We start from the raw sequence: 576,716 nt of genomic DNA, 5'->3' as shown, positions 1-576,716 counted from the left end.
TGTCAGTGTCTCATTCCTGCATCGCCCTGTCAGCAATAAGTGGCGCCCGAACAGGGACTTAAGAACCAAACCTGGTTCCTGACAGAAGAATCGCTTGAACAACTGAGGTACAGCAGCGCTGAAACTCGGGTGGAGGTAACGGTCGTCTTTTGTATGCGTTCCTTGTAGAACGACCCTGAGCATTATAAGCAGGGTAATGGGTAATGTTGAAGGACACAATAAATATGTTTCCTATATTTCCCTCTTACAGCAGCTGCTGCGGGCCAGTGGTGTCAAGGTGGGGGAGTCACAAATCTTAGAATTGCTACAGGTTATTGAAAAATACTGCTCTTGGTTCCCTACCCTTGGCTCCCTTGAACTGTATGACTGGGAGTGGGTAGGTAAGGAATTGAAACAAAAACATATGCAAGGAGTTGATTTACCTGTTATTATTTGGTCTACATGGTCTTTAATTAAGTCTGTTCATGAAACTTTAAAAACTGATGATGAGGAGGAAGAATATGAGTCTGATGACAATACTGGTCCCAATCTTCTTTCTGATGATGATAAGGGTAAAAAAGATCCAGTAAAATCTCAAGTTTTTTATTCTTGTCAATGCCCCAAACCTCCTTCTACGTCTTGCTGGGAAGAATGGCCCCCGCCTCCTCTGCTGCCTCTTCCTGCACATAGCTGTACCCCGGCAGTTAAACCTGCCCGCCTCTCTGGCATACAGCAGAGTCTGGCAGAAGCCAGGCGGCAAGGAGATTTAGAGGCCATATGTTGTCCTGTTGCCTTCCCTGTTACGGTTCGTGAGGAAGTGCCTCCTGGACAAGATGCTAATTATCCTGATGGAGTTTATACTTACTTCCATGAGCATGTCCCATTTGCAGTTCTTAAAGAATTGAAAAAAGCTGTACAAACGTATGGGGTTCATTCCCCTTTTTCAGTTGGCATATTGCAAAATTTAGCTGAAGGTTCTCGTCTAATTCCCATAGATTGGACCACATTAGCCCATACAGTCCTTAGCCCAGGAGACTATCTACAATTTAGGACTTGGTGGACTGAGCATGCAGAACGACAGGCTGCACATAATCGGCAACAGAAAGTAAATATAAATTTAGATCAATTACTGGGCCAAGGAGCTTATTCCACTGTTGAAAAGCAGTCTGTTTATAATGATCAGGCAATCGAGCAGATTCACCGTTGTTGTTTGCAAGCTTGGAACAAAATTGAAGCTATCTGAAATTGGGATATCTGGATTGGGACCAGTATTGTCATCAGACTCATATTCTTCCTCCTCATCATCAGTTTTTAAAGTTTCACGAACAGACTTAGGGTAAAGCTGCACAATTCTTTCAAAAGGTTTTACAAGGGCCAAAAGAATCGTATCCAGATTTCATTGCCGGGCTCTAAGAGGCAATACACTGGCAGGTTACTAGTTCAGAGGCTGCCGATACTATTTTGCAGCTGCTAGCATATGAAAATGCTAATAAAGATTGTCAACGAGCCATTGCCCCATTTAAAGGTAAAGCTGATCTTACTGGCTATATTCGTTTATGCCAAGATATTGGGACTGAAGGTTATAAAGCAGAAATGATGGCTCAAGCCATGGCTAATTTGAGAGTTGGCTCTCGTTTCCCAGGAAAATGCTTTTCCTGTGGAAAAGTGGGTCATACCAGAAAAGAATGCGGTCACTTTAAAAATAAATCTCCACGAAAGCAGCCTGGTATGTGCCCAAAATGCCAAAAAGGTTGACACTGAGCTAACCAGTGCCGATCTGCTTTTCATAAGAACGGCACCTCCCTTTCGGGAAACGGCAATCGGGGAGGGCTCCCAGCCCCTCACAGAAAGGGAGCATTCCCAAGCCAACATCAAAATCTGCAGGCTGTCCCTCCGCCAACTCCAACCTCTCCATCTTGGAGCTTTCCCCAGCTACAGCAGGGAGCGCAGCAGTAGAACTTGCTGCCAATGCTGAGGTATGTCTTCTCCCCAATAATCCTGTTAAGGTCCCCACTGGCTATTATGGCCACTTACCTAACGGGACAGTGGGTCTTTTGCTTGGAAGCAGTTCTCTCAATCTGAAGGGTGTTCGTGTACACACTGGAGTCATTGACTCTAACTATACTGGGGAAATACTGGTCATGTCTTCTTCTATTCCATGGACTGCCCATAAAGGTGAAAAAATTGCTCAACTCTTATTATTACCTTATGTACCTGTTGGTTCCTCCTCTAAAAATTCGGAAAATGGAAGTTTTGGTAGCACAGGAAAGGCAGGAATTTTTCTCACAGAGGCTCTGCAGGAGCCGCGCCCTATGTGTACTCTTACAATTCATGGGCATAGCTTTACTGGGCTTATAGGTACGGGCGCAGATGTCTCTATTATTAGTCTACAACATTGGCCCCAACATTGGCCTTTGCAAAAGGCACGAATTACTGTTGTGGGCCTAGGCTCCCCTCAGGGACTTATGCAAAGTGTTCATATTTTGCCTTGCCTTGGCCCTGAGGGACAGAAGGCCACTTTACAACCTTATGTAGCTGCTCTGCCTCTTAATCTTTGGGGCAGAGACCTACTTGAACAATGGGGTGCCACTGTACATATCCCTCCTCCTAGTGGAGTGTACAGTATTCAAAACCACAAAATGATGGCAAACATGGGGTATGCCCCTTGCTGTGAGCTTGGCGTATGTTTGCAAGGTACCCCTTCACCCACCCAAGTCTCACCAAAATGTGACCAATTTGGTTTAGGATATAAACCTTTTTAGTGGTGGCCACTGTTCATTCGCCTCCCCAACCTGTCCCGTTAGTATGGACTACAACAAAACTGGTACCGGTAGAGCAGTGGCCACTTACAAAAGAAAAATTAGAGGCTTTACATGAATTGTTTCAAGAACAATTGTCCTTGCAACATATTGAAGAGTCTTTTAGTCCTTGGAATTCTCCTGTGTTCCCAATAAAGAAAAAATCAGGAAAATGGAGAATGTTAATCGACCTAAGAGGTGTTAATGCTGTCACTCAGCCCATGGGACCTTTACAACCTGGGCTCCCCAATCCTAGCATGATTCCTGAAAACTGGGCTTTAGTGGTCATTGATATTAAAGACTGTTTCTTTTCCATCCCTTTAGCTGATCAAGATAAGGAAAAATTTGCTTTTACTATTTTGTCCCTTAACAATAAAACCCCTTCTAAACGATATCAGTGGAAGGTTTTACCACAATGTATGCTAAATAGTCCTACAATATGTCAATATTATGTCTACCGTGCTTTACAGCCTGTCTATTTAAATTTTCCTAAAGCTTATATAATCCATTATATGGATGATATTTTGTGCTCTGCACCTCAGGAGACTGAAGTAGAAGCTTTGTTCTATGCTGTTCGAAAAGCTTTACAGAATGTAGGATTGCATATTGCTACTGACAAAGTGCAACGTACTTTACCTGTACAGTATTTGGGTTCTAGTATCAATAGACTTACAATTCAACCCCAAAAAGTACAACTCCGCAGAGATGCTGTTACCACCTTAAATGATTTACAAAAACTACTAGGGGATATTAATTGGCTTCGCCCCAAAGTAGGTATAGCTAACTATGAGCTTTCCAACCTATCTTCTCTCCTTTGTGGAGATTCTAAATTAAACAGCCCTAGATCTTTAACTTCAGCTGCAGAGAAGGAATTACAATTCGTTAAAGCTAAAGTTCAACAAGCTCAGATATCCCGTGTTGATCCTACACAACCTTTATCTCTACTTATCTTTTCCACTCCCAAATCCCCCACAGGCTTGCTTTTGCAAAACGATAAGCTTGTAGAATGAATCTTCTTGCCCAATTCTTCTGTAAAATCCATTTCCCCTTATCTAGATCTCTTAGCTACTTTAGTTTCTCAAGCCAGAAAAAAGGCAAAACAACTCAATGGTTTTAACCTTCCTTTAATTGTGCTCCCTATAACTGCTAAAGAACTCTCAGTTATTTTGCAACATCTAGCTTGGCAAATTGCTCTAGCTGACTATGTTGGCCAGGTGGATAATCATTATCCAAAAAATGATCTTTTCCAGTTCATTTGACGTACACAATGGATACTGCCTAAGTATACTTCTTGTGAACCTTTAATCAATGCTCCCATTGTTTTTACTGATGGATCATCTAAAGGTCGAGCTGCCTACACTGGCCCTAAGTCCAAAGTTTTAGATCTTCCTCATTTCTCTGCCCAGCAAGCTGAACCGGCTGCTGTAATAGCCGTCTTAACAGATTTTTCTGAGGCTGTTATATTTTATCTGATTCTGCCTATGTTGTTCATGTAGTTAGTAAAATTGAAACAGCATCCGTTAAGCAACAGTTGCCTCCTTGTTTATTTAACCTTTTTCTTGAGCTACAATCAGCTATTCATGCTCGTGTATCTCCTTTTTATATTACCCATATTCATTCCCATACCAACCTCCCAGGCCCTTTAGCAGCTGGCAATGCTGCTGCGGATAAATTATTACTGCCTGTTATTTCAGAAGCTTCTCATTTTCACTCGCTTACTCATCTTAATGTGCAAGGACTCATGACTTGATTTTCCCTTACTAGAATACAAGCTAAAGATATTGTTTCTTCTTGTCCTAATTGTCAACTGCTTACTGCTCCACCTTTGCAGGATCCTGGTGTTAACCCTTGTGGTCTAGCCCCTAATGATTTATGGCAAATGGATGTTACTCATATCCCTTCCTTTGGCCGCTTAGCCACTGTTCATGTCAGCACTGACACATACTTTGGCTTTCTTTGGGCCACAGCACAAACCGGTGAAACATTTCGACATGTTCGTACCCACCTTTTTGCCTGTTTTGCCTCTATGGGCTTGCCCTGTGCTTTAAAAACCGATAATGGCCCAGCCTCTACATCTGCAAAATTTGCTACTTTTAGTATGACTTGGGGCATTCGTCATACCACTGGTATTCCTTATAATCCTCAAGGACAAGCTATTGTTGAGCGTGCCCATCATACTTTAAAAATTATGTTAACAAAACAAAAAGGAAGAGATGATGGAACTCCCCATGAACGATTATCAAAAGCTTTATTTACTGTAAATTTTCTAAATTTTTATGAAAAACTGGGTGGCACTGCCGCAGAATGACATTTTCCAGCTGAAAAAACAACACTGAAACATTATTTCCAGAAAGCACCTCCTATATGGTGGAAAGACATGCTAACTAATGAATGGACAATGGTACTTTATTAACATGGGGAAGAGGTTATGCTTGTTTCCCCAGGTGACGGACGAGCACCACTTTGGATACCGGCCCGACAACTGAAGCTGTACCATGAACCCAGCAAAGAAAAGAAAATTCCTATGGGACCTTGAGCCACCAGTGATGCAGTTCCAGGGTCTGACACTGAAGACAACAGTGATCGGGCCAACACCCCAAACTAGGGAAGCGTGACATCCAACTTGGGGTCAGATAAAGAAATTGTCAGGATGCTGAAAAACAAGTCCAACGAGACAAGCTGCCTATGACAGGTTCTAACCTGATGGCAGCAATGTTGGCTCTTATTGGTATTGCTGTGAGTATATTTCCAGCATGTGCTCATTCTGGAAATTATACCTATTGGGCTTATATTCCTAACCCCCCATTGCTGCAACAAGGCAACAGTTCATTCAGTTTTCCCTCCTCCTTATTTTGGCTGCCTGGGTCCAAACCATTGTTGGGCATGGAGGCCACGGGGCATAGGCTGCCAAGGAGACAAAACTAACCCTCTTGGGGGGCGTTGCCCCTCCCTTACATTGCCCTGTATGGCCCCGGAGGATGGCTGGTTAGCCAGAGACGGGTAAGATTCCTCAGGGAAGGAACAACCTAAGACAGGCACAGTTGCAGAGGGGCCATCAGGAGAAAACTTGGGAGCCAACAGAGGTGGGGCACAGAACCTCACCCCCCAGCTTTGCAAGGGTCTGAACCCTCATCCCTTTTAAGGGACGTCTCCTGCCCCCGTGGCTACTTTGTTTCCCATGCCCAGCTCAGACCGGAGCCCAAGTGGCAGACAGAGATCTGGCCAGCAGCTAAAATAAAAAGGGGGACATGTGGGAAACTGAGTCTTCCATGTTGCCTGAGGCATATCTAGGGTGGTGGCTTAGAATGCTGAGCCTCAGGCCTGCATAGAATACCATGCAGGCCCGCCTTGTAAAGATGTGTGTCTTGTGACTACCATTGTCTTAAACCTAGATTGTATGCACCTGATGTAAATACACCTGATGTAAACATAAGTATCTGGTGGGCTCTCCCCCACCTGAGGACCTTTAGCATATACACCTGATCTTCTGAAATAAATAGCTGGAGCAAGGCTGCATTGTCGTCCACTTAGCACGAGATGCAAGTGGGCCCCCTGCTCCCTTAATTCTTAGCTTTGTGTCTGTGTCTCATTCCCATGTTGCCCTGTCAGCAGTATATATATGTTTCCACAATTGGAAAAAAAAAAAGTCTAAATACATGATAATTGAATGCCAAGGATGAACTTAGACGGGATTGGAGGATAGAGGACAGGTGGCTCAAAGAGACACAGTTGAGACATAAGGAAAAGGAATATAGAATGTAAGCTTTGTATCATTGTTGAATCTCTTGTACTTCTTAGCTGTGCTTAATGGGATTGCATAAAAGAATGTTCTTGTTCATGGGAAGTGTATATGTGAATTATAGTGTATGTTCAAGAATGTGTGCAGCTAGCTCTCATATGTTCAGAAGACAGAGCAATAGATGATGGATGATAGGTAGGTAGGGAGGGAGGGAGGGAGGGAAAGAAATAGTGATGTGACAGCATGTTAAAATTGGTGGATTGAGCTATTGGGGGAGGGGGTCAGGGTATGATGGAATTCTGTGTATGGGGTTTGTATTGTTTTTGCAACTGTTCCTATAACTTTGAATTTATTTCAAAAAAAAAAAAAAAAAAAGAGACCACACAATAAAGCTCTTAGAAGACAATATAGGGAAACATCTTCAAGACCTAATAATAGGAGGTAGCTTCTCAGACTTTACACCCAAAGCACAAGCAACAACAAAAAAAAAATAGATAAATGGGAACTGCTCAAAATCAAAAGCTTCTGTGACTCAAAAGACTTTGTCAAAAATGTGAAGAGTGAGACAACTCATTGGGGGAAAATATTTGGAAACCATATATCTGATAAGAGACTGATATCCTGCATATATAAAGAAATCCTACAATTCAACAACAATTGTACAAACAGCCCAATTATAAAGTGGGCAAAAGAGATGAAAAGGTATTTTTCTGAAGAGGAAGTACAAATGGCTAAAAAACAGATGAAAAAAATGTTCACATTCACTAGCTATTAGGGAAATGCAAATCAAAACCACAATGGAATACCATCTCATGTCAATAAGAATGGCTCCCATTAAACAAACAGGAAACAATAAATGCTGGAGAGGATGTGGAGAAATTGGAACTCTTATTCATTGCTGGTGGGAATGTATAATGATACAGCTGCTGTGGAAGACAGTTTTGTGGTTTCTCAGAAAACTAGATATCAAATTACCCTGTGATCTGGCAATTCCACTTCTTGGTATAAACCCAGAAGATCTGAAAACAGTGACACAAACAGACATTTGTACACTGATGTTCATAGTAGCTTGTTCACAGTTGCCAAGAGATGGAAACAATCCAAGTGTCCTTCAACAGATGAATGGATAAACAAATTGTGGTACATACATATGATGGAATAGTATGCAGCAGTAAGAAGGACTTGACAAATGGCAACATGGATGAACCTTGAAGATAAAATGCTTAGTGAAATAAGTCTGAGACAAAAGGAGAGATATTGTATGTTACCACTATGATGAACTCCCTGAACAATGTAAAATCAATGCTTTATAATGTAGAATATTGGGGACCTAGTGACAGACAGAAGTTAGTGGAGGGGAAAAGATTATCTAATATGTTCAGATATGTTAATGAGGGTGAATTCAAAGGTATGGGAATGAATAGGGGTGATGATTGTTCATGGGATTGTAAGTATCAGAGTTGTGTTGAAGGTAAATAGGATTGAAAAGGGTTGTTTAGAGGCATATATTCCATAGATCAGCACTACAAATATAATAAGTATTTGCATGATATACTTCTGAAGTATGACACCAGTACAGAGAGTTGACAAAAGGATGGTATACGGGAAAAATCTACCTATTGCATGCTAGGGACTATTATTAATAGAAATTCCTTACTAGTACCACACAAATACCAGGGACAAATAATTAAACACTGAAAAGAGCTATGGGGTGTTTTGGGTCATGAAAATTGTTTAAAATGGAGAGTGATGAGGATTGCACAACTAAGGAAGATAATGTGAGATATGGATGGACTATTGTGGATATAACATATGTGAACTTAGGAACTTCCTATATCATAAGTCAAGCCCTCGATCTTGAGGCTTGCTCTTGTGGAACTTATGGTTGTAAAGGAGAGGCTAAGCCCACCTATAATTATGCCTGGGAGTCACCTTCAGTGAACCTCTTTTGTTGCTCAAATGGGGACTTTCTCTCTTTAAGCCCAGCTCTGCAAATATATTCATCACCCACACCCCAACATGGGACAGGACCCCCCAGGTGAATGAATCTCACTGGTAACGTGGGACATGAATTCCAGGAATGAGCCTGACCCTGGCATTGAAAAGGTGAGAATGCATTTTTGACCAAAAGGGGGGAAAGATAGGCAACAAATAAGGTTTTATTGGCTAAGAGATTTCAAATAGAGTCAAGAAGCTGTCCTGGAGTTTACCCCTATGCAAGCTTTAGCTAGATATCCCAAATGGCCACAGTATGATAAACCCAAGTCAACTGTAGTCCTGAAAACCCTAAAAAATAGCTAGATACCTATCTGAGACTCTATAAAAATTGTACTCACTAAATTTATTCTTCAGAAACTTAACTACTCCAGAGAACTCCTATGCCAGCTAAGTCCGAAAACCCAGAGGCAACAGCCTCTTCAAGAACATCAACTGGACATGTCCCCTTTTTCCATAATGTCATCACGCCTTTACAACATAAACAAGTTAGGGTGGTCACTGCCTAGACATCCTTGAAGATTGGAAAAGTGATTAAACTAGAGGAAGAGGTAGCAACAGACAAGATGGAATTTAACAAAGGATTATAAATACTGCATCTCTATATAATATCCTTTTTCTTAGTTGCTAGGGTCCTGGAATAGCTAGAAGGAAGGAATTGAAATGATGGAACTGTAACCCATGGCATTCTTTGAAATTTGCTCTATAGCTACTTGTGAAATTTAAATTTGAAAGATATCACTTTTTGTATATATATTTCAGTATAAGGAAATAACTGAAATATGGTACTGTAACTCATAACATTTTTGAAAATTTCCTATATAACTACTTGTTAAATCATACTTTGAAAGTTATGACCTTTTTGCATGCATGTTATATTTCATAATAAGGAAATAACTGAGTCTATTATTTATTTACGTACCCATAACATTCTTTGAAATTTGCTCTCTACTTGTTAAATTGCACTTGGAACATTATTACTCCTATGTATATATGTTATATTCCACAATAAAAAATGATTAAAATAGAAAAACAAAAAACAAGTCAGTAACAAATGAAAAAAATTAAATAATTGTGCTTTTAAAGTCTTTAAGAAAAAAAAGAATTGTCAATAGCATATGAGAGTCATCACCAAATGAATAATACATGTACCAAGTATCTAAGGAATTTAAAGGCAGCAGAGATTTCTGTGGGTTAGGATACTTAGGGAATAGGGGACATGGTTATACATGGGACAAGACTCTGCACTTCCACAATCTCTGCTGTAGTATGAACATAAGTGACGGAAGGGGTGAGCAGTCAAGCAACTCCTCTGGAATTTGTGTTTTTTATGGAGTTGAGAGGTCTCCTTGAACTTTCTTGTTTATGCCACTGGCCAGGGCATACTTTGCAACTAAAAAAAAGCAACCAACATGCTTGTAGATTGTTATAATTCTGCCACTTCCCTACTTACTATAATCTCATGGCTGTGTTTTCATTCTGGTTTATAGACTTGTATTGAGAGGCATTCTCTCCTATTTTGAAAGCTTAAAGCTCTTAGCATTTTCTCATTTAAATATGTTAAAGGTAGCTTTAGTTGTGTTGGGCAGTGTGTGGATACTATGGCATTTTCTCTCAGCCTGGAATACCTTTCCTTCCCACTTTTATTTCATTCTCTCATCCACTCTTTATGTCATCTTAAGCCTTCTTTGTCTAGCCTTTGGCAAAGGATCACTTATTTTAGAAAGAAGCCAGATTCTCTTTGGGGAAGTCAGTACCCCCAACAGTTATGTAAGGATTTTAAAGATATATCCACAAATTCTTTGATAGCCCTCCCTTAAAAAAACGTAACTTAATTCCCCTTTCCTTGAGAGTGGGCTAGACTTAGTGAATCACATCTAATAGAATTTGGCAGAAGTGACAGGTTGTCACTTTTTAGATTAAGTTATTAAAAGTCTGTAGTTTCCTTCTTGGATATTCTCTCTCTCTCTCTCTCTCTTCCTGTCTCTTTCTCTCTCTCTTTCTCCCCCCCCCTCACCTTGAATTGCTTACTCTGGAGGAAGCCAGTTGCCTGTGGAGAGAGGTCCATGCAGTGAGGAACTGAGGCCTGACATGAGCCACACGAGTGAGTTTGGAAATTGAGCCTCCAGACGACTATAGCTCTGGCTGACATTTTGCTACCTTGTAAGAGATTTTGAGTCAGAACCACTCAGTTAAGCCACTGCTGGATTCCTGACTCACAGAAACTATGAGAAAATAAATGTTTGTTTATATAAACTGCTAAGTTCAGGGATAATTTGTTATGCAGCCATGGACAACTAATACAACATGACTAGAGAAAAACATTTTTATAGCAAAGAACCTGCTGCTCCAAGTTTGCTGAAACTAGTTCTATGCTGAATACTAGAATGGAAAGGAATATTTAGTGTCAGGGTGAATCCATGAATCAGTGGACACAGCAAAATAAGCATGATGGTTATTTATTTTTAATATTCATTTTATTGAGATATATTCACATACCACTCAGTCATACAAAACAAATAGTACATTCGATTGTCCACAGTACCATTACATAGTTGTGCATTCATCACCAAAATCAATTCCTGACACCTTCATTACCACACACACAAAAAAAACAAGAATAATAATTAAAGTGAAAAAGAGCAATGAAAGTAAAAAAAGAACACTGGGCGCCTTTGTTGTTTGTTTGTTTGTTTGTTTGTTTCCTTCCCCCATTTTTCTACTCATCCATCCATAAACTAGACAAAGGGGAGTGTGGTCCTTATGGCTTTCCCAATCCCATCGTCACCCCTCATAAGCTACATTTTTATACAATCGTCTTCAAGATTCATGGGTTCTGGGTTGTAGTTTTATAGTTTCAGATATCTACCGCCAGCTACCCCAATTCATTAGAACCTAAAAAGGGTTGTCTATATTGTGCGTGAAAGTGCCCACCAGAGTGACCTCTCAGCTCCTTTTGGAATCTCTCTGCCACTGAAGCTTATTTCATTTCATTTCCCCCATTTAGTCAAGAAGATATTCTCCATCCCACAATGCTGGGTCTACATTCCTCCCCGGGAGTCATATTCCATGTTGCCAGGGAGACTCACTCCCCTGGGTGTCTGATCCCACAGAGGGGAGGGCGGTGATTTCACCTTTCAAGTTGGCTTAGCTAGAGAGAGAGGGCCACATCTGAGAAACAAAGAGGCATTCGGGAGGAGGCTCTTAGGCACAATTATAGGGAGGCCTAGCCTCCCCTTTGCAGCAACAGTCTTCCCAAGGGCAAGTCCTGTGGTAGAGGACTCAACCCATCAAACCACCACCCTGTCTGTGAGCACATTAGCAACTATCGAGGTGGGGCAGGCCGATACCCCTGCATTCTCCACCAGCTCCTCAAGGGGGCTCTGCATATTTTTTTCTTTTTTTTTTCTTTTTTTTTTTTGAATTAACTCTTTCTTTTTTTAAATCAACTGTATGAAAAATAAAAAAAATATAAAAAATTTAAAAAAACATACAATAAAAGAACATTTCAAACAGACCATAACAAGGGAGTAAGAAAAAGACAACTAACCTAAGATAACTACTTTACTTCCAACATGTTCCTACCCTACCCCAAGAAAGTAACCTAATATAGCAACATTTCTGTGAACTTGTTCCTACTATACGCATCAGAAATTAACAGACCATAGTCATTCCTGGGCATTCCCCGAATGTTAAATTTACCCATGATAGCTTATCTGTTCTTATTGGATTATCGTTCCCCTTCTTTAATTGCTCTCTATCGCTAGTTCCCCTACATTCTACATTATAAACCATTTGTTTTACATTTTTCAATGTTCACATTAATGGTAGCATATAATATTTCTCTTTTTGTGCCTGGCTTATTTCACTCAGCATTATGTCCTCAAGGTTCATCCATGTTGTCATATGTTTCACGACATCGTTCCTTCTTACTGCCATATAATATTCCATCGTGTGTATATACCACATTTTATTTATCCACTCATCTGTTGAAGGACATTTGGGTTGTTTCCATTTCTTGGCAATTGTGAATAATGCTGCTATGAACATTGGCGTGCAGATATCTGTTCGTGTCACTGCTTTCAGATCTTCCGGGTATATACCAAGAAGTGCAATTGCTTGATCGAAGGGTAACTCTATATCTAGTTTTCTAAGGAACTGCCAGACTGACTTCCAGAGTGGCTGAACCATTATACAGTCCCACCAATAATGAATGAGTTCCAATTTCTCCACATTCCCTCCAACATTTGTAGTTTCCTGTTTGTTTAATGGCAGCCATTCTAATCGGTGTGAGATGGTATCTCATTGTGGTCTTAATTTGCATCTCTCTAATAGCTAGTGATGCTGAACATTTTTTCATGTGTTTCTTGGCCATTTCTATTTCCTCTTCAGAGAACTGTCTTTTTGTATCTTTTGCCTATTTTATAATTGGGCTGTCTGTACTATTGTCATTGAGTTGTAGGATTTCTTTATATATGCAAGATATCAGTCTTTTGTCAGATATATGGTTTCCAAAAATTTTTTCCCATTGAGTTGGCTGCCTCTTCACCTTTTTGACAAATTCCTTTGAGGTACAGAAACTTCTAAGCTTGAGGAGTTCCCATTTATCTATTTTTTCTTTTGTTGCTTGTGCTTTGGGTGTAAAGTCTAGGAAGTGGCCATCTAATACAAGGTCTTGAAGATGTTTCCCTACATTATCTTCTAGGAGTTTTATGGTGCTTTCTTTTATATTGAGATCTTTGGTCCACTTTGAGTTAATTTTTGTGTAGGGTGTGAGGTAGGGGTCCCCTTTCATTCTTTTGGATATGGATATCCAACTCTCCCAGCCCCATTTGTTGAAAAGACTGATATGACCCAGTTCAGTGACTTTGGGGGCCTTATCAAAGATCAGTCAGCCATAGATCTGGGGGTCTATCTCTGACTTCTCAATTCAATTCCATTGATCAATATGTCTATCTTTGTTCCAGTACCATGCTGTTTTGACAACTGTGGCTTTATAATAAGCTTCAAAGTCAGGGAGTGTAAGTCCTCCTACTTTGTTTTTCTTTTTTAGAGTGTCTTTAGCAATTCAACTTTCCAAATAAATTTGATAACTAGCTTTTCCAAGTCTGCAAAGCAGGTTGTTGGAATTTTGATTGGGATTGCATTGAATCTGTAGATGAGTTTGGGTAGAATTGACATCTTAATGACATTTAGCCTTCCTATCCATGAACATGGAATATTTTTTCATCTTTTAAAGTCCCCTTCTATTTCTTTTAGTAGAATTATGTGGTTTTCTTTGTATAGGTCTTTTACATTTTTGGTTAAGTTTATTCCTAGGTACTTGATTTTTTTAGTTGCTATTGAAAATGGTATCTTTTTCTTGAGTGTCTCTTCAGTTTGTTCATTTCTAGCATATAGAAACATTACTGACTTATGTGCATTAACCTGGTATCCTGCTACTTTGCTAAATTTGTTTATTAGCTCTAGTAGCTGTATTGTCGATTTCTCAGGGTTTTCCAGATATGAGATCATATCATCTGCAAACAATGACAGTTTTACTTTTTCCCTTCCAATTTGGATGCCTTTTATTTCTTTGTCTTGCCGGATTGCCCTGGCTAGCACTTCCAGCACAATGTTGAATAACAGTGGTGACAGCGGGCATCCTTGTCTTGTTCCTGATCTTAGAGGGAAGGCTTTCAGTCTCTCACCTTTGAGTACTATGCTGGCTGTGGGTTTTTCATATATGCTCTTTATCATATTGAGGAAGTTTCCTTCAATTCCTACCTTTTGAAGTGTTTTTAGCATGATGGCTATTAAGAAATGAATGTGTGTGTGTGTGTGTGTGTGTGTGTGTGTGTGCATATGAAAATGTGTTTAAAATATATTTCACTTCTTTGGAAGTGAAAGGTGTATTTTTGGAAAAAACAAATAAGCAAACAAACCAAGATCTTTGTTTTCATTATTGAAGTCATTCGATAATCCTAAACCCCATCCCCACTCCCAGAGAGTAGAGGATGGTAGCTCAAGATAAGAGAAAGACTGGTTGAGCTACAGAGGCCTGTGGGAGCTGCCCTGTGAGAACTATTCCTAAATTAATGCTGTTTGTTTTAAAATACAGATATCTAATTCAAAGTAATAAGCAAAAGGGAATTTATTTGTTTACGTATCTAGAAAATTTTGGGGTAGAACAAGCTCAGAACTGACTGTTTACACTGGGCCAAATGATGTTGCCAGTGTTTGTCCCTCTCACCATCTCTAGTTCTGCCTCCCATTTCTTGCCTTATCTTCTCCTGTGGTAAATGGCTTTCTTTGGCCTCCAGTGGCCCAACTGCTCATCCTGAGTTAGTTAGTTCTCATCCTGGCCTCCCTACTTCGGGGAAAGAATGCATCTGTTCTGACATCCATTAATCCATCCTTGAGAATGGTCTGATTGACCAGCTTGGGTCCTAATTTTTTGGGGGAGGATGGGGGTGGGAGGTGAGGGTGGGAGGAGGTGGATAGGTGGTGAAGATGCTGCAATTAACAGCCTTGCCTGGACCACATGTAGTGAGAGAGGGTGATTGCCCAAAGGAGCCAAGGGGAGGATAGGAGAGAGATCTGAGTAAAAAAAAATATATAACTACTACAGTTTCCTACAACCTCGAGTCTGGATAGGAATAAGCCATTGTAGATATGTTTGCTGTTTTTAGGGTGCTTCAAGGAGGGGTGACTAAAAGCTCAGGTAATATGCTGAGCTCATCCAGTAGTACAGTTTTCTTGCTTCCAGGACCCAGAAGATTAAATTACTAGGAAGTTCCTGGGGGCCATGGCTGGCCTTCCAGGTCTGTCCTACTTAGAGCTGTTCCACTTGTAAGTATGAGAAGTTAACTGTTCTCCTACCCAGCAGGAGAGAAAAATTAGGCTGAATATGCACTCATATTTCTAAAAGAGCCTATTTAGAGGTGATATAGGAATATGTGGAGGTGCTGGGCATCTGCTGTTTTTTGTTTTTGTTTTTGTTTTTTTCCCTTAAGCAGGTTTGAATGGGGATTCTGTAATATGCAACCAAAAGATCCTAATAAAAAGATTCAGAGGTTAAAAAAAAGATCCAGACTTTTATGTCAGAAATATAGTAAATGAGATTTAAGTACTTTTCTTGAACTTCACAAGTTAGGAATTAAAATAAAATATTTTGTACTTGAAGATCAATTCAAGCACAAATTCCTGTAAAACTGCATGCATTCAGAACCACAGGGTATTAGAATTGAATGAGGTCTTAAAGATCCTATTTAAATGTTTTTTTTTTAAATTTTAAGTGAGGATAGTCATCTTTTCATATGTTTAATGACTATCTGAAATTCTTTTGTTAATTACCTTTTAAATTATTTGCCATTCTTCTATCGGAGAATTAATCCACTAGCAATTTCTAGGTACTCTTTTTATTTGAAGAGTACCAACATATTATCTTTATGTATGTCATATACAGCATGCATCTTTGCCTTTTTCCCATGTTATGCTGTTTTTTATATAAATAAAAATTTTTTAAATTTTGTGCATTGAATCTATGCATCTGTCTTTTAATAGATTGTATCTGTTTATAATTAGCAAGACTACTTCCCTTCCAAATTATATCCACATATATTTTTACATAATTATTTTATGATTTATTTATTCTATATAACTTTAAAAAGTATCTGTGCTTTTATATAAAAATCTTAATCTGGAATTTAATTTATGAAGTAGGCATCTAAATTTATTTTTTTCCCAAATGGTTCACCAAATGTCCCAATAGCATTTATTAAGTAATCCATCTTATCCCATTCATTTGAAATGCCACCTTGAGTTAACATTTTATTTGGGTTTATTTGAGGTGGCAGAACTGCTCAAAAGATTTATTAAGGGAGAATAATGTTTAATGTCATTAATATTTGACATTATGGCTCAATTGGCAGAATGGAAAAAATAAAGGGAACTGATAGATTCCAAAACTATTATTAGTGTTTGTAAGGATTTTTGAAGCTAGACAAATTAGAAAAAATTGTAATGTTGCTTCATTTTATAGTAGAAGGTAAGCAAATTTTTAAAGGCATTTGAGAACTTTATTTTCTCTGTGCATTTTCTTCTCTACTATTTGCAGATTTTCAAGACTTAATATCTGGAATTGGGACTCCATAGACATGAGGAAGGGACTTTGCTGATAGTTCTTCTAGGGATGTTAGTGTTAATGATCAAGGGCTTGTTGCCTGATGCACATAGAAGTCAATGCTGTGTCACCAACATTTTGAGAAGAGTTTTATTGTAAGGCAGTGATGAGTCCTGCCCCTTGTGTGGATGTACCTGGTGGAAGGGTTTCACTTTCCAGAATTTTCAGAGCTGCTGGGCCCCTTCATTCTAGATCACTGTCAGTGGTGTCTTGTTGGGGCACCTGAAATTTGGGTTTCCCAGCTTCCTTCGGAAACTGGTCCTGGGAGCACCCGGGACAATTCCTTTTCCAGTGCCCTTCTTCTTTGCAATGAGCACACTGATTAGTCTTTGTACTGATTAGGTGTCGTTGGGGGCTCTGGGGTCTTAATCTTTTCAACTCCTGGTCTGTGGTTGCTTTGGCTGATAATTGTTCTGATTAAGGCAATTTGTCTTTTCAGGTTATTTATCTTCCTTGACCTAGTCCCGGTTTTTGTAAACTCTAAAAGCAACCTCAACAAGTTGTGAGGTGGACAGCCCTAGGCCCTCATCCAGTTTTTGTAATTTCTTTCTGATGTCTGGGGCACTCTGGTTAATAAAAGTTATATATATCAAACTCACATTATCTAATTGTTCTGGGTCTATGTCTGTGAACTGTCTATATGCTTCAGAAATTCTTCCAAGAAAAGCTGAAGGGCTTTCCTTTGGCTCTTGCTGTATTTCCTGTACCTTTCTAGGTTTCTAGGCTTTGGCACCAGGATCCTTTGGGTCCCAGCATGGGTCAGTGGTTGGTACAGCTTGTCTAGCTCCTGAATATATAGGATTTGGATAGTCCCCATGCAATCTATCAGCTTCCTGCTTTGCCTTTTTAAATACCATTCTTCTCTCCTCTCCTGTTAATAGAGTGTTAAGCAAGGCTTGTATGCCAGCCCAAGTTGGATTATGTGTAGCAAAGACTAAAGCAAATAAATTCTCCATTTTCTTAGGGTCGTCCCTATAGGTATGACTGTTGTTTTTCCAGTTAAAGAGATATGACATTGAAAATGGTGAATGTACATTCACAAATCCATGGGCTTTCCCTGGTCATCTAGTCCTGCAAGGACTTGTGTGAAGGGAAATAGGCTAGCCAGTGGCTGTGCAGTTGGGGCAGTAACTTCCCAGCCAAACTGAGTATCCTGACCAGTATGGGATGGAGAGAGTGTTCCTTTGTGTATATTGGACATAGGGGCCGTTTCTCCCTGTATGCCAGGCACAGAAGCCATTTCTTCCTATATGTTAGGCACAGGAACCATTTCTTCTGGTATGCTGCACACAGGGGAGTAAATTGGGGCTGATTGAGGTGCCTTAGTTCCCCCTCCTAATAGATTTTCATTAGCATACAAAGGTGGGGCTAATGGGGCAGCAGAGGCACATCCAAGGGGTCCTCTGGATTAGAGTCTGGAAAAACTTTACTTTTTACTGGCATGACCCTACACCTTTTTTGGAAATTCTTATTCCAATAGAGGGTGATGAAAGATTGTATGTAAGGCACTTCATCCCATTTTTCTTCCCTCGAATAGAACAGGTCTAGCTGTAGGATGGTATTATAATTAACAGACCCATTCTCCAGCCACTTTTCTCGTGACTCTAATTTATATTGTGACCTGGTTGAATTACAAAAGAAAATGATTTTCTTCTATTTCATGGGTTCATAGCTGAACACTGACCAATTGTTCAATACACATCCTAAAGGCTAAAATCAGGTATACTATTTACACTTCTCATGATTATCTAAAAGCAACCATTAATTTTACAATATTAATAAGCATTATAAATGCAATACCAGTAGCCAGATAAGGACCACATTAGATACGGAATCCAACAACCAGATCAAAACCAGATCAAATATGGAGGTAGGGGCAGAGTAAGTCTTTGAGAGGGGAGGCACTTGGGGACTTTTAACCCCATCAGGGACTCAAACCCCGGACAAGCTTCCTGGTCTCAACTCTTATCTCCCCCCTTACTTACTGATTAGACATCAAGAACCAGGAGCTGTTTCTTATCTTGAAATAAGATTGTACCGATGGATCTGCAATGCTGGCAGGAACAAAAGAGAGACTGTCCAGCCTCTAGACAAACAGGTCTAGGTGGCCACTTGGGATGGTGACCAGAGAAGCCTATCTGGCTGGGGTCACAGGACCTCACACAAGAAAGACCTGGGGACATTCAATGTTCCTTCACGGTCACCAAATTGTCACCAAGCAAGGACTTGTTGCCCGATGAGCACAGAAGTAAATGCTGTTAACACCAGGATTTTGAGAAAAGAAAGTTTTATTGTAAGAAATGTGAAAAAAGAAAAGCTCACATCTGTCTCCCCGAGTCTAAAATGCTTAGGGTTTTTATGGGATTTAAACAGAGAGGTGAAGATAGTGACAATAAGTTGGCATATATTGATTGGTTATGTTTTAGTTGTAGTTGATAGGGAGTGTGCAGGCATGGGCCCAAGCAGCCCTTGAAAACTGACAAAAGACAGCTGGGGTAAATGAGGGCCAAATGCCTAGTTACAGCAATGTTATAAATCACTCAGTTAACATTAAATAACAACTATAATAACATGTAAAGAAATAAGTTAAAATAACAACTACAATTAGAAGTAAAACTGCTGTAGTCAGTGGTTACATTAGGATTGAGAAAAGGGGGATTATGTATTAAAGATTTGAAGAAGGATGCTTAGGCTTAAGATTGTAAACTCTATCCACAAAGTTCACATGAGATTTAATGGCTTTTTGGTTTCTGACTCCAAAATGTCCTCACATATCTTTTTTATCTGAATTATGCCAAATTTTCCACACTTATAGGAGATGATATAAAGAGAACATGATGAGGTACTTGTTAAATACAAACCAAATGACTACATGGAATGTAAATAAAGGTTAAGCAGATCCCTTAAAACTCTTACAGCCAACATCTGAGTGTGCAGCCCCTTTTGGCCAATCATTAGCTGTGAGATCTTGCGAGAATTATTTAATTTTTGCGGGCTTCTGTTTCCTTGTCCATAAAAGAGTTTACTAAATATGTATCTTATTGGGTTGTTGTAAGAATTGGATGAGGTAATCCCAAGAGTGCTTAGAACTGTGCCTGACACAGACTAGAGCTTACTAAGTCTTAGACATTATCATTACTATTATGATGATGATGATGATGATCACACTGCTATTACAAGTGTAGCTGACTCTGTGTGGGAGGGAATAAATTTGAAATAGCAGTACATCACAGAATTGCAATAACTTGCTAGGCACTCATTTCAAAGATCCATCGTAACAACAATTTTGCAACAGTAGTTTGGCCACATAACAAGACTATAGCCATGGTATGTATGACCTAGGGGTCATTATAATTTCTACTTGCAGATTCAACACACATAAGGTTAGATATACCTCTTGGAAACTGGCTTGTGGTGCTTCCTTACCTAGCAGACCTCCAATCTGGAGTGCCACAGGGCCCTCTTCTTTGCTTTATCTATCACCTTTTCCTGGATCTTCTATCTCAACCAGGTCCAAGCTTTATATAGTATGTATATACTGATGACACCTAAATATACATCTCTAGCCCTCATCTCTTTCCTCATCTATAGGCTAATGTGTCTAACTACCTTCTTGACTCCTCCCCTTGGGTAAGTAATAGATATCTCAAATATTAAAAAGTCCAAAACAAACCCTTGATTGAACTGTTCCCTCTTGCCAACCATCTTGCACCCATATCAACACCCTCACCCTGAAAGTCATCCTTGATTTCTTTTTCTTTACCGTTTACCCAAATACCCAATGTTTACCCAAATTCATCAGCAAGTCTTGTCAGTTCTACTTACAAACTGTAGATTTTAATTTCATCCCTACCTCTCTGTTCCACTATTACAACCCTAGTCTAAGTCACCGTTATCTCTTGCCAGAGCCTCCTAGATGGTCTTCCTGTTTCTAGTCTTGCTGTCTTATAATCTTTTCTCCATGTGGTACCTAGAGTTATATATTTTTTAATGCAATTTTATTGAGATATATTCACACACCATACAACCCATCCGAAGTATACAATCACTGGCTCACCGTGACATCACATAGCTGTGCATGCATCCTCATGATGAATTTTAGAACATTTTCATTACTCCAGAAAAGAAATAAAAATAAGAAAACCCAAATAACACCATATTTTTTAAATTAATTTTTATTTTACTAAAAGATATACCTACACAGAGTTCTAGTCAAAGAATTCAACAACAAACTTATCAAGAAGAAAGAAACAAACAAAAAAGATGTCGTAAATTCTTCCCAGTAACATCTTCCAGAGAAACCATTTTCAGTGCTTCAGCCCAGGGTTCTCTCTTATATGAGAGGTGGGAGATAGGTTTATTTAAGTATAATTTATATAGAGTAAAACTCACCAGTTCAGCTTTTTTAGGTGTACAGTTGAATGACTTTTGACAAAGACATGTAACCACCACAATCAAGACATAGAATATTTCCTTTACACATATAGTTATATTTTAAAACATAAATGGAATCATGTCAATCCTTTTGGTTAAAAGCCTTCAGTGACTTTCTTCTGAATTTAGATAAAATCCAAACAAAGTTCATATGTGTGTACTTCTCTGAACTACCCTAATAACAAGTTTCCTTACTCAGCAAAGCCCCTATCTGGATTTTAGTCCCACTTTATGGCCATTGAACTTGCTATCCTCTTTATCTGGAACGATCTTCCCTGATGCTCCATCTCACTATCATATCTTTTCTGACCTTCTTATCCAAAGTAACTCTCATTCCACCCCAATTAAGTGTCAATCATTTTATCCTGTTTATTTCTTAACAATTTGAAATGATTTTTAAAATTTATCTATTTGCTTATTCATGTCTTGGCTCCTCAGAATGTGAGCAAGGTATTTTGCAACAATATATTTCCAGTTCCCAGGATATTACGTAGCACACAGAATGTGATTTATATTAGGTTGAACCATTGGGAATTACCTATATATGACCATAAGATCATACAAAAAATGGCAATTTCATATTGTTCAACATAAATATTTCATATGGTTCAAAAAAAATGAATGAATGAATGAACTGAAAATTTTAATTTGTTGCCACTGGGAGGCAATAGACAGTCACATTTATGAGCAGTTAGACCAGGGTTTGCTCTTCCTGAGTTTACTTGACTGCTTTTTATCCAAAATAACTTCCAGAAGTACTACTGTAGTTTTAAAAGAATTTTCTGTTATGAAGATATACTTCTTTACTAAAACAGGTAACATGTAACCTAATTGCTAAACTTACAGGTAGCACCTCTTCAAGGCAGTTTACTAAAGGAAATGGAACTTTGTCCTAATATTTTTTTAGTTTTATTTAAATATGATTTACATACAATGAAATCCACCCATTTAAATGCACAATATACTGAGTTTTGACAAATATAGAGTTACCACTACCATCACCACAAACTATTTCCATCACTCTAAAAAGTTCTTTATTGCCTCTGCAGCCAGTCCTCTGCCACCTCCCAGTCCCAGGCAACCACCAATCTGCTTTCTATCACTATATTTTTACTTTTTCTGGAATTTTCCTTTTGAGAATTTCACAAAAATAGGATTACAAGTAGTCTTTTATGTCTGGCTTCTTCCACTTCACATAATGCTTTTGAAATTAAGCCACATGTATGCCAGCAGTTTATTCCTGGTTAATTCTTTACTCTTCATGCTTTCTGGTGGCAGGCATCCCATGGACCATCCTGACTGGCTCAGAAGGACAAAGATTTCCTTTTGAGGCAAGTTTGCTAGCATTAAGAGGCAGTATGGTCTGGTGATTGAAAGGTAAAGCTTTGATGACAGAACCACCTAGCTTGGATGCTGACTCGGCTTGCTACTTACTTGATTGGGAAAGCTGCTTGCCTCCCACATTCTGCTTCCTCACTGCAGTTGGGATGGCAAGACTATACTGCAGGTTGCTGTGAGGATCACATGGGTTTGTTATATGAAATGCTCAGCACGTTAGTTGGCACAGAGAAAGCATGTTTTAAATGGTGCCTCAGCAAGGCTTATGGAGCTGCAGAAGACTGCCTCTCCAACATTTCTCTAGCTCTCCTTTTGGTTTCCTACTCAACCTTTTGCTCAATTCACATTCTCAATCCCTAAATGACAAAGCTTTAGAAAAGAAAAGAAGGCCTGGATGGAGATGTCCATTTGCTTCTTTGAGATTTAAACTCATGTTTTCCTAAATCTAAGTATCATTCTCCAACCATCTTCCTTTATTTTCTCTGAGAAATGACTCTGAACTTCTTTTCTCTCATCTGATTACTTACTTATATACAGTGCTTGGAGGGTAATTCATTTTATCTTTAACGATAGGTAATTCCTAAGACATTATGCTAGTCTAGTTTCTTTCAACCTCCCTGTTTGTGAGTCAACCAAAACTAACGCTTGCTTTTGTGCAGACGATTTCCAAATCTAACCATGCACTCTCCCCATGTCCCAGGGCTCCGTACGATTTCACTATTGGAATATCCCACCAATATGCTTAACTCCAAGTCTCCCAAACTTGTCTCAACACCTTCCCCCATACGCCAGCACCCAGCCTGTTCCATTTCTGACTTGGGTACCCTTCTTCTGATCTCTCAGGCGAGAAATGATGGGGACCTATTTGGCACTTTTATTTCCAGTCAAGAAAACAGACTGTTACTAGGGTTGCCATTTGTTCCTGTGGATTATGTCTTCAATCCACCCTCCTCCTCTATTCTCACATCACCATCCTCATGATGGCTTGTATGTACCAAATGTCTCTTTCCAGGCATGATACCAAGTGCACCACTCTGTGAGCAAGTTAGTGCTACTCCTTTTTACAAACAGTCCATTCTAATTGCTGTTGTATGAGTTCTTTCTCTTTCTAAAATGCCCTCCCCCAACATTCTTATGAAATCTTACCCTTTCTTCAAAACACTCAGGGAGATCTACACTGCTCTGTTTTTTTCTTCCTTAAATTTTATTGTGATATATATATACATATATCCATAGTATATCGCAAACTTTTCCATTTTAACCATTTTTAAGTGTGAAATTTGGTGGCATTAATTACACTCACAATGTTGTGCTACCATTACCACTATCCATTACCAACACTTTTTCATCACTCCAAACAGAAACTCTGTACTCATTAAACAACTCCCATTCTCCTTCCCCCCATACTGGTAAGAACTAAACTATTTTCTGTGTGTTAAGAATTTACTTATTCTAGATAATTCATATAAGTGGAATCATATGATATTTGTCCTTTTGTGTTTGGCTTATTTCACTTAGCATAATGTTTTCAAGGCTCATCCATGTTGTAGCATGTATCAAAACACATTCCATTTTATGGCTGAATAATATTCCACTCTATGTACATAAAATATTTTGCTCATCCATATATCTGTTGATGGACATGGGTTATTCCTACCTTATGGTTATTGTGAAAAACCTACATTGCTTCTTGAAACCTTCTTCAGTTTCACTGTCTCACACTGGTCTCCTTTTTCACTAAATGTTCATTACACTGAGTATCAGTCCCCAAAGATAGCACAGAATTGTTCTTTGGCTGTCATATATATTAAAAATCTTTAAAAGTTTTTCCTTCCCATTATGGCAGGAATACATGCTTAGAAAAGTAAATTTAGAAGGTATAAAAATTATGACTGTAGAGATTATTTTCCATTTAATCTTTATGAATAGCTTTTTGTCTGCTTGGCTTTTTTTTTCCTTTTTAATGTAATTTTATTGAGATATATTCACACAGCATATACAATCCATCCAAAGTATACAATCAGTGGCTCACAGTATCATCAAATAGTTGTCATTTATCACTACAATCAATTTTAGAACTTTTTCATTACGCCAGGAAAGAGAGGGAAAAAAAAAAAAAAAAGAAAAAAAGAGAAAGAGAAAACCCAAAACATCTCATACCCTTTATTCCCATAACTTTGATCCCTAGCCCTGGTGTGGTACATTTGGTACTGTTGATGAAAGAATATTACAATATTACTGTTAACTATAGTCCATAGTTCACAAAAGGTGTGTTTTTTCCTATACCACTCTATTATTTACTCCTTGTAATCATTTTCATATTTGTTCTAGTTCATGGAGGAATATTTTTTATACTTGTACTGTTAATCACAGTCATCATCCACAACAAGATTTACTGAGTCATACAGTCCCATGTTTTAACCTCTGGCTTTCCTTTTGTTGACAATCATGCTTCTAAACTTCATTCCTTCTTACTGCTGAATAATATTCCATCGTATGTATACATACATTTTGTTTATCCATTAATCATCTGATGGATGTTTGGATTGTTTCTATTTTTTGGCAATTGTGAACAATGCCATATGAACACTGGTGTGCAGATGTCTGATTGCCTGATTACAGGGCAACTCTATACTTAGCTTTCTGAAGAACCGCCAAACCATCTTCTACAGTGGCTGTACCATTTTACATTTCCACCAGCAATGAAGGAGTGTTCCTATTTCTCCACAACCTCTCCAACACTTGCAGTTTCCTGTTTGTTTCATAGTCATCTGCCTGTTTTTATCTTGTATTTGTAACTTACCATTATAAAATATCTCCGTGTTCAAAAATAATATCATTTAAAATTACTGAATAACATACCATCAAGTGGATGTACCCCAATTTTTTTAACTTATTTCTCTATTGTTGGTCATTTATAACCTTGGCAAGTTGTTATTATAAATAATGCTGTGGTGACTTTATATATTAACATAATTACATATTTAATTTTCTGTATGTTTGGAATATAGAAATAGGATGTGTGAGGCAAAATGAGACGTTATCTGACACCGAACAGGCAATGTTAGATTAGTAAGATTTTCCATGCAGCGTGCAGCTGAGAGCCAGAAAGAGAGTTAATGAATGACGGAGAAGCCAGGTAAATTCAGTCTCCAAGCACAATACCAATATGTTGAATGACATTCCTATCTGCTTTTTGTAAATTGACAATTGCTAATAATAACTGATAACAGCTTTTTATTTCATACGTTAAACTCTTTTCATATAGATTTTGAAATAGCCATAAAACATTCATTTTGCAATATTTAGCAATAAGTAGTTGGAGAAACCTAATTTTGTCTCATATTTTGTCTTGCTCCAGTCTCATGATTTCCTAAAATAGATGTATTATCTGAACGAAGAGTTCATAGGCAAATGTCACACTTTTCTTGGTTCTTAATTAGAATAAGATTAATTTTCCTATTCTGCTAATAGACCATGTGATAGCAAAATGCCTTCAGTATTTTTATGCTAGTAAAGATGCTTTTGACATTTTAAAGAATTGAGAAGCTATTTCAGATAAGCTATCATGTACATAAAGATTAATTTATTCATATGAAATGTTCAATAACCAGAAAATGTTGATTTAAATAAAACTGTTTCACAATTAAGTTATTTTTTGGTTATGGGCAGATTTCTTCCAAGAAATAAAATGCCTATCTACATGAAGAATAACTGAAATAATGGTAAAAAAAATATTGAGTCCAGTCAAATAGGCAGTAGCTTTGGTTTTATACATGTCGTTAACTTTTAACTGTATTTAAGTATTTATAATAAGACCTTGCAATTGGAATGATAGCTTTGTTCCTCAGTCTCATAAATATTTTTCAGCTTCTTCCTCCTGAATTCTCTGCCTGGTACTCATTCTTTTTAAGGAGGAAACAGACATAATCATAACAAGTGATTAACCTATGCTGCAAAATTATTTTTTAATCTAAAAAGTTCACACATCATCTACTTTAAGTAAACTTTGGGAACTATAGAGAAAGCTGGAGGCATTAAAATCTATTAAGGAAATTGATAGCAACATATTTAGGAGGGTGTTACATTTTATAAAGGTTCTGTTTGATATCATCATGTCCTTTTCTTTTTTCTGATTTCCCACAACTGTGCTTAATACTTGTGGTATTATTTCACGTCTATCTTCCTGTCTATACCATGAGCCCCACAAGGGCAGAAACCTTATTCCCAGCACCTAGAACATAGTCTGCCTGAAGTAATTTCCAATCTGCACTCCTACTTGGAGTAAGGAGTTTCTAAAATTTATGGCTTTCATTTTATTTACTCAAAAACTTTTTTGAGCTCCTAAGGGAGCCCTTTCATCTCAGCAACTGATGGGCAGAATTTGTCACCTTGTCTATACCATTCAAGGCTGTCTAGATTTAGGTCTCATGCTCAGATCTCTACCTTCTACCTCTATGAGTCCCAATGTGCAGGCTGTCCCCCAAAGCAGGTTCCTGCTGCCTCCATCAGTTTCCTTGGTTGAGGGATGGTGGCCACTATGTCCTTCTCAGGATGCTTCAGAATATAATGAAATAAAGGTGGTGGTGATAGCCCATTACCTATAGTTGCTCAGGCTGCTACCACTCTTTAAGTAGCTTTCTACCCACTGGAATGGAAGGTGGTAGTATTGGGATAGGAAAGGGGTTGGTGGAGATATTGGTTGGTAGTTCCTTCAAACTTCAAGTGCATGCCTTTTCTTTTTCACTTCTCCTTTAGAATTTGCTTCTACAAATAATCCCCTCAAAAGAATACTATTTTGAGTGTGAAAATTATTGCCCATGGAGAGCTAAGGGCGGAAACCCTCACTGAGCTCTTACTGTGGGCATCCATCTGGTTCTCAGTGCTCATGAATCCCTGAAGCCCCATGCTCTTAACTCCTGCGCTCTTTACTCAATACCCTGAAATATCCCTTTCCCTGCAAATCCCAGCAAGTGGTAAAAAGCCCCAAGACTGTAAGACCTCCCATATTCCCTTTTTTTCCAGTCTTCCTTCCACCCCAATATTGGTACTCCATAGCCTCAAGGACCCAACACAAAACCCACAATACAGCAAATTCCATACAAACATATGTAACACAGATAATTACAAACATTCTGATTATTCTCTTTAGCTTGGTGAAACTTAGTATGTATTTAAGCATTTTATTGGCTATGACTCTTTTTAGTTTGTCTGTCTGTCTGATCCATCCTTACTTCTACCCTCAATCTAACTCCAGAGCTATTTTTCCCAGCTCCTTTAAAATAAATGACCCAGATCCCAGGTCTTCCACTCAGTTCCAGATTGAATGTTCTCTCGACAGCTTCTCTATTTCAGACTGAGTAGCTTTCTTGTGCTGTATGGAGACATTTTCTGTCTCAGACATTTGCCATACTGAAAGTAAAATATTTCATTCCTGACTGACCCCATTTTCTGTTTGACATGTTTCCCATATTTTCAACTCATGATATTTCTAAAACAACTCAGATTTATTTTCATCATTAAACTTCTTTTATAGTTATCCTCTGCAAACTCAAATCATCCTTCCTGGTGTCTTTAGATTGCTCTACAGTGAAGGTCATATATACGAGTTCTACATCTCCTTTCATTACTTCTCTTTTCTAAATTGAGGATGACAGAACTTTTTATAACATTACAGTTCTTATATTCTCTCAAGAGTGGGCATTCTCAAGTGTCACAGGTACTTTGAACTGCTTATCGTGCTTCTAGTAAAGGCTTATAATAAATAGATTAGGACATGGTTTGAAAAATAATTTTTATATCCTTTCTGACAATGCTGGTCCAATTTTAAAAGCATACTGGTTAATTTAAAAACAAAAACAACAAAGACAAAACCCCAAAACCCCACCTTTCTCCTTTTAATAATACAAGAGTAATATATATTCATTCTAGGTTATTAGAAAATATAACTAATCCTAATTCCCAGAGATAATTGCTTATCATTTTCCTTTCTTTTTTTTCTATTCACATACATTTAAGCCTATTTATTTATAAAAATGCTATGAGTATTACATATGGAAAATTGAATAATCAACTATTTCTACAAAGCTTATAATTAAAGATAGCAATCAGAAGTTGTTTTCAATTTTTAGCTGCTTATCCTGGCATGTCTTTTCTTCTTCTTTAAATAGTTGTTTAGTTTTCCAGACTGGCCCCCAAAAACTTATTTAATCTATAGTGTTACTGAACCAAAAACTTATTTAATCTATAGTGTTACTGAAATACTCTCCCCTTTTAAAAAATATAATATGTAATATTACAATTCTAGTGTTTGACCAAAACTAAATATAATAAAATAAAAACATTTATCTTGAATGTTGAAAATTGAGACAAAGCATATATGATGCTCAATTGAATGGACGTCAGAAAGTCAATAGATAATACCTGGTTGAAAACTCCAGCACTTTTACTGATTTTTTTTTTTTGAAACGTGGTACTGTTTATTGAGCTTACTCAATAGGAACATATGTTTAGCACTATTAAGTGTTGGCTGACGTATTGAATATTGAAGTATTTACATGTTGAATGATTTATTGAATATTGAAAGACATGTAATTCTCAAGTTATGAACATTCAACTGGAAAAGGTTCATATATGCCAATGGCTTGCTACATTTTTGTTTCCCTTTTCTTTTGCTGTGTGGCTGAGACAGCAACCTTGCTATTCAAGGGGAATAGCACCACCTTCTGATCAGTGCCCAGGGCTGCCTGAGTGACTTTCTTAACACCTTTCCTTTCTCTCATGGTCAATATGGCCCTTCAGTGCTTGATTCCTTCTTATCTTTCATTGCTGGGACACAGTTTAACTGAAGACTGTCAAATATGTATGTATATATGTATATATGTATATATAACGTGTTTAATACCCTTTTCTTTTCAGCCCTTTCTTTTTATACTTCTCTTTGAAGGCTAACCTAGTTATTTCAGTTGGATCTCATTCTTTCACTCTCTTTTCCTTAATTACCATGCTTCTACTTTGCTCCTTCTATCCTCTCTTTCTGTTTTCTATGCGAATGATCAAATATTTTTTTTTTTAAAGATTTCCCCTAAAACTGGTTTGGAAGTTGTAAGTTTTCCATTATTTTAGTAGTTGTCCTTAAAATATTTTTAATTGAATATTTTATTTTGATATCACTCCACCTCTGTTTTTATATTTAGATTTTATTTTTCATCAAAGTTTTAAAAAGTATCTAGTTTTCAATGTCAAATAATTTTTCATGATTTACTAAGAAATATAGCAATTTTATATTACCCCTCTCTCCCTTGTGCCAATCATTTTTATTTCCTTTACTGGTCATATTGGTATCCACTTCCATGTCTGTAAAGAACATGCTTTTACATATATTTCTTGATTTTTCAGTTTTTTATATTATCTATTGATTTCCCATTTTGGGATACAAATGTTTAGATCTTTTTCTCCCACTACTTTCACCACAAATGTACATTCTTTCTTCTTTCCCTATGACCCTCACAATATGGTCACAGCACATTTTCTTTAGATATCAATCAATACAATGTTTATATTAATATGCTATGAAAAACTATTCACAGCTGATCCATTATAAAACTATGATTAATTTTTCTTTCTTGAACAGTTTTTGTTTGTTCTTGAAATAATCATCTTATTTTACCATTTGTTTAGTTTTCTATGTACTTAAGAATAATTTAATCCAAAACTCTGCCAACTCTCTAAATCTTCTCTGAAGATGTCTGGATGCATTGATTTCATCTCCCTGATGAAATACCTTTCAGATTCTTCTTATCTGTTTGTTGGAGACTGAACCATGTACCCCACAAAAGACATGTTCAAGTCTTAATGTGAGTTCCTCTGGGTGGAAACCCATTTGTAAACAGTATCTCTGAATATGTTAAGGTGAGCCAGGGTGTGGACTCATTTGTGAATAGGATCTTCGAAAATCCTATTTAGATATGGCCAAACCGAAAGAGAGCAGGTCTTAATCCATATTACTAGAGGCCTTGTAAAGAGAGAAAATTCAGATACAGTCAGTCAGAGAGATCCACAGGAAAAAACCAGAAGTCACTGTAAAATGGAAGAGCAGAAACAAGGAGATGGAGAGATCTCCATGTGATGGGAGGCAGAGATGCAAACAAAGGAACCCCAAGAATTGTGGCAAGCCAGCACCAGAACACTACTGACTTCTGGGAGAAAACATGACCTTGCTGACACCTTGATTTTGGACTTCTAGCTTCCCAAACCATGAACCATTAATTATATTCCTGTTGTTCAGATAATCAGCTTGTGGTATTTGTCATAGTCGCTCTGGCAAACTAAGACACTGTTCTCATTCAGTATTAGGCCTAATGTATAGCTGTCATCTTGGGACTCTCCCTTCACCATCATTCTGGGCTCACTATCTCACTCTCTTGCGTGCATCTTCTATCCTATATCCCTGGTCTTCTACATTCTTAGTTTAGTTTCTTGTTTTAGTGAAGTGCATCCTGTGGTAGCTTCCTGAGAAAGTTTTGAGATATCAAATCTCTAAAAATATCTTTATTCTCTCTCACATGTGATACTTTATGGCCTTAAGACTGTAACTGTGCAACCAAATAAACCCCCTTTTATAAAGGCCAATCCATTTCTGGTATCTTGCATTCTGGTAGCATTAGCAAACAGGAACAGATTTTGGTACCAGAGAAGTGGGGTGCTGGTGCTGCTGAGTTTGCAAATACCAAACATGTTGGAACAGCTTTTTAAATGGATAAAGGAAAGATTCTGGAAGACTTGTGAGGAGATTGATAGAAAAAGCCTCAACTGCTTTGAAGAGACTGTCTGTGGAAATATGTACTCTAAAGATACTTCTGATGAGGCCTTGAGCAGAAATGATGAATGTGTTGCAAACTGGAAGAAAGGCGATCCTTATCTTAAAGCGGCAGACAATTTGGCAAAATTGATTCCTGGTGTCGGATGGAAGGATGAATTTGAGAACAATGAGCTGGGATACTTGGCTGGTGGGATTTTGAAACTAAAAGTTGTGGATATAGCATGGCTTCTCCTTGCAGCTGATAGTAAAATGCAAGCAGAGAGAGAGAAACTTAGAACTGAACTCTTGGGTTCAAACAAACCAGAAACTGATGGTTTGGAAATTCCGGGCTTCCATGGGGTGGAACACCAGAAGCTACAGCCCAACGTGAGGATTTAAACAAACATGGAACCCAGCTGCCATTTCAGTACAAGCCGAGATTGGAGATAGAGTTATCCAAAAAGGATTTGTGGCAAGTCCTATATTGTCTGACAACTTTGACCCCTGTGTGCTTCATGCGAAGCCAACAGAATTTTTTGCAAGATCTTTATAGACATAGATGCTGTCTGTCTGGTCTGGAGGAGACAGACAATAAAAAAACTGAAGGAAAAATTCTTCAAAGACAGGGCCATGGAGATTGAGGTCTGGAGTCAAGAGGTTTCAGGCTGGGAGAGAGGAGTGGCCCACACGCACGGAAAGGGTGAGTGTGCCCTGGAGGTCGAGGGTAGGCCTTCCACCTCCATGTTCAGGAAGAATGCTTTCACCCCAGGCCTCAGGGAGGGTGGAGCACATTCCCAGGGGATTGGGAAGAGCCTGGCCACCACGCCAGTGTTCTGAAGGGGTTGAGCATGTGCCCCGGAGATGGAAGAGAATCCGGGTGCTACCCTAATGTTTGAGAAGGGTGGGGCCAAGAAGGTGGTCTCCCCAGTGCGTGGAAATGTTGGATCACTCACCCCAGTGTTTGGAGAGAAAAGGGCTGCCACAAAAGCCTTTGCAAAGGGTTGGACTCCTGCTCTCTCAAGCCCCAAGTATACAACGTTGTTCTGTAATGACTCTCAGACTTTGAAATCTAATGGAGTTTGCCCTGCGGGTTTGAGGAACTGTTTTGGTCCCTTAAACCCGGTTTTCCTTTCAGTTTCTCCTTATGGTGAGGGGAATGTTTGCCCTGTGACTGTCCCTCCTTTGTATGTTGGAAGCAGATAACTTGTTCTAAGTCTCACAGGTACAGAGCCAGAGGGTAATTTTGCTTTTGAATAGACCATGCTTGTAACTGATTTTGATGGGATCTTGTACTTACCTATTTTTACTGAAAGGATTTAAGTTTTTGTGATATTGTGATGAGAAGAATGTATTTTGTATTTGGAAAGGATATGTTTTCCTAGTGCCCAGGGGGGTGGAATGAGCCAGTTTGTATATATTATGTCCCCCAGAAAAAGCCATATTCTTTGATGCATTCTTGTAGGGGCAGACATATTAGTGTTGATTAAGTTGGAACCTTTGGATTGGGTTGTGTCCATGGAAATGTAACCCACCCAGCTATAGGTGATGACTCTGATTGGATAGTTTCCAAAGAGGTGTGGCCCCGCCCATTCAGCATGGGCCTTGATTGGTTTACTGGAGCACTATGTAAGCTCAGACAGAAGGAGCAAGCTAGCTGTAAATGAGACAGACGTTTTGAAGACTGCCGTTGGAAGCTGATGCAGACATTTTGAAAAATGCCATTTTGAAACGCAACCAGGGAGCAAGCAGAGGCCAGCCACATGCCTTTCCAGCTAACAGAGGAAACAGAGGTTTTCTGGACACCAATGGCCATCCTCCAGTGAAGGAACCCAATTGTTGATGCGTTACCTTGGATACTTTATAGCCTTAAGACTGTGCTGGTTTGAATGCATTATGTCCCCCAGAAAGAGCCATATTCTTTGATGCAATCTTGTGGGGCAGACATATTAGTGAGGATTAAGTTGGAACATTTGGATTAGGTTGTTTGCATGGAAATACGCCCCACCCAACTGTAGGTGATAACTCTGAAGAGATAATTTCCATGGAGGTGTGGCCCCACCCATTCAGGGTGGGCCTTTATCAGTGGAGCTATATAAATGAGCTGACTGGCAGAGGGAACTCAGTGCAGCTGTGAGTGACATTTTGAAGAGGAGCTACAGCCAAGAAGGACACTTTGAAGAAAGCAAAGGAGCTGCAGATGAGAGACAGTTTGAAGAAGGCCGTTGAAAACAGACTCTTACTCTGGAGAAGCTAAGAGAGGACAAATACTCCAAGTGCAACTAAGAGTGACATTCTTGAGGAACTGCAGCCTAGAGAGGAACGTCCTGGGAGAAAGCCATTTTATACCAGAACTTTGGAGTAGATGCCAGCCATGTGCCTTCCCAGCTAACAGAGGTTTTCCAGACAACATTGGCCATCCTCCAGTGAAGGTACCTGATTGCTGATGTGTTATCTTGAATACTTTATGGCCTTAAGACTGTAACCATGTAACCAAATAAACCCCCTTTTATAAAAGCCTAATCCATCTCTGGTGTTTTGCATTCTGGCAGCATTAGCAAACTAGAACAGACTGTAACTGTATAACCAAATAAACCCCCTTTTATAAAAGGCAATCCATTTCTGGTATTTTGCATCCCAGCAGCATTAGCAAACCAGAACACCAGCTGAATCAGGATGGATTTTAATCCTATTACTGGAGGTTTCATAAAAGAGCAAGTCCAGGGGAGAAGCAAGAAGCTGGAAGCCAACAGAACCTGGAGGAGAAAGGAGAGGACATCCCATGTGTGAGGAAAGACAAAAAAATCCAAGGATTGCTGGCCAGCTGTAAGGCTGCTAACCCAGAGAAGAAGCAAGCCTTCTAGCTCTGAAAACATACACCAGTAATTTCAGTTGTTAAGCCAATCCACAGCAGCCTGGAAACTAAGATGGGCCCCAAATAACCAAAACCATCTTGAAAAATAACAAAGTGGGAGGTCTCACACTTTCCATTTTCAAAATTTATTACAAAGCCACAGTAATCAAAATAGTATGGTACCACAGGAGGGGCAAGATGGTGGCACAGAGTGTAGTGGAGTTTAGTTAGTCCCCTGGAGCAACTAATAAACAACCAGGAACAACTAGTAAATGATCTGGAATAACTGCTGGGGGACAACCATGACTCTCCACACATCGCGCACCAGCCTGGACTGAGTGGAGTGGCTGAGATTGCAGCATAAAATCTGTAAGTAGAAACTATGGAACCACACCGGGGGCCCACCCCCCCCCCCCACGGCAGGCTGAGCTGTGAAACCTCTCTGTGGGAGAGACCAGCAGTCCTGGAGTGAGCAAATGTAGCTCAGCCCAGCTCCAACTGGGGTTTTAGTTAACAGATCTGGACTGCTGAACACAAGCTACAAACACAGACAAACCCCCTAACAAGCAGACAGAGACTTTTAGTGATCACTGAACTTAAAGAGCCAGAAAACTCCTGTGTCCCAAGAAAGGTTGCCCAGAAGACCAAGTACCATCTCTGACTGATGGGCAAAACTGGGGGGCCATGGACTGGCTCTGAAAAGGCTTTCTTTCCCTCCTTCTCTATCTCAACCTGAGTGGCTCAGTGGAGACAGTCTCAGCCATTTTCAGTTTGCAGCGTTCTGACCCAGACAGGGGTGGAGATAGAGTCAGAGAGACAAAGAACAATTCAAATGCAGAAGATAACTCCCTAGGGGGTGGATCTTCCCTAAGAGGAAGGAGGTGGGGTCCAGCTCTACTGCCACCTTCCCTTCAGAACCCAGACCCCAGAGCCTGGGGGGAAATAGCCAAAACAGAAACTAAAGGAGCCACTCCCCCTTACACCAGTCAGAAGTGACAGGCTGATGGGTACCACGTGCTGGGCAGGTTAGGAAAAGTACAGCAGCTAGAGACCTCAAAGGAAAGTCTGTCAATCTCTAAGGCACACCCTCAGGGAGACTTGAAACTGAATATAAACCCATTCTGAGATCTGAACCTGTTCTGGTCTGGGAAAATCTGATTGGGGGTAATGGGGGAAGCCAGATGCCTAGACAACAGAGGACTACAGACTACATTGGGAAGGGTGGCGATATGGCCCAGTCAAAGGAACAAACATACACCTCAATCAAGATATAGTTGAGATACTGTTTCACTTTAATAAAAGAATCAATTAAATATTTTCAAAGAAATATTCTAACTCAAATAAAAAACCAAATCAATGAGTTCAGGGAAGATATGGCATAAAAGATAAAGGATATAAAGAAAACACTGGGTGAACATAAGGTAGAAATCTAAAATTTGAAAAAATAACTGGCAGAATCCTTGGAAATGAAAGGCACAACACAAGAGATGAAAAACACAATGGAGACATATAACAGCAGATCTCAAGAGGTAGAAGAAAACAGTCAGGAATTGCAGAACAAGAAACCTGAAATCCTACACACAAAAGAACAGATAGGGAAAAGAATGGAAAAATATGAGCAACTTCTCAGGGAACTGAATGACAACATGAAGTGCATGAATGTACATGTCATGGGTGTCCCAGAAGGAGAAGAGAAGGAAAAAGGGGCAGAAGCAATAACAGAGGAAGTAATCAATGAAAATTTCCCATCTCTTATGAAAGACATAAAATTACAGATCCAAGAAGTACAGTGTACCCCAAACAGAACAGATATGAATAGACCTACACCAAGACACTTAATAATCAGATTACCAAATGTCAAAGACAAAGAGAGAATCCTGAAAGCAGCAAGAGAAAAGTGATGCATCACATACAAAGGAAGCTTGATAAGACTACATGCAGATTTCTCAGTAGAGACCATGGAGGCAAGAAGGAAGAGGTGTGATATATTTAAGATACTGAAAGAAAAAAACCACCAACCAAGAATCCTATATCTGGCAAAACTGTCCTTCAAATATGAGGGAGAGCTTAAAATATTTTCTGACAAACAGACAATGATAGAGTTCGTGAACAAGGTGCCGGCTCTACAGGAAACACTAAAGGAAGCATTACAGACAGATAGGAAAAGACAGGAGTGAGAGGTTTGGAACACAGTTTTGAGTGATGGTAGCACAGCAATGTAAGTACACTGAACAAAGATGACTGTGAGTATGGTCGAAAGAGGAAGGTCAGGAGCATGTGGGACACCAGAAGGAAAGAGGAAAGATAAAGACTGGGACTGTGTAATTCAGTGAAACCTAGCATGCTCAACCATTGGGATACAATGTACAAACATGTTTTTACATGAGGGAAAACAAATGAATGTCAACCTTGCAAGGTGTTAAAAGTGGGGTGGTATTGGGGAAAAAATACAATCAATGCAAACCAGAGACAGTAGTTTAACAGAAACATTGTATTATGCTTCCTTTAATATAACAAAGGCAATATACCAAATGGAAATGCCTATAAGAGGGGGACATAAGGGAGAAGTATGGGACTCTTGGCATTGATGATACTGTCTGACTCTTTTATTCTACTTTAGTTTAGTTCTGTCTTTCCTTTTGTTGCTTTTTAGCTGTCAATTTTTTTCTTTCTATTTCTGTTTCTTTTGTCTCTCTACCTTCTTTGACTCTTCCTCCTTCTTTGTGGAAGAAATGGAGATGTCCTTATATAGATAGTGGTGATGGTGGTGAATGCATAAATATGTGATTATACAGGGAACCACTGATTGTTTACTTAGGATGGAATGTATGGTGTATGAACAAAACCATCTTTAAAAAGGGGGAGGGTGGTGAAGAAATCTTGAGGGCACTATATTGAGTGAAATAAGTCAAACACATAAGGACAAATATTGTATGGTCTCACTGATATGAACTAATTATAATATGTAAACTCATAAACATGGAATATAAGTTATCAGGATATAGAATGAGGCTAAAGAATGGGGAGCAGTTGTGTACTATGAGCAGAATGTTTAACTAGGTTGAACTTAATTGTTTGGAAATGGACAGAGGTGATGGTATCACATTATTGTGAGAATAACTAACAGTGCCGAATGGTGTGTGAATGTGGTGGAAAGATTAAGCTTAGAGTCACGTATGTCACCAGAAGGAAAGTTGGAGGTTACAATATGGAAATATATAAAACAGTGACTCCTGCGGTGGACAATGTCTGTGATTAACTGTATAAATATTAGAAATCTCTCTAAAATTTAAAATGGATCTCAGGGAACTGGTGGACAACATGAAGTACACAAATATAAGAATCATTGGTGTTCCAGAACACAAAGAGGAGAGACTAAAGGGCTACAGAGAGTATTCAAAGAAAGTGTTGGGGAAAACTTCCCAACCCTTCTAAATGACATAAATATGCAAATAAAAGATGCCCATGAACTCCAAATAGAATAAATCCAAATAAACCCACTCTGACATATTCTGATCAGATTGTCAAATGCTGAAGAGCAGAAAGTTCTGAAAGCAGCAAGAGAGAAGTGATTCACCATATACAAGGGAAACAACATAAGACTAAGTATTGACTACTCAGCAGGTACCATGGAGGTGAGAGGCAGTGGTATGACATATTTAAAATTCCAAAGGAGAAAAATTGCCAGCCAAGAAGTCTTTATCCAGCAAAACTCTCCTTTCAAAATTGAGGGAAAGCTTAAAAATTTCACAGACAAACAAATGCTGAGATAACTTGTTAACAAGAGGTCTGTCCTACAAGAAATAATAGAGGGAGCTCTACCAGCTGAGAGAAAAAGAAAGGAGAGAGAGGTCTGCAGAAGGATACAGGACCAAAGAGTTTTAGTAATGGTACCTTAAAGGATAAGATGGCTGATTCCAGAACTGCCTTCACAGCAATAACATTGAATGTGAATGGATTAAACTCCCCAATTAAAGGATTTAGATTGACAAAATGGATTAAAAAGTATGAGCCATCAATATGTTGTTTACAAGAGACTCATCTTAGACCCAGTGACACAAAGAGATTGAAAGTGAAAGGGTGGAAAAAAATATTCCATGCAAGCTACAGCTGAAAGAAAGCAGGGCTAGCAATACTAATTTCAGATGAAACAGACTGAATGCAAGGATATTAAGAGACAAAGAATGACATTATATACTAATAAAAGGGGCAATTCACCAAGAAGAAATAAAAATCATAAATGTTTATGCACCCAATCAAGGTGCTCCGAAGTACATGAGCCAAATATTGGCAAAACTGAGGGAAGCAATAGATGTTTCCACAATAATTGTAGGAGACTTCAACACAACACTCTCTCTTATAGACAGATCAACCAGACAGAGGACAAATAAGGAAACTGAAAACCTAAACAATATGATAAACAAATTAGACTTAATAAACATACATAGAGCATTACATCCCAAATTACCAGGATATACATTCTTCTCTAGTGCTCACGGAACTTTCTCCAGGATAGATCATAGGCTGTAGCATAAAACAAGCCTCAATAAATTTTAAAGATAGAAATTATTCAAAGCACATTCTCTGACCTCAACACAATGCAACTAGAAGTCAATAACCATCAAAGATGTAAAACATTCACAAATATCTGGAAGTTAAACAACACACTCCTAAACAATGAATGAGTCATAGAAGACATTCCAAGAGAAATTGCTAAATATCTAGAGACAAATAAAATGAGAACACAACATATCAAAACTTACAGGATTCAGCAAAGGTGTACTGATAGGGAAATATATAGCTCTAAAAAATACATTAAAAAGGAAGAAAGAGATAAAACCAAAGAACTAATGGAAAAATGAAGATGCTAGAAAATGATCAGTAAACTAATCCTAAATTAAGTACAAGAAAAGAAATAAGGATTAAAGCAGAAATAAATGATATGGAGAACAAAAAAAAAAAAATAGAGAGAATAAATAAAACCAAAAGTTGGTTCTTTGAGAAGACCAGCAAATTGAGAAACCCTTAACTAGAGTGACAAAGTCAAAAAGAGAGAAGACCTAGATAAACAAAATAATAAATGAAAGGGGGGACATAACTGTGGAGTCCAAAGAAATTTAAAAAATTATAAGAGGGTACTATGAACAACTGTATGCCAACAAACTAGATAATTTACAGGAAATGGATAATTTCCTGAAAACACATGAACAACCTAGACTGATCAGAGAAGAAATAGAAGACTTCAACAAACCAATTACAAATAAAGAGATCCAATCAATAAGCTGAGGTCACAGTGGCTGAGAGATCCCAAATAGAGTCAAGAGGTTATCCTGGAAGTTTCTCTTAGGCAAGCTCCAGCTAGACATCCCAAATGCCCACAATATGCCATGGCCTTACCAAAAGTAGTCCCCAAATACCTAGGTCTCTACCTGAGATTCTATAAAAGATTCACTCACTAAGTTTTATCTTTCAGAAACTTAAATCCATCAGAGTGTCCCTATACCACACAAGTCCTAAAACCTAGAGGCAATAGCCTCTTTAAGATCAACAATTAGATACAGCCCCCTTCCCAATACTGTGGACACCCCTTTTCAATATGAACAAGTTAGGTTGCTTACTGTCTGGACACTCCTGAAGATGGAGAAAGAGATTAAGTGAGAGGAAGGAGTAGCAACAAACAAGATAAGATTTAACAAAGGTCTACGAATACTGAAACTTTGTATGATTATATATATATATATATTATATAATCAGGATGCTGGGGTGTTGGAATGGCCAGAAGGAGGTAAATGACATTGTGGAACTGTAGCCTATAGCATCTATAGCTGCTTGTTTAATTGTGCCTTGAAGGTCTTCACCTTTCTGTATATACCTCGTATTGCATAATAGGGAAAGAACTGAGACTGTGGAACTGTAATCCATAACAATTTTTGAAATTACCTATATAACTGCTTGTTGAGCTGTACATTGACAGGTGACATCTTCCTGTATGCATTTTATATTTTACAATAATGGAAATAGCTGAAGTTGTTGAACTGTGACCTATGACATTCTTTGAAATTTGCTAACTACTTGTGAAATCATACTTTGAAAGTTATCATTGTTATGTTTATATGTTAAAGTTCACAACAGAAATTTAAAAAGAAAAATAAATTAATAAATAAAGGAAACAAACAGACCTCTGGAGTTGAAGTCCACAATAACTGTAATGAAAAATTCCCAGGATGGTTTCACATCAGACTGGAACTAAAAGAAGAAAGAATCAGTGAACTCAAAAATAAAATCATTGAAATGAGTCAGGCTGAGGAGGAGTAGCAAGACAAAAGAATTATAAAAAGAGAAAATAGCCTAAGAGACCTCTGCAACACCATCAACCATAACAATATATGCATTATGGAGGTCCCAAAGGAAAAGAGAGAAAGGGTCAGAAGGAATATTCAAAGAAATAATGACAGAAAAATTCTCAAACTTACCAAACTTACCAAAAAACTTGAATAGGCACATCCCCACTGCTCAAAGAACACTAAACAGGATAAATGTGAGGAAAAATACACCCTTCAAATGTTGATCACACTACTGAAAAGAAAAAGGACAGAGTTCTGAAAGCTGCAAGAAAAAAGCAATGTGCTATGTATAAGGCACTCCTAATTAGATTGAGATGTGATTTCTCATCAGAATCCATGGAGGCAAGAAGGCAGTGGGTTGACTTACTTAAAGTGCAGAAAGAAAACAATGCCAACCAAGAATTTTATATCTGGTGAGAATTTCTTTCAAAAATGAGGGTGAATTCAAGACATTCCTGGATAAACAAAAGCTGAAGGAGTTAATTACCACCGGACCTGCATTACAAGCAATGCTAAAGGACTGAATGAATGAATGAATGAAAAGGACAGTAGATAGTGGTGCTCAAAGTAGCATAAAGAAATAAAGACCTCCAGTAAAGGTATCTGTTCTAGTTTGCTAATGCTGCAGAATGCAAAACACCAGAGATGGACTGGCTTTTATAAAAAGGGGGTTTATCTGGCTATACAGTTACAGTCTTAAGGCCATAAAGTGTCCAAGGTAACACATCAGTAATCAGGTACCTTCACTGGAGGATGGCAAATGGCGTCCGGAAAACCTCTGTTAGCTGGGAAGGCACGTGGCTGGCGTCTGCTCCAAAGTTCTGGTTTCAAAATGGCTTTCTCCCAGGACATTCCTCTCTAGCAAGCTTGCTCTTCTTCAAAACGTCACTCACAGCTGCACTCCATACCATCTCTGAGTCAGCATGTTTATATGGCTTCACTGATCAAGGCCCACCCTGAATGGGTGGGGCCTCCATGGGAATATCCCACCAGAGTCACCACCCACAGCTGGGTGGGGCACATTCCAAGCAAATCTAATCAGCACCAAAAGTCTGTCCCACAAGACTACATCAAAGATAATGGCGTTTGGGGTACAAAATGCATTCAAACCGGCACAGTATCCCTTTGGGTAATTATAAATGGAAGTATTATGGTATTGTATTTTTTGTTATGTAACACTACTTATTACTTCCTATGGGTCCTAAAATGCAAATTCATAAAAAAGTAATGATAAATCTATGGTTTTGAATGTGCAATGTACAGACAGAAATGGTAATAAGTAGAAACAAATGGAAGGGGGGAGTAGGAGAGGTACAGGAAAATTATACATGTATGTTTTTGAAGTTAAATTGGTATTAAACCAAATATGATTGTTATATATTTAGGATGTTCAGTTTTAACTCCATGGTAACCACAAGGAAAATAGATGAAAAATACATCCACATAGAAAAGAGAAGGTACTTGTGCTAGTTTGAAGCCATTATGGACCCCAGAAAGTTATGTTCTTTTATTCCAATCTTGTGGGGTGAGACTTTTGATTAGATCATTTCCATGGAGATGTGACCCCACTCACTCAGGGTGGGTCTTAATTAGATCACTGGAGCCCTTTTGAGAGTTAAGAGCCCACACCAACTCAGATGCTTGGAGATGCTTGGAGATGCAGACAGAAAGATGGAGATGCTAAGCTAAGAGATGAAGCCCAGAGTTTACCCCAGAGAAGCTGAGAGGACCCCCAGATTCTGAGAGAGAAATGCCCTGGGAAAACAAGCAAGGATGCACAGGAGCTGAAAGAGAGAAGCTAAGAGAGACAGAAGCCCAGAGATTCTGTTTCTCAAGAACCACTCCTGGTACCAAGCTGTATTAGGGTTCTCTAGGGAAACAGAACCAACAAGAGGTAACTGTAAATGTAAGATTTTATATGGGGATGCATGAGTCCAAATTCCACAGGGCAGGATGCACGAGACTAAATTCTGTAGGGCAGGCAGCGAACTGGCAACTCCAATAAAGGTGTTCGATGAACTCCTCAGGAAATGCTTCGCTGGCTAGCTGAAGAAGTGAAGGCCCTCTTTTTCTCCCTTAAAAGTCTTCAACTGATTGGATTAAATCCAGCTGACTGGATTCTCTGATTGTTGAAGACATGCCCTTTGTTGACGTAACCAGTCAAAGGTGCAGTCAATTGACTGATGAGTTAATAAACCAGCCTCCTGGTTTATTAATCAGCCACAAATGTCCTTGCAGTAATGGTTAGGCCAGTGCTTGCTTGACCAGACACCTGGAAACCATCTCCTGGACAAGCTGACACATGAACCTAACCATCACACCTGGCAATTCCACTTCTAGGTATATACCCAAAAGAATTGAAAGCAGGGACTAAATAGGTTTTTGCACACCAATGTTCATACTGGTGTTATTCACAATTGCTAAAATGTGGGAACAACCAAGCATCCATCAACCAATGAATGGATTAACAAAACATGGTATATACATACAATGGAATATTATTCAGCTGTAAAAAGGTGTGAAGTCCTGATACATGCGATAACATGGATGAACCTTGAAGACATCATGTTGACGGAAATAAGCCAGACACAAAAGGACAAATATTGTATGATCTCACTGATATGAAATAATTAGTATAAGCAAATTCATAGAGTCAGAATCCAGAATATAGGTTACCAGGGGATAGGGTGGGGATAGGGAATGGGAAGTTGTGGCTTAAAATGTACAAGGTTTCTATTTGAATTGTGGAAATGTTTTGGTAATGGATGGTGATGATGATACCAGAACATTGTGAACATAATTAACAGCACTGAAATAATAACTGAATGTGGTTAAAAGGGGAAATGTTACATTTTACATATGGTAACAGAAAATATCCATAGAACTACACTCCACAAACAGTGAGTTAAACCATGGACTATGGTTAATAGTACAATTATGAAAATGTGCTATAATCAATTGTAACAAATTTTCCACATCAATACAAGGTGTTAATAATAGGATGGTACATGGGGAACGTGTATCTTATGCATGATTGCTCTGTAAACTTACAACTTCTTTAATAAAGAAAAAAAAAAGATTATGAAGCCTGCTCTTTTCTTTAAGCAATTGAATAGCTTTGAGGATGCAGCTCACAATAAGAATTTTAAAAAGAGAAGGAAAAAACTTTCTCTCTTCCCTTAGGGATGCAGAAAAGCAGACATTATGCCATATCTTAAAGCCAGGTATGATAAGGAAATTCAGGACATTTACAAAAATATCACTTTTATTCTCTTATTCAATGTGAAGACTTGTGTTAAAATATATAATCCCATTCTAATCACCTGTTTTCTATTAACAGAAAATATTTTAAGACACCTGGACTTCTGACTGTATTGCTGTATCCTGGGAAAAGAAACTAATAATAGCTAAAGCCTGTAATTCTGATTAGCGGACTTAATTTCTTGCTCCAGTAAATAACATTTCAATTGATCCCTCTGTTGACTGAAAGATAAAAATGCTTGCAAGCTTCTTCACCACATATAAAGAGCTTCACAAAGTCCTTCTCCATTTACGTATAAAGGGATTATACACCTATAATTCTATTGCATTCCTTATTAAAACCAAGAGTTTGAGAGCCTTGTCTTATTTAAATTAACACTGAGGAATGCTATGATAGAGGTTAAATTAAGAGTCATAGCTGCCAAAAGGAAATAACAGTTCTTTTTTAAAGTGGGGACCTGAGAAAGCTTCACATAGGAGATGACATTTAAGCTTCTGTGATGGAAAAATAGAACTTCTTCAAGCAAAGAAGATGAAAGGAGTGTTCCGCTAAGTGTCTCTGGTGGAAGGATCAGCATATTATAAAGCATAATGACATGGAAACATGTTTAGAGAATATTGTCTGTTTTGGCATGACAAGGGGTGGGAACTGGTTACTGAACGAAGGTGAGTTGGTTGGGCCAGATCGAATGCTGTATTAAGTATTTTGGGGACTTTTTTGTATAAGCAGTGATATGCCATCAGATGTTTGTGAGTAAGGGAGTGGGGCAATTAGCTGTTTACTTAGAAATGTAATGATAAGCAGGATGGAGAATATATTGAAGAAGAGAAGACCTGGATACAGGGTACCAATTAATAAATAACTTGAATACTCTCCATGAAAGATAACAAGGAGCGGCAATGGAAAGGGATGTCCAAAAACATTTTAGAAGTAGAATCCCCTGGAAATAAAGAATGAAGAAAAAAAGAGGGTTGGATATCCCTTCAGGTTATAAACAGGGCTTATAGCATCTCTCTCTTTTGAAATCTATACTTGTAATATACATGCCATATACTTAGAGAGTATTTCAAATGTGAAAGATAGAGGAGTAAATTGAACAATCTCTTGAGGTTTCCCACAGTTCTATTATCTGTGATTAAAAACCCAGGATCATAAATACAGCCTATTTTAGTGGAAGTCATTGATGACAATTAAACTATCCTAAATTCTATCTCTGCTATTTTATTTTTTCTCTATCAAACTATTTCAACATTTCTACCCTAGAGGACCTTAATATTCTTGTCTTGGAATGCCCGTCTCTTCCCTGGTGACTTCCAACTTTGCTTGTATCCCAGAAAATATCTAAAGGTATGTGTAGATATGTAAACAGTGTAACCACTTCCATATACATGAAGAACGAGTTTTGGCTTTACCAAGATTCAATAATTCAATATTGTAAGATGCTTCTATAACTTCTTCACTAATTCTTCCTGAGTCAGTGGCTCCCATTCTGAGTCATTTCTCTTTAATTCTAATTTTATTATTTTCTTTATCTTTAAGTTTCACTCACTTTTATGATAAACACTTTTGGTAAAATTTTTCATGAAGGATGAATTATGAAATAAATGACCCAAAGTAAGCCACTGATGTGTCATATCATTGGAATGAGTTCTGCTAGATAATTTTAAAGTTTCAATTTGATAAAAGGGGCTCATCCAAGCAATAAGGCTTAGCATTAAGGTACCCCAAATTGTTATATGTTCATATTTAATTTTAGAAAAGTTATGCTCAGGGAATATGCATCAACCAAATAAACTGATAAATTTCCTTCATCTCCAGTCAACCATATTATATCATTTTCCAAGAGATGAATTTAATGTAATGCAGGGCAGCTTTATTCTCTGAGCTGTAATACTTCTTGATACTAGAGCTGAAGGCCTTGTGAGTATTTTCATTTTCATTATAAATTCCAAACCATCAATAAAAGTTAACAAAAGTCATGTATATTCCTACATATTTTGGGTCATTCAAGAAGAAAATTATTTTCTCTGCAAGACAAGGCTGAATTAGGTATTTTAATACATATTATTGAGATAAGCAACAATGTTGGCCAGAAGCTGACCGCTCATCTGATATGCTATTAACACAAAAGGTTTATCTTTAAGAAGGTCTTGACATAAGCATATGTAATTATTTTTTACTTCAATGTTTTCTGAATAGATTTCGCCACATTTCATTCATGCAAACATTTACTCAATACATATTATGCAGCAACTTTTATGAGGCAGGTATTGTGTTAGGTATATAAGATGCAGACGTGAATAAGGTAAAAGGATTCCTCCCCCCATGGAGTTTATGGCCCAGGGCAGGAGAGAAACATTAAATAAACAATCTGTAATTCATTCACTTACATATTTAACAAATATTTATAAAGGAAAATATTCACAAACTTTAGTTCACTTTTTCTTATTTACACATATTAAAACAAGACTTACCTCTTCTTTATGACTGGACATAATAGAAAAAATTATATAAACATTTTCCTACTGAGTGCATTTAACAAAAGTGAAACAATCTATTCCATTCACCCTCCTATATTACAACTATAATTTACACTAAAGTATACTTTAAATTAATTTTCCTTTTAGACATCATTATAAATTCATGATCTTTAGAAAATCAATGGGTTTTAATTTAGCATAATTATATATATATTTTTTATAATCATTTTGTCTCAACTTGGTTATAAGGCACCCTTTTTGTTTGGCTTCTTTGACTACAGAGAATTGCTTTGAATGTTCTTGAGAACATCTTTGCTTCCTAGGAAAAAAGAGGAATTTCTGGAGGCATTAGTGTTTTCCCATCCCCAAGACAAAACTAGCTGTCCTCAGAAGTCATGGTTTCTTCTAATAGAGAATGACATTAGAGATCAAAATATGGAATCAAGAGTGTATATAAGAGCACTTTTGTAGAGCAAAAGTGCTGCTTCTGTGGCTTCTCTTGACAGCCACAGTAAAGATTTATTTTTAAAGTACACGTTGATAGTTGTAATTTAAAATATCCTGTTGTACTGTACTTATTGGTGTATGATTTCATCAATCACTAACACTCCCACAATGATACTTGTAAACAAAACAAAATAAAATAAAACTCAATGGTGGTATGTCATTTTTCATCTCACATACTGGCAAAGATTAAAAGACTGATAATGCTCAGTGTGAGCCAGAGGGAAGGAAAGCAAGCATATTCTCATAAACCACTGGTGGTAGTGTTAACTGGCATAACCTTTTTAGGGAGCAATTTGGTAACATCTATTGACATTTAAAATACCCTTTGGTATAGAAATTCCACTTTTAGGAATTAACCTCATACAAACCCATATACAAGCATGTATGTTCATTGCAGCATTGGCTGATGTGTTGTGTTACTCATTTAGTAACTAAAAGATAATGCATAATATGGAAGGGGAGTTCAGGGTGCCATCAGACATTGCAATCAGGCAAGCTACCTTGAAGTGGAGGGAAGAGGTGGTCAGAGAAGTTTCTTTGAGAAAGTTTAGTTGAAAGTAAAATCAAGATGAGGGTAGAATTATGCAAGCGAGATGATAGAGGAATACACCAGGCAGAAAGAAGCATGTTCAAAGGCCTGGAGAAGTGTGTATATATCCAAGTAACACACTCTGTGTAAGACAAGCATTGGTTGTAAAGTTAAAAAGTCAACTGGATATTTTGCTTACATATATCATAGCTTTTATCTGAACTTTGAACAGGTATATCCACATTATCCTTGCAATGCCCCCTTCAAGTACATGCAACTAAATTCAATAAGATTTTTTCTTAGTATTGGGGATGTAAAGTTGAAAACATTGTCACTTCCTGCAAGAACCTCAGAGTCTAGTGGCACAGACAGATATATCCATACCTGTCTATGCCTTACCAAAATAAAATATGACAAGATCTCTATTAATAGAATAAAGAGATGTGGGAATATAGAGGAGTGATTAGCTCTGCCTCTTAGTTCTGAAAAAAAAAAAAAAAAAAAAGGCTAGGGAGTAAGGTCCCACTGGAGCTGAATTTTAAATTTTAAATAGGACTTGGTTAGGCAGATAAGGAGAAAGACGGGATTTTAAGCAGAAGAAAAAGAATGAGCACAGGGTCTAAAGCATGAAAGTACATACTGTGCTTAGGGAATAGATAAATGGTATGGGTAGAGTATAGTCTTAAAATAAAATTAAAAACATCTCTTTAGTGCTGTGATAAGATGGTGCATGTATACTTGTATTTTTCAAGAGCTTCACAAAGAAACAAACATTTGCTAGATTCCATCACATATAAACAATGCAGAAAAGCATATAAAAATAGAAGCTGGGTCAGGATATGTTTCAGCTCTTGATTCATTCAGGAAATTGATGATGGGTAGAATTGAGGTAACACCAAAACAACAAACCAAGCTTTTGATAAATTAATTTGGCCATTTTCATGGTACCTGGTCTTCCTTGCTGGCTCCTCTCTTCTGTCTATTTCTAAAGGTAGTTTTTGTAGTTCTTCTGGGCTTGGTTCTATATCTTCTTTTCTTCTCCTGCTAACTTTTTTTTTTTATGGCCTAAAACAAATGACTATGACTCTTCATATTCACCAATAACTCAAACCTCTCTTCTGAACCTCAGACCTCACTTAATATTTCAAATTTAAAATGTATAAAATTGTACTCTTGTTCTTCTCCATCAACGTAGCCTCACCTCCACTCTCCCACAATTTAGTTAATGATTCCACCCTCTACTCAGATATTCAAACCAGAATCTAGAAATGTTTCCTGACTCCTCCTCTCCCTCACTCTTCACATTCAGACTCTCACTAAGACTTCTGATTCAACCCCAAAATCTTATCTCGAATCCTTCCATTTCTGTTCTTCCTTACTGTTGCCATTCTGATACAAACCAGCATCCTCTCTTCTAACAGTGTCCTCAATCATTACTCAGCTTCTGCTTGCTTTCTCAGGGTCTGCTTTGAAGGTTTCCCTTCAACTCTACTTTTCAACTGCATTTCCTGCTTAGCTTTCACACTTCCCCTTGCCTACTCACCTGTTACGCCTCAGATCAGCTCTATCACCAGACATCTCAGCCTACTCACCTACCTTCTGTTCTTCCCAGTGATTCCCAAACTTCATAAACTACGCTTATCCTGAGTGAGAGATCCAAGGTCATATCTAAAGAGATCGGATTAGAAAATCATCATCCATGTTTTCTATTCTTAATAGTGACTTCAGCAAAATTGAGAAAAGCATGAAAGGACATCCTAAGGGGTCAGATAATGGTGGCCGTTGGTGGGGTGATGGGTCAATAGGTACTTAAACCAATTCAGAGTTTTCCTATGACAAATAATGAAACACTGGTTTAAGAAGTAAGGATTTTTTTTTTTACCTTACATGAAATCCATAGTAGGTATGCTCCAAGTTTAATTCAGCAGCTCAAGGCATCATCAAAGATTCAGGGTCTTTACATCTTTCTGCTGTGCCATTACATTGTGTTGACTTTGTTTCCAAGCTGGCTTCCTTCCTCATTGCAAGATGACTGTAGCAGGTCTAGTCATCACATTTTGGAAATACTAATGTCCAGGGCAGCTGCCTCTTCCTTGTGTGCATCTCTCCCTTGTTTTAAGAATGAAGTTTTTAAAGATTTTATTTTAAATTATTGGTATCTATGTGCTATCAAGTCTTTCATCTTTCTAAGTCAATAATATCTATTAGAAAACAAATATCTGTGTAAAATAATTTATTTTAATAAAATTCATGGAAAAAGTTGCTGAGTGACCTTTTTTGTTTGTTTTTGTTTTGGGGGTGGGGGACAGTGAGTGTAGAGATCAGTGGAAGGTTAGAAACTAATAAGGCTTAAGTCCAGTAGGAGCAGAATTTTGGAGCTAGGACTTACAGGACTCTTAATGTTTTTTCCCTTATTTCTAAATGATCTGTTTCTATAATTGGCCTTGGCTAACTTTCTTAATCTCATATTCCAAACCGTTTCATTTAATCTACTGTACCACCTTCAAAATTTCAAATTTCGTTATTTCATTCACTGAACACCATTTCCTTTCCTTCCAGAATATTTTTACTGTGCCAACTCCAACTTTCATTTGACTCAGCGGGACCTCTAATCCATTGACCCTACCAATTACTGATTGTTTATCACTCCAATATTTCTCTTTCTTAGAACCATAAAAACTTTCACAGATGCTCCCCAGTAGACCATTTTCATACCTAGCTGGCAAGAATCGAGTCACATGCTCTTTCAAAAATTAAAACTGGCAAGAAAAATAGAATTACTAAGATTGTTTTAGACCAATCAGGATTTTCTCCTGAGTTGGGAATAGAGTGAAGTTCCCTGAGAGGTGAATAATGTTGATTATTGATTCCAAAAAGAAAGGGAGAATAAATGTTCGGTGGCTAACCACCAGTAAGTGCTATAATAGTAAATGTAAAAATTGTCCTTTTAGCCCCGGGAGCAAGTGCTACCTTTTGAAGTCATTGTTCATTTGTCAGGATTGGTAGGATTGGGTAGGTATCAGGAAAAGAAACACAGAGATAGCTCTGTTTCCATCCATCACATTCTATAACTGGTTCTACTAAATATTTGTTGAATGACTTTAGGTAAGTCATCTAACCTCCTTGTCTTAATTTCTACATCCACAACATGATGCAAATATTGTTCTACATATGGGATTGCTGGGAAGATAAAATGAGATAATTATACTGCATAAATGCAAAGCAATATTATTTCTCCATTTTAGCCTCCCATAGTCCCTATCCATTCTGTTTTCATTTATTTACTCATTTATACATCCCTTCAAAAAATAGTTTCTGAATGTCTACTAAATGGAAAATCTGGAATGAATATTTGACAATCAAAAAAGTTTCACCATGACTCCTGCACCTAAGGTATTTAACCAAAGAATGAATTAGCAGCACCTGCCCTCTCTCTTGGAGTGCAGAATTAAAGCACTGTAGGTTATAAGACAGGATAGATAAGGTGAGGCAATGAGAGGGTATTGTTTGTGGAATGGTTGCATCAATTGGGGTGTGAATTGTCCTGTTTTCTAAAGTAGCTGCAACCAAATATGTGAGTCCACATTGTTTTTCTGGCTTAGGTATTGTTGGGTTTTAATACTTACTGATACATAATATAGACAAAGCAATCCAACTCAAGAAAGATATTTATGGTACAAAAGAACAGCAAACACAAACAGAAAGAAGATTGGTTCATGCATGGGCTATTGGGACACCAAGAAATTGACATTAATGGATAAAATAAAAACAGCCCTCCTGATAAATAACTACAAAAGACAGAACTTTTCTTGAGAAAGTTATTCATTCTTTGGAATAAGTAAACATTAATGGCTTTAATGAGATTTTCCAATTTTGGAAAACTAACATTTCAGAAAAAAATAGGATGCTTAAACACAACTGCTATCGCCTATGACTGTTCTTGAAAAAAAAAAAACATGAGAGAAGACAGTTTTTATAGGGATTTGGAGCCCATTCACTTTTATGATGGGATAACTATGTATTTTGGATGGAGGCGAATTCAGGAAGAACTGATACTTCTGTGCAAAGATGTTGGCTTGCGTAGGAAAATCGCTATAGCACAGGACTGGAAAGTGAATAGCTGTATTCCCCTACTAAACTTGAATATCAAAACATATAAAAAATATTGGTACATTTAGATCTACCATAATTTGCATCTGGTTTCTCAAACAAATGGGAAAGAAGCATTTCCAACATCAAAATCCTAGGATTTGTCAGGTCATTAGAAGAGAAACTTTGTCATTGCAAAATAACTCCCTTGGCAGGGTATAATAGGGAATGTAAAACAGCAGGTCACTTCCATAGTTGTGTATAGTTCAGTTCTATACATTACTTGAAGCACAATTTTAAGCAATTCAGCTTAGCTTTGAGATTCTGGGAAACAGCCTAATGGATAGCTATCAGTAATGGTATGGTTTCTTTTGAGCAAAGTTTATCTTGTAGCCTACAGAGCTTGTGATCTATGCAGCCTCTTTAGTCAAACAAAATTGAAGCAACTGCTATTGAAGCACGGATCACCCCAGCCTCATCTATTATACCTGGACCCATCTTCTTTTGGCTTCTTCTACTGCACAAAAAGTAAATAAGCACTAAATCAACAATTGCCAAAGGTTTAAAAAGTTAAGATACAGCAGCAGGGCAATAAGATAGTAGAGTTAAAACCTTCTCGTCACAGGCACAACATTAGTTGCTTAATGTAATTTTGAGATAATAGGTATCTATGAAAAACTTGTCTTATGTCAGTTTACTTGATTAGGAGTGAAGGGATAATATGAAACATTTTAACTCTGCTTAGAAAAAAAAGTAACTGATATTTATTTTGTACCAGGAACTGTAGAAGATATTTATGTACACTGTCTTATTTAATTCTCTCAACAATACCAAGAAGTAGAAATTGTTATCCTCATTTTATAGATGAAAAAATTTGAGGGAAAAGAAGTTAACTTGCTCAACATCTCACAGACATTAAGTGATGAAGGTGGTATTCAAAAACCAGAAAATTTAACTCCAGAGACCATGGACTTAATGTTCTATAGAACCTACCCTTTTCCCCACAAAATTTAAATTTCACCTTCTTTTGGTTTCTTCCCCAGAAACCATCTTCTTTAATAACCAATTTAAAAGTAATGTGACAGTTGTAACTTAACATATTATATACAACACCACAAAATCTTAAGAGTGGAATGACTATTCTAGAGGGTCTATGAATAATCTGGCAAAATGATTTAGCATATTCTCTAATGTAGTGAATTGATTAGAAAAGAGATTTCATTTAAGACATATTAGAATATGTAGAACACTAGTGCTCAACTTTTTACTTTTCCACTCTGAAAGATACAGAAGGTAAGTTCATTTCTGGATAAACCTGCACAACCATTCCAATACAAGTCTTCCATTCTTGGTTGGATGCTCAGAGCTGACCATCTAGCTTTTTACTTGGTTTCTCCTTCCTCCTGGGTGCAAATCTTTTCCTTTTCCTTTCCCATTCCTCTCAGTTGCAAATCCAAGACATTTCTACTTTTAAGACTTAACTCCCATCCTTATGATCTTTTCAGACAATCTTGCCACTTAAGTCAATGAGGTAACTGAGGCCATCAGGCTTGACCTCCATGAAGTCCCTCCTGCTAGATCTACACATTTATCAAATTGTGCACCTATCCTTCAATTTTCCCTCAGAAGATGAGATCTTCTTTCCTGCTCCAAATCAGATTCTCCATTTGTGCTCTTGGTTCTTTCCTCTCACATCTCTTCAAGGAAACTGAGACATTAATTTTCTAGCTGTTTCCTTCATTATGGTAGATTTATCAAATACATTGCTGACATGCTCACCACCTCTTATAAGGGTTGGTCCCATGGTCCCCACAAACACAAACTTCTCTGTACCAGCTTACTGGGATCTGAGTGGGCATCTGTTTCAAAAGGCATCCAATTTACAGACTGGGTAAAGAATTAAGAGATGGTCTGGCATGAAAAGATGAGCTGGGCCTGTCACTTTTTAAAACTTTTCCGTGGCTGCTCACTGTTCTAAGACCGAGGGATTCATCTTAAGCCAGATGAGTGGATTTTTATTATTAGAATAAACAAAAGCATTTCTTGCCTCTAAAAGTCATTCCCTTTAATGTTCAGTGGAAGTTAGTATATACTATATAATTGCTAGAGAGCAGGGATAGCAACAACAAATACCATTTATAGCAGCCTATTATATGAGTTTTATATACATCATCTCTGGTTTTCATAAACATTGTGCAATATAGGTTCTCATATTCCTAATTTTCAGAAAAGGAAATTAAGACTCAGAGAACTTAAGTTTTCCCAAGGTCCTTCTGTCAATGAATGGGAAGAGCTTGGAGTCTGGATCCAAAGCCTCAGTTCTCCGTACTACATCTTGCTTTTTCTCAGGCAAAAGAAAAAAACAAATAAAGCAAAACAAACAAACAAACAAAAAACACAAAAAAACATGAACTTTCCATTAGTTTGGTATCTTTGTTACAACTGATGAAAGAATATTAAAACAGTACCATTAACTATTGTCCACAGTTTATCTTAGGTATACTTTTCCCATATATCACCCTATTATTAACAACTGTATTACTGTCATACATTTATTATAATTCATGAAAGAACATTCTTATACTCGTACTGTACAATGGGTGTGCGTGTGTGTGTGCCCAGCCTATAAAGCATAAGAGTTAGGATTTTAAAAGGAAGAGGTGGATATTCACTAAATATTGACTTCAGCAAAGTTCTGTGAAACACTGACCATGAACATTCAGATATAAACATTCTACAAAACCACATATCCAAGAGAACATTTGTTGTCCTAAAGATGGTTACCTGCCACAGACTCCTAAAGTTTGCAATCTTCAAATTGAAATCTGGTCTTGATTTTCTACCATTTTCTTCATTGGTTAACATTTAGAGGTATACCTCTGAGGGCCACAGAGAAGTTAACGAGGAGAAAAGGAGTTAAGGGAGATTGGCTTAAACAATGGCAATTAAATAGGGTCTGTGAAGGTAAAGCCACATTTAACAGAAACATGGTCCAAACTTCCTTGAATTCGGATCTCCGCGTGGCTTAATACTTATCCTTTTCCCAACTGGCGTATAAATTGGGGTTCAAGCGGAGAAACCAAGGTATTGTTCGGATTTATGATTTGGTGGGTCAAGCAAAGATTCTGCACAATAACCTACACAACACCCAGCTGCCAATTTGAGTATACAACTACATGGGAGGGGAGTATGGACCTACCTGGCGTTGTGGTAAACAGAGCATGTTAGCGTCACACAACATACTTGATAATGGAGTAAAATTGGTGGGCTATGACTCAGTACACCCAAGGGATCAGGACTGCTATGTCTTTACTATCTAAGCCTTTGGTATCTACAAGCACAGAAATTCTGAGTGCCGTCTCGTTGATGCCTGCAGTGTCTCTGCTAGCCCAGGTAAAAATACTACGAAAGATTCAAGACTTAAATTGCTGGAGAACTGAACCCCTTCCTAAGTTCTCTGCCTTGTTGTATGACGCTTACTTTCAAACTCTAATGGCCGGTAAAATCTTTGGCTTCAAAGGCTTACTGGAGAACACTCCAGGAATTTGCGTCTTCAACAAGCGCCTCAGGTGGATTTGACGCAGATAGCGCAGGGACATTTTGAAAACCACAGAACGCTACAGCACAGCGATACATGAGTCATTGGTTAAAAGGAATCCTGTTTTGGTTGCCTTGGAGGCTGAGGCTTCAATCACACCCTAGAAAATTTTTAAAACCGGGGGAGTCGTTGAGTCAGTCCCTGAGGCGCCAGTTAGGAGGAAACTCGCCCACACTCGGGGGCCACTCCACATCGGCTCAACTTAAGCCACAGGTTTGAGGGACTCCTCCGGGACAGCCGTGCCGGCTCCACCTGAGCCACAAGTCTAGGACACTCCTCCAGGTCATCCTCCAGCCCCCACGATCCTCCGCCAGCCGCCGGGACCTCCTCAGAGACCGAGCGAGGACAACGCACAACTCAGCTGGGTGGGCACAAGCCGGAAACGTCTTCCCGGCCCGCCCCCTGCCCTCCGGAGCCGGAAATACGGCGCTAGCAGCCGGCCCATCGCCTTCCGCGGTCCACGCCGCATCATGCTCCGCGGCCCCTGCCGCCGCCTCGGGGCCTCCGTAGCGCCCGCCGCGGCCCTGGCTGTGGTGCTGGTGTCGCTGGTGCGCTGCTCGCTGCTGGAGCCGGGAGACCCAGTGGTTTCGGCGCTCAGCCCCTACTTCGGCACCAAGACTCGCTACGAGGATGCCAATCCCGGGCCGACGCCGGACCCTGCGGCACCGCGGCGGGACCCGGAGCTGCTGGAGGGCACTTGCACTCCCGTGCAGCTGGTCGCTCTCATCCGTCACGGCACCCGCTACCCCACGGCCAAACAAATTCGCAAACTGCGACAGCTACACGGGCTGCTGCAGGCCCGCGGGCCGAGTGGTAACAGCGGCAGCGCTGCCAGCGGACGCGACCTGAGTGCGGCGCTGGCAGATTGGCCGCTGTGGTACGCGGACTGGATGGACGGGCAGCTGGTGGAGAAGGGGCGGCAGGACATGCGACAGCTCGCGCTGCGTCTGGCCTCGCTCTTCCCTTCCCTCTTCAGCCGCGAGAACTACGGTCGCCTGCGGCTTGTCACCAGCTCCAAGCACCGCTGCGTTGATAGTGGCGCCGCTTTTCTGGAGGGGCTTTGGCAGCACTACCACCCGGGACTGCCACCTCCAGATGTCGCAGGTGACGGTCTGGGCTGCTGGGCCCGCGCCCTGCTGCATACCCAAACTCCCTTATTCTCCCCGTTACTGGACGATCGTTCTGGACCCTCTGGTGCCTCCAAACTCAGCCTATCCTCACCTTCTTCTGTCCCCAATCCACTATTCCTCTGGCAGTGTTCTCCCTGGGCATAGGATGTCCACTACTTGGCTATATCCTTTCTCATACATACATTGATTTATTCGTTCATGAGATAGGAATTTAGCACCTTCTATGTGCCGGACACTGTAGTTGACAATGGGGATCCCACCGGAAAGGAGACAGACAAGTCTCTCCCGAAATTTTTTAATCTCCATTTTTAAAATTGAATTGCTCCCTCTGAGCACCAGCCGGTCCTTTTTCTCCTCCTGGCATAGCAGCTGGTTCTACTTTTTTTTTGTTTTGTTTTGATCTAGAACTTTGTTCATCAGGCATTTTTCCTGATACTAGTTGGTTTTTACTTATCAGTTTTTTTCAGATGTTTCTATACTTACACCCTGTTCTAGGGAGCTTTCAAACTTTTTTACTTACTGTCCTGGTTTTTTCTTCTGTTTTGTTCTTGTATATACACTGTAGAGTTTTCATTGTAACTGTGGTCTGTGGTCACAGGCAGTGCCTTACTGAAATCATTTCAGTATTTTGAAAATGACTAAATTATAATTATATAATTATAATTAATTATAATTTTGCAAAATTGAGAGATCATCTACTAGGACTCTTATTTCACACCTAAAGAAGCTGAGCACAAGAATATACCTTATTGATTGTCCTTTGTTAGTTTAAATACTAGCCCACAATTCAGGTCTTCCCTGTTTTCCCTGGATTCCTTTAGAGGATGTTTTCATAGTCACAGATAATAATAGTAGTAATGGTATAGTAGCAGCAGCAAATGTTTAATACCTACATTGTGCAAGGTATTTATTTCATTAACTCTTCACAGCAGCTCTCTGGGATAGACAGTATTTCCTCCCTATCAGGTAGATGATGAAATTGAGACAGAGAAACACTAAATAATTTGCCCAGTCATATAGTTAATTATGGACCCAAGAAGTCTGATTTAGAATTTGGTCTCTTAACCTTCTACTAGATAGCTTTCATTTGTCCTATGACATACTTGATAATAACATAACATTTTTTTGTGCCAGAGAGATGACAAGTGTGGTTTCTTGAGAATTAGTTTTAAGGTCAGAGTTGAGATGAGGAACATTACTTAACTTCAAAGCTCAAGTGAAAAACAAATTACGGGTAGACTGGTTTATCTTTCTCAGGTATCCTCCCTCTTAAGCATGTCAGTCATCTCCAAAGTATTCCTCCATTGATTGTGTCATGTGTTACTGCTTTGAGGTAATTCAGTTGGCTGATTTGTTTTGCTTGTTGAGTTGTTAAGTTGTTCTTTTTAAATTATAGCTACAGTATTTCCATTGACATTGGTGAAGATTCCTCCATAAGCCTGGAAATTAACAGAGTTTTCAAAGCAGAATATACTTTAATACAGCATAGTATATACAACATATACAAAAAAAGGGCTACTGGCCCTGCTGGCATGAATGAATTTTTGCCTTCATATGGCATTGTGAGGATTGGCATTTGCCTTGCAGTACAAAGCCAAGGATTAGAATAGTTCAGGTTAAGGGCATTCTCAACGTTTTCAGTCTTTCTGAAATTAAGCCCTTTGCCCAGCCACTCTATTATTATCTGTAGACAATTGTCTTGCCTTTTGTGTTACATCTGGGCTTTTGAGAGAGGCCACTGAATTAGATTTTTTATTCTTAGAGGAACAGAACAATGCTTTTGTTTCTGTTTAAAGAGCAGCAGTAATTAATTAATGGCAAGGATGAAATATCCAGATCCATTTGGAAAATCATATTTTGGGGCCACAGAAAAAATGAAAAATTTCACTTATTTTCCTAGTGAGGATATTTTCTTTAAAACTTTAATCTATTTAGCAATTAAAGTGGGGTGAATTATCCATTTCAGGGTATTTATAAATGTGTGTATCCATTTTAGAGGACTTATAAATAAATACACATACAACTCCAAAGCAAAATGGTAATTACATTCAATTTTTGCATATTTCGTATACAGAGATGATATACTTATGTTCTATTTATGGTGAATTATTGGAGAAATAATGATTGAGATATGTGTATTTTGAAAATGACTTTGAAAAAACTTACAAGGCTCCCCAGTAGTTGAAATGTGGTTATTGAATGCCTTTAGTAGAAACCTATACCTAACTATGGCCAAATTGGGGAATAGTGTACCTTATTAAATTCTAAATGGAAAATAATCTGGAAGCTTCAGTTAGAAGATAAATCAAATCAGGAGCACCCAGGACAATGTCAGAGTAGGCATAAAACATTAATCTATTTTGTGCTGTTGTCAGTTGTTTTTGTCCAAAGCAGACTACTCTGCACAGGATTGGGAAAATTAGTTGAGAAAATGAAATGCTTTATATTTTGGCTTAGAGTAGAAAAACAGATTTAGTCTGTTGAATTATCTCTCACCTAGTAATTAGAAACTTTGTTAATTTTTAATTTGCTTTTCCAAGTTTTCTTAGCGTGGCAGAAACAATCTCATGTTAACATAGTTCTACACATTTTATAACTTTCCTGTCTAATTATTAAGAAACAGTCATTTCAGTTACCTTTATTTAATTTTGTAGTATTGCTATAATACATTTTATTTAACTTCAATAATCCCGCTTTAGTCTTTTTTACCATATTTTCTTATGAATCACAATAATTACAGAAGAGGAATAGTTTGTTCTATGCCTTTTTGATCAGTATGTGCTTATTTCAGACGTTCGGATGACTAGTCAGCATTCCTTTTTTATACTGGAAACAAAATTTTCAATAATTCTCAATTACCATTTATGTCAGTGCTTTACACCCACAGACACACATACAAATATACATTCTTTTTCTTTCAGAAATGGAGTGTGGACTTCCAAGGATTAATGATAAACTAATGAGGTTCTTTGATCATTGTGAGAAGTTTCTAACTGAAGTAGAAAGGAATGCTACGGCTCTTTACCATGTTGACGCCTTCAAAACTGGACCAGAAATGCAGAACATTTTAAAAAAAGTTGCAGCTACTTTGCAAGTGCCAGTAAGTGATTTAAATGCAGGTAATACACCTATTATCTTTCATTTGAACTTCTCGTTTAAATAAGTTTTGAACTCTGAAAATGAAAAAAATAAGGAAACAAAGTTATTCCTTTCAAAGGCCCACAATTGAATTTACATTGAGAAAATGTATTCCAGGCCAAGGAAATTAGTATACCTCGTACTTATTATTTTTAGATTCATAGTCTTCTTTCAGTTTTATGTAAATTAATGTATATGTTACTTGCTATATCTGGAAAAGTTTTTTTTAGGCTGTGGATATATAACTCCACATGTTATTTATATAATACAAATGATCTTTTCTGAGTTTTCTCTTCATCAGTGATACAAATGGAAAATCATATAAATTCTTTAGCTTTTAGAGAAGTTCAGAAGTTAATGTTTTGAGAGGGTTAAGTTTCAGAAAGTGAAAAGCAAAGTGGTGTAGTTCTTTCTTTCTTTCTTTTTTGAGGCTTTTATACCTAGAGATGCTGAGAAAATGAGAAGTTACGTCAGTCATAAGGTATTGCATTGGATGGCTGACTGTGCCATTTATCATCCAAACTGTGACACTTTTGAGAGTGAAAGGGAGCACCCTAATAACGCTGGGAAAGTAAGTGGGAAACTGGAGCATATGGTCACATAGCAGTGAGAATTAAGAAAAAATATTATTTTTCCCCTGCGTTTAAAGAATTTATAACCCATAGATTACATTTTTACATAAATACATACAAAGATTGTGGATTATATTATATTGGAAATTGATTACTAAAAGCCCAGAAGTAGAAGATGTTAGGAAAAGAAAGTAGATTATAATCTGTCAACTATGGAGCCTGGATGCTTTACAAGGATTAAAACAAAATGAAGATGCTTAGATTAGCATTTGAAATTGAATTTTTTCTCTTTCCCCAAACTGGCTGTACTTTGGGGTCATCTGTGGAGCTTTAAAAATTTTTACTGTTCAGAAATAAGAATAAAAGCCAATCTAACGAACACCATATACTAACAATTTAATTATATCAAATAACATCATGCTTCGGTTATCTGCTTTAAATAAGTCGAGGTCCTTTGGTCCTTCTCCTGAATCTGTTTATGTTTCTGTACATAAATGGGATATTATTTTGCAAATTTTTAGACTTTTAAGAATGGTATCAAACTATTAGGTCTGAAATTTGACTTTTTATTTACCTTCATGTTTTTTATTTATCCAGATTAATGCGTGTAATTCTGGTTCTTTCATTTTAAACTTATGTACAGAATTCCACTGTACAACTATACCACTCTCTTTCCGTTTTCCTGTTAATGGGCATTTAGATTTATTGAAGTTAATTTTTTTAGTCTCTAATTGAATGATCAAGGATCATTTTATGGCTGGTGTAACCAAGAGCAACTTCTTTTTAAGAGGCAATATAAGCATAGTGGTAAAAGCATGGGTTCTGGAATGGGACTGTTTGGATTTGAATTTCAACTCTACTATGCTATTGATTAACTCCATAATCTTGGGCAATTTCTTTAATACTTCTGTGCCACAATTTCCTTCTCTATAAAATGGGTATAAGAACTTTACCTACCTTGTAGGATTGTTACGGGGAACATATGAGATTAATTAATACAAAGCATTTAGCATAGTATCTGGTACATAATAACTGCTCCATAAATACTTTAGATATTTAAATACTTAAAACATTTTTTTTTTTAAATAGAGATGTATGTATTTCTCCCCCATAATAATTTTGGACTAACAATGAATCTGTTTATACATACAGATCTCATTCTTTGAAAGTCTATGCTATTTCATAGGATATATGATTCAATTTATAGGTCAACCACAGTTAAAAACTTATTTAACCTTTATTGAATTTTACTGCTGGATGGAGCTGGAGCTAATACAGCCCAGATTTTTTAAAAAACAGGAAACCATTTTCCTTCTGAGGTTATTTTATCTTAGTTTTTGACTTTTCAAAATGGTACTGCAGGGTACATTCTTGTAGTCTTGTCTTTTGCACTTGTGAGCTTAATGAGATAAATAACTATGGATAGGATTTCTGGATCAATGAGCATATTTATTTACATGTTGACATATACTTTCAAATTGTTCTTTGAAGTTGTAGTAAAAATTTATACCAACAATATATGAGAAGGCTCATTTCCTATATCTCTTCCAAACTGAATTTTATTAGTCATTTTTGATTAATGAAAAATGGTATGTAGCTTTAATTTCCCTTTTTTGATTACTTGTGAAGATTACTAGCCGTTTACATTTCTTTTGAGAATTACCTCTTCATAACTTTGTTCATTTTCTATTGGGCTATTTTCATGTTTTTCTTATCTTTGTATGTTGGCTATATTCATTATATATCCTTTATTAATAATCTTAGCTGAAAGAGGATTAATTCTTTGCATATTATATGTTGCTAACATTTTCTGTTAATCTGTGGCTTATCTTTTAAGTTTGTTTATGATGCCTTTGATTGTACAGAGTTAACATTTTTTATGTAGCCTTATCTGTCTTCACTGTGGCTTCTGAATGCTGTATTTTGCCTAGAAAAATCTCTTCCCCAAGATTATTGTATATTCCATTGTTTTGTATTTTAAAATCTAATCCATCTGAAATATTTTTAAGGTCCCAGAAAACTGATCAGGAAATCAGAACATCATAATAGAGGATCAGAACCATAACTGTCAAGAAAGGTTGTTTGTCTAACCTTATTTTGTACATGGGAAAATTAAGAGAGAACCTAGGGTGACTTGCCCAGGTTAGTGACAGAGCCAGGTCTCATAGCCTCAGTCTTCATCTCATGCTTTTTTTCCCCTGCACTATTATTTCAAAGAGTTACTTGGTGAATTTATTTTTTCAGTCAGTCTCCTTCCAGTTTAAGAATGAAGGTCATTTGGGCAGGTTTTCATAGTTTTAGAACTAGAACTTTGAGTATGAATGAGCCAGTTCCTCATCAAACATACATGGTACTTACAAGCCATTATATTAAGTTAGGTATTGAGATTATAATACCTTACTTTTAAATAAGCAAAGTTTTCAAAGGGCTTTTATGCATATTCCCAATGAAATATTTTTTGTATGACATACTGCCTCAGGGGAATTATTTAAACTCAGAACTAGTGCTTAAAGGCTGTAAGATCAGTTTTTGGTCCCAGTTTCCCTGGGGAAAGTCGAAAGGCAGTGAATTATAGAAAAATCAAAGTAAAGGAGGCAACCCCTGTAGTTGACTTCTTTTCTCTGTAGCATTAAATATCACCCCACTTTCCATTGACTAGAAAGTATTGTTTTCATTTATTACTGACAAAGACTACTTTTATAGCCCAAGTAACTATACCCTTATCCCTGTTCCTCGAAGACTGTTTATCTAAAAGTAAGGTAGTCAGCTTATTCACAGCATAAAAATCCAAATAAATCATTCTGAAACGTAGTGCCCAGTTGAACAGTTAAGTTTGAAGACCTGATGCTGTTACCCATCTTTCTCTCCTTTAGTATCCATTTTTCTTCTTTGTTCCTCTTTCTTGATCCTCTCTTTTGTCTTCCTCCTGACCCTCACTTACTTTGCCCTTTCTTTCCTTACTCTCTCCTCCAGTCATCTCTTCCCTTATCAGCCTTCTTTCTGTATTCTCTTCTCCTTACTATAATAGTAAGTTCAGTAATGTAATTTGTTATTCCTGATTTTCAATTTGGGGGCTAAAACCTTTCATAGCTTTATTTCCCCTCCCCTTCCCTCTAAAATGACAAAATCCAGTTATGTTTTATATAGATAAACCTTGCGATAAAGTTTTTGTTGGGTTTGGTAGACAAATGGTGTTATTAACAAATACATAGTTTTAAAAAGCAGGAAAAAAGTTACTGTTTTATAGAGAGAAAGTTTCTTTGTTTCATTGGACAGAAATATGCATTTCCTCATGTGTTCTTCCTGACAGTTCAGTATCAATCCTTTGGATTGTACAGAGCAAGTCTTAATTCTTTGATAGCCAGTCAGAAACTGAATAGTCTCTTCTCCAAGCTAAATGCATTCAGTTTCTAAAGCTATGCTGTACATGGTATTCTATAGATATTTATTTAGCCTTTGGAAAATTGGAGAAAATAATAACCCAGAAATATTTACCCTTTTTCTCCCTCCAGATTTAATTCAGGTAGCTTTTTTCACCTGTTCATTTGACCTGGCAATTAAAGGTGTTAAATCTCCTTGGTGTGATGTTTTTGACATAGATGATGCAAAGGTAGGTATTTTGCAGTTTCTTTGCTTTTTTTGCATGTTTGGTGTTTTGTTATTTTGTTTGTTTGTTGTGCTTTTTTTGGTAACTCGAAGCAGCTTTTCAGAAAACAAGCAAAGTAGGGAATATTAATTGTCTGTGACAAATTCATAATTTTCCTTAAGTAAAGAGTGATTACTTGTTTAGATAGGTTTCATCTTACTTATAAATTGGGTGCATAAAACTCTGGAAAACATTTTTCCATGATGATTCATTTCTTGATCTACTCCTGTCTAAAACCTATGTAACCCATCATTAAATTTTACTGCTGGCAGGAGCTGTGAAACTAGTATAATACGTATTCTTCTTTCTATGGGAAACCAAAGCTTAGAGAGGACAAGTGATTTTCCAAAGACGTATTTCTTTTATAACAGTGTCCTTGAGAAACTGAGTTCTGTGTTCCACCTGGTGATATCAGTAATTCATCTACAATTTCTGTCTCCCCACTTCAGAGTCCATGTCTTTTTCTTTACTCATATAGCTGTCTTGCAGATTTTTAGACTCCAGAAAGAGAAAGGCAAATGGGACCTCTAGTAACTTTAAAGGAAGCAAATTCTGGTCAATTCTAGGGTGTTAGAGCCAAAGAGATGGGGAAGGAGAGTGTTAATTGTTTTCTTAAGATTGTGGGTAGCAGTGTTGGATAGAATTCTGGTGGATGAAAGTACAATAAGTCTGTATGTTTGGGTCATTCAGGATCTTAGTCATCCCTAGCATGCATGTAAAACCTTCAGTATTCTGTATGAAAATAAATTTATTAATTTCAAAATTTAATGTCAGATTTTGAAAAGAAGTATACTATTTGCCATGGTACCTTGCCTTTAAAAAAAGTAGGCTGTTAAACTGAGAGCTAAGGTACATTTGAAGGTAAACAAATGATTTATTTTGTTACACAGGGATTTAAGTGACCAGCAACCAGATCAAAAATGATATGTGATTTTCTATGATATTGTGCTGAGGTTGGGGTAGGGTTAAGGTGGAAGAAGTGGAAAGAGCCCTCAGTGGATTGTTGCTGTAAGATGCTGAGCACCAGTTCTTAGTAGGTGTATTGTATTTCCCCTTTCTGTACTCCTGAATCACTTCCTGGTGACCTACTCTTTTTTTTGTACTAGCTACCCAGTACCCTGCTCACCTCTTCTAATTGCCATAGCTCATCAGTTCAGTAACTTCCTGGCCTACCCTCCCATGAAGATCCTGTGCTTAGGATGACCATATAATTTATCTTCCATATTGGGAATGGGGTACTGCTAATAATTATGCCAGAACAATTATAAACTGAGACTTATGGTCATCATACACATGTATCAAAATTACCTCACCTCCTTTTTCTCCCTATCCAGATTGCTTTCCTAGGGAAAAAAGTCGATCAACATAATGAAGTGATTTTCACTATTGTATAAATGACTGATAAGTGTTAGCAAAAGGAAAATTTACAATTTAACAGAGGCACTTCTTTGTCCGAGTTACTCTAGTTGGTAAAATATGGTGGGAGGTGGTTCACCTATTTTCTATCTGCCCCTTTCCTATTCTGAGTAACTATATCCATGTGGTCTCTTACTTCTGAAAGCTGACAAGTCCTGGTTTAAGTACAGGATATTTTCCCTGCAGTGAAAATACACATCTCAGGTCATAACTAGCCTCTGCTTATTTATCATCTCGTTACCAATTGTACTTCCCTCCTTTTCCCTTATTTGCGTCCCTCCCCTTTTATTTATTTTACTGTTGGTTTTTGGACATCTTCTCTTTCTCTGCTGGAAAGTAATCTGATAATATTGCAAAAAACCTGAAAGTTAAGATCTGGTTCAAGTTAACACTTATTTTTTCTGTGCCTTGATTTCCACATCTGTTGATTGGAAACACATCATTGATTGGACTAGATTCGGTGACTCAGGAAAACCCCTAGGACTCTAAGATTCTCTATTACTTGCCTTTTCCTTTTCCTTTTCTTTGGCTTTTCTGTCTTTTCTGTTGCTGCTGTAACAAATTACCACAAACGTAGTGGCTTAAAACAACACAAATTTATTATGTTATAGTTCTGGAGGACAGAAATCCAAAATGAGTCTTAAAATCAAATGAGTCTTAAAATCAAGGTCTTGGCAGAGCTGTGTTCTTTCTGGAGGCTTGAGGGACAAACCATTACTTGCCTTTTCCAGCTTCTGAAGGCTGCCTACATCCTTGGCTCATGGCCCCTCACATCACTCCAGCTTCTGCTTTCCATCATCCTTCCTCCTACTCTGGCTCTGACCTTCCTGACTCCCTCTTATAAGGACCCTTGTGATTACATTGGGCACACCTATATAGCCCAGGAAAATCTTTCCATCTCAAGAGCCTTAATTTAATCACATTTTCAGAGTCCCTTTTGTCATGTAAGGTAAAATATTCATAAGTTTCAAATAGTAAGATGTTGACATCTTTTAAGGAGGAATGTATTATTCTGTTTAAAGCATCTTACAATCTTTTCTTTTTTTCGTAGACATCATTACACTTCACCCTTAAAAACTTGGGCATGCATTTGAATAAGAACTTTTTCCTAATAACCACAAAATAATTTATTTTTTTGCATGATATTATCTAATATAAAGTCAGTATCTAAATTTTCACAGTTGTCCAATAAATTCCTTTGTAGCTATTTTTTAAAATTTTAAGATCAATCAAGGATCACTCATTGTATTTATTTGTCTTGTCTTTTAGTCTCCTTTAATCTAGCACTGTGCTCCAACCTTTCTTTTGTTTTTTGGTCCTTATAAGCTATAAGCAGTGCTACTGAGAGACATTCTTTTACATTCTCCCTGGTGTTCCTCTGTGAATATTACTTTATGAGAAATGGAATAAAATGGACCATGGACTATGTGTGTTTTCATGGATTTTGCCAATTTGCCCTTTAGAATGTCTGTACCAATACACATTTCTTCCATTGGTACCCATTTTCCCATATCCTTGGTGCACTTTTAATTATTGTTATTTTTTGACTAGAGAAGAAATAGGATTACAGAAAAGTCATGTAAAAAATACAACGTTCCCATATACCTTCCTATTGTTGACACCTTGCATTAGTGTGGTACCTTTGTAACAATTGATGAAAGAATATTAAAATATTACAGTTAACTGTAGTCCGTAGATTACATTAGGTGTATTTTTTCCAATATAGCAGCCTATTTTTGACACCTTGTAATAGTGTCATACATTTGTTATAATTCATGAAAGAACATTCTTATATTTGTACTATTAACCACAGTCCATCGTCCACAACAGGGTTCACTGTGTTATATACAGTCCCATACTTTATCTTCTTTCTTTCTAGTAACATACATGATTTAAAACTTTCCCTTTCAACCACATACGCAAAAATAATTAAGCATTGTTCATTACACCCACAATAATGTGCTTCCATCACTGCTATCCCTTTCCAAACACTTACAATCAAACTAAATAGAAATTCTGCACAAATTAAGTATCAGCTCCCCATTCTCTACCCCATTCTGTCCTCTGGTAACCTATGTTCTAGATTCTGAGTTTGCTACCTATAATTAGTTCATGTCAGTGGAATCACACAATATTTGTCCTTTTGGGTTTGGCTTCACTCATCGTAATGTCCTCAAGGTTCATACATGTCACATGCATTAGGATGGCATTCCTTATAGCTGAATAATATTCCATCGTATATTTATACCACATTTTGTTTATACGTTCATCATTTCTTGGACACTGGGTTGCTTCTGTATTTTGGCAGTTGTGAATAATGCTGCTATGACTATCAGTATGCAAATGCATGTTTGAATCCCTGCTTTCAGTTATTCTGGGTATATACCTAGTAGCAGGATTGCCGGAGCATATGGCAATTCTATACTTAGCTTCCTGAGGAACTGCCAAACTGTCTTCCACAGCGGCCCCCCATTTTACATTCCCACCAGCAGTGAGTAAGTGTTCCTATTTCTCCACATCCTCTGCAACACTTGCAGTTTTCTGTTTTTTGTTGTTGTTTTTTTAAATAGTGGCACTTCCAGTAGGTGTGAAATGATATCTCACTGTGGCTTTGATTTGCATTTCCCTAATAGCTAGTGATGTTGAGCATCTTTTCATGTGCTCTTTAGCTGTTTGTATTTCCTCTTTGGGAAAATGTCTATTCAAGACTTCTGCCCCTTTTTAAATTGGGTTGTTTGTCTTTTTATTGTTGAATTCTGGATATTAAACCCTTATTGTATATGTGGTTTCTAAATATTTTCTCCCATTGAGTAGACTGCCTTTTTACTTTCTTGACAAAATCCTTTAAAGCACAGAAGTTTTTAATTCTTAGGAGGTCCCATGTATCTATTTCTTCTTCCCTTGCTTGTGTTTTGGGTGTAAAGTCTAAGAAACTATTGCCTACCACAAGCTCTTGAGGATGCTTCCCTGCATTTTCTTCTGGGAGTTTTATGGACCTGGTTCTTATATTTAGGCCTTTGATCCTTTTTTATTTGGTTTTTGTATAAGGTTTGAGATAGGGGTCCTCTGTCCTTCTTATGCACGTGGATATTCAGTTTTCCTAGCACCATTTGTTGAAGAGTCTGTTCTCTCCAGTTGAGTGGACTTGCTAGCCTTATCAAATATCAGTTGGCCATAAATGTAAGTCTATTTCTGAACTCTCAATTTGATTCCATTGGTCAACATAGCTATCTTTATGCCAGTACTGTGCTGTTTTGACTACTTAGGTTTCTAATAAGCTTTAAAGTCAGGAAATGTGAGTCTTCCAACATCATTCTTCTTTTGCATGATGTTTTTGACTATTCAGGGCCCCTTACACTTCCAAATAAATTTGATAATCAGCTTTTCCATTTCTGCAAAGTAGTCTATTGGAATTTTGATTGGTATTGTGTTGAATCTATACATCAATTTGGGTAGAATTGACATTTTAACAACATTTAGTCTTCCAGTCCATGAATACGAAAAGCTCTTCCATTTATTTAGATCTTTGATTTCTTTTAGCAATGATTTTTCAGTACAAATCCTTTACATCCTAGGTTAAATTTATTCCTAGATATTTGATTCTTTTAGTTGCTATTATAAATGGACTTTTTTTTCTTGATTTCCTCCTCAGATTGTTCATTACTAGTGTATAGAAACATTACTGATTTTTTAGTTACATTTTTTATTGTGAAATGTAACGTATATATACATAACAGTGATAACTTCCAAAGTGTGATTTAACAAGTAGTTAGCAGATTTCAAAGAATGTTATGGGTTGCAGTTCCACAGTTTCAGTTATTTCCTTATTGTGAAGTATAACAGATATACAGAAAGGTGATAACTTTCAACATGTAATTTAGCAAATAGTAATATAGGTAATTTCAAAGAATATTATGGGTTACAGTTCCACAATTTCGATTCTTTCCTTATTGTGAAGTATAAGATATATACAGAAAGGTGATATCTTTCAAAGTACAATTTAATGAGTAGATATAGAGCAAATTTCAAAGAATGTTATGGGTTACAGTTCCACCATTTCTGTTATTTCCTTCTAGATATTCTAATACCCTGGCATCTAAAAAAATATGTATTTATATAAAGATTCAGTATTAGTAATCCTTTGTTAAATACCATTTCGTCTGTTGGTACCCCTTCCTTTTGTTTAATCACTTTCTCGATCTTCACGGGTGTCTTTTTCATATTGAAAAGGAGTGTCAACATTATGGGGAAGGGGATTGCCTCTGGGTTTCAGGACTTGTCTGGCATACAAATGCTCTGGTGGATTTAAGTTTCTGAGAGAGAAACTTAGTGAGTGAAACTTTTATAGAATCTCAGATGGGGACCTAGGTATTTCGGGACTACTGTTGGTTTGGGCTTGGCATACAGTGGTGATTTGGGATATCTAGCTGGAGCTTGCACTAGAGTCACCTCCAAGATAGCCTCTTGACTCAATTTGAAATCTCCTAGCTGCTGTAACCTTATTTTGTTACCTTTCTTTTCCCCCTTTTGGTCAAGAAAGCATTTGCAATCCCTTGATGCCAGGGCCATGCTCATTCCTGGAAGTCCTGTCCCATATAGGGGGGAGGTTAATAAATTTATTTGCAGAGTTGGGCTTAGAGAGAGAAAGGCCATGTCTGAATAACAAAAGAGGTTCTCTGGAGGTCCCTTTTAGTCATAATTATCGTAAGGCTTATCCTCCCCTTTACAACCAGAAGTTTCACAAAAGCAAGCCTCAAGATCCAGGGCTTGATTTATTAAGTAGGAGGTTCCTAATTTCACATAGCATATATTCTGTCCAAGATAATCAGTGTCTCACGTTATCTTCACTTAGTTGTACAATCATTATCTCAATTTTAAACAATTATCATAACACAAAACATCCCATAGCTCTTATCAGCTGCTAATTAATCATCCCTAGTATTATGTAGTGCTGGTAAGGTATTTGTATTAAATATAGTCTATAATATATAATGGGTAGTTTTTCCGGATGCCACTCTGTTGTTAACTCTTTGTAGCAGTGTCATACCTTAGAAGTATATCATGCAAACACTTACTTATATTTGTAGTGCTACTCTGTGGGTCACATGCCTTTAAAAAACCACTTTTGGTCATGGTCGCCTTCAGTGTGGCACTGATACTAATCACATTAATGAACAATCATCACCCCATATCTTTAAGTTCACCCTCATTATCACATTTGTAAATATTAGGTTATTCCCCATTCACTAGTTTCACTCTATCTCTAGGTCCCCTATATTGTATATTTTAAGATACTGATTTCACATTGTTCAGGAAGTTCACGTTAGTGGTAACATACAATATCTCTCCTTTTGTGACTGGCTTATTTCAGTCAGCATTTATGCCTTCAGGGTTCATCCATGTTGTCAAAGGTTTCAGGATCTCATTCCTTCTTACTGCTGCATAGTATTACATCATATGTATATGTACCGCATTTTGTTTATCCACTTATCTGTTGAAGGACATTTGGATTGTTTCCATCTCTTGGCAATTGTGAACAATGCTACTATGAACTCTGTGTGCAAATCTCTCTTTATGTCACTGCTTTCAGATCTTCTGGATGTATATTGAGAAGTGAAATTCCCAGATTATAGGGTAACTCAATATCCAGTTTTCTGAGGAACTGCCAAACTGTGCCATTATACTTTCCTACCAGCAATGAATAGGAGTTCCGATTTCTCTGCATCCTCTCCAGCATTTGTAGTTTCCTGATTGTTTAATGTCAGCCATTCTTATTGATGTGAGATGATATCCCATTGTGCTTTTGATTTGCATTTCTCTAATAGCTAGTGACGATGAACATTTTTTCATGTGTTTTTTAGCCATTTGTATTTCCTCTTCAGAAAACTGTCTTTTCATATCTTTTGCCCATTTTATAATTGGACTGTTTGTACTCTTGTCATTGAGTTGTAGGATTTGTTTATATATGCAGGATATCAGTCTCTTTTCAGATATATAGTTTCCAAATATTTTCTCCTATTGCATTGGCTGCCTCTTCACCTTTTTTGACAAATTTCCTTTGAGGTACAGAAGCTTTTGATTTTGAGCAGTTCCCATTTATATGTTTTTTCTTTTGTTGCTTGTGCTTTGGGTGTAAGGTCTAAGAGCTACCTCCTAATACTAGGTCTTAAAGGTCTTAAAGATATTTCCCTACATTATCTTCTAGGAGTTTTATGGTACTGTCTCTTATATTGAGGTCTTTGATCCACTTTGAGTTAATTTTTGTATAGGGTGTGAGGTGTAGGGGTCCTCTTTCATTCTTTTGGATATGAATATCCAGTTCTCCCAGCCACATTTGTTGAAGACACTGTTCTCTCCCATTTCAGTGGATTTGGGGGCCTTGTCAGAAATCAGTCGACCATAGATCTGGGTGTCTATTTCCAAACTCTCAATTTTATTCCATTGATAATAGGTCTATCTTTGTGCCAATACCATGCTGTTTTGACTACTGTGGTTTTATAGTAGGCTTCAAAGTCAGGAAGTGTAAGACCTTCCCACTTTGTTCTTCTTTTTTAGAATGTTTTTAGCAATTTGAGGCCCCTTTCTCTTCCCTTCCAAATAAATTTGGTAACTACTTTTCCAGGTTTGCAAAGTATGTTTTTAGAATTTTGATTGGAATTGCATTGAATCTGTAGCTCATTTTGAGTAGAATTGACACCTTAAATGTTTAGCTGTCCTATCCATGAACATGGACTATCTTTCCATCCATTTAGGTCCCCTTTGATTTCTTTTAGTAAAGTTATATAATTTCCTGTGTAAAGGTCTTTAACATCCTTGGCTAAGTTTATTCCTAGGTACTTAATTTTTTTAGCTGCTGTTGAGAATGGAATCTTTTTCTTGAGTGTCTCTTCAGTTAGGTCATTTCTAGGGTATAGGAACATTACTGACTTTTGCACATTAATCTTATATCCCGCCACTGTGCTGAATTTATTAGCTTAAGTAGCTCTGCTATTGACTTCTTAGGATCTTCCAAATATATGATCATGTCATCTGCAAATAATGACAGTTCTACTTCTTCCTTTCAAATTTGGATGCCTTTTATTTCTTTGTCCTGCTGGATTGCTCTGGCTAGGATGTCTAGCAAAATGTTAAAGAATAGAGGTGACAGTGGGCACCCATGTCTTGTTCCTGATCTTAGAGGGAAGGCTTTCAGCCTCTCCGTTGAGTACTGTGCTAGCTGGATGTTTTTCATATATGCACTTTATCATATTGAGGAAGTTTCCTTCAATTCCTACCTTTTGAAGTGTTTTTATCATACAAGGATGCTGAATTTTGTTGAATGCTTTTTCTGCATCTATTAAGATGATCACTTGATTTTTCCCTTTCGATTTGTTAATGTGCTGTATTACATTGATTGATTTTCTTATGTTGAACCATCCTTGCATGCCAGGTGTTAACCCCACTTGTTCATGGTGTATGATTCTTTTAATGTGTCTTTGGATTCAATTTGCAAGCACTTTGTTGAGAATTTTTGCATCTGTATTCATTAGGGACATTGGCCTGTAGTTTTCCTTTCTTGTAGTATCTTTATCTGGCCTTGGTATTGGGGTGATGTTGGCTTCATAGAATGAGTTAGGTAGTTAGCTTCATAAAATGAATTAGGTAGTGTTCCTTTTTCTTCAATTTTTTTTTGAAAGTGTTTGAGCAGGAATGGTGTCAGTTCATTTTAGAAAGTTTGGTAGAATTCACCTGTGAAGCCATCTGGTCCTGGAATTTTCTTTGTTGGGAAGTTTTTGATGACTGATTCAATTTCTTTACTTGTAATTGGTCTGCTGAGGTCTTCTATTTCTTTCTTTTTATTTCTATGGAGTCAGTAGTAATGTCCCCTTTCTCATTTCTGATTTTATTCATTTGCATCTTCTCTCTTTTTTTCTCAGTTTAGCTAAGGGTTTGTCCATTTTATTGGCCTCAAAGAACCAACTTTGGTTTTGTTGATTCTCTATTGTTTTTTAATTCTCAATTTCATTTATTTCTGCTCTGATCTTTTTTATGTCTTTCCTTCTGTTTGCTGTTCTTTTTCTGATTCTTCTAGGTGTGCAGTTAGGTCTTTCCCCATTCATGGGGAAATGTCTCTCTCTGTCCTTAGCAGCCAGCCAGGGTCTGGGCCCCATGGTGGCCTGCCTCGAGAGTGGGGAATGGATGCTGGAAGCCACCACGGAGTATCTCATAGTTCTTTATGCAGTTTCTCAGCCTCTTCTTCCTGCTCTTCCCTGGATGCTGTACACTGCTTCCCTGGTCTTCAGAGCCCCAGAACAGTTGTTTCAGGCTGTTCCTGCCTGTCTACTAGCTGTTCTGGAGGAGAAGTGAGTCCTGGAGCTACTGTGCTATCTTCCCCGAAGTTCTTCCTTGATGCTCTTTTATTGTTACTTTTGCCAAACTGCTACATGAACCAAAGTCAATCGTTTTTTATTTGGCTTCTGTATTCCTAAAATTTTTTAGGTTTCCTGATCCACTGTTGGCATCTTTCTTACGCTATAATGGATATTCTTTTATTTTTCTTTCTTCTATATAAATATATATCTTTGTTCTCATCTTAATGTAAGTTTAGAAGAAAGAGGAGGTTAGCACATGTCCTCTATCTTAAACTGTTACAGATGCTGAATTACTGCTGTAAATACACCAACCTCTTGCATGCCAGCCTTTATGTACACATGATTCGACATAAATCTCTATACATCATGGACCTATGGGGTCAACTTTAAAATGCTTGAAATGCAAATGTAAAATTTGTGAATGCTAAGATCATACTATACTTTCTGCAGAATAGTAATTAAACAGTGTAACCTTTTTGAAAGCATTGTTATATCAGGGAATTTGTTACATTAATGAAAATGTAAAATGATTTTTGAAATTTTTTTTTAGGTATTGGAGTATTTAAATGATCTGAAACAATACTGGAAAAGAGGATATGGCTATACTATTAACAGTAGATCTAGCTGCACTCTGTTTCAGGATATCTTTCAGCACTTGGACAAAGCAATTGAACAGAAACAAAGGTAAAATCTTTAAAAATGTGAAGTGTATTTTGAATGCCCCCAATTAAGCTTCTAGCAAATGGTTTATAATGGGTGATTTTTTTTTTTTTTTTTTTTTTTTTTTTTTTTAAATTAAAAGGTGTTTTAATATGACTATATGTGTATATTTAGACTTTAAAACAAATAGCCATAGCTGTTTGAAAGGATAGTTCATGATTGATTAAAATTGATTTCTGATTAATTAAATAATTTTGGCCCATCAACATATCCAAACATTCTTACAAAACATTTTAAATACAAGGTGTAACTGTAAAGTCATGCGACTGACTGACTTTTTAACACAATAGAATCTAAATAGCCAAATGAATGGTTGTTCTTTAAGATAAAGATCCTGAGAGTGTTTTCCAAGGATGCTGCAATGGCCTAAGGCAGTTTTGAAATTTCTCTTTTGTATCTACCTTCAAGAGCATATGAGTGTCACACTAGAATCATTCACTAGCTTTGTTCCCCAGTAGTATTCCAGTTCAATCATCGTATATATTCACCAGTTCTGGCAATTTGGACAGTAAATTACTCTTCATTCAATGAAGATCTGTCACTGATGAGAATATTCAAATGAATGTTAATTCAGGTTCTGACAGTAAATCTGAAATCTGTGTATTTGCATACTTTTAAGATGTGTAAATTGTAGTAAATTTGTTTAAAAACCGCTCTCATCATAGACATTTTTGGTACACACTTATCATTTTGCTGTATTTTTAAAAGAACAGTGGGATTTTTAAAACAGTGACTCGTAACACTGAAAAAGGACCCCATAGCTTAAAAATGATAGAATAATTGTATACTGTGCTACAAAACACATATAACACAACATCTTCAAACTTTATAGCTGTTAGTTTTTAATTTATACATATAGTTCAGTAGCATGCATCCAAAAAGAAACAAACTCTCCTATAAGCCTTTCTACATGAATCACAGTAGTGTAAATTGTACTTTAAGTGCCAGAAGTAGTTTTTCTTATAAAATATTATTAAATAGCACCAACATTACTTGAAAATAAAGTGAAACATTAATAGGAATACCAGAATACAGGTTTAATTTTTAACTAAAAGAGAGAAAGCATCTCCTTGACAAAGTATTAATTAGATATGGATTATTTTAAGATTACGGCGAGATACAAATCTGTCATAAAACATTTTGGGATTTTGCTTGGAAAAGTTAGAAAGGAAAGGATTGTATATCAGTCTTTTACATTCTATTTCAAAATAAGATATATATGTTTACATAATCAAGACAGTGCAATCTCACCAATGACATTTCTTATGGGAGATACATTTACTCATTCTATATATTAGTTCAACAAGAAAACATATAATTACAAGTGCTTTAAAGCAATCTGATTAGAGCAACATTTACATTAAGTACAAAATATACAGCAAAATGAACATTTTGTTAAATAGGCCTGTAGGTTAACAATATCTTATTTAAAGGAACATGTTTTCATGAATCTATTTTCATTTATTGTTTTATTATATTCAATAGCTACTCTCCCCACTGTGTGCTTCTATTACTGCTTTTTCCAGGATATTTATATATTCTATCTCTAAATATCCATCAAAATTTATCTGTAAAGTTAATTTAAAAATACTACTCTCCAAGTAAAAAAATAAGAAATATCATGTTTTAACAGTTGTACACAAAACCATTGTAGGGTTTTGAAAGAAATGTTCATTGATCATAAATTCATCATTATAAAATTTATACTTCTGTACTAAAGCAAAAATTGCCTTTAAAATTAAGTGTTGCCAACCTACTTGTTATAAAGTTAGATATGAAACCCTTGGCTATTAATTATAAAAGATTATTTGAAAAGATCCGCCAATAAAAATGTCTAAACATGGTTGCCCATCTGAATAGTTTTCTTAATTAGAACAATTGGGAAATGAACGGAACAGTAGTGCTTCTATGTTACAATAACAAAGAAGTATTACAGTTTCCAAATCTCCAGACCTGGTGTGGAAGTGTTCAGTCGTGGCTCAGCTGCAGGCTGACGGAAGAGAAGATGCGTCCTGCGCTTGTACACAATGGGCCAATGGCAACATCTGTCATACTCTTCCATATTGTCTGCACTGAAGGCAGGACCATTAGGCAGGTCTTTACAAAAGGCATTAGAATCCAGATGTGCAGACAGCTGAGGGTGGCAAACAGGATTCCCGCAGCGAAGGCCAGGGGAATCGCCAGGAACACCGTCAGGAACTTGTACATCAGGTATTTGCTGATTTCAAACAGCGCATGGCTGCAGATCCACACCTTGTCTAAGGAGTGCGTAGAGACCGGCTCCGCGATCACATCCTCGAAACCTAGCTGGAGATGCGAGTTGAGCCGGTGAGGATCCCGGTCCATACCCAAGTCGGCGACCTTCTCGGGGTCGCCGTAGTCGATGCCGCTATGGCGGCTGTACACGTCGTCGTCCACGAAGAGCTGGACGTCCGCCTTCTCGGTCTCCAGCCCCATCACGGCGCTGGGTGCGCGGCGCGGCTCCCCCTGCCCTTTGCGCCCCGCCCCGCCAAGCCCGCGAGACCCCGGCGGCCGCCGCTTCCCGCTGCCGACTCCCTATAATGGGTGATTTTTAATAATTTCTTCCTTGTTTTTTAAAAAATGTATTATTCAATAACTAGAAAAGAATTATATAACATGTATGTAAGTTATAAAGTATATGAATGCTGCTCAGCCTAAGAACTAGAACATTACTAATAACTTGCATTTCTTTGTGTTCCTCACGTATTCCATTTCCTGCCTTCTCTTGCCTCCTCCTGCCTCCTCCACACCTTGTCTCCTGTAACTTCTGTCCAGATTTTTGTTTTTACCATTCTCTTGCTTCTTTGAAAGTCATGAATATATGTGTGCTCCAACAAGGCCTTTAGTTTGGCTTGGAATTATATTGCTTGCTTTTTTCTGGGACTTGGTCTTTTCACCCTCAACTGTATGTTTATAATATTCATCATGTTGTTACACATAGATATAGTTAATCCATTTTCACTAGTACAATGTTCAATAATGTGAATATACCACAGTTTTTGCCTTCTGCTCTTGTTAGTGGGTATATGGGTAGTTTCTACTTTTTGCTCTTATAAATAGTGTAATTATGAATTCTTATACATAGTTCTGGTATGAATGCAATTTTCTATAAATGAATTTCTCATTAAAAAGTCTATGTTAACATTCATACTTTTAACCTTTTGATAGAACCTTAGCTTCCATTTTATTTGATAAATATGCTTCTATGAAGGCTTATACATTTAGAACTGTAGACACAAATCATGCTGTAAAGATTGAGACAGAAGACTGGAAATGGTACATTTTATTGTGTTTCCCAAGCTAAGTTACAGATGTAGAAATTTTTTTATGGATATGTCGCTGGTTTATGGAATTTTTTTGAGTTTGCTGGGGGTTAGAGAAGAAACACCAGACTAAGTATTTAGTTTCTTCTGCCGTAAACTTTTGTGGGAATTTCAGTCAAGAAAAGTACCTTCTTTGAGAAAGGAGTTCACTTTTCCTGCTAGTTTTATAAATGGTTTATAGTCATTAGGATAAGACAATGGATCTTCATCCAATTGTTCATTGAGATTGTTCGTTATTTGTCCCATTGTTGAACAGAAGGTATAGTAAAGTTAAAATTGTGGCAGGAAGATTCTAAAATAACTTTTGCAAGATTTGTTATTATAATTTGATTCCAGATTTAAAGCTTAATTAAGTTTATCATTGGTGTTTAAAAGTAAGTATTTTTATACACTGGTAACTATAAAAACTATAAAATACTAAGAGAGAAATTTAAAATGACCAACATAAATGGAGAGATATACCATCTTTATGGATTGGAAGGCCCAAATTGATCTATAGATTGAATGCAATTCCTATCAAATTCCCAATAGATTTCCTTGTAGAAATTGACAAACTAATTCTAAAGTGTATAGGGAAATGTAAAGGACTTAGAAGAGCAAAAACAATTTTGAAAAAGAACTAAAGGTCTTTTACTTCATGACTTCAAAACTTAACTATAAAGTGGTAGTTAAAATAAATCAATGAAATAGAATAGAGTCAAGAAATAAACTTACATCTGCATGATCAATTGACTTGTGGAAAAGATGTCAGGATAATACATTGGGGAAAAGGGTAGCCTTTTCAACAAATGCTGCTGGAAGAATTAGATATCCATACGTAAAAAAATGACATCTAAGGGAGTTAATGCAAATGAGTCTGTTAGGTTTCTGTTTGGGGAGATGGGAAAAATTTCATAATGGAAGATGGCGAATTTTTGTAATGGAAGATACTGTGAATGTCATTAATCCCACTGAATGGTATAGTTGGGAGTGGTTGAAATGGGAAAATTTATGTTGTATATATGTTCCCACAACTGAAAAAAAAAAAAGGGAAAGAAAGAAAGACCAATTAAAGAGACATTGACCATTAAATGGAATAGTGATCCTGGATGGGATCTAGCAAAGGAGAAGAAAAGGCTCAAAGTGACATTATTGGGACATATGAAAAAATTGGAGTATAGACTTGTAAGCTTTGTATCAATGTAAAATTGCGTAAACTTAATAACTGCACTTAAGGTAGATTCATAAGTGAATATTCTTGTTTTTAGGAAATGTACTTGGCAGTTTTAAGTTTTCGAGGAGCATAAACATACAGTCTATACTCAAGTGTTCAGGAAATGGATTGATAGAAAGATGGATAGATAGAATGATATAGGATATGATATGATATGATATGTTAAAATTGGCTGATCTGAGTATCTGGGGGGAGGTATGTTAGAGTTCTCCAATTGGGGTTTGTATTATTTTTGTAACTGTCATGTAAGTTTGAAAGTATTTCAAGATAAAATGTTTTTAAAAATGACACCTAGACCCTTATTTCACGCTATGTATAAAAATAGATTATCTAAATGTAAAATGTGAATCTATAAAATGTCTAGAAATAAATATAGGATCAACAATTTAAATATAAGAGCTGAAACTATAAAGCTCTCAGAAGAAAACATAGGGATAAACCTTCATGACCTTGAATTAGACAAAGGTTTCTTAGATGTAATTTTACAAAAAGCATGATCTGTAAAAAAATTGATAAAATGGACTTCATCAAAATTAAAAACTTTTGCTTCAAAGGATGTTGTTAAGAAAATGAAAGACAAACCATAGACTTGGAAGAAAATGTTTGCAAAATATATATATATATGATTAAAGATTTGTCCAGAATATTTAAAGAACGTACAAATGACTAGTAAGGAGGCAAATAACTCAAGTTTTAGAAAGGGCAAAAGATTCCAACAGACATTCACCAAAGAAGATATATGGAAGGTGTGCCAGTATGAATGTATTGTGTCCCCCAGAAAAAGCCATATTCTTTGATGCAATCTTGTGGGGCAGACATATTAGTGGGGATTAAGTTGGAACGTTTGGATTAGGTTGTTTCCATGGAGATATGCCCCACCCAACTGTAGGTGATAACTCTGATGAGATAATTTCCATGGAGGCATGGCCCCACCCATTCAGGATGGGCCTTGATCAGTGGAGCCATATAAATGAGCTGACAAACACAAGGAACTCAGTGCAGCTGTGAGTGACATTTTGAAGACGAGCTACAGCCAAGAGGGATGCTTTGAAGAAAGCACAGGAACCGCAGATGAGAGAGTTTAAAGACGGCTGCTGAAAGCAGACTCTTGTTCTGGAGAAGCTGAGAGAGGACAAATACCCCAAGTGCAACTAAGAGTGACATTTTTGATAATCTGCAGCCTAGAGAGGAAGGTCCTGCTCCAGAACTTTGGAGCAGATGCCAGCCATGTGCCTTGCTAGCTAACAGAGGTTTTCCGGACACCATTGGCCATCCTCCAATGAAGGTACCCAATTGCTGATGTGTTACCTTTATGGTACACTTTATGGCCTTAAGACTAACTTACGACTAACTTTGTAACCAAATAAACCCCCTTTTATAAAAGCCAATCCATTTCTGGTGTTTTGCATTCTGGCAGCACTAGCAAACTTGAACAGAAGGCAAGTAGGTACATGAAAAGATGCCAACCATCATTTAGCCATTAGGGTAATGCAAATTAAAACCATAATGGAATGGCACCAATACGTCCCTTAAATTGGCTAAAATTAAAAAAATACTCACTATCCTAAATGTTGGCAAGATATGGAGAAACGAAACTTCATACATTGCTGGTGGGAGTGTAAAATGGTACACTTTGGAAAACAGTTTGATGGTTTTTTCGGAAGTTAAACATATACATGTATGTTTATACATATATTTGTACATATATACAGATATAACCATTTCTTTTTCTTGCCTAATTGTTCTGGCTAGGACTTCCAATATAATGTTGAATAACAGTGTGTGATAGTGGACATCCTTGTCTTGTTCCTGATCTTAGGGGGAAACCTTTCAGACTTTCACCATTGAGTATGATATTTGCTGTGGGTTTTTCATATGTGCCTTTTATCATGTTAAGGACATTTCCTTCTATTCCTAGTTTTCTTCTATTTCCTAGTTTATCAAGAAGAGGTGCTGGATTTTGTCAAATGCTTTTTCTGCCTCAGTCGAAATGATCATTTTTTTTTTTCGTTTGTTTTATTAATGTGGTTGTATTACCTTAATTGATTTTCTTATGTTAAACTGACCTTGCATACCTGGGATAAATCCCATTTAATGATGGTGAATAATTCTTTTAAGGTGCTATTGGATTCGGTTTGGTAGTATTTTGTTGAGGATTCTTTCGCCTATATTCATGAGGGATAGTGGTCTTTAATTTTATTTTCTCATGATATCTTTGGCTTTGGTATGAGGATGATGTTGGCCTCATAGAATGAGTTGGGCAGTGTTCCCTCTTCGATTTTTTCGAAGAGTTGGAGCAGGCTTGGAGTTAATTCTTGGAATTTGGTAAAACTCACCTGTGAAGCCATCTCATCCTGAACTTTCCTTTGTTGGGAGGTTTTTGATGACTGATTCAATCTCTACTTGTTATTGGTCTGTTGAGATCCTTTGTTTCTTCTTGAATCAGTGTTTCAGTTTGCTAAGCCGCTCAAAGCAGATACCATGAAAGGTGTTGGCTTTAGCAGTGGCATTTCATTAGCTTACAAGCTTACATTTTTGATGCCAAGAAAAATGTCCATATCATGGTGTCGTCAGGTGATGCTTTCTTTCTAAGGACCAGCTGCTGGCAATTTTTGGCTCCTCTGTTACATTGCAAGGCACTTGATGGTGCCTACTGGTCTTATCCCTTCTTGTGCCGGTTTGAGTTTATTGTGTCCCCCAAATGCCATTATCTTTTTGGTCTTGTGTGGGGCAGGCGTTTTGGTGATGGTTGGATTTGCTTGGAATGTGCCCTACCCAGCTGTGGGTAATGAGATGTTCCCATGGAGGCATGGCCCCACCCATTCAGGGTGGGCCTTTATCTGTGGAGCTATATAAATGAGCTGACTCGGGGGGAGGAAGGAGAGTGCAGCTGGGAGTGATGTTTTGAAGAGAAGCAAGCTTGCTAGAAAGGAAAGTCCTGGGAGAAAGCCGTTTTGAGGCCGGAGCTTTGGAGCAGATGCCAGCTGCCTTCCTAGCTAGCAGAGGTTTTCCGGATGCCATTGGCCATCCTCTGGTGAAAGTACCCGATTGCTGAGGTGTTACCTTGGATGCTTTGTGGCCTTAAGACTGTAACTGTGTAGTGAAATAAACCCCCATTTTATAAAAGCCTATCCATCTCTGGTGTTTTGCATTCTGCAGCATTAGCAAACTAGAACAGATTTTGGTACCAGAAGTGGGGTGCTTTTGCTGCTGAGTTTGCAAATACCAAACATGTTGGAATGGCTTTTTAAATGGATAAGGGGGAGTTTCTGGAAGAGTTGTGAGGAGCTTGATAGAAAAGGCCAAACTGCTTTAAAGAGACTGTTTGTGGAAATATGGACTCTAAAGATACTTCTGATGAGGACTTGAGCAGAAATGATGAATGTGTTGTTGCAAACCGGCACACTTCTCTTCTGGGTTTCATTGATTTCAGTTTCTTGCTTTCGTGGCTTTCTCTCTTTTTGTCTGAATGACATTCTCTTACAGTGGACTCCAGTAAAAAGATTAAGACCCATTTTATTGAGGTGGAACACACGTCAACAGAATTAACCTCATCAAAAGGTCCTACTTACAATGGATTTACACCCACAGGAATAGATTATCTTTGAGAACATGATTTTCTGGGGTACATACAGTTTCAAACCACCACAGTCAATGTAGTTTGTTTCCTTCTAGGAATTTGCCCATTTCATCTAGGTCTTTTCTCTTTTCTTCTTTTAGTCTAGTTAAAGGTTTGTTGATTTTAATGATCTTCTCCAAGAATCAACTTTTGGTTTCATTGATTCTCTCTATTTTTAATTTTTTAAATAAAAAATTCTCAAATCAGCAGATTAATTTTATTGGATCTTTAAAATCTGGCATCCTGTTTCTATAGCTGGACATCTCTTATCTTTTTCATTAGCCTCCTGAACTATTCCTTTTGCAGAGACATAGATACCATCCAAAAATTTTCTGATACCCTTGTTTTTAGCTGTAGTGGTTTACTAACTCAAAGTATCTGAATTTGGCACAAGTTCAATGTCATTTCCTTCAAGAATTAACTCATCTTTCTTGAGGTACTAAACAAGCAACACCTGGCCTCATCCGAATCCTGTGGCTTTATATTTTACCTGAGAAATTTTGGGTTTCAACAAGAGACCCACTCTTCTAAATAACAATGTTGATGGAGAAATGAGCATATACAGATCTCACCTTGTAATGGAAGCCCAGTGTAACACCTTTGAACATGTTCTGTACATGACTACAGATAGTGCCAATTGTAGCCAGTTCTTTTCTATTTCTGCACCCTTTGTCAGCCTAAAGCCTCTTCTTTTTCTTTCCAAGGAGACTGTGTTCTACATTGATGTGATTGATGTCCTTTCTCAGGGTCCCTCTGAGCTCTTTATAATAACTATGAATCCCTTTAGACATGTTCTCATATGTTGGCAGTCTGGTTTCTGGGAATGGTCTTCATTCCCAGATGATGTGGCAAAGGGCTCTCTATTGGTTTTCCCTTTTGTTTTTGTTTTTTCCCTATTTCATTTATCTCTGCTCTAATCCTTATTACTTCCTTCCTTCTGTTCACTTGGGTTTAGTTTGCTCCTCTTCATTTTAGTTCTTCCAAGTGTGAGGTTGGTTTTCTAATTTGAGACCTTTTTTAATGTAGGCATTTTAGAACTGTAAATTTCCTTCTGAGCACTGCCTTTGCTTACTGCCATAAGTTCTGGTATGTTGTGTTTTCATTTTCATATGTTTCAAGATACTTTCTGACTTCTCTTGTGATTTCTTCTTTGACCTATTGATTGTTTAAGAGTGTGCTGTTTAACTTCAGTGTATTTGTGGGTTTTCCAGTTCTCCTTTGTTACTGATTTCTAGCTTCATTCTGTTATGGTCAGAGAATATGCTTCGCATAATTTCGGTCTTTTGAAATTTGTTTTGTGACCTAACATATGATCTGTCCCAAAGAATGCTGAATATGCGCCTGAGAAGAATGTGTATTCTGCTGTTTTGGGTACTGTGTTCTGTATATGTCTGTTAGGTCTAGTCCATTTATAGTATTGTTCAATTTCTGTTTTCTTTTTTATTTTTTGTCTATTTGTTTTATCCTTTGATGAAAATGGTATATTGAAGACTCCAACTATTATCGTGGAGGTGTCTGTTTCTCTCTTCAGTTTTGTCAGTGTTTGCCTAGTGTATTTTGGCACACTGTGATTAGGTGCATATAAATGTTTATGATTGTTATTTCTTCTTGTTGGGTTGACCCCCCCACCCTTTTATTAATATATGGTGTCCTTCTTTGTTGCTTGTAACAGTTTTTGACTTAAAGTCAATTTTGTCCGATATTAGTATAACTACCCCAGCTTTCTTTTGGTTACTATATGCATGGAATATATATTTTTTACATCCTTTTGTTTCAAATTTGTGTCCTTGGGTCTAATGTAAGTCTCTTGTAAACAACCTATAGTTGGATTATGCTTTTTTTAATCCATTCTGCTAATGTGTCTTTTGTTTGGACACATTATCTGTTTACATTCAGTTCGTTTACTGATAAAGCAGGACATAGTTGAGCCATTTTGTCCATTGTTTCTTATATATCTGTGGTGGTTTGAAGCTGTATGTACCCCCACAAAAACATGTTCTTAAATCTAATCCATTCCTGTGGGTGTAAATCCATTGTAAGTAGGACCTTTTGATGAGGTTACTTCAGTAAGGTGTGGCCCACCTCAACCAGGATAGGACTTAATCCTGTTACTGAAGTCCTTTATAAACAATGAAATTCAAACAAAGAAAGGAAAAAAAGCCACAGGAGTCAAGAATCTGAAATCAACAAAACCAAACCCGGAAGAGAAGGAAAAGACCAGCAGGTGCCTCCATGTGCCTTGCCATGTGACAGAGGAGCCAAGGATATCCACAGTCAGTCTTCGAGAAGAAAGCATCACCTTGATGGTGCCTTGATTTGGACATTTTCACAGCCTCAAAACTGTAAGCTAATAAATTTCCATTGTTAAGCCAACCTATTCATGGTGTTTGCTTGGATCAACCTAGGAAACTAAAACAACATCTTGTATCATTTTTGTCCTTCTTTTCCTTTATTGCAGCCTTTTGTTTATAGTTGATCTTTTACAGTGTAACTTATTGAGCCCGTTCTCATATTCATTTTTGTATATATGTTAAAATACTTCCTTTGTGGTTACTGTGGGATTGTATTAAACAACCTAAGTTTATAACCTACTAGTTGAAAGTGATACCAGCTTAACTTCAATAGCATACACAGACTCTGCTTCCCGTTTTCCCTCTTTATTTTGTTTTTTTGCACACATTCCCTCTTTATATTGTATGTCCGTAACGGAAATATGATTATTTCTTGTATTCTAAAGTTTGTAGGAAATAAAGAGTAAAGTTACATACAAAAGATACTGTACTTTTTTTTTTTTTTGCTTTTACCCATGTAGTTACCTTTACTACGGAGCTTCATTTATGCCTACTGCTCCAAGCTGCTATCACCTGTGCTTTCTTTTTAGCCTGAAGAACTCCCTTTAGCATTTCTTGTAGGGCTTGTCTCTTGGTGACAAATACCTCTCCTTACTCGGGGTTATTGTGAACATCAATGAGATAATGGCTATGAAATCACGGAGTAGAATGTGATATACAAGTATGGTATTGTTGTTGTATGGGAGAGTTCTTTGGGCAAAACATGTCCTTAACGTTATAGGCATTCACACACCCTTCCTCATCCTCCCTCCCCGTAATTGTTAAAATAATAAAACAAGTACTTTCTAGGACTTAATTTCCTTCAAATTTTCATGGCCTTGAACTCTTATTAACAAACTTATTTCCTTTTTATTAGCAAGATGGAGAAAATCTTCACTTTTGAATGATTACTCCTTTATTTATGAATTGAAAAGAAAATTCATTCAACAGTTTTTAACACCTGTTATTATTTGTCCTAGGAGCTGGATGCAGTGACAAGTAAGGCAAGGTCATTGCACTTGTGGTTCTTACAATATAGAGAAAATAGAAATGTTTTATAAAAGCCATGTGTAGTGGTGTAACTGCTTATGTACGATTTCAAAATGGTGAAAAAAGTTGAAGGAAGGAGAATTTGACACTTTAAAACAGGGAATTAGTTGGACACTATTCGTTTTCTAACTGAGGAAGGGGAGAGTTAACAAAAGTTGCTGACCAGTGATTGTAAGATTTAAGAAGTTGCTCACCAGTGATTGTAAGATTCAAATATAAATATATATTTTTTTTCTTTTTTTTTTTTTTTTTTGACCTGAGTCGAAATCTTAAATAGTTAAAAGGGAAAAAACATATACTTGTAGCCTTCTTTCCGATTTCCCTCCTGCCAAAAAACGAAACATACTGGCACTGACTAATGCTGTGAGTTGTGCCAAAATTAAGAATACTTCTGAAGAAAACCAGCATAAGCTCAGCAAAGAGTTATAAGATTTTAATAGATTGTTTTATATTTATATGTTTTCTGAAATATTCTATCAAAAAGTTAGCTTTTTTTAACATGACTCTTAAGATCCTTTTTTTTTTTTGTATTTGGATTTAGAGATTATAAATATAAATTGCAAATATTTTGTCTTTGGCATGACTTCTCTGAGGAAATGTCTTTTATAATTCTGTAGTTCCCTATGTATACAGTTTGTCACCTTTTTATATTAACATTAGATCAGAGACATTCTTCAGTGTCACTGAAGATTTTTTAAAACATAATTTTAATAGCATGATTTTACTTCAAGAAAGAATTAAAGACTGCAAATAGTGTTGATTGACAAGCATCAACATTTCAATTAAACATAACCAGCCCTTCAATACAGGGTCCTTGACTTTATTAGGATATTGACTGTTATTTTGCTTATGGAACCCTCATAGCAGTGATGGGATTAAAGCTATTTAAATTTAAGTAATTGCTTTAAAAGCAGCTGCGATTAGAAAAGGAGATTGAATTTACTAAAGAAATGAGATATCACTGGATTTTGTTCTTCTCCCTATTACCTCTGTTAATATATTTTTTACCTTTTTTGGTTAGGGGAATTCAACAAGTCATTTCCTCCTTTTTCAGTGTAAGGGTTTATGTGCTGGACTGTAATTACCTGCCTCATGTGATCTTCTGTTTTGTCAGGATGCTCTCAGATACCAATATTAATTGCCACAAATAATAACAAATGTTTGTTGTTGTCATTTAATAACTCATCTGTTGACAATAACTTTTTTATACCTTTATCTTTTCATGGGTTTGTCAATCTGATGTTTTCAGATTTTGTAGTTGAAAGGGTTGTCTTTTAGGTTGTGTAGTTCCATATTGTAACATAAGGTGGCATCAGTGAAACAAATATTTAGTGGCACCAAATGATTTTAAGATAGCTACTTTGGTCAATTACTGAGCCTATTGTAACAGAAGGAAATAGAATTTTTTTAAAGATCTTAGAAATATATTTAGACTCTCTGCCCTGAGAACCCGTTCATGCTTGACTTTTTGATACCTTTCTGAGGTTAGTGTTCTAAGAAGTTTAACCAGTTGTACCAGGAATATCTTTTAGTGCTAGTTACTGAAAGAAACTAGCTAAATAAGTGAAAAGTTTATTTGAATAGTCTGGCTATCCTTTGAATTCAGATTCAAATATCCAGCTGCCTTCTGAATAGACACTTTGACTCTCACTAAACTCTAGGTAGGTATGTCTGGAATTTTGCTTGAATCACTGCCTAGAACAACATGTGGATACAGTATATGTTCAGTATTAATACTTTTTCTCCTGTACTCCCTATTTTACTCAATGCCACCATCATGCTCCCAGCCATTCAAGTTACAAACCAAGGCATTATTCTTGACTCCATCTCCCTAAATTTTTACATAAATTACCACTTTTTTTTTCCGGTTCATGTCAGTTCCTTCAACTTTTCTCCGTCTCTGTTGCTACTGTCTCATTTAAGTTTAATATCTCCTTTCTCCTAAATTTTAGCAACTGTTTCCTGAATGTTTCTCTGATTTCAGTGTTACTCCCACTCCACTTCAATAAGTCTTCTTTCTAAAATGCAAATATGATCATATTTGGTGCCTACAAAAAATTACTCAGTGACTCCTCGTTGACTACCAGAACAGCAAGTGTTCTCTCAAAGGTTTTAGAGACCCTTCTGTTTCCTTTCTTGAAGGTGGTGTCTCACAGAATGATTTCTGTAAGAGTAGTTGAAAAAGACTCCTTTGTGGGTTATAAGATATGAGTTGGGCTGTAATCATAGGCAGTGTAGTGTGATGAAATTTGCATTGGTTTTAGATCATATCTAAATTCTGATCTTTGCTCAACTTGCTCTACCTTTCTAAACCACAATTTCATCATCTCTAGAATACAAGTAATACTCATCTTACAAAATATTGAGCATGAGTGCAACCATATGTCCAGGTATGTTTGTGTGCCACACAGATACACATATATGCATATACATTTATCTTTTACCATGTGCCTTGCATATAAGTGCTTGATAAATAATGACTTTCCTATTATTATTCTTAATTGTCAATGTATCATAACAATCATCCCAGGCTGAATTTGGCTAGGGAGGAGTGATGAGGACATTCTAACAAGAGTGAAGAGTATTGAGCAAAGTCCTATTTGGGAATGAAAATGGAATGTTTGTGATACTAAGGAAATAAACCTGATGATTTGAATTGGACAATGTTGAATAATAAACCATGCCATGTAGGGTGTTAACTCATGCCAAAGGAAAAACAGTACACTTGACCTGTCTTCTAGAGGCTAAATTAAAATTCTTCTCATTTCTGCTCTATTTGTTTTGATTTTAAATAAATTCCGTGCATTCTGAGATTAACAGTGTTGTATCTCTCTCCTCGACTAGAACCAATGCAAGTGAAATCTATTGTTATTCTTTTTAAAAAACACTAGAACGAGAATTTGGTCTTCCCTGCCACGAGCCTCATCCTGCTTCTTTGGTTGGGTTCTCTGCTCTCTCTTTGTCTCCAGTTTCCACTCTTTGCACTGCCATGCCTTGCTCTGAAGAGACACCTGCCATCTCCTACAGCAAGTGTTCCCAGTCTGCAGAGGAGGGGGGCATGCATATCCTCTCTGCCTGGCTCTCAGAGCTTGCCACGGCCCTTAACCAAGGGGTCCACGCGGGTCGCAGGCTAAGACCTGTACAGTGCTTATGATTATACAGTACCACCCATGGAGAAAGCCCTTACAAAAGCAGACATTCAGATAGCTCTTCCTTCTGAATGTTATGGAAGAGTAGCTTCACGTGGCTTGGCTGCAAAACACTTCATAGATGTAGGAGCTGGTGTCATAGATGAAGATTATGGAGGAAATGTTAATGTTGTGCTATTTAATTTTGGCAAAGAAAAGTTTGAAATGAAAAAGGGTGGTCGAATTGCACAGCTGATTTGTGAACGCTTTTTTTTTCCAGAAATAGAGGAAACTCAAGCTTTGGATGTCACTGAAAGGGATTTAGGAGGTTTTAGTTCCACTGGAAACAATTAAAATTTATGCCAAAAATAGAAAACATAGTTTTTTCCCTTAAAAAACACTTTTACTTAAAATGTTTTGGTGTTTGTGCTTCTGTAAACCTAATAGACTTAGCATCCAAAAAATTGAGTTTTCTTAAGATCAGGGAAACCTCTGGTGGTATCACATAGAAACTTTCTTGTATTTTTCTACTAATTGATTGTTGTATGTAAATCTGCTTTGTAGTACACTAAAACAAGCAGTTTCTTTTTTCGGTTCATTTTATGTATAAATGTATATCTGTTGGAAAGTGTGTATTATTTAATTCACTAAATGTTACGCCTTCAACTTATTTTGCTTTAATTACTTTATAAAACAAAAACAATGTCTTTTATTCAGTAAACTTGAATTCTTTCAAAAAAAAACAAATTATTGTATAACCTGAACTAAAGGTAAAAAGTAGAGGTTAAAGTTTAAAACAAAAACACTGGGACAAATCCATTGAATTAAGTAAAGAGCATTTCCCATGTTATTTTTGAATACCTATTGTGTTCAGGTTATTATATAGGTAATAGAGGGTATACAAAGATGAACACATTTAAATTGTGTCTCTCACGTCCTAGTTTGTAGGGTATTTATATAACAGTACTGAACAAGAGGCAAAAAAGAAAGTACTGAGGAAGAATTAATTTGAACTGTGGGGTTTGGTAAAGATTTTAAGAAAGGAGGACTATATGAGCTAGGCCACTGAAAACTCTTTCACTAACCCCAGATGCCCTTCATAACTGCTTTGATGTTTTTTTTTTCCTTTTAACATCTTTATTGAAGTATAATTGATTTAAAGTAAACCACCATTTAAAGTGTGCAATTTGATGAATTTTAACGTATGTACACACCCTTATAACCATCACCACAATGAAGATAATGAAGTGTCCATCACATCCAAAAGTTTCTTTGTGCCCCTTCCTAATCCACCCTCACCTCTACCTTCTTCCCAGGCAACTACTGATCAATTTACTGTTACTATAGAAAATTTGCATTTTCTAGAATTTTATATAATGGAATTATATAGTATGTACATTTTTTTGGCCCAGCTTATTTATTTTATTTGAAATTCATCTATGTTGTTGTGTGTATCAATAGTTCATTCCTTTTTATGGCTGAATATTATTCTTTTAAATGTATATACCATAATTTGTTTATCTGTTCACCTTTCATTGGATGTTTCAGTAGTGTCCAGTTTGGGGCTATTACAAATAAAGGTCCTCTGAACATTTGTGCTCTTTGTATGGACATATACTCTCATAGCTCTTGTTTAAATACCTAGGAATGTAATGGCTGGGCCATATGGTAGGTTTATGTTTAACTTTTTAAGAAACTGCCAAACTGTTTTCCCATCAGCAGTGTATGCGAGTTCCATTTGTTCCATATCCTAACCAACCTTTGGTATGTAGGTCCTTTTAATTTTAGCCATTCTGATGGGTGTGTAGTGATACCTCATTGTGATTTTAGCTTGCACCTTCCTAAAAACTAATGATGTTGAGCATCTTTTCATGTGCTTATATGCCATTCATGTATCTACTTTGTTGAAGTGTCTTCGGATCTTTTGCCTCTTTTTTGATTGGGTTGTCTGTCTTATTAAGTTGTATGTGTTCTTTTTATATATTCTAGGTACAAGTCTTTTGTTGGATTTTTGCTTTACAAATATATTCTCCTAGTACCTGGTTTGCCTTTTTGTCTTTGTAATAGTATCTTTTGAAGGGTTGATTTTGTCCCACTATTGAAGCAGTTCTCTCCTGCGTACTCTACATGGTACCGCATGTGTTATGAGGTTTTTCCAGTCTGGCTTATGGGTATACAAACAATTCCTGGCCCTATGTTAGCTTTTGGAAGTGTTTTACCTGTTTCTTTCCAGTAGTTCTTTCTCCGGATTTGGATCATTTTCTCACATGCATGCACTGATAATTCATTAGCAGAGGGGATCTCCCTGCAGAACTCTCCAGAGCTCTCTGTCCTTCAGCTCTCTCCTCTCTGGTACTTTATCCCTGAAATCCCAATCAGTGTGGCCTCCCCAAATTCTCAACCCCATCTCTTCTACTCAGGGAGGTGCCATGCTATGTGGGTTCTCCCTCCTGCCACAGCCTGGAAATTCTAGGCAGTAGACTGGGCAATTGTTGAGTTTGTCTCATTTGCCTTCCCTCTTTCTTACCCTGCCTTTTGTCTAAAAATTTAAGTTTCATATATTTTTATCAGCCTTCTAGTAGTTAAAGGAAGAAGATTGAATCCGGTCCCCGTTACTCCATCTTGGCTGCAAGTGGAAGTTGCTTTGGTGTTATTTTTGCTTGAGAAAAAATTTATGCTTGAGTCATTTTAGTTTTAGATTTGTGTTAAGATGTTGAATAGATGCTTCTCTAAACACCTCACTGGAGCTGACATTTAAGTATATGTCTTAGGTTTCAATCAGATGTATAAAAAGACTTAAAAAAACATTTTTTTTCCTGGTATTTTTCTTCTTGAAGCATTTCATATCTCTGGCAATTAACATTACTTATTTGTGTACTTACGTAAGTATGAGAATATATGAGTTTCCTAAAGCTCTAATTGATATTCCTGGATCATGTTTTTAAGAACACCTTGCAGAACATCAGTTGGCTCTGAAATGTGAATTTAGAAAGTTCTAGCTGAGTACAGTTTTTCTGGTTGAGCCTTTTGCATGAATTTAAGTACTTGCTTTGGTATTTTATCTACTATGAATACACACATGGTCATGTACCCTCATTAACAACATAATTTTAGACTTCAAATTAAATTTATTTTTTTGATTGAATATTTAATAAAAAGAGGGCTGTAATTTGAAGAACTGCATACTTATTTTGGAACTACTTTGGACCTCTTGTTTGTTCTTTCTGAAATGAGAGGGCTTGTCCAGATTTCTACTTTGAAACATGATTCTGACTAACTTTATTTCTATACATATATTCACATCGATTATTTATTTGCTTCCCTATATTTATATTCATAGGTTTTATATTTTCCAGGTTCCTTTTTTTTTTAAGCTAAAACTTATGTATTTTAAGTGGTTTTGTCACCTCTCAAAAAATATGACATCCCAAGTTAAATTCATTTTTATCAGAGGGAAAGAGAATTAACAGTGGTTCCATTCCAAATCTTTGTATCTCCTGTTCTTTGGGAGACTATTTTGATAAGAGTCCCTAAGAAAGAATAGACACTACAGGTAAGGATGTAAGTTATTTTGAGAAATGTGACTAACAGAAGTCTATTATTTGTTGATGAATAAGAACTAACCTGCAGAGAATCCATGCTTTCTCTGCTCATAGGAAATGGCATTTTGGGGTCAAATCACAGAAAAAATTCTCCCACTTGGTGGGATGAGTTATACTAGGAGTGGGTACTGCCTTTGTGGACATGGTCATAGTAAACATGGGGTCTAGCAGATAATGAAAGAGGAAAGAGTTAAGGAAGGAAAAAAAGAAAGATGAGTATTTTATTTTTTTAAGAAAAATAGGGAAATTCAAAGCAAATTGCAAAAATTCTGAATTATTCTTAATTTTATGTTAAGTATGTAAAATTAATTCTGTTTAGACATTTTACATATAAGATTTATTGGGATAAAATTGTCAGGATTCTTTGGAATACATAGAATGCAGGAGATACAACCAATGTGGGAAAGAACTATAGGTATATTATTCCTTAGCAAGTCAGGTTGTAACATAATATATAGCACAGGGGTTTGGGGGATGTAGAGAGTCTGTGGACTCCCAAAACTGTATTCATGTCTTTTATGGAGATATGTCTTTCTCTGGGATGAAGTCCCATTCCTTTGGTCAGATTCTCAAATGGGCTCACGTCCCCAAAGGTTAGCAACGACAGATTCAGTAGGTATTGAATATGCCGCATTGGCAGCCCCTCCTTTAAAAAAACACTTACATTTTCCTGCCAAATTACTGCTTTCTTTTGTTAAATGTAAAAACTTGGTCCTTTCTGTCAAGGCATCCTGAACCTCAGAACTCTTTTTATTGAAAGGTACTGACAAAGAAAGCTACACAAGACCATAGAGTGGAATGTAGCGATCTATGCTCTCAGCAATCTTCTGACAAAATTATATGCAGGGGCCTAATGTATTAAACTGAGAAGTAATTCTTTTCATATTCCCCTTTTGTTCTTCCATACCCACATATATTCTGTTCTCTCTCACATACACACACAGTCACACTCACACTCACACATTCCCTTATCTCTCATTCAAACATATACACACATTTTTACTCATTTGTTGTTTGACCTGTTTTGATGACAGTATTTTGGGCTTAGTCATAGACCAACTTTGGTTTGGAGAAGCTTGGGAATGAAACTGAAAAGTTCTCATGCCATCCTTAGAACTTGGGTATATTCAGAGAGAAGCTGGGAATTTGATTCTTCCAAAGCACAATTGGTCCTGTACTGAATGGACTAAATCAGTTCCTGGGAAATGGTTTAGAACTAGATTGAACTCTTCTAAGATTTGTTCTGAATTATGAGACAGACCCAAGAGCAGAGTGTTTCTTGAAATGGAATCAAATCACTTCTTCACAGTAATTTCTGATTTACTTCAGAATTCTTCATAGAAATGACACGTACCTTTAAGCCCTCTGATGAAAATTGGACCATAAATTCTCTTGAGTATTTGCTTCAAGGTGTTTAGAGTTACAAAAACAAATGAAGAAAAACCTGTTTGCACACTTACAAACCCCCAGCTCTTTCACCCTCTACTGATTGAAGGTATCCAGGTCTCCTTTTCTTGGTGTTCAGATATGTTAGCATAGAACCACGATATGTTTTTCCATTTGACACTTATGCTTCTTAATTTTTTGATAAAAATAGAATGTGAGTAAGTCGTATAGAAGGGCAAACAGGTAAAGTATGAGCAGCTGTTTAAGAGAGATTATATTAACCCTTTGGAAGGAAAAGATCCTCCTTTTGGTCACAGATATTTCCATGGAAGTGGTTGACTTTTTATACACCAGGGTTTGATTTTTTGCCAGTTGAGTTTCAAAAGATGAAGTAAAAATCAATGCATACATTGCTAATCATTCTTGTTTATAAGTAAAGTAAAGCATTCTGATATTTATAGCTCTAAGTAGACACCTCTGATTTGAACTACATAGCTTAAATGACTGAAAAATTCTTGGTTAAGTTCTCTTGAATTTTATACCTCATAATTGTGAATTATACTTTTTGACTTATACTTTCTTAGAGAGCTTTAGGGAAGTAGATTGCTTTAATATCTTTATGCTAGTTTTAATAATTGAACCATTAAGAATTACAAAGTGTAATTCAGACTAGGAAAAACAAAATAGTAAAGAAAAGCGTTTATGTTTGAGACTTTGGTGATTTATACTACTATTTAATAGAATAATGGAATTTAATGGAAATAGTTTCAAGTTAAAGTAAAAAAATACTTAACATTCTTTTAGCTATTATAACTTATTTTAGAGTTAGCAGAATTCTGCTTCTTATCCTTAAAACTCAACCTAGACGTTTAGTGAGCACTGATTTTTTTCTTAATGAGAAAATCAAGAATAAAGTTAGATTTTTAAAATTGTACAAAACGTGGGTGCTGAACAATAATTTTTAGTTTACCTTTAGGGTTTCAATTTTATATTCATGTTGATAGCATATTTTATAAAGTATCATAAAGCATTATTTTCTATTTTATAGGCCATTTCCCCTGTGATAGGATTTCTCTAAGCCAGCATTTAATAGTCTGCTGTCTTCATATATATATATTTTAAAAGATGTAAATTAAACCAATTAGGTGTCTTCTTACTCTATGCCCAATAAAGATCTATGCACATATATTTAGGAATGATTTATTCCTTAAAATGATCATTTGTATTGGGTGATTGTATGTTATATGTATATCTGTGTTTTGTTATACACATGATCAGTAGTAATAGCGTAATCTAAACACAAAAGAACACACACTATCGTGATACTAACTAACAACATCTATTACTGTACCTTGTAATCTGGTGTCTCAGGATGAGCAAAGTGATTTTAGTTATATCTGGGAAATAGGAAGTAAAGATGAAGAGATTGGTTGGCAAAGGGAGGGGGGTTCATATAGAGAGAGGAAAGGGTGTAGAAATTATGAAGATAAATCACAATGAATCTGATAGTCTCAAAATCCTTTTCAATGCAGTGTTCCAGATAACTATTGCTTACTAATAGGAATTGAAACTGATTTGGCCTAGATATTTGGTTCTATGAAACTAAAAATTGTCATTTGTTAATACATTCCCTTTCTTTCAAGCTAGAATAAAAAATTAGGTGCATACACACCCTTTATTACTCTGCAAACTGAATTCAAATTGGAGAGTAAAATGTAAATGAGTGCCTTGGAGTTATTGAGTGAGAGAAGCTGATCTGGATAATCTTATAGAGACATGGTTACTCTCTAATCTTAGGAAGCAGTTAGTTATGTAGTATATTCCTGGGGCAAGATTTATTGTCTCTTTCTTTATCTATTCTCTTAAAGGCTTACATCATTGGTGAGCAACCTTTTGTAGAACTGTATTTTTTATTGAATTTTTTTCTTATTGCATGTTCGTTTCAATTTAAAAACCTGTGAAATGTGATCTTTGCTTTTATAAGTTCTTGGAGAATTGATGGCTTATTTATAGAGATAATTCATTTTTCTTATTCTGTAGGATTTTTCATGTGCTTTCACAAAGTTACATGTTGCTAAAGAATGTTTTTTTAAATCGGCCAGTTCAGATTAGTATGCCTGAAACCTTCTTACCAAGCACTAATGATGGAGTCTTCTTCAGCTAGCATGTTGAAATACCATATTTCTTCTACCAAGTAAAAACTGATTTGATTTGAAATGATTTTAATAAGCAGTTGTTTGAAAATAAACTTAGGTGATTAAATTCCTAAATTATTTGCTCCAGTTCTGATATACAGGTGCTTTCATATACAAGCAGGCATTCATCACAGATGGGAAGACTTAATATTGTTATGTTGTCAGTACTATCCAAAGTGATCTACAGACTTAAGGCAGCCCCTATCAAAATCCCAGCAACTTTTTTTGCAGAAGTGAAAAAGCCAATCCTCAATTTCGTAAGGAATTTCAAGGGAACTCCAACTAACCAAATCATTACTGAAAAAGAATTAAAAAGTTGGAGGTCTCACACTTCTCTATTTCAAAACTTACTACAAAGCCACAGTAATCAAAACACTGTGGCACTAGTATAAAGACAGACATACAGACCAGTGGAATAAAATCGAGAATTCAGAAATAAACGCAGCTGATTTTCGAAAAAGGTACCAAGTGCATTAACTGGGGAGAGAACTGTCTCTTCAACAAGTAGTGCTGAGAAAACTGGATATCCACACATAAAAGAAACAAGTTGGACCTCTGCCTTATGCCATGTACAAAAATTAACCCTAAATGGATCAAGGGCCTAAACATAAGAGCTAAAACTATAAAACTCTTAGAGAAATTGGATTTGGTAGTGATTTCTTAGATTTGACACCAAAAGCATGGTGCATCAAGAGGAAAAAAATAGATAAAATGGACTTCATCAAAATTAGAAACTTTTGACATCAAAAGACATTATCAACAAAGTGCAAAGACAATATACAGAATGGGAGAAAATAATTGGTAACCATATATCTGATAAGGATTTAGTATCCGAAATAAATAAAGAAATGCTACAACCCAACAACAAAAAGACCACCCAATTAAAAACCACTGAATTGTATACTTGAAAGTCTTTAAAATGGGAAATGTTGAGTTGTATCTGTTACTACAGTAAAAAGGTTTTTTAAAAACGAGCAAAGAACATGAATAGACATTTCTCCAAAGAAGATTTGCAAATGTCTGATAAACATGTGAAAAGGTACTCAACATCATTAGTCATCAGGTAAATGCAAATCAAGACTGCAATAAGATACCACTTCACACGCAATGGGATGGGTATTATTAAAAAAAAAGAAAGAAAGAAAAAACAGGGAACAACAAGTGTTGGCAAGGATACAGATATATTGGAAACTTATACATTGTTAGTGAGATTGTAAAATGATGCACCTACCATGGAAATCAGTTTTGTGGTCCCTCAAAAAGTTGAACATAAAATTACCATATGACCTGGCAGCCCCCTTCTTGCTATATACCCCAAAGAATTGAAAGCAGGGACTTGAACAGATATTTGTACACCAGTGTTCATAGTAGCATTATTCACAGTAGCCAAAAGGTGGAAGCAACCTAAGTGTCCTTCAGCAGTTGAATGGATAAACAAGATATGGTATTTATACACATGGAGTATTATTTGGCCATAAAAAGGAATGAAGTTCTGATGCATGCTTGTTTATCTGAAATACCTAGAACAAGCAAATTCATAGAGACAGATAGTAGATTACAGGTTACTAGGGGTGAACTGGGTGAGGGGATGGGGTAGTTATTGCTAAATGGTGCAGAGTTTCTGTTTGAAGGGATGAAAAAGTTTGAGTAATGGATGTTGGTGTTGGAAACACAACTTTGTGGATGTAATTAATACCACTGAATTGTATACTTGAAAATGATTAAAATGGGAAATTTTGAGTTGTATATATATCACTATAATAAAAAGTTTTTTTTTTTTTAAAAAGGGGCATTAAACTTTTCCAAGTGAAGGTTTTTTTTGTATAAATTGTATCTATGACACTTGATTTATTATGGTATGCCTTTATTTTGTTTCTGCATTTGGATGTTTAGTACATTGGGATATCTGATGAATTTTAAAGTATGCTATTCAATCAAATGAATTTGCCACTTGATACCATGTTTTTACCTTTAATGTAAAGTGATGTGTACTGATATTTTAGAAAGAGGAAGAGCCCTGACTCAACTCCTGAGCTCTCCTCTTAGGACGCCACCAGTCTGAGTGACCTAGGTCACTGCGAAGCTGTGACTCTGTGGCTCTTGCTGCCACTAATGCTGTTCACTGTCACACACTGATCATCTGCTGTAAAGTAGGCACTGATTTATTGCTGTTGCTCTAATCCAACAACAGGTCTACAAAGGAAGGGGCTTATTCTCATTTTACAGGATCCACGGCTGGGAGAGATTCAGCAATTTGCCCTAAGTAGATTATGTCTTCTGTTTTCCAGGTTGCAGCGTCCATGCCTCTTGCTTTTGCTCACCCCGTTCTATCAGATACTCACTTTTTTTGAAGGCTTCAACTAATATAAGGTTGCATCCAGAGTCAAAAGTGTGAGCTGAAAAGTAATGCAGAATAATTGCAGGTGTGCCCTACATTAAGCAAACTCATCTTTTGAAAAAGTGAACTTATAAGTCAGAGAGCAGTTAATATTTTTTCAAAAGGATTTAGGTTGTTCTTTTACATTAAATTCCTCCTATGAGCTTGGACCTTAATGGATGGTGTTCTTCTAGTGAGTTTAATTGATGGTTCACAGGTAACTCAGACAAGTTATTTAACCTCAGTTTTTTTTTCATATGTAAAAAGGGAATGATAATACCTATGTCATAGGTTTTCTGTGGGGATGAAATGAGAATCATTGGAGAAGTGCCTGGAGATGTTTGTTCCTATGAACTGTGTGAATAAGAGGATGGGGTAGGGCAGAGATGCTTCATGTTAAAGGATTAGGAGATGTTAGTAATTGGAGAAATTCTGAAATATGAATATAAATAAAGGAAAGGGATTATTTATAAAATTCATTTGCACTCCTTTTTATCTAGGTACTGTAATTGCAAATGAAGTATATATTGTTAGTATCATTTCCATAATGCCCTTTGTAATCATTCAGTTCATTTCTTTGTCACTTCTGTGTGTTCTCTCAAAGAATAGGAGACAGTGAATGAATTTATTAGGCTTTTCAAGGGAAAAGTTATAAAGTTCTTCCATCTTTCTTACTATAACAGTCTTGCTTACTGTCATGAGTTAGCCCCATCATGAGTTAGCATTTTTAATCACTGTTTTTGGAAATATGAGTTGAATTTTCTAATTCAAATTCAAATATGAATTGAATTTTCTACTTACCAAACAGAAACAAAAAACCCCAACTGCTATACTTTATTGAGGCTTGTAAGACTTACTAGCAATGTATTTATGACCAAGCTCAAACATCACCTCCAGTGTTACCCCAGAAAGAAAGAACTACTCTCATTCTCTGGGTTATCCAACACTTAGTTAAATGCTAATATCTTTTCTCCCACCTGCCCTCCTTAGCAAAAGAAACCAGCATGGTACCCAGCACTTGGTGTGAAATGATAGAGCCTGTCACATATAAACATAAATTAGCCAAATGGATCTTTGAAAAGTCTCTTCTTTATTACTGTTTGGAAAATTGAGCATGGCCACTTTGTCCGGGACCTTTTTTGTATGAATATGAACAACCGTCACCCAGCTCCTTTACTGAAGTTGTAAGACCATCTACTATGTATGTGTAAGACACTTTAAGGCACAAAGGGTAAGAGGAGAAAACAATAATAAATAATCATGAATGAAATTGTGCTCAGTTCTCCTCCTTTATAGTCAGCATTATCACATAATCTTAAAATATTTTTACATGGTTATTGTATTGATATATAATGTACAAAAATAGAAGTTGTTTGTTATTTCCTGCAGGCATGCTTGGACTTCTAAGCAAAATAGGATTTATAGTTGCATTTGATGGCTCTACAATTTTTAATTTTTTGCATAGTTTTCAATCCTATAATCTGTAGTTATCTTTGTCATAACTATTATTGTATTGGCCCATTTAACCAGACCTTTTTTTTTTTTTGTATGTTACGAGCTTCTGTAGTAAAGATTGATCTATATTTAAAAAAAAAAAAAATACTCATGACATTTATAAAATTTGCACTTTTCCTTCCTATTGACAACTGTCTGGAATTCTAAAATAGGCTTACATACATATATATATATATATATGTATATCAAATGGCAGAAGACAGTTACTTTTGGAGACATGGCTTCCTATGTGAATCTAAATATAAACTTATTTGATTTCACATAAAACTGCCAATAAGCACTTTAAAACACACTTTTCTTCAACTTTCTTCTCAAAAATGGCTTATTTTATCATGACTGGCAATAAGGTCTCGGGGGAGATATCATGGGATTTATTGCTTTTTATATACACCTAAATATCCCTCAGGTTTAAAATTTAAATTTGGGTGTGAGCCTAGATTTAATTTCTTCTACGGCTTGAATGTAATTCATAGGACTTTGAACTCTTGTAATTTCTGCATAACCTTGTTGGTCCCTCCTCTTTCTCCCATCCCACCTTTTTTTCATATGTGTGTTTGTCATATATCTTTTTTTCCCTATTTGCTCTTTATTGCTATTTGAATCCAAGTATGTAAGGCTGTCCACACCACTGTCTGTCCTACGCTGTCCAACAAGTACTCACCAGCCATGTGTGGTTTACTGTAATTGAACTGTAGCTGGTCAAATGGGATGTGCTGTAGGTATCAAATACACACAATTTTGAAGACTTAGTAGCGAAAAGAATGTAAAATATTTCATGAATAATTTATATATTAATTATATGTTGACCCTATAGTATTTTGGATTTGTTGTCTTATATCTTGCCCCCAGTTTATTGCAGTTCTTTAATGGAGGAAAGATATGACAGATAATGAAAGTACATTATTTCACTGTGGCAATGGGGTGTTGCTGCTGTCCTTCCCTGACCTCTTGGGTGTCCTATTAGTTCTCAAGGATGGAGAGCAATAATGGACATTGAACTTAGGGTTCTTCCTGGCTTTGAGGTTACTGCCTAGTGGCTAGAGGACTTAAAATATAAAGTAGTATGTTTTTATATTACTTGTTTTTCTTTAATTTGTATCTCTGTTAAATTCCATTGTATTTAAACAATGTATTAAATGGCAGTGACATTAGTTTTGTTTTGCTTTGGGGGTTATGTACTCAAATGCATGATGTGGCCAGACAAGTAACAAATGAATTCATCCATCCTATGTTAGACAAGGTGGGGTGATAGATGTTCTGTGCAACAGGTAAATGTCCTCTCTAGAGGCTAACTCATTCCTTTTCAGGTGATAATTACTTTATGGAGTATATGGACTTGTGTAGCCAGATCTTTCAGGTTTTTAAGAGAAGCCAGAAAGCTGGATTTTTAGGAATCTTTAATCTCTCAATTTAAAAATACTGGTAAATAATGCAAACTTAAAATATATATGTGGGTCAAACTAAATGTAGCTGTGGTCTGAATCTTCTGCTTGATAACTTCTAACTTGAGAGTATGCTTTTGGATTTAAATGTAGGTTTTGGGTACTTGAATTGACCTAATTAAAGTGTGCCAGTTATGAAGAGAGGCTTAAAATCACCTGTCGATCAGTGATTTTTAAAATTAACATCTTTTAGAGAATGTTAATCTCAAAATAGTAGATAACTGCTTTTTAATTTTTGAAATTGTATGTTTCGATGTATTCTTTGAGCACATATTTCTAGCATCCTTTTTATTCTGTCAGGATATTGTTATCTTTTCTTATTGATCATTTGATGTGAATTTAGTTTTCCTGAGCTTTTGGAAGAAGGCTTGTGTCAGATAGCTTTTCTAACCTCAAAGAGCTTCCTTTTCTGTTGTGTGTGTGTGTGTGTGTGTGTGTGTGTGTGTGTGTGTGTGTGTGTGTGTATGCTGTTTCAGAAATATGGTGGGTTGCTTTCTGAAATTTTCTGGCTCTGTTTCCCTCCCCCACTGTTATCTCAACCTGTTCTTTCCTTTGTCTCTGCTCCCTCTCCTGCTCTTGATTCCACCCCTAGCAGTTGTTCCTCAGTATGGGTGTGGTTCCTGGAACAGAGCCTTGGAGTGCCTGTTTGGAGTTGAGGGAGGTTAGGCTTCTCCAGCCCAAGGCCTAACCACAGATCTCCCTGGCCCCCGCCAAATTCTGGAGTGATTTCAGTTCCTGTCTGAAATTGGCCCATAGCATTTTCCAGTGAATACCTGTTGGCTGTTTGGGATCTTCCTGTTCTCAGATCTCTCAGATGCTATGTGACTTCCCTCTGCTTTCTTCCACACTGCTAATGGTAATATGCCAGTCTTGAGGCTTATTTGTGCTTCATGCCTTATACTTTGTCACATAATTATGTTGTTATTGTTTCCCATGGGTTTTTGGATTTGCTGTCTTGTTGCTCCATCTGATATGTGGGGAATCAGGAAGGTGCCAAAACTCCACTGTAAAATGCTGCTGCTGTCTTTCTAAAATTCAGATTTACTAAATTTATAAGGTGATCTTATAAACAAGAAGTCAGATGGTAGTCATATTTGAATAGGTTTACAAATTATATTTAAGAGCTGTAGTCTTTTTTTTTTTGTATAAAACTTGGAGAAAAACTAAACAATTATTCACTGCAACTCATTATAAATAACAAAAGCCCACCTATAGCAGAACAAAATCATATAAGAACTTAAAAAAAAAAAAGGACAACTTAGCCCACAGTGTTGAGAGCAGTTGTGTTTCTGGCAGTGTATGAATTCCTGCTCCCAACCACAGAAATTATTTCAGCTAGAATAGGTTGTTTCTCTACCCTTTTGTGCTCTATTCCAAAGTTGGTGCTCAAGTTGGGTCTGGTAAACCATTGAAAGATTACATGATTTGCCATTCTTTCTGTTAAGACTTGGCCTCAACCAAGAAATTTACTAAATGTTGCTTGTTCTTATTCCCTAGACATAGATAAATAACAGCACTTCTAAGTTTGCCCAGAACTCCATGGGATAACCAGTATTTACTAAGGGCTTTTGGCTCATGGAAAGCCAACACAGTATTGCAATACACATCTATTCCAAGTTCCTTAATCTACAGTTAAAGACTCTCCCTTTAAACTTAAAGAATAATGTATATGCATGCTGTTTTAGATGGATTTACAATAATACTACAGTGGTCCTGAACTTTGGAGCTTAAATTTCTGTATAAAAAGTTCAGTTCTGTGCCACACAGAATTTCAACTATATGACTGAGTTATGTCTAGAAAGATTAAAAAAAAAAAATGGGAAAGTTATGGGGAAAATTATACCTATTGCAAACTATGGACTATAGTTAACAGTAATATTTTAATATTCTTTCATTAACAGTAACATGCACCACATCAATGCTAAGGGTGAATGATGGGGGAGTGGTAAGGGGTATGGAATGATTTGGGTTTTGTTTTGGAGTAATGAAAATGTTCTAAAATTGATTGTGGTGATGAATGTACAACTATGTGATGATTCTGTGATCCTTGGATTGTACACTTTGGATTGATTGGTATGTGAATATATCTCAATAAAACTGCTTTAAAAATATGGGAAAGTTGTATACTACTTCTAAGTGTAGATATTATGTTTCATGACATGAATATATATACATTTTTTTTTCTTTCTCTCAATTTCTCTTTTAAGGTCTCAGCCAGTTTCTTCTCCAGTCATCCTCCAGTTTGGTCATGCAGAAACCCTTCTTCCACTGCTTTCTCTCATGGGCTACTTCAAAGATAAGGAGCCCCTAACAGCTTACAATTACAAGGAACACATGCATCGGATGTTCCGTAGTGGTCATATTGTACCCTATGCCTCAAACTTGATGTTTGTGCTTTACCATTGTGAAAATGCTAAGAATCCTAAAGAAGAATTCCAAGTGCAGATGTTGTTGAATGAAAAGGTGTTACCCTTTGCTCACTCCCAAGAAACTGTTTCTTTGTATGAGGATCTGAAGGACCATTACAAGGACATCCTTCAGAGTTGTCATACCAGTGAAGAATGTGAATTACAAAAGGTAAATAGCACATCTGATGAGCTATGAGTAACTAGAGAACATTTTTAATTCATCAGGATCTATAGAGAGTGATTGGATACTTGGAATAGGTGGACAGTCCTTTGATTACAGAAGGCTTTCACATTACTTGGGTATTTCTGTCTTTTCACAGAAAAATGTTGATTTCTTTTTGGATTTGAACATGGATATGAAAGAAATTGTTCACTGGAGCAGCTCTCTTAAGGGGAGCAGTAGAGAGCAAAAATCTATTTAAGAAACATCTGGCACTGCAAATGTTTACAGAAACAAAATTTCTCCTATTTCTCTTCCTCTATTTCTATGAGATAAAATATGATTTCAAAATGATACTTGAAAAATGTTGGAGCAACAAAATATAATGTCATCTATAAGTTCATTGAATTAAGTCTAGGAACTTTAACAATTGTACTATGGTCCTCTCTTTTTTCCTCAGGTAGGACTGTTCTAGAATTTATTCTCTGTCTTAATCAGAAATAGTTGATAAACTGGGATTATCACTTTGGAAGAAAACTAACATCTCTCTAGTTGAGAGTTGTTGAAACAGTAATAAGAAACATTTAGAGTCTTATTTCAAAGGACACCTTCACTGAAGCAAGACAAAAAATAAAATAAGTAAACATTTTTATTAATAGTATTTATAAAGTATTCAAACACTTTTCAGTAATTCCTTTTAACCTCCCAGTAAGTATTACAAGGCTACTGTTAAATTATTTATCGTACCGGTTTTACATATATATAACAATGGAAGGACAAAGAGGACCATTAGCAACAGGTCAGGTGCATAGAATCAAAGTTTATTAAATCCATTATTTAGCTATCTTTTTCATTCTATCAGTTGTATTTTTATATTTTGCTATTATATGAAATGTGTATTTTGGTGGTTTATTTCTTTAATTTGTTTGGTTTTGTGTGTGGTGCTTTTTTTTTTTTTTTTTTAAAGAAAGACTTCATCCTGACTATCTTAGCTTCACAGATTTGATCCTTTTTAAAGAAATAGTTCTGTGTTATGTCAAATACCATGAAAAATATTTGCTATAATAATAAAAACAATTTTGTGATTTACTATCAGGTGTTTCTCTATGTCTGTATACAATTAATAGTTGATTGTAAAAAGTTGGAATGTCATGGAGTTTTGAATCAATCAAGCAATATAAGGCAATTTTCTCCTATTAGAAATTTCCTCAAATAAATGGAATGTTGTTAATGCATTTTATTTTAATTGGTGTTCACTTTAAAGATGAAAAATTTCAAAGGGAAATTGAGGATTTTTGTTGAAAATGTGGTTATTCTTATCAAACAATATACAGTAAAATCTCAACTGGATCTAATGCATTAATTTTTCAGTAGTTTACTTTTTAGGGGACAGATCATGGGAAAACAAGCACATATTAAGGATATGTATGTACAAATTGTCATATATGACTTGGATTAGGACATTTTCAGCCCAGTCTCAGTTGTTAAAAATGGGGGGGGGGGGGTGCAGTTCTAGGTTTTTAAAAAAAGAAAAAAACTGAAACAGGATCTTTGCAGGACCAAGAGTTAACAAAACATTTTCTAGGTAATGCTTAATTTATTGAACTGTTTTAGTCAAAGGAAGTTAAAGTAATTTAGGAAAGGAGACAAAAATTTTTAAATGCTTTCTCTATTAATAAGAAATCTTATGCTTCACTTTTATAATATATGACAAGGGGCACATTTAAAATTATGTCACTAATTGTTGGATTATGTGACCTTGCCACTACCTTTTGGAGTAGATTTTCCATATTTTCTAAGGTTTAAAAAAAATAGCACTGATGGGTATGTAAAAGAGACAAACCAACATTTAGGGTCTGTAAATACAGTATATCTGCTATGAAAAGATAAAGAAGAACTACAATTGATTCTGGTTATTCTTGGTAGGTATGTTCTATAAAGTCATTGAGAACACTGAATTAGCAAACACTGAACCATTGCCTCTAGGGGAAATACAGAGTTAGGTTCCTGCAAACCTCTGGTCACAACGTTCGTCAGCCAGTCAATACATAACCTTGCTTTATGTGTGTTTCTGTTTAAAGGCAACTTATATTTTTTGCTTCCTCAAATTTACATTCAGTGATTCTCTAGGAAGTTCTTTGTTTCGCCAGTCTTTGAGATACAGCCCCCATTTTACCTCATCTAGAAACAGTTTCATTCCTCACAGAACGTTTGAGCAAAATTTAAACAAAACCCCGAACATAAATTTAAGGAAGTTTAATCATAAATCATATTGGGGGGTGGTAATTGGAGCTTGTTAAATAAGATGTTGATTCATTAACATTGAACTCGGGTTCAACAGCTCTACAACTCTTGCCTGAATGAAGTTTATCTAACGCACACAGTTTCTCCATAAGGCACATCACACACTTCTTGTGCTTACGAACACTAGGCAGCACTTCAGCACTACATTTGGGAGCCATTTTAAACAGTGAAATCATCAACAACAAGCACAAAAGTGACATATGTAGCCTTAAAGATACCATATAAAGGACACTTGTTTACAGTATGAAAGCTAAAACAAAAAGGCAGATTGTCACCTTGTTCAGTCTCAGCTTGGATTCTGTGCATCGGGGTGACTCAGAATTTCTGCTGCTCTATGCGTGAACATAAATGACCAGAAAAACACCATGAGTGTTGATTTTGGGGTTAAAAATAAATTTCGCAAATACAGAATCTGTGAATGAGGATCAAGTGTATTTCAGTGTGGCATTTTCAGAAACTGAATTGTTCCAGAATTGTGAGTATTCAGAAATGTACATGATACAGATTAATTCTCAGCATAAATTCTAGATAGAAAATATTATAGATGTTAATAGAAAGATCCTGTGATCAAGTGACATTGGAAAACTTGAAGTTACCATTTTATTGTGGAATGTCTCGGGCCTTTAACATGCTGATATGCATTGTGATTCTGCGAGGAGGTGTTATACTATGTAGCATTTTTCCTATCCTATTTGAACTGGGAATTCTTTTTCAAGAAGAGTCTCATGGCTATTATAAACCAGAATGTACTTTGGAAAATGTCGAATTAAATCAACACATCCCATTTGGGGTTCCATCTCAGATGAGAATTTGGTGCATCATGGAATTAAATAAAAGTGAAAAAAAAAGTGTACTTTGTTATAAATTAGATCAAATAAAATAGTTGAAATCATTACAGTTTTATCTTAAAATATTGTCATAATTTAGTTTTCACGTTTTAAAGAAAAATGGAAATCCATTTTATTAAAAATCTAAGAAAATATTACAAATATATGTTGAAATAGAAAAAAAGATGCATAGCACAGATTTTTGACCTTCAAATGAATGACCTACATAAAATAGATAATTAACTGGTAAATGCTGCCAGACCGTCAATATGCAGCTGATTGTTTCTGTAATGTTCTGGTGTTCTCAAAAATGGAATTATTCTTCAGCTGACTAGCGAAGCGTTTCCTGAGGAGTTTGTCGAAGTTGCCAGTTCATTTCCTGAGGAGTTCATTGAACACATTTGTCAAAGATCCCAGTTCATTTCCTCAGGAGTTAGTCGAAGTTGCCAGTTCGTTTCCTGAGGAGTTCATCGGACATCTTCACTGGAGTTGACAGTTTGCTGACTGCCCTACAGAATTTGGACTCATGCATACCACACAGTTGGCCTAACTAGAATCTGAGGAGGGAGGATCTAAGATGGCGGCATAGAGAGGATTGGAAGCTAGTTAGTACCCCTGGAACAACTAAAAAAAAAAATGAGGAACAATAGTAAATAATCAGGAATAACTGTGAGGGGACAAATGTGACTGTCCACTCAACATACACCAACCTGAATTGGGAGGAATGCCCAAGATCACAGCACAAAATCCGTAAGTAAAAACCATGGATCCAAGCCAGGAAAACCCTCCCCCCACAGCATGAACTGCAAAGCATTGTGGTGCTAGAGAGAAGCTCTCTCCCAGCAAGCAAACATAGCTCAGCTGAGCTCCAACTGGGATTTTAATTAGTGAGTGTGAACTGCTCACTATGAATTACGAATCCCCAACAAGCAGACAGAGGCTTTGGATGACAACTGACCTTGGAGAGCCAGAGGGTCATGAGGGACTAGCACTGAAGGGAAATTTCTGTCCCTTTTTTGGCTCAGTGGAGAAAGCTTCAGCCGTTTTCAGTTCCCAGTGCTCTGACCTAGACAAGAGTAGAGATAGCACAGGCAAAGAGAGATTATTGAAATGCTAATGACCTCTCCCAAGTGGGGGCTATTATCTCTAAGAGGAAAGGGGTAGGGTCCACCTCTGATACCTGTCTTCCATTCAGAACAAGACCCCAGAGCCTGGGGGAAAACAGCAATGGGCCACACCTCCTTAACACCAGTCTGGAATTACAGGCTGACAGGCACCACCTGATGGGCGGAAAAGCACAGTGACCTGAGGCATCACAGAGTGTACCAATTTTCTAAGACACACCCTCAGGGACACTGGATACTGAATATTTCTTCCCTCTGGGACCTGAGCGTGTTCTGGTCTGGGAAAACCTGATTGGGGTAACCAAGGAAACCATGCCTAGACAACAGAAAACTACAACGTACACCAAGAGAAATGAAGTTATGGCCCAGCTGAGATACAGGAATTGGAACAACTAATAAGTCAATTCAAAAAGTATAAGGAAGATACGGTGAAAGAGCTGAACTGTATAATGAAAACACTGGGCATACATAAGGTAGAAATCAAAAGTTCAAAACAACAACTGGCAGAATCTATGGAAATGAAAGGCACAACACAAGAGATGAAAGACACAATGGAAACCTACAACAGCAGATCTCAAGAGGCAGAAGAAAACTCTCAGGAACTGGAGAACAAGGCACCTGAAAGCCTCCACACAAAAGAACAGATAGAGAAAATAATGGAAAAATATGAGCAATGTCTCCAGGAACTTAAGGACAAAATGAAAAGTAAGAATGTATGTGTCATTGGTGTCCCCCAGGAGAAAAGAAGGGAAAACGGACAGAAGCTATAATAGAGGAAATAATGAAAATTTCCCATCTCCTATGAAAGACATAGAATTATGGATCCAAGAAGCACACCATACCCCCAAGAGAATAGATCCAAATAGGCCCATGCCAAGACGCTTAATCAGATTATCAAATATCAAAGATAAAGAGAGAATCCTGAAAGCAGCAAGAGAAAAGTGATCTGTCACATACAAAGGAAGCTTCATAAGACTACGGGTGGATTTCTCAATAGAAACCATGAAGGCAAGAAAGAAGTAGGGTGATATATTTAAGATACTGAAAGAGAAAAACCACCAAACAAAAATCCTATATCCGGCAAAATATCCTTTGGATATGAGGAAGAGCTTAAAATATTCTCTGACAAACAGACAATGACAGAGTTTGTGAAGAAGGTACCTGCTCTATAGGAAACACTAATGGAAGCAATGCAGACAGAAAGGAAAAGACAGGAGTGAGAGGTTTGGAAAACAATTTTGGGAGATAGTAGCAGAGCAATGTAAGTACACTGAACAAAGATGACTGTGAATATGGTTGAAAGAGGAAGGCTGGGACCATGTGGGACAGCAGAACAAAAGACAATAAAGACTGGGACTGTGTAACTCAGGAAAACCTGGGATGCTCAACGATTGTAATAAAGGTACAAACATGTTTTTTTTTAAAAAAAATGGAATGCCTTTTCTTTATTGAAATTTGGAAATATGCAGGTGAGAAGAATTTAATGAACACACAAACCCATCATCCTGTTTTATAAAAATTAATGTTGTAACATTTGTTTTAGATCTAAATAAGAACAATTGAGGGCTTTTGTGTATCCCCACCCAGAGGTAAACACCAACATAAATTCAGTATTCACTATTCTAATGTGAGCTTTAATCTGGAAACTTGTATATTGTTTGTATTTTAAACTTTTCCTGTAAAAACATTTATACTATGTGTACCTGTCTTGAATGAGTGGTCCATTTTAACTGCTGTGATTGTTTTTCAACAGTTTTCTTGATCATTTTTTTCTGTAAATTAATACCTTCATTAATACCTGTTGAGTATTTTTTATGTACAAACACTACATTTAGTCTATGGACATATAAAGATGAATGAACCTAGTTATTTTATTCAAGGCAATTTTGATCATAAGTAGTTTACTGATGATCATAAGTAAACTTGGTGTCTTCACATTAATTTTTGATTCTTTGAACACTATAAAATATAAGAGATTGTGAAAGCTTTATAGGAATTGTATAATTTTAATGTTACATAGGATTATGTAGTCATCCTTGTAATCACTGGTATGTAAAATATTTGAGAATGGAGGATAATTATGGTCCATTTTTGCAGATGTCATGGAGGTTATATTATCCTGGTGCTATTGTTCTCTTTTAAGAAATGCCTGAAACTGAAGAATTTTCATGATGAACACTAAAGATGTTATCTAGGATAGGATATATGAAAGGCTGAACATCAAAAAATAATCTTTTTAAGCCAAAATGTAATCACTATTGATCTGGACATTTTGATCAGTTAATAAGTAGTTTATGGACATTAGCCATTTTTCTGTCTAATCTACAACTTAATTTGTGCATTGCTTTATACTTCCTGTTTCTTATGGTCATGTCATTATAAAGTTTCTGCTGTCCCTCACACACTCACTCACTTGATACAGTTTTTGCATCAAATCTTGACCTTAATTTTAACACTGAAAGCAAAACTCAAATTGTAAAGAAAAAAGTGTTTTGTTTTTTTCCAGGCATAATAAACTTTCATGATATGTTTTATTTAAGTGTTCCTTTTGTAAACTGCGGAACTGATGCATGTCCTTAAATACATGGTACTAATGTACAACCAAACAAGAATACAAAATGTAAATTTTGGAACTTTTTTTAAATGATACTTGGAATTTGAACTGCCTTTTGACAAATGCAAGCTAAAAGTAAATATTTGCATTACTATGTTATTTGCCTATCTAGCTCTCACCCTGAGTTTACTTCACAGATCACTTTTTCTCCCCATCATTCTTTTCCTCTCACTCAAGCATTTCCTCCATCCTGGCTGCTCACTCCACTCTTAGTTATCAAGTAGTGCATCCTCATATCAATCTATCGGCTGCTTTTTTTTGGCTGTGTGTGTGCGCATGTGTGTGTGTGAATAATGGTATTATTGAGAAAATTCCACAGCAAGAAATAAGATGTCATGTTCTTCCAGCTAAAAGATGTATAGTTTGAGCTTCATGTCTGGCAACTTGTAAGGAAGTTTAACTTTTACAACTTTATTTTATTCTTATTAAAATAATACCTATTAATATTCATAAGCATATCATTTCTAAAACTAGTATCAACATCATCCACATATGATTCCCAGCCTTTACACCATTTTTTAGACTCAAGCAGTTCATACTCACACTTTTGTTTGTTGTACTGGGAGAACACATATTTAGTCATTAAAATGATAGCCTTCAGAATTGGAGAATATGCCTGGTATGGTGAGAACATTTCATTAGAATATTTATTTTACATTATTTTAAAAATAGCTAATATGGAAAATTAAGTTGGTATGAAAATCTGTGGATTTTCTCTGCTGCTTTTCACTAGAGTTTATCCTATCATGCTTGGTTCTGGTTGTCTTGAATGAACCTTAACAACAAGTTTGGGTCCTTTTGGAAACCTTTTCAACAAATGTTCTCATTTGGGGATGGGTGGAGTCCAATTTTGATGTAAATTATGTAAATTAATATATCATGAAATATATCTTTGGCTATGTACGGATAAGAAAGTTCTATTTAATAAGAAACGTTCTTAATTGGAGATAAGAAGAACACTGATTTTAGATTAGCCATAGCTGCTCTTCCTTTGAGATACCATTGGTTTCTTTTCCTTACAGTTTTTATTTTTTGGTTTTTTTTTTTTTTCCCTTTCCCTTGCCTGAGAAAGTGAGAAGACTAGTCTCGGTGAGACAGAATAGTGCATTTCCTTCTCTCTGCTGCATTGTTTCCTCAAGCTTTCTGTCACTATTTGCATTATGGAGATTAGCATAAGAGCCTGGTCTTCTAATTTGACTATTCTAGTCAGTCATGGTTTTGCATTCCCCTTAATCCACCACCCACATGCAATTATTCATGGTGGGAAATGAGCAATTTTGTTTCATAGCTTTTCTGGCTACTTTGATACGAGGTGACTGAAAAGAGTCTGAGAAGAGAAATTTAGGTCTTTGTGGTAGGGGGATTGAAAAAAAATGAGAAATCACAATCTTCCATCTTCCTTGCTGAGAGATGATCAATTTGAGAAACTTCCAGATTTGGATATAAATTCCATGAGTAGCTGAGATTCTACATTCACTTTTGTCTGGTTGCAAGGCTTCAAGCAGGGGAAATAGGGTAATATGGCCAACTGTATGGAAATTTTTCAAACATACTGTTAATTTTGCCTCAGTCACCTGCTGGAAGTAGGCGATGCAGTGATACTTGCTTTTCAAGTCTAGCTGCTATCAGCCTAGCTATTGAAAAATAGCTAGAAGCATAACTGGAAAACTTTCCTCCAATCCTTTGGCCTACATGGTACATCAAAAAAATTCTTTAACAGGTCTAGAAGCTTTTATCACTAGGTATTTTATAAGCGTTATTATAGATGTGGGTACATGTACTTGTTAGTATTTTCCCAACCCAAGTGTGTAAAGTCTTAGCAGGAAAGCATCTCATGTCACAGAGACATAATGTAACAAAGTACTTTATAATTCTCAGTACATAGCATTGTAGTTTATGTTAACTAAATTATCTCTAAAATGAATCTATGTGTGAAATAATTCTTGCCATTTACTAAAATAAATATTTGTACATGCCAGGCACTATAGAAGGTACTTTACTTGTTATTCCACTTAGTCCTCATTATAGCACTCTGAAGTTGGTGGCACAAAACCCATTTCCCAGATGAGGAAACGGGTTGAGAATGAAAGTGCTTTTTTAAAAGCACTAGTCAAATTTGTTATAGCTGTATCAGTGGGAGAAATGAAATTTGGACCTGGTTCATTTGAGGCATTTTGGTATGCAGATTATTTCAGTAATGAAGACTGTAACCTACTTAAATCTCTTGATTCTGCTCACCATGCAATCAAAATGTTTTTGGAGATGCTGCCATCCTTTGTCCTTCTCTCTAGCTATTGGCTATAATTTCTGAGGCCTAGAAGCTGCATACTTAGCAGGAAGTGGAAGGAACACAAGTCTGATCAGAGCTCGCATTGACCTTTTCCAAGAGAAATCAGTTCTTTCCATCTCCCAAGGCTCAGCTGACTGCTTCATGCATCTGGTCTAGAAGCCTCTCTGAGTTAACCAGGAGGGTGCTATGGGTAAATTGATTCCTGTATTTTAAACCACCCCTCAGAATTGTATTTGTAGTATTTCAAAACAAAGCACAATTCAGACCTTTCTGTTAGAAATTCTAAGCTATTTGAATTCCAGAATAGTAAGAACTATAGTTAGGTTGAGTTATTTATTTTCCCTTCCACTGCTTTCATAACAGAATCTTTTTGAGCAGTGTCATGGTGTTAGGCACTGGAAAGAAAATATTGTGTGCCCTCAAATATTTATGTGTTAATTAGGTGTTATCCCTGTTTTAGAAATAATGTCATTTAGGGTGTCCTAGGTATTAGGGGGATTCTCAAAAGGATGATTTCTGCATTTGAATCAGAATTCTGTGCTGTGAATGACCCCCTCTTCCATGTACGGTGAAGCAGCTCATCATCTACTTATGCTAGCTCTCACAGCATCTCTGCTGTAACTCACCTGTGGGGTCCATAAAGCCAGGCCCTTTTAGCACACAGCTATGGCAGCTAGCAGATGATTTGCCTACTGTCCTGATGCAGAATTTTGAGGGGGGTGAAAAAGGCAAAAATTTGCTGCCAACTGTGTCAGAGGCAATTTTCTTATATTGCCGCACACTGAAGTGAGGTCCCTTTCCCTTAATCCCAAAACATCTGCAAAGCAACAGTGTTGTGTAAACAGCATTAGGCCATGAGGAGGGGGGAGTGAGACTGGGCCTGTACCAGTTAAAGAAATCAAAACTTTACCGTTTAGGGGAGGCAAAGCTGCAGTTGCACACATCAGCCAAGCGTAACCCTTTTAACAATAACTGCTCCAGGTCCAAGTGAAACTTTTTGTAACCCTTTAATAATCAATAGCTGCTCCAGTCCCAAGTGAAACTCTTTGTGTAATTGTTTTTTGTGATCAAGAGCTAAACTGCCAACTCTGCTTCTGTTAGAATAGCTTGCTTGCTTGCATTTCTAGGATACGGTTTCTTGTCTATATAAGGCACCAGCGCACACAGGTGAGGGCTGCTTGCTGAACTCCCTGCGTGGAGTGAGAGACGGCAGCCGCCTGCTAGCTGGCTAATAAAAGGCTCTTTAAATTCTATTTGGCTGTCTCATGCTTTAACTCGCAGGCACCGTAACATTTGGAGGCCCCAGCGAGATTATCTCAGCGTTTGCTGAGGCTCATAGGTCGAGACAAAAGTCTGACTACCGGCCCTCCCCCAGGGGGTGCGCGCTGAGAGACGTTCCTCAGCCCCGGCGGAGAACCGAGTGGTCAAGCCTCGAAATTCAAAAATCCGCCTCTGAAGCCGTCTGGACGTGGGCTCACAACGGTAAGAGATCTCTAATCTGGTCTGGTGGGGTACCCCTTTAGGGTCTTTAGGAGGGCTGGACGCAGCCATAACTCCGAGACCCGGCCTCAGACCACGACGGTGGCCAGTGGCATCAGGTTCAGGTTTTGGTTAGTCTCTGTTTTGTGTTTTGTTGTTAGTCTCTTTGTTCTGTTCTGTTTCTGTTTTGTCAACCGTCAGTCCCGCAGTGGGTCAGTTTCTGTCTGCTTCCGCTTGCTCTCCGTTGCAGTGTTTCTTAAAAAATTTCCAGGACATCCAGCAACAAGCTGCAGGGTTGGGAGCCACTGTTAACCCAGGAACTCTCCAGACCCTTTACAAATTCAAATGGCCAACCTTTCCAGATTCTAATTGGCCCCCCCGAGGGCACTCTAAATTTGCTAATTACCTTTCAGGTTCAAAGAGTCATTTACGGGAGTGCAAGACACCCGGATCAGATTCCCTATATTGAAACCTGGATCGGCATCCTCACTGACCGCCCCAAATGGCTTAATCATTTTTCTGCATATTGCTGTCCACAGGCTCCAGGAGGTCTGGGGTAGGGGTGAACAGGCCCTTAGTCTGGAGGCAGCGGCGCGTGGCTACAGACTCGGGTGTTGCCTTCCTGCTGCCGGTCCAGGCAGGCAAACCTATCCCCATGGTTTGATTGCTGGTAAACAAGCACTGGAGTGGTGAGCAGCTGCCAGGACCTGCCTCTGGCCAGGGCGCAGGCTTTCCCCTGTGCAACGGGCCGCCAGTAAATTATTTGTCAATGATCAGCAGTCACCAGCTGGATACTGACTGGAGAGAGCAGAGACGGGTCCCTAAGTATGCGAGCCAGGGATTGGTCCCCAACATCCTTTGTTTTTGGTATTTCTATTCTGTCATGGGTCACAGGACATCTGTCTGCTTGTACATCCAGGGGTGTCCAGGAGCCAGTGTGTTCCCAGATCCTGGAGACATGCCAGCCCCCTGGGATGTGGTGTTGACTGCTGGCTTGGTGCTTAAAAAGTGCCTCATCTTTTCTTAGTGATACCACTTGCTTTTCGTCTTGCAGCCTCTGACCTCAGAGAATCCTTTTGTACTTTCTAGAAACGGCAGACCACTGTTGGGGAGTGTCAGCCAGAGCCCCACTGAACAGCATATTTGGGCATCAGAAACAGCCACATGGAAAGGCCGAGGTCGGGGGTGGGGTTAGTGAAGACAAGTGGCTTCTCTGCATTCAGCCAGGAGGTGGGGGTGGGAGCAGAGGCTCCCCATGGGGCACGGTAAGCCTCACGCTCGTTCCTGTGACTGAGCTGTGCTAGAGCTGACCTGCCAGGTGACAGCTGTCCCGCTGGAGCCCACCTGTCTATGTCTGAGGCACCATGATGGTACGAGTGCTGCATGTCCTCACAGGAACCCTGCTGGGGGCCAGAGGCCACTTCCCTGGGCAGGGGGCGAGGCAGGCCACCTGAGGGCAGGGAGGCGCGGGCTGCCACTCGGCTCCCTGGGACTAAAATTGCTCAACACCTAAACCGTCCAAAAAGCAAGATGTGCTCATTCTAAAGGGCCACCCAAAAGGCTCCCAGTCCTCGACCCCCCACAGGATAGTCCCCCCTTATCACGGCCCCCACCTTATTCCATAGGACCCTCTGCCCCTAGCGCGGGGCCCTTTCTAAAAATAGTTCAGGTTCCCCCCCTACCCTAAGTTCAGGAGGACCCCTTGTTCCCACTCCGAAGTTTGTAAATATCTTTTAATACTCATTTTTAAAGTGGTTTTATATTGCAGAAGTTCATGGTATATCATTTAATGCAAAAATAAAACCATTTTACTTCAATGTTATTAAAAAGGTTTGTTTTGTTAGAAAGTAAATGTGTTGTTGCAGTGTTTTGTGGCCTGTTTAAAGGCTTCTGTTTAGCAAAGTGAATGTAAAATACAGTAAAATGTTAAGTTGCCATCTACTTTATGAAATCCATCAACTTGAAATTTTTTTAACTATATCAAGGAAGTGAGATGTGCAATAAATAGTAAGTATGCAGTCATGTTTTTATGTCATGTTTAGAAATCCATAAAATTGCTCTTCCATGGTTCTTAAATGACATAAAGTAATTGTGCAATGTTACTAATGGTGAACCTAGCAAGCTGCATTCAAATTCAAATATGTTGGAATAAGTAATCCAACAAAATTCTATTTGAATCAGATCCTCATCCCTTGACTTTGTGTGAAAAAAAGTACTCTCCTTCCAGTGAAAAATTATCACAGAGGTTCATTAAATAAAACTCTGACCCAGTGTTCTTACTGTTTTTTACATGTGCCCCCCTCTGAACTCCCAGCGCCGCGGCCCACCTGAAGCCAGGCCTGAGGTGCCATGCCCCTCAGGGAGAGACTCAGTCCTTTATTCGTTCGGGCCCCTAATGCTGGGGCCCGGCTGCTCTACCTTACCGGACTGGGCAGGGGTCCCTGCTGCTAACCCCCTCCTCAAGGAGGGACCCAGAATTTAGTTTCTGGTCTCTCCATCCAACCCTGCTCCAGCTAAAACTTTTGGTATTTATTCTGGACAAAAACCCAGACAATATACTTTATATTAATTGCTTCAATTTATATTTATTGAGCACCTACTGTTTTAGGTGCTGGGGATACAAGAGGGTAAAAACCCCCAAGGACTAATCTTTTTGTTAGACTCCATTTTCTTTACCCATCAGCCCACATGGGACAACTGTCAACAAATTCTGCAAAGCTTTTTCACGTCAGAAGAGAGAGAAAATCCGTGCCCAAGAATGGAAACTAGTCGTGGGGCCAGACGGTCTGTCAACCACGGGGGTAGACCGCCTCGAAGCTTTTTTTTCCCTTCACCCGACCCCGGTGGGACCCTAACACTAATCAAGGTAAGGAGGCTCTCAAACAGTACCGCCAGACTCTAATGGGGGCTCTCCGTGCAGCAGCGTGGAGGCCTACAAATACGTCCAAAGTAGCTAAGGTAATTCAGAGCACCAGAGTCCCCTGCCGCTTTTCTAGAGCGCCTCCAGGAAGCTTACCGGTTATATACCCCTGTAGATCCGGAGGCGCCAGAAAACAGGCGAGCAATTAATATTGCTTTTGTCACCCAGTCAGCCCCCAAAATAAGGAAAAAGTTACAAAAGTTAGAAGGCTTTGAGGGAAAAGTACTAAGCGAGTTGGTGGGGGTTGCTCAACAAGTCTTCAATAATAAGTTCCAAAAACTTAAACAAAAATGGCAAAGGTCCTACTTGCCATAAGTGAAAACCAGGCACGGAATAAAAACCAAGGAAGGAACCAGAAATTCAAAGAAAAGTCGGGAGGAGGTAATAGACTGTCCAGTGGAAAAAGAAGGACGAAGAGGGCCCCCTCCAGGCCAAAACCAATGCGTGTTCTGTAAGGAGGAGGGAGCCTTTCAGACTCTAAAAAAGGCACTCACTCAGGCCCCAGCCTTAACACTCCCAAATCTCAAAAAGCCGTTCCAGCTGCATGTAGCCGAGGCACAAAGGGCAGCAAAAGGAGTGTTAACACAGCGCTTGGGGCCATGAAGATGGGTTGGGTCGTAGCCTATCTTTCAAAGCGCCTCAATCCGGTTGCGGCAGGCTGGCCTAACTGTCTACACAGACAGCGGGTATGCGTTTGCCACTGCACATGTGCATGAAACCATCTACCAAGAACGTGGTCTCCTAACCTCTAAAAAAAAAAAAAAAAAAAAAAAACGCCCAAAGCCAAGAGAAATGCTTTTGCCAACCAGACGGCCAAAAAAGCAGCCCTAAAACCAGTGGGGCCTCTTCAAGTTTTGCCCCTCCTACCGCCCCGGGTACTAAAAACTACCCCAACTTATTCAAACTCTAACATTCGGCTACTCCAGAATCCTTCTACCAAAAGCACTAGAAAAAGACTTAATTTTCCAAATGCATCAAAGTACACACTTGGAAAGGACAAAATTAGCTAAACTGCTAAGAACTGACTTTTACATACCTAAGCTTTTTCAGGTAGCAAAGAAGGTAAGCAAAAAATGTCACGTCTGCACTCAAGTCAACTCAAGTCATGTAAGTACCCCTGCTGCCCCCGGTCACTGCCTAAGAGGTCAACTCCCAGGAGAGCAATGGGAAATAAACTTCACGGAACTGCCTCCTGGACCAGGGGAATACAAGTACTTACTTGTGCTGGTGGACACCTTCTCAGAATGGGTTAAAACCTACCCAACTCGGTCAAAATCAGCTCAGGTAGTAGCTAAGAAAGTATTAGCCGAAATTATCCCTCGGTTTAGCCTACCGATAGCAATGGGGTCTGACAATGGTCCGGCTTTTATAGCCCAAATTACTCAAAATTTGGCAAGAGCATTAGAAATTGAATGAAAGTTACACTGCATTTACAAACCGCAAAGCTCAGAACAGGTAGAAAGAATGAATCGGACGCTTAAAGAAACCCTCACCAAACTAAAAATAGAGACTGGCGGAAACTGGGTGAGCCTCCTTCCGTTTGCCTTGCTCAAAGCTAAATGCACTCCTTATGTAAAAGGTATTACCCCATATAAAGCCATGTTCAGCAGGCCACCCCCACTTCTCCCCAAAATAGGGGAGGAACAGCTCGCCCTTTTAACTAACTCTAAACTTCTCAAGTCCTTACAGGCCTTGCAGTATAACTCCAGAAACAACCACTGCACCATCCGCGCCTACCACCTGAAACCTAACGCCGCGAGAACAGGAACCCCTACGGTTGACTCTTTGGAGTAAACTGGAACTTACTGAAAGCAGTCAATACGTACCTAGGTGGGGGACGTGCGAAATTGCAAGGCTTTAGCTGTAGAAACCTAAACTTGGAACAGGGACTATAAGATAGTCAGCACTATATCTGTCCACAAGAAAGTACCTCAGCAGCATGTGGGGAAAAAAATAATTATTTCTGTTACAATTAGGGCTGTAAAACTATAGCCCCGTAAAAAAATGTAAACCGTCTGTTAAGGGTCACAGGGAATAAAAGGCCAAAAGCTCCTACTAAAAATTGTGCAATTAAAAGCTATAACCCTGTTACTTTTAAGCCACAGCAGTTTTGGAAGAATTCCCAGTGGCTGGGGGAAAAAAAACATGGAAATTGCGCCTGTATGTATCAAGACTTTAGGTAACTTTCAAAGACAAAAAACATGTTTCCAGTCCCCTCAATTCCCCCTATCTACTTCTTAAACTAATTCTTGTGCCTCTGTACTACTCTGGCGAGGGAGGTAGAAAGCACCTCAGGCTAACTAGCCTCCAACGAGTCGAGTCAAGCAAGGAGGACTAGTATTAGTGCCGGTACTCCTTGGGCTTAAAGTAGCCGGATCAGCCGCAGTAAAAACTGCAGCACTTGTCACAGGGAACCAAAACTTTAAAATCCTTAGTAAACTCATGGTTTTGCAATCTCATTATCAACACCTATCCTCAAAAGAAACAATGATTTGATTCTCCTTAAAAACCAGTGGAGAATGAAGTGAGGTCCCTTTCCCTTAATCCCAAAACATCTGCAAAGCAACAGTGTTGTGTAAACAGCATTAGGCCATGAGGAGAGGGGAGTGAGACTGGGCCTGTACCAGTTAAAGAAATCAAAACTTTACCGTTTAGGGGAGGCAAAGCTGCAGTTGCACGCATCAGCCAAGCGTAACCCTTTTAACAATAACTGCTCCAGGTCCAAGTGAAACTTTTTGTAACCCTTTAATAATCAGTAGCTGCTCCAGTCCCAAGTGAAACTCTTTGTGTAATTGTTTTTTGTGATCAGGAGCTAAACTGCCAACTCTGCTTCTGTTAGAATAGCTTGCTTGCTTGCGTTTCTAGGATACGGTTTCTGTCTATATAAGGCACCAGCTCACACAGGTGAGGGCTGCTTGCTGAACTCCCTGTGCGGAGTGAGAGACGGCAGCCGCCTGCTAGCTGGCTAATAAAAGGCTCTTTAAATTCTGTTTGGCTGTCTCGTACTTTAACTCGCGGGCACCGTAACAACACCAGTGATCCCTGTCCTACTGGAAGATTCTATTATATACTGGGTATGCCAGTTTGACCCTCATTGCTAGGACAGACATCACATGACCACACAATTATTTTACTTCAGTAGAATCTTGTTACATACAGATGTTGCTAGAAAATATTTCCCAAACTGAGGACCTGAAGGTAGAACTTGATCACCCAGTGATAACCTAGTACTTTGCCACCTCAAGTGTGGCCTGCAGAGCAGCTGCACTGGCATCACCTGGGGGCCTGTGCCCTGATGTGTAGGCTTTTCCTATATACCTACTTATCACTTGTTTTTCTGAACCTTGGGGGCTGGATGGTCTGGAGGGCCGTTCCTTGTCCTTTCTGAGATCTCCTGATTCAGCTTCTGCCCCCATTGTTATCTGGACCTTCTCTTTTCTTTACCTTATTGTTCTTGTCCTGTTTTTTAAGGATTTTATTCCTAGGAGTTTCTCTTCAAATTGTCCTGGAAGGGAGCTTCAGTGGAGAGTTTTGAGAGTTCCTATGGCCTTCCTAAGACCCTTCAGAACTTAAGATAGACTCTGCACAAGAGCAGTTTGGCTGCTGTTGTCTGTTGGCCCTCTGCACTTTCAGTGAGTACTTCTGGGTGACTGGGGGATCCCCCATTCTTGGGTATCAGCTACCATTGCTTCCCTCTGCTTGACACAAAAGTTGATCCTATGCAAAGAGCAAAGGGCAGAAATGGAAAAACATTTTACCATGGTTATACTCAGGCAACTGGGAGCAAAAATCAGTGTAAGCAACATTTCTGATGGAGAACTGGAAGAGGGATGACCATTGAGGGATGGTTCTTAGATCATAAATACGATTGCCAAATCATCAAGGAAGTAGGGCCTGGCAAAAACACACCTGTTGCTTTTTACTTTCTAACTAAACCATCTAAAGCCTTTTAAAAGGCCACAAAATCTGAAGACTCTCAGGAAGATGAACACAAAAATTTCTCAGCCAGTTAAAGAAATACAGTAAAGCTGTGTTGTGTTTAAGAACAAAACAAAACAAAAGCTCAAGATTGAAGTCCAGCCCTAGGATCTGGTGTGACTAGCTAGCAACTAACAAGCTTGTGATTTGAGAAGGACTACTTAACTTCTTAGGTCTCACCTTTTAATTCCCATCTGGAAAATAAGAGTCCCAGAGGGGGTATGTTAGTGATAGAGCAAGCAACAAAACACTTTCATCCTGAAGTTTGGGTGTTTTATTTCCCTCTTTGAATTCTGTCCTTTGTGTTTATACACAAAAGGTCCTGCTTGACTGACTTAAATTTCAAACCCCCTATGTAAAACTATAAGCATGTTACTATAAACTAATTTAATATAAATTTTTATGTACATGAATATAAGCAGTTATATAAACAGAGTATTGAGGATGAGTGAGTGGAAATTTAAAGGAACAGCTCAAAAAAATCAAGCTCTGTGAATTGGAAAGCCCTATGCGGCACTCTCCACTGTGCCTCCAGCTCCATTTTGGTACCTGTGCTGATTGGTGGGGAAGAGAAGCATCTGGTGGGGGAATCTTTCTGCTAGTCTTTTGTTCTTGGCCTTCACTGTGGCTCCAGGCGCTGAGTGGATTATTACTGCTCTTGGCTAATACTATGCTAAAATCTTCCTGCTTGTGATGAAATGGAGGCAAATCATTCTCCAGAGCAAATACAGCCTGTCTATCTGGATCTCTTTCACCTTGTGGAAGCCACATTTCCCCATTCCAGATCAACTGCTAATTGTCTATTTTGTGTCAAATGACAGCCCAGTGACGGAAGTGTGTGGTTACGAAATGACTCAGAACTGAAGGAGAGGGGTTGAAGGTTTTTGTGCCTAGTAGTAAAAAATCTAAAGGGGCCTTTTGAGAGTGGTTCCCACGGGGTAGGCAGGACCACTGCTTTCTGACCTCAGCTAGGGCAAAAGTGAAAGTAGGGAAAACACCTCTCCCTCTTGGTGCTTGGTAACTGAAACCTGCCTTCTGCTGTCTCTCCTCCCACCTTTCACACCCTGCCCTCAAGATGGGTCAGGGTAAACGGCAAAGCCCTTAACGTGAAAAGGGAAGGAGTTAAGCCCTGAGAGTGTAAAGGGCAGGTTTGAGGTGCAGGGGTAAAGGGTCCAAATCTTCCTCACGTTATAACTAATTAACTTCTAACCTGGAATGGGGTGTGGTTTCAGCATCTAGAACAAGAGCATAGCACATTGATAGTGATGCAATAAAGCATTCGTTGGATGAACTGAGTGGGTTGAAGTTCTGGGCCAGGTAGGGTGGTCCCTCTTGGCTCTGCCTTCTGACTTGTCCTCTCCCTATGATCGGCTTATCCAGGCCAAAAGACCTGGGGCCTGCACCCCCACCCTGAGAAAGCCTAGGTCAGCTGTGCTCTAGGAGAGGGGCACATGCGCATTTGAACTGTTGCTCCTTTGCTGACTGGCTAGTTCTTCCTGGACTGCTTTTTCCAGAGAAATCTGGTTGCAGGGTCTGGGAGAAGAGGTTGGGGAAGCTGATTTGCTTTTAGACACTAGGCCTGCCTTTAGCCACGTGAAAGAGATCTTCTAAACAGGCCAGGCCAGCCCACCACAGTCTGCACAGGGTCTTGGGCCAAAATCTCACAGCATGCATTTGCCTGGCCTCGACATTTGTGATTTTGTTTTTGTTTTTCTCAGGAAACTAAGATTGAGGGCGAGGGCAGAGGAAGGGAAGGTGAGGGAAAGGCATTTGGAATCCTGAGACCCTGCAATCTCTCCTTCTCCTCCTCCTTTTTAATAAGACTTAGATTATTCATGGAAATCTGTCTGAAGGAAGGCTGTGCTCAGAAGCTGAAGGAATGTCCACCAACTTGCCATCTTAATTGGCAAGAAAGAATAGCAAAAGGAGCTAACAAATTGCATGCTTATTATGTGCTGGACCCTGGACTAAGTCATTTACCTACAATCTCTTTGATCCTGACAGCAAACCATGAGGGTTATTATCTCCATAATAATAACCCATCCTGCTATTATCTCCATTTTATAGATGAGGAAAACAAGGCTCAGAACTTTGTTTGTCTGGGGTGGAAATCCTAGCACTCTGACTCTGTAGCCAGTGTTCTTTCCTGTTGTACTTGTCTCCCTAATCCACACATGCATACCGAGGAACAGGCAACATCGTGCTTTCTTTGGCTGGGTCTTGCTGGTTCACAAAAAAAGTTTGCTTCTGAGACTGGAAGAAGTGTTCCTTGACCTCCCAGAACACCGTCCTCCTGCAAGGCTAGTGTTTGATATTCCACCATTGGACTTCCTTTTGACTCAAAGCCTTATCCAATATACCAAGGGCTGGTAACACACCAAACCACATCAGTCATTTCCTCAGCGTGAAAGAATAAATTAGACGTTTTCTGTGTAGATTGTACTTCTGCGTTTCCTCCTAAGGAGAGATGCCATTTGAATCTAATTATTATTTGGCTTAACAGAAATTATCTAAATCCAAGTTTCACAGTTTGATTGACAAACTTGTCAGTAAAATAAACTAGGCAATAAAACATTTATTGACTAGTGTAAATAGCTACTCTTTGTAGCATTTATATGTCATTTTGGAAAGGGCAATGACCCAATAATTGTTTTTATCTCGAATGTTTCTGTGAAAGAGCTGGATGTGCTAGGATTGACTCGAGACCAAAAGGAATAGGTGTATTTCTGTTCTTAGTGAAATATTGGTTTGCTGGCATTAAAAATGAATTTCAGCCCAGAACGATGAGCAGGTCAGCCAAGGGACAAGAGTACCATATTTATTTTCAATAAACTAATTGCCCTTGGAAATCACTCTTATCTGTCTATGAAAGATGAAAGACAGAGAAGCCCTATGTTCACCAGGGTTGTAATTAACTTTTGGATATTAAAAAAAAAGTCTCTGGAATTTGTTCAAGTAAACACTTTTAGGAATAGCATCCTTATGTGCCAAGAACATGTATCCGTAGCATGTAAAATGACTTCATTTTCACACAAAATTGGCTTTTGAGATGACTGGTTTGAATTTTACTGACCTAGAAAGTTGAGGCTAAAATTTTCTTCATCTCTCCTCCCTTCCCTTAAAGATATTTATGAATGTTAACCTAAAATTGATTCATTCTCAGATGCTCCATTCAAGATAATTTTGCAAAAACACAAGTTACTACTATGCCAAAGGTTATAGCAAAATAAAGTCATAAAAAATAATGTAATCGGTAGGTATTTTAGTTTCCTGGCTGCTAAAACAAATGCCATCCAATGGGTTGGCTTAACAACAGGAATTTATTGGCCCAGAGTTTCAGAGGGCAGGAGCTTGCTTCTTTCTGGGGTTGGTATCTTGTGGCTGGCTGGCATTATCTTGGGTTCCTTGCTTTTCTGTCACATGGCAATGTGCATAGTGGTATCTTCTTTCTCTTCGGGGTTCCACTGACTTCCAGCTTCTGGCTGCTCCCTATGGCTTCCTCTCAGTGGCTGTCTCTATAAGGCCTCCAATAATAGGATTAAGACCTCTCTGATTTAGTTGGCTACACCTTACCTAAAAACAACCTCATCAAAAGGTGCTATTTACAATAGTAAATAGGAATGGATTAAGATTAAGAACATGTTTTCTAGGGTATGTAATTCAGCCCTCAACAGTAGGTTTGTTCAAAATTAAATAGTAAAGGATTGTGGTTTTCCTGTCCATCTCTGGGATAGAGATTTCTAATATCCATTCTCTGATGATATTTTTCAGAAGAAGCCAGGAGATCCATTGTCTCCCAGTCAGTAATCCCATACGTGTTTTAGCAGAGTTAATCTAAATCTGATGCCCAAATTTGGGCTTCATCCTCAGACCATGGGTCCACTCCCATGCTAGGTATTGGATAAATAAGGCACAGTGCCTACCTCAGGTACCTCATGGCCTCCTGGGGGAGACAGACCCTTAAGAAGGTAATTGCAATGCAGCGAGCAAGGGCTGGTGATAAAGGCACTAATAATTTTTTTTTTTAGTACAAGTATGTCCCAGTTATTGCAGGGACATACTTACACTAAATATTTGTTGTTTATCTGAAATTCAAATTTAATTGGGCATCCTAAAATATTTTATTGGGTAACACTCATAACAAGTGAACTGTAGCTCAATTATGTTATTGGTATGGTACATATTTTTTACACTGGGGAAGCACTGACCAGGAGGAAACAGGAGTTTTGAAACAAAAGAGTAGACTTCATACAGAATGTGGATATGGATGTTCATGTATATGGTGAAAGATAGTGGGAAAGGTGAAGGATATAAATTAATGTTGGCAATCCAGTAGCTCCTCCAGGATTGATGAACATCAATCTTCTTTTAAAAATAATTGTATTCAAGTTGGTTAACAAAAAACTAAAAAAAAACAGTCAACAAGCTTGTAAGAACCATTTGTTTAAAGGCCAACAAACATTATATCAACAATATCTGAGTTTTTTTACACTACAACTTAGAACTTTTGAGACTGGAATCGTAGAGTCGTTGGCCTTTTTTTTTTGAAGCATAAGGAAAGCCTTGGGGTCCTTAATGTGTCAGACTCTACATTTGCTCTCTTCTCTCCCCTAACAGCACCGCGAGGTCTTTCGCTAGTGTGTGAATGATGCGTGTAGGAGCAGCTCAGTGGTTGCTGCATCTAGCACTCTACAGAGCACTTACTCTTTGCCAGGAACTGTGGGGAGGGATTCAAAAACCAGTAAGATAAGGTCCCTGCCTCCAAGAATTTACAATCCTAGTGAATCTAGAAGGAAGAAGCGATACATAATTGTTAAATGGAGTCACTTCCTGGAACATATGTTCTGGGAAGGCCAGGTCTGCTTTACCACTGAATCCCCAGTGCCTACAACCTGGCACGTGATAGGGGCCCAATAAACATCTGGCAAATGAATGAATCAGTATAGGCTGATTCACCAAGGAAAAAAATTTTTTTTTGTTTACCATTTTATCTATTTATTTTTTAATGTAATTTTATTGAATATACTCACATACCATACAATCATCCAAAGTGTACAATTGTTCACAGTTTCATCATATAGTTGTGCAATCAATACCACAAACAATTTTTGAACATATTCATCAATCCAAGAAATAAAAATGGAAATAGGAATAAAAATAAAAGTGAAAGAGAACATTCAAAGCATCCCATACCCCTCCTCCCCCTTCATTTACTTTTTTTAAAATTGAAATATATTCACATACCATACAGTTTTCCAAAGTGTATAACAGCTGTTCACAGTATCATCATATAGTTGTGCATTCATCACTGTAGTCAATTTTTTTTATCTTCATTTTATTGAGATATATTCACATACCATGCAGTCATACAAAACAAATCGTACTTTCGATTGTTTACAGAACCGTTACATAGTTGTACATTCATCACCTAAATCAATCCCTGACACCTTCATTAGCACACACACAAAAATAACAAGAATAATAATTAGAGTGAAAAAGAGCAATTGAAGTAAAAATGAACACTGGGTACCTTTGTCTGTTTGTTTCCTTCCCCTATTTTTCTACTCATCCATCCCTAAACTAGACAAAGTGGAGTGTGGTCCTTATGGCTTTCCCAATCCCATTGTCACCCCTCATAAGCTACATTTTTATACAACTGTCTTCGAGCTTCATGGGTTCTGGGTTGTAGTTTGATAGTTTCAGGTATCCATCACCAGCTACCCCAATTCTTTGGAACTAAAAAGGGTTGTCTAAAGTGTGCGTAAGAGTGCCCACCAGAGTGACCTCTTGGCTCCTTTTGGAATCTCTCTGCCACTGAAGCTTATTTCATTTCCTTTCACATCCCCCTTTTGGTCAAGAAGATGTTCTCCGTCCCACGATGCCGGGTCTACATTCCTCCCCGGGAGTCATATTCCACGTTGCCAGGGAGATTCACTCCCCTGGGTGTCTGATCCCACGTAGGGGGGAGGGCAGTGATTTCACCTTTCAAGTTGGCTTAGCCAGAGAGAGAGGGCCACATCTGAGCAACAAAGAGGCATTCAGGAGGAGACTCTTAGGCACAAATATAGGGAGGCCTAGCCTCTCCTTTGCAGCAACCGTCTTCCCAAGGGTAAAACTTATGGTAGAGGGCTCAACCCATCAAACCACCAGTCCCCTATGTCTGTGGTCATGTTAGCAACCATGGAGGTGGGGTAGGCGAATACCCCTGCATTCTCCACAGGCTCCTCAAGGGGGCACTACATCTTTTTTTTTCCTTGTTTTTCTTTTTTTTTTTTTTTAACTTTCCCTTCTTTTTTCAATCAACTGTATGAAAAAAAAAGTTAAAAAGAAAACAAACATACAATAAAAGAACATTTCAAAGAGACCATAACAAGGGAGTAAGAAAAAGACAACTAACCTAAGATAACTGCTTAACTTCCAACATGTTCTTACTTTACCCCAAGAAAGTTACATAATATAGCAACATTTCTGTGAACTTGTTCCTACTATATCCATCAGAAATTAACAGACCATAGTCATTTCTGGGCATCCCCAGAACGTTAAATAGCTTATCTGTTCTTCTTGGATTATTGTTCCCCCTTCCTTAATTGCTCTCTACTGCTAGTTCCCCTACATTCTACATTATAAACCATTTGTTTTACATTTTTCAAAGTTCACATTAGTGGTAGCATATAATATTTCTCTTTTGTGCCTGGCTTATTTCGCTCAGCATTATGTCTTCAAGGTTCATCCATGTTGTCATATGTTTCACCAGATCGTTCCTTCTTACTGCCGCGTAGTATTCCATCGTGTGTATATACCACATTTTATTTATCCACTCATCTGTTGAAGGACATTTGGGTTGTTTCCATCTCTTGGCAATTGTGAATAATGCTGCTATGAACATTGGCGTGCAGATATCTGTTCGTGTCACTGCTTTCCAACCTTCCGGGTATATACCGAGAAGTGCAATCGCTGGATCGAATGGTAACTCTATATCTAGTTTTCTAAGGAACTGCCAGACTGACTTCCAGAGTGGCTGAACCATTATACAGTCCCACCAACAATGAATAAGAGTTCCAATTTCTCCACATCCCCTCCAGCATTTGTAGTTTCCTGTTTGTTTAATGGCAGCCATTCTAACCGGTGTTAGATGGTATCTCATTGTGGTCTTAATTTGCATCTCTCTAATAGCTAGTGAAGCTGAACATTTTTTCATGTGTTTCTAGGCCATTTGTATTTCCTCTTCAGAGAACTGTCTTTTCATATCTTTTGCCCATTTTATAATTGGGCTGTCTGTACTATTGTCATTGAGTTGTAGGATTTTTTTATATATGCAAGATATCAGTCTTTTGTCAGATACGTGGTTTCCAAAAATTTTTTCCCATTGAGTTGGCTGCTTCTTTACCTTTTTGAGAAATTCCTTTGAGGTGCAGAAACTTCTAAGCTTGAGGAGTTCCCATTTATCTATTTTCTCTTTTGTTGCTTGTGCTTTGGGTGTAAAGTCTAGGAAGTGGCCGCCTAATACAAGGTCTTGAAGATGTTTTCCTACATTATCTTCTAGGAGTTTTCTGGTACTTTCTTTTATATTGAGATCTTTGGTCCATTTTGAGTTAATTTTTGTGTAGGGGGTGAGGTAGGGGTCCTCTTTCATTCTTTTGGATATGGATATCCAACTCTCCCAGCCCCATTTGTTGAAAAGACCATTATGACTCAGTTCAGTGACTTTGGGGGCCTTATCAAAGATCAGTCGGCCATAGATCTGAGGGTCTATCTCAGAATTCTCAATTCGATTCCATTGATCTATATGTCTATCTTTGTGCAAGTACCGTGCTGTTTTGGCAACTGTGGCTTTATAATAAGCTTCAAAGTCAGGGAGTGTAAGTCCTCCCAATTCGTTTTTCTTTTTTAGAGTGTCTTTAGCAATTTGAGGCATCTTCCCTTTCCAAATAAATTTGATAACTAGCTTTTCCAAGTCTGCAAAGTAGGTTGTTGGAATTTTGATTGGGATTGCATTGAATCTGTAGATGAGTTTGGGTAGAATTGACATCTTAATGACATTTAGCCTTCCTATCCATGAACATGGAATATTTTTCCATCTTTTAAGGTCCCCTTCTATTTCTTTTAGTAGAGTTGTGTAGTTTTCTTTGTATAGGTCTTTTACATCTTTGGTTAAGTTTATTCCTAGGTACTTGATTTTTTTAGTTGCTATTGAAAATGGTATCTTTTTCTTGAGTGTCTCTTCAGTTTGTTCATTTCTAGCATATAGAAACATTACTGACTTATGTGCATTAATCTTGTATCCCGCTACTTTGCTAAATTTGTTTATTAGCTCTAGTAGCTATATCGTCGATTTCTCAGGGTTTTCTAGATATAAGCTCATATCATCTGCAAAGAATGACAGTTTTACTTCTTCTTTTCCAATTTGGATGCCTTTTATTTCTTTGTCTTGCCGGATTGCCCTGGCTAGCACTTCCAGCACGATGTTGAATAACAGTGGTGACAGCGGGCATCCTTGTCTTGTTCCTGATCTTAGAGGGAAGGCTTTCAGTCTCTCACCATTGAGTACTATGCTGGCTGTGGGTTTTTCATATATGCTCTTTATCATGTTGAGGAAGTTTCCTTCAATTCCTACCTTTTGAAGTGTTTTTATCAAAAAGGGATGTTGGATTTTGTCAAATGCTTCTTCAACATCTATTGAGATAATCAATTGATTTTTCCCTTTTGACTTGTTAATGTGTTGTAATACATTGATTGATTTTCTTATGTTGAGCCATCCTTGCATGCCTGGAATGAACCCCACTTGGTCATGGTGTATGATTTTTTTAAGGTGTCTTTGGATTCGATTTGCAAGTATTTTGTTGAGGATTTTTGCATCTATATTCATTAGGGAGATTGGCCGGTAGTTTTCCTTTTTTGTAGCATCTTTGCCTGGTTTTGGTATTAGATTGATGTTAGCTTCATAAAATGAATTAGGTAGTGTTCCATTTTCTTCAATGTTTTGAAAGAGTTTGAATAATATTGGTGTCAGTTCTTTCTGGAAAGTTTGGTAGAATTCCCCTGTGAAGCCATCTGGCCCTGGGCATTTATTTGTGGGAAGATTTTTGATGACTGATTGGACCTCTTTGCTTGTGATGGGTTGGTTGAGGTCTTCTATTTCTTCTCTGGTCAGTCTAGGTTGTTCATATGTTTCCAGGAAATTGTCCATTTCTTCTACATTATCCAGTTTGTTGCCATACAGTTGTTCATAATATCCTCTTATAATTTTTTTAATTTCTTCAGGATCTGCAGTTATGTCACCTTTTTCATTCATTATTTTGTTTATATGGGTCTTCTCTCTTTTTGATTTTGTCAGTCTAGCTAGGGGCTTGTCAATCTTGTTGATCTTCTCAAACAAACAACTTTTGGTGATATTTATCCTCTCTATTATTTTTTTGTTCTCTATGTCATATATTTCTGCTTTAATCCTTGTTATTTCTTTTCTTCTACTTGGTTTAGGATTGGTTTGCTGTTCATTTTCTAGCTTCTTCAGTTGATCCATTAGTTCTTTGATTTTGGCTCTTTCTTCCTTTTTAATATATGCGTTTAGTGCTATAAATTTCCCCCTCAGCACTGCTTTTGCTGCATCCCATAGGTTTTGGTCTGTTGTGTTCTCATTTTCATTTGTCTCTATATATTTAGCAATTTCTCTTGCTATTTCTTCTTTAATCCACTGATTGTTTAGGAGTGTGTTGTTTAACCTCCAGGTATTTGTGAATTTTCTAAGTCTCTGATGGTTATTGACTTCTAATTGTATTCCACTGTGGTCAGAGAATGTGCTTTGAATAATTTCAATCTTTTTAAATTTATTGAGGCTTGTTTTATGTCCCAGCATATGATCTATTCTGGAGAAAGTTCCATGAGCACTAGAAAAGTATGTGTATCCTGGTGATTTGGGATGTAATGTCCTGTATATGTCTGTTAAATCTAATTTATTTATCAGATTGTTTAGGTTTTCAATTTCCTTATTGGTCTTCTGTCTGGTTGATCTATCTATAGGAGAGAGTGATGTGTTGAAGTCTCCCACAATTATTGTGGAAACATCAATTGCTTCCTTTAGTTTTGCCAGTGTTTCTCTCATGTATTTTGTGGCACCTTGATTGGGTGCATAGACATTTACGATTGTTATTTCTTCTTGTTGAATTGCCCCTTTTATTAGTAAGTAGTGGCCTTCTTTGTCTCTCAAAACATCCCTGCATTTGAAGTCTATTTTATCTGAGATTAATATTGCTACACCTGCTTTCTTTTGGCTGTAGCTTGCATGAAATATTTTTTTCCATCCTTTCACTTTCAGTTTCTTTGTGTCCCTGTGTCTAAGATGAGTCTCTTGTATGCAACATATTGATGGTTCTTTTTTTTGATCCATTCTGCGAATCTATATCTTTTAATTGGGGAGTTTAATCCATTTACATTCAACGTTATAACCATGAAGGCATTTCTTGAATCAGCCATCTTATCCTTTGGTTTCTGTTTGTCATATTTTTCCCCTCTGTCTATTAATATCCTTTATTGTACCCATACCGAATCTCTTTAGTACTGAACCTTTCTCCAAGTCTTTGTGTCCTTTCTTTGTTTCTCTGTCTGTAGGGCTCCCTTTAGTATCTCCAGTAGGGCAGGTCTTTTGTTAGCAAATTCTCTCAGCATTTGTTTGTCTGTGAAAAATTTAAGCTCTCCCTCAAATTTGAAGGAGAGCTTTGCTGTATAAAGTATTCTTGGCTGGAAATTTTTCTCACTCAGAATTTTAAATACATTGTGCCACTGCCTTCTCGCCTCCATGGTGGCTGCTGAGTAGTCACTACTTAGTCTTATGCTGTTTCCTTTGTATGTGGTGAATTGCTTTTCTCTTGCTGCTTTCAGAACTTGCTCCTTCTCTTCTGTGTTTGACAGTGTGATCAGTATATGTCTCGGAGTGGGTTTATTTGGATTTATTCTATTTGGAGTTCGCTGAGCATTTATGATTTGTGTATTTATGTTGTTTAGAAGATTTGGGAAGTTTTCCCCAACAATTTCTTTGAATACTCTTCCTAGACCTTTACCCTTTTCTTCCCCTTCTAGGACACCAATGAGTCTTATATTCGGACGTTTCATATTATCTATCATATCCCTGAGGTCCATTTCGATTTTTTCAATTTTTTTCCCCATTCTTTCTTTTATGCTTTCATTTTCCATTCTGTCATCTTCAAGGTCACTGATTCATTGTTCAACTTCCTCTAGTCTTGTACTGTGAGTGTCCAGAATCTTTTTAATTTGGTCAACAGTTTCTTTAATTTCCATAAGATCATCCATTTTTTTATTTAGTCTTGCAATGTCTTCTTTATGCTCTTCTAGGGTCTTCTTGATTTCCTTTGTATCCCGTACTATGGTCTCATTGTTCATCTTTAGTTCTTTGAGTAGCTGCTCTAGGTGCTGTGTCTCTTCTGGTCTTTTGATTTGGGTGCTTGGGCTTGGGTTATCCATATCGTCTGGTTTTTTCATATGCTTTATAATTTTCTGTTGTTTTTGGCCTCGTGGCATTTGCTGAACTTGATAGGGTTCTTTTAGGATTTGTAGACCAATTGAAGTCCTTATCTCTAATTTATCAGATCTACAGCTTCGTGGAGTACACTTTCTCTAACTAACCAGCAGGTGGCGTCCACGAGCCACCTGTTCTCCACAAGCCAGTTCTCCCCTGCTTAGCCTTTTTGGTGAGTGGGGGAGTGAGTGTTGTGGGGTCCAATTGGTGTACCAAGCTTGCGTGTGTAGTTGGTGTTGCCTGCCCTGTATATGGGGCGTGTTTCTGGGCAGTCAGGGAGCGGGGGGGTGGCCCTAACAATCAAATCTCCCTGGTGATCCTAGAGTTTTAAAGCTGCTGCAATAGTCTAATCCTTCAGTTCAGTCCTGCCACAGTTTGTCTCTGCCACTGACCCACAAGTCCTTGGTATTGGAGTATGGCTCCTGAGACTTGCAAGTGGGCCCCTCTTCCAGGCTGTGCACCCCGGGTCCTCTGTTGAGGGATGACTGTGCTATGTCACAGGTGAGTGCCGTCACCCCAGGGCAGTTCTGGGCTGCTGGGCTGTGTAGGGAGGCTCCCAGTCTGCTGAAATGATGGCTGAATGGGGCTTTGTTAATTCACACTGCTCCACCTTCCCAACTCTGGGACAATCAGCTGAGGTTGCAGGGAAGGCTAATGTGCACGCCCAGTTTTGTGGTGTGTGCCTGTTATTTGAAGCACTTCCGTCACACTGGGTTGTCTGGGGCAGCTCTGGGCTATGGGGCTGGCAATGGGCAGGAGTGTTTCCTGTCCACCAGGATGATGGCTGTGAGTGGACACCCCCCTTTTCTTGGGAAGTTGTGGTGTTTAGTGAATTTTCTCAGCCACTGGATTATTGCCTTTTGTCTCAGAGCTCTCTTAGTTCTGCTCTTGACTTGACCTGCCCAAATTGCAAGTCTTTGAAGCAAAAAAGAAAAAAGGATTAAAAAAAAAAAAAAAAAAAAAAAAGGGCCCTCCTCAGAGATCTATTGGGTTATTGAAATGCTAAGAGACAAAGCAACCAGGGCCATTAAGGAAAGGTCCACAGGGCAGAGAGATCAGCTTTTCTTTGGGATTTGCACATGCGCCTCAGGGCCTGAGCTCTGCCCTTCCCCTTTCTATGTTCACCAGAACTCCAAAAATCCTCTGCTTTTATTTTGGAGTTTTTTGTGTTGTTTTTTTTCTATGCCTGTCTCCTCTCTGCTGGGCTGGCTGCTCTCAGATTCTCTGGTGTCTGGTCTCAGTCTTTCTATGGTTGGAGTTTGGATCAGTAGAATGAGTTTCCGATAAGGGCTGCCACTGCAGTTCTCCCTTCTCCTTCCCGGAGCTGACAGCCCCTCCTCCCATGGGACTGAGCCTGGCAGGGAGGGGCGCGGGTCCCCTGGCCGCAAAAACTTACAGATTTCGCTGATGTCAGCAGTTCCACGTTTTCATGAGTGTTGTATGAAGTATGCCCAAAGTCAGATTGCTCTGTGGTGTCCAGTCCACGCAGTTCCTGGCTTTCTACCTACTTTCCTGGAGGAGTAACTAAAACATACAGCTCACCAGTCTGCCATCTTGCCCCGCCTCCTCCGTAGTCAATTTTTGAACATTTTCATTATTCCAAAAAATAAAAGTAAGAATAAGAATAAAAGTAAAAAGCACATTCAAAACATCCCATATCCCCTTCTCCATATTATTCATTTACTTTTTGTCCCCATTTTTTCCTACTCATTTGTCTATACACTGGGTAAAGGGAGTGTGAGCCACAAGGTCCCCACAATCAGTCACACCATGTAGACCACACAGTCACAAGTTTGCCCTGAAGAATCAAGGACACTGGACTGCAACTCAACAATTTCAGATATTTCCTTCTAACTATTCTAATAAATGAAAAACTAAAAAGGGATATCTATATAAAGCATGAGAGTTACCTCCAGAATGACCTCTCCACTCCATTTGAAATCTCTCAGCCATTGAAACTTTATTTTATTTCAGTTCTCCTCCCTGTTTTGGTCCGAAAGTCTTTCTTAATCACATGATGCTGGGTCCAGGCTCATTCCTGGGAGTCACATTTCACATAGCCAGGGAGATTTATACCACTGGGAATCATGACCCACGTAGGGGGAGGGCAATGAGTTTACCTGCCGAGTTGGCTTAGAGAGAGAGGCCACATCTGAGCATCAAAAGAGGCCCTCTCGGGTCACCAAGGAAATTTTAATGGAGTGGTTTAGTCTGAAATGGGCCTTAAACGAAGATATGGCTGACCAGAAAATTATCATCATTATCATCATCATCATCATCACAGTGGCTACATTTATATCAGTATCTACTATGAACCCGTCACTGAGCAAAGTGCTTTATATAAATTCTACCCAGATGCTTCCAATAGCCCTAAAAAATGTAGGTCTATATGTTCTAAAAAATTTGGGTCTCTGTGACCAAAAGCCCATTTTTTCTACTGTAAAATCAGCATTCCTCAGGGAGACCTTTCCTGACCATCTTATCAAAAAGCATTACTTCTGTTACTCCCTACCTCAGCCGCCTATTCTTTCTTAGCATTATCACAACTCAGTGTGACTTTATTAAATATTTTTGTTCTATCTTTCCATGGCCCATGAGCCAGGAACTGTGTCTGTCTTATCATTGCTGTATTCCTAGCACTCACCAGCCAACTCATTCCCCGACACTTTGTAGGCACCCAATAATTATTTATTGAACAAATGCATTTGGTTTTCAGGGCTTTCTGCACAGAATCATCCCTTGATCTGACTGTACTTCCCCCAAGAGGTCTTATATCCAAATGTCCAGCAGTGGGTCTAAGCATTTTTTTTAAGTTCTGTCTGTTATTCTGACACACAGCTGAGGTTGAGAACGTCAGTGAGGGCCTTCCACCATAAGGGAACTATATGGATCTGTGTTAAAATCTGATGGATAAATTTTTCCTGCATTCAGTCTTTCAAATTAAGCTTCGGAGGACTTTCTCTACTCTAAGAAACACATTAGCCATGAACCTTGCCTCAATATAAACTTGTTCCATAGCTAGTCACACGTATCCAGTTCTCTCCAGCTTTAAAAGTTAGAGAATACCAGCATCAGCAGAAAATAGATTTGAATTAAAATTGTCCATGACCCTTAAACTTATGAAGAGATGTTCAGCCTCACTCGAAATGAGATACGCACATCTTATCTATATTGAGACATCACTTTTCATCTAACAGATGGCAAAAATGCAAAAGTTTGACAACATACTTTATTGGCAAGGCTGTAGGGAGACAGCCACTCTGATACATTGTTTGTGGGAATGTAAAACAATTCAATAGAAAGGAATTTGGCAATATCTGGCAATATTACTTATGCATATATGCTTTGTCCCAGCAAACTCACTTCTAGGAATCTATCACACATGTACACTTGCAAAAATATAATGATACATATTCAGGATTTTCATTGAAGCATTATTTATAATAGCAAAAGGGCAGAAGAAACCCAAATGTCTCTCAGTAGGGGACTGGTTGAATAAACTATGATATAGTCACATGATCGTCTACGTAGTCTTAAGAAAAACAATGGAGAAGCCCTCTATGTACTGATATGGGGGGTATATTTTTAAATGGAAAAAAAAGAGTGCAAAACAGTTTTTACAGTATGCTACTTTTTGTGTAAAGAAGGGATAAAACTATGAATATATGTAGTCATTTGTTTACTTTTTTAAAGTAATGGAAGGGTAAACTAAAAACTAACAAAAATAATTATCTATGAGGGAGGGAAACTAGAATTTTCTGAAAACACCTCATTTTTAATTTTTATTTTTAGACTAGGTAAAAGTTTATATAATTGCGTGGAATATGACTCCCGGGGAGGAATGTAGTCCCGGCATCGTGGGATGGAGAACATCTTCTTGACCAAAAGGGGGAAATGAAAGGAAATAAAATAAGCTTCGGTGGCAGAGAGATTCCAAAAGGAGCCAAGAGGTCACTCTGCTGGGCACTCTTACACACAATATAGACAACCCTTTTTAGGTTCTAATGAATTGGGGTAGCTGGCAGTAGATTCCTGAAACTATCAAACTACAACCCAGAACCCATGAATCTTGAAGATGATTGTATAAAAATGTAGCTTATGAGGGGTGACAATGGGATTGGGAAAGCCATAAGGACCACACTCCCCTTTGTCTAGTTTATGGATGGATGAGTAGAAAAATAGGGGAAGGAAACAGACAGACAAACAAACAGACAAAGGCACCCAGTGTTCTTTTTTACTTTAATTCCTCTTTTTCACTTTAATTATTATTCTTGTTATTTTTGTGTGTGTGCTAATGAAGGTGTCAGGGATTGATTTGGGTGATGAATGTACAACTATGTAATGGTACTGTGAACAATCAAATGTACGATTTGTTTTGTATGACTGCGTGGTATGTGAATATATCTCAATAAAATGAATATAAAAAATTTTAAAAAGTTTATATAATTGAAAATCAAAATTAAGTAAAAAAAAAAGTAGCAATCCCTGAAATTCAAAAAATAAACAGAAACAAATGAACCTGTATATCATATTGGTAACATAACTACACTGAAAATAATTATTTTAATATTGACTTAAAACAGTATTTCAGGGTATATCCTAGAGACAAAAAGAACTTTAAAGAAACTTAAATTACATTCAGTAGTCTTACTTTTTAAAATTTTGATACTTTTATTTACTTAATCATGTAAATTATCATTTCAAGGCAAACTAAAACAAATTTGTAATACTACAGTGGTCACAACTCTTGGCACTCACTGGGTTACAAACTGAAGCTTAAACAGTGATATAAAAACAGTGACAAGAAGTGAGAGTAAACTCAGTCTGTAACATTTGAGATCCAGATCAGTAATCAGGTAGAGATGAAATTTGAATTCAGAAGAGATTTAATTAGCTTTTTACTCCTTAATAATTCTAGTTTACCTCCTGAGCTTCACTATGAGAGCTAAGTAACTTGAGTTTCTCAGGCTACATTGAGAAGCCTGGAGTTTTGCTTGACTATTGCTTAACATGAACAAAACAAAACGTGAAACAACTGGTTCTGATTTGGTGGAATGAATAATTAGACCTGCAAATAGAGGAGCATCCTATTATAGGTTGATTTCACAAAAATAAAATCTATTGTTGCTTTGATATTTTCATTATTGCTAATTGTCTTTCCTGTTTCTTCTTTTGCCCCGTCTTAGTTTCCTAGCTCCTAAAACAAACACCAGAGCTATGGCTCAAGGTTTCAGAGGCTAGAAGACTTGCTTCCTTCTGGGGTTGGTATCTTCTGGCTGGCCAGCAATGTTAGGGTTCCTTGGCTTTTCCATCATATGGTGATGCACATGGCAGTATCTTCTCTCCTTTATCTTCCAGGTTCCATTGACCTCCAGCTTCTGGCTGTTCCCTGTGGCTTACTCTCTGTGTGCAATTTCCTTTGCTTATAAGGACCTCAGCCATGTTGTATTAAGGTCCCCCTCATTCAGTTTGGGTACACTTTAATAGCATCTTCAAGAGTCCTATTTACAAATGGTTTCACACCCATAGGACCATCATTGTGGCCTGAAAATGCTTTTTGCAGATGACATGAGTCATCCCCCAACATTCCCCCAAATGTTATTTTACTCTGTAAACTTAGTTTTTCTTATTTGATTTGTTCCTTCTTTCAGAGTTAGAACATTTTGAAATAATCATTGGTAAATTAGAATTTTGTCTGACAACTTTGAAATACTATAGAATAGGATGGAAAACCACTGAATTGTTTTTAGGTTGCCAGAAGTTTCTTAGCATGTGAACTGTTTGGGTAACTTGCCTCCTACATCTCGTTGTAAAGAATAATGGGCTTTGCTAACAATAAATCACCAGTGTTGAGTGACAGCCTTAAGTAATTTTTGTTTGTTTTTTTCTATATGTCTTTTGGAAGAACTGTTCTGTCAAGATGTCATCACAGACAAAACAAATTTGTCAAGTAGCAAGGAACCTGCTTTGCATTATAACCGGAATGTTTGTTTACTGGAAAACCTGCTATACAAGTGGATTTTCATTGTGGTTAGGGGAAACCTTTTGTGCCAAATGATTCAGCAAAAATATTTTCTGTTGGAACCACAAGTTAAAGTTACTAATGATATTTCAAAGTTACTTTTTGTGAGAAAAGTTCTTGTACAGTATAAATGATGGATGTATATTGAATGTATTTATACTGTTCATCTGTTTAAGTGAACCACTGTACTATATGAACCACTGGCTTTATGTACCAGCATAGAATGTGGCTTTTCAAAATGTATTTAAAAAGACTGGAAAAATCAAACATACGCATTACCAACTTTCTCCTTCTAGTCTGTGAGGTGAATTGCTTCATTGAAACCTAGTTGTTTCGAACAGATCCTCTTATTACATTGGCTCTAAATGGATAGTCAGTTTTAAAATTTTCCAAAAGAACTGACTCGAGTTTTCTGAGTGCTTTGGACTAGGGATATTTTGTGGTTTGACTCACAAACCTGGTCTTAAATAAACCACCAGGCTTGCCCTGGCAGATTTAAGTATTCAATTCAATATATCAAACATGTGCCAGGCACCGTTTTGGAGTAAGGGGGTAGAGAGATAGTAGGAACAGTCTGGGCCTGAAGTCCACAATATCCTCTAACAACACCTTACTTGAAACATTGTCTCCTTCTGGTTCTGGAAACATGATGTCAGGTGAGATACAGTTGTTCTTAGATTAGATAGATTTCCCAATTATTCTTTAGACTGTATTGTCATATATGGCTTTTCTCTCTAAAATATACAGGTAAGGAAAACTACCTTATTTTAAGAACAAATTAAAAAAAAAAAAAACTTTTTGGGATTATCATGAGACTGTCAATGGGCACTCATGTATAGGTATAGTGCTAGGCACATAATAAATACATAATAATAATTGGTTGGATATCAGTCCAATGCCTTATACTTTATAGGTTATATCAGTTAGCTGTTGTTACTGCTGTATAACAAACTATCCCCAAACTCAGTAGACTAAAACAATACCATTCATTATTGCTCAAGAGTCTACTGACCATCTGAGTGATTCTTTTAATCATGGCTGAATTCAGTCATGCATTTTCAGTCATCTGTGGTACATTTGTAGGCAGCTCTTCCAGTTTTTGGCTGGGTTTTTTCACATGGCAGTTGCAAGTTTCCAAGAGAGAGCCCAGAAGCAGGCAAAGCCTCTGGAGGCCTAGGCTTAGTACAGATGCATCATCACTTCTACCACATTCTATTGTCCACAGCAAGTCACAGGGCCAGTTCACGGTTCAAGTGGGTGGAGAAATAGATTCCATCTCTTCTTAGGAGGAGCTTCGAAGTCACACTACAAAGTGCATGGAAACAGGGAAGGGTGAATAATTGGGGTCAGTTTTGCAATCAATCTACTACCTAGGCCCTCAATTAGTATGAAAGAATATGTGAAAGTAAGGGAGTTGATGTATAAGGAGATAAATGGTGATGTTTGTATTTTGAGTCTTTATTTCCTTTAAATTTTGTTTGAAATTTGAGTTAATTTTTTTGGTGGGAAGTGGTGGTAGGCCATATATATATATATAATGTGTGTGTGTGTCCTCTTAGGACACATCTTGTGCAGAGAGGAGAAAGGAGGAATCAAAAAGACCTGCTTTGCTTGCCTCTCTCTGCCCTTTGCCCTCCACTGGGCTTCCGCTTACAGAGTTTTGGCCAGAACGTGACCATCTTTAAACCAATCACTGTGGAAGGGGAATGAGATTGCCGTAATTGGCCTGGACCAATTTTAGTTCAATCTCTTAGAATGGGCACATTGACACTTGCGTCTGATGTCTATGGTGCCTCCATTCACATTTTCTTGGCTTTCCCTCTAATTCCAGCCTCTGCTAGGGTCAGGGCCAGCTTCTTGGCGCATGTAACATGTGACCTGTATACTTGCACAGGGTGCAATGCTCTGAAGGGCCCTGCATTAAGTTTAATGCTCTTTTGTCACTGTCTTGAAGTTCTTAATTTCTGAGCAAGGAACCCTGCATTTTCTATTTTTATATATTTTTTTGTATTGTAGTCTGTGAATTACCTAGCTAGTCCTGGCTGGGATGGCTTTGACTCACTTCTCACTGAAAGCCTTTCAGCTCAAGCACCTGTCCTTGCTTTCAGTCCTGGGCTTCCCTGAAGCTGCAGGCACTGTGCATGCTCTTGGAAGAGGAGCAGGAAGCCTCAACCTTTGACCAGTGAAGGACAGGAATTGATGGGGAAATGCTTCTGCGTCCCTTCTTTCAGAGGCATTCTGTACACTTCTGAGATGGTCCTGGTAGAATCCAGCTCCATTGCCCACAGTGGTGACATTGATATGCACCCTTAAGCTGGCTCTTCTTCCTTCTCTGCCCCACACTTCTCAGTCCCTCAGTCTTGTGTCTGCTTCCAAATAAGCTACCACAAGACATTAGTCTTGTCTCAGGCTCTGCCTTCAGAGGAAATGTTTTAGATTCCTTGACTGCTCAAGCAAATGTCATGCAATGGGTCAGCTTAAACAATGGGAATTTATTAGCTCAAGGCTTTGAGGTCAAAAGAAATTTCACATCAGGGCATCATCAAGGTGATGCTTTCTTCCCGAAGATTGGTGTTCTGGGGCTGGCTGCCGGTGATCCTTGGTCCTTAGCTTGTCACGTGGCAAGGCACATGGCAGCCTCTTCTCGCCTCTTACTTATCTTCTGGGTTCCACTGAATTTCAGCTTCTGGCTGTTCCTTCTGTGGCTTTTTCTCTCTCTTTCTGAATTTCATTCTGCTTATAAAGGACTCCAGTATTAGGATTAAAACCCATCCTGATTGAGGTAGGACACACCTAACTAAGTAACCTCATCAAAAGGTCCTACTTACAATGGGTTCATGCCCAGAGGAATGGATTAAATTTAAGAATATATCTTTCTTGGGTACATAAAGCCTGAGACCACTACAGGAATCAAAGCTGAAACACCATCCAAATTGGATGAAGGTTTATTACCAAGAAGAAGGGTGTATAACTGTTTGTCCATTGGGTAAGCAATACTAACACTTTAGCCATAGTAGTTTGGGGAGAGTATAGAGGAGCCACTCCAAAAAAGAAATCTAACATTTCTTAAGTGCCTACTGTTTGCCAGGCACTCTGCCGTGTTGAAATGTTTTCTTATTTAAGCTGCACAACAGCCATATGCAGTAGTAACATTATCTTATGCAGCAATCATAATCTCCCTTTTACAGGTGAGAAAACCAAGGATCAGAGAAGTTGAGTGACTTCCCCAAGGCCACACACCTGGTAAATAGAAGACCTGAAATTCAAACACTGGTACCTGGGTGTGCTTTCCACAGTATCATGCTGCTAAAAAGAAGGCCATTTGATCTTCAGGCCTACTAGCTGGCACTGCCGGGAGGCAAATGCAGCCTTGCTCTCAGTGCTGTGACTACTTACAAAGTATAAAGCACATCCGGAAGAACAGCTAGGGTGCAGGTATTGCCAGCAAAGGACAGGCTTTCCTCTCAGCTTTTGGTTCTTGTATAAAAGCATTCACAGCAGGGGTTCAGGAACAGAAGGTTGTAGCCAGCACATTTCTTATGCATTCTCTTTAAACCAATAGCAACCTGGCAACTGTATTTTCCAAGCCTGGCTAGACAGATCTTTCCATTTTGTTTTGTCACTTTCAAGGGAGTATCCTGCCCCTTAACAGACTCAGTACTATGTAGCAGGCCTCATTTATGGAGTGTTCTGGATAATGAGGTCAGGCAAACATTTGAAGAGACAGCTCACAGACTACAGGGACTCCACTGTCTTTTTCCAGGGCAAGCTGGGGAAAGACATTGGATGCTGTTCCAGACGACGTCTGTGGTACCAGCTGAATTACTAGAGCGTGCCAGTGCCTGGCTAGCAGTGAGGGACGTGACTGAAGAAAGAACTTATTATTTTCAAAGGATGCATTTTTAGTACATAAGGTGCGCTATGGCACAATACAGAATGGAAATTTGCTTAGTAGCAAGTTGCCACCACATGATCAAGAATGAAAGTGAGTTAAAATTCATTAATTGTGTATAACTTCAGAGAATTTTCCAGTGGGGACCCTCAGATTTTTTTTTTTTAATTTTAATCATATACACAAATTACTTTAGCATTTTTAATATAAACTAACATTTGATGTGCCAGTATTTCTTGCTGATTTTCTTATATCAATTTCCCTGCAATTTTTTTTCCTGACTGCTATCTAACAAGTCATTGAAGCAGTGGTCTCTAATGTTTGCTGATTGTGTCCCCAACCAATAAAAAACTTTGTGCATAAATCTCCAAAATATGCATATTTATTTAGAACTTATATCCTTGCACTACTGCCTTAATATTTTATGTGTATTATTAAAAGGCCAGAATTAAATTTTAAAGGATAAAATAAACTATCTTCTGTTTACGAACAGTACAAAACCTTTTGCTAATGAGATCAATATGATTAAATACACTTCTTTCTTTTAAAAAATCATGTTATGTCACTCTGTGATACTACAATTCAAAGCTTTAGACTAGTTCAGTTTATTACAATGTTCTTAAAAAACATATTTATTGAGATAAAATTCAGCCTTTTAAAGCGTACAGTTCAGTGGGTTTTAGTATATTTACAAACTGTACAAACATCACCCCCATCTAACTTTAAAACATTTCCATCGCTCCAAAAATAAATGCGTTCATTAGCAGTCAGTCCCCATTACTCATGTTCCCTCAACCTCTGGCAACCACTAAAGTATTTTCTGTCTCTATGGATTTGCCTCTTCTAGATATTGCACCAAAATAAATCTTATAATATGTGGCCTCTGATAACTAGCTTTTTTCATTTAGCATAATGTTTTCAAGATCCATCCATGTTGTAGTATGTATCAGTACTTTCTTTTCCATGACTCAATAATATTCCGTTGTCTGGCTATACCATATTTTGTTCATCCAGTTATCAGTCAATGGGCATGTGGGTTGTTTCCACATTTTTAGCTATTATGGACAATGTTGTTAGTAACGTTTGTATACAAATTCTTGTTTGAACACCTGTTTTCAATCCTTTTGGGTATATTCCTAAGAGTGGGATTGCTGGATCAAATGGTAACTCTATGTTTAACTTGTTAAGGAACTGCCAAACTGTTTTGCAAAGTGGCAGTACCATTTTACAATCTCACCAGCAAGGCATGAAGGTTACAATTTCTCCACATCCTCACCAATACTTGCTCTTGTCCCTTTTTTAAAAATAATAGCCATTCTAGTGGTTGTGAAGTACTACCCCATTGTAGTTTGGTTTAGCATTTCCCTAATGACTAATGATGTTGAGCATCTTTTCATGTGCTTGTTGGTGATTTGATATCTTCTTTAGAGAGATGTCTATTCAAATCCTTTGCCCACTTTCTAATTGAGTTGTCTTTTTGTATATTCTGGATACTAGACCCTTATCAGAATATGATTTATAATATTTTCTCCTATTCTGTGGATTATCTTTTCACTTTCTTGATGGTGTCTTTAAAGCACAAAAGGTTTCAATTTTTATGAAGTGCTATTTATCTATTTTTGTTGTTGTTGCTTGTGTTTTTGGTCAAAGCCCTAAAACCTAAATGCCTAAAAGCCCATTGCCTAATCCAAGGTCATGAAGATTTATATCTAGGTTTTCTTCTAAGAGTTTTATAGTTTCATCTCTTTCATTTAGGTCTTTTGCCCCTTTTGAGTGAACTTTTTTTATATGATATGTGGTAGGGGCTCAACTTTATTCTTTTGCACTCATAGATATCTGGTTTTCCCAGAATATTTGTTGAAAGGACTATTCTTTTCCCATTAAATTGCCATCGTACTCTTGTTGAAAATCAACTGACTAAATAAGTCAGACACAAAAGGAAAAAAAAAAAAAAAAAGAAAATCAACTGACTACATACATATGGGTTTATATTTTTGGACTTTCAATTGTATTCCATTTATCTCTGTGTCACAATACTTGGTTTTTAAAGTATGTCACAACTGAAAAGATAACTCACAAGGATTTATAGATCTAATACAAAACAATGCATCATAAGCTACATTTCCTAATTACGCAAATGTTTTGGCTGAAGATCTGGCTATTGAGTTTCCATTTTTCTGATGTTTGAGTTGTTCTTGCAAGCTAAGGGTAGATATTGCATTTTTTTTTAAAACAATTAGACACAAAACTGACTAAAACTCTTCAGTTAGAAGATTTTAAAAACAGATTAGTGAATTCTTTTTCCAAGTTTTGAAAATGATAGACTTTTGTGATTTTAGCAACAAAAACTGTAATAAAGACATTTTCAAAGATTCATTTGCAAAATTATCTTTTCATAGCTGAAGTTCATTTGTTTGCTCCCTTGTTTGTATTAAAAAGGAATTAATTTCTTTCTCAACTGCTTACACTAAGAAGTGGAAAATATATCAGCTTTTCAATTTTATTGTAGTTTGTATATTTTTATACTATTAGTATTATTTTCACTCTATGGTTTATTTGCAGTGAATCCTTTTAAAATGTGTGTTCACTTTGTGAGAGTATGTTAGTTAAAACTATATAATATAATCTGTTGGGGTTTTGCTTTTGATTTAATTGGTTTCTGGGTTTGTCTGTATTACTTCCTTCTTTCTAAAATTATTAGGGGTAATTCTGGTGTTCTTTTTTGAACCTCCTAAGTTGGATGGTATTGATTGTTAGCCTTTCTTATTTTCTAATGATTTAAACCTATACATTTTCTTCCAAGAACTGCTTCAGTTGCATCCCACATGGTTTGATAGTAGTTTTATCATTCACTTCCAAGTATTTTCAAATTTCCATTATGATTTTTGTTATTTATAAACTATTCAATAGTGTGATTTTTAAATTCCCAATATTTGGAGTCTTTATTTTTTGTTATTATTGATTTTAAGTCAGATGCATTGTCAGAAAAAGTGCTCTTGAATTTAACTCCCAGAGTTTGCTCATTATAGTTAGTTCTTGTGCCGGTTTGAATGTATTATGTCCCCCAGAACACCATGTTCTTCAATGCAATTTGTGTGCAAACCTGTACTAGGAGTAATACATTTTGGAGAATGCCATTTTGAAACGCAACCTGGGAGCAAGCAGATGCCAGCCACGTGCCTTCTTAGCTAACAGAGGTTTTCTGGATGCCAATGGCCTTTCTCCAGTGAAGGTACCCTATTGTTGATGCCTTACCTTGGACACTTTATGGCCTTAAGACCGTAACTTTGTAACCAAATAAACCCCCTTTATAAAAGCCAATTCATTTCTGGTATTTTGCAAAATGGCAGCATTAGCAAACCGCAACAGGAAGTTATCTTAAAGGATCATAATATTACTGAGGATATCCTGAAGGAAATAATAACCCCTAAAGAGAGGTGAGCAGAAGGTGTTACTGCTGGATTGACCCACTTAATGCAACACAGTAATATACAGAAGACCTTCGCCAGTATGTCACAACAATGGTGTGTGTGGCTGTGAACGGCAAACCTGTACTAGAAGTAATACATAAGCCATTTTCTTAGTATACAGCATGGGCAATTGTAGAGGGTGGATCGAATGTCAAAGCCCACTCTTCTCACAATGAGAAAAACCCAAGGATCCATCGTATCTCCTTCCCACTCTGGGATGGTCAAGCAGATTGCTCTTCAGACATTTGGAAACCAGACTACAAGTCTACCAGCTGGTAGTGCGGTTATAAAGTTTTAGCGCTCTTGGATGTGCCTGATAAGAGTCAAGAAAAGGCTGATCTACATATCCATGTGACATACATCAGCAAGTGGGATATTTGTGCTGGCAACGCCATCTTCAAAGCCCTTGGACGCCATATGACCAACCTGAGTGATGAAGAAATCAGCTAACCGGTTCCGAAGGCATCGAAGGGGGACTCTTTGCTAGCATCAATGAACTACGAGGCTCTGTTCAGAAAACTCCTGGATCTAGAGAAGACTGGACATAAATAAGCATTACTGATTACAGGGCACAACTCCTAGAGCTGAAAATGGTCAACCTAAAATGCTGGAGGCTTTAAAGGGTCAATAGAGACTATGTTTTGTTAAGACCATCCCAATCTGTTTTGACTGTTTATGAAGCATTAAAAACTTATTTTCCCAGTAATAGGATGCTAGATCAGGGAAAATGGGTTGCTTTGTGTCTCCAATATTGTCTTTATTTTTTGAGACTGTTTTCATATGGTTGTCATATACAAGGCATACACACACACACATATACACTTGTGAATTAAACTCTATAGCTGAGTTTACATTGTTGTGAGTTACCATTTCACACAACACCATGAGTCTTCACTACTTGTTAATACTTTCAGATAGAATTGGGCTGAAAAAAAGGATTAATTTTGTATTGATATTTAATGTAAAATTACAATTAATTCTCACTGAAAATAAATTAATTAGGGAACTTTACCCTAATTTGGATGGAAAGCACAAGAAGCCACCCATCCATTAATATGCAACAAATGCTCTATTTATCTGTTACTGAATGTTTCTTGTGGATTAAAACAGAAAAAGCTTAAATGGATTTTTTCCTTTGAAAGTTTAATAACAATTTTAATAACCAACTAGTAGAAAATACAGTCATATGATGGTTGGAATTGTAGAAAAAAAATAATAAGGTTCCTTAGAATACTTGAATCAAAACAGCCTCTCTATATTACATACTATGCTGTCCAGTCTTTTAGTTTTCTCTTACTATTTTAACCCCTAAAATATCCACTAATTTATAATTACAGTAGGCAATGGTTATTTATACTTATACATATGTATTTCTTCTGCTTGAGATTTACTGAGCTTTCTCAATCTGAGTCATTCATTAATCCTGACATTGTTTCAGCCTTTGTTTCTTTGCCTATTTCCTCTCCTCCATGCTTTCCTTTATCTCCCTCTAGAAATCCAGTAACACGTAGATTGGCTCTTCCCATGCTACCCTCTACATCTCAACCTTTCTTTTCTACATGTTATTTCTTTGTCTCTCTGAACTGCATTCAAAGTACTTTTTGCAGATCAATCTTCTAGTTCACCAGTTCTTACCAGCAAGAGAATAAAAAGACAACTGGACAATGGCCAGACATATATATGCTCCACTTAAAAAACCCAGGAAGTCAAACCACAACCTCTACAGCAATTGACCCAGAAGGGTCGGAACTTGGTTAACAACTTTCCTATATTTTGTTCCAGGTTCCAACCCAGAATCAATCAGAGAAAGCCAAATAAGTTCTCCAAGCCAATCATATAAGATGCCCTTCTAGTTAGGCTGCCTCCAGCTTCCCCGTGCCAACAGCCTCCAATAAGAGCATGCCTGAAGCCTTCTCTTTTTAATCACTATAAAGCTTTTCCACTTCCCTTCCTGTCTTGGAGTCTCTGCCAAACTCAAGTGATGGTGGCTGACTTCCTTGCTGTATAGCAAACTGAATGAATAGCCTCCATTCTCATTTGGGTGGTCTTTGTTTAGTTCAGCATCAGTTGGGGCTATTCAGCTGTTTTATGAGTCTACTCAGTTTTTAATTTCTTATATATCTTTTATATATCTTTCATTTTTAGCAGTTCCATTTGAAGCTTTTTCAAAACTGCCTGGTCATGTTTTTTATAACCTCTTGTTCTTTTATCTGTGCTATTTCTTTAAGCGTATTAAACATTTTATCCTATGATTCTAATATCTGAAGTCGCCGTGGGGCGGGTTTTATCATTTATTGTTTCTCTTGTTCATGGTGGCTTATTTTCTTGGGTATTTTGTGATTTAAAAAATTTTTTAACCACAAGCCCAATTTGTTGACCCTCTCCTTGGGAGTTGCCTGAGGCCTGATCTGAAGGCATATTTTCTAGGAGACATTTTCATGTGCCTCTTCTGAGCTCCTGGGGGAATCCAGAGTCACTTAAAATGAAGTGCCCTTGGAGGTTTTTTTCCGATCCTCTCTGTGGTCTGTATACGTACCTTTGGAGAACACTGCATAGGAGAGAAACGTTAAATCATTGTCTGTGGAAATTTAAGAATCAGATATAATTAGTAATAATGATACTTTCAAACTAGGTCTTCTAAATCCCTAAACAAAACTTTTTAAAAATTGCCTTCACTATATAAGAAGTGATTATAAGGAAACTATGTTTAACAAACATAATAGAAATTTTTGTCCTCTTTTGTAGAAAGCAAGTTTAAATGAATCTATACTTTTTATAACTGAAAAATTATTTTTTTATATAAAAAGACATAGATTGCAGAAATCCATGAGTTGAGCCCCAAGATTTTGGAACATCTGTTCACTGCCTCTTCCAAAACATTTCTTCAAATTTGTCACATATTTAAAGATAATTTCCCTGTGTTGTCTTAGAATCCAAATTTCCTATAGAAATATCAGTGACAAGGTCTAAATAACATTTGAACCAACTGTGACATTTTCCTATACCTGCCAGTCTTCTGCCTCTTTGAAAGCTCCAGTTTAATTCAGTAGTTATTGAGTTAAGTTAGGCTGTATAGAGAATATGAAGATGAATAAGGCAGGAGCTCACAATCTAGTGAAGAGTAAAGAAATAACCATGACGGAAAACAGACTCCAGCAACAAAGTTTTGTGAAGCATAAAGGCATGAGGGCCAAGGAAGAGGTCACGGGAGAAAATATCATTTTAGCTTTGCTTGAATGCTAAGAAGAATTTGACAGGGATTGGCTTTCCTAAAAAAAAATCCAGTTTCCTTATTGATCACGCCTAAAAAAGAGTTCTGCTCATGAACCGGGAGGTAGTTAAAATTCAAGAGACTTTTCATTCACAGGGGAGAGTGGGATCACTCTCCCAGAAAAACTTGGGCTGGATTCAGTTGGCTACATAGAAGTTTCCAGAACTGAGAAATTCCAAGACTTAACTCCTAAGCTTAACCTATATTGTTTTATGGAACCTGGAATTATATACCTGTCTGTGTCTTGTACACTGATAACCATTCCTTCCTGTAGGATAGTATCACTCAAGAGAAAGTCTTAAGAGTGTATTGCCACCAGGTCTCCTACTAAGAAGAGGTGCAGACAGAGGGACAGATAGACGAAACACAGGCGTTATTATACCTTCCTGCCTTTTCTCTCTCCTCTTCCTTCAAGTCTTTGACTGGTAGCAGCAGGGAAGAAAGTGGAAGCAGAAACCCAAGTATGGCACTTGGTGTGAAATTACTGTGATTATGAAGAGAGAACAGTAGTAAAGAAATATCTATGCTTGAATTTTAGCACAAGAGGTGAGAGTCTGAGAAGGGCTTGTTGGGGAGGGGGACAGCTGGACCAAGGACAGGCACCCCCCAGAGGACATTCTGCACTGCATACTGGGAGGGAGCCCAGGCAGGCAGGCAGGCTCAGGTGAAGCCAGGAATTGGTAAATGGGGCTATGGGCCAAACATGGATCCCTAAAGAATTGAGGATGTAAGGCAGGCGCTACTTTCACTCCAAAAATGCTGATATACCAGGTGGGGACCTGAAGCAGGAACTGAGGTATGAGGTGAGGGCACCGGCAGGAAAGGAAGGAGTAGCAACTAGGCCAAGAGACTTCCCTGGATGTGGGGGCAGGTGATGGCACAATCACAGGGAATGAACCAGAATCCCAGTTACCAAGACAGGCACATAAAGGTGCAGACAAACAGACTGGCTTAGGGCTCTTCCATTTCCTGTAGTCATGATCTTACGTAAGACTGAACCTATACGTGGTGAACCTGTTTAGAGAGGCAGAGGAGCCCAAAGTCAAGCAGATCCCTGGACAATCTTTTTTTTTTTTCCAATTCATTTTTATTGAGATACGTTCACATACCATGCAGTCATACAAAACAAAGTGTACATTCAGTTGTTTACAGTACCATTATATAGTTGTGCATTCATCACCAAAATTCATTTTTGACATTTTCATTACCACACACAAAAATAATAAGAATAAAAATTAAAGTGAAAAAGAACAATTAAAGTAAAAAAGAACACTGGGTGCCTTTTTTTTTTTTTTCTTCCCCCATTTTTCTACTCATCCATCCATAAATGAGACAAAGGGGAGTGTGGCCCGGACAGTCTTCTGAACAATCAAAAGCAAGGGCTTTAGAATCAGACCTGGCTTTGAATCCTTGGGCTCTTGATGGATTTGCGATCTTGGGCATGTTGCCTAATCTCTTTGATTCAGTTTTATCATCTGTAAAATGAAGATGATAATAATTACCTCAGAGAGTTCTTTTAAAAATTAAATGAAATAATGTATTTAAAGCATTTTGTGTGGTGCCTGCACATAGTAGCCACTCACACTATAATTATTATTATTATCTTTCCTGTTATAAGGAAAGTCTGACAAATGATCCAGGTATATTAAGGATGTCTTCGTTGATGACAACAAGAAGGTCATAACCAAAATGTAGAGACAAGGATATAAAAGGAAAGCTGTTAATCTGCCTCTACCATGGTACATCATTACCTCTTTATTTTAAGACAACCCCATTCTGAATCAGGAAATGTCATGCCTATACTCTGGAATATTTGTTGCAATCCACAGCCCCCAGACCCAGTTCTCCATGTAATGCTTTTCTGATCTAGACTGAGTTCTTGGGAAATCACACTAATAAAAAGTCTTTCACCAAATAGCCAAACCCATGGCACTGGCATAATTTTCTTGTGCCTTTCCTAAGGGTAAACTTACCCATTAGCTAGCACATACTAATTTTCTTTTGCTTAAAGCTCTTCTCTTTAATCTATTTCCCTATATAGGGAAAAATTTATGCTTTAGTGGGAAACTATGTATTGTCTAGATTCTAGGGGGTACCCCTTCTTTGGGTCCTCTGATTCTGAAACTATGGGGGCATTTTTTTCAATGCAGTTTTATTGAGATACATTCATGCACCATACAATCCATCCAAAGTATAATATCAGTGGCTCACAGTACCATTACATAGTTGTGCATTCATCACCACAGTCAATTTTCAAATATTTTTATTACTCCAGGAATTTAAAAAAAAAAAAAAAAAGAAGAGATATCCCAAAACATCCTGTACCCCTTATCCCCTCCATCACTGATCAAGAGCATTGGTATGGTACATTTGTTACTATTGATGAAAGAATATAAAGATATTATTGTTAACCGTAGTCTAGAATTTGCAATAGGTGCTCCCCCCCACCCCCATAAATCACTCTATTATTAACTCCTTGTAATCATTTGGTACATTTGTTCTAGTTCATGAAGGAAATTTTTTATATTTGTACTGTTAATCACAGTCATTGTCCACCACAAGATTTACTGAGTTATACATTCCCATGTTTTATCCTCTGACTTTCCTTGTGTTGGCATGTATGACTCTAAACTTCCCCTATCAACCACACTCACACACAATTCAGCACTGTTAACTATACTATGGGAGCAATTTTAACAACTCAATGCAATATAATTCCTGCCTATAGACCTGCAAATTCTGCAGGGAAGTTCAATTGACTTCCCTTCCCCACTTGTGAAAAAATCAGTTTTGCCTCCATTTGTACACTCATTTCGATATTCCTATTCTGTAAGCAGAATATGCAGGGTCAGGACTAACATTTTTTATATAAACAATTTGATGTATACTTTAATGGGAAATCATATGCATGTGAATTATATCTCAATAAAGCTGTTAAAAAAATTGGGATGGGGGGAGTCACCCAGCCCCATCACAGCAGTCCAAGGTCCAGTATGGCATCATATGAAACAACTCAGGTTGGAACAATTCAGGCTACCTTTCTGGAACTAGGGCTAGGCCATCAGGTTCTGCAGGGACCCCATATGTGAGAGTCCTAGAGCTCCTGGGAACATCGGGTCACTCTCAGGCAAATGGGACTGAGGGACAGAGACTACTGTTTAGGGGAGAAAATGCAGACTAAGCTACATGGGTACCAGTCCAGGTCCCAGAAAGAAGGGGATTTAGCAAATTTCAAGGAGGATATTTCAAAGTGTGGGGCCCCAGAGGGGCAGGACTGGTACGATAATAAGAAAATATTTCTTTCAAAATGCTTGCCTTTATCACTAGTTGAGCTCTAATAGTATCCTTCCTTCTCCTCTGAATTTCAGTGAATGCACGATTATTATGTTGGAAAACTGAGTGCAGCAGAAATAGAGATTTTAGAACTCTGGGCTATGAAATCCTCATTTTTCAGATCCTTTGAGTTATTAACCTCTAAACAGCTTTCAAACTTTTCAATTGTATGCTCAAGGGCCTTTAACACCTGCAAATCTTCATCCTAAATTCTTTTACATGCTAAACAGATCAAATTTCCCTACAAGATATCCTTCATTGCCTGCATTATTTCCATTTCTGAAAAGTGTTTTGCTTCTGCATTGCAAAATAGCAGAGACCCTTTCTTTCACTTAGTAGCCCTGTGTGACCATCTTTCCCCTGCCAAGCAGCTAACCCCCAAGGCTCTATGCACCCAGTCTTGATGAAGTCCTTTCCCTTTCTTGATGTTTGTCTTCTCCACTATGAAATGGATTTTGCACTCTTTTGCCCTAGCTCAAACTGTTTTCCCTCACTACTCTCTAGGGGTCCAATTCCTCCCAGCAAGGAGGTTACTAAACCACTTCCGTCCAGCTGCACTAGTCTCTCCCCACATCCATGCTGCATTAATTTCCCTGATTTGGTGAGTTTGATCATGTTCTCCTTTGCACCTGGTATGTCCTCCCCATCACTCTCCACCCCCTCCCTTCAGCTCAGAAGACAAGGGAGCACTGGCTTCACCCCAAGCCTGAGTAAAAATACCACCTTTTCCAAGAAATGTATTTTGAAATTTCCCTGTGGTTAAGGACTATCAGGGCCTCAAATACTGACCTTCATGGGCCCTAGGTACTTTGTCTTCATGGGTACCTCCCACCATGATAGATTTTCATTGACCCTAAAATTTTAATTTTTTTCTAGAATGCCAGAATAAATAAAACATTTTCTTCCATCCTAAAAGTTCATTTTTTCTTCTGACTTTAAAAGAAATTAAAACATTTTTCTGGACTCCTAAAATTATTGTGGAATCCTAGGCCATTGGGCCTAACAGATAAGTTGGCCCTGAGGGCTGTATATTATGCAGCCTGAGAAAGGTAGTTTGGTATATTAGTTAGAGCTGCAATTGTGGAGCCAGGCTGCCTGGGTTGATATCCTGGCTCTGCCCCTCATTAGTTATGTGACCTAGGCAAGTCATTGAATGCCTTTGTGATTCAGTTTCTTCATCTGTAAAATAGGAATAATTCTGTCACCTAATTTAGCAAGTTGCAGTTATGGTTCAATGGGCTAAATATGTGCATAGACCAATGATTGATAAATAGCACTATATGTATTAGCTATCATCTTTGTTAATTATTGTCCATATTATGCACTCCACAGTATTTGTTTTATAAAACAATGAATATGCTATCTTTTGCCAGTACTTATGTCAGGAATATCAAACCACCTTAAAAGAAGTATTTGAAATCTGGACAGAATTATTTTTATTTTTGAAAAGAATGAAAAGGAAAAAAAACCCTCCAGGAGATGAGGCAAACTCTTGATAATATATGAATGCATCTTTTTCTACGCATTATTGGAATCACAAACTCTTTTCAGCTGGAAATATTTAAGAGGTCATTTAGCCCAACCTTCCAACCAGTGAAAAGAATCCTTTCTACAACACAGCTCTTTGAGTACTTTCAGGAATATGGAGTTGACTCTTTCATCAAGCATCTCATTCCACTATCAAGTCTTAGAATGTTCAGATCAAGTCTTTTGGAATGTTTTTCCATTTATATTGACTAAAATTTGGCCTTCCTGCAACTTCCATTCATTTATCCTGCTTCTGATTTGGAAGCTACTTAGGACAAGTTCATTCTCTTTCAGACGACAAGCTCCTTAGTAATTTTAGATGGGGCTCAAGTATTATCTTGTCTTCTCACTTCTAAGGTAGTATCAATTTTTTCACCCATGCTCTAGGAGCCAATACTTGAAAACTCTTCACCAACCTGGTCTTTCTCTATAGGATACTATCTAATGCCACTTTCAATACAAGGCACCCCAGTGTGAACATGGTAAACCAGCTCAACTCAGACAAGGTAGGATATCTTGAAACTTACCTTCTTTGTTCTGGATGCCCTTTACTATTAATCTAGATTAAAACTGCTTGAGACATTTTGGTAGTTGCATTACACTGTTGGTTTTTATTAAATTAGTGATCAACTGAATTCTCTAGGTCCCTTTTATGTCAACAATTATCAGGTTTTCTCCATTCTTCTGCAATTTATTTTAAGGACCTGAATGTAGGACTTTATTATTTGTATCTCTGTAATCTTCCAGTTTTTACAGCCTATTGAGGCTTTTAAATCTTGATTATCTTTTAGTAATCACATTAGTTGTCCCACCCAGTCTTTTACCATCTACAAACTTGCTAAGCATACTTTCTCTGATTTCATCTAAGTCACACATTTATTTTGCCTAGGGCAGGCTCAGATCACTCATCTAAGAGACTGCCTCTGGGTTGATGTGTTTTTGGGATATAGATATATAACCAGTTCTAATGTCTTGATCTAAGCTAAAGTCTTTCCAGGAGAGGCTTTTAAGAGGACAATTCAAAACAACATTTAGTTTGTCCAGGCCACTGGTTTGCAAACCTGGATGTCCTTCAGAAGCAGATCCTTAAAATACAGATTTCCAGGCCCCACCCCAGAGACTCTGATTCAGTAGGTTTTCAATGGGTTCTACGAATCAGTAGTTTTTTAAAAAGTACCCCAAATGAGTCTCACATGGCTAGTACTAAGGAATTAAGCTCTTGCTAATCAAATTGTAGTTTGTAGACCAACAGCAGCACCTCAGAACCAGTTAGAAATGCAGACGCTCCCTACCTCAGACCTAATGTGTCAGAATTATTTTCCAGTAAGATCCCCAATTGATTTGTAAGCACATTAAAGCTTGAGGATCACTATCTATGCCCTCTAATTATTTAAGAAAAAGAAGAAGAAAAAAAGATAACAAAAGAGGAGGAGGGGGAGAGCTAGAATGAGGAAGGGAGGATGAAGAGGAAGAGGAGGAAAAGTCCTATCTCCTCCATTTGTCGAATTTGTCCAAATTTGGATTTAAGAGAATTACTTCACCTCTACCTCAACTCGTTTATCAAACGGGGATGGTAATTATACCTACCACCCTGGGGTGTTGTAAGGATTAAATGAATTACACATGAAACACTGAGAACAGAGCTTGTCCACAGTAAGCTTTCAATATATCTTAGCAATAATTATTGTGGTTGTAACTTAACTGCACTAAGTACTGAGGATACTGTGGTGAAAAGATCCAGTTTCTGCCCTCAGGAAGATTATAGCTGGGAACTGTGCCTAAAGGGTAGAGATTGATGGTTTGGTCCCCATCTAGTGGGTCATCCAGTGGAAGATCACAATAGGAGAGCAGGTGGGAAAGTACTAAGCAGTCTTGGGGGTCCAGAAAGCCTTCGCAGAGGAGATGTCACCTATGCTGAGGGAGTGGTGGAAGGAGGGCAGGCAAGGTTGCATACACTGTTCAAGGCAGCAGGACAGTATTTGAAAACCTCTGAGTTAAGATTGATGACCAGTAAAATCTCTGCAATCACATCTGCCATTTCTTTCAGCCTTCGGTCTATAAGTCGTCTGGGGACTAGAGAGTGAGTTCCTTTAAGGTAGCCAGGTGCTCTCACTTTCTCTTTACCACCTGGAGCATCAATTCCCCTCTTTATAGTGAGTGCTCTTCACACTCCATTTTGAAGACTCTTGTTGGAAAGCAGACTGCAAAATTGTACTTGAGTGATTCTGTTGGCCTCTTTTAGTCCTTCTTTGTTGCCCCTCTTGTTCCAACATTGCTCTGACATGATCCTTTGTCATCTTAATATTTCCACTCAATCTGGTTTATAGTCTCCTTGATACTTTTTCAAGTATGTCATTTGTTGGAATTTGTCTTTAATTGGGCAATACATCTTTTAGGTTTCTGTTGTATGTGGTATACTTTAAAAATGTCCCCTCTTCAGAAAGCTATATAGCCACACTTTTTTTAAAAACGTATTGGTTTTAATTGAAATATGAGGTGAAAAGATTGTTAAGCCCTGTTTACTACTTATATGAAAGAAGATTTTAGAAAATAATCAGTGCACAAAATACAAAGGGTGAGATTAAGCTGCGGTATTAATTCTTCCTCCATATTGTTTCTTGACTGTACAAGAAAAATTAAAGTTTCCATGGCAAATTTGTTTCAAAATGCCAGATTGGGAGAACCTAAGATGGCGGCTAGGAGAGACAGGGCAAAAATACACCTCCATGAAAAATACTAGACAGAGGCCAGAAAGTGACCCAGAACACCAGTTCCAGTGATGCACCAGCTGGACAAGGTCTGCTAGATCCACAGGGACCGTGCACTTGGTGAAACTGGGAGTCTGCGTTCTGAAACGAGTGAGTGAGCCAGCTGGAAGTCTGGCAGCCATGCTGCAGTGTGGGGAAACCATGGTTTGGCATTTGGAGGTGGAATAATTCTTTTTCAAAAAAAACCAAAAGCAGCTGCAGATACAGCAGCGAGAACCACACAGTGAAACACAGCAGGAAAGGGCTGTGCAAACACCTCAGTATCTGGTGTGGAAGATAGCCTTTCACGAACCCACTGCTAGTTGTCTCAGAGCAAGGAGGGCAGAGGGGAGCCAAAAGGGGGAAAAAACCACACCCCTTGCAGCCATCTTCACGGTGGGCTGGGAATGCTCCTGCCCGGTGCCAGAGCCACAGCCCAGAGCCGTGCCAAGGGACCCAGTGTGATGGGAAGTGTTTCTGGCAACACCGCGCACACGCCACAATATCGGGCGTGGACAGTAGCCTTTCTCGCACCCACAGCTAATTGTCCCGGAGCTGGGAAGGCGGAGCTGTGCGAAAAGGGGGAAATTAACACGCCCCATTCAGCCATCTTTACAGCAGGTTGGGAATGCCCCTACACGGCCTGGCAGCCCAGGGCTTCCCTTGAGAGACAGTGCGCGCTTGTGACATAGCACAGCCTTCCCTCAGCAAAGGCCCTAGAAGGGCACAGCTGGGAAGAGGAACCCACCCAGAAATCCCAGGGACCCTAGGCCAATACCGAGGACTTGTGGGTCAGCAGCAGAGACAATCTGTGGTGAGACTGAAATTTAGGTTTAGACTCTTGCAACAGCCTTAAATCTCCAGGAACACTTGGGAGGTTTGATTATTAAAGCTGCCCTCCCTCCCCAACTGCTCAGACACACACCCCACACTCAGGGCGGACAGCACCAACACCACACCCAAACTTGGTGCACCAATTGGACCCCACAAAAACCAGACCCTCACATACCACAAAGACAAAGTTGGGGAGAACTGACTTGAGGGGACTAGGTGACTCGCAGACGCCATCTGCTGGTTAGTTAGAGAAAGTTACGCCACCAAGCTGTAGATCTGCCAAATTAGACATTGGTGTCTGAATAATCCTTCATATCCTAAAAGAACCCTATCAAGTTAAGCAAATGCCAAGAGGCAGAAAACAACAGAAAATTTTGAAGCATATGAAAAAACCAGATGATATGGTTAACCCAAACCCAAACACCCAAATCAAAAGGTCAGAGGAGAACTTGGAGCAATTAATCAAAGAACTAAAGACAAACAACAAAAGCATGTCCAGGATATAAAGGACTTAAAGAAGACCCTAGAAGAGCATAAGGAAGAAATTGCAATAGTAAATTAAAAAAAAGGTGATCTTATGGAAATAAAAGAAACTATTGACCAAATAAAAAAGATTCTGGATACTCATAGTACAAGACTAGAGGAAGCTGAACAATGACTCAGTGACCTCGAGAACCACAGAATGGAAAATGAAAGAACAAAAGAAAGAATGGGGAAAAAAATAAAAAAAATAGAAATGGATCTCAGGGATAAAATAAAACGTCCAAATATAAGACTCATTGGTGTCCCAGAAGGGGAAGAGAAGGGTAAAGGTCTAGAAAGAGTATTCGAAGAAATTGTTGGGGAAAACTTCCCAAACCTTCTACACAATATAAATACACAAAGCATAAATGCCCAGCGAACTCCAAATAGAATAAATCCAAATAAACCCACTCCAAGACATATTCTGATCAGACTCTCAAATACTGAAGAGAAGGAGCAAGTTCTGAAAGTAGCAAGAGAAAAGCAATTCACCACATACAAAGGAAACAACATAAGACTAAGTAGTGATGAGAAGGTAGTGGCATGACGTATTTAAAATTCTGAGAGAGAAAAATTTCCAACCAAGAATACTTTATCAAGCAAACCTCTCCTTCAAATTAGAGGGAGAGCTTAAATTTTTCACAGACAAACAAATGCTGAGAGATTTTGCTAATAAAAGACCTGCCCTACTTCAGATACTAAAGGGAGCCCTACCGACAGAGAAACAAAGGAAGTAGAGAGAGATACAGAGAAATTTAACAGACAAATATAGAACATTACATTCCAAATCATCAGGACACACATACTTCTCTAGTGATCACGGAACTTTCTCCAGAATAGACCATAGGCTAGGACATAAAACAAGCCTCAATAACTTTAAAAAAATTGAAATTATTCAAAGCACATTCTCTGACCACAATGAAATATGAATAGAAGCCAATAATCATCAGAGACTCAGAAAATTCACAAACACCTGGAGGTTAAAACTGAGGGGGAGATGAAAACATTCCCAGATAATCAAAAGCTGAGGAACTTCATCACCAGTAGATCAGTCCTATAAGAAATGCTAAAGGGAATTGTACAGGTGGAAAGGAAGGAGCACTAAATAATTGACTGAAACCACATGAAGAAATAGAGATTTCCAGTAAAGATCACATGGTAAATATAAATACCGATACTACTGTATTTTTGATTTGTAACTCCACTATTTACTTCCTACAGGATCTAAAATAAAGGGTAATGATAAATCAGTGGTTTTGGACTCAATGTAAAAAATGTAATTTTTGACAAGAACTACATAAAGGTGGAGAAATGGAGGAGTATAGAAACATAGTTTATGCGTCATATTGAAGTTAAGTTGGTATCAAAGAAAACAAGATTGTTATAGACTTAAGATGTTAAATTTAAGCCCCATGGTAAACACAAAGAAAGTAGCAGAGAATATGATCATAGAGATGAAAAGCAGAGTATGGGTTACGAGAAGTGGGGTAAGGGGCAATGGGGAGTTAATAAGAAATGAGTGTAGGGTTTCTGTTTAGGGTGAAGGGAAATTTCTAGTAATGGATGGTGGTAAGATGATGGCATTGCAACATTGTGAATGTGATTAATCCCACTAAATGGAATGCTTGGGAGGGGTTGGAATGGGAAGATTTATGCTGTATATATGTTTCCACAATTGAAAAAAAAAAAGACCGTCTAAATAGATAATGACAATTAAATGCCATAGATGATCCTGGACGAGATCTAAGAATAGAGCAAAAAAGGCTCAAAAGGACACAATTGAGACATCAGAAAAAAATGAAATATAGAATGTAAGCTTTATATCAGTGTTAAATTTCTTAAACTTCTTAACTACACTTAATGTGATTACATAAATGAATATTCCTGTTCATAGGAAATGTATATGTGAATTATATTATTTGTTCAAGGATGTGTGCAACTTGCTCTCATATGTTCAGAAGACAGAGCAATAGATGATGGATGATAGACAGGGAGGGAAAGAAGAAATGGTAAAGTGACAAAATATTAAAGTTGGTAGATCGTGGTTTCGTTGGAGGGGGGAGGGGTATGCTGGAGTTCTGTGTATGGGGTTTGTATTATTTTTTGCAACTGTTACTGTAAGTTTGAATTTATTTCAAAATAAAAATTTAAAAAAAAATTAAAACATTAAAAAAAAAAAAGCCAGATTGTAACACAATTGCTGACTTCACGTTTCTGGATACCTTTAATAATTTCACTGTGATGCAGTTTGTAAGTTTCCTTGTCATGGCACAGATAATAAAGAAAATAACTCCAGTGATCAAGATTTTCAGTGAGATCAGTGATAACCATGTGTTCAAGAATCATATAGAACTGAGTCAAATAGGTTCCAATCTTGATGTTAATAAGGAACTCCAGTGGTTTCTGGGTGGCCTAACAATTGAGGTTACCAGAGGGATCACCCAGCACTTTTCCAGGTTAAGATCTAAATAGGTTGAGAGTTTCTTGTATCATGAATGAGGCTGGCAAGATAACTGTCTGCACACTCTGGAAAAATCACACTGATGAATTCAACCTCATCTTCTTCAAAAGAACTTACTATTTTCCTCAATTGACTGGGAGTGAGCAGGTGGGGCATCTGCAGAAGGCTGGTTTAAGATGACATAGTCTTCAATGTACTTTATTCCATAGTAGTACACATCATCTAGTTGAAGTGCAAAATATTTGCTCAGGTACACCCCTCCTACAATGATACCTGTAAGCATAAACGATAGTTCCAAAGCACATACACCACCACCAAGCTCTTCTTTGGCCAACTGGTGCCACTTCATTTGTGTCCTTGCAGTCCACTGTGGGCAGGAGTGTGGTGGTGATGGTGGTGGGTGGGGGATGATGAATGCCTCCTCACCATGCGTGATCTGGTTTTTCTTGGCTTCTTTCTGGGCCAGAGCCGAAGTGAGTGCCACTTTCACCATGGCAAGGCCCTGGGCACCCCTGGAGAGCGGCGATGGGCCCAAGGGGTGAGTTGTGGCTCCAGGCTGCAACTGCAGTCTCCTTGGCCCATCTCCAGGCATGGCTCAGAGGTGGCTGAGGCAGCTACGCCAGCCAGCCGTATTTTTTTCTTTAGAGCTATCAAGAAAATTACTTTTATTCTCATTGAACTTGCAGTTTTGGATGGATAGTATTTTCATTGTTAGAACTTTCTACATGGATTCAGATCTGCCTTCTCCATGAACTTTTAAAGTTTTTCTTAAAGTTGGAGATACAGATCTTCATTCATGCAATTAATATTTATTGAGCATCTACTATGTCGTAGGTACATAGATCACTGAACGCAGCGGTGATCCACACCGTGATAGAGCTCACAGTCCAGTGAACCTAAGATTTGTGTCTGATTGGGCCAATGCATTCTTTATTTTTTTAAGGTATAAACTCTAAGATAACATGGAGTAACTGACAGGATCCTGACAAGAAAAAGATAGAATACTGAAATGGGGTAGTCGAAAAGAGTCTAATGTAGGTACTATTTATAAAGTAGGGTTGAGGAAAGAGTAACAAGGGATGGGGACCCTTTGGAGGATTAGCAACAAGAAGCTGTTACCACTCCTGTGCCTGAAGGCCAAGGAGAGGGAGCAGTTACTAGAACCAGGAGAGCTATAGCCAAAGGACAGGGCCAACCAACAGGAACGATGGCCTTATATGGACGACCACAGCCAGTACCAACTCACAGCCTGGCAGGGAGGGAGCTAGGGCAATGGCCTCCTATCCTCTCTTCTCCTGCCCTTGAGTTTCCTACCAGTGCCTGCCACTGGCCAAATCCAACCACACCCAGGGATAGGGAACCCACTGATACTGTCTATAGAGCTTAGCCTCCCAGGGCTCAGAACCGAGTGGAGAAGGTAGACAGGGAAGCTGGAGGGGCAAATCAAGACTATGGAGCATCCATGCTTTCTTTCCCACAGAGAAGCCTTTCCAAAGCACAAATCTAGCCATGTTACTCCTGGCTTGCTTAAGACCTTCTACTGGCTCCCCATCACCAATCAAGCAAAGCCTAAGCTCCCTGGCCTACAAGGTGGTGTCTTTTGTGACCTCAGCCCTTCTTTTCTCACCAGCCTCACCTCCTGCCTCTCCCCCACCTTCTACTTTATGTTTCCATGGTAAATCCCTGAAGCACTTATGATTGCCTACTCCAAGCAGGCTTTTTCATGCTATTTTGCCTTTGTATACACTGCACCATCTGCCTCTGCTGCCCTTTGCCCCCCTGCCCATTTGCAAAGTCTTGTTTATCCTTCCAATCCTAGTTCACGTGTCACATGCTCTGTGAAGTCTCTTCTGTTTGTCCGGCCCAAGAATTCTTCCAGCTTTCCTCTCTGTTACCTTTGTGCAATTCTGTTATTGCTCTGATCACACAGAGTGCAATTCTTAATATAGATATCTGTCTTCCCCACTGCGCTGTTAATGACGTGACGATAGAGACGGTGTTTAATTCATCTGATTCATCTCTGTCTCCCAGCATCCAGCTCAATGCCCAAACAAGTGGTGGGTGAGCACCAATGACCTGTGAAAGAGGTTCTATTTCTGATGTATTTGTGCCACTCTGTATGGGATAAATTCAAATAATGATTCTAGCTTTTTTAAACACACACATTCTGAATGTACTTCCATTTCTGCATATCATACATTTTGAGACAGCCTCAGAAATGTACTGGAGATTTATTTATTGACAAGTATCTCATGTCAACCTCACTCATACCAACTGCTGTAAAGAAATATCCTGAGCAACATTCTTCAACTGTTTCTGGCCAAGCAAAGGGCATAAAAAGCAATTCAACAGTTGGACAAGGCTCCTTTGGTTCAGCTTGTTCTGAAGTCTCAGCACTAAGTCAAGCTGTTTTAAAGACCTTTTCAAAATTGTTTCCTCAGTTGTACACTGGAGGTTCATTTTATGGACTTCTATTAAGGGAAGGATTGTTTTTTATACACAGATTTGTGTGCATGTTGGGAGAGGGTGAGGGGATGGCATAAACATTTATTTAATCCAATTTTTTTTAGTATAATTCTTATTCGAGTTTCCTTGAAATAAACTATAATGTCCAATTTTACCTCAGTTTCCAGAATCTCTCTAATCATAACACAGAATTCCACACTGCCAGTAAATGCTAATAGGTGCAGTTCAGTGCAAACAGCATCCCACCCACCAAGAATGAGCCCCTCTTTGATTGCTTAGGAAGGCTGGGATCAAGAACAGAGTGGTCAATGTAATAGCATAATGAAGGAGAATATCTCAACTAGATGCCATCTTGCTCAATCAGTAAACTTTGGGCCATTTCTCATGAGATTAAAAATACTATTCCACATTTATTTGGTGACTTACATGTGCAAGGCATAGAGTTGGTTTTTTGAAGAGAGGGAACTTAATGGAATGTGACCCTGCCTTCAAGGAGCTCACTGTGCATGGGGGCCAGCCAGCATCTCAAGGTCAATTATATCATAAACCAGGAGGAGAGATATGCTGGGACATATCTCTCCTCCTGGTTTGCAGAAGGAGTAGCATTTGATTCTTGAAGAATGACAGGATTTCAACAGGTATAAATGAGGGAGAATGTCTTCCCAGAGAATGGGAACAATATGGCCAAGGTGTAGAACAGATCGTATGTGGGGCCCCTCAGTGAACAGTGGTGATATCTACAGCTTTAGATTCATTAGAAAATAAAAGAAAGGCTAAATAATAAAATAAAAATCATTCATAATATCCACCATGTTCTGGTTTTCTAATGCTGCTGAAATGCAAAACACCAGAGATGGATTGGCTTTTATAAAAGGGGGTTTATTTGGTTAACAGTTACAGTCTTAAGTCCATAAAGTGTCCAAGGTAACACATCAAGAATTGGTAACTTCACTGGAGGATGGCCAATGGCATCTGGAAAACCTCTGTTAGCTGGAAAGGCATGTGGCCAGCGCCTGCTCCAAGTTCTGGTTTCAAAATGGCTTTCTCCCAGGATGTTCCTCTCTAGGCTTCAGCTCCTCAAAAATGTCACTCTTAGTTGCACTTGGGATATTTGTCCTCTCTTAGCTTCTCCGGAGCAAAAGTCTGCTTTCAACGGCCATCTTCAAACTGTCTCTCATCTGCAGCTACTCTCTCTTCTCAGCTCCTGTGCTTTCTTCAAAGTGTCCCTCTTGGCTGTCGCTCCTCTTCAAAATGTCACTCTCAGCTGCACTGAGTTCCTTCTGTTTGTCAGCTCATTTATATGGCTCCAGTGATTTAATTTAGACCCACCCTGAATGGGTGGGGTAACACTTCCATGGAAATTATCCAATCAGAGTTATCATCCACAGTTGGGTGGGGCACATCTCCATGGAGACACTCAAAGAATTACAATGTAATCAACAGTGATACGTATGCCCACACAAGAGTACATCAAAGATAATGGTGTTTTGGGGGATATAATACACTCACACCCATACACACCAGCCAAAGACAATAGAGGAATAAGGGAAGATAAGCTCAAAATATGGCTTACGAGTCATATCCTAAGGGACTTGAATGCCATTGTCAGAAGGCAGTAGAGAGCCATGAAAACTTTTGGGTAAGGATGTGGCATGATCTGACTTGTGCTTGGGGTCAGTGACTCTGGGGGGAGTGTAAGAGATGTATTTGAAGAAGGCAGAGAGCCCTCTTGATGTTCATAACTTTCTTCTTAATACCTTGCTGCTTAGAGTTTATGGCATGTTACACATTAAGAGGTATAAGTTGTGTACCCATATCCTTCTTCCTCTCTCAGGGGACAGGCTTCCTGGCTCAGTAAACTCATTCCTTTCCCCTCTGCATTAGGAAGATAACCCCTACAATTATAATACATGTAGCTGCTTGTATGCAGATGACTTGAAGTTTTTGCGCCTTCTGGTAAAGATTAAGTGTGTGCTATAAAATATTTATCTATTTATCCTAAAGCTGAAATGTGAGTTTTTATCTTAAAATATGTGAACGCTTTCTCTAGTGATTCCATGGATAAGAATTTGTCATATCGAAATTGAATGACCTCAAAGATTTATCTGTAAGGTCCTTCATCTCTGTGCTGCATATAATAATTAAAAATTAGAAGTAGCATAAATGACAATAAGGAGAGACTGGGTAAATAAATTATATAATCAATTGCTATAACAAAGTACCACAGACCAGTTGGCTTAAACAACAAAAATTTTTTCTCTCACAGCTCTGGAGGTAAAAGTCCAAATCAAGGTATCGGCAGGACCATGCTTCCTTTGAAGTCTGTAGAGTTCTGGTGATGGCTGGTAATCCATGATGTTCCTTGGCTTGTGGCATAACTCAATCTCTGCCTCTGTCACATGTCCGTCACACTCTCTGTCTGTCTCTGTGTACAAACTTCCTCTTCTTATAAGGACACCAGTCATTGGGTTAGAGCCCACCCTAACCCAGTTTGGCCTCAGCTTAACAAATAACATCTTCAAAGATCCTCTTTCCAAACAGGATCACATTCATGAGACCAGGAGTTAGGGCTTGAACGTATTTTTTCTGGTGGACAGAATTCAATCAATCCATAACTACAATTAAGTATTTTGTAGATAATTATCTAATAATATGGGGAAATTTCATAATGTAGGATTATGAAATTACAAAACAGTATGATTCCATTTTTGTAGAAAAATTAATAATGAATTGTGTAGAAACAAAGGAAGAATATTGACAAAAATGATAACAGTGGTGTCTTTGGTTGATGGGTCTAATGAATGATTTTTATTTTATTATTTGGCTTTTCTTATATTTTCCAAATTTTCATCAATGAATAAGTATGACTTTCACTAATCAAGAAAAAATGCTGTTAAAAAGTTGCTTTCAGATCAGAGGAAGTGAGTATAGTTCAAACCATTCTTAGCTACTTTCTTGGAAAAACCATTCCGTGTCTAGGCTTCAGAGTCTCCATTTACATGGGGGATTAGGGCAGACAAACTCTATGATCCTTAACAATTCTAAGATGTCTTACCACATTTTCCATGCCTTGTCCATGTCCCCTCAGCACCAGGCATGTTCCTTGTCATAGCACCCCTCATGAGGTCATAGCACCCCTCATGAGGTCATAGCACCCCTCACGAGGTAAGTGATCCTCAGTCACATGTCTGCCTCTCCCAGTGGAGCACCTTGAGGACAAGAACACTCTTGCATCTCTTCTATTTGTCAGAAGCCTTTCACTTTCAAGTAACAAATTCATTACTAAAATTGACTTGAGCAAAAAAGAAATGTATTAATTCCTGGAACTTAAAAGTCCAGGTGGATCTTCAGACACCTGGATCCAAGGATCCAAATGATGGTGGTACTTAGAATCAGCTCTCTCTGGTTGGCTTTTTTTCCTGTTGGCCTCTTTGTCATGCTACTGGCAGCCTCAAGCCCACAGTCTCACAGCTTCCACTACTATTGGAGGGAGATCTTCAGCTTCTGAATAGGTCTGCATCGACAGAAGTCTCAGGATTGCTTTTCTTTGGGTCCACCACATAGAGCACTGTGCCCAGGGGCTTAGAATATCCCATGCACCCTCCTGTACCTGTGGTTGGTGGTGGTCATGGTGGGGCAGGTGCAAGACTAGCTTCTCCTGAAGAAACCACAGGAACCAAGAGGAGGGACTGGGTGTTTTCTCAAAGGAAAATCAAGGCGCTGTCATCAGAGAAAGGGGAAATGGATTCTGGGCAAGGAAAAAAGATAGCTGTGCCTCCATTCATACACCCAGCACTTGCACTATGTCTGGCATCGACTGGGTAGGGATCAATAAAGCTTGTAGAATGAATGAAGGGCCAGTGCACAGAGAAACCTAAATCTCTAGCCATTCTGATCACCCAGGTGCTCCGACTCAGATTTTTTTGTGAGCGTGGATTTTGGCTCCCACAGTTTTTTCAAATAATTGACTTAATCTCAGCTATTAATAGAAATTTGTAGCTATTTTTATGAAGTCGTTTTCCTCTTCAATTCTTGTTAACATTCATTTTCTTGGATTGAAGTGAGAATTTCTATTGGACTAATATAAAATGCACCTGACTATTGTAAAACTAAGTTCCAATCCAGGTGCTATCATTAACTGATTTATACTGTTTTTTGAAAAAAACACTGGAGCATTTTTTTCAATGGCATGTAGGAAATAGTCCAAGTCAAATGTGGACAACTTTACTTAATGATGGTGAAACTCTTTTGCCAAAAAGGAAAAGGAAAACAAAAACAAGAACAAAAAGAGGTAGGAATCTGATACTCACCACTCTAATACAGGTGACATGCAGATATGTTAGTTTCCTAATGATTGGAATTCCATATTATTATTATTTTAAATGTTGTTGAAGCCTCTGTTAAAAAGCATATGCAATGTAAGTCGCCCTTCTATCCCTGATCTCCCATCACAGAAGGAGCCACAGCTAATAGTTTCTTTTGTATCTTTCTAGAGACATGCAATGCAAATGTAAGCATATGTAGATGTACTTACCATCATAGCTTCATTTTTCCTGTACACAATGGTAGGATCAATGTACATGTTGTGCATCATGTTTTTTCCACCTAACGTGTCAGAGAAGAGTTCCATATTAGGATAGATAGGTATACCTTGTTCTTTATTATATATATATATTTTTATTGAGATTGTTCACATACCATAAAACTATCCAGAGATCCAAACTGTACAATCAGTTGCCCACGGCACCGCCATACAGCTGTGCATCCATCAACGCAATTTTTTTTTTCAATTTTTAGAACATTTTCACTACTCCAGAAAAAAAAGACAAAAAAAAAAAAAAAAGGGAAACTCGGATCCTCCCGTACCCCTAACCATGCCCTGCTCCATTATTGGTAGTTCTTTGAAAAGTTAAATACAGAATTACCAATTAAGCTGGCAATTAAGCTTCTGGGTATACACCCAAAGATTGAAAACAAGGACTCAAATAGTTATTTGTACACCAGTGTTTTTTGTTTTTTTTTTTTTAATTAAATTCAGTTTTATTGAAACATATTCACATACCATACAATCATCCATGGTGTACAATCAACTGTTTACAGTATGATCATATAGTTACGTGTTTATCACCACAATATTTCTGAAAATTTTCCTTACATCAGAGTCAGAATAAGAATAAAAAATGAAAGTAAAAAAGAACACCCAAATCATTCCCCCATCCCACCCTATTTTTCATTTAGTTTTTGTCCCCATTTTTCTACTCATTCATCCATACACTAGATAAAGAGAGTGTGATTCACAAGGTTTTCACAATCATTCTGTTACCCCTTGTAATCTTCATTGTTATACAGTTGTCTTTAGGAGTCCAGACTACTGGGTTGGAGTTTGATAGTTGCAGGAATTTACTTCTAGCTATTCCAATACATTAAAACCTAAGAGGTATTATCTATATAGTGCATAAGAATGTCCACCAGAGTGACCTCTCAACTCCATTTGAAATCTCTCAGCCACTGAAACTATTTTGTCTCATTTTACATCCCCCTTTTGGTCAAGAAGATATACTCAATCCCATGATGCTGGGTCCAGATTCATCCCCAGGAGTCATATCCTGCGTTGCCAGGGAGATTTACACCCCTGGGAGTCGGGTCCCACGTAGTGGGGAGGGCAGTGAGTTCACCTGCCGAGGTGGCTCAGTTAGAGAGAGAGGGCCACATCTGAGCAACAAAGAGGTACTAAGGGGAAGACTCTTAGGCAAAATTATATGCACGTTTAGCCTCTCCTTTGCAGTAACGAGCTTCATAAGGGCAAGTCCCATGACAGAGGGCTCAGCACATCAAACCACCAGTCCTAATGTTTGTGACAACATCAACATCAGTCCAGGTGAGGAAGTCCAATACCTCCATACCTTTCCCCAGCTCCTCAGGGGGGCCCTGTAAATATATTCTTATTCTCTGCCCAAATTAGTTTGGGATGTGTCACTATTTCACTGTAACCTATACTAACCTACCGTATCTCATTTCCTATTCAAAGTTCCATGTAATTGTGTATTCACCAGTGTTCTTAGCAGCATATTCACAAAAGCCAAAAGGTATAAACTATCCAACAACAGATGAATGGATAAACAAAATGTGGTATCTGTATGACGGAATGCTATTCAGCTGTGAGAATGAATGAAATTCTGATACATGCTGGGATATGGATAACCTTGAAACATTATAGTGAGTGATATAAGCAAGGCATATAAGAACAAATACTCAAGATTTCACTTACATGAAATATCTAGAAATAGCAAATTCATAGAGGCAGAATAGTGGTTACCAGGGATGAGGTGAAGAAGGGGAGGGGAAGTCGGTACTTGGTGTGTATAAGAGTGTTTAAAAATTTTCAATATTAAAAACAAACAAACAAAAACAAAACGTAAAGCCATAGCATTGGTAAGAGACCACTTAGGGATGCCAGGTAAAGTTCTGAGTGACTTGGTTTACCTGGCAAATGGTACCTATGTCCTCACACGGTCCTGCCCACTCCTGTTGGAATGGCAAGGAGGTCTATTATGTTCTTGCCTTAGGTCATTATCAACTCCAAGTTCCAGAACCCTGAACCTGCCCCATAGTTGACCCTAAAGCTCTAGATCCAACCGGATTAAGTAGAGCTGCTCCCCCAGGCACCCAGCTGACCCCTGGCATGCTGGTCATGATTTGTGTATCAAGTGGTAGGATAGGTGGGTGGATCAGGCAGGCTTCCAGAACAGTGGCCATGGGAGGATCACCAAAAGGGGACTGCTTCCAGAGTCATAAACCAGGCTTTACTCTCAGGAAAAGAAGCTTGGCAGCAGCAACCTCAATCACAAAAGGAGGTTAGTGTGGGGGGCACTCTGGCCTCTTCTTGGGCGTCTCTTCAGGGTCTTTCTCCTGAGGGCTTATTCTCCTAAGTGGTTTATTTACTTTACAGTGGAGTCATATCATACACACATTTAACTTGCAAGAATTCTACTATGTGTTCTCAGCAAAAAGAGAGAGGATAAAATAATGGCTCAGATGGCCCTGCTACTCTACCCAATGAGGAGGCATCCAGACAGTAGGCACAGTCACACCTGCAACCAGCTTGTCGGCTAAAACCTTTGGAAAGACCGTGTGAGTGACTGTAAGGGTTTGCTGGCTGTTCACCAAAAATAGTACAACTGTTGTTCCTGGGGACAACTATAAAGTGATGACAGAAGAAAGTGAGGAATTAATTGACACTAATGAATGAAGAGTTAAAGAACCTGATAAATGTCATTGTTTTAGTTTCCTTGGCTGCTCAAGCAAATACCATGCAATGTGCTGGCTTAAACTATGGGAATTTAATGGCTCACACTTTTGAGGTTAGGAAAAAAGTCCAAATCAAGGCATCATCAAGGTGATGCTTTCTCCTCGAAGACTGTGGTACACTGGGGCTGGCTGCTGGCAATCCTTGGTCCTTAGCTTGTCACATGGCAATGCACATGACAGCATCTCCTGGTCTCTCCCTTCTCTTCCTGTTTCCATTGATGTTCAGCTCCTGGGCTTCTCTCTCTGTGGCTTTCTCTATGTCTGAATTTGATTCAGTTTATAAAAGATTCCAGTAATAGGATTAAGATCCATCCTGATTGAAGTGGGCCACACCTTAAATGAAATAACCTCATCAAAGGGTCCTACTTACAATGAGTTCACACCCACAGGAATGGATTATGTTTAAGAACATGTTTTTCTGGGGTACATACAGCTTCAAACCACCACAGTTATCTTCTGCTACTGTGTTGACCACACCAAACCATGCATTTAGAATTGTATTTGATTTTGTTTTGAAGAATTCTTAAAGTTGCTGTTGACTATAAATGAATTTCACCCTTCAGAATAGACATTTGAACTTATTCCACTTTAAGTAAGACTCCTCCATATCTCATCTGAACTAAAGTGAGGTTTACAGGGGTGAAGGAATTGCCTAAATTTGCAAGCCTGTAAACAAGTAGCAGGGCCAGAATTCAAACCCATGCTATCTGCAAATTTCCTCACTTAGCATCCGTTTCATCAAACTAGAGCTCAGAAACTCCCCATCTCATAGCCCCCACAATGTGAGTTTGGGAAGTGCCAGGGATTTTCAATCCATTTACTACAGAGAAAAAAGTAAAGTGACCTGGTCACCCACCCTCCCACTACAAGGCAATGGCAAGGCTGAAAAGGATTCGTGGGTTTACTGAGCTTTCACAATTTTTCAGAGTTTTGGTTGAATTCACAGGAATTGATTTAAAGAACTCAAATTATTCCAGCCAATAAGAGAGAATATTTATTTATAATTTGAAAATAATGCTGAATCTATTCCCTATGCCCTCAAAACTAGGAAAATAATTTGGTCAAATTTGAGGCAGTTGCCTGGCACTCTTTATAGCAATCAATCTGGTCTGGGCTGGTAGAAAGATCTAGTTCTGAGTGTGCAGAAATGTCTGATCTAAAACTTTCCCACTACCATCTTCTCCTTTCTTCTGCATTTCAGGTAAGTGTGGACAAGGCTAAGGGCAGTGCTTATCCTCTTTCAGCACTCATCAAACAATTCCAACTCACAGTGTCTCTTTTTCATTAAAAAATGGAATGTGCTTTTTAATCATTCCCTCTTCCTCCTTCCTTTTCTCTCTTTCTTCCTCTTCTTTTCTCTTTGGATCCCAAAATGACAAAATAAAATATGACTCTTACCAAGAGCCTAATAGCAAGGAATAGTGCCAGTGTCACATTTCTATTATCTTTTTATTTTGAAATAAAATTTATACTTAGAGAAATATACAATTTCTTGTATATCCCTCACCCAGCTTCCCCTAATTTTAATATCTTACATAACCATAGTATAATTATAAAAACTAATTACTACAAATTTAGCAGCTTAAAACAACACACATTTATTATCTAACAGTTTATGTGGATCTGGAGTCATGACTTAGTTGGATTCTTTACTTAGGGTCTCACGAGGCTGCCATCAAGGTGTTGGCCGGGACTGGGATGTCATCTGGAGGTTCAACTGGGAAAGGATCTGCTTCCAGGCTGCCTCAGGTTGTTGGCAGAATTCATTTCCTTGAGGTTGTAGTATTCATGATGGCTAGTTTCTTCAAAACCAGCAAAGGAGAGGGAGGCTCTAGAGCAAGATGGATGATACACTCTTTCTAATCCCATACATGTAATCATAGTCACCTACAACCCATCACCTTGACCACATTCCATCACTGGATATCAGGAGGGGAGGGATCATGGGGACTGCCTGAAGACCTATCTGCCATGTCTTCTTAGTCTACTCTAATCTGTGACTGTTCGTCGTGTCCTGGTCTTTCACAACGTTGACACTTTTGAAGAATATTATTCAGTTTTTTTGTAGAACGTACCCAATTGGAGTTTGTCTGATGTTTTCTCAAGATCCGATTGAGTTTACACATTTTTGACAAGAATGCTACGGAAGGGGTGTGCCCTTCTCAGTGCATAATATCAGTAGGTACATGATGTTGATATGTTTACCTGTTATATTAACCTGAATCTCATGGTTAAGATGGTGTCTGCCAGTTTTCTTCACTGTAAAATTACATTTTTCCCTTTGAAATTAATATCTTGGGGGAGATACTTTAAGACTATACAAATATCCTGTTTCTCCTTGAATTTTTTGCCCATTAATTTTAGTATCCCTTGGTGGATCTTGTTGGCAATAACTATTAGTGTGGTTTTCTTATGGTGATTTATTATTTCCCTCACTCCTTCTATATTTATTATTAGAAATTCCTCTGATAGAGAGATTTGTCTCTTCTCCCCCATTTATTTATTTTTTGAATCATTTATATACATATCAGTATGGGCTCATAGATTTTAAATTTAATCTGTGGGTTATAATCCAATCCAATATGTTACCTATTGTGATATATTTTACGGGGCAAGTTATTCCAACTTTGGCCATTGGGAGTTCTTTGAAGCCGACACCCATGCTCTTTTGATATGCCTTTGTTCTTTTTTTTTTTTTTTTTTTTTTTGCACTTCCATACTTTCTGGAACCACAAGATATTCCAGCCTCATTTTGTGTTCTCTCTGCTTCAGCCCTGGAATCAACCACTTCTCCAAGGAGACCTGGTTCTTTTTGTTACAGAATGATGTTTAGAAGCCAAGATCTGGGCACTAGATATGTTCATTACTGCTAGAATGTCATTGCTTTAGACACTCTCAGCAGACAGAGCTAGGAAAGATAAGCATGTCTACTAACCTATTCATATACATACATACATACATATGTATGTATTATGTATGTATCTATCTGTGTCTATGTATATTTTAAAAACTGAGTTTATACTGATAACTGATTCCAACTCAATCTCTGGTTCATTCTAGGTTTCCCCCTTGTGCTAGTTTGGATGTATTATGTCCCCCAAAATGCCATGTTCTTCAATGCAGTCTTGTGGGGGCAGACATGTTAATGTTGATTAGGTTGGAATCTTTGGATTTCTTTTGGGTATATACCTAAGAGTGGAATTACTGGATCATATAACTCTATTTAACCATTTGAGGAACCACAAGACTGTTTTCCAAAGTGACTGTATTATTTTACAATCCCACCATCAGTGTATGAGAGTTTAAATTTCTCTACATCCTTGCAAACAGTTGTTATTGTCTAACTTTTTTATCTTAGCCATCTTAATTTGTGTCAAGTGGCCTCGTTGTGGTTTGGTGATATACTTTTGATAAAACAGAAAGGAAAGTCAGGATATTAGAATTAAAAGCCACCAAACTTGAAAGCCCTTCAAAAGACATGAAAGTTCCTTTGGACTTGTTGCAGCCCACCAGCTACTTCTTTACTTTCTTTAACTAAACCTCTTTTCCTCAATCCCAGCCTTCAAATTAAGAAAAAAGAGTGATTTCTGAGTTGAGTTTTTTATTCTCATGCATATACATTGTATGAAATATATTTTCTTCAGTTTTAAAATTGCATATTTACCAAATTTCAGATGTATTATTGACAAAATAGGTTTTCTCTTGGCATGGTGATGGGTGGGTGAGAGGAGGCCTAACCTGGGAACCCTGGCGTAATATATAACATTGTGTCTGTGGAAAACTATTCAAAGTCCTAAATATCTAAAAAATAAGTAAAATGTGGAGTAGAATCCATTGGTAAATTAGAAACTTTCTGAATTGAGTTCTGTGCCAGTTTGGATATATTATGTCCCCCCAAAAAAGCCATGATCTCTAATGCGATCTTGTGGGATATTTGGATTAGGTTGGAACCCATTGATTGAGTGTTTCCATGGAGATATGACTCAATCATCTGTGGGTAAGACCTTTGATTGGGTAATTTCCATGTAGGCATTACCCCATTCATTCAGGGTGGATCTTCATTAAATCACTGGAGTCATATAAAAGAGCTGACAAACAGAAGGAACTCAGAGCAGTTGTGAGAGACATTTTGGAGAAACTACAGCTTAGAGAGACGTTTTGAAGATGGCCATTGAAAGCTGATGCTGACATTTTGGAGAACGCCATTGTGAAACGCAACCTGGGAGCAAGCAGATGCCAGCTATTGCCTTTTCAGCTAACAAAGGTTTTCTGGATGCCAATGGACTTTCTCCAGTAAAGGTACCCTATTGTTGATGTCTTACCTTGGATACTTTATGACCTTAAGACTATAACTTTGTAACCAAATAAACCCCCTTTATAAAAGCTAATCCATTTCTGGTGTTTTGGAAAATGGCACCATTAGCAAACTGGAACAGATTTTGGTACCAGAAGTGGGATGCTACTGAGTTTGCAAGTCCCGAACATGTTGAAATGGCTTTTTAAATGGATAAGGGGAAGATTCTGGAAGAATTGTGAGAAGTTTGATAGAAAAGGCCTAAATTGCTTTTAAGAGACTGTTTGTGGAAATATGCACTCTTAAGATACTTCTGATGAGGGCTTACACAGAAATGATGAATGTGTCATTGAAAACTAGAAAGAAGATGATCCTTGTTTTAAAGTGGCAGAGAATTTGCAAAATTGTGTTCTGGTGTGGGATGGAAGGCAGAATTTGAAAGCAGCGAGCTGGGATACTTAGCTGGGGAGATCTCCAGACTGCATGCGGAGGATATAGCCTGGCTTCTCCTTGCAGCTTATAGTAAAATGCAACCGGACAGAGATAAGCTGAGAAATGAACTCCTGGGTACAAAGAAACCAGAAACTGATAGGTTGGAAAATTCTGGGCTTCCAGAAAGTGAGACCCCAGAGGCTACAGCCCCACATGAGGATTTAACCAAACATGGAAACTGATTGCCATTTCAGTACAAGCCAGGATTAGAGATGGCGTTATCCAGAAAGGATTTGTGGAAAGTCCTATTGTCTGATGGTTTTGACCCCTGTAAACTTCATGCCAAGCCTACAGAATTTTTACGAGATCTGTATAAATGGAATTACTGCCAGTCTGGACTGTAGGTGACAGAGAAAGAACAAATTGAAAGAAAACTTTCTTCAAGGACAGAATCATGGAAATTGAGGTCTTGAGTCAAGGAATCTTGGGCAAGATGAGCAGGTGTCCCATGCACATGGAAAGAGTGAGTTTGCCCTGGAGGCAGAGCTCAGGCCTTCCGCCTAGATGCTCTGGAAGAGTGCTGCCACCCCAGGCCCCAGAGAGGGTGGAGCACATTCCTCAGGGATTAGGGTGAATCTGACCACCACCCCACTGTTCTGAGAGGGGAGAGCCTTTGCCCCAGAGAGGCAGAGTCCGGGTGGCAACCCGATGCTTGAGGAGGGTGGGGCCGATAAGAAGGTGGTCTCCCCAATGTGTAGGTATGTTGGAGCACTCACCCCAGCATTTGGAGAGAGCAATGCTGTTGCACAAGCCTTTGGAAAGGGTTGGACTCCTTCTCTTTCAAGCCCCAAGGATAAAACATCATTTCGTAAATGACTCTCAGACTTTGATATCTAATGGAGTTTGCCCTGTGGATTCTGGGAACTGTTTTGGTCTGTTAACCCTGTTTTCCTTTCTGTTTTTCCTTATGGCAGTGGGAATGTTTATCCTATAACTATCTCCTCTGTATATTGGAAGCAGATAACTTGTTCTAGTTTTCAGAGGTCCACAGCCAGAGGGGAATTTTGCCTTATGACAGGTCACTCCTGTAACTGATCTTGATAGGATCTTGTACTTACCTATTGTTTGTGAAATGATTTAAGTTTCTTTTATATTGTGATGGGATGAATGTATTTTTTATATGGAAAGGACATGTTTTTCTGGGGTCCAGGGGGTGGAATGTGCTAGTTTGGATATATTATGTCCCCCAGAAAAAGCCATGATCTTTAATCCAATCTTGTGGGATATTTGGATTAGGTTGTTTCCATGGAGATGTGACCCACCCAACTGTGGGTATTAACTTTGATTAGACTATTTCCATGGAGGTGCGGCCCTGCCCATTCAGCTTGGGTCTTAATTAAATCACTGGAGCCCTATAATGCTCAGACAGAAGGAGCTCAGTGCTGCAGCCAACAGAGATATTTGAATACAGCCATTGAAATTAAACTTTTGCTACTCCAGAGTTTGCCTAAGAGAAACTAAGTGATTACCCCCAGATGCCTAGAGAGAAATGTCCTGGGAGAAAGCCATTTTGAAACACAATCTGGGAGCAAAGGAAGAAGATGCCAGCCATGTGCTTTCCCAGACAACAGAGGTGTTCCAGATGCCATTAGCCATTCTTCTGTGAAGGTATCCTATTGTTGACACCTTAGCTTGGACACTTTTATGCCTTAAGACTGTAACTTTGTAACCAAATAAACCCACTTTATAAAAGCCAATCTATTTCTGGTATTTTGCATAACAGCAGCATTAGAAAACTGGAACAAGTTCCATGATTTGGAAACATACCCATAAAAGGTATTCCTGAAAGTGCCAAAGCAGACCCCAAGCTTTGCCTATGGAAACCAAGAATTCATTAGTTGAAGTCATGCTTTGAGGCCCTCTTTGCTGTCATTCTGATGGTAGTCCTTGACTTTCCTTTAGGCTTCCAACCTGATTGTTCTAAACCACAGTCAGCTGGAAGCAGAAAGGGGACATTGAACATAAGTTTCTCAGAGTAGAGTTTATCCAAGGTTAGTCCTACATTAACTTTAGAGATCATGGCTACACTTAAATGGATATGATTTCCCTCTTTGCCAAGTAATGTTTCTTTTTTTTCCTGGTCATGGTGTCCAGACACCAGAATTTCATTAGCATTTAACATGGACCCTGCAGTGCCAAAGGAACAAATTTTGGATATTACACAAAACCAAGAGCTTTGTGTCTGATGTTTCTGGCAGATAAAGGAAACATGTTCCTTTTTAAAGCTACAAAGCAAAATTATCTCTGACATATCCTTATTATTTTTGCAGAATAGAAAAACTATATAGAAGTCACCACTAGCAGTTTAGTTGACAACCTAATGAAATAGTTGGATGTAAATTATTGTGATGTCAGATGGAATATGAACAGAAAAAACAGATGCCATCTGTAATAAAGATAATATAGTAAAATGAGCAGAATCAAAGCTAAGTTAGAAGAAGCAGAAACTTTTGCACACAGAATATCATTAAAACCACATGTCAAAGGAAGCAGAGATTAAACAAAAAGTTCTATAGAAAACTATTATTTAATACAAATTACAATAGATAATATAAGCTACTATAATGACAATTCTGAAGCTGGAAGCTACTTGCATAATAACCTGAAAATGTTACCAATTTTCCTTTTTTTGCAGCATCTTCAAAATTTTTTCAGGATTCAAGTCATTTCTATTTTATGCCTTTTTAAATGTGAAATAAACCTACAGGTTATAATAAAATTTTCTGTCAGCCTTGAAACCCTGAATTGTTATAAATGTAAGGGCAATTCTAGCGTATCACGCTTGATTCAGTTCATGTTCAGTAGGTTAACTGAGCACATGCTGAGCACCTTGCTGTGTATTTCACACATATCCGTTCATTCAGTTTTCAAAGTAGTCCTTATATAGTGGTTATTATATAGGTCACGTCTATTTTGATCCCAAGGAAGACCCCCCCAACTCATATGATCTTGGTCAAAATAAAGGGAGTAGGGAGTGTTTATTGGAAGGCTCACATTGGAGCAACTGACAGGCTCACAAGAGCCTCAGGAACCAGGGCAGTTCCAGGAAACTTGAAGCAGAGACTAGGAATCTGACACCACTAAGTCTCCCTCTCCTCTTCTTGTCATTCTCTTAGATGTCTCTACATGGCAGGAGATGTGGCTATTAGCAACTCTAGGTTTATTTAGCCTAGCAACCTAACAACTTGCTAACTGAGAAGGGGAAGGGCTTTTACAGCTGCAACAGAAAAATCCTGGGAAAGCACTCAGTTTGGTTCTGTGTCGGTCATATGCCCATCCTGGGGCTGTCTTCATGTGCTCAGCCTGGGTCCCCTGCCCACCTTTAAGGTACAGAATAAGGGACAAACATCATAGACAAACAACAAGATATGAATCTAGGTATTCTGGCTCCAAGCCTAGGATTTGCTCCGTGTGTCCTGTACACAGCTCTTTAATGGAGCTGGCCCACCCTTGTATCCTACCTCAAGGAGCTGGTGAAAGACCATTTGTAGGTAAAAAAAGATCCATGTTAGGCTGATCCCCTTTGGAAGCAATTCACCAGAAGCAACCCTTCAGAAAGACCTCTCAACTTGCCATTTTCCAGGTCACTGATTCTCAAACTATGGTTTGAATTACTTTTGTGAGATGAAAAGGACTGTAGTTTTATTATTTTAAATAAATCATTTATAAAGTTTAATAAAGTAACTGTATATAAGATAAATATCCCCAAATCCATAGCATTCCTCCAAACTAGGAATGATAGAAGGGGGTAGCAAGGAAAACCCCATTTATAATTGCATAGGAATTTTTTTAACAAGAAATATATGAGATCCAAGAAACTAAAAAATCCGAATACAGCTGCTATCAAAAACAGTTTGGTGGTTCCTCAGCAAGTCAAACATAGAATTGTCAAATGACCCTGCAATTCCACTGCTAGGTATATACCCAAAACAATTGAAAACAGGGACTGAAACAGATGCATGTACACCAATAATCATAGCATTATTATTCACAATAGCCAAAAGGTGGAAACAGCCAAGCATCTATTAACAGATGAATGGATAAACAAAATGTGATATATGTACACACAATGGAGTATTATTCAGCCATAAGAGGATGAAGTTCTGATACATGCTGCATCATGGATGACCTATGAAGATATCATTTTGAATGAAATAAGCCAGACACAAAAGGATGAACATTGCATGATTCCACTTATACGAAATATCTAAAATAGACAGATTCATAGAGACAGAAAGTGGATTAGAGATTACCAGGGGCTGGGGACAGGTGGGAATGGGGAATTATTGCTTAATGGTACAGAGCTTCTGTTTGGGTGATGAGAAAGATTGGATAATGGATTGTGATAATAGTAGCACAACATTGGAAAAGTAATTAATGCCACTGAATTGCACACTTTGGAACTGGAGTTGAGCTGCTTCTCACATGGACTCCCTGGTGGGTTGCAGCCTGAATCTATTTCTCAACAATGGCAGGAGGCTCATATTGCCAGCTACTAGTATGCAGTATAAAGGAAGCACAAAAACCCAACAGAAGACATTAAGTATTCAATAAATAGTGTTAGAAAAAGTGGCATGGTGGGACAATATTTTAAACTATCCACCGAAACTTTAAGCAAAACCTTTCTGGGCTCAGGGTGGAAAATAAAAAATGTAACTACAGAATTTTCTGCTTTTGGTGTCTTAAAGCCTAAAGCCCCTGGAGAAATAGAGAGAACTCAGACTAAAAACATTTGGGAGAAAAAATATCAAGAACGAATGAAAAATCCTCCACCAGAATTAGAGCTAAGTGATCTGGCAGAGGAATTCCAAAGATGGGATTCTGGAATGTGCATTTTTATAAACTCTGCAGGGTATTTTTATGCACTCTGAAGTTGGAAAATCAAGAGGGCTGAAGTATTGGTTCACGGGTGTACTGAACACTGGAATCACCCTGAGGGTTTAATACATTCCACTGCAGCACTGCAGGCCCAACCCAGAGATCAGGGGGTTGGGAGATTTGGGAGGAGCCCAAGGAGCAGATTTTTTTTTTCTTTTTAAAGTTGTCTCCGTAATTGTAATTATTAGAGCTGGGAACCCCTGGTAAAGCTTATATCCTTTCCTGATAACCTTGTAAGGTAGTTTATCACTGTAGTAGCATGATTTTTAAGAACATTATCTAAGATTGCCCCCCAATACACTTACTTCTTCTGTTTCTACTTTTCTTGTTTTCTAAATTTCCTATAAAAATATTAAACAAACCGTGTGGGTGAGATGGAAGATCCATATCTAGGGCAGTGGTCTTCAAAGTGTGGTCCTTGGACCAGCAGTTATCAGCATTACCAGGAACCTTGTTAGAAATGCAAATTCTGAGTCTTACCCTAGACTTACTAGACTTACGGAATGAAAAACTGGAATGGGAGTGGGAGCAGCAACCTGTTTTAAACAAGCCTCCAGGTGCTTCTGATGTACCGTGACTGTTGAAAAGCAATGATTTAGAGTGTTATCAAGCTTGTCTGCACACTGGAATTACCAGAGAAATTTTTAAAACTGATGCCTGGGACCCACCCCCAGAGATTTTGATTTAATTAGTCAGGTGTGTATAATATACAACCAAGTTCAAGACCCTCTGGTTCTTTGAAAGAACTCCCCTCTGTTCAAAGCAGAATTCTTTCTAGACTAAAAGTGAAGAAAAGAAAAACAAATGTATTTTTTTTTTTAATGAGGAAAAGACAAGATTTTAAGAATAGAGGGGCGGTTGCTGCAAGGGAGAGGCTAGGCCTCCCTATGGTTGTGCCTAAGAGCCTCCTCCCGAATGCCTCTTTGTTGCTCAGATGTGGCCCTCTCTCTCTGGCTAAGCCAACTTGAAAGGTGGGATCACTGCCCTCCCCCCTACGTGGGATCAGATACCCAGGGGAGTGAATCTCCCTGGCAACGTGGAATATGACTCCAGGGGAGGAATGTAGACCTGGCATCGTGGGACGGAGAACATCTTCTTGACCAAAAGGGGGATGTGAAAGGAAATGAGATAGGCTTCAGTGGCAGAGAGATTCCAAAAGGAGCCGAGAGGTCACTCTGGTGGGCACTCTTACGCACACTTTAGACAACCCTTTTTAGGTTCTAAAGAATTGGGGTAGCTGGTGGTGGATACCTGAAACTATCAAACTACAACCCAGAACCCATGAATCTCGAAGACAGTTGTATAAAAATGTAGCTTATGAGGGGTGACAATGGGATTGGGGAAGCGATAAGGACCACACTCCACTTTGTCTAGTTTATGGATGGATGAGTAGAAAAATAGGGGAAGGAAACAAACAGACAAAGGTACCCAGTGTTCTTTTTTACTTCAACTGCTCTTTTTCACTCTAATTGTTATTCTTGTTATTTTTGTGTGTGTGCTAATGAAGGTGTCAGGGATTGATTTAGGTGATGAATGTACAATTATGTAATGGTACTGTAAACAATCGAAAGTACGATTTGTTTTGTATGACTGCATGGTATGTGAATATATCTCAATAAAATGAAGATAAAAAAATAAAAAAAAATAAAAAAAAGAATAGAGGGATTTCAAGGTTCAAGCATAAGTTTGTTTAAGCAGTATATGTAACAATTTTGGGCAATATTTATGTCTTTATTTATAAAGGGCAATTGTCCCCAATCTCTGGGGGACAGAATACCTCTATGTTCATAGTTGTATTTTTAGTATTGGATGCTTGGAAGTATTACATGAGGATCGATAAATGAATTTGATAACATTTTAAGTAAATAAGCATTTTATTCTTCATTGCAGTACCTACATTTGAAAAATGATAATATATATGTAGAATTATTACTTTTTCAGACAATATTTAGTATTCAGATAAACTCCTATAATACTTTCAAGAGGCCAGATTTGGGATCCACTAATAAAATAAATTATGCTCAACATATATTCTAATTCTTTGCAAATTAGTCACCCACTTATGGTATCTATGATATTCTTTAATAATTATAACATTACATTTATTATACTACCATATTTCTTGATTATGCTGGGAAACAGGGCATTTACTGTTAAACTCCATGTAAGTTAAGTGGAATAGTGCCACCCTTTCATATTTAAATACGAATTCCTCTAATTATAACTCTAACTTTTTCTGAATCTGCCATGTTTTGTGATTACATTTACTCAATTGTAGGTCAAATATCATGCTTTTTGCTCCTTTCTTTCTTTAAAATACCTTAACTAAATCTAGCTAAGTTTAGTTGGATATTTTTCTGAATCATTTAAAACCTCTACATGAAAATCATGTTGCTGCCTGATTGTACATGACGTCTTCTATTGCAGCCTCCCCCCCTCCTCTATTACATCTCCTGAAATCAGCAATACAGATACTTATAATTTTCTGAGCATACCATGTTATTTCATGTGTTTCTCTTCCTTTCCTTAAATTTTCTGATTTCTACACACACACTCCCCTTGAGGAGGGATGGGTTGGCAACAACTTTTCTTTAAAATTTCAATTCAGAACAATCAGATGCAGTCCCCTTCCCCATACTGTCAACACCCTCTTTCAATATGAACAAGTTAGGGTGCTCACTGTCTAGACAGCCCTAAAGATGGAGAAAGAGATTAAGTGAGAAGAAGGGGTAGAAACAAACAAGATAAGATTTAAAGGTCTATGAATACTGAAACTATATAAGTATGTGTGTGTATATATATATATATATATATATTTTTTTTTTTTAGATGTTGGGCTATTGGAATAGCTGGAAGGAGGTAAATGACATGGTAGAACTGTAAACTATAACATCCTTTGAAATTTCTCTATACCTACTTGTTGAATTGTGCTTTGAAAGTCTTCACCTTTCTATATATACCCTATATTGCATTACAAGGAAGCAACTGAAACTGTGGAACTGTAACCCGAAACAATTTTTGAAATTACCTGTATGACTGCTTGTTGAGCTGTACATCGAAAGTTAACACCTTTCTGTATGTATATTTTACAATAATGGAAATAGCTGAAGTTGTGGAATGTGACCCATGTCATTCTTTGAGATTTGTTTTCTAACTACTTGTTAAATCGTACTTTGAAAGTTATCGCTGTTATGTATATATGTTAAAGTTCACAATAAAAAAAGTGCATTAAAAAAAAAAATCTCAGTTTTCAGGTACCATGTTCACCAAGAAAGTGACATATCTCTCCCCATACTCCTCAATCCCAAAGTTGAAATAGATGTCCCTACTCTGTGTTCCCACAATATCCTCTCTCGTAATAGACGGGTGGGTCAGTTTAATCCATGCTCTTCATTTCTCCTGGAAAAGATGATAATTGATTCGCAGAGCAAACTCAGTGTTCATAGATGTAGGAAGCTCTGGAATGCCCACAGTTTTGTGCGCCTCCATTATCTAAACCATATGCTTACTGAGATCGATTGTGTTTGCCCCTGAACCTATTTATGCCAATAGTACTCGGACTGTAATTAAGTAATTTAATTAGATGTGACTTAAATGGATAGCATAGGATTGAAAAAAGAGACTTGTGTTTTCCATGAAAATTGATGTGTTGAAAAGATAAGCTGCTCAAAACTGTACTGTTGTATTAGTTGTAGGTAAGAAAACAGATGAAGATGGGGAAAAACTCACTCAGTGTGCCAAGTCTGCTATGACAAATACCACAGACTGATTGGCTTAAACAACAGAGATTTATCATCTCATAGTTTGGAAGGCTAAAAGTCCCAATTCAGGGTGCATCAGGATCTTGCTTTTCCAAAGTCTGTAGCATTCTGGTGGTGGCTTGCCGGCAATCCATAATTCAAACTCTACCTCTGTCCCATGGCTGTCTCTCTCTCCATCTGTCTCCTACTGTCTCCAAATTTCCTCTGCTTACAAAGACTCTAGTAATACTGGATTAAGGTCCACCCTAATCCAGTTTGACCTAATCTTAACCAACAACATCTTCAAAATCCTATTTACAAATGAGTTCACATTCATAGGACCAGCAGTTAGGATTTGAACATGTCTTTGTGGAAGACATGATTCAATCCATAACAGGAAGGGTATGTAAAAATCTTGAAGGAATCTCCACTCAGATTGTTTCTTAAGTGTCCTTAATTTCTAACTCCACTTTATGGAGTTCCAAACTAGATATTGTTGAAGATGCATCATGAGAGTGTTTTATAAACTCACATCAGCAAACCCAAAATAGAAGCCCTTTGCCCCACATCGAAAGATTAGTGAATTGGGTATGTATTTTGAGTCCAAACAAAATGTCTTAGGTGTGTATGTGTCATTTTTACCTGTCTCAATTATGTATTATACAAAAATGATGTGGCAGGAGGTAGGGGTGGGGTGAAGGGGTAGGGGAGTGTGTCTCCTTTAATGGATATTGAATTTCTTGAAGACGGGAACCTTGTCTTGTTCTTCTTGGTAGGACCTGTGCCTGGGAAGAGTGTTTATATCCTAGAGGACCTTCACTAAGTGCTTCTTAACCTAAAGAAACTTCTACAATTATTTTTGTACAGGAAGGTTCAACAATTAGGTCTCTTTAAGCATTTATGCATTACGGCCACTAGGGGGCAATGTATTTGTATTCCCTTTGGAATGAACAGCAACTGGAGGTGCCTCCAAAGTTCTCCAATCAAACTAGATCCCCTGAAAGACAATGAGACCCCTTAAAATGTGTTGTACAACCTGTGGCATAAACATTTCCCCAACACTGGAATTCTTAGTATATGTTTCCCCCTTTTATTTGTGATTGTTGAATGATTCCATCTTTTCTAAACAATATAAGGACTAATTTGTAATCATAGCCACATTAAGTTAATCAAGCCCAGCCACAGAGGAAAAGAAAAACAAAAGCAAAAACCTCATGTAAATGTTGTGAATCATATCAAAGAGTATAAATTGATACAATGTAGACAGCAGTGACTGACAGAGGAGTCTTGAAGGAAACACTACGGAAGTTGTGGAGAGTGTGTCATATGATCAGATAAACCTCAACACTTTCTTTCGTCCTCTGAAATGACTCTTCTCCCAGTTCTGAGGTGCCAGAATCATAGACTCAAAAAATCAGGCTTCTAGTTGGTTATGTATTTTCAGAAGAAATAGCCTCTCCTAGGAGCAATAGGGTAGAGAGATGACAAATAATTCAAGACACTGCCTTTAAAAGAAAAACCCTGGGAAATAAAAAAGAATGTTTATTCACTTTTTGGAACGTTATCATACTGAATTACAACTAAACTGATGATCTGTGAAGTTAAAGGATCATAAACAACCCAGGGTCCAAGGAGCAGAGGCCTCCTATTTCACAAGCTTTTTGAAGTATTAAAAGGATATCTGTTTCAAAGTACTATTTGAGAATTAATTAAATCTAAAACAAGATAAACAGTGTAGTTTATAATCAGCATGGGGTCTTGACATAGTTGACTTAGAGGCTGAGTGATTCCATGGATGGAGCAACTGGGGAGTTGGCTGACCTGGGTTTGAGTCTCAATTCAACTCTGCCCCCAACCAGTTGGGCAGCTATGGCCAGACTGCCTCCTGTCCCTGCGCACCATTGCTCATCTGTGAAACACAGGGACAAGGAATCTGCAAACCTTTCCGAGGTCTAAACAATCATATAGTTCTTTTCCAGGTAGTAGCCCTTATGGATGTGCCCTTACCTGCCTTCTGTTCAAGAAAACAGCTTTTTAGAGGCAATACAAAAGCACACAACGTTTGTGCAAATTGCTCTTTCTCCATCCATACTTATTTTACCTTTTCTCACAGGGCAGGATCTGGCAGCATCCAAGATATGATTGGAACTGATATAAAAGGATTTTTCCAATGAAATAAGAATGGAATGTTGCTGTTTAAACTTCACATAAATTCATTATGTGTTAGTGTGCAGAACAGAAACTCAAACCCAGTATTTGCCCTCTAGCTGCTCACATTTGGAGGGAGTGGTGGTAGCTTATATATTCAAAATGAGTAAGAAAATAAATATACTGACATTTCAATACTGTACAACATGCAGGCTGCCTTTTAAGTTTCTGACTTCTGATTTATTTCTCCTTCCCACCTTCCCATGGAGAAAGTCAGTCAGTGAATACTCAGCTCTGCAGGTGTCTGTCTGGAAAACTGGGAGTCTTCCAGAAGTACAATTAGATATGAAAGAACAGTCCTCTTCCTCACCTCCTTAGATTACAACTTTCCCAGCCCTTTCATAGAAGGAAGGCCAGGGTTGGAACAAAAAGCATGGCCCTTGCGTGTCTTCTGGGAGTTTTGGGGATGCCATCATGCTGATCAGTTGGTGCACAGAGTTAAGGTGAAACTTCAAGGTGCTTGTCACTGAACATAATTTCTTTCATTTTTATCCAGAATTAATGTCTCTGACATTTGGGATCTTCTAGAGAGTTGCCTTATGTTGTCCTCTACTAATGCCTTGGAACCTTAGGGCTCAGGCTGTCAGCCTCCTCAACTTGTGCCTCCTTTTTCTACTTCCCCACAGAGCTTGTCTCGGTGGCTGAACACAAGAAGCACTATAGTGATGCTTTTAGAGAGCAAGTTGCTGGGCTACCATTCATTGGCCATGACTGTGGTGGGCCTTGCTTACTTGATTTTGTGAGGAGGCACAGTGCCTCAGCTGACTCATCTGTAACATGAGGATATTATTGTGAGCTCCAAAGGAGTGAATTCGTGGAGACCTCTTAGCACCTTGCCTGGCACACGGTCTGCAGGCAAAGTGCCTCATGATTTTATTACCACCATGTAGGATGATGCTGGTATAGCAAGCCTGAACTACAGAGGCTGACAGACTGAGTTTGAATCCCTGCACTAAGCATGTAACTTTAGAGCGTCTGAAAACATCAGTGCCTCAATTACATCATTTGTAAAACCTGGAGAAAGTGGGGGTGGCGGCAGTGGGGTAGGGTGGACATAAGGATTAATGCAAGAGCTCAGCGTGTGCAGAGTAAGATTCAATATCTGTTAACTGTCATCGTTATTACTGCTTATGAAGACGGGTTTGGCGTTGGGGCCCGCGGAAGACCACGCGGAAAAGCCTGGCAGTTTCAAGCATCCTTGCCCTTAACCGAAGTCTCAGGCCTAAGCCTCTGAGTCCAGAGGTAGGAGGGCTTCCTTGAAGAGGCGCGGCCTTGGGGACCGGGGGGCACTCAGGAACTCGCAGGGGGTGGGGAGGTGGGGCGCGGGAACGATTTTGGCCCCAGGCTCGGCGCCGAGCGTGCGGGTCTCCACCTCCGGCCGCGAGGTCCTGCCTCCCACCCAGGCTGGCGGGGCGCGCTCCCGCGGGGCGGGCAGGCGGGGACCCGGCCCAGGACCCCGCCCAGACGGCGGCCGGGTTCCCGCGGCTGGGCGCTGCTGGCGGGGCCGACCGGGCGGAGAGGAGCGAGGCGGAAGGAGGAGTGGAAGGAGGGGGCTGGTCTAGGGAAGTGCGACGTGTCTACGGAGCCTTTTTATACCTCCTGCCCTGGAGCCCGCAGCAGCCGCTGCCGCCGCCACTGCCGTCCGCGCGTCCTTCCGTCTCGGCTCCGAGTCCCAGCGCGCCGGGCACCGCCGCAGCCAGCCAGCATGTCCGAGATCAAGAAGCAGAAGACGGTAGGCTTCGAGTCGCTTGCCTAACCCTCCCCTCCAACTCTGCGGCGCTGACAAGCAACCCCCGCCCCCGGGACACCTGGGTCCCACCGCCCCCCGAAGGAGGCAGGCAGCCGCGTGGAGAGGAGGGCGCGGAGGAGGGACAGCCGGAGGGAGAGGCTGGCGCCAGGACCCCCCCGGGCAGCCCTCACCGGGTGGTCCCTCCGTCCCGCGCCTCTGGGAACCTTAGCTCATTGGGGTCGACACGTCCGGGAGAGGCAGACCACCCGAGCTGGCAGAGTGGGTCCCAATCGAGAGGAAGGACCAGAGACAGGAAATTTCCTTTCTTCCCAAGAGCTTTTCCATACCCGCCTTTTCTTTTGTAGGATCTCAGCGCGAGCCGAGCGGGTGGTGGGCCGGGCCGACTCGGGTTCAGCGCCCGGGCTGGTCGCTGGGTGCGCGTCAGCGGACAGTCATTGGGGTTTTGTCCATAGAACCTCCTTGGAGTGGAGTTTAATGACAGACTTACACAGAGGAAACTGCAATTATCTAGGTTTACTGGAGGAAATTCATTTCTACTCTGACAGGATTTAACCCTCTAGCTTGATTTAGCCCCCTGTTGGCACTGGGCTACACCTCGAAGTCAGTAATGGAGGGCTCCTCGGCGTGGTGAGGTAAAGTGAGCGGACTGTTTAAGGAGACTCTTTTTTAATCCAGAATTAATCCGGGCCATCCCCTTAATAGGAACTCTGAGGGCGTGTCAAAGAGGAAAGTTTCCTTTCTCATTTAGCAACGTGGGCATCTATAAATTTTGCATCCTGAAAAAATGGCAGCAGGAATCCTAGAGCCTTAGCGACAGCATTGGGCCATCCCAGCCGAGGTCGGCAAAGGTAGGCAAACTTGGATAAGATCCTAACATCTTTAACCACCGCTGCAAGTCTCAGATGACTATGGGAGCTATTGAATGGATTGACATCTCTCAAGTAGAATTGTGCTTGGCACATAATAGGTGCTCAAAAAATGTTTATTACCATGATTATATAATGCTTGCTGCGGAAATATCTTTGAAGTGTATTTCTGGTAGGCCAGAGAAGAGGTGAAGAAACCAAGAAATGGATTGGGAGAGTGGAGGGGCTGTGCAGGGGCTGGACGCGTTGGCTTGAGCAGCAAGGGGGTGGGGGGCCACACCTGGCCAGCAGGAGGGTCCCCAAGGAAGATGGCATCAATTTGGGAAGGGAGAATGGCCAAGGTCCAGATGCCTTCTATAGGGGTGATTTTAAAGTGGGGATGGTGGGGGTGGGGTCTCTCAGTATTATAATCTATTTTTAAGTGAAAACCACTTATGTTTTATTCCTGTTTCATTTGATTAATTTCTGTAAAATACAAATGGTGTCTTCTAAATGACACCAAGCTGCTGTGACATTTAGCAGCTTTTTATATCAGTGGGTTTTAATTCTCACCTCCCTGTTCTGAGTCAAGAATTCTTTCCCCAGTTCTAATGGGAGCTTTGTCAAGCATTAGTTAGGAAGGGATGGGTGTTTTTCTCAGGCCTCTGGCTAACAAGAGCCTGCGAAATAGAATGTTTGAAAATAAGGTGCTTTACAAACTGATCACGGGGACTCTTCTCAGAGACAGTGAGAAATTTGAAGGCCAGAAGGTTTGGTCTCTGTATTCACACATCTGGATCCTTCTGATTTTTGGTTTGTGTGTGTGTGTGTGTGTGTGTGTGTGTGTATGCATGTATTGTGAAGCAGATGTGTAAGCTGAGACTCTATCATGAAGGGTTCTGTGTAGGATTAAATTAACACCTGAAAAAGCTAACAGGACTTCTGAATTTTTATTTAGTCAACAGAATTATAATCCGAGCACCAACTCAAGTTCCCAAAAGGGCCACGCAGGTACCGTTGGGTAAAGCAAACCAGTTATTATAGATGTATTCAAAATCTCCCACATTTAAATGTTGGCTCAAATTGTTTTTTTGGAACCTTGTTGGCTGAAACAAAACACGTGTGACCTCTGAACAAATCAATTATTTGAGAAGGAGTCTTGCTAACCTATGACGCTAGCTTTGGAGTGAGGCTTAGCTGATGTTTTTAGGGACTGACAGGAATCATTACGTTATTTTCTCCGCTGTCAACAGAGAACAGCCAATTCACACAGAAGCCGCTGCTGTAACTTCAAATATTTGTTGAATCCCCACTGTGTGCTGGATGGTGTATTGTGGTAGATACATCTTTCTCAGACCTTCTCCCACACCTTCTGGATGAATATAACCTTTTCAGTTCAGACTACTCTAGGAAGAATAAATAGTTTTGATTTAATTGAAAGAGTGAAGGATGATTTTCTTACAAGCTATAGAGAAAAATGAAATGTTCTTTTATAAAGGAAGGTAGCACTTCAGTATGTTTGTTCTGTGCTACACATTCTTACCATGGAAATCAAAGAAACAGCTACCTTTCATATTCCTCCTTCCTACCTTTTATTTACCCTTAGCCCTGCCTCTACACACACACACACAAACCCAGAAGGAAAGAGGGAGACTCCTCCAGGGAACTACAAAGAAAACAAGGCACAGACCTGGTCTTTTTGTCTTGCATCTTTTCCTGGGTTAACATTTTTTGGGGCCCACAGATAATGTAGTTATGTCCTTGAAACACCCATTCTAAGAAAAAGTCAGCTGAGACTTTAAAATACTTCCTAAAGGATCAAATAAGCCAATGGTTGGGAAGAAGTAAAGTGGTGTTGAAGACTGTAAAGCTTTCCATAAATTTAAGGAATTACCTACATTTTAATTATTTTCAAAATTCGTACAATCATGCATTATTTTACTGGAAGTATCTAGTCTTTAAAAACTATTGGAAGGCACCACCTAAGGCAAGACATGAATTTATAGTTGAGTAACCATTGGGAGGAAGGAATAACAAGCACTAAATTATCAGCCAGGCACTTGATAAGCTAGAATTCATTTCATGCCCACAACAGCCTTCATCCCAGGAAATCGAGCCTCATCTCCAGAGGATAAGAAATGCCAGGAGCAGGGCTGGATTTGCATCCAACACCAAAGCTCATGATCTTGCCCCCTGTAGGACAGAACCTCTTTGACCTGTAGTTCCTCCTCTGTAAAATGGGGGTAATAAAGACTCATTTCTTAAAATTGTTGTGAGGAATAAATAAAATAACTGAAAAGTGTCCTTCCTGCCTGGTGCCAGAGTAAGTACCCATATACAATTGCTATTATTATTATTATTATTAATATACCACACTGTAGTGGTTCGGCAAGTAAGGAGATGAAAACAGAGGCCAGATAGTTCTGAAGCCTTAGTAAACAACAACCACTGAAATATTTAATAAAGGCAAACAAAAGTAAAAGCTTAAAGGTGACAATTTGCATACTTATTGGAAAAACCTGGATAGAAGAAGAAGGTTGATAATTAGTTAGATACACCAGAGTTTTTGCCAGCAACTTTGACGACCAAGGAAGGCAACCTTTGTCTAAACAAACATTCACTAATATCTCTCCTGTGCCTTCAACTGTTTCCAGAGCTACCTAAAAATTAATGTTGTCCGATTCATGCTGTTATTCCTTAGTCATCATTTAATCAGATCATCTTTTGAACTTCAGTGCAGTTAAAGATAAATGTAGTTATCTCTGAGCTTTGTGTCTCTGTGTTAGTTATCTTTATGTTTCTTCACTTTTCTGTTAATGCACATGGCTCTATAGTTTGCTTGGGGGATAATTAGGCTTAGCTTGAACATAGAACCTTTAGGGATTGAAAGCCTAGGAAAACAATCAGTGATGTCAGTCTCAGTCCTAGGAGATCACTGTTTATTTTAAAATCCATCACTGAATAGTAATGGGCACTTGTTAGCTATTGTGCTTGGAGGTTTTAGAAAAACTCAGAAACCAAGGGTAAATAAACATAACTATGATAGGTAGCTCAACTGACCTTTCAGCTCCTGGGTGATTGGTTCATATGACAGCTGCCGCGGCTTGTACACCCAGCAGCTGACACAGCCTGGCGTGGAGTAGGTGCTCAGTAAATGTTCGTTAAATAAATGAATGAATAAATGGCCACAGAATTCATTAGAGGGTGAATTTGCTTTTAGGATCTTTATTTGTATCAGATGCCCCTCTCCCCTCTTATCTGTCTATTCTTGTGTGCTTCATTATTTTTGACTGGGTATTTGTCATTACTGCTGACTTGTAGGAATATTTGAAGGCCTGGGATGAATGGCCTTTTTTTCAGAGAGGAGTTGCTTTTGTTTCATCCAGATGCCTGTGGCACCACCAGTCTGGAACCACTTTAACCTAAATTCATGGCTAAAGGTTTTTTGGACCACCCATGTGATGTGAATTTGGGTTGCAATTTTTCACACAAGGTCAGGCTTGTGCATACAACTTCTCAGGGACCACATCCCCCTTATACATACTTTCCATGTCTAGGCAACTGTCCTTGCAGTGTCTTGGGGTGGGGGTGGGTTTATTCTGGTTCACCCTTAATTTTAGGGTATAGCTCTTTGGAGCTTAATGTGGGGAAGGCCTTTTTATTCTCCCTACTTGGGTGGGCTCTGGGCTTTGAATTCTGTTTCCCTTTACCCAGTGAGGCTGTCAAAATTGGTTCAAATATGCCCCATCATCAAATAATGCACCATCAAGATAAAAGTGGCTCCATGCTTTCTCCCAGATTTTCACCGGCAGTTCTTACTATCTTATCAACTATTTGATGTTTTAAATTAGATTATTTTATATCATAACCAGTAGTTTTAGTTATTTTCAGCAAAGGGATTAGTCTGAATTACTAGCCCATCATTGCTGGAAACAAATTTCTGCTTCTTCTTGATTCCTATGTATCATTAATATTTCATACTTTATCCCCTCTTCCTAAACCATTATTTTATTTTTTTCAGTTTTATTGAGATATATTCACATACATACAATCATTCACAGTGTACAATCAGCTGTTCACAGGACCATGATATAGTTGTACATTCGTCACCCCAATCAATTTTTGAACATTTTTCTTACTCCAAAAAGAATAAAAATAAGAATAAAAATAAAAGTGAAAAAGAACACCCAAAACATTCCATCCCCCCCATCCCACCCAATTTTCCCACCCAATTTTCATTTAGTTTTTGTCCTCGCTTTTCCACTCATCTGTCCATATACTGGATAAAGGGAGTGTGAGCCACGCAAGGTTTTCACAATCACATAGTCACACCAGGTAAGCTACATAGTTATGCAGTTGTCTTCAAGAATCAAGGCTACTGGGTTGCAGTTCGACAGTTTCAGGTATTTCCTTCTAGCTATTCCAATACACTAAAAACTAAAAAGAGATATCTGTATAGCACATAAGAATGCCCTCCAGAGTGACCTCTCGACTCCATTTGAAATCTCTCACCCACTGAAACTTTTTTTTGTTTCATTTTGCTTTCTCCTTTTTGGTCAAGAAAATGTTCTCAAGCCCAGAATTCCGGGTCCAGGTTTTTTACTGGGAGTCACGTCCCACTTAATCCATTCTTATAAAGGGTGTACTTTAAGAACAAATAAACTTAAGACAGATGACTAGTCAAGTATTTCATTGAATGCTCTTTTTCACATAAAGTGCTAAGATCTGGGGTGGGCAGTGCATCTGTCTGTGGCATCTGTCTGTGTGGGCATCCTTAGAAATGGGCATTGGCCTGTCTGATCCTTAGTGTTGATCCAGTTCAAGAATGTTCTGTCTGAAACGCCCCTTTCATTTCAGCAACTCTCCTTACTTCTAACATGTTCTCCTGGGTAACCTGAGAACATTGTGCTGCTCCAGCAACAACTCAGGCTGTGGGGAAAGTTGGTGGGGCTGGCTAAGTTCCTTGGTACTTCCTTCCTACTCACAGGAGGGTGGAAACTAGACTGTTGCTCTGGTATGGCCATGCCAGGACTTTGAGGAGCTCTGGGGGCTGCTAAAGTCCGTCCGTGCCTCCTCCCCCCTGGAGTCTGAGACCAGAAGCACACCTCTACTTTCAGATCCTCCAAAGCCCAGCACTAATGTCAGGACCCCACTCCCTTTTGCAGACTCACATCAGTGTCTAAGTTCCCTTTGCTTCTTTCTAATAAAGATTAAATAAAGTTTTTCAGTAAGGTTAGTTAGTTAATCACAAACACTGGTTTTGTTACAAATTTGGTCTTCTTGTATCTCTTTTCCTGCCTTTTTAATCCCCAAATATACTTTTTTTTCAATTTAGAATAAACTGATGCACATGATGAAAATATTTTTTCTTTCTGCAACAGAGCCACTGTATTAAAACTTGAAATATAACTTGCCTCTGATGTCACGTGATGTGTAAAATGGCTTTCCATCAGTTTGTGCTGTGACTTCTTTTAAAATCTTATCAGCTACTCTTTGTGCATTTCAAATTTATTCCTGAAGTTGATTTTTCTGTAACTGGTGTTGTGGATAACCAAGACAAGCTCAATCGTTCTCGTGTGAAATAATAACTTTTGTCAATATGAGTGTATAATCTGTGACCTTTTATAAAGCTTTTCTAAAATAGTTACATAAATATATCAAAGGCTGCATCATTAAAGATGATCATTCCTATGCTAGGTTTATAGCTGTTTTACATATCTGATTAAAAACTGCTCCTGTATGTTTTGTTATGGAAAATACTGATTTTTATCCATGAAGTTTCTACATCCATTCTAATTATACTGTTCATTCATTGATTCATTTGTCCATTTATTTATGTATGCATGGTATGGGCTTGTAAAATCATTTGCAGACTTATCAACTTAAACCACCCATAATAAAGTCTGAGATTTTATCCCCAGGTACCTCATTCATCTATACCCTTCCTCAATCATTGTTTATATATGGATAATTCATGCCTTTACAATTTCCAGCAGAATCAGCAGTTCAAGACATTTGTGATTGTTTTTTATCTCACATTTTTTTCTAGTGTTAAAAACCCAAATTAACTGTTGGTTATTCATTGGCACTCCCATTGTATATTATTTCATTTTTCTTAAGGTCCCTAAAATCCTTTGCCTTTTTAGTTCGTGTCAAAATCCTCCCTTATATATTTTGTTCATTTCCTTCATTCAACAAATATTTATTGAATGACCAAACCAGGAACTGTGCTTGTTATAAAGCCGTATATTATTTAATTATGGTTTTTAGCCCATTCAAACTCTGCATTTGAGTCTATTTTAAACACAACATTTACTTTTTCCAGTTGAAACACCTTAATCACCACCTTTGTATTCTATCAACCTTTTGCCCTGTAGGTTTTGCAGTGGCCTTGGGCCAAAGGCAATAAAAGTCCCAACTGACTTTTCTTACATTTTTTTAAAACTCTTTTTTAATCTACTGAGTTGAATTTTAAAATTATGTACTTTTCCCGAGGCTGCTCCTACTTAGAAAATATAAAAGAATCCTAGCATTTTACTACTGGGAGGAAAATTAAGAGCTTATCTTCTTCAAGTCCTGATATTATAGTTGGCACACCCTTCGCTAGGGCCTTGTGGCCATTTTCCTGACCTGGTTGATGGTACCACAACCAAGGTGGAACTTTGATGTCCTAACTGCATGTGAAGCACTTTTCTCTTCATCACAGACCTTTGAAAGGGGCCCTACCCATTTTCTGCTAGCTTTGTTTCTTCTTTTATTTACTAGAAATATTTTCCACAAATAAACACTCCCTCCCAGTATTATCAGTGAGATGCAATTATGCCTGAATTTCACTTCAGCACTTGGTTCCCACATTCTGGAGACAGAAAATACGAACCAAACAGAAGTTTTTGAAACAAGTAACATTACCATTTTGAATAGTTTGATTGGCCAGTTCCTCTTTAGAAAATTCAACCCACTTCCCCAACCTCACTCCCTCTCCCTTAAACCTTCTCAAACAGTATAATCACTTTATCAAAAAGTGAGATGCCAGCTATGATTTAGTGTGATGTACAGATAAAACTGTATTAGGTCAAAGTTGAACCAATGCCAGTTACATACTAAAACCTCAGTTCATATTGTAGGTCTCAGAATTTCCAGTTCTGTTTCTAAATCCATCCATATCTTGTCTTTCTTAAGTTTATGAAGTACCATGAGGTCTATTTCAATAGTTGTGTGGTTCTGCCCACTAAATCTACTTCAATTACTAAGTCCCAAAATGAGAGTCTTTTCCCAAATTATATGAGTAATTACAGCACTTGCCAGTGGGTCACTAATAAGTCAATGTTTTCAGTCATCATTAAGAAATAAAACTTTTTTTTTTTGCATCTACTGTTTAAACTAACCACAGGACTAAGAAGGAATCAAATAAAACCTGGGCATTAAAATTTGAATGGAAATTTGCATATTTATTAGGAGTGCATGTTTTCATAGAAAATTCCTACTAGGTTATGATCTGTTTATCACCAGCATTTACTGGGCCCGTATTACACCGCAGGCCTTGTTCTCTATGTTTCCTATAATCATTTAGTCCACACTATCTCAGGTAGCAAGTTTGTGAACAACTAGTCAGAAGGGGACTCATTTAACTGAAGTAAGTCTTTAGAGAGTTACCCACAGGAGAAACTAAAATCTTATTATGTTGTTTATTTTATAGGCGAGATGAGAATTAATGCCAAGTAAGTGGTAAACACAGCTAGATTAGGTAACTAGTAATGTATTACCACTTCATTTGTAAAATTTTTTGGCAGCTTTCTACTCCTAATATCTCAAGATAATAATAATGAATTCTACTTAGAGACATTCTCCAGCATTCTTTTTTTTTTTTTTTATTAGAGAAGTGGTAGTTTTACAGAAAAATAGTGCAGCAAAAACAGTTCCCATGTTACCCACCCACCCCCATTATTAACACCTTGCATTAGTGTGGTACATTTGTTATAATTAAAGAAAGAAAATTATTATAATTGTAGTAACTATAGTCTGTGGTTTACATTAGGATTCCCTGTTTGTGTTGTACAATCCTATGTTTTTATTTTTAATTTTTATTCTAATGACCTACATACAACCTGAAATTTCCCCTTTTAACTAGTTAACCACATACAACTCTATAATTCTGTGCTGTTAATTATTTTCACAATGTTGCTCAGCACTCCTTTTAAAAGAATGTTATAAATTAGCAATTGCATGTTACCCTCACTGTCACACACCTTTTCCCCTTCTGGTGACAATAGTGATAGTTGAAAATTATTATTATTTGTTGTTGTTCTCTGATTTAACGAGTATGGGTAATAGTTTTTATTGCTTAGCCTTACTGCTATGTCAGTATTTCACAAACATTAACAAAATTGAAGTTACTAATACTCCAGCCAAGTTATAACTTTGATTTGTAGATGATAAAAGGAATCTAGGCCAACAATGCATTTTTCACACAATAAAAATTTCACCCAACTGGAAGTTAAGGCTTAGGAATGGTAGCAACCAAGCAGTGCTTCTCTTTCACTGGGAACAAATGAGGTGTGTCTAGAAATTGTGAGTTGTAGGAGCAAGCACCTTCCATACTGTCTGGAAGAAAAACTTAAAGGAGTTGTCTCATTCGGTCATCAGTCAGGGATCCCCAGCCTTTTCAGCAATCTTGGGCCAAAGCGTTCATATTAAGGTCCTCGGAGGGTCTGGATTCCGAGAAGCCACTGTATATGAGGACTGAACCCTGGCTGGGTGTAATTGCAGGGGATGGAGCTGAATCCTTTACTGGAGACGGGTCACACTATTTAAATGAAGAGAGTAGTGGTGACTGCACAGAAATTCAATCATAGACCTCGTGTCTTCAAAGTACGAAGCACCTTGGATTCAAAATTCTGTCAAAAGGATGCGTTGTCTCTGCACAGTTAGCTACATTTAGTGAATGGAAAAATCTGGGTTATCATAAATACGTGGTTTCTTCCATTTTCTCTTCAGTGTTGAAGCTGTAATTTAAAAAAAAACTTTTTAAACATTGCCCTATGTTGACATTATAATCTCCCTCCGGGTTCAGGAAAGCAACTTGTGAATCCAAGTGTTCCCAAATAAGGGAAGAGAACAAACATTATCAAATGTCTGCTAAAGGTCGGGTTGTGCCAGGGACTCTCCATACAGTATCTCGTTTCATCCTCACAATAACCGACAAAGTAGTTGGTGTTATCATCCCCATTTTAATAGTTAACTCCAAAATCAAGGTTAAGTATATGCCATAGGATGCACGACCAAAAGTGGCAGAGCTGGAATTGGCTACCTCTTGACTATGTATGCCATGCTTTCAATCATTCTTTTTTCCCTAGGTTAAATAATAGATGTAATGGATATGAAGACTGAGAATAAAGACGACTCTTCTGATTATTTATACACACATTTTAATTTTGTTTTTGTGGATACAGATAAATGCAGCAAAGAAACTAAACAGTGATATAGTCACTTTGAAAATAATTTTCTTCAGAAATGGCCTTTCAGAATGTTCTATCATCTTTACGAAATGGAGATTTTAGCAAATGCCATTAAAAGGCAATAAATATTAGTTTTGATGAGGCTCTGCAGCCAGTTTTAGGAACAGGAGTCCTGGAATCGAACCCAGCATTTCACCTTAATAATACAAAGCTTCAGTGTTCTAGTGGGTGAATGCCTACACTCAAGTATAAGTGTCCTTAGAAATAATTGCAGTGACTTACATGTAACTCTAGACCTTGCCTTGTTCATTATGCGAGTGCTGCACAGTTGAGCATTCATGAGTTACAGCTCTCAAAGCTGCACAAGCTACGGGCCTGTTCTCTGGATGTGCTAGAGGTTTCTTTGGCATTTCCACAGCTCAGCTCAGAATTTTAATCTTTCATGGTTCAAGGAACCTGTCTAATATACACAGCCTCATTACCAGAGCCAGTTGCAAAAGTATATTAAGAAAATACACAGGGTAACAAACCCAACCTACAGTGGAAAACTTACAGGGCTAGGATTAGAAAGGGGGCTGAGATGTGTTGAAAACTATGATTGTGTGGTTTTGAGCATCTTCTGAATGTGGTTACACATTTCAGGAGATTTTATTTGATGTGCGTTTTGTTTTTATGAGGGTAATCGTCACCTCCCAGCATCATAGTGGGGTTCCTCTGGAAAAGCATAGTACCTTTCTTCATCATGCTCATCAAAGCTTATTCATAAATTCTTATTGATTATCCTAGCCACTCTCCAGAATGGGTGGTTATAAGTCTTAACAAATCGTAAATGAGGACGGTGAAATAAAGAAATGAGGTAAATTGCCCAGGGCTTTCTTGAGAACCAATATAATAGTAGAGACAACCCAAGTTTGCCAAGTTCGATAGCCTAATCCTTTGTTTTGTTTCTGGGAACAGACAAACATTTCAGGTACATCTGAGTGACATTTGGAAAAAGAGTTTCTTGTTGGGATTGTACCAAGTCAATTGTGTGCTCTGAAACACGATACGGCCTCATTTTCGTTGAGGGATATAGTGCTGTAAATGCTGCATCATGTCAAATAAGCAATTCGGCTTAACCATACATGTTTTTTGCTATGCCTCGTAAAACCTAAAACATGATCCCTGAATAGAGAAAGTTGTACATTCAAGTTTTTCTGTCCTTTGTGTGTGTGTGTGTTTATTTTAATGAGGAGACTGGGGACTAAACCATTTCTTTGCTGTTAGTTCATCTTGGATTACCCTTTTATTTCCATGGAAAATAAAAATTCTGAAGCCATGTCTGTCTATATGATGTCATCCTGGTTGGTTTTATGTATAGCATGAAAAATGTAGAAATAGCTATTACCTAGGAAAGTCCATATAGACAGAGGCTTGAGGAAAAAAGAAAGATCTAAGAGTCAAGGGGATACTGGGTGAAACTTGATCCTGTAGATGAGGAATTGGGAAATCCAGCCCGTGGGCCAAATCCAGCCCACCGCCTGTTTTGGTATAGCCTGTAAACTAAGAATGATTTTTACATTTTTTAAGGGAGGGGAAAAAACTCAAAGGAAAATTATATTTCATGATATGAAAACTATATGACATTCACATTTTAGCATCTATAAATAAAGTTTATTGAAACCCAGCCATGCCCTTTTGTTTACATATTGCCAATGGCTGCTTTCATGGCAGAGATAAGTATTTATGCTGGAGAACATATGGCTGCAAAACTTAAAATATTTACTGTCTGACCCCTTAAGAAAAGTTTGCACCCCCTGCTGTTGGGTGCAGGGCACTGTTCAATTCTGACTTAGCTAGGCTAATGTGCTGTCAGTATGTCGCTTGAGCATCTGAATTCAGAGAGTTGGGTATCTAGCTCTACTTTTTTTTTTTTAATTCAATTTTATCGAGATATATTCACATACCATACAATCATCCATGGTGTACAATTGTTCACAGTACCATTATATAGTTGTGCATTCATCACCACAGTCAATTTTTGAACATTTTCATTACAACACACAAAAAAGAATAAGAATTAAAGTAAAAAAGAACACCCAAAACATCCCATATCCCCCATTCCTCCCTATCATTCATTTACTTTTTGTCATCATTTTTCTATTCATCTGCCCATACACTGTGTAAGGGAGTGGGAGCCCCAAAGTTTTCACAATCACACAGTCACACAGTGTAAGCTATATAGTTATACAGTTGTCTTCAAGAATAAAGGCTACTGGGTTGCAGTTCAACAGTTTCAGGTATTTTCCTCCAGCTATTCCAACACACTAAAAACTAAAAAAAGATACCTATATAATGTATAAGACTAACCTCCAGAAAGACCTCTTGACTCTATTTGAGATCTCTCAGCCACTGAAACTTTATTTTGTATCATTTCTCTTCCCCCTTTTGGTCAAGAAGGCTTTCTCAATCCCATGATGCCAGGGCCAAGCTCATCCCCACAAGTCATGTCCCACATTGCCAGGGAGATTTACACCCCTGGGAGTCATGTCCCACATAGTGGGGGATGCAGTGAGTTTACTGCAGTAGCTCTATTTCTTAAGCCCCCATTGAATTGTGTATGGTGTAAGCCATTGTTTTTTTTTTTTTTTAACTTTATTTATCAAAAAATTAAAAAAACAAAAACAAGCAAAAAAACACACAGAATTTCAAACAAAACAAAGCAAAGGATTAAGAAAAACAAATAACCTAAAATAACTGTGTTGCTTCCAACATGTCCCTACCATACCCCAAGAAAATTAACAAACCCTAACAACAAAGAAATAAGAAAAACAAATAACCTAAAATAACTACATTGCCTCCAACATGATCCTACCATATCCAAGAAAGTTTGCAAACCATAATCATTCCTGAGCATTCCCATAACATTGAGATTACCTTCAATAGCTTATCTTTTCTTAGTAGATTATCTTTCCCCCTTCACTAGTTGCTGTCTTTCTCTAGGTCCCCTATATTCTACAATATAAAATATTTATTTTACATTTTTCACAGAGTTCACATTAGTGGTAACAAACAATATCTCTCTTTTTGTGTCTGGCTTATTTCACTCAGCATTATGTCTTCAGGGTTGATCCACATTATCATATGTTTCACGACCTCGTTCTATCATGTGTATATACCGCATTTGATTTATCCACTCATCTGTTGAAGGGCATTTGGATTGTTTCCATTTCTTGGCAATTGTGAATAATGCCACCATGAACATCGGTGTGCATATATCTGTTCGTATCACTGCTTTCAGATCTTCTGGTTATATACCGAGAAGTGAAATTACTGGATTGAAGGGTAACTCAATATCTAGTTTTCTAAGGAACTGCCAGACTGTCTTCCAGAGTATCTGTACCATTATACCATTATACAGTCCCACCAGCAATGGATAAGAGTTCCAACTTCTCCACATCCTCTCCAGCATTTGTAGTTTCCTGTTTGTTTAATGGCAGCCATTCTAATTGGTGTGAGATGATATCTCATTGTGGTCTTAATTTGCATCTCCCTAATAGCTAGTGAAGATGAAATTTTTTCATGTGTTTTTTTAGCCATTTGTGTTTCCTCTTCAGTGAAATGTCTTTTCATATCTTTTGCCCATTTTATAATTGGGCTGTCTGTACTATTGTCATTGAGTTGTAGGATTTCTTTATATATGCAAGATATCAGTCTTTTGTCAGATACATGGTTTCCAAAAATTTTTTCCCATTGAGTTGGCTGCCTCTTCACCTTTCTGACAAATTCCTTTGAGTTACAGAAGATTTTAAGTTTGAGGAGTTCCCATTTATCTATTTTTTCTTTTGTTGCTTGTGCTTTGGGTAAAAGATCTAGGAAGTGACCTCCTAATACAAGGTCTTGAATACATTATCTTCTAGGAGTTTTATGGTGCTCTTATATTGAGGTCTTTAATCCACTTTTAGTAATTTTTGTGTAGGGTGTGAGGTAGAGGTCCTCTTTCATTCTTCTGGATATGGATATCCAGTTCTTCCAGTCCCATTTGTTGAATAGACTGTTATGTCCCAGTTCAGTGGTTCTGGGGGCCTTATCAAAGATGAGTTGACCATTGTTATGTTTTTTCAAAAAAGACTTTTTTCTTTCTTTTTTTTTTTTTTTTATGTTCTGTGGAACTCGAATCTTCTGTAAGGATAGAATTGAGGTTATTGTCCATTACAACATATGATAGTCTTTTATAAAGATCCATGAGAGAAATTTCTGTCTGGTCTTAGTACCAGGAAGGGTTATATTTTTCTTTTTCTTTGGAAACTGTGAATTCTGACTGTTCAGGTTTTCCCCTTGAAGATACCTGCCAGAAAGCTCGGAAGTGAATTTGTGAATCACTTTTACTTTTGCATCAGCTTCATGCTTGGAGCCCTTATATACTTTGCCACTATGCTGCTTTTATTTTTTTTTACCCACTTCTGAATCATAAGCTTTTACTATTTTTTGTGTATCTTGTAAATCACTGTACATTCTCAGGAACTATGTAGAACATTAACAAAAATATAAAATTAGAATAAGATGCATTTGAATTTCAGTTCCAGAACTACACAGAACTCTCCATGATGGCTCCAGCTCAGAAAGCCCTTTCCCTTCTCCCTATTGCCTCTGGACTGTCCATGGCCTTATGTCTGCAAGGCCTTACAGAAACTAGTCCATAAAATGCTTGTTGAGGGCTTTGTGATCTAATATTCTGCCCTTTCTAATGATTTACAAACGAAGCCCTTCAGGACTGATAAAGCCGTGCATCAGAAGTTCTTCAACTGGAGTCCAGAGAATTCAGGGCAATTGTGAACTTGGAAGAGGAAAATATTTTTTTATTACCTATAACAGAAATTTAGCACTTTCTTTAATTATAAATACAGGCAACAGACCACAGTTGTATTAGCAGTACTTGTGGCTATGTCACTAGTAGAAATCACAGATATTTTCATATCATATCAAATTATTGTAGCTATCTCAAAATATCTGAACTTTTTATTACTACAAAATTAGTCATTACACTCACAGATAACATCATTTAATATGTTAATCACAAAGCATTTTTATTACTCTACTATAATTTTAAAAAGTTTTGATAACTGTAATTCATTTTTTTCCTTTGGAATTCTTTATTTTTTATTTTATGCATTTGAAGACATTTTTCTGAGGAGTCCATAGGCAGCCAAAGGCGTTCTTAACTCAAAAAAAAGGATAAGAATGCTTACTATAGATCCTTTCCCAGAAAACTGTCTTGAAGTTTGTGCTACACACACACACACACACACACGCATACACACACACACACGCAATTTTTATATGCAATTCCAGGGAGTTCACAGACTCTCCCTACAAGGCCTATGTCTACGGTCCTCAGTGTAAGAACTCATGCCTCCTTGGCTAAAATTCAAGGTAGCAGGCCACATGAAGGAGGGGCTTTATTTTGTTTTGGTTTTTAGGGCTCCATTCAAATCAACCCCGTATAGGAATCAACCCCAAATGCCCTGTCAGTCATAGCATTGGTGCTGGGTGTCATCATTTAGTATTATCTCTTTCTTTCAAAAGACAAGGAGACTGACTTTCCTAGAAAAGTAATTATCTTGGCTTATACCATATTAGCTCTTGATATTTTTCAGTGAGGGATTAAAAGCCTACCACTTCACATTCTTTAAATTGTGGTTTTTATCAAAAAGAGATTTGATTTGAGTATTTTAATTTTTGAAACTTGATGTGTATGGATTTCATAAATGAATTAGACAAGAAGTACAAATATCACCATAGGTTTGGGTCAGTCTTTCATGTTGTTCTGTACCTTGAACCTTTTTTTTTTTTTTTTTTTTTTTTTTTTTTGTTAGCTGAATCAAACATATTTGTTTTTCATGTATAAGGAAGTCAGGGTTTGTTTGAGAATATAATTCTCTGCTAATAATTATGTGGTTTAAGTCCCTGGTTTCCTGCATGGATTTGATGCTTCTTAGGTTCCATTCATCATTCATTGAGCCACTGGTCTTCTGAATGTTTCTCTTAATTTATTGAGATCTGGAGGGGGAAACTTTAGAAATTATCTAGTCCAGTGGTTCTCAAGCCTGCAGAGTTTTACAGAACTCAGAGAATTTGATTGAATTGGTCTGTGTCCGGCCCATGGTGTTCTTTAAAAGCTCATCAGTAGGGCAGTCTGGCTTGAGAACCACGGCCTAGCCTAATTCCTCCGTCATACAAATGAGGAGCATTGTGACATGCCCAAGGGCTGTCAGCTAGTTAGTAACAGATGGGTTTTCTCTACTTTAGAATGCTATTTGCCCTTGACAGATTTTTTTTTTTTTTTTCAAATACATTTGACCATTTACTTGCTGATGCAGACTTGTTGGTCATATTACTATGTTCCTCCTTTGGCAACTGCTGGGATATTTTAAAGCATGCCACCCTTGTCTTGTTTTACCATTACGTAATGAGCAGACAGCTTTCTGGAAAAAATGTGGAGACCCTTCTTTCTTAGTCAGCTGTTCTTGGCTGTGGGACTATTTATCCCCAGAAATTTGCCCCATTCCCATATCATAATTAAGAGAGTGGCCCATTTTTGTAAGTAACTTGTGATTCTTGACACGCTAAATCTCCAGACCTCACTGTTGTAATCTTTGTACCTTTTCCACCCAAGTTAATAGATTTCTTGCCTTGTGTACCAGTTTGTATATATAATGTCCCCCAGAAAAAGCCATGTTCTTTGATGCGATCTTGTGGGGGCAGACATATTAGTGGGGATTAAGTTGGATTAGGTTGTTTACATGGAAATGCACCCCACCCAACTGTAGGTGATGACTCTGATTGGATAATTTCCATGGAGATTTTACCCTGCCCATTCAGGCTGGGTCTAAATTAAATCACTGGAGCCATATAAATGAGCTGGCAAACAGAAGGAACTCAGTGCAGCTGATAGTGACATTTTGAAGAGGAGCTACTGCCAAGAGGGACACTTTGAAGAATGCACAAAAGCTGAGAGAGTAGCTGCAGATGAGAGACAGTTTGAAGACAGCCATTGAAAGCAGACTCTTGCTCCGGAGAAGCTAAGAGAGGACAAACACCCCAAGAGCAACTAAGAGTGACATTTTTGAGGAATTGCAGCCTAGGGAGGAACATCCTGGGAGAAAGCCATTTTGAAACTAAAACTTTGGAGCAGAAGCCAGCCACGTGCCTTCCCAGCTAAGAGAGGTTTTCCAGACAACATTGGCCTTCCTCCAGTGAAGGTACCCGATTGCTGATGTGTTACCTTGGACACTTTATGGCCTTCAGACTGTAACTTTGTAACCAAATAAATCCCCTTTTATAAAAGCCAATCCATCTCTGGTGTTTTGCATTCCGGTAGCATTAGCAAACTAGAACACCTTATTTTTTCTCCTCGTGGATTTTGATCAACTTTATCTCATTAGTTTAAAAATTAGTAATGTGTTGCTTATATAGCACTTATTTTCACAGAGATTGTTCCTTCTTAATGCAGCAAGTAATAGAAAAAACAGCTATTTAATGCAGACATTTAGGCTTAAAAAGATTAGATGACTCAAATAATAAGCTAATGGCAATTCTTAAATTAACAGTAGGTTTTCTCATTTACAGTTGGTTTCTTCAGGAAAACAGCTTTCTTTTCTTTTCTTTCTCCCTTTACCTCACTTTGAAGTGAATTTGGTGACAACTATCTTGAAAACAGTATGCCTGTAATATTAAATCTAAAAAAAATTAATATTTCCCTGTAATCTTCCTGTACAGCTATCAGGATGGAAAATAAATTTCACCTGCAGCAGGTCAGGATGCCATGGAACTGAAAGAGAGCTAATGACCTGGTATCTCTTAACCAGGGTGGATACAAACGAGAGGGAATTCTGTATCAAACCCTCACACCAGCATGAAAACTGTCAGGTCCATTGCCTCTCTGATGAAGCTCTCTGTGCCTCTCCTGCACCATCGTCATTTTTCTAGGCAGTAAAATTTCAAAATTTTGTAGAGTAAAATTCCTTTTTCAAGCTGGAGCTGGAATGCTATCCCCTATCTTTTTTTAGGATTACAATATTATATAAGGTTTATGTTATATGCATGCATGTAGATTATACTTTGGACCATTCTATATCTAAAGTCTGTACCTGCAAAAGGATGGAGATTAAAAAAATGTGGTCACAGAGTTTGAGAAAACAATCTTTTCTTTAGCTGTGCTTATCCTTGTAACCAAAGATAAGCATTTTAATGTATATTTTAAGAATTATTTTGAAAGGAAGAGGTTTAATGGAGAAACAATTTTAAGCATAAAAAATAAAATCATAGAACTGTTGGAAGAAAACATGGATAATCTTTTTTAAAAAAAACTTATTTTGGAATACTTTCAAACTTACAGGACAATAACAAAAATAATGCAGACTCCATACAGAGAACTTCAACATACTCCCACCCCACCCCAGATACGCAGATCCACCAATTTTAACATTGTGTCATATTTGCCCTTCCTCCCTCCCTCCCTTCCTTCCTTCCTTCCTTTCTCTTTCATCTATCAATCATCTTTCTGTCTATATAACAATCTCATTTGCTTTGCTACCAACTTAACTTCAAAATACATGCAAAATGTTGCTCCTGTATCTCTCTGCCCCCCACCTTTATGTAGTTCTTATCACAAATTATATGTTTATACATTGTAAGTCCAAAATCACTGATTTATAATCCCATTTTCTGAGTGTAGGTTGTATATATCTATGCTTCTTGAACACAATATTGCCATGTACATTTCCTAAAAACAAGGATATTCACTTATGTAACCATCTTAAATACAGTTATCAAGTTCAAATAAATAAATAAATAAATAAAACTTACAATCTATGTTCCAATTTTTTCATATGTCCCAATAATGTCCTTTTGAGACTTCTCTCTCCCTTGCAGTATCATGTATTGCATTTAATTGTCATTGTCTCTTTAGTTTTTCTTTTATTTTTAATTGTAAGGATATATATACAACAGGCTTTCCTATCTCAACCACTCCCAGATATTTAGTGGGATTACTCATATTTAAAATGTTGTGGTAATCTCATCACTTTTCATTACTAAAACTTTTCCATCTCCCCAAACAGAAACCCTACACCCATTATGCACTGCCCCTGACCCCTACCCCTGGAAACCTGTATTCTAATTTCTGTCTCTATGAGCTTGCATATTCTCCAATATTTTCTTTGTAGTGACCATAGGGCTTACATTTAACATAATATATAACAATCTCATTTGCTTTGATACCAACTTATCTTCAATAGTATATGCAAACTATGTTCTTTTACCCTTCCATCCCCCCACCTTTATGTAGTTCTCGTCCAAAACCACTGACTTATCATTACATTTTATGCATTTATCTTTTAGATCCTGTAGGAAATAAAAAATGGGGTTACAAGCCAAAAAAAAAAAAAAAATACAAAGTAGTGTAGTGGCATTTATATTTATCCACATCGTTAGGCTCACCATACATCTTTATTTCTTCATTTGACTTCAGTCCATTGTCTACCATCCTTTCCTTTCAACCTGCAGAACTTGCTTTAGCACGTATTGCAGGAACTGTCAAGTGGTGATGAACACCCTCAATTTTTGTTTATCTGAGAGTGTCTTAATCTCTCTCTTGTTTTTGAAAGACAGGTTTGCTGGATATATAATTCTTGGTAAAGAATTTTTTGCTTTCAGCATTTTAAATATGTCATCTTACTGCCTTTTTGCCTCCCCAGTTTCCAATGAGATCATGGCATTTAATCTTATTGAAACTCCCTTGTATGTACATGTTGCTTCTCTCTTGTGGCTCTCAGAATTATCTCTTTATCTTTAGCATTTGACAGTTTGATTACAATATATTGTGGTACGGATCTATCTGACTTTACCCTGTTTTGAGTTTGCTGAATATCTTGGATGTATATATTCATGACTTTCATTGAATTTCAGCAGTTATTTCTTTGAATATTCTCTCTACCCTTTCTCTCTTTCTTTTCCTTCTGGGACTCCCACAATGCATATATTGGTACACTTGATGGTGTCCCATAGTTTCCTCAGGCTCTGTTCACTTTTCCTCATTCTTTCGTCTTTCTGCTTCTGATGAATGATTCAATTGTTTTATCTTCAAGGTCTCTGTTTGTTTCTTCTGCCAGCTCCAATCTGCTGTTGAACACCTCAAGGGAATTTTTAGTTTCTGTTACTGTGATCTTTAGCTCTGTTTGGTTCCTTTTCTTAATTTCCACCTCTCTGTTGATATCCTCCTCTTTGTGTTCATCTGCCATTTGCCTGGTTTCCTTTAGTTCTTTGTCTGTGTTTTCCTTTAGCTCTTTCAGCATATTGAGGACCATTTTTTTAAAAGTATTGGTCTGGAATGTCCCAGTCTGGTTCTCCTCATTGCTGGTTTCTAATGCTTTAATCTTATCCTTTGCAGGGGTCACCTCTTCCTGTTTCTTTGTATGTATTGTAATATTTTGTTGAAACCTGGACATGTTGATATTTTAATGTGCTATTGCTGGAATTTGGACTCTGAGTCATCTGTTCTTCAAGTTTGTATCCAGTTAATGTTATGACAGTGCTTTCTTTGAATGCCAGAAGCTAACCAGAATAATCTTTTATCATCTCATAAAGGGGGAGATCTTTTTAAGTGGGACACAAATTCAGCTGCCATAAAAGAAAAAATACATTTGAATATAAAAGCAGTTTTATAATTACATGCAAAAAATGTTTTTAATGTAAAACAAAGTCAAAAGACAAAAGTCTGTGGGATGATGTAAGGAAAATGTTCAGAGATAGATTGTGGTGATGAACGCATAACTATGTTATCATACTGTGGACAGTGGATTGTATATCATGGATGATTGTATGGTGTGTGAATGTATTTCAATAAAACTGAATTTAATTAAAAAAAAAAAAAAAAAAAGTCTGTGGGAAAGTTCTGTAACTCATAGAAGACCTAGGGCTGTTTTCCAAAATATATGGGCTCTTGTAAATCAATATTTTAAAAAATCAACAATCAAATGTGGAGAAAGAAGACAGAAGTTCAGAGAAAAGAAAATACAAATATCTTTTAAACATGTGAAAAGATGCATAATCTCATTCATTATAAGAAATGCAGATTAAAAGTATGTGATTCAATTTTCTCATCTATCAGATTGGTATAGGTAAAAATTTTAGCCAAGATGTTATATTGGCAACAGTGTAAGGGAGTAGATACTCTCATATATCCTCATGGAGATGTATATTAGTACAACTTCTATAGGGCATGTTTGAAAATAGCTATCACAATTAAAATTAACATGAGCATATTCTCTGAGCTAGCAATTCAAATTCTAGAAATTTTTTCTATAGAGATCTTGCAAATGGGTAAGATGATGTATATGCAAGTATATGCTTGGCAGCATTTAATAACAAAAGGTTGGAAACAACCTAAAAATCAATAGGATTGTTTAAGTATATACTATGTACTCTTTTGTTATTACAGTATATTCATAGTGTGGTCTATTTTGCAACTATTAAATAAGAATGAGGTATCTTCTATATGTACCAATATTGAAAGATCTCCAAGCAATTTTGTTAAGTAAAAAAAGGCATAGTATAAAACAGTGTCTTTAGTAACACTTGAGAGGGAAAAGAAAAAGGAAACATGCACATATTTTAATGGCACAGAGTATCTCTGGAAGGATACATAGTAAAATAGCTTTATTGTCTCCAGCAAAGAGAACTGAGTGGCTGAGATGTACTTTTAAAAAAAACATAAAATTAAATAGATAGATAGATAATGTATGTGTAGTCAAGAACTGTGAAGGGTCTGAGATTTTATTCTACTTGCAAGCTAACAAGTTAACCTGCTGCAGTTTCATGGATGCTGGCAGAAAATCTGACCATCCTGGGTCAGAGACAAAGGACTTTTATTACTCATGGCACATCCAGCCATATGAGCATCAGTATGTGTGTCAGATTCTCTGGCCCCCAACTGTCATGGTGGCCTCATGGTTGCTTCTAGATGGATGCTTGTACAGGCAGTGGGTTGCATTTCAGGAGAGCATGGACAGTGAGCATGCCAGCACTTTGCTTTGGAGAGAGTCTCAGTCTTCCAAGGCTGTTCGCTATACAAACATCCTTGAAAAGATAGTCTAGAATAAGATGGCAGTTAGCACCTCACTCACAAGACATGCAGAGATATGAAAGACCCATGGAGAATTGTCTGCCTGTCTCTCTACCTCTTATTTACTTACTTGCTCACTTTATATAATACATGTGTAAATACATACACCCACCTATATACATAGATAAATGAGGTTTAAGAGCTAATAGTAACTCTTGATACTTTGATTTGCCTGGAGTGAAATGAGAATGGTAAGTTGTGTGGAAAGTGAATTAATTGGTTATTGGTTAGGTTATTAGGCCGGGGTCTTGTGTCACCCAGCTCAGCCTACATCAAAGGTAACTATGGCCACAAACTCTACTCCTGCACCTGGTCTAACACCTGCAAGACAAGTTATTAGTTAGGAGGGATCCCAATCGAGAGTGAGAGCATAAATAAATCAGCACAATTCATTCTCCACTACTGTAATAAGCATCTCAAGTTGCCACCAGTGTCACTTTGGCATTCGAAAGGGGCACTTGAATTATTCTCAGATTTGGGAACTAAACCCATTTTCTTTAGCACTGGAGTGAACCTTCCTTTATTTGGACGCTTTCTGGCTCAATTTCACTTTGAAATCAATTTTAGGCCTGCGTCTTACAAGTATGAATTGAAAATGGGCTGGGGGAGGGCTTGTTTGGCTTTGGCACCTGGGTAACAATGTACCTCAGAAACAAGCTTTCCATTCATCAACTAAACACACTGGATTGCTGTCTTATACTTCAGGGTGGGCCTGTGGTTAGGAAGGTGCCATGAGTTACTTCAACTTGAATGCTCAATGATTTTGTAGCAGTGTTGACCTACATTTCAAAAAAGAAAAAAATTATTTAAGCATAATTACATACAGAAAAACATATAAATCCTAAGTTTAACGCTCAATGAATTTTTATTAAGTGAACATACTCTTGTAACCAGCACCCAAATTAGAAACAGTACTAGCTGAATCTCTGAGGCCGCTTCTAGTTACTGCCTCTCTTCCCTAGGGTAAACCATCCTCATTTCTAATGTCATAGATTAGTTTGCCTGATTTTGAACTTTATATAAACAGTATCCTACATTATGTACTCTTTTGTATCTTGCTTCTTTTGTCCTATGTTATGTCTGTGAGTGTCATCCATATTGCTTGCATGTGCTTAGATTTTGTTCATTCTCATTGCTGGATAACAGTGGTTCTCTACAGGGGTAATTTGCCCCCTGCCCCCACCCCCAGGAGACATTTGGCAATGCCTGAAGACATTTTTGGTTTTCACAACTTGGGGAGAAAGTGCTGTTGGTATCTGGTGGGTAGAGGCCAGGGATGCTGCTTACCATCCTACAATATACAGGGCAGCCCTCACAATAAAGAATGATCTGGTCCAAAATTTCAGTAGTGCTGAGGCTGAGAAACCCTGCTGTATAGTAATTGTTTGTGCTAAGAAAAGTCATAAGCTTCTGAAAAAATAAACCATAACTCAAAAGGACACACTGCTGCAAGAACAGTTCCATGTGTGAATACCCTCTATTGTACGGAACCAGCTTACCCATTTTTAAAGGATGATGTAGAGAAAAGAGCCCTCAGCCAAAAGTCAGGGCTGGTGCCTCATGGGATTGTGAGGCTCACAGGCAAGAGTAGCATGAAAGTACTCTTTAAGTCATCCTAAGTTCTATACAGAGATAAGGGCCTACTGTTTGTAACAAACATCCCTGAGGCCACTCATTTGGGAATTAGAAATTGCTCATTTAAGGAAGGAAAGAAAGAAAAGGGGGGAGAGAGGAAGAAAGAGATGAAAGAAGAAAAGAAAACCCAGAGAAGGAAAATGCAAAAACTAAAACTTTAGTTCACCCAATCCAGGTTTCCATTTTGATAGTTATGTCCAAAGAGTTCTCTGCTTAAGGTTTGCTAGATTACTAGCTCAATCCTGTGGGTTTATATACAAGCCAAGTATAAAACCGTCTTCCCTCCAGTCTTGCTGGTTTGAATCAACAAAGTGACAGCTTTTGAAGTAGGTACACAAGAATCTGGTCAGCACAGCCTTGAGGCTGATTTTTCCAGTTGAATCAAGAAGACTTCTGCTTTGGGACAAATTTAATAACATACATTCAAACAAAGCATCTTTAAAAATGTTTCCAAGCAAGAGGATTTCCATCTTAACTCAATGGGAGTTCTCCCTTCTTGAATTGTGACTTTTAGAATATGTCCTTTAGATGGAAAGCCCATATGTGAACAATCACACAGACTATTTGTATTAGAGAAAAGTTATGAAGCATGACATAAAAAAAAATTCACTAAATATTGGTTGCAAATCTTCCTGTTTCTCCTCCTCTCCATAGATAACTGGAGGGGACCGGGCTTGGTAAGAAGGAGGGAACATGCAGGAATACTGCAGATTCAAGCTGAGGCATGTGTAAACCTCTCTTCTCCATGGATGCTGGGGAATGGGGTGGAGGACAAGGGTTTGAAGCCAGGAGATACAGTTCATGCTTCCCCATAGATTCTGAGGGTGGTTTGCAGAATTTAAAATATGTAGTGTCTCAAATGCTAACGAGGCTCCAAATTACGTAGATCCACAAGTTTTCCTTGAGTGTTTGTTCAACAGTGTGGGCCTTGTGTATGCCTGAGGGAATACGCCTTATCACCCTGTTTCCATCACCGGACAGGAACCAGATAGAACTCTCTGATGTAAATTTGCATTTGTGTGCAAGTTTGCTGCATGATGATCCTACATGGTTGTGGTTGGAAATATTTTGTCTTCAGTGTGGATTCATGAACGTTTAAACACATGGTCAGAGAACCAGGCTTACTCTGGCTATTTTAAGCTTCTTCTACTTATTCAGATGAAATATGGTGCATATACTAAATACTAAAAAAGAAGTAGAGAATGGGTATGTAGCCTGGCCAACCTTTTTAAATCAGTTTTTAACCACACTGTATCACTGTGTCAGTACCTACAGTCTACAAAATGCAACAAAGTAGAGTTGCACAGTGATTTTAAGGCTTAATCAAAGAATGCAGTCAGCCAATCAGGTTAATCCTGTTGATTTTTTCTTTAAAAAAAAAATTAACCTTTCTCCTCAGGAGCTAAAGTTTTCGTTTTACTAGCTGGATAACTGTCACAGGATCTCTTTTCTTCTGGCTGTGTGGATGCATCCATTGGGTACTTGATTAAACATAAACCATGTTGTCATTTCAGTTTAATTGCAAAGGTAGGCTGCGTTTCTCAGGCTGTTGCCCAGCCTACCAGTGCTTCGTGCAAGTCTTTGGGAAGTGGCTCATGTGCGCTGGGGCAGGTCTGGTCCACTTTGTGTTCAGATGTACCATCAGCAATCTCAGGAAGTCTGCTTTGCCTTTCAATACTGTACATTATTTGCTTTGCCTGTTTTTGAGCTTTAGAAAAATGGAATCATACAGTATGTACTCTTTTGTGTCTGGCTTCTTTCAAAATTATGTTTGTAATAGCAATCCTTATTGTTGCATGTAGCTGTAGTTTGTTCATGCTCATTGTTGTGTAGTATTCCATTGTGTAAATACACATTTTCTTTACCCAATCTTTCAGTATTTATAACAAGCCTCTGAGGTAGGTGCCGGTGTTTGCCCATGTTGCAGATGGGGAAACTTAAGCTACAGTTCAGTTACCTCAGGTCGCACAGGTAGTATGTGCTCGAGCCAGGCCTTGAGCCCAGGTAGCCTGAAGCGGGGGCCCCTGGTCTCCTGCCTTACTCTGTTAGGCCCTGGTGCCTCATTGAGCTCTTGAGTAAAGCAGTTCTTTGATCTGTTTCCATCTTTTCTCTGTCTCTCGGATGTGAGGCTGTGGGAGCAGGCTCAGGAGACAAATCCCAGTCCCCAGGCTACACTCAGATTCACACACACATACCCCAGGACTGAAGGTTTGTTCCTAAGTCAAGCTTCCTGTGCTTAGGGTAGGGTTCTCCCGGGTGGCCCCATTACGTCACCTGCCATGTCTGAACCCCAGGTAACTCCTGGGTACACTCAAGCTGGGTCCCCATTTCAAAAGTATGTTTAAAAGCTGCACTTACTCTTACGAGGAGAATTTATCATGTCTTTCTTTTAGTGTATCTTTGGCTTTGACCAATTGGGCTCCACTTCTGTCACTGTAGTATAAGGAAATCTGAGGACTTTGTTTTTGTTGTTGTTGTTATGTTTGCCTGTATTGAAGTAGGACCAGCCTTCTCTGACTTTTCATAGGAAAAGAAATGCCAACTCAGATTTTAGGATTTTTAGAAAAATTTCACAAATGGATTTTTCTTCCTATTACCTTCTGGGAGACATTCAGATAGCAGCTACAGGTTTACATCACAATGAAAGACCAATTTTCCAGCCTTGTGCCAGGAACTGCAAACCAGGAACTTTATGGGAGGTCAGTTCTTGGCCTCTACCTGGATGGGAATGAAGGGGCATAAATAGGGTTCCCTGTTCCAAATTCCATTTTCAGTAGGAGATGAGATGTTCTGCTCCTGCAGCTTCCCCAGCCATCTTAGAACAGTGTAGAAATTTGTTGGAACTGCCAGTATATTGGCCTCTGGTATAATGACAAGAGAGAGTGCAGAGGAGGCCTATACCTCCTCCTTCCAGAGATCAGATGCTCTAGCCCAGCAAGGCAAATCATGCACCTTGTTTCCTGCTCTGGAAAATAAGAAATAATTTTGGCAGCCTGCAAATCTGAATGGAAGATTTTATTTTTAATTACAAAGTTATTTGTATTAGGAATATGTATATATATATGATTGCTCTGAAAATATACACAAAGGTTAATTTTTTTTTTTTTCTCAAAACATTTCAAAAAAATTAGCAATGCAGGCTGTTCTCTGTAGAACTTCATCCTTTTTTTCCAGACACTCCTTTCCATGGTGGAATATGTGAGTCGTGTCAGCTGGGAAAAGAGTGGCAGTTTTTCCAAAAAGGCCATTTCACTCATTGGTTGATAGAGGAGGGAGGGTGACGCTGTTTAGGAATGTCTGAATCAAGTCTTTCTCGATTCTGAAATCGCCTTCTCTTCCCCCAAAAAACTTTATATAGTCCTCCTCATGCTCTACCCCCCACCTGCCACCCAAAGATACTGTTTCCCATCTCAGCCACCTCTTGGTGGATGAAACTGCTCGCCACTTATTTCAAGGTAATGTGAAAGCTGCATGTTCTCAATATAGGGTGTTCGGTCTTGAAGGAGGAAAAAAACCTAAACTTTGAAAAATTATCATGTTTGCAGTTTCAGAACTGGTTCTAAAACTGCAGACTCTTGAAATGCTATTTATTGTTCTCCTATAATGTTACAGTACTATTAGCAGCCAGCAGTTTGGAGCCAAGACCTTCACACCATCCTTTCCTTTCTGATTAACACCAGAGAAATGGGCAGTCATTTGCAAAAGAATTCCTAAAGAGAAAATTTTATAAATGGAGTATAAAAAAGAATGGGGCACTGAAATAAGTATCTTCAGTGTTTAGATGGTCCATGCATGTAATTAATGCAAGGTTAGGAATTCTTTTCTGAGACGTAAACCCTTAGTGGGATGCCAGATAAAATACAGGCTGTCCCATTAAATTTGAATTTCAGATAAATAACAAATATGCTTTTACTATAAGTCTGTCCCAGATACGGCATGGAACATATTGTATTTTTATTTGCTAAACCCGGGAACCCTAACTAGGTTTTCAATATATTTTCTGCATAATTCTGATCAATTAATATTTACTGACTACTTTCTGCATGATGGATAGGCTCAGAGATGGAGACGCTCCTCAGGAGTGGGTCTTGTGTCCCTTTCACCATTGTACCCACAACTCCCAGCACAGTCTTTAGCATGTAGTTGGTGTGCCATAAATATTTTTTGAAAAAAAAAATTCATCAAAGGAATAAAAGAAGTATGGAATAGGATGAACTTAAGACTTTTGTAACCCTGTTTACAAAAACAAGCTCACATACATAAAAAGATGTCACTGATACTTATTTTCAGTTCTAATTGGTTATTTACTTCGTAGGCTAGTCCACTGAGGCCAAGGTTTCATATTCTAAATACATGGAAGGTTACTCCCACTCCAAAAGAGTGATGCATGAACAGGAAATTCAACAATGGTCTTATCTGAATTTGATGTAATTTTTTAATTATCTGATTTGAAACTGCCATACAGGACATAACGTCTCCTACCTTCTTTCGTATGCACTTTTGTTCTAATATTCTAATCAAACAAATCAAGTCTGTCTAGTGTCCTTATTTCTGACAGGGTTGAAGTTGATCAACAAATAGGTGTTTGCTAACTTGTCAGGTTTAACCTGGAGCTTTGATTGTCTTCTTATAAAGTAAAACTGATAGTTGATTTGATCTGTATTGTTCTTTAAGGAATTTGTAAGTCATTATAACACTTTCACTTATAATAGCATTATGTACAGAAGCTAATTAATAGATACTGTTTTTTTCAGTGTAAAAATTAATCATAAGAAATTTTAACTGTTAGAGTTTGTTTTCCTGTTTTTCAAAATATGATGATAATACACAGAAGTAAACAATATAATCATAAATTCATAAAATCTCAGAATCGTAAGGGCCTTAAATATACCATTTATACCTTAAATATACCATTTATAATTGAACTGAAGAACTATATAGATTTCTAAGAAACAAAAACCTAACCACTTTCTTATTCAGACTTCTTGTAAGACTGACCAAAACAACCCTCTGACTAGAAGAGATACTCAAATTCATTCTTGCTAGTAGTATTTAAGCAGTAGTTTTGCCAGAGAAATTGGAGTCCCAAAAGTGTACTTTTCAGAAAGGACCCATTAACTTTTGGTTAATCATTAAAAACAGCAGTCAAGCAAACACAAACACACACAGAAGCAAGAAACCCTGATATCTAGTCCCTGTAAAGAAACAGTGAGGGGGAAAGAATCCTCATTTCCATGTAAGTAAATGCCACAGAATAAATTATTCTTTAATTAGATATGTAACAGTATTAACTATTTTAAGTTAAGAGTTTAGCTAAAGTGGCTATTTTATGCAAATGTTGTGCTTGAGCAGCTTCAAGTCCTCCAGCTCTCAACATACTCCATTTTTACAATCCTAAGTATTTATGGAGAAGATGACCAACCACAACAAACCCCATGTCCAGGCTGTGAGTTGGGCAAGGAGTTCACCACCAGCCCTCTAGTCCTTCAGGGTCGTCTTCCCGGGCACCGGCAGGGGTCACACACTGAGTACCGAGGACACAGAGATGTCTGTATTAGTTTTCTCCGGCTGCCTTTACGAAGATAGCTTAAAAAACAAACAAACAGGTCTTTATTGTCTCACACTTCAGAAAGCCAGAAGTCTGAGACATAGTCATTACTGCATTATTTATGATACTGAAATATTGGGAACCATCTAAATGTCCATCAAATGGGAACTAATTAAATATATTATGCTATATCCATACAGTGGCGTACTATGCAGGGGTACAACAAATAAGAAAACTCTCTGTACTGACACGGACAGATTTGCCAAGATATATCTGAAAAAAAGCAAGGTGTGTAACAGAGTAGAAAGGATAAACAAATACATACTTATTTTCAGATTTACTTCTGTTTGCATAAATAAACTGGCAAGATATACAAGAAACAAGTGCCTACCTATTTTCAGAGGTGGCAAGGGTGGGACTGGAGGAGCAGGAGCAGGGGATGGAAGCAGGACTCTTCTTTATACCTCCGTATTATATACTTGAACATTTTTTTAAAAAACCATGTGGGTATTACCTATTTAATTAAATAATGAAAAGGAAAATAGCAAGGGTCTGGGCCCAGAAACAGAAGGGAGCTTGGAATTTTGGGAGAATTTCCAGGGTTCAGACGTGTAGAAGAACCTGAAGGCAGTGAGGGGGTGGGGAGCGGTGAGAGATGAGAGGAAGAAGTGCGGGATTTGCCGCAGAGGAGGGCTGACCGCCGAGTTGTGCCGGAGCTGGAATGTTAAGGACGGAAGGTTAAGGACGACTCAGACCAGGGGAGCAGAGATAATCTCCAAGATGCCGTGGAATGAACAGCTGGTGGCAGAGAATCCCTGCGGAGGGAGAGGAGAATGGGCCGTGTGCAGCCCAGAGACTGTTCTACAGTAGAAAGGCCCAGGTAGTTTCTAGGAGCAGGTCTAAGTCGATAGGAGTGGGGTTCAGGAATCAAAGAATGTTTTGGGGTAAGCAAGACACACATTTTCTAGAGACCAGTAGCATACTCTTGGCAAGAAGGGAAAAAAAAAAAAAAAAAAAAGGCTCCAAGGCTCCAGGCAGCATTTATACACTCTTGTGCAGCCCAAACACAAGTTTGTTAAGGAAGCCACGCTAACTTATTTCAACTGATATGCCCAGGTGGTCTTATTTCTATACTGAGCTTCTAAGATCCCTCAAAGATTGCTCAATTTGGAATAAGAAGACCTAGATTTGAATCCCTGAGTTACCAGCTGTGTGACCTTAGACCAAACATCTCTGAATATCAGTTTTGTCATTTGATGGAGATGATGAGACGTGCCAAGCACTGCTGGATTTTTGAGGCTCAGGTATGGCTGTGGAAACTAAATTGCCACGACAGGTGAGGGGCTGACTGCTGTCACTGCTTTTGCAAATGTTTTAGTCAGTAGGTACTGTGTTCTGGATATGTGTGAGTGGGCTATGTACTGTTTGCTCTGTGCTGACTTAGAAATAGTAGGGCATGAAGAGATTTCCCAGCTGGAAAATAAAAGGGAATGTACCTGAATCTTGAGGGAAATCATTAGATTTCTTTTTACATTTCATGTTTCATGGCAGAAGACTGAGAAGAGGAAAGCACTAGGGCTGTCTCAATAATGTTAACTATTATCATTAACTTATTGTTATAATTATTTTATTATTAGCTACTTTACTTATCTTTCATAAAAACTGCTGTTCTTATTCTAGCTCACATTTATGGAGGGTCAGGCCGTCTGCTTCTTTATGTGCATTTCCTCACTTAATCCTCACAGCAGTTCAGTAAGGCAGGAACTGTTAAAACCATTTCACAGATGAAGGGACTGAAAGGTGAAGTACTTTGCTCAGCAGTGTGCAGCTGGCAGCTGATGGGACCAGGATGCATGGCAGCCTCTGACTCTGGTGCCCATGCTCTTGACCTCGTACCATTCTGCTTCTTCAAGGAGACACATGTCCAATCGAGGGGGAAGGGACGGGGGTAAGTGTCTGTCATTCTGCACAGTGATTTTTATTCATATTGTTGAATTCATCTGACAGTGTGAACAAGTATGGCTGCCCCCAAATCTGTAACTGAGCCAAGATGTTGAAAAAATTTCTGCCATTCTTGGGACCCAGTCCTACCACCCTGGCACCCATGTTCTTCCAAGACTTTCATTTCTCAGCACCTGGTCGTCTTCCTTTGCCCATAATAGATATTTGAATAATTAACCAAATTTTATGAACGATTATGGGCATGAAAATTAGTTTGAGTGAAAATACTTAAGATTCATTCAATACATTTTAAACCCCTACGATGTTCCGGGCACATGGATTCAAAGACAAATGTGCAGAGAACAGCCATGTCAGAGCTTCCAGTCTGGTGAGGGAGACAGACAGGTCAGCAAATAGCCATACTTGACCTATGTTCTCTAATCTCTAGATCTGCCTAAGCATTAAAGTCTCTGAGACACGTTAAAACAACAGGGAAGGAAGGAAGGAAGGGAGAACGGGAGGGAAGGAAAAAAAACTAGTTTCCTGGGTCCTACTCCAGAGCAACAGAATCAGAATTTCATGGGAAGAATCCTGGGAATCTGCATTTTTAACAAGCACCCCAGTAAATTTTTATGACAGGCCAGTTTTGAAAACCACTCATCTGTAGAAACAGGATACTGTTGGGGGTTGTGGTGGTGGAGGAAGTTGCTGTCTCTTTGTGGTTGGGAAGATTAGCCCCAGCCCCACGGTAAACACACACTGAGCCACACCTTAAGGGATGAGCGGCAGGCAAGTGGAGAGAAAGGATCCAAGCAAGGAGAACCGCAGGTGAAAGCCTCAAAGCATGAAAGAGAATTGTTTGTTCTGGATGGTGCATGGGTTTGTGTGACAAGCGCATGGGCTTTCAGGCCAAGAAGGGCAGTAGGTAAAGCTGAAATAGGAGGTGGTGACCCACTTGTGAAGTTTTGGGACTTTACCCTAAACGCCATAGGGACCACTGCAGGATTTCAAGCAGGAGAATGTCACTCTGGTGACAAAGAGGAGAATGACCTGAAGAGGAGAGACAGGGAGCCAGGCTTGTCAGGGAGTTTCCCATTAATTACCTAACTAACAGTCGTGGGACGGTTTGAGAGGTATTTCTTTGCTAAATTGACAGGACTTGGTGATTTTTTAAAAATGGAGAAAAGTCTGTGGATGACTTTTGGCTTAGATGATTTGCAGAATTCTGGGTAGTTGCCAGTGGTAAGGAATATGGGAAGAGGAGCAAGGAGCAATGACAGGAAAATGAATTCCATCCTGAGCATGTTGAATTTGGAGGTGTCTGTGGAGGCCAAACTCACTATGTGTTTGGACAGCTGACGATAGAGATTTGGGAGACTTGGGAATAGGTGAGAGTCGCTAAGGGGTTACAGAAGAAGAGCAGAAGGGTGCTGAGGGCAGAACTGTGTGAACTCTGGGAGGTGGAAGAAGAGGAGTTTTGAAGGAGCCTGTGGAGGAGGGGCCAAGAAGGCAGAACAGCACCGGAAGAGAACGATATCTTGGAAGCCAGTGAAATAGAGTTTTCCGGGAAAAGAGTGGTCATGAGGGTCAAATGCAAGAGAGACATTGTTTTAGGGATTATTTGATTGCTCTTAGTTTCTGCTCCCAGTGCCTTGGTTAACCAACTCTAGTCCAGATTCTGCCATGAGTGAATTTCCGGTTCAAGGGTGTTCCAATTTGAATATATTGTGTCCCCCAAACACCATTATCTTTGATGTAATCTTGTGTGGGCAGACGTTATCAGTGTTGATTAGATTGTAATTCTTTGAGTGTTTCTTTGGAATGTGCCCCACCCAGCTGTGGGTGATGACTATGATTGGAGATTTCCATGGAGGCATGGCCCCACCCATTTAGGGTGGGCCTTGATCAGTGGAGCCATATAAATGAGCTGACAGGCAGAGGGAACTCAGTGCAGCTGTGAGTGATGTTTTGAAGAGGAGCAGCAGCCAAGAGGGACACTTTGAAGAAAGCACAGGAGCTGCAGATGAGAGACAGTTTGAAGATGGCTGTTGAAAGCAGACTCATGCTCCAGAGAAGCTGAGAGAGGACAGATATCCCAAGTGCAACTAAGAGTGACATTTTTGAGGAACTGCAGCCTAGAGAGGAACATCCTGGGAGAAAGCCATTTTGAAACCAGAACTTTGGAGCAGACGCCAGCCACGTGCCTTCCCAGGTAACAGAGGTTTTCCGGGCACCATTGGTCATCCTCCAGTGAAGGTACCCGATTGCTGATGTGTTCTTGGACATTTTGTGGCCTTAAGACTGTAAATGTGTAACCAAATAAACCCCCTTTTATAAAAGCCAATCCATCTCTGGTGTTTTGCATTCTGGCAGCATTAGTGAACTAGAACAAAGGGTCTCCCATATAGCTGACTGGGTCTCTCTCTGTTTTACACAGGTTAATTTCCTAAGAGAGTACCTAATTGACTCAGCTTGTGCAGTGGTCCTCCTAGGGGCAACCCAGTATAATCTGCCATGACTGGGGAAGGTAGCTGGTGAGGTGGAGTCTAGAGCCAGGACTGGGCAAATTCACTAGTAGAACGTGCAGGGGAAAGAGGCCAGGTAAGATAAAAACTGACAATCTTGCCAAAAATCATCAAATTAGCTAACATTGCCTAGGCACTGTTTTAGACATTTTATATGTAGTAATTCATTTAATTGGTTTCAGTGTAACAGTGGGTACAGAAGTTATATTGCAATGGGTTAAAGACTTTTCTACTCCTCTGATAATAGTGACAGTAAGTCTCCTGAAAGGCACTGATCTGGTGCTTTCATAAGTGCCCTTTGCTTTGCTCTTTCTTAAAGAGGCAAAAGACTTCCCTGGATCCGTTCTTGATGGTTGGAGGTAGAGACTGTACCTTCTGATTCAGTTTCCTTTTCCTGGGTTCTAGTAATTGAATCATCAAAATATGCATAAAGTGAGAAATTTGAGCTGGACAGGAATGGCTACCCTAAAGTTCTAAGATTCTAAGCGTGATGAGTTTAGTGATGTTATCCTTAGGAATTTTCCTCACTGTGCATGACTAATAGGCACTTTAGCAGATGAATTTTTAGTTGAATTCTGTGTGAGCAGAAAGTGAGATATATTTTCATGTACCAGCTTTTACAAATGTAAACTTTTCACAATAGTGATTCCAGGCCATGTCAAGAGGAAGGTCTCTTTCAGATCATGATGCTATATATTTTCCTTGGATTATTTTATGCCCATGTCATATTTGTGGAGGAAAAAATAGTGGAATAATGCACTTGAGGTTGTGTTACAGAATGTGGCTCATTTAATTTTTTTCGAATGGTGTATTAAATAAGTTGTTGCTGACAGAGCGATGCTGAAATGAGACACAGACACAAAGTTAAGATTTAAGGGAGCAGGGGACCCACTGCATCATGTGCCAAGTGGGTGCTGATGCACCTGTGCTCCAGTTATTTATTTGTTTGTTACACAAAGCAAGACTATGCTACGTGATCAAAAGCATTCAGGGTCTCTCAGATATTAATCTTTACATCCTGCTGTAGATAAGCAGGAACAATCTGGGGTTAATGGTTAACGCTGCTGTCATAGTCACAAGACACACATCTTTAAAAGGCGTGCCTACACAGTGTTCCATGCAGGCTTGTGGCCCAGCGTTCCAGGCCACCACCCCGGACATGGTCTAAGTGACATGAAAAGCTTGGTTCCCCACAATAAGTATCCAGTTCAATATTTACCTTGGGTTTAGGTGTTAACTCAGATTTCAGCACTAATTGAAATGTCTTGACTCACATCAGCCTAACTCATCCTCACAGAATATGGGGAACTCACCAGCACATATATTAAAATAGGAATGATGCAGAGAAGATTAGCATGGGCTCTGCACAAGGGTGACACACAAATTCATACAGCATTCCATATTTTTGAGTCAGAAACTTGAGTCATTATCCATAGTTCCTTGATGTAGATCTCAAAGGATGTTTTACAAAGGCATTTTTGAATGGAGTTCTGTGCTGTTTAATGTTTGGACTGCTTCTTTGTCTGTGTCCTGTAGTGACAGCTATGAGAAGACTTAGGTCACAGCAGGTCTCACTTTAAGAAGGCTTCAGCGCACAGTGTAAAAAGTGGCTGTAGCCACGTCTTGGAACATGCCGTGCTGTTGTGTACTGATAGAAAAGCAAATGTGCTGATGAGGACCTGAGTTTGCTTAAGGACATCCACATCAGTCAATCAACCAGCAAAATATTTATCAAACTTCTATTATTTGTTCCACAAGTATATGCTTAGCAACTGAAGGTCAAACTAATTCACCTTTATTTGCTCTTTTTAACCCTTGGAACAATTAACAAGAATTATAATCCCACCCTTTGTGAGACTTAGACAGGTTAGGCTTGTTCAGGATTCTAGTGGGGCCAGAATTTGAACTGTTTCTAAACTATTCAACCTCAAAATCTGTATTGTTTCCTCTATACTTTGGTGCTACCAGCTGGGCCTTATTAGAAAATCAGAGCTGTATAAGTCATGGCTCCTACCATGCAGGCTTGACCATGAAGCCTAAAATATGACTCTTTGTGCTAAATATCCAGGTAATGCCACAGCTGAAATGGCTACAGGTGTTCAAGGCAGAGGCCGCAAGGCAGGCTGCGTGAGCCCGTGGGGTATGTGCTGACCTGAAGAACTAGCCTGATGTGAGTCAATGCATGTTCCAGGCAGGAGGAGCTGAATGAGGAAAGATTCCAAGTCAGAATGAGCAAATTCTGTTCTGGAAACCATAAATAGGCCTGCTATCCGGAACAGAAGTTCTGTAGCTGAGAGGAGTAGAACATGAGATTGGAAAGATAAATGGAACCAGCTAGTGGAGGGCCTTAATTTCTAAGCTGAGAAATTAGGATTTTATCCTGTAGTTAATAGGAAGCCACTGAAGAATATAAAAGTAATGTGATTTAAAGATGTTTTAGAAAATTGATCTGAATGTTAATTAGAAGAGAAAGTGATGGGGCTGGAGTCCAGCAGAGAGGCTCTTGGCCAAGAGGGAAATACCCTGTGATTCATCCTTGATAACCTTTAGGAGACCCAGAAAGAGCAGGGTTCATGAGGGGCGGTGGAATATTTATTCACGGCAGCTGAGGGCAGTGCAGCCAGAAGGAAATTCCAAGTCATTGTCAAGATGACAAGCAAAGTGCTCTTTTTGGCAGCACATATATTAAAATTGGAATGATGCAGAGAAGATTGGCATGGCCTCTGCACAAAGATGACACAAAATTCATACAGCATTCCATATTTTTGAGTCAGAAACTTGAGTCAGAAACAGGTTACCAGGGTTGGAGTCGGGGCAGGGAATGGCGAGTTAAGGCTTAATTGATACAGAATTTCTGTTTAGGGTAATGGAAAGATTCTGGTAATGGATGATGGGGATGGCAGCACAACATTGTGACCACTGAATTGTATATTTGAATGTGGTTAAAAGGGGGAAATTTTAAGTTTTATAAGGTACTAGAATAAAAATTTTTAAAAAAACCATAGAACTGTACATCACAAAGTCCATAATGTAAACTATGGACTGTAATTAATAATACAATTATAATAAAATGCTTTCATCACTTGTAACAGGTACCACACTAATGCAAAGTGTTAATAATAGAGGGTGCATATGGGAATTCTGTATTTTCTTCATAATTTTTCTGTAAACCTACAACTTCTGTAATAAAAAAAGTATTTGAAAAGAATAAGACAAGCAAAAGTCAGAAGCAATTCATAGCATCGGGTAGGTCTGAAGACTAAAAAGTGGCTCTCAATGAAAAATAGCCATGGAAACTGGAAGGAAGGAGGACCTGAAACAAATTCTGTTGTAGGGCATGACATGGATTGAGGCTACTGGCTGGATCAAGAAAAACAGAATGTGGAGATGAGTCTGAGGACCAAAGTAGAAGTGCTAGGAGCCAGGACAGGAAGGGGCACTGGCAGGGAAAATTGGAAAAACATTCCTTTTATGAGAGATATTATGAAGGAAAATGCAATGATATATAATCAGAAAGGAAGGGAAGCAGTGTGTCCTATAAACTTGTCACAAAGGTTAATTTGGGAATTAGTTATTTGGGCCTTGGAAAAGTTTCATCATCCAGAACCTTTTTTCATAAAGAAGTGTTTTAAAAATATCAGTCTGATGTGTCAGAAAAATTGCTGCCCTCAGTATACTACGGAGTCTAAGCTTCCCCTTTTCTCACTATCTTTTTCTTGCTTGTCAATGTGAATGTGAGCTATCCTCGTCCAAATCACAGATGGTGGCTTTTGGATTCAGATGTGAAGATTTCTGAACGTCTGTTGGTGTGTAAACCCTTCTCCTGAAGGTCCCGGAGAGTCATCGCACACATATACCCCCAACTTCCAGCCGTATAATTCTCCATCCTGGGCCACTGTAGGACAGGGTACAATTTCAGTATTATCTGATCCAAAAATATTTATTTTTTTATCCTGCACTAAACTCCATCTAGTAGCTTTTTTTCCACTTCCATGTTTCTGAAGCAAAAACAAGAGCCCTTTTGAGTCCCCCCCCCCCAAAGAATTTCAGATCTCTTTTTCCCACACCTTTCTCCTTATTTACACAGATCCCCTATTCAGAAAAGTAAAGTCCACAGACGGTCGTAATAGGAGGTTTGGGGACATAGCGAGGGCTGAAAGAGGATTAGTCTCATGTCCATTTTGGAGGGACACACTCAGAAGCAGGCACGGTTGGGTCTTGGTTTTCTCTGCCTTCCTCCATGGCTGAACGCAAACCAAAATCTTACTTGTCATATTTTAAAACATCTATAAATAACATGGATAGGTCCGCACTTATATTCTGAGTAGCACTGTAATCAAAGCTTCATCCATTTATTTTTCTGTCCCTTCTGCTTTCTCCCATAGTGTGGTTATTAAAGAATTTCTCAGATAACCCCAAGAAATTATAATCCTTAAATTAGAAGTAAAATAATGGAGTTAGCTATTTTAAGACATATGATCAAGAAGGATAAAGAATCCAGCCATGCAAAGGATAAAGTGATTATGAAATGTGTTGGTTTACACAATTTTTATTATTGCTCAATCTTAGTAAAATGCGCTTTAAAAATAGACTTCATTTTTTTAGTAGTCATATCTACAGAAAAATTAAGAAGATAGTATGGAGAGTTCTCATATACCCTGTAGTTTCTCTTATTAACATCTTACATTAGGATGGTACATTCATTACAATTACTGAACCCATTATTACTAGCTAAAGAGCCCATACTTTATTTGCATTTCCTTGGTTTTTGCCTAATGTCCTTATGTTGTTCCAGGATCCCATTCTGGATACCACATAGCATTTAGTTTAATTTCTCCTTAGGCTCCACATTTGTGGCAATTTCTCAGATTTTCTTTGCTTTTGATGACTGAGAGTTTGAAGGTCAGGTATTTTGTAAAATGCTCCTTTAGTGGTATTTGGTGTTTTTCTCACAGTTAGACTGGGGTAAGATGCAATTTTGCTATGTCAAAAATGAATGCCAATTAGAGATATGAATGAAACGGACTTGGTTAGGATTTAGGTAAATTATAATACAGGGTAAAGAATGATATTGACTATATTTTAAAACTCTAACTTCTGTGGGAGACCAAAGGAAAAGAGATTTATTTGGTACAAAATTTATATTTTCTGTAGCAAACTATCTAATTTAACCTGTCTGGTCAGTTTATTTAAATAACGTAATTACATAGAATCTAGAACAGGGAATGAGTTCTTATTATTCTGTATGGGCTAATGTAATACCCCAGTACATCCCAGAATATTTTGGGCAGAAAATAAAAAAGTATTTGCAAAGTCCCCTTGAGGGACTGGGGGGAAATGTGGAACTGTTAAACTTCCCCACTATTAAACTTCCCCACCTTGGGAATTCCTGCTATTCCCTTAAGCAATAGGGACTCCCAATTTAATAAGCCAAGCCCTTGAGCTAGAGGCTTGCCGTTAAGAAACTTCTCTCTCCAATGGCAAAACTAAGCCTGCTTATAACTATGCCTAAGAGTCACCCCTATAAAACCTCTTTTGTTGCTCAGATGTGACCTGTATCTCTAAGCCAACTCTGCAAATTAACTCACTACCTTCAGCCCTACATGGGACATAGCTCCCAGGGGTATAAGTCTCCCTGGCAACATGGGACATGACTCCCAGGGGTGTAAGTCTCCCTAGCAATGTGGGACATGACTCCCAGTGATGAGCCCGGCCCTGGCATTGTGGGATTGAGAAACGCTTCTTGACCCAAAGGGGGAAAAGAAATGCAACAAAATAAAGTTTCAGTGGCTAAGAGATTTCAAATAGAGTCCAGAGGTCGTTCTAGAAGTTATTCTTATGCATTATATAGATATTCCTTTAAGTTTCTAGTGTATTAGAATGGCTAGAAGGAAATACCTGAAACTGTTGAACTGTAATACAGTAGCCTTGATTCTTGACGATGATTGTATAACTATATAGCTTTTATTGTGTGACTGTGTGATTGTGAGAACCTTGTGACTGACACTGCCTGGATCCAGTGTATGGGCAGATGAGTAATAAAATGAAGACAAAAAAATATATAGATAATAGCAGGGATAAGGGGTATGGGATGTTTTGGATGTTCTTTTTATTTTTATATCTGTGTATTTTTATTATTTTGGGGGGTGCCTAATGAAAATGTTCTAAAATTGGTTGTGGGTATGAATGCACAACTATTTGATGATACTGTAAGCCACTGATTATATACTTTATTTATTTTTTTTTTTTTTTATGATCCCATAAATAAATTTTATTGAAGTTTAGAGAAGTGTGCAGCTCAATGAATTAATCAAAATAAGTACTCCCATTTAATTGTCACCCAGGTTAACTCAAAAGCCCTCCCACCATTCCCTCAACCACCCCCCAAGGTAACCATTATCCTATGATCCCATTTTCATCTCTCTTTTTATCTATCCACCCTCCTATCTGAATAGATGCATGGAATGTTTAGAATGATGGTCACCTCTTGCTAATGGTGCTTATTTAATCTCTATACTTTTTCTGCATTGACTGAATATTTTTAATAACAAAAATGTATAATTATTTACATATTCACCTTCTGTACAAACCTGCCTGTTCTTCTTTCAAGGAAAATAGGGACAGGATGACTGCATAAAAAGGATTTCTCCTTTTTTTCAAAGGAGAAAAGAGTGGAGACAAACAGGCCAAGATATAAACAGTGGTTAATGCTGAATAATGGGAATATGGATGGATGGTTCTTATTTTCTTTTCCATACTCTCTTTTTTTTTTTTAATCATCATTTTATTGAGATATATTCACATACCACGCAGTCATACAAAACAAATTGTACTTTCGATTGTTTACAGTACCATTACACAGTTGTACATTCATCACCTAAATCAATCCCTGACACCTTCATTAGCACACACACAAAAATAACAAGAATAATAATTAGAGTGAAAAAGAGCAATTGAAGTAAAAAAGAACACTAGGTACCTTTGTCTGTTTGTTTGCTTCCCCTACTTTTCTACACATCGATCCATAAACTAGACAAAGTGGAGTTTGGTCCTTATGGCATTCCCAATCCCACTGTCACCCCTCATAAGCTACATTTTTATACAACTGTCTTCGAGATTCATGGGTTCTGGGTTGTAGTTTAATAGTTTCAGGTATCCACCACCAGCTACCCCAATTCTTTAGAACCTAAAAAAGGTTGTCTAAAGTGTGCGTAAGAGTGCCCACCAGAGTGATCTCTCGGCTCGTTTTGGAATCTCTCTGCCACTGAAGCTTATTTCATTTCCTTTCACATCCCCCTTTTGGTCAAGAAGATGTTCTCCATCCCACGATGCCGGGTCTACATTCCTCCCCGGGAGTCATATTCCACGTTGCCAGGGAGATTCACTTCCCTGGGTGTCTGATCCCACGTAGGGGGGAGGGCAGTGATTTCACCTTTCAAGTTGGCTTAGCCAGAGAGAGAGGGCCACATCTGAGCAACAAAGAGGCATTCAGGAGGAGACTCTTAGGCACAAATACAGGGAGGCCTAGCCTCTCCTTTGCAGCAACCGTCTTCCCAAGGGTAAAACTTATGGTAGAGGGCTCAACCCATCAAACCACCAGTCCCCTATGTCTGTGGTCATGTTAGCAACCATGGTGGTGGGGTAGGCGAATACCCCTGCATTCTCCACAGGCTCCTCAAGGGGGCACTAAAAATTTTTTTTTTTTTTTTTCCTTCTTTTTTTTCCTTGTTTGTCTTTTTTCTTTTTTTCTTTTTTTTTTTTTTTAACTTTCCCTTCTTTTTTCAAATCAACTGTATGAAAAAAAAAGTTAAAAAGAAAACAAACATACAATAAAAGAACATTTCAAAGAGACCATAGCAAGGGAGTAAGAAAAAGACAACTAACCTAAGATAACTGCTTAACTTCCAACATGTTCCTACTTTACCCCAAGAAAGTTACATAATATAGCAACATTTCAGTGAACTTGTTCCTACTACATCCATCAGAAATTAACAGACCATAGTCATTTCTGGGCATCCCCAGAACGTTAAATAGCTTATCTGTTCTTCTTGGATTATTGTTCCCCCTTCCTTAATTGCTCTCTACTGCTAGTTCCCCTACATTCTACATTATAAACCATTTGTTTTACATTTTTCAAAGTTCACATTAGTGGTAGCATATAATATTTCTCTTTTTGTGCCTGGCTTATTTCGCTCAGCATTATGTCTTCAAGGTTCATCCATGTTGTCATATGTTTCACCAGATCGTTCCTTCTTACTGCCGCGTAGTATTCCATCGTGTGTATATACCACATTTTATTTATCCACTCATCTGTTGAAGGACATTTGGGTTGTTTCCATCTCTTGGCAATTGTGAATAATGCTGCTATGAACATTGGCATGCAGATATCTGTTCGTGTCACTGCTTTCCGATCTTCCGGGTATATCCCGAGAAGTGCAATCGCTGGATCGAATGGTAGCTCTATCTCTAGTTTTCTAAGGAACTGCCAGACTGACTTCCAGAGTGGCTGAACCATTATACAGTCCCACCAACAATGAATAAGAGTTCCAATTTCTCCACATCCCCTCCAGCATTTGTAGTTTCCTGTTTGTTTAATGGCAGCCATTCTAACCGGTGTTAGATGGTATCTCATTGTGGTCTTAATTTGCATCTCTCTAATAGCTAGTGAAGCTGAACATTTTTTCATGTGTTTCTTGGCCATTTGTATTTCCTCTTCAGAGAACTGTCTTTTCATATCTTTTGCCCATTTTATAATTGGGCTGTCTGTACTATTGTCATTGAGTTGTAGGATTTCTTTGTATATGCAAGATATCAGTCTTTTGTCAGATACATGGTTTCCAAAAATTGTTTCCCATTGAGTTGGCTGCCTCTTTACCTTTTTGAGAAATTCCTTTGAGGTGCAGAAACTTCTAAGCTTGAGGAGTTCCCATTTATCTATTTTCTCTTTTGTTGCTTGTGCTTTGGGTGTAAAGTCTAGGAAGTGGCCTCCTAATACAAGGTCTTGAAGATGTTTTCCTACATTATCTTCTAGGAGTTTTATGGTACTTTCTTTTATATTGAGATCTTTGGTCCATTTTGAGTTAATTTTTGTGTAGGGGGTGAGGTAGGGGTCCTCTTTCATTCTTTTGGATATGGATATCCAACTCTCCCAGCCCCATTTGTTGAAAAGACCATTATGGCTCAGTTCAGTGACTTTGGGGGCCTTATCAAAGATCAGTCGGCCATAGATCTGAGGGTCTATCTCTGAATTCTCAATTCGATTCCATTGATCTATATGTCTATCTTTGTGCCAGTACCATGCTGTTTTGGCAACTGTGGCTTTATAATAAGCTTCAAAGTCAGGGAGTGTAAGTCCTCCCACTTCGTTTTTCTTTTTTAGAGTGTCTTTAGCAATTCGAGGCATCTTCCCTTTCCAAATAAATTTGATAACTAGCTTTTCCAAGTCTGCAAAGTAGGTTGTTGGAATTTTGATTGGGATTGCATTGAATCTGTAGATGAGTTTGGGTAGAATTGACATCTTAATGACATTTAGCCTTCCTATCCATGAACATGGAATATTTTTCCATCTTTTAAGGTCCCCTTCTATTTCTTTTAGTAGAGTTATGTAGTTTTCTTTGTATAGGTCTTTTACATCTTTGGTTAAGTTTATTCCTAGGTACTTGATTTTTTTAGTTGCTATTGAAAATGGTATCTTTTTCTTGAGTGTCTCTTCAGTTTGTTCATTTCTAGCATATAGAAACATTACTGACTTATGTGCATTAATCTTGTATCCCGCTACTTTGCTAAATTTGTTTATTAGCTCTAGTAGGTGTATCGTTGATTTCTCAGGGTTTTCTAGATATAGGATCATATCATCTGCAAACAATGACAGTTTTACTTCTTGTTTTCCAATTTGGATGCCTTTTATTTCTTTGTCTTGCCGGATTGCCCTGGCTAGCACTTCCAGCACAATGTTGAATAAGAGTGGTGACAGCGGGCATCCTTGTCTTGTTCCTGATCTTAGAGGGAAGGCTTTCAGTCTCTCACCATTGAGTACTATGCTGGCTGTGGGTTTTTCATATATGCTCTTTATCATGTTGAGGAAGTTTCCTTCAATTCCTACCTTTTGAAGTGTTTTTATCAAAAACGGATGTTGGATTTTGTCAAATGCTTTTTCAGCATCTATTGAGATGATCAATTGATTTTTCCCTTTTGACTTGTTAATGTGTTGTAATACATTGATTGTTTTTCTTATGTTGAACCATCCTTGCATGCCTGGAATGAACCCCACTTGGTCATGGTGTATGATTTTTTTAATGTGTCTTTGGATTCGATTTGCAAGTATTTTGTTGAGGATTTTTGCATCTATATTCATTAGGGAGATTGGCCAGTAGTTTTCCTTTTTTGTAGCATCTTTGCCTGGTTTTGGTATTAGATTGATGTTAGCTTCATAAAATGAGTTAGGTAGTGTTCCATTTTTTTCAATGTTTTGAAAGAGTTTGAGTAAGATTGGTGTCAGTTCTTTCTAGAAAGTTTGGTAGAATTCCCCTGTGAAGCCATCTGGCCCTGGGCATTTATTTGTGGGAAGATTTTTGATGACTGATTGGATCTCTTTGCTTGTGATGGGTTGGTTGAGGTCTTCTATTTCTTCTCTGGTCAGTCTAGGTTGTTCATATGTTTCCAGGAAATTGTCCGTTTCTTCTACATTATCCAGTTTGTTGCCATACAGTTGTTCATAATATCCTCTTATAATTTTTTTAATTTCTTCAGGATCTGCAGTTATGTCACCTTTTTCATTCATTATTTTGTTTATATGGGTCTTCTCTCTTTTTGATTTTGTCAGTCTAGCTAGGGGCTTGTCAATCTTGTTGATCTTCTCAAAGAACCAACTTTTGGTGATATTTATCCTTTCTATTGTTTTTTTGTTCTCTATGTCATTTATTTCTGCTTTAATCCTTGTTATTTCTTTTCTTGTACTTGGTTTAGGATTGGTTTGCTGTTCATTTTCTAGCTTCTTCAGTTGATCCATTAGTTCTTTGATTTTGGCTCTTTCTTCCTTTTTAATATATGCATTTAGTGCTATAAATTTCCCCCTTAGCACTGCTTTTGCTGCATCCCATAAGTTTTGGTATGTTGTGTTCTCATTTTCATTCGTCTCTATATATTTAGCAATTTCTCTTGCTATTTCTTCTTTAACCCACTGATTGTTTAGGAGTGTGTTGTTTAACCTCCAGGTATTTGTGAATTTTCTAAGTCTCTGATGGTTATTGACTTCTAATTGTATTCCATTGTGGTCAGAGAATGTGCTTTGAATAATTTCAATCTTTTTAAATTTATTGAGGCTTGTTTTATGTCCCAGCATATGATCTATTCTGGAGAAAGTTCCGTGAGCACTAGAAAAGTATGTGTATCCTGGTGATTTGGGATGTAATGTCCTGTAGATGTCTGTTAAATCTAATTCATTTATCAGATTGTTTAGGTTTTCAATTTCCTTATTGGTCTTCTGTCTGGTTGATCTATCTATAGGAGAGAGTGATGTGTTGAAGTCTCCCACAATTATTGTGGAAACATCAATTGCTTCCTTTAGTTTTGCCAATGTTTCTCTCATGTATTTTGTGGCACCTTGATTGGGTGCATAGACATTTACGATTGTTATTTCTTCTTGCTGAATTGCCCCTTTTATTAGTATGTAGTGGCCTTCTTTGTCTCTCAAAACATCCCTGCATTTGAAGTCTATTTTATCTGAGATTAATATTGCTACACCTGCTTTCTTTTGGCTGTAGCTTGCATGAAATATTTTTTTCCATCCTTTCACTTTCAGTTTCTTTGTGTCCCTGTGTCTAAGATGAGTCTCTTGTATGCAACATATTGATGGTTCATTTTTTTTGATCCATTCTGCGAATCTATATCTTTTAATTGGGGAGTTTAATCCATTTACATTCAACGTTAAAACCGTGAAGGCATTTCTTGAATCGGCCATCTTATCCTTTGGATTATGTTTGCCATATTTTTCCCTCTCTCTATTAATATCCTTTATTGTACCCATACCGAATCTCTTTAGTACTGAACCTTTCTCCAAGTCTCTCTGTCCTGTCTTTGTTTCTCTGTCTGTAGGGCTCCCTTTAGTATCTCCAGTAGGGCAGGTCTCTTGTTAGCAAATTCTCTCAGCATTTCTTTGTCTGTGAAAAATTTAAGCTCTCCCTCAAATTTGAAGGAGAGCTTTGCTGGATAAAGTATTCTTGGCTGGAAATTCCTCTCACTCAGAATTTTAAATATATCGTGCCACTGCCTTCTCGCCTCCATGGTGGCTGCTGAGTAGTCACTACTTAGTCTTATGCTGTTTCCTTTGTATGTGGTGAATTGCTTTTCTCTTGCTGCTTTCGGAACTTGCTCCTTCTCTTCTATGTTTGACAGTGTGATCAGTATATGTCTCGGAGTGGGTTTTTTTGGATTTATTCTATTTGGAGTTCGCTGAGCATTTATGATTTGTGTATTTATGTTGTTTAGAAGATTTGGGAAGTTTTCCCCAACAATTTCTTTGAATACTCTTCCTAGACCTTTACCCTTTTCTTCCCCTTCTGGGACACCAATGAGTCTTATTTTCGGACGTTTCATATTATCTATCATATCCCTGAGGTCCATTTCGAGTTTTTCAATTTTTTTCCCCATTCTTTCTTTTATGCTTTCATTTTCCATTCTGTCATCTTCCAGGTCACTGATTCGTTGTTCAACTTCCTCTAGTCTTGTACTATGAGTGTCCAGAATCTTTTTAATTTGGTCAACAGTTTCTTTAATTTCCATAAGATCATCCATTTTTTTATTTAGTCTTGCAATGTCTTCTTTATGCTCTTCTAGGGTCTTCTTGATTTCCTTCATATCCCGTACTAGGGTCTCATTGTTCATCTTTAGTTCTTTGAGTAGCTGCTCTAGGTGTGTCTCTTCTGGTCTTTTGATTTGGGTGCTTGGGCTTGGGTTATCCATATCGTCTGGTTTTTTCATATGCTTTATAATTTTCTGTTGTTTTTGGCCTCGTGGCATTTGCTGACCTTGATAGGGTTCTTTTAGGGTTTGTAGACCAGTTGAAGTCCTTATCTCTAATTTATCAGATCTACAGCTTCGTGGAGTACACTTTCTCTAACTAACCAGCAGGTGGCGTCCACGAGCCACCTGTTCTCCACAAGCCAGATCTCCCCTGCTTAGCCTTTTTGGTGAGTGGGGGAGTGAGTCTTGTGGGGCCCAATTGGTGTCCCAAGCTTGCGTGTGTAGTTGGTGTTGCCTGCCCTGTATGTGGGGCGTGTTTCTGGGCAGTCGGGGAGGGGGGGTGGCCCTAACAATCAAATCTCCCTGATGATCCTAGAGTTTTAAAGCTACTGCAATAGTCTAATCCTTCAGTTCAGTCCTGCCACAGTTTGTCTCTGCCACTGACCCACAAGTCTTTGGTATTGGCGTATGGCTCCTGAGACTTGCAAGTGGGCCCCTCTTCCAGGCTGTGCACCCCGGGTCCTCTGTTGAGGGATGACTGTGCTATGTCACAGGTGAGTGCCGTCCCCCCAGGGCAGTTCTGGGCTGCTGGGCTGTGTTGGGAGGCTCCCAGTCTGCTCAAATGATGGCTGAATGGGGCTCTGTTAATTCACACTGCTCCCCCTTCCCAGCTCTGGGACATTCAGTTGAGGTTGCAGGGAAGGCTAATGTCCACGCCCAGTTTTGTGGTGTGTGCCTGTTATTTGAAGCACTTCCGTCACACTGGGTTGTCTGGGGCAGCTCTGGGCTATGGGGCTGGCGATGGGCAGGAGTGTTTCCTGTCCACCAGGATGGTGGCTGTGAGGGGACACCCCCCTTTTCTTGGGAAGTTGTGTTGTTTAGTGAATTTTCTCAGCCACTGGATTATTGCCTTTTGTCTCAGAGCTCTCTTAGTTCTGCTCTTGACTTGATGTGCCCAAATTTCAATTCTTTGAAGCTTTCTGTATTGAGCTTCTTAGAGTAATTGTTTTAGAAAAAGCAAAAAGGATTTAAAAAAAAAAAAAAAAAAAAAAAAAAAAAAAAACGGCCCTCCTCAGAGATCTAATGGGTTATTGAAATGCTAATAGACAAAGCAACCAGGGCCATTAAGGAAAGGTGTACAGGGCAGAGAGATCAGCCTTGCTTCGGGATTTGCATATGCGCCTCAAGGCCTGATCTCCGCCCTTCCCCTTTCTGTGTTCACCAGAACTCCAAAAATCCTCTGCTTTTATTTTGGAGTTTTTCGTGTTGTTTTTTTTTCTATGCCTGTCTCCTCTCTGCTGGGCTGGCTGCTCTCAGAGTCTCTGGTGTCTGGCCTCAGTCTATCTATGGTTGGAGTTTGAATCAGTAGAATGAGTTTCCGATAAGAGCAGCCACTGCAATTCTCCCTTCTCCTTCCTGGAGCTGACAGCCCCTCCTCCCCCGGGACTGAGCCTGGCAGGGAGGGGCGCGGGTCCCCTGGCCGCAAAAACTTACAGATTTTGCTGATCTCAGCAGTTCCACATTTTCATGAGTGTTGTATGAAGTATGCCCAAAGACAGATTGCTCTGTGGTGTCCAGTCCACGCAGTTCCTGGCTTTTTACCTACTTTCCTGGAGGAGTAACTAAAACATACAGCTCACCAGTCTGCCATCTTGCCCCACCCCCCTGATTATATACTTTAGATGGATTATATGGTGTGTGAAGATATCTTGATAAAATTGCCTTAAAAAAAACTGAACACCAGGTTGGAGCTGGATTCTTGTCCTGGACCAGTGCACTCAAACCTGAGTCCCCAGCACCTATCCAGCATCCTGCTGGCCTTCCTCTACCCAAGCCGCCAGGGGCACTTCCACCCCAGCACCTGGGTTCACTTTGTCCTTTGCTGTACTACGGCTGCCCCCTCTCTACTCGGCTCCTTTCCCACTTGGCAGCAATGAAGTTCCAGCCCAGCCAGGTTGGCAACCAGGGCTGTAGGGCACTCAGGACACGGGCATGCCTATTGTGCTTCTGAAGCAAGCAGGGGACAAGGTGATGCAATCAGTTCAGTGGTTTGTACCAGATGGAGACTGGGGCCACGGGAAGAGCCTGGTGGTGCTTCAAGTGAGTTCACCAAGAAGCTGGAGTTAAAAGAAAATTAGGCAGATTCCTAGGCATATTTGAACAGAACCAAGAAGGAAAGCACTGAACATATGTTTATGTTCTTAGGGTCACTAAAGTATTAGAAGATTTGAACGATTTTATAAATATGGGAAGGAAGTGACAGTGCTTCAAAATAGAAGATGCGATCAAAGTTCTCCAGTGTCATAAACTTGTTCCTGCAGAGTATCTGGAAAAGCCAACGCTGCCCTGTTTGTAACTGCTACACAGACCTCTGGGTTGCCATCTAGTGTAAGAAGGATCTCTACCACCATGTTTACAGTCTCATGGGGAGAGAGGCAGGCATCCAAATGAAGCTTGCAAACTGTCTGAATTTGCCTTACAGAATTTTCTAACAATTTATATATTTTTCAGTTGCTTTTAAAAAATTATTTTAATAGTGTAAAATATTTTAATGAGCAAAACCAGGTGGGTTTTGTTTTTTTTTTTTAATGCCTTAACTGTGCCATCTTCTGTGGTTTTGTGGTTTCTTGTTTGTCATTTTTTTCACAGCATTTAAATTTTTGTCCATTTGACATGAGTCTGTGGTTTATTTCGTAATTGTGGCTTCTAAAAGTGAGATCAACTTAGTTGTAGGTGTATTTTGCCCCTAAATTTTTTCCCTTTTACAGCACTAACTATTCAACAAGTTAACAAGTCCTGTGATAGGAATTGATGAAAATGATCATTCTTGGTCTGTACTTTTACCTCTATCCTAAGATTTGTTTCAGGGGATCACAATCAGAATTTATAAACTCTAGATTATTTTGGTCCAGTAACTGTTTTGACACATTATTTAATTTGCTCTTTACAGGAATTTGTCAACTCAGTTGTCTCAGTTTTCCCAACTAGTATTATGTCATTGGCTACCTGAGTTATTTCCCCTATAACTCAAGAGTATAGTATAACACATAGTCTGAACTCTATAGGGCAGGAGATTTTATGGAAGTTTTGTTAGCATGATAAGTAAATGCATATTATCATGACAGCGTATTCATGGAATTTGATTTAGCAGGCTCAGCTGTCAAATCCCATAATCTTTCTTTACACAGAGTGCTTTAGGATCATATTTCCCTCAGTTAAACCACTTCTAAAAACATATCAGTTGTTAAATTTTGTGACTCCACCTTAGTTAAACTTCCCTATGTAACTGATCCCACACGGTTGGGGTAGAACCTCAAATGTCCAGTGGTAATTGCTTCACAGTTGCATAAGATGGCTTTCTTGCTGTTCAGCTGTTACAGACTTCTATTGTTCAGGCACCTTAGAATGTCTCATCTTTTATAGGTTGTTGATAGACACAATTTCTCACATTACAGAACTTTTGGGGTACTGTTAATGTACCCTGAACTAAAAAAATTTTCTATTTTTATACTTTACACTTGCTTGAAATCAAGAATCACATCTAAAATACATAGGGACCTTTTCTGAAACTCCTCCACTTTCCCTAATGAGGTCAGTAATGAGGTGGAAGGGAAAATATTTAAATAAGATGTGAGATCAGGGAGAGTGAAAGATCATTCTCTTTGTAGATATAAGCATTTTATAAATAATATAACTGGTAATATTGCATAAATATTGCGTATAAAGTAGAACTCAAAGATTGCTAAAACATTTTGTTCTGCAATGTGTTAACTTTTAAAAATTTTAATTGCTGCTAAAAATTGAGTGTTGTTCCATTAAGGAAAACTGCTGCCACTAGTTTCAAAATTTGTGCCATAAATGCAACTGAACTTTAAGTTTTCATTCACAAATTAATGCTGTCAAAGAAATGAGTGAAATAGGAAATAACTCTTAACCAAAGACATAATTTCATTCTCACTCATGCAGTGTGATATATAGTCATCCAGAATTTTTCTATTTTATTTGGTGTGGAAGGTTATGTATTCTTGATACTTTTAAAAAGCAAAATGTTTTAAATCTCACAAATGACCTTTTCTATCAATCTCTAATGGACTGAGAGTTTTCTCAATAATCTCTTAGATTTTTTTAAAGTATATACTTCACTGCAGAGAAACTGGATTGCTTTTGTGTATAAGACTGCTTCTGCCTGAAAGTATTTGGGGTGGGAGGTGGGGAGGTTTAACTCGTATATGGTGTTCTCAGAGGTAATTAAAGATGATCTATAAACTATTGAACTATGTTTTTGACGTGTAAAATATGTACACTATGGATATTAACATCTCGTAAAAAATTAGCCTATAACTATTGTTGTATGATTTTCTTTGGTCTGAAACTTTTGCACCAAGTAGCGTCACTTGAGTCAGGATTTCTTCTTATGCTATTGTGCAAACCAACTGTCTTTAGTCTATTCAACTTGACAAATTCCCAACAAAATGCTTTATAGTTGCAACACTTTGAATTTCATATGAGTGGTTCTTCTTTACCATACTTCTGGAACCCAGTCTAGCAAATTAGAGGAGGGACCCTAAGGAGATTTATTTCTCTTAAGAGAATTAAGCCAAAATTTTCAGGTAAAACAGTTGAGCCTACTACAGATAACAAAACTGCTATTTTTAACCCTCCGCAGGTTGCAGAATGTTGGGACTGTCATCTGTGCCTTTTTGGGTGGTAGTTGAATAAAATTGGATGGCTAAATTTTTAATCCCATATGACCTCCAAATAAAAATGCAGGAAAGAAACTAGTGTTTTTAAATTAATCTTTGTAGACATGATGTAGAAATGTTCTGTAAAAAGGTGATATTCTCCAGCCAGGTACATATCATTCAATTTTCTGTTGATCACACCACCATATAAAGAAATAAAACTGAGGGGGTAGGGGAAATGATTGTTATGTACACTTTGAATTGCTTTGCATGCTCTCATTTGAGATAGTTGGTGTAAGAATCTTGGCTTTTTTATATTTATAGAGGTCAAACAAAGGATTTTTTTTTTTAAAGAAAGAATGTTATACTCCAAAGTATATGAAAAGAATATGACAAAGTATTTAATCTCCATTAGGTTAGACATTCTATGACTCTGTTTATCAGACCAGGATATTTATAAATAAAGTATGCTGGAGAAGAGAAGGTGTTAATTTATTCTGAAGTGATCGCTCCTTTTGAATGGAAGAAATTCTTTGCTCTTGAAGATGCTCAGAATATTATTTGATTCCAGAAATTGGACATTAGCTAGGTATAAAAATGCCTAAACAACATCTGTTCTGACATGACTGGGCTGGGAGGAAAGCTTGAAATGGGAGCAGATTAGATGAATGCCGTACTATTTTGGGAACCATTTCACTCATTTTTATCCCTGAAGCCCTTCTCTCGGAGGTTCCCTATGGAGAGACACACATCTGATTCAGACTCTGAAGGTTAAAAATTTGTGCCTTGCTATGTAGAATGTGTGGGAGAGGGAACAAAAGTTTAACTTGTGCTATCATTTTCCAAAAGCTGCAATATCTTTTCTAATGGCGTTTCTTTTCTTAATGAAGTAATTAAATGCCAAAAGCAACAGCTGCCATGATCAGGTAAAATGGACTTTAAAGATTGCCTGCACTTTATTATGTATTTTAGAGGGACTAGTTATCTCAAAGATTTGTTCTGAAGATATGAGCATTTATGTTTATTGTGTGTGTGTGTGTGTTTGCTTATTGTTCTGTTCATTGTAAATTATCTCAGGACTCACTGTATCCACACAGCTGTGATCCCTGTGCGGCATCAACATCCGACCATTATGGCCTCACCATTTTCTATATATTTATAAATATAAATATGTATATTTGGAAAATATTTATTTCCAAGTTTAGCACAGAAAAAAATCAGAATATAGAGAAAAAAGTAAAATAATTACCTAAAATCACCTAACCTAACCCTCAGATCAGTAGTATTGCCATTTTGTTCTATATGGTCCAGAATTTTTTCTATGTAGCTGTATATATACAAGTACATATATTTTAAAAATGTGATTAACCTTAATTTACTCTGTAACCTGTTTTCTCATTTGGGCATATATCATGAGTTATTCTCACATCAATAAACATAGATGTACATATTCATCACATGGATTTATAATCTATTTAATTGATGGACATGTTGCTTGTTTCTGATTATAGTGTTTTCAATTTTGTTACTTCTTTGCATAATAATTCCTTTTTCTTTATTGTAATATTGAGAGTTTTTGAGAATTGGAGAGGATATTAGGGAAAATCACGGCAAACTATTACATGCTCTCAACAAACCTTGAACAATTTTATTGGCATGGAAAAATGTTTTAGAATATATTAAAATTTTAAAAAAAATTAAAATTGTGAGCTTTTTGTCTTCCAAATTTTAGAAAATATTACAACACATCTATCGGAACCATAGGAGTTTGCACTAGAAGCAGAAAATGTTTTACATTAGAAATACATGAAAATTCCAGAAACAGATTCAAACTATTAAAAGATATATTCAAAATAATAGGGAAATAAATTATAATATAGCATTTTGAGATCCTTGAGTATAATGATGGCAGAGAAATAAAACTGATGCATAGAAATCACAGGATAAATTAGTAAAATTTCAGATGTATCAAAAAATTTAATATATTTTAATTATATAAAAATAGCTAGAAGTCTGAAGAGTGTATTTGACCCAAATGTGATTAATGATAAAATGAAAGATAGCAAAGACAACAGAAATATTTCATGTATTCTTTTTTTTTTCTCTTTATAAAAGTATCAAATTTATTTTAATATCTAGTTTCATTTTTAAATTAGCTGTTGGACAATTTTCTGTAAAATTCATATAAAAAGTGAGGAAAACATTAATAAGCTATGAAAGACTGACCAAGAAAAAAATTTTAGAGCATGTATTTATAAAAGCCATGTTTAATAGTAAAAATTACAGTTTTACTACTGAAAATAGTCTTTAGCTCTTTACTTCCAAATGTAACATTCTCATTTTGAAGTAATTTATCTATTTTCACCCCAATTACTATGCCCAACAAAATTTTTCCAAGCTTTCCTTAACACTTATGAAGTATGACTCAACTATTCATCTTAAAAGTTCCTTAAAAGAACTCTTTTATTTGATCAAAAAATATAGGACATCACTACCACGAGTTAAACAAAAAAATGGAATAAAAAACAAAAGTGGTATATAGTAAGCAAATTACCTTATAATAATGTTAACTATTTCACATTTCTACTTAGCGCAAGCAAAAATAAAGAGGTTCCAAGGTACTACAATATTTGGCATTTGTACTGCAAGCTTTAAATTATAATTTTATTCTACACAAGTCATGTCTAAGAAAATGGCCTTGCTCATAAATAAAAAAACTGTTATATCCAGCAGGCGGTATTTTACTAGTCAAGAGAACTCTTTATAAAATTAGGTTAAAAAAATGCAGAATGTCTGATATTTATATTACCAGTGTAAAGGCTAACAATCACACAAACCATACAGAAAATAAAGAATTAAATGATTAATATTTGCTTTGAGGAAACCAGATATGATTATATTCCAAGCAATAAGCAATAATGACAAAAGATGTGATTAATACACTGTCTTTTTTAAGCCCAAACATACTTTTCATCTTAAAGAGGACAATTTTTTTACTTTCTTTGCCCAGAACAGGACCTGAATTTAAGCTATTATTTGAATAAAGTTCATAATCTAAAGTCATTTTTTTCACCATAGGATATTTGTATTTCAGTAGATAGCCTAATAAATGATCAGTTATAAAGATTTTGTAGCATAAATGCCAATTTACCCAATAACTGTCACAGATACCACCATATTTCTAAAGCCAAGCCTAAAAGTTACTACAGTGCTGAGGTCATAACTAACATGATTCTTCCATATGGTCAGACTTTGTTTACTATATAATACGATCACAAAATCCAAAGAAGAAACCTTAGTTGAGTCCTTCTCCAAAGCTGCATAATTTTCCAAATAATTTTCCTCTGGTTTCAGAGCCTGTTTTTTTCTTCAATCCTTTTTTAGTCATTTGGCTTTTGCAACATTTTCTTGACGTTTTTGTTTCTTCTTCTGCTCCTTTTCCCTGGCCTCAATCATCTTGGCCAATTTCCAGGATAGTACAGCACTTGCTAGGAACAATGGAGTAAGGGCCAAAATCACTGTCGTAAGGAAGCCATATGGGTCCTTTGCAGCCCATTCCACAACATACTCAGCCTGAGCCTTTATATCAAACATCTTTGTAGTGGTTTTAGGAAAACTTATGCTTGAGTTGTGATCTCTAACTTTGTCCTGGAATTATTAGAGAGCCAATCACAATTTCAGATGACCCTTGGTTGTCTTCTTCCTTAGTTCTACCATACACTTCTGAGAGAAGGTTTAAATTCATCAGACCGGAAGCAGGAAGCTCATGTATTCTTAAAATAAATGCCCTTTAATATGATGAAATATAATAAAGTACACATCAGAAGGATAACAAGTAAACAAAAAGTATATATTATAATTAATAAAAATTACTATCCAAAATACATATAAAAAGGCAGCAAAATGTATAAAAGGGACGAGGTCATTGAGCAGATTGCAATTAATATCAAAAGAAGCAAATATCATAAGTAAATTACTACATGGAAAAATGTACATTCTTATTAGGTACTAAATAAGTACAAATTAATGTAGGAAAACAAAACACAGTAAAGATGCAAACACATGAAAGTAATTGGAATATTTAGAAATTGGTCTACTGTAGCCTGATAACTTGGCTTTGTCTTTCTGGAAAATGAGCAGGCAATAGGTAATGAGACCTTCAAAATGGTCATAAGTTTTGATTCTCAGTAATTTCACTTCGGGTTATGTACCCTCTGGTAGACAGAATAATGCCCTCCTCCCCCCAAACAGGTCCACATCCCAATTCCCAGAACCTGCAAAGATGTTAGGTGACATGGCAACGAGGAATTAAGGTTGCTAATCAGCTGGTCTTAAAATAGGGAGATTATTCTGTATTACCTGGATGGGCCCCATGTAATCACAAGGATAGAGATGAAGTGTGAGAAGGACTTAACCCACCATTGCTGTCTTTGAAGATGGAGGAAGGGGCTGCAAGCCAAAGAATGTGGGAAGTCTCTAAAGCTGGAAAAGACAAGGAAATGTATACCTGGTTTTTAGCCCAGTGAGCCCCATTTTGGTCTTACTGACCTACAGAACTGTAAGATCATACAATTTGTTGTTTTAAGCCACTAAATTTGTGGTAATTTGCTACAGCAGCGATCGAAAGTAATACCAGTCTCAAGGAAATAATCTGAATGGAAAAACAACACAACCACATATTTCTAATTGTGAAACATTTGAAGCTACTCATTTCAAGTAATGAAAATGAATTGAGAATGATTTTTTTTATCGTTTACATTTTTATGTAGTATCACAGATATTGGTATCCATTATCTCATTTAAAGCACAGTGAGGAAGCTGTGGCACAGAGAAGACCAAGATCCCACAGTGGAGCAGAAAATAGGAGTTCTGTCTATAGGAGAATGTGATCTAGAGTCAAGAAACCTGGATCTTTGTCCTGCATCTGCCAGGTGTGGTTCCTCAGCCACATCCCTAACACCTCTGAGCAGTTTTCAGATCTGTGAATGGGGCACAATGCCCCACCTCCTTAGCTGCCTGGTTTTGAGCAATAAATGAGAAAATGCATGTGAAAGTGGAGCATCTGCCATGGGCTTGACAGGATGACAAGTGAGGTTGCTGCTTTCTGAAAACGGGTTTTTAATGGATTTTTGAACTGCACACCTGGGATTGAGGGACTGAAGAAAATGGAGTTTGGGACAGTTTAAATCAGTGAGAGACAAGGGAATCATATCCTGATAGCAGTGAGGGTGGGCTGAAACAGGATAGAGTAGAGTTGTGATTACAGGTAAAGTGTAATTTGTGCTTCTGGAGGCAAGAGCATGTAGAGGAAACTAAAACGCACTTGCTCATTTTATTATGTACACCTCAAAAGACCTTTGAACATTAGGCAACTCATAAACTGACACCTGGTTCCCAACATCCTCATTCTTTTGGTGTCCTCCCTCTTGTAACACTCCTCACTGTGCCACATGCCTTGGATTTTTCTCCGGTGATGCCCCACCCACCATGCAGCCCTCCAAAGTCCTTTCCCTGCGTCACTTCTTCTCTTCTAGTCATGCAGAATCGAGGCTGAGGTTCTCTGCCAGGACCTAGCCCACCCCTCCCTGAGTTCCAGAAGCTGCTTCAGCACTTCCCTGGTGCCCACCAATGGGAGTACAGGGTGTGCCTGGAAGAGAACTTTGAGACACACATTGTGCAACCCCGGGATGTGTGACAAGAGCCAGACTCTCAGGACCTCATGAGGCTGACCTGGGGCAGAGTCCATCTTGGGTCATGGTAGCAAGGGAATCATGACTTGTACAGCCAGGATGATAGCAGCAGGTTTGACGTACAACAAGGAGGCTTCAAGCTGGTACACCTCAGGGTGGCATACCTCCTAGCTGGGCTTAGGGTCAGAGAGAATAATTGCAACAACAACAACAGTGATACTCTGTGTGGGTGTGTGTGTGTAGCTCTTTCCCTTATACAAGGTGCTGTGCTATCATCTGATTTGATCTTGAGACCCACCTCCCCAGACTTGCCAGAGTGGATCCAAAGCCTTAGAATACTTCTAAATCTGGGTGATTTGGACCTCAACCCACCATTTCTCCAGACCAGACTAAATGCCATGTGGTCATCATCAGATCCAACAACTTACTATTTGTCCAGTATTTTGTTTGATGCTTTATATAGAGAATTCTCTTATCTAATCTTCTCAGCAACACTTTGAGGAAAGTATTCTTTATCCCCATTTTACAGAGAAGGAAACGGAGGCTTGGCAATGTTAAATAACTCGCCCAAGGTCCCGGGGCAAGACAGCAGTGAAGCAGGCTTCAAACCCAGGGTTGCTTGTCTCCAAAGCCCACATTCTTGCCACTTCTGGCCATGCCAGAGGGAGTTTTGCTGGGGCAGTGACCTGGAAGAAGGTAGGGAGTTTTGCAGATTTTTTCTTAGTTATCCAAAGGGACGCATGCCACCATCTTTGTGGTTCCTGGTCGCTGCTAAGCGACAGTGCTGGACACGGTGCTGAAAATGTCTCTGTATTCTGTTTATACACAGAGGGAGGCAGGGCTGCAGAAAGGATATTTTTTTTTTTTTTAATCATCATTTTATTGAGATATATTCACATACCACGCAGTCATACAAAACAAATTGTACTTTCGATTGTTTACAGTACCATTACATAGTTGTACATTCATCACCTAAATCAATCCCTGACACCTTCATTAGCACACACACAAAAATAACAAGAATAATAATTAGAGTGAAAAAGAGCAATTGAAGTAAAAAAGAACACTGGGTACCTTTGTCTGTTTGTTTCCTTCCCCTACTTTTCTACACATCCATCCATAAACTAGACAAAGTGGAGTTTGGTCCTTATGGCATTCCCAATCCCACTGTCACCCCTCATAAGCTACATTTTTATACAACTGTCTTCGAGATTCATGGGTTCTGGGTTGTAGTTTAATAGTTTCACGTATCCACCACCAGCTACCCCAATTCTTTAGAACCTAAAAAAGGTTGTCTAAAGTGTGCGTAAGAGTGTCCACCAGAGTGATCTCTCGGCTTGTTTTGGAATCTCTCTGCCACTGAAGCTTATTTCATTTCCTTTCACATCCCCCTTTTGGTCAAGAAGATGTTCTCCATCCCACGATGCCGGGTCTACATTCCTCCCCGGGAGTCATATTCCACGTTGCCAGGGAGATTCACTTCCCTGGGTGTCTGATCCCACGTAGGGGGGAGGGCAGTGATTTCACCTTTCAAGTTGGCTTAGCCAGAGAGAGAGGGCCACATCTGAGCAACAAAGAGGCATTCAGGAGGAGACTCTTAGGCACAAATACAGGGAGGCCTAGCCTCTCCTTTGCAGCAACCGTCTTCCCAAGGGTAAAACTTATGGTAGAGGGCTCAACCCATCAAACCACCAGTCCCCTATGTCTGTGGTCATGTTAGCAACCATGGTGGTGGGGTAGGCGAATACCCCTGCATTCTCCACAGGCTCCTCAAGGGGGCACTACATCTTTTTTTTTTTTTTCCTTGTTTGTCTTTTTTCTTTTTTTTTTTTTTTAACTTTCCCTTCTTTTTTAAATCAACTGTATGAAAAAAAAAGTTAAAAAGAAAACAAACATACAATAAAAGAACATTTCAAAGAGACCATAACAAGGGAGTAAGAAAAAGACAACTAACCTAAGATAACTGCTTAACTTCCAACATGTTCCTACTTTACCCCAAGAAAGTTACATAATATAGCAACATTTCAGTGAACTTGTTCCTACTACATCCATCAGAAATTAACAGACCATAGTCATTTCTGGGCATCCCCAGAACGTTAAATAGCTTATCTGTTCTTCTTGGATTATTGTTCCCCCTTCCTTAATTGCTCTCTACTGCTAGTTCCCCTACATTCTACATTATAAACCATTTGTTTTACATTTTTCAAAGTTCACATTAGTGGTAGCATATAATATTTCTCTTTTTGTGCCTGGCTTATTTCGCTCAGCATTATGTCTTCAAGGTTCATCCATGTTGTCATATGTTTCACCAGATCGTTCCTTCTTGCTGCCGCGTAGTATTCCATCGTGTGTATATACCACATTTTATTTATCCACTCATCTGTTGAAGGACATTTGGGTTGTTTCCATCTCTTGGCAATTGTGAATAATGCTGCTATGAACATTGGCGTGCAGATATCTGTTCGTGTCACTGCTTTCCAATCTTCCGGGTATATACCGAGAAGTGCAATCGCTGGATCGAATGGTAGCTCTATCTCTAGTTTTCTAAGGAACTGCCAGACTGACTTCCAGAGTGGCTGAACCATTATACAGTCCCACCAACAATGAATAAGAGTTCCAATTTCTCCACATCCCCTCCAGCATTTGTAGTTTCCTGTTTGTTTAATGGCAGCCATTCTAACCGGTGTTAGATGGTATCTCATTGTGGTCTTAATTTGCATCTCTCTAATAGCTAGTGAAGCTGAACATTTTTTCATGTGTTTCTTGGCCATTTGTATTTCCTCTTCAGAGAACTGTCTTTTCATATCTTTTGCCCATTTTATAATTGGGCTGTCTGTACTATTGTCATTGAGTTGTAGGATTTCTTTGTATATGCAAGATATCAGTCTTTTGTCAGATACATGGTTTCCAAAAATTTTTTCCCATTGAGTTGGCTGCCTCTTTACCTTTTTGAGAAATTCCTTTGAGGTGCAGAAACTTCTAAGCTTGAGGAGTTCCCATTTATCTATTTTCTCTTTTGTTGCTTGTGCTTTGGGTGTAAAGTCTAGGAAGTGGCCGCCTAATACAAGGTCTTGAAGATGTTTTCCTACATTATCTTCTAGGAGTTTTATGGTACTTTCTTTTATATTGAGATCTTTGGTCCATTTTGAGTTAATTTTTGTGTAGGGGGTGAGGTAGGGGTCCTCTTTCATTCTTTTGGATATGGATATCCAACTCTCCCAGCCCCATTTGTTGAAAAGACCATTATGGCTCAGTTCGGTGACTTTGGGGGCCTTATCAAAGATCAGTCGGCCATAGATCTGAGGGTCTATCTCTGAATTCTCAATTCGATTCCATTGATCTATATGTCTATCTTTGTGCCAGTACCATGCTGTTTTGGCAACTGTGGCTTTATAATAAGCTTCAAAGTCAGGGAGTGTAAGTCCTCCCACTTCGTTTTTCTTTTTTAGAGTGTCTTTAGCAATTCGAGGCATCTTCCCTTTCCAAATAAATTTGATAACTAGCTTTTCCAAGTCTGCAAAGTAGGTTGTTGGAATTTTGATTGGGATTGCATTGAATCTGTAGATGAGGTTGGGTAGAATTGACATCTTAATGACATTTAGCCTTCCTATCCATGAACATGGAATATTTTTCCATCTTTTAAGGTCCCCTTCTATTTCTTTTAGTAGAGTTATGTAGTTTTCTTTGTATAGGTCTTTTACATCTTTGGTTAAGTTTATTCCTAGGTACTTGATTTTTTTAGTTGCTATTGAAAATGGTATCTTTTTCTTGAGTGTCTCTTCAGTTTGTTCATTTCTAGCATATAGAAACATTACTGACTTATGTGCATTAATCTTGTATCCCGCTACTTTGCTAAATTTGTTTATTAGCTCTAGTAGGTGTATCGTTGATTTCTCAGGGTTTTCTAGATATAAGATCATGTCATCTGCAAACAATGACAGTTTTACTTCTTCTTTTCCAATTTGGATGCCTTTTATTTCTTTGTCTTGCCGGATTGCCCTGGCTAGCACTTCCAGCACAATGTTGAATAACAGTGGTGACAGCGGGCATCCTTGTCTTGTTCCTGATCTTAGAGGGAAGGCTTTCAGTCTCTCACCATTGAGTACTATGCTGGCTGTGGGTTTTTCATATATGCTCTTTATCATGTTGAGGAAGTTTCCTTCAATTCCTACCTTTTGAAGTGTTTTTATCAAAAAGGGATGTTGGATTTTGTCAAATGCTTTTTCAGCATCTATTGAGATGATCAATTGATTTTTCCCTTTCGAGTTTTTAATGTGTTGTAATACATTGATTGTTTTTCTTATGTTGAACCATCCTTGCATGCCTGGAATGAACCCCACTTGGTCATGGTGTATGATTTTTTTAATGTGTCTTTGGATTCGATTTGCAAGTATTTTGTTGAGGATTTTTGCATCTATATTCATTAGGGAGATTGGCCGATAGTTTTCCTTTTTTGTAGCATCTTTGCCTGGTTTTGGTATTAGATTGATGTTAGCTTCATAAAATGAGTTAGGTAGTGTTCCATTTTCTTCAATGTTTTGAAAGAGTTTGAGTAAGATTGGTGTCAGTTCTTTCTGGAAAGTTTGGTAGAATTCCCCTGTGAAGCCATCTGGCCCTGGGCATTTATTTGTGGGAATATTTTTGATGACTGATTGGATCTCTTTGCTTGTGATGGGTTGGTTGACGTCTTCTATTTCTTCTCTGGTCAGTCTAGGTTGTTCATATGTTTCCAGGAAATTGTCCATTTCCTCTACATTATCCAGTTTGTTGCCATACAGTTGTTCATAGTATCCTCATATAATTTTTTTAATTTCTTCAGGATCTGCAGTTATGTCACCTTTTTCATTCATTATTTTGTTTATATGGGTCTTCTCTCTTTTTGATTTTGTCAGTCTAGCTAGGGGCTTGTCAATCTTGTTGATCTTCTCAAAGAACCAACTTTTGGTGATATTTATCCTCTCTATTGTTTTTTTGTTCTTTATGTCATTTATTTCTGCTTTAATCCTTGTTATTTCTTTTCTTGTACTTGGTTTAGGATTGGTTTGCTGTTCATTTTCTAGCTTCTTCAGTTGATCCATTAGTTCTTTGATTTTGGCTCTTTCTTCCTTTTTAATATATGCGTTTAGTGCTATAAATTTCCCCCTTAGCACTGCTTTTGCTGCATCCCATAGGTTTTGGTATGTTGTGTTCTCATTTTCATTCGTCTCTATATATTTAGCAATTTCTCTTGCTATTTCTTCTTTAACCCACTGATTGTTTAGGAGTGTGTTGTTTAACCTCCAGGTATTTGTGAATTTTCTAAGTCTCTGATGGTTATTGACTTCTAATTGTATTCCATTGTGGTCAGAGAATGTGCTTTGAATAATTTCAATCTTTTTAAATTTATTGAGGCTTGTTTTATGTCCCAGCATATGATCTATTCTGGAGAAAGTTCCGTGAGCACTAGAAAAGTATGTGTCTCCCGGTGATTTGGGATGTAATGTCCTGTAGATGTCTGTTAAATCTAATTCATTTACCAGATTGTTTAGGTTTTCAATTTCCTTATTGGTCTTCTGTCTGGTTGATCTATCTATAGGAGAGAGTGATGTGTTGAAGTCTCCCACAATTATTGTGGAAACATCAATTGCTTCCTTTAGTTTTGCCAGTGTTTCTCTCATGTATTTTGTGGCACCTTGATTGGGTGCATAGACATTTACGATTGTTATTTCTTCTTGCTGAATTGCCCCTTTTATTAGTATGTAGTGGCCTTCTTTGTCTCTCAAAACATCCCTGCATTTGAAGTCTATTTTATCTGAGATTAATATTGCTACACCTGCTTTCTTTTGGCTGTAGCTTGCATGAAATATTTTTTTCCATCCTTTCACTTTCAGTTTCTTTGTGTCCCTGTGTCTAAGATGAGTCTCTTGTATGCAACATATTGATGGTTCATTTTTTTTGATCCATTCTGCGAATCTATATCTTTTAATTGGAGAGTTTAATCCATTTACATTCAACGTTAAAACCGTGAAGGCATTTCTTGAATCGGCCATCTTATCCTTTGGATTATGTTTGCCATATTTTTCCCTCTCTCTATTAATATCCTTTATTGTACCCATACCGAATCTCTTTAGTACTGAACCTTTCTCCAAGTCTCTCTGTCCTGTCTTTGTTTCTCTGTCTGTAGGGCTCCCTTTAGTATCTCCAGTAGGGCAGGTCTCTTGTTAGCAAATTCTCTCAGCATTTCTTTGTCTGTGAAAAATTTAAGCTCTCCCTCAAATTTGAAGGAGAGCTTTGCTGGATAAAGTATTCTTGGCTGGAAATTCCTCTCACTCAGAATTTTAAATATATCGTGCCACTGCCTTCTTGCCTCCATGGTGGCTGCTGAGTAGTCACTACTTAGTCTTATGCTGTTTCCTTTGTATGTGGTGAATTGCTTTTCTCTTGCTGCTTTCAGAACTTGCTCCTTCTCTTCTATGTTTGACAGTGTGATCAGTATATGTCTCGGAGTGGGTTTTTTTGCATTTATTCTATTTGGAGTTCGCTGAGCATTTATGATTTGTGTATTTATGTTGTTTAGAAGATTTGGGAAGTTTTCCCCAACAATTTCTTTGAATACTCTTCCTAGACCTTTACCCTTTTCTTCCCCTTCTGGGACACCAATGAGTCTTATATTTGGACGTTTCATATTATCTATCATATCCCTGAGGTCCATTTCGATTTTTTCAATTTTTTTCCCCATTCTTTCTTTTATGCTTTCATTTTCCATTCTGTCATCTTCGAGGTCACTGATTCGTTGTTCAACTTCCTCTAGTCTTGTACTATGAGTGTCCAGAATCTTTTTAATTTGGTCAACAGTTTCTTTAATTTCCATAAGATCATCCATTTTTTTATTTAGTCTTGCAATGTCTTCTTTATGCTCTTCTAGGGTCTTCTTGATTTCCTTCATATCCCGTACTATGGTCTCATTGTTCATCTTTAGTTCTTTGAGTAGCTGCTCTAGGTGCTGTGTTTCTTCTGGTCTTTTGATTTGGGTGCTTGGGCTTGGGTTATCCATATCGTCTGGTTTTTTCATATGCTTTATAATTTTCTGTTGTTTTTGGCCTCGTGGCATTTGCTGAACTTGATAGGGTTCTTTTAGGGTTTGTAGACCAGTTGAAGTCCTTATCTCTAATTTATCAGATCTACAGCTTCGTGGAGTACACTTTCTCTAACTAACCAGCAGGTGGCGTCCACGAGCCACCTGTTCTCCACAAGCCAGATCTCCCCTGCTTAGCCTTTTTGGTGAGTGGGGGAATGAGTCTTGTGGGGCCCAATTGGTGTAGCAAGCTTGCGTGTGTAGTTGGTGTTGCCTGCCCTGTATGTGGGGCGTGTTTCTGGGCAGTCGGGGAGGGGGGGTGGCCCTAACAATCAAATATCCCTGATGATCCTAGAGTTTTAAAGCTGCTGCAATAGTCTAATCCTTCAGTTCAGTCCTGCCACAGTTTGTCTCTGCCACTGACCCACAAGTCTTTGGTATTGGCGTATGGCTCCTGAGACTTGCAAGTGGGCCCCTCTTCCAGGCTGTGCACCCCGGGTCCTCTGTTGAGGGATGACTGTGCTATGTCACAGGTGAGTGCCGTCCCCCCAGGGCAGTTCTGGGCTGCTGGGCTGTGTAGGGAGGCTCCCAGTCTGCTCAAATGATGGCTGAATGGGGCTTTGTTAATTCACACTGCTCCACCTTCCCAGCTCTGGGACATTCAGCTGAGGTTGCAGGGAAGGCTAATGTCCACGCCCAGTTTTGTGGTGTGTGCCTGTTATTTGAAGCACTTCCGTCACACTGGGTTGTCTGGGGCAGCTCTGGGCTATGGGGCTGGTGATGGGCAGGAGTGTTTCCTGTCCACCAGGATGGTGGCTGTGAGCGGACACCCCCCTTTTCTTGGGAAGTTGTGTTGTTTAGTGAATTTTCTCAGCCACTGGATTATTGCCTTTTGTCTCAGAGCTCTCTTAGTTCTGCTCTTGACGTGACGTGCCCAAATTGCAATTCTTTGAAGCTTTCTGTATTGAGCTTCTTAGAGTAATTGTTTTAGAAAAAGCAAAAAGGATTTAAAAAAAAAAAACAAAAAAAAACGGCCCTCCTCAGAGATCTAATGGGTTATTGAAATGCTAATAGACAAAGCAACCAGGGCCATTAAGGAAAGGTGCACAGGGCAGAGAGATCAGCTTTGCTTCGGGATTTGCATATGCGCCTCAAGGCCTGAGCTCCGCCCTTCCCCTTTCTGTGTTCACCAGAACTCCAAAAATCCTCTGCTTTTATTTTGGAGTTTTTCGTGTTGTTTTTTTTCTATGCCTGTCTCCTCTCTGCTGGGCTGGCTGCTCTCAGAGTCTCTGGTGTCTGGTCTCAGTCTATCTATGGTTGGAGTTTGAATCAGTAGAATGAGTTTCCGATAAGGGCTGCCACTGCAGTTCTCCGTTCTCCTTCCCGGAGCTGACAGCCCCTCCTCCCCCGGGACTGAGCCTGGCAGGGAGGGGCGCGGGTCCCCTGGCCACAAAAACTTACAGATTTCGCTGATCTCAGCAGTTCCACGTTTTCATGAGTGTTGTATGAAGTATGCCCAAAGACAGATTGCTCTGTGGTGTCCAGTCCACGCAGTTCCTGGCTTTTTACCTACTTTCCTGGAGGAGTAACTAAAACATACAGCTCACCAGTCTGCCACCTTGCCCCGCCTCAGCCCAATTCTGCAGAAAGGATATTTAAACATTTTTCTGTAATGTGTGTTTTGCTTTCTATAGAGAGCATCCTCTTTCTGACAACCATTTTTTTTTTCCAAAGTTTAGAGCACCTATGCTTTTTAGAAGAATGTAAATGTTTCAGTATGGAAAAAAAATATTTTTGACTGTTCTACCGCTTTGCAGTTCAAATATTCTTCAAAATGGTTCCTTCTGTGTTATTTGCCTTTTGCTGAAAATCAAGGGTGAATTTGAGATAAATAAGAAAGAAGCAAAATACCTTCTAGAACCAAAAAAACCCCAAACCTGGCCATCTGAAAAGATTTTTTGTTTGTTTGTTTGTTTGTTTAAAAATTTCTGAAGTGAGAGAAAATCTGTACAGAAATCCATGATTAAGATGCAGCTAATAAATATCTCTTGGAGTAGCCCAATCTGTCCCCATTTACGAGCCCTCTAGTGCGGGTCATCACTGCTGACGGTCCTGTGGCATTCTGGGGCCGAGTCCCTGCCCTTCCAAGACTAGGCTTCTGACCAGTTTTGCTTACTGGATGATCGGAACAGCTAGCTTTCGAGGGTTTGCCCATGGTGCCCTCGACCACCTTCCTCGTGGGCCCTTCCCACATGATGATGTCTGGTCCACTCCCATACCTCCCCACGCCGACTGGCTCCTTTGCAGAATTCTGCAGATGCCTCCTGCTTGGACCCTCAGCTCTGACGACACCAGCTCTGTGCCTCACTAGCAGCCCCACCCCTGCTGGTGTGCATTGCCTTTCTGAGCCCCCAAGGGTCAGCAGAGTGTGACTTCCCCTTGGTCCTGAAGCCATTTTCCTGGTACTGATCCTGGCTGCTCCAGCCTCTCCTGTCGGATCTACAGTGAATAGCAGTCCCCAGCATCCACATTTGTAGAGAGCTTTCCATTTACAGAGCACATCCCATCCTTTATCTCATTTAAACCTCCAAACAGTCCTAGTTGTATCCTCTTTGTTTTTCCCTCAAAGGGAAGAGGCATAGAGAGGTGATTAGATTTTCTCAAGAAGCTAAATGTTGCCCCTGGGTGGCCTGAAGTTTCCCAAGGCCCTCTGGGTCTTGCTCTAACAATATTGGTACTTTCTTAGTCCTTGTTCTCTCAAGAGACTCCTTAGATTTTTCTAGTCCAGAAACCTGGATTGCAGTTATCATTAGAAATTATCACACCCAAGGCATACATAGGTAGCTTCCAACCTTTTTATTTAACCACCATTATGTTTCCCCACCCCAGGATCATATGTGAGAAAAAAAAAATGTCCACCCCAAATTGTATTTATGGACGGTTTTCCTGTTTGTATTCATCAGACATGTGCCTTCCGGTCAGAGCTTAGGATCAGCATCAGATAATCTGTGTGACCTCACTCGGCTGATTTTATTACAGCCTAAATAAAGACATTTGAAATCTGAGTTAGTCTTGAAACCTAATAACTGGTACACTTCCCTTTCTGTTGGGCTTTTTGAAAGATTAAAAAGCTCCCTTGCTGGCTCCTGGGAAAGTGGGAGCAGAGTTTAGTTCTTGTGAAGAAGTAGCTCTGGGCATCACACTTCTCCTCAGGAACTACACTCTTTATTGTCGCTGATGTCTGGGTGGGAGGGTTTACCCTTTACCACTGAGACCCGGGTCTTCCCCTGGCTCTGTCGACGTGGAGTTCAGCCGGCCCTACGCTGATATTTCCTCAGCTGCTGGAATATTCGGGCTGTTCTCATTCAAGCCCATAAGACCTTGGGGCAGAACATGCATTTATAGAAACTAGATGTTCCTTCAAACCATCATGGATTACCCAAAGTACAAATTTTTGAATGTCCTAGAACCAAAAGTATTATATAATATTAAAAAATGGTTTAATTGGAATTATACTTTCAAAGGATCCTGATAGGTATTCTGTTTGAAATTTCTAGAATTAATGTTACTTTGTATGACAATTACAGAAGAGGACTGACAGTTAGGGAAGACTATTAATGTAATCAGTTATTGGATTATAATTTTATTAGTTATTTAGTAAATTGCGTTATATGAACCAATGGAGTATTATGCATTATTTAAAAATATTATGTGGAAACAAATTCTTATGAATAACATTAAGTGAAAGAAGCAGAATGCATAAAGCAGGTAAAGGCATTCATAACTATGAAATATATATATATATATGTAGATAATGGCATCAGAGTAATTTTTAGAAATGAAAAAAGAAATTGTATCGGGGGGCAAGTGTGAGTCTTCCTTTTTCAAAATGTCTTTCATATAAATTGTCACATACTTTAGCTTTGCAATTAGAAATGCTAAAAATGGGTTTATATTGTTCCAGTGAAGATTTTATTAATTAGATACTGTGCTTGGTCTTGTCTTGTTTGTAGGAGAACCAGCAGAAATCCACCAATGTGGTCTACCAGGCCCACCACGTGAGCAGAAACAAGAGAGGGCAGGTGGTTGGAACAAGGGGTGGGTTCCGAGGATGTACTGTGTGGATGACAGGTATGCCATGTTTATCTGTCTGTCTGCTATCTATCGATCCATCTATCTTTTTTCATTGAAAATCAATTTATGGACCAGGTCACACAATTTTAAGGAAATTAGTGTAGCATATTTCACGTTACCCATTGATTTTAACATTAGAAGGAGGCTGAGCTGTAGTAGAAAGCCTGGATTCTAGTCCTAACTCTATCGTGAGTGAGAACTAGGACTTGGATCAAGCCATGGAATGTCTCCAGGCCACGATTTTCTCCTCTCTGGCATGAAAGGATGGGACAAGTTGATTGTGACATCCCCTGCCACCTTTAAGGAATTCCATAATTCTCACATTCATGCCTAAATATGTAGTTCCCTTTGACGTTCAGCTTCTGGCTGTGCCCTCTGGCTTTCTCCCTCTCTGTGGTGTTCCCTATAAGGCACCCATCTTGATTCAGCTGGGCCATACCTTAGCTGAAGAAACCTCATCAAAAGGCCCTCTTTATAAATGTTTATACCCACAGGAATGGATTAAGTTTAACAGCATATTTTTCTGGGGTGCATAGCTCCAAGCCACCCCAGTGACCAAATGACTCTCCTTTTTTAGTGTTTATATAATCACAGAATGGCAAAGCTAAGGATTAGTAATAGAACTGGAATTAGAAGCTAGGACTCCAGACCCCAAATCCTGGGCTTTTCCTTCTTACACTGAGTACAAGGTGGAGGAAGTTGTTCCCTGGGAATGTTAATCTGACATAACCTGGATTCAAAAGGAAAAACCAAGATCATTGCATAGCTGTGAAATTTCAAATGGAGATACAAAGACATGTTTATTCAGGTTATGTAATCAATTTATGGACTATGGTCTGTTCACAAAAGCTGTTTTATTCTAACCTGAAGATAATTCTAAAGAATGTGGTGGGCAGGGACCTGCCTTGAATCTTTTCTTGCTTTTCTGAGTCTTTCCCTTTCCTGCCTAAGTCAGGCTCATTCCTCTTATTCAAGTTTTTTCTATCGTTACCCTCCCTGGACTTCCTAGTGCCTGTGCTTTCCTGGTTTCCTTCATCCCTGGACCTCAGCATCAAAACAACTTTCTCCAGCCGGGGAGAGGATAGACAGGGGAATGGAGCTGGCCGTATTCATATAGGCAGCTTCACCCATCGTTATTCTTGAAATATTTACCCCAACTTGCTCTGAGAGACATGATATTTAGCAGTAGGTAAAGCACAGCTATATTCCCAAAGTTTTATTTGTTTCCCTTCATAAGATGTTTACTGATGAAACGACTTCTGTATTGGGACATACACACAGACTCCATATTTTCTCATTGGAACATCCTTGAAAATAAAAAGAAAACTGATAGAAGAGAAAAAAAAATCAGGGTATACTTCCCCTGATATTTTTTAATCTTAAAAAATTTGCTCTTTTCCTAAATTTTTTTTTATTCTTAAGTTTCAACGGTAGGATATTGTCCAGGTAGACTAGAAACTGAATACTTGAAATTCAGAGATTTGAATTTGAGTTCCATCTCTACTTACATTAACTTTGTAACATTGGGCAAGCCAGTTAACTTCTCTAAGCCTCAGTTCCCTTATTTGTAAAATGAAAATAAAGATAGTACCTGCCTCATAGGGCTGTAGGTAGGACTAAAAGAAATAAAGCATAAATGCATTTAACACAGTAACTGGCCCAGAGGAACACTTGCATTAAATGTAATTAATGTTACTTCAGTGTTTTAAAATAAACATGTTGACAATTGTGTTTAATATGGTGACTTAGGTCTTAGTCTCCTGACAGCTGAAGCAAAATTGAAGGAAATACATATGTCTCTCATTTTTTGCTGTAAATGAACATATCAGAACTTCAGGAGCCCCAATTCTCCTTCCTTTCCAACCTAACATAAAATCTAAGAGGAATTGATTACCTTAGTGTTTATTCAAATAAAATTGAATAACATAACATAACAGACATCTTCAACAATGATTTAGCAAAGACTGGACATATTCTTCATGTGGCCATTTCTTCCAGTGATCCCTTGTCAAGGCCTATGGCATAGCTTTAAAACATGAGTAAAATATGGAAGCTATTTGTTTACCTTTCATATATTGTCCTTTTTCCCAAGTCTTTTCTTCTCTGTTCTTCATACCTGCCTTTCTCTTAATTTTCCATCTCTTCCTCTTATCTCTCTTATTACTCTTATATATTTGTCTTTTGTCTTTGCTCCTACCTTTTCCTTTTCTCTTACTGCCAACAGTGGCTTGGCATGATAGAATATTCTTCAGATTCAGAGATCTTTAGGACAATGGAATTTTTAAAGTGTTAGTTTTCCAGAGCTGTTCAGATTTTGAGCTCTTATGTAAGTTTGGCAGGTTGCATTTCTTTCCCTTTCTCCTTATCTTCTGACTCATATAGAAATTATAAAGTGTTCTCAATCATTTTGCTTTGAAACCATAGAGAGAGGCACAAGGCCACTCAATTCTCATGTAAAGACTCAAAATACCTAAGACGGCACCTCTAGATACATCTGCCATCTCGCTCAGGATGACGTTCTGTCTTCATCTTTTAAGAGCCATTTTGGAAAAACCTTAAAGCTAAGAGGACAGTATGTAAGCTCTATTGTCAGATGATTGTTCAGGGCATTTAGAAGGGAGGTGATCCTGCCAGTCTCCAGGGGCTGCCTCTCCCCCTCCATTCTAGCTGATCGCTGCATGAGGGCAGACAAGGCACTGTCACCAGATCTCCTTTTTCAAGAGCTTGTAGAATCTGGAATCTTTTGCACAACTTGCTAATTTTTAAAACACTCTGTAAGCAAAACAGAATACACTGAGGACCATATCTAGCCCCCAGATCCCCTTATTTATAATCCCCAGTGGCTTTGAAAGGCTACAATCCTAATAGGGGACCAATAGTTATTTCAGAATTTGAAAGATATGCAAGTATTTTGCTTTTTCTAGAGTCTAATGATTGTGATTTGGCCAGTGAGAGCTTAATTACACTTTATCATCTTAAATAGTTTATCATCTGAAACAATCGGGGACGTCAGTCTGTTTTGCCTGTTCTGAACAGGTCTTTCTGGTGCTGGAAAAACAACAATAAGTTTTGCTCTGGAAGAGTACCTTGTCTCCCATGCCATCCCTTGCTACTCCCTGGACGGGGACAACATCCGGCACGGCCTGAACAAAAACCTCGGATTCTCTGCTGGGGACAGAGAAGAAAATATCCGCCGGATTGCTGAGGTGGCCAGGCTGTTTGCTGACGCTGGCCTGATCTGCATTACCAGCTTCATTTCTCCTTTTGCCAAGGTAAAATGTTTTGGCACCACACGCAGCATGAGCGCTCTCAAACTGCCAGGAAAAGAAGGCGGGTGGAGGGGAGGGCACAATGGAATGTTAGACGTTCGTTTCCCCCTCTGTTTTCTCCTCTCCCGTCTTGTGCCCTCATTTTCTCTATTTAATATTGGTTATATAAAGATTTTCTTCATTTCCAGATGCCAGGACACCAGTTGACATAAATCCTTTCACGTTCACTGTTAAAAGGAGCCCTTTGGTTAGAGTTGAAAGGAAGAAACATCTAAACGAGAAAAACTCTAAATCTCTGTAATTTCAGTTCTCTGAAAAGTCAGAATGTTCAGTTCTGTAAAGAAAAGAGCAGGTCACCACCAAATAATCAGGCTATGTTTGTGTTTTAAAGTTGAAGTCCTTGAGGAGGAGTGTCACTCTTGTTTTCAAAACAGGAAATTTCTGACGGTTACAAATGATAGAGCTGTGAACACAGCTCCTTTGAGCGACAGGATCCCATATTGAGTGGGAAGAGTACCTCTTATCTCTTTCTAGTTTTTTCTGTTGTTACCCTCCTTAGACTTAGGGCCGGAGGCTCTTGCATTTGGTTTCCCCGTATCCTGTGATGAGAGACTGCTTTCGGTGCTCTCTCTGAGTCCTTGAGAGAGTTATGTTTACCACAATGATATCTCTGCACTTTCTCTAAAGGAGTAGAACCCCGTGGCCTCTGCAGAGCACAAACCCCAGTGCTATCTTAAGGGTACCAAGTAACAGAACACACAGCAGTTCATGTTTAAGAATTTCATTGTAAAACCTCTTGTTACATTCTTAAACATATTTTCTCCCAGGATCGTGCAAATGCCCGGAAAATCCATGAATCCACAGGACTGCCATTCTTTGAAATATTCATAGATGCACCTCTGAACATTTGTGAAAGCAGAGACGTAAAAGGCCTCTACAAGCGAGCCCGAGCTGGGGAGATTAAAGGTACGAGAACCAGCTAGCAGTGCCTTCACCAGTCACTCAGGCTACTGATCCTTATTCTATTTCCAGAATTCTACCTAAAGTTTAAATAAGGTTTCCAAATTTGCATATATCATGCATAACTTCTTATCAAATCGTCATATTTTCAATACATCCATGGGCTTATTAAAATGTGGGGTTTTATTTTTAAAAAACTGTCACCTTCTCAGCCATAACCAATGAAGTTCAGAGAAGTGACAATGTAGATGTGTATGGGAGAGTATATGTGTGTGTAGATACGGGAGGGGTGGTTCTGAGTTTTTCCTTCTTCTTGTCTGCCTTTTCATTTCTAATCAGCTGCAGAGGGCTGCAACTTAGCTAGTCAGATTTTTTTTTAATAATTTGGGGGCTTTCTATATTGAAACTACAGCTGTATGTTTTCTTACTATGGCTAGTGGTCAAGGAAGGCTGCTTGATCTTTTCTGCTATAATCTAAATTCTCAGTTTAACACTTTATTCACATATGTGTTAGCCCTTCTTGATTTAAAACATTGTTCTGTTGGCACTGATGTGATTTTCACTCTTATTCCTTGCAGGATTTACAGGTATTGATTCTGATTATGAGAAACCTGAAGCTCCTGAGTGTGTGCTGAAAACCAGTGTGTCCTCAGTAAGTGACTGTGTCCAGCAGGTAGTAGAACTTCTGCAAGAGCAGGTAGGTGCTTGTCATTTTTTGTAGAAAAAAAATTTAATTAAGTCTTGAAAAGTAATCTATTTATTAATGCTCTTTAATTTTAAATTGTTACCATTTCTGCTTCATTTCAGAACATTGTACCCCACACAGTAATCAAAGGCATCCATGAACTCTTTGTGCCAGAAAACAAACTTGACCAAGTTCGAGCTGAAGCTGAAACTCTCCCTTCATTATCAATTACCAAGGTAGGAGGGTGTAGACTGGCCAAAGGAGAATTAGGATAAATATCGGACACTATAATCCATTTACAATTACACTTAATAACAAGGATGGGATGGATAAGGGAAATACAGTGTCTGTGAGGAAAAACATTTCATTTTGTCCAACTTTTTTTAAATCCCTTCTCCAAGAAAAACTCACCAAGAGCTGCCATGGGGCAACTGATCAACGCTTGTACAGAGGCAGACTGGAAGAGAAACTTCGTGTTTGCATAGGACAGTTTTACATCAGGCAATAATTATTTGTTGGAGCAGCTAAGAAAACAGTTTGTGCGGACACAAGTGCTTCTTGGGCAATTGAGATGGAGTGTGAAGAGAAGCAAAGCAATCCTGATCTAAAGTGATATGAATGCCTCGATCTTTCTCTACCCTGCAAAAACCCACTTTCCACTCACGAAGGATAGTCCAGTCTGAGGAGAGAGGGAGACAGCCTTGGTTGGATTTATTTTACTACCTGGAAGTAAAACTGCTATGCACGTGCCTTAGCCTTTTTATGGGTCATTGTTGCTTGATCCATAGGAGGTGATAAGTTTTCACTGGTACATTTTCATTATCCATAAAAACCTTGGAGATTTTTATAAGAGGTATAGTAAAGACCCTATACCCTCTTAAGCCATGAAAATTTTACAAACAGATTCCCTGACTCTGTAAAATAATTCCTAAGTGCCCCAGCACTCCAGGCAGATGGGTAAATGCATAATTATAATTATAATGTAGTGTACTAGTTCTAGTAACAGATGGTCTTCATGGTACCAAAAAACTACAAATAATCTGATGATTAATTCTCTTGGCTTTAGGGATGACAGGAGAGGCTTCAGAGCAGTGACCTATGAGTCAGGTTTTAAAGAATGAAGAGGAGTTTACAGGTGGGGGGTGGATGGGATAAAACACAGGCCTGAAACCACATACAGGTTTAGACTTTCAAGTTGTCTGGCACTGTTGGCCACTGGGCCCCAAGTGGGGAGAGGGAGGCTATGGAGTTTCTTTTGTGGGCCCAGGGGACAGAGTTTGAAGAGCTTTCAGTATCATATGAAGACTTTTGGGCTTTTATCTTCAAGGCAATGGTTGGCCCAATTCAGTCAAATAACTAGTACATTTGGTAAAAAAATAAAGCTAAACTGGAATTTTTTTTCGGGGACGGGGGGAAGAGGGGGGGAGAAAAGAAAGAATGAGAAGTGACTTTTCAACAAGTTGCACATGACGGGTAAATACAACCTATTGTGCTCAAATAAAACATCTCAACTTGAAATTTTTTCATTACTCTCCCATTGGAAAGTTCTAGACTCAAACCTATCAGGCCCTTAGATCACAGTTGGCATAGCATATGGGAACACGTAACACATAAAATGTTCTGCCCTCCTCGTCCTGCCAGCTGAGTAAGAAAGGATTGCCCCAGGCCAGATGGCTTAAAAAACAGAGCTTATGGAAATGTTCACCTGCTTTTCATGTTTTGCAGCTGGATCTCCAGTGGGTCCAAGTTTTGAGTGAAGGCTGGGCCACTCCTCTCAAAGGCTTCATGCGGGAAAAGGAGTACTTGCAGGCTCTACACTTTGGCACCCTGCTAGATGGTATGATTTTTTTGTTTTTTACTCTTGATTATTTAAAAAGGTCTTTCCCAGAAGTCTGCATCTGCACAGGACAAGACATGTTAATATCTTGTTTGTAATTATTATTATGACAATGTTTAAATCATTTATGGCATGTCCAGTTCTGTTATATATATAAGCTTATAATTTTAGGATTTTTTTGGTTTATCCTCAAAGGATTGTTGATTATTTAAAATCAAAGGAAATGATAAATGAGGATTTTTCTCACATACAAAGCAAAGAAAAGTTTAAGTCTGTTTCACCCCTGCTGCCCTTTGCTGGCCCTGATATTCAGAAGGCAACAAGCAGTCAGAAGCACCCTTGCTGGCTGCTAGAGACCACCCTGGGGACAGCCAGGACTGCTGGGTTTAGCACACGTAGCTAACTCTAGGTTGCTCTCTCAAGGATTTCTGCTTTCTTTGGTGGGTGCTAATCTGTTGATGTTTATGCCCATGCATGAAATATGTTAGGTTGGCTTCATCCTAAACTCTAACAGAAGTGTTAAGGGAGGTTTCTGGGCTTTCTGGGCACAGGCTGAATGGCTTTTAGAGCGCTGAACTGGTCAAGGTCAGAAGCATGTGTTCTTCAGAAAACTTCCACCCTCTTCTATGATCAAATACTTCCTAGAATTGCTTGAGCTTATCAAATGGAACTTGTGTTTTTCAAGACCCTGGGGAATAGCTACTAAGTGGGGTTGGGGTGGTGGCAGAGTCACACAATTTGTAATACTGAACAGGTCTCCAAACCTTGTAGGAAAAAAAATCAGATGTTCTTTCTTGGAAAAGATGCTTGTGTTTTGGCCATGTGATGCTGCCTGGGATGTAGGGCATAAAGTCAGAATCAGAACTCAAAGACTCTAGAATAAAAATGGGTCCTCAGATCAGACAATTCCTCTACAGTAACAGAAGGGAAGGCAGTATAAGGACATAGAAACTGGTAGGTAAGTAGATACAGTGATAGAAACTTGTGGAAGGTCTCTTTGATTACTTTAACTTTCTTAGTGAAAAAGGAAACCAGGGTTTCAGCTGAGGTTGAGTAATGGAGTGGGAGCCGGGAGAGGTACAGCAGATTCACTAGCAAATTCTCAAATTTGCACTATTCCTGAATAGAACAAAGAAAAATCTAACTTCTGTATTTTCTATACCCCATCTAATATTCTTCTCAATACTTTGCTCCACTTAGAGAGAAGTGTGGGGGCAGGGATTTATCTCAAATATTTCCATTTTAAACAGTCTCTGTAATATAAAATATTCCATCATTTCGAACTTCAGCTCCCTATCAGAGCTGTTCTTCTCATCTACTCTTCCCCAAGCTGGCATCTGGGTGTGGGGGAAAGCATACAGAATTCGGAGTATTAGTTTTCCCATGTAGCCTCCTGTCCTTGGGCTGGTCTCCACTGTGGGCGGCTGGTGTGATCCTTGAGTGTGCTGAATTGTATGACTGAGGAATACAAGGTCTGTTATCTTTGCTCATTCTTGACCTGGTGAGACCCCACCCCAGAGTCAGCTCTTTGATTCTGAATCCAAATCTGGATTCTAGACACTTCTGTGTTAATTTCTAAAGCAAGTTTTTGTTTGGTACCATAACCCTGGCAAGGTTTTTGGTTGCAAGTGTCAATGAGGATTTTCAACTGATCCACTGTGAATTTGGTGCAGCTGTGCCTTCTATGTGTAGCAATCATCTCTGTCTTGTTCACTGTGGAATTGCTAGTGAATAAAATTGGGACTGCCTACATAATTTGTGGGGCCTAGTGCAAAATGAAAATGTGGGGCTCTTTGTTCAAAAATTAAGAATTTCAGACGGCAACAGTAGAGCATAAACCCTAGTGCAGTGCCCTTCTAAGCCCAGAGCCATCTCTGGCTATGCGTGGCACATAATATCCACCATTAGTTGAAAGTTTGACTTGTTGTATGGCCCTCTTGTAGTATGTTTTAAAATCAAAAGCGTGGTTTTTGTCTATTCAGGTCCATTTACCCTTTAATAAAAGTTTGATGATTAGTTTTGCCATTTTTGCCCAAAAGCCTATTGTGTTTGATTCGGATTGTGTTGAATCTGTAAATACTTTGGGCAGAATTGATGATGTTTTATGGTTTTCTGTGTACAAATCCTTTACATCCGTGGTTAAATTTATTCCTAGATATTTGATTCTTTTAGTTGCTATTGCAAATGGAATTTTTTTCTTGATTTCCTCTTCTGATTGTTCATTGCTAGTTTATACAAATGCTACTGATTTTCTAGGATTCTCTGTATATGGGATCATGTTATCTGCAAATAGGGAAGCTTTACTTCTCTTCCAATTTGGATGCTTTTTATTTCTCTTTCATCTAATTGCTCCGGTTAGAACTTCCAGTATAATGTCGAGTAACAGCAGTGACAGTCGGCATCCTTGTTTGTTTGTTTTTTTAATGTGATTTTATTGAGATATATTCACATAACGTACAGTCCTCCAAAGTATACAATCAGTTGTTCACAGTATTGTAATATAGTTGTGCATTCATCACCACAATCAATCTTTGAACATTTTCATTACTACAAAAAATAAAATTAAAATTAAAATAAAAAAGAACATCCAAAACATCCTGTTCCCCCCCCCACACTTGTTCATTTAATTTTTTTAATACAGTTTTATTGAGATATATTCACAGACTCTATGGTCATCCACAGTGTACAATCAGTTATTCACAGCACCATCATACAGTTGTGCGTTCATCACCAGAATCAATTTTTGAACCTTTTCCTTACTCCAAAATAAAAATAAAAGCAAAAAAGAACACCCCAAACTTTACATCCCCTCCATACCACTCTATTTATCATCTAATTTTTGTCCCCATTTTTCCACTCATCTGTCCATACACTGGATATAGGGAGTGTGAGCCACAAGGTTTTCATAATCACACAGTCACACTGTGCAAGTTACATAGTTATAAAATCATCTTCAAGAATCAAGGTCAGTAGGCTGCAGTTTGACAGCTTCAGGTATTTCCCTCTAGCCATTCCAACACACCAAAAACTAGAAAGTGATATCTATATGGCGCATAAGAATACCCTCCAGAGTGACCTCTCGACTCCATTTGAAATCTCTCAGCCACTGGAACGTTACTTTGTTTGATCCCTCTTCCCCCTTTTGGTCAAGAAGATTTTCTCAACCCCATAGTGCTGGGTCCAGGCTCATCCCCAGGAGTCATTTCCCACGTTGCCAGGGGGATTCGCACCCCTGCGAGTCATGTCCCACGTAGTGGGGAGGGCAGTGAGTTCACCTGCCGAGTGGGTTCAGAGAGAGAGGGGGCCACATCTGAGCAACAAAGAGGCACTCAGGAGGAGAATCTTAGACACAATTGTAAGTAGGCTTAGCCTTTCCTTTGCAGCAACAAGTCTCTCAAGGGAAAGCCCCCAGATCGAGGGCTTGGCCCACCAAATTGGCAGTTCTCAATGTTTGCAAGAAAATCAGCAATAACCCAGGTGGGGAGTCCAACATTTCTGCATTTCTCCCCAGTTCCTCAGGGAATCCCACAAATACACTTTTACTCTTAGGCATCCTTGTTTTGTTTCTGATTTTAGAGGGAAAGCTTTCAGTCTGTCAACAGTGCATATGATGTTAGCTGTGTTTTTCATATGTTCCCTTTATCATGTTGAGGAAGCTTCCTTCTATTCCTAATTTTCTGTTTTTTGTTTTTTGTTTTTTTTTTTTAAGTCAAGAAGAGGTGCTGGATTTTGTCAAATGCCTCTTCTGCATCAATTGATATGATCGTGTGGTTTTCTTCCTTCATTCTGTTAATGTGATATATTACATGAATTGATTTTCTTGTGTTGAATCACCCTTGCATCCCAGGATAAATCCCACTTGATCATGGTTTGTAATTATTTTAATGTGCTGTTGGATTCTTTTAGGCTTTTTTTTTTTTACTTTTTTTCATTATTTTATCTTTCTGTTCCTCAGCCTGAATCATTTCAGTGACCTTGTCTTCGAGTTCATTGATTCTTTCTTCTGCCAGCTCCAGTCTGCTGTTGAAACCCTCTAGGAAAGTTTTCATTTCAGTTATTGTGGTCTTCAATTCCAGTATTGCTGTTTGGTGTCTTTTTTTTTTTTTTTCTTTTTTTTTAAATAAAAGGAGGTTTATTTGGTTACAAGGTTACAGTCCTAAGGACATAAAAGTGTTCAAACTAAGGCGTCAACAACAGGGTACCTTCACTGAAGGATGGCCGATGGTGTCTGGAAAACCTCTGTCAGCTGGGAAGGCACGTGGCTGGTGTCTGCTCCAGGGTTCTGGTTTCAAAATAGCTTTTTCCCAGGCCATTTCTTTCTAAGCATCTGGGGGTGTTCTCTTAGTTTATCCCAGGACAAACTCTGGGCTTCATCTCTTAGCTAAACATCCTTCTGTATGCATCTCCAAGCATGTGTAAGCATCAGTGTCAGCAAGCATCTGGGCCTGTGAGGCTCTTTTTAAAGTACTCTAGTAAACTAATCAAGACCCATACTGAATGGGCAGGGCCACACCTCCATGGAAATAATCTAATCAAAGTTATCACCTAAAGTTGGGTGAGTCACATCTCCATGGAAACAACCTAATCCAAATATCCCACAAGATTGGATTAAAACATGTCTTTTGGAGGGACATAATATATCCAAACTGGCACATTCCACCCCCTGAACCCCTAAAAGACATGTTTTTCCATATACAAAATACATTCTTCCCAGCACAATATCACAAAAGCTTAAATCCTTTCAGTAACAATAGGTAAATACAAGATCCCATCAGAATCAGTCATAGGTGTGGTCCTGTCCTAAAGCAAAATTCCTCTCTGGCTCTGGACCTGTGAAACCTGGAACAACTTATCTGCTTCCAATATGCAAAGGAGGGACAGTCATAGGATAAACATTCCCATTGCCACAAGGAGAAACTCAAAGGAAAACAGGATTTAAGGGACCAAAACAGTTCTCAAAACCCTCAGGGCAAACTCTATTAGATCTCAAAGTCTGAGAGTCATTTATACAATGATGTTTTATCCTTGGGGCTTGAGAGAGCAGAAGTCCAACCCTTTCTAAGGGCCTTCGCAGCAGACCTTTTCTCTCCAAATGCTGGGGTGAGTGCTTCAACATATTCAGGCAATGGGGAGACCTCCTTCTCGGCCCCACCCTCCTCAAACATTGTGGCGGCACCTGGACTCTCTTCCATCTCCAGCGCAAATGCTCAACCCCTTCAGAACAGGGGGGTGGCGGCCAGGCTCCCCCCAATTGCCGGGAAATGTGCTCCACCCTCTCTGAGGCCTGGGGTGGCAGCACTCTTCCTGAGCATCTATGCGGAAGGACCACGCTCTACCCCTGGGGCAAACTCACCCTTTCCATGGGCATGGGATTTTATGCTTTCCTTGCCCCAGATTTCTTGACTCCAGACCTCAATTTCCACTGAAGAATGCAAAGAAATTTTTGAAGAAATTTTTCCTTCAATTTGTTCCTTCTCTATTCCCTCCAGTCCAGACTGGCAGTGGTTTTGTCTATATAGATCTCACAAAAAATTTGTTGGCTTAGCATGAAGCACACAGGGGGTCAAAACCATCAGACAATAGGACCTTCCACAAATCCTTTCTGGATAACTCAGCATCTCCAATCCTGTCTTGTACTGAAATGGTGGTCGTGTTCCATGTTTGGTTAAATCCTCACATGGGGCACCATCCTCTGGGGTCTCACTTTCTGGAAGCTCAGAATCTTCCAAACCATCAATTTCTGGTTTCTTTGTACCCAAGAGTTCATTTCTCAGCTTATCCCTTTCCTCTTGCATTTTACTATAAATTGCAAGGAGAAGACAGGCTGCACTTTTGATATTTAGTTTCAAAATCTCTTCAGCTAAGTATCCCAGCTCATATTCTTCAAATGCTGCCTTCCATCTAACACCAGGACTCAATTTTGCCAAATTCTCTGCCACTTTAAAACAAAGATCGCTTTTCTTCCAGTTTGCAATGATACATTCAACATTTCTTTCCAAGGCCTCATCAGAACTATCTTTAGCGTCCATATTTCCACAAACAGTCTCTTCAAAGAAGTCTAGGCTGTTTCTATCAAGCTCCTCACAATTCTTCCAGAATCTTCCCCTTATCCATTTAAGCTGCTCCAACATGTTTGCTATTTGCAAACTCAGCAGCACCCCACTTCTCTGGTACCAAAATCTATTCCAGTTTGCTAATGCTGCCATTGTGTAAAATATCAGAAACTGATTAGTTTTTATAAAGGGGGTGTTCTAGTTTGCTAATGCTGCCAGAATGCAAAACACCAGAAATGGATTGGCTTTTATAAAAGGGGGTTTATTTGGTTACACAGTTATAGTATTAAGGCCAGGAAGTGTCCAAGGTAAGGCATCAACAGTCGGGTACCTTCACTGGAGAATAGCCAATGGCATCCGGAAAACCTCTGTTAGCTGGGAAGGCGTGTGGCCGGTGTCTGCTCCGGAGTTCTGGTTTCAAAATGGCTTTCTCCCAGGACATTCCTCTCTAGGCTTCAGCTCCTCAAAAATGTCACTCTTAGTTGCTCTTGGGGTGTTTGTCCTCTCTTAGCTTCTCTGGAGCAAAAGTCTGCTTTTAAAGGCCATCTCCAAAATGTCTCTGTAAGCTGAAGCTCCTCTCTCAGTTCCAGTGCCTTCTTCAAAGTGTCCCTCTTGGCTGTAGCTCCTCTTCAAAATGTCACTCTCACCTGCACTGAGTTCCTTCTGTTTGTCAGCTCATTTATATGGCTCCAGTGATTTAATTCAGACCCACTCTGAATGGGTGGGATAACACCTACATGGAAATTATCCAGTCAGAGTCATCACCCACAGTTGGCTCATCTCCATGGAAACACTCAAAGAATTACAATCTACTCAACACTGATATGTCTGCCCACACAAGATTACATCAAAGATAATGGTGTTTTGGGGGACATAATACATTCAAACCAGCACAGGGGGTTTATTTGGTTACAAAGTTACAGTCCTAAGGCCATAAAAGTGTCCAAACTAAGGCATCAACAACAGAGTACCTTCACTAAAAATATCTGACAGCTGGGAAGGCATGTGGCTGACGTCTGCTCCAGGGTTCTGGTTTCACAGTAGCTTTCTCCCAGGACGTTTCTCTCTAAGCGTCTGGGGGGTGTTCTCTTAATTTATCCTGGGGCAAACTCTGGGCTTCATCTCTTAGCTAAATGTCCTTCTGTCTGCTTCTCCATGTGTGTCTAAGCATCAGCATCAGCTGGTATCTTTTTAAAATTTCTGTCTCTCTATTGAGATTCTCATATTGTTAGTTCATCATTTTCCTCATTTCCAATAGTTCTTTCTCCTTGTTTTCTTTTATCTCCTTGAGCATATTGAGAATCATTTTTTAAAAGTAAAGATACCCAAACTCTGGTCTTCTTCATTGATAGTTTCTGGATTTTTATCTTGTTCTTTAATGAGCTATCATTTCCTGTTTGTTTGTTTGTCTTGTAATCTTTTGTTGCACACTGTACATTTTAATGTTTTTAAGTGTTATCTCTGAGATTTACTCCCTGAGTGAATGTTCCTTAAGTAGGTAGCCAGATAGTGATATGACAGAGATTTCTGTGAGTGTCAGGAGCTAAAAAAACGAACAAACCAACACACACAAAAAATCCCGTGTTTCAGAGTCTTCGAAAATTGGCTCTGTGTTGGTTGGTGCTCTCCTTCAGCCTTTAGCCCTTCTATCAAGATCAGCCTGAGGTAAATGTGAAGTGTAGAATCTCTTTTTTCTGAGCCTGAGTCTTGTTCTGGGCTTGTGCCTACTCATGCCTTCGGAATCTCCAGGAATTCAAATGCCCCCCTCTATTCCTTATGAAATAGACTTTCTCCTCTTCTTGGGTGCTTGAATGTGTGACTTAAAGCAGATAATCCTTTGCCACATTCCACTTTGACTTAATTATTTTACACTTCTTTAGCTGTCCATAAGCTCCTTCTGCCGCAGGACAAATACTGGATGGGGGAGCCAGAGAGGAGTTTCCTGGTTCAGTCAGTCAGACTGCCACCTCACAGGATAGGCACTGACATACAGGCACCACAGTATGCGCACAGGGGTTACTCTACTCCCTCCATAACAGGGCGAGGGACCCACAATGGGAGCACAGACTAGCTCCACACTGTACCAGCAAGGGACCAGCAAGGCCACCACAGGCTTCCCTTACCGGTTTTTTAAAGCTGCATTTTCTTGATGCGGCAGTCATCCCATTACTGCAGTTCTTTAACTGTCTTCCAAAATTCTGAGGAAAATGGCTCTTCTAGTTTTTGCTAGTTGTTCAAAGATTCTGTGGAGAATAGCCTCTGGAGCATCTTGCACTGCATCTTGGTCAACTTCAATTCTTGGCTTACAGTTTTGAGGCTAGGAGAAGAGCAAAGTCAAGGTGTCAGCAAACTGATGCTTTCTTCCTAGAGACTGTAGTGCTCTGGGGCTGGCTGCCTGTGATCCTTGGTCCTTGGCTTTTCTGTCACGTGGCAATGCACAAGGTGATGTCTTCTTCCTCCTCCAGGTTCTGTTGATTTCCAGTTTCTTGCTCTTCTCATGGCTTCTCTTTTCTGTGCCAAATTTCCTTTGCTTATAAGGACTTCAGCCTATTGTATTAGGACCCATCCTCATTCAGTTTGGGTACACCCTAACAAATAACATCTTCCAAGGTCCTGTTTACAAATATCTTCATACCCACAGAATCAGGGGTTGGGATCTGAACAAGCCTTTTGTAGGGGACATGATTCAATCCCCAACAAGTAGTCAACAAATATTTATTGAGTGCTCCCATGTGCCAGAACCCATTCAAACTGTTGGAGACTGAGTAATAATCAAGACAGACATGAGCTTGCAGCAGCAGACGTCAGAGCTCATCTTCTGAGCCCGCCCTGGTCCAGTTTGTTCTTCCCATCACATCAATGGTTTACAAGTTTCTTTTTTAAACTCAGAGACGAGTTCCCTGGTCTTTGTTTCAGTGAAACCTACGGCATTATATAAAACAAATTTATGAAACAGATGAAAGTAGAACTGCACCTGTAGATTTGTGTGAAGGGGGCAGAGCTTGTTCTCTCTCCCACCCCACCAATAGCCCTGAGGGGTCTGCGGGAAGTAGCTTGAGAATCAGTGCACTGTACCACACTAGCATGGAGTCTTAGGGCAGAGTTTGGTTTGATGGCTCTGGGACCGAGTAGATAGAGTTAAATTTTTAAAAATAATTTATGTATGTATTAGAAGCTTGGGAAAGTTATCATTCATGTAGATATCACTTAACTTTAACCAATTAATGAAGATTTGAGTCACCTCCTTGAAATTTTAAATTAATTTCTGTAGGCCCAGCCTTGTGGCCAGTTTATCTACCATCAAACAATTGTAGATTTTTTGATCTTCTACAATCTGCAGCTCAATATTGTCTCCTAAAAACATTTTTAAAAAATAATAATAACAAAGAGCTTGGTATATTTGTATGTCATGTGTGTAAAGTCTGATAATAAGAATTTGTTCCTTGACATTGTTGCTTTAAGATTATTTTAGTGGAGAGCTGAAAACGTGTGTCCTAATTTTGTTTATATTTCTCTAGGCGTGGTCCTTCCTGGTATGTATTTTAACAACTTTCCAAGTACATAAATTATTATAACTAAATGTTACATTAATTGGAAATGGTTAAAAATATAACTAAAAATATCCAAATTAACCAGATGGAATTGAAACCAATTCACAAGCCAACCAAGTTATAATATAAACATTCTTCTGTTGATTGAATTCCAAGTAACAGGAAATTTCTGGAACAGTTGCAGCTGTTTATAATGTTGTATTTGGCAAACAAAAGTAAAGTTGTGTCTAAGTTATAGTTGCATATTTTGTTCCTGAGGTTTTTTAAATTTATGATCCTATCTACTACCATTGAGTGCTGGTCCTGGTTTGGTTTCATAAATCTGGGTTTGTTTTTTTTTTCTATTATCTTTGCAAAACATTTTTAATTAAGGATAAATTGATTTTAGATGCAATTTAAACTGGATCCACCTGGTTGGATTGTGCATGACTGTACTTCATTTGTTATGTGTGATTATGCATGAATTTAATTTCAAGCTGTCATGATTGATAGTTATATGAATGGGAATAAATACATACTTGCTGTGACTGTAAAATTCTGCATTGTACCAGAAGGAAAAGGTAAAATTCTGAAGTTATCATTGATCTTTGGTATAGCTTTCATTGTTGTTTTTTCCTTAAAAAGTCTAGTTGAACAATAAAAAAAAGTAAATATTTATTTAGTGTGTGTGTAGAAACAGCCCAGAAAATCAATAAGCAGATCTACAAAGCTAAAACCAAAGGCTTGAAAATTATCTAAAGCAAAATTATTCAATTCAATAAGAAGTAATCTATTGGATTTACCATGGCTAAAAAAGCACAGTACCCTTTTCCAATGTGAAATAAATAAAATATCACAATAATAAATAAATAATAATTAAATACAAATAAAATACAAAGCCACAATAAAATAATCAAGGCGAGTTCCCACTAAGGAACAAGACTGGAAGCCCAAGTCAATGTTTATAGCCACAGAAGCTGTTTCAGGGCATAATTAATTGGTCAGATAAGTTTATGCATTAGAAAAGTTGATAAGGATGATAGGGAACCACACTAAATCTGCTTATCCTTCCAGGCGTATGAGATCACCTGGCAGTATTACTGGTAGAACTTCCCATAACATCCACGGATAAGCAACTTCATCCTAACAACCTGTCTGGCAGGGAGTGCTGTTTCCTCTTCTCAGATTTGCACTCAAGGCCAAGAGGAAGGTGCATCAGTGATTACCTTGGGCAGGTACCTAGTGGACCGGATGAGGCTATCATAGCAAGACAGTGAAGTATTCCTTGGATTTCCACCTGGAATAATTGATGGAGGACAGCGTTGCAGGCATGTTGCAGGCAGGGCTAGGCTTCCTCCAGCAACCCACCCCAACTTTAGCTTTGCATTTTGCTTTCCTCTATTTGGGTGGGGATGCACTCTTCAGAAGCAGAGTCCAGTATCGTAGTCTTTCCTTCAGCAGTGTGGTCAGTAAGCAATCCACAGAAAGCATGAGTTCCAACTAGCGTATCAGCATCCTGGAAATTTGAATTGAATCAGAAATCCATTCTTTGTTAGCCTTTCTCCCTTTTTTCTCAACTAGTTTAATGCTGTGGATTTAATTTGCCCTCTCCTGGCAACCTGGAGACCAATATTTATGTATTATCCCATTTTTCAAGTGAGGAAAGTGAGCTCAGAGAAGTTGAATAACACAGACAGTAACTGGGAGGATGCCTGAGTTTTTAGTTTGGTGTTCTCTGCACAGAGCTTGGAGCTCTCTTATTGCCATGCACTTAGAAACAAAGTTGTTTGAATGAGGAAGCCCACTAAAACAGGACCTTCTGTGTACAGTATCTTACTTGAGGCTCAGGTAGGGTCCCAGGACAGGTTGCGGAATTTCATGATAGATTAGATTTCTTTATTACTGGCAGTTGCCATCTACCTCCTATAACATTCTTTAGGTCCTGGTAATTTTTGGAGAGTGTTTAAAAAGCACACAGGGATATGCCTGGAGAATTTGGAGTCTTATGCCCCAAAAGAACAGAATTCAGACCTTTAACTCTATCAGAGGCATTTTAAATGTATGATTTTGAAAGTCTGGTTTAAATGTCTTCATTTATCTATGGTGCATTTCCTTAAATCGATAAATAACTGCACTTATTTCTTCTGAAGCTGAAGCATTTGTTAGACTTCCAGCTGAGTCCTGAACTTGGGAACTCCCCCCAAATCTTCCGTAACATTCTCTTTGTGTTAAACACTTAACCATGGGCCTCCATTTTTCATATCTGTAAGTACAACTGAGAACTGACATTGATCAGAATTTTAGGACACTACAACAAAAAATGGAGCACAGCTGTGTAATTATTAGGGTTTATATTACCTGGCATAATTAAGAAATGAGACATTTCTAGGGAACAAAATTTTATCCTGTTAGTCCCAAACTAAACCACCTTTTAACCATTTTATCTGGGAACATTTTAAAAAACTTTGTACTAAAAAAAAGAAAGAAAGAAATATATTATACATAGGCAACTTCTTTCAGTAACTGCTGGGTTGTCATTAGAAATGCCAGTCACTGATGTGGGCTCTGATGTGATGGTGCCCTGAGGACTGGGAGACCCACGGAATTATTGGCCCCTTCCCTAAAGTTTCCCCCATGACTCTCAAACTATGTTTGTTTTTTAATGCTTTCCTCTCTATTCCTTTGTGGTCAAGCTGTCATTTGACATTTCTTGCTGCTCTAGATGTAACTTCTCTGAACACCAGATTCCATGCGTTCTAATTCACTGCTTTGTACACTGAGAAACCATAACACCCAGGTAAATTCCCTCTAAATTAAGAGACTCAGCATACAGGTGAGAGGTCCTCACTCTCCAAGAAAGTTCATGAGTTTTAGTAAATGAACTTTTTGTTGTTTTTACCCCTTCATGATTTTTGACTGATGGTTCTCAATTGTAGCTGACATAGCAAGATTTGTCATTTCCAGACAACTGAGATTACCAATCAATTCAAAGATATTTAAAAGTCACACTGTGTGCCTGGACCTCAGTGAACAAAGACGTTCAGGACGACTCTTGTTTTGTGATCTAATGGTTAATGTTACCTTTTTTTTTTTTTCTTTTCAATGCAGTGTATTGGTAAGTGCAGACAGAATAAGAGACTTGCCCAGCTTTGTTACAAGGTTACTATCCAAGAAAGGCTAGAGGTTATTGTTTTGGTTTGTTTTGCCAAGCTTTAATTTTTTTTTTTTTTTTAAAGACTTTAAGTTGCCATAGTGTATTGAGGTCAGGACCAAGCTTTTAAAAAAGGAATCCAGAAAGGAGATGCCTCTTCTGGTCCCTAAAGTTAGGTTACTCACTGAGACCACTGGTGATTTGAAACTCAGCCCACTTTTCACAACTGCCCAGTCTCCTACGTTGAGAAGCCCCTCAAGGATTCCTCATCACAAACTCTAGAGAAACTGGAGCAGCCTACACACCATATTGGATTTGGGTCTTATACCTTTTGCAGGACATATTTGGAAGGGGTATATTGTCCACATTTGAGTCAGCCTTCAAGGACGGTTCACCTTGTATCCGGTGTTCATGCATTGCATGGGTCTTTCCGCAGACGGAGTTATCAACCTGAGCATTCCCATCGTACTGCCTGTGTCTGTGGATGACAAGAAGTGGTTGGAAGGGTGCAGCGAGTTTGCCCTGGAACACGGTGGACAGAGGGTGGCTATCTTACAAAACCCTGAATTCTACGAACATAGAAAAGAGGAACGTTGTTCCCGTGTGTGGGGGACAACATGTGCAAAACACCCTCATATCAAAGTAAGTTGTAAACTCTTTTGGAAGGGCTTTCTTGATCCATTTCAGCTTATGACAAAAATAATTATTTTTAATTCCTTTGCCAAGGACTTGAGAAACTGGCTTTCGGAAAAAGATTTTGTAGGCTTTGTCTCAGGAGATTTTTTTTTAGAAAGGGACAAAGAACTCATCTAAACAATCTCGAGTCCTTGATTCTGTGGTAGCTGGCCCCCTCAGCTAAATAGGAGACGGGTAGATAATTTAGTCCAGTATCATGTGTACAGGGCCCAAATCATAATTTTGACTTAGCTACAGTGGAAATAGCTATGCACAGAGCTGTAAGCCAGAGCTTGCAACCCTGTCCATCTTGAAAATGCACCAGGAAAGTCAGTTTCTTCTTACAGAATGGGTCTAACCAACCACTGCAAAGAGAACTCAGAATTCATGCACCATGCTCAGTGAGGGAGTCAATAACATTCTTTCTTAAATAAAAATGTCCACCAGTAATGGCAGAATTTCCGGAGGGAATAAACTGGATCTTCTTCAGTTGATACTGTTAAGATTGGAAAAAGAGTTCATCTGATTTGGATCATTTAGGGTCTGTCCTACCTAAAGGCCAAATAGATTAAAATGCCCGTATTCCTTCACGACTTCTAATTGTTGTTGGTGATTGGGGGAGAGGGGCGGGGGAAGATATGATGGAATTGCTGGGAGTGGTTCATTTCCCATAAAGAAAAATATGTGAAATTGAATGCAAAAATCATCCTTCATCCGAAATTAGATTGATAAGATTGGGAAGGTGAGGCATGGAATAAAGAAGGCATATACTATTAATTTCACTTGTCAAATTCCCCAGATGGAGTAACTAACTTTCAGAAAGTTCATGGGAATAGAGAACAGTTTGTGGCCTAGAAAACTAAAAAGTTGCATGATCAGAGAAGGCATGTCCTCTCTCTGGGCCTCAGTTTCTTCATTTATAAAAAGATGCCAGACTCCAAATAACTCTTCCAGGCCCATGACCCTGCAAAATGGGTGTTTGCGTAAACCCACTGGAATCTGTCGGGCACAGTTAATTTTTTCCAGTTGTGAAATGTTTCAAGATAGGAAGGGCCTTTTCAAGGCCCCTGTTGGCAGCCTCAGGGACCCTCATTATCTGAATGTACGAGGCCAATGGACAAGCAAAGCCACGTTTTTCAACTTATTGAACACAACTAACCACCCTGTAGATAATCAGCTTTAATCCTACCGCACATCCAGATCCAAGTTATCTGAACAGTTTTTCTCGAAGAGGTTCTCAGACAGTCCTTGAAATTGCTGGACCCTGACCATGAGCTGTCTGAGGAAAACTGTGCTCTGGGCCTAAATGATGCCTCTGTTTCAGTCCTTTCTTGGTAGTAATTAAACATGAAGATTTTATCTTCCCTTCACCCAGGGACCCAAAGAAAAGCAATCTTTCATTATACAACCTCAAATATGAAATACTTGTACTCTTTAGGTCTAACATCCACAAACACATGACTAGCACACAGATACACACAAAGTCTGGGGATGCTTTTAAGGGATTATTTCTTTTAATCTTTCCTACAATGTGTGTTGGCAGTTAGAGTTCGGCACTTTTTAGAAGCCAGTGAGAGTGGTGGTGTGATTTGTGGCATTGACAGTATCGTCAGTGACTCTGTACCATTTGATCATTAGAGGAAATCTGTAAACATTTCCAGTGAGTTAATGGTAAGAAATGGACCATGGATAACTGGAAAGAGAAGGCCAATCCCTGTGTATATAGTATACTTGCATTGTTGGATGTGCATATACCAGATGCACAACATATAGGTTTTATTGAAAACTGGAACTTTTTATTGTACTTCTAATTTTAGCAACCTGGAAGCTCACAATATTCCTTAAAAGTGTTTTTTTAGAACCCCACACCTTCCAAAATAAACATGGGCCTTCTTGTATTTTCATGTGGCACTGGAAATTATATTTACATGGAAAATGGTCAGAGAAATGAAGGAAATGGTCTACTTCTCTTACATGGCCCCTCACTGAAGTCAGCCCTGACTTTCCATTCAAGACATCCCAGCCCTCTCTCAAGTCACTAATGTGGAACCATGTGACATGGTCTCAGAGGAAATCATGGGGAGGAGCAGGTGAAGCTTGTAAAAATCATGCATGGAGGACCTCTGTTGCCTTTCATCAATGGCTCTAAAAGCTTTTCCAAACAATAGTTATTTCTCACAATACTCTTGTTAGTCATTACTCCCATTTTACAGATGCAGAAAGCAAGATGACAGAGTATGACTTCTCAGTGAAGAAGGATAGGAGTGAGAGTTTCCATGTCCCTTAGCTTTGCAATGAAACCATATGGTCAGAGCAGCTGAATCACCTGGGAAGCATTTAAACATTTTTGATGACTGGATCCCTCTTCCATAGATTTTGACTTAATTGGTTTGGGATTGGGTCTGGGCATTCAGATTTTTAAAGCTCCCCAGTGATTCTAATGTGAAGCTAATGTTGAGAACCACTGTGTTAGATGATTACTTGGAGCTGCTTCCTGTATGGCCTTGATAAATCCAGTGAGCACCTCAAACTCAACATGCCTAACCTCTCCCCACACCAGTTTCTCCTCCTGTGCCCTCCAGCTTGGTGAACAGCCCCACCATCCCAGTGGCTGCTGTCTGAAACCTGGATGTCATTCTTACTTCTTTCTTCTGCCTTGTTCACCAAGTTCTGACAATTCTACCTCCTCACTATTTCTTGAATGTGTTCACTTTTTTGCTCCAACTTGTCCTGGGCCAAGCCATTTCCCCCCTTCCCTGTCTCAAGCCTTACTCCCCTCCAATTTGTTCTCCATTCCACAGCCAGAGTGATCTGTACAGATCTGACTTCATCTTACTTCTTAGCCTCTCGCCACCCCCACCCAACATATTCTCTCCTTCAGTCATTCTGAGCTGTTCATTGTATCATGCTCTCTCTTGTTTTTGCATATCCTAGTCCCTCAACCTAGGACACTGTGCCTTCCATCCTTGCCTCCTTACCTTATTTACTACTTTTCCTCCATCAAGAAATCATCCCTGTCTCCCATACTATCCCTTCTTTGTACTCAGGAACACTTTGTACTTGTGCTATCTTCACACCTATTGGTAATCATTTATTCTTCAGCCAAACCAATTAGACTGCTAACCCATGAGATCAAAGACCACACCCATCTTCTTTACCATCAAATCCCCAGTGGTAAGCCCAGGGCCTGCCAAATCATAAATGCTCATTGAGTGGAGGATGGGTGAAAGAACCCCCACAAGGTAATGCTGAATGTCAGCATGGAGACCCCCGATGAGAGGCAGTGAGTGCAATGGGAAGAGCTTGGCTTGGAGGAGATAGCTGTGTGCACTTGACCTCTGCCACTTCGCTCTATAAGTCTGCCTTCTCATCTGAAAATGAGGCATTAAGTCCACATGATGGCCAAGGCTCCTTACAACCCCCAAATTCTGTGACTTGATAGATATTAAGTATATTTTCCACTTGTAATCACAATGATGGTTTTTCTTCTTCTTGATTCTGTTCTCCAAACTCTTTCATCATGACCTTTTCTTGAATCCACCATTTCTTAATTTCCTTCTTTTTTCCTTTCTCATCTCTCCTTCATTCTGGCACATGCACCTTCCCACTCACAACTGCATCTCTCCTCTCAATTTGCACATTCCTTCTCTCCAGGTTGTTTCTTTCAAGGCTTCCTTTTTTTGCCCTCTCTGAACCTATTTGCCATAGCTTTCTCAGTCTTCATCTTGGTATTTTAGCTCAAGTCCTGCCATCTGTGACTCTAAGCCTAATTCCCCTCTCTTTCCTCATTAGACTCCCTCAAAGCTTGTTCCTTGCTCCTTGTTCCTCTGGGTGTGTCTAGTTCTACAAACTCCTTAGTTGTGGCTTCTCTTGCCTTTGGAAGGAGGGGGGGACTTATAGGCCACAAAGCCCTGGGACAATATGCAGGGCCACTAGACCTCCCTTCCAGATAGCTGGACCACAGCCCTCGACAGTGGGACTATGTTGGGGAGAGAGATGCCCTGCATCCCTCCCTATCCCAGAAATGCCCAATGGATGGTTCCAGCATTGCTCTTCATTTTTAGGCTGAATGGTGAATGAAGTTGGTTAAATGCTACCTTCATCAAATAGGGTAGACTCCTAGCATCCAGAATGTGTTACTGTACTCCCAGGGGCTTGGAGTCTTAGTCTTTAGAAATTTTACCTGTAATCTAATTCTACACGATAAAGAGAAAGCAGAGGTTCAGGTAGGGGCATTTGACAATATTCTTGTTCAGTGATTTGCCTGAGCACAAAGCTTAGAAATGGAGCCATGGAAACGCAAATAAGTCCCTTGCACAGTCACCTTCTCTGTACTCCGAGGTTCCTCAACCTTGGCACTATTCACATTTTGAGTTCAATGATTCTTCGTTGGAATTGGTGTGGGGGGAAGGGGTCAACATGTAGACTGTAGAATGTTTAGCAGCATCCCTATCTTTACCCACTAGATGCTAATAGCACCATTCCCACCCACCCCCAGTCCTGACAGTCAAAAATATCTTGATATTGTCAAATGTCCCCATTAAAGGTAAAACTGCCCCCATTGGGAACCACTACTCTATCCCAATCCCCTCATTCCCTGAATCCCTTTGCAATGCAAGGCATTGGAAACCCAAGAATCTGTGACAGGCATGTGAATCAGGGGTATGCCATCACCACCTCTGTGTTCCAATTGGGTGTTTTAAGTCAATTGGTTTTCTCTCATACTCTCTCTTACTCCCTCTTCTATAGATATTTCATGTGGCCACATTGTCCTTGACAAAAAGGTAGTTATGGAACTTGGTTGGGGAGGGTTATGAAACTGTCACATATTTGACTGAGGAGTAAGACTTTCTGAAATGTCAGTGTCAGTGACTCAGGAGAGATTCTTGCTCTAAGTTAACTATTAATTGATTATACTCCAATATCATATGGAACATATTTAAGTTTACAGAAAAAAATAGATGTTCTCACACTTTTATTTTTCATTAATTAGATCATTCTTCACATCAGACTCACCCTTACATTTGTGGGGCCCAGGGCAAGAATTCAAAGGCAGGCACACATGCCATGTTTAAAAGTTACATATCCTACCTAACAGACTGTTAAATATGTTCTGTCCTCCTATTTTGACAAATGTACCTTGATAATCCGGAAGGCCAGGTTCAAATTTAGAATTCTTGGTTCTGCGGAATATTGTAGCATGGGAAGAGCTGGCCCTTGGCTACAGCCAACTCCTCCTTCTCTTGTTATGCTTGCCTCTCCCTGTGCCATGAAGGGCCTTGCGGGCCTGTATGTGGGCACCCCAACCTGCATCTCTATGCTCTGTCCACAGCTCCAGCAAACTCCCCCAACTTGGCCAGCCCTCAGAATTAGGGGTGAACTGATTGTGTGGTCTGCCCCAGCAAGACAGGCTTGGAGATGAAGTTCTCCCAGGTCCTAGAAGCCAGATCAGGGCTGTAGGCAGGGAAATCCAGAGTCCTGAGTATCTGGAGCATGGGTAAGAAAGTGGATGAAGACTCCAGTGGGACTGCCCACCAAGGGTCTCCTTGACCTGACAGGAAGGACACAACCACAGAGGGCCAAAGTTGGGCCCTCTAAAGTATGGGAGACTACACTTCCTAAAGACCTGAGTGCTCTGGTTCTCAACCCCCTTTCCTGAAGTCATTCTTTCAACTGAGCCTGGGTATTAGAAAAGTGAGGGTGTTATTAAGTGTAACCTGAGTGAAAACACAGGGAGTGAAAATAGGGTTTTAGCAAGTCTGTGCTTAGTCTTGGATGTGGATGTGGCTACGTTTTGTTGCTCTTTGGACGTTTCCTTTTGTTTTAAAATTGGGGATAAGAGGAGGATGCTTCTTTTGAAAGTTTCCACAGAAATTGTGCTAAGAAACTGGTAGAAAACAACTTGTCTGATTCTTTTTCCAGGGTCTCTATTTTGAGTCTTATTGAAAATAAGATAACCTGTGTTAGGAAGTGCTAGCGGCAGTTCTCAAATTGTGGTTTACAAATCCTGAGGTTACTGAGACTTTTCCAGGACCTCTGCAAGCTAACTATGTTCATAATACTAAGACATTGTTTGCCTTACTCTAGTGACATTTCACTGGTGGTACAAAAGCATGGTAGGATAAAACTGCTGTCATCTTAACACCACTTAAGATAGTAGTAACTAACAATACTGGTAGTCATCGTATTCTTCACCACTGCACTGGCAGTAAAAACAATGCTAGTTTCACTTAAGAATGTTCCTGCTGAAACAGTAAAAATGGTATTAGATCTTGAACCTTGAGACCATGTCTTTTTAATATTCTGGGTAACAAAATGGGAGGTACACATTAAAGTACTTCTACACACCTATGTACAATGGATGCCTCGAGGAAAAGCACTTCCGCAATTGTTTGAGCTATGAGTGGAATTAGCCTTTTCTTTTTTCCATGGAACACTTTTTATTTGAAAGAATAACAGCTAAACTAGGATTATTAAAGTTTGGGCATTTGGCAGATATTTTTCAAAATGAACAAAGTGAACCCATCACTTCAAGGAAAAGAACTGAGAGTACTGATTGCCAATAACATTTGAGCTTTCAAGCAAGAAAATTTTTTTATACAGTAAAATATTTATTTAATAAAAATAATTTTTATACTCTATACAGAATTGAATACAGAGTACAACAAATCATTTTCATTGCTTTGCAAAACTGCAGACAGAAACAATTTGCAAATTAGGTTAAGCAGTCTACAAATACAGCCACACACCAAGATATGAATTTCTTGTCGTAAATAAGTAAAGGTTCGAGTTGTGTGTCACAAACTTCAAATTAAATTACAGGAAATGTAGCTTTGATAATGTGAGCAATTTGATTGTATCGCAATTTTATTTTTAAAAAAGATTAAATACAATCACTCGAACTCTACTTTTCTACTTGTTTCTGAGAAAACAATTCCCTATTAGCAAAAACAAAACAAAGGGAAAAAAATAGAAAAAAATATAAAATTGAAGGCAGTTATTTTGACATCACTTCACCTGCCCTTCCTTAGCTAGTGTTCCTTTTCTGTCCCTTAATCAGAGGAAGGTAAATGGAAAATGACCTATTATTATCACCATTCATTTGCTTCTAGGACTCCTGCTTCAATCAAATGAATATGTTAATTTGGAATCTTGACACCATTATTAAAACTGTTGAGTCATCCTAAAAATGTTAACACCCAGTTAAAAAGCACCAGGAATAAGTATCCATTGAAATAACAAATAGGCTCAGTTTCTGAAAAAGGCCTTGGAATAATACACCTCCTAATGACATCCTTACTTTGAATAAGGCGGGCAAAATAATATAAAAGTGATAAATGAGGATGAAGTTATTAAACATTTTTTTTCCATCTTATTTTGGAACTAAAAGGGAATGCAAAATGGGCTACTTGTATCCTTAGCCCCTAAACTAACTTTTCATCGTGGAATTAATAGTCCTTAATATTGAAGAATTAAAGACAAGCGCTGTACCTACCATACATTTTCTGATTAGGTCTCCTCATTTAGATTCTTAGCAGCTAGTGGCCAGGCAGAAACTGTCTGAATCAGTGGTTTGGAGTTCTGGAGGCCTGGGAGCGCCACACAGCACCCAGGAAAGAGCGGGATAATGAGTCTCAGAAGCTGCAACAGAAACTGAGTGAACTGCTCCAGTGGCAGGGACTGGCACCCACCGGCCACCCTTAGGCTTGTCTCAGTTATGGTCCATGGCTGACTTGGCAAAGAGAGGAGAGTGCAGGTGCCTTCCTGGGAAGCAGCGGGGCATGGTCAAGTCCCAAGTGAGGCTTCTGATTGGCAAGTTTGGACTGCTAGGCTCCAGCCCTCAATCATGGTTCTAGCCTGCCAGGAGAACGGCCTCTGGTGGCTATTGTTTCAACACTGCCTGAAGGAGGTTGAAAACATACACCCCTCTGCTGCGGGAAAGGTTTGCAGAGGTGCACCATCCATTGGGCAGGCCAGGAAAGTGCACCTTTGGGGAGCTAAAGGGGGTAAAAAAAGAGGCTTTTTTTGTGTGTGTCTTTCCTGTTCTCCTTCCTAGGGACCTTTGGAACTGGTCCCTAGCCCAGTTTTGACCAGTTAAACTTGGGTATTTCTAAAGATCTAGAATAAGTCTAACCAAAAGTGAAAGAGCTGTAACACAAAGCCAGTCAACAATAAAACCCTAGGCAAGAAAGAGGAACTGAATATCAGCGTAAACTCATCAAAATAATCAGCTGCCTGGACGTCAGCAAACAATGACAAGCCATATTAATAAAGAGGACGATATGGACCTCTTGAAGGAATAAATTAAAACTTCAGATGAGGCACAGCATTTGGAACTAATCAATGATATTCAAACAAATCTCCTAAATCAATTCGAGGAGATGAAGGAAAATATGGCTAAAGAGATAAAGGATATTAGGAAGACATTGGGTGAACATAAAGAATTCTAAAGCATACAGAGAAAAAATAACAGAACTTATGGAAATGAAAGACAGAATAGATGAGATTAAAAATACAGTAGAGGCATACAACAGCAGATTTGAACAGGCAGAGGAAAGAATCAGTGAGTTAGAAGACAGAGCATCTGAAATGGAACAGATAAAAGAACAGATAGAGAAAATAGTAGTAAAAATTGAGCAGGGTCTCGGGGAATTGAATGACAGAACAAAGCACACATATGCATCATGGGTGTCCCAGAAGGAGAAGGAAAAGGGGCAGAAAGAATATGTGAGGAAATAACGGCCGAAAACTTCCCAACTCTTAGGAAAGTCAGTATATCCATGTCCAAGAAGCACAATGTACTCCAAATAAAATAAATCCAAATAGACCTACTCTAAGACATATGACTCAGAATGTCAAATGTCAAGGATAAAGAGAATCCTGGAAGCAGCTACAGAAAAGTCTCATCACTTACAAGAGACACTCAATAATACTTAAGTGCCAGTGTCTCATCAGAAACCATGGAGGCGAGAAGGCAGTGGTATGAAGGCAAAACTGTCCTTCAGAATTGCGGGTGAGTTTAAAATATCCACATATAAACAGAAACTGAGAGAGTTCATTAACAAGACACCTGCCCTACAAGGAATACTAAAGGGAGTTCTGCAGGCTGAAAGGAAAAGACAGGAGAGAGAGGCTTGGAGGAGAGTATACAAATCAATATTAGTAAGGGTAACTAAAAGGGTGAAAAGAGAGACAAAAATAAGATATGACATATGAAAGCCAAAGGATAAAATGGCTGAAATAAATACTGCCTTTACAGTAACAGCATTGAATGTGAATGTTAATGGATTAAACTCCCCAATCAAAAGACACAGACTGGCAAAATGGATGCAAATTTAAGACATCTATATGCTGTCTACAAGAGACTGGCCTTAGACCCAAGGATACAAATAAGCTGAAAGTGAAAAGTTGGAAGAAGATATTCCACACAAACAGTAACCAAAAAAAGCTGGGGGAGCTATAATAATATCGGACAAAATAGACTTTAAATGGAAAACTGTTATAGGAAAAAAAGAGGGACATTATATATTAATAAAAGGGGCAATCCACCAAGAAGAAAAAACAATTATAAATATTTATGCACCTAACCAGGGTGCCCCAAAATGCATGAGGCAAACACTGGCAAAACTGAAGGGAGAAATATATGTATCAACAATAGTTGGAGACGTCAACACACCACTCTCATCAACAGATAACACATCTAGACAGAGGATCAATAAGGAAACAGGGAACTTGAATAATATTAATAAATGAATTTAACTAGACCTAACAGACATATATAGAACATTGCACCCCAAACAGCAGAATATATATTCTTTTCAAATGCTCATGGATCATTCTCCAGGATAAACCATATTTTGGGTCACAAAACAAGTCTTAATACATTTTAAAAGACTGACATTATAAAAGCTTTCTCTGATCATAATGGAATGAAGCTGAAAATCAGTAATAGCCACAGAACTGGAAAATTCACAAACATGGTGCTTAAAAAACATGCTCTTCAACAATCAGTGGATCAAAGAAGAAATTGCAAGAGACATTAGTAAATATCTTGAGATAAATGAAAATGAGAACACAACATATCAAACCTTATGGGATGCAGCAAAGGCAGTGCTGAGAGGGAAATTTATAGCCCTAAACCATCTACATTAAAAAGGAGAAAGGAGCTAAAATGAAAGACCTAACTGAACACCTGGAGAAAATAGAGAAAAAACAGCAAACTAATTCCAAAGCAAGCAGAAGGAAAGAAATAACAAAAATTAGAGTGGAAATAAATGATATAGAGAACAAAAAAATCAATAGAATCAACAAAACCAAAAGCTCTTTGAGTACAGCAATAAAATTGACAAACCCTTAGACTGAGAAAGAAAAAAAGAAGATGCAAATTAAAAAAAAAAGGGGGGGCACATAACCACTGACCCCAGTGAAATAAAAAAGACCCCTAAGAGGATAATATGAACAACTGTACACCAACAAATTAGACAACTGAGATGACATGAGGAAATAATGGCTGAATAATGAGGAAATAATTTTCTAGAAACACAGAAACTACCTACACTGACTTAAGAAGAAATAGAAGACTGCAGAGTGAGGATCTAAGATGGCAGCATAGAGAGGAGTGGAAGCTAAGTAGTCCCCCTGGAACTAAAAAAAAACAGAAACAACTAGTAAATAATCTGGAATAACTGCAGGGGGACAGACGTGACCGTCCACTCATCATACACCAACCTAAATTGGGAGAAATGCCTAAGATCACAGCATAAAATCTGTAAGTAAGAACTGCGGATCCAAATTGGGAGACCCTCCCCCACAGCCCGAGCTACAAAGCCTCATGGTGCCAGAGAGAGGCTTTCTCCCAGCAAGCAAATATAGCTCAGCTGAACTACAGCTGGGAGTTTAATTAGTGAGTGGGAACTGCTCACTACGAGGTACGAATCCCCAACAAGTAGACAGAGGCTCTGGGAGATGACTGACCTTGGAGAGCTGGAGGGTTGCCTCGGACTAGCTCTGTTCCTTTTTCGACTCAGTGGAGAAAGACTCAGCCATTTTCAGTTCCCAGTTCTGTGACCCAGACGGGTGTGGCACAGGCAGAGAGAGACCATTGAAATGCTAATGACCTCCCCCTAAGGCGTCTATCTTCTCTAAGAGGAAAGGGGTGGGGCCCAGCTCTACTACTTGCCTTTTATTCAGAACTTACACCAGTGAAGAATTATAGGCTAATCTTTGCATCAGGCAGAGAGCGCCCCTGCATGGCCCAGCGGCCCAGGGCTTCCCTTGAGGGACGACGCGCACTAGTGACGTAGCACAGCCTTCCCTCAGCAGAGGTCCTGGAAGATCACAGCTGAGAAGGGGGGCCCGCTCGGAAAACCCAAGAACGCTACGTCAATGCTGGTGGTTTGTGGGTCAGCGACAGAGAAAATCTGGGGCAAAACTGAAAGGAAGGCTTAGACTCTTCCAACAGCCTTGGATCTCCGGGAACACCTGGGAGGTTTGAATATTAAAGCAGCCCTGCCTCCCTGACCACCCAGACACATGCACCACCTTCAGGGCGATGGCTCCAACAACAAACCCAAACTGAGTTCACCAACTGAACCCCACAAAAAATCATTTCCCCACACACCATAGAGACAGAATTGGGGAGAACTCACTTGAGGGGTATAGGTGACTCACAGACGCCATCTGCTGGTTTAGTTGGAGAAAGTGTATGCCGCTATCTTGTATTTCTGAAAAATTAGATTGGTATTTTTTTTTTTTTTTACAACTTGAAAGAACCCTATCAAGCAAAGCAAATGCCAAGAGGCCAAAAACAACAGAAAATCTTAATGCATATGATAAAACGAGATGATATGGAGAACCCAATCCCAAACACCCAAATCAAAATATCAGAAGAGACATAGTACTTGGCACAATTATTCAAACAATCACAGTTGAGGAATGAAAACATGGCACAGGATAGAAAAGACATGAAGAAGACCATGGAACAGGATAAAAGGGACATAAAGAAGACCCTAGAAGAGCATAAAGAAGAAATTCAAAGATTAAATTAAAAAAAATAGAAGATCTTATGGAAATAAAAGAAATTGTTGGCCAAATTAAAAAGATTCTGGATACTCATAATACAAGATTAGAGGAAGCTGAACAACGACTCAGTGTCCTAGAGGTCCACAGAACAGATAATGAAAGAACAAAAGAAAGAATGGAGAAAAAAATTGAAAAAATCAAAATGGATCTCAGGGATATGATAGATAAAATAAAACATCCAAATTTAAGACTCATTGGTGTCCCAGAAGGGCAAGTGAAGGGTAAAGGTCTAGAAAGAGTATTCAAAGAAATTGTTGGGGAAAACTTCCCAAACCTTCTACACAATATAAATACACAAAGCATAAATGCCCAGCAAACTCCAAATAGAATACATCCAAATAAACCCACTCCAAGACATAATCTGATCAGACTTTCAAATAATGAAGAGAAGGAGCAAGTTCTGAAAGCAGCAAGAGAAAAACAATTCACCACATACAAAGGAAACAACATAAGACAAAGTTGTGACTACTCAGCGGCCACCATGGAGGCGAGGAGGCAGTGGCATGACATATTTAAAACTCTGAGAGAGAAAAATTTCCAACCAAGAATACTTTATCCAGCAAAACTCTCCTTCAAATTTGAGGGAGAGCTTAAATTTTTCACAAACAAATGCTGAGAGAGTTTGCCAATAAAAGACCTGCCCTACTTCATATACTAAACGGAGCCCTACCGACAGAGAAACAAAGGAGAAAGAGATATAGAGAATTTTAACAGACATATATAGAACCTTATATCCCAAATCACCAGGACACTCATTTTTCTCTAGTGATCATGGACCTTTCTCCAGAATGGACCATATGCTGGGACATAAAACAAGCCTCAATAAATTAAAAAAAAAAAACAAAAAACTGACCATATTCAAAGCACAATCTCTGACCACAATGGAATACAAATAGAAGTCAATAATTTTTGAATTGTAACTCCACTATTTACTTCCTACATGATATAAAATACACAAACTCTAATGACAAATCAGTGGTTTTGAACTCAATGTAAAATATGTTATTTTTGACAAGAACTACATAAAGGTGGGGGAATGGAGGAGTATAGTACATAGTTTATGCGTCCAATTGAAATTAAGTTGGTATCAAAGAAAAACAAGAGTGTTACAGATTTAAGAGTTTAATTTTAAGCCCCACAGTAAACACAAAGAAATTATCAGAGAATATGACCATAGAGATGAAAAATAGAGTATGGATTAAGAGAAATGGGGGAAGGGGCAATGGGGAGTTAAGAAATGAGTGTAGGGTTGCTGTTTGAGGTGAAGGGAAATTTCTAGTAATGGATGGTGGGAAGGTGATAGCATTACAACATTCTAAATGTGATTAATCCCACTAATGGAAGGCTAGGGAGGGGGTAGAATGGGAAGATTTAGGCTGTATATATGTTTCCACAATTGAGGGGAAAAAAAATTCTAAATAGATGACAGCTGAATGCCAAGGATGACCCTGGATGGGATCTGAGGATGGAGGACAGGAGGCTCAAAGGGACACATTTGAAACATAAGGAAAAGGAAATACAGAATGTAAGCTTTGTATCATTGTTGAATCTCTTGTACTTCTTAGCTGCACTTAATGGGATTGCATAAAAGAATGTTCTTGTTCGTGGGAATTGTATATGTGAATTATAGTGTTTGTTCAAGGATGTGTGCAGCTAGCTCTCATATGTTCAGAAGACAGAGCAATAGATGATGGATGACATGGAGAGAGGGAGGGAGGGGGGGGAAGAAATAGCGGTGTGACAACATGTTAAAGTTAGTGGATTGAGGTATTGGGGGGGGTCAGGGAATGCTGGAGTTCTGTGTATGGGGTTTGTATTGTTTTTGCAACTGTTCCTATAACTTTGAATTTATTTCAAAATAAAATGTAAAAAAAAAAAAAAAGAAGAAGAAATAGAAGGCCTCAACAAACCAATCACAAGCAAAGAGATTGAGTCAGTCATCAAAAACCTCCCAAAAAAGAAAAGCCCAGAGCCACATGGCTTCATAGGTGAATTTTACCAACCATTCCAAGGAGAATTAATATCAATCATACTCATACTCTTCCAAAAAATTGAAGAGGAGGGAACACTACCTAACTCATTTTATGAAGCCGACATTACCCTAATACCAGAGCCAGATAAAGACATTACAAGGAAAAAAAAAAAAATTACAGACCAATCTCTAATGACTATATATGCAAAAATCCTCAACAAAATACTTGCAAATTGAATCCAACTGCACATTAAAAGAATTATACACCATGACCAAGTGGGTTTTATCCCTGGTATGCAAGGGTGGTTCAACATACTGATCATACTGATCAATGGAATCAAATTGAGAGTTCAGAAACATCTTCACATCTATAGTCAGCTGATTTTTGACAAGGCTGCCAACTGGGACAGAAGAGTCTCTTCAACAAACAGTGCTAGGAAAACTGGATATCCATATCCAAAAGAAAGAAAGTAGATCTCTTCTTTACAACTTCTACAAAAATTAACTCAAAATGGATCAAAGACATAAATATGAGAGCCAGGACCATAAAACTCCTAGAAAACATAGGGAAGCATCTTAAAGACTTTGTGGTAGGTGGTGGTTTCTTAGACTTTGCACCCAGAGCACAAGCATTAAAAAAAAAAAAAGATAAATGGGGCCTCCTCAAAATTGAATACTTCTGTGCTTCAAAGGACTTTGTCAAGAAGGTGAAAAGGCAACCTACTCAAAGGGTGAAAATATTTGGAAATCACATATCTGATAAGGGCTTAATATCCAGAATATATAAAGAAATCCTACAACTCAGCAATAAAAAGACAAACAACCCAATTTAAAAATGGGCAAAAGACTTGAACATTTTTCCAAAGGGGAATACAAATGACTAAAAAGCACATGAAAAGATGCTGAGCATTACTAGCTATTAGGGAAATGCAAATCAAAATCACAATGAGATATCATTTCACATCTACTTGAATGGCCATTATCAAAAAAAAAAAAAAAAGAAAATTAGAAGTGCTAGAGAGGATGTGGAGAAACAGGAACACTCATTCACTGCTGGTGGGAATGTAAAATGGCACAGCCACTGTGGAAGACACTTTGGGGGTTCCTCAGGAAGCTAAGTATACAACTGCCATGTGACGTGGCAATCCCATTGCTAGGAATATATTCAGAAGAACTGGAATCACAGACGTGAACAGACATTTGCACACCCATGTTCACAGAGGTATGACTCAAAATTGTAAAAAGATGGAAACCCAAATGTCCCTCAACGGATAAATGGATAAACAAAATGTGGTATACATGTATGAGGGAATATTATTCACATGTAAGAAGAAATGAAGTCCTGAAGCACGCAACATGGATAAACTTGTGAATATTATGTTGAGTGAAATAAGCCAGACACAAAAGGACAAATATGGTATGATCTCAGTAATATGGACTAAGTATAATGAGCAAATTCATGGCATTATTATCTAGAATATAGGCTATGAGGAGATAGAATGAGAGTAGAGAATGGGGAGCTAATGCTTAATTTGTGCAGGATTTTTAATAAGGTTGATTGTAAATGTTTGGAAATGGATAGAGGTAATGGTAGCACATTATCATGAGGTTAGTTAACACTGAATTATGTGTGTGATTGTGGTTGAAAGGGGATGTTTGGGGTTGTGTGTGTCACTAGAAGGAAAGCTAGAGGATGAAACATGGGACTGTTACACAGTGAATCCTGATGTGGAAGATGAATGTGATTAATAGTCTTACATGAACTAGAACACGTGTATGCCACTACTACAAGGTGTTAGTAATAGTGTGGTATATGGGAAAAAAATACACCTATAGCAAAATATGGTCTCTAGTTAACAGTAGTATTTGAATATTCTTCCATCAGTCGGATCAGACGTACCACACCAATGCTAAGTGTCAACAATAGGGGGGTATATGGAATGCTGTATTTTTTTATTCTTAGAAAAATGTTATGTGTCACAGAAACAACTAAATTTACTTGTCAGTTACAGTTTTACTCTGATGCTTCTCTGAAAGTGCATGTGGTCAGCTGCAGGTCAAAGTTTCATCTTCAGCAAACCAAACCAAACCAAACCAAACCAAACCAAACCAAACAAAGCAAAACAAAAAAACTTTACTCAGGAACCAAAGCAAGTATATGAAGTATTGTTTACCTGTCAATTAACAAAGTATAATGGATTTTAATGTAACAGTATGACAAGTACATTGATACAGATTCAGATTCCACAGTACAACTTACAACAAACTAGCACTTGAGTTTTGGTGTACTATCAAAGAATATCCACAATATATAAAAAGACTATTCAAATATTCTTCCCTTTTCTGACAACTTGCCTGTAGTTGGATTTTCTTTACATATGCCAACCAAAAATATTGCAACTGATTAAAAGTGAATAAGTAGATATGAGAATTCCATTGTCTATTAAGGCAGACATGAAAGAGATCTGCAAAAATGTATAATAATGCCATTCTCCTTTCAAATTTTGCTTTAAAAAAGTTTATTTTTCATTAAAAATAAAATGTTATTTTTATTAACATATAATAGATATATTATTAGTTTAAATGAATTATATCTTTTTAAAGTTTCTGTTTTAATTCACTTTATAGGAAATAACAAGTATATCCCACATAAATAAAAGCTCTTTGGAGATCAATAAAATTTTTAAGAGTATAATGAGTATAAACTTTTTTAAACTAAAAAGTTTGAGAAACACTATGCTAGACAACTACTGAAGGCAGTTCTTCAACCAGAACCAAAGATTGATCCAGAAGGAGAAAATTTTTCAGATTAAAAAAAACAAATCAAATTAATGCTTATTAAAAAAATAAATTTAAAAAATCAATGATAATCATTAACAACTTTAATGTTCTTTCTAGATGGTGATGGAAAGTGGGGACTGGCTGGTGGGTGGAGACCTGAAGGTGCTGGAGAGAATAAGGTGGAACGATGGGCTGGACCAATATCGCCTGACACCTCTGGAGCTCAAACAGAAATGTAAAGATATGAATGCTGGTATGTAGGAAAGCTCTGGTGCATTTGTTAATATTCCTTACCACCCTCAGGATACTCTCTGAATAAAGAATTAAAGATATAAAAAATCAGCATTTTACACTTAAAAAAAAACTTGGAAATATCTTCTATCGATATGTTTATCGGTAACAATTTTAAAAAGTTGTACAACATCCATATATTAGAATACCAAGGGGCAATTAAAATTATGCACTGACACAGAAAGATGCCTAAGGTGTGTTTATTAAGTGAAAAGGCAAGTTGCAGAGTAGTATGTATAGCATAAACTTATATTGGAAACAAACAAAATGAAATATAAACAATTTTGAAAACTGTAATCTACTTCTCTATGTAGAAGCAGAAGTCTGGCAGCATGTGCTCCAAACTGCAGATGACAGTGGCTACCTCTTGGAGTCGAACCCAAGGGGAGGGGAATATTTTCACTTTTTACTCTGTGCATTCTGAAGAGAGATAAAGTAATGGATGGAAGTATGCATGATTTTTATATTCTATTTTGGGATTGTCTGCCTTTTCCAAGTTTTCCATAATGAATATATATTTATTACATTTCATAATCAGAAAAAAGAATTTAGGGCTCTCAGGAGTCCATCACTAAGTGAAGGACTTTTGAAGATTTCTTTCAAGTGAAAGTGACATCCTTTTTTTTTTTTTTCATCCATAGACCGTTAAAGCCCTGCACAGGCTGCAGAAAACCTTCCTCATCATTATTTTCCTACCTGGGAAGTTAAGATTTGTACAGTTGCAAGAGGACTGACTAATGCAGACCATGCCTGAGCTTGGTTTGCCAGAAAAGTACTGACAACAAATATTCCCACTTCCGAGTGAGGCTCTCCCTTGAGGGCTTTCCCCTTCTGAGTCCGATCGTTGTCTGAGCATTCTGGCATTTGTTGGTGCCTTTGGATTAGTACTCTGAATAAACCAGGTGTATTCTCCAGTGGATAATCAAAAGCAAGTGGATTTAATGAGTGCACTGAGCAACAGACATAGCTGTGTCTCTCCTTCTGTTCTTGTAGACAATTGACAACTATGTGTTCCTTTGACCTTGGCTTTTCTGCTTTCCTCTCCCAGATGTCGTGTTTGCATTCCAGTTGCGCAATCCTGTCCACAATGGGCATGCTTTGTTGATGCAGGACACTCACCGCCAGCTCCTGGAGAGGGGCTACAAGCACCCAGTCCTCCTGCTACACCCTCTGGGTGGCTGGACCAAGGATGACGATGTGCCCCTGGACTGGCGCATGAAGCAGCATGCAGCTGTGCTCGAGGAAGGAGTCCTGGATCCCAAGTCAACAATAGTTGCCATCTTCCCATCTCCCATGTTATACGCTGGCCCTACAGAGGTGAGCAGTTCCCTAAGCTGAGCAATGGGACTCAAGGATGTAGCTCAGACTTTACTCAGAAGAGCAAATGAGTCTCTGGAATCCTTTCTTTCACGTGCAGATTCTGGAATCTTAAGGAATCTCTTTATCCATCTTAGTTATATTTCCATTTAGAATTTACAAAAATGCTAGAAATATCAAATTAAACCTTAGAATATGCCTTAGAATATGAAGGTTGGCGTGTGAATGAGGTAGATAATGTGGCTTAACTGGGTTAAAGCTAGTTGTATCTAATCTAATATTCAGTTTCAGAAGTCCCAGTTACTCTAAGTGATTCACCATTCTCTATGAGCTACATTAGAAGGGAGAGAATGACTTTAAAAGAATAACATCTCCCTTTCATCGTAATACAGTGAGCCTATCAAGCAGAGGTTTTCTTGGTAACACCAGTTTAGTAGATTTGAACAACCTTGTGATGAATCGAAAGGGTCCCAACCCTTTGGAATGCCACACACTGAGACTAATGAATTCTTCAATCAGATCAAAGCAGCTCTAGGCCCTTAGCTTTTCTCTCCATCCTTTGTATTTCTGTCTGAGCTTTAAAGAAGGCATTTCAATTTGAAATCCCAGTGTTGTTTTGAACTGGAATCAATGTCTGTGTGTGAAAGGTAATTAGCTCACTATTGGCAGTCAGATGAGATGTTGGAGTTTGTAATTTCCTATAAACTGTGACTTATTCTGGATAGGGAGAGACTGGAAAGTATAATTCATATAGTCCAGTAGTACAGTAAGATCTGAATGTTCCAGCTCTGCTAGCCTGTTTGGAGAAACCAGGAAATAAAACCTCAGTGTCTAAAAGGGGAGATTCTCATCTTTAAAGCTCCTATTCTACCCAAAAGGATCAAGCAAGGGCCTGAAGAAAAGAACATGGAGTCTTAGACATCTCATGGCCATACTTGCAATTTTTAGTTGACCCATATCACTGAAGTACACTGAAAATAGTATAAAGGTGTCTCCGTGAACAGAGACCCAGAGTTGGCCAGTGATGACCAGCATGACCCTTATGTGATGTTTCCCAGGTTCAGTGGCACTGCAGGTCTCGGATGATTGCAGGGGCCAGTTTCTACATTGTGGGCCGGGACCCTGCAGGAATGCCCCACCCTGAGAACAAGAAGGACCTATATGAACCCACTCATGGGGGCAAGGTCTTGAGCATGGCCCCTGGTCTCACCTGTGTGGAAATTATTCCATTCCGAGTGGCTGCCTACAACAAAACCAAAAAAGCCATGGACTTCTATGATCCAGCAAGGTAGGTGTCCATAAGAAAATACTTTAATCAACCTCTGTACAACTGGAATGCTAAGGCAAAATTTTGGCCCTATGGAAACCTTAGGCTCTCCATTCCATTTCCACGTTTTGGAATTGGAATGAGAGCCCCTTGCGAGTCAAGACAAAGCCCCTTGCATACAGTAAATGCTCAGTAAGTATTTCTCTCTCAACATACATTCCATCAGCATGCCCTGAGTGCCTGGCACATTCAGTGAAAGAAGTCAATATAGGAAAAAAGATTTCAATGAGTACTGATGGTGCAACTCACCAGGCTCAGAGCTCACAGAAGTAGGCAGAGAACTAGACGATAGTTTCTGGCCTCAAGGCACCCTCTGTGAACAGAGTAGGTGCACAGTAAATACTGAACAGATAGCTGCCATTATTTCCCTTGTCTTCTGCAAGTTTCTTTACTAACCTATAGATTTAGCAAATTGCCCATCTTGAAAGATGCAGCATTTTACAGAAAGAAGAAATGCATCTAAGAACTCATACCTTAAACTAAGAATCCTTAAGGTGTATGTTATTTACTTGTGCTGAGTTCTTTGTTGCTACCTTGTGACAGGCATGCGGAATTTGACTTCATCTCAGGAACTCGTATGAGGAAACTCGCCCGGGAAGGAGAAAATCCCCCAGAAGGCTTCATGGCTCCTAAAGCATGGAAAGTCCTGACAGATTACTACAGGTCCCTGGAAAAGAACAACTAAGTGCCTTTTAACTCCAGAGTTTCTTCCTGAAGAGCTCTTTGATTCCCTTATCTATATTTTTGTGATTAGATGTTTGGTATCCAGTTGCTTCTCAATGGCTGATTTTTTAATTAGTTTTATAACAAGGATAAAATTGTGTCTATACTGTAAAGTCAACGTCAATTTTTGTTTAGGAAAAAAAAAAAGTTAAACTGAAGACCAAATTTTACCAGGTGAAAGTGATAGTTATATATTTCAGAATGAAAATGACTGTATTCTTTACTGCATCTGAACACGTAGGTCCCAGATTTCTTAAAGTTTTTACCAGCTCTAGTTTACTTGCCAGCTTAAGTCTTGCTAACCTGCACTCCAACCACAGGGGCATATGCCAGTAGTAAAATTCATCAGATGAGTAGCCTTTTCTGTCAGATTGATGAAAAAGATTTGTCACCCTAATTGAGGCATGGCTCATGTCAAGATCCTTGCTCATGCCTGTGCACAGTGTTACTGCCCAGTCTCTTGTGCACCTGACTAGAGAAACCAAATGTGAATTTAATCTCAGAGATACATGCAATCTAGCTCTGCCACAAAAGTTATAGTGTCTAATTAGATGAAAAATCTTAGTGGCCTTCTATGAATAATAAAACTTCAGTTAAATGGCGACTTTTAATTTAATCACAGTCCTTTGATAAAAGGATTTGCCTCAGGGCTCAAACTGGCAATGTTGTAGAAAGTTCATTTTCCCCCTTTGCTACAGTCATTGTGTCCTACAGAGTGGCTGGGCCTATGTGGCAGCAGTATTGACTATAACTGAAAACAGTTCATACCCTGAGATTCACAGGGTGCTAGAGCTGGAAAGGACATCAGAAAACACCGAATCCAACCTTTTCATTTTACCAGGTGATCAACCTGAGACGATGCACATGCTTTGTGCTGCTTAGTATTGTTATAAAAAAGAATTAGCATTATTACGAAGTAATGATGGCACCAGACAAGGGCCCAGGCCACTTGACTGCCAGTCTGGCGCTGGCTACAACCTACAGCACAGGCCCTGGGTCCGATTTCCCTCAGCTGCTTAACACAGCCTGGAACAGTGGGCACTTACAGAGCAGCCTTCCTGGATAATGAAGGTCCAGAGTTTTCTAAACACAGCTGATTTTACTGCAGTAAAAAAAAAAAAATACTTTTCCAAAGCTGCTCTGAGATAACCCACCTCTGATGGCTTTATTTCCTGAGAGGCAATCTTTTGTACCTTTTACATGTTTCATTGTTGCCATGGAATATATGAAGATACAGCACCTTTTATACATAGGTCACTCTGGAAGAGACCTAAACAGGAAAAAGAAAACTGTGATTTTTTTTTCGTATTTGCAGTTTTAAAAAAATGCTAATCTTAGATAATGAAAATTCTTTTGAGAAATTACATACAATGACCACAGCAAAGTGTCTGTCTTTGGTAGTGCAGTGCCCAAATTCACTGAATCAGAGGTACTCACTACTGCCTTTTTACAAAACAGCGTATTTATTGAAAACATGAAACAGGATTTAGTGCCTTAACCCATGTATTTTGTGATTTTAAAAATATATTTAAAACTGCTCTTCTGCTTTAGTACCACTTAGTGCAAATGATTATTTCTATGTACAACTGATGCTTGTTCTTATTTTAATAAATTTCGCAAAATGAAAGCAGAGACTTTTCTAATACTAACACAGGGTGTGGACTGTCCACATGTCCATTGAGGGCTTTGTGACTGTGAGCAACTAGAGAGGGACAGTAGCAGCAACTCTCTTCAAGGCCCTTGTTCATGGCACGTTCATGTCATTTTAAAAACTAAATGACACATGGTCTCAACCAAGCACTACATTTAATTTTCAGAAGTGACTGGATTGCTGTGTGTGTGTGTGTGTGTGTGTGTGTGTGTAGGAAGGTGTATTAGTTAGGGTTCTCCTTGGAAACAGAATCAATGAGAGATGTCTCTTATTATCAAATTGTAAAAGTGACTCACGCAACTGCGGGAGCGCACGAGTCCAAATTCTGCAGAGCCGTCAACAAGCTGTCAACTCCAAGGAAGACGTCCGACGAACTCCTCGGGAAACGAACCGACAACTTTGACGAACTCCTCAGGAAACGAACCGGCAACTTTGAAGAACTCCTCAGGAAACGAACCGACAACTTTGACGAACTCCTCAGGAAACGAACTGGCAACTTCGACGAGCTCCCCAGGAAAAGCTTCACTGAGCAGCTGAAGAAGAAGTGAAGGTTCTCTAACCGTCCGGTTTATAAGCCTCCAACTGATCACCTGGACCAAATCCAGCCAATTGCATTCTCTCACTGTGGAAGCATGCCCCTTGATGAGTCATCAGTCAGCTGCAGTCAATTGACTGATGATCCGACAAACCAGCCAGCCTCAAATAGCCTCACAGGAATCGTCAGGCCAGTGCCCGCTTGACCAGACAGCTAGGCCACCTAGTCAAGTTGACACATGAACCCAACCATCACAGAAGGGGATGGTTTAGTCCAGGAATTCACTGCACAAGCATCTGATTTTTCCCCCTCATTTGAGGAAATGAAAGTGCCTTGCTGTCTTGTTCCCAAAGGAGCAGATCCTGTTCGCAGTAGTCTTGGAAACATTTTATTCCCCCTCAAACAAAAAACAAAAAACAAAAAAAAACCCTCCTCAACCTCAGCAATTGCTACTTTTGCATGCAAGACAGGATAATACCGGCTTCTACCTGTACTTTCAGTGACCTGCAAGAGTTTTTTCATTTTTTTTTCTCCTTGAGGCCCTCCCTGCCTTTCTTCTGTCTTGAAGATTTCATGCACGTTTTTGCTACTGGCCTTCACCCCAAATAAAACCAGTATAACAGACAACTCAAAGCTACCACTTGTGACCCCTCCCCTTTTCTCTACAAAGCTTACTTTGCTAGCTCCTAGTGCCTATAAGTTGAAAAACTGGGGCAGGAAATGTGTGTGTAGGTCCATGATGAGAAGTGGTGCCAAGGGACCCTGCCACACTATACAGGGTAGTGGGAAAAATTCTGGGAAGGCATACACAAATCATTTGACCAGATAATAGCAAGCCTTATAAATATATAACACTTACCAGGCCACACAATTTCTTTCCAACCTATCTTCTCTGCAAGACAAAACTAATCTTGGTTACATATAAACAGCAACTTTGTTTTTGTTTTTTCCTCATCTTCCTCCTTTATTTTACCTGACTTTTAGGAGTTGTATGGATCTTCAATATGTTTTCCTTGTAAGTAATCAGGAAATTAGATGGGCAGCAGACCAGTCAACTGATGTCTAAAGGTTTGATGACCAATGGTACAGCTTTTGGCTGTGTGGATATGAATGACAAAGGTTTCCATTATTTAAGCATTCCCCATCACTAATATGCATAAATCATTCATAATTAATTATATTGAGGTATTAAAAGAGTAACCACCTCTTTCTCTTCCCCTTAGCATGAATTTAGTTCTTTGGTGAAGATTAACTATCATTGGGCCACTCATATAGTACACATTCACCAAATGATGAAAATGATATACAGGCAACTCACGAACACACATTCCAAAAAACTGCCTCCCTTTTTTGGCTTATATCTTGATTTTATTGAAATTACTACAAAAAATAAATGGGTCACTGGCTAGAGCTTGGACATCTTAGTTTAGTACACTTTTCTATGGGGTTAGCAAATATGGTGGATGCAAGGAAGTCTTAGTGAATGATTAACTGAAAAACAAGAACTCTGAAGGTGAGCAGAGGGCCTCCGTAGTTTTTCAACGGTGTTATGTTTTGTAATTAAGGTACTTTCCACGACCCTCAGTCCATTAACCTTTCCAAAGACCTCCTAATTTGGATTAATTGCAGGAAGGCCAGTCTCAATTATTAAGTAATCTAAATTACAGATGTTGTAAAAGTAATGCAATTTTATTACCTTCAAATATATATGTAACAAATTGATGGGCACAGCTCTTTTAATGTCATAATATGTATCTGTAATTACTGGCATCAATTAACACTCTTGATTTGCTGAAGTTTTTAAATATAGTTGTTTTACTTTAGAAGTTTAAACTTGCCCTCCTCTTTTACTAAAATACAATATGTGAAAGTTGTTTATAAACGGTAATATACAAATTTATGGGTAAAGAGAAATTAATTTTGATTTATATTTACTCCATATACATGTTTTCTTTTAACAGTTCAAAGATAAAGTTCAGTGCAGCAGAGGATGAAATAATGGACAGTACTTCCCATGTAAACAATTCCAACACTGATGTGACATTTTAAACTAGTTAAAAGAGTGGCCTCTACAAATGTATCCACCAAGAACCTACATTTATGGACTAAATTAATTCCATTAACTGCTAAAGGGGTTGGATCCCCCCTTCTATCCCCAAATCATAAAAGGAATTATATAAAGTACCAAATCTTTGTGTATTCAAAGTAAACCAAAGAAAAGGCTTACAGCTACCACAAAACCAAGGGTTAGATAAACAAGTTTAATAAACAGAAGCACGAGGTACATGGAAGTGTCTATATGACCTTCTTTACTTAAAGGCATTTTTCATAATTTGTGCCTATTAAAAAAAAAGTCAATCTACCAAGGTCTATTCCCATCAGTAGCTAAGAAAGTCACCCAGTTTAGAAGTCCTATCTGATGGTCCGGTCAGTATTGCTAAGGGCCCTACATCTGTCTATCAAAATGTCTACTGTTACATAGTGCAGTGGGTAGTGAAAATTGGGATGGGAACTTGGGAGCATATCTATTTCAACATTTCCATCATTTTACAGATAAGAATATGGAGGTCCAGAAATGTGAGGTGACTTGCCTAATTACATGATAACCTAGAACCGTATTCACTTTATAGCTTCCAAAGCATTTTCATATAATTCTTATAACAATCCCAGAAGGTACACATTATGACCCTACTTATGGACAAAAGAATAGCAGCCCACAGAAGTAAAGTGGTATACAAAGAAACTCCACAGCTGGGTCTGAAACCTTTGAAGTTGAAAATGAACTTTACACGATTTATGATACCCACATGATTTCTTAACAGCTGAATATCGGGACTTAAGAGTCTTTAAGAATGTAAAAGGATGTGAAGCCCTTCACTCCCACAGTAACGAGAAAAACCTGAACAAAATACTTTTCTATGAGGCTAGCAAATAATAGCAAATGCAAGTTCTTGATGAAGTAAGTTCCAGAGAGAAAGAAGACTTTCAGAGGTGAGCAGTGAGTCTTTATTGACTTCTGGGTCTGGATATAGTATATGGAGCAGCAAGTCTGCCCTAGATGGAGACTTTGCAGGGATGAGAATTTACCCAAGCCTCTGACAGTAGGAAACTGGTGGGACAGACTGGAATCTGCAAACACACCACCTGCAAAAACAAACTGCTAGGCTAGGCAATCCCCACTCCAGGAATTCTGCCCAGAAAATGGCAGAAGAGAGGATGGAAGTGTGCATTCTCATGGTGACTCTATTCCAGGTCCCCCTCTGAAATGAATACAAAGGGAAATATAAACATCTGAATCTGCAAACCAAACCCCTCCCAGCTCAAATACCAACAAGATCAAAAGGCTGTTTCAGGAAGGGTAGCCTTAGTGAACTCCATCTAATTAAAGTTGTGGCCCAGCTCTGCACAACTAGACTCTAGGAGGAACTGGAATGATCAGCCCTTCACTCTGTCAGAGGAAAGGGCTTGCATTCCTTAGAAATAAAACAAATAAAAAGCAATGTTATACTTTAGTCCCCATTGTTCTTTCATACACAATAACTGGAAAAAATTACAACTGAAACAGTACAAGGTGATCTTCCTAGCCAGAATTAGGCATGCCAAGTTAGCATGCCATTAAGTGGAAGTGGAACATATAGGACAGGACAAAGCAGTCCCTGAAGGCCCCTCCACACCGATTGATGAGCATGTTGCTCTTGTTACCAGCATACTCACTTACGTTGTCCTACTGCTCTTCATTCAGCATATACCTATAGCTTCAGGTGACCAGGTGGAGGAGGCGTACAGATGGCCACACACTGTATGTTGGCACCAGCCCGAAGTAGGCTGCTACTGTATTTCAATCATGCCCAAGGGTGGCCCTAAAGGTCAATGAAGAAGGGAAATCTCCCTGTAGAAGAATTTCAAGTGATAAACATTATCTGCTTTGCCTGGAAGAGATAGAGAAGATATAGATAGATTCACAGGCAGAAGCAAATGGCCAGAATTGGTAGGAAAAAGATTAGATAGGTGACAAGGAGGTTTGGGGGAAAAGAGATGAGGATTAACCGATGGGAGGAATGGTGGTATATGAGAACAGTGTGCCTTGTATGAATTTTCACCAAATGTCTCACATGGCAGAAGGGGCCTTAATTGGAGGAATAGTGACCCACTCTGAAAAATATCATTTGCTTCTACCTCAATTTGCTTCTTTGATGTATCTGTCATATGTGTTTATATATTTAGTTAAATTTTACTTCCTTCTTCCTTTACCTATTATTGGACAGATATGTTGGCAGTGACTGAATTTACCAATTAATTCATAGGTAACAGAATTTACACAGTGGGATAGGAAACATGAGGAGCAATGGACACCACTCCAAGGTCCCAGACTTAGAGCTGGAAGCAGCTGGAAGACTTTAGGTTTTCTCCCTCTGAGGAGGGGGTAAGTGAGTTTGCTTGCAGTTGCACAAGAAACAGTTGTATTATGTCAGAAGGAGGCTTTTAGAAAGCTTGTATGGGAAAATATGTCGTATAGACTATAAATGGCCAATTTCCTTTGGACAAATTACCTTTCTTTTCTATTCTGTATTGATGAGCTGGTAAACCCAGACACTTGCCATCAAACCATTTAAACCAAAGGATTTTCTGGAGAGTCCATCTCTCAAAGCTCCAGGAATGCAAAGGGTGGTTTTTTAATCCAGGTTTGCTCACTCATTTCCAGGATTTTGAATCTTGAATGGAGCAAAGATAAACTGTGGGAGTTCATTTATTCCAGTATGAATAAAAGGTAATTCCTGGAGTTTCTATTCAAAGTCCCATTCTTAAGCTTCTCTTTAATTTTGTGAGCTCCCCCATATCCTTCAAATAAATGCTCATTTTTGCTTAGGTTCGCCAGTACTGACTGCCTGCTATAGAACCTAACAGATAGTTTAGAACTCTGACAATGGCTCAGTAGATGACACTCTAGCATGTTTGTTTTATTGGGTGATACAGCCATGCCCTATTTGAGTATCTTTGTCATTTTTAGAATTTCTGGAACCTATGCATCTTCAGAACAGTGTGGCATGCACCACTGTGTTCTATTCTCAGTTCCAAGTTTGGTATGCCAATAATTATTTTAGTGTGTTTTGGCTCTAGTTTTAAAACTGAGCTGCCATGGTTCACAAACCTGTGTCCTCAATGCATTCTACACCCACCATTAATATTCACTGGAACTATATTTCAAAGCATAAAAGCTAGTATCTAAAAGTGATCTTAAGTTTATAAATGCATATGTTAGACAATCATGAAATTATACTCCCAGTTTAGCATTTTTGTAATGAGACCCATATGGGTTGTTAGTATTAATACAATAAAATTTATACCAGTGTACTGAGGATGTTTTGTTTTTAATCACATTGCTAAATGGTTTCTTTTAGGCTGGACCTCATTAACATCTGGCATCTGCTATATATGCCAATCATATTTTAGTCATTTCTGTTAGATCATATTTAATAAGGTTCTTGTTCTCCTCACTACAATTTCATGAACAAGATGACATGGATAGAATTTTTTCCTATACATGTGAAGAGATTTAACTTTTGAAAAGGTTAGGTAACTGGCTTTAATGACTGAATCTACAAGCAAATTTAATGATGAAGGCCCTCTAAAGATTTCTGTCAGTTCTAAATGGAATTCTATAGCTTTACTAGTCAGTGCTAGAGTTTTATTCATGCAGGAAATACAATAGCATATCAGAATTCTATTCAATATTCTGAATTTAATAGAAGCTAAAAAGAGTATTATAAAATATACATCTTCCTTTTTTTTTCCTTTATGCAAGCTGTAACATTTCTCCACAAACAACACAATTCTAGTAAAAAACAAAAACTCCCACTGATGAGATGCTGCTATTTTTATACAGGCACACCCAAGGCTTGAGACATATTCATCTAGCACCAAATCTTTAAGTCATAGCTACTAAATAATGTCAGTTTATTACAGAATATTTAGATTTCCCCAACTCAGCTCTTGATAATGTGTTAAGTTCTGAGACTACCCGCAGGTGGGAAATGAGATAGAAAGAAGGCATAGTAAAGGAGATACTGAGTTGATTTAAATACTGAGTTATTAAACTCTATAAAAAAGCATGGGAATAATTTGAAACATACCAGGTCCAACAATGAGGCTTTTAGAGAAACTTCACAAGTGATCTTTTCAATATCAACCCATAGATTTCAAACTACAGATTATGAAAATGGTTTAAGAATAGAGAATGCTCAAAAACTGAACCTGGCCAACACGATATGTACATCAGTGTGTAAAAGTAATAATAATATTAATAATGATATGATAGCTAACACTGGATCAGTTTACTACATGACAGGCATTACGCTGACAGTCTGCCATGCATGAACTCATTACACAACCCTATAATGTGGGTGCCACTGTTGGCCAATTTTATAGATGAGAAACTGAGGGCTCAAAGTTAGGTAACTAGTCCAAGGACACATGGTTATGGTTAAGAAATGGGGAACCTGGACTTAAACTTAGGCAGTCTGACTCTCGATCCAGTTACTCTTAACTGCTACCATAAATGAAATACCTTAGAACACAGAATCCACCTTCATATGTGACATGTATGCCTACAAAAGGACAGACTACACAACACTAAAAGTTCTTTAGAATTTTAAGATCATAAAGTTTCCTCAATTACTTAAGGCCTTAAGATGTCCAGATGAGTCATGGTTGCTGCTGGAAGCATACTGTTTTAACTTCATTAGATGATTAAAACCATGGCAAATTTAACAACTACTACTATCAGGTATTCTGAATTTAAGAGACAAAAAAAAAAAAGAAATGATATGAGAAGGAATTCACCACCCCTTATTTTGAATCAACATGCCATCAGATTACATCATATTAGCAGTAAATAATTACTGAAATTCACATTAAAAAGAATAATGATTAGATCCTAAAATGTATACTATGAAAGTGTGAAAACTACATAGCAAGAAAAAAACAGTTGAAGGGCAAAAAAAATCAATAAAGAGGGACCTCTTTATTATACATTTATAAAATAACAGCATTTAACAGCATAATAAATATTTAAAATGTAGACAAAATTTTCTATTTATGGGGTCTTGTGTTCTTCATTAACTTTTCCATCATCTTCACAATTTTTCATAACTTGCTGTTTGCTATCCAAAGTGTTCTCCCACAACCTCTATCCCACCATTCATAGCACAATTGAAGAAACAACTATCCAACAAACTAGTGAGAGACTTACTATCAGAGAAATTAATCCAATAACTCATGAATAAAAACTGGGTGTTTTCAAAGAAATAATAAAAATAAAAATATATGAAGCATAATTTAATCTTTCTAACGATTGAGAAGGCACGTCAAGATTATGTTATGCCATTTTCCTCATATTGTATGTTTAAGTGCCTATAACAGAATTCTGATTAATGGAACTTTGATACAAAAAATGTTTTTATGCAGTTCAGAGGTTCAAAGAACTAGATACAATATGGAAATTTTAATGTGTATATTTGTATTTCACTTGGGCAAAATTTATAATATGCTAAGAAAATTTTAAAATTAAAGTTTTGAGTATTTTTAGCACATTTAGCAGCAGCTACTTGTTTTAAACTATCATTTCATTTGTAATGAACAAATTACATTTGACCATAATTAAAGAAAACATAACTTTAAAATAACATTAAAAAAAATATGGTTACAAGAGAACTGCTATGCTAAAGAAGAAAGTCAGGACAATCATGTACATACCTTCAATAGCACTGAGGTTTTTCAAACCGTTCTTGTGAAAAAGTTTTCAATCCACCTTCACTAAGTCAATTTAAAATTTTAAAAATGTCTTTGCTCAGGGTGTTTGCTGAAAGAGGTGAAATCAGCACTAATCACTAGATTGGCTGACAACCATTCAATGCTGATCACTGAACATGTATTTCTATTTGAATATTCTGAAAACCTTAATAACTGAGCTCCATCTAAATATTCAGATGTGGCTCACTCCAACTAACCAAATAAAAAGAGAGAAAACAATCAACTTGAAAAAGTTTGAACCAAATGACAACAGAAAAACGGCTTAATCACTGTACCTTTTAGACACAACCTTAAATCTTAGTTTTGCTAGATACGATTTGGTACCTTCTGGATTCAGTAGTTGGGGTTAAAAAAAAATTTCTGTATTCAAACATATCTACAGAATGTCATTATAAAATGTGTGAATATATATACATTTAATATACACACAAATACACACACATACTCACACATCTAGAAACCTGCACTTAACCACATCCCCATTCCTCACTGATGACCCAATGAATCATTTACTACTTTAAGACCAGCTTAGATACTATAAGGCTGCAGCAACATATGGCTAAAGAGGTCAAACACAAGTACCCACACTTAGGCTGGATTAAATTGTTCCTCCTCATGATCTTTGACAAGTAGTAACACTGTTTATATAACAACTATGTCTCAATAACTTAGAATTCAGAGTATAAAACCAGTGTCATAAACATTTAACTCCCTCACTGTTTAAGGAATATTCCCCCTTCCATTCTATTTCCAGCTGATAAGAGGGCACACTGAACTAGATTACATTTGAACTGTACAAATGATCTTTACTCTTAATCTAGACAAACATGTGTTAAAACATTCTGAAATGCTGCATCCTTTGATTTCTTCATCTTTTCAATTGCCCGATGCAGGTCCTGCTGTTGCACAGGTCGAATTTCATCCTCATCATGGCTAAAATGCAAAAATCACCAAATATTCAAATAACTTTAGAATATACCTCTGTAAATGATATTTTACCAAAACTTTTAAAAATGAATGCTAAAAAAATAAATTTTTCAACTGTAAAACAGTCTCTTTCTAATCCAAAGGCCCTAGAGACAATCACAATAGCTTCATGCAAATTCTTCCAAGAATTTATCTATGCATCTACAAATCATAAGAGATTTTTGAAAAGCATCAACTGCCAACAGGTAGAAAGCTAAATGGCTGGCAATAAACCGTATAGCTTTGGTAGCTAAAATCAAATACTTCACACCAAGAATACAGTACAAAGTGTTAGCATAAGGTGAAAATGCTACATAAAGGTGTATTAGTTTATTCAACAGGAATATAATTCCAATCAAGAAATCAAGTTATTCTCTTGAAAACTGGAGTTAAAGAGTAACATTCCTAGGTATATACTCATGTACATAGTTAGTGTTTGAGGAACTTAAAAAAAAATTCTTAGCTATTAATAAAACCATCTAATCCAAGTCCCAACCCTTACTTCAATAATAAGAAAAACAAAATCTAGTATGTTTTGCCTCCTTTGTAATTAATAGACACTTAAGAAAAATACTCAGGGAAAAAGTTATGATCACCCAAGCCTATTACCCAGGTTTTCATACTGAAATATAAAACTTCCAGGGCTATGAGGATAGCAGAAACACAGAAGTTTTCATTATTAATGTAATTTATTCTGACAAAACTTATCTATACATTGGTTGTTTCTCCGTTTACTTTCATCTACAAGAATAAAAACCTTTATAAAGTAGTTTCCTGGCTACTAGTACCAAAAGGAGTCTTAATTTGTTAGAACTGCTGGATGAATCTGGCAAAAAAATAAATAAATAAACAAATGGAGTGAGCCTCTCTGCCACACGGCCTGAGGGAGCACAAATAATGGGTCCAGAACCAGGGCACACACAGCTACCAGCTGACAGGGCAGCTTTCATTCACAACTTTCTATACCAATAAAGAAACTAATGGTGAAGCTTGCTACAGCAGCACACTATCATTAAATACACGAATACTGATTGGCAAATTAGAGTCATTTGCAGTGAAAGCCACAGGGGCCCAAGGAAAAGAGACTGAAAAACAAAGGGCAAACGTTAGCTTATTCAACACAACTCCAAAAAGCACATTGATTTGCTAATTATCATAGAAGTTCTCTCTTAGAAGGTCAATAATCTGAAAAGTAGTAGAGAAAGGCAATGTAAAATGGTTCAGGGAAAGTGGCCTTTGAAAAACTTCCTTAAAGGACATGGTTCATCAGTAGTTGGTCATTCAAGTTCACTGGTATCTTTGCCGGAATAAGGTTAGTATAAAATTGGTTTCTCAAGCTCATCATAAATTGAAATTGGTTACACATGAAGTCTGCTGCAGTAACAGAATGGATTCTTTGTTTAGTGACTTCACTGTTGTTAACAAGTTGAAGTCTGGTACTCAGTTACCACCCTTCCAAATTTACATGTGAAATTTCTGAAAGACAAGGCACTCATTTCCATAGGAAATAAAATCTGGGATGCAGAAGCAATCTGGGGTGCTAGAGAATGTTTTCCTATAGTAGTGAGGTGCAAGCCTAGGTTTCTACAACCCTTTCCACTGACTTGTCAGTAGAAATTCAGCTTTTCTTCATCACACACCCTCTCTATCCATCCCCCCACAATTTAGTTTCAAAATGGCAATAAACAAATTAAGTTGAGGGGATTGCTAATTCAAATTTACCTTATACTCCAATAAGGAGGGTTGCTTTGGAAAGCAAAATGAAAGAAACTAACCTAAAAAAACTAAATAGTTTTGAAAAATATTAGAGATCAACTCTGAATACACATACCTTTCTTCTGTTGTCGAATTAACATATTCCCTGACACAGAGGAGAGCAGCATCTCGACACATCTCTTTTAGGTCACTTCCTGAAAACCCATCAGTTTCCTGGGCAACTTCTAGCAGGTCCACATGCCTATCCACCTTAAACAAATATAAAACAAACTTATAAAACAAATACAAAATATACTGCAAAGGCTACTTCCAAACAGTCTTATTAGAGTTAAGGAAAGTTTAGCATGTTGTAACTGTATGGAAAGGGAAATTTTAAAAGGTATTTTCAGTTACTAGTTTTGTTTTTGTTTTTACCATAAAAGCTTAGAAATCTGAAACCTGATTTTCATTATTTGCCATTATGACAAAAACAGAAATAAGTCTCACTAGGTATACCATGGAAGGAAGGGGGAAAATAGGCATTCAAACACTGTTGGATTCACTTTGGTACCTCTCAGAAGGCACCAGGTTGACACTTTTAATATAGTCAACATACTCTTCAAACAGCCTACATCATCAAGTCCTGAGTCCGCTACAAAAAACATACTCCACTGAAATATTCTAACATTCATTCTAACTGTAATGTTTTGGTATTTCACTACCTCAACACATTAATTCAGCACCTACAGTTCTGTTCCCCAAACTAAGTATAGTCAAGCCAATTATATGATCATCCAAGCCACAAGACACACTTGCAATAACAGAATCATCATACTAAACTTATCTGTAGATTAAGGAGGAAAAATGAACAAGAAATTTATTTCTAACTATTATCTATTAAACGATTCCTATGTGCTGTTCATTGTCCTGAGCACTTTACATGTAATAACTTATTGAATCTCATCAGATATTATCATTTTCATTTTCAGATTTAAAAAAAAAGCAAATAAAGAGACAATGACAATGAAATTCAATATATGATCCTGGATTGGACCTAATAATGGAGGAGAAAAGGTCCAAAAGGACATTATTAAGACATATGAGAAAACTGGAACATAGACTGTAAGCTTTGTAACAATGTTAAATTTCTTAAACTTTGTAACTGTAAATAAAGTGGTAACAAGTGAATATCCTTGTTCTTGAGAAATACACATAGAAGTGTTAAGTGATTAAGGAGCATGATCTATTCAATCTACTCTCAAATGTTTAGGAAATAGATAAATGGATGGATGGATGATACACAGAAATATATGGCAAATGTGGCAAAATGTTTTCTGTTTGTGGAACTACGTATCTGTAAGGGGGTTTGTTGGAGTTCTTGTTATGGGTTTCATATTATTATTACAAATTTCTGGTAAACTTGGAATTATTTCAAAATTAAAACTTAAAAAAAAGAACACAAAAACAATACAAAAGAAAGTAGGATTGAAGGGGGGACAATGGCAAAGAGAAAGCATAAAAATGGAAGAAAGAAAGAATAAAGCCAAACTTATCAGTAATCACCATAAATGTATACAGATTAAAACTACCAGGCTGAAAGACAAGATTTAAACTTTTTTAAAAAAATAAACATACAGCTATTTGTACTTTCCAACAGTCACACCCATATCAAAGGAAAGAACAATCAGGTTTTGTATGATATTTGAAAGAAAAAAAGATGAAAGGAAAAGATTAGATATAGAAGACAAATATTAACCAAAAGAAAGCTAGTACAGTTCTATTTACATCACATCAAATAGGTTTTTATTCAAAACATGTAACTGGGAAAGGGAAGATATTACATAATGATGATAAAAAATAATTCACCAGAAAAATGTAATAATTCTATTCCTGTATATACCTAGTAACATGGCCTCAAAACATGGACAGCAAAAATGAACAGAATTACAAAGAGAAATCAACAAACCCACAATAACACTAGGACATTCTTAACATATATATCTCATATACTAACACATCACACAAATAAGTTCTTAGGACTAGTTAGCATCTATCATCTAATGTACATACCTAAAACTTGGCAAAATGATTATAGGAATTCTGTATATAATCTGGGTATTAAGTCTTTTGTTGGTTGGAGGGTTGCCAATGTTTTTCCTGTGGCTTGTTTTTTTCACTTTGTTCATGTTATCTTGTCATACAGAAGCTTTAATTCTGACTGTAGTCAGACTTGTCTATTCTTTGTGGTTTATACTTTCTTGCACCTAAGAATTCTACAAGTACAAAAAATTCTACACCTAAAAAACTTATCACATATAAAAGGAAACAGACACATAAAAAGATCTGATTTTTCTATTGTTGACAATAGAGAAAGAATAGAAATAACCTACACCAAAACATGTATTATGTATCTCTCCACACATATTCATGATATGTAACTGGTAACATATCAAGTTACCAACTACAGGAAAGTAGGCTACCAATGATGTTGAAGGGGTGGGGAAAAGGTGACCAGGTGCCATCTGTAAGCCCTGTACTTAATTTAAAAGAAAAAAAAAAAAAAAAAAAAAGATGTGGGGCAAATATAATAGTATGTTAAAATAACCTATTAAATTTGGATCATGACTACGTCTATTTGTGTATATGTTAGAAATATTTCATAAATTAAAAACTACTTAAAAAGATCTTCAAAGTAGACCCTGAGTTAACAAAAATTAGTTCTCTGTCAAACAATGAACACTTCTACCCCATCCTTTGACCACCTCCTTCTTTGGACTACACTATGTTCTAACCACTCACAAATTTTGTGCAGAATAAGATGACAGAAAAATGAATGAATCAAGTAAAAGGCAAGAATGAAAAGAAGATTCCAGTCACTGGGGGAGGAAGATTAATTTACCAGGGGTATCATGTAGTAATGGTTAAGAGAAAGGCATCATCACTTCTCTGCTGTGTGATCCTGGGCAAGTTATTACATAATCTTTCTGGATTTCAGTTTCCTCAGCTGTACAAGAGAACTAATATGTACTCATTAGAGGAACTAAGGTTTAAATAAAGCATTTTACCACAATGCTTGGCACATAGCAAGCACTCTAAAAGTAGTCCTTTTTATTGTTGGACAGCTATTACATAAACTGTGAAGTAATGAGAATTGTTTTCATTAGACAATGCTGAAGACAATTCTCAAAAAAAGGTTTGAAGTAATGAGAGTAATACTGGAATAAATTAACAGACTTCTAAAATAGCTTGAGAGAGTGTACAATTATTTTTTATACTTACCATTGGCTGTACACTTGCTAATATGACTGGTATTGAAGCATTTTATAAATATTTAAATTATTTCTCAAAATGATTCTATGAGATTTCTGGCATTATCTCCAGATGAGAAAATGAAGCACAGAGAAGTTAAACATTATGTGCTCAAAGTCACAAAGCACAGAATAGTCAAGCCAGAACATGGAACTCCCAACTCCAAAGCCCATGCTTGGCAACTATTCTTATTATGCTATATGAGATCTATAAATTCAGTAGGTTTGTAGAGGGGAAAAAAGCTACTTCTTTCCTTTAGGGTTAGACATGATACTTGTATAGAATATAAATTTTATTACCTCAAGTTCTTTTTGTACTTAAAATTTTAAGACCAAACCATTACACTATCTCTTTAAAATAAGTAAGCTGTGTTAAGGAATATCTGTTGATGAAGGACTGTGAAAGAGTAGAGCACAGTATCATTTCAAAAGCTTCATTCTTTTCTCCAGAGAAGAAAAACTCCTAAAATATAAAAGCCAAGTAGTCTACTTGCAACCTGGTACTCTGCACAGCAATGTACAAAGCATAATGGTGCTCATTTTATTAGACAAACATGGGTGCTATTGATGTGAAGCATCCTTTAAAAAAATTATAATAATTTCTTTCAGATTCTAATGACATAACAATATGCCTTCAGCATATAAAAACCAGCTAGTGGAAAATGAGAATTTCTCATGTTCAACAATTACTCAGAGAACATTCATATTTTACATCATAAAACTGATTAGACTAATACTTTGTGCTTTCAAGAATAAGAACAGAATGCTAAAAATTCCCTTCTCCCATGAAAAATGAAATTCTCAAAGAACTGCCAGACACTATTGTTGAAAAAAGCAGAATACTGAAATTAAAATTTAAATTGATGTAGTAAGTAATTTCTTAAAAGTTTAAATGTGAAAACAATAGACTGTAAAGTATGGCTATCTTAAGGGACAAAGAGTTTAACTTTAATCATTTATATCTGTCATCTAAATGTTTATCATCTATATCACCTTTATCTACACTAGACCACATATATGTGGTTCAAAATGTTATAAACTTCCAGCAAGCAATACAATCCTTCATTTAAAACTTAACAGGAAAATATCTTCTCTGATGTATTTATCAATGCCTACCCCTGCTAAAGGTTTACCGATTACGTGTTGTTTTAGTTTGCTAATGCTGCAGAATGCACAACACCAGAGATGGATAGGCTTTTATAAAATGGGGGTTTATTTCACTACACAGTTACAGTCTTAAGGCCACAAAACGTCCAAGGTAACACATCCGCAATCGGGTACCTTCACTGGAGATGGCCAATGGCGTCCGGAAAACCTCTCTTAGCTGGGAAGGCACATGGCTGGCGTCTGCTCCAAAGTTCTGGTTTCAAAATGGCTTCTCCCAGGACATTCCTCTCTAGCAAGCTTGCTCCTCTTCAAATAACATCACTCACAGCTGCACTCCCTTCAGTCTCTTTGAGTCAGCATGTTTATATGGCTCCCCTGATCAAGGCCCACCCTGAATGGGTGGGGCCACACCTCCATGGGAGTATCCCACCAGAGTCACCTCCCACAGCTGGGTGGGGCACATCTCCATGCAAACAACCTAATCCAAACACTCCAACCTAATCCCCACTATTCTGTCTGCCCCAGAAGATTGCACCAAAGAATATGGCTTTTTCTGGGGGACATAATACATTCAAACCGGCACATTCCACCCCCTGAACCCCAGAAAAACATATTCTTTCCAAATACAAAATACATTCATCCCACAATACCACAAAAACTTAAGTCATTTCAGTAACAATAGTTAAGTACAAGATCCCATCAAAATCAAATATAGGCGTGGTCAGTCCTAAGGCATACTTTTCCTTTAGCTTTGGATCTGTGGACTTAGAACAAGTTATATGCTTCCAATATACAAAGGAGGGACATTCATAGGATAAACATTTCCATTGCCATAAGGAGAAACAGTAAGGAAAACAGGGTTAACAGGACCAAAACAGTTCTTAAAACCTGCAGGACAAACTCCATTAGATTTCAAGGTCTGAGAGTCATTAACAGAACAACGTTGCATCCTTGGGGCTTGAGAGAGTGGGAGCCTAACCCTTCCTAAGGGCCTTTTCGGCAGCCCTTTCCTCTCCAAACGCTTAGGTGAGTACTCCAAAATACCCACACATTGGGAAGACCACCTTCTCGGCCCCACCCTCCTCAAACATCGGGGCAGCTCCCGGATTCCCTTCCATCTCCGGGGCACACGCTCAACCCCTTCAGAACAGTGTGGTGGCAGCCAGGCTCTCCCCAATTCCCTGGGAATGTGCTCCAACCTCTTTGGGACCTGAGGTGGCAAAACTCTTCCAGAGCATCGAGGCGGAAGGCCCGCCCTCGACCTCCAGGGCAAACTCACCCTTTCCATGCATGTGGGCTGCTCCGCTCTCCCAGCCCGAGACCTCTTGACTCCAGACCTCAACCTCCATGGCTCTGTCTTTGAAGAAATTTTTCCTTCAGTTTGTTCCTTGTCTGTCTCCTCCAGTCCAGAACGGCAATGGCTCCGTCTATAAAGATCTCGCAAAAATTCTGTTGGCTTTGCATGAAGCATGCAGGGGTCAAAGCCATCAGACAACAGGAGTTTCCACAAATCCTTTCTGGATAATTCCATCTCTAATCTTGGCTTGTACTGAAATGGCAGCTGGATTCCATGTTTGGTTACATCCTCACGTTGGGCTGTAGCTTCTGGGATTCCACCCCCTGGAAGCCTGTAATTTTCCAAGCCATTGACTTCTGGTTTCTTTGAACCCAAGAGTTCAGTTCTAAGTTTATCTCTCTCTGCTCGCATTTTACTATAAGCTGCAAGGAGAAGCCAGGATATGTCCTCCACATGTAGTCTGGAGATCTCCTCAGCTAAGTATTCCAGGTTGTTGCTTCCAGATTCTTCCTTCCATCTGAGACCAGGACTCAATTTTGCCAAATTTTGTGCCACTTTAAAACAAGGATCACCTTTCTTCCAGTTTGCAACAACACATTCATCATTTCTGCTCAAGTCCTCATCAGAAGTATCTTTAGAGTCCATATTTCCACAAACAGTCTCTTTAAAGCAGTTTTGGCCTTTTCTATCAAGCTCCTCACAATATTTCCAGAGTCTTCCCCTTATCCATTTGAAAAGCCGTTCCAACATGTTTGGTATTTGCAAACACAGCAGCAAAAGCACCCCACTTCTCTGGTACCAAAATCTGTCTTAGTTTGCTAATGCTGCAGAATGCACAACACCAGAGATGGATAGGCTTTTATAAAATGGGGGTTTATTTCACTACACAGTTACAGTCTTAAGGCCACAAAACGTCCAAGGTAACACATCCGCAATCGGGTACCTTCACTGGAGATGGCCAATGGCGTCCGGAAAACCTCTCTTAGCTGGGAAGGCACATGGCTGGCGTCTGCTCCAAAGTTCTGGTTTCAAAATGGCTTCTCCCAGGACATTCCTCTCTAGCAAGCTTGCTCCTCTTCAAATAACATCACTCACAGCTGCACTCCCTTCAGTCTCTTTGAGTCAGCATGTTTATATGGCTCCCCTGATCAAGGCCCACCCTGAATGGGTGGGGCCACACCTCCATGGGAGTATCCCACCAGAGTCACCTCCCACAGCTGGGTGGGGCACATCTCCATGCAAACAACCTAATCCAAACACTCCAACCTAATCCCCACTATTCTGTCTGCCCCAGAAGATTGCACCAAAGAATATGGCTTTTTCTGGGGGACATAATACATTCAAACCGGCACACGTGTTTTCTCTAAATAGTATTACAATTATACTATTTTAAAAGCAGTTACCAAAAATTTAATTAAAAGGAAAAGGCAACTTGTTAATTTCTTGTTTAGGACAAATCTTAACATAGAATCAATGGAGGGTTTTACAGCTTTCCCTTAAATTGCACAAAAACTTTCAAATTCATATGTAGTTTTCTTAGGAAGGGCTACATGGCTTTAATCTGACTCTTAAAGGGCTCTATGTCCCAAAAATGGTTAAGAATCACTCATCTAATCTCTGTAATCTTCTACATTTTTTAAACTTTTGCATATAGCATATATGCTATTTTGATATATTTTAAGGAAACAAATCGTTAGAACACTACTGAAAGACAGAAAAAGAGACATGAACAACCAGAGAGACATAGCAATGTTCTGGAACAGAAAGAGTCAACATCAAAAAGATGTTAATTCTCTTGAAGTTAATTTGTAAACAGAACAAGATCCACCCAAAATACTAATAGTTGTTTTTTCCTGAATAAGACAAATTCATTATAAAATTCATGCACAAAAATGAACAAACATAACCAGGAAAATTTGGGAACAGAGGGGACAACAAAGAATGTCTAGCTCTACCTAGATATTAAAATTTATAAAGCCTCAATGTTTATTAAAACAGTGTGGTGCTGTTGCATAAGAAACACTCAAGACCAATGACCTGAATAGAAAGTATGGAATTATCTATTAGAATTTAGTATGTGATAAAGGTAGTATTTCTAATTAGTGAAGAAAAGGTGACCTATTAAATAAATCGTGTTGAAAAAACTCGGTATCCATCTGGAAAAACAAAAGCAAGGCTTTTTTATTACATATATCTGGATAAATTCCAAATATATCAAAGATTTAAATGTTACATATGAAACCAAAAAGGACCTCCAGTTATTATGCATATCCTGATGGAAGAATATAAATTTTACCTAATAAGTAGCCCTGTTTCCCCTCCCCACCAACCTGAAACCCAAATCTTATCCTACCTCTTGCTCTAACACTACCAATTTTAGAGGAACAAATGCTCCCAGTGCTATCACTATCATTCAGACTGGAAAAATCTGCACAAACTCAATCTGGTTGGGTTTTAACTTCAACAGATAAATGGAAAGGGAAAAAAAAAGTAAGAAAAAAGCAAGATGAAGAAGGTACCTACAGAAACTTAGATGTCAACTAATTGCAATGTGTGAACTTCACATGGATCCTAAGTCAAAAAAATTAAAATTCAACATTGAGGGGAGAGTTGGAAAAGTGAACACTGTGTAGATGTTCAATGATAATAGTGAATTATAGTTAACTTTTTGTTAGGCCTAATAATGGAACTGTGGTTATGTTTAAAAAAAAAAAAAAGGAGACCTTTTAGAGATATGACTAAAATATTTACAGATGAGATATGACAGGAAATCATGGGAAGGGGGTAAGGAGATAGGGTATGGTTGAAGCAGAATTAGCCATGGGGTTACTGGTGATTCAAGGTAAGAAGAAAACCATAGAAATACTAGTATCCCTTGCATGAGAATCCATTTGGTGTCTTATTTTGGACAGCAAGTTCAAATAGTGAGTTTAGATATCAAGTTTGCAATAGTAAGGAATACTACATTATTCAAATATATTTAGTTACTGAATTTTGGAACCAAGTAGCAAGAACTTGGAAAACATAGTAGAATGGAGTAGAATAGAAAAGGCTTTTTACATCTAAACTCAAAACCCAGAAGCTATAAAAAGAAGAAAAAAAAAGTAAAATAATGGAAAAACTCGGAAAAATTTCAGATCGTATCATAGACAAAGGGCAAATCTCTTGCATAAATAGAGAATTCCTGCAAATCTGTAAGAAAAAGAATACTTCAATAGAAAAAGAGGCAAAAAATATGCACAGATATTTCACAGAAAAAAAATTCAAAAAGCTCTTAAACATACAGTACTCTTTTCATCCCTAAAGATTACAGATTAAAACTACAAGGTACTATTTCTACCTATCAAGATGGCAAGGCTATAGGGAAAGAGGCACTCTAACACTGGTGGTAGAGAAGTAAATTGGCATGTACAATTTGGGAATAGCTACCAAAATTATAAACACCTTACTTTTAATCTAGCAATTAGTCTTCGGCAAAATTCATCCTACTTATGTTTCTGCACTCATGTGAAATAAAACATGTTCAAGGCTATACAATGCAGGATTTTATAACAGTGAAGAACTAGAATCAACCCAAATGTCCTTCAATATGGCACTGATTAAATAAATTACAGTATATCCCTACAATGGAATCCTATGCAGTGCAGAAAAGAAAAAGAAAAAGAATATTAAAAGAACCATAGGCTAATATGGAAATATCTCAAAGATAAAACAAGAAAGGCACTGAACTGTGCATGGTTTATCAATATGCTTTATGTAAAAACCAATGGGGGAAGGGACTAACAGTACATTCTAATTTGCTTGAACAGGTGTAACACCAATCTGAGAGGACACAGAAGAAAAACAGGGGAGGTAGGGAGACTTTTCCCTGTATACCATTTAATATATATATAGTCACAGTTGAACCATGTTGACTGTATTACCTATACAAAAAACCTTAAAAACAAAAGCTATTGAAGATTTTGATTATCATATACCTTCAATTTTTTTTTTTTTTGGTATTTTTTTTAATCTTCATTTTATTGAGATATATTCACATACCACGCAGTCATACAAAACAAATCGTACTTTCGATTGTTTACAGTACCATTACATAGTTGTACATTCATCACCTAAATCAATCCCTGACACCTTCATTAGCACACACACAAAAATAACAAGAATAATAATTAGAGTGAAAAAGAGCAATTGAAGTAAAAAAGAACACTGGGTACCTTTGTCTGTTTGTTTCCTTCCCCTATTTTTCTACTCATCCATCCATAAACTAGACAAAGTGGAGTGTGGTCCTTATGGCTTTCCCAATCCCATTGTCACCCCTCATAAGCTACATTTTTATACAACTGTCTTCGAGATTCATGGGTTCTGGGTTGTAGTCTGATAGTTTCAGGTATCCACCACCAGCTACCCCAATTCTTTAGAACCTAAAAAGGGTTGTCTAAAGTGTGCATAAGAGTGCCCACCAGAGTGACCTCTCGGCTCCTTTTGGAATCTCTCTGCCACTGAAGCTTATTTCATTTCCTTTCACATCCCCCTTTTGGTCAAGAAGATGTTCTCCGTCCCACGATGTCAGGTCTACATTCCTCCCTGGGAGTCATATTCCACGTTACCAGGGAGATTCACTCCCCTGGGTGTCTGATCCCACGTAGGGGGGATGGCAGTGATCCCACCTTTCAAGTTGGCTTAGCCAGAGAGAGAGGGCCACATCTGAGCAACAAAGAGGCATTCGGGAGGAGGCTCTTAGGCACAACCATAGGGAGGCCTAGCCTCTCCTTTGCAGCAACCGTCTTCCCAAGGGTAAAACCTATGGTAGAGGGCTCAACCCATCAAACCACCAGTCCCCTATGTCTGTGGTCATGTTAGCAACCATGGAGGTGGGGTAGGCGAATACCCCTGCATTCTCCACAGGCTCCTCAAGGGGGCACTACATCTTTTTTTCCTTGTTTTTCTTTTTTTTTTTTTTTAACTTTCCCTTCTTTTTTAAATCAACTGTATGAAAAAAAAAGTTAAAAAGAAAACAAACATACAATAAAAGAACATTTCAAAGAGACCATAACAAGGGAGTAAGAAAAAGACAACTAACCTAAGATAACTGCTTTATTTCCAACATGTTCCTACTTTACCCCAAGACAGTTACATAATATAGCAACATTTCAGTGAACTTGTTCCTACTACATCCATCAGAAATTAACAGACCATAGTCATTCCTGGGCATCCCCAGAACGTTAAATAGCTTATCTGTTCTTCTTGGATTATTGTTCCCCCTTCCTTAATTGCTCTCTATTGCTAGTTCCCCTACATTCTACATTATAAACCATTTGTTTTACATTTTTCAAAGTTCACATTAGTGGTAGCATATAATATTTCTCTTTTTATGCCTGGCTTATTTCGCTCAGCATTATGTCTTCAAGGTTCATCCATGTTGTCATATGTTTCACGAGATCGTTCCTTCTTACTGCCGCGTAGTATTCCATCGTGTGTATATACCACATTTTATTTATCCACTCATCTGTTGAAGGACATTTGGGTTGTTTCCATCTCTTGGCAATTGTGAATAATGCTGCTATGAACACTGGCGTGCAGATATCTGTTTGTGTCACTGCTTTCCGATCTTCCGGGTATATACCGAGAAGTGCAATCGCTGGATCGAATGGTAACTCTATATCTAGTTTTCTGAGGAACTGCCAGACTGACTTCCAGAGTGGCTGAACCATTATACAGTCCCACCAACAATGAATAAGAGTTCCAATTTCTCCACATCCCCTCCAGCATTTGTAGTTTCCTGTTTGTTTAATGGCAGCCATTCTAACCGGTGTTAGATGGTATCTCATTGTGGTCTTAATTTGCATCTCTCTAATAGCTAGTGAAGCTGAACATTTTTTCATGTGTTTCCTGGCCATTTGTATTTCCTCTTCAGAGAACTGTCTTTTCATATCTTTTGCCCATTTTATAATTGGGCTGTCTGTACTACTGTCATTGAGTTGTAGGATTTCTTTATATATGCAAGATATCAGTCTTTTGTCAGATACATGGTTTCCAAAAATTTTTTCCCATTGAGTTGGCTGCCTCTTTACCTTTTTGAGAAATTCCTTTGAGGTGCAGAAATTTCTAAGCTTGAGGAGTTCCCATTTATCTATTTTCTCTTTTGTTGCTTGTGCTTTGGGTGTAAAGTCTAGGAAGTGGCCGCCTAATACAAGGTCTTGAAGATGTTTTCCTACATTATCTTCTAGGAGTTTAATGGTACTTTCTTTTATATTGAGATCTTTGGTCCATTTTGAGTTAATTTTTGTGTAGGGGGTGAGGTAGGGGTCCTCTTTCATTCTTTTGGATATGGATATCCAACTCTCCCAGACCCATTTGTTGAAAAGACCATTATGACTCAGTTCAGTGACTTTGGGGGCCTTATCAAAGATCAGTCGGCCATAGATCTGAGGGTCTATCTCTGAATTCTCAATTCGATTCCATTGATCTATATCTCTAACTTTGTGCCAGTACCATACTGTTTTGGCAACTGTGGCCTTACAATAAGCTTCAAAGTCAGGGAGTGTAAGTCCTCCCACTTCATTTTTCTTTTTTAGAGTGTCTTTAGCAATTCGAGGCATCTTCCCTTTCCAAATAAATTTGATAACTAGCTTTTCCAAGTCTGCAAAGTAGGTTGTTGGAATTTTGATTGGGATTGCATTGAATCTGTAGATGAGTTTGGGTAGAATTGACATCTTAATGACATTTAGTCTTCCTATCCATGAACATGGAATATTTTTCCATCTTTTAAGGTCCCCTTCTATTTCTTTTAGTAGAGTTATGTAGTTTTCTTTGTATAGGTCTTTTACATCTTTGGTTAAGTTATTCCTAGGTACTTGATTTTTTTAGTTGCTATTGAAAATGGTATCTTTTTCTTGAGTGTCTCTTCAGTTTGTTCATTTCTAGCATATAGAAACATTACTGACTTATGTGCATTAACCTTGTATCCCGCTACTTTGCTAAATTTGTTTATTAGCTCTCGTAGCTGTATAGTCGATTTCTCAGGGTTTTCTAGATATAAGATCATATCATCTGCAAACAATGACAGTTTTACTTCTTCTTTTCCAATTTGGATGCCTTTTATTTCTTTGTCTTGCCGGATTGCCCTGGCTAGCACTTCCAGCACAATGTTGAATAACAGTGGTGACAGCGGGCATCCTTGTCTTGTTCCTGATCTTAGAGGGAAGGCTTTCAGTCTCTCACCATTGAGTACTATGCTGGCTGTGGGTTTTTCATATATGCTCTTTATCATGTTGAGGAAGTTTCCTTCAATTCCTACCTTTTGAAGTGTTTTTATCAAAAACGGATGTTGGATTTTGTCAAATGCTTTTTCAGCATCTATTGAGATGATCAATTGATTTTTCCCTTTTGACTTGTTAATGTGTTGTAATACATTGATTGATTTTCTTATGTTGAACCATCCTTGCATGCCTGGAATGAACCCCACTTGGTCATGGTGTATGATTTTTTTAATGTGTCTTTGGATTCGATTTGCAAGTATTTTGTTGAGGATTTTTGCATCTATATTCATTAGGGAGATTGGCCGGTAGTTTTCCTTTTTTGTAGCATCTTTGCCTGGTTTTGGTATTAGATTGATGTTAGCTTCATAAAATGAGTTAGGTAGTGTTCCATTTGCTTCAATGTTTTGAAAGAGTTTGAGTAAGATTGGTGTCAGTTCTTTCTGGAAAGTTTGGTAGAATTCCCCTGTGAAGCCATCTGGCCCTGGGCATTTATTTGTGGGAAGATTTTTGATGACTGATTGGATCTCTTTGCTTGTGATGGGTTGGTTGAGGTCTTCTATTTCTTCTCTGGTCAGTCTAGGTTGTTCATATGTTTCCAGGAAATTGTCCATTTCCTCTACATTATCCAGTTTGTTGCCATACAGTTGTTCATAATATCCTCTTATAATTTTTTTAATTTCTTCAGGATCTGCAGTTATGTCACCTTTTTCATTCATTATTTTGTTTATATGGGTCTTCTCTCTTTTTGATTTTGTCAGTCTAGCTAGGGGCTTGTCAATCTTGTTGATCTTCTCAAAGAACCAACTTTTGGTGACATTTATCCTCTCTATTGCTTTTTTGTTCTCTATGTCATTTATTTCTGCTTTAATCCTTGTTATTTCTTTTCTTGTACTTGGTTTAGGATTGGTTTGCTGTTCATTTTCTAGCTTCTTCAGTTGATCCATTAGTTCTTTGATTTTGGCTCTTTCTTCCTTGTTAATATATGCGTTTAGTGCTATAAATTTCCCCCTCAGCACTGCTTTTGCTGCATCCCATAGGTTTTGGTCTGTTGTGTTCTCATTTTCATTCGTCTCTATATATTTAGCAATTTCTCTTGCTATTTCTTCTTTAACCCACTGATTATTTAGGAGTGTGTTGTTTAACCTCCAGGTATTTGTGAATTTTCTAAGTCTCTGATGGTTATTGACTTCTAATTGTATTCCATTGTGGTCAGAGAATGTGCTTTGAATAATTTCAATCTTTTTAAATTTATTGAGGCTTGTTTTATGCCCCAGCATATGATCTACTCTGGAGAAAGTTCCATGAGCACTAGAAAAGTATGTGTATCCTGGTGATTTGGGATGTAATGTCCTGTATATGTCTGTTAAATCTAATTCACTTATCAGATTGTTTAGGTTTTCAATTTCCTTATTGGTCTTCTGTCTGGTTGATCTATCTACAGGAGAGAGTGATGTGCTGAAGTCTCCCACAATTATTGTGGAAACATCAATTGCTTCCTTTAGTTTTGCCAGTGTTTCTCTCATGTATTTTGTGGCACCTTGATTGGGTGCATAGACATTTACGATTGTTATTTCTTCTTGCTGAATTGCCCCTTTTATTAGTATGTAGTGGCCTTCTTTGTCTCTCAAAACATCCCTGCATTTGAAGTCTATTTTATCTGAAATTAATATTGCTACACCTGCTTTTTTTTGGCTGTGGCTTGCATGAAATATTTTTTTCCATCCTTTCACTTTCAGTTTCTTTGTGTCCCTGTGTCTAAGATGAGTCTCTTGTATGCAACATATTGATGGTTCATTTTTTTTGATCCATTATGTGAATCTATATCTTTTAATTGGGGAGTTTAATCCATTTACATTCAACGTTATAACCGTGAAGGCATTTCTTGAATCAGCCATCTTATCCTTTGGTTTATGTTTGTCATATTTTTCCCCTCTGTCTATTAATATCCTTTATTGTACCCATACCAAATCTCTTTAGTACTGAACCTTTCTCCAAGTCTCTGTGTCCTTTCTTTGTTTCTCTGTCTGTAGGGCTCCCTTTAGTATCTCCAGTAGGGCAGGTCTCTTGTTAGCAATTTCTCTAAGCATTTGTTTGTCTGTGAAAAATTTAAGCTCTCCCTCAAATTTGAAGGAGAGCTTTGCTGGATAAAGTATTCTTGGCTGGAAATTTTTCTCATTCAGAATTTTAAATATATCGTGCCACTGCCTTCTCGCCTCCATGGTGGCTGCTGAGTAGTCACTACTTAGTCTTATGCTGTTTCCTTTGTATGTGGTGAGTTGCTTTTCTCTTGCTGCTTTCAGAACTTGCTCCTTCTCTTCTGTGTTTGACAGTGTGATCAGTATATGTCTCGGAGTGGGTTTATTTGGATTTATTCTATTTGGAGTTCGCTGAGCATTTATGATTTGTGTATTTATGTTGTTTAGAAGATTTGGGAAGTTTTCCCCAACAATTTCTTTGAATACTCTTCCTAGACCTTTACCCTTTTCTTCCCCTTCTGGGACACCAATGAGTCTTATATTTGGACGTTTCATATTATCTATCATATCCCTGAGGTCCATTTCGATTTTTTCAATTTTTTTCCCCATTCTTTCATGCTTTCATTTTCCATTCTGTCATCTTCCAGGTCACTGATTCGTTGTTCAGCTTCCTCTAGTCTTGTACTATGAGTGTCCAGAATCTTTTTAATTTGGTCAACAGTTTCTTTAATTTCCATAAGATCATCCATTTTTTTATTTAGTCTTGCAATGTCTTCTTTATGCTCTTCTAGGGTCTTCTTGATTTCCTTTGTATCCCATACTATGGTCTCATTGTTCATCTTTAGTTCTTTGAGTAGCTGCTCTAGGTGCTGTGTCTCTTCTGATCTTTTGATTTGGGTGCTTGGGCTTGGGTTATCCGTATCGTCTGGTTTTCTCATATGCTTTATAATTTTCTGTTGTTTTTGGCCTCGTGGCATTTGCTGAACTTGATAGGGTTCTTTTAGGATTTGTAGACCAATTGAAGTCCTTATCTCTAATTTATCAGATCTACAGCTTCGTGGAGTACACTTTCTCTAACTAACCAGCAGGTGGCGTCCACGAGCCACCTGTTCTCCACAAGCCAGTTCTCCCCTGCTTAGCCTTTTTGGTGAGTGGGGGAGTGAGTCTTGTGGGGTCCAACTGGTGTACCAAGCTTGTGTGTGTAGTTGGTGTTGCCTGCCCTGTATATGGGGCGTGTTTCTGGGCAGTCAGGGAGGGGGGATGGCCCTAACAATCAAATATCCCTGGTGATCCTAGAGTTTTAAAGCTGCTGCAATAGTCTAATCCTTCAGTTCAGTCCTGCCATAGTTTGTCTCTGCCACTGACCCACAAGTCCTTGGTATTGGCATATTGCTCCTGAGACTTGCAAGTGGGCCCCTCTTCCAGGCTGTGCACCCCAGGTCCTCTGTTGAGGGATGACTGTGCTATGTCACAGGTGAGTGCCATCCCCCCAGGGCAGTTCTGGGCTGCTGGGCTGTGTAGGGAGGCTCCCAGTCTGCTGAAATGATGGCTGAATGGGGCTTTGTTAATTCACACTGCTCCACCTTCCCAACTCTGGGACAATCAGCTGAGGTTGCACGGAAGGCTAATGTCCACGCCCAGTTTTGTGGAGTGTGCCTGTTATTTGAAGCACTTCGGTCACACTGGGTTGTCTGGGGCAGCTCTGGGCTATGGGGCTGGCGATGGGCAGGAGTGTTTCCTGTCCACCAGGATGATGGCTGTGAGCCGACACCCCCCTTTTCTTGGGAAGTTGTGGTGTTTAGTGAATTTTCTCAGCCACTGGATTATTGCCTTTTGTCTCAGAGCTCTCTTAGTTCTGCTCTTGACTTGACCTGCCCAAATTGCAAGTCTTTGAAGCTTTCTGTATTGGGCTTCTTAGAGTAATTGTTTTAGAAAAAGAAAAAAGGATTAAAAAAAAAAAAAAGGGCCCTCCTCAGAGATCTAATGGGTTATTGAAATGCTAAGAGACAAAGCAACCAGGGCCATTAAGGAAAGGTCCACAGGGCAGAGAGATCAGCTTTTCTTCAGGATTTGCATATGAGCCTCACGGCCTGAGCTCTGCCCTTCCCCTTTCTATGTTCACCAGAACTCCAAAAATCCTCCGCTTTTATTTTGGAGTTTTTCGTGTTGTTTTTTTTCTATACCTGTCTCCTCTCTGCTGGGCTGGCTGCTCTCAGATTCTCTGGTGTCTGGTCTCAGTCTATCTATGGTTGGAGTTTGGATCAGTAGAATGAGTTTCCGATAAGGGCTGCCAGTGCAGTTCTCCCTTCTCCTTCCCGGAGCTGACAGCCCCTCCTCCCACGGGACTGAGCCTGGCAGGGAGGGGCGCGGGTCCCCTGGCCGCAAAAACTTACAGATTTCGCTGATCTCAGCAGTTCCACGTTTTCATGAGTGTTGTATGAAGTATGCCCAAAGTCAGATTGCTCTGTGGTGTCCAGTCCATGCAGTTCCTGGCTTTCTACCTACTTTCCTGGAGGAGTAACTAAAACATACAGCTCACCAGTCCGCCATCTTGCCCCGCCTCTCCTATCATATACCTTCTTAAATCTAAATTCTGACTTCAAAAAACATTGCAATCAGGTAAAACAAAAAACAAAACCCAAAGAAATAGCATACTTCTATATGAAAATAAATGTGTCATATAACCTGAATATAGTTTGAACTATATCAGAGGACTTTAATCTGTAGATATGAAAAAAAAACTTTTAAAACCTATGATGATTATCTTTAATTTGTTCAAATATACCACAGTTACTGAATTACATAAGCAGACAAGAATTTTACAGTAATTTAGGTTAAGTTCAAAGAAACATTATTTTTAGGACTTTATAACTAAACATTTATAGGTTGGAGGAATAATACATAATTTTTTACTTACATTTTCATTTTTCAAGATCAGTTTCAGGATTGCTTCTCTCTGTTTTAGAGCCTAAAAACCAGGATAGTTTCCATTTAGCATTTTTTTTTTTTTTATAGAATAAGAATCAACTCATTTTCCTAATATTTCTTCTCTCCCTTATAAACTATCCAACAGTATCTACAGGAAATGACAGAAACTCTGATAAAGGTCATGGAAACAGCTAAAACAAGATCTAGAGTAATCATCTGTGGTTCTCCTATCGAATTACATCTTCTACTGTATCCCTAGTGGCTAGCACAATATCTGTGAAACAACATACCCTTAAATATTTACTGAATGATTAAATGAATACCTATGACTGAAATTCTTTCCTCTACACCTCTGCAAATCGCCTTCTCTTCATTTAGGAAACTTCTAAAAACTCACTACTACCATAAAATTTTTACCAGTAATTAGAAGATGCGAAAAATATCCCCTCAGTTTATCCATTTCAACATTAGTGTATTTTTATTTAGTATTAACAGCATATTTGTTTATATGTCTGTATGCTTCCCCCCACCACAGTGATGCCTCATATTATTACACCAGAGAGTAGAGATTACCTTAACTCCTTTTATAGAATACGTTACACATACAGTTAGTAAATATAAATGCTTTTTAAGATTTTCATGGCTTGAATCATCCCTATTCCCATAATCATTGACAAAGCACAGTGGTTACAATGAGTATCAAATCAAATTACCTGACAAACAAAACAAAACCAAACCCCACTGTTCGTAATATATTGTTAAACAATGAAGGTTAATTTGGTGTATTATGTGATTACCAGTAATTACTTACTTTTTGTTGGTAAATATTTACCTTGGAGGAGTTTTAAGGTAAGGTTAGTCATGCATTCTGACTTCATAAAAGAAACAACAGAAAAAATTGCCATAAAGTATGTGTGTGTGCGTGTGTGTGCATTTTTCACTAAAAACAGAATAAAGGGGGTTATAAAATTCCAGTTTCTACGTTAACAGACACAAATTTTTAACAAATTTGATGAGGCCTGTTACAACTGATTTTTATAACTCCCACAATTAATATATTAAACTTACAATTTGATAAAGGCTACTTTCCATTCTGTTGTTTCCCAGGTTGTATTCTACTGTATTATACAAAGCTGTGCTTCCTATTGTACCACAAGCAAGATTACTTTCAGTAATCTTTGTCTTCAGAACTGAGGTAAACAGAATTTTCTTTCAAAATATTCTGATGGCTCTGTTTTGCTTACAAATGAAATCCAAATCTTGAGAAAAGTACACAAAGCTCATCTAAAATCTGGCCATGGTCCACGTTTCCAGACTCATCTTCATCTGTTTTCCTTGGTGCCCTAACTAAACTATGCGTAAACTCACCACTGGATACTTCCACATCTTTTTGTCTTTGATCATATTGGTAGGAAAGCCCTTCTTCCCCTCATTTGCCTGTCAAATTCGTACCATCCTTCAAGGTTCAGGTGAATTCTGTGAATCTCACTAACTCCTTAGACAAAATTATTAGTTTTCATCATCATCCTAGTACTCACAGTTCTTTAAACATACCTTCGTTAAGCACATTTTACATTATTTATTTATGTGTCTGCCTCTCCTGCTACACATAGCTCTCTGAGTTCAAGGGGCTATGTCTCATTCACTAAAGCCTAGGAGGTAACTGACATATACTAATGTTTAAGAAATATTCGTCATACTAAAAAATTTTATAGTCTCTTACATTCAGTTAAAAAATCTCTTCATTGATATATCAGACAACTTTTCTAATAGAGTATTAAATACATAAATGCATTCCCCCAGAGGAACAAGCTAAAGATTCTAAATAGAATAATATTTTTATTTGAAAAACTACAAGAGAATAACAAACTAAAAGTTCATCCATCTACACGACTATGCATTCACATGATGATTGTATGGAACGTATCTTCTACTAAAACCTAGTTTTTCCCTCTTATTCAATCTGAAAGCAGACAAAATGCAGGATTTGAGGATTCTGTGCAAAACTGTAGAGTATCAATAGATTATAATCATCTACTTGAGAGAATATCCTAACTAACTTAAAAAAAATACCAGAAAGAAGGGAGTACTAGTTTAACACCATCACACATCTATAATCATAAAAGTGATACTCTAGCTACTGGTTGACCATTAATCCTGTCAGAGGGAAGCACAGTTTACAATTGCCAATAATTAATCAAATAATCCCAGCTGTTCTTCATGTCAGACCTTAAGAATAGAATAAGTCTTTAAACCCATTTTCCTAATTTTATTCTATGCTAAACTAAAACTATAATTTAGATTTTCCTCTGTACCTTACACAGATAACTATATACTTTGAAGAGTTACAGAGAAGCATATAACATGGATTGTAGGAAAGTAATAAGAAAAAAAAAGGAGGAAGATGATGGAAAGGACATGGACCTCTTCCTTCCCTATCTGTCATAAACAGCAAGTCCTAGAAAGAAAAATTTTTTCCTTTCATGAAATCACAGGTAAAAACTGGTAAAAATGTGAATATTTAACTCTTCATAGTATCAATCAGGACTACCTACAGGTTGGTTGATATGGAATCTTGTAGGCATTCTTCTCATTATAGCTGAGTCAAGATCCTGAGGTCGGTTAGTGGCTCCCATTACTATGACCTAAATATAGAGAGAAAACACAAGGTATTAAATCTACCAATAATGTTCTTTTTATTATCAGCACTTAGGAGATAAAGAAAATTAAGTGGTATTTAATCTAAATCAGGCTTTAAGAAATATGACTTTAATCAGCATTCCTCAAATCTTTATAGATAGAAATTGAAGTAATCCCACATATATGATAGCGAAGCCGAAAAGACTGATGCAGTCCACCAAACTGCTAGTGACTAAAAAAAAAAAAAAAAAAAAATCACTGCTCAGTTGCAAGTATCTTTATTGCAGAATTACAAAGATTTTTAAAAACTTGTGTTAGGCAATGGTTTCTCAGACTTTACACCCAAAGCACAAGAAATAAAAGAAAAAAAAGATAAGTAGGACTTCATCAAAATTAAAAACTTTTGTTCCTCAAAGGACTTCATCATGAAAACAAAATGACAACCTACACAAAGGGAGAAAATATTTGGAAACCACGTAGCCGATAAAGGATTAATATATAAAATATATTAAAAAATCCTTCAATGTAAATCAAAAAGGCAAACATCCCAATTAAAAAGTGGGCAATAGACCCAAACACACATCTCTCCAAAGAAGACACAAAACTGGCCAGAAAGCACATGAAAAGATGGTCAACATCACTAACCATCAGAGAAATGCAAATCAAAACCACAATGAGATACCATTCACACCCATTAAATGCTATTAAAAAAGGGGGGAAATAAGTGTTGGAGAGGATGCAGAGAAACAACAACCCTCATTCAGTGCTGGTGGCAATGTTAAATTGTGCGGCCATCGTGGAAGACAGTTTTGCGGTTCCTCAGAAACCTATGTCAGGAACTATCATATCAGCAATCCCGTTAGTAGGTATATACCCAAAAGAATTGAAAGCAGGGACTCAAACAGATACGTGCACACTAATGTTCACAGCAGCATTCTTCACAATTACCAAAAAGATGGAAGCAACCCAAGTGTCCATCAACTGATAAATGGATAAATAAAATGTGGTATATACATACACTGGAATATTATTGTGCTGTAAAACGGAATGAAGTCCTCATACATGTGACAACATGGATGAACCCTGAAGACACACTGAGTGAAGTAAGTCAAAGTCAGACACAAAAGGATGAATATTGGATGATCTCACTGATTTGAAACAATTAGAATAAGCAAACTCAGAGTCAGAATCTAGAATACAGAAGACAGGGTGGGGCAAGGGAATGGGAAGTTAAGGCTTAAAATATACAGGGTTCCTATTGGGAATGATGGCAACATTTTGATAATGGATGGTGGCGACGGTAGCACAGCATTGTTAATGTAATCACAGCACTGAAATATGTATCTGAATGTGATTAAAAGGGGAAATGCTAGCTTGTATGCATGGGAACAGAATTAAAAAAAAAAAAAAAAAGCCACAATGGAACTACTCCACACAGTGAACCCAAAGTTACACCATGGACTATAGTTAGTACAATTATAAAAATGCTATCATCAAATGTAACAAATGTTCTACACCAAGGGAAGGTGTTAACAATACAGTATTTGGGGGGATCCTGTATTTTATGCATGATTGTTCTGTAAACCCATAACTTCTCTAATAAAGAAAAAAAAAATACTGAAGAGTCTCAGAGACAAATTACTTTCACTTAACTGTGAGAGGCTGCCATCTTGTGGGAAAAAATATAAATACAAATATAAATTTGAGAAATGCAACATAATGCAATTTTTATGTGGGTTAGTTAAGTGGTCCTAAAATCAAATATTAATGCTTTTACCTATTTTTCTTTATTGACTTTCTAAAGCTCTATATAATTGAAAAAAAAGGGAAGAGCCTTTACCAAATGTAAAACAAGCCCTAAAAGTGATCAAATGAACTAACTGCACAAACAAAAGATGAGTTCAAAGAAATAATAGTTTGATACAGAGTATATTAAGGATTAAAAGAGAGATTCAATATGATATGGAGGCTTGTTAAAGACTGACCATATATTCAGTTGCACAAAATCACAAATGACACTGAGGCTGAAGCAGTACCTGAAAAAAACTAAAAACATGGCTGCATTTTGAGAAATAGCCTAGGTAAACAAATAGCCTAAAATAGAAAAACAAAACTAAACTAAAAACTATATGGAAGACAGAATACTAGAAATAGGATCAAGGAATCCAAATGTATCTAGTCCAACACAGTATAGTAAATATGCATAGGATTACTAATAGCTGTGGTGAAAAAGCACAAGTGATTGAAACCACCTGTGGTTTTGCTTAAAGAAACAAATTTCAAGAAGTGTTTTAAAGGGAAAAAAAACATTACTGCACGGATATAAATTCTATTAATTCTATTTAGACATATATTAACACATACTAATTCTATTAATTCTATTTAGCACCACTGAGCTAAAATTCAAAATGGAAAGGAACAGTATTTAGTACTTAAGTAGCAAAAATAACACATCTTTTATATATTATTTGCTAACTTAAAACTTTTTTAAATTGTTAAAACAAAATAAACTTCATCATTTCTCATTAAGATCTAAATTTATACCTCAAAACTTTTGACAATGAATACCCTAAAAAGGTATCATATTTTTACATTGCCTATCTCTCAAAATGAAAAATGTCATCAGTTACTCAGGTTTCCAGTAGTGGTGATGGGTTTAATTGGACCAGTCGCTATATTTTCATTCCCTTTGTGACCATATCACACTTACAAAGAAAGCTAGGTGGGGTACTGGGCTCCATCCACAATTATGGAACAATATTAGAAGAAAGCTATAAAGTTCATATGAAAAAAAGAGTAGCTAAAATCTGAAATAAATCAATTTTAACCCCTTAAAAACACAAAAGAGTTTAATAAAAAAGCAACACCTTCATTTGTTCCCTCAAATCAAAACTTGCCATAATGAAAACAGTGGCTATTTTTAGTATAATAAGGAATTATGTTTCTGAAAACTCATTTCTAATTTGTGGTATATCAAAAAAGTATTGTGGAGCTCTGAATCAAGCAGTTTTGGCGTATACATCATCCAACTGTCTCTATTTCCTGTGCTTAAAACAGATGAACATTTATACTTTGATAGGATATAATAGCAAAACATTTTCTTTTACATAGGCTAACTATCCAGCATTCTAAGTGATCTAAATATTGTTGCTCAGGAGGATACTTAGTTTACGGCAATCTGTAAACTACGTCCATCGATTAATTTTACCAGACCAAAAGAAAATGTTTCTGTTAATGTCACCTAACTTTATGTATGTTGTGCTTTCTTCTCTAACCATTCAACAACAGCTTAAGGCAACTTTCCCTCACAAGGAAACTATACTTTCATAAAGGTGATGTGGAAGAAGAAGACACGTGACTCAATTTTCTTCGTAAGAATGACATGGTTCAGACTTATTTATGGCAATGTGGGTGAACTTAAGAGACTCGTTACTCCTCTGGCCCTGAAACATCTAAAAATAATAAAGTACAAAAAAACTCAAGTAAATTAATCAATAACTACATAAAATGCAAAGGCATTAAGCTGAGGCCAGTAATGAGCCCTACGCATGAACCCAGGGAGGTAAGCTAACCACATACACTATAGAAATGTACAGATCCTGGAAAGTAGCATGTGCAATGGACACCTTCAGGCCAGAGAGCCCCATGAAAGACGACTCTGAGTAATGCCAGGACTCATAAAGTATTACACCCTGAGAAAAATGGTGAAATATTATTAGAAAATTCATTCAGCAGAGGCAGGTCTTGGCTCCTGGATAAAAACACACATACATACACGCAAGCATGTGCACATATACAGAAACATGAAACCCCTGAGATTTCAGGGTTCATGGTTAGCTAACATGAATCTCAAGCCTAAATTTACGTATTTGTATTGGGGGAAAAAATTGGGCAGAAAGCAAATACAAAATCTCCCTAGAACTACTAACCTTCAACCTAGGCTCCAAAGAATTGACACACTGAGTTCTACCAAAGAGTTTTCTCACTAAATCACAAAACACACATGGAAACACCCACCATAAACTTAAAGCACAAATCACAGAACCAGATGTACAAAGATTCATATATTGGAATTACTGAATATAGACTATGAAAGTGGCATTTTTAACACATTTAAATAAACAAGGAATCACAATACTACATAGTAAATACTTATAAAGTAGTTAAGATATATGAAGCACTGTTAAAAGTACTTTATTCATATTAAATCCTTGTAAGCCCACAATTCTGTTGTGGATACTATTTGTATCCACCTTCCCTTTCTGGAGATACTATTCTCTATAGACAGATATAGAGTAATTACATAATTTTGCCAAGATCACACAGACAGTTGATGCCAAGGTTCTGGCTTTCTAATCCGAATTGGAAATATGAGTATCAAGCAAGAGCCTATCATAAACCTCCTGGTAGACTTGAAAATGAATCTAACAGAATTTACAGCACTGAAAAGTATAATAATTGAAATAATAAGCTTAATGAAAGGGCTAAACAGCTGAAAAGATCCAAATGAACCCAGAATTGTCAAATTGGAAGAAAGAGGTAAAGAAATTACCCAGAATGCAGCACAAGGAGACAGAAAATATAAAAGAAGAGTTAAAAGACATGAAATATAAAGAAGGTCCAACATAAATACATCCAATTGGAATTCCAAAAAGATATAATACAGGAAATGGAGATGAAGCAATATTTGAAGAAATGGTTGAATATTTTTTAGAAATTTTGAAAGATAGAATTCAAAGCATATTATTTCAAAAAAACTGATTACAAAATAGAAAATACCTACTAAAGTTAAAACAACAAAGAACACTATTGACTTTCCCACAACTTTTCAATCAGATGTTAAGTGGAAGATTCATTAAACAAATAAATAAATAAAAATAAAAAAGGAAAAATGGTTCCAGAACTTCTATCCCCAGCAATATGACAGAAAAAAACAAACACAGATGAAATTTTGAAAATCATCTTTTAAAATATATCATTGAGCTGGCAAGAAGGATGGATTATTCAGAGGCCAAGAACTATGCGCAAGTGGAAACCCAAAGAGGTAAATTGAACAACAAAGCTGACTTTCTCTTTGGGGCATATGCCAAACCAAGGAAACTCAGCTTTGATTTTCAGTCTTGCAGGAGAAAGAGACAAAAGCCAGGACGGAAGACTGTCTTGCATAAAATTGGGATCCTAACAGAAGGGCTACTACCGTAGTCTAAGGGAGAACTAATGTTGGCATGTCCCCTCTTGTCATCACCAAAGGACTGCAAAAATCCTGTCTAGAACTTTGTTGTTTGGGGGGAGAGGGACCTCCTCTGAAAATGTAGACACTTGTCAGCTCTCTGAGTGTTTAGCCCAAATCCAAGAAACTTCAAGCCAAAAATTTAATTTAATTTGGTCCTGACTTGGTAGTGCTCTCAGCAAGTGGCAGAAAGAAAAACACAAATCATCTTAGAGAAATCTCTTTTCAACCCAGGCCTCAAAGAATTTTCTCTCCCAGAAATCAATAGTTAAGAAGAGGAAAGAACAACAACAAAAAACAACAATATACAGAAGTAGAAGATTTGAAAAACATACCTAACAAGCTTGACCAAGTGAAATATATACAATAAGGCACACAACTGCAGAATATATATTATTAAAGTGCATATGGATCACTTATAAAACAAACTACCAATAGTAAAACCACTACATGTTAACATGAATAACATATTTGTTATTAAAAAAAACAGCAGAAAACTTATATTTTACAAAAGAAAAAAGGTAGCAAAAAGAGGTGGCTTTGTGTTACATTTTTGCAAATCTCTTTAATATTTGGCTATATTCATAACTGCTTGTGCTTTCAATTTCTTGCAATATATTCTTTTGTTTGAAGCATATGAAGATAATCCATCCCTACACAGATAGTTTGAAAAGAGAAGAGTATTTTAGTAGCTTTTTCAGATAACTGTAGACATTTTGTTTTCAAAAGACAAAACTCAAGTAGCAGTTTCTTAAACAATAGATGGGAATGTGGACTCTGAAACCATATCAATAAATTTTTTCAAATGCTGTTATATTGGTCTTGTACCTTGAATGGCTCCTTTACCCATGCATGATTTTGTAACATCATGCCCTCGTCATTTGGAAAATACTGCTTCACTGAGTTATGCAGATCTTCCAAATGTTGACATGTTTCATTAAGCAATTTTTTAAATCACATTTTTAAATACCAACACTGATCTCATAAAAAAAAAAAATTAACAACTAGCATGCTATCAAACTCATGCAAGCAGGTACAAGTTTTCCAAAATTCTATTTTCCACTTAAAAGTTCAAATTTTATATTTCCAACAAATACTGTTGATTGTTTTCCCTGAAGTGATAAGTTCATTTTGCATAATTTCAAGAAATTGCCAAAAACCAAATTCTTGAATAACCATAGTTTTTATGTCAGTTGTTTTTAAAAGTAAAAAGGGTGGGCGGAAGCGCTAATTTCCATCTTTCCTGGCCTGCTGCCTCCATGGAACAAATCACCTCGTGCAACGAGGCTCAGGATCCAGAAGCCAGGCTATGCTAGGCCTCCTCCCTACACCTCAGGACAACCACGTAATCACTGTCCCCCAACCCCAGCACATGTGAGGGAACGGGATGAGAGAAGGAATTTCCCCAAGGGCTAATCTTATAACTACTAAGTGACTGAGCTGGAAGGCAGAATTAAAATCCAGGGAATAGAAGGCACTTCTTGACAAGTTTCTGCTGAATTTTCCACTGCTCCAGAGAAAAGTACTCTCAGATATTTGTTAAAAGCTTGATATGTTGTAAGGAACTGTTGTCATCCCAGGAGGATGCTTTGCATATAATTCTCTCTTGCCATCCTTGTCACCTTATTGAAAAGCTGGCATTGGTGAAGGTGACAGTGGGGTACTGCTCCCCAGTAGGTACCAGGCCACTATCATCTCTGAACACCCCAAACCCTTGTACACTGCGTGGCATACATTAGGGGCTTGAATAATGTTTGCTTCAACCGTGCAAAGGACCTGCTCCTTTGGGTAAACTCCAGGGTTCTCAAAGAAGACGTCATGCAGCTTTTAATGGCAGGTATATACTTTTAAAACCAGGTTTAAGTCTGGGACAATTTGAGTGACAAAATAAATGATGATAATAACAGATTATAGCCCATGGAATACAATATAATATCCATGAGCCCATACTGATATAAACACAAACAAATAAATAAGAGATTAGTGAATGTCCTGCCTTCCAATTAAATGTAGAAGAGACTATGGAATTAGAAAATCTCCATTTGGCAAACATTACAGTAATTGTGCCAGATAAGAAATATCAGTGGATGCTCAGGTAAGTGGGGAAAAGGAGGAATAACAAATTACTTGCATACTCTCAAGGTATCATCCCACAAGATAATTATTAATTCCAAAGGGAAAAGGTTTACAGTGGAGGAACATGGCAGACATCACCTGAACCAAATGATCAAGGTCAACATCACCACTAACAAGACATACTGGCACCTTCTGATATGGTGTCCTGAGAAGGGCACAATGTCATCACTTCTGTACATTATTGCCAAAATGCATGACCTGAATTCAATCATAAAGAAACATCAGACGATCCCAAATTCAGGGACAGTCTCAAAAATAACTGCCTACAACTCCTCCAAAGAGTCAAGGTCATGAAAGACAAAGACAGGCTGAGGAACTCTTCCAGAGTGGAGGAGATAAAGGAGACCCCTAATTGCAATGTGGAGTATCCTGGACCAAAAAAAAAAAAAGGGTGCTAATGGGTCAATTGGAAAAATTTGAATAGAGTATGTAGATTAGTTAATAATATTGTATCAATGTTAATTTCCTGGTTTTGATCATTAAACAAGGGTTATATGAGTTGTTAAAAATAAGGAAGGCTGGGGAAGGAATATAAGAGAAATCTCTGTACTGATTTTGTAACATTTTTGTAATTATTTGGAAATAAAAATTTTAATTAAAAAAAAGCAAAAAGGGTGTTCCACACAAAAATGGCTAGTACATAATACAAACAATAACACAAGTGCTTTTCCTCGGAACAACCAGCACACTTTAAAATGCAGCAGAGGTGGAAAGAACCCAAGATGGCAGCTAGGTAAGACAGCAAAAAAACACTGCCAGAAAGTGACCCAGAACACCAGTTCCAGTGATGCACCAGCCGGACAAGGTCTGCTAAATCCACAGGGACCGTGCATTTGGTAAAACCGGAGTCTGCATTCTGAAACAAGTGAATGAGCCGGCAGAAAGTCCGGCGGCCACGCTGCGGTGTGGGGAAACTGTGGGTTGGCGTTTGGAGACGGACTAGTTCTTTTTAAAAAAAAAAAAAAAACCTAGGACCAACTGCGGATATAACGGTGAGAACTGCGCAGTGAAGCACAGCAGGAGCGGGCTGTCCCAACGCCTAGGTGTCAGGCGTTGTGGATAGCCCTTCCCACACCCGCTGCTGATTGTCTCGGGGCCAGGGGGCAGAGGGGAGCCAAAAGGAGAAAGAAACTGCGCCCCTTGCCACCATCTCCCCGGTGGGCTCGGGACGCTCCTGCCCGGGGCCGGACCCATAGCAAAGAGCCGCGGCAAGGGTCCCAGTGTGACGGGGAGTGTTTCCCGCAGCACTGCGCACATGCCACAATACTGGCCATGGACAGTGGACCTTAGGGCACCCACAGCTAATTGTCCTGGAGCTGGGAAGGCGGAGCTGTGCAAAGAGGGGGAAATTAACACGCCCCATTCAGCCATCTTCACAGCAGGATGGGAACGCCCCTGCACAGCCCGGCAGCCCAGGGCTTCCCTGGAGGGCTGGTGCACACTTGTGACATGGCACAGCCTTCCCTAGGCAGGGGTCCTGGAAGAGCATGGTTAAGAAGGGGGACCCGCTCGGAAATCCCAGGGACCCTACACCAGTGCCAGGGGCTTGTGGGTCAGCGGCAGAGACGATCTGTGGTGGGATTGAGGTGAAGGCTTGGACTCTTGGTACAGCCTTAAATCTCCGGGAACACCTAGGAGGTTTGATTATTAAAGCTGCCCTGCCTCCCTAACCGCTCAGACACACACCCCACATTAAGGGCAGACAGCACCAACAACACACCCAAACTTGGTGCACCAATTGAACCCCACAAGAATCAGATCCCCACACAACACAAAGACAAAGTTGGGGAGAACTGACTTGAGGGGAATAGGTGACTCACGGACGCCATCTGCTGGTTAGTTAGAGAAAGTGTACGCCACCAAGATGTAGATCTGACAAATTAGAGACTGGTATTTTATAGACCCTGAAAGAACCCTATCAAGTAAAGCAAATGCCAAGAGGCCAAAAACAACAGAAAACATATGATAAAATCCAACGATATGGAGAACCCAAACCCAAACAACCAAATCAAAAGATCAGAAGAGAGACAGTACTTGGCGCAATTAATCGAAGAACTAAAATCAAACAACAAGAGCATGGCACAGAATATAAAGGACTTAAAGAAGACCCTAGAAGGGCATAAAGAAGAAACTGCAAAAGTAAATAAAAAAAAAATAGAAGATCTTATGAAATAAAAGAAACTATTGGCCAAATTAAAAAGATAACTGGATACTCATAATACAACATTAGAGGAAGCTGAACAATGACTCAGCATCCTCAAAGACATCAGAATGGAAAATGAAAGAACAAAAGAAAGAATGGGGAAAAAAATTAAAAAAGTCGAAATGGATCTCAGGGATATGATAGATAAAATAAAACGTCCAAATTTAAGACTCATTGGTGTACCAGAAGAGGAAGAGAAGGGTAAAGGTCTAGAAAGAGTATTCAAAGAAATTGTTGGGGAAAACTTCCCAAACCTTATACACAATATAAATACACAGAGCATAAATGCCCAGTGAACTCCAAATAGAATAAATCCAAAAAAACCCACTCCAAGACTTATTCTGATCAGCCTCTCAAATACTGAAGAGAAGGAGCAAGTTCTGAAAGCCGCAAGAGAAAAGCAACTCACCACATACAAAGGAAACAACATTAAGACTAAGTAGTGACTACTCAGCGGCCACCATGGAGGCGAGAAGGCAGTGGCATGACATATTTAAAATTCTGAGTGAGAAAAATTTCCAAGCAAGAATACTTTATCCAGCAAAACTTAAATTTTTCACAGACAAACAAATGTTGAGAGATTTTGCTAATAAAAGACCTGCCCTACTGCAGATACTAAAGGGAGCCCTACCAACAGAGAAACAAAGAAAGGAGAGAGAGAGAGAGAGAGAGAGAGAGAGAGAGAGAGAGAGAAATTTAACAGACATATATAGAACATTATACCCCAAACCACCAGGACACACATAGTTCTCTAGTGATCACGAATCTTTCTCCAGAATAGACCATATGCTAGGACATAAAACAAGCCTCAATAAATTTTTTTTAAAAAATGAATTTATTCAAAGCACATTCTCTGACCACAATGGAATACAAATAAAGTCAATAACCATCAGAGACTTAGAAAATTCACAAACACCTGGAGGGTAAAAATGAGGGGGAGATAAAAACATTCCCAGATAATCAAAAGCTGAGGAACTTTATCACCAGATCAGTCCTATAAGAAATGCTAAAGGGAACTGAGCAGGCTGAAAGGAAGGGACACTAAACAATTGACTAAAACCACATGAAGAAATAAAGATTTCCAGTAAAGATCACATGGTAAATATAAATACCAATACTACTGTATTTTTGATTTGTAACTCCACTATTTACTTCCTACAGGATCTAAAATACATAAGCTGTAATGATAAATCAGTGGTTTTGGTCTCCGTGTAAAATATGTAATTTATGACAAGAACTACATAAAGGTGGGGGAATGGAGGAGTAAAGGAACCTAGTTTATGTGTCCTATTCAAGTTAAATTGGTATCAAAGAAAAACAAATTGTTACAGATTTAAGAGGCTAAATTTAAGCCCCACGGTAAACACAAAGAAAGTATCAGAGAATATGACCATAGTGATGAAAAGTAGAGTAGGGGTTACAAGAAGTGTGGGATGGGGCAATGGGGAGTTAAGAAATGAGTGTAGGGTTTGTTTGGGATGGAGGGAAATTTCTAGTAATGGATGGTAGGAAGGTGATAGCATTGCAACATTCTAAATGTGAGTAATCCCACTAACGGAATGCTAAGGAGGGGTTGGAATGGGAAGATTTAGGCTGTATTTATGTTTACACAAGTGAAAAAAAAAAAGACAGTCTAAATAAATTATGACAATTAAATGCCAAGGATGATCCTGGATGGGATCTGAGGATGCAGAGGAGGCTTAAAGGGACACAGTTGGGACATAAGAAAAAAAAAGGAAATACAGAATGTAAGCTTTATATCAATGTTGAATTTCTTGAACTTCTTAGCTGCGCTTAAAGGGAATGCATAAAAGAACGTTCTTGTTCATGGGAAATGTGTATGTGAATTATATTGTTTGTTCAAGGATGTGTGCAGCCTGCTCTCATATGTTCAGAAGACAGAGCAATAGATGATGGATGATAGATAGGGAGGGAAGGAGGGAGTAAGGAAGGGAGGGAAAGAAAGAAATGGTGGTGTCACAGGATGTTAAAGTTGCTGGATTGGGTATTGGGGGGAGGGGGGAAGGGGTATGCTGGAGTTCTGTGTATGGGGTTTGTATTGTTTTTGCAACTGTTCCTGTAAGTTTGAATTTATTTCAAAATAAAATTAAAACAAAACAAAAATGCAGCAGAAATACTTTATGCATATCCCCCTAATCTCACAGAACATTAATCAGACATGAAAGACCTCAAGGGTCAAAATTTAACGAAATTAATAATTTCTATTGCTTCTCCAAGGACATTCTTAAGTGAAAATGCCATTTTTTTTTAACAGCAAGTGCATGGTGGTGAAGAATATGTCTATCAGAAGGGCTGGTGCTGTGCCTTGATTCATAGTTAAGACTGCAGCAGTCTTATCCACCACTGCTTTTTTGTTTTTTTTGTTTGACCATTTCACTTTTTACTTTCTTTCTTATTCACTAACTTTTAGCTCTGGAGAAATTATGACCTCACTGTATTTTCTCTTTAACACCACAACCAGCACTCTATGCATGAAGCCTAACTCAAAAGGCATGTTTAACAGAATATGAACATTCTACCAATGACACGACTGAGGAGACACTAATTTTCTTAACTTTCTTAGCAAAGCTGATGTCAAATTTCAAAGAAAGGGTTAATTTTAATAATCTTAATAACCAAATAAAAAATACAGTCCCTTTTTTAGTCAAGAAATACTAGTAACTTCAAGGTAGATGATTCTGTTATCAGATACTGAGATAATTAAGTTTAAGATATAAAAATGATGAAACTGAAGGAAAAAAAATGTACTGATTTGAAATTATCGTTTTAAAAAATTTGGATGGAAAATTAAGAAGACTTGCAATTCAACATTCCATGCATGAAATTCAGGTATGTCACATCATGGACTGCTTCTTTAACTGAAGGTGAACGTAGAGTTGTTGGAAAGAATCCACACTCTATAACAGAACAAAAACGTTGTCCTTGTAAAGAGGTCTGTAACTTTGCATTTGATTTTTCCATCCTGGCTCATTCTCAACTGTTCCAGACTTGGATTACTAAAGCCTTCTTCAGCATTTAACTAATTCTTTGTTGGTGGAAGGTGCTGGGATTGTTTCTCAACACATAAAATGATCTTTGTCATAGATCACTTTTATAATGAGAGAGCAGCTAGGATATGGTGCCACATCTTCTCCATTCTCCAAATCTTCCTTGGTGATGGAAAAGTTATCCCCACATGGGCAGGGGTAGAAATACATCTCCGAGTCTTCATCATACTAGAAGTCCTCGATCTCCACCTTGTTGTGAAACACTGCCACTGTCACTGAGGTCAGCCAAAGGGTTGTCACCCCCCACTGTCCGACACCACCTTTGAGGGTCTAACTTCAGTGGCGTCAGCCAGGGCTGGGCCCACTATTGCTTTTGCACAGTTGGTGCAAATGTCAACACAGTGAAAAAGGCAAATAACATCTCAGTATTATTAGGAGAAGTGTTTTGATCTCACAGAACCCCAGAGTTCTGCAGACATTTTGATAATTCCTGGTATAGATCAAGTCCTCTCATCCCAGTACAACTGAACTATAAATTAAACAAAAGCAACTAGAAAAGGACCCATTATGTTTTGAAATTAAGAACTATACCGTTAAATAACCTATGGATCCAAAGGAAAAAGCCTTTAAAAAAATCAGAAAAGATTTATAACTGAATAAAACAAAACTCTCATATTAAAACTTGTGTGATATACCTAGAGCAGTATCTAACAGCAGTATCAACAGCTTTAAATTCCATTAGAAGGAAGGATAAAAATTAATGTACTAAACATTCAACACAAGTTATACTATCAACAAGAGAATAGCCTCCAAGGAAATAAAAAGGAAGGCATTAATAAAGAAAAAGCTAATAAAATAGGGGAGAAAAGCTAGACAGCAAGGATCAAAGCCAAGAATTGATTCTTTATAAAAACTAATATAAATCAGCAAACTGGCAAAATTGAAAATGAAAAAAATACAAGGGATGAAAGTACATAATACTAAGAATAAAGAGGGGAAAACTAATTCAGGCATCAAAAATAGGAGAATAATACAATATCTTTTAATGCTCAAAGTAACTGAATAGGGAAGGATACCTATAACTGCATTGTAAATATTCAATGAGGAATAAGGTATGTTCACTGGAACACATTTTAGGAAATACCAGTATATAAAAACAATGAATCACAAATTTTTCTATAACAAATCTGTACATATTTTAGGCAATTCGTTAACATTTGTTAAAAACAACGGAAGATTAAGACAAATTTTGTTTAAATACCTGGCAGCTGTGATCTGTATCTAGTCCATCCCAGAGACTCATAAACTGAGCTTTCATCATGGCTGTAGCTTCATGATCAGAACTTGAACGGTTTCGTAGAAAGGAGTCTAGAAGAAAAAAAAATTCTTAACCTTAGAATAACCTCTTTATATAATTTCAAATCATTTAATAAAATACTGACAACTTTATGAAAGAATACAAGGAAAAGTGTTATAACTAATTATTCTTTCTTAGATATTGTTGGTATCATAATAATTTTCATAAATTATTGGGCAAATTAAAACACAACCCATTCACAATCTTCATTTCCTTCCTAAAAATACATTCATACCAACATACACGAGAAATAAAGATCTGGTATCGAGATTGGAAAAGGATCAAGCAGAGTCCTGGGGTGAAAGCCTGTGGGCTCTGGCAACAACTTTCCATGTGCTCTTAATTCTGAAGTCACATCCTTTATTTTCACACACTTTCTGAGAAATTGAAACAAAACACATGGAAAAATGCCTAAAACTCTATTGAGTGGGAAAAAGTAGGACAGAAAATGGTTTATGTAGAATAGTCTCAAAAATGGTGTGCCAGTTTGGATGTATTATGTCCCCCAAAAAGCCATGTTTTTTAATGCAATCTTGTGGGGGCAGATATATTTAGTATTGATTAGGTTGGAACCTTTGGATTAGGTTGTTTCCACAGAGATGTGGCCCACCCAACTGTAGGTGATAACTCTGATTAGATTATTTCCATGGAGGTGTGGCCTCGCCCATTCAGCATAGGTCTTGATTAGTTTACTGGAGCCCTTTAAGAGCTCAGATAGAAGGAGTTCAGTACTAAGGCTGAGAGAGACATTTTGGAGACAGCTGTCGAAAGCAGATTTTTGCAGACACTTTGGAGATACTAGCCCAGAGTTTGCCCAACGAAGCTGATGCAGAGATATTTTGGAGAAAGCCATTCTGAAATGCAATTCTGGGAGCAAGCAGATGCCAGCCACGTGCCTTCTGAGCTAAGAGAGGTTTTCCAGATGCAACAGCCTTTCTCCAGTAAAGGTATACTCATGTTTATGCCTTGGTTTGGACACTTTCACAGCCTTCAGACTGTAAATTTGTAACCAAATAAACCCCCTTTATAAAAGTCAATCCATTTCTGGTATTTTGCAAAACAGCAGCATTCGCAAACCAGAACAAATGGTAAACACACACATGCTAGAGCATGAATGTGCATATATCTTTTACAAGGTACAAACACTTTTAGGGAAATTCACTTATAAATGCTGATAGTTTTGGTTATCTTTCAGTGACGGACTTAACGACAATTTTAATTTTCACCTTAAAATTATTTTCTGTCTTCCAAATTATTTACAGTGAACATGAAATGCTTTTAAAAGGGGAAAACATTTTTCTTCTAGAGCACGAAAAGACAGCGGCGGTAAATGCTAAGAATGGAAACATAACAGTAAAAAAATCTCAGGTTTTCTAGTACAATCCCAATTTCAAAGGTTTTGTCTTATATACCCATAAAACACTGGAATTTCTCAGCACTGAAACTACAACTCAAAATCTGTCAATTACACATGCAAGTGGCACAAAAATGTCTTAAATGTATTAGGTCTAAGCTTCAAAATTTTTTTTAAAAAAAGTAATTCCAGCAAACATATTACCATGACATGCTATGATAAACATATATCCAGGAATTTTTTATTATATAGTTCCAATTTTGTACAATACATCCTATCATTGAACCATATATGGAACTAACCCATCTATTCTGGATGTACAAAATACAGTCATTTTAGAATTGCCTAAATTTTAAAGATAAATTTTGTAAGGTCAACTGCCTAATTAATCATCATAATTCTGCCACAACTATTCCTAAATTATTTTCATTACCAAGAAGAGGTACTAGCAAGATGGCTGCCTAAAACAATATGAAAAACTTAAAAGGCTGGATAAGTAAAAATAATTATCAGTAACTTCATTAACATTCTCCAAGAAAATGATTAAATCACTATAATGAGTTTTTAAAAACACAACTATATGATACATACAAGAGAAACACACAAAGACTTAGACTAATGAAAAGTAAAAAGATGGAAAAAAGACATGTAGATACAAACAAAAAAAGTTGAATAAAATACCTTTTTAAAAAGTTAATGCAAAGGAGAAGATAAGCATATTTATAATTGTGTGTGAGAGTCACCCCCAGAGAACCTCTTTTGTTGGCTCAGATGCAGTCTCTCTCTCTAAACCAACTTGCAGGTAAACTCACTGCCCTCACCCCCTACATGACTCCCTGGGGTGCAAATCTCCCTGGTAATGTGGGACACGACTCCCGGGATGAGCCAGGACCCTGTATTGTAGGACTGGCAAAGCCTTCTGGACCAAAATGGGGAAGAGAAATGAAGCAAGTTTCAGTAGCTGAGAGATTTCAAATGGAGTCAAGAGGTCACTCTGGAGATTATTCCTACACATTATATAGATATCCTTTTTTAGTTTTTAGTGTATTAGAAGAGCTAGAAGGAAATACCTGAAACTGTTGAACTGCAACCCAGTATCCATGATACTTGAAGATGATTATATAACTAGCTTACATGGTGTGACCATGTGATTATGAAACCTTGTGGCTCACACTCCCTTTATCCAGTATTATGGACAGATGATAGAAAAATGGGGACAAAAAAAAAAAAATGAATAATAGGGAGGAGGTGGAGTATGAGATGTTTTTACTTTTTAAATTTTTATTCTTATTTTTATTTTTTGGAGTAATGAATACGTTCAAAAATTGATTGTCGTGATCAATGCACAACTATATGATGATACTGTGAACTGAATGTAGACTTGGATGATTGTATGGTATGTGAATATATTTCACAGAAATTGCATTAAAAAAGTTTAATGCAAACTGAAATTGTGGAACTGTAACCTATAACAAGAAAGTCATCACTGTTATCTATATGTGTTAAATTTCACAATAAAAATGTATTAAAAAAAAGTTAATGCATACCTGACAAACAGTATTAGTAAAAACTGGACATCCGTGTATTTGTTTTAAATAAATTTAAACACAGACCTTACACCTTCCACAAAAATTAACTCAAAATGGATCAAAAATTTGTAAAATGCAAAACTACAAAACTTCTAGAAGACAACATAGGAGAAAATCTAAGTGACAGGAGTTTGGCAATGAGTATTTTTACACACCAAAAGTACGATCCATGAAAGAAAAAAATGGGTAAGTTGGTCTTTATTAAAATTAAAAATTGTGCCCCAAGATGGAAGTAGAAGATGAGGTACCACTGTCATGGCTCCTTGAGCTGTTTGAAACCAGCAAGCAGCTTCGGGCAAAGTGGAAGTAGTAATTGAACCCACTTGGTTCCTACATAGTCCAGGAAAAAGTATTCAAGGGACTGGACCTCCTTAAGAAGGCTGCTGAAAGATACCACAGCTCAACTTCTTCAATTAAAATGAAGAATTGGAAGACAAAGGTTCCACCAACTTGAATTACCTGAAGGTGCCAGCATTTCAAGGAGCCTTCGCCATGGAAACAAGTCAACCCCAGCTAGTGTCTAATCATTTCCAGTGGGCTCAAGAACACTTTCTAAATGCATTAACTCAGTGCAATTACTACCATGTGACAGAATTTGAGCTGCTCCAAACCAAGAATAACTCAGCTTAAAATAACACTGCTGAGGTGGGGCAAGATGATGGAGTGGTGAGGTGTATGTTTTAGTTACTCCTCCAGGGAAGTAGGTAGAAAGCCAGGAACTGTGTGGACTGGACACTGCAGAGCAATCTGACATGAGGCATACTTCATACAACATTCACGAACAAGTGGAACTGCTGAGATGAGCGAAATCTATACAATTTTGCAGCCAGGGGACCTGTGCCTCTCCCTGCCAGGCTCAGTCTCGTGGGAGGAGGGGCCGTCAGCACTGGGAACGAGGAGGGAGAACTGCAGTGGCAGCTCTCATCAGAAACTCATTCTACTGATCCAAACTCCAATCACAGATAGACTGAGACCAGACACCAGAGAATCCGGGAGCAGCCAGCCCTGAGGAGAGGAGATAGGGATAGCAAAAACAGCAAGAAAAACCCAAAAATAAAAGTGGAGGGAGGAGAACCTAAGATAGCGGCTAGGTGAGACAGGGCACAATAACACCTCCGTGAAAAATACTAGATAAAAACCAGAAGGTGACCCAGAATACCAGTTTCAGCGATGCACCAGCTGGACAAGGTCTGCTAGAACCACAGGGGCTGTACACTTGGTGAAAACGGGAGTCTGCATTCTGAAACGAGTGAGTAAGCCAGCTGAAAGACCCGCAGCCACATTGCAGTGTGGGGAAGCCAGGGGTTGCTATTTGGAGATGGACTGGTTCTTAAAAAAAAAAAAAAAAAAAAAGGGGGGTAAAACCCAGGAGCGGCTGCATTTGCGACAGTGAAAACCGCGCAGTAGAAGCACAGCAGAAGCAGTCTGAGCCGGCCTCTCGGTGTCTGGCATGGAGGATAGCCCCCTGCAGATTCCCTCAAGTCCAAGGGAGCGGAGGGGAGAGCCGGAAGGAGAAACAAACCCTGCTGCTTGCAGCCGCTCCCCGGCTGGCTGGAGACACTCCTGCCCGGGGCCGTGCCCACAGCCCAGAGCAGTGCCACTTGTCCCTGAGCTGGGAAGGAGGAACTGTGCGAGGAGAGGGGAGGGGTGGAGACGCCCCGTTCATCCATCTTTGCATCAGGCTGAGAACACCCTGCACGGCCTGTCAGCCCGGGGCTTCCCTTGAGGTACGGCGTGCATTTATGATGTATGATGTAGCATACCCTTCTCTCAGCAGAGGTCCTGGAAGATCACAGCTGAGAAGGGGGACCTGCTCAGAAAACCCAGGGATGCTACGTCAATGCCAGTGGTTTGTGGGTCAGTGTCAGAGAGGATCGGGGGCAAAACTGAAATGAAGGCTTAGACTCCTGCAACAGCCTTGAATCTCCAGGAACACCTGGGAGGCTTGAATATGAAAGCAGCCCTGCCTCCCTAGCCACTGGGACACACACCCCACATTCAGGGCGGACGGCTCCAGCAACACACCCAAATTGAATTCACCAACTGAACCCCACAAGAACAAAGTTGAGAACTGACTTGAGGGGTATAGGTGACTCACAGACGCCATCTCCTGGTTAGTTAGAGAAAGTGTACACCACCAACTTGTATTTCTGAAAAATTAGATTGGTATTTTTTTTTTTTTTTTACAACTTGAAAGAACCTTATCAAGCAAAGCAAATGCCAAGAGGACAAAAACAACAGAAAATCTTAATGCATGTGATAAAACCAGATGCTATGGAGAACGGATTCCCAAAGACCGAAATCAAAATATCAGAAGAGACACAGTACTTGGCACAATTAATCAAAGAACTACAATCGAGGAATAAAAACATGGCAAAGGATATAAAGGACATAAAGAAGACCATGGAACACGATGTAAGGAACATAAAGAAGACCCTAGAAGAGCATAAAGAAGACATTACAATAGTAAATAAAAAAATAGAAGATCTTATGGAAATAAAAGAAACTACTGGCCAAATTAAAAAGACTCTGGATACTCATAATACAAGATTAGAGGAAGCAGAACAACGACTCAGTGTCCTAGAAGTCCACAGAACAGAAAAGCATATGACAAAAACAGACAATATGGATAACCCAAGCCCAAGCAACCCAAATCAAAAGATCAGAGGAGACAGAATACCTGGAGCAATTAATCAAAGAACTAAAGATGAACAATGAGACCATGGCACAGGATATAAAGGAGATGAAGATGAGCATGACACAGGATATAAAGGACATCAAGAAGACCCTAGAAGAGCATAAAGAAGACACTGCAAGAGTAAATAAAAAAACAGACTATCTTATAGAAATTAAAGAAACTGTAAGATTCTGGATACTCATAGTACAAGACTAGAGGAAGCTGAACAACGAATCAAGAGACCTGGAAGATGACACAACGGAAAATGAAAGAACAAGAGAAAGAATGGGGAAGAAAATCGAAAAAATCAAAATGGACCTCAGGGATATGACAGATAATATAAAACATCCAAATATAGGACTCATTGGTGTTCCAGAAGGGGAAGAGAAGGGTAAAGGTCTAGAAAGAGTATTCAAAGAAATGCTTAGGGAAAACTTCTCAAATATTCTAAACACCATAAATACACAAACCATAAATGCCCAGCATACTCCAAATAGAATAAATCCAAATAAACCCACTCCAAGACATACTCTGATCAGACTGTCAAATACGGAAGAGAAGGAGCAAGTTCTGAAAGCAGCAAGAGAAAAGCAACTGACCACATACAAAGGAAACAGCATAAGACTAAGTAGTGACTACTCAGCAGCCACCATGGAGGTGAGAAGGCAGTGGCATGACATATTTAAAATTCTGAGTGAGAAAAATTTCCAAGCAAGAATACTTTATCCAGCAAAACTCTCCTTCAAATTTGAGGAAGAGCTTAAATTTTTCACAGACAAACAAATGCTGAGAGATTTTGCTAATAAAAGACCTACCCTACTTCAGGTACTAAAGGGAGCCCTACCAACACAGAAACAAAGAAAGGAGAGAGAGACACGGCCAAAGGTTCAGTACTAAAGAGATTCAGTATGGGTACATTAAAGGATATTAATAGAGAGAGGGAAAAACATATCTGACAAACATAAACCAAAGGATAAGATGGCTGATTCAAGAAATGCCTTCACGGTTATAACACTGAATATAAATGGATTAAACTCCCCAATTAAAACATACAGATTTGCAGAACGTATCAAAAAAAAATGAACCATCAATATGTTGCATACAAGAGACTCATCTTAGACACAGGGACACAAAGAAATTGAAAGTGAAAGGATGGAAAAAAATATTTCATGCCAGCTACAGCCAAAAGAAAGCAGGTGTAGCAATATTAATCTCAAACAAAATAGACTTTAAATGCAAGGATGCAATGCAATGGACAGTTTCCTGGAAACATATGAACAACCTAGACTAACCAGGGAAGAAACAGAAGACATCCACCAACCAATCACAAGCAAAGAGATCCAATCAGTCATCAAAAATCTTCCCACAAATAAATGCCCAGGGCCAGATGGCTTCACAGGGGAATTCTACCAAACTTTCCAAAAACAACTGACACCAATTTTACTTAAACTCTTTCAAAACATTGAAGAAAATGGAACAATACCTAACTCATTTTATGAAGCTAACATCAATCTAATACCAAAACCAGGCAAAGATGCTACAAAAAAGGAAAACCACCGGCCAATCTCCCTAATGAATATAGATGCAAAAATCCTCAACAAAATACTTGCAAATCAAATCCAAAGACACATTAAAAAAATCATACATCATGACCAAGTGGGGTTCATTCCAGGCATGCAAGGATGGTTCAACATAAGAAAATCAATCAATGTACTACAACACATTAACAAATCAAAAGTGAAAAAATCAAATGATCATCTCAATAGATGCTGAAAAAGCATTCGACAAAATCCAACATCCCTTTTTGATAAAAACACTTCAAAAGATAGGAATTAAAGGACACTTCCTCAATCTGATGAAGAACATATATGAAAAACACACAGCCAGCATAGTACTCAATCGTGAGAGACTGAAAGCCTTCCCTCTAAGATCAGGAACAAGACAAGGATGCCTGCTATCACCACTGTTATTCAACATTGTGCTGGAAGTGCTAGCCAGGGCAATCCAGCAAGACAAAGAAATAAACGGCATCCAAACTGCAAAGGAAGAAGTAAAACTGTCATTGTTTGCAGATGATACGACCTTATATCTGGAAAACCCCGAGAAATCGACGATACAGCTACTAGAGCTAATAAACAAATTTAGCAAAGTAGCGGGATACAAGATTAATGCACATAAGTCTGTAATGTTTCTATATGCTGGAAATGAACAAACTGAGGAGACACTCAAGAAAAACATATCATTTTCAATAGCAACTAAAAAAATCAAGTACCTAGGAATAAACTTAACCAAAGATGTAAAACACCTATACAAAGAAAACTACATAACTCTACTAAAGGAAATAGACGGGGACCTTAAAAGATGGAAAAATATTCCATGTTCATGGATAGGAAGGCTAAATGTCATTAAGATGTCAATTCTACCCAAACTCATCTACAGATTCAATACAATCCAAATCAAAATTCCAACAACCTACTTTGCAGACTTGGAAAAGCTAGTAATCAAATTTATTTGGAAAGGGGAGATGCCTCGAATTGCTAAAGACACTCTAAAAAAGAAAAACGAAGCGGGAGGACTTACACTCCCTGACTTTGAAGCTTATTATAAAGCCACAGCTATCAAAACAGCATGGCACTCGAGGGGCAAGATGGCGGCATAGAGAAGAGTGGAAGTTAAGTAGTCCCCCTGGAACAACTACAAAAAACCAGAAACAACTAGTTAAACAATCTAGAATAACTGCAGGGGGACAAACGAGATCACCAACTCATCATACACCAACCTGAATTGGGAGGAATGCCCGAGAACACAGCATAAAATCTGTAAGTAAAACCTGCGGAACCAAGTCATGGGACCCCCTCCCCCATAGCCCGAGCTGCAAAGCCTCGTGGTGCCAGAGAGAAGCTCTCTCCCAGCAAGCGAATATAGCTCAGCTGAGCTCCAACTGGGGTTTTAAGTAGCGAGTGTGAACTGCTCACTACAGGTACGAATCCCCAAAAAACAGACAGAGGCTTTGGGTGACGACTGACCTGGGAGAGCCAGAGGGTTGCCTTGGACTCGGTCTGAAGGGGACTATCTGTTTCTTTTTTGGCTCACTGGAGAAAGCCCCAGTCATTTTCAGTTTCCAGGGCTGTGACTCTGGGAAGGGTGGAGATAGCACAAGGAGAGAGCGAGACCATTGAAATGCTAATGACCTCCACCTGGGAGCTCTGTCTTCTCTAGGAGGAAAGGGGTGGGGCCCTTTCCATTCAGAACCAGACCCCAGAGCCTGGGGAACACGGCCATACCTCCTCACACCAGTCAAGAATTATAGGCTAACAGGCATCACTTGCAGGGCAGAAAAGCACAGTGACCCGAGGCATCAAAGGGTGGAGCAATTTTTTAAGACACATCCACAGGGAAACCAGATACTGAATATTTCTTCCCTCTGGGACCTGAGCCTGTTCTGGTCTGGGAAAACCTGATTTGGATAACCAAGGAAACCATGCCTAGACAACAGAAAATTACAACCTACACTAAGAAAAACAAAGTTATGGCCCAGTCAAAGGAACAAACGTACACTTCAACTGAGATACAGGAATTTAAACAACTAATGCTAAATCAAATCAAAAAGTTTAGAGAAGATATTGCAAAAGAGATAGAGGCTGTAAAGGAAGCACTGGACATGTATATGACAGAAATCAAAAGTTCAAAAAAACAACTAGTAGAATCTATGGAAATGGAAGGCACAACACAAGAGATGAAAGACACAATGGGAACATACAACAGCAGATCTCAAGAGGCAGAAGAAAACACTCAGGAACTGGAGAACAAAACACCTGAAAGCCTACACGCAAAGGAGCAGATGGAGAAAAGAATGAAAAAATATGAGCAATGTCTCCGGAAACTCAAGGATGAAACAAAGTACAATAATGAACGTATCACTGGTGTCCCAGAAGGAGAAGAGAAGGGAAAGGGGGCAGAAGCAATAATAGAGGGAATAATTAATGAAAATTTCCCATCTCTTATGAAAGACATAAAATTACAGATCCAAGAAGCGCAGCGTACTCCAAACAGAAGAGATACGAATAGACCTACGCCAAGACACTTAATAATCAGATTATCAAATGTCAAAGACAAAGAGAGAATCCTGAAAGCAGCAAGAGAAAAGCGATCCATTACATACAAAGGAAGCTTAATAAGACTATGTGCGGATCTCTCAGCAGAAACCATGGAGGCAAGAAGGAAGTGGTGTGATATATTTCAGATACTGAAAGACAAAAACCGCCAACCAAGAATCCTGTATCCAACAAAGCTGTCCTTCGAATATGAGGGAGAGCTCAAAATATTTTCTGACAAACAGACAATGAGAGACTTTATGAATAAGACACCTGTCCTACAGGAAATACTAAAGGGAGCACTACACGGTAATAGAAGACAGGAGTGCGTGGTTTGGAACACAATTTGGGGAGACGGTAGCACAACAATATAAGTACACTGAACAAAGGTAACTATGAATACGGTTGAGAGAGGAAGGTGGGGAGCATGTGAGACACCACAAGAAAGGAGGAAAGATAAAGACTGGGTGGGACTGTGTAACTTGGTGAAATCTAGAGTATTCAACAATTGTGATAAGATGTACAAATATGTTCTTTAACGAGGGAGAACAAGCAAATGTCAACCTTGCAAGGTGTTAAAAATGGGGAGGCACTGGGGGAGGGATGCAATCAGCATAAACTAGAGACTATAACTCATAGAATCGTTGTATTATGCTTCCTTTAATGTAACAAAGGTGATATACCAAGGTGAATGCAGATAAGAGGGGGGGATAGGGGAGGCATGTTAGACACTTGACATTGGTGGTACTGTCTGATTCTTTATTCTACTTTGATTTAAGGTTATTTTTCCTTTTGCTGCTTCCTAGCTGTCTTTTTTTTCCCTCTTTCTTTTGCCTCTCTACCTTCTTTGACTCTCCCTCCTGCCTTGTGGAAGAAATGTAGATGCTCTTATATAGATAATGGTGAAGGTGGTGAATACATAAATGTATGACCATGCAGAAAACCATCGATTATTTACTTGGGATGGAATGTATGGTGAGTGAACAAAACCATATTAAAAAAAAATGGGTTGATGACAAAACCTCGAGGGCAATATACTGAGTGAAATAAGCCAGACACATTAGGACAATTATTGCAGGGTCTCACTGATAGGAACTAATTATAATATGTAAACTCATAGACATGAAATATAAGGTACCAAGATATAGGACGAGGCTTAAGAATGGGGAGTGGTTGCTTAATATGAGCAGAATGTTCAATTAGGATGAACTTAAATGTTTGGAAATGAACAGGGGTGTTGGTAGCAAGATGTGAGAATAACTAACAGTACCAAATGGTGTGTGAATGAGGTGGAAAGGGGAAGCTCAGAGTCATACATGTCACCAGAAGGAAAGTTGGAGGTCAAAAGATGGGAATGTATAAAACTGAATCCTATGGTGGGCAATGTCCATGATCAACTGTACAAATACTAGAAATCACTTCCATGAACCACAACAAATGTATGACAATACAATTAGAAGTTAATAATAGAGGGGCATATAGGGAAGAACTATATACCTATTACAAACTATATACTACAGTTAGTAGTATTTCAACATTTTTTCATAAACAGTAACAAATGTACTATATTAATACTACGAGTCAACAATTGAGGGGGGTTGGTTAGGGATAGGGGAGGATTAGAGTTTCCTTTTCTTTTCTTTTTTTTTTTTTTTTTTCATCTTTCACTTTATTTCTTGTCTGGAGTAATGAAAAGTTTCTAAAAATTGAACAAAAATTAAGTGTGATGGATGCACAGCTGTATGAGGGTACCCAGGGGCAAGTGATTGTACACTTTGGATCTTTGGATAATTGTATGGTAGCTGAACAATCTCAATAAAAATGAAAAAAAAAAAAACAGCATGGTACTGGCACAGAGATAGACATAGTGATCAATGGAATCGAATTGAGAGTCTGGAGATAGACCCTCAGATCTATAGCCGACGGATCTTTGATAGGGTCCCCAAAGTTACTGAACTGGGTCATAATGGTCTTTTCAACAAATGGGGCTGGGGGAGTTGGATATCCATATCCAAAAGAATGAAAGAGGATCCCTACCTCACACCCTACACAAAAATGAACTCCAAATGGATCAAAGATCTCAATAGAAAAGAAAGTACCATAAAACTCCTAGAAGATAATGTAGTGAAACATCTTCAAGACCTTGTATTAGGTGGCCACCTCCTAGACTTTACACCCAAAGCACAAGCAACAAAAGGAAAAATAGATAAATGGGAACTCCTCAAGCTTAGAAGTTTCTGTACCTCAAAGGAATTTGTCAAAAAGGTGAAGAGGTAGCCAACTCAATGGGAAAAAATTTTTAGAAACCATGTATCTGAACAAAAGACTGATATCTTGTCTATATAAAGAAATCCTACAACTCAATGCCGATAGTACAGACAGCACAATTATAAAATGGGCAAAAGATATGAAAAGACAGTTCTCTGAAGAGGAAATAGAAATGGCCAAGAAACACATGAAAAAAATGTTCAGCTTCACTAGCTATTAGAGATGCAAATTAAGACCACAATAAGATACCATCTCACACCAATTAGAATGGCTGCCATTAAACAAACAGGAAACTACAAATGCTGGAGGGGATGTGGAGAAACTGAAATACTTTCTTGGGGTAGAGTAGGAACATGTTGGAAGTAAAGTAGTTATCTTAGGTTAGTTGTCTTTTTCTTACTCCCTTGTTATGCTCTCTTTGAAATGTTCTTTTACTGTATGTTTTTTAAAATTTTTTTTATTTTTTATACAGTTGATTAAAAAAAAAGTTAAAAAAACAAGGAAAAAAATATGCAGAGCCCCCTTGAGGACCTGGTGCAGAATGCAGGGGTATTGGCCTGCCCCACCTCAATGGCTGCTAATGTCCTCACAGATATAGGGGACTGGTGGTTTGATGGGTTGAGCCCTGTACCACAGGACTTGCCCTTGGGAAGACTGTTGCTGCAAAGGAGAGGCTAGGCCTCCCTATAATTGTGCCTAAGAGCCTCCTCTTGAATGCCTCTTTGTTGCTCAGATGTGGCCCTCTCTCTCTAGTAAGTCAACTTGGCAGGTGAAACCACTGCCCTCCCCACTACACGGGATCTGACACCCGGCAGAGTGAATCTCCCTGGCAACGTGGAATATGACTCCCAGGGAGGAATGTAGACCCGGCATCGTGGGACGGAGAACATCTTCTTGACCAGAAGGGGGAAATGAAAGGAAATGAAATAAGCTTCAGTGGCAGAGAGATTCCAAAAGGAGCTGAGAGGTCACTGTGGTGGGCACTCTTACACACAATACAGACAACCCTTTTTAGGTTCTAATGAATTGGGGTAGCTGGCGGTAGACACCTGAAACTATCAAACTACAACCCAGAACCCATGAATCTTGAAGACGGTTGTATAAAAATGTAGCTTATGAGGGGTGACAATGGGATTGGGAAAGTCATAAGGACTATACTCCCCTCTGTCTAGTTTATGGATGGATGAGTAGAAAAATAGGGGAAGGAAACAAAGAAACAAACAAACAAAGGCACCCAGTGTTCTTTTTTACTTTCATTGCTCTTTTTCACTTTAATTATTATTCTTGTTATTTTTGAGTGTGTAGTAATGAAGGTGTCAAGGATTGATTTTGGTGATGAATGCACAACTATGTATGGTACTGTGAACAATGGAATGTACAATTTGTTTTGTATGACTGCATGGTATGTGAATATATCTCAATAAAATGAATATTAAAAAAAGACACCATTTGGAGAATATGGGTAAAAAGTGTAGGTAATTTTTTGGTAAAGTTTTTGTAATTCTGAAATCATTTCAATATGAAAAGTTAAAAAAAAAAAAAAAAAAGTAAAACACAAACCCAGTTCTAATGGCTTTGCCTTGCCCTTGCTTACCTTACCAATGTCACGGTGCATTCCCTCCTCCTGGCAACTGAATTGAATTCTGAACTCTAGCATGCTGGCTGCTAGGTTTATTTTTAATTCACTGAATGCACTACATCTCCTCCTCCTTCAGAGTCTGAAGGCAGGAGTAAGCATGATGTTCCTTTTGCATGGAATATACTGCTACACCTTATCCTTTTGTTCTTTAAATAAGGCTTAGCTTGTTATCTCGGAAAACACATCCTGATCCCCCAAACCAGAAGCTAGCATCATATGGTTTCATAGCATTTGGTATTTCTTCATAGCATTAAATATACATATATTTGACAAAATTTCACATTTTAACAATTTTTAGGCATACATTTCAATGGTCTTACATTCACATTGTTGTGGTATCATTACCATCCATCACCAAAACTCTTTTATCACCCCAATTAGAAATCCTACACCCACTACACAATTACTCCTCATTTCCCCCCTCCGCCCAGCCCCTGGTAACCTTTAATCTACTTTTTGTCTTTATGAATTTGCTTATTCTAGATATTTCATATAATGGAATCATATGATGTTTGTCCTTTTGTGTTTGGCTTATTTCACTCAACCTAATGATTTCAAGGTTCATCCATTTTGTATGTATCAGAACTTCATATCCTTATTTTTAAAAATTTTTAATTTTTAAGTTTTTATTGTGGTAACATATATACAACATAAAATTTCCCATTTAACCAGTTTCAAGTATGAAATTCATTGGTGCTAATTACATTCATGGAACTTCATTTTTACGGCTAAATAATATTCTGTCGTATGAATATAGCAAAAAAATAATACTGCTGGCTCTCCCATGGCCTATCCTGGCCTCGTTGCTATGGCATCTCAAAGACAGGCTAAAATAAAGATACAAGCAGATGAAACAGGTGGAGAATATGTTGCCTCCACTGTAATCTCCCGGGGAAAGTGGTCAAGCAGATGATAAGTTTGCTTGTGAGTATTATCTCCTTCATTTGCAAAGGTGCATTGGTATAAGCTTGAAAGAGACTGAGAGTATTGATCAGGAAATAAAAGATCCTCCGAGAAAGACTCCTCAAAAGAGGCATCAACTTCTCACTCATTGCATCAGGACAGGCCTCCATGAAACCCTTCATTTTCACTCAGGATGTGGCCCAAGCCAAGGTGTTTGGGGCTGGTTACCCAAGTCTGGCAACCATAACAGTGAATGACTGGTATGATCAGCATCAGAAATATGGAACATTACCAGATCAGTGAATAGCCAAAGATAATTGAGTTCATAAAAGCAGCTCCACAACAGGAAGCTCAAGAGCAAAAGGAGAAAGAGGATGATGAGAAAACATCATAGAAGCCCAAGAGTGGAATGACTGGAAGAACAACCATCTTGGCAGTTACATCAACTGACAACTGAACATGGGTTAATCTTCCTACAATGAAACAGGACTAGAAATGGCTCACATCATCCCCTCGCTGAACTCCTGCTTCATGTATGTACAATGAAGGCAAAGACACCTCATCTTGCCTTGCATACAATAAAGTGTCAATTTATAATGTATTTATACTCTAGATAATGAGTCAACAATTTTGTTTCACCATTATCATCCTCATTAGGATAGCTCCCAAAACTTAAGTGGAAAGAAAAGAGCAGTGAAATAGCTTAGTATAATCAATGGCTGTATGAATTCGCTTTAAAAAATAATAAAGTCCCATGTGGAGGACCCACCCAATCAAGATGGTGATGTGAGAAGCTTCAGGGCCTTGCCCCCCCACAGAAGCTTTGAACAACCCAGCAAGACTAGCAGAAACATCTTTCTCAAAGCTCCAGAAAACAGTTAAAGGATTTCAGTAACAGGGTAAGTGTCAAATCAAGAAAAAGGCGGCTTAAAAGTAGTAGGATCTCCTCATGCCCTGGCTAGCCTCTCCCTCATGCCTCAATGGCTCTGTGCAGAATTGGTCAGCACTCCCAGTGAGAATCCCTGGTCCTGGTTCCAGAGAGACAAGAGCAACTCTGGTTCATATATTAGAAGCATATTTGTATGGCCCAATCTGTCTGGTGGTGGCCTGAGGGACTCACTGTTTCAAAACATGTCCTACATGTAGAATGCAGCTAACAGAGCTCTCCTGCAGAATGCTGTGGGAGGGCAGTCGAGCACCTGCCCTGAGGCTAGGGATTGCTGGCTGTAGGACATACAGTGCAGTGCCTAGGACTGTAAGGAAACTGTTTCCTAGGGAAGAGGGGACCTTTGTACTCATGTAAATAGGGAAATTCCTAAGACCACACACAGGCATGCTCCAAGACAAGACTCATTCAAAAAGGACCAGGGAGGCCCCCTTCACTTTGGTCTGAGGCTGTTCTCTAAATCATTGTATGGACAAGCTCTGAAGGAGAGCACTCCCACAGGTCAATTTGCAAAGGCTGGGAAAGGTGTTTTTTCTCCCTTTTCTTTTTCTTTGTTTCACTCCTGGCATTCAAGAAAAATGCTGTCATAACACCAGCTGGATTTCACCTACAGGAATAGACACTTGAGAATCTAAATTCCAGTGATAACACATTAAAATATCAAAATGTCCAGGTTTCAACAAAAGATTATAAAACTTACCAAAAAAAGAGGATGCAGTGGTCCATGCAAAGGATAATTAAAGCATTAGAAACCATCAATGAGGAGGATCAGAACTAGGACATTCCAGACCAAGACTTTTAAAACATGGTTCTAAATATGCTCAAAGAGCTAAAGGAAAACAAAGACAAAGAATTAAAAGAAATCAGGAAAATGACAGATGAACACAAAGAGAACATCAAGTGAGACATGGAAATCATGAAAAGGGGCTCAACAGCAGATTGGAGCTGGCAGAAGAAAGAATCAGTGAACCTAAGGATAGGACAATTGAAACCATCCATCTGAGGAGCAGAAAGAAGAAAGAATGAAGAACAGTGAACAGAGTATGAGGAACCTGTAGGATACAGTCAAGAATATACATTGTATGAGTCCCAGAAGAAGAAAGGGGCAGAGAGAATATTCAAAGAAGTAATAGCTGAAAACTTCACAAATTTTACGAAAGACACGAATACACACATCCAAGAAATAAAGATTTCTGACAAACATAATGACATGGATAAATATAAACACTACTACCACTGCATTTTTGATTTGCAACACCACTTTTTACTTCCTACAGGATCTAAAAGGCAAATGCATAAAATGTAATGATAAACTAATAGTTTTGGACTCATAATATAAAAACACATAATTCGTGACAAAAACTACATAAAAGTGGGGGGACAGTGGGTATACAAACACAGTTTACGAATGCCACTGAAGTTAAGCTGTTACCAAAGCAAACGAGAATTGTTATACATTTAAGATGTCTAATTAAACCCCACAGTAACCCCAAAGGAATTATCAGAGAATATGTAAACTCACAGAGGTGGAAAGTATAGAGTACAGGTTACCAGAGGCAGAGGGTAAGGAGAATGGGGACCTTATGCAAAAAGAGTATAGAGTTCCTGTCTGGGGTGAAGGGAAAGCTCTGTTAATGGATGGTGGTGAAGGTACTGCAACATTGTAAATGTGATTAATCCCACTGAATGGAATGCTTGGGAGGGACTGGGACGGGAAGATTTATGTTGTATGTAAATTTCCACAATTAAAAAAGAAAGAAAGAAACTAAGAAGATAACAACAATTAAATGCAATTTATGATACTGGATGGGATCTGAGAACGGAGGAGGAAAAGGCTCAAAAGGACATTACTGGAACATAAGAAAAAAATGGAAGCTTTAAATCAATGTTAAATTTCTTTTTTTTCACTAATTTTATTCACCAAATTAAAATATATCAGACTTTTGCAAAAATCAACACAGTTTTAGTGCAGAATTAATAGCGAATCCACTAAAACGTTTTCATCAGTGAATGAAGCTTTATCCTATGAATATGACTTCTTTTAGATATATACATGTCTTTTATTTTTATGTTCTGATTATTTTTAATTGATGGAAAGAAAACAAAGTCCTAAAGATAGTGGCTCTCCAGACCTTGATGTATGCATTCAAACACATTCTCTGGGTTTCCTTGGTGGCACTGCTTTGTCTGTAAAGTAGGGCCTTATCCTGAAAAAACACCACTTGATGGTCTTCACCCTTCAGTTCTTCACGACATGGCTTGGTTTCAATTTTAAACATAATCTGGAAAAAGTACTTAAAATGCCTCAAAAACTCTAGATGAGGTGAAGACAGCACATCTAGCAGGACTTTGGATTATGAGCAGCTCCTAGAATTCACACATCTGCCTCCATCGACTCCTTCCAGCAGCAGCTTGGCACAGTTCCCACCAAGGTCCCCTAGAGCGCTGCTGTTCCCCGGCCCTCAGCTCAGCCTTGAAGAAGCTGCAATTAGTGAGCTCAGCAACAAGTAACAGCCCAAAGCCCAGTGTTGGCCCTTTTCATGCTGTCTCTCCTCGGATGTGAGCGGCATTCCTCCTCCCCGCTGTCTGCCTCCAAGGCGGAGGCACAGGGGCTGGAGGTGGTGCTGGCGGTAGGCGACCACTGGACCATGACCAAAACCCGAGTGTGGGCGGTAGGCGGAGGGTGAAGGACCCAGGAAGGGGAAGGGGGTGTGGGATAGGGGTGAGGGGAAGGGGGAGGAGGAGGAGGAGGCCGCAGGGTCGGCCACAAGCTCTGCACCCACCACTGGATTCTTGCAGACTGACACGCTAAGCTGGCAGAGGGCAGGCGGTGGGCGGGCGATTCGGCAGCTGCGGGGCACAATGAGCACTCCCAGTGCTCAGGCGCCACCTGTCAACAACCGCCTCTCCCCTTGGCACACCGCCGTCTCCAATGTTAAAGTTCTTATAACTGCACTTAAGCGATTACATAAGAGAATATCCTGATTTATAGGAAAGATATATGGAAATATTATTTTAAGGAGTATGATGTGTGCAACCTGTTTTCAAATATTCAGAAAACAGATAAATACACAGATAGACAGAATGACCTGCAAAGGTGGCAAAAATATTAAAATTGGTGAACCTAGGTATCTGGAAGGTGGGGTATGTTGGAGTTCTGTTTATGGAGTTTGTATTATTTTTTCAACTGTGCTGTAAATTTGGAAATCTTTCAAAATAAAAAGTTAAAAAAATAAAAATAAAAAAGTTCTCTTTCATAAGCTCCTGTAAATAAATAAATAAATAAACAAATGAAAATTGTGCTTTGTGAAAGACACTGTAAGCAAATGGAAAAAAAAATGCCAAAGACTGGAAGAAAACATTTGCAAAACACTTATCTGATAAAGGACCTGTACACAAAATATATAAAGAATTCTTAACATTCGATAATAAGAAAACCCAATTAAAAATGGGCAAAAGATGTGAACAGACACTACACCAAAGAAGACATACAGATGGCAAAAAAGCATGTGGAAAAATGTCCCATATCAACATGTCGTTAAGGAACTGCAAATAAAAACAACAAGAAAATACCAATACACACCTATTAGAATGGCTAAAATCCAAAAAACTGACTAATGAACACTAGAACAAAAGGAAAGCTCATTTATTCCTGGTAAGAATGAAAAATGGTACAGCCACGTTGGAGGACAGTCTTACCATACGATCTAGCAATCACTCTCCCAGGTATTTACTAGATTGAATTGAAAACTTATGTCGACATAAAAACCTGCACATGGATGTTTACAGCTGCTTCATTCATAATCATCCAAAACTGGAAGCAACCAACATGTCCTTTAATAGATGAATGAATAAACAAACTGTGGTACATCCTTACAACGGGATGCAATAAAAAATTAGCTATCCAACCACAAAAAGACATGGAGAAACTGTAAATGTATATTGCTAAGTGAACAAAGCCAGTCTGAAAAGGCTACATACTGTATGATACCAAGTCTATGGTGTTCTAGAAAAGGCAAAACTATAGAGACAGGAAAAAGATCAGTGGTTGCCAGGGGTGGGTTGGGTGAAGGAAAAGGAATGAATGGACGGTAAACAGGGAATTTTTGGATGATGAAACTACTCTCTATGACACTGTAATAGCAGATACATGACATTATGCATTTGTCAACATCTACAGAACTGTATAACACAACGAGTGAACCTTAATGTAAACTATAACTTTAGTTAATAATAATTTATCAATATTAGTTCATTAATTGTAAAAATGTGCCATACTAACAAAACATGTTAATAATAAGAGAAACTGAGTACAGGGGAGGAGGTTATATAGCAACTCTGTACTAGGGGCTCAATTTTTCCATAAATCTGTAATTTCTAAAAAGTTAATGCATATCTGAGATTGCAAGAAAGAAAACTGTCTCAGAGTTCAGAAAAAAAGGGAACTGAAAATACGAATGGCAAGAACTTGAAGTGATTATGCCTATGTGTGCGTGTGCGTGTGTGTGTGTACATAATAGATACATATGAGTAGCATCAAAAGATTCTCCTTCAGTGATAATACCCATCCAATGACTCAATGACTGACGCCAAGAGGCTCAAAAGGATGTACCCCCACAGAAAGTGTAGACAACAGGAAAGAAAAAACATGCACTCACCAGTATAACAGGGAGATTACAAGGAAGTTGATGAGTCTATACCTGGGCTAGGGGTAGAAGGAATGCTCTCCCTTGATTATTAAAAAAAACCAGGACCAAGAGGGAGAAGGGTGGAGCCAACAGACCCCGCCTGAGTCAGTCATCTATGATCAAGCATCAGTGAAGGAGGAAAAAGGGGAGAGCACTTAAATAGTTAATAAAAATCACAAAAAAAAACAAAAAACCTATACAAGAGACTGCCCTACATTACAGGAACCTCTCATCTCTCTTTTCATGCAAGAGTGCCGGCATGTCTTCTCACATCCATCCTTAACAAACTTTCTACCTGCTTACTCAAAAAAACAAAAAACAAAACAAAACAAAACAAAACAAAAAACAGGACCATGGGGGCACTCACTTAGCTGTGAAGTCTAAATATGTACTATCATTCTGTCTAGGAACATTCAAGTTGAGAAATTATCATAAAAATCGGTTCTGAATGATTAAAACCCTGAGGCTCCAGGTAGAGATAGGCAAAATAGTTTGGATCTTCTTAGGCAAAGCAGAATTCCCAAAGAAAACCAAGCCTAAAGACATCTAATGTAAGAAAAGACAAAAGGAAACAAACTCCTCTGAAAGAGTCAACAACATAAAGGAGAATTAGATTTCAAATGACAGAACAATGTAAAAAACAATATTTAAACAGTATTTTTAAAATTTAGAAAACATAAAACGAAATGAAATTCTAAGGGATAGAGCAACTACTGTAAAAAAAAAAAAACACCGAATTTTGAAAAAAAATTCACTATTCCAAACCTTGCTAGAAGAACTTTCAAAAGATTTCAGTAAAAACTATCATAAACTAAGTGAAAACAAGCCATTCTAGAAAATATTTGCAATCATAATAAAAATCAACAAAGAATTACTAAGAAAAATGTAAATAACCAAAGAGAAACTGGCAATTCACAAGCAAGGAAACCCAAGCGGCTAATCAAGATGTCAAAAGATGCCAAAATTCACTGGAAAGCACGGAAACACAAATTTCCGTGTCTGAAAAAAAAACAAATCTTAGGGAATACGTGGGGAAATAGAAATTTTAGACATTGGTGGGAGGGAAAATAGGTATAATCACTGTGGAGGACTGGTAATGCTAGAGAGGTTAAGATGGACACATCACATAACCTAATGGTTCCACTTCAGGTATCTACCCTGGACAAGCATACGTGCACAAAAAAAATATGTACATGGATGTACACTGAATACTGTTTGAAACAGGGAAAAGACAGAAACTACAACATGGAAATAATATATAGCATATTAGGATGCTGCTTATCTCTTATTTTATTAAAATGGCATAATAAATATTAAAATTAAACCTGGTTATCTAAACACCATCTTTAAAAATGGCTGTTTATACCAAACTCAAACCCAGCAGTCTGGACTCCTGAAGACAATTATATAATAATGTAGATTACAAAGGGTGACAGTGTGATTGTGAAGACCTTGTGGATCACACCCCCTTTATCTAGTGTATGGATGAGTAGAAAAATGGGGATAAAAACTAAAGGACAAATGGGGTGGGATGGGGGGGATGTTCTTTTATCACTTTTATTTTTTATTCTTGTTCTGGTTCTTTCCGATGTAAGGAAAATGTTCAGCGATAGATTGTGGTGATGAACGCATAACTATGTTATCATACTGTGGACAATTGATTATATACCATGGATGATTGTATGGTGTGTGAATGTATTTCAATAAAACTGAATTTAATAATAATAATAAAAAGGCTGTTTAAAATGTTCACATAGAAAACATAACATACCTATTTCATCTATAAAGATGATGGAAGGCTGTAACTTGATGGCAAGTGAGAAAACAGCAGCAGCCAACTTCTGAGATTCTCCATACCACTTATCAGTCAGTGTTGAAGGCTGAAGGTTAATAAATCGACAGCCTGCTTCTTTGGCTGTAGCCTTGGCTATCAATGTTTTTCCACAGCCTGGAGGCCCATAGAGAAGAACACCTGGAAATTAACATAAAGTATTATTATTTTATTATTTCCTTTAAGAGAATGAGACATTTGCTTTAATTTATAAAACATATAATTCTGACTACACTAAAATTTTTCCCAATGTTTGATTCTGCTTATATTCATCTTTTATAGTTTATATTAGAGGATAATCAGAAAAATATAAAACTTCAAGTCTCAAAATTTGTTTTAGAAATAAAATCCACATAAAAAAAACTGATGTGAATATGCTAGCAATCCAGTTAATGGAGTAGCAGAAAGAAAGGCATCATGTTCCAACGTAAGTGTTAGTGATGACATATATTTGGGAATTACAACATTCTTGTGCCACCTCCTTTCCTTTAACAGTTCAGTTCAGGATACTAAAGACTATTGTCTTCACATCCAAAATAATACCACTCTTTCAATGTATTGACAATTAAAATCATCGAATGCCCTACACCTTCACAAACAGAGCATTATAGCACTCTGATAACCTAGAAAAGACAGACAACTTCTAAAAGTATTGTGCTATATTGCTCAGAAACAAGTTTTGACCAAAAGGACATATGTGTGCCCTTCCCCCCTACATAGGACATCACTACGGGGGATGAGCCTGGCCCTGGCAATGTGGGATTAAGAGAGCCATCTTTGATCAAAAGTGAGAAGAGAAATGAAACAAAATAGTTTCAGTGGCTGAGAGGTTTCAAATAGAGTCCAGAGGTCATTCTGGAGTTTATTCTTATACATTATATCATTTTTGTGTGAAAAGAGAATGCCATCATGTCCAGTTTGCCAGGCAACTGCTACTCAGGCAATCCAAATTCACTCTTAACTATACATACACACATAAATACTATATCTCTGTATGGACTCATAAAGGCATTGATATAATTGTACCCCCAGTAAACTTCCTAACGAATTCTTATGACAGTTATCAGGCTTTACTGGGATTAGGCTAAAGTTGTTAGTAACTTCATAAAAGGCTGCTATGGTAACACTAAACCTAAGTGGTCTCTTGTCTATTACTTTGGTTTGAATTATTAATACTATCTTGTAGACCCAGAGTCATTGTTTGTACAAGAATTGCTAAAATGAGTGAAGATAATCATAGATCATATGAGCCTATGAGAAAAATGTATACTTCTAAGATTTCAAAATGATGGGTCCCAAAGCCCAACCACATTAAAAGTTTTAGGAGGCTACTTGGTATTACAAATGATTCAGACACTTCCAGTGCTGCCTTCTTTCCAGTGTCAGTTCTAATAAAACAGGTTTTTTGTTTCACAACAACTCATGCCTAATTCTGCAGGATTGCAAGTAACTTTTTAATGCATTGTGATTATTTATTGGTAAGAACAGGGCTGATGGCCGTTAACTAGATCACTGGTTATAATTTGGGACAAAAACTGCTACATTCACCTTCATCTCACCCAGAATGCTCAAGACTGGTGTGATGAGTAGATCAGGAATGCAAATGCCTCCGTTGTGAATTCTTACACATTTCTTTATTGCAGAAAGGGCCACCTGGGATTTCCCTTTAGAGGAAGGGCTTTGGGATGCACCTTTATTAGCTAATTGAGGACGCAACATTCTATTCATTAGTCTGATCAACCTATCAATTAATTTTTAGACTATAAATCAAAATGTGAAACATTTATGTTCAATCATGTTTGTCTTGCACATTATAAATATATTTTTATTTTTTAGTAATTTAGGGGAGGGAGCAGAGAGAGGGATAACATAGCCCTTAGCAAAATTCACAAAAGCAGCTGTGAAAGCCGCCAATCAGTTTACTTCATTTCAAAACTACTTCCAATGATAAGGAAAGCTTTCTTGAAAAAAAACTTTTACATTTCACTTGTAGATATCTATAATGTCATCCTCAGCATGTTCCCAAATCAGTGCTGGCATCGAGAGGAAAAACATCACACTGGCAGATTTTTCTACTAATTAATTTTTAAGCATTATTTTCCCCAAACACATAAGACCTTTTTTTCCTCAGTATAACAAAAAATTGTAGTCTTATGTTTACTGAATAGTAAATAGACAAATTTTATTTTTTATTTCCACTTGAAGAGTTAACATTTCATATAAAAGTTTACATATAATGGTTATTTTGATTTTTTTCAGTATAAAAAAGTTGCCTTGATAGCATATGATAGTATGATGCAATGCTAACTGCTTGTAGAAACAGTTAAACGTTAGTATTGAAACTTAATCTTTAGCTGCCGTCTTGTAGATATGAATGTTCACGAAGCATGTATTTTGTATTTTATTGCCTTGTACACTGAAACTAATAAGCCAAGGAACTGACATATATTAGGTGCATGTACTGTTTCTAAAAACCACAAACTAAGAATAAATTATCAACATAGTTTAGTATCTGCTAATTTTACTAGTTTTTTGTTTTGTATACGTAGAGAAGTCACAGGGATTATAAATTCAATTTGAGTAAAGTTTAAAACTATATATTTTATGATAAAGGGCCTTTAACTTAAGATGGTCAAAGCACTGATATTACATATATGCAGTAAAGAGAATTATAAGAGTTTTATGTTTCTGATATTAAAAGTTACTTTATAAAATAAAAAGGGGTATGGATGTTTTGTGTGTTCTTTTTTTAATTCTTATTTTTTTGGAGTAATGAAAATGTTCAAAAATTGATTGTGCAAGGGAGCAATCGGAACCCAGCATCGTGGGATGGAGAACATCTTCTTGACCAAAAGGGGGATGTGAAATGAAATGAAATAAGTTTCAGTGGCTGAGAGATTCCAAAAGAAGCCAACGGGTCACTCTGGTGGGTACTCTTATGTACCCACTCTTATGTACTAGTGAATTGGAATAGCTAGCGGTAAATACCTGAATCTATCAAACTACAACCCAGAACCCCTGAATCTTGAAGATGATTATATAAAAAAGTAGATTATGAGGGGTGACAATGTGGATCACACTCCCCTTTGTCCAGTGTATCAATGGATGAGTAGAAAAACGGAGGAAAAAAAAAAAAAACACCCAGTGTTCTTTTCTACTTTAATTGTTCTTTTTCACTTTAATTTTTATTCTTATTACTTTTGTGTATGTGGTAATGAAAATGTTCAAAAATTAATTTTGGTGATGGACGCACAACTATATTGTGGTACTGTGAATAACTGATTGTATGCTTTGTATGACCACATGGTATGTGGATATATCTCAATAAAATTGAATTATTTGAAAAAAATTGATTGTGGTGATGAATGCTTAACTATACGGTGATACTATGAACCAGAGATTGTAAACTTTGGATGATTATCTGGTATGTGACTACATCTCAATAAAATAGCATTTAAAATAAAAAAAATCATCATGGAGAATACATAATATGATTCTATATATAAAAAATTTTAAAAGAGGCATATCTGTCTATGGTGAGAAAAAAAAAGAACTGGAGAGGAGCATGAGGGAACTTTCCAGGGTGATGGTAATAGTGTTATCTTGATAGGGGTTGGATTACACAGGTGTATATATTTGTCCAAATATTTAATACATATTTGTGCAAATGATTATGTAAATTTTACATGAAAAACTAAAAAAGTACTGAACTTCAGTTAATGACTGTATACTGAGAACTTTTAGGAGGATGGATACATATGTCTGCAATTATTCAAACTGCATCAAAATTAAAATGGATTTATGGATGGATGGTGAAGTATTGGGTAAATAGTAAAACAAGCATAATAAAATGTTAATGGTTAAAAAAACCACACACACACACACACACACACACACACACACAAAACAAACAAACAAAAAAAACAGACAATAATCTTTCTTTAAAGGAAAAGAAACTATCAGTCTCAACTACTTTAATTTCCAAGGAAGCTAAACTTTCCATTTAAATTTTGCTTCTAAATACAATTTTAGGTAATATTTTTTATATATAAGGGATCTAAACAGGTTGGGATTTTGAACATTTGGAAATCACTACCAACAAATTCTCAATTATATTAAAATCATCGCTCTTTCTATAAATAAATCACTTACAGACAGACCTGATAAAAATTATAATCTGTAAAGCTCTTAAAATATTGGCTTAAATCAGAGTTTCCAAATTTTCTTTATATAACATCACTTTAAAAATGACAATATTTATTAACGACATGCTGAGGTAAACCAGAGGGGGTATGGAAATGCCTACTTTTTAAAATATATTATGTAATTAAAATAAAATACAAAGGTGACTTCCATGACAGAGTATAGGGAATGCCACCATTTTACCTAGAAAAGAAACTGGCGGTGAATCAACCAGAACCAAATAAGTTAACATTTATTCATTCATTCAAAAATACATTAGCAACTTCCAGGAAGATGGTTGAATAAGGAGAAGCAGAACTCACTCCTCCACCAAAAACACCTAGAAACAGGCAGACATTATCCAAAGCAGCAATTCTGGGGCTCAGGAGACCAGGGCAGGACCACTGCAACATACAAAGAAGAGCTGGATGAAGAAATGGAGAAACTACGACTGAGAAATTATGGTCAGTGAACTCAACCATGGGACCTAAGGCCCATCCTCAACCCCTGAGGCCGGCAATTTTTAGGTTGGCCTGGTTCTTGCCTCGCTGGCAAGATTGTGACACAGCCCTGATCCAACTGTTGGTAAGCAAAGTTAACCCTCTGGCTTCCACTCCCTTGAGCTTTTCCATGCAGAAGCCTGGGACACCTGCAGTGTCATTGCTTTCACACACAAAACAACTGTGGTGAGGGTCTCAACTCTTCGAGATTCCTGGTGCCCATTCTCCACCCTTGAGGTAAGCAGCTTCTGGATGGCCTGACCCTGCCCAGTTGGCTGCTGCAGACTGGGAGAGTTGGGGCTGTGGGGAATAGGTTGCCAAAGACTGCCATCTGTTGGGAAGGCTAGGAAAGAGCAGTCACGAAAAGCTGATTTCCTGGCCCTCTTTCCAGGGCACTTCGGAACTGGCATGTACTCCCTGTGTGGAACCCTGGCCCTGTTTGGGCTGGGAAATACTGATGAATGAAGTGCTACAGAAGAACTTAAACATGAACCCAATCAACGGCAAAATCTTAGACAAGAAAGGGAAACTGATAACCAAATGGCCAGACACCAGCAAAAAAAATTACAAGACACACCAAGAAAAAAGAAGAAAAGTCAAGCGAAATAATCAAACTAAAAAGTCTGGAGAAGACACAGAATTTGGAACTGATTAAAACGTTCAAACAAATCTCCTGAATAATTTAAACAAGATAAAGGATATTAAGAAAACAATAGGGAAGGAACCTAAGATGGTGGCTAGGAGAGACAGGGCAAAAAAACACCTCCGTGAAAAATACTAGATAAAAGCCAGAGAGTGACCCAGAACACCAGTTCCAGCAATGCACCAGCTAGACAAGGTCTGCTAAATCCACAGGGACTGTGAACTTGGTGAAATCGGGAGTCTGCATTCTGAAATGAGTGAGTGAACCTGCTGAATGTCTGGCAGCCATACTGGGGTGTGGGGAAACTGTGGGTTGGTGTTTGGAGGTGGACTAGTTCTTTTTTTAAAAAAAAAAAACCTAAGAGCAGCTGCAGATACAGCAGCAAGAACCACACAGTGAAGTGTGGCGGGAATAGGCTGTGTGAACGCCTCATTATCTGGTGTGGAAGACAGCCTTTCATGGACCCACTGCTAACTGTCTCGGAGCGGGGAGGGCAGAGGTGAGCCCAAAGCAGAAAAAAACTACATCCCTTGCAGCCATCTTCCTGGCGGGGCTGGGAATACTCTTGCCCGGTGCCGGAGCCCTGGACCAGAGCCGCACCAAGGGACCCAGTGTGATGGGGAGTGTTTCCTGCAACACCGCGCACATGCCACAATATTGGGCGTGGACAGTGGCCTTTAGCATGCCCATAACTGGTTGTCCCGGAGCTGGGAAGGCAGAACTGTGCAAAAAGGGGAAGGTCAACATGCCCCATTCAGCCATCTTTACAGCAGGCTGAGAATGCCCCTGCACGGCCTGGCAGCCCAGGGCTTCCCTTGAAGGACGGCGCACACTTGTGACGTAGCACGGCCTTTCCCCAGCAGAGGCCCTGGAAAGGCACAGCTGGGAATAGGGACCCACTCGGAAATCCCAGGGACCCTACACCAATACCAAGGACTTGTGGGTCAGTGGCAGAGACAATCTGGGGCAAGACTGAAATGAAGGTTTAGACTCTTTCTCCACGAACACCTGGGAGGTATGAATATTAAAGCTGCTCTGTCTCCCTAACAGCTCAGATACACACCCCACATTCAGGGTGGACAGCACCAACAACACATCCAAACTTGGTGCACCAATTGGACCCCACAAGAACCAGACCCCCACACACCACAAAGACAAAGTTGGGGAGAACTGACTTAAGGGGAACAGGTGACTCACAGACGCCATCTGCTGGTTAGTTAGAGGAAGTGTACACCACCAAGCTGTAGATCTGACAAATTAGAGATTGGGATTCCAATAATCTTTTATATCCTAAAAGAACACTACCAAGTAAAGCAAATGCCAAGAGCCCAAAAACAACAGAAAATTTTAAAGCATAAGAAAACACTAGGAAAGCATAAAGAAGAATATGAAAGAATACATAGAAAAATAAATTCTTACAGAAATGAAAGACAATGCAGATAAAACTAAAAATATACTAGATAAACTACAGCAGAACTGAAGGCATAAAAGAAAGGATCATGACAGACCAACCGAATTTGAACACACAAAAGAACAAACGGAGAAAAAAATGGAAAAATTTGAGCACGGTCTTAGGGAAATGATCAACAACACAAAGTGTACAAACATACATATCACAGGTGACCCAGAAGACAAGGGTAAAGGGCCAGGAAGAACATTTGAGGAAATAATGGCTGAAAATTTCCCAAGCTTTATAGAAGACATAAATATGCAAAGCAAAGGAGCCCAATGTACTCCAAATAGAATGAATCCTAATAGATCAACTCCAAAACACACATTAATCAGACTATCAAATGCCTGAACACAGAAAGAGAAGTGATTCACCACATACAAGGAAGCCACGTAAGGCTCAGTGCTGACTTCTCTCATCAGACACCATGGAGGCGAGAAGGCAGTGGTACGATATATTTAAGATAATGAAAGAGAAAAATTGCCAGTCAAGAATTCTTTATCCAGCAAGGCTGTTCTTTAAAAGTGAGGGAGAGTTTAAAACATTCACAGATAAACAAAAGGTGAGGAAGTCTATTAACAAGGGACCTGCCCCGAAGAAATAAAGGGGGTTCTGCTGGCTGGAAAAAAAAAAAAAAAAAGACAGGAGAGAGAGGCTTGGCAGAGAGTACAGAATGAAGATTATCAGTGAGGATAACTAAAAGGATAAAAAGAGAGAAAACAGATCTGACAAAAGTCAAAGGATAAAATGGTCAAAGTAAGGACGGCTTTTGCACTAATAACACTGAATATTAACAGATTAAACTTCTCAATCAAAAGATACATATTCACAAATGGATAAAAGTAATATGATCCATCTATATGCTGTCTACAGAGACTCATTTTAGACCCCAAAATACAAATAGGTTGAAAGTGAAAGGCTGGAGAAAGATATTCCATGCAAATAACAACAACAAAAAAAAAAACCAACAACAAAACAGCTATACTACTATCAGACAAAATAGACTTTAAGTATGAAAATATTATAAGAGATAAAGAAGGACACTACACAGTAATGAAAGGGGCAATTCAACAAGAAGAAATAACAATCATAAATTTCAATGCTCCTAATCAAAGTGCCCCAAAGTACATGAAACAAACACTGGCAAAATTGAAGGGAATATAGGCTTTAATGTATTGGAATAGCTAGAAGTAAATACCTGAAACTACCAAACTCCAACCCAGCAGTCTGGACTCCTGAAGACAATTATATAATAATGTAGATTACAAGGGGTGACAGTGTGATTGTGAAGACCTTGTGGATCACACCGCCTTTATCTAGTGTATGGATGAGTAGAAAAATGGGGATAAAAACTAAAGGACAAATGGGGTGGGATGGGGGGATGATTTGGGTGTTCTTTTTTCACTTTTATTTTTTATTCTTGTTCTATGTTGATAACTATGTTATCATACTGTGATATCATACTGTGGACAGTGGATTGTATACCATGGATGATTGTATGGTGTGTGAATGTATTTCAATAAAACTGAATTTAATAAAAAAAAAAAAATCAAAAAAAAAAAAAAAAAAAAAGTAAAGGCTGCCCATTGGAAAAGTTTCAAAATACATCCAGTCAAAATTAAAAAAAAAAAAAAAAAAAAAAAAAATTGAAGGGAATAATAGACGTCTCCACAATAATAACAGGAGACTTCAAAACACCACTGTTTTCAATAGATAAAAGTCTAAACAGAGTATCAATAAGGAAATAGAGAACGTAAATAATATGATAAATGAAATAAACCCAGCAGACATATGTAGAACACTGTACCCTCAAACAGCAGGACATAATTCTTCTCAGGTGTTCATGGATCATTCTCCAGGATATATAACATGCTGTGTCACAAAGTAAGTCTTAATAAATTTAAAAAGAACTGAAATTATACAAAGCTCTTTTTCTGATCTTAATGGAAATAAAATAACAGATGGAGAATTGGAAAATTCAGAAATATGTGGAGGTTAAATATTTATTATTTAAATATTTTTATTTAAATTATTCTATTAAACAATCACCGATTCAAAGAAGAAACTGCAAGAGAAATCAGTAAATATCTCAAGACAAATGAAAATGAGAACACAACATATCAAAATTTATGGGACGCAGGGAAGGCAGTGCTAAGAAGGAAATTTATAGCCACAAAACACTTAAACACATAAAGGAGGAGAAAAAAGCTAAAATGAAAGACCTAAATGAACACCTGGAGAAAATAAAGAACAGCAAACTAATCCCAAAATAAGCAGAAGGAAATAACAAATATTAGAGCAGAAATAAATGAAACAGAAAACAAAAACCAAAGGGGGAAAAAAAAATAGGAGGATTGATAAAAAGTTAGTTCTTTGAGAAGATCAAATAAAATTGACAAACCCTTAGCTAGACTGACAAAGACAGAAAGAGAGAAGCTGCAAATAAATAAAATCAGAAACATGGGAGGTGGGGCATTATCATGGACCACAAAGAAACTAAAAAAATTATAAGTGGTTACTTTGAACAACTGTATGCTGAAAAACTACACAACTCAGATGAAATGGACAATTCTGTAGAAACATAAGAAAAACATACACTGACTCAAAAAGAAATAGAAGACCTCTACAAACCAATCACAAATAAAGAGACTGAATCATTCATCAAAAACCTCCCCAAAAGAAAAGCCCAAGACCAGATGGCTTCACAGCTGAATTTTTCCAAGCATTCCAAGAATTACCATTCCAAGAATACCAACTACTCAAACTCTTCCCAAAAACTGAAGAAGAGGGAACACTACCTAACTCATTCTATGAAGCCAGTAACACCCTAATATCAAAGCCTTATGAAGACACCACAAGAAAAGAAAGCTTCAGACCAATCTCTCTAAATGAATAGATGCAAAAATCCTCAACAAAATACTTGCAAATAAAATCCAATGGCAATTAAATGAATTACACACCATGATCAAGTAGGTTTTATCCCAGTTATGCAAGGGTGGTTCAACATAAGAAAATCCATTAATGTAATATACCACATTAACAAAAAGAAAAGGAAAACCCATATGATCATCTCAATTGACACAGAAAAGGCATTTGACAAAATCCAGCACCCTTTCTCAACAAAAAAAACCTAGAAAGCAATAGAAGGAAACTTCCTCAACATGATAAAGGGCATATATGAAAAATCCACAGCAAACATCATACTCAATGGTGAAAAGGCTGGAAGTCTTCCCTCCGAGATTGGGAACAAGAAAAGGATGCCCACTGTCACCACTGTTATTCAACATTGTGCTAGAAGTCTGAGCCAGAGTAATTAGGCAAGAAAAAGAAATAAAAAGCATCCAAATCATAAAAGAAGTGAAACTTTCCCTATTTGCAGATGACATGATCCTATATTTAGAAAGCCCTGAAAAAAACTATGACAAAGCTACTGGAGCTAATAAAAGAGTTTATCAAAGTGCTGGAATACAAGATCAACATACAAAAAACAGGAGTGTTTCTACACACTAGTAATGAGCTATCTGAGGAGGAAATTAGAAAAAAAACTTACATTCATGATAGCACTTAAAGAATCAAATATCTAGGAATAAACTTAACCAAGGATGTAAAGGATCTGTACACAGAAAACTACAAAACATTGCTAAAAGATATTGAAGACCTAAACAAATGGAAAGACATTTCTGTGTTCATGGATTGGAAGGCTAAATGTTCTTAAGATACTAATTCTGCCCAACTGATGTAAAGATTCAATGCAATACCAATCACAATTCTAACACTACTCTGCTGAAATGGGAAAGCTAATTATCAAATTTATTTGCAAGGGAAAAGAGCCCTGAATAGCCATAAACATCTTGAAAAAGAAGAATGAAAGTGGGTAGACTCATGCTTTCTGACTTCAAAGCAAATTATAAAGTCACAGTGGTCAAAACAGCACAGCACAGGCATAAAGATAAACATATTGATCAATGGAATGAAATTGAGAGCTCAGAAATAGACCCTCAGAAGTCTATGGTCAATTATTTTTGACAAGCCTTCCAAGTCCACTCAACTGGGACAAAACAGTCTCTTCAATAAATGGTGCTGGGAGAACTGGGTACCTATATCTAAAATCTCTCTCCGTATACAAAAATTAACTCAAAATGGATCAAAGACCTAAATATGAGACAGTACCATAAAACTAAGAAAATGCAGGGAAACATCTTCAAGATCTAGTAATAGGCAGTAGTTTCCTAGCCCTTACATCTAAAGCACAAGCACTGAAAAGAAAAAATAGGTAAATGGGACCTCCTCAAAACTGGATACTTCTTTGCTTCAAAGGTCTTTGTCAAAAAGGTGAAAAGAAAGCCAACTCAATGAAAGAAAATATTTAGAAACCACCTACCTGATAAGGTTTTGGTATCTAGAATATGCAAAGAAATCCCACAATTCAACAGTAAAAAAGACAAATAATCCAATTTAAAAATGGGCAAAAGACATGGATAGACATTTTCCAATGAGGAAATACAAACGGCTTATAAGCACATGAAAAGATGCTTACCTTAACGAGCTATTAGAGAAATGCAAATCAAAACCACAGTGAGATATCTTTTCACACTTTCTAGAATGGCCACTATTAAAAAAACAGAAAACCAAAGGTGTTGGAGAGGATGTGGAGAAACAGGAACACTTATTCAGTGTCAGTGGGAATGTAAAATGGTACAGCCACTGTGGAAGGTGGTTTTGCAGTTCCTCAGAACGCTATGTATAGAGTTGCCCTACGATCTGGCAATCCTGCTACTTGGTATGGACCCAAAAGAACTGAAGGGAGGGACACGAACAGACATTTACACACCGATGTTCACGTTGGCATTATTCACAATTGCCAAAAGATGGAAACAATCCAACTGTCCATCAACCAATGAATGAACAAGCAAAATGTGGTATATACATATGATGGAATATTACTCAGCAGTGAAAAAGGAATGAAGTCCTGAAGTAAGTGACAACATGAATGAACCTTGAGGACATTATGTCTAGTGAAATAAGTCAGACACAATAGGACAAATAGTGTATGATCTCACAAATATGAACTAATTATACCACATAAACTCTTGGACATGGAATCTAGAATACAGGCTACAAGGAGACAGAATGAGGCTAGAGAAGGGGTGCAGTTGCTTAAGATGTGCAGGATTTTTTACCTAGCTTGAATTTAAATGAGTGGAAATGGATAGAGGCAATGGTAGCATATTATTGTGAGTATAATTAACAGTGCTGAATTGAGTGTGAGTGCGGCTGATAGGGGAAGTTTAGAGTCATATATGTCAGCAAAAGGAAACCCAGGTTAAAATATCGGAATGTATCTCAGTATCTTGTGGTAGATGATGACTGTGATTAACAGTAAAAATATAAAAAATTTCGACCATGAACTATAACAAATGTACAAAACTATAGAAGGAGTTAATAATAGAATGATATTTGGGAAAAAAACACTTACTGCAATCTAAGGACTACAGTCAACAGTAATATCTTAGTATTCTTTCATCAACAGAAACAAGTATACCACAACAATGCTGGGGATCAATGATGGGGAGAGGTAGAGGATATTTTGAGTTTTCTCTTTTTTTTTTTTACTTTCTAGAGTAATGAAAATGTTCAAAAATTAACTGTGGTCATGAATGCACAACTATGCAATGACACTGTGAGCCACTGATTGTATAGTCTGAATGGAATATCTCTCAATAAAACTGCACTAAAAAAACACACAAAAATTAAACACAAAGTGTGAAGGAAGAAAAACAAATACATCTGTATAATGCATCCACACAAATTTTTTCAATATTTTTCTTTAGTGAGAAACTTGAGCTTGTTCCCATAAACTTAACAGCATTTTGTTTTTTCACATCAACTTCTTTAAAATAATGTTCAGACTTTTCCTCAAGCACCTAGATTTTCTACCGGTGTTAATATATTTTCAAAATTCAAGTTATAACAGCAACTAATCACTAAATCTAATCATTTTAAACTAAACTTATCTAAACCTGATTTTTAAAATTTAAATCCATAAGCTTTGTCAGTACATTTTAATATTTTCAAACAGTCTTAGCAATTTTAAATTAAATTCATTCCATTCAGGTGCTTACAATTTAGTTAAGTCAGTTATAATTTGCAGCTTTCCCCAAACCTCTTCTTTTGGCTGGTTCATGTAAAACAACAGAGAATTGTAGCTGTGATGCTTCAGTTTGTGTGTGAACTTGGCAAAGCTATGTTGTCCAGGTGTTCAGTCAAGCAAGCACTGGCCTGATTGTTACTATGAGGATGTATCACGGACTGATTACCTCTGTGGCCGATTATATCTAAAATCAACTGAGGAGTTTGCCTTTGACAATGAAAAAGGTCTCATCAAATCATCTGAAGGCCTTAAAGGGAGAACTGATGAGATTATCAGTCAGAAGGAAGAATTTCCATCTCTATTTCAGCCAGTCAGCTTCTCCTGGGGAATTCATCAAAAACTTATGTCACCTGAGGTAAAGATAGAAGATAAAGACTGGGACTGTTTAACTTAGCAAAAACTGGAGTGGTTAATGATTGTGACTAAATGTACAAATATAAAACTGTTCTTGCATGTGGGAAAACGAATGTCAACCATGCAGAGTGTAGGAAAGGAGATGATACTGGGGAAAAATAAAATCAAAGTAAACTGGAGTCTATGGTCAACAGTAACATTGTAATATGCTTCCATTAAATGCAACAAAAGCAATATACCAAAGCTAAATGTGTATGAGGGGGGATATAAGGGAAGGATATGGGATTCTTGGTAGCGGTGGTGTTGTCTGACCCTACTATTACATTGTATTGTATGATATTTAATTTTCTTTTTATTATTCGTTAAAAGAAAAAACACTTTTTTTCGTAGTAATCAATATGTTCAAGTGTTGACTGTTGTGATAAATGAACAACTGTACGATGATACCATGAACAACTGATTGTACACTGTGGATAATTATATGGTTTGTGAATATAGCTCTATAAAATTGTATGGGAAAATATAAACAGGGATAAAAGTACTGCAGAAAAACATGGAGAGAAGGATGTATGTATTTACTGTCGGTTAGGAGGCAGACTAGTATAGCTTTTCTAGAGGACAGTGGGGTGGTTCCATATGAAGCTAAGTATGTGGGTGCCATAAGGTCCTGCAACCTTATTAGGGGACATTTACTTAAGAGGATCTGAAAGTAGAGACATGAATGGACATTTGCACACTGGTGTTTATGGAGAAAGTATGCATGATTTCCAATGGGTGGAGGTGGCCTAAGGGTACATCGTCTAAGGAACACAACGGTGAACTGTTGTGTGTGCATAAATGGAATATTGAGCAACTGCAAGGAATGAAGCTGTGAGACATGCAATGAGGTGAATGGAACCTGTAGACAGCATTTTGAGTGAAGTACCCCAGAAACAAAGGCAAACACTATAATGCCTCACTAATATGGACTAACTACAGTGTGTACACCACTCAGAATTGAACCTTAGAGCACAGTTTGTCAGGGGAAAGCTTATTGTAATGGTCCCTAGATTATAAGTTCTTACAGCAGTCACGTCTATTCCTGAATTGTAATGGCTATCTCCAGATTCCAAGATGCTGATCCCTTTGTGTATAACCTGATCGATCCCGGAACTTTGGGTATCAGTGTGACACCTGAAACTCAGAGCTAGAACTCAGCAGATATGAATGTCATTATTAGAACATATAGCAACTGTTAAAAAAGCTGAAAAAGAGTCCAGACTTCAACTAGAGATATGAATGAAGCAGATGTAGTTAGGACTAGGGCAAATCAGGCCAAAGGGTAAAGGATAATACTGACCGCGTTTTAAAACCTCAAATCCCATGTGAGACCAAGGGAAGAGATGTTTAGTTGGTGCAAGATCTATATTTTCTAAACAATTTAACTTACTGTTTGTTGAAATACCATAGTTACACGGAACTTTTAATAGGAAGAGAGACCTGGTAGGTTTGCATAAGTTAGTGTAAAATAGCAACACATTCCAAAGTAATTTGGGCAGAGAATAAAAATATATATGCAGGGCCCCCTGAGGAGCGGGGAGAAAATGCAGAGATTTTGGGCTTCCTCATCTGAACTGTTGCTGATGTTCTCACAAACACTGAGGATTGATGGTTTGATGTGCTGAGTCTTCTATCATAGGACTTGCCCTTATGAGGCTCATTACTGCGAAGGAGAGGCTAAACCTGCTTATAATTTTGCCTGAGAGACTCCCCCTGAATACCTCTTTGTTACTCAGATACGGCCCTCTCTCTCTGGCTAAGCCAACTCGGCAGGTGAACTCACAGCCCCACCCCCCCAACCCATGTGGGATTTGACTCCCAGGGGTGTAAATCTCCCTGGCAATGTGGGATATGACTCCCGGAGACGAATCTGGACCTGACACCACGGGATTGAGAACATCTTCTTGACCAAAAGGGGGATGCAAAATGAAACGAAATAAAGTTTCAGTGGCTGAGAGATTCCAAATGGAGTTGAGAGGTCACTCTGGTGGGCATTCTTATGCACTATATAGATAACCCATTTAGGTTTTAATGCACTGGAATAGCTAGAAATACCTGAAACTATCTAACTACAACCCAGTAGCCTTGACTCCTGAAGACGATTGTACAGCAATGCAGCTTACAAGGGGTGACAGTGTGATTGTGAAAGCCTCTTGGATTGCAGTCCTTTTATCCAGTCTATGAATGGATGAATAGAAAAAGGGGACAAAAAATTAAATGAAAAATAGGGTGGGGGGGTGATTGGGTGTTCTTTTTTACTTTTATTTTTTATTCTTATTTTCACTTTTTCTGACACAAGGAAAATGTTCAAAAAATAGATTGGGGTGATGAATGTACAACTATATGATGGCACTGTGAACAACTGATTGTACACTTTGGATGATTGTATGGTATGTGAATATATCTCAAAAAAATTGCGTTAAAAAAAGAATACCTAAGTCAAGAGTTCCCAGCTTACTGCTTGCCCTACAGAATTCAGACTTGCCCATCCCTATAGCCAGGTGAGTCAATTCCTATTAAAAAAGAAAACTCATAAAATTTACATAATATCCATATCTGTATCTATATCTATATATATCCTGTGGGTTCTGTTTCCCTCAAGAACCCCTACTAATTCAGTAGCCTAATCCTATTTAATTCACATAAAGCTGAAAATTTGGATTAAGTTTTTCCAATTATTTCTCTTCATGGATTGTAACTACTACTCATTAATTAATTAGTAACTAATTACTAATATCCCAAGATTCAATATGCAACAAAAGGTTTTGGATTTTATAATTTTCTGGAAGATGGAGTTTTAATAAATAAAGTACCCATGAGTAGCTGTTAATGTTTGTTTCTTTATCTGAGTGGTAGCTTTATAATTATTCATTCAACTGTTCAAATGTTTTATCTGCATTTCTGTATTTGTTAAATTTCACTAATATTTGCAAATGGCACCTTTCTTATCTCCTTTGTTTCACATGGTCTCAATAGTGTTAATTTTTATGAAGGCTAATAAATGAGTGGTTCTGCAAATAAATATGAGGCATTTGACTTTAATTATTAGTTGTGCAACCTTTTAACTAGTTTGAGATTAACTGATACTTTTATAATCAATTAAAAAACAAATTCATTTAGTTTGCACTTTATATAAAAAGTCAAATCACTTTGTGTGTAAGGTAAATGATTTTGGTAAGGGTATAATTCATAAGTGCCAAAGTGTTCTTGAGAATGTAATTTCATAAAAACTAGTTTTACCATGGCAGAAGTTTCAATGTTTTCTAGAGTTTTAATGCTTTACCACCATAAACTTTTACCATACCTTTTGGAGGCTGCAGAAGCCTGGAATTTTCAAATAAATGCTTCTTTTTGATAGGTAAGATGACTGTATCTTTCAGATCTGTAATGACATCATCTAAACCTGCTATATCACTCCAAGTAACCTGGTAAAAGGTAAGGTCAACATGAATTTTACAACTCATATATACTCACCAAAGTAAAAACAAAAAACAAAAAACAAAACAAAACAAAAAAAAACCCAAAGAATTCAAATCTTAATCTAATAATTATACATAAAAAATAAAATGCTAAAATTACATATGAATGTTGAATACAAACATTTCACAGCAATGATGAAAGTAATAAACTACTATGAAACTGGAAAAAAGAATTTAATAGTCAACTACCTACTATTAAAAAAGTACTACATTCGGCACTCAAAAATCTGTAAGGATCAAACAGGCTGAATTCGCTTCATTTATGAGAAGGAAATAATGCCACAAGGAGACTGTGAACAGTTCAGAAAGACAATTCAGCACTGAGGAATAGCTCACCAGGAGTGTGCCTATTTCATATATGAAATTGTCAACCATAACAGGAATAAATTTTAGAAATAAGGTTAGTACCCACCAAACTGGACTTCTGAATTTATTAATGAAAGTTAAAATTGTGTCAAAACTTATGTCTTTATAAATAGTAAATAAGGGAAACATACTTTTAAAATAGGCACAGCTTATGTAATTTTTAGTTCTTAAGTAAAGAAAGTCTTTTGGCTCAACTCAAACATGAAGGAACTGAGACCCAAAGGGGAAATCATTTGCCAAGACATGAATGGAAAAACTGGGTTTCAGAATTCTGTCTTCTATGATTCTGTATCATGGAAATCTATATTTAAATTCCATAAATTAAATATCTACAACTTAAAGCTTAAGCAGTACATTTTATATGCCACAAACACAAATATATAAAAGTACTAGTTGTACAACACAAATGTATACAGAAAAAAGTGTTGACATAGCAGGTCTCAGCTTGCTATCTTTAGAAAGGCCTGCTTACCAGGTTGACCACTAAAAACTTAAGATTTCTGGAGGGTTCTCACCATTCCCTTGTAAGAACAGCCCACTGTGTAAACAATATGGTTTCATGATGAACACCTATTTTCCTTCTAGAAGTCTAGAATTTTAGTACATGCTAGGTAGAGGGTGCACATGTGAAAAATCCCCCAATGAAAACTCTGGGCAATGAGACTCTAATGAGCTTCTCTGGTATACAACATTTCATACATGTTATTACAATTCGTTGCTGGAGTAATTAAATGAGTCTTGGGTGACTCCACTGGGAGAAGACTTTTGGAAACTTGCAACCGGTTTTCTCCAGACTTCATCCCATGCACCTTTTCTCTTTGCTCAGTTTGCTTTTGTATCCTTTTGCTGTAATAAATCATATTTGTGAGTATGACTATATGCTGAATCCTGTGATTCCTCCTAACCAGTCACTGAACTTGGATGTGGTCTTGGGGACCCCTGACACAGAACACTAGATAAGAAACAAAAATCTTAAACTTAAGATTAAAGATACATACATGCATGTTAAGAGGGTCTACCAGATGAGCAGCAATACTCATTTCATATTCTGAAAGCTTCACATTTTTCACACCAATTTGCTTCATTAGTTTTTCTGCCTAGGGAAAAAAAAACAACAAGCAATCTCCCTTAATTTGATATTTAGTTATTGGCACTTCAAAACCGGTATTTGTTAAGTCTAAAGAGCAATGAACAGACACACAAGAATTTTCCAGCGCTTTTTTAGGTCTCTTGCCTTTATCCTTCCCCACTGGGAGCCCTTAGGGAAAGAAAAGATTTGAAGCTATATGCCACAGAAACCAGAGCAATTTAAAGAAGCCCTTGAGAAATGAGAAATAGGGTATAACATTGAAGAGATATGTTCAGAGCTTCCCACTGCTCCAGTGAGACTCCAGCTGCAGGTAAAACCTCAAGATGAAAGACTGAGGAATTAAGGATAGGTAAGAAGTAAAGATGTATATAATTGGAGTTTCCTTAAATTAACACAGTATCTAAAACATTTATCCAACTTCCTTCAAATTACTTGGGTATCTACAATAGATGTCCATAGATATCTAATTTCAAATTCTTCTGAGATGAAGCCCCTTTTAATTAAAGTCAATTCTTGAAAGGAAGCAACCCACAGCTAATAAAAATTCTGAATCAGAAGTATACTTGCATATATTCTCAGAGCAGAGCAAAAACTAGCCTTAAATCTCTGTGGGCTCTAGCAATGAAACAGAGCTTTCAATTAATATAAAAATAACAATAATAATATGGTAAACATTCACTGAGTGCATCAAACATATGTGCCAAATATTACAACAAAATATTTTAAGTGGATTAACTCATTGAATACTCAGAACAATCCTATCAAGTAGGTACCATTTTTTCCTTATCATGGAAAAAGAAACTGAAGCTTAGAATGACTAAGTAATTTTGTCCAAGGTTAAAAGTTAGCAAACGGAAGACGCAAGATGTGAATTCAAACAGCCCAACTCTAGAGCCCATACTCTAACCACCATGCATATTGCCTTGCTTTTTCCAATCACAAGATGAAGGGTGGGGGGAAAGTGTTTGTGATCACTCAAGTCTTTAAAAATCCATACACAGTATATTCAAATTTCAATTAAGTGAACATTTTAGAAATGAAGGTGCTCTGCTAAATCCTTTCACTTAAATTTTTGTTTCATTTTCCTAAGACGCTTTTGATTATATAAGATCTTGCTGTGAGTCAGGGGTATTACTGATCCAAAAAGAAATCCATCCATAGCATAAGTTATTGATTAGTTAGGGGACTGAATAAATGTGTACTGACCATAAGGACATATCCTAGTTATAGCTTTTTAAAAAAAATGCTATGAACCAAATCGTTTTTCCTATTTACCAAATCTCCCTGTAAAATTATTGAATCAAAGGATAAAGTAGCCTCCTCTCTCATAAACACCATCTTTTTCACTGTCTTTAAATCTTTTACTTTTCCCTATGCAAGATCCTATTTTAGCATCTGTAATAACATTAATTTACTCTTCTTTTTCATTATGTTGCTATAAATGTGAAGCCATCCCACATAGTGTTCTAGTTAGGCCATGTTCTAAATCAATGGTTCTTCAAACAGGTGATTTTGCTCTCCAGGGGATATATGGCAATGTCTAGAAATGTTTTTGGTTATCACAATTTGGACTGAGAGAGCTACTGGCATCTAGTCGGCAGAGGCAAGGATGATGCTAAACATCCCAGAAGGCACAGGATAGCTTCCCCCCAAAAGAATTATCTGGTTCCAAAATGTCACTAGTGCTGAGATGAGAAACCCTGCTGTTTCTCATCTAAAATTTTATTATAGGCCACAATTGTCTCCTGCTTTAAATAACAGCCTTTATTTATATCTGGGATTTTCTAAATAAAAATTATCAACTATGTTGTTTAGTTTTATAGAGAGAGAAAATGCTGTATGGTCAAGTTTACCTAGGATCTCTTTTCTGTAACAGCAGTCACTTTAACAATGTCTTTAGGTTAAATTAATGATATATAATTAACATAAAACAGAAAAGGAATTAATGTTTATTAAGCACCTACATATGCCTGGCACTGTGCTAGATAACTTACATTCAATTTATAAAATCATCCTTAGAGGTAGCTGTTATTATCCCCCTATTTCAGGTAAGAAAGCCAAAGGTCACAGAAATTCAAAGAACTGCCAAGATTATAGAGCTGGGAAGTAGCATTAAGGGAGCTCAAACCCCAATTTGTCTAACTTCAAAGACCATGTTCTACTGAAACTCTCTCTCACTTGGAAGAGAAGAACATGGCCAACGATGAAATAAATGCAAAGAAAGTGCCAAAAACAAACCCAATCTACCACCAAACAGTTTAATTATATCCCAGGAACAAGATATCCAATTGTCTAGCTTTGACACCTATAAGGAGGCCTCTATTTTTCAAATCTTTCAACAGAAAAACAAAACTGTAATTAGATCACTACAAAAATGATTTATGTTCATGTGTCACTTTATCATTTGCAAATGATTAACTGTTTCATACTATTTTTTACCATTTCATGTTATTTTATTTTTTCTCCATGGGAAGTATATTTTTTTTTAAATGAAGAAGTTCCCTGCTATGTGGGACATGATTCCCAAGGATGAACCTCCCTGGAATCAAGGGATTGATATTGAAATGTCGATCAGTGATGCTTTCAGAGAAAGACCTTGATCAAAAGGGGATATGTTAAATAAAACAAAATACAGTTACTATGACTAAGAGATTTAAAATGGAGTCAGGAGGTCATTCTAGAGTTACTCTTAGGCAGTTCTCACTCAGATATCACAAACTCACGAAGTATGCAAAGTCTCAAGCAATGATGTTCCTCAAAACACCAAGGACATCCCGACCATAAAACAAATCACAAGACAAAGAACTCAGTAAACTATCTAACCTGAAGGCAATTAGAGTATCCCAAATACCCACCAACCACAAATAAACTTGTCTAATCTTCTTTTCCTTTAAAAACCCTTGCCTGGAAAAGCAGAAATGCAGAAAAGAGTGAACTTCTAATATTTCTGCCTGGAGTGAGGAAGGAATAAATGGGGAAAAAGAGTAGCAGAAAAGAAAATGGTGTGAGACACTACTCATGTCATTCAGATTCTAAAAAATTCATAAAACTGGTTGTTCTTTTGGAAGAATAATTTTACAAAGTTAGACATAGCAATAACAAGCCAGTGAAGAAAAAAAACAGATGAACTTAGATCAGAAACCAGGACAACTTCTGATCTGTTTACTGAGGTCCACATCTCAATTGGTCCAATTTAGAGGATATCACTGGTACTAAAGCGTTTAAAAAATGCATTTAAATAGGAAGTAGCAAAGGATTTGAGTAATTACATAGTAGGTAAATAAGCCCTCATCACAAACTTACATTAAAATTCTACAAAACAAGGCTGTGATAAAATTGTAAAATCTAGAAGGGGAGTTTAAAAATATACAAGGAACTCAGCCTTGCTCCGTTGTAGATTTTGTCAAATACAACAAAGGATCACTGTCTAAAAGCAATTTCCCATAGAAAATGGCTTATAAATTTTATTTATACACCGTGTGCTGGTTCGGATACTTTATGTCCTCCACAAAGCCATATTCTTTAATGCAATTTTGTGGGGTGTAACCTCTTGATTGAATGTTTCCATGGAGATGTAACCCTGCCCATTCAGGGTAGGTCTTGATTAGTTTACTGGAGTCCTTTAAAGGGAGCTCACACAGAGATGCTCCGAGACACTCAGGAGCTGACACTTTGAGATACTAGCCCAGAGTCTCCTCTGGAGAAGCTAAGAGGGGGGAAAAAATGCCCCAAGAGTTGCTTGCTGACACTTAAGAGATTCTTGGAGATGCAGACAGAAGGATGTTTGGAGATGCTAAGCTAAGAGAAACCCAGAGACATTTTGGAGAAAGCAATTTTGAAACCAAAATCCCAGAGCAAAGAATCAGCAAACACCAGCCACATGCCTTCCCAGCTAACAGAGGTTTTCTGAATGCCATCGGCCATTCTTTAGCGAAGGTATCCTCTTGTTGATGCCTTAGTTTGGACACCTTTATGGCCTTAGGACTGTAAATCTGTAACAGAATAAACCCGCCTTTATAAAAGTCAATCCATTTCTGGTGTTTTGCATGATGGCACTATTAGCAAACTGGAACCCCAATATATAAGTAATAAAATGGAATTTTGGAGTCCAAAAAAAAAAAACAAAACAAAACAAAACACCCTTTTCTAGACTTGTAGACAGAGCTATCTTCTCTTTCACGGTTAATGCACTTTTATCCTTTTCCTCAGATTTTACATACATATTTGAAAATTACTAGGTAAATGCTTTTGTATTATGGTGCTCTTCTAGTATCTTTGTATATAAAATATAACACTGCACTGAGTATTTACTCAGTGCAGTTTTCCTCCTCAAATTTCTTCCTTCCGTTTTTCATCACTTCTATCTATGCAACCTAAGACCACACCGGCAACACTAAATGCTTGCTCCTTACTGATTTCTTACGTCAATTTCCTTATTTACTTCAGCTTTTTCTAAGCTACTGCTCTAACATATCCTAGCTTTTAGAGCCACTCAGTTGGCAGTATAGTTCACAATGGCTTTCTGATGTTAACAAACGCTAGCTCTCCCAAATGACATTCTGTGATGGCTACTTTTAAAAACAGCCTGGGAGGCGGGGCAAGATGGCAGACTGATGAGCTGTAAGTTTTAGTTACTCCTCCAGGAAAGTAGGTAAAAAGCCAGGAACTGCGTGGACTGGACACCACAGAGCAATCTGTCTTTGGGCATACTTCATACAACACTCATGAAAATGTCGAACTGCTGAGATCAGCGAAATCTGTAAGTTTTTGCGGCCAGGGGACCCGCGCCCCTCCCTGCCAGGCTCAGTCCCATGGGAGGAGGGGCTGCCAGCTCCGGGAAGGAGAAGGGAGAACTGCAGTGGTAGCCCTTCTCGGAAACTCATTCTACTGATCCAAACTCCAACCATAGATAGACTGAGACCAGACACCAGAGAATCTGAGAGCAGCCAGCCCAGCAGAGAGGAGACAGGCGTAGAAAAAAAAAAATAACACAAAAAACTCCAAAATAAAAGCAGAGGATTTTTGGAGTTCTGGTGAACACAGAAAGGGGAAGTGCGGAGCTCAGGCCTTGAGGCGCATATGCAAATCCCAAAGAAAAGATGATCTCTCTGCCCTGTGGACCTTTCCTTAATGGCCCTGGTTGCTTTGTCTCTTAGCATTTCAATAACCCATTAGATCTCTGAGGAGGGCCCTTTTTTTTTTTTTTTAATCCTTTTTTCTTTTTCTAAAACAATTACTCTAAGAAGCCCAATACAGAAAGCTTCAAAGACTTGCAATTTGGGCAGGTCAAGTCAAGAGCAGAACTAAGAGAGCTCTGAGACAAAAGGCAATAATCCAGTGGCTGAGAAAATTCACTAAACACCACAACTTCCCAAGAAAAGGGGGGTGTCCGCTCACAGCCACCATCCTGGTGGACAGGAAACACTCCTGCCCATCGCCAGCCCCATAGCCCAGAGCTGCCCCAGACAACCCAGTGTGACGGAAGTGCTTCAAATAACAGGCACACACCACAAAACTGGGCGTGGACATTAGCCTTCCCTGCAACCTCAGCTGATTGTCCCAGAGCTGGGAAGGTGGAGCAGTGTGAATTAACAAAGCCCCATTCAGCCATCATTTGAGCAGACTGGGAGCCTCCCTACACAGCCCAGCAGCCCAGAACTGCCCTGGGGGGACGGCAGTCACCTGTGACATAGCACAGTCATCCCTCAACAGAGGACACGGGGTGCACAGCCTGGAAGAGGGGCCCACTTGCAAGTCTCAGGAGCCATACGCCAATACCAAAGACTTGTGGGTCAGTGCCAGAGACAAACTGTGGCAGGACTGAACTGAAGGATTAGACTATTGCAGCAGCTTTAAAACTCTAGGATCATCAGGGAGATTTGATTGTTAGGGCCACCCCCCCTCCCCGACCGCCCAGAAACACGCCCCACATACAGGGCAGGCAACACCAACTACACACGCAAGCTTGGTACACCAACTGGGCCCCACAAGACTCACTCCCCCACTCACCAAAAAGGCTAAGCAGGGGAGAACTGGCTTGTGGAGAACAGGTGGCTCGTGGACGCCACCTGCTGGTTAGTTAGAGAAAGTGTACTCCACGAAGCTGTAGATCTGATAAATTAGAGATAAGGACTTCAATACGTCTACAAACCCTAAAAGAACCCTATCAAGTTCAGCAAATGCCACGAGGCCAAAAACAACAGAAAATTATAAAGCATATGAAAAAAACAGACTATATGGATAACCCAAGCCCAAGCACCCAAATCAAAAGACCAGAAGAGACACAGCACCTAGAGCAGCTACTCAAAGAACTAAAGATGAACAATGAGACCATAGTACGGGAGATAAAGGAAATCAAGAAGACCCTAGAAGAGCATAAAGAAGACATTGCAAGACTAAATAAAAAAATGGATGATCTTATGGAAATTAAAGAAACTGTTGACCAAATTAAAAAGATTCTGGACACTCATAGTACAAGACTAGAGGAAGCTGAACAACGAATCAGTGACCTCGAAGATGACAGAATGGAAAATGAAAGCATGAAAGAATGGGGAAAAAAATTGAAAAAATTGAAATGGACCTCAGGGATATGATACATAATATGAAACGTCCAAATATAAGACTCATTGGTGTCCCAGAAGGGGAAGAAAAGGGTAAAGGTCTAGGAAGAGTATTCAAAGAAATTGTTGGGGAAAACTTCCCAAATCTTCTAAACAACATAAATACACAAATCATAAATGCTCAGCGAACTCCAAATAGAATAAATCCAAATAAACCCACTCCGAGACATATACTGATCACACTATCAAACACAGAAGAGAAGGAGCAAGTTCTGAAAGCAGCAAGAGAAAAGCAATTCACCACATACAAAGGAAACAGCATAAGACTAAGTAGTGACTACTCAGCAGCCACCATGGAGGCGAGAAGGCAGTGGCACGATATATTTAAAATTCTGAATGAGAAAAATTTCCAGCCAAGAATACTTTATCCAGCAAAGCTCTCCTTCAAATTTGAGGGAGAGCTTAAATTTTTCACAGACAAACAAATGCTTAGAGAATTTGCTAACAAGAGACCTGCCCTACTGGAGATACTCAAGGGAGCCCTACAGACAGAGAAACAAAGAAAGGACAGAGAGACTTGGAGAAAGGTTCAGTAATAAAGAGATTCGGTATGGGTACAATAAAGGATATTAATAGACAGAGGGGAAAAATATGACAAACAGAAACCAAAGGGTAAGATGGCTGATTCAAGAAATGCCTTCACGGTTATAACGTTGAATGTAAATGGATTAAACTCCCCAATTAAAAGATATAGATTCGCAGAATGGATCAAAAAAAATGAACCATCAATATGCTGCATACAAGAGACTCATCTTAGACACAGGGACACAAAGAAACTGAAAGTGAAAGGATGGAAAAAAATATTTCATGCCAGCTACAGCCAAAAGAAAGCAGGTATAGCAATATTAATCTCAGATAAAACAGACTTCAAATGCAGGGATGTTTTGAGAGACAAAGAAGGCCACTACATACTAATAAAAGGGGCAATTCAGCAAGAAGAAATAACAATCGTAAATGTCTATGCACCCAACCAAGGTGCCACAAAATACATGAGAGAAACACTGGCAAAACTAAAGGAAGCAATTGATGTTTCCACAATAATTGTGGGAGACTTCAACACATCACTCTCTCCTATAGATAGATCAACCAGACAGAAGACCAATAAGGAAACTGAAAATCTAAACAATCTGATAAATGAATTAGATTTAACAGACATATACAGGACATTACATCCCAAATCACCAGGATACACATACTTTTCTAGTGCTCATGGAACTTTCTCCAGAATAGATCATATGCTGGCACATAAAACAAGCCTCAATAAATTTAAGAAGATTGAAATTATTCAAAGAACATTCTCTGACCACAATGGAATACAATTAGAAGTCAATAACCATCAGAGACTTAGAAAATTCACAAATACCTGGAGGTTAAACAACACACTCCTAAACAATCAGTGGATTAAAGAAGAAATAGCAAGAGAAATTGCTAAATATATAGAGACGAATGAAAATGAGAACACAACATACCAAAACCTATGGGATGCAGCAAAAGCAGTGCTAAGGGGGAAATTTATAGCACTAAACGCATATATTAAAAACGAAGAAAGAGCCAAAATCAAAGAACTAATGGATCAACTGAAGAAGCTAGAAAATGAACAGCAAACCAATCCTAAACCAAGTACAAGAAAAGAAATAACAAGGATTAAAGCAGAAATAAATGACATAGAGAACAAAAAAACAATAGAGAGGATAAATATCACCAAAAGTTGGTTCTTTGAGAAGATCAACAAGATTGACAAGCCCCTAGCTAGACTGACAAAATCAAAAAGAGAGAAGACCCATATAAACAAAATAATGAATGAAAAAGGTGACATAACTTCAGATCCTGAAGAAATTAAAAAAATTATATGAGGATACTATGAACAACTGTATGGCAACAAACTGGATAATGTAGAGGAAATGGACAATTTCCTGGAAACATATGAACAACCTAGACTGACCAGAGAAGAAATAGAAGACCTCAACCAACCCATCACAAGCAAAGAGATCCAATCAGTCATCAAAAATATTCCCACAAATAAATGCCCAGGGCCAGATGGCTTCACAGGGGAATTCTACCAAACCTTCCAGAAAGAACTGACACCAATCTTACTCAAACTCTTTCAAAACATTGAAGAAAATGGAACACTACCTAACTCATTTTATGAAGCTAACATCAATCTAATACCAAAACCAGGCAAAGATGTTACAAAAAAGGAAAACTACCGGCCAATCTCCCTAATGAATATAGATGCAAAAATCCTCAACAAAATACTTGCAAATCGAATCCAAAGACACATTAAAAAAATCATACACCATGACCAAGTGGGGTTTATTCCAGGCATGCAAGGATGGTTCAACATAAGAAAATCAATCAATGTATTACAACACATTAACAAGTCAAAAGGGAAAAATCAATTGATCATCTCAATAGATGCTGAAAAAGCATTTGACAAAATCCAACATCCCTTTTTGATAAAAACACTTCAAAAGGTAGGAATTGAAGGAAACTTCCTCAACATGATAAAGAGCATATATGAAAAACCCACAGCCAGCATAGTACTCAATGGTGAGAGACTGAAAGCCTTCCCTCTAAAATCAGGAACAAGACAAGGATGCCCGCTGTCACCACTGTTATTCAACATTGTGCTGGAAGTGCTAGCCAGGGCAATCCGGCAAGACAAAGAAATAAAAGGCATCCAAATTGGAAAAGAAGAAGTAAAACTGTCATTGTTTGCAGATGATATGATCTTATATCTAGAAAACCCTGAGAAATCAACGATACACCTACTAGAGCTAATAAACATATTTAGCAAAGTAGCGGGATACAAGATTAATGCACATAAGTCAGTAATGTTTCTATATGCTAGAAATGAACAAACTGAAGAGACACTCAAGAAAAAGATACCATTTTCAATAGCAACTAAAAAAATCAAGTACCTAGGAATAAACTTAACCAAAGATGTAAAACACCTATACAAAGAAAACTACATAACTCTACTAAAAGAAATAGAAGGGGACCTTAAAAGATGGAAAAATATTCCATGTTCATGGATAGGAAGGCTAAATGTCATTAAGATGTCAATTCTACCCAAACTCATCTCCAGATTCAATGCAATCCCAATCAAAATTCCAACAACCTACTTTGCAGACTTGGAAAAGCTAGTTATCAAATTTATTTGGAAAGGGAAGATGCCTCGAATTGCTAAAGACACTCTAAAAAAGAAAAACGAAGTGGGAGGACTTACACTCCCTGACTTTGAAGCTTATTATAAAGCCACAGTTGCCAAAACAGCATGGTACTGGCACAAAGATAGACATATAGATCAATGGAATCGAATTGAGAATTCAGAGATAGACCCTCAGATCTATGGCCGACTGATCTTTGATAAGGCCCCCAAAGTCACTGAACTGAGCCATAATGGTCTTTTCAACAAATGGGGCTGGGAGAGTTGGATATCCATATCCAAAAGAATGAAAGAGGACCCCTACCTCACCCCCTACACAACAATTAACTCAAAATGGACCAAAGATCTCAATATAAAAGAAAGCACCATAAAACTCCTAGAAGATAATGTAGGAAAACATCTTCAAGACCTTGTATTAGGCGGCCACTTCCTAGACTTTACACCCAAAGCACAAGCAACAAAAGAGAAAATAGATAAATGGGAACTCCTCAAGCTTAGAAGTTTCTGCACCTCAAAGGAATTTCTCAAAAAGGTAAAGAGGCAGCCAACTCAATGGGAAAAAATTTTTGGAAACCATGTATCTGACAAAAGACTGATATCATGCGTATACAAAGAAATCCTACAACTCAATGACAATAGTACAGACAGCCCAATTATAAAATGGGCAAAAGATATGAAAAGACAGTTCTCTGAAGAGGAAATACAAATGGCCAAGAAACACATGAAAAAATGTTCAGCTTCACTAGCTATTAGAGAGATGCAAATTAAGACCACAATGAGATACCATCTAACACCGGTTAGAATGGCTGCCATTAAACAAACAGGAAACTACAAATGCTGGAGGGGATGTGGAGAAATTGGAACTCTTATTCATTGCTGGTGGGACTGTATAATGGTTCAGCCACTCTGGAAGTGAGTCTGGCAGTTCCTTAGAAAACTAGATATAGAGCTACCATTCGATCCAGCGATTGCACTTCTCGGTATATACCCGGAAGATCGGAAAGCAGTGACACGAACAGATATCTGCACGCCAATGTTCATAGCAGCATTATTCACAATTGCCAAGAGATGGAAACAACCCAAATGTCCTTCAACAGATGAGTGGATAAATAAAATGTGGTATATACACACGATGGAATACTACGCGGCAGTAAGAAGGAACGATCTCGTGAAACATATGACAACATGGATGAACCTTGAAGACATAATGCTGAGCGAAATAAGCCAGGCACAAAAAGAGAAATATTATATGCTACCACTAATGTGAACTTTGAAAAATGTAAAACAAATGGTTTATAATGTAGAATGTAGGGGAACTAGCAGTAAAGAGCAATTAAGGAAGGGGGAACAATAATCCAAGAAGAACAGATAAGCTCTTTAACGTTCTGGGGATGCCCAGAAATGACTATGGTCTGTTAATTTCTGATGGATATAGTAGGAACAAGTTCACAGAAATGTTGCTACATTATGTAACTTTCTTGGGGTAAAGTAGGAACATGTTGGAAGTTAAGCAGTTATCTTAGGGTTAGTTGTCTTTTTCTTACCCCCTTGTTATGGTCTCTTTGAAATGTTCTTTTATTGTATGTTTGTTTTCTTTTTAACTTTTTTTTCATACAGTTGATTTAAAAAAGAAGGGAAAGTTAAAAAAAAAAAAAAAGAAAAGAAAAACAAGGGAAAAAAAAAAAGATGTAGTGCCCCCTTGAGGAGCCTGTGGAGAATGCAGGGGTATTCACCTACCCCACCTCCATGGTTGCTAACATGACCACAGACATAGGGGACTGGTGGTTTGATGGGTTGAGCCCTCTACCATAAATTTTACCCTTGGGAAGACGGTTGCTGCAAAGGAGAGGCTAGGCCTCCCTATATTTGTGCCTAAGAGTCTCCTCCTGAATGCCTCTTTGTTGCTCAGATGTGGCCCTCTCTCTCTGGCTAAGCCAACTTGAAAGGTGAAATCACTGCCCTCCCCCCTACGTGGGATCAGACACCCAGGGAAGTGAATCTCCCTGGCAACGTGGAATATGACTCCCGGGGAGGAATGTAGACCTGGCATCATGGGACGGAGAACATCTTCTTGACCAAAAGGGGGATGTGAAAGGAAATGAAATAAGCTTCAGTGGCAGAGAGATTCCAAAACGAGCAGAGAGATCACTCTGGTGGGCACTCTTACGCACACTTTAGACAACCCTTTTTAGGTTCTAAAGAATTGGGGTAGCTGGTGGTGGATACCTGAAACTATCAAACTACAACCCAGAACCCATGAATCTCGAAGACAGTTGTATAAAAATGTAGCTTATGAGGGGTGACAATGGGATTGGGAAAGCCATAAGGACCAAACTCCACTTTGTCTAGTTTATGGATGGATGTGTAGAAAAGTAGGAGAAGGAAACAAACAGACAAAGGTACCCAGTGTTCTTTTTTACTTCAATTGCTCTTTTTCACTCTAATTATTATTCTTGTTATTTTTGTGTGTGTGCTAATGAAGGTGTCAGGGATTGATTTAGGTGATGAATGTACAACTATGTAATGGTACTGTAAACAATCGAAAGTACAATTTGTTTTGTACGACTGCGTGGTATGTGAATATATCTCAATAAAATGATGATTAAAAAAACAAAACAAAAAAAAAAAAAAACAGCCTGGCAGTTCATAGTTAGTTTTTTAAGGTTTTCACAAAACATTCCAACTATGATGTTTCTCAAAATAACTGAAATGAAGTTCTGAACACTATACTGTAACAACAACTAAAATAAGAAGACATTTAAAATAAACTATGGTCACAGTAAGTGACCTTCATACGCATGAGGATTCTGGATTCTGAACCTTTCCTAGCCTTTGATTACTAAATCAGTTGCAGGAAAATTATAATGCAATTAATATTTTAAACAAACTATTGCATTTACAAAGCCCAGAAGAGATCAAGTGTAACTTACTCATCCTATGCTTTAAAGCTTTTAAATAGAATACACTTATAAATTTCCTGTTTTTCCACATGCTAAACCCACTCTTTCATCATAGACATATCTATCAAAACTTTTTAGTCCTCCCAGTCTTCTACTACATCTAAATATGATCCAAGAAGTAGCATGTGTCCAGGAAATCCCTGTTCCTGTATAACACTGCTAAAACCATCTCTTCTCTCCATATACTGCTAATTAAATATCCCACCTCTTACTAGACTGGAAGCTTTCATAGCTTCACCTAGATATTATTTAATCCAACATAATACCTCCAGGTTACTGTTTCTGATCTGAAGGCAGTGTCATCCTTTACCTTTCATCTCAAAACTGCACTGCCTTTAAATTGACACAAGGCCCAATGACTACCTGGCAATCTCAAAATGTCCTGTATCTAAGTTTTAAAATTCATCGCTCTTCCTTTCTGACCAAAGAAATCATTCCTTCCTCTTCTCCCACATTCACACTTGATCCTTGCTCTCACTTCCACTCTGTCTAGTTCCTAATTCCTTTCTATTCTTCAACTAAAGTATCCCTCATCTGGCAGTACTTGACTTCCTAAATGGCCTATACTACAGGATTCAAAGATGAACCTCTTACACTTATTATGTCAGTCAGCTCCATCCCCAATGCTGGCTCAGTGCCACTGTTCACTTTTTCTGCCACCAGGCTGCAGAGTTATGCTCAAGAAGTTAATATAAACAAAATAATTAAGTTCATAATAAACTCACACTTTCTACAACTATATACTCCACAATGATTTATCTCATTAAATCATTTACCTCAGCAGGTCCCCAATCTCCTCCAATCCCAAATTTAATCATAACCTCTGCCCTTCCCATGTTTTTTGAGTATAAAACAACTGCACCTTAAAATGATCCTGTAACTACAATTCTCAACTCCTAGTTGTTCTTCTGAAACCTACCTCCATCCACTACACATCCTCTCTGGCAGCCTCTTTCTCCACTAGACTTTTTGCTTTTCTTTTTTATCCTCCCCACCCCCAGCAAAATCTAGACTGACTATGTCATCTAAAATTACACTTGTTTCCACTGATTGTAAATTGCTCTCTCCAAGCGTAATGACTTCATCAGCACTAAATTCACTGGTCATTTTTTTAGATCTCATTTTTCACAACCTCTTTTTCTCCTTGACCACCCTATAACACAACATTTACAAGCAAACTTCTGCCTTGGCCTTGGTGACTTTATATGAGTTATCCTCTAGATAGTAGGAACAAATTTGAGGAAGGATACAACCAAATCATCTCTGGAGAATTTTCCAGTTATATTCACCAACTCCCCCAAATTCTGATATTTCTTCCCAGAATACAGGTCCTCCAGTCGAGAATCCCCCACAATAATACCATTACACTCTGCTGTTTCATGTATTTCATGTGTGTTGGAGTGGAAAACATTGGTACCAGCAGCTTACACTATCCAGGTTTTATTTTTAGCTCTCTGGCAATTCCTTGCTTTTAGTTTTGTTTGTTTGTTTTTTTTTAATAATAAATTTTATTTTGATATAAGTTCAATCTTACAGGAACAGTTGCAAAAACAGTACAAACCCCATACATAGAACTCCATCATACCCCGACCCCCCTCCCCCAATACCCCAATCCATCACCTTTAAGATCCTGTCAGACCACCGTCTCTTTCTTTCCCTCCCTCTCTCCCTCCCTCCCTAACACCCATCATCTATGAACATATGAGAGCAAGCTGCACATATCTTTGAACAAACAATATAATTCACAATACCTTTCCCATGGACAAGAACATTATTTTATGCAATGTCATTAAGCGCAGCTAAGAAGTTGAAGAAATTCAACATTGATATAAAGCTTACATTCTACATTTCCTTTTTTTTTTTTCTTGTGTCCCATCTCCATCCCTTTGAGCCTCCTCTCCTCCGACCTCAGATCCCATCCTGGATCATCCTTGGCATTTAATTGTCATCTATTTAGACTGTCTTTTTTCTTTTTTTTTTTTTTCTCAATTGTGGAAAGATATATATATATAGCCTAAATCTTCCTATTCCACCCCTCCCTAGCATTCCATTAGTGGGATTAATCACATTTAGAATGTTGTAACACTATCACCTTCCCACCATCCATTTCTAGAAGTTTCCCTTCACCCGAAACAAAAACCCTACTCTCATTTCTTAACTCCCCATTGTCCCTTCCCCCACTTCTTGTAACCCATACTCTACTTTTCATCTCTATAGTCATATTCTCTGATACTTCCTTTGTATTTACCATGGGGCTTAAATTTAACATCTTAAATCTATAACAATCTTGTTTTTCTTTGATACCAACTTAACTTCAATAGGACAAGTAAACTGTGCTCCTGTACTCCTCCATTCCCCCACCTTTATGTAGTTCTTGTCAAAAATTATATGTTTTACATTGAGTCCAAAACCACTGATTTATCATTACAGTTTATGTATTTTAGATCCTGTAGGAAGTAAATAGTGGAGTTATAAATCAACAATACAGTAGTATTGGTATTTATATTTACCATGTGATCTTTATCGGAAATCTTTATTTCTTCATGTGGTTTCAGTCAATTGTTTAGTGTCCCTTCCTTTCAGCCTGCTTAGGACTGACTACTGGTGATGAAGTCCCTCAGCTTTTGATTATCCGGGAATGTTTTCATCTCCCCCTCATTTTTACCCTTCAGGTGTTTGTGAATTCTCCAAGTCTCTGATGGTTATTGACTTCTATTTGTATTCCATTGTGGTCAGAGAATGTGCTTTGAACAAATTCATTTTTTTATTTTTTATTTTATTGAGGCTTGTTTTTATGTCCCAGCATACAGTCCATTCTAGAGAAAGATCCGTGATCACTAGTGAAGAATGTGTGTCCCAGTGACCTGGGATGTAATAGTCTATGTATGTCCGTTGAAATTCTCTATATCTCTCTCTCATTTCTTTGTTTCTCTCTCGGTAGGGCTCCCTTTAGTATCTGAAGTAGGGCAGGTCTTTTATTAGCAAAATCTCTCAGCATCTGTTTGTGAAAAAATTTAAGCTCTTCCTCTAATTTGAAGGAGAGTTTTGCTGGATAAAGTATTCTTGGTTGGAAATTTTTCTCACTCAGAATTTTAAATACGTCATGCCACTGCCTTATCGCCTCCATGGTGGCCTCTGAGTAGTCACTACTTAGTCTTATGTTGTTTCCTTTGTATGTGGTGAGTTGCTTTTCTCTTGCTGCTTTCAGAACTTGCTCCTTCTCTTCAGTATTTGACAGTGTGATCAGAACATGTCTCGGAGTGGGTTTATTTGGATTTATTCTATTTGGAGTTCGCTGGGCATTTATGCTTTGTGTATTTATATTGTGTAGAAGGTTTGGGAAGTTTTCCCCAACAATTTCTTTGAATACTCTTTCTAGACCTTTACCCTTCTCTTCCCCTTCTGAGATACCAATGAGTCTTAAATTTGGATGTTTTATTTTATCTATCGTATCCCTGAGATCCATTTCAATTTTTTCAATTTTTTCCCCATTCTTTATTTTGTTCTTTCATTTTCTGATCTGTGCTCCTCGAGGAAGCTGAGTTGTTGTTCAACCTCTTCTAATCTTGTATTATGAGTACCCAGAGTCTTTTTAATTTGGCCTACAGTTTCTTTAATTTACATAAGATCTTCTATTTTTTTATTTACTCTTGCAATATCTTCTTTATGTCTTTTATATTCTGTGCCATGCTCTTCTTCAAGTCCTTTATATCCTGTGCCATGCTCTCATTGCCTGTCTGTAGTTCTTTGATTAACTGGGCCAAGAACTGTGTGTCTCCTGATGTTTTGATTTGAGTGTTTGGGTCCGGGTTCTCCATGTCATCTGGTTTTATCTTTTAAGATTTTCTGTTATTTTTGGCCTCTTGGCATTTGCTTTACTTGATCTTTAATTTGTTAGAATTGCAGCTTGGTGACATACACTTTTTCTGACTAACCAGCAGATGGTGTCTGTGAGTCACTTATTCCCCTCAAGTCAGTTCTCCCCAACTTTGTGGTGTATGGGGATCTGATTCTTGTGGGGCCAATTGGTGAACTTAATTTGGGTGTGTTGTCGGTGCTGTCTGCCCTGAATGAGGGGCGTGTGTCTGAGCGGTTAGGGAGGAAGGGCAGATTTAATAATCAAACCTCCCAGGTGTCCCCAGAGATTTAAGGCTCCTCTCTGCCGCTGACCCAAAAGTCTTTGGTATTGGCGTAGGTTCCCTGGGATTTCCGAGCGGTTCCCCCCTCCCTGCTGTGCTTTTCCAGGACCTCTGTTGAGGGGGGGAGGGCCGTGCCACGTCACAAGTGAGCGCCGGCCTCCAGGGAAGCCCTGGGCCACCGGGCTGTGTAGGGGCATTCCCAGCCTGCTTCAAAGATGGTTGAATGGGACGCATTAACTTCCCCCTTTCCGCACAGCTCCGCCCTCCCAGCTCCGGGACAATCAGCTGTGGGTGTATTCAAGGCAACTGTCCACGGCTGATATTGTGTCGTGTGAGCGGTGCTGAGGGAAAGACTCCTTGTCAGGCTGGGTTTCTTGGCTCGGCTGTGCTGTGTGTACAGCCCCAGGCAGGAGTAGCCCCGCCCGCTGGGGAGACGGCTGCAAGTCGTGCATTTTTTTTTTTTCCTCTCCTTTTGGCTCCTCTTTGCTCCCCTGGACCCGAGACAATCAGCAGTGGGTGTGGAAAGGGGTATCCTCCACCCGACACCGAGGCGTTAGTCCAGACCGCTCGCATCTTATCTGCAGTGTTTCTGGGCTTCTTTTTTTTTTAAAAACACCAACCCACTGTTTCCCCACATCGCAGCGTGGCCGAGGGACTCAGCTGACTCATTCACTCGTTTCAGAATGCAGACTCCTGGTTTCACCAAACGCACGTCCCTTGTGGCTTTCGCAGACCTTGTCCGGCTGGTGCTACTCTGGAAGTGGTGTTCTGGGTCACTTTCTGGTTTTCTATTTAGTGTTTTCCACGGAGGTGATTTTTGCTGTGTCTCACCTAGCCGCCATCTTGCTCCCAAGTCGCTTTTAAAGTCATTTTATTAATAATGGGGCAGATAAAAAGGATATAAAGAACCATAATATAACCAATAACTATTCAGGTTTAAGAAAAAGAACATTAACATTACCTTTCAAGTCTCCTATAAGCATCTCCAAGCATATCCCTTGTCTGTCAGAGGTAACCACTATACTAAATTTAGTTTTAATCATTCCTTGCTTTTCTTTATAATTTAACCATATATGTTTGAACACCTAAGGTTTAGTTTCACATGCTTCAGAACTTTAGGGGATCATATTGTACGGACTCTTCCGCAACTTTATATTTTCACTCAACACCTTATTTCTAAGATTCAGCCATGTGGTTGTTGAGCAGCTTTAATTCGCTTTTCCCTGCTGAAGAACATGCTTTGGCAGGCATATACCAACATTTATCCAAATATTTCAACTGGCTCCTGCTTTTTTCTATTACAAACAGGGCTACTATGAACATTCTTACATATGATATATATCTCATACTATAAGAGTATCTCTAGGGTATATACCCAGAAGTAAAACTTTAGGGTCACTGAGTAAGAACATTTTCAACTTTACTAGAAAAACGCCAAACTATCTTCCAAAATGATTGTACTGATTCCTACTAGCAGTGAATATGTTCCTATGGTTCCACATTCTCTCCAACATATGATATTGACACACTTTACATTTTGCCAATTTGGTAGGTATAAAAAGGTATCTCAGTATGATTTAATCGGCATTTCCTTGATTCCTAATGAGACCGCACATCCTTTCATATGACAATTAGAGTTCCCTCTTGTAAATGTGTGTTCAGATTATCTGCCCATTTTTGTTTTGATTTTTTCTTCAGTAATTCGTATGCATTCTTTATCCATTCTTAGTACCAATCTTTTAAATTATATTATAAAAATAAGAACAGCAAATACTAATGTAACAGTTCTAAACACTTTACATATACTAATTTAATTCCACTAACAACCCAATAAGGCAGGTATTATTATATATTTCTCTGAACCACCAGATCATCCCACATATTTTCTGGTTCAGAGCGGTCTCACTAGGAATCAAGGAAATGCCGATTAAATCATACTGAGATACCAGATCTGAACCACCAGATCATCCCACATATTTTCTCTCATCTGTAGCTTGTTTTTTCATTTTCTTCCTGTTGTCTTCTGTTACTTTAATTTTAACACAGTTGAGTTTTTCCAATCTTTTCTTTTGTGATTTATGCTTTTTGTATCTTATTTAATAAATCCCTCCAATTTGTTGAAATTGGTAAATTTCAACAGCCTAGAAGAATGTCTCGCATAGTAGGTGCTCAATAAATATTTCTATTCTTTTCCAATAATCTACAAAGCAAAGCCAGTTCTGCCATAAATCAAGTTTCCATATTATACTCAGGTCTGCTGTTTCTGAACTTTATATTCTGTTAAGTTGTCAAATCACCCCTGTGCCAACAGCACACTGCTTTAATAATTACAGCTTTATTCTAAGTCCTGATACAAGTTAAGGCAAATCCCCTCCCCTCCATAAACATGCACTGTGTTCTTCAGGATGTCATGCTCATACATAGCCTTTTGTTCTTCCATATAAATTTTAGGAAAAAAATACAGGACAACAAACCTGGTAGTATTTTTATTGGCATTGGATTTAACTTAAGCCTTTAATAGTTTTATAATTTTCTCTATAAATATCTTGTGTTTGTTAACTTTTTAATATTTTAGATGCTAATTTTTTTAATTTTATTTTGAAATAAATTCAAACTTAACAGGAACAGTTGGAAAAACAATACAAACCCCACACACAGAACTCCAGCATACCCTGAACCCCCTCTCCCAATACCCTGATCCACCAACTTCAACATCCTGTCATGCCACCATTTCTTTCTTTCCCTCCCTATCATCCATCATCTATTGCTCTGTCTTCTGAACATATGAGAGGAAGCTGCACACATCCTTGAACAAACAATATAATTCACATATACATTTCCCATGAACAACAACATTCTTTTATGCAATTCCATTAAGCGCAGCTAAGAAGTTCAAAAAATTCAACATTGATACAAAGCTTAGATTCTGTATTTCCTTTTTTTTTCCTTTTTTCTTATGTCCCAACTGTGTCCCTTTGAACATCCTCTCCTCCATCCTTAGATCCCAACCAGGATCATCCTTGGCATTTAATTATCATTATCTATTTAGACTTTTTTTTTTTAACTTGTGGAAACATATATACAGCCTAAATCTTCCCATTCCAACCCCTCCCTAGCATTCCATTAGTGGGATTAATCACATTTAGAATGTTGCAATGCTATCACCTCCCCACCATCCATTACTAGAAATTTCCCTTCACCCCAAACAGAAACCCTGCACTCTTTTCTTAACTCCCCATTGTCCCTTCCCCCACTTCTTGTAACCCATACTCTACTTTTCATCTCCATGGTCATATTCTCTGTTACTTTCTTTCTGCTTACCATGGGGCTTAAATTTAACCTCTTAAATCTATAACAATCTTCTTTTTCTTTGATACCAATTTAACTTCAATAGGACACATAAACTATGTTCCTATACTCCTCCTTTCCCCCACCTTTATGTAGCTCTTGTCAAAAATTACATATTTTACATTAAGTCCAAAATGACTAATTTGTCATTACAGTTTATGTATTTTAGATCCTGTAGGAAGTAAATAGTGGAGTTACAAATCAAAAATACAGTAGTATTGGTATTTATATTTACCATGTGATCTATACTGGAAATCTTTATTTCTTCATGTGGTTTCAGTCAATTGTTTAGTATCCCTTCCTTTCAGCCTGCTTAGGACTGATTACTGGCGATGAAGTCCCTCAGCTTTTGATTATCTGGGAATGTTTTCAACTCCCCCTCATTTTTACCCTCTATTTGTTTGTGAATTTTCTAAGTCTCTGATGGTATTCCATTGTGGTCAGAGAATGTGCTTTGAATATCTTCAATTTTTTTTTTTTATTTATTGAAGCTTATTTTATTTATTGAGGCTTGTTTTATGTCCCAGCATATGGTCTATTCTGGAGAAAGATCCGTGATCACTAGAGAAGAATGTGTGTCCTGGTGATTTGGGATGTAATGTTCTATATATGTCTGTTAAATTTCTCTAAATCTCTCTCTCCTTTCTTTGTTTCTCTGTCGGTAGGGCTCCCTTTAGTATCTGAAGTAGGACAGGTCTTCTATTAGCAAAATCTCTCAGCATTTGTTTGTCGGTGAGAAATTTAAGCTCTCCCTCAAATTTGAAGGAGAGTTTTGCTGGATAAAGTATTCTTGGTTGGAAATTTTTCTCTCTCAGAATTTTAAATATGCCATGCCACTGCCTTCTCGCCTCCATGGTAGCCAAGCAGTCACTACATAGTCTTATGTTGTTTCCTTTCATGCCAGTTTGAATATACTGTGTCCCCCAAATGCCATTATCTTTGATGTAATCTTGTGTGGGCAGATGTTATCAGTGTTGATTAGACTGTAATTCTTTGAGTGTTTCTTTGGAATGCGCCCCACCCAGCTGTGAGGGATGACTTTGATTGGATAATTTCCATGGAGGTGTTGCTCCGCCCATTCAGGGTGGGTCTAAGTTGAGTCACTGGAGCCATATAAATGAGCTGACAGACAGAGGGAACTTAGTGCAGCTGAGTGATGTTTTGAAGAGGAGCCACAGCTAAGAGGGATACTTGGAAGAAAGCACAGGACCTGCAGATGAGAGATAGTTTGAAAACAGCCGTTGAAAGCAGACTCTTGCTCCGGAGAAGCTGAGAGAGGACAAATATCCCAAGTGCAACTAAGAGTGATATTTTTGAGGAACTGCAGCCTAGCGAGGAACGTCCTGGGAGAAAGCCATTTTGAAACCAGAACTTTGGAACAGACACCAGCCACATGCCTTCCCAGCTAATAGAGGTTTTCTGGACACCATTGGCCGTCCTCCAGTGAAGGTACCCGACTGATGTGTTACCTTGGACACTTTATGGCCTTAAGACTGTAACTTTGTAACCAAATAAACCCCCTTTTATAAAAGCCAATCCATCTCTGGTATTTTGCATTCTGGCAGCATTAGCAAACTAAAACACCTCTGAATGTGGTGGATTGTTTTCTCTTGCTGCTTTCAGAACTTGCTCCTTCTCTTCAGTATTTGACAGTCTGATCAGAATATGTCTTGGAGTGGATTTACTTGGATTTATTCTATTTGGAGTTCGCTGGGCATTTATGCTTTGTGTATTTATATTGTGTAGAAGGTTTGGGAAGTTTTCCCCAACAATTTCTTTGAATACTCTTTCTAGACCTTTACCCTTCTTTTCCCCTTCTGGGACACCAATGAGTCTTAAATTTGGACGTTTAATTTTATCTATCGTATCCCTGAGATCCATTTCGATTTTTTTTATTTTTTTTCCCCATTCTTTCTTTTGTTCTTTCATTTTCTGTTCTGTGGTCCTTCAGGACTCTGAGTCATTGTTCAACTTCCTCTAATCTTCTATTATGAGAATCTAGAGTCTTTTTAATTTGGCCAAGTCTCTTTTATTTCCATAAGATCTTTTATTTTTTTTATTTAGTCTTGCAATTTCTTCTTTATGCTCTTCTAGGTTCTTCTTTATGTCCTTTATATCCTGTGCTATGTTCTCATTGTTTGACTTCAGTTCTTTGATTAATTGCGTCAAGTACTGTGTCTCTTCTGATCTTTTGATTTGGGTGTTTGGGTTTGGGTTCTCCACATTGTCTGGTTTTATCGTATGCTTTAAGATTTTCTGTTGTTTTTGGGCTCTTGGCATTTGCTTTACTTGACAGGGTTCTTTTTGAATATAAAAAATACCGATCTCTAATTTGTCAGATCTACAGCTTGGTGGCATATACTTTCTCTAACCAATCAGCAGATGGCGTCCACAAGTCACCTATTCCCCTCAAGTCAGTTCTTCCCAACTTTGTCTTTGTGGCATGTGGGGATATGATTCTTGTGGGATTCAACTGGTGCACTAAGTTTGGGTGTGTTGTTGGTGCTGTCCGCCCTGAACGTGGGGCGTGTGTCTGGGTGGTTAGGGAGGCAGGGCAGCTTTAATAATCAAACCTCCCAGGTGTTCCCGGAGATTTAAGGCTGTTGCAAGAGTCAAGGCTTCATTTCAGTCTTGCCACAGATTGTCTCTGCCACTGACCCACAAGTCCTTGGTGTTGGCGTAGGGTCCCTGGGATTTCGAAGCGGGTCCCCCTTCCCAGCCGTGCTCTTCCAGGACCTCTGCTGGGGGAAGGATGTGCCACGTTACAAGTGTACACCGGCCATCCAGGGAAGCCCTGGGCCGCCAGGCCGTGCAGGGGCGTTCCCAGCCTGTTGTAAAGATGGTTGAATGCAGCGTGTTAATTTCCCCCTTTTCGCACAGCTCCGCCTTCTCAGCTCCGGGACAATTAGCTGTGGATACACTAAAGGCCACTGTCCATGTCCGATATTGTGGCATGTGCACTGTGCTGTGGGAAACACTCCCTGTCACACTGGGTTTCTTGGCGCAACTCTGGGCTATAGCTCCGGCTCCGGGCAGGAACGTTCCCAGCCCGTCGGGGAGAAGGTTGCAAGCGGTGCTGTTTGTTTCTCCTTTTGGCTCCCCTCTGTCCCCCTGGCCCTGAGATAATCAGCAGTGGGTTATCCCCCATGCCAGACACCGAGAGGCTGCCACAGCCCACTCCTGCCGTGCTTCACTGAGCAGTTCTCACCGTCATAACCGCAGCCGCTCCTGGGTTTTTTTTTTTTTTGAAAGAACTAGTCCGTCTCCAAACACCAACCCATGGTTTCCCCACACCTCAGCGCGGCTGCTGGACTTTCAGCTGGCTGACTCATTTCAGAATGCAGACTCCTGGTTTCACCAAACGCATGGTCCCTGTGAATTTAGCAGACCTTCTCAGGCCGCTGCATCACTGGAACTGGTGTTCTGGGTCACTTTCTGGCTTTTAGCTGGTATTTTTCACGGGGGTGTTCTTTTGCCCTGTCTCACCTAGCCGCCATCTTAGGCTCTCTCTTTAGATGCTAATTTAAGTGTTATCTTTTTAAAAATTACATTTTTCAACTGTGGCTGGTATATAGAAATTACTGATTTTTTAAAATGAGTTTGTATTCAGCCCTGTTAAACTCAAAATCCTATTTGTTTATTTATAGATTTTTCTTAGCTTTCTATGTAATTATATCATCTATGGATAACACGTTTTGTTTCTTCTTTTCCAATCCTTTTACTTCTTACCTCTTTCTATTGACTTATAACTTATAACTAATAACTCATTAAATGTTAAACAGAAGTGATGACACAGCCTCCTCTGATTTGCTCCTAATCATAAAGGAAGTATCTTCAATTTGTCTCCATGAAGTACGATGTTTCCTGTAGTAAACTCATTTCATCAGATTAGGCAATATCTTCTATTCCTAATTTATTAAGTGCTTAAAAAAAAAAACCACCATAATTTTAACAAAAGCTTTCTCTGCATTTATTGAGATAATAATATAGCTTTTCTCCTTTAATCTGTTAATGTATTATATTATTTCGATTTTGTTTCTGAAGTTAAACCAGCCTTGAATTCCTGGGATCAATCCAACTGGTCACGATTTATTATCTTTTTTATACATGGCTGAATTCGACCTGCTAATATTTTAAGTTTTTTAAACCTCTTTAGGGGTGAGCTACAGAAAATACTGGCCATGACAAGTTTTGGAATTGTGGTTATGAAAGCCTTAAGAAAAAGGTATGCTGAGTGTTCCCCCTTTTTCTATACTCTTCTATACTTCCATACTCTTCTATCGAAGTATTTGTATAAAATTGTTATTAATTTGTTCCTTAAAAGTTGGTAAAATTGGCCAGTAAAACTAAATGAGCTTGGAATTTTCTTTATGAAAAGATATTTTCAGTATCAATTTATTTCATAGTTATGAAACTAATTATTTATGTATTCTATTTCTTCTGAAGTCAGTTTTGGTAATTCATATTTTTCTAAGAGTTTGTCCATATCATCTAAGTTTTCAAATCCATTAAGTCCTTATTTTTAATGCCTGTAGCATGTTATTAAATCCCCTTTATCATTCCTAGTAATATTTATACGCCTTTTCATTTTTTTATCAGTTTAACCAAAGCATCTATTTTAGTAGTCTTTTCAAAAACCAGTCTTTGCTTTTATTGGCTTTCTCTACTGAATGCTCTTTTTTTTTTCATTAATTTATCTTTATTATTTCCTTTCTTTCATTTTCTATGGGCTTATTACTCTGTTAAAAGCCCTTTCTTCAGCTTAAGTTATAAATCCTGAGACATCCTGAGTGATTAAGAAATCTCCCATCATGACAATGAACGTCTATTTTCCCCAGAAGTCTTGTCAATATTTTGTTTTATTAGTAGGTACATACAAATACAGAAATGTTCTATTTCCTGGTGATTCAAATCTTTTACCATTATGTAGTAAACCCTATTTTCTCTAATATTTTTGCCTTAAAGTTTATTTTTATCTGATCAGTTTTCTTCTTGGGTAGTATTTGCCTGGTATATGTATTTCCTTCCTTTTACCTTCAAACTTTCTATATCTACATTTTAGATATGTTTCCTCAACTAGCATAGAACTTAACAATTTTTTAAACCACTTACATCTTTCTCTTTAGTTGGAATACTTACTATATTTCATTTCACCCTTATACAGACGGTATCTTTGAACATCCTAAATTTATGGGGTTCTTTTCTATGACACTCCTTATCTTGGATGGATCCTGTGCTTTATGTCTCCTTAGGGTCATAAAAACAGAAACTCAAATTCAATAGGCTTAGTAAATTCCCTCAAACTGAAAACTGGCTATGAAGCTCAAATTACCTCTCTGAATTCCTGCCTTAAATTTCTGTCCCGAATTCCCTTACTTTCTTGTTAGTTCATGAATACCCTACAGAAAATTTAAAAAAAAAATTTTATCTAGCTTGTTTAGTTGTTTATGGCAGAAGGGTCAGTCTAGGTATCAAGTTACCTATATGGACCTATTCTTTCTCTACTGGCTTCACATCATCTTTCCATTCCCCTAATGGAATATATCAAGACACACTCTCAGCCTACTACTTCTTTTGAGTTATAGCTTCTCCTTTAGGGAGCTCATCCCTCTCAATACAGTCATTAGCACAAATTACAGTGGTCATTATGTTAAGAAGCTCTCAACAAATATTTGAATACATAGATCTTGGTGGTATGGAGAAGGTGTAGCAGTAGTTTAGGAAAGCCCCACAAATGATACATATATAAATAAGCATAGTCCTATCCCAGTTCAAACTCAGTGCTCTAATGACTCCACTTTACTTAAGAGCATTTGAAAAAGAAATATACCTCTTGGACTGACCTTTATTCTGAGAATAAGACCTACAACTAATGGACTGAGATTTTCCCCTGGATTCATACCACCAATAGAAATTCAAATATCCATATTAAATTTCATTATCTCATAAACTTGTCCTATCTAAAAGACACTATGAGCCTTTGAGAAATCCAGACAAAAATTTGATGCATCTGTAAGATATCCTTTTACTTCCTACATCATCACAAAGTCTTTCCTATATTTATCTTCTTGAGTCTTTTTCACTTATTTTATTCCTTTTGTCAATCCCTTATTTTAGGTTATAGACAGTCAATAATTAACTGACCTTCTTCTAGTTTCTCCTGACTCCAATTCCTCCACATACCTCTGTAAGGTGAATTATCCTTAAAACAATGGCATTATCTACCTACTACTCAAAAATCTTAAATGGTTTATCACTGTCTCAATTGCATATATCATTAGTTGGCCAGGAAGGTAGGCAGGAAAAGAAAGATAACAGAAGCTATAGCCCCTGGCCAAGCAAATCCCAAGACTATTTTTTCATCCTGGATGTTTTGTTTGTTTTTTTTTTAAATTATATTCAGTTTTATTGAAATACATTCACACACCATACAATCATCCATGGTATACAATCCACTGTCCACAGTATGACAACATAGTTATGCCTTCATCACCACAATCTATCTCTGAACATTTTCCTTACATTAGAAAGAACCAGAACAAGAATAAAAAATAAAAGTGAAAAAAGAACACCCAAATCATCCCCCCATCCCACCCCATTTGTCCTTTAGTTTTTATCCCCATTTTTCTACTCATCCATACACTAGATAAAGGCAGTGTGATCCACAATCACACTGTCACCCCTTGTAATCTACATTATTATATAATTGTCTTCACGAGTCCAGACTGCTGGGTTGGAGTTTGGTAGTTTCAGGTATTTACTTCTAGCTATTCCAAGACATTAAAACCTAAGAGGTGTTATCTACATAGTGCATAAGAATGTCCACCAGAGTGACCTCTCGACTCCACTTGAAATCTCTCAGCCACTGAAACTATTTTGTCTCATTCTGCATCCCCCTTTTCGTCAAGAAGATACTCTCAGTCCTACGATGCCGGGTCCACATTCATCCCCGGGAGTCATACTCTGCGTTGCCAGGGAGATTTACATCCCTGGGAGTCGGGTCCCACGTACGGGGGAGGGCAGCGAGTTCACCTGTCGAGATGGCTCAGTTAGAGAGAGAGAGGGCCACATCTGGGCAACAAAGAGGTACTCAGGGGGAGACTCTTAGGCACCATTACATGCAAGTTTAGACTCTCCTTTGTGGTAATGAGCTTCATAAGGGCAAGTCCCATGCTCGAAGGCTCAGCACATCAAACCGCCAGTCCCAATGTTTGTGATAACATCACCACCAGTCCAGGTGACGGTGTCCAACACATCTGCACCTTCCCCCAGATCCTCGGGGCTGGGGAGGGGGAGGCTGTAAATATATTTTTTATTATCTGCCAAAATTACTCTGGGATGTGTCACTATTTCACTCCAGCCTATACTAACCTACTGTATCTCACTTCCTATTCAAAGTTCCATGCAATTGTGGTGTTTGAACAAATCCACTGTAGAGTTTTACCGTTTAGAAAATTTAGATCCTGTACCAAATAGATATCTCTTCCCTTGGTCTCATATGGAAGTTGAAGTTTTAAAACACAATCAGTTTCAGAGAGGCGGGGCAAGATGGTGGACTGGTGAGCTGTATGTTTTAGTTACTCCTCCAGGAAAGTAGGTAGAAAGCCAGGAACTGCGTGGACTGGACACCACAGAGCAATATGACTTTGGGCATACTTCATACAACACTCATGAAAACATGGAACTCCTGAGATCAGTGAAATCCGTAAGTTTTTATGGCCAGGGGACTCGCACCCCTCCCTGCCAGGCTCAGTCCCGTGGGAGGAGGGGCTGTCAGCTCCGGGAAGGAGAAGGGAGAACTGCAGTGGCAGCCCTTATCGGAAACTCTTTCTACTGATCCAAACTCCAACCACAGACAGACTGACACCAGACACCAGAGAATCTGAGAGCAGCCAGCCCAGCAGAGAGGAGACAGGCATAGAAAAAAACAGCACGAAAAACTCCAAAATAAAAGCAGAGGATTTTTGGAGTTCTGGTGAACATAGAAAGGGGAAGGGCAGAGCTCAGGCCCTGAGGCTCATATGCAAATCCCAAAGAAAAGCTGATCTCTCTGCCCTGTAGACCTTTCCTTAATGGCCCTAATTGCTTTGTCTCCTAACATTTCAATAACCCATTACATCTGTGAGGAGCGCCCCCCACCCTTTTTTAAATCCTTTTTTCTTTTTCTAAAACAATTACTCTAAGAAGCCCAATACAGAAAGGTTCAAAGACTCGCAATTTGGGCAGGTCAAGACAAGAGTAGAACTAAGAGAACTCTGAGACAAAAGGCAATAATCCAGTGGCTGAGAAAATTCACTAAACACCACAATTTCCCAAGAAAAGGGGGGTGTCCACTCACAGCCATCATCCTGATGGACAGGAAACACTCCTGCCCATCTCCAGCCCCATAGCCCAGAGCTGCCCCAGACAACCCAGTGTGACCGAAGTGCTTCAAATAACAGGCACACACCACAAAACTGGGCGTGGACATTAGCCTTCCCTGCAACCTCAGCTGATTGTCCCAGAGTTGGGAAGGTGGAGCAATGTGAATTAACATAGCCCCATTCACCCATCATTTCAGCAGACTGGGAGCCTCCCTACACAGCCCAGCAGCCCAGAACCACCCTGGGGGGACAGCACTCACCTGTGACATAGCACAGTCATCCGTCAACAGAGGACCAGGGGGTGCGTGACCTGGAAGAGGGACCCACTTGCAAGTCTCAGGAGCCATACGCCAATACCAAGGACTTGTGGGTCAGTGGCAGAGACAAACTGTGGCAGGACTGAACTGAAGGATTAGACTATTGCAGCAGCTTTAAAACTCCAGGATCACCAGGGAGATTTGATTCTTAGAGCCAACCCGCATCCCTGACTGCCCAGAAACACGCCCCATATACAGGGCAGGCAACACCAACTACACACACAAGCTTGGTACACCAATCGGACCCCACAAGACTCACTCGCCCACTCACCACAAAGGCAAAGCAGGGGAGAACTGGCTTGTGGAGAACAGGTGGCTCGTGGACTCCACCTACTGGTTAGTTAGAGAAAGTGTACGCCACGAAGCTGTAGATCTGATAAATTAGAGATAAGGACTTCACTTGGTTTCCAAATCCTAAAAGAACCCTATCAAGTTCAGCAAATGCCACGAGGCCAAAAACAACAGAAAATTATAAAGCATATGAAAAAACCAGACGATACGGATAACCCAAGCCAAAGCACCCAAATCAAAAGATCAAAAGAGACACAGCACCTAGAGCAGCTACTCAAAGATCTAAAGATGAACAATGAGACCATAGTACGGGATACAAAGGATATCAAGAAGACCCTAGAAGAGCATAAATAAGACATTGCAAGACTAAATAAAAAAATGGATGATCTTATGGAAATTAAAGAAACTGTTGACCAAATTAAAAAGATTCTGGACACTCACAGTACAAGACTAGAGGAAGTTGAACAACGAATCAGTGACCTGGAAGATGACAGAATGGAAAATGAAAGCATAAAAGAAAGAAGGGGGAAAAAAATTGAAAAAATCGAAACGGACCTCGGGGATATGACAGATAATATAAAACGTCCAAATGTAAGACTCATGGGTGTTCCAGAAGGGGAAGAAAAGGGTAAAGGTCTAGGAAGAGTATTCAAAGAAATTGTTGGGGAAAACTTCCCAAATCTTCTAAACAACATATATACAAAAATAATAAATGCTCAGCGAACTCCAAATAGAATAAATCCAAATAAACCCACTCCGAGACATATTCTGATCACACTGTCAAACACCGAAGAGAAGGAGCAAGTTCTGAAAGCAGCAAGAGAAAAGCAATTCACTACATACAAAGGGAACAGCATAAGACTAAGTAGTGACTACTCAGCAGCCACCATGGAGGCAAGAAGGCAGTGGCACGACATATTTAAAATTCTGAGAGAGAAAAATTTCCAACCAAGAATACTTTATCCAGCAAAGCTCTCCTTCAAATTTGAGGGAAGCTTAAATTTTTCACAGACAAACAAATGCTGAGAGAATTTGCTAACAAGAGACCTGCCCTACTGGAGATACTCAAGGGAGCGCTACAGACAGAGAAACAAAGAAAGGACAGAGAGACTTGGAGAAAGGTTCAGTACTAAAGAGATTTGTTATGGGTACAATAAAGAATATTAATACAGAGAGGGGGAAAATATATATGACAAACATAAACCAAAGGATAAGATGGCTGATTCAAGAAATGCCTTCACGGTTATAACGGTGAATGTAAATGGATTAAACTCCCCAATTAAAAGATATAGATTCACAGAATGGATCAAAAAAAATGAACCATCAATATGTTGCATACAAGAGACTCATCTTAGACACAGGGACACAAAGAAATAGAAAGTGAAAGGATGGAAAAAAATATTTCATGCCAGCTACAGCCAAAAGAAAGCAGGTGTAGCAATATTAATCTCAGATAAAATAGACTTTAAATGCAGGGATGTTTTGAGAGACAAAGAAGGCCACTACATACTAATAAAAGGGGCAATTCAACAAGAAGAAATAACAATCGTAAATGTCTATGCACCCAATCAAGGTGCCACAAAATACATGAGAGAAACACTGGCAAAACTAAAGGAAGCAACTGATGTTTCCACAATAATTGTGGGAGACTTCAACACATCACTCTCTCCTATAGATAGATCAACCAGACAGAAGACCAATAAGGAAATTGAAAACCTAAACAATCTGATAAATGAATTAGATTTAACAGACATATACAGAACATTACATCCCAAATCACCAGGATACATATACTTTTCTAGTGCTCATGGAACTTTCTCCAGAATAAATCACATGCTGGGACATAAAACAAGCCTCAATAAATTTAAAAAGATTGAAATTATTCAAAGCACATTCTCTGACCACAATGGAATACAATTAGAAGTCAATAACCATCAGAGACTTAGAAAATTCACAGATACCTAGAGTTTAAACAACACACTCCTAAACAATCAGTGGGTTAAAGAAGAAATAGCAAGAGAAATTGCTAAATATATAGAGACGAATGAAAATGAGAACACAACAGACCAAAACCTATGGGATGCAGCAAAAGCAGTGCTGAGGGGGAAATTTATAGCACTAAACGCATATATTAAAAAGGAAGAAAGAGCCAAAATCAAAGAACTAATGGATCAACTGAAGAAGCTAGAAAATGAACAGCAAACCAATCCTAAACCAAGTACAAGAAAAGAAATAACAAGGATTAAAGCAGAAATAAACGACATACAGAACAAAAAAACAATAGAGAGGATAAATAGCACCAAAAGTTGGTTCTTTGAGAAGATCAACTAGACTGACAAAATCAAAAAGAGAGAAGACCCATATAAACAAAATAATGAATGAAAAGGTGACATAACTGCAGATCCTGAAGAAATTTAAAAAATTATAAGAGGATACTATGAACAACTGTATGGCAACAAACTGGATAATGTAGAGGAAATGGACAATTTCCTGGAAACATATGAATAACCTAGACTGACCAGAGAAGAAATAGAAGACCTCAATCAACCCATCACAAGCAAAGAGATCCAATCAGTCATCAAAAATCTTCCCACAAATAAATGCCCAGGGCCAGATGGCTTCACAGGGGAATTCTACCAAACTTTCCAGAAAGAACTGACACCAATCTTACTCAAACTCTTTCAAAACATTGAAGAAAATGGAACACTACCTAACTCATTCTATGAAGCTAACATCAATCTAATACCAAAACCAGGCAAAGATGCTACAAAAAACGAAAACTACCGGCCAATCTCCCTAATGAATATAGATGCAAAAATCCTCAACAAAATACTTGCAAATCAAATCCAAAAACACATTAAAAAAATCGTACACCATGACCAAGTGGGGTTTATTCCAGGCATGCAAGGATGGTTCAACATAAGAAAATCAATGTATTACAACACATTAAAAACTCGAAAGGGAAAAATCAAATGATCATTTCAATAAAGGCTGAAAAAGCATTTGACAAAATCCAACATCCCTTTTTGATAAAAACACTTCAAAAGGTAGGAATTGAAGGAAACTTCCTCAATATGATAAAGAGCATAAATGAAAAACCCACAGCCAGTATAGTACTCAATCGTGAGAGACTGAAAGCCTTCCCTCTAAGATCAGGAACAAGACAAGGATGCCCGCTATCACCACTGTTATTCAACATTGTGCTGAAAGTGCTAGCCAGGGCAATCCGGCAAGACAAAGAAATAAAAGGCATTCAAATTGGAAAAGAAGAAGTGAAACTGTCATTGTTTGCAGATGATATGAGCTTATATCTGGAAAACCCTGAGAAATCGACGATACAGCTACTAGAGCTAATAAACAAATTTAGCAAAGTAGCTGGATACAAGATTAATGCACATAAGTCAGTAATGTTTCTATATGCTAGAAATGAACAAACTGATGAGACACTCAAGAAAAACATACCATTTTCAATAGCAATTAAAAAAAACAAGTACCTAGGAATAAACTTAACTAAAGATGTAAAAGACCTATACAAAGAAAACTACATAACTCTACTAAAAGAAATAGAAGGGGACCTTAAAAGATGGAAAAATATTCCATGTTCATGGATAGGAAGACTAAATGTCATTAAGATGTCAATTCTACCCAACCTCATCTACAGATTCAATGCAATCCCAATCAAAATTTCAACAACCTACTTTGCAGACTTGGAAAAGCTAGTTATCAAATTTATTTGGAAAGGGAAGATGCCTCAAATTGCTAAAGACACTCTAAAAAAGAAAAACGAAGTGGGAGGACTTACGCTCCCTGACTTTGAAGCTTATTATAAAGCCACAGTTGTCAAAACAGCACGGTATTGGCACAAAGATAGACATATAGATCAATGGAATCGAATTGAGAATTCAGAGATAGACCCTCAGATCTATGGCCGACTGATCTTTGATAAGGCTCCCAAAGTCACTGAACTGAGTCATAATGGTCTTTTCAACAAATGGGGCTGGGAGAGTTGGATATCCATATCCAAAAGAATGAAAGAGGACCCCTACCTCACACCCTACACAAAAATTAACTCAAAATGGAAGAAAGATCTCAATATAAAAGAAAGTACCATAAAACTCCTAGAAGATAATGTAGGAAAGCATCTTCAAGACCTTGTATTAGGCGGCCACTTCCTAGACTTTACACCCAAAGCACAAGCAACAAAAGAAAAAATAGATAAATGGGAACTCCTCAAGCTTAGAAGTTTCTGCACCTCAAAGGAATTTCTCAAAAAGGTAAAGAGGCAGCCAACTCAATGGGAAAAAATTTTTGGAAACCATGTATCTGACAAAAGACTGATATCTTGCATCTATAAAGAAATCCTACAACTCAATGACAATAGTACAGACAGCTCAATTATAAAATGGGAAAAAGATATGAAAAGACAGTTCTCTGAAGAGGAAATACAAATGGCCAAGAAACACATGAAAAAATGTTCAGCTTCACTAGCTATTAGAGAGATGCAAATTAAGACCACAATGAGATACCATCTAACACCGATTATAGTGGCTGCCATTAAACAAACAGGAAACTACAAATGCTGGAGGGGATGTGGAGAAATTGGAACTCTTATTCATTGCTGGTGGGACTGTATAATGGTTCAGCCACTCTGGAAGTCAGTCTGGCAGTTCCTCAGAAAACTAGATATAGAGTTACCATTCGATCCAGCGACTGCACTTCTCGGTATATACCCGGAAGATCGGAAAGCAGTGACACGAACAGATATCTGCACGCCAATGTTCATAGCAGCATTATTCACAATTGCCAAGAGATGGAAACAACCCAAATGTCCTTCAACAGATGAGTGGATAAATAAAATGTGGTATATACACACGATGCAATACTACACAGCAGTAAGAAGGAACGACCTCGTGAAACATATGACAACATGGATGAACCTTGAAGACATAATGCTGAGCGAAATAAGCCAGGCACAAAAAGAGAAATATTATATGCTACCACTAATGTGAACTTTGAAAAATGTAAAACAAATGGTTTATAACGTAGAATGTAGGGGAACTAGCAACAGAGAGCAATTAAGGAAGGGGGAACAATAATCCAAGAAGAACAGATAAGCTATTTAATGTTCTGGGGATGCCCAGGAATGACTATGGTGTATTAATTTCTGATGGATATAGTAGGAATAAGTTCACAAAAATGTTGCTATATTAGGTAACTTTCTTGGGGTAAAGTAGGAACAGGTTGGAAATAAAGCAGTTATCTTAGGTTAGTTGTTTTTTTCTTACTCCCTTGTTATGGTCTCTTTGAAATGTTCTTTTACTGTATGTTTGTTTGTTTTTTTTTGAATTTTTTTTTCATACAGTTGATTTAAAAAAGAAAAAAAAGTTAAAAACAAAAAAACAAAAAAAAACAAGGAAAATATATGTAGTGCCCCCTTGAGGTGCCTGTGGAAAATGCAGGGGTATTGCCCTACCCCACCTCGATGGTTGCTAACATGACCACAGACATAGGGGACTGGTCGTTTGATGGGTTGAGCCCTCTACCATAGGTTTTACCCTTGGGAAGACGGTTGCTGTAAAGGAGAGGCTAGGCCTCCCTATAATTGTGCCTAAGAGCCTCCTCCCGAATGCCTCTGTTGCTCAGAGGTGGCCCTCTCTCTCTAGCTAAGCCAACTTGAAAGGTGAAATCACTGCCCTCCCCCCTACGTGGGATCAGACACCCAGGGGAGTGAATCTCCCTGGCAACGTGGAATATGACTCCCGGGGAGGAATGTAGACCTGGCATCGTGGGATGGAGAACATCTTCTTGACCAAAAGGGGGATGTGAAAGGAAATGAAATAAGCTTCAGTGGCAGAGAGATTCCAAAAGGAGCCGACAGGTCACTCTGGTGGGCACTCTTACGCACAATTTAGACAACCCTTTTTAGGTTCTAAAGAATTGGGGTAGCTGGTGGTGGATACCTGAAACTATCAAACTACAACCCAGAACCCATGAATCTCGAAGACCATTGTATAAAAATGTAGCTTATGAGGGGTGACAATGGGATTGGGAAAGCCATAAGGACCACACTCCACTTTGTCTAGTTTATGGATGGACGAGTAGAAAAATAGGGGAAGGAAACAAACAGACAGACAAAGGTACCCAGTGTTCTTTTTCACTTCAATTGCTCTTTTTCACTTTAATTATTATTCTTGTTATTTGTGTGTGTGTACTAATGAAGGTGTCAGGGAGTGATTTAGGTGATGAATGTACAACTAGGTAATGGTACTGTGAACAATCGAATGTACGATTTGTTTTGTATGACTGCGTGGTATGTGAATATATCTCAATAAAATGAAGATTAAAAAAAAAAAAAAAAACACAATCAGTTTCAACCTTTACCCTTTGGCCTGGCTTGCCCCTGTCTTAACCAGACCTGCTTCACTCATATCACTAATTGAAGTCTGGGCTCTTTTTCAGCTTTTTTTTTTTTTTTTGACAGTGGCTGTATGCACTGATACTGACATTCATATCTGCCGATCTCTAGCTCTGAGTTTCAGGTGTCTCAGAGATATGCATTGTTGCAGAGACCAATCACATCCTGGATGTTTTAAACACTAGTAAGAGACTGTGGATGTGAATGATGCTTGACACAAAAAGTATACCTCCTTCTCAGTTGATGGTGGACACTTCTGAAATGCTGCATTTCTTATCTGCCCCTGTTGCCCACCAATAAATGAAAAAGATTAAAGAAGGGAAAAACAGAACTCTTCATACTCAGGGACCTTTGTCATTTAGTCCCTAACCTCTCCCTCCAGGTCCTACTACCTAGTTACATAAACCCTCCACTTCAACCTGACTGGTCTATTTATTGGACTTTTAATTCCAATATTATTCCTTGATATTCCCATCCTCACTATGCATCTGTCTGTTCATGATTTTCTTTCCAACCAAAATTGTCCTGTTCCATCCCAGAGGCTAGGGTCTTTAAACAAGCCATCCTCAACTGCCTCAATCACTGGTCACTACTTCCTTTAAATGCTATAGTATCTGCTTACACTACTCATTAGGTAATTAGCTTAAGCTACTTGGTATTAGAATTTATATTATCATGGAAAATTCTTTTCTTCCTGCCATGGGCACTATGAAGGAAGACACGGTATCTAATATTTCATATACCTGATATTTAGAACAATACTATACACATAGCTTTCAATAAAGGTTTAGTGATTAAAAATTCAGCGAGAGGTGGGGAAAGATGGCAGATGGGTGAGCTGTATGTTTTAGTTACTCCTCCAGGAAAGTAGGTAGAAAGCCAGGAACTGCGTGGACTGGACACCACAGAGCAATTTGACTTTGGGCAAACTTCATACAACACTCATGAACACGCTGAACTGCTGAGATCAGCGAAATCTGTGAGTTTTTGCGGCCAGGGGACCCGCGCCCCTCCCTAACAGGCTCAGTCCCGTGGGAGGAGGGGCCATCAGCGCTGGGAACAAGAAGGGAGAACTGCAGTGGCAGCTCTTATCGGAAACTCATTTTACTGATCCAGACTCCAACCATAGATAGACCGAGACCAGACACCAGAGAATCTGAGAGCAGACAGCCCAGCAGAGAGGAGACAAGCATAGCAAAAAACAGCAAAGAAAAACTCCAAAATAAGAGCGGAGGATTTTTGGAGTTCTGGTGAACATAGAAAGGGGAAGGGCAGAGCTCAGGCCCTGAGGCTCATATGCAAATCGGAAGAAAAACTGATCTCTCAACCCCCTGGATCTTTCCTTAATGGCCCTAATTGCTTTGCCTCTTAGCATTTCAATAACCCATTAGATCTGGGAGGAGGGCTTTTTTTTTTTTTTTTTTAACCTTTTTTTTTTTCTGTTTCCAAAACAATTACTCTAAGGTTTAGTGATGATGAGCCACTCATGTATTACTTAATATTTATATTTGGCTTTCTACATGTGTTTCCAAGTAGCTCCTAGAAGCTAAGAAAGTACAATGCCAAAATTCCTTTTGTTTAAGTCATACCTCTGCTCTTCAAAATACTGAAAATGATATATTATCATTATGACCTTAGACTTACATTGACTTTCATGATTCCAGTGAGAAAAAAACAAAACTACTTATTAAGTAGCTTTGTTTAGCCACGTAAACACATAAGTTGACAAACTGACATAATCAAATTAATTTAAAAGAAATCTGCAATGGTTAGACTTCCTAGAGAGTTATGAATCGACTGATACGATGACTTTGCAGCAACTATTTTATAATCAAATCCAGGGACTAGAAACTGCTTTTCCAATATATACATATTGCAGTTTATGAAACAGTGGCTTTCGTTTCTTATTGATTTAAAAGCTATGCTTTACATTGTAAAGCAGTCATTTATTCTTACATATCCATTTTCCATACTAGCCTGTAGCATTTTGAAAGAACAAGATTTATTCAGCTTTTATCCTTGGCACCAAACATTTGCTAGGAGGCTCAAAATATGTTTTCTGAATGACTCACTGTCACAATGCTCAGGAGAAATATAAAATCCATGAAAACAAAACCCTGCCCTCAAATAGCATTAAATATCTGGAAGACCACTTTAAGGTTTTCATTTTTGGGGGAAGAGTAGACACCAAAACAAATATATCAGTGTAATAAGGAAATGATCACAAGAGACAGTAGTTGAAAAAATAATTAATAATATTTTCAGCAATTCCTTAATATTAGATTTTAGTTCAATTTGCAAACCTCATCCGAAACTGACAGCTTATCAGTATTGCCTACATTCCAAATGTTGTACAAAGTAAAATGTATACCATTATTAAGGATTTTTTTTTTTTTTTTGCTTAGTCTGTTGGAAAATTCTACCTAGATTCCTTTATTTATAAGCTGACAAAATATTCTAATGAAGATGCTCACAACAAAGCATTATATTTTTATTCTTTTTCTTCTGACCAGTTGCTTATATAGTTAAAAATGACTTGATAAACTAATCCTTGTTTTTTTTTTTTAGGAAAAATGAAATTAAATGTGATTTTCAAAAAGAAATTTTCATGTTGGTCTTATAGAATTTCCCATTAATTTATAATTCTACTATATCTTTAGTTTTGTAGAAAAATATTTGCTAGCCACAAGAAAAATGACATTCAAACATTTTAGTCATACCTGTTTCTGAGCTTCTACTTTTTGTTTTCTGGTTGGATCGATTGCATCTACCATCCATTTGATAGTAAAGTACGTTACTGCACCAAATATAGTCAAACGGAAAATTAAACCAACAACTTCATTCCGACTCAAGGGACGAGAAAATGCTTCAGCATGTACCATCTTGATTGTTAACCTTAAAAAACAAACAGAAATGTCACTAGGCAATAACTATATACATTAAAATTGGGAAATTGGTAAATAGCTTAAACTAAGCAAGAAAAACCAATATCTATTCGAATTCTAGATTATCTACTTTTAAAAAGTATTTCATTTTAATGAGAAATGAATTTTTAAATGTCATGTAAACAAATAAATATATTCTAAGCTCTTTTTGGAACACTAAATGGGGAGATGAGCAACTGAAGTTTATTTGTTAGTGGAATTTTTAACGAACTTTCCTAATCACTATATAATTTAAGTAGAGAACAATTCGACTGGAAAAATATAGTAAATATCTTAAGATATTTACTCTTTAAAATGGCTTTTAAATAACTTTTAGTGAGCTTAGAAAAAAATAACGACTATTAACACCAATCCAGTTGAAGAAAGCCAGCCAAACAATGAAATACTTTACTAATATGATGGTAAAGGTTTCTTCTACTAAGTGTAATGTATACCAGGTAATTTTTGACAGTGAAATTCAAACCATGAACTAACTTGCGTTTTCCTCATACCTCATTTTAAAGGCTTGCAAGGCCTGCTTAAATCCAAACTGCCATTTTCTCAATTAATAAGTGATGTTAAATTTTTGAGCCACCCTATTGCTCCCAGTGACCAACTAAATGTGAAGCAAGAAATCTACCACAAGAATACAGCAGTTAGTCAAAATAGAGAGGAAAAAGGACAGCCACTAAATCAATCAGTTAGGCTTAGGCTTTGAGAAGACATGCACTCCCCTGTCTAAGGCAGTAACTACCCAGAAGAATAAGCTTGTTAGAGATGATATGACCATCACATTTTGGGAGATAGGATCTCAGCTTCAAATAATATTATTAAACACACAAAGCACAGGCTCGCACTGAGAGCTATGGATATACAAGAAAAACAATATATATTTTGCATTCATGCAAAAAGGAAAATATTAGAATTTGTACAGATGGCTCAGCAGTAGATAAAAATCAGGGCACAGATTAATATTCCACAGTCCTTCTAGCTCTACAATTACTGTTTCTCGTCTCACTACTAATACTCAATTACAGATCCTCTTCACCTCCTCCCTTCCTCCTTCTGGGATAGCTCCAACAATTTTTAAATTCCTCATATATCTTCCCTCCATTTAAGAGTATATACTCCTTCCTAAACAAAAGACCCCAAAGATTTCCCTTTATTTAAGGGATATATTCCCAAGCATTCAAGACTATCCTAATTTAGCTCCAAAGAGCCACTTTTAAGTATTTTACTTCCCACCACTTCCTAGTAGGAACTCAAATTGCTGTTCTCACTGGCATCTGAAAATGCCACATGTTATTTCCTCTCCAGTACATTTGTCTGGTACCCTGGATGGGCCATGTCTCTACATATAAGATTAGTCAAATTCTACTCAAACTTCAAAAACCAACTTTACTTGTTCCACAAAGCCTTCCTGATCACCTTAATCCTCTATATTATTTATTTGGCCCTATTATATTGTCTTAAGAAATGCCTTTGTTTAAAAAATCATCATTGAATTTAGGTGATGACATATCTATCTAACCAACTAGAGTTTAAATTCTTACAAACAGGACTGTATCTCATCCATCTTTATAACCATCACACAGACAGACATTTCAATAATTATCTTCTGAACAAATAAAGTGCAAATGCAGAAAAACCTCCTAATTCAATCTTTCCAAAAGAGTAGCTTCCAGACTTTTGATGGTTTTCCAAAAGAAAAGACAAGCATCCCACATGTCTCCATTACTAGGAGCCATTCAATTCACAATCATAAATTAAACTTAACTAATAACTTAAATAATTGAAAGTTTCATTTCAGATGGCGAAATTTTGGCCTAGGGATGTTAAGTGATTTAATTCATTCATTAAAGCACTTATTGAACATCTATATTACCTACTGTATACTGAGTAAACAAAAATGGCTAAGGTACAATTCATCTACTCAAGGAAAGCACAATTTTTATATCAATTTTTAAAAATGGAGATTGAATGAAGAAAACACGTAAACAAAATCACTCCTTATGTAACAAATCAAAATGTGCTTTCTTTCATCAGTATGTCTTCCTAAGAATGAGTTATACAATATTCCAATCATCCGAGGAAGTGAAAAGTTCAATTCTCTAGCTTTATTCCAAGAGTAAATTTGAAATGCAGTTGAAAAGTGTGGTATCATTTTCTACATGAAAAAAACCTAATAGGCAAAATAAGAGCTTTATTAATTTAGCAATCTGTTAAATGATATTCCAACAGAAGTTTCATTTACTTCAAATTTGAGTTGGTAGTGATAACACTGCCATCTACTGGATATTCACTGAACTACATGAGCAATTACATCCCAGTTATCAAGACAGGAACAATTTTTAATCTCACAAAAAGCATCAATACACAAAACCCATTAAACTATATATTTTCATATTCTGAAATCAAATATATACAGTACTCTAGACCTAAGACCACTTCTTAAACAGTAGCCTATTTTTTTAAATGACTTCAAAATCCTGAAATGAAACGGAAACTTCTACTTGTTTTGTAGGTTGTAACCGTATATACTTTACTGTACAACTCATCTATCATTCCTATGTCATTATTATACCTGCATTGTAGGGCTCTTACAGTAACAACCCTATTAAACTAGAATACACCAGAAAAGCTGCATATGTATATAACAGGAGGGAACATATTTCAATTGTGTATAAATATTAGGATCAACAAAAAGAACACACAAATATGTACAAGAAAGAAATATCATAAAGCACTGTAATTAAAATATTTTCAACTAATTTCCTGCCCTAAACTCTTCCCTATAAAAGAGAAACAGCACATGCCTGGGTGGAAGTGCCTCCTGAAGGTAGTAATTTTGCATTCACCAGAAGCTACACCTCTCGGGCGTTTTTCACTTCTACATTTTGAAACGTAAGCGTTAAAAACATTTATCCTTTAGTATCAGTTTAGAGTTACCTGTTGGAAGTATATGATACCAGATAGTTTCATTTTAAGGAGTTCTCTAACGCAGGGTGGAAAACTTTGAAATCATACTACCAAGTCAATGAGCAATTTATTGACAAGTTAAGGACCGCGAGTATAGTGTTAATTCATTGTAGTATTTAACAAAAGGTTTCTCAAGCTCAAAGTCCCAGTTTCACAGACATCAAGGTCCTACCAATACAGCCTATGACGATGAAACATACCTTGTTATTCCTGACAACATAACCTTCACATAGGGAATAGGTTGTTATTAACATCACCATTCACTAAGAAAACGTGCCAGGCAAGAACCACTTCGGCACAAGGTGGTAGCCGCGCCAGTGCGACAATCAAGCCCAGCTCATTCCCGCCGCCTTCGCCTAGGACCTCGGTTCTGAGATCTCCCGGGGCGACCCTAAGGCCCCGCAGTTACCTGGCTGCCTACAAAAATTCCCTCGGGAATGGTATAAGTTTGGAGGGCAGCGCCGCCGGAGACCTAAAGGTTCAGACCTGGCCGAAAGCCAAGGTGAGGCCCGGGACGCCCTTGGAGGTTAATCAGCTCCATACTACAGGATGCGGAGCGCTGGGGGGCGGCACTGAGGTGGGGCATGGAAAGGGGGCGAGGTGACCTTTCCAGCTTGGCTTTTCGATCCCAGAGTGTCTTTGAGATCAGCAAGGTCCTACACCCACCCCACGAGGCCCCGCGGGAACCCGCTACTCACCCTGGGGCAGAAAGCAGCAGCAGGAACCTTCGGTCCGCCTCGCACAGGAAGGAAATGCTGCCTAGGAGAGAACGCTTCCGGCTGAGACTGCGGCCAGCCTTCGCACTGAGCAGGCGCAACCCCTGCCCTCAGGGAAGCATGTTTCCGGGTTTTAGGACTAGCCGAGGGGCGGGTCTGGAGCTGGTTATTGCAGCTGATACTTAACCTGTTATTTGCTGGGCTGAGGCGCTGGGGTTATGCTAGGCTTTGAGTTTCGCTCCGGAAACTCATATAGCGTTGGGGAAGGCATTTATCACATAACTCCCGGTGCTGCCCTGACAAATTAGGGAACCTTCTCGAGAGTGCAGTGTAATGCTCTGCGCGGACCCTTGTTCCCTCCAAAGAAATTGTCCTCACACGGGAGCTTGATCCTTACCTCCCCATCTCCAGTGAAAACCCACTCGCCGCCGGTTTACTTTAGCAAAGCGCAGCGCTCCTGGCCAACTCCCACTCTTTACCGTCTTTCAGTTTCTGGGGTGAGCTCACCCTCCTCCCCCATCTCTACGTTCGCAAACACCTGGGGTTGGCGCCTGAAAATCCTGGAGCGAAAACCACTCAGAGGCCGAAGCAGAAAGACTGGATACTCGGGACTTGGAAGGGCATCTAGTCACAGGTTTTGCATTTCGTTGACTTCCCTTTTTTTCCTACCCCTTCCCCTTTCCAGAATGAGCGAAGTGACACAAGAGGTCCCTAGGGAGCAAACCTGAACGCCAGAGCCTCCTGAATACGCGGCCACTGTCAAGGGGCGAGATGGCATTAGGCATTGTCCCTAAATGTAGGAAGCTTCACTTTCTTCAGCTAGAGGCGATGAGAATGTGAAGTAATGAGACAGTTCCCCCTCCCTGCCAAGACAGTTTGTGCCTCTCTGCTTTAGCCATCTTTAGTAGCTAAAGAATTCTGCAGCCTGATTGTTGAACTTAGAAGATACTACCGTTGTTAAGCATGTAATACTGCATTGGGGATAATAGCTACATTTTATTGAACGTCTGCTAGGTGTCAGGCAATACACTCGTATGTGCTTTACATCTACAATCTAAAGTCCCCGAAAAACCTCACGATTCTCTATAAAGTGTCCATTGTTTTCTCCATTTTTATAGATGAGCAAATTTTAAAGTTAGATAAACTTTCCTAAGTTCATGCATCTAATAAGTAGCAAAACTTCATTGGACCCTAAATCTGTCTAATTCAAATCCTGCATTTTACATTTCCTCTTTGAGATAGTAATTTAATATCAGTTAAATTTTAAACATCTAGTTGAAAGAGGCAAGACTATGAAATGCCATAAGCCTTTAAAGGGGATAATGATGAGGCAAAAGGGGAGTGGGTTTTCCATTAGGCATTCTGCTTATAACTTTCTAAATTTAAAACATTTGACAGGGAAGATTGCCTAACTGCAATTGATGAAAATTAATGTTTAACACTTTTAAACTATGATTAGGTTCATAGTCAAAAATCAGAAGGGAATTTAATACTGTAAGTAGTTCATGTCTTACATCATTAAACCTTTTTGGCTATAAGGTTTCGTGTGTGTGTGTGTGTGTGTCTACATTCATAAAATAATTTTTTAAAAATTGATGTGAAGCTAGATTTGGGAGTACTAGACTGATGATTTAGAAAGGGAGGTGGACCTTTGAGAAGACTAGAGTAATTGTGAGACCAGGACAATATTCACAAAAAAAACAAGCCATCAGTGCTCAGCATTCTTGGAAGAGACTCTATACAAGGTCCTTGGGGTGATCCTCAAACTGAGTCATTGAGTGGGAGGTCCATAGGGACATGGTTTGACAGGGCTAAAAGAGAGGCATCATTGAAGGAAATAACTATTAGGTTTTGTGGCTGTGGTGTTTTGTAGCTGTATATACCCTAGAAAAACACATTCTTAAACTTAATCCAAGTCTGTGGGTGTGAGCCACTGTAAGTAGGACCTTTTGATGAAGTTACTTCAGTTAATGTGTGGCCCACTACAGTCAGGATGGGCTTTAATCCTATTACTAGAGGGCTTTATGAGCAGAATGAAATTCAACTGAAAGTCAACAGAACGTGGAAGAGAAGGGAGAGGCCAGGAGAGGCCACCATGTGCATTGCCATGAAACAGAGAATCCCAGGACCAAGGATCACTGGCATCCAGCCCCAGAACTGTCTTCAGGCAGAAAGCATCGCCTTGACAATGCCTTGATTTGGATTTTTTCCTAGCCTTAAAACCATGAGATAATGAATTCCCACTGTTTAAGCAACTCATTGCATGGCATTTGCTCGAGCAACCAAGAAAACTGAAACGGGCTCACTGGGGTAATCATTAACCACCAGTGAGAAAAATGAGCTGAGAAGTCCAGATAGTAGTGGATTTCCATCATTCACTGAGTGAAACTGGATCAACTAAGAACCATCCCTGCCTCACACTAAAGACCAGGGTGGTCAACCAACCCAGTTTGCCTGAGATTAGGGGTTCTCTAGGACATGACTCTCAATGCTAACATGGGGAAAGTCTCAGGCAAACTGATGAGTTGATCACCCTACTAACAGCTACCTAAATTAACCTTAGAATGAGATGGAACTCCCAGTGTATTTACATCTAATCTCAGTTCATCTCCCTGCCACCTGGGGTATAATTGCACAGAAAAAGAAACTGTTGGATTAGGTAATCAAGGCTGACTATGAAGAGTCTACATGTTCCAAATAAATGGTACTGCTCATTCCCTTTCTAGTGGTCTGGCTGTACACCAAGTGTCTATACCTATACCTTTTCATTTTGCAAAACTTTAGGAAGCCTCCTATGTCAGGGCCCTAAGTCATCAAAGTTACCACCTTCCCACACACCATACACATTAATTTCCAGCCATCACTACATCAACAAGGTTATTCCAGCATAAAGCAAAGTGAACATGTTCCTTTCATCCCACAATGGCTTTATATACTCCTTGGTAGTGCAAAACACCATATTTGGCCCATAATAGGAGCTCAATAAATAATTCATTATGTACAATATTAATCAAGAAATTGTAACAACAGATTTTTTGTAGACCTCTTAGTTCCTCCTCTTTGGTTGTTAGAATCAAGATACTAAAAATAATTAATATATTTATATATTCTATGCTATATTTATAATAGAATTAATGTATTCATTATAGAAATAATGTGTTTATTATAGAAAGGTTTTTACCAATGCCTCTTAAAACAGTTTATGGCAGTTCTCTTCACATGGAACTGAATTTTCCATTGTTTTTGTTAGGTGGATGGGGGTATGGTTAGTTTCCACTGCAGCCACAAACTGTGTACTGGACCCCAGGAGTCTACCTTAGATTAGAGATTCTCAGATTCCATTGTGGGTAGATTCATGCAGGCAACTTGGTAAAATGCAGATTCCTGGGTTCCAGCCTTAGAGGTTCCCATTTAACTGCTCTAGGATTAAGCCCAGGAAATCTGCATTTTGAATAAGCATCTGAAGTGATTCTGGTATAGGTAGATGCAAACCACACTTTGAGAAACTGCCCTAGCAAGTGATGGCTTTAGATACATTTTTACAGAAATCTCTACTGTCCCAACCTAAAGGACATATCTGGTCAGCTGAACTATTAAGCCAGCTGGGATACATTAAGCAATCAAGAAAGGGAAGCCTGACAACAAGATTCAGAATAAAACCCCTTTGAAAGAAAAAAAAGGCTTAACTCTTTGGAGAAGTAAACCTGGTAAACCTTACCGTATTCATTGCTTATTAGAAACAATTCACTTGATGGTGATTTAGAAAGAGCAGAACTTCATCAAATAGATAAAATTATATAGCATAATTACCAGTATAATAGCCATGTGGTATTCTTGGTTCTTTTAAAAATATTTCATTGGGAAAGAATAATCTTAAATATTATTTTTTTAATTCAATTTTATTGAGATTGTTCACATACCATACAATCAACCAAAGTTCCCAGGGTACCATCATACAGCTGTACATCAATCACCACAATTAATTTTTTTTTCAATTTTTTGAACATTTTCATTACTCCAGAAAAGAAATTAAAAAAAAAGAAAACTCAAATATTCTCATACCCCTAACCACTCACCCTCCATTATTGAGTCATTGTATTGGTATAGTACATTTGTTACTGTTGATGAAAGAATGTTAAAATACTACTAACTGTAGTACATAGTTTGCAATAGGTGTATTTTTTTCCTATATACCCTTCTATTATTGACTTCTAGTTATACTGTCATACATTTGTTCTGGTTCATGGAAGAGATTTCTAATATTTGTACAGTTAATCATGGACATTGTCAACCACAAGATTCACTGTTTTATGCATTCCCATATTTTAACCTCCGACTTTCCTTCTGGTGACATACATGACTCCAAGCTTCCCCTTCCCACCACATTCACACACCATTCAGCACTGTTAGTTATTCTCACAATAATGTGCTACTGTCACCTCTGTCCATTTCCAAACACTTAAGTTCAACCTAGTTAAACATTCTTCTCATAATAAGCAACACTTCCATTCTTTAGCCTTGTTCTATGTCCTGGTACTTTATATTTCATGTCTTTGAGTTTACATATTATAATTGGTTCATATCAGTGAGACCATACAATATGTGTCCTTTTGTGTCTGACTTATTTCAGTCACTATAGTGCCCTCAAAGTTTCTTCATCAACCCGTTTTTTTTTTTACGGTGGTTTTGTTTACCCACCATGCATTCCATCCTAAGTGAACAATCGATGGTTCCCTGTATAATCATGTATTTATGCATTCACCACCATCACCACTATCTATATAAGGACATCTACATTTCTTCCACAAAGAAGGAGGAAGAGTCAAAGAAGGTAGAGAGACAAAAGAAAAGGAAAACGAAAAAGAAAGAAAAAAATGACAGCTAAAATGCAACAAAAGGAAAGACAGAATTAAATTAAAGTATAATAAAAGAGTCAGACAACATCAACAATGCCAAGAGTCCCATAACCCTCCCTTATATTCCCTTCTTATAGGCATTTACCTTTGATATATTGTCTTTGTTACATTAAAGGAAGCATAATACAATATTTCTGTTAACTGTAATCTCTAGTTTGCATTGATTGCATTTTTCCCCAATACCACACCATTTTTAACACCTTGCAAGGTTAACATTCATTTGTTTTCCTTCATGTAAAAACATATTTGTACATTTTATCACAATTGTTGAGCACTCTAGATTTCACTGAGTCCCAGTCTTTATCTTCCCTCTTTCCTTCTGGTGTCCCTCACACTCCTAACCTTTCTGTTTCAATCATATTCACAGTCATATCTGTTCAGTGCATTTACACTGTTGTGCTACCATCACCCAAAACTGTGTTCCAAACCTCTCACTCCTCTCTTTTCCTATCTGTCTATAGTGCTCCCTTTAGTATTTCCTGTAGAGCAGGTATCTTGTTCACAAACTCTCTCATTGTCTGTTTGTCTGAGAATACTTGAAACTCTCCCTCATATTTGAAGGAGAGTTTTGCCCGATATAGAATTCTTGGTTGGCAGTTTTTCTCTTTCAGTATCTTAAATATATCACCCCACTTCCTTCTTGCCTCCATGGTTTCTATTGAGAAATCTGCACATAGCCTTATCAAGCTTCCTTTGTATGTTATAGATCGTTTTTCTCTTGCTGCTTTTAGGATTCTGTCTTTGTCTTTGACATTTGATAATCTGATTATTAAGTGTCTTGGCATAGGACTATTCAGATCTATTCTATTTGGGGCATGCTGCAATTCTTGGATCTATAATTTTATGTCTTTCATAAGAGATGGGAAATTTTATTGATTATTTTCTCTATTATTGCTTCTGCCCCTTTTCCTTTCTCTTTTCCTTCTGGGACACCCAGGACATGTACATTCATCTGCTTCATGTTGTCATTCAATTCCCTGAGATGTTGCTCATATTTTTCCATTCTTTTCCCTATCTGTTCTTTTGTGTGTAGAATTTCAGGTGTCTTTTCCTCCAGTTCCTGACTGTTTTCTTCTGCCTCTTGAAATCTGCTGTTGTATGCCTCCATTGGGTTTTTCATCTCTTGCGTTGTGCCTTTCATTTCCATAGATTCTGCCAATTGTTTTTTCAAACTTTCGATTTCTACCTTATGTTCACCCAGTGTTTTCTTTATATCTTTCATTTCTTTTGCCATATCTTACCTGAACTCATTGACTTGGTTTTCTAATTGATTTAGAATATTTCTTTGAAAATCTTTGATTGTTTCATTACAGTGAAACAGTATCTCAACTATATCTTAATTGAGGTGTAAGTTTGTTCCTTTGGGCCATATCTTCATTTTTCCTAGTGTAATCTGCAGTTTTCTGTTGTCTAGGCATCTGGTTTCCTTGGTAATAACCCCCATCTGATTTTCCCAGACCAGAACAGGTTCAGGTCTCAGAATGGAGCTATGTTCTTTGTCAAGTTTCCCTGAAGGTGTGTCTTATAAGATTGATAGACTTTCCTATGAGGTCTCTAGCTGCTGTGCTTTTCTTATCCTGCCCAGCAGGTGATACCTGTCAACCTGTCGCTCTGGGCTAGTGTAAGGAGGTGTGGCCCCTTTAATTCTCCACTTAGGTTGTTTCTGTTTTGGCTGTTTTCCCCCAGGTCCTGGGGTGTGAGTTCTGAAAGGAGAGCCGGCACTAGAGCTGGGCCCTACCTCCTTCCTCTTAGGGAAGATACACCCCATAGGCAGCTATCTTCTGCATTTGAATTACTGCTTTATCTCTCTGACTCTGTTAACTCCACCCCTGGGTCAGAGTGCTGCTAACTGTAAATGTCCGAGGCTTCCTCCACTGAGCCACTCAGGAAGAGAGAGAGAAAAAGGGAATTTCTTTCCCCTTTCAGAACCAATCCACAGCTCCCCAGTTTCACCTGTTCTTTATTAGTTGCTCCAGGGGACTAAGTTCCATACCTCTCTATGCTGCCATCTTTCCCTTCCTATATATTAGTTTAATGAGATAAGTGAAATAGAGTGAGTAGAGAAAGAAAAGTAAAGCAAGAATATGAAGTTGTGCTTGAAGCCATGAGAGCACAGAGAAAGACCAAGATTAAATGCTTGAAGATCCAATAGAAAGAACAAGATAGAATCAAGGAAAACTAATGGCAAAATTAAAATCTCAACCATTTGGAAGGAGTAGAAGGATGAACTGTTAGCTCCATTCTATAAAAAGCACAGAGAGAGGAGGAGGGGCAAGATGGCGGCATAGAGAAGAGTGGAAGCTAAGTAGTCCCCCTGGAACAACTACAAAAAACCAGAACAACTAGTAAATAATCCAGAATAACTGCGGGGGGACAAACGAGACCATCCACTCATCATACACCAACCTGAATTGGGAGGAATGCCCGAGAACACAGCATAAAATCTGTAAGTAAAACCTGTGGATCCAAGTCGGGAGATCCCCTCCCCCATAGTCCGAGCTGCAAAGCCTCGTGGTGCCAGAGAGAAGCTCTCTCCCAGCAAGCGAATATAGCTCAGCTGAGCTCCAACTGGGGTTTTAAGTAGCGAGTGTGAACTGCTCACTACAGGTACGCAGCCCCAAAAAACAGACAGAGGCTTTGGGTGACGATTGACCTGGGAGAGCTGGAGGGTCGCCTTGGACTCCGTCTGAAGCGGACTATCTGTTTCTTTTTTGGCTCAGTGGAGAAAGCCCCAGTCATTTTCAGTTTCCAGGGCTGTGAAGTGGAGAAGGGTGGAGACAGCACAAGCAGAGAGTGAGACCATTGAAATGCTAATGACCTCCACCTGGGGGCTCTGTCTTCTCTAGGAAGAAAGGGGTAGGGCCCTTTCCATTCAGAACCAGACCCCAGAGCCTGGGGGAACACGGCCATACCTCCTCACACCAGTCAAGAATTATAGGCTAACAGGCGTCACCTGCTGGGCAGAAAAGCACAGTGACCTGAGGCATCAAAGGGTGGAGCAATTTTCTAAGACACACCCTCAGGGAAACCAGATACTGAATATTTCTTCCCTCTGGGACCTGAGCCTGTTCTGGTCTGGGAAAACCTGATTTGGATAACCAAGGAAACCATGCCTAGACAACAGAAAATTACAACCTACACTAAGAAAAACAAAGTTATGGCCCAGTCAAAGGAACAAACGTACACTTCAACTGAGATACAGGAATTTAAACAACTAATGCTAAATCAAATCAAAAAGTTTAGAGAAGATATTGCAAAAGAGATAGAGGCTGTAAAGGAAGCCCTGGACATGTATACGACAGAAATCAAAAGTTCAAAAAAACAACTAGTAGAATCTATGGAAATGAAAGGCACAACACAAGAGGTGAAAGACACAATGGAAACATACAACAGCAGATCTCAAGAGGCAGAAGAAAACACTCAGGAACTGGAGAACAAAACACCTGAAAGCCTACACGCAAAGGAGCAGATGGAGAAAAGAATGAAAAAATATGAGCAACGTCTCCGGGAACTCAAGGATGAAACAAAGTACAATAATGTACGTATCATTGGTGTCCCAGAAGGAGAAGAGAAGGGAAAGGGGGCAGAAGCAATAATAGAGGAAATAATTAATGAAAATTTCCCATCTCTTATGAAAGACATAAAATTACAGATCCAAGAAGCGCAGTGTACTCCAAACAGAAGAGATATGAATAGGCCTACGCCAAGACACTTAATAATCAGATTATCAAATGTCAAAGACAAAGAGAGAATCCTGAAAGCAGCAAGAGAAAAGCGATCCATTACATACAAAGGAAGCTTAATAAGACTATGTGCGGATCTCTCAGCAGAAACCATGGAGGCAAGAAGGAAGTGGTGTGATATATTTAAGATACTGAAAGAGAAAAACCGCCAACCAAGAATCCTGTATCCAACAAAGCTGTCCTTCAAATATGAGGGAGAGCTCAAAATATTTTCTGACAAACAGACAATGAGAGACTTTGTGAACAAGACACCTGTCCTACAGGAAATACTAAAGGGAGCACTACAGGGTGATAGTAGACAGGAGTGCGTGGTTTGGAACACAATTTGGGGAGACAGTAGCACAACAGTGTAAGTACACTGAACAAAGGTAACTATGAATACGATTGAGAGGAAGGTGGGGAGCATGTGAGACACCACAAGAAAGGAGGAAAGATAAAGACTGGGACTGTGTGACTTGGTGAAATCTAGAGTATTCAACAATTGTGATAAAATGTACAAATATGTTCTTTTACGAGGGAGAACAAGCAAATGTCAACCTTACAAGGTGTTAAAAATGGGGAGGCATTGGGGGAGGGATGCAATCAGCATAAACTAGAGACTATAACTCATAGAATCATTGTATTATGCGTCCTTTAATGTAACAAAGGTGATATACCAAGGTGAATGCAGATAAGAGGGGGGGATAGGGGAGGCATGTTAGACACTTGACATTGGTGATATTGTCTGATTCTTTATTTTACTTTGATTTAAGGTTATTTTTCCTTTTGCTGCTTCCTAGCTGTCATTTTTTTTTCCTCTTTCTTTTGCCTCTCTACCTTCTTTGACTCTCCCTCCTGCCTTGTGGAAGAAATGTAGATGCTCTTATATAGATAATGGTGAAGGTGGTGAATACATAAATGTATGACCATGCAGAAAACCATCGATTATTTACTTGGGATGGAATGTACGGTGAGTGAACAAAACCATATTAAAAAAAAATGGGTTGATGACAAAACCTTGAGGGCAATATACTGAGTGAAATAAGCCAGACACATTAGGACAATTATTGCAGGGTCTCACTGATAGGAACTAATTATAATATGTAAACTCATAGACATGAAATATAAGGTACCAAGATATAGGACGAGGCTTAAGAATGGGGAGTGGTTGCTTAATATGAGCAGAATGTTCAATTAGGATGAACTTAAATGTTTGGAAATGAACAGGGGTGTTGGTAGCAAGATGTGAGAATAACTAACAGCGCCAAATGGTATGTGAATGAGGTGGAAAGGGGAAGCTCAGAGTCAACTGAATCCTATGGTGGGCAATATCCATGATCAACTGTACAAATACTAGAAATCGCTTCCATGAACCAGAACAAATGTATGACAATACAATTAGAAGTTAATAATAGAAGGACATATAGGGAAGAACTATATACCTATTACAAACTATACACTACAGTTAGTAGTATTTCAACATTTTTTCATGAACAGTAACAAATGTACTATATCAATACTATGAGTCAACAATTAAGGGGGGTTGGTTAGGGATAGGGGAGGATTAGAGTTTCCTTTTCTTTTTTTTTTTTTTTTTTTGTCATCTTTCATTTTATTTCTTGTCTGGAGTAATGAAAAGTTTCTAAAAATTGAACAAAAGTGTGATGGATGCACAGCTGTATGAGGGTACCCAGGGGCAAGTGATTGTACACTTTGGATCTTTGGATAATTGTATGGTATCTGAACAATCTCAATAAAAATGAAAAAAAAAAAAAAAAAAAGCACAGAGCACTAACAAAGACAAAATAGCAAAGTTCAAAGAACACATTGTTGTAAACTACTTAATAATGCTTTTATGTTTTTAAACATTAGCATATATGTAATTTTCTCATGTTATCAGGGTAGCACTAATCCACAGTCTTAACATTTCTATACAACCCTTTTTCTAAAGCAGTACTGCCAATTGTACATTTTTTTACAGCTTCTGCTACCAATAAACATTTTTCTAAAACAGATATATGTTTAAAATCTACATTTTTTTTTTTTTTAGCTTTAATACAGTACTGAAATTTCAAGTGCTACTATCTGTGGAAAGTCAGGGTTGATCAAAAACAGGGATTGCTTGGAAGATTTCTAACACTATCGCCTCATTAGCAGAAATTTTAAGGCAGAGATGAAAGAGTAATCTCCTTAGGATGCATTTGGGGCATTCATAAATGCCCATCCATATGGGTTTTTTAATGGGGGAGGAAGTGGGAGGAATTGGTTAAGAATAACAGAAATGAGTTCATCAGCCAAAATAGAAGAAACAGTAGTTGAAATGTTAATTCTCAATTCCTTTAACAGCAGATTGATAGATGAGGCATGAAGCAAGACCAGATGCTGTGGTTTCCAGGATGTACTTGGCTTCCCATCCTTTATAACTGGGAGCAATTTTTGTTTTAAGTAGGTCACTTGCTTGCTCTCATTTACCTGATTCTAGGAAAATGCCCGTGAAAGTATTTGAAAAATAATATGTGCTGGTGCTTAACATTTTAAAAATAAAGATTGCATAAAACCTTTCCCTGCCCCTGCCCTGTTTTCTCAATCAGCCAGAATAGCTGATAACCTTGAAGCATATGTGACCATAAACAAGAAGAATTTGAGATCTTTTGTTTTCTACGTACAGGAGCCTAAAAATCTGTGTCCTTTTGTTATCTCCCATAATTCTCTGACATAGTACTCACTTCATAAAATTATAATTGGAGTTTAGGTATCTATATTCTCCTATGAGAGGTGAACTTCTTGAGAAAAGAGGATGCTTAGGACATAGAAAGGGCTCAACAAATGTTTTAATCAGTTGATTTTTTTCCTCAAATCTGACATATCTAATGGATCTTTGCAGGCCCCATTCCTATAGACTCGTGTGTAGGGAAGATCAAGAAAAGGTAAATGGTCCAAAGATAGTATATATTAAAGCCAAAAATTTTACTGACCATAATTATATTATTTCCCTGTACATGACAGTTCTGCTCCTGATGTGTCAGTTGGAGACTAGTATAACAGTATCCATAGGGTTTAAGAATGTGCATTTTGCAGCCTACCAGACTTGAGTTTGAATTTAAGATCTGCTATTTACTTTCTGTATGACTTTGGGCAAGTCAATTAAACTCTCAAACCCCGATTTCCTCATCTTTAATATGGAGACAAATAGCCTTAACACGTGTCATGGGGTTGTATTGAAATTAAATGAGGCAATGCATATAAAGTGCTGAACTCAATGCCTGGCACTTATTAAGTGCTCAGTAAACATGCTTGCATAATACCTTAGATGGTATTTTCCTTATACTATGAAGTGAATGAAATGATACTCTCTCATTCCCAAAAGTCTGTTGTAAGTAGAAACATTCTTTCATACCTCCTTTGGTATGAAGGAGGTATGTGTGCCGGTTTGGATCTATTATGTCCCCCAGAAAAGCCATGTTCTTTAATGTAGTCTTGTGGGGGGCAGACTTATTAATCTTTTTGATTAGGGTGTGACTTTTTTATTAGGTTGTTTCCATGGAGATGTGATTCACCCAATTGGAGGTGAGACATTTTGATTAGATCATTTCCATGGAGGTGTGGCCCTACCCATTCAGGGTAGGTCTTAATTACTGGAGTCCTTTAAGAGGCTCAGGAGCCAGAACCAACAGAGATGCTTAGAGATGCTTGGAGATGCTGACAGAAGGATGTTTGAAGATGCTAAGCTAAGAGATGAAGCTCAGAGTTTGCCCTGGAGATGGTAAGAGAGGACCCCTAGAGGCTTAGAGTGAAACATCTGGGAGAAAGCAGCAAGGATGCAGAGGAGCTAAGACAGACTCCCAGAGACATTTTGGAGAAAGCCATTTTGAAACACAACCCAGGAGCAAAGGACCAGCAGAACCAGCCACAGGCCTTCCTAACTGACAGATGTGTTCCAGATGCCATTGGCCTTCCTTCAGTGAAGGTATTGTCTTGTTGATGCCTTAGTTGGACACTTCTATGGCCTTAGAACTGTAAATTTGTAACCTAATAAATCCCCTTTATAAAAGCCAATCAATTTCTGGTATTTTGCATAACAGCAGCTGTAGCAAACCGGAATAGTATGCTTGCATAAGGACTTCACCTCTGAAGTTTTCAAACATAGCGTCTTGTCTGGGAATGTTTATCTTTTCTGACTTGTGTCAAGGCCATGCCTGTGGGTCCCTTTGACCTCTTGGTTCTCTTGTTCTCAATCTTAATACACTCCTTTGGCTGAATCTTACCACACAGTAGTCTATAAGCCATTTATGATAATTACAGAAAACCTATTAGATTCCATCCCTATGATTCCAAGACGATAATGCTTAGAATACTGATAAATGCATGAAAATAACTATGTGGACATTTCTCAGTTCACTGGAGACCATCGTTAATGTTGGCTGTTATTCCTGTCTACATAATCACAGTCATTTGTTGAGTTTACAGTCCTTGCTCTTGTTGAGCTGTAGACTAAAACACCTTATAAAAAAATGCAAGTCCTCATAGAGCTGTTGATCTTTTTCTTTTTTAAACTAGAGTTTTGTTGTATATTTCATTCCATTCATTGTTTGTTTAGGGAAAACTTCCTTATTTAGGTCACTGAGTGGGTTTTGTATAAGAAAAAGACATTAGTTCAACACATGAAAGTGAGATGCTGATGTGAATTTGAGATTTTAGAAGCTGGTATTTTGCATATATTTTCTCTGCAAACCACAACCTTTTTATTACTCTCATGGATTATCATAACATCAGATCTGCTGTTCTTCATATAAAATTTAATTCATTTGAGCACAACACATGCTGGTTTTGTTTTTTTTTGTTGTTGTTGTTGTTTTTTAATTTGCTATGTGCAACTCATGGAAACTCTTCTCCAGAAAGCAAGGGGCTTTACCAAGCAAATAAATGAAATATCCTGACCAGAGATTGAATGTACAACTTAACAAGGGCAAAAGGCAAGGGTAAAACTTGCCACTTGCAGGAATTTAAGAATGAAATATCTACTAGGCCTTCTTCTTGCACCTAGAGGGGAGCAGTAATATATTGGCCAACCAATGTTAAAATTGCCTTCCCTTCTTTTTTATTGTCATAGTTTCTGGAACCAGAAAAAGGTATAAGGGAAAAAAAGAAAGAAAGGAAGAAAGCCTGTAACTTGGGTTACACAAGTTCAGGAAACAAATTAAGTAAACTAAATTGGCAGTGCTCAAAATCCCATTCAATTTCAAAATAATATAGCTGATAAGAGTTTCACAAACCTTTCTTTCTAGCTTGCCGACTATTAAGTTTAAATACCAGAACCATTCTGAGAACTTTGAATGCCTAAGTAAGGCCCAGTGCCAGAGGCATGCCCCACACTCATTTCTTTAGGTCTTCTGAGTTCTTAGATAAGTAAGGGATCAGAAAAAGGGATAGTGAAGGAAAGGAGACAAAAAGGCTGTCTCCCTAACTGTTTTCTTCCCCGTGGTGTTTTGCAAAAAGCTGTAGAGATGTTGATGATTCTTAGCTGGCTAAAAGCAACTTTAAAACTTTGTCTAGATATTTTTTAGCCTCTGGCTGAACTGTGTCCCACTTCCACATTCCAATCCATCCATCACTTAATCCTACTTATGCTATACAAACCAGCTTGCCATAGTCTATTCAAGGAAATTGTACTTCAAGGACTCTTGTAAGTAAGGAGATGAGCAAGTGAATAGTATCTAAAGTTGTAAAATAGAATGATTTTGTGTGTGCATGTGAATAATCATGTTCTACAGTTGAGTGAATAATAAGACTATCCAGCACATGAATTCACACTCATAGGCCCAAAACAGAAGACAACTAAAAATGTCTGCAGGGGGAACACCATTTTCTCCTCATCCTGTAGGAAGTTGGAGTCTCTGGCACTCCATTTTAAAGATCATCCCAAATTCTGTTTCTGTACCCAGCACAGTAAAATATTGCCAAGCACAGAGTGTCAGGTAGGGTGAAGAACAAATAAAGCCTCTGCCAAAATAGTTTGAAGCATGCAGGATGCAGACTAATGAGCAATTATGACAGTATTAAATGAGAGGGGCCAATTCTGCAAGCTGTCACATGTCAGTAGCCTTTCTGGGTTTCCTTCTCTAAAATCAAGGTGGTTTTACCAACATTGTAATTCCATGATTTCGTGATTCATTCTGACTTGAGAGTGAGATAACTTGTTTGGATTTTCCCCCTTTGAAATCCAAGAAACAAAAGCTAAATTTGAGCTCTAGATTTGGGAGTATACTTTAAAATATTAAGAAGTTATGAAGATTTCTAGGACTATTTGTGTTTTAATCACTTGCCAACTACTGTTGCCAACCATGGTTTTGTTACAATGTGTTTCATATTTGTGTGCCTAAATTTTAAAATCTGTGTTCTCATATATGTATGGTTGAGTTTAGTTCCTTTAAATCAAAGAATATGACTACAGTTATCCCTACACTCATCCCCACCCCTGCCACAACCTTATGATCAGATCTACAGAGTTGTGCAGAGAGGAGGTCTGTTCTCCATCTTATCCATATATGATGAGAGAAGAATAGCAGTAGGAGACTGGGCTAGAAAAACCAGGTCCTTCATTTGTGGGCAAGAATATTGCCAACGCTTGAAAAGATGACACCAGTGAGAAAACAAATGCAAGAAGCATTAAATATCAATATAGTAAGGGTTGAATCAAAAACTTTTAAAAGAAGTGTGATAAATATCAATCCCATCTCCCTCAGTAATTATCATTTTGAGAATATGAGCTCCTAAACAACTAAGGGTAAAGATTATTTTCTTTGTTATAAACATTTTTATCATTTTATTCTCTTGCAAATTTCCTATTTTTCTGTGAAACCCTGAAATTGCCAACAAAGATTTTGTCTAACAGGGCACTTTTCAGAAATGTAACCATTCCCAACCACAGTTGGTGAGTGATGACTGTAACAAATTCTGAAAAAAACCTCATATAGATTCTCATTAATAATGTTTTAATTGATAATTAGCCAAAGAGAAAGAGCAGAGAGGGAAGGACATAGATTTATCTCCACATATGCATCCATTTGCACTTTTATTGAGAAAAAAACATTTGCCTCATTAAAAGAAATCACTCTTTAGGAAGTAAATTCAAGAGGAAGAAACTCCAGACTTATTTTTCACAGTCTGATTCATTGTTAATTACAGTAGTTGTTGATCTACTGAACAACGGAGTGGTTTGTTGGCTTGGAACGCATCTCACAGAAGTAATAAACCAATATCAAGAAAGGTAAGACACATGCCTTCTCTTCCCTTATTAAAGGCTCCTCCTCCAATGTTAGAGAAATGGTGAGGAAAGATCTAGATATAGGTTAGGAAGATATAAATTCAAGGAATCACAGACTCTCAGGATTGAATGGAATTTTAAAAGTCACTGAGTGTCCAAACAAAGGTAGTCTGGAATCATGGAAAGAATGAATGTTAGGAAACTATATGGACCTGGATCAAATCACAGCTTTCCACTTAATAGCTGAGCACTTTGGGCAATTTATTTAACCTCTCTGAACTCCAGTTTCCTCATCAATAAAATAGAAGATAGTGTCTACGTTAAAGGCTTGGCATGGGGATTAAAGATAATGCATGTAGAAGATGGCGGCATAGAGAGGAGTGGAAGCTAAGTAGCCCCCTGGAACAACTGAAAAAAACCAAACTACTAGTAAATAATCCGGAATAACTGCAGGGGGACAAACGCGACTGTCCACTCATCATACACTAACCTGAATCGGGAGGATTGCCTGAGATCACAGCATAGAACCTATAAGTAAGAACTGTGGATCCAAACCGGGAGACCCCTCCCCCACAGCCCAAGCTACATAGCCTTGTGGTGCCAGAGAGCAGCTTTCTCGCAGCAAGCGAATATAGCTCAGCTGAGCTCCAACTGGGGTTTTAATTAGCGAGTGTGAACTGCTCACTCCGAGGTACGAATCCCCAACAAGTAGACAGAGGTTTTGGGTGACGACTAACCTTGGAGGGCCGGAGGGTCACCTCGGACTAGCTCTGTTCCTTTTTCAACTCAGTGGAGAAAGCCTCAGCCATTTTCAGTTCCCAGTTCTGTGACCCAGACAGGGGTGTGGCACAGGCAGAGAGAGACCATAGAAATGCTAATGACCTCCCCCTAAGGCATCTATCTTCCCTAAGAGGAAAGGGGTGGGGCCCAGCTCTACTACCTGCCTTTCATTCAGAACTTATACCAGTCAAGAATTATAGGCTAATCTTTGCATCAGGCAGAGAGTGCCCCTGCACGGCCCAGCAGCCCGGGGCTTCCCTTGAGGGATGACGTGCACTAGCGACTGCACAGCCTTCCCTCAGCAGAGGTCCTGGAAGATCACAGCTGAGAAGGGGGGCCCGCTCAGAAAAACCAGGGATGCTATGTCATTGCCAGGGACTTGTGGGTCAGTGACAGAGAAAATCTGGGAAAAACTGAAATGAAGGCTTAGACTCTTCCAACAGCCTTGGATCTCTGGGAACACCTGGGAGGTTTGATTATTAAAGCTACCCTGCCTCCCTGACCACCCAGACACACGCACCATGTTCAGGGCGGACAGCTCCAACAGCAAACCCAAACTGAGTTCACCAACTGAACCCCACAAAAATCATTTCCCCACACACCACAGAGACAGAGTTGAGGAGAACTGACTTGAGGGGTATAGGTGACTCGCAGATGCCATCTGCTGGTTAGTTGGAGAGACTGTATGCCACCAACTTGTATTTCTGAAAAATTAGATTGGTATTTTTTTTTTTTTTTTTACAACTTGAAAGAACCCTATTAAGCAAAGCAAATGCCAAGAGGACAAAAACAATAGAAAATCTTAATTCATATCATAAAACCAGACGATATGGAGAACCCAATCCCAAACACCCAAATCAAAATATCAGAAGAGACATAGTACTTGGCACAATTAATCAAACAATTACAATCAAGGAATGAAAACATGGCACAGGATATAAAAGACATGAAGAAGACCATGGAGCAGGATAAAAGGGACATAAAGAAGACCCTAGAAGAGCATAAAGAAGAAATTGAAAGATTAAATAAAAAAATAGAAGATCTTATGGAAATTATAGAAACTGTAGGCCAAATTAAAAAGACTCTGGATACTCATAATACAAGATTAGAGGAAGTTGAACAATGACTCAGTGTCCTAGAGGTCCACAGAACAGAAAATGAAAGAAAAAAAGAAGGTATGGAGAAAAAAATCGAAGAAATTGAGAAGGATCTCAGGGATACGATAGATAAAATAAAACATCCAAATGTAAGACTCATTGGTGTCCCAGAAGGGGAAGAGAAGGGTAAAGGTCTAGAAAGAGTATTCAAAGAAATTGTTGGGGAAAACTTCCCAAACCTTCTACACAATATAAATACACAAAGCATAAATGCCCAGCAAACTCCAAATAGAATACATCCAGATAAACCCACCCCAAGATATATTCTGATCAGACTCTCAAATAATAAAGAAAAGGAGCAAGTTCTGAAAGCAGCAAGAGAAAAGCAATTCACCACATACAAAGGAAACAACGTAAGACTAAGTTCTGACTACTCAGCGGCCACCATGGAGGCGAGGAGGCAGTGGCATGACATGTTAAAACCCCTGAGAGAGAAAAATTTCCAACCAAGAATACTTTATCCAGCAAAACGCTCCTTCAAATTTGAGGGAGAGCTTAAATTTTTCACAGACAAACAAATTCTGAGAGTTTGCCAATAAAAAACCTGCCCTACTTCAGATACTAAAGAGAGCCCTACCGACAGAGAAACAAAGAAAGGAGAAAGAGATATAGAGAATTTTAATGGACATATATAGAACCTTACATCCCAAATCACCAGGACACTCATTTTTCTCTAGTGATCACAGATCTTTCCCCAGAATGGACCATATTCTGGGACATAAAACAAACCCCAATAAATTAAAAAACAAACAAACAATTGAACATATTCAAAACACAATCTCTGACTACAATGGGATACAAATAGAAGTCAATAATTTTTCAATTGTAACTCCACTATTTACTTCCTACATGATATAAAATACACAAACTCTAATGACAAATCAGTGGTTTTGAACTCAATGTAAAATATGTAATTTTTGACAAGAACTATATAAAGGTGAGGGAATGGAGGAGTATAGGTACATAGTTTATGTGTCCTATTGAAATTAAGTTGGTATCAAAGAAAAACAAGATTGTTATAGATTTAAGAGTTTAATTTTAAGCCCCACAGTAAACACAAAGAAATTATCAGAGAATATGACCATAGAGATGGAAAGTAGAGTATGGGTTAAGAGAAATGGGGGAAGGGGCAATGGGGAGTTAAGAAATGAGTGTATGGTTGCTATTTGAGGTGAAGGGAAATTTCTAGTAATGGATGGTGGGAAGGTGATAGTATTACCACATTCTAAATGTGATTAATCCCACTAATGGAATACTAGGGAGGGGCTGAAATGGAAGATTTAGGCTGTATATATGTTTCCATACTTGAGAAAAAAAAAAAGTCTAAATAGATGAGAATTGAATGCCAAGGATGACCCTGGATGGAATCTGAGGATGGAGGACAGGAGACTCAAAGGGACACAGTTGAGACATAAGGAAAAGGAAATATAGAATGTAAGCTTTGTATCATTGTTGAATCTGTTGTATTTCTTAACTGCGCTTAATGGGATTGCATAAAAGAATGTTCTTGTTCATGGGAATTGTATATGTGAATTATAGTGTTTGTTCAAGGATGTGTGCAGCTAGCTCTCATATGTTCAGAAGACAGAGCAATAGATGATGGATGATAGATAGGGAGAGAGGTAGGAAGGGAAAGAAATAGCGGTGTGACAACATGTTAAAGTTAGTGGATCAGAGTATCGGGGGGGTCAGGGAATGCTGGAGTTCTGTGTATGGGGTTTGTACTGTTTTTGCAACTGTTCCTATAACTTTGAATTTATTTCAAAATAAAATTTAAAAAAAAAGATAATGGATGTAAAGGGCTTGAGACAGGCACAATAAGCATTCAATAAACAAATGTGGTTGTTGCTATGATGATTGACCCATGAAGTTGTCATTAAACATATTTGAACATTTCTGGTGACATGGAACTCACTAACTACTCAGGTAGCCCATTCCATCCTTGGGGAACTCTTCAATGTTAATTCTTCCTTTTATTGAGCCTAAGTCTTTCCCCCTAGAACTTTTATCCATGGTTATTCTCCCCAGTGGTGCTGCTGTGTAACTAGATTAAGTGTGTTATCTAGAATGGAACATAACTCCAGGAGTGGTGTGACCAGGGTAGATACTATAGATTATCAACACAATTTATGATCAAATTAGCTTCTTTTGCTGCCACCCACTCTATGATACCTGTTGAATTTGTTAATTAAATCTTGTTTGTCATCTTTGCTAGAGCTGTACCCAAGGACTGGATGCTGCACCTGTTACAGTTTTGAGGGAGAGACCAAAGTGCAGAACCTTACAATTATATCTTTATCATATAAATTAAGAAATTGGTAAAATTCCATCTGAGTCATGCAAACATAATTTGGGTATTTAATCAGTATAATGTTGTATGGCATACCTGTAAGGTAGTGTTACTGACAAATAGACAAGAACCCAGTTCATTTTATTTAACAAATACTTACATAGCATTTAATATGTGCAAGGCACTGTTCTAAGTGCTTTATATATGTTAACTCATTTAATTCTCATTTAGCCCTTTCTCTATAGTAAGTACTATTATTATACTCAGATAAGGAAACTGAGGTACAAAGAGGTCAAGAAATTAGATAATAGTCAAATATTTAGTCAGTGGAAGAGCCAAGATTTGAACAAGGCTATTTAGTTGCAAAGACTTTGTTCATAATCATTATGCTCCATTTACAAATTTGTGAAAAAATTTTTAAACTCAGTTACATGAGCTGTTAGAGCTCCTTTAAAATAAAGGAAAACATGATGAATTATAAAAGCACTTTTAGAGAATATCTTTTGAGCTTCTGTGCATTTGATTTATGAGAATATAAAATATTGACTGGGAAGAAGTATCCAGCTCCATTCTAAGCAAGATTAGGCATCTAATAATGTTGCATTTTGTATTTCAACTACACAGTTGGAATTAATGAACATACATGAATTTTGAACTTCTGATATGTACTTGTTCTGATAAAAATTGTTTTCAAATTAAAATAGCAATCCATCATATTTGTATTTTTTAAATTAACATGTAGTGAAACTAGCTTTGAGTGTGTATGTATAAATAGTTCTAGGAATTTTAATTCAAGAATAGATTCCTATAGCTACCACAATCAGGATGCAGAATTGTTCCACTATCCCCCAAAATTCCGTGTGCTGCCCCTTTGTAATCACACCTTCCCCCATCCCAATCCCCAGCAACCACTGATCTGTTCTCTGTCACTATGGTTTTGTCTTTTTGAGCATATCATATAAATAGAATCATACAGGAAATGACCTTTTGAAACAGGCTTCTTTTACTCCGAATAATGCCTTAGAGATTTATCCAAGATGTTGCATGTGTCATTAGTTCATTCTTTTTTATTGCTGAGTAGTATTACATTGTATAGATGTATCACAGTTTGTTGATCCACTTGGTCACTGGAGAACATTTGGATTGCTTTCAGGTTTTGGCAATTATTAATAGAGCCACTGGAAATGTTTGGATACAGGTTTTTGTGTGACCATGAATGTTCATTTCTCTAGGGTAAATACCAAGGACTGAAATTGCTAGGTCATATGGTAAGGGTACTTTTAGCTTTACATGAAACTGCCAAAACAGAGTGGCAGTACTATTTTGCCTTTCCATGAGATTATATGAGTGTTCATTTGTTCTGCATCCTCGTCAGCATTTGGTACTGTCAGTATTTTTCATTTTACCCATTCTAATAGGTATCTCATTGTGGTTTCCTTTGCATTTTTCTTAATGATTAATTATTTTAACATCTTTTCATGAGCTTATTTGCCATCAGTTTATCCACTTGGGTGAAATGTCTGTTCAAGTCTGCCTATTTTTTATTTGTGTTGTCTTCTTATTGTTGAGTTTCGAGAATTCATAATTCTGTCTCATAATTTTAAATATTCTGTCTCATAATTTTCTTTGTTCTGAAGACTGCTTTGTCTGATACTAATACAGTTCTTCCTGCTTTCTTTTATTTTTCCTGTTTTTAAGATGCTTTTTTTAAAAATGCAATTTTATTGAGATATATTCACACAGCATAGAAACCATCCAAAGTATACAATCACTAGTTCACAGTATCATCACATAGTTGTGCATACAGCCCCATGATCAAATTTAGAATATTTTCATTACTCGAGAAAAGAAATAAAAATAAAAGAGAAAACCCTAATCCACCCATACTCCTTATCCGCCCCCCCCATATTATTGACACATAGTATTGTTGTGGTACATTTTTTATGTTGATGAAAGAGTATTAAAATATTACTGTTAACTGTAGTCCATAGTTTGCAATAGCTATAATTTTTCCCATATACCCCTCTACTATTAACTCCTTATAATAGTATCATACAAATGCTCTAGTTCATGAAAGAACTTTTTAATATTTGTACAGTTAATCATGGACATTGCCCATCACACAATTCACTGTGTTATACATTCCCATGTTTTAACCTCCAGCTTTTCTTCTGGTGGCATACATGACTGTAAACTTCCCCTTTCCACCACACTCACACACTATTCAGCCCGGTTTGTTATTCTCACAATAATGTGCTACCATCACCTCTGTCCATTTCCAAATGTTGAAGTTCACTCTAATTAAACATTCTGCACATATTAAGTGACTGCTTCCCATTCTTTAGCCTCATTCTATATCCTGGTGTGCCGGTTTGAATGTATTGTGTCCCCCAAATGCCATTATCTTTGTGGTCTTGTGTGGGGCAGATGCTTGGGTGCTGGTTGGATTTGCTTGGAGTGTGCCCCACCCAGCTGTCGGTGATAATTTTGATGAGATGTTCCCATGGAGGCGTGGCCCCACCCATTTGGGGTGGGCCTTGATCGGTGGAGCTATATAAATGAGCTGACTCAAAGAGGAAACGGAGTGCAACTGGGAGTGATGTTTTGAAGAGGTGCAAGCTTGCTAGAGAGGAACGTCCTGGGAGAAAGCCATTTTGAGGCCGGAGCTTTGGAGCAGACGCCAGCTGCCTTCCTAGCTAGCAGAGGTTTTCCGGACGCCATTGGCCATTCTCCTGTGAAGGTACCCGATTGCTGGGGTGTTACCTTGGACGCTTTGTGGCCTTAAGACTGTAACTGTGTAGCAAAATAAACCCCCATTTTATAAAAGCCTATCCATCTCTGGTGTTTTGCATTCTGCAGCATTAGCAAACTAAGACACCTGGTAACCCATATTCTATATCTTATGTCTACGAATTTACATATTATAATTAGTTCATATCAGTGAGATCATAAAATATTTATCCTCCTGTGTGCAATTTATTTCACTTATCATAATGTCCTCAGGGATCATCAATGTTGTTGCATGCTTCAGGACTTCATTCCTTCTTACTGCTGAGTAATAGTCCATCGTATGTATTACCACATTTTGTTCATCTATTCATTGGTTGATGGACACTTGGTTGTTTCCATCTTTTGGCAATTGTGAATAATGCTGCTATGAACATTGGTGTGCAAATATCTGTCCATATCCCTGCTTTCAGATCTTCTGGGTATACCCTGAGTAGCGGGATTGCTGGGTCGTAATGCAACTCTATACTTAGCTTCCTGAGGAACTGCCAAACTGTCCTCTATAGCAGCTGTACCATATTACATTCCCACCAGCTCCACATCTCTCCAACACTTCTTTAATAGTGGCCATTCTAGTAGGTGTGAGATGATATCTCATTGTGGTTTTGATTTACATGTCCCTAATAGCTAGTGAAGCTGAGCATCTTTTCATGTGCTCTTAGCCATCTGTATTTCCTCTTTGGAGAAATAGCTATTCATGTCTTTTGCCCTTTTTTTAATTGGGTTGTTTCTCTTTTTATTGTTGGGTTGTAGGATTTCTTTGTATATACTGGATATCAAACCCATATCAGGTATGTGGTTTCCAAATATGTTCTCCATTTGAGTCGGTTGCCTTTTCACCCTTTTGACTAGGTCCTTTGAAGCATTGAAATATTCAATTTTGAGGAGTTCCCATTTATCTATTTTTTCTTTTGTTGCTTGAACTTTGGGTGTAAAGTCTAAGAAACTACCACCTATCACTAGATCTTGAAGATGTTTCCCTACTTTTCTTCTAGGAGTTTTATGGTACTGGTTCTTATATTAGGTCTTTGATCCATTTTGAGATAATTTTTGAATAGGGTGTGAAATATGGGTCCTCTATCATTCTTTTAGTTATCGATATCCAGTTCTCCCAATACCATTTATTGAAAAGGCTGATCTGTCCCGGTTTAGTGGGCTTAGGAACCTTATCAAAAAACAATTGACCATAAAGCTGAGGATCTGTATCTGAGCTCTCAATTTGATTCCATCAATCAGTATGCCTATCTTTATGCCAGTACTGTGCTGTTTTCACTACAATGGTTTTATAACATGCTTTAAAGTCAGGAAGTGTGATACCTCCCTCTTCATTCTTCTTTTTCAAGATGTTTTTGGCTATTCAAGAACATTTACCCTTCCAAATAAAATTGATAATTAGCTTCTCCATTTCTGCAAAGTAGTCTGTTGGAATTTTGATTGATAATGGCATTGAATCTGTAGATCAATTTGGGTAGAATTGACAACGATCTTTAGCCTTCCAGTCCATGAACATGGAATGTCTTTCCATTTATTCAGGTCTTCTTTGATTTCTTTTAGCAATGTTTTGTAGTTTTCTGTGTACAAGTCCTTTACATACTTGGTTAGATTTATTCCTAGATATTTGATTGTTTTAGTTGCTATTGTAAATGGAGTTTTGTTTTCTGATTACCTCCTTGGATAGCTCATTACTAGTATACGGAAACACCATTGATTTTTCCTTATTGATCTTGTATCCCACAACTTTGCTGAACTCCTTTATTAGTTCAAGTAGCTTTGCTCTCATTTTTTTTCTGGATTTTCTAAATACTGGATCATGTCATCTGCAAATAGTAACATTTTTATTTCTTCCTTTCAAATTTGGATGCCTTTTATTTCTTTTTCTTTCCTAATTGCTCTAGCTAAAACTTCTAGCACAATGTTGAATAGCAGTGGTGACAGTGGGCATCTTTGTCTTGTTCCCAATCCTAGAGGGAAAGCTTTCAGTCTCTCACCATTATGATGTTAGCTGTGGGTTTTTCATATATGCCCTTTATCATGTTGAGGAATCTTCCTTTGATTCCTGCCTTTTGAAGTGTTTTTATCGTGAAAGGATGCTGAATTTTGTCAAATGCCTTTTCTGTCTCAATCCAGATGATCATGTGGTTTTCCATTTTAATTTGTTAATGTGGTATTAATTGATTTTCTTGTGTTGAACCACCCTTGCATACCTGGAATAAAATGCACTTGATCATGTATAATTCTTGTAATATGCTGTTGGATTCTATTTCCAAGTATTTTGTTGAGGATTTTTGCAGCTATATATTCACTGGAGAAATTGGTCTGAAGTTTTCTTTTCTTGTAGTATCTTTACCTGGCTTTGGTATTAGGTTAATGTTGGCTTCATAGAATGAGTTAGTGTTCCCTATTCTCCAATGTTTTGGAAGTGTTTGAGCAGTATTGGTATAAATTTCTCTTGGCATGCTTGGTCAAACTTCCTGTGAAGCTGTCCTGGACTTTTCTTTGTTGGTAGACTTTTGATGACTGATTTTATATCTTTATTTGTGATTGGGTTGTTGAGATCTTCTATTTCTTCTCAAGTCAGGGTAGGTTGTTCATGGGTTTGTAGGAAGTTGTGTATTTCATCTAAGTTGTCTAACTTGTTGGCATACAGTTGTTCATAGTAACCGATTATGATCTTTTTTATTTCTTCAGGATCCATGTTAATGCCCCCGCCCCCCCATTTCTGATTTTATTTGCAGCTTCTCTCTTTTTGTCAGTAAAGCTAAGGGTTTGTCAATTTTATTGATCCTCTCAAATAATTAACTTTTGTTGTAATTGATTCTCTTTATTGTTTTTTTAATCCTCCATTAATTTTTGCTCAAATCTTTGTTATTTCTTTCCTTCTGCTTGCTTTGGGATTAGTTTGCTGTTCTTTATTCAGTTATTCCAGTTGTTCAATTAGATCGTTCATTTTAGCTCTGTCCTCCTTTTTAATGCAGGTATTTAGGGCTATAAATTTCCCTTTCAACACTGTCTTTGCTGCATCCCGTAAGTTTCAATATGTTGGGTTCTTGTTTTCATTCATCTCAAGATATTTACTGATTTCTCTTGCAATTTCTTCTTTGACCCGCTGATTTAAGTTCTAAGAGTATGTTTTTTAACCTCCATATATTTGTGAATTTTCCAGGTCTCCAGCTGTTATTGATTTCCAGCTTCATTCTATTATGATTACAGAAATTACCATGTATAATTTCAATCTTTTTAAATTTATAAATACATGCTTTTGCCCCAGCATGTGGTCTATCCTTGAGAATGTTCCGTGAGCATGTAAGACTAATGTGTATCCTGCTGTTTTGGGATGTAGTGTTCTACATATGTCTGCTAGGTCTAGTTCATTTATTATATCATTTAGATTCTGTTTCTTTATTGATCCTCTGTTTAATTGTTCTACCTATAGAGAGAATGGTGTGTTGAAGTCTCCCACTGTTATGGTAAAGTCATCTGTTACTCCCTTCAGCTTTGCCAGTGTTTGTCTCATGTATTTTGGGGCACCTTGATTAGGAGCATAGATATTTATGATTGTTGTTTCTTCTTGTTGAATTGCTCCTTTTATTACTACATAGTGTTCTTTATCTCATAACATTTGCACTGAGTCTTTTTTTGTCTGATAATCGTATAACTACACCAGATTTCTTTTGGTTATTACTTGTGTCCTGGTTGATATATTTAAGTCCCCCAGAAAAAACCATATTCTTTCATGCATTCTTGTGGGGGCAGATGTATTAGTGTGGATTGGGTTGGAACCTATTGGTTCAGTGTCCAGGGAGATGTGACCCACCCAACTGTAGGTGATAATTCTGATTGGATAATTTCCATGGAGGCATGGCCCCACCCATTCAGCATGGGCCTTGTTTAGTTTACTAGAGCACTATATCAGCTCAGACAGAACGAGCTCATGGCAAGCTGGAGCTGAGACAGACATTTTGAAGCCAGCTGTTGGAAGCTGATGCAGACATTTTGGAGAACACCATTTTGAAACGCCACCTGGGAGCAAGCAGACGCCAGCCACATGCCTTCCCAGCTAACAGAGGTTTTCCGGATGCCAATGGCCTTTCTCCAGTGAAAGTACCCTTTGTTGATGGACACTTTATGGCCTGAAGACTGTAACTGTGTAACCAAATAAACCCCCTTTAATAAAAGCCAATCCATTTCTGGTGTTTTGCATTCTGGCAACATTAGCAAACTAGAACAACTTGCATGGAATATCTTTTTCCATACTTTCATTTTCAACCTATTTGCATCTTTGGGTCTAAAGTGAGTCTCTTGTGGACAGCATAAAGAGGAATCATATTTTCTAATCCATTCTGCCAGTCTGTGTTTTTTGATAGGGGAGTTTAATCCATTGACATTCAAAGTTATTACTGTAAAGGCAGTTCTTGATTCAGCCATCTTATACTTTGGTTTTTATTTGTCAGATCTGTTTTTTCCCTCTCTATTTTTTTCCTTTAAGTTACCCTTACTAATGCTCTTCAGTTCTGTGCCCTTCTCCAGACCTCTCCCTCCCTTCTTTTTTTCTCAGCTGGTAGAGCTCCCTTAAATATTTGTTGTGGGCAGGTCTCTTATTAACAAATTCTCTCAGCATTTGTTTAAAATTTTAAACTCCCCTCAATTTTGAAGGAGAACTTTGCTGGATAAAGAATTCTTGGCTGGCAATTTCTCTCTTTCAGAATCTTAAATATGTCATACCACTACCTTCTTGCCTCCATGGTGCCCAATGAGTAGTCCGTACTTTGTCTTATGTTGTTTCCCTTTTATGTGGTGAATCACTTATCTCTTGCTGCTTTCAGAACTTTCTTCTCTTTAGCATTTGACAATCTGATCAGTATATGTCTCAGAGTGGGTTTATTTGGATTTATTCTATTTGGAATCATTGGGCATCTTTGATTTGCATATTTATGTTGTTTAGATGGGTTGGATAGTTTTCCCCAACTATGTCTTGAAACACTCTTCCTAGCTCTTCTACCCTTCTTCTGGGACACCAGTGATTCTTATATTTTTTTGCTTCATGTTGTCCATCATTTCCCTGAGATCTAGTTCAAATTTTTTATTTTTTTCACCATTTGTCCTTTTATGCATTCACATGCAATTGCTCCATATTCTAGTTCACCTATTCTTTCTTCTGCCTCTTCAAATATGCTATTGTGTGTCTCTAGTATATTTTTAATTCGATCAACAGTATCATTTATTTCCATAAGATCTGCTTTTTTTTAAAATTTACTGTTTCAAAGTCTTCTTTTTGCTCTTCTAGATTCTTCTTGATATCCTTTATGTCTTTAGCCACCTCGTTGAAGTTGTTTTGGTGATTGGTGTGTACTTCTTTATTAATTGCTCCAAATTTTGTATCTCCCCTGGCTTTTTAATTTGTTCATTTGGTTTGTCCATATCTTCTAGATTCTTCAGGTGCTTTATTATTTTCTGTTGGCTTCAGGGCATTTTCTTTTCTTGATAAGGTTATTTTGGGAAATGTAGGATTATTTGAGCATTGATACATAATTTGGGAGAGCTATAGCTTGTTGGAGTGCAGTTTCCCTATCATACCAGCAAATGGAGCTCTTAAGCCACCTCTTACTCTCAAGCCAGCCTTCCTTGAACTTCTGTGCACTGGGTGGAGTCCAAATCAGGTGGAGATCCAGTCAGGCACCAGTTCTCCCCATGCACTGGGGACTGCCTGCCCTGGAGTTGCAATGTGGGGCCTTGTGCAGTTTGTCAGGAGTCTGCTCAAGGGCACCCTCCAGCTTAAATATGCCCTGCTCACTGCCTGACATGCACCCACGAGCCTCTGGGGAGTGGGAGGGCCTCCTGTTTTTTCAGTATGGTGCCCTATCCTATCCCTGCTTCTTCCTGGTGCACACCCTGAACTTCTGTGGGGGGAGAGTAAATACTGCCTCCTTGGTTCCCTCATGGGAGTTCCTGGTCATATGGCTATGGAGGATCAACTCCCCAGCTAACTGCCAAGGTGGGTGCATGGGAGTAGAGAGCTGCCGTTCATTCCCTTGCCTGGTGGCCATCTTGCCTCTGCTGGCCCCATGAGGCAGTCCCAGCCAAACAAATTCACTCTGTCCCTTGAGGCACAGTCTCTCTGTATTTTTATCCATGTCCCCACGATGTACTATAGAGGTCCCTCTATGGCTGGTCACACTCCAAAACTATGGTACCAGGCATCCTCCGTTCCCTCTCTAGTTTCTTTCATGGGGGAAAAGTCTGCTCCACCTCACCCACTCCACCATCTTCTCCAGTATATTTTTAATTTCAGCCGCAGTGTCTTTTATTTTCATAATATCTGTTATTTTTCTAAGTATTCTTTCAAATTCTTCTTTATGACCTTCTGGTATCTTAATATCCTTTATCTTTTTGTTCACATTTTCCTTCATTTCTTTGAATTGATTTGGGAGATTTGTTTGCACATCTTTGATTAGTTGTTCCAGATTCTGTATCTCCTCTGAGTTTTTGATCTGTTCCTGCAACTGGGCATTTCTTCCTGAGTTTTATTATTCTGTATGATTATTTGCTGATATTTGGTCATCTGATTATCCTGATGGGTCTATTCTGAAGGCCGATTTGTTTCTCTTGTCTAGGATTTATTTGTTTCCTGGGTTTATATTAGGGCATTGCTTTGACAGTTAATTTGTCCATTTTTTTTTCTCTGCCAAAGAAGGGCTTGGTAAACATGCAGCAGATGTAGACCAGCTCCAGTGGGCCTGGGTTAGGGTCTGGAGAGGCTCTGAAGAGTGCTGCAGTACCCCTTCACTTTCTGGACTACAGATGTGCTGTTTGTTGACTTAATTGTCCTCAGAAGTTATTTACCTCCTGGAATCCCAGTAGGGTCTGATTGGGCAGGGCTGAAACTGTGGGGTTTGTGTACCCTCACTTTGCCAGCCAAAATCTGGCTCAATATGTGGCTGTGACCCCACTTGACTTGTGGCAGAGGCTACCCCCAGCTGTCCCAGTCTGTAGCCATCCCCGATGCAAGGATCAGGCCTCCTGCTGCTATTTTCCTCAAGGGTGGAAGATGGGCATCACAGGACCCAGAGCTAGAAGCTAGTGTCTGTCCATGTTTTCTTAGACTCTTCGTCCCTCACTGACTGGGCCTTTAAATGTTCTCCCCTGCTCCCCAGGTTCATAAACAGTTTATTTGGGTAGTTTCTGCCTGGCTACTTGCTGCATTTATGGAAAATTTTGTGATTCCCTCCCTGATTCTCCATTTTGGATGTTCTTCCTTGCTGCCGTTTTGTAGTCCACCTTCCCCTGCAGCTTAAGTCCTGCTGTGGGTCCCTGTGGGCTTGGGTCTCTGTGTCTTGATATTGTTGGGGATCTGTCTCACTGCTATGAGAGATTTTATTATCTGTATCCCCAGTGGGAGGTGGGAGGGATCCCAACTGCAGCCTCTGGGAACTTCCCATGCTGGGTGGGACCAAGTTAGGGGGAGGGGACAGGATCAGCCTGTCTGGGACAGAAGTTTCCTGCCTGATATTTTAGTGAACACACTTCAATTTAGTGTTTGTGGGATCCTGCCTGATATTTTAGTGAACACACTTCAATTTAGTGTTTGTGGGATCCTTCTCCAGTCTGTACCTTCCTCTAGAGTTCTGAACAAGTGAAAATTATCCTTTTTTTTTTTTCTGAATCTCTGGAGAGAGGTTTTCAGTAGCTCTTTATGTCTCCATGCCCTGCTTTCTTTTGATTAGTGCTCACGTAGTATATATATTTCCATCATTTACTTTTTAACATACTTAAATCATTATATTTGAATTTTTTTTTTTAAGACAGCACATCCCTGGGTCATGTTTTTTTGCATCCTTTCTGACAATCTCTGTATTCTAATTGGTGTATTTAGATCATTTCCATTTAATGTAATTATGGGTATATTTGTATTGAGGTCTACTGTTTTGCACCAATTTTCATAGCTGCATTATTCACAATAGACAAAAGGAAGAAACAGATTAATGGATAGTGGATAAACAAAATGTGGTATACACATACGATGTAATATTCAGCCATAAAAAGGAATGAAGTTCTGATACATGATATACCATGGATGAATCTTGAAAACATTGTGCTAAGTGAATAAGATAACACAAAAGGACAAATATTGTATAATTTCACTTACATGAAATATCTAGAATAAGCAAATTTGTAAACACTGATAATAGACTAGAGGTTACATGCCTAGGGAAATGGTGTGTTAATTGCTTAATGGGTATAGAATTTCTCTCTGGGGTGATGAAAAAGTTTTAGTGATGGTTAGTGTTAGTGGTAGCACAAAACTGTAAATGTAATTAATGTTGAATTGTATATTGAAAAATGGTTAAAATGGCAAATTTTATGTTGTACGTTACCACAATAAAATTTAAAAAAAAACAAAAACAAAAAACAAGGTGAACATCAGACAAACCCAAATTGAGGTGCAATCTATAAAATAACTGACCAGTGGTCTTAAGTTATGTCCAGGTCATAAAAGACAAGGAAAGACTGAAGAACTGTCACAGATTGGAGGAGACTAAGAATACATGACAACTAAATACCATGTGGTATTGTAAGTCAGATCTTGGCACAGAGAAAGGACACTGGTTAAAAAACTTTTGAAATCTGAATTGTCTGTAGTTTATAGTATTGTACCAATGTTGATTTCTTAGTTTTGACAATATGTAATTTGCTACTATTAGGAAAAGCTGGGTAAGGAGTATATGGGAATTCCCTGTACTATTTTTGTAACTTTTCCTTTTTTTTTCTTTTGAAATAAATTCAAAGTTATAGGAACAGTTGCAAAAACAATACTAACCCCATACAAAGATTTCTATCATACCCTGACCCCCCTCCCCCGATAGCTCAATCCACCAACTTTAACATGCTGTCACATCGCTCTTTCTTTCCCTCCCTCCCTCCTTCCCACCCTATCTATCATCTATCATCTATTGCTCTGTCTTCTGAACATATGAGAGCTAGCTGCACATATCCTTGAACATACACTATAATTCACATATACACTTCCCATGAACAAGAACATTCTTTTATGCAATCCCATTAAGCGCAGCTAAGAAGTACAAGAGATTCAACAATGATACAAACCTTACATTCTATATTTCCTTTACCTTATGTCTCAACTGTGTCCCTTTGAGCCACCTGTCCTCTATCCTCTAATTCCATCCAAGTTCATCCTTCGCATTCAATCATCTATTTAGACTGTCTTTTTTTTTTTTCTCTTTTTTTTTAGTTGTGGAAACATATATACAGCCTAAATCTTCCCTTTCCACCCCCTCTCTAGCCTTCCATTAGTAGGATTAATCACCTTTAGAATGTTGTAATGCTCTTTCCCACCATCCATTACTAGAAATTTCCCTTCACCTCAAACAGCAACTCCACCCTCATTTCTTAACTCCCCATTGCACCATCCCCCATTTCTCTTAACCTGAACTCTACAATTCATCTCTATGGTTACATTCTCTGATAGTTTCTTTGTGTTTGCTGTGGGGGTTAAAATTAACCTCTTATATCCATAACAATCTTGTTTTTCTTTGATACCACCTCCACTTCAATAGGACACATAAACTATGTTCCTATACTCCTCCATTCCCCTACCTTTGTATAGTTGTATAAAATTACATATTTTACATTGAGTTCAAAACCACTGATTTGTCATTAGGGTTTGTGTAATTTATATCATGTAGGAAGTAAATAGTGGCGTTACAGTTCAAAAATTATTGACTTCTATTTATATTCCATTGTGGTTGGAGAATGTGCTTTGAGTATACTCAATTTTTTTTTTTTTTTTTAATTTCTTGAGGCTTGTTTTATGTCCCAGCTTATGGTCCCTGCTGGAGAAAGATCCGTGATCACTAGAGAAAAATGAGTGTCCTGGTGCTTTGGGATGTAAGGTACTATATATTTCTGTTAAAATTCTCTATATCTCTTTCTTCTTTCTGTTGTTTCTCTGTTGGTAGGGTTCCCTTTAGAATCTGAAGTAGGGCAGGTCTTTTATTGGCAAAGTCTCTCAGGATTTGTTTGTCTGTGAAAAATTTAAGCTCTCCCTTGAATTTGAAGGAGAGTTTTGCTGGATAAAGTATTCTTGGTTGGAAATTTTTCTCTCTCAGTATTTTAAATATGTCATGCCGCTGTCTCCTTGCCTCCATAGTGGACACTGAGTAGTCACAATTTAGTCTTATGTTGTTTCCTTTGTATGTGGTGAATTGCTTTTCTCTTGCTGCTTTCAGAACTTGCTCCTTCTCTTCAGTATTTGACACTCTGATCAGAATATGTCTTGGAGTGGGTTTATTTGGATTTATTCTATTTGGAGTTCGCTGGGCATTTATGCTTTGTGTATTTATATTGTGTAGAAGGTTGGGGAAGTTTCCCCCAACAATTTCTTTGAATACTCTTTCTAGATCTTTACCCTTCTCTTCCCCTTCTGGGACACCAATGAGTCTTAAGTTTGGACGTTTTATTTTATCTATCGTTTCCCTGAGATCCATTTCGATTTTTTAAATTTTTTTCTCCATTCTTTCTTTTGTTCTTTCATTTTCTGTTCTGTGGACTTCTAGGACACTGAGATGTTGTTCAGCTTCCTCTAGTCTTGTATTGTGAATATCCAGAGTCTTTTTAATTTGGCCAACAGTTTCTTTTATTTCCATAAGATCTTCTATTTTTTTATTTAGCCTTGCAATGTCTTCTTTATGATCTTCTAGGGTCTTCTTTATGTAGCTTATATCCTGGGCCATGGTCTTCTTGATGTCCTTTAAATCCTTTGCCATGCTTTCGTTCCTCGATTGTGTTTCTTTGATTAATTCTGCGAGGAATTTCGTTTCTTCTGATAACTTGATTTGTGTGTTTGGAGTTGGATTCTCCATATCGTCTGGTTTTATCATATGCATTGAGATTTTCTGTTGTTTTTGGCCTCTTGGCATTTGCTCTGCTCGACAGGGTTCTTTTAATTTGTGAAAAAAAAAAAAAACCTATCTAATTTTTCAGAAAGTGTTTGGTGACATACACTTTCTCTAACTAACCAGCAGATGGCGTCTGTGAGTCACCTATACCTCTCAAGTCAGTTCTCTACCTTGTCCCCGCGTTATATGGGGAAACGATTCTTGTGGGGTCCAGCTGGAGAACTCAGCCTGGGTGTGTTGCTGGAGCTGTCTGCCCTGAATGCGGGGCGCTTGTACGGGTGGTCAGGGAGGAGGGACAGCCTCAATATTCAAATCCCCCCGGTTCCTGGAGATTCAAGGCCGCCGCAAGAGTCCAAGCCTTCATTTCATTTCAGCCCCAGCCGCTCTCTCTCGATGACCCACAAACCATCAGACTTGGCATAGTGTCTCTGGGATCTCCGAGCAGGTCCCCCCGCCCAGCCGCGATCCTCCAGGACCTCTGGTGAGGTAATGCTGTGCTACATCATCTGCGCGCGCCGTCCCTCAAGGGAAGCCCCAGGCCGCCAGGCCGAGCCGGCTCGCTTTCAGCCTTATGCAAAAATGGCCGAACGGGGCATCTCCACACCCCCCTCCTCACACAGTTCCTCCTTCCCAGCTCCAGGACAACTGGCAGGGCTCTGGGCTGTGGGCACGGCCCCGGGCAGGAGTTTATCCAGCCCTCCGGGGAGCCAGCTGCTAGCCGTGGGGATTCTTTCAGCTTCTGGCTCTCTGCTCTGTTCCCCCAGCCCCAGGGATATCTGTAGCGGGCTATCTTCCAGGTCAGACACCGAGAGGCCGGCCCAGCCCCCTCTTGCTGTGTTTTACTGCATGTTTCCCACGATTGCACCTGCAGCTGATCACACCTGCAGCCGCTCCTGGCTTTTCCCCTTTTTTCTTTTCTTTTTTTTTTTTTATTAAAAGAGCCCGTTGGTCTCCAGATGCCAAACCCTGGTTTCCCCGGATCGCCGCACGGCTGCGGGCCTTTCAGCCAGCTTACTCACTCATTTCAGAATGCAGACTCTCAGTTCACCAAGTATACAGCCCCTGGGAACTAGCAGATCTCATCCAGCTGGCACATCGCTGTAACCGGTATTCTGGGTCACTCTCTGGTCTTTATCTAGTGTTTTCCATGGAGGTGTTCCTTAGCCCTGTCTCACCTAGCCGCCATCTTCTAGGTTCTCCCTGTAACTTTTCTTTAAGTCTAAAATTATTTCAAAATAAAAAGTTAAAAACATGTTGTTTCACTTTATTCTACCCTTGTTGGTTTCTGATGAGATATCTGTAGTCATTTGAATTGTTGTTCCACTATAAATAAGTAATGTCATTCCTTTTCCTGCTTGTTCTTAAGATTTTTTTTTTTTTAACATTTCTCAGCAATTTGGTTATAATGTGTTCAATTGTAGAATTCTTTGGGTTGATCCTGTTTGGGTTTGCTGAGTTTCATGAATCTGTAGGTTTATGTTTTTCACCAAATTTGGGAAATTTTCTGTCATTTTTTCAAGTATTTTATTCTGTACTGTACTCTTTCTCCTCACCTTCAGGACCTCCAGTGGTAGAAATGTTACATCTTTTCATGGTTCTACTACTCCTGGAGGTACAATTCTTTTTTTTTTTTCTTTCCTTCAAGATTTTTTCTCTGTTGTTCAGATTGGATAATTCCTGTTGACTTATCTTCAAGTTCACTGACTCTTTTCTGTATCATCTCCGTTCTGCTATTGATCCCATCCAATAAGTTCTCTATTTCAGTTATTGTATTTTTCTGTTCTAAAATTTCCATTAGTTCTTTATATCTTCTATTTCTTTATATTCTTTCTAAGAGTATTTACCCTTACTTCCTGGCAAATTTTCATAATAACTGCTTTAAAATCTTTGTCAGATAATTCCAGCATCCATGTCATTTCAGCATTGGCCTCTGTTGATTGTCTTTTTCCATGCAAGTTGAGATTTTCTTTATTCTTCATATGCTGAATAATTTTTGAATTGTATCCTAGGCATTTTAAATATTATATTATGAGACTCTGGAATTTGTTTAAATCTTATGGCGAACGGTGATATTTTTGTTATTGAAGGCAATAGATCTGGATGGGTTAGGTTGCAAGTTCCAATCAGCCTCCTGTGGGTTTTGGTTTCAAAGTCAATTCTGTTTTCAAAGACTTGCAGTACTATTTGGATCTGTCCCCCATGTGTGCCACCACTCAATGGTTAGTCTCCTGAGTGGTGGTTTAGTTCATTTCCAAAGGTCTTTGGTATGCTGTTCAGGATCAGATCCATCCTTGTGCAGCTTGAGAGTGAGCCTAGGATTTATAAGCAACTCTGTGGATTGCTTTCCTGAATTCTTCCCTTTCTGTGATCTCTAGTACTTTCTGGTTTTCTGGATTTCCTTTTTCAGTCCTACAGCCAGAAAGCTGGTGCTTTAGTTACCCTGCTCTGCCACAAACTTTCTATGTCTATGTCTGTGCCTAGGATTAAGCAGTAGGAGGGGAGAGAAAGACAGCAAAAGAGGTTTGGCCCAACCTACTGAAACAACAGCTCAGCTTCTCCAGAGAGGAATATTCCCTTCCTTCAGAGATTTTGATGCCTGTGGGCCCCCACTGCCATTGCAGTCATCATCTCCACTGAGTTGGCAGGATTTCCTGGGGCCTGTAGCACTAGAGAATGGAGAAAAGAACAACAACAAAACTACAAAAACAGAGAACTTCCCCCACACTTTCTGAGCATTAGGAGTCCCTTTTCCTCCTCCTTGAGCCAGAATTAGTGGCGTCTTTTAGAGCTCTCTTGGTCTGTGCCCTGGTGCACATTCTGAATTTCAGGCTGCCTTAACTCTAGGCCAGGGGATTCTTGTGGGGAGAAAACATGAATAGAAAACTCATTTCTGGTTCAGTGATACTTTGAATTCTGCTCTTCTTCCCCAGTCTGCCCACTACTATTTACCCTCTAGAATCTTCAAATAGCTGCTCCACAAATTCCATCCAGGTTTTATAGATACATTCAGTGTAGTGTGCTTAATCTGTTTTACCCAGAACCAGAAAAATACATCATATTTTACACCACCAAAATATTCATAAAAAACTCATGGCACCACATATTGTATCACTTTTCCCAATTCAATCAGCACTTTTCCCCATAGTTATATCTGAACAAATTTTGTGCAAGATTAACAAACTATACTTAGTTAAGTTTCCAGACAGAAAAAATTTTTCCAAAAACTAGACTGGTATTTTTAGAGATCCAAATAATTTTATATTGTTTAGTTATAAAACACCTCATGTATATTTTGGTAAGTCTATGTTTTGAATTAATTTACTGCTTGATCGTTTGGTCACTGGCCACCTTTACTAGACTTGCTTAGTGTTTCACTAAAACCCATCTGAAAGCTAAGCAATCTAGAGCCCATTTGGGCCAATTCTTTTTATTTTTCATGTCTTTCAGGAGTTTGCTTCAAAGAGAACACATGATTAGGAGCCTATGGTCCTTTTCTTTCACAAACAACCTGGTAACTTTAAGAAATGAGGGTCATGCTGAATAAATATTGTTGAGTAGGAGGAAGATAAAGGAGTTTGCTTGTGTTTGGCAGATAAAAGTTTTAAATAAATTCATTTCTGAAAATAAACATAGCACTAGAATTCTTGACCATCAAAAAAAAGGAGAACAAGTCCCCATAACTGGAATGGAATTGGACTAGAACTAGGCTATTGTCTCAAGTGGGGCGAAGACTCTAGAATAGATCAGTGAACTTTGGCACCCAATGCCATTCCATGTTATGGTCTATGGCTCTCCACCACCTCTTTTCTTTTTTTTACCCCTATAATCTTTTCTGTTTCATCCAGTTCCTTTTCCTTTTCCCTTCTTCACAGTTTTTTTTATGTGTATGAACTTGGCTTAATCATTGGAATGGAATTTAAAGAGGCTGCTGATCATTGAGAAGAGTGTCTTTTGTTTATCAATCTACATCTCCCAGATTTTCCTTGTACTTTCTGTCCCTAGTCTGCCTCTGTATGATCTTCCGCCTCAGGGTCTGTGCTTTAGCTCTACCTCTATTTGCCAGAAGATATGGTTTAACTCTGCTTGCCTCACAAGAAGAAAAATGTTATTATTGACCCTTGTTTTAGAATAAAAATACTGTAATTCTTCTCTCTCATGCCAGAATTTTACTAGAGGAATTTTACTAGAGGATTACATTGTTCCCGAGTTAATCAGGATAGTTTGTGAAATTAAACCTCACTTGTAATTTGGTCATTTCTATCTTGGAGAAAACTTAAAAGAGAAATATTAGAAATGATACTTTCATGAGAACTTGTTTCAAAGAGAAAAGTTAGCCTGTTGAATAAAACTGAGAATCTCCTATTCTGGGGAATTTTTTGTGAGTTCTTATGTGCTGCATCTGAGGAGAAGGTACAAACTACTCAGTTTGTAACTAAAATGCCTCATAAATCAGCCCCCTCCCCAGTTTTTCAGGACACAGAACATTAATTAAGCCTAACACTTCCTATGTTGATGTTCCATTTAGGAAAAGACAGATGGAAATACTGATTAAGGTCTTTCCAGATTAAAATTTTCTACCAAAGTGAAGAAAAGGATAATATGACACGAGATGATAACATAATATAACATATGGATGTTATTATCTAAGGATTGTACTGTATCAGCTGATAAGTTATATTTGTATATATTAGTATGTATTTGAAAAACTATATGTAGTCTTTTAGTCATTGAGTCTATAAATACTTGACTGTCTACATGAAGTGTAGAAAACTGTGCTAGGAATTGTGAGGAGTTCAAAGTTTTACCCAATAAAGTGTTTTTTGTTTGTTTGTTTTTCTTTAGTAACTTAGAAACTTAGCTGGTAAGTGGGAGCATTTTACTATGAAGACTAAGATGTAGTTAGGAGTTGTCAGGGCTTAAACTAGAGCATTTAGATGAAGTTTTGTTACTGTACCTTCTGACAGCTGTAATGAGGCTAGTTCTTGGGGAGCCCATGCTGGTTTGCTCTTTGCACAGTTCAGCTGGGACCAGCATCCTTTTAATTCATAGAAGACCTTCTCCAGGAAGCTAGCTCTTCCATGGGGGAAGTGACATCTTCTGAACCCCACAGAGAAGTTTAAATGGGTTGTAAAAGGAAGTTGTATACATTCTTGCTCATGTCACAATGTTGGGCATGTGGAAGGTCAATGTGATTGGACCATTGCAATATCAAGCCTTGACTCTGGGGTGACTCAGAGACAAATGCAGCTCATTTCACATTAATTGAAATAAAAGACATAAAATTATTTTTAAAGTACTGTCTTCATTGGGACATCTTAAAGGACATCTTAAAGAAAAGGGATTCCTCATTTTCTTATCATCTCCCATCTTTTACTTGTTGATAGTTATTCATCATTCATTTATTTACTGAAAGCTTACCACATCACAAAATATGCAAAGTGTTGGAGATGGCAGGGTAACTTGCCAATAATTTCACAACTGGTAAGTGGCAGAGCTAAATTAAAAAATAAGACAATCTGGCTCCAGAAGCCTTCTTCTTAATCTCTATGCTAAATTTCTTCCCAAAGAATTAATGATCTGAGTATACATATTGAAAGTACCTCCCCTTTCAGGGTAAGACAGTGAGGAATGGTGGTTAGGGAAGTAAAAAGTCATTCAGGTTAAGTATTTCCTATAAACCAGTACTAAGAGTAGCTGATTCAAGAAATACTTTAGTCTGTGCTCCAAAGAGATGAATGGAGTCATGGAGGTTAATGAATGCAATCTATCCAACATTTCTTTTCTCTCTTTCTCCCTCCTCTGGTTGAGGTACTTCACTATTGAGGCTTGGGCCTGTCTGGGGCCGGTCTGGTAAACTGATAGAATGGATCTTCTGAGAGAACACTTACAGGGTACTGGAAACCTTAAGGAGAAAATGCCTCCTGAAAGTGGAAAATTGTAAAATTCATAATCCTCAGCTATTATAGGAGAGGGTGGATTCCAGTACTTGTAGCAGAGAAGTTGTAAGAAATACATGAAGTTATACCTATAGATCATTTAGCAGAAGTATGCAGTTAATATGTGCTATTTGTATCATAATGCTGTCTCCAGGCTGTCTTTCTTGAATCATGTTTGCAGAGACCAAGGAGAAAAAATATATACAGGGCCTTCATAAGAACTCACATACCCATTTTAATTGCCTCATATTTCTAAATGTTATCAATAAATGTTAGTAATAATAAATGTTAGTAATTGTTATCATTATTGCTCTTATTGTTTACTGATCCATATCATGTTATCACTAATTTTATAATAGGGATCAGTGAGAAAGTAGGATTTAATTTTCAAAATATTCAAATATATAAGTAGATATCTCTAAAAAAGAGAGGAATGAAATTCGTATGCATAGGCAAGGAATTTAATGGTCATTACTGAGCATTATAGATTTTGCTTCCCTACAGAAATTAATACCTGAACCATGATTTTATTATCACAGAATTAATTTCTTGATAAGGGCATTTTTTTTCTTAGTTCATCATTGGATGTTTGCTAGATTACTAATATTTCTTTTATCCATTCTTCCTATATAAGTAAGTAAATACCTTACATCCTCTTTTCTTGTAAAGATTCCAAGAGAGAGGATGAGAACTTTTTCCTTCTAATTGATTCTTTTGCCTTTTTAATCCTCCCATCCTCCAATCCCAGCAGGGGGTACTTAATAAAATACCTCAGATGACTATGGATAAGATCGTGTTATGCACCCACTAAAAATCTCTGTGTCAGGGCCAAACTTTGGGTAGTGTCACACAACCTATAGACTTCTTGCTTCCTGGACTGGTTTCCCTGTGTGAGAAGGATGAGAAATGAGAGAAGGAGGAGCCCACTGTAATTCTGAGGATCAGATTTAACCAGTGTTTGGTAAATATTAAGATATTTCCATGCTGATATATTGATCTAATTTATTCCTTTAAACCTGCTGTATAATAATAGTCAATAATGTGGCAATATCACGTTTTATTTATCCATATTGATGGACATTTAGTTTTTTTCTAAGTTTTGCTATTTCAAATAATCCTGCCATGAACATCCCTATTTTTATAATTTCTTATGCATGTCTGAAAGTTTCTCTAGGGTAGGGAGGGGTCTTCCAACTTTTTTGGTAGATTACAATGCATACAATTTTGAAAAACTTTTCCTCTTTACACATTTTAGAGTTGTAATTAAACTTTTTCATCAAAGTTTACATAGTTGCAAAGGAAGTAAATTCCTCGTAATGTAAACATTGACATTTAAAAACAGAACTCTTAAATATATCCAATGCCAATGGAATATAAATACAATTGTGATTTGATACTCACCATTATACATCAAAACATTAACAACATGAACAGTGTCTTCTCTTACAGTGGGAAATTTTACATCACTCCTTGTCTCTTTGAACTTGAATTTTCTTTCCAATTCAGTCTCAGATTTTTATATATATATAATATACATTATGTATATTTTATTAATTTCTCCATCATACTTTCTCTGCAATAATTTGTACAGATAAATTTAAATTAAATTATTTAAATTCTTTTGACCATAATGCTCCTAAGTGTTAAAAATTCTTCTGAATTGAGTTACCATTAATTATTTTTAGTTCACAATTGATCAATTAAATCCTTTTACATACTGATGATTTCTAAAAATAAATCATCATAAATGGAGCTTTAAAAAAATTGGTTTATATATCAGAGATGAATTTTACTTCTTTCTACAAAGAGACAGGTTCAGCATCAATTCAGCCATAGTTTTTGCTTTTTTATTGTAAATACTGAGTAATATTGTTCACATAAATAAGTAGATGCGATGGGAAAGCATTGTTTTAGTGATGTCACTGATTTATTTGAAAGCTTTCAAATTAGAGTATACATCACTTGGTGATCTTATCTTTAATGATTTATCAGTGGTTAATTTGAATAGATCCCACTTCAGTTTAGTAGAAAACAAGTTTATCAGTCTTACTTTCAAAATGGTTTGTTAGTCAAATCGTTGAGCTTCTCAACACCAATATCATCTCAGATGATCTCTTCAGCTCCTTGGAGGTTTTTGTTTTTGTTTTTTTAATTTAATAAATTTTATTTTGAAATAAATTCAATCTTACAGGAAGAGTTGCAAAAACAGTACAAACCCCATACATAGAACTCCATCATACCCTGACCCCCCTCCCCTGATACCCCAATCCACCACCTTTAACATCCTGTCACACCACCATTTCTTTCTTTCCCTTCCTCTCTCCCTCCCCATCTATCATCCATAATCTATTGCTTTGTCCTCTGAACATATGAGAGCAAGCTGCACATATCTTTGAACAAACAATATAATTCACATATACCTTTCCCATGGACAAGAACATTCTTTTATGCAATCTCATTAAGCACAGCTAAGAAGTTCAAGAAATTCAACATTGATACAAAGCTTACATTCTATATTTCCTTTTTTTGTGTGTGTGTGTCCCATCTGTGTCCCTTTGAGCCTTCTCTCTATCCTCAGATCCCATCCAGGATCATCCTTGGCATTTAATTGCTATCTATTTAGACTGTCTTTTTTTTTTTTTTTTCAATTGTGGAAACATATATATAGCCTAAATCTTCCCATTCCACCCCCTCCCTAGCATTCCGTTAGTGGGATTAATCACATTTAGAATGTTGTAATGCTATCACCTTCCCACCATCCATTTCTAGAAGTTTCCCTTCACCCCAAACAGAAACCCTACACTCATTTCTTAACTCCCCATTGTCCCTTCCCCCACTTCTCGGAACCCCTACTCTGCTTTTCATCTCTATAGTCATATTCTCTGATACTTTCTTTGTGTTTACCGTGGGGCTTAAATTTAACATCTTAAATCTATAACAATCTTGTTTTTCTTTGATACCAACTTAACTTCAATATGACACATAAACTATGTTCCTATACTCCTCCATTTCCCCACCTTTAAGTAGTTCTTGTCAAAAATTACGTATTTTAAATTAAGTCCAAAACCACTGATTTATCATTACAGTTTATGTATTTTAGATCCTGTAGGAAGTAAATAGTGGAGTTATAAATCAAAAATACAGTAGTATTGGTATTTATATTTACCATGTGATAGTTACTGGAAATCTTTATTTCTTCATGTGGTTTCAGTCAATTGTTTAGTGTCCCTTCCTTTCAGCCTGCTTAGGACTGACTACTGGTGATGAAGTCCCTCAGCTTTTGATTATCCGGGAATGTTTTTATCTCCCCCCCATTTTTATCTTCCAGGTGTTTTTGAGTTCTCCAAGTCTCTGATGGTTATTGACTTCTATTTGTATTCCATTGTGGTCAGAGAATGTGCTTTGAATAAATTCATTTTTTTTTTTTTTAATTTATTGAGGCTTGTTTTTATGTCCCAGCATATGGTCCATTCTGGAGAAAGATCCGTGATCACTAGAAAAGAATGTGTGTCCCGGACCTGGGATGTAATATTCTATATATGCCTGATAAAATTTTCTATATCTCTCTCTCCTTTCTTTGTTTCTCTGTTGGTAGGGCTCCCTTTATTATCTGAAGTAGGGCAGGTCTTTTATTAGCAAAATCTCTCAGCATTTGTTTGTGAAAAATTTAAGCTCTCCCTCAAATTTGAAGGAAAGTTTTGCTGGATAAAGTATTCTTGGTTGGAAATTTTTCTCTCTCAGAATTTTAAATATGTCATGCCACTGCCTTCTTGCCTCCATGGTGGCCACTGAGTAGTCACAACTTAGTCTTATGTTGTTTCCTTTGTATGTGGTGAATTGCTTTTCTCTTGCTGCTTTCAGAACTTGTTCCTTCTCTTCAGTATTTGACAGTCTGATCAGAATATGTCTTGGAGTGGGTTTATTTGGATTTATTCTATTTGGAGTTCGCTGGGCATTTATGCTTTGTGTATTTATATTGTGTAGAAGGTTTGGGAAGTTTTCCCCAACAATTTCTTTGAATACTCTTTCTAGACCTTTACCCTTCTCTTCACCTTCTGGGACAACAATGAGTCTTAAATTTGGACATTTTATTTTATCTATCATATCCCTGAGATCCATTTCGATTTTTTTGATTTTTTTTCCCTATTCTTTCTTCTGTTCTTTCATTTTCTGTTCTGTGGTTCTCAAGGAGGCTGAGTTGTTGTTCAGATTCCTTTAATCTTGTATTATGAGTATCCAGAGTCTTTTTAATTTGGCCTACAGTTTCTTTAATTTCCATAAGATCTTCTATTTTTTTATTTACTCTTGCAATATCTTCTTTATGCTCTTCTAGGGTCTTCTTTATGTCTTTTATATCCTGTGCCATGCTCTTCTTCATGTCCTTTATATCCTGTGCCATGGTCTCGTTGCCTGTCTGCAGTTCTTTGATTAATTGCGCCAAATACTGTGTCTTCTGATCTTTTGATTTGGGTGTTTGGGTTTGGATTCTCCATATCATCTGGTTTTATTGTATGCTTTAAGATTTTCTGTTGTTTTTGGCCCCTTGGCATTTGCTTGACTTGATCTCTAGTATGTCAGAACTGCAGCTTGGTGGCGTACACTTTCTCTATCTAACCAGCCGATGGCGTCCGTGAGTCACCTATTCCCCTCAAGTCAGTTCTTCCCAACTTTGTCTTTGTGGTGTGTGGGGATCTGACTCTTGTGGGGTCCAATTGGTGCACTTAATTTGGGTGTGTTGTCGGTGCTGTCTGCCCTGAATGAGGGGCGTGTGTCTGAGCGGTTAGGGAGGAAGGGCAGCTTTAATAGTCAAACCTCCCAGGTGTTCCTGGAGATTAAGGCTGTTCTCTGCTGCTGACCCACAAGTCCTTGGTATTGGCATAGGTTCCCTGGGATTTCCGAGTGGTTCCCCCGTCCCTTCTGTGCTCTTCCAGGACCTCTGCTGAAGGAGGGCCGAGCCACGTCACAAGTGTGTGATGGCCTCCAAGGAAGCCCTGGGATGCCGGGCCATGCAGGGGTGTTCCCAGCCTACTTCAAAGATGGTTGAATGGGGCGCGTTAACTTTCCCCTTTCCACACAGCACTGCCCTCCCAGCTCCGAGACAATCAGCCGTGGGTGTATGAAAGGCCACTGTCCACGGCCGACACTGTGGCATGTGTGCAGTACTGCAGGAAAGACTCTCCGTCACACTGGGCTTCCCTGCGCGACTCTGGGCTGCGGATCCGGCCCCGGGCAGGAGCGTCCCCCGCCCAACTAGAAGATGGCTGCAAGTCGTGAAGTCCTTTCTCCCTATGGCTCCGCTTGGCTCCCCTGGGCCTGAGACAGTCAGCAGCGGGTGTGGGAAGGGGTATCCTCCATGCCAGACACCGAGGCGTTAGCCCAGCCCTCTCCCACTGTGCTTCACTGTGGGGCTCTCCCCATGGTATCTGCAGCTGCTCCTGGGCTTTTTTTTTTTTTTTTTTTTTTAATAACTAGTCCATCTCCAAACGCCAACCCACTGTTTCCCCACAGTGCAGCGTGCCCAAGGGACTTTCAGCCGACTCACTCACTCGTTTCAGAATGCAGACTCCTGATTTCACCAAATGCACGGTCCCTGTAGATTTAGCAGACCTTGTCTGGCTGGTGCTACTCTGGAACTGGTGTTCTGGGTCACTTTCTGGTTTTTATCTATTATTTTTCACGGAGGTGTTTTTTTGCCCTGTCTCACCTAGCTGCCATCTTAGGTTCTCCCTTGGAGGTTTTACACTTTGGGGCAGTTTCAGCATTCAGAAGGAGAGAGGTATATACGCCTTCCTCTTGTAGGAGGCAGGGCCACTGTGGGGACAGGGAGCCACCAGGGCCACTTAGCTGTACAAGTTCTCCAGTAGATCAGATTTAGGAAGGAGTATATACAGAAGTTAAAGATCTGGAATTGATTCCCTTAGAACTGTCTGAGGGCCCCAGTGCCCCAGTTTGAAGACCACTGCTCTGAGGCTTCTATTCAGAAATGGAATTGCTGATGTTAGTGTCTATAAGCCGTGTGACTGTCTCACTGCAGCCACATTGCTGAGGACACCGCCATGCCTCTCAAGAACCTGGGAACAGTCCCTCTGAAGTTCCATAAATGTCAGTCATGGGAGTCATCTAACTTTGGGAAAACTCCATGGTCATTTTATTTAAATAACTGGTGACCAGTGAATGACTAATAACCCACCAGAGTTGTATGAGACCCTTAATTTCTTTCTATAATTTGTATTGTAGCAACCTCTGGAAGTGTCTTTGTATCCACAACTTCCACATTTCTACCTAGGTAGCTTACTCTTAAGGCAAAAATTTTCCAGTTTGCAAATTTCAGGATATAGTTGAAAGGGACAGTACATTTCAAAAATAGAATAATGGCCATTCTCAGGACCCAGTTTAATTCTACTTTAATTACTGCAAAGAATTAATGTGCTAAATCCAAATCATGAGGAAAAGTTGACTAGATTGAAGGACGATTGCTTCAATATTGTAAAATAAACAGGATTTAAAATGCAGGCAATCCTATTTTACAGTTAACAAATCCACAAGAACACAAATTAAGGCCTATCTTAATTCAGGCCCCCATCCTACTTGCTTCAGCAGGTGATATAAGAAGCTGGTCCCGTGAGCTCTAGCACCCAGTGGCCTGAGGCTTGATTCCAGGGGGCAGCTAAAACAAAGGCACTGTGTCCAGAAAAGAAACTTCAGATAAGATGTCCAGCTCAGAGATAGGTGAATGAGATTTTGTTTTGTTTTGTTTTCTTATCAGAAAATGGACCATTTCTATCCACTAGCTTTCTCCCAATCCCCTAGCTTCATAAGTTTCTGTTAAAGATTGAGATATTCCCAAATAAATATTCAAGTACCATCACCTTGCTTACAGACTTTCTTTTTATTAAGGTTTTCCTGCAACACAAAACCTGTATATCTTTTAAGAAATGCAGCACATTTAAATACAATTATGTAGTGGAAATCCATAAAAGAGAAAAATGTTCTTCTCTTGCATTTAGAAGTGATAGAATTTCTCTTCTAAGCCAGGTCTGACAACATTAGATCTTTCTATGATAATCTTTCTGAAATTCCTACAAGACAGAAAAGCCTAAATCACAATGGGGGATATCTTTTGAACTTATTCTAAGACACTTGTTTAATCCTAAGATACTTATTTAATAAGAAACATTACTGGGAAGTTCCAGAACCGCTTTATAATGAAGTGTCACCAGGGAATTAAACAGTGGCCTACCTTTGGGTACCAAGGTCAGGTTTTAAAAAAACTTAAATCTAAATTAAAGATACTACATTTGTGTGGTTGAAAAATCAAAAGGCACAAAACCACAGCATCACATACAGTGTTGATTGTGGCCCCTGGAGTTGTGTAACTTGGCAGTCCTAAAAATATTACTTCCCACCTGGTCTCCCAGCCATGTCAGTTTCTTATGTAATCATTTTGGGAAGTCTTGAGATGTAGAGGTGAAGAGGAGGAAATAGAGGTAGAAAGAAAGAGAATGGCAAGGGAGAGAACAGAGGAAAGGAGAAGGAATGGATGAAAGGGAGAGGGAAAAGCCTGAAACTTTATATAAAGGAACTACAACTTTCTTCCAGACCTTTCTTGCAGTTATCATGTGTCTGTGTATATGTGTGTATGTATTTATATCTGAATAGAAGAGGAAGAAATAGGAAGAATAAAAGGGAAAAAAGAAGGGAAAAAAAGACAACTTATCTAGGGAAGTGTGGTAAAACAATGGGACTTTTTAACCACATGCGTGTATTGCTTGAATAAGACTTATTAGTATGCCTTTTCCTGTATCACTTTTATCTAGTCCAACCAAGTGTATTTTGTTACTCTGAGATTAATGTTTTAGAAAGTCAAAGCTAATAGATATTCTTGGAAGAAAGGGAGGCAGGAATGCAGGCCTCTACCACCCTCCTATCAGAGACAAATTAACCTTTCTCCTGCAAACATTAGCCTAATGAAATCCAGGGTTCTCCATGCACCAACCTGCCCCAGACTGCACACAGGTCTGCTGAGGGATTTTGAGCCATGCTGAAGACCCTACCATTAACTATGCCTGGCACCGTCTTCACTGATTCCAACTCTTCAGCAGGTGGCAGTGTTCCCAGTTGGTTTTGATATTTCCTTCTTTGCTGGTTTGGATCTATTATGTACCCCACAAAAGCCATGTTCTTTAATGCAGTCTTGTGGGACAGACTTATTAGTCTTTTGATTAGGGTGGTACCTTTTGATTGTTTCCATAGAGATGTGATTCACCCAACTGTGGGTGACACCTTTGATTAAATTATTTCCATGGAAGTGTGGACTCCACCCATTCTGGGTGGGTCATAATTAGTTCACTGGAGTACTTAGAGCTCAAGAGCTGACACAGATGCTGATGCTTAGAGATTCTTGGAGATGTGAACAGAAGGACATCTGGAGAAGCTAAGTTAAGAGATGAAGCCCATAGTTTGTCCCAGAGAAGCTAAGAGAGGACCCCCAGATGCTTAGAGAGAAACACCTCAGGAGAACCAAGTGGAGAGCTGAGAGAAGCTAAGAGAGACAGAAGGCCAAAGACATTTTGGAGAAAGCCATTTTGAAATGCAACCAGGAGCAAAGGACCAGGAGACTCCAGCCACGTGCCTTCCCAGCTGACAGAGGTGTTCTGGATGCCATTTGCCTTCCTTCAATGAAGGTGTCCTCTTGTTGATGTCTTAGTTTGGACACTTTTATGGCCTTAGAACTGTACATTTGTAACCTAATAAATCCCCTTAATAAAAGCCAGTCTTTCTGATATTTTGCAAAATGGCAGCTTCAGCAAATGTGAACACGTTCCTTCAAAAGAGCATGGTCCTATTTGTACACTGGTGTTTATGGTGGCAGTATTCACAATTTGCAATGGATGGAGGTGGCCTAAGGGTACATCCAACGGAATGGTGAACTGTGGTATGTGCATACAATGGAATACTGAGTGGCTGCAAGAAGGAATGAAGTTGTGAGGCATGCACCTAGGCAAATGGACCTTGAGGACAGTATGTTGAGTGAAATAAGCTAGAAATGAAAAGACAAGCATTATAATGCCTCACTAATATGGACTAACTATAACATGCATTGAATCTGAGAGCATAAGTTATCTGGGAAAGGCTTATGGTAAAGGTTCCTAGAGTGTAAGCTCTTATAGCAGTCACATCTATTCCTAAATTGTAATGGTTATTTCTAAATTCTGAGATGCTGAGCTCTGTGTATAACCTGGTTGGTTCCTAGAACTTCGGGTATCTGTGTGACACCTAAGACTCAGCATTCAGCAGCTATGAATGTTGGCATTACCCCTTACTGTGCTATTAAAGAGGCTGAAAAAGAGATCAGACTTTAATTAGAAATATGAACAGAATGGACTTGGTTACTTGGTTAGGACTAAGGTAAACCAGACTAAAGGGTAAAGGATGAAATTGACTGTGATTTAAAACTTCAATTCTGTGTAAGACCAAAGGAAGATATGTTTATTTAGTGCAAAATCTTTATTTTCTGTAGCACACTATATAATTTAATTTGTATGGTCAGTTTATTCAAGTACCATAATTACATGGAACCTTGAATAGGGAGTGAGATTTGATTGGTTTGTACAAGTTAGTGTGAAGCTCCAATATATCATAGAGTAATTTGGGCAGAGAATAAAAAAGTATTTGCAAACCCCTTGAGGGACTGGGGAAAAATGTACAAAGATTAAATTTCCCCACGAGGGGAATTCCTGATATTTTCTTAAGCATTGGGGACTACCAATTTAGAAGGCCAAGCCCTCAATCTTGGGGCTTGCCCTGATGATGCTTGTTACTGCAAAGGAGAGGGTAAGCCTACTTATAATTGTGCCTATGAGTCACACCCAGAGAACCTCTTTTGATGCTCAGATGTGGCCTCTCTCTCTAAGCTAATTCAGCAGGTGGACTTGCTGCCCTGCCTACTACATGGGACATGACTCCCAGGGGTGTAAATCTCCCTGGCAATGTGGCACATGACTCCAGGGATGAGCCTGTACCTGGCATCATGGGATTGAGAAAGCCTTCTTGACGAAAAGGGGGAAGAGAAATGAAACAGAATAAAGTTTCAGTGGCTGAAAGATTTCAAATGGAGTTGAGAGGTCGTTCTGGAGGTTATTCTTATGCATTATGTACATATCCCTCTTTAGTTTTTAGTATATTAGAATAGCTAGAAGGAAATAACTGAAACTGTTGAACTGCAATCCAGTAGTCTGGATTCTTGAAGATGATTGTATAACTAAATAGCTTATAAGATGTGGACGTGTGACTGTGAAAATGTTGTGGCTCATACTCCCTTTATCCAGTATATGGACAGATGAGTAGAAAAATGGGTACAAAAAGTAAATGAATAATAGGGGGCATGGGGGATTAGGAGATGTTTTGGGTGTTCTTTTTCACTTTTATTTTTACTTTTCTCCCCTTTTTTTGGAGTAATGAAGATGTTCAAAAATTGATCATGGTGATGAATGCACACTATATGATGATACTGTGAACAACTGATTGTACACTCTGGATGACTGTATAGTATGTGAATATATATCAATAAAATTGCATTAAAAATTAATCTATCCACTAGCAATGGCAAAAACAAAACAAAACAAAACAAAATAACATGGTCCTAAATGTCCCTTTTTTTCAGTCCACCTATGACAACTGCCTCCTTTCTATCTTTGTTTGGGAGACATGGAGACACTCTCCCAGTGATCTTGGGAACCGAGGAGGAGAAACAAATTTGCATCATGCTGCAATTCCACAGTACTACCACCTTCTTACCATTCACTGGTAAGAAGTGTTTGATCTTTAAGGCCCTAATCCTCCTGCCTAGTTTCAGGACACTTACAGGCAGAGAGTGAGCATCAGTAGTCATATTGTGCACTTATCCCTCTTTCCCTATTCCAATCCCTATTTAATGTTTCTACTTATGCAGTTTCCTTGTTCCCTTCATTCATTACCATCCAAAGCTTGAAAACGTCATTAAAACTTACCTCCAGCCAAATTTCTTTCTAATTAACTTGTTTGGGTTTCTATAAAAGCTAGGTTTTCTTCCCATCTTCATTCGCTGACAGGGTATCAGGCAATTTTCCAGGCTCTAACTGGGATCCCTCACTGAATAACAATGTAATCTGGGTATGTAAACTTTTTGGCCCTCAGTTTCTTCAGTTGTGAAATGGGATTAGGGAACTAGGTGATCTTTGAAGTCTCTTCTAGCTCTTATACTCCTGAATCATGAAGTAAGTAGTCTGCTACTGCTTTGAATGGAAGAACGTGGTGGTACTATGTTACCATGTGATTATTTCTTTGAGCATCCAGAGATAGTACAAAGAGTGGGGAGTAGATCTAGTTGAGAAGTTGATTTAGGGAGAGAGGATAACCAGGATAAGGTACAAACTGCAGTAGATACAGCATTTATGGCAGATATTCCCATTTGTTTCTGTGGGTGCAAAAGATACCAAATAGTCCTTGAGGCTTAAATGCTGGAAATTCCTTAGTGTACCAATTTATTTAAAATGAAATTAAAGTTGAGCTTCCTGGTTTATTTGATATTCTTTTGATAATGGACATTAGTTTATTTTTAGCCTTAATTCCATTGGATGAAATCACCTTTTTACCTTGTAAAAATAATAAATGATCATTATAAAGAACCTTAAAATCATACTGAAAACAATAAAAAGTACAGGAGAATCCTCTCCTCCTGGAACCCTCCGTCCCTATCCTGTCTCCAGAAATAACCACTGTCATCTTATTTCTTGTTTATTCTTCCAAATATTTTCCATATTATGAAACACATGTATGCATGTCTGTATTATCACTTTTGTTTTTATTTTATTAAGTTTTAATGAACATTTGTGAAATATATTAATCCTAGAAGAATTATATATATAAAGTATATGAGTGAGCAAGTGAAAAAATTATAGGATTAAGAAGAAAAGGGCAAAACAAACTTAAAACATTCGGTTGCTAATCAAATTGTCAACTGATAGTGAGAATTCTTAAATGATAGAGATTCTAGGCAGAACTGATCACAGAGAAGGGCCATGGAAAATTAATTGTTTGGGAGAGTACTTTGTAGGGAAGGTGGTTAGGGTCACTGAGATAGATGAGCACCAATTCCTGCATCCTTGTTCATGCATTCCACTTGTTGTGTCAAGAAGTGGAGTCTATTTCCTCTCCCTTGAATCTGGACCAGCCCTATTACTTACTCTGGCCACTAGAATGAGGCAAAATGATGCTATTACAGTTCTGGGCCTAGGCCTGGCAACTCTGGTTTTTGCTTTCTTGGAAGATAATTACCATGTAAAGTGAAAGACTCATGGAGGGAGTATATCCCTGGAGGATAAGACACTACTGAGGAAATCAAAACTGCATGGCCCCTCCTACAAAGTGGTGGCACCCTCTTTGCACTCACTTCCTCAGGTAAGAGCTGGTTGCAGGGTGCAGTCATCTTTCTTGCAACTGGAGTCGTGTTAATCAAGACTTTCACTGCATTGCTGCGAAAGTGGCAGTGCCAGAGAAAGGATGGGAGTAGGTCACATTAAAAATACACTAAAGGATGTCATCAACATGGCAATTTAAGACATCCCCTGAAAAAAGGCTCCCCAGAGATCAGCAAATAAAAGGACAAATCCCACTTGCTTGGAATTCTGGAGGACTATAGAGACTGAAGAAGGACTCCACAGATGCTGAATCAAAGACAAAGAAAAATATTAGGTAGGAAAGCTTTCTCCTGGACTGCCAGTCCTCTTCCCTCCACCTCACTCAGTCCTGTGCAGCTTGGAAGTTGCTCAGAGGCAGCAGCCTGGATCCCTCCACCTCACACTGAGGACACGGACTATAGAGGCATTCAGAGCAGCATGAGTGCCTCTCTAGGCACAGGAAGTCAAGTCCACAGAGACCCAGAGGTGAACACAAGCTGCTGAGGACTGCTGCACACAAAAGGACCCTTGGTGGGGAGAATAGGAAGGAGACCACAATGGAAAGACTGGTGAGAAGTGTTGTGCCCTCACTCAATCCAGTTTCTTTTGGTTGGCCCACCTAAATGCAAAACAGACTTTTCTAAAGTGACCTACTTTTCTGGATTAACTCCATCTAGCTCCCCAGGGCAGGATAGCCTAACAGGGAAGAAACCAGAGGCAGAAAGGCCTGAGAGAGGGGGGTGGGGGTGGTGGGGGTAGAGGACCTGAGCGGGGGAGAGAGAGAGAGAGAAGGGGGATAAAACTGAACTGCTGTTAAGACAGGAGGGGCCCAGAGCTGAAAAGTGTAAGGAAAACGGGGCACTGAGTGAGGGAGAGAATTTAAACAAATCATAGGAGCTGGGGATAAAATTCTACACAAAAACAAACAGAACAGATTAAAATTCCTGGGGAAGGAAGAGAGGAAAGGAAGATTTCTCCTGGAGGTGAAACAATTACATAAAAATTGCAGTCTTAAAAATTGTAGCACATATCTGGGACAAGAATCAGATGAAGAAGAGCTGAGAAAATCTAATCAGTTAAACACAGGCTACTTTAAAGGTCTAGAATAAGTTGGACCAAGCATCGAAGAAGATACTAACACAAAGTCAGTCAACAATAAAACTAGATAAGAGGGAGACACTGACTTTCAGAGTTAACTCATAAAGATAATCAGATGCCTAAACATCAGAAGAAAAAAAAATTACATGCCATACTAAGAAACAGGAAGATATGGCTCAGTCAAGGGAACAGATGATAATTTTAGTGGAGATAGAGTTTGAAACAAGTAACTAAATCAGTTCAAATCTCCTAAATCAACTCAAAGAGATGAAGGAATATATACATAAAGAGATAAAGGATATTAAGATCACAGTGTGTAAGAACAAAGAAGAATGTGAAAGTATAAACAGAAACTTAACAGAACTTATTAGAATGAAAGGCACATTAGAAGAGATTAAAAATATACCTGCAGATTTGAGAATGCAGAAAAAAGAAACGGCAAACTAGAAGACAGGACAATTGAAATCATATAGCCAGAAGAACAGATAGAGAAAAGAATAGAAAAAAATTGAGCAGAGTCTCAAGAGAGTTAAGTGACAGCACACAAACATATGCATCATGGGTGCCCCAGAAGGAGAACAGAAAGGAAGAGGGGCAGAAAGAAAATTTGAAGAAATATTGGCTGAAAGTTTCCCAACTCTTATGAAAGATATAAATATATATGTCCAAGAAGTGCAACATACTCCAAACAGAATAAATTCTAATAGACCTATTCCAAGACACATACTAATCAGAATGTTAAATGCCAAAGATAAAGAGAGAATTCTGAAAGCAGCAAGACAAAAACAATTCGTCACATACAAGGGATCCTCAATAAGATTAAGTTCCAATTTCTCATCAGAAACCATGCAGGCAAGAAGGCAGTGGTATGATATATTTAAGGTCCTGAAAGAGAAAAACTGCCAGCCAAAAGTTCTCCATCCAGCAAAACTGTCCTTCAGAAATGAGGGAGAGTTTAATATATTCACAGATAAACAGAAACTGAGTCTGTTAACAAAAGACCTGCCTTACAAGAATTACTAAAGGGAGTTCTGCAAGTTGAAAGGAAAAGACAGGAGAGAGTAGCTTAGAGTAGTGTGAAGAAATGAAGATTATCAGTAAGGGTAACTAAAAGGGTAAATGCAAAACCCAGTGGTACTGTATACTCAATATACACCTCTACTCTTTAATTCATATGAGGCAGAATATAATTAAATAAGAAAAAAGCATATTTCATGATAATAGATATGAATGGAATATTGGAATATTACTCAGCTATAAAAAGGAATGCTTGTGACAACATGAATGAACCTTGGGGACATTATGCTGAGTGAAATACGCCAGACACAAAAGGACAAAAATTGTATGATCTCACAGACATGAACTAATTAGAATAAGCAAACTCATAGAGTTAGAATCTAGAATATAGGTTACCAGTGGATAGATTGGGATAAGAGAATGGGGAGTTGATGCTTAGTTTGTAGAATTTCTATTTAGGTTGCTTGCAAGGGTTAGACATTGATAGTGGTGATGGTAGCACATTATTGTGAATGCAGTTAACAGCACTGAATTATATAGGTGAATGTGGTTAAAGGGGGAAACTTCGGGTCTTATATGTTACCAGAATACAAATTATATGATACAACATAGGACTGTATAACACAGTGAACCTTATTGTAGATGATGAAATATTGTTAATAGTACAAGTCTAAGAATGTTCTTTCATGAATTATAACAAATGTGTGACAGTAATATATGGTGTTAATAATAGGGTAGTACATGGGGGAAAATACAGCTAATGTAAACTATGAACAATAGTTAATACTACTATTTTAATAATCTGTCATCGATTGCAACAAAGGTAACTACTGTTAAAAATAATAGTACAATTATAAAAAAGTGCTATCATCAATTGTAACAAATGTTCTGTGGTGGTGTGATATATGGGAATCCTTTATTTTATTCATGTTTGTTCTGTAAACCCACAATCTCTCTAATAAAAAATTTAAAGAGAGAGAGAGACAGACACTATGGAGGGAGACAGGTTCAGCCAACCCTTAGCCATTCCAGGCACCCCAGCTGAGGCAGTAGACATAGACTGACGCCATCTCACATCCTCCAGCCCAAGTCGCCACCACAGGCGGCACCACAGGAAGCAGGGACAAGGTGTCATCATTGAGTCCTGTCCATATTGCAGAATGGTGAGCAAGTAAGTGGTTCTTGTTGTTTTAAGCTGTGTTTTGGGAACAGATTGTTATGCAGAATAGATAACAGAAACTGGTGTCTGAAAGTTGGGTATTGCCATAACAAAAATCTAAAAGACAGCATTGGCTATAGGACTGGACAGTAAGCAGAAGTTGGAAAGGTGATTAGGGAACTTTTTTTTTTTTAATTTAATTTACCTTTTAAACAATTTATTTTGAAACTATTTTAGACTTGCAGAAAAGTTGCAAAAATGGTACAGAATTCATGTATACTCTTCATCCAGCTGCCCTAATATTAACAACTTATACAGCTATATAGCAATTATCAAAACTGGGAAATTAAAATTACGTGAAATTCACCAACTTTTCTACTGGTGTTCTTTTTCTGTTTGAGGATCTAATCCAAGATACCACATTTGCATTTAGTTGATACGTCTCCTTAGTCTGTAAGAAGATTCTTAGAGTCTGGAAGAACAGTGAGGAAATTGCTATTGGAGGCTGAAGAAATGGTTTATTTAGTGGCAGAATGTTCGACAATATTTGTGTGCAGTAAAACATGAAAGACAGAAAATGTGCCTAATGAACTTGTAGAACTGGCTGAGAATTTCAGGAACAATGTTCAGAATGTCATTTGGCTTCTTTTAGTGATGGGAGATGGTGGTATCATAAGAGAGAGATAAATTACAAAAGGAATTATTCTGTTTTCAAGCAGAAGTTAGAGGAAATATATAGAGTCTAAGACAATCTCTTTAGTCAGCAAAAGATTCTCAAAATAAGAAATAGCTACAGGGCCTGCCTATAAAGTGTGGCCTCATGGTAAAGATGAAATCAAGGCCCTGTGTTAGGACTTCTAAAAAATTCAAGATATTGCCTCATAGACTTTCTCAACTAGACAAAAGTCTTCTAATAATCTTATGGGCTGTCCCAAGTAGCTGCCTGACAAGATCAAAGTAGAGAAAGGTTTGTTTTGAAAAAATTATGATTGTTGCTCTGTGGGCAAGGAATGAACCCCAATAAGAGTCATAGAAAACCCACAAAAATTTAAAGAGAATTGTATTGATAAAAGTACCTTCAACTTGGACTAAAGAAGAGAGATGGTTCAAGATGAATAAAAGGCCTCTGGACCCTAACTTTCTATAGGCAGGAAACAGGCTGAGAGAACAATTCAATTGTAAATGGCAGGCAGTTTCTTTTGGAAAAGAAAATCGACTCAGACGGCATGGCATCCTCCAACTCAGAGGATGGAGCCAAGAGCCATCCAATACAATGAATTAGGAAACTACTCCCTGGGAGCAGAACTAAGTCCTAGTTGAGAAATATACCCTCAGAGTAGAGTGACAATGCCTGGCTGGATTTCAGCATCTCTATGAATGAGTAACTGCTCTGTGCCTTCCATTCTTCCCCTCTTTGAGCAGGAATGTCTACTGCAGTTATCTTATCCCTGTTTTGCTCAGCATTGTAATGCTGAGTATGTAACTTGTGTTTTTAGGTCTCTGATCTCCAAAATGAAGTGCAGCATCTGCAATGCCTCATCCACATCTGGACCTAATATTATTAGATGCTGGACCTTAGAGCCATACAGAATGATAGTTTGTTGGTGTGTGTGTGTGAGAGAGTGTGTTTTATGTGTGTGTGTATGTGTGTGTACATGTGTAAATTGTTGTGGCCTGAGAGCAGATTATGGTAGAACATAATCCAAATATGACTTCCAACAATTCCTGCCATCCCAGTATATGCATGCCACTTCTTAAATCTTTCCCTTCCCCTTGAATCTGGGCTGGCCTCATGACTTCGTTTAACCAAGTAAAGCCAAACCCAGGCTTTAAGAGGCCTGTGGCTTCTGCTTCCAATCTTTTGGGAACCAGTCACTGTGTAAAGAAGCTTTAGCTAGACCACTGAAAGATGAGTGACTGCAAGAAGAGAGGGAGGCCCTCAGCCATTCCAGCTGCCCAAGCTGAGATGCCAGCCCCAGTCCAACTCTCAGCTGAATGCAATGACATCATGGGGAGCAGAAGACTTCCCCAACTGCAGAATTGTGAGTAAATAAATGATGGTGGTTATTGTTTTAAGCCACTAAGTTTTAAGGTGATTTGTCATGCAACAGTAGATAATTGCAACAGTTACCAGATATCGGGGTATTTTCTATTACTTAACCGTAGTCCATAGGCAGTGAAGAGGTTGCAACAGTATCAGCCAAAGAAGTCAAGTTTTCAAAGCAGACTAAATTGCCCTATCTGCCTTCGACACTGCTTTGTTCACTTGAACTTAGCACAACTTAGTCTTGGCATATAAAGACTCTCAAATATTTGTAGATTGAATCATTAAATGAATAAGATAAGATCCCCTACCATCAAGAGGACAGACAAAAAGAAAGTTTTTTTCCCATGCATTTCCTCTTTCAAAAAGGTGTTCTTTGTTGTTAGAAAAAGTGATGCCTCAGATGCTGCAAGGATGTTCCGAAATAAAAGAAAAATAAGAGTAAGGCAGTACCTGGTAGATGCCCTAATACTTGCTGGTATATCAGATTTTTTTTTTTTTTTTTTTTTTTCTGTTATTGGAAGACATAAAAAACAAAATGTGTTCCATACCTTTAAAGTTTCGAATTAGGGTTAGTGTTGGGGGACCAAAATAGTATCTCTAATAGACAATGTTAGCTTGGAGACTAAAACTGTCAAAGCTGTCTTGTTATGGCAGGTCTCTCCTATCACTTCCGGGTTCAAGCCATAATTTCTGAATGCCACATGGACACACTGAATGCCTGGTCTGCTCTGGGCTTCCCTGTTTCTCTGAGAGTGATGATTTCATACACCACACCTTTCTGCTGAGATGTGAAAGGAGACACTGTACCATCTGAAATAGCTCCAGGGGAGATTTAGGACATGAAAAGCTAAGAGGCAATGATGGAAAATTCTCTTTTAGGATATAGTTACTTATATAACCCATGGCAGTGCCTCCTGAGGAAATATCTTGGGCAAAATATTTAAAAGAGTAGCAATATTTGTTATTAGGATGAATGAAATAAGGGAAAAGACTTTGGACCATTGGAAGAATGGGGCTATTTAAATTCAAACCTTATAATTATTACTTTTTTCTATTCTGTATTATTTAGAAAACAGTGGCTAAAAGGATAAAAATAGAGAAGATTACTTAAAAATTAAAGCCATTGATTTAGATCTCTATTTGAAAGGTCAGTGTGTGGGAGATGAGAAAGGCACTGTAGCTATCAGACTCGTTCACACAAAAGACATTTTAGCAGCAGGACCTATAAAGAGCACATCAGCTATTTATATCACACACATCAAGTGGCTTGTCATTTTCATTTATCAAAGAAAAGAAAGGAATTTTCTTTGGACCTTCTTAGGGTATATTAACAATGCAGTTTTGGAATCAGCTCTTAAGAACTATAATTAAAGCTGGTTTATCATGTTCACTAATTATTCTGTATAGTCAGTCTCCCTGAAGATTTATATAATTCCTCCTTTGTTACAAGCTTGCTTCTCCCCAGGGTGTTCTGAATCCAGACAGGTAAGGAATTGAAGTGCTTAGAAACCAGTGTATTGTATTATCTGTACAGCTAAGCAGATATCTGTAATTGAACTTAAAAAAAAATTTATTTTTTAACCCTCTGAACATTAGTCAGGGAACAGTTATTTGGAGGTTTCAGCTCTACCATCTGGGTAAGGAGATCCCTTGGGTAGAAGGAAAAATTGAAAAAGGATACATCAGTATTTCCTTCAAAAAAAATACTTAACAGTGGGAGGGGAAGGAGGTTTTTACTTAGCAACTCCTAATAACTACTTGATGCGCTGTCAGGCTGGCCAAACATCTGCCAATATCAGTGATTCTTTCATTCACCACTAGAGAGGAGTAGAGGGACTTGATATTCAGAGAAGCAGCGAATTTCCTGTTTTCTTCCTTAGGCAGGATGGAAATGCTTGCAGGCTAGTCTCATGTTCCAAAATTTTAGTGCTGCTGATGTATACACCCTCTGCTCCAGCATAGCTCTGTGCCATGGGAATTGAAGAGGATCTTCTCTCTTCATGCCTAACACCAAGAGGGATGGGAATGAGCCCATTTTCTTCCAAGAAAGCAGATTTTAGTTTCTCAGATGCTGGGACACCAGTCTTCACATAGGGTAGGCTCCAGGGGAGGGGTGCAGCAGAGCAATGCTAATAACAGGGACTCTGGGGACAAGATCAGCGACCTGAGAAACAAACACGGTACATCTTACCCCTCCCCATTCTACTTCCCTTCATTTAGTGTCATCGTTAGTTTCCGTTTCCCCCAAGCAGTAGTTGATACACAATTGGCCACAGCTCAGGTTCTTATTATGCAATTTAGCGGAACACCCTGGAATCAGAGACTCCTTAGCTTTGGTTATTTGTAAAATAAAGAAATCTTTAGCTCACACTAGGGTGTGTGGACAGGATTTGCATCTTTAGAAACCTAATGGAGGCCTTTCTCTGATTCTTCCCCATGTTGCTCTCCACCTTCTCCAAACAAGAACCATGCAAAAAACCAGCCTCCAATATATCCTCATTAGAGCTTTCCTATGTTGCTAATTCCTAGGGAGCTATTTTAAAAGGCTGTTTTATACAAATGCTGTTTTATGGAACTTCAGAGGTCGATGAGAATACTGTAAATACTCCTGGTTAAATTAGTAGTCCCAGAGTTAGGTAATGGCCTGTGGCTTCTAAGCTGGGTCCCTTGGGGTTTCTAGTCTTCAGGGGCTGCCTGCAATTATGATGAGCACATATACAATCCTCTTTTTCACACACCGCGTAAATCCTCTTTAGACCTTCCTAGGCACCTACTTAAAATTATTTCAACAGACATGCAAATTGATTCCCATTCTCCTTAATTTCGAAAATGATTCAGTGCCTCAGCCTGGTCCCACATTTGGAATTCTCAAGTCAGATACTTTTGGACTCAAACTGTCGCCTTGAGTTCCACTTCCCAGGGGAAAGAATAAAAAGGAAGACATCCCTACATTGCCATTGATTGATGCCTATTCTCTCCATGCAGAAGGCAGATCATTTGTTTTGTAGCTGATTGATAGAAGGGGTGGGTCTGGGGGTTGGAAATGTGCCCCAGTTCTGAGCATTTCTGAACTAACTCTCATAAAGGGATAGGTCTATCAATCGGGGCTGCAAACAGACTTGGCAGGTTTGTTCTGGGCTGACCGCCATAGACTACGACCAGATAAGTCACTTGCCTGAGTCTACAGTAGGTGGGGCGCGCTCAGCAGCTCCAAGGTAGTGACTGGAAATTTTGTTTTAACATCGGCGGACCAAGCAGTGAGCTGCTGCAAGAGCTACCCTTTTGGCCGGCGCGCCCACAGCCAGACCGGTTCGCCCTAAGGGCTGGAGTAACCGGCGAAGGGAATGCTCCAGACCCCCAGGACCCGGCCCTTTTCCCCATGTATATGAATGTACAGCGTGAGCCATCCAGAGCAAGGAGCCTCAGATCTTCGCTCTGCCGGTAGCAGGCGAGGGGTGGGGCCGGCTGGTAACTCTCGCCCGAGGGTCTACAGGATTCGGTGGCGAAGGCCACCCCGGAGGAGGAGCGGGGGGCACGTGCTTAGAAGTGGGTGCTTCTGTAACCAGCTCCCCCAGGCGCCAGCCCCGACAGCGTTCCGGCAGGAGGCTCCTCTGAGAATGTTTTCCCGCCGCCACCGCCAGCCAGGAGGGTCTGGGGTCTTCCTGCCTGCACGAGGCCGCAGCACCCCGGCGGAAGGCTGCGAAGCACTTACCTCAGGAGCTATCATAGGGGAATGAGAATTTGGAAAGTTCCCCAACTAGGAACACACGTGACCTCCTCCTGAAAGTAGTTCCGACTGTGGCCCTTGTATCCATCCTCCCCCTTTTGAACGCTCCTAGGTCTCCTCGGCCCCGCCCACTGACAGGGGCTGCAGCTTCCTACCGTCCTGTATTTCTCATCCCAGCCACACAACCTGGGCCTTGAGCGTGCACAGCTCCGCTGCGGGAACGCAGAACCAGGTCCTAGGCCAATCCACACTGCCGGGTTTTTGCTACGACCCTAAAGAGGCGGGGCGACATAGACTCAAAAGGCCAGAGCTTGGGTACATCGCGGTGAACCAACCTGTAACCCCGAAGGGAAGCATTCTCCTCTCTGCTGGGGCCAGTGGAGGGCCTGCGGGGTGCATCCTATCCATGGGGATCCTCTTTCTGTCCACCTTCTTTGCTACCTGGAAATTCAGGGGGTGGGGTGATGGGCTCATACTGAGCTCCGCTAGGAGCTTGCATTTTTTGGGCAAATGAGCCGAGTTGCAGGGGAAGCGGGAGGTGGGGCGGTAAAAGCGAGACGGATGAAGAGATACACACTGAAAACACAATAGGGGGTTGTTCTTTGTGCTAAGACTGGCACCTTGGGGGACACGGAGTGGGGGGAAGGGGAGAGGTGTAGGGGTGGGATCTTCAGGCAAAGGCTGCTGCAGTCAAATCCTGGCGAACGATTGTGACCCGATAACGAGGCAAAAGGAGAGTGAGAAAGAAGGCAGTACCATGGAAATCTGGGGGCGGAAGCAGGGGGAGGGGTGTCCTCGTTGCAGGGACAGTCCCTGCGTTTTCCTACACACTGACCCGCGTGGTCACCTGGCCCTTCCACCTGTACCCAGGTAACCTCAGACTGACACTGCTCAGCGAACCCCCGTCAGCTTTCATCTCCTGTCTCCCCCGCAACGGCCTACCCTGCCTTCTGCTGGGTTTCTGGGCAGAAACCGAGCCTTTGCTCCTTTCCCCCGCCCAGCGTTGCAGCAGGAGCGGCGGCATGAGCAGCTACAGGCGGGAGCCGCGGTACAAGCCCAAGCAGGTCCCCGGGAGTCACACTGGGCATGCTCAATAGCGCCTACAGGCTAGGGGCTCTGCGCTCGCACCGGGAGCCACCGCTCGGTCCACTCCACCGCCTCTGCCCTGCACTGCCCTCCCCCGGCGCAAACTCGTCTTCCTCCTGCAGACTCCCGGCCTCCCCAGGCGCTCAGGCTCTCAGCGCGGCGGCGGCGGAGGGGGCGGGCACGCCGGCGGGCGGTGATGTGGCGGGACTCTTTGTGCACTGCGGTAGGATACACGTTGGGGAGCCGAGACGCGGCTGCGCTCAGTTCTCTCCTCTCGGAAGCTGCAGCCATGATGGAAGTTTGAGAGTTGAGCCGCTGTGAGGCGAGGCCGGGCTCAGGCGAGGGAGATGAGAGACGGCGGCGGCCGCGGCCCAGAGCCCGTCTCAGCGCCTGTGAGCAGCTGTGGGGGCAGCGCCCTCGGAGAGCCGGCCGGCCGGCGGTGGCGGGAGCGGCGACGTTTCTCGCCTCTTCTTCGTCGCCTTTTCTAACTGTGCAGCCTCTTCCTCGGTTTCTCCTGAAGGGGAAGGTGGAAGCCGTGGGCTCGGGAGGGAGCCGGCTGAGGCGCGGCGGCGGCACCTCCCGCTCCTGGAGCGGGGGGGAGAAGCGGCGGCGGCGGCCGCGGCGGCTGCGGCGGCTGCAGCTCCCGGGAGGGGGTCGGAGTCGCCTGTCACCATTTCCAGGGCTGGAAACGTCGGAGAGTTGGTCTCTCCCCTACTACTGCCTCCAACACGGCGGCGGCGGCGGCGGCACATCCAGGGACCCGGGCCGGTTTTAAACCTTCCCTCCGCCGCCGCCGCACCCCCCCTGGCCCGGGCTCCGGAGGCCGCCGGAGGAGGCAGCCGTTCCGAGGATTATTTGTCTTCTCCCCATTCCGCTGCCGCCGCTGCCAGGCCTCTGTCTTCTGAGGAGAAGCAGGCCCAGTCGCTGCAACCATCCAGCAGCCGCCGCAGCAGCCATTACCCGGCTGCGGTCCAGAGCCAAGCGGCAGCAGAGCGAGGGGCATCAGCTACCGCCAAGTCCAGAGCTATTTCCATCCTGCAGAAGAAGCCCCGCCACCAGCAGCTTCTGCCATCTCTCTCTTCCTTTTTCTTCAGCCACAGGCTCCCAGACATGACAGCCATCATCAAAGAGATCGTTAGCAGAAACAAAAGGAGATATCAAGAGGATGGATTCGACTTAGACTTGACCTGTATCCATTTCTGCGGCTGCTGCTATTTTGCCTTTCTGTCACTCTCGTAACGTGGGAGTAGACGGATGCGAATAATTTCCATAGCTTGAGTGGCTATAACATTTAACCCTCGTTTCTAGATCATGTATTTTGTGTCTCTTGAATGTACTCAACGTAGGGTGTGTTCGGCTAGACGGAACTCTTGCCTGGTTGCAAGTGTCAAGATACCGATTGGTTTCTTAGCCATTCTCTGTGTTCTCTTTTAGGGGTTATTGTCCGTTGATAGAGAATACAGAACACTTAGTGGATTAGATTAGATTAGGGTGTATTAATTGGAAAACTTTACTAAGGCTCAACTTGACTCGTTAATCCGGTTTACTAAATGAACAAAAACGTAGACACTTGGAGTTGAGAATATTTCGATTAAATCTTGGCTTAGGCCGTAGATCAAGGATATAGATCAGATTCAAATGAAAATTAGTGTTGCACGTATGCATATTGCATCAGAATCTGCACTGATTGTTTTTAGTTTCCTGGGTTGCATTGATAGATTCTTATAAAATGTGAGTTGTGGGCTGATTTGCATAACTTTAGAAGCAGAATCATTTTCTGCATATATGGTGCTCATTTGAGGGCAAAGGTAGGTTTGTATGTTTAAACTGAGTTAATTACAACTTTGAACTGCATTTAGAAGTTTGTAGTTTGAAATCAATACTGCCATACTATACCTTATAAGGCGTCCTTAATAGATCTTTGTTGAATTTGCCTTTTTCTTTCCTGATGGGGTGATGTAGGATAGGGTGTGAGATTTGCAATTCAGTAGCATTTTATGTTCAGGTCATATGTAATAGAATGGAGATTGAGTGGTTTTTGATCCCAGATGATAATGTCACGTAGGTTCAAGGGTATTGTGTGCATAGCACATGGTGATTGTAGAGATTAAACTTCAGTTCTCACTTGAAACTTAAGCATTATTGTGATGCAAGAATTGCTACTCACTTTGTTTAGGTTTCAGATTCTCTGACTTGTATGGGTATCCGTTAATTTTACTCTGACTTGTGTAGAATGTCAAGTATTACACAACCATCTAATATCCAGTAACTCTGGGGAGAGTATAAAATTGTAGGTAAATGTTAAATTTTTTTTTCACACACTGCACTAAATTTACTGAGTCAGCTTGTTGAATAAGACAGAAACCAAGAATTTTAACCGTGTATAGTTTTGGTTGTCTAAAAGTTAGGCCTTTGTACTTCAAAAGATAGTGGTTATCAAAAGGCAATAACCTTTGCAGTTTTGGGTAAAACAAACTGGTTTTGATCAAGGATGGGGATAGAGTCCTACTTTTTTTTTTTTTTTTTTTTTTGCAGAAGGCAAAGTATTACTTTTTCCACAGAAATTGAGAATAGGCCTATGTGTAAAGTTTGTGAAAGCAGAATTAAGTATTGGCCTGGGGTGGCATTTTAGCTCTATCAGGGCTTCTATTATAAACACCAAAAATTTGGTGATGTACATTGTAGCAGTGGACAATATATAGTTAAAATTATGTAATTGCTTAAGTGTTAATAGACTATTCTTAATAAAAATTATTTCTTAGTAAGCATTTTGTTTAAAGGTAGAGTGATACTAAGGTGTCTATATGGCCTAAAAATGGTGGGGAAAATTTTTTTGTTGTTGAAGAAAGTTTTATTTATCTGAAGAGGTTTATTCCTTTGCATTATATGTAAGCTTCACATTAATGTGCATAGCTAATTTTGCCCAAATTTTTATTTTGAAATGAAGATAAATCTTAGCAAGGAAGTAGCTTTATAACATACAATCTAGTATAGTTTTCTGTTAAGTTAAAAATAATTTGTAAAAAAGATTATTTGGAAATTTTAGAGGGTATATTAATTGGAAAACTTTACTAAGGCTGAACTTGATTTGCCTGACCAAAGGATAATTAATTATGGAACAGCGCTTCTGATTTCTGACTTACTTAAAGAACAGTCTGCTATTTGTGTGAACTAATAATAATCACCTACATATATAGGAAGAATTTGTTATATATGTATTTAACTTTAAAGAAAAAAACCTCCCCATTCAACAGAATTTTTTAAATGCACTGGTAGCGTCTTAGATTTCTTTCAGGATTCAGGGTACGTTTATGGTACTTTTACTTTAAAAGATTTTACAGTTACTCTCCCAGGTCCTTACATGTGAACAGTGAGGTGATTGGCAATTTCTCCTTTGATTTCAGAGTATGTGGACCTCTGCACATGAAATTTATGTGACTTAAAACTCTCTCTAAAATGTACTTTTAGTTATGGTATGCATAGAAAGCAGTATCAAATATTGCCTCAAATGACTAATAACACTTAATTTCTAGAGTTGTGGTTTTATTGAGCCAAATGTTGATAATGAAAAGAGTCACTAAGGAAAAAGTCAAGTGAAGGGCTTGCTTTTTTGACAGTTGCACTCCCAATAATTTTGTTATTCCAGAGAACTTTGGTTGGGGAGTGGTATGGGGTGGGAGTTAAAATGGCTATTGAAGACTGTTTCTATCAGGTTGTAGTATCAGTTTCAGCAGTCAGCCTGTTAAAAGTTTGATTCCTTTATGAAGATAGTGATTGGAGTATTTTTATCTGATAAAGATAGAAATGAAGTGATTTCTCATAATCAGAGGAAAATTGAGGACCATAATTCAGTTTTTAAATATTTGTGCAAAATTGAATTATTCTAAAAAAATTTGTTGATTTATTCTTAATGTTATTCTGGGAAATACTATTGAATGTAGGACTATGACAAATGTAGTGTCTTGAGATTACATGAAAATTTAGGCTTCTGTATTTTTGTTCATTAGGTTTGTGTTTAATAAAATACTAACAGGGAATGTTTGTAATTCCTATTGAAGTTATCTATGTTTTGAAGTTTTTTTCTTCTAAGATAGGTTTTTATTGAAATTACAATGTTGTGAGGTGTTTTAAAAAAATTCTGAATAGTTAATATTTTATATTGTTTAGTATCTGTTAAAGTTGTATTTGTTTCTTGACAGTTTGACTAGGTCACCTAATTGCTATATGATAATTTACAAACTTTATTCTCATACAGCTTATTCAAGAGTAATGTGAATCTGAAGGGAGTAATTTATAGTTTATAAGACTGTTAATATAAGGAAAAGGGAATTTTATTGCTGTCCATTATAAATGTTTGTGCAATAGTACAGTCACCAATGTAGGTTTAAAGTGCTTATAAAATACTTAACAAATGCTGAAAGATTAAAGATAATAAAATATGGTGAGAAGTAATCGCCTTGTTTTAAACTTAGTTTTAGAAAGATATTAAGAGAAAGATGCATTTGTGTGGATTAACTATTAGAATTTTATTTTAACGACATGGGAAGGGTAGCTGGTGATATTTTAATTTTTGTATGGAACAATTTATCATTCCCATAATCTCTTATTGTGGTGAAATTCCTTTCTTTTTGTAAGTAGAGAAGTCTTCAATTCTCATTTTCAGATATTCTCATTTTGAAATTTGCCCCATTTGCTTTTTGTTCATTTGTTGATAGCTTAATACTTTAAAAAAATTTTTAAGCCACAGATGGCTTTTAATGGAGAATATTAATTTTGGAGAAATCAATTCACAATTTCAACAATAATTCATTTTCAGTAAACATATTCTATTTTTTAAATTTTTATTTCAACTTTTCTAGTAAGGCAAAATGTAGGAAATAATTTTTTATTGATATTGTATGTGAAATTAGAGTTTGTAAAGAGAAATTTGAAAGTACATATGCATATTGATAGTTTTACACCTACTTGAAATGTTAGACCTCTGCCATACTATAAAGATACAGCTTTCAGAAGATATGTTACTCATGATAGTATAAGAAATTAATTTGGTACTTTTTTTTCCCCCCTGTAGAAACCATTGGGTTAAAAAATAGTTCTGAAGTTTTATTGCCTAGAACTCACTTTTACTCACTTTTTTTCTCTCTCTCTGTTAGACAGACTTGATTTACACTAATTTCAGCATTGGAGAATTCATTTTGTGGCCCTTAAATCATTAAGAAAAGGTGATAGGATTTCTTCTAAGGATAGTGACTTACGACTTTTGAGTTAACTTGTGAGATTGGGGTCAGTTACATTTTCAGTATATATTCAATTCTGTTTACAATTGTTTTTTATCTGATAGCTTTGAAATTAATGCAGTTGCTATCAGAGATATCAATAATGTTGAGGTTAGACTAAATAACCTAAATTGATAAGGATTTGTCCAGAAAGCTAATATCCTTAATTCTCTTATATAGGTCATGTTACTGCCACGTGCATTCTTTGCTAAGTGGCAAAAAAAAGTTCTGATCTGTGAATAATGCTTCCCTTTTTAAGTATTGAATATATGCATTCACTAATGTGAAATACTTTTAATTTGTAGGAAGGGTGAAATTAGTATGTTGGATTTGACTATTCAGTTTTCCCCTGATTTTTTGAATTTTTTTTTATTCATTGCAGAAAGGATATTAGCAATTTGAATCTTTTAAAATAATTTGCACTAAAATGAAAAAGGGCTGTTGGCAAATATTATGTAAGAGGAATAAACATAATTTTGGCAAATATTATGTAAGAGGAATAAACATAATTTAGGGAGTGAATTAATTTTGGATGGGAAATTTTAATTTAGTTCAGCATAGTCCAAGCAGACTGTCTTCATTTCCAACAGTTCACATTAATAGATAAGTGGACATCTTTGGGATATTAGGTGTTCACTTATTGGCAGTGTTGAGAATATTGACAGTTGGATATTGGTGGCTGTACCTGCCAGCAAAAGAATATTCTTGACTTGTACATAATGTGGAAAAGAAAGCTGTTTAAGTATTATATTTTGAGTGGTTACACACATAATTATGATCAGTAGTTATCACTTCAAACATGGACAGTGAATCTAATTTATAAGTGTTCGAATCCTTTATATCTACATATGTAAATAAATATAAAGTTAGCAAACTACATTATGATTTTTAAAAAATGCACTCTTATCTCTTTAGAGAATACCTTTGATAACTGTTTTATAATTTTGAAATATGATGAAATATATTCTAAATTATGTTGAATATTGAGTATCGGTTTTACCTATACCTTAAAGGTATATACTTTGTTTCATTTCAGATTTTAGAGACGCATTGTGGGTTCTGGAGGCAGACTTCCTGGGTTGAAATTCTGGGTCTACCACTTAGTAACTGGATGACTTTGAGTACGTTACTTTTTTCTTAGCCTATTTTATCTGTAATATGGGGATAATAGTGGCACCTACCATATAAATATTATCTTGAAGAATAAATGAGATAATATAAGTAAAGCACTTAGCATAGTACCTAGCACAGTGTAAATACTTAAATGGTAGCTGCTGCTGTTAAAAAATTACAGTTTCAAATTATCCATATGTGAGAAATTATTTATATTGTCATTTATGGGAAGAGCAGTGATTATAACTGAATTTCCTCACTTTTGGATATGTTACAATTTTAATTAGTTGAAGTTATGAGTGTTTTAAAAAAATAGGCTCATTCCTGTAGGGCCTCAGTGTAACATGTCTGTGATTTTGCTGTTTCTTCACAAATAGAATGTAAACCTCTGTTCATTTATACTGTTGACCAATGAAAAGTTAATCATGCTAATCAAAACATATTTGCTTTAAAATACCAAGATAAGATGAAAACGTATTATGGCATAATAAAGTAGGAATTTTAAAATAAAAATTTGTTGTAATATTAAATTTTACTTAATACTTGAAAGTGGAGCGACTTAAATATCATTTATTTTTATTCACAAAGAGTAATCTGCTTCAAATGAAATAAAACTTTTAATGTAGGATATGAGAGTTATGTAAACTTTTATCAATTAAGATATGTTTCTTAGGATTGAAAAACATAATTCCCTGTAAGTTCAGCCTTTCAGGGGAGTCATGCAACTTTGAATATCAAGTTAGACTTATTGCAATAAAATTTAGACTTAATATAACCTGGCAATGCATTAATATTATATATATATAAATATATATATGTATGTGTGTGTGTGTGTGTGTGTGTGTGTGTATGAACTTAAATTTGGTGTTAAACCTCTATTATTGAGTCTCCTTTTCACATTTGAATAAAATTCTCAATATAACTTTAGACCCTAGAAATGGAAAGAAAGAGCTAAAGGATCTTTTTCTTCATATGTTTTTATCAGGTTTGGAGAGGGGTACTATAAGCTTGAGACCTGCCCAGTGAAAGCCATTGAATGAGCATAGGGATCATTTTTCCCCCTTTGGTTGTAGTGGTCTCCTAACTGTATCACTGTACCGTCAATGGTAAAACACTTAATTTCCAGTGAGCTTTTTGCCTGTTTGTTTTGCATAGCAGAATGAATGGCACCCTGTCAAATTCTATATATGACCAGCTGATGCTGTGATTTTTATGTATTTTGTTAGGTTTTGGGTAAACTACCTGTATTTTTGGTCCAAATTTAGGTTGAGAATTGAACTGTGCATTTTGACATCTTCTTGACCACGTTGAGTTGTCTGAAGCTTGCGCTCTCTTTTTTAAAACTCTAAATGCACCTAATGTTTTGCTTTTTATCACTACTCAGATTCAGTATTATTACAGCCCTTCAAAATAACTTTGACTTTTATTTCCTTTGATTTTTGTAGATTTTCAGATTAAAGCACAAGATTCTCTCTCCTTTAGTAGTAATTTGCATTCTCCTAATTTTATAATGTTTTAATATTTTTGATCTTTTGTAGAGGATGTAATTAAGATATTATGAAATGCCTTGTGATTTGAATCAGATATTCTTTAAATCAGATATATTCACAAAAGGATTTTTAAATATAGCATACATACATGTTCAAAATTGCAAACTACACTCTTGGCTTTGAAATATATTCAGGTTTTTTTTTCTTCCATTTAAAATTCTCTTTCTTGAATTAGTGTAACTCTTCTTTTTGAGTCCTCTAGTGACTCTGAACTGATTAGAGATTAGATAGAATTGGAACTTGTTTCTACTTTCAAAATGAAGTTTTGGGAACATTATTAACCCTGATTTTAGGTATTTATTTTTTAAAGTGTATTTGTGTATTACTTTACTTAGTCTGTCAGAGATAAAATGGAATGCATGGGTTTTTCTGTTATTGTTTTTGTTTTTCCCTCCATAACAGGAAAACTGCTTTGCTAGCTTAATTTGGCTGTGTTGTAAAATTCACTCAACATCTTGACATAATTATTTATGAAAGATATAAGGACTTGAGTTGAATGGGTTTTTTTCTTTTTAATTAATGTAATAGATTTAGCTAGCATATACTCTGACAGTAGCTTATATTTGTTTATTATTTTTTGATTAACAAAGAGCATTCTTAATCATTAGCTCATTTGATTTTGCAAAGAAGAAAAGAAGTAGCCTTATGAGGTAAACAGGACAAGTATTACTATCCTAATTTTTTGCAGCTTAGGAATTGATTCCTCAGTTTGTTGAAGGATAGTGGAATTTGAACCCAAAGTATGATGCAAGGTTGTTTTGTTTTGTTTTGGAAACTGATGCAGTGTTTTTTCCTATTACGTTGTATCAAGTGGTTCTCAGACTTTAGAGGGCCTCAGAATAAGTTGGAGGGCTTGTTAAACCACATATTGCCTGCCTCATCTCCAGAGTTTCTGATTTAGTAGATCTGGGTTGGGGCTTGAGAATTTTTATTTCTGACAAGTTCCCAGGTGATGCTGGCGCTGCTGGTCTGGGACCACACTTGGAGAACCACTGTATTATATTATCTCCCCCCAAGGAAATCCTTAATGTTATTCTCCTTTTGTTAATAGCATTTAAACATACTTTATCTAATTTGATTTGCATACCCTAAATTGCTCGGCATGGTAAATATTACCCTGAATTTATAGGTGAGGCATTGAATTTAGAAAGACAGCATGGGTGGAATGGAAGGAACATAGATTTGGAAGTCAGCTAGTACTAGCTTAAACACCTGCTTAGCCACTTATCAGCTATGTAATAAGAACACACACTACTTAACGTTAGTGAACCTCAGCTTCCACATCTCAAACGTAGGGGTAAAAATCCTTAATTTGTATGGTGGTATTGGTTATCAACCAGGGGTGATGCTCTCCTTCCCCTGGTAATTTGGGAATGTCTGGAGACATTTTTGGTGGTTATGACTGTGGTGACCTGGGGATGGGGAGAGTGGCCACTATTCATACCTCATGGGTGGATGCCAGGGGTGCTGCTAAATACCTGGAAATGCACAGGACACCCCCACCCCAACAAAGAATTTTCTGGCCCAAAATGCCAATACTGCTGAGGTTGAGAAACCCTGGTTTAGAAGTGTAACATGTCTGGTACATAATAAGTAAGTATAGTATTTGATAAAAGTCAGTACTTTTGCCCTTAGATTGTGGTATTTAAGAAGGTCAAATTGCTAATAAATGATGGAAGTAGACCTAGAATCTAGGTTTTCTGACTGCTGCTAGGTATTCTTTGTAATAAGAATTTTGTCTGCAAAAGGTATCCCTAGTAGCAAAAAAGGTTTATTTGTAGAAGGCTCATGTTATTTGGCTGATTGTGAAAGTGTTGCTTTGAACTTCTGTTAGAAAAGGCTGAAGATGTTGTCATTACATTTGTAAGTATAATACACTGTATGTAGTATTTAGAAGGATGTTATATGGAATTGCTCTAACAGGGTGGATGTGGTATTTTAAAGCAATTTTTTTTTCATCTTTACATTGCCATTGGTTTTAAAAGTAATCTTTAGCTTATTTCCTTCTAATACTATATGTAGCTGTTGAGCTTTTGAGTTACTTTGCTCCCAGTATGTTTTTGTTGTTGTTGTTCAGTGCATTCTTTAACATTATACTTATTTATTCTAAAGCTACTTTTGTTATAGTCTGGTATGGTGAAGTTAAAAGTACCAATGTAAAATGGCAAATTTCTGACAAGTTATAAAAACTTCTTAAATCTTTTCAGATAAAGAAACTAAGGCTGGCTCTTAAGAGCTCTCTGATGGCATGTTACATTCTTTTCTAGGCCTTAAATTTGCTGTGTCAGCCTGTTAAATTAAAACCGTTTATCTAAATTAAAAGCTTACATTAATGTGAAGGTCTTAGGGAAAAAAAATGGGATGGAGATTTAGATTAGTGCAGCGACAGGAAGGTGCTTTGGTGGGTTCTGAATTATTTTTATTTTTATTTTTTTTAGGGCAGACAAATATAATTGTGAAAGTGTTCCAGGAATAGATTGTTTGCTATGGTTTTTTTTTCCTGTTTGCTTGGTTTTACAATTTACCTTGCTTCTCACTTTGCACATGCAGAATTTTTAAAAGCCTTATTTTAAAAATTCTTATGACATTTAAAATTTGGCTATTACATTTCCTTTTGAAATTACAGAAGATACTCAGAGATACTGATAAATACTTTAAAACCAGGGCTGCTATTCAAATGATACTTCAAATTTATATAAGAAAAACAACAACAAAAAAAGTCATTCATTGTTGTGATTTAATTGAATAGGGCTTATGGTGATTTTGGTATATGAATAAACTCCTTTTGCTTACTGTATTTAAGAAATTTTATTTTATGAACACATGAATTAGGAAAAAAGAATTAGAAAAAAATCACCCATTTTCCTACTTCTCTAACAACTTCAAGTTTCCGTATTAACTTCCAGTTTTGTTTATTTGCATATATTTTAAAATCTAGTTGATCATAGTGAACTTAAACATGTGTTCCTTTTTTTAACACAGTTATTTTCCATAGCATTTCATAATTGCCTTGATTGTTCTAAATGGTGAAATCATCAGTAATATTTACTATTTCCCTGTAGTTACACGTTAAGCTTGTTTCTAGTTTTTGGTTAATATTTTTGCTGCCATTTTCTGATTTTTCTGATAGTAGATTGAAGATGACCAAGATATTAGAAAATATTTTCATGATTTTATTCACAGCATTATAATCTGTTACACAAAATAGCTGAAGGTTGGAGTCTTGATGCTTCCCCCCCACTAATTTATTTATGGGAAAGCTATTGTATGTTTTAAAATTTAAGCATATTTTATCTATTTAAATTAGATAAAATAACATGTATTTAAAGACTTGATCCATCAATTTCCTTTTTTTACCGTAGTAATGTTATATTAAATTGAAACTTAAGGTCATGTAGAAATAATTTGAATAAATTAATTTTACACGTAATTTTTATACTAAAATGGTTGCAACTCTGTTGCTTTCCTTTCTTTATTCAGAAACGGTATTGGTTGTCATGTTATTGTTCCCTGGAGCATATTTTGAATGATATGGTTTGTATTTACATAGTTGCCCTAGGTAATTGATGATATTAATTGATGAAAGTTTGCTGTGCATTTGCTTTTATAATCAATACTAGTTTTTGTTGTAAAAAATTCCATTTGTTAATTTCAGATTTTATTTTTAAATGTCAGATACTAAAAGAGGAATAATCTAAACCTTATTAAATGACAATTATCAATGATGTATAGTTATTTATTAGTTTATATAATTAGAAAAAAATGTTGAGGTAGAAACAAGCTCTCCTCTTTTTAAACAAACTTACTTGTTTAGAATAGCATTTTTTCCAAATGAAATGAAATTGTTTCAGTTCTCAAACTTAAGGAAATTTTGATTTAGGTGTGGTATATACTTTCTTGAGTGCTAATGAAAACTTTTTGAAGGCAAAAATTGTTTGTTTGTGAGTGTCTGTGTTTTTTGAAAATGCAAGAAGCAATCTAATATCTGAAAGGTTTTCCTGAAGTTGTAGGAAACTTTATAAGATAAATAACTTAGTACATGTATAGTATGATCCAGTTTTACATATCTAGGTTCTATCCAGGGTGGTCAAGATTATGTGTAATGATGTAAAATATACTAAGGTGCTGGTTATTAAGAATATTTGGGTTCTTCTTTAATACTGGAAAGATCATGCAGATTGTGATTATTGTGTAGTATCCAAGAACTAAAGCCTGCCATCTGTTACTCAAATGTAGGAAAAAGTTAAGTGATATAAGTGGTTTTGACACCTTTGGTTTGGATATTAATTATGACTTTTAAGACTAATATCAAATTTTAAGTTGTGCAAAAATGAAACTTTCTAGTTATGCTGGATTTATATTTTTTCTACTAAAATACAAAGATATTATTAAAAATAGCCTGGCTTTTAGTCATTTTGTTTTAGTAGATTGGATATTTAAGTGGAACCATCATTTTAACTAGAGATTATTAAATTATGTAAGATTTTGACATTTTCAAAATAGTTTTTCTAAGAAGTTGAGATATATAGGAATTCCTTTTATAGAACTTAATCAGGGAACTGATTTAATATGAATTCCTTAAAAATTTAAATGTATTTTAGGTTCTCTACTTTCTTTTCCTGCATCTTGATTGTTTCTTCTCTGTATTCTAGTAAATAGGCTTCCTTATTTGAAATTTTGCTGTTGTATTTTGAGCCACTACGGAAGTTGTTTCTGTAACTTACTTTATTTTCACCCCAAGAAATTGTTTTTACCGAATTGCATTGAAGTCTTTAAAATTGTATGTTGTGCTTAATTAATAAGATATGATTCATTTTAATCCAGAGTGTTTTATTTATTATGTTGAAATTTTTTTCTTGAGATCTTTTATGTCATAGCAAATGGTTAATATGATCAGAAATAATATTTAAGGTTAGATATAATTTTGAATTTACATTCTCAAATGCAACTTTGTGTCTGGTGCCTCAATTTTTTTGCAAAAGAAACTTCTTGCCAAATTATAAATTAATGTCTGTGAGGAATGTAGATTGTTTTACTAGTGTGAATTTATAGAATTTTTTTCAGGACTAATTGTGGGCCCTGAAAAGAGTGATGCTCTTTTTGATTGACAGATAATGTGATACATAATGTATCTCTTACTAAGTGAAGCACATATGTAGGTGAGATTTTTATCAAAATTCTTAAAGTTTAAAGTTATTATCCATTCTGTTTACTTAACAGTATTTAAAGGGTGTGAGATGTTAAAAGCTACCTCCCATTGCCTTTATTCCTATCCCTTCCCTCTAATTGTTGGTATTTTTGTGTATTAAGTTTTTTTTTTAATAGTTAATATACAGGTTGAAATAGTCCACTGTCTTTAACAGTTTTTTTACATTTCAGTTAACTGTTTTCCAAGTTTTTCAGTACATCCTTTGAATATGAAGATTCTGCAGCTAATCAGGATCAGTAATTGCACTTCTCTTTGTAATTGTGATTCATTGTGATTAGATTCACACAGTTGGATTCATACTAAAATGGTATCCCTTCAGTAAGCAGCATTTATTGGTAGCTGACTAAAATAAACCAAGCAATGTAGGCTTATTCTTGTATTTGTTAGTATGTTTTAAAGCTGTATATTTTGCATTTTCAAGTACAAATTTTTCACTAGTAATTTAGTAGTAATTTCAGATTTACTACTTTTTGCTAATTATTCGCTACTCAAGCAATTATACAATTGATATAACGATTAAAAATATCTTCAGTGGGAATAAGAATCTTATTTTATAATATAGAACAAGGCAGTTATAATAAAATTAGTAATATGATTCCTACCAATATGATTCTTACCATTATAAATAATGAATACCAATGTGGGCATTCATATTTTAGAATCCACATATATTTCTAGTTCATATTATTTTCTCAAAGTATGGAGTAAAGAGACTTGATTTTATTATATTAAAGCTAAATATAAAATGAAGCAGTCTGGCATACTCTTATTTGGAACTTTTCTCTTTTAAAATGGTTTGAGATTAACAAGGCTTCTTTAATGTTAAATTTTTATTGTTAGGAATGTGTTTAAAATTTTTGTAGTTTTGGCTTGATTACTAAGAAAAAAAACTTGTTAGAGATACATTTATCTTAGAGCTTAGGTTTCTTAGTATTTTGTATATAGTAGGTTTTGAGTATTGTTAAATTAGTTCATGATTGCTGTGAAAGATCAGTATAGATGGAAATCTTGGCATCTATTATATCTTCAGAATGCAGTTTGCTAACATTATGAAATAGCACTAAATATTCCTGGGCCTTCATTCTCAAATTACTGATAAATCCCATGGCATCTTCTGCACCTTAACCTGTTTGAATGTCTTTTTTGTAGCCTTATGTATTTTTGCATAATTAGAGAGTAACCCAAGCCTGGTGTTTCAGGTAATCACTTCTGGTGAAATAAATGATAAAAAACATCCTGAAAGAATGATATTTCAGGAGTGCTTTATAAATCTAACATCGAATACAAAGATTAGGGCATTAAAGATACTGTCTTATGTACTTTCATATAATTCTGGCTTGGTTAACTGTCAACATTAACATTTTCACTTTTATAACCTTTCCTATGCTTTATGATTTTGCTGTAGAAAATTATTGAGCCAGCATTTAGCTTTGTTCAAGTATATAATCTTGTTAACAGGTATGTCAAATGCATTTTATTGAACTGATAGTGTTTTGAAAGCTGTTATGTGCATACTATCCATATTTTGTTTGATTAGTTACTGGCAGTCAAGACTAGATGTTCTTTAGTGGGAGCAAAACTGTAGGGTAGAGTGTGTGTGTGTGTGTGTGTGTGTGTGTGTTTTAACAGCAGCACAGTTCTGAAACAGGAAACCAGTCTTATCGTATTCATCCAGAGACCTAGGAAGAAAGTAATTGTTTGATATTCTCGTTAAAACCAGTTAGTTGGGCAACTTAAATTTTCAGAGGTTCACAGATGTAGGCTTGAACAGTTGTAGATATATTATTTCATTATTAACAACCATGCCAAAGAAAATTTGATTAGTTAAAAATACACTAACTAAATTACTCTTTGGATTTTAGAGTGTTGCTAGCATTATCAGTCACTTAAGATTTTTCTTTTTATGGTTCTAATTTGTTTAAGTATAAACAATTGAAGTTTAGAGTCCCTTTGTTCCTTTAAAAATTAAAATTTTAAAATTTAGTGTAATAGCACTTTTCATTTCCCAAGGGCAGATATGTTAAGAAAATTTTAATGTACCTGGCTTGAAATGCTTTTAAAATGATTCTGAAATTTAAGTGGTACTCTAGGAGAAAAAAGTTAATTCTTTTTCAGATGTTTGTCACTGGAAATTATCTTCCCCTGTTTGTTAATGTACACATGCAGACTATTACATAGTTGTAGTCTATATTTTCATACTGTTCTGTGATCTGGTTTCTCAAAAAATTATTTTTGTATGTCAACGTGTCATTTTCTTTAAAGCTGTATAGGTAATATACCACCAGTCTAAATACTGTTTGTTTACTGTTAGACATTAGGTGTAGCACTTCAGTGAGTATCTTTGTATAGTTTTATACCCCTCCCCCCCTTTGTTTTCTTTCTCGGAGTATATAACTAGAGTGGGATAGCTGGATTATAAAGTACAACAATTTACTAGCTCTTTGTTAAAGATTGCAGATTTCTTGCCATATAAACCAATTATTAATATTGCTAAAGAAGGATTATTAGCAACTCTTGATGTTACGTTAGAAGAGTGTGATGCTTCCATTTAGAACGTGAGAAAAAAATACATGCATAGTTTTTAGTCATGACAAGTTCATATAATCAAAAGAGCAAAAGGAAAATCTGAGGTTAAGACTATTTGGAGAAGTAAAAAAACTTCAGTAATGTTCATAGATTGACAGTCAATACTCCTTTCTAATTTGGCACAGCTAGTAGATAACTAAAAAGCATTGAAAGTAACCTAAAATTTATGCTAGAGCAAATTTAAGTTAATTAGTATGCTGGAATTCCTTCTTTTACAATTTATTTATAACACACCATATAGAGTTGCATTCTGATAAGACATTTGAACTAAATTTAAATAACAGGATCTTTTAAATTCATGCAACCTCTAATAATAATTATACCTTATTTACAGTTGTATAGTCCATTGGAACTTTATAGGTTAAATGATATTTTCATGTATCTCATTTGATCCTTGAAACAGCCAGTGAAAATTAAAGCAAGCAGTATTATCAATATGTTATAGAAAAACAAAGCAAAAATATTTGAAGCCCAGAAATGAGGTGACTTACTTGAAGTCATAGTCTATTAAATTACAAAGCTAATCTTTCATATTAAATAACAATACTCATTAAGTGGGCCTGGCACAGGGCCTGGCACCTTGTAAATACTTGAGTTTTCCTTTTAATCCCTGAGTTCTCTGTTCCTGACTGTTCCTTCTTTATTCTTAAGATGCCTATTTTTTGGACCCTCTTACTCTTAACATTTCTGTAGTTCAAGTTTTCTTACCTATGTGCCCTTTTCCCTTTTAGAAATTAAGATTTTAGGCTGCATTAATCTGGTCTGTGTAGGAATGGTTATATGTTTTATATTAGGACAAATTGTTCCTAAATAATGAACAGTTGGCACTTTCTCAACTGGAAAATTTAAGGAACTCTTATTTCCACTTTTTTCTCAGTATAAATCTTCAATTTAGAAAACAAAGTCCGTTGTCTGCATTCGACACTAATACATAATAAGAAATATAAAATCTTCTGTTAAGGAAATTAATACAAGTCCATGAGAGTGGCTGGTATTTAAAGCATGATTTGATTAGAGAGGCTGATAATATAGATATAACTGTGACATACTTGGAAAATATTTGTTAAATTTAGACTTGTTAAAATTTGATGAAAGAGATAACCTGGTGCAGCTTATTCATCAGTGGCTGAATCCCACCTCCCCACCCCCATCCCCCACCCCCCACCCCCCACATTAGCCTTAAATGTCTATTGGTTGAAAACACTAACAGAAAGCAGGAAAAAAGCTCCAGAAATTCCTGGGAAATAAAATTAAATGGTGAAGTCCTGGTGTTTTCGTACTTGTTTTTGATTTCTGTTTTGTTCTCTTGTTAGTCAGATCTTGTTAGCTGCTGGTTTAGCTCTGTTTTCCTCTTCAGAGCCAGGCAACTTCAGATTTACTTTTTGATTACCATCTCTAAATCCATTTATCACTTTGTGTTTGGCTAGTCATGTTCCTTGTGTGCTATAGCTTCATATTGTTACTGTAACTTTTAATTGACTAAAATTTTAAAAATAACTTATATGTGAGTTGTGTAAATAGTTTTCCCTAAAATAGTAGTAGTTATTGGTTTTTATGCTAGCCTTGTAGTTTAATTTCTAAATAATATAGGGATAAGCATACCTTTGTATTATATTGAGCACTACAAAGAAGCTTTTCACAACTGCTTTACTTTCAGTAGCCATCATGGTTAAAATAAGATACAGCATTGATGTCAAAAACATGTCCTTATAAAACAAGGTTTAGGGAGCTATTTTTGATTATTATACTCTATTTGAAAATTGTATTTGAATTTATAGTAAAACTCCATTAATTTAGGTTCAAATAAAAATTTGGGATGAGAGACACATTATTTAGATCTCAATTTAGAAGTTCTTTTCTAATGTTTTAATTAGTTGAAACATTTTCCTACAAAATCAGGATTTTAAGTCATGATTAGATGCTTAGGCGAGACAAATTTTTTTTCTTTTGTAAAAGTAGCTACATTACTTTATAATAGATATGTTAGATATACTATGGATTGAACTGATTTCTGTGGACAGACTGGAACTTAATTTAGCATTTCTTAATTTTTTTCTTTAGGACAGTATATTCTGTGTTGAGAAAGGATTGTTTTTCCATCTCTTTCCATATTACATGTGTAATAATAGCCACTGGTAACTATTGTGAGGAAACAAGGCTTTTTGTTCTTTTGGGGGGAATATTTTACAAATATTCTTGAGTTATAAAATAAATACTTAAAAGGCAAATTAATGTAGTAAAAGATTTCAGAGTTAAAGTTTTAGTTAGGCTTTGATGTTCTTTAGAGGGTTTAGATTATTCAGCAAGTCAGTGCCATTGAAAAGAAAACCAAATGGTTAATATGGTGAACTCTATCGTATAGGGCTGTAGATACTATTTGTTCAGTTGATAGACAAATATCACTGTATTCTAGGCATTGTTAATATGTTCATTCATTTAATCCTCATAATAACCCTATATTATGGGTACTTTCATTAGCTCCATTTTACATAAGAGGAAACTGAGGCACTTAGAACGTATGCAGCTTACCTAAGATTATACAGTGAGTGAATCTAGAGTTCAAGTCCAGGCAGCTAGGCTCAAGAAAATATGTTCTCAATCATTGTACCACACTGCCTGCAAAGAGATTGCTAGATGCCAAAATTTTTGGCTTCCTTTAGTGACTTAGTATAATTTTATATGCTTGATATTTATAAGGCATATGAAAATTTCATATTAAACACTCCTTATTCAGAAGAATATCTAGTAAGTGCAAATTAATGTTTTTCTGTATTAGAAATTCTTAAATACTTTTGTTATAGTCTTAGTTATTTTTCTGTGGTTTAAATAGTTTGTGTGAAAAGGTATTTCATAAAAAAATACAATGTATAGAGAAGCAAAAAAGTTGTATATTAGAAAGATTTTGTTTATTGGTATAATTTTTGACATGAGAAATATTTACCTTAAAATTCAGCACTCATTAGATAGTTAACAAAACAGTTTTGGAAGTTGCGGTAGGTTTTTGTGTTGTCTTCTGGAAGTTTTTCAGTTATAAAATTTGATCGGTAAATCACTTTTGTTTGAATTTGCCTCCTTTGAAAATTTTATATTTTTATTGTTTGGAAATACAAAAAAATCTTAATTTCCTTTTGCGAGGCAGTGTGCTTTAAAAAGTTTGGACTTTGGAGCTGTGTACATAACTTGGGTTTGAATCATATCTCACTGCTTATTAGCTTTGGGACCTTGGGCAGATTACCCAGTCTTTTTGATCCTCAGTTTCTTCATCTATGAAATGGTAATATTTACCTCATAGGGTTGTTAAGATTAACTGAGAAAGTTATTTGGCATGTTGTCTGGCTCATGATTATTAACAGATACGTTCTCTACATCTTTCTAACTTACGATGGATGCAAGTGTTGGGTAAAATCTCAAACTGGATGAGTAACAAAGGAAGGTTAGAATCTGAGGAAAATGAAGCTTAATAAAACTGAATTCCTAGGCTTTGTTTAAAGGAAGAAACAGGACATGGATTGTGTTCGGTTGGGGTCTGCCAGGTTGATCCTGGCATTTTACTCACTCTCTGATGAAATTGAATTCCTTGCCATGGCTTATCAACAAATGGACCTAATCCTCTGTTGGTCCCACCTTCTCCATATAGCTTGTATGCGAGCTATACTGAACTGGTTGCTTATTTCTGAATATTTAACATATTTCCTTATCTTTGTTATATCATCTTCTTGGAATGTTCTGACTACTCTTGTTCCTTCCTCTGTCTTTTGATACCTGACTTACTTTTTAAGGATCATCTAACATTTTACCTACATGGTAAGGCTTTATCTGTGCCCTCGAAGAATTAGTCCCTCCTTTCACTCCTAAAATGTCTTGATTTTTTATATTATAGAGCATTTGGCACAGATTATATATCTGTCTTTCCTGATGGATAGGATTTCCTTGAGGGCAGTGGTGTTTACTTAGACTTACATCCTCAGTTTCACTTGCACAGAATGCTCACTATATGTTTGAATGATTAGGTGAATGAAGGAGAGGTCAACTGCATTTGCTTTAATGAATATATAATATCCATTTATGTATAGAGAAGTAAATGTTTTTTCTTCAGTAAGTTAACCAAGTTCTTTCTAATCTTACTTATTAATTAATATCAGAGAGCAAGGATAAATTTGTTTCTAGTTCTGGTTAAAATGACCGCATTTCATGGGACTTTATACTTTTATGTTTTTCTATAAGGAGAAAATCTTAGTAGCATTCTCACTGAAATTAATGGTTAGGTTATGTATGTCTGTTAGAAGTAATAATTATAAGTACTTTTAATAAAATAGAAGTCTTTTGTGTTTCATTGCTAGAAAAACATGATTTTCAGTTTATATTTTTTACTATGGTATACTTACTTGTATCTTTTTAGGTAGGTATTCTAGATTGGTGATAGTTGCCTCTGCTTTGGGTTCCTTACTGCTGCTTCTGGTATCTCATTTTTTTCTGAATGTTGTTCCCTGTTTTCTTCTGTTTGTGCTCCAAGGCAGAGTTAAAAAATAAAGAATATTCGCTTTCAGGAATTGGTACTGCTTTGGTTTGTTTTGAACCAGTACTCTCTTCTGCTTTTTTTTTGTCTTGAATGGACATAATACCCCAAAACATTTCAATTACTGAATGAGAGCTACATTTTTAGATAGGGCTGCTTTCTTATGTGAGAGTAATAGATGAAAGCTAATATTTGTTATTTAAAATATGAGAATATGAGACTCCTAATAGTTTTCTTTTGGAGACTTGATAGTATAAGAACTCTTGAGGTTGTCAGTGAATTTATGAGTGTTTAAAGTGACAGAAATTGTTCCTGGCACAACATAAATGCTATTTAAGTCTTCGATGTTTTTTATTATTATGACATTTTTTGGTAGAAATTCAGCATTAAAAAAAAAATTACATACAGAGCTGATTCTAAGACATAGAACTTGACTTTATGTAGTAAGGGTACCTGATTACCCTTAAATATAGTTCCTACAGGAAAAGCAGGATTAATACTTAATCTCCCCCTTTACCAATTTTCAAAGTAAAGAATTATTCCAATCGCTACCTCAAAAGGTGATAAATGAAAATTGTTATTTCTGTTTTTAACATTTTCTCTTGAGTATCTTTATAAGACTCAGATTTTTATTTTATTCATGGTTTTAAAATTTACTACCATTTTATTTTTTCTCTGATGCTCAGATTTTCACAGTTTTAGCCATCGGGAGCTCCTTCATGCCAGTTCCTATGTCCTTTAGACATAGATCATTAACCTCTTCCTTGCCCTCTGGCGCAGAAAGATGTCTCAAGCTCACCTTGTATCTTCCCTGCCTGAGACCTGACATCAGCTATTTCTCCAAGGAGTTTGGTGGTACTTAGTGTATTATGATACTCCAAATGAAAAATTTGAATTCTGGGAGTGCCTGTGCTGATAGGGTGACATTGCTAATAGGCCTTTTAGTGAAAAGACCTAGAAAATAAAGATTTTTATAAATATGAGTTGATAGTGGTATTTTCATTCAATTATTGTTTTCACTTTATTCCTTGGTTTTATAATGGTATCTCTTTTCTCTTATGCTACAAATCCTGCATCTTAAAATCATCAGTATAACTTAATTGCTTTTTCTTATAATATAAAGGAAATAGTTTGAGGTACCAATACTAATATTGCTAAAAATGGTAACACTATCCAAAGAAGTTTAAAATTTCTTTGTGGTTCTTTTGGTTCTTAGCATGCTTCCTAAGTCAAATGCAGTATTCTAATAGCCTTTGAAATGAATCCTTTTTTCAGGTTGCCAGTTTGATATTTAATCGGGTTTATTTGCTTCTGGCCGTTTTCAGTGTATGGGATTTTTTTTTTAAGTCTTTTTTTTTTTTTTTTTTTTTTATTTTTAAAAGGTCAAATGATGGGAAAGTATACCTAGCAGTCTTACTTCCATTCCTATTCCCTCTGTACTTTTCCCCATTCCCATCCCTTTTTCTTAAAATATTCTGTAGATCTCTCTAATCAAAATATAGAACACACAGAGCACATATAATTTTTTCTTAAATTAATAATAGCAAAATAGTCTTTCTGTAATTTGATAAATTTGGGGGGGATTAAAAATACTAAAATAGAGTCAGTAATGTAAAGGCAGCAGAATGTTAAAAAATATCCAGGAAAGGGCACTGGATTAGGTGAATTTTGAATTGTATTTGGAAGCTGAATATGCCCAGAAGTATGTGGGTAGAGTTCTTTAGGGATGGTCTTTAAGGGAGGTTTCAGACAGATTAGCTTGGCTGGAGTGAAAGGTCTGTGTTGGAAAATCATTAAGATTAGAGAGGATAGATAGAGCTAAAGGAAGAATGAGATTTGGTGTGAAGGATAAAATGCATAGAAATGTAGATTGATGGTGGGTTTTTATAGTTATCTGGTTGTAAGTTCTTGAGTCTACAGGTTCTTTTTATGCCAACTGCAGTTTGTAACATAAGTGAATATGATGAGCATGCTAAATAATGACTGCATTGATTGGAAGGGAAAATAAGTTTCTACCTCAGTTCAGTGTCATAGACTTGACACCAAAGGCTGGAAGGGACCTTAGTAGTTTTTCTCTTTCAACCTTCTCAACATGTAGATGAGAAAATTGAAGTCTTAAAAGGTTAAGTGACTTGTCTAAATCATGCAACTAGTTAGAGGCATGACCAGCTCTAAAATCTGACATTCTGACTCCCACTTTTCTCTGTAATATGGTGCCTTTTTTTAAGCATGAAAGATTAGAAGTTGTGCAGTTAAGTCTTTTCAGGCGGATGCAGATTTTTGGTTTTGGCCCAAGATACTTTAGTTCTATGATTTTCAAACTCCTGAAGTTATAATTTTTCTTGTGTACCTAAATAGTGAAATACTAAGGTTACCTTTTACAATAGGTGCATTTTTTTTATTAAATTCAGTTTTATTGAAATACATTCACACACCATACAATCATCCATGATATACAATCCACTGTCCACAGTATGATAACAGTTATGCATTCATCACCACAATCTATCTCTGAACATTTTCCTTACATCGGAAAGAACCAGAACAAGAATAAAAAATGAAAGTGAAAAAAGAACACCCAAATCATCCCCCCATCCCACCCCATTTGTCCTTTAGTTTTTATCCCCATTCCTCCACTCATCCATACACTAGATAAAGGGGGTGTGATCCACAAGGTCTTCACAATCACACTGTCACCCCTTGTAATCTGCATTATTATGTAATTGTCTTCAGGAGTCCAGACTGCTGGGTTGGAGTTTGGTAGTTTCAGGTATTTACTTCTAGCTATTCCAATACATTAAAGCCTAAGAGGTGTTATCTATATAGTGCATAAGAATGTCCACCAGAGTGACCTCTCGACTCCATTTGGAATCTCTCAGCCACTGAAACTATTTCGTCTCATTTTGCATCCCCCTTTTCGTCAAGAAGATACTCTCAGTCCCACGATGCCGGGTCCACATTCATCCCCAGGAGTCATAGTCTGCGTTGCCAGGGAGATTTACACCCCTGGGAGTTGGGTCCCACGTAGGGGGGAGGGCAGCGAGTTCACCTGTCGAGATGGCTCAGAGAGCGCCACATCTGAGCAACAAAGAGGTACTCAGGGGGAGACTCTTAGGCGTACAATAGGTGCATTTTTAATGTACTAAGTAGAGGGGTTCAAAAGTTATCTTGCTGTATAATTGTTTCGAGGATCTTTTTTTGGATTTCATATATATTACCAATATTTCTTAATTACATATGATGGATTATAACTTACTTTTTATTACTAGAGTGGTAGTGGGAAAAACTTGCTTTTTATAATCAGCTGATGTTTTAAAATGTGTGCATTTAGTTTGCATTGTTGCATATTTCAGATATTTCCTTAACTTAAGTACTCAGATATTTATCCAAACATTATTGCTATGGGGTTTCCTGCAGAAAGACTTGAAGGTGTGTACAGGAACAACATTGATGACGTAGTAAGGTAAGATCTTTTTTTATTTTCTTTTTCAAATACTAATGTGTATTACATGCATGTTGTATTTTCGTTTAGAAAATGAAACTGCAAAAAAAGATGTATTCTGTGATGTGAACTTTTTTATGGTAGTACTCTAACTTCCTTTTTTGCTTAATGTATCAAATGGACCTCAAGGGGATACAACCCATTGGATAACAATTGACCTTATACATATTACTAAAAATTTATGCTTATGTGATATGATTTCATGGACTCTGTAAAATTCTACAAGGTTAACTGATGTCTGAATTCCATTACATTGTTTTTTTTTTTTTTTTTTTTTTTTTTTTTTTTTTTGCCTTTTATCTCACAGTTGGGGATTAGTCTTAAAATACTGGAGTGAATTTACACTTTAATTTATTTATACTAAAGTGTAAATGACTGATAACCATGTAATTTTACAGAGAGCAGTTTTTAATGGGGCATAAGTGTACAAAGCTCCTGAAGAAGTGTTTGGTACAAGGGCTACAGAAAGGTATGTTAGACATACCAAAGCCTAACCTTGCCAGTTTTTGTAATTTTTCATAATTTTCCAAGTAATTATCAATCTAGAATAATTTATTTCTCAAGGCCCATTTAAATAATTTCTTTAATATATTTATGACCCAGGTAATACATGGTGTATTTTGTGAGAGAAGGAATATATGTCTGTTTTGTGAAGAGTCTTAATTGATTTTAGAGCAAAAATACATATGTATGAATAAATTATCTGTAAATTGTCAGTAGGAACTTTAGTGATTTTAAAAGTTAAAATTCCCTTTACGCTCTTTCTCATAAGCATTTTTCCTGGAGACTTTCAATTTAAATATTATGATGGCTATAAGAATAAAATGTTGTAATGGCTAGGAGAGCACTTTGTAACTTATAAAGCACTATGCGGATATAGAATCCTTTTATAATCATTGCGTATGCAAGCCTACCTGTGCTCTTATCTGAGTTAGTCATAAGTGTTTTTCTAGGTGGTTAATTTTTAGCAACTTGCTTTGAGGCACAGTTTTTTTTTGCAGTATTGGTGTTCAATTGGATTTTTGAAGTGCTTATATTTTGTTAAGAATTAAATTTCAGTATCTACAAAGGACTTATTTATAATTTCTGTTACAATTGTAGGTGGTACATTTGGGAGTATAGGAGGTATTATTGAAGAAATTGGAAATAGGAGAATAAATTTGTCTTCTCACAGGCAGGGCATAGTAGTGGAAGGATGCTAAACATTGAAGGCCCCTGGGAGTAGCAGCTTGATATAACTTAGTGACAGTAAAACATCTAAAGAAAATGCTATGGAACATAGGAAAAAGAATCAGGGTGGTAAATTTTGAATCTAGAGAGATGGAGAATCTAGGAAATGAACAACATAATCAACAAACAAGCATTTTCTGCTACTTGCAGAAGTGTTTAGCAGGCCTCTTATGGCCTGAATAAAATATCTCACAAGATGGCATACTTCACATTACCCTAATTCTGTATTCAGTCAAGTATTAATTCAACCAAGCCAGATTAATACTCATATTGAAGAAGAATATGAGTGCTCTGAATAGAAGTGTTCTGATCACTGTAAGGGTATCCTCATGGTAAATTAATCTGGCATGCTAGTTTTTACATTGGTCTCTTGTGAATGTGAATTCATCTCTTATGATTGTGAGTTTGTTACTGATAAAGTTTACTGATAAAGTCCAGTTTCTGGTCCTGTTCAAGTGATTATGAGACTTAAGACTGTAATAACTTCACCAAGAAAATACTATGCTAAGAAACATTTTGGGCTCTTCCTATTTCATAACCCCTGCCTTTATGCTTCTGAATTAAAAGATTCACACATTCAGTTTGTAGTAAGTAACCAAGGTTGAAGTTTATCACATGTGGTATATTCTACCTAGCTTTATTGCTTTGTAAAAATCTGTTACAAAGAAAGTTTTATGAGCCTGCATTGTTATTTAGCTAATGGTTATTTTAGCCAACTGATCTTGACATCCCCTATGGAAGGTTAGTAGTTTATCAAAATGAAAAATCATAAGCTAGATATATGATCTGTCCTTGTTTTGGTTTGTTTTATCTTGTTTGTTTTTGTTTTTTTTTTTAATTGTGAGGTTAAGTGGCCAATAAGGCCTTGGTGGCTTCTACTGTCCCCTTCCCCCTTCTTTTATGAGAGAAGGTAGATGAACAGTATCTCCAAAGTGGGGTATAGTTTTTCCTATAAACTAAAATTTAAAAAAATAAAAAAATTCCCAAGTAATTTGCTTAAGAGTAATCTCTCCAAGGGAATGATTGTCTGCAGTAGCTAAGTGATTGATTTCCTTGATTGATTCATACTGTCCTGGGCACAGTGGTAATCAATGGTGATAATGTCTCAGTGAAAAATGGATCTTTCTTATACCTTTACATTTCTGTTAACAAAACTATTCTCAGATGCATTTTTCCTTGCCCTCTCTATAGGGATGTCCAAAGGATAATGTTTTTTTTTTTTAACCTTCTCTAATTCTTTATTTTTCGTATGCTTTCCCCCCCAAACAGGAAATACTGTGTTTTGCTTAATAAGCAGTAAGAATTTGTTCAATAAGCAATAAGAATTAAAAGGACAGGACAGGTACATTTCATGGAAGGAATGTTAGCTGTTCCCAATTTTTTTTTTTTTTTTTTTTTCACTTTCCTCTTGCTATTACTTTCTTTCCCACCTTTTTTTCCCCCTAAGCTCTTTCCTGTTTTGCTGGTAATATGAAGAAATGTTTTATTAAGGTAATTGATTAGTGTTTGATATGTATGTTACTCTTATCCCTCAGATTATTGAAATTATCTAATTTATGTATTATCTGGTATTAATCTAAGCAGTCTTTACCAAATTAGTGCTTCATGTATTTAACAGATGTAGTGTAAGAACTGTTCTGCCCTAATAAATCAGGAAAATGTAGATTTAACGTAGGTGAACTGATTTTCTTACTTCAGATTCTTTTAATGTGCCACTATACATTTTAAATCTCTTGAGGGAGATCTGGTATGCTGTTTCTTTTCCTTGTTTTCTTTCCCCTTCCTTCCTTCCCTCCTTTCTTCCATGCTCTTTTTCTTTCCTTCTCTTTTTTTTCTTCCCTCCCTTTCCTCTCTTTTCTCCCTTACCCCCCCTCATCCTTTCTCTCCTTCTCTCCCTTCTTCTCTCTCCCTCTTCCTCTTTTTTCTCTCATCCTCCTCTCTCTCTCCTCTTTTCCCTTCCACCCTTCTCCCTTTCATCTTTACTTTGTCTTTCTTACTCTTTTTCCTCTTTTACCTCTCTCTTTTTTCTTTCTTTCTTTCTTTCTTTCTTTGTTTCTTTACACATCTAATATCATCCTTCTAGGATATGTTGAATGATTTTGAAAAATGCTGCGTATAAAAATATTCTCTCCTAGCCTGAATCTGTAGGAAATAATTCAACTTCCTCTTCTGTTTTTTTAAAATGCAATTATTGAGATATAGTCACATAACGTACAATCCTTCAAAGTGTACAATCAGTTGTTCATAGTATCATCATATAGTTGTACATTCATCACCACAATCTTTGAACATTTTCATTACTTCAGAAAATAAAGTTAAAATTAAAATTAAACGAACATTGAAAACATTCCATTCCCCACCTCCCCCCGTTGTTGATTTTTAACACTCATTCATTGTTTTTTTAACTTTATCAAAAAATTTAAAAACAAACAATAAAAAAACATTTCATACAAAACCGAAACAAAGGAATAAGAAAAAACAACCTAAAAATAACTACATTGCTTCCAACATATTCCTATCATACCCCAAGAAAATTAACAAACCATAACCAAAGTAGTAAGAAAAACAAATAACCTGAAATAACTACATTGCTTCCAACATGTTCCTACCCTACCCCAAGAAAATAAACAAACTGTAACCCAACAAAGGAATAAGACAAACAAATAACCTATAATAACTACATTTCTGCAAACCTACCATACCCCCCAAAAATTAACAAACCAGTCATTCCTCAGCATTCCCATAACATGAAGTTTACCCTCTGTAACTTCTCTGTCTTATTAGATTATCATTCTCCCTTCACTATTTGCTATCTATCACTAGGTCCCTACATTCTACAGTATAAACCATTTATTTTACATTTTTCACGAGTTCACATTAGTGGTAACATACAATATCTCTCTTTTTGTGCCTGGCTTATTTTGCTTAGTATTATGTGTTCAGGATTCATTCATGTTGTGATATGTTTCACGACCTCGTTCGTTCTTACTGCCTTGTAGTATTCCATCGTGTGTATATACCACATTTTGTTTATCCACTCATCTCTGGAAGGACATTTGGATTGTTTCCATCTCTTGGCAATTGTGAATAATGCTGCTATGAACACTGGTGTGCAGATAATCTGTTTGTGTCACTGTTTTCAGGTCTTCCGGGTATATACCAAGAGGTGAAATTGCTGAATCAAAGGATAGCTCTATATCTAGTTTTCTAAAGAACCGCCAGACTGTCTTCCAGAATGGTTGTACCATTATACAGTCCCACCAACAATGAATAAGAGTTCCAATTTCTTCACATCCTCTCCGGCATATGTAGTTTCCTGTTTGTTTAATGGCAGCCAATCTAATTGGTGTGAGATGATTCTCATTGTGGTCTTAATTTGCTTCTCCTTAATAGCTAGTGAAGCTGAACATTTTTTCATGTTTTTTATGGCCATTTGTATTTCCTCTTCAGAGAACTGTCTTGATATCTTTTGCCCATTTTATAATTGGGCTGTTTATACTATTGTCGTTGAGTTGTAGGATTTCTCTATATATGCAAGATATCAGTCTTTTGTCAGAGATAGGACTTCCAAATATTTTTCCCATTGAGTTGGCTGCTTCTTCACCTTTTTGACAAATTCCTTTGAGGTACAGAAGCTTTTACGTTTGAGGAGTTCCCATTTATTTGTTGCTTGTGCTTTGAGTGTAAGGTCTAAGAAGTGACCTCTCAATACAAGGTCTTGAAGATGTTTCACTACATTATCTTCTAGGAGTTTTATGGTACTGTCTCTTATATTGAGGTCTTTAATCCATTTTGAGTTAATTTTTGTGTAGAGTGTGAGGTAGGGGTCCTCTTTCATTCTTTTGAATAGGGATATCCAGCTCTCCCAGCCCCATTTGTTGGATAGAGTGTTATGTCCCAGTTCAGTGGTTTTGGGGGCCTGTCTCCGAATTCTCAATTTGATTCCATTGATCAATATGTCTGTCTTTGTGCTAGTACCATGCTGTTTTGACTACTGTGACTTTATAATAAAGCTTCAGAGTCAGGGAGTATAAGTCCTCTTACTTCCCTTTTCTTTTTTAGAATGTTTTTAGCAATTCGAGGCATCTTTCCCTTCCAAATAAATTTGATAACTTCCTTTCCCAAGTCTGCAAAGTAGGTTGTTGGAATTTTGATAGGAATTGCATTGAATCTGTAAATGAGTTTGGGTAGAATTGACATCTTAATGACATTTAGCCTTCTTATCCATGAACACGGAATATTTTTACTTCCTCTTCTTTTATTGGAAAGATTTTAGATCGGGAGATTCTCCCATATTTATCATAAGGAAATGCTTAGAGCTCAGTCTTCTAATATATAGTGATTTTTCAAAGCAGTCAGCCGTTGTCTTATATACTGTCAGCTTTTTGACACATGTATGGGCAGCTCTAGTCAGATTCAGGAGCCCCTCTCCTTCCTTTTGTGCTATTATGTACATTTTCTTCCTAGAAAAACTTTTCAAATATTCATCTTAATTACATGTTGATTTTCTAATCAACCTTAATTGTTTGTTGATTTGTCATTCAAAAAAGAAAGTGTTTGTCTATTCAACATTATCATTATTGGCTGTTGAGTCAGGGAAAGGAATTGAAAAGAGATTATTTAAAGAGAAACTTCAAAATAATTTAGAAGAAAGAATATTAATTCAAATCTTCTCCCTTTCCAGCGACTTCTTATTCTTTTCCTTCCCTCCTATTGCTTCCATTCCCCACTTTTAGAAAACAATTGAGACTAAAGTCACATATCATAAAATTAACCATTTTGAAGTGTACAATTCAGTGGCATTTGGTACATTCACAGTGTTGTGCAATGACCATCTCTTATCAAATTCCAAAACATTTCATCACCCCGAAAGAAAACCTTCTGCCCTTTAAGCAGTCACTCCCGCCCACTTCTTTTGTTAGTCTTACTTCCTAGAGCCTTAATGGATTAGACAGTATTTATATTATCTGTACCAATTCAGTTTTTTGTATTTTAATAATAGGTAATATTTATTGTGCATTTATTTATAATGTGTAATAGTTGTATAAGCAGTATACATTTGTCATTTTGTTAAATCTCTACAGTAAACCTATCCCTATTTCATAGATGGTTTAAAAGATGTTAACTTCCCCAAGTGCCAGAGCTGATAAGTAGTGAGGCTGAGGGTTGAGTCCAGGTCTGTCAGATTCCAAAGCCAATTTCCTTAATAGCCATGTAATCTTGTATATCAGAGGACAAAAACTGGAAACTCTTGGACCTGTTGATGTCCACTGTTTTGTTTAACAGAGTGTTGGTGTGCACACAGTGTTTAAAATTGGAATTTATTGCCTATATTTAAAAATCAGGATATTTCACATACAAAGCTGTGCTTCCAGCTTCTTTTGAGAAGTTGGAGAATATGTCAGTCCTGGGCTCACAGTCCTTTTGACAACACTCAGGAGTTGTGTAATGCCTGACTTCTCTATCCAGTGTTTCCTAGCCTTGGTGACATTGGGTAGAGAATTCTCATTTTCTACTCTGTCTACTTGAATGTATTTGATTACCACCAGACATTTGAATTTATAATTTCTACTCTATCTAATTCATAGAATCAATCATTAAATCTTGGCGTGTACGTTATTGATTTATTAGTAAATGTACAGCTTATTTTAGATACTCAATTGAGTATCATAGAATATTGTATTTGTCTTTAATGAATTCAGGTTTTTATATATTGAAATTAGTTAAGTAAGGTGTAGCTGTATTTGAAGGATCTGTATTCTAGATTGTCCAGGTTTTGAGGGGTTTACCTCTCTGGTCTTGTCTATCCAGTTTTTTAGTCTTTGCTTTCTAAATGTCTGTAGGCAAGTTCTCCCATTTCTCCTTAGCAAGTCCTGTTTTCTTGCTTTTTTTTACACCTCTATTGTATCAGATTTATCAGGCAATGAGATAACTGTGGGTATGAAATCCTTGGGAGGTGAGAGGAGGAAGTGGGAGGGGCAGCCATGGTGAATGTTTCCCTGGGTAGTATTTAAATTCTTTGAAGGATCTATACCCCCCTCCTTTTTTAATGTGACTGTATTTTCTCTTAAATAGATTGTTTATTTCCCTCCCAATCTCACTGTTGCCCACAGTGCTAGATAAGAAGTTATGAAGTTCAAATATTAAAGAGAGAAAAAAAAAACGGTCTGATTTCACCAACCCCTCTTAAAAACAACAACACTATAGGAAAAATACTATATAAGAAAGGAATAAAACTTTTTCAAAGGTTATAGAATTCAGGGTACTTGATTGTGAGCAACAGAAAATGATTCCACTTGACTTAATCAGAAAGGAATTTATTGAATGGATGTTTATTAGTTCACTGCTAGAGAACCAGGCTTGGAAAATGGGCAGAAGCTAAGGGAAGCAAGTCATGGCTAAGAGTTTGCAGCAAGTTTGCAGCGAGAGCAATTCTTAGACACTTCTTAGACACTTAGACACTTCTTAGACACTTCTTAGACACTTGCTGTCCCAATAGTAACTCATATCTGGATACTGATGACTATGCTTGTGAACTTTCAGCTTCTCTGGTGATATCTGTGAATAATTTCTGATTTCTCCTGCACCTTGCCCTCACTCCTTAGGAGTTAGTGTCCAGAGCAGTAGAACCTATTTGGTCTCAGGTCTGCATGCATGAGAAGAGAAGTAAGGGGAAAGGAATATCTGCATCTTACTTTTTGAAATTCTCTGCAAATTGGAATGGTGTTTGGATATAGCCTAAAGATGACAGATATCTCCTAAAAATTTCTCCTACTGTCACCGCCTATTCTCAGACCCTCTTCCCAAAGTTATCTACAATTGAAAGTTTCATACATTCTTTTCAAAAATTTTTTTCAGCTTATACACACTTTTTCAAGAAAGCAAATGGGAACATATTGTATACTCTTCTGGGTGTTGCTTTTTTTTTTTTTTTTTTTTCATTTAATATATTTTAGGGATCATCCGTATTGGCATATGGAGATCTACGTAATTTTCTTAATGTCTGTTTTTTATTACATTTTATGGGCATGCCATAAGCAGTCCTCTGTGATGGGCATTTAGGTTTCCACTTTTTCCTTCCCTTTTTTAGAGGAGTTGTGGGTTTACAGAACAATCATGTATAAAATACAGGATTCCCATATACTACCCTATTATTAACACCTTTCATGAGTATGGAACATGTGTTAAAATTGATGATAGCACATTTTTGTAACTGTAATATTAACTGTAGTCCATTGTTTAACTCAGGGTTCACTGTATAGTGTAGTTCAGAATAAAGATAAAAATATATTTTATTGTTACCATATATACAGTCTAACATTTCCCCGTTTAATTCAAGTTCAAATGTATATTTCAGCCATTAATAACATTAACAATGTTGTGCTACCGTTACCACCATCCATTACCAAAACATTTTAATCATTCCAAATAAGAACCCTGTACATTTTAAGCATTAACATCCCATTCCTATCCCCACCCCATCCCTTGGGAACCATATTCTGGATTCTGACTCCATGAGTTTGCTTTTTCTGATTGTTTCAAATCAGTGAGCTCATACAATATTTTTCCGTTTCTGTTTGGCTTTCACTCAACATGTTTTCAGGGTTCATCCATGTTGTCACGTGTATCAGGACATCATTCCTTTTTATGGCTGGATAATATTCCAATTGTAGGTATGTACCACATTTTATTTATCCATTCATTGGTAGTTGGAAACTTGGGTTGCTTCCATCTTTTGGTAGTTGTTAATAATACCACTATGAACATTTGTGTGCGAATATCTGTTTGGGTCCCTGCTTTCAGTTCTTTGGGTATATATCTAGCAGTTGGGCTGCCAGATCCTATGGTAGTTCTATACTTCACTTTCTGAGGAACCACCAAACTGTCTTCCACAGTGGCTGCACCATTTTACCTTGTCGCCAGCAATGAATGAATGGTCCTGTTTCTCCACTTTCTCTCCAACCCTTGTTGTTTTCCATTTTTTTTAATAGCAGCCGTTCTAAAGGGTATGAAATGGTCTCCCATTGTGGTTTTGATTTGCATTTTCCTGATGGCTAATAATGTTGAACATCTTTTCATTTGCTTTCTGGCCAGTTGTGTATCTTCTTTGGAGAGATGTCTATTCAAATCTTTGGCCCATTTATTAATTGAGTCATTTGTCTTTTTGTTGTTAAGTTGAAAGATTTCTTTATATATTCTGGATATTAATTCTTTTTGGGATATATGGTTTCCAAATCTTTTCTCCCATTGTGTAGTTTGCTTCCAATTTTTTTTTTTCTTTTTGCTATTGAAAGCAGTGCTCTAATAAACCTCTTCATGCATACATTTTGATGTTTTTCTGCAAGTATATCCTTAGTGTAAATTCTTAGCAGGAAGTTGCTGGGTCAAACAGTACATGGTTTAAACTTTTTACACTAAAAAAAATTACTGTTTCATATTTTCACCAATGTGTAAGCAAGTAGTTTTTTTCCCCCTCGCAACCCTTGCATAGTGAATATTATCATACTTCAACTTTTTGCAATTTTTTGGCAAAGAATGGTGTAGTATTTGATTACATTTCTTCAGCTGTGAGGTTAAGCAACATTTTTTTAATTTAAAATTCAGTTTTATTGAGATACCTTCACATATCATACAGTCATCTATGGTGTACAATCAGCTCTTCACAGTACCATCATATAGTTGTACATTCATCACCCCAGTCTATTTTTTGAACATTTTCCTTATACCAGAAAGAATAAAAATAAGAATAAAAAATAAAAGTAAGAAAGAGCACCCAAATCACCCCTCAGACCCCACCCTATTTTTCATTTAGTTTTTGTCCCCATTTTTCCACTCATCCATTCATACACTGGATAAATGGAGTGTGATCCACAAAGTTTTCACAGTCACACTGTCATCCCTTGTAATAAGCAACATTTGGATGTTTATTGGCCTTATATCTTTTTAAAATTTTTAATGTTAAATGTTTATTTTGAAATAACTTTGGATATACAGAGAAGTTGCAAGGATATTACAAAGAACTCTTTTTTACCCATTACCCAAATTCAACAATAACATGTATACCTTTTAAAGGGACACCATGTCCCTTTATCTCTCTCTTTTTAATAACAATGTCACAAATTATTCAGCTAACACAAAATAGCTGCAATAACAATAAATCCACTGTAGTCAGTGGTTAGAGTTCCTCTTCATTTTTGTTCATTTCTCAATCTTGAGGGATTTGGGATGGTGACCACTCTGGCTGCTTCAGGCTAAGGAGGGAGATAGATATTATGGGCGGAAGAATGAAATTGTTTTGCTTGCAGTTGAAGGTACTCCTTGTTTTCAGGATGGGGCTGACCCATCATCATCATTTTGTTAGTTGTCCATGGTGAGTCTGAAGAACTGGAGACTGGGAGTTGACTGCATACCTGCTGGGTTTCAGGACTCAATTGGTATAGGAACAATCCAGAGGCTTTAAGTCTCTGAGAAATAAACAAGTAAATTGAAAATTTATAGGTTCAAATAAGAATCATGATTAGGGGATTTGTAAGTAAATATAACTATGTTATATTGGGGAGATAGCATCTCATAGATTCCCAGATAGAGACTGCCAAGGCGGTCTTGATTTCTTGTAGCCATGTGGCTTGTCTATTGTGTCTGAACACCCCTAGGGCCCCCAGGAGCATTTTGTTTGAGGCTTTGCTTATGGTGGCAGTTTGTGAAATGTGGCTGAAACCTACCTGAGAGTAACCTCCAGAATGACCTCCCAACTCTATTTGAAATCTTTTAGCCATAAAAACTCTATTATTTAATATTTCCCCCTTTTGACCAAGGTCTTTCTCTAAATGCATCACTGATTTATGCTTGGTAATAATCCCTCAACGCCAGGGATTCTCATCCCTGCGAGTCAGGTCCCACATAGCGGGGAAGGTAGTGAGTTTATTTGAAGAGTTGATTTAGAGAAGGGCCACATTTGAGCAATGAGGTTTTCAAGGGAGTGATTCTTAGGCATTAATTATAATTAGGCTTGGTTTTGTTATTACAGAAATAAGGTTCGTAGGTGCAAGCTTTAAGCTCAAGGGCTTAGTTTGTTAGCATATTTTCTTTTATTAGGCAAGACCTAGGACCTTGTATCTTTTTTCTGTGTGTGTGTGTGTGTGTGTGTGTGTGTATCGACCTTATTTTAAGCTTATTTTTCTTTTAGATTGTTTCTTCTGTGGTAATTTGTATGAACTCCTTGAAAAATAATGCAAGCTAGGTTGTACTCTTTTCTTCAGACAATTTTGTTAACGCCCTGCCTTGCTATTTGATTCAGATAAAGCAGGAATGGAGTAAAGAGCTTTGTGGGTTATCCTCTGTTTTGAATTTATTGATTGCTATTTGCTTCACTTAGATGTATAATCACAAAATATCACAGATTTTTCTGCTGATAGCAGTTTGTTAAGAAATAACCTTAAATTAGCAGATAGAGAATGCTTTTAATGTAGAGAAATGTCATGTATCCACCACTTTTGACTTACAGAATCAGGCGAACATTCTCTTGGACATAGAAGAGGAAAATGAAAAGGGAATTAAGGAGTTCCTGCTTTTTTTCTGCCTCTAGCGTATACAGGGGTGTACTTGTGGAATTCTGACTTCTTCATTGTTCTTTCTGGTCTGAATAAACTCCCCTTCCCCAAGCCTTTTCTTTTGTTTTTACCGCTGTTATGTTCCTTTTTTATGTGCTACTCTTTTATGTTCATCTGTACGTGTTTACCTTTTTTTCCTGACTGTTGTATATGTACCTTTTAAATCTGAACTATGTGGATAAATTCTCTGCAGCTGTGTTGGTTGGTCTTCTTAGATAAATTTTGTTTTTCCTCTGTCTTTTAAAACATAGGATTATTTGTAATTGTTTATATAGAATTTCAGTTTTTAAAGCCTCTCTATAGTCTTTCCTTTTAGATGCCAAGTTATGAATCCATAGCCTATTATTTAAATGAAGCTTTTGAAATCCACTTTACTGATCTGTATCATATCTAACTATGCCAGTATTTCCTTCCTTGTCCGATGTGAACTCGAAAATTATTTGAGCACTTTCTCCCTGTTTCCTGGCATTTCTTCTCAAACTTATTCCTCATTATTGCTGACAAATATATTCAGAATTGAAGTTCCTTCCTTATTTTATTAATCTACTGATAAAAGAAAATCAAGTATATCAGGAACTTGTTAGAAAACTTCATATAGTTGAAAATATTTTTTAGTAGAGATTTTGAGAGTTGTGAAGTCCCCAGTTACTAGTCTGTCTTTCCTGGGTTTTTTTTTTTTTAATACTCTATTTGAAGAATACATCCATTTCTTTTACCTGACTTAGAACCATGAGTATGTTTTCTAGTAGATTTTTTCATTGATATGTATCTTTTAGACCTTGCTGTCCAGTATTGTAGCCACTAGTCTCATGTGGCTATTTACAGTTAAATTTAAATTAATATAAAATAAAAAACTTACTCAGCTGTACTAGCCACATTTCAGGTGTTCAGCAGCCACATCGGGTTTGTGGCTACTGTATTGGACCGTATAGATAAAGAATGTTTTCATTGTTGCAGAAAGTTCTTTTGGACAGTACTATTATTCTAGACAGTCAGTGCCCTTCTGCTTCTCATTCTAAAGAGTTCTAATTCCTGAAGATGATTTACTCCTTCTGTTACTGTCTTCTTCTGGTATTAATTGAAATGAATTTGAGATTTTTTTTGAGGGAGGTTACATTTTACAAATTGATATTTTAAAATTAGAAGCTATTCATATTTTAAACATCAATTTTTTTGAGGTGTAATTTTTTATACTGTAAAATATATCCATTTTAAGTGTACAATCCTATGAGTTTTGACAAACATATACATTCCTATTAACACCCCCACAATCAAGATTTAGCATATTTCCATAAAAATGTTCCTCATACTTCTTTCCACTCAGTCCCTAACTCGGGTCCCAAACAATCTCTGATCTGATTTCTATCAATATACATAAGTTTTGCCTGTACTAGCATTTCATATCAGTGGATTCATACAGTATATACTCTTTCATGTCTGACTTCTTTCTCGTAGCATAGTATTTTTGAAATTCATCCTTGTTGCTTGTATTAGTAATTCATTTCTCTTTATTGCTAAGTTTCCCTTATATGGCTATGACATAATTTGTCCATTTACTTGTTGATGGACATTTGGTTGTGTTCAGTTTGGGACTAATATAAAAAAGTTGTTATAAGCATTCATGTGTATGTCCTTTGAGGACATGTATTTTCATTTCTCTTGGTTAAATATATAAATATATAGTATAGATCCATGGGACAGAGTAGAGATTCCAGAAAGACCCGTACGGTTTTTGACAATGATGCTGAGATAATTCACTGGGAAAAAGATAGTCATTTTAATAAATGATGGTGGAGCAACTGGATATCAGTATGGGGAAATCTCAACCTATACCTGACATCATACACACAGAAACTAAATTGAAATGGATTATAGACCTAAATGTAAAAGTAAAATGTAAAACTATAAACTGTATGGATAAAAATATAGGAGAAAATCTTTGTGACCTTTGATGTAGGCAAAGATTTTTTAGACAGGACATAAAAAACATTAACCGTACAAGAAAAAATTGACAAACTATTAAAAACTTCTGCCTTTTGAAAGACACCACAAAGAAAATGAAAAGACGGCTACAGTTTGGGATAAAATATTCACAATACATATTATATCTGACAAAGGAATTGAATTCACTATGTATAGGGAGCTCTTACAGCTCCATAATAAGAGGACAACCCAATAAAGAAAAGGGCAAAAAATTTAAACAGAAATTTTATAAAAGAAGATATATAAATGGCCAGTATGCACATGAAAAGACATTCAAAAATCAGTCATTAGAGAAATGTAGATTAAAAAGAAGATGCTATTTGTTATCTACTAGATGGCTAAAACTTTAAGGACTGACAAGTTAGGGAGTGTATCGACTGGAACTCTCATGCATGTTGGTGAAAGTGCAAAATGATACAAGCTCTTTGGAGAAATGTTTGACAGTTTCTTATTAATATTTTGATAGCCTTCTGAATTATTTTCAGTGAGTTGTAGGTAATTTTCTCCACTGTTTAGTTATTTTCCTTCCAGTTTTATAACTCTAGAGAGAATGGGTCTTCTTGAGTACTCGGGATCGCTTATCTTTGAGCAGGATCATATAAAGCTGTTACTTTTGCTTTTCTGCTTCACTCCAGGTAATATAGGAGAACACAGTACCATTTAAGTAAGAATTTAAGATACATTTTCAACAACTTAATTGCTTTCCTTGTATTTGATATATGACTAATTTGAATTTGATAACCTGAAGATGACTAGGAAACAGTAGTTAAGGACTAGATTGTTTGGAGCTTACCTGTGTTAATGGGATTAAGGCAGAGGTCATTTATGTGTTTAAAAAGGAATAAAAAGAAACATAGAAACAGAGATCCAATTCTGTGTATTATTAGTAGTAGCAACAGCAGCACCAGTAGCTATATTATGAATCTGAGAGTAAATGTTGAGTTAACCTGACCACAGAGAGAAGATAAATCTGGTTGTCAGTCAGTTAACTACAGGAAAATGTAACAAATAATTTTTTGCTTTTTCCAAATGCTATTTTAGTGTATTTTGTAGTAGGAGCTGTCCAATGTCCCCAGGCTTTTTTCCAAATGGGATACCTTAAAAGAAGTTTGTCACTGGGTTTCTCTCAAGCTGCTGAAAGTATTCATCATTGTGGTTGTCAGCACTTGAGTTTTGTTACCACTGTATCTACAACATTGCTTATCACACAGTAGATGCTCGATGAATATTTGTTAAATGTATTTTTTAAAAATCAACTTCTCAAGCACTAATGAGGTAACCCTCTTAATATCATAAACTTCAGGGTTGGTGCATACAGGCACCAAGCAGAGGTATATCAGTTCACAGTAAAGAAACAGAATGACTTGTGGGCTTTACAGTAAGACTTGAATTTAACTTAGTGGAATAAATATTTAGTTTATCTACATAAAGTCTTTCAAGTGGAAAGGAGAATTGTTTAGCCATTGAAACATGGAAAAATCACCTTCTAAGGGAGAAGCCTTAGTCAGTGAACTTTAGTCAATATTTTTGGCAAGACCATTCCTGTAACGGCGAAGGAAACATATTTTTGTCTGTTAGAAAATTGCTTCATTTAACAAAATTTCTCTTGTTTGAGTCCACATTTACCCAGCAGCATTTCAATTTCATTTCTCAGAAAGTCTGCCTATGGTGAAATATTCAGCTGGTCATATAGATATGAAAATTTTGTTCCCTGTGACACTAGATATATTTATATGTATTGTCATTATGGTCAATACGATATTTATATGTCAGTCATATATTAGTTTCAGTTTGTTCTGAGAAATAGCACCACTGTCTATGCTGATGGGATCAGGTCTGACCCTGAAACAGCTGAAGGAACAGACCCTGTACCAACACAGTAACTATACCACAATAATTAACTGAATTTCTGAGTAGAAATTTTAAGTCACTATAAACTCATCTTGAGAGCCAGTTTCCTTCTCGTGCATTACCTCTCTTCCCACTGTTTCTCAAAGGTAAGCAGACTTGTTCAGAGAGAGTTGGAGTGAGTTCAGTAGCATGGTGTATTAGTTTGGGTTTTCTAAGGAAACAGAATCAACAAGAGATATCTGTAAATATAAGATTTTATGAAAGTGTCTCACACAACTGGGGATGCACAAGTCCAAATTCCGTAGGGCAGGCAGCAAGACTGGCAACTCCGATGAAGGTGTTCAATGAACTCCTCAGGAGACGCTTTGCTGGCTAGTTGAAGAAGTGAAGGCCCTCTCTCTCTTTTCCTTAGAAGTCTTCAACTCATTGGATTAAATCTAGCTGACGGAATTCTCTAATTGGGGAAGATATGCCCTTTGATATAATCAGTCACAGGTGCAGGCAGTTGGCTGATTTAATACACTAGCCTTCTGGTTTATTAACCAGCCACAAATGTCCAGTGCTTGCTTGACCAGACACCTGGACACCAACACCTGGCCAAGTTGACACATAAACGTAACCATCATACATGGTATTAATGTATAGAGTAGCTGGAGTAAGCTTTACATTTGGCTTACGTAATCTTGCTACTTTAGAGTTGAATATTTCATACCATATTAATTTTCCTGTAGAATGATGCTAACTTATAGAAAATGTATATAAACATGTATTTATATATACTTTATTTCATAAAGAAATATTAGAAAGTCTGTTTTGAAGCTGCTTTTTATAGCTGCTGACTCTTAACTGTGGTGTTTAGTTCATTTATATTTAATATAATTACTGTTATGGTTTGGTTTGTGTTTAGTTATCTGAAATTCATCCATAAATTCTCTCCCCCATTCCTGTCCTCTTTGGGTTTAATCAAATATTTTTTAATATTCCTTTTTAATTTCTTTGTTGGCTTTTTAGGTTGCTCTAGGGATTAGAAAATGTATTCAGAGCTTAACAGTCTTAGAGTTAATGAGAGTTAAAAATGTGAGAACCTTACAACAATAAAAATCCACTTTCTCCCATTTCTTTTACGTGATTTTTATATATATTTTTATATCTATGTATGTAATAAACGTGTGAATATAATGTTATTGTTTTTGCTTGAAATTGAGAAGAAAAAAAGGATGATTTTTTACTTTTACCCCCGTGTTTACTGTTTTTGATACCCTTTGTTTCCTTCTACAGACCCAAGTTTTGATCTGATATTAGTTCCCTTCTTCCTGAGGGCAAGTCTGTAGTGACAAATTCGCTCAGCTTTTGTTGATCTCTCTCTCTCTCTCTCTTTTTTTAATGTGCTTTTTTTTTTTAAGAGAAGAAGTAGGATTACAGGGAAAACAGAGTTCTCATAAATACCTGCTGCCACTATTAATATTTCCCTTTGTATGGTACCTTTGTTGCAATTGATGAGAGAATACTATAATTGTACTATTAACTATAGTCCATAGCTTACATTAGGTTTTACTGTTTGTGTTTTTTTCTGACTATTTTTTGTTTATTCCTTTATCCTTGGTCTTCAGTTAGTTTGCCTTTGTTATGCTTAGTATGTTTTTTGTTAGTTTTGTTTTTGTCTTTTTTATCTTGCTTGAGATTCACTGAGCTTCTAGTATCTATAAATTGCTGTTGATGTTTTATACAATATTTGGGAAGTTTCCAGCCATAATTGCTTAAAAATTTTATTCTGCCCCATTCTCTTTTGCCTGTCCTCCTGGAACTCTAATTACATATATGATAAACTGCTTTGTATTATTCCTCTGGTAGCTGAAAAAAAATTTTTTTTATTTTTCCAGAATTTTTCTCCTCTATTTTTAAGATTAGATAGTTTCTATTAATTTGTTGTCAAGATCATAACCTTTATGTTTCAGATACTATTTCTATGTAACAGACCACCCCTAAACATAAATATGGCATAGAAAAATCCAATCATTTTGTTATACTCACATATTCAGTGAGTCAGTAATTCAAATAGGGCCTAGCAGAGTGGCTTGTCTCTGCACTGTGATGTCTGTGGCCTCAGTCAGGAAAACTCAGTGGCTGGGGATGTGTTAACAATTGGGAGCCACATCACTTGAAGGTGTTTCCACTCATGTGCCTGGTAAATGTTGGCTGTGGTTGGGGACTTCATTTGGGCTGTTGGCTAGAACCCCTGTATTTATTTGACCTTTCCAAGTGCTCTCCACATCACCTTGTTTGGGATACCTCATGGTATGGCAGCTGGATTCCCAGGATAAGTATCTCAGGAGTCCAAGGTGAACATGTATAGAGTTTCTATGATTTAGCTTTAGAAATCACTTAATTTCATTTCTACCATGCTCTTGGTCGAGGCAGTCACAAAGGTTTACCCAAGTTCAAGAAGGAGGGACCATACATTCTACCAATAGATAGCTAAAGCATCAAGATCATGTTGGAAGCAGAGAATGTGGGATTGGGAGATGTAGCTATTTTTGGAAAATATAATATGTCACACCTTTCTTTTTGCAGTCTCCAATATGCTCTTAAGATAGCCCAGTAGATTTTTCTTTTCAAATACTGTGTATTTGAAAACAAAATTTATGGTTTTTAAATAGTTTCTATGTATTTACTGAAATTACCTATCTTTTCACACATTTTAATCATTACATCATTGAACATATTTATAATAGCCTCTTTAAAGTCCTTGTGTTCTAATTTCAATATCTGAATCATCTTATAGACTTTCGTTTGACTTGTTTTCTTGGTTATGGATCATGGTTTTCTGTTTTGCATGTCTAGTAAATTTCAGTTGTATGTTCAATGTTGCAGCTGATATGTTGTAGGGAATCTTGGGTTGTTATCTTCCTTTAAGAATGCTGTTTCATTTTGGCATACAGTTAAATTAATGGTGCATCTTTTGGTTTTGTGTCAGGTTTGCTTTCTTTGTTAAGTCAGGCCTACAGGCCTATTTCGGTTTTGTCTTTTGTCTTAGGGCATGGTACTACTCCTGAGGTCATCTGAATGTCTGGGGTCTCATCTGAATGTCTGGGGTGCTCAGTGAGGTCTCTCCCCTCTGGCTGAGCCAGAATTCCAACTTCTCCCAGTACTGTGCAACCTCTGGTGTCCTCTCCATTATGCTTTCAGATCCTGTGCATATGCAGCTTAGCCCTTGGCCAAGGACCTGAGGTGAATCTCCACATAGACTTCTGAGGCCCTTCTTATATGCGTTCCCTCCCCTTTGATACTTGGCTCCACAAACACCAACTGCCTTAGCAGCCTGGAACTCCAGTCTCTTCCTGTTTACCTCAGTGAAACTGTTGTACCACTTGAGTTCCATTTCCCTCTGCTGTGTTAGAAAGGAGCCCCAAGCTTGAAAGCAGGGCAGTCTTGGGACTGCCTCATGTTTCTCTTTTCTTAAGGATCATAAAACCTTGTGCTGCCTTTTGTTCAGTGCATAAAAACATTTTGTCCAGTTTTATAATTGTTTGTGGCAAAAAGGCCAGTCCAGTACCAGTTATTCTGTTGTGGTAAAAATGTATGAATGCTAACTCTTAGAAATCTTTGGGAGATTGCCCATTAAAATGAATACCAAATTAAAAAGGATTTTTGGAGCAGAATGATTTAAAACATATTTGAAACAGGACTTTGATATGATTATAATAGCTATGCTTTTTGATAAATCTATAATGTTCAAAATTTTACTTTTTAATCAGTTTTACCAATAAATTAGTATTGGTTTTCTCTAGAAACAGCAAGTAGAGTAGCATTTTATATATTAGCCCTCTTCTCTTACTAAAAGCAGATATTACTAATCAATCATGATACTCTTTTCCTGGCTCCAAACTGGATGTTGTTTTAGTAACCTTAATACACCCACCCCGTAAGCTACCAATTCGACACCTATTTGCCACCTCTAGTTTATTTTCCTTTTACCCGTTCATTCGGTATTATTTTGTGGGACATTTAATTTTATGAAAGGTTATTCTAATGGATCATTTTCTTTTGCAGAACAGATTTTTTTTTAAATGCACGCTTGGAATTGTTATATAGATTACAGAAGAGACTATTTAATAAGCTTATAGTATTTCTTGGATGGTACATACAAAAAATAAAAGATGTTTGTGCAGCAGAAATCTTGGCAATCGTGCTCATGATAAACAATTCTTGAAATTTAAAAGAGAATAAAAGTTGATGTCTTGAATGTACATTTTAGAGACATATAAAGTAACGTAAGTGTCTTGGTAAAGCTGAAGAATGGGCTTTCTATGACTGGAGTCTTTAGGATGGATTTAAAGAAACACATTCCCAGCATTTTAGCGAATTGTTCTTGGTTTTGTTGGGGAATCATTTCTCACTGAGGTCAGATTTGTGACTTCAAAAAATATATATCCCTAAGACAGGGTTAGTATGAATAAAGATATAATTAAGAAAAATCTCAAGTCTTTATAAGCCAGAATTGCATGAGTTTCATTAAAACTAACAATTTCTCATGGAGGACTGTTGTCACATAAAACTGAAATCTCTGACTCTCATATTTTTTCTAATTCACAAGTAGTATATGAAAATCTGAGTTTTAATGTAAACCTCCAGAAATATTATTTGAAAGAGTTAGACTTCTATTTTGATCTCATCAAACAAAATTTTTTTTTTAGATAAAATACAACTTCTCCTCAGTTCTGTACTTTTTGGGAAATACAGCAGGAGGGAAAACTTTTTTTTTTTCATTTTTAAAGTAGTAGATGGTTATGAAAAGTTGTAAAACACATTTACAGAAGTATTGAAAGTGAAGAGTGAAAACCCCCACCTCTTCCTAAAAACCCACAATAACCACTGTGACCTTTTTGGTGTGTATCCTGTCAGTCCTTTATACTCCATTTATATGTGTAGGTAGGGCCATCCCATGTGAGTGGTGTTACCTGGAGCTGGGCAATGGGTTGTGTATGCCCCTGTTAATAAAGTGTTGGTTTATGTATTTGTATTCAAAACTAAATTACCAGCCTTAGAATCAACTAAAAATGAAACTGTTACTCCTCCCAGATATTTTTGCCTGTTAATATTTATGTTGTGTCTTGTGAGAAAATTGTGTGAATTTTGCAGATCATTCCTTACATATTCATTTTCTATGAAAAGAAACCCATGGAGGAAGATATGAGAGACAGAAATGAGTTGTTACTTTATAAATTTTATAATCACTGTCCTTTAAATCATTTGTCCTTGTTTTGATTGATTATTGCAGCTACTCTTAGCATTTATCTAAATTCCTAAATTTTCTACCAAAATTAAAATGCAAACTGAGAAAAAGCTAAAACTATAAAAGTTCTAGAAGAAAACAGAGAACATCTTCGTGAACTTGGCAAAGGGAATGATTTCTCAGAGAGGATACAAAGTTCTAAACAAACAAATTTGATACATTGGACTTCATAAAAATTAAAAATTGTTGATCATCAAAAGACACCAAGAAAATGAAAAGGCAAGCCATGGACAAGGAGCAAATATTTATAATACTGTATATTCTGACCAAGGACTTTTACCTAAAATGTATAAAATATTCCCACAAATGAATAATAAAAAAAGACAAAAAAATCCAGTTGAAAAAAGTGGGCCGACATGAATACCATCTGCATAAGAAGTTATAAGAATGTCTAATAAGCATGTGAAAATATGCTTAATATCATTAGTCACCAGGGAAATGAAAATTAAAACAACAATACGATAGCATTTCCTACTCATTAGAAGGGCTAAAATTTTAAAACCTGGCAACACTGAATGTTGATGAGGCTATGGAATAACTGGAAATCTTAAAATACAGATACACTGTAAAATGGTATAACCACTTTGGAAAGCTGTTGAGTACTTTCTTACAAATTTAAATATACACCTAACCAAATGACCAAGCACTTGTAAGCTATTTACTCAAAGAAAAAGGAAAAAAAAAAAAAAGAAAATATATTTTTACAAAAAGACTTGCACAAGAATGTTTATGCAACAACTTTATTCATAATAGCCCCAAACTGTAAATGTCCCAAATATCCACCAAAGTAGAATGGATAATGGTGTAATATTCATACTATGGAATAGTAGAATAAAAAGAATGAGCTATTGATAAACATGTAACACCACAGATAAATCTCAAAAACATTATGTTGAGTGAAAAAAGCCAGTGACAAAAGAATACATATTATATGACTACGTTTATGTGAAAGTCAAGAATAGGCAAAATTCTAATCTGTGGTGATAGTAATAGCTGCCTGGGATCTAGATGGAGTTTGCTTGCAAATGGGCATGAAGGAATTTTCTTGGGTGGTGTAAATGTTCTGTATTTTGATTAGGGTGGTTGTTGAACTTATAGAATTGTATGTCTGAGATCTGTATATTTCACTGTATATAAACTGTACTTCAATTTGAGAAAATCAGAAAGGCAAATTGAGAAAGGTACAGGAATATAGAAGATAAACAGAGTAAGAGGGAGGAGTGAAAGAGTACTTAACCTGACACCTTTTCCTGTAGTTATATTCATAGTTTACGTCTTCATAGCAGGATCAGTGGTTCCTTAGTTAGTTGAACCTAGTAGGTTAAAACAAAGAATCATAAACATTGATACATACTTTGACCATTTACTTTTTTTTTTTATTTTTTTTATTTTTTGAATTCAGTTTTATTGAGATATATTCACATACCATTCAGTCATCCATGGTGTACAATCAACTGTTCACAGTACCATTATATAGTTGTGCGTTCATCACCCCAATCTATTTTTGAACATTTTCCTTATACCAGAAAGAATCAGAATAAGAATACAAAAATAAAAGTAAAAAAGAACACCCAAATCACCCCCTATACCATCCTGTTTTCCATTTAGTTTTTGTTCCCATTTTTCTACTCATCTATCCATACACTGGATAAAGGAAGTGTAATCCCCAAAGTTTTCACAATCACACTGTCACCCCTTGTAATCTACATTATAATATAATTGTCTCCAGGAGTCCAGACTACTGGGTTGGAGTTTGGTAGTTTCAGGTGTTTACTTCTAGCTATTCCAATACAATAAAACCTAAAAAGTGTTACCTATATAGTGCATAAGAATGTCCACCAGAGTGACCTCTCGACTCCATTTGAAATCTCTCAGCCACTGAAGCTTTATTTCATTAATGGGTATCTTTTGAGAAGGGAGGAAGGATGTGAGCTATTTCCTTATTCTTGTTAATAAAATCTTAAAGCCAGGTCATACCACATTCTGGAAACAGAATTAATAAAGATTTGGAATGTCATTGATCTCAGCGTTTCACCTAATAAATCTGCATGAGGATACACCCTCCTTCTGAACATAGATGCTATTACTTTTCCTTTGTTTCCTTTGAGTTACTTTTGTCAGCCCCTGAACTTTTTTTTTTATCTTCATTTTATTGAGATACATTCACATACCACGCAGTCATACAAAACAAATCGTACTTTCGATTGTTTACAGTACCATTACATAGTTGTACATTCATCACCTAAATCAATCCCTGACACCTTCATTAGCACACACACAAAAATAACAAGAATAATAATTAAAGTGAAAAAGAGCAATTGAAGTAAAAAAGAACACTGGGTACCTTTGTCTGTTTGTTTGTTTCCTTCCCCTATTTTTCTACTCATCCATCCATAAACTAGACAAAGTGGAGTGTGGTCCTTATGGCTTTCCTAATCCCATTGTCACCCCTCATAAGCTACATTTTTATACAACTGTCTTCGAGATTCATGGGTTCTGGGTTGTAGTTTGATAGTTTCAGGTATCCACCACTAGCTACCCCAATTCTTTAGAACCTAAAAAGGGTTGTCTAAAGTGTGCGTAAGAGTGCCCACCAGAGTGACCTGTTGGCTCCTTTTGGAATCTCTCTGCCACTGAAGCTTATTTCATTTCCTTTCACATCCCCCTTTTGGTCAAGAAGATGTTCTCCGTCCCACGATGCCGGGTCTACATTCCTCCCTGGGAGTCATATTCCACGTTGCCAGGGAGATTCACTCCCCTGGCATTTACTTTTTAAAAATAACATTGTACACGTACAGATGTTAGAGTCAGATAGTTGTACAGGGTTTATTAACAGCAGCAACAAACACTGTAGTTTCTTTCCTCTTTCCCTCTGCTCCTTGGCAAGGATTGTTAATCTTTTTTGTGCCACTTGTCTTTTTTGGCACTCTGGTGAAGCTTATGGACCCCTTCTTAGACTACTTTTAAATGCATAAGATAAAATTCAAAGGAGTACAAATAAACAAGCTATTTTATAATAGGGAAATAGTTAAAAACTCGATTTTTGAAATCTCTAATAATGTAATTATCAGCACATTAAATAACAAAATCTAGTGATAGGTCTAATGACTACTTTAATTTCAAAGCGATATTGAGTATAAATGATATTTCAATATCTGCAACAACCATATTGTGATACATAAATACATGTTTACCAGTGATGAAACCACAGATACTGCTTATATTACTGTGTAACGTAATTTTTCACATCCAAGTTTGTTTCTCCCCCCCACCCTCCCACCACATACACATTTTTATACTTCCTTCCCATCATTCCTCCTCTCAGTAGTTATGTTGTAATTTTGGCGATATTAAGTGTATATGATTATGACTGGATAAATGCCATTCAGAGTTGAGCAACGTAGTATACTGTGATTTTTTTTCCTGCATACTTTGTTTTTTTCCTGAAGTTACAAATGTCTTTTTTCTCCCCTACTTGCTTAGTTTTCTGTGTTCTTAACTCTTAATTCATTCCCCAGTCTTACCCCTGGTTGTATAAATTTCCTCTCATCATGTTTGAGAATGTTAGGTCTTTTATGAGTTTTAGCTTCTCCAGGAGCCTTCTTATCTACCCTAATCCGGATTAGTTGCTCTCTAGGCCTTCCGTATGGCTGTATGTTTGAGATCTTCCTTCAGTATTGTTTTTGGGATTCTCTTTTCCTCTCTCTTGAGATGGTTTCTTCAGTTCGTGGAATCCCATCACTATCTTTAATGGTTTTCCACCCTTGTTTTTTTGATGGAGAGCCTATCTTCCAGTAGCTTCCTGAGAGTGATTGGGAAGCAAAATTATTTGAGACTTTGGCTTATTTGAAATGTTTTTATTATGTACTGTTACTTGATTTATAGTCTGTATTGGTACAGAATTCTAGACTTGGAATAATTTTCACTCAAAATTGAAAGTTTTGCTCCATTGTTTTCTAGCTGTTTGCGTTGCCATTTACAAAGGTTGATGTCATTCTTAGTCCAGATTCTTTTTATGAAAACTGTTTCCTTTCAGGCAGCTTTTAGGGTCTTCTCTTTGTCTTTTCAGTATTCAGATACTTCACAAAGATATGTATGCTTTCGTTTGGGTCTATTTTCATCAATTTTGCTGGGTACTCATCATGGCCTTTCAGTTTGGAAACTCATGTCCTTCAGTTTGGGTATTTTTCTTGCATTGTATCTTTGATTTCTTCTCTTTTCCTTCTCTGGAACTCCTATTCATAGGCTGAACCTCTTGGACTCTAATTTCAAAAAAACTTCTCTTCTGTTTTCTATTTTTCTTTTTATTCTACTTACTATTTTTATTCTGATATTTCTTCAGCCTTATACTCTTCTAACCTTTCTATTACCACCACATAGAGTTGAAGAATAAACAAATGTATGTTCATAGAAGTGCTTAAAATTGTGCTTGGTATGTAATAAGTGCTTGTAAATATTATCTGAAATTGTTGTTTAGTTTTTTACTAATTGTCGTAAGAGAGAGATATTTGGTCTTGGTTACTTGACTTATTAACCACATGACCTTAGGCATGTTCCTTACTCTTTGATACCCTCTTCCCACATCTGTGAAATGTGAGTAAGTTCTACCTCTAAATGTTGTGTGGGTCAAATGAGAATATATATATGAAAATGCCTCTGGCTTTACTTCAGATTGAATAATCTATGTAATATAATGATTATTATTTAAGAATGACATTATTAGTAGTTTAAACCTATGGAGGGAGTATGAATTTGGATTTACTTATTTACTTTTACATGAACTGATATTTGGGATTAGAAGAAATAAAACTTACTTTTTCTCAATAGTGTTAATGTAGTTTACATATTAGCTTATTTTTGTTAATGGTGCCTTTTGTTTGTTTTGTTTTAAGGTTTTTGGATTCAAAGCATAAAAACCATTACAAGATATACAATCTGTAAGTATGTTTTCTTATTTGTATGTTGCAAATATCTTCTAAAATAACTATTAAGTGAAAGTTATTTCCTCATTAGAGTGGGGTAGAGTTGAAAATATATTGTAACAGAAGTGAATTCCTAAAATGATTATTTCAACAAGTCTGATTGAGAGCATTGTTAGATAATTTAGGAAGTGAGGTGAGGAGGTAAAACAATGTTGGCACAGATTCATGTTCCTCGATCTGCTTTAAATGACTTGGCACCTAGCCCATCTTTGAGTCCATACCATGCAGTAATTTGAAGTGTAATTCACAGCAGGGCATCTGTTAAAGCATTGATGACATCTTCTTTGGAGGTAGGCTACAGAGTGGATGTAATTTTGTTGAACAGTTATTTCAACAAAAAAAATTTGAAACAGTTATTAGGGTATTCTCTAACTGTATGTAACATAAATAAATTACCTGATTGGTCAGTTGGGTGGTTTCTCTTGTCTGGGGCAGAGTTGAAAGGATTTCCCACTTGATAATAGCTAGTTGACCTTATCTGCAACTTTTTGTTTTTTCTTTGGGCTTTGAGAGTAGAGATGTGAAAAGGAAGAAAAAAACAAAAAAAAAAAGAAGAAGAAGAGGAAGAAAGAAATGGAAGAAAATACTTTATCATTTTTCTTTTGAAGATTATTTTTTCTCTCAAAATATTGACCGTTTTCTAATTTTTTTTTAAAAGTATGATACATGTACTGTGTTATTTTTCTTTCTGGCCTTTATTCCACCACCACCCCCCAATATCTATAAATTATGCAATAGAAAAAATTTTAATGTGAGGTTATATATATTAATTCCCTATTATGATTTTGTAGAGTTCATTTATCAAATGTAAGAGCATGATTCTGTTCTGCCTCCAGTAGGCATTTAAATTGTCACAAAAAAAGATGAAAGATTCCGTGCTGCCTTGGCTGGTGGGATTTATTTATTTTTCTTTAATTTAGTGATCTTCCTACTCTGATAAAACCTCAGAAGTACTGAAAGTAGAGTAGACACTAATATTGTTACTCCTAGTGAGTTTTCACTATTTCCTCAGATTCACAAAGGAGCCAACATTTGTTGAGTACTTACTACATGCTAGGCTTATAAAATACTTAGAAGCTACAGAGGCATGGTAGTTCCTTTACTCAAGTAGCTTATAGTCTAATGTGAAAGGTAGACAAGTAAGGTACTATAGAAGAGATAATTCTTGTAAAGAAGAGAACAGTGGACAGGACAGCAGAAATGGTGATTGTACCCCAAGGGAATAGGGAAGATTTCACAAAAAAAGGCATGTTTGAGCAGGGCTGAAGAATCAGTATGGGTTATCCCACAAGACTAGGAGGAAGAGAAATGGGATTCCAGGCTGAGGAACTGGTATATAAGAAGCTTGTTGGCATAATAGTGTTTAGAATATAGCAGATAGTTTGTTATTATGTCAGATAATGGGGTGTGTGGAGGTGTGTGTGTGCATGTAAGGTGATAATTGATAACAAGATGAAAGAAAGTCAAAAATGCTATAAAACTTGTTTATGTATGCCTATAGGGGAGCTTCCCCTTTTCCTGATTAAACTCTTACATCAAGTTTTGTGGTAGTTGTCATAGTGTTTTTGCAGAGGAAAATAAAAGCAGTAAAACTTTATACTTTTTGAACAATTGGATTCAGAAGTGAAAAAAAAAAAAAGAACTGTCAAAAGCTGGATTCTATTAAAGAAGTCACTTCAGTCTTAGACTCTTAGGTTTGCGGATTTAGAGAGCCCCTGAAGGGAGGTAGAAAGATAGTAGAGACAAATTCTACCTTTTTCAAAATTTTATTCGAGTTTAACATATCCAAAGAAAGGGAAGGAAATTCTTTTCATTACTGTATGGAGTGGCTTCCTGCTTTAAGAACTTAGGACTTAGGCTCAGCCTGTCAGTGTTATAAGTCACATTATAGTTGAAGTTGGCATTGGGTGCTAGCATGACATGTTGACTGCTTTTTATTTTTGTATTTTTAAACATTGGACTCCCAAGTTAATGAACTATCTCTTTATTAGTTGAGACAGTAGGTTTTAGTGCATGTATTTTATTTCCCCTTCCCCCTCCATTGAATGGAATTAAAACTTTCAGAACCAGCAAGTACTTGAAAGAGATCATTTAGTCCAACCTTCTCATTTTGCAGATGGGGAATCTGAGGCCTAGAGAAGTTAAGTGAGTTGAACAAGGTCACACAGGTACATGTGGTAGCAGACCATCCATCGTTTATGCCAATATTCCCTTTCTGGTTTTCTTTTTTTGGTTGTTGTATTTTTAACTTCCCCAATTTGACTCACTTCTAGAAGTTTCTGGAACTACCAAGTTGTAGCATGTTTTGATTTCTGATGTCATTTTCCCATCTTCACTGTCTTTCTACCCCTGTTTATATTTCTAGCTCTAGGTAAGTGAATTTGGCAAGCAGCAGATATGTTACTATTTTATTTCTTTTATTGTTAGGATGTTGGTTGTATGTGATGCATACATCTCTGCAAACATACATAAATTGAAAGATCTTAAAATATTTTCATTAGCCATACCCATACTAAAAAGTATTTTAACTTTTTATGGCAATTATGGTATACATAGATGAAGAGTTCTTAATGTGGAGCTTCTAATAATTAACTGTATCTGTTTGCTTCTCTAATCATATTTTCTTCACACATTCAAGAAATTAAGAAAGGGCAAAGTTAGCCTCATTGCATTAACTAAATTCAAGTATAGTGGTACTTAATGAAAATTAATCTGTTTTGTATGACTGTATTTCCTTTTTGTATGTTCCTCTGAATACTCTGCACTCTAGCGGCAGGGAGTGGGATCATGGGGATGTTGGAGTGGGGAGTTAGGGGTTCGGGGAGAGAGAGGTTAAACGGATAGGGAATAAAGGCACATAGCTCTTACCTTTGAGGAACTTAAATGTTCACTGTGTACTAATTTTTAAAAGGTTTGCTATATTTCATTGCATAATATATTTAACCTACAGATCTCCATCATTCTGTGGTAAACCTTTAGCTGTTAATTACTTTTATTTATTAAGTTTTCTTTTATAAGACAGGAATAGCTTCATTGAATAGAGTAAAGAGACCTACCTGCCTATCTGATTCTATGCCAAGTCTCCCTTCACTGGAAGCTTTTCCTATTAATCGTAACCCTTTCTTCACTTTCTGTCTATTGCTTCATCAAAACTGTCTCTTTCAGTACTCTTCACCTTGTCTCATATAAGCTGATATGAGGCGATGATAAAGAAGTGTTATCTTTTGAGTTTAGGTTATAAGGAGATATAAATGATTAAATTGATCTAACACTTGTCTTAAATTGATCTAATACAAATCCCATTTGCCATTTGTGTGCCTTCAGTTTTGGTTTGTTGAGAGACCTGTCTTATCACTAACATACTGCAAAAAAATTTATAAGAAACTTTTCTTGTGGGTATGAGGGCAGGTGTCAGAGAAAGTTTTAAATAAGAAGAAAGTCTTCATCCTTTCTCTTCCATACCCCTCCTCAGGGCACTTTTCATCACTATCAGTCACAGTATATACTCTCAAATATAGAGATTTTCACAACTGTTTTTCATGGGTTTTTCACTGTCACTGTTAGTTGGTTCTATCTTTTGTGCCAAATATTGCTCTTATAGGAAGGCTGATTTTGATGAACATCTGTTATTGGTTTTGTTTTTAAAACTGCTTTGTATTTTTTATTATAAGTGGAAGTATGTAGCAACAATGGAAAATTTTTTTAACTTACTCAGAGATCTGGGCTTGGGTCCTGGCTCTTCCAAATTTTTGGTTTGTGGCAAGTTCTTAATACCCTCTAAATCTTAGTTTTCTCATCTATAAACCAGGGGTAATATTAACTTATCAGATGGTTGTGAGGATGAAACATAACCCATGGAAACTCCCATCATAAGGTTTGTATAGCTAGTAGAAACTTAGTAGCTCATTATTTTCCTTTCTCACCTCTTAACAGTAATATTTGAGAATGAGTTTATGACGGTGGCCTTGAACAGTAGATTAAACATTTTAACCTGCCGAGAAAGCATGGGAACTTTAGGGAACTGAAGCTGCATGAAATTTAAAATGTTATTTTCTTTTGTGCTGTCGTGAGACCAGCTTCTTAGAATCATTTCCGAAACTATATCCCTCTCACCCCTTGTACCCTAATTTTACTTGGTTCCTTATGAAATACTCTATTATGAATTCTTGATTATTGACCATGTCTCCTTTCTAATCCATATTAAAGAAAGTATAAAATGTGACTATTTTCCTCATCAGTCCTCTTCTTTCTACCTGTCATGTTTGTCTTATCAGTGAGTATGAAATTATTTAGCCAGGATGCATATATGTGCACATCATTACTAAATAAATTTTCTTTTTAACAAAACTCAATATAGTAAATTTTGCCTTAAAGGAAAAGCTTTGTTTTGTGTTGAGCAGTAATAGGAAAGTTGATTTATTTCAGACACAGTAGATTGCAACTTGTTTATAATTGAACCTTCATGTGAATTTGGTTTTGAAATTCTTTAAAGGAAAGGAACTATAGAGGTGTGTTTTTCAGGATTTCTAAATGTATAATACAGGCCCACAGCTTCTTATTTGAAACTCTTGGAGCCATTAATGTTTCAGATTCAGAATTTTTTAGTGTTTAGGTAGTTAATAAGGAAGTATGTAATTTATATTACATAACACTCCAGAAGTGTTAGGGACCATACCTAGAATGTAATATATATTAAGTATATTAAGAACTACATACAATCTTACCAACTCAGATCAGATTCTGCTACAGCTGAATTTGCCATAAACTTAATGGAAAATTTTAGATGTTTAGAATGTTTTGGATTTTGGAATTGTGGATTTAGGGGCTGTCCACCTGTATTTATTTTTAAGTACAAAGTTTTTGTTTTAAATAAGTTTTTTAAGATTGGCTCATTTAGTGGTTGAAGTTACCAGGATGCTGATGACCAGGATTCTTTTGTAAGCCTGTTAATGTTTGTAAAAATGGCCTATTAATTATCAGTTAGCCAGTGCTTGATTGCAAGCATAATACCATTTTTAATAAGACAAATTTTAGCATGCTTTAATAATGCTAAATTGGCATTTTACTAGTTCTGTAATACTGAGTAGAGACTTAGTGGCTCATTATTTGAGCTTATCAAGGGAGAAAAGCCTGGATTAAAGAAATTTACTAAGTGTTGTGTCCTAGTATATTAGCATCATTCAGTTTTTTTCTTTACTTTTCCTTTGCCCACACTATTTCACTATTTTTAACATGTATCTCTTTTTAAAGAGTAGTTGGAAACTATGCATATTCAACTCAAAAGTGCAGATAATACTGAGAATAGTTGACTTTGAAACCAAAAATAAATTATATAGCATGCAAATTTTCTGTAAAAGAATTTTGAAGATATGGATGCAGCTGAATTTGCTGTGTTATATATTAGTGACATCACAAATTTTGCAAGCAAATTTATAAGCTCTAATTACATACACTTAATCTTTTAAGACTTGGTTTCCTTAATTGTAAAATGGGGGTAGTAACAGTAGTTACATCATGGAATTCTTAGGATCAAGTGAAATAATAAATATAAAGCACTTATCCTAATGCCTGGCATGTTAGAAAGGTTCAAGAAGTGTTAACTACTATTACAATTTTTCAACTGCAAAGTAACTTTATATCACTATTTAAACTTTTCTTTTAGATGTGCTGAAAGACATTATGACACCGCCAAATTTAACTGCAGAGGTAGGTATACATGTATTGTACCGTCTTGTGTAACTTAAAATCAGAAGTCTATATCTAACTGACATAGCAATAACGAAAAATCTGGATTAAGTGAGATAAATATTTTTCTTGAGGGTGATCTTAGAAAATTTGAGAAAAAGACTTAATTTTGCTATTGTGCTTTAGGAAACAAGTGTCACATAAATGTCAGTATTGTCAGAAAGACTAAAACACAGAATAGGTTGAGGATTAGGAGAACTTCGTAGAATAACAGCAGAATACCATGCACTGTTACGTGTATTATATGTTCATATAATATAGGGGTACATATAATATAGGGGTACATACCTACTGTTTAAGGCAGTTAGTGAATTAGAAATTACAGGAAGAAAGCAGACCTACTCTGTTCTTCTCTATCACAGAGAATGATCTAAAAGTGGCAAAGATTATAACAAATAATGAATAAGAAGAGTTTGATAGATGAGAGCAGGGAGTTGCTTTAAATGAATTCTTCTCCAGGCATAGGTAAGTTATATCTCAAGGCCCACAAAAACTTGCCATTGTATTTGTGGAACCACTTGAGCCAATAGAGAACTGGAGAGTTGAGAAGTTTGGGAGATGGTGACCTGATAGTCATAAAAGAGAGAAAGTGGGTGCTATGATCTATAAATTTACCTATTTGCTATTGATCCCTCCTGTAAATCTAGGGAGTTGGAGGTTTACAGAAAAATCATGCAGAGAATAGAGTTCCCATATACCATTCTATTATTAACACTTTAGATTTGTGTGATACATTTGTTAAAATTATTGGAAGAACATTTTATAATTATCCTTTTAACTATAGTCCATGGTTTACATTAGAGTTCCCTGTGTTGTTCAGTCCCTGTGTTGTTTTTTTTTTTAATTTTTATTCTAGTAACATATGTGCAACCTAAAATTTCCCCTTTTAATCACATTCAAATATATAATTCAGTGCTGTTAATTATGTTCACCATGTTCAGCTACCATCACCACCATCGATTACCAAACTTTTCCATCACCCCAGATAGAAACTCTGTACAATTTAACCATTAACTCCCCATTCCCTACCCTCACCCCAGCCCCTGGCCTGTATTCTAGTTTCTGACTCTGAAATTGCTTATTCTAGAAGGGACTTTTAAACAGATGGTTTGAGAATTCAGAAATACTAAGGACTGATATCCAGCATGAGTTCACCAAGAATGTTTATTTTTTTGGTGGATTTAGGCAACTGTTTACAAGGCAAAAGTGTGCTTCAGTTGAAGTTTATCTAGCTTTAAGTAGGCATTTAACAGATTTTCCTGGATATTTTTATGGGCCAAAGAAGAAAGGAAGAGAGGATGGTAGCATAGTTAGTCAGGTGTCTAAGTAAAAGTCCTTTCAATGACTACCTATAATTGTAGTCATTGTCTACCAGAAGAGCTCTCCGAGCACACCAAAGGACTTAATTAACTGTCTCCTGTACCGCGGTATGAATGACCTTGGTTGAAGATATGAGACAGGCTTTTCATATATTTAGATAACAGAAGGGTAATTATTACATTGGATATCAAATCAGGACTTTTAAGGATCCTAACAGTGTGGAAAGACGAATAAAATGAAAGGCAAAGACTATTAAGATGGAATTTAATAGGAATATACTTTAAACCCTATTTCTAGACAAATTTTAAAAAGTGAAAAACAACTCAGTTTGGGAAACAGTGTCTTGGGTTTTAAATAATTCATGTGAAAAGACCTGAAACTTCATTTGATAAACTTTTTGTATTTTTTTTTTTGTTTCTTTTGTAAATGCCTTTTATGTTATGCTAATAATGCTAATGTTTGCAAGATCACCTTTAAGTAATAAGCTGAGCATTTTCATTGTGTAAAATGCAATCCTTTCCCTTGTTGATTCTTTTAGTAGCCTGTACTTTCTTTGGAATATGTTTTGTAACTCGGATTGTTAAAAATGCATTGAGAGCCCTGAGAAGAGGCCCACGTGGCATTTCACTTTGGGTTCATCTCCACCTCTGATACATTGTTACTTGTGCTACTTCTCCATAGCATAGTTTCTTTCTGTATAAAGTGGGGAAAATAATACTTAGCCTCCCTGTCTAATGGGTACATTTGAAAGTTAGTGAGACATAGATTAGTAGAAAGGAGGCTATGGCTAAAACAGAAATGGAGCTTCCAGGTCTGAGATGAGCTGATTTAATGTTCTTTTGTATTTGGGTATTTTTCACCTCAATTTTTGCAGCATATACTCTTCTGACCCCAGCCAGTACACTTAGAATCTGAATGTCTAGATAAGTCGAGCTTCTCCAGGGGAGACCTCTAGCATTATTTTATTCCCAAGCCAGTACACTTGCCCAAGTCATGTTTGGTCCAGATCGGCTGCTTCCCACTGTGAAAATGCAGCTTTCCAGATTCCACTGACTTGAGATTCCCTGGGAAGAACCTGTGGGCTCATGGAGGAAACCAGTTTCCTATTAAAAAGGGAAAGGGACTGCACACAGTCCACAAATGCAAACTGATGATGAAAAGCCAAGTTCTCCATGTCACAGGAAAGAACCAGGACTGGCTCTCTCAGCAGACAAGTGAGCCCACGGAAGCTTGTCAGAACTCTCACCAGATGTCCCACCTCCTGTAGAGTATAGGGAAGGCATTCCTTAGGGACTAAGTGATAGTTGCTTTTGTATTTTTTTAGGAAATCAGACAAATTTGCAGAATTTAATCCAAAAGTTGTATGCTTTGAAAAATCGATCACTCCTAGGAATCTCTAAAACTTGAAATGCTCACCAAATATCCCCATGGGATTTTTGACAAAAATAAGGTCAAAGTTGAAGAAGTTTTATGATCACTTCAGTACCCATTAATGAATATTCTCTGTGATTTGGGTTGTTTGTTTTTTTGTGTGTCTCTTAACCTGCTGATCTATTTGAGGTCTGCTTGTGTTTATCAAACTTAGTGTTTAAAAAAAGAAATTTAAAGGATTTTTTTTTTTTTAAGATTTAAAAGTTTGCTGGCATGTTGTTAAAAATTTTCACAGTGAATGCTCACATCAATTTCTTGCCATCCAGTCTCATATTTCCTCTTTAGAGGGTTATTTGAAATCTTTTGTTACTTTTTAAAATATTTTTTGGAATAGCTGTTAATTTTACTTTAAAAAACAAGAGTTGTAAAAAAAATGCCTCCTTTTAAAAAATAACCCCTCCCTCCAGGACATGTAATTTAGCATCACAGTGCACAGGGCCAGGCTTGGAGGGCAAACCTCTGTGCAGATATGCTTTCTTTACAGTGATGGTAAAAGTTTGTATTTACTATGTATAAAATGTTGAATAAACAAAATGTAATTAAAAGAAAAGTTAGCAAAAGACTGTTTTCTGTTCAAAAATTAGAAAGTTATCACAATAAATTATTTTTCTCTGGAATTTACTTTTTCTGTTATTTAAACACCTCTGAAGTTCATATGCGACATTTCTAAAGTTAACCTACTTTCAATTAAAAATTCAAGAGAGTTTTTTTCTTATCCTGAAGTTTATCTTTCTATCACAGTTGCACAGTATCCTTTTGAAGATCATAACCCACCACAGCTAGAACTTATCAAACCCTTTTGTGAAGATCTTGACCAATGGCTAAGTGAAGATGACAATCATGTTGCAGCAATTCACTGTAAAGCTGGAAAGGGACGGACTGGTGTAATGATTTGTGCATATTTGTTACATCGGGGCAAATTTTTAAAGGCACAAGAGGCCCTAGATTTCTATGGAGAAGTAAGGACCAGAGACAAAAAGGTAAGTTGTATTTTCAGTTTTTTCTTTCTTCTGCCTAGATCTTAGAGTTTATTGGACAACAGATTTTTTTTAAAATTCAGTTTTATTGAGATATAGTCACGTATGATACAGTCATCTGTGGTACAATCAACTCTTCACAGTACCAGTGTATAGTTGTGCATTCATCACTCCAATCTATTTTTTGAACATTTTCTTTATACCAGAAAAAGTAAAAATAAGAATAAAAAATAAAAGTAAAAAAGAACACCCAAATCATCCCCCCCATCTCACCCTATTTTTCATTTAGTTTTTGTCCCCATTTTTCTACTCATCCATCCATACACTGGATAAAGGGAGTGTGAACCACAAGGCTTTCACCATCACGCTGTCACCCCTTGTAAGCTACTTTGTTGCATAATCATCTTCTAGGGTCAAGGCCACTGGGTTGCAGTTTGACAGTTTCAGGTATTTACTTGTGGCTATTCCAATATATTAAAACTTAAAAGTGCCCACCAGAGTGACCTCTCGACTCCATTTGGAGTCTCACAGCCACTGAAATTTTATTTCGTTTCATTTTGCATCACCCGTTTGGTCAAGAAGATGTTCTCAGTCCCACAATGTCGGGTCCAGATTCATCCTCCGGAGTCATATCCTGTGTTGCCAGGGAGATTTACACCCCTGGGAGTCAGGTCACATGTAGTGGGGAGGGCAGTGAGTTCACCTGCCAAGTTGGCTTAGCTAGAGAGAGAGGGCCACATCTGAGCAACAAAGAGGTACTCAGGGGGCCTCTTAGGCACAATTATAAGCAGTTTTAGCATCTCCTTTGCAGTAATGAGCTCCATAAGGGTAAGCACCACAATAGAGGGCTCAGTATACCAAACTGCCAGTCCTCAATGTTTGTGAGAACATCAGCAACAATCCAGGTGAGGAAATCCAACACTTCCACATTTCCCCCTTCTTCTCAGGGGGGCCCTGCATATATATGCTTGTTTTCTGCCCAAATTACTTTGGGATGTGGACAACAGATTTTTAAAAAATCATTGCTAACCCTTATTTCTTTTAAGTTTTAAAATCATTTACTGCCTCAACTTCCATATAAGCAAATGACTGATTCATTCAATTTTTTTGTTCCTGCCAGTATTTTTCCATCCTGCTAGCATGTCTTACCAATTAAGAGTATTGCTGATTTGGTCTTTTAAATAAAATTCTTATAAAGCATTTAAAAAAAAGATGTTAATCAAAACTAAGCCTGATATTTCTGAAGCTTGCTTGAGAAATAAGTGCCTTTGTGTAATAACTTGAATGCCATTACCTAGGAAAGTATGGTCTTTTATAATACATGAAGATTATTTGATATGAATATTCATAAATATAGTTACAATTAAGCCTAATCAAAGGTTCCACTTCACTTATTTAGAAAACTAAAGACTACGTTGAAAATCAGTGAGAAATTTAATTTGTGTAGTACATTTGAAAGCAAAAAGCAAACTCTTGGGAGAACTTTTATAGTGATTTTCAAGGGATTCATTTCTTTGGATGGTAAGTATAGCAAAACATATTAACATTTAATACAAAGAAGTTTTGTACATTTCTCCATTTCCAAGTAGGACAAAACTCAAACCACTCCAGACAGATGGAAAAACTAATTTAGAGAGCTCTAGGGAGGGAGAAATCACAACTGTATTTCAGTAATTGATTTTAGTTTTAATAATTTTTATACTCAAGAAGTTTCTCCTCCAGTTTAAGCTAATTTTTTCTTAATTTCAAAACAAAAATAGTGGTAATCATATCCATTTTTGAGTTGTGTAGTTGCATATTTTCATTGATTCCTGGTTTCTTTACTCCTTCTTCCTAACATGTTTTCTAACTCTTTGTCTTTGTAACTTAAAAAAAAAAATTATTTTTAGTGATGCTGAAGTGCTGTGTTTTGGTGATCACTTACAAAGTTGAATTTTATATTAGTGCATGATTTCTGTGATGTTGAAGATTATGAGATTGCCTTCCTTTTCTGTTTACTCTGCACCCTGAGATGATAGCACTGGGATGAATTATAGAGCTGAGAACCTGAAGACGTTTGCTTTGGTTTGTCCCTTCATCATCTAGAGGGAAGCAGTTGCTCTTACTAAGTAAAGTATAGAAGACAAATTGTTCAGAATGTAAGTGAATAAATGTAGGAGCTTCATAGGGAAGAGAGATTGATGGGGAGAAAAGCACAAAGAAATGGGCAAATTAAAATACAATAGCAGAATCAGTGGGAGAAATTTAAAACAGGATTGATGAACAGCAGACATTCTGGTAGTAGAAAAGAAATCTAGTAATAGATATTTAACACAAAAATAGAAAAGTTGCTAATGTGGAGATGAGCATTAGATTTAAGCTAGGGCTCTTAATCTCTTTGTGTTATGTACCTTTTGAAAATCGGATGAAGGCTATAAATGTTTTCTCCTGAAAAATGTGCATGGTGTATGTAAAACATAAAAGTTTCCTTATAATTTTTAATTGTACTGAAAAGTATTGTTTTACATAGACTGTAAAAGGGATCTTCATAAGAATGATGTCTCATTTTTTTCATGCAAAAATCAGTGACCACTACTTGAAAACAATGAATAAATCTGAGTGGTACAAATTAATCAAAACTAAGGTTTTTAATTCTGTTCAGTAGTAAATTTTAATGAAATAGCTGCTATCATTTAACTTTATTTTTGTCTTTAACTTTGCAACTTTTATGTCATCTTTGGTATCCAGTCAATTTGGACTTGATTTTTGGTGAAAACAAGTGCTGAAAACCCTATCTCAGGAAACAATGAAAGAGCAAATGGAATCTGTAGATTCTTTTGTCACATAAAAGTGGGCTTGTGTCAAGAAATAAGAATTCTCTAAGACTTTTTACATAAATTCATGTTGCATAGTTTTCTTTGCCTTCAAGTTAATGGGATCATTTTTGGGGGGGCAAGGTTTGTATCATTAATCCTATGTTAGGAAAGAAAGGACTATAAATCCACATTTCAGTTTTTAAGTTCGAAGAGTTAAGCTTTAAAACCATTTGTATTTCATCCAGTTAACTATAGTATCTGACAGTTGAATTTGTCTTCTGAAAGTCTTGTGTGCAGCAAAGAAATTCATAGTTGTTTGCATTTCTTGACAAAAACTTTTTAAGGAAGCCTTGGTTGAAAGACTTGGCTTTCATGAATTTAGCAACTTTTACAACAGTAGAATTTTCATGACAAATCTTGTACAGGCTATGATTCAAACCTTGGTTTTCATGATGCAGTAGAATATTTTCACAATAGATAAGATTTCTTTCAGGACTGGTGGTAGAGTTTTGTACCCCAGTGCATACTGATGAACAAAGCAGTGAGTCACAATGACATGTAAAGCTTCTGTCTTTACCAGAGCAGCAAAACTGGATGTGTTGCTAGGCACTAAGGTGTAGTATATGTGCTACAGGATACTGAGAAGTATTTAGGTATAGATTTTTGGCAAAAAAAAAAAAAAAAATCACCATTTTGAAAATGTTGATTGTCCTTGAAATTTCCAAAAAGAACTCCAAAATAGGAGTTACTCTTTGTGTCACTATGCATGTTGTTGATGAAAACTAGTAGCTGGCTCTACTAAGAAGTAGTAATATGCTGAAGGGAAGTCATAGTTAACAACAATCTTTTCATGACCTGTTTCACAGTTTTAGAAAAAAAGGTCAGATTTGTTTTTGTTTTTGTTTTTTAGTGGATGAAATTGTATGCTAGAGATACTGCAGCAGTCTTGTTTTTCTCCTCCAAGCTACAAATCTAGCTTTTTCTAACTTAAGCTGCCTTCTCACTTGTGCTCTCCCTTCCTCCCTCACCTCCTTCTTACACATACATACACACACTCATATACTCACACAGCTTACAACCTATTTGATATAGTTTCCTTTTCAGAATAGTTGGCTATATGCCTCTAATGGTGAGAACTTGCTACATAAGGAGCACTTGGGATTTTACATCATGTTCAGGGAAGAAAATAAGACCCAAGGATACTTAATCTTTATTACACTTTATTTTCTTTATTACCAGTTTAAGTTAGATCCAAGAGAAGACTCCATAATCAAAGAGTGAGGTTGGGAAGATATTCTAGTCATTACATCTGGTAATATTATCAATTATATATTATTCTGCCCAGATATAGAAGTATTATTTATCACTGCACAGTTATTTAAAGTAGAGGGATATTTCACTCATATAGTTTGCCATAAAAAGTTTGTTTTTAATTCAGAGAATTTTTAAGAGTTAAAAGGAATGACATTGAAAAAATACATATTTTGGGGGAGGGTGTGTTTTTAGTCTTTTGCTTCACCTTCTCCCCCATCCCCCCAAGATCCCATCCATTAGTAAACTTCAGGTATAGGCCCATGAAACCTATTAGCTATAAAATAATTCTTTTTCTCTCTAGAGGTAAGTTAAGAATATTTGATGAAATGGCAAGCCCCATGGGATGTTGTTGTGATGTAGGGACAGAGTGAAAAGATAGTAGGGGTAGGATTTATAGAAATAAAATGTAAAGCCTATGGTGTCATCTGATAGAAAGTTAGTTGGACCTACTTTATTAGCAGAACTGCTCTGTACTGGTTGGAATCTTCCCCATGTGAAAGGTGATGGGCTGATAGTAAATTGAAATGGAACTGTGTCCATACTGTTAAGGATGTACTCAGTAAAATTTTTATGTTTAGCTGCTACCCAATATTAAGACAGAGTTAAGTATGTAATATAGCCAATTCAGTCACTTCTTTTAGCAGCTTGGAGTCAAAATAAACCATTGAAACTTGCTATTTCTATCTCAAGATTAATTAATATATTTAGACCATGTTTTGGCTGAATTATTTACAGGGTCTAAGGAGTATCTTAACGTGCTTCTCACATGTTTATTTAAAAAGGAAAAAGAAATTTATGAGCAGATGCTGTTGACTAAAGTGTATATTTTAACATACAGTGGAGTTTGTATTTTACATTGAGACAGCATTAGAAAACTAAGTATAAGGGGATAAAAGTCATAAGATCCAGACCTTTTTTTTTTTTTTTCCAGGGATGTTTATTTTATAGATAATAAAGTTGAGGCCCGGAAGATGAAGTGCCTTGATCAAGATTATCCAACCAGTTAATGACAGTACTCAAGAGTAAAATTTGAGTCCCCCAAGACATGGTTAAACTTCTTTCTACACTATCAAGTTCAGAAATCCTGGAGCTGAAAAAGAATTTTGAGACTGTTCAGGATAATTAGTCTATGAAAGGTTATGTAATGCTGATGAATTAGTCTAATTTGACAAGGCACTTCAGTTTATTCCCTTCTTTATAGATGCTGTGGGATTTTATGACCCCTGATTTAAGTAATAGAAGGAGTTTGAGGTTGGAGGTCTTGTAAATATAATGCTGCAGACTCTCTTAAAATCTTTGAGATTTTAATTGTCTTAAAACATTCAAAGGTATCATGTTTAATGGTTAGTGCTAGTGAAATAATGTATTTTTAACTTTCAATGGATAACCAATTTTGTAAGAAAACTTAGCTGGGTATGTTAAAGCTATTGTTACACAACTGTGAAATTCATCCTGAGAGCATTGTCTTACAATAAATATGATTGATTATTCAGAGGAGTTTTATTCTTGAAACATTTGGTAATAGGTTTATTCTCTACTTGCCAATATTTCATTTTAGGTTGAGCCTGTGGATTTGCATTTCTTACAATTGTGAGCCACTATTACAGGTGGTATATTTTACCTATTTTGCAGAGTGTATATAGGATTAATTTTATTAGAACCATCTTTAATGTTATTTTGTTTGTATCCTTAATTTTAATTATAGAGAAACATTAAATTTAAGAAACTCGTGTTTTGATGACATTTATATAGGAATGGAATGTTTTTTTCTTGTTCTTTTCATAAAGAACAAAAACAGTCATGATGTTTTGATGAAGAATTTGTAGACTTTGCAGAGATTCTCCTCAAAATAATCCAGTGCAGAGCCTCAACATTGCCTCAGCAGACTTGGTGTGAATTAGATGTCAAAGTGGTGGGTGCAAGCTTACCATAAAGTGTGTCATTGTGTTAGTAATGCTCAAATATTACTTGAGGGTTTCAATATTGCAGAGAAGTCAGAGAACAACCAATACTTCCCATAAAAAAAATATTTTCTGAGCGTGAGATAACTGTTTGAGGGAAGATGTCTATCTTGTATTCAGTAATTTACTGGAAGGCAGCTATGTTACACTCCCCTGAGAGTCCTTCATTTGCATGTTTTATACTTTTGCTTTATGAACATGTGGCAAATTATTCAAAAGCAGGCTGTCAATGGGAATTTTTTCTCCAAGAAAGCATGCTTCAGGGCAACTCCTACTGTTGGTTCCTATTCAGTCGTGCCTCCACATTGTCTGCATCAGCACTTATACTTCAGTATTATAATCAGTAATTCACAATATTTATTCTGAGCTATGAACAAAGAGTTAAAAAAAAATCCTTAGAATGCTGGTAAGTATGTATTTTGGAAAGATTCCCCAAATTTCTGAGTATAGTATAGAAGTGTATTGTATGACAGAATGCTGGTAAGTATGTATTTTGGAAAGATTCCCCAAATTTCTGAGTATAGTATAGAAGTGTATTGTATGACCAACTTACCCAAAATCTCTGCTACCCTTCTCTCTTTCCCTTGTCCCCAGTCCTTTCCAGAGTGCTGGCAGGTAAAGTAAGCATTAATATTTATTTTATTTGATTGAATTTGAAGGAAAAACAATTTCAGGAGCTTTTATTTTTATTTTTCTGGTTTCAAATCAATTAATAGGGAGTCCCAATGTATTATGAACTCTTCACACGGGCGCATCTAGCTTATCTTTAATGAAGACTCAAATCTTCAAGAAGTAATAAATACTAACTTTATTCTAGGTGATTCCATAAATGGAAATGTTCTAGTTTTTCTGAGCAACAAATTTTTATTTCCTAACCTTATAACCAGGATATTTTTCCTCTAGCCTGTTTACTAAACTTCGCCATGCTGTAACCTAATGAAATGTTCACATTTTCTCATTTAAAACAAAACAACCCGTAATTGCCATCTTTTTGTTTTAAGACTCCTAAATAATGTTCTTATTTTTTTAACACATTAATTCTCTTAGGCTGAACTATGTTCCTCTAATATACAGTATTTAAGCTAGTCACCCAACCTATAGATTCATAAAATTGTAGTATTTTTGTAACTTGAAGGACCGTAACAATTATTCGAGACCTGTTCTAATAAAAGTGATAAAACAGATCTGCAAAGATCAACCTGTCCTAGGTCATTTAGTCTCTCCATGTAAGAACTCGAAACCGTATCTCCTAACCTCAAACCCAGTGTTCTTTCTACCATACTGTGTTCTCCAGTCCAAGTTCTTTTTTTTTTTTTGATCCCTGTGCCGGTTTGAATGTATTATGTCCCCCAAAATGCCATTATCTTTGATGTAATCTTGTGTGGACAGATGTATCAGTGCTGATTAGCTTGTAATTCTTTGAGTGTTTCCGTGGAGATGTGCCCCACCAAACTGTGGATGATGACTTGGATTGCATAATTTCCATAGAGGTGTTACCCCACCCATTTAGGGTGGGTCTAAATTAAATCACTGGAGCCCTATAAAGGAGCTGACAAACAGAAGGAACTCTCAGTGCATCTGAGAGTGACATTTTGAAGAGGAGCTACAGCCAAGAGGGACACTTTGAAGAATGCACAGAAGATGAGAGAGTAGCTGTAGATGAGAGAGTTTCCAGACAACTGTTGAAAGCAGACTTTTGCTCCAGAGAAGCTAAGAGACTGCAAACATCCCAAGAGCAACTAAGAGTGACATTTTCGAGGAGCTGAAGCTTAGAGAGGAACATCCTGGGAGAAAGCCATTTTGAAACCAGAACTTGGAGCAGACACCAGCCATGTGCCTTCCCAGCTAACAGGTTTTCCGGACACCATTGGCCATCTTCCAGTGAAGGTACTCGATTGCTGATGTGTTACCTTGGACGCTTTATGACCTTAAGATTGTAACTGTGTAACCAAAAATAAACCCCCTTTTATAAAAGCTGATCCATTTCTGGTGTTTTGCATCTTGGCAACATTAGCAAACTAGAACAATCCCCAAAGTAGAAATAGAAACTTTTAAAAGGAAGGAAAAAAGAAAAAAAGGCAGCTGCTTTGTAGTACATTAGATTTCTTTTGTTTCAGGTCACAGAAACTCAACTCAAAATAGCTTGAGCTAAGGGGGACATTTATTGATTTATTTTAATAAAAAAGCTCTACCCTAAATCTAGATGCTCAACAGATGTCAGAAATCTCTCTCTATTTCTAATCAAGCTAAACTTAGCTCTCTTTTCCTCTGTATATACTTTATTTCCAGGCAGGCTCTTTGCAAGTACTGGCAAGATATGGCTAATAGTAGCTTCAGATTTATATTCTACCTGCTTTGGCATCTGTAGTGGGAAGAAAGCTACCCTTCAGCAAAAATTCCTAGGTTGGATTCTGATTTGCATGAATTGGGGCATGTGCCCATCCCTGAACTGAACATTTATCTGGCCAAGGATTAGAGTGCTCTGTTTAGTGATGCTTTGGGTCATCAGCCTCAAGCTGATCAATAGGGCCCATTCTACCTGAGCCACCAGGAGAATGAAAGCTAAAACAAGGAGAAGAAAGGATACAGGGCAGAGAGGAAAATACCAGTTGTCTGCTTGATATTTATTCTTAAGGCTTCTGCAGATGCATCAATATTTGATGTGTTATAATCATTTCATAGAACTGAAGCACTGCAATACTCCAGATTTTAGAGATGGGACAAATAAAAACTAAAGAGGTTGTGACTTCCTTCAGATCACATAGCTGGTTAGTATGCATACTGTTTACTAGTGAAACCCAGGACAACTGAGTAAAAGTTTTAGACTGAGATTCACATTTAGGTTCAGATCCTGGTTTAGAGCAAGTTAATTATGTGCTCTTGGTCTGTTTTCTTACCCTTAAAAGGGAGGTGATAGTACCTATCTTGCGAAGTTGTGGTATCATTAGGGATATATGAAAAGTGCCTGGAACAGAGCCTAATATACAATTGCTAACACTATTATGTTAAAGCTTACCATTTATTTCTGAGTTTAGAAGTGCCAGTGGAAAGTTTACTAAGGTAAAAAATTGCTTTTTTAACTGAGGAATCTAGATTGTGAATTCATCTTAAAAGAGTAATCATATGCAAGAGAGATAAAACAACTCAGGTTAAGAAAGTAAATGGTTGATTAAAGATACATCAGGCAAATGTAAATTTCAAAAGCAGATGGCAGAATATCAGTATCAGCATTTAAAGCAAAAAGCATCAAACTGGCTCAAGAATGACATGTTTACATTAACACAGTGTACACTCCACAGTGAAGACTTAGCAGTGATGAACTCATATGCATTAAATATAACATCAAAATGTTGAATAAAGAAAAGAAGAATTGATAGAAAAGCAGTGGTAGTAGGAATTTTTAATATAATTCGTATCTTGCCAGATCAAGGCGGCACAGGATTAAAAGGATGTATAGATTATTTGAACAAAGTAATAAAAGTACCCCATAAAAGCTATTTGTTGAATTTGCTTTGAAAGTTTTCACCTTTATACTCTATATTTCATAATAAGGAAAGAACTGAAACTGTGGAACTGTAACCCATGACAGTTTTTGAAATTACCTATATAACTGCTTGTTGAGCTCTGCATCGAAAGTTAACACCTTTCTGTATATGTTATAATTTATAATGGAAATAACTGAAATTGTAGAACTGTAACCCATAACATTCTTTGAAATTTGCTCTCTAACAACTTACTAAATCATACTTTGGAAGTTATCACTGTTACGTATATATGTTAAACTTCACAATAAAAAAATGCATTTAAAAAAAAGAGCCCCATAAAATTTATTCTTCCTTTTCTTTCATCCACATAACAGTTTCCAAGATTAATCATTCATAGAAATAATGTCATTTTCCTTGATTAAAATTCAACAGAATTAGAGATTTAAATAAAGTTTAATCAAACCAAATCAGCCATTTGGAAATTTCAAACCACTTTCTTAAATAATTTTTGGGTCAAAGAGAAATACAAATTCATGTTAGAGATTACTAAGAAATTAGTAACAAGTAGGAGGAAGGGATTAATAAAGACAAAAATATAAGATAATGAATTAGACAACAGTAAACTACTTGAACCGTAAATCCAAACACTGTTTGAAAATGGCAAAAAAAAATCAATACGTCTCTTAAACTCAGTAAAGAAAAAAAGTAAGAAGAGAATAAACAGATGTTAAGTGTGAGAAAGGAGATAAAATTACAGAGTGGAGGAGACATTAAAATTATATTCAAATCTGTGCTAATTGGTTTAAAAATTTTAATGGTAAATGGGCAGTTTTCAATAAAAATATTAATAGTACAGGCTTCAAGGTGGGATTAAAAACTCTGAATAGACCATCCAAAAATGAAAATGTCTAGGAACCCTAAAAAAGTAGCTGACTGAATTGCGTTTCAGGAGCAATTACTATCAAACCTTAAAGCATCCAATAATTATGTTATCTATAGTGGTCCAGGTGTTAGAAAATACGTAAAACTTCCCAGATAGTTTTATTAAAGATAGTATATTAAAAAGTAGAAAACCTGAAAGTGTAATTTAGGGGCAAGTAAATAGTTTGGCCAAAAGTCTGAGTACATGGCCAGGGAGTTGGGAGGGGTTAAGACTGGAAAAGGAGGCTGGACTGTATATTTATGTTTTGATTGAATTATAGTGTGCCATAAATTTCTTTCTATTTGGGTAGGCACCAGCAATCCATTTAACATTTTAAATTAATGGTAATGTGATTAATCTTATAGTTTTATAAAATTAATCCAAGATGGTATAAAAATAGATTGAATAATAGATAAATCAGTGGCTGCCAGTTGGCTGTTAAAAAACTACAGGAGGTAACTAAACTAGAATGGCCACAGAAAACCAGAACTGATGGTTTTGCCAAAGGCAAAAATCTAGCTTTTGGCAACTAAATAGATGTGTAGGATAGATGAATATTTTAAATGAACTTAATCTTTGGTTCATCTTCCATTTGTGTGTGTGTGTGTGTGTGTACGTTTGTATATATGTATGTGTATGCCAGGTGGTTGATATGCTGCCTGGTATACCAATTTCTGATATCCACTCTGCTGCCTGGGCCTTTGCCATAGTGCTAGAATTCCCTCACTTCTCTTTTTTTATACCCTCTTTCTATCACTGCTGTCTCTGATGTATTTCCTTCACTCTAAAAGAAATGGTAGGATAGTGTATAGTGGTTGAGGGGAAGCTCTAGAGTTTGAGTGCTCAGGTGAAATCCAGTTCCATTACTTATGAGAGGAGACCTTACCTCATCTGCAAAATGGATTACCAGTAATACCACCTTATATGGTTTTATGAATATTAAACAATATATTTCTGAAGGCATTTGGAATAATGCAAAGAATATGGTAAAGGTCCAATAAGCAGTGGTGGCAATAGTTATTAAGAGAGATCTGGGTCTCTGGAACTGGAGAAAATAGTGAAAGGTGTCATTTACAGAAATAAGAGAGGTTTTTGTCTATGCAAGAATGTTACAGCTTCAGTTTTTGGATATGTTGTGTTTTAAGAAGTTCTGGGATTTCCAGGTAGAAATGTCCAGCCAAGTGTTGGAAATTTTGGTCTGGGAGTTGGGAGTTCTGGTCTGAGAGTTGGGAGTAAAGTCAGATTTAGAGTGGCAGGTTTTGGAGTTATCATATAAATATTGATGAAGTAATGGAATAGATGGGATCGATTGAGAGAGGAGATAGTGAAGATAACGTTATTGAAACATGCCCAGTTTGAGGGGCAAGAAAAGCAGCAGCTTCTAAGGGTAGGAGAAAACTTTAGAGAATATGTTCATATGACAGAAGTTTCAGAACAACTGCAAAGAGTTCAGCCAGGATTAGAACAGGAAAACTAGTAAATTCGGTTGTAAGGAAAGCATTAATGACCAGTAGGAAATCAGCCTCATAATAACAGCTGACGCCAGATTTCTGTGGGTTAAGGAGTAGAAGCTGCTTGGAGGTTTTGCTGTCATGTGGAGAGCGGGGATGATAGTTTGAGAGATACACAGCATCCAGGGAGAGTATGGGTTTTTGGTCTTTGAATTGTATTGAATGAGGGTTACCTGAACTATGTTATTAGAAGGAGACAGGTGGTAGAGAATAAAGGTGAATGCTAGAGAGGAAATAATTAATAGAGCACTTGCCAAAATGGAACTTTGGTGAAGAGGAAGAGATACTCTTCTAAAATATCGGTAGTGCAGGGAATTTTGAGGGTGTTTATATTGGATGACCTCAGGCTTCTCAGTAAAGAAGGAGCTGAATTCATTGAGGAAATGGTACAGGATAGAAAGGGAGGTGGGGTGCAACAAATGCTATCATCATTGTGGGCAAGAGTTTAATAAGTTCATACCAGAAAAGAATTATTGAATGTAAGGATTTCAAATTGGTGAAGCTGAGTGAAGGCAGTGGAAAAGTAGACTGGAAGGGGTAGTGGGAGGAACATGGAATAAAACCCTGAGCCCCACTTACTGGTCTGTAAACACAGGGAACTGATAAAGCAATGGCCACCTTCTGGGATGATGGCTAGGAACTTGGTGCTAAGTTGACTTGAAGAATGCTGTTTAGCTATTGGAATATACTGAAAGTTATATTTGAGAGAAAAGATAAGAATATAAGTGATTTTCTTCATAATTAGAGTAGAAAAGGTAAGTTAACACTTACAGGAAGTAGAGTTGAACCTGCTGGGACAAAGTTATAGACCAGTTTGACTTAAAAGTTATTGGTTAGAGAATAAAACAGTGATTTTTATTAGTCTTAAGTGAAAAATGAAAATTTTAAAAACATGTTACTTTTTCCTTTATAAGAGCTTTAAAGTTCAGTCCTTTCGTAGGTATAAAGTAAGTTTTGGAAGATCAGTAAATTATTAATCTCTTAGATTTTTAAAAAGACTTATTTTAAATCTTTCATGTTCAAAATGCTATAGGTAAAACATGCAGATTATATGTTGTTATTTCACATCCTAGATAACAGGGTGATTCATTGTATTGTTAAATTAAATTTTACTAAGTGTGTATTGTGGCCATGAGAGGTGAGACTAGAGCAAGGAGGACACATTCAAGGCTAGTGGTACATATACATTTGAGGCTTTTCAACTGTTATTGTTGCTGTTAATCTTGACATGTTGTATTTGAGGTGCTGACAAGCTAACGGGTAGGTAAGATACAAAAGCCTAAATATGCATAAATTGATAGTAAAATAATACATGTAATTATACCTACAATTTTGGTTCAGCTGGTATTCATACGTAAATTATTTGCCAAATGTTGACAACTAGTAGATTCATAAATTCTTTCTCATATTTGCCCACACTTTTTTGCTAAAGATTAACTGAGTGTATAAAACATCCACATTATGCGTATACTGCCAATCCCTTGCTTCTTGAGAAAAGTTAACACTTTGAAAAACCTTTTGACTATTGCATGCAAACTTACATCAAGAATGGAGATAAAGAGAAAAATGTCACCAATCCTTTCACTAAATTCCTGCAAATAACTTGACAAGCTGGATTTCTTACAGACTTGCATTGTCTTTTTAAAAAAATGTATTAATATTTTTGACTAGATTCATTTCGTTCAAAAATTTATGATTCAAAATATTTCCTTCCCACCAGTCTTCCGTCTGCTTCCCTCAACCTACTTAGCAATTCTGTATTTTATCTTGAGAAACAAGAATGACAAATTATTTCCTGAGGTGGCATTAAATAACTTGGTATAATCATTTTATGTAAACAAGTTTTTTAAACTTCAATGTTAATTTTTAATGTTAAGTTTTATAATAGCTCTTCAAAGTAGTTTATATTGCTTTAAGAAAAACACAAAGGAATAAAATTCCAGCTATTCCAAAATTCTGCCTTAAATATAGGTAGAATTTCTAAAACAGTTAATTAGCATTTGTGTTGCATTTTGTAGTTTTAGCGTGCTTTTGTGTGAACTGCATATGATGTTCCATATTCATGAGAATCCTGTGAAGAAGGTAGGGGTACTCTTGTATCATTGTCCTCATTTTCCTGAGGAAACAAATCAGTGTTTGTGTTTTGATGGTCAGCATTCAAATCCAAGTATTTTGACAACAGATTGTATGGTCTTTGTGTTATATCCAAAATCTTAAATCACTTATCTTGATGTGAAAAGGTTCATATCCATTTTTTGAAATTTTATATTTAAAAAATTGTTTGTAATAAAATTATTCAACCTTTAAAAAATACCAAGAATACTACTTAAATACCTGTGTGCCTGACATTCAACACATCCATTTTTAAACTCACATAAATGTGCTTTATAACTTATGTTAAAGGGAAAAAGTATTTGTGTCGAGTTTTTTTCTTAACACATTGGATGATATGATACCAGCAGTGACTTACAGAGAAATATTGCTTATTTTCCTTCTTGTATACAAATGCTCTATTTAAAGTACTGTTTTCTACAGTTCACTTTTAATTGTTAGACTTCTTAATGCTGTTTATTATTTGCCTTATATTTCTGAGTTAAATGCTTGAATTTTTCTAAAGTTGCATTGTGTAACAGAGGAAAAAAAAACCTTAGTTAAGTACCCTAAAACCTCATTTATTCAGCATCATTAGGAAATGCAGTGTTGCACACTTTATATTTTTCTTTAGCTAACTCAGGTTCCCCCTTTAAATACTATATTAATCAAAATGTGTATTTTTTAGCATTTATAATACTTAAATTTTCTGAAACATTTTATACTTCCCTGGTTTCTTCAACAAAGAGATATAGGACAGTGACATCTTTATGTACCTTTGTTATCGGACTGTTGCATATATTTGTGTCAGTTCTGTAATCCTTTTGTTTTGTTGGGCTCTAAGGTCAGCATCACTGCTGCTGCTGTTTTTGCCACTTAAAGGCAGTATTCCTCTGTCTGGTTTGCTGATAGGCTTTTGCTTGGAAAATAGATAACCAAGTTGGTGAGGAATTGTGTGTTTAGTAAGCGTCTATCAGTCTTTGTAGGGCACTCTAGGAGTAAAGATCACAGCTTTAGTGCAGAGGCCTTGGACGGTTATTTTGGATGGGCAGTGGCCTTTGCTTATTGGGTTCATGGGTAACAGTGTTGTGACCGTTGATTAACTGAGGTGTTTGATAATTGTATTTTAAGATAGAAAAGTTATTCTTATACTTTCCTTTGTATTGCTATTGCTCTGATTTACTCTTTTATTGAGCTGGATTTAAATATTAATCACTTAAGGTTAAATTTCTAATGTATATATGTACTAAAGTGGTTACAATACAGTTACCATAGCAATTTAGTGAAATAACTGTAATAGAACTTTTCTTTTGAATTTGGCTTCTCTTTTTTTCTGTCCACCAGGGAGTAACTATTCCCAGTCAGAGGCGCTATGTGTATTATTATAGCTACCTGTTAAAGAATCATCTGGATTATAGACCAGTGGCACTGTTGTTTCACAAGATGATGTTTGAAACTATTCCAATGTTCAGTGGCGGAACTTGCAGTAAGTCCTCTAAATTCTCATCCTTCCAGGGGTTGGAACACTTTTATTAACCTATCTAGAATTTTAATAAAAATCCAGAAAGAAATTTACCACATTTTGAATTTATGCAAGACAGGATATTTTTGAAGTATCTGAACTAATTAATTTGCTCAGTTGTTGAGCGCTTTGGCTAAGGAAGCCAAGAGCAGTGGGTTTTAATGTCTTTGAAGCCAAAGTATATTTATGAAAGAAATAATCTGTGCTGCAGTCATCAAATGCAGCCTAAATTCTGACCAGATGACTAACAAACCTATACCATTGAAGATCCAGCCTGCAAGTAGCAGTGAAATTCATCAATTTATTGGTATTGGAGCAGGGACCAATTTCTCACTATCCTAGAAAGACTAGATATTGACAGTGGTGATATAAAGGAAAAGAAGAAATGATAAGACATGGTGACAAGCTGAAATATAATGACTAAAGAAGAGGGTTTAGTCAGAGTGTGTGGAATGTTAGGAAGAACCTGGATTTAGATTTGAGTTTCAGTCCTAGATCTGTAATTAATAAACTGGATAACCCAGGGCATATCATCTACCTCTCTCTGTGTTTCCTTGTCAGTAAGAGGAAGAGATTCTGAAATCTGAAACTTTTTAGATTAAGGACTAAGTAGAGATCATGTTATTGACTTCTGCCTCTCATTTATTTCTCTCACTTCTCTTAACTCTCTAAACCCCTAATCTCAGTCATCCTGATTCTATTCTGCTTCCAGAGCTCCTAGTTAGACTGATAGGAAGCTTAACACCTGGATCCAAAGGAGAATGCACAGAAGGAAGTATTATCTAGTGCTGTAAAAGAAGAGACTCTTGCTTTTTTTCTGTAATCGAGTTTTATAATATTGGTTTCTACCTTGGAATTGGTCAGTCACATTTTCATGTTTTAGACATTTGTTTTACTAGCGTTTAGATTAAAATTTTTTAGTTTCTAAATGAGATAGCACGTCATTATTTCTTTTAATACCTCTAATAATATTACAATTTGTTAGCAGTTTTAGTTTTAGCCTTATCTTTTGCTTCTTGAAGATATTTCTAACTAATGTTTCATCTAGAAAATGAATTTCTTAATGTTGTTTATCTTTGTTAGATAGGTATGATCAGCTTCATGAGATATTTCCTGTATTCTTAGAGCAAAACAACTTTTATCAAAGACCACAGATTTATTAATATAGCATGTTAAGTAAAGATTTCTGAGAAGACTTAATTGGTGCTTTTGTTGTCATCTCACTACAATTTAAGAAATTGTTGAGTGCAAGTTAACTTGGTTGTCGGAGGTGATTGACTTGGGAACTTAATAGTTACTTTGAGGAGAAGGAAAAAACTCTGCTATGGATATCAGTGTAAGAGCCAAAAGAAAGTTATAAAGAATTATGGAAATAATAAGGGAGAGAGAATATTTAATTCAGTAATCTTATCTAGTATAATTTTTCTTCATGGCCTCTATGAAAAATCTGTGAGTTCTGCACTACCTACTTTTTAAAACTTCTTTTTTTGCTTCTATTACATTTAAAACCTTATTCTTAAAATTATTGAGTACTGATATCTTTTAAATATTTTCTCATTTTCTAGTTCCCTGTTTATGCACTGTGATTTGATACCATATAATGAAGCTGCAGTATACTATAAGTAATATATATTGTTTAATAGGAGGTTGTGTAGATTATAAATGTTACATTCAGGAAAAAAAGTTTTGAGGGTTGTCAAGGTTTTATGAAGGAAGTACAGCTCTTTATTGAACATTGGAGAAAGCATGCAATTTTGATTTATGTTAAAACTGAAGGAAGTGTTGTAGGGACCGGGAAATAGCTTGAATTGAAGCACAGCAGCAGGAGATGAGCTGAATAAGAAATGTAGTGACAGAGAATAGAATAGGATTGGAGTGTGTGTCTGTTAGAGGACCCTGAATGGGGATGTTGGACTTGATTTGATAAATGCTACTGTGTCATGATGATACTACAGCTTAAGCTATGTTTTAAGGACAGTTGTGTAGAAGGTAATAACTGTAAGAGGGGAAAAAATAGCCAAAAAGAAATTAATTATTTGATTTGTCTTAAACTGAATGTGCTAAGGCAGACAAATGGGATTTCTCTAGTTTTTCTTTTGCCATTTATATCCAAAAATTTTGTCAAAATTTTGATCTGAGTCAGGTGAATGATTCACATGGAGGGGAAAAAAGGGAAGCAAATCTGAGACTTGGTGATTTTGGTATTTTGGGAAACATCATTAAAGAGAATAGTAAAGACTTTCATGTAAATATGGTGGGGGGTTAGAAGATGGGAAGCCTTTGAAGACTGAGACAAGCAGAATGACAACAGTTTGTGTTCAGGCGGAAGAATAATCAGGGAATAAAACAAAACTATTGGTGAAAAATAAAGTATTTTCTGCAAAGTTGTCAGGGTCCTACAACCTTGTTCTTATTTGATTATTGTCTTAACATTTTTAAATGAAAGAGGTTACTATATTCTGTATATCTTACTGAGGGTTAATATGTTAATAATAGATGGTCAATGTGATTTTCTTTTAAGACTAGACCAATATGCATATATCCAAGAAAATTTATTTCTGATTTTTGTTTACTAGATAAGGATCTTTTCATTTCTTTAGAACATAGTCAGTCATAGCAAAGGATATGTATCAGAATTCTGTCTTACAAATCAACAGAACCAGACTAATGTTGGGTTCTGATAAAGTTAGGTCCTAAGATTTGAAATTTATATCTTAAAGAAAATTATTTTCTTTAGTAATGTGAGGAAATCTTTTCTACTTTTATTAAATAACACTGATTTGTAATAACTTAGGAATTGTTTATACAGTTCTCAAATTATTGAAGATGTACTTCTTAGATATAGTTTAATTGAAATCTGACTTACGCTGTCAACTTGCTTGTTAAAATTTCTAAAATCAAGATTATGAGATTCTGAATTAGTAGAATTTAAATTAATAAGATCACAAGGCATATTCATCCTGGTTAATTTTGTCACAACTTTGAAATCATACCTTGTTTGTTTGCATTTTCAAACTATACTTCCTGGTAAAATTTTTAGTATCCCATAAAGGCTTGTAAAATGGCTTATTACACGTTGAATACTTTAGTCAGAGAAGTGAAATTTATTGACAGATTGTTGGTGTAATTTCTCCCCTTTTGGGGGTGGCTTTTTCTCATGATAAGTGCTCACAAATCCTTATTAGAATAATCTGACGTTTTTTTTAACCAAACATTCTGTTATTATGTTATTTCTGGTATATTCTTAGATAATATATAGGTGGGCCGTTAGGTATTTATTAAACTGGAAATTTCATTTAGCATGGTTTAGCTTTTTGTTTTTTTCTCAGTTGTTATTGTTAGTCACATTGATAAAGAATGTGATATTTATTTTTCCCCTTCAGAGTTAATGACCCTTTTTACTGCTGAGAATTTTTTTGTCTCTATATATTTCTCATCACTTTATGCAAGGTAGCACTTCTATTTCTTGATTGTCTTAATAGTTTCCTTCAAGACCCACATCTCACCTCCTACGATTGTTTTCTTTTTAATGGGTTCTTGTTTTTGAACTCCTCATTGTACTACAAATTAATTACACTTTATCATATTATTTACATATAATTTAGGTAACTTTAGATTTTAAAGTTTTAGAATCTTAACATTCCTAAGTCTTTAACGTCTATCATTAGTATAATTAAGTATACATATTTTATGAGATTTAGAAAATAAAACACAGTCCTTCCCTTTGCACATTTTACCTATATCCCTTTTTAGTTAAATTGCTAATGTGAAAGCATGATGGATTTTGAAAGGTCATATTTTACCAGTCATTTTAAAAACAGACATGGACCGAAGCCAAAAATAGTTGCTAATGAGAATAGAATGTGTCAGAGAAGGGAAGAAGTGTTGAAGTTTTAAGTTAAGATCTGTTGCATTTCTGTACAGACATTTCTTTTTTCTTGTTTCTAATGATGTTATATACCTTTAAAAATAAAATGTTATATACCTTTAAAAATAAAATGTAAGCTGTAGGTAAAATGAATGATGGTTAATATTTTTATAAATATTTGGATTTGTGTTTATGGAATTTATTGTAACTTTGTTATAGGTTACATTCTCTTTCCTCTTTTGAACATGTAATGATTTGTATCTTATATTTTTTATAACAGACTAGAGGCTTTGTAATACTGCAGCAAATCTCTCTTTAGAAAGTTGCCTTTTATGAAGCTCACAGATGTGCCTGGAAATTATTTTAATATCTTAATGCTTAAAGTGATTATAGTAGTAGCATAATTTTAATGTTAAAATATTGGTGTTACTATACTGCTAGAAGTCTAATCTTAGGACTTTTATTCATGAAATAGGAATTGACTTTCATACAGTATTTAATTTTGAACAATATTTCATTTTGTAACAGTGTTTTATTTTGAAGGTTCAAACTAGAGAAAATTTTAGGTCGATTATGTTTTTGACTTAATTTATTTCCACTGATTTTAGATCAGATTACAAATGCAGAATTACCATTTTTCATATACTGCTCATATTGATCATTAGAGTAGTTTTTGATAGCTTAACAGTTAAAGGCATTTCCTGTGAAATGATACTGGTATGTATTTAACCATGCAGATCCTCAGTTTGTGGTCTGCCAGCTAAAGGTGAAGATATATTCCAGTTCAGGACCCACAAGACGGGAAGACAAATTCATGTACTTTGAATTCCCTCAGCCATTGCCTGTGTGTGGTGACATCAAAGTAGAGTTCTTCCACAAACAGAACAAGATGCTAAAAAAGGTTTGCACTTTACTTTTACTGGGAAAAAATATCCAAAGTAGTCATAACTTGACGAGTAACATCAGATCTTTTGCTTAAAGCCTTTGAATAGTTAGAAACCATTCTGTAAGGAGAGAATTAAAAGGTATATTTTATTTTATAACTGACTTCTAACAAATTGTAATTTGAAGTGATTTTCCTTAACTTGAGTTATGCAAAGAAATTTTTTTAAAATATTAACAATTGTATACATACTCCAACCAATCAATTATAATTCTTTCAGAAAGGATGGTTAATTAATTGAGTTGTTGCTAGCTGGGGACCAAGAGTTTTTTTTATAAATGATAGAAATAAGATCTGTTCCATGGTCTTTTGTAATGACACAGACCTCTTTCCTATTTAGGTTGATGTTTTTTGAGACTTGGGTATTTTATATTTAGCTTGTCCAAATTTATTGAATATTTAGTTTTTTTAGCTAGGAGAGAAGTATATATGAAGAGGAAGTAATACAGAATGAAAAAAAAATGTCGTATTTAAATATGCAGGCTTAGAAAGTTAGGTTTGCATCTTACTGAGCTTTATTTAGAGATTGCAAGAGCCACATTTTAAAACTATCTTGGTTTAAAATATTAAGTGTGAATGTTTAAGGTGAGCCTTAAGGTGTGAAATTTTTAGGTAGTAATAAAAGCACTAGCATTGTGTATTGTTACTGCCTTGTTACACATACCAGAAGGTTAGCATATTGCCATCTTGAGTTTAGACATTTTCAATAATAGGCTTGATTTAGTTTTCTTAGCTTTTTCTTTTGAAAGAAAATAAGAGTAAATTTCATTTACTGCTAAAATTTTAAAGTATACTTTGACTAATGAGAAGAAATGTAATTTCCTTTATCTAGAATCCAAATAGCTAGTAAATCACAAAATGTTATACTGATTTTTTCCACCAGAAACCCATTTCCTACCTCTTAAATATATATAAATAAAAGTTAAATATATTTCAATAATGTTGAAAGATAATTTTTTGAGAATCCGGGAAGTGTTAACAAATATTTTTTAATTAAGGTAAATAGCAAGGTGTTTATTTTTCATTTATAAGGCTTTGGCACACACAAAATTTTTTATTTTGCTCATAGAAATAGGTACCTGTATCACTATTTTCCTGTAATATTCTTATCAGTTCTTATCTATATATATTATATGAGTACATGTAAAGTTGACAGATTAGATTGACTATTCATGATGGATTTGTGTATATTAGATTTCATGAAATAAATTGGGCATTTTACACGATTCCCCCTGCCTGTTGAAAAAGTTCTCAGTGATTTAAACAAAAACAGACTTAGTTGTAAAACTGTATACAGTCATGAGGAATACACATTTTGGGGCATTAAAAAAATTATTGGCTTATTAGCACCTAAAAACTTAAAACATTTTAAAAACTAATTCTGGACTAGAAAAGAGATAATTTACTTAAGGTTTTAAGACAAAAGTAGGTTATCTTAAAACTTGTGGGGTTACATTTTTTTATCTAAAATTTGAATAAACAAAAACTCATGTGCATGAGGGTGAAACAGATAACACACAGGTTGATAAGTATTAGTCTCTGTGTTTACCTTTATTGAAAAGATCAATGAAAAGTGGTTTATTTTGTTGACCTCTTTGGGCAAAGATTGAATATAGGTGATACCTTTTTTAAAAATACAAATTTATCATTTCTTCCCCCCTCCCCCCCAGGACAAAATGTTTCACTTTTGGGTAAATACATTCTTCATACCAGGACCAGAGGAAACCTCAGAAAAAGTAGAAAATGGAAGTCTATGTGATCAAGAAATTGATAGTATTTGCAGTATAGAGCGTGCAGATAATGACAAGGAATATCTAGTACTTACTTTAACAAAAAATGATCTTGACAAAGCAAATAAAGACAAGGCCAACCGATACTTTTCTCCAAATTTTAAGGTTAGTTAAAATCATACGGGGAGTTGGTGGTGGCTGTTTGTGCATGTGTACGTGTTTAATTCTAGGTGTCAAACTTGTTTTACTAATTTTTATGTATTATTTAGAAGCAATGTTTATGTAGCAGTCATCTAAAAGTTTCTAAAGAAATACCAAGATGGGCACACAGTTAAAGAAGCTGGATTTTTCCTTACCCTATTCTTTGTTGTTGAGATCTGGGGTAGGGCTGGTGGTGGTAGTGGTGGGGTGGTAAAAGTGAATAGGATATGAAATAGAAATGGTAGGGAAAAGAGTGGAAGGGAACTCAATCTTTTGGAAATGATTCATGTCGAATGTTGTCACTGCCTCTACTCTTTCCCCTTACAGTTCATTCTCAATCCCTGAGAGTGATCCTAAAAATAAATTTATTTCACTCCATTTTACTTTGTGGTTTTTACTATGACCTACAAGGGCCTACATGATTATTTAGCACAGTCTACCTCCTACATCAACTTGAGCCACATTATCTTCCTCCTTCCTGAGTTTCAGCCATACCAGTCTGCCTCCAAGAATGATCTTGGTGGATTTTCCTTGAATGGTTGCAGAAGGCCTCTCTAAGCAGGCGACATTTAAACAGAAGCCTAAATTAAGTGAGTGAGCTCTACAAGTATCTGGGAAAAGAGAGAAGATATGCAAAAGTCCAGAAACAGGAATGAGCTTTTGATATATTTGAGGAATGATGAGAACTGATTATGACTAAAGCAGAGTGAACAAGAATACCAGTCCAAGTGTGAAAGACATTAGAGAATTTTCAGCAGAAGAAAGATCTGATCTGAATTTTGTTTTTAAAAGGCCACTTTGCTCCTTTAGAATATAGATGGTTGAGGAAACTAGGGAGAAGGGGCAAGAATAGAAGCTGGGAGATCAGTTATGGGGCTTTTTTGGTGGTTCAGTTCAGGTGAGATACGGTGGTTGGTTGGACTAGATTAGTGGCAGTGAGAAGAAGTGAGAAGCTGTCAGATTAAATATATGCATATTGTATTTTTAAGGGATTGCTGAAAGGATTTACTGATGTAGCTTCTTGCATAGTAGGGGAGGGGCTGCAGATATAGTAGAATGATTAAGGGATTTGAGGTCAGATCTGATTTACACTGTTTAGACCATTGGTAGAGAAATAACTTCCCTCTCCCACCTTTAGGTAGTTTTTAGGGCTAATGAGAATCTCAAACATCATTGTTTGTTTCAGTATTTTGTATAGTATAGTACTTGTATTTGCATAGTGTTGTTTGTATCAAAATACATTGAGTTTCAGACAGGTAGTAAGTGAAAGTCTTTTGGAACTCAACCACTTGTAAATTGAATTTTGTGATTGAAAAACCATATTATGTGAGTTATCGGTGACCTTCAATCTCAGTGCATTTCTTTTGTAGACTTAGTTAATGTCTGCCGCTTATGTTTATTAAAAAAAATAGCATATTAAGAACTCTGGCTTATCTTTTCAGTACATAACAAGAAAGAGAATGTGGGGAATTTTAATAAGAAAAGATGGTCATGTAAAATGCAGTTGCTTTTTAAAGGTCATGTTTTTGATAATACTTAAAACTTGAAACTGTTAAAAATATAATTTTAGTAAGTAATTTAAGATTAATCAGATTTGTGTGTTTTCATCTTACATACTCTTTTTTTTCTTTAGGTGAAGTTGTACTTCACAAAAACAGTAGAGGAACCATCAAATCCAGAGGCTAGCAGTTCAACTTCAGTAACGCCTGATGTTAGTGACAATGAACCTGATCACTATAGATATTCTGACACCACTGACTCTGATCCAGAGAATGAACCTTTTGATGAAGATCAGCATACACAAATTACGAAAGTCTGAAATTTTTTTATCAAGAGGGATAAAACACCATAAAAACAAACTTGAATAAACTGAAAAAAATGGACCTTTTTTTTTTTAATGGCAATAGGACATTGTGTCAGATTATCAATTATAGGAACAATTCTCTTTTCCTGACCAATCTTGTTTTACCCTATACATCCACAGGGTTTTGACACTTGTTGTCCAGTTGAAAAAAGGCTATGTAGCTATGTCATGTATATACCTTTTTGTGTCAAAAGGACATTTAAAATTCAATTAGGATAAATAAAGATGGCACTTTCCAATTTTATTCCAGTTTTATAAAAAGTGGAGACAGACTGATGTGTATACATAGGAATTTCCCTTTTGTGTTCTGTCACCAACTGAAGTGGCTAAAGAGCTCTTTGTGATATACAGGTTCACATCCTACCCCTCTGCACTTGTGGCAACAGATAAGTTTGCAGTTGGCTAAGAGAAGTTTCTAAAGGGTTTGCTACATTCTAATGCATGTATTCGGGTTAGGGGAATGGAGGGAATGCTCAGAAAGGAATATATTTTATGCTGGACTCTGGACCATATACCATCTCCAGCTATTTACATACACGTACCTTTCTTTAGCATGCTACAGTTATTAATCTGGACATTTGAGGAATTGGCCGCTGTCACTGCTTGTTGTTTGTGCATTTTATTTTTCTTAAAGCATATTGGTGCTAGAAAAGGCAGCTAGAGGGAGTGAATCTGTATTGGGGTACAGGATGAACCTTCTGCAAACACCTTAAGAATCCACAAATGAAGGGATATAAAAATAATGTGGTCATAGATAAGAAACATAGCAACAATGACTTAACCGTATAAATGTGGAGGCTATCAACAACGAATGGGCTTGAAACATTATAAAATTGACAATGATTTATTAAATGTTTTCTCAGTTGTAATGACTGCTCCATCTCCTGTGTGTAATCAAGGCCAGTGCTAAAAGTCAGATGCTATTAGTACCTACATCAGTCAGCAACTTAGACTTACTAGTTTTCAATCATATACCTGCTGTGGATGCTTCATGTGCTGCCTGTAAGCTTCTTTTTTCTCATTAAATATAAAATATTTTATAATGCTGCACAGGAAATTTCAATTTGAGATTCTACAGTAAGCGTTTTTTTTTTTCCTTTAAAGATTTATGATGCACTTATTCAATCCAATAGCTGTCAGCTGTTCCACCCTTTTGACCTTACACATTCTATTACAATGAGTTTTGCAGTTTTGCACATTTTTTTAAATGTCATTAACTGTTAGGGAATTTTACTTGAATACTGAATACTTAATACATATAATGTTTATATTAAATAAGGACATTATTTGTGTTAAAAGGAAATTAGAATAGCAGTAAATTTTCAACACTGCACAAATAATAAGGCATTTACTTTTTCAGTAGAAATTGTCCCACATATGCTTTATTGTTTTGCAATTAAAAGAGTAAATTTCTTTAATGTGCAGTGTTGGATCATTTCTTCATAGTGTTAGAGTTGGGACTAGGGCTTCAATTTCACTTCTTAAATATCATATATTTGATATGCCCAGACTGCATAAGATTTTAAGCCAAGTACAACTACTATTGTAAAGCTAATGTGAAGATACTATTAAAAGGATTATTTTCCCAGAAATTTGGTGTCTGTCAAATTAAACATTGACCTTGAAACATTTGAATATCCAACCGTTATTTTTCTTAATGGTGTAAAATCCCATTTCCAATAACTTACTGGTGCTGAAATTGTTCACTAGCTGTGGTCTGACCAAGTTCATTTACAAATACGAATTGCATAGGACCTACAGAGCAGCATTTGTACAGTTTGCTGGTAAATAGATTAGGCAGAACTTCATCTAAAACAGTAAATGTTGACATGTTTTCCAAAAAGATTCTTAGTAAATGTTGACATGTTTTCCATACCTCATCAGCTTCATTCAACAAATTTAAAAAATTCTAACAGCTCTTAGGGTTTACACATTTATATTTAAACATTGATATATCTAGAGTATTGATTGTTCATAAATTAAATTGGTCAAGTTAGAGAAACTGCTCCTAAGATCTAATCATTGAAATTTATATGCCACCTTGTCTTTTGTTAAAGCTGAAAATTATTGCCTAAAATGAAAATCAACTTTTCATGTTTTGAAGATAGTTATTGATACTGTTCTTTGTTCTAGTTTTGGGCACAGCATATTAAAATGTAACTTGTATTTGTTCCGATGTGTAACATGGAGGGCCAGGTCATAAATAATGACATTATAATGGGCTTTTGCACTGTTATTATTTTTCCTTTGGAATGTGAAGGTCTGAATGAGGGTTTTGATTTTGAATGTGTCAGTGTTTTTGAGAAGCCTTGCTTACATTTTATGGTGTAGTCATTGGAAATGGAAAAATGGCATTATATATATATTATATATATATATAAATATATACTATACATACTCTCCTATACTTTGTTTCAGTTACCATCCCCATAGAATTTGACAAGAATTGCTATGACTGAAAGGTTTTTGAGTCCTAATTAAAACTTTATTTATGACAGTATTCATAATTAGCCTGAAATGCATTCTGTAGGTAATCTCTTTGAGTTTCTGGAATGTTTTCTTAAACTTTTTGGATATGCAGCAGCTTACATGTCTGAAGTTACTTGAAGGCATCACTTTTAAGAAAGCTTACTGTTGGGCCCTGTACCATCCCAAGTCCTCTGTAGCTCCTCTTGAACATTTTTGCCATAATTATTAAAACGTAGTTTAATCAATGGCATCACCCTTCTTTGCTGTGGCACAGGTTATAACTTAAGTGGAGTTTACCAGCAGCATCAAATGTTTCAGCTTTAAAAAATAAAAGTAGGGTACAGGTACATGTTTAGTTCTAGAATATGTGTGCAATATGTTCATAACGATGGCTGTGGTTGCCACGAAGTGCCTCGTTTACCTTTAAATACTGTTAATGTGTCATGCATGCAGATGGAAGGGGTGGAACTGTGCACTAAAGTGGGGGGCTTTAGCTGCAGTGTTTGGCAGAGTTGCCTTCTACCCTGCCAGTTCAAAAGTTCAATCTGTTTTCATATAGAATATATATACTAAAAAATTTCAGTCTGTTAAACAGCCTTTCTCTGATTCAGCCTCTTCAGATACTCTTGTGCTGTGCAGCAGTGGCTCTGTGTGTAAATGCTATGCACTGAGGATACACAAAAAGAAAAAAAAAAAAACAACAAAATGATGTGTACAGGATAATGCCTCATACCAATCAGATGTCCATTTGTTATTGTGTTTGTTAACAACCCTTTATCTCTTAGTGTTATAAACTCCACTTAAAACTGATTAAAGTCTCATTCTTGTCATTGTGTGGGTGTTTTATTAAATGAGAGTATAATTTAAATTGCTTAAATGAGAGTATTTATAATTTAAATTGCTTAAACTCATTGAAACTTAAAATAATGGGCAGCCAAATGTGATTAAGAAGTTTTCTGTAAGTTTTTTCCTGCTGTCCTTCAAAGTCTACATTTATAAAAACATGGGCCTTTGTTGGCTTGGAAGTAGAGTATCAGTCTATACATGTTTAAGAGAAGCACTTTCTTTTTAGGGCCTTAGTCACTACTTAATAAGTTGTTTCAAACACATTAAATAACATTCTAGCACCTGAAAAAGTTTGATTCTTATAAAATTGTTCATATTTTTGTTTTATTAAGCCAAATTTTTGAAGATACTTCAGGTTACAATTTTGTGGATTTTCCTTTCTTTATAATTCTGTACTCTGCCATGAACATATGGGAAGCTTCATCTACGCATTGTGACTTGTGCCATATAAAAATTAATATTCCAGAATAGTCTAAAGGACTTTGGGTACTTGAATTTAACCTTTTTATTTCTAATATTCCTAAAAGCTAAGTCATATCCATCCTTTCAACAAGCATAGTGAGGTAATAAGTGAAAGTGTAGCTTATACAAATGTTTTGAAAATAAACAATTTATGTAATAGTGGAATTCAATATTTCAAGTTTACATATTCTCCATGTGGCTTTTTAAAAGTAAATGTGAATAATGTGTAATAACTATGAAATATACATTTGTGTACATACATTTTCTTTTTTGTTGATAAGTATGGTTAAAAACTATACTGTAGTCTAGAATTACTCTGATGTGTGAGATATTTTGATAATGTCTGAAAAATAGGAATTTACTGTGCATCTTGTTTTTATCTCATGTGTTCTCACTACACCATAATTTGAGCCAACTTG

General features: G+C 37.7%; 6 protein-coding genes, 2 non-coding genes and 5 pseudogenes across 12 annotated transcripts; 8 read left to right on the top strand and 5 right to left on the bottom strand.

Annotated features, from left to right (window-relative positions):
- Positions 1-55,042: 55,042 nt before the first annotated feature.
- On the top strand, positions 55,043-104,608 carry MINPP1 (multiple inositol-polyphosphate phosphatase 1). Of its 2 annotated transcripts, XM_037804783.1 has the most exons (5): positions 55,048-56,011; positions 58,959-59,156; positions 63,260-63,357; positions 73,711-73,844; positions 103,289-104,608. In XM_037804783.1, the coding sequence occupies exons 1-5, from the start codon at positions 55,378-55,380 to the stop codon at positions 103,683-103,685; spliced, it is 1,461 nt and encodes a 486-aa protein (XP_037660711.1). In that variant the 5' UTR covers positions 55,048-55,377; the 3' UTR covers positions 103,686-104,608. The 2 variants fall into 2 exon arrangements, with proteins under 2 accessions (XP_037660712.1, XP_037660711.1); XM_037804784.1 differs by lacking the exons at positions 63,260-63,357; positions 73,711-73,844 and having other exon boundaries at positions 55,043-56,011; positions 103,289-103,392.
- On the bottom strand, positions 73,959-76,396 carry LOC119510465 (caveolin-2). Its single transcript, XM_037804785.1, has one exon. It carries the CDS (start codon positions 76,335-76,337, stop codon positions 75,849-75,851), a length of 489 nt encoding a protein of 162 aa, XP_037660713.1. The 5' UTR covers positions 76,338-76,396; the 3' UTR covers positions 73,959-75,848.
- On the top strand, positions 88,162-88,918 carry LOC119510463 (annotated as a pseudogene).
- Positions 104,609-142,434: 37,826 nt separating the features above from the next.
- On the top strand, positions 142,435-146,651 carry LOC119509911 (annotated as a pseudogene).
- Positions 146,652-160,499: 13,848 nt separating this feature from the next.
- LOC119509909 lies at positions 160,500-161,287 on the bottom strand (annotated as a pseudogene).
- A 26,405-nt stretch (positions 161,288-187,692) lies between these two features.
- On the top strand, positions 187,693-298,841 carry PAPSS2 (3'-phosphoadenosine 5'-phosphosulfate synthase 2). 4 transcript variants are annotated; one of them, XM_037804290.1, is made up of 13 exons: positions 187,693-187,912; positions 256,442-256,559; positions 259,599-259,834; positions 260,659-260,797; positions 261,370-261,488; positions 261,599-261,712; positions 263,202-263,313; positions 272,885-272,899; positions 276,484-276,689; positions 293,674-293,809; positions 294,896-295,164; positions 296,223-296,452; positions 297,035-298,841. In XM_037804290.1, exons 1-13 carry the CDS (start codon positions 187,886-187,888, stop codon positions 297,174-297,176), a joined length of 1,863 nt encoding a protein of 620 aa, XP_037660218.1. In that variant the 5' UTR covers positions 187,693-187,885; the 3' UTR covers positions 297,177-298,841. The 4 variants fall into 4 exon arrangements, with proteins under 4 accessions (XP_037660218.1, XP_037660219.1, XP_037660220.1 ...); XM_037804292.1 differs by lacking the exon at positions 187,693-187,912 and adding an exon at positions 188,633-188,778; XM_037804293.1 differs by lacking the exon at positions 187,693-187,912 and adding an exon at positions 217,216-217,264.
- On the top strand, positions 223,348-223,449 carry LOC119511039. The gene has a single exon (XR_005212128.1). It is a non-coding gene; the product is annotated as a U6 spliceosomal RNA (small nuclear RNA).
- Positions 224,704-224,809, top strand: LOC119511032. The gene has a single exon (XR_005212121.1). It is a non-coding gene; the product is annotated as a U6 spliceosomal RNA (small nuclear RNA).
- LOC119510145 (small integral membrane protein 15-like) lies at positions 243,069-243,295 on the bottom strand. Its single transcript, XM_037804294.1, has one exon. It carries the CDS (start codon positions 243,276-243,278, stop codon positions 243,069-243,071), a length of 210 nt encoding a protein of 69 aa, XP_037660222.1. The 5' UTR covers positions 243,279-243,295.
- A 7,556-nt stretch (positions 298,842-306,397) lies between the features above and the next one.
- Positions 306,398-426,927, bottom strand: ATAD1 (ATPase family AAA domain containing 1). The gene is made up of 10 exons (XM_037804346.1): positions 426,786-426,927; positions 422,905-423,079; positions 384,471-384,569; positions 382,932-383,052; positions 366,249-366,449; positions 344,224-344,330; positions 330,301-330,390; positions 327,735-327,785; positions 310,007-310,140; positions 306,398-308,142 (listed from the first exon to the last, which is right to left on the bottom strand). The coding sequence occupies exons 2-10, from the start codon at positions 423,064-423,066 to the stop codon at positions 308,022-308,024; spliced, it is 1,086 nt and encodes a 361-aa protein (XP_037660274.1). The 5' UTR covers positions 423,067-423,079; positions 426,786-426,927; the 3' UTR covers positions 306,398-308,021.
- On the bottom strand, positions 342,984-343,441 carry LOC119510700 (annotated as a pseudogene).
- LOC119510698 lies at positions 347,489-359,293 on the top strand (annotated as a pseudogene).
- Positions 426,928-489,139: 62,212 nt separating the features above from the next.
- Positions 489,140-575,819, top strand: PTEN (phosphatase and tensin homolog). Its single transcript, XM_037803898.1, has 10 exons — positions 489,140-489,362; positions 489,537-490,328; positions 512,768-512,852; positions 538,751-538,795; positions 544,503-544,546; positions 548,078-548,316; positions 563,737-563,878; positions 568,520-568,683; positions 570,396-570,620; positions 572,290-575,819. Exons 1-10 carry the CDS (start codon positions 489,140-489,142, stop codon positions 572,473-572,475), a joined length of 2,145 nt encoding a protein of 714 aa, XP_037659826.1. The 3' UTR covers positions 572,476-575,819.
- The last annotated feature ends 897 nt before the right edge of the window (positions 575,820-576,716 follow it).

The sequence above is a fragment of the Choloepus didactylus genome, chromosome 15 (genome assembly GCF_015220235.1).
Source record: "Choloepus didactylus isolate mChoDid1 chromosome 15, mChoDid1.pri, whole genome shotgun sequence".
Classification (NCBI taxonomy): domain Eukaryota; kingdom Metazoa; phylum Chordata; class Mammalia; order Pilosa; family Megalonychidae; genus Choloepus; species Choloepus didactylus.
This window is presented reverse-complemented; position numbering and strand designations above follow the sequence as displayed.

Excerpts from the sequence above, each read along its gene's own strand:
- MINPP1 (XM_037804783.1), top strand. The coding sequence starts at position 55,378 with ATGCTCCGCGGCCCCTGCCGCCGCCTCGGGGCCTCCGTAGCGCCCGCC. Across the intron at positions 56,012-58,958 it reads GCCACCTCCAGATGTCGCAG|AAATGGAGTGTGGACTTCCA; the intron begins GTGACGGTCTGG and ends TTTTTCTTTCAG. Across the intron at positions 59,157-63,259 it reads AGTAAGTGATTTAAATGCAG|ATTTAATTCAGGTAGCTTTT; the intron begins GTAATACACCTA and ends TTCTCCCTCCAG.
- LOC119510465 (XM_037804785.1), bottom strand. The coding sequence starts at position 76,337 with ATGGGGCTGGAGACCGAGAAGGCGGACGTCCAGCTCTTCGTGGACGAC.
- PAPSS2 (XM_037804290.1), top strand. The coding sequence starts at position 187,886 with ATGTCCGAGATCAAGAAGCAGAAGACG. Across the intron at positions 256,560-259,598 it reads ATGTACTGTGTGGATGACAG|GTCTTTCTGGTGCTGGAAAA; the intron begins GTATGCCATGTT and ends TGTTCTGAACAG. Across the intron at positions 261,713-263,201 it reads CTTCATTATCAATTACCAAG|CTGGATCTCCAGTGGGTCCA; the intron begins GTAGGAGGGTGT and ends CATGTTTTGCAG.
- LOC119510145 (XM_037804294.1), bottom strand. The coding sequence starts at position 243,278 with ATGTTTGATATAAAGGCTCAGGCTGAGTATGTTGTGGAATGGGCTGCA.
- ATAD1 (XM_037804346.1), bottom strand. The coding sequence starts at position 423,066 with ATGGTACATGCTGAAGCATTTTCTCGTCCCTTGAGTCGGAATGAAGTT. Across the intron at positions 384,570-422,904 it reads AAGTAGAAGCTCAGAAACAG|GCAGAAAAACTAATGAAGCA; the intron begins GTATGACTAAAA and ends TTTTTTCCCTAG. Across the intron at positions 310,141-327,734 it reads TGATCTTGAAAAATGAAAAT|GTGGATAGGCATGTGGACCT; the intron begins GTAAGTAAAAAA and ends TATTTGTTTAAG.
- PTEN (XM_037803898.1), top strand. The coding sequence starts at position 489,140 with ATGCTCAATAGCGCCTACAGGCTAGGGGCTCTGCGCTCGCACCGGGAG. Across the intron at positions 490,329-512,767 it reads ATTCGACTTAGACTTGACCT|ATATTTATCCAAACATTATT; the intron begins GTATCCATTTCT and ends TTAAGTACTCAG. Across the intron at positions 570,621-572,289 it reads ACTTTTCTCCAAATTTTAAG|GTGAAGTTGTACTTCACAAA; the intron begins GTTAGTTAAAAT and ends TTTTTTCTTTAG.